Consider the following 576716-nt stretch of genomic DNA (forward strand, 5'->3'; position numbering starts at 1 on the left):
TGCCTTCAGTTTTGCAGACATATCGGGTACTGGGGTGGGCCAGTTGTGGATGGACTCACGAAGCCGCACCGTCCACCATGCTACCCACGCATAGTCCTGCTCATGAGCCCCCTGGGCTGCTGGCCAGTCAGGCTTCCACACCTGTCTTGGCCGGTCAGTCAGACAGCATTCCGGCTCGAATGCAGCCCTTGGAATCATCAAAGGGCCTTTGTTACTCAGCAATCAGCCATCCACTCATTCACTCATCGTGCAAAAGTACCATCTAGGCCGTACCACGTCCCAGGCACTGTGCTAGGTGCCAGAGATAGGCAAATGAAGGAGACAGTCTCAGCCCTCATGGAAAGTCAGACAGTCTGGAAAACTGGAAACAAAGATTTGTAAAAATATTCTAAAGAGGAAAATCTAGGAAGGTCTCAACTGTGGGGAACCCTCCAGAAATATAGTTAATCCAGGAAGTCAAATTTTCTGGATAGCTAAGGCCTTATCTCTTTAAGAATAAAATACGGGAGGCGGGGTGATCTTTGTCATAGCCTCGGCCTTCTGTGGTGGGAATATTTCTTAACTGCAGCACACACACACGTTTCCTGACTACCTGAGCAGTATCTGCTGCTCACAACTGAAATGTCCTTGATGGCTCAAGGTCACCATGATCAACGTGAGTGACGTAATGATTGAGCGGCCTCACAGTGGGCCTGGCAGCTCAGGAGCAAGTACCAGAAGTATTGAAGGTTCTCACCATGTGGGTATCAAATTGCACCACAGTGTGGAGAGGGAGGAGAGGGAGGGGTGTGATGAAGGTAAATCATGGTGCAGAGCAGAAGACAAACTAGACGTCAGACGAGACCCGCACAGGACACCCGCCACAGCCCAGCACAGAGCCCGGCCCACCCTCCTGCCCACAACCACACAGGGTCCCATTCTAGAGCCCCCCTGTGCCCTGGTGCCCTGTGCCCTGCCTCAACCCTTCTCTCTGTGGGGCCTACCCAAAAGAATATGTGTGCAGGAGCCACTGCTCAGAGGACTGGGTAGCGTGAAGTACAGTGAGGAACATTTCCATCCCAGAGAGTGGAAACCATTTCACACTGGAACATGGAGGATGCACATTTACCTTATCCTGCAGAATAATGTGGCTTTCTTTGCCAAGATGTCCCCATTCCAGGCAACGCCCAGTACTTTGTCCCTGGTGACACAAAGGCCCAGCAAAGTGTTTCCTTAGACAGAACTGCCATCCTGTCAGGCGATGAACTGTCCTTCCACTTCCTAACGCAACCACATGCGTTACGCGCACTTTTAGACCAGGACCTTCTCCTGGGCCTGTTACGCTCTCAGCGCAGATGCTGTGGCTCTGCACTTTCGTGCTGGGAGCAGTTTGGATGACTGAGGCCAGCCTTTTTTCTGGGAGGCTGCCCAAGAAGCTGGTAATCCTCTTGATCTTGGTCACAAATCCATCATCTGCGAGATTGTCCTTCTTGGCAGATATTCAAAAGGTACTAAATTTTAAAACCACTTTCCCTTTGGTGTCCAGACCTTGTGGGTTTGGGGGAGCCTCTTCAGAAACCAGTTGGGATGGTTTGTTTACTTTCTTTTCTGCTGTTGAAACGTGACTTTGAAGTCTGTCCCCAAAGTAGAGATAAAATTCATATGCGTATTATGCTTTTGGCCCGGAGTGATGTGGCTGGGTGGCGGCGTGAGCTGTGGGTCCTCATCCTGACACACATTATAAACTCAAAATTAACCAGATTGCGACTGCATGGAGAGAAAGCTTAAAAGACAATAGTTCTTGGGATTAAATACAATAAGCTTGGCCCGGCCCTTGAAGTGGAGGAGTGCCGGTTTCCCCAGACTGGAGGTCAAGTTCCCATCTCCCCACAAAAAACTTGTACTGTGGAAATGTATATAAGCTGGAACTACATTTCCCAGAATTCTTTTTGCTGTGTGGTTCCAGGTCAGGGCTGGCCATGAGAGAAATCTGTGGCGGATCTGGAAGGTAGAAATGAAGCAGATCCAATAGACTCTGATGGGCTAGGCGATGTTGAAGCTCCTGCTTGTTGTTGCTGATAAGGGCCTCACCTGGTTGTCCTGGGGCAGCAGCCAGACCAGCAGCTCCTCCAGCTCCAGAGAGTCTGGACCAGGTGATGAACAGCTTCATGGTGAAGGTCACCAGCTCCTTTGGGTGTGTTGCCGATTTGGAGGTGGTATGAGGCAGATGCAGGTTCTAGTTCGTCCTTGGGGGCTCCAGCTGTCCCCCATGCTCGCCTACGTCCCGTCCAGCTTTCCTCCCCAGCTATCGGCCATGCTGACCTCTGGTAACTTCAGGCTGACCACCCGATGTGGAGGCAACAGCCTCCCACAGACTCCTTCCCTATCGTCCCTCACTGCATAATGTCCAACCCTGTAATAAGTCTCTTATTCCAAACCACTCACAGGGTTCAATCAAGGAAGCAGAACCATTTATCAACACAGCCCTGAACTAGAGGCCTCTAAGACTAATTAAATACGGGGGGGTCACAGGGCAATATGAGAATCACACGAAAGCCTAGAGCTCCCTCACAGACGTGAGCTTGAATGCAAAACGTTTTGCCCAATAGTGGGTGTTAGACCAGTGGGTTCCAAACCTTAATGTGCACACAGATCACCTGGAGGTCTTGGTCCCTTATTGAAATGCAGATGCTGGTGCGGTAGGTTGGGGTGGGACCCAAGATTCTGCATTTCTAACAAGCTCCTGGGTGCTGCTGGTCCACAGACTACACTTTGAGTAGACAGGTGTTAGTGGGCTCATGAACTCCTCTTGAGGAGAGCTCCACGAAGGTCTCTCTTAACTCGAATGTTCCATAGTTTGCCCAATAGTTTGATTGAATAGTTTGCCCAAAGTTGCACACATCAGGAGAGGCGCACAAGTCTGAAGAGGCCTCAGCAGTTTCCACTGAACCTCCTAAGGAATTTCCATGTCAACCCACGTATGAAGCTGCGATGAGACAGATTGCAGCCAGAACCATGGGACTTTGCGGCTGCTGCAGGACAGCTCACCCAGCTTTGGTCAGCACGGCCTTGCCAGTGGCACCGGTGGGCTGGAAAGGAGATGTTCATCTACCCTGGGCAGAAAGCAATTCAGACGGAGACCTTGTCAATGTGAACTCCACTCCCCACCACCCACCTACGGTGGAGCGAGGGCTTCACTGTCTTCACCCTCCCATCAAATCCAGAGCCCAGCAGACTGTAAGCTTCTTGCCTTCTTGTCATCCCTATTCACCCCTTTTCCCCAGCACCTGGTGCTACCTGAAACACATAGTAGATGCTCGATAAATACGTGCAGAATGGATGAATAAACATGCAATTTTCATCATAATCCGTCTTCAGTTGGTCTCCCTTGGCCATCTGGACCTTCTAGGGCTCCCCATCACACCTCCCACTGTTTATCTGTGAGTGTTCAAAGACCACAGACCCACGCCACCGATATCCTCAACACGGTCTAGTTAGAAAAGTGAGCCTGCGGCTCAGAGGGACAGGCACGGCTTTCAGAGGCAAGAAGAAAGGTGAAAGGCAGAGGCTCTCAAATTTCAGCAGGCATGTTAGAATGCAGATCCCTGTGGCCCCAGCCCGGAGCTGCTGAATGAGCCTCTGCAGGTGGGACACTGGGATCTGCATTTTAACAAGCTCCCCACGAGAGTCTGGCGCACCATAGCTCAGGTTCCATCCGTCCTTACGGTCTGTCCTGCAGCCATCTTTCTTTAGCGTGAATCAGCAAGGGGCTTTTGTTCTTTCATGTGTTACTTCAGCACACACGGATGAAGTGACTACCTCATGCCAGACGCTGTGTAAGTGTGGAGGCCACAGAGGAGGATAAGACACGGCACTTTTCCATAAAGAGCTCGCCTATAGCGGAGAGGAAGAGAGACAAGCCAGGGGGAGGTGTACTTCCCCAGTGCCACGCGAGGGGGCGGTGTGAGGAGCTGTGGGGCCAGAGGAGACACCTGACCTGGACCTGCATGCTGGCCGAGGCCATCCCAGCTGGCACCGGCAGGCTGGGAAAGAGGGAGCCAGGAAAATCTCAGCGTGACTGGGATATAGGATTCCAGGCAGGGCGTGGGAGGGCCAGGCTGGAGGGGCACGTCCAGAACCTGGTCTTCCAGCCGAGAACACAACATATGAACTCTGCAGCTCCAGGCTGAACTCTTATGCAAGGGGTGTGAATTGCCCACATTCTGCGAAGAAGGAGTAAGTGCCCTGGGAAGCATTGGACTATCACCCTCCCCTCAGAACCTAAATGAATATCACCCATCTGAAGACAGTTTGCAATAAAACAGTCTTTACAGTTATTGAGAGTTTGCCCTGATCCTGCTAACCCCCATGCTTGACTCAAAATCCCTCCATCCGGAATTATTAGCGAAGGGCAGGCAGTTTATCAAAGTAGAGATGGATGGTGTAAGCAAATTTTGCTGCTGGCATTCAGAAAAACATGTTATCTCCCTGCCACTCAGCAAAAGTTCTTTAGTCGTGGTTGATTGAAGGTTACCAGCTTTGAATTATTAGTTAATGGCATCTCTGCAAAGGAATGATTTATTGGGCGAGTAAACTTTGCAAACGAACACAGATCCTGAATGGCTGGGTATTTTGTCGAAGCTGAAATGTGCATTATTTCGACTATCTGTCTTCATGGTGGAAAGAAAATCCAAAGCAGAGGCTAACATTTAGCCTTGATCTCAGATCACCCTGTGCATTCGAGATGTTAAGACAGAAGCCCAAGGCACAATAGAGTCCCCAAATTTTCTGGTTCACCTACGCCCTGGAGAGCAATTTCTCGCAGCGGGCCTTGCCATCTTGGAGCAGCCCCCCCACCCCCCCCACCCCCAGTTATTGATCACCTTCTGGAGTGAAGCATGCTTTCAGCCGTAACTTGGTCACCCTTCACTAGGGCCCTATGCTGAAACACCAGCTGGGGCCAACACCACTCACTGCCCCAGGGGATCCTGGCTGCCACCTCCTCGGTTCACTTGCTTGAGAGCAAGCATTGGTTCCAAGGGAAAAGAACGTGCTGCTTTTGTCACATGCCACACTGTGGGGGACACATCCTCCCTCTCTTCCCTCACAGGGGGCCTGGTTCAGCCTCAAATCCTCTGAAGGGCAAGGTCTCACGGGCCCATGGGAGGCACCACGCTCCTTCCTGCCATGCTGGTCCCTCTGCCAGGGGTGCTGCCTCCTTCCCGTTCACTACTCAGCTCGAGCACTGACCCCAGATGAGTTCAAACCCCTTATGACACACTTTCCTATCATCACAAACCTCCCTTCTGTAGTGTGAACATAGTCATGGTTTCATTTGTGTGAAATTGTGTGTAATTATGTGATGAATTCCCATCTCTCCCCTCAAGTCCCTATGCTCCACTAGGACAGAGGTCATTGGTTTTTCTCCCCTTGACATCCCAGTGTTGGCGTTTTAGTGGGTTACTAGGAACCAGCAGAGATTAGAACCAACTGAGAGAGGGAGAGAGGCCTGGGCGAGGTGTGCAGTGGGGGAGCAAGGCGTCAGCTTTATTAGTATGAAGAAGGAGGCTGCCATGGGTATCCCACCCCATGGGCTCACCAGCCCACCCTGCTCCCTAACCACCTGCAGTCTAGACCCTGGGCAGCCCATGCAAGGTCAAGTTCAGGTCTGCTTGCCCAGGCCTGCTGCCTCCTAGGTGGAGAGGAGAGAAAAGAGAATGCCCAGGGCTCCAGGCTTTCGAATAGGAGGAACTATGGGCTGACTGCAGCCACCAGGTCAATTCTACAGAGAGGCATGAGTAAGGCGTGGACAAGAGGCAAAAGGTGCACTACCAAACTAGTAGTGGTCCCCATTATGGAGAAGGGAGGAATTGGAGAAAAGTGCTCCCCCATGACCCAGAGCAAGAGGTGGGTGGATGGGTGGGTGGATGGATGGATGGATGGATGGATGGATGGATGCATGGATGCATGGATGGATGAGTGAGTGAATGACCCACAAGAGAACAGGAGAAAAGGATGCAGCACTCAGCAGACACAGCGCAGGAAAAGTCACAGATAGAGAACAGCCCCGCCTCTGCTGAGAACTATGAGGAACTGGACCATGTCAAACAGGTTCTGAAGAGTCAGCCAGTAGGGAATCGCTCAGGGCCCTATAGGTCATGTCTGAAACTCTGGGCCTATAAAACCTAAATCATACTCTGTTGCTTCTCTACCTAAAACCTTCAAGTGGTTTTTCATGCCCTGAGAATAAACCCCTGACTCCTGCCGAGAGACATCGGCCCCCACCAGCCTCTCTACTTCCCTCCACCCTCTCCCCCAGCCAGTCCCTTCCACCCTCCTAGGCCTCCTTTCTGGTCTGTTCCTTGAGCCAGTCTAGCCCTTTCCCTGTCACACCTCACTGCTGTTCCTCTGCCCAGAAGCCCCATCCCCCAGCTGGTTACCACACACCCCTCAGTCCCAGCTCAGCGTCGCCCGCTGACATAGAAGGACCGCTCTCCCTCTCTTTGCCATAGAACTCCCACACACGAGCAGCTTGTGTGTCTGTGCATGTTTGCTGTCTTTGCCCCTTAGACCTTGAGCTCCTCAGTGCAAGAACATCCCTGCTCTGCCCAGGGAGCCAGATGGAGCCCTGCATAGAGAGGGGCTCATCATTGCCGGGTCAATGAACGGGAACCCCAAAGATACAACAGAGCAGCACTGGCCATTGGGGAGATATAGCAAAGTGTCTGCCATGGAGAGGGGTGAGTACCGAGAGCCTGGAGGACCGGAGCCCCCACGTGAGCTGGGGAGGAAAAGAAGGCTCCATGGACGAAGGCCATCAGGATGGCCACGGAGGCTGGATGGGGTGTCCACAGGTAGGGATGGGTGACAGGACTCCAGGAGGAGGGAACAGCATAAGCAAAGGCCTGGAGGGAGGGCCAGGGAAGTGTTTGGGGTAACGACCTGTAACTGGGAGTTAGTGGAGCTTCTGGCTGGAGAGGGAGGTCACAGTCAGGATATGGAGGCCATTAAATGGAAATCCATAGGCCCTGGGCAGCCAATGAAGGTTTCTGAGGCAGGAAGTATGTGACGGGAGACCTCCTGGGGATGTTAGTACCTGATGGATCAGAGGTACCGGAAGCAAGGAGATTTGTCGGGAGGCCAGGAGGAATGTGGCAGAGGGGACAGGCTCTGGGGAGGTGATGCTGACATTCTGTGTGACATGGCAGCTTAAAGTCTGGAGAGAGAAGGAGGAAGCAGAAGTGATGGTGACCAAGGATCAGAGATACACTGCCTTAGTCTGTCCCGGCTGCTATAACAAAATACCCTAGACTAGGTGGCTTACAAACAACAGAAATTTGTTTCTTACAGTTCTGGAGGCTGGAAGTCTAAGATCAAAGCACCAGCAGATTCAATGTCTAGGAAGGGCCTTCTTCCCAGTTCATAGACAGCCGATCATTGCTGTGTCTTCATGTGGCAGAAGGGGCGAGGGAACTCTCTGGGATGTCTTTTATAAGGGCACTAATTCTATTCACGAGGACTCTGCCTTCATGACCTAATCACCTCCCAAAGATCCGGCCTCCAAATACCATCACCTTGGGAGGTAGGATTTAACACCTGCATTGGGGGGGGGGGAGGGCACAAACGTTCAGTCTACAGCACAGACCATCAAACAAATGCACATGAAACACGTGGCCAGTCAGGCTGATGTGCTCTGAGGCCAAGTTCAGTTTGGCCCATAGTGGGAAGCTAGAGAAATTTCTCTTCACCCCCTTTCCCCCCCACTCAGAAATAAATGCCCTCTTAAAACCATAAAGGAAAAGACTGATATATTTGACTACATAATATTTTAAATTTCCACATGGAAAAAGATACCGAAAAACATGATAAACTGGGAAAATATTTGTAACACATATGACTAACAGAGATAATATCCTCACATATAAAGAGCTCTTACAAATAAATAAAAAGGACCACCAACTCATTAGAAAAACGTGCAAAGAACAAAAACAGGCAGCTCACAGGAAAATAAATGGCTCATAGACATATTTTCCTATGCTCAAGTCATTTCATTTATAATGAAAGACATGGAAATTAAAACTACAATTACAAACATTTTCTTAAATTTTACTTAGACTAGTAAAGACTAAAATATTGATAATAAAGACTATTGATGGGAATGTTGGAGAACAATTTGCCAAAAGGTATTGAAATTTAAAGCGTACGTTCCCAAGAGTCTAGGAATTTCACTTTGAGGACTTCATCTGAACAATATATTTGTACACGTGTACAAAGGAATATGAATAAGAATGCTCTCAGCAGTATTGTTTGTTGTGGCAAAAGGCTGGAAATCACCTGAATATTCTCAGAAGGAAACTGCGTAAGTATATTATAATATAATCATACAAAAGAATGGTATGAAACCTCTAAAAAATGAGATAATAATGCATGAGTTGATAGGGTACAATCTCTGAGGTGGTTAGGTGAATAAATGAGGGTGTGGTACACATTTGTATTGAAATTAAAAAGTGATATACATAAAAACCATAGTCACCTCTGGGAAGAAGGACAAAGGACCCTTTGGACCTAGGATCAGGGATGGGAAGGAGACTGACTTTTTATAGATTGTTCTTTTGAAGTGTTCAAGTTTTGATCATGTCCTCATCACTCCTCCTCTTAATTGTTGGCATTTCCCTCTCTCCTGAGTCTTCGCCATGGTGCACAGGGCCCCAACCAGCTTCCATCCAACTTCTAACTCCGTTAAAATTTACTCTCAGCAGCCATGACTTAGAAATACTTTTGACAAATCTATTTCACACTAAAGTGTTAATGACTCCCACAAATATCTTACACAGTAACAAGATTAGTGGCAGCATTTCAGGCACCAGTACCCTGCCAGAGAGAAATGTCAATGGATAGAAGAGAGCTACCTACAGTTTTCAAATCTCACTATGTAGGAGACCACCTGCCTGGTTCTTCTAAGAGGGAGGACAGCCAGGCAGGTGTTGGGAGCTTCAGGAAGACCCATCTATCTGCACTGTTGGGGTCACAACAAAGTGGCCTGCTCCAGGGAATGAAGGACTCCCCATCATTCGAAATGGAGTGACTGGAGGTCAAAAGTAGTTGGTCAGCTTTCTCAAGGACAGCTTCACAGCACGTAGCTTAGCCACACGTACCAGAGACCTGAGACAAGCCCCCAGTCCAGCCCTTTCCGTGAGAGACAACTCACCATCTGGAGCCCCCTGCCTGACCGCCTCAACCCTGACGGATGGAGCAGCAGTTCTCAGGGGCTGTGGGAAAGGAAGCGAGGGGGACCTGCCATCTCCCTGGGCTTCGGTTCTCAGCCTTCCCGAGCACCAGAACCCTGAGGAAGGCTTGCTAAAACGTGGAGTGCTGGTCTCCACCCCACAGTTTCTGATTCCGTCAGTCTGGGGCAGGGCCTGAGAACGCGCACGTTAACAAGTTCCCTGGGGAGCTGATGGCCCTGGACCAGGGCACTCCACTTTGAGAACCACTGTTCTAGTCTATGAGTCAGAGGCTTCTGGTCCAGGACAAAGGCCACCAGGAGCCCTGGAGAACACCCCACAGGGGATCAAAAGTGTGGCTTCTAGTTCAGTCTCAGGATCCTGGCCCAATCCTACCATCAAAAATAACCAATCCCAGGATCATGACTCGACCTTTTTAATCATGGCCTGGAGAGCTGGTGCCATGAGCACTCGGTCCGCTGAACAAGGGCTACCTGCGTGCGCAGCCCTGCGATCACGAGCCCAGGCAGGTTAGCAGAGTGTCCGAGGAGCCCAGGACCAAATCCCCACTCTCCCCTGACGATCTGTGTGAGCGTGAGCTGCCCTCGGTACCTCTGAGCTTCAGGGTCGTGGTGGGGAGAGCTGAGGCAGCAATGGCCCCGATGGGTGCACCTGCCGTAAGGATTTCAACAGGACAGTGCACGGAGAAGCACTGTGCGTGGTGCCCAGGCCGTGCTGAGCGCTCAATAAAGCAGCTTCCATGAATAATACTGTTAAAGAGATGCCTGACCCGGCTCTGCCCCTAGCAACGTCCCGTCTACTTGAGGAGACAGGACTTGTGCGTGTCAATTAGTTACATAATAGTCCTGCGTATCTGTGTGATTTCTCCGTCAAGCACCTTGTTCACAGTTTTGGCATTAATCAGCCCCCACCCCCCCAAGGGCTGATAAGAAGGAAGAATTGGGCAGAATTTCTGCCCACAGCCCCCTCCCCAAAGGAAGAGATCCGTTCCCGGCCCATAGCTGTCCCTCCTCGGAAGCAGGCACAGGAAAGCACGATGCTGGCCTCCAAGTTTGTTGAGTTCCACTTGTGACTTGCAGTGATTTCAAGCGGAGCTGCCCAGAGACGGCGCAGGAGCACTCCTGAAGCCCCGTCGGGTTAGGGCCCGTGTCTTCCTTCCTGGTGAACCGTCGTCAACTTTCCCGGCACAGACTTGCAGTCGAGACAGTGACACAGAGAGAGGGCCCGGCTGCATGGCTCTGAACGTCTCTTAAGCTAAGGACCTGAAAGTGGCGTTTCGTTTGAGCCTGAACGCTAAGGACCTCCTGGCAGAAGCTCAGGTCTGTGAGCGGCCAGGGGCTGGCTGACCTTTGCAGCCGCCGGCCAGCCTGGTGCCCATACCCGTTACCATCGGCTCTCACAGAGGCTGCCGCTGGAAAGCAGTTCTCTAACTGTAAGCCCTAGGCCCAGGACCAAGGTATTTTTAGCCACTCTCCGTGGTGGCCAGGGCGCTGACGCTATGAGCAGGGACTTCAAGGACGGGGCCAGAGAACATTCTTGAACTGTGGGTCCCTGCTCTGGGCTGGGCTGGCTCCCACTGCTAACTGAGGACTTGCGTGGCTTCCCTCCTGACCCTTCCCCCAGAGCGCAGAGCTCTTCCTGACACCGAGGACAGAATTTAGCCCTGCAGTTCCGAACATTCGCAGCACATTCTCTTTTCTCCGTTAACAGGAGCAAAGGGACGCCGTTGCCTCCACGTGAAACAGTGTGGCTTTACAGACAAATGGAGACATGCACACTCTGACAAACTTGAAGAGTGGAGCTTGGAGGCTGGAGTGGACAGAGACACGCTGGCCCAGGGTTCCGGAATCTTCAGCCCCCCATAGGCTTTCCACCTTCCCCATTTTTACAATTCCTCTTATGCTGAAACGTCATTTACGTGGATTCACGTTCTTAACCTATGCATTTACTTCAGCTGCGTCCTAAGAAATACCATATATTATCTCATGGGTTTGACATGCTAATTATTCTTTTTTTCTGATATGCTTTAAAAGAAATTCTATTAAAATTTGTAGAAAAGAGAAAAAGAAACTCTTCTGTGTGCCTTTGATAAGCAGGGAGGAAACCAGTGGAGAGAAAGTCTCACTTGAGAAATGTCTATTTACTGCAATCCCCACCGTTCACAGAAGAAGACTCATCACCAGGCCTTTGCACATGTTATTTCTTCTGCCATGTTCTCTCTCTCTCTCTCTCTCACACACACACACACACACACACACACACACACGCTGTCCTGACTCCGTTTGCTGTGGTCCCTCACCTCCCCTTGCAGCCTTCCTGTGGGACCACCCATCATCAGTCCCCCCCTCGCTCATTCACTCAGTGAGCACTCAATGAACACCTCTACTGTTCCAGACACTGTTCCGGGCACTGGCGGTGCCCTGCCAAAGACAACAAGCAGCACCCTCCGGAAGCTTATACTCTTGCTAAGGGGAGCGTATTAAGTTTTCTGTTGCTGCCGTACAAATTACCACAAGTTTAACAGCTTAAAAACAACACAAATTTAACCCAAGAGTTTCTGTAGGTCAGAAGTCGGGGCCCAGTGTGCTCAGCTGGTTCTCTGCTGAGTCTCAGTTAAGGCCAAAGTCAAGGTGTTGGCTGGGCTGTGTCCCTTTCCACAGGTTCTGGGGAAGAACCCTCTTCCAATCTCCTTCAGATTGTTGGCAGAATTCAGTTCCCTGGGGCTGTAGGACTGAGGCTCTTGTTTCCTTGCCAGCTGTCAGCTGAGGGAACATCCTCAGGTTCTAGAGGCCTCCCACATTCCTTGTCTCCGGGTCCCTTCAAAGCAGCAGTGGCAGGTCGAGTCCTTCTCATGCTTCGAGTCTCTCTGAACCACCCCCGCCTCTGCTCTCTTCTGCTTCCTTTTCTTGCACCGTCTCTCTCTGACTCCCGCGAGAGAACACCCTCTGCTCTCCAGGGCTCCTGTGACTATACTGGGCCCACCCACGTGATCCAGGCTAAGCGCTCTATTTCGAAGTCAGCTGGTTGTTATTTAACCTTAATTTCACCAAAAGTCCCTTCCCAGCGATGCCAGATTAGAGTCCAATGGAGTAAACAGGGGTCAGGAATCTGGGGGACATTTCCCGAATTCTGCCATCCACAGGGAAGCAAATAATAAACCCCAGGGCAATAACAAACTCTGGAAGGCGGTTGAGGGAGCAGTTCCTCTGTGGGACTTTGCCTCCAGATTCCGTATCAGAATGGACCCTCGTTTGGGCCATGCCCCATTGCAGTCCTGCGCCTGGCTCTGGCCTCTGCTCACAGTAAAGATTCCACAGAGATTTCCTGCTAAACATGGTTGTTGAGCACCATGAGTTCATTTTGCTGGGTTGTGAGCATTCGACATACTATTCTTTCTGCTCCAGGTTTGTTTTGATCAGGGGCAAGCGACACCTGCCTAATTACCGTTGTTCTATTTTCAGCCCCCTGCAAGCAGTGGCTTGAGAGTGCTTGGATCGAAGGACACCGTCAACCCAGAGTGAAGGTTGGCAGGCCAGGCACTCGAGACAGCGGCAGCCCTGGCCCAGGGTCAGCGCTCGAAACGCACATTTTACTCCACTGCTTAATATCACTTCTCTCAGCCCATCTGAGAGAGCAAATTTGTTAAAACAGAGGTCATTACTTCTCGGCATCTGGACAGTATTTAGAGTGGGTCTGAGTGGGACTATGGCAGGTTTCTCAACCTCAGCACTGCTGGCATTCTGGACTGGATCGGTCTCTGTCGTGGGGGCCGTCCTGTGCACCGCAGGACGGTCGGCAGCATCCCTGCCCTCCAGCCACTCCATGCCGGAGCCCCCTCCCCGAGCTGGAATGTCTCCAGACATGGCCCAGTGTCCTTGGGGCAAAACCCCCTGGTTGGAACCACCGGCCTATGGAACGAGCCTGAAAATCTAGCCTCCTGGAGCTCCCAGTTGATGCTGACTTCAAAGTCATTAAATTGGGCTCCTCCCCACAGGGACTGGAGAATATGGAGAGAATTTGAACTGTCGGAGATGGTTCGTTAGGACAACGTGCATGAGGGTGACGACAAAATGATTCTTTTTTCTTTTCCCTCACTCAGTTAACGATTTAGTTAAAATGGAGATGCAGTCTCTGGATCCCATGGAAGAGTGGACCTCAGCGATATTGTTTTACAACCTAGGAACTGCCCGCCAACCCCCCCCAGGGAAGGCCTCCGTCATGTGTTCAGATTTACTTGTGGATTTTCCCCATTGCCTGATGTAACATCCTGGAGAAACCACCTCTTGGTTAACACCAAGACCCTGGTAACACTGCCTCCCCGGGTATGTGCCCTCATTCAGCCACAGAATCCAATGGGCCTGATTTCAAAGTACAAGGCAACAAGTGGAGAATGAAGCTGGTGGTTTTTAAACACACATATTGGGGACTCCAATAGCCAAATGGGCGCTGTTGGCTCGCCTGGTGCGGCTGCACAGGGATGGCCCCGGGCTCAAAGTTTTCACGGGTCCCCTCAGAAACTGCCTCTGACCCAGACCTGAGCCCCGTCTCTCTGTTCACACCTATTCCCAACACAAAAGAGTATCACTGAGGCTCGTCACTCACCCGCTTACCCAGGAAGGCCCTGAGTGACTGGCAGTTTCCAAAAATCAAATCCAAACTCAGAAGGATACTGTGTGGCCAAAGAAAAGAACATTTAAAAGGATCTGCCACAAGGTAGTGACAGCCATTTTTGAAAAAAATTTTAGAAATATATTAAACAATAATGCAGCATTATAAGTATAAAATATTCATTGTACATTTATTTGAATATAATGGAAAAAATCTGTTCAATGAATAAAATTAACCAAAGTAACTACTCTGAAGCGTTTATATGTCAATGTTTTTTGTATTATTATTATTTTTAAGTCATATACTTGGGTTAATTAGTACTAACTTTGGCTGCGAATGACAGAACACAAACCTCCAATACATAGTGACTTGAGTTTATTTTTCTCCCTTGTAAAAGAGTGGTGACCCAGGCTCTTATGGCCTGCCAGTATGAGGGACTAGGCTCCTTCTAACACACTATTCCATGTGGGGAGCCTCCATTCCCAAGTTCACCTTTCCATACACAGTCCAGCCTGCAGGGAGAGGAAAAAGGATGGAAAAAGGCATCCCTGCTCTCCTTAAGGACACCTCTTAGAATTTGCTCATATGCTTCTGCTTCTGCAATGGGAGTCCCATGGCCCAGAACTTACTCACCTGGTCACACCTGTTCAAGGAATGCTGGGAAAGGTAGTTTTCATCTGGGGAAGCCATAGCCCTAGCCAAAACTCAGGGATTCTATTTCTTAGGAAGAAGCAAAGAAGGGACAATGGGGGCAAGGGAGATAGTAGTCTCTGCTGCTGTCCACCCTTTGGCCACCCTCATGCCCATGCACGTCCTTCTTCTCACACACGGAACCACTGCCCCCTGCCCCCTGCCCCCTGCCCCCTACCCCCAAGGATACAACTGCAAAGCCCCAGCCAACTACTGCATCTGGCTCAAAACCCAGGATCCCAGAGTAAAGCACAGTTCTCTCCATCAGTTATGGATGAGGCTCTTCATGGTTTGACAACGTACAAACTAAATAATAAGTTCCCGATTCCCAATACACCAACATAAGGTAGATGAGTAAGAACAGGATGCCTGCAATAAAAACTCCCATATGGAAAAAAGTAAACTGATAAACACAACCATCATTGGTCCATACACATGAGCAAATCCTGGGAGGCAGGACCAGTGAAGGCTCCCTCTGCAGCATCGCCCCCCGTGGCCCCTACCTTGCGTCCTTGCTATTATCTGCCCTGCCACACCTGACAGATGCGGGTATTGGAAGGCACGCCCTTCCTGGAGGCTGCTGGTTTCACAGTTTGCTTCTTGGTTCTCAGGTTGGTGGTTCCAAGGATTGCTTTGGGGTTGAACAATCCCAGGCTTTTTCAGACCAGGCTGTGGTTTCTTTGGCAAACCATTTTTTTCAAACGTGGAAAGACTTCTGGTGTATTTGTTTCCAGTCAGCTCCATCTGTCAAGGCATAGTCTATTACCCTGAAGAGTCTGGCCTTTGCTTGTTGGCCTCCATGCTCGGCCGAGGTCTCCAGTCTCTCAGCATAATGGCGCCCACCCACCTTGAGCCATCTAAGCAATGGGCTTGGGTGGAAGGCAACATTCTTCAAAAGACTTTTGACACATGATTCACAAATTGGTAGGATGGGGTACTAGTTTTATTTTCTGCTAAGTGTGCTGCCTTGCACAAAACTACTCCAATAACTGATATCTTTTGAGAGACACAGCAGTTGCTGTTTTCAACCCTGCAAGGTTCTGAATTACCAAGCTCTTGGTCAACTTAGATTGGAGACCGCAGCCAGAGGGTGTCTCCATTAGCACAGCTGTGCTCCCTTTCATTCCCGCTCCCACACTGGCCGGCAGTAGCCTAAGTCCATCTCTCTCGTAGGGCTTGGCTAAAAGCAGTGAAAAGCAGCTGATGCATTTCTACATTGTCAATTTCTCCTATCATTTCCTACTTCAATTCTTGCTCAGAACATGGGCTGCTTTTCAAAACACAGCAGGGGACAGTTGCTACCAAATGCTTTGTTTCTGCATGACAAGGGTCACCAGTCCTCCAGCCCACCATATTTGAGCGCCCGCCACCTGACCACATGCATTAAGTCAATGCCACATATTTCAGTTCTGCTGCTTGCATCTCGCTTCTCTTGTTCTATATTTTGTATTGTTTAAGATTAGATTTACCTGTGAGTGACAGAAAATTCGAAATAGCAGTGGCTTAAGCAAGATATATCTAATTCTCCCTCATTTTGAGCCCTGAGTAAGGTGGTCCACTGGGGCTCCATGGTGTCAGAGACCTACATGCCTTCTATACTGTCGATGCACCATGCATCAGCTCTAATGGCAATGTCCAGGATGGCTGCCCCAGTGCCAGCCATCATATTCTCATTCCAGCCGGTTGAAGAAGAAGAAGAGGGGGAAGAGAGAGACACATCTCCACCCTTCAAGGACACTTCCTGGAAATTGCCTTCCATTGGCCAGAACTTAGTCACATGGCCATACCTGGTTGCAAGGGAGGATGGGAAATGTCACTCCCATCCTGGATGGCTGAAAATTCAGGGTTCTTTATTGAGGAAGGAGAAGCAACACATATTGAGGCAATTAGCAGTCAATGCAGCCTCATGCTTGTGTCAGATTTCAGTAACAGTGTCATTGTGCTGGGAAAAGTGAAAGGACTGTGTTTTTCCCTGTTTTTATAGCTTGAGAATTCTTTATCCTCCTCCTCCTTCTTTACGGCAGATTTGTTTGGCCTCCTACACACATTTCAGAGGAGAATGACTAGAGGAGGTCTGCAGTCTTCCGCCCACCTGTCGTCTTTGAGGGGACTGCTGCTACACCGGCTTCACAGGCACATAAAATGAGGTTTCCCGGGTCAGTGTTCCATTTGGGAAAGTTTTAACAAGTGAGGTAGCTTCTGCGGTCAGTAAATCATAAAAGTAAGCAAAATAAACACCTCTGATGAAGAGCTCCATAAAACCAATGAGATTGTTAATGCAAATGGAAAACCAAAATTGATGAAATGCAAAATAAATATTTAACTTACGAGACTGTGGATATTTTTGGACCGCTAAGTAATTTGGAGGCTAATGTTCTTTAAAAAATCACATTCTCCCAAAAATATTTACGGTTTCTGTTTTATTGCCTTCTTCATTGCCATTAGTAAGATTTGGTTTAGGTCACGTGTATACATAAATTCCACTGGAGGCTAACATTTTCACCAAAACCTCCTGATGCTGACATTTCTAATGGAAATCTTTTTAAGCATGTAGAGAGACTTGAGAATGAACTTGTAGGAAGAGCCAGCCAGCATCCATGAGTGTTCCCTGCAGGCATCAGGTGGGGAAGGTGATAACATATAATATACACTAGCATCTGAAGGGAAAGGCTGATGTATCCTCTGCCAGGTGTGCTTCATAAACATGCCAACAGGGCTATTTTCTCCACTGGACACTAAACCCTCAAGGCCTGAGACCTATGAAAATAGTCACTGAAAAATATATATATTGGCTTCAAAATGCACAAAGGAAACAGCAAAATCTAAATTAATAAATGTCTAATTAAGTATCTACAAAATGTAACATTTTGTTCTCCTCGTTAACTGCTAATTTGGCGTTTATGAATTTTTTATGAATATAGTATTACTTTTGAAAACAGTTAGTTGGAGAGAGTCTCGTAATGCAAGAATTCACAAATCTGCACAACTGCTGAGATTTCATAACCAGTAGTAAATGAAATGAGTTACCCATAGCCAAAAGAAATTTATTTAAAATCTTTCAAAATTTGTATGTGTTTGTTTCTCACACAGGGGGTGGATACATCTTCACATGTTTGATACAATGTGGAGTTTCCAAAAAGAATGCTTTAAACAAGGGATCAGCACGCTTTTTCTGTAAAGGGCTGGCAAGTAAATACGTCCTGACTACTCAGCTCTGCCGTGGCAGCACAAAGCTGTGGTAGACAGCACATAAACAATGTACGAACCTGGCTGTGCGCCAATAAAACTTTATTTACAAAAACAGATGGTGGGCCACATCTGCCCCACGGCCGTGGTTTTCTGACCCTTGCCTCAGAGCCGGGATGGTCTATTGACCACCTCCTGACTCATGCCAACAATTCAGACTCAAAAAGTATTCTTTTCTAAAAAATTACTTTTATCCTGAATTACCCAGAAAAGGTCCTAGACTCTCCTCTGAATCATGCCAGCACGAGCACAGCTCTTCTACACATTCACGTGTCAGACTGACATTCCAATGCTTTGGAGATGGTCTTTCTTCTTTTTCAGTCACCCAAAGCACTCGAGGATGAGTGAAGTAACTATGTCCAAACACTTGAGATCTCTTTACAGCAAATATTTGCACAGCTTCTTCAGAAAGAAGAGGAAAGTTTGAACCCTGAGTCAGCTAAAACTTACTGTTTAGTATAATACTTCACTGATTCGACAGCAAATGTGTGTTTCTCCTGATTTATCCCAGGGCATAAGAGGGCATTCACAAAAGTTATGCTCATTCGTTATATAAACTTTTTAGAATTTGGATGTAGACTTATAGATATCCAATATATACATTAAAGTATCCTGATAGCACTTAAAATTTTTCTGAGCCAGTCTCTTATCTATTACTCAGACAAGAAAAGTATTTAGAGGACACATGTCCTACTATTTAAATTTTTTTAAGATTTGTAAAAGAAACTAACCCCTCTCCCACACTTAGACTAGCAATAAGTGGACAAGTAAAAAATCAATTAAAGTTTGTGGTTTTGTTTAAAGATAAAATCTAAGGGGAACTTATTCATTCAAAGGCTAGTAAATTCTTTTACTTACATAATACACACAAGTTAAATTATGTCCGTTCATTTTTTTAAGTATGCACTGCTTACAAAATTTTAATCCTAATCATGTCTCTCATGATAACATTATTTATTTATCAACTCAAAAAGTGAAACAGGATCGATATTTATTTTTTTAGATACTAATCACAAATGTTTTAGAAAACATTTCCCTATTTACCTGTTTCTTCACTTAAACTGAAGCAGAATCATAATTATAGAAATGTAAATAATCACTAAAAAATCTATTTTCATTTTTTCCCCAATATTACCTATTGTTGCCAAATTGCTGGGTAATCTATGGATTGTATTTTCATTTACCTCAGAGCTGGGCTGCTAATGGAAGCAAGGAATTACACATTTAAATTCACGTTTCTCTAGAAAATCTATCTGATAAGTCAAAATTTAAAATTTGTGTAACCTGCTATTTTGCTTTGGTTCAAAATGTCTGGTCTGAGAATACCAAAGCATTTGATCCAAACTCATACCTTATCCTCATCCTAGGACTAGGTGGTAATTTTGTGTGTGTGTGTGAGGAAGATTAGCCCTGAGCTAACATCTGATGCCAATCCTCCTCTTTTTGCTGAGGAAGATTAATCCTGGGCTAACACCCATGTTCATCTTCCTCTACTTTATACGGGACGCGGCCACAGCATGGCTTGACAAGCAGTGAACCCCAGGCGGCAGAAGCAAAGCACACGAACTTAACCGCTACACCTCCGGGCCGGCCCCTAGGAGGTAATTTCTTTAAAAAAGGAAAAAAAAAACAAAGCCCTTGAATAGTGATTCCCCTCCATGAATTAGTCCACTTCTCCAAAATATGCATTTCTTAGGAAGGAACACCTGACTTGGAATATATTTCTTGAAGGGGAGCAGCCTTTGAACCCAAAGAGTCCAGCAAGTCAGACGGCAGCTCCTGTTCCGAGAAGGTCAGAGAACTGAGGGTTTCGGCTATTTCACACTCTCCCTCCTCAGCGTAGATGAGAGGCGGGTAGCCAGTATCATCTTCCAGTACGTCAACACCACAGAGCTTCTGGAGAAAAGCCAGGTAAGAGAAGGTAAAGAGAAGGTAAATGCCAGGTTCTTCGATACATGGTCAGTTTTCTCCAGGATCCATTTGAAGGATGCCTCCATGCAATATTAACGGCAGCAGGCCCTTTGTCCCTGGCTGCAGCAGAAGTTTCTACAGACTGAGAAACAGCATCCCAGCTGAAGGGAAAGATACCACCTTCATACTTTCCAGCTAATTTCTGAGAGGGAACTATGACAATTATGGCGGTACATGTCCTAGGTGGTGTGACGGGAGCCCCTTAAGAAGACTTGCCACCCCGATCTCAGCCTCTTACAATTCATTCTTTGGGGTTAACCCTTCCACCACCTGTGCCCTGATATCTCCCCTCTTGGTCCTTGCACCTGCTGTCCCCTTCTTGAATGATTGTCCCCACCTGCCAACCTCCACTCAGCAAGCTCCAGCTCATCCTTCAGGGCCCAGGTCATCTCTCTGAAGCCTTTTCTGGCCTGAGGAACTCAATAAATGTTGGTTGGATGGATGGATGGATGGATGGACGGATGGATGGATGGATGGATGGATGCGTGGATGGATGCATGGATGGATGGATGCATGGATGAATGGATGGATGCATGGATGCATGGGTGAATGCATGGATGGATGCATGGATGGATGGATGGATGGATGGATAGATGGATGGGTGGATGGGTGGGTGGGTGGGTGGGTGGATGCATGGATGCATGGATGGATGGATGGATGCATGGGTGGATGGATAAATGCATGGATGGATGAGGTTAAAGGGCTTTTGCATATTTACCCTCAAATACCTTTAGGAGGGTGCTGTTAGAAATCTGAGCCAGTTACATCAACCTAGGTGGGGATGGGTTTAGCAAGAGTGTTCTAACCCGTCACTAGCTAACAGAGTTCCTGAGAGGATGAGCTAGGGCATGAAGACATTGAGAATCAAATGTCTCAGAGCCCAAGGAAGCAGGAGGTGAAGGGAAGGCCCGGAAAGAAGAAGCTGAGAAGCCCTGAAGACCACCCACATCCCCAAGCTCTCAGCCATGGCCTCCCCCCGACCCCAGCAGACAGCTGTCCCCAACTTCATCTGTCTCGAAGGAGCCCTTCCTAGGCTCTCCATTTATCAGGAAACACTGTCTCCCAGCCCTGTGTCTACTGGTGCCCACAGGTAAGTGTGGGAATGCTCACCCATTCACCCGCCCAGTGCCCGGGTCCACTGATTCAGGGACAGTGGTCACTGTGGCCATATACCACGGGGGCGAGGTGGGGGAGGAAAGGAAGCTCTGCCAGCTAACAAATGAATACACAGCTCTGGCCAAGATGTTATGAGTCTGGTCACGTCCCTTCAGTGAGGCTGAATAGATAATTAATGACGGACGTGGCATGCAGAGCCCAACAGTGGAGTGGAGTCTGTGCTGTGGAGGTTCAACTTCAAAACTCCCGAGGCTGACAGCACAGCAGTGGGTTTCTGCATCCTGATTCAGCAATTTTAGAGGCCTCATAAGATCAATAATTCATCATAAACCCCCAACTAAGTTAGAAGGCCCACAAGGGGAAGAGCTAGGCCTTCTAATCTGTTTTTTTCCTCCTCTCACACCACCAAGCACAGAGCTCCAGGCTTGCACTAAATAAATTCTACCTGCCTGCCTGCCTGCCTGGTGGACAGAGGAGGATGGTCCTCAGCTGGTCCTTTCAGGCAGGAACCTGCATCCCCGTCCACACGGCCCACTTGGCACAGCTGTATGTGGGGGGTGGGGGGTGTGCATATGTGAATATGGATGGGTGAGTCAGATGCTATGTGATAATAACCATGGACTATATTTCTGCAGCCACTTCATCCGTCTGCGCACAGCATCACCCCTGATATGTAGTGGAGCTGTTCCAGTGCTCCTCTACAGATGGGAAATGGGGGCCCTGACGTTGCTCGAAGATCAGGCAGACAGGTTTGCAGTGGGTGACCTGTGCCCAGCCCTGGCTATGCATCCTCGTAGCTTTGCCACTTGGAGAAACTTCCCTGAGCCTCCTTTTCTGCTCTGTCTACCTCATCTGGCTGGAGTGAAGAATGGTTTGTTCATTCATTCATTCTTCAGCCACCATGTGTCAGGCACCAGTAATGACATGGCATTGGCCCCATGGAGGCTAGAGTCTGCTCAGGAAGAGATGGGCAGACACTTCTCTCTGCGTGCCTCTTTCCATGACTTCCTTACCAGCCGTTGGGCATGATGGAGCGTCTAGCAGCCGCCGTGACTCTGCAGGGTTTGTGGCCCCTTCCCATAGGTGCCTGGATTGTCTGGTTGTAGGGGAGCTTCTAGACTTGCAGAAAACCTCCGTGGTGGTTTTTTGCAGCAGCCGCGAGGCATTGTCCATCCTGCAGGGCTCAGGAGGGACCAAGCCCCTGGTGGCCTTTGGGCCTCACTGAGGCACGGAGCTCCCACCTGGGGGACTGCGACAGGACCCAAAGGGAGCTGGCACAGAGGAGACCCCAGGCAGTGACTCTAGACCCTGCACAGTCTGGTTCTCACTTCCTCAGGCTGCAGTGCCCGCGGCCCTGTCTGTCATCCACTCTGACAGCCAGAGGAGGGGTCGCCCAGGCGTGTCACCGGGTTTCACAAATGGGGCCACAGGAGGCTCTGATGAGCACCCAGACCCACTAGAGCAAGATCTGCAGGCTTGGGGCCTGGGGATTGGTGCTTTTCAACAAGCTCCCCAAGTGATTCTGACGTCCCCAGGCGCCCAGACCTTGGAGCCCAGCTGCCTGTGCTTGAACTCAGTTCTACTACTTTCTACAGCTGTGACCTTGGACGAGTCACTTAATTTCTTTGTCCCTGGGTTTCCTCATTTTATAATAAGGAAGATAATAGAACCAGCCCCAGTGGGTGGATGCAAGGACTGAGTGAGTTAATACCTTCCAATCCCTTAGGACAGAGTGTGGCACGCAGTGGTTATTATACGCCTGTTTGCCAAATAAGATAAGTCTTGGCAGACGGAGCCCACCTAGCACTGATATATATACTCCTTTGCGCTTATTATTTCACAGGTCTGAGCCCCAACTTTCCTGCAACGTATGAGGTTCCTTCACATCAGAAGCGGCATCTGCAGCTTCTGCGTGCATCGCTCCCTGAGTGGGGGTGCACAGAGCTCGCCCCTCCACGGCACGCTGTGTGGACTGCTCTGGCTCCTTCCACTTAAACCCCCCATGGGTTTGCCCAACTCCCAAATCACCTTTCTAATCCTCCCAAGAATACATGGTGGCTGTGTTGAGGGACCCTTCCAGGAGATATCTGATGTTACTGTCCAATAATCCCCTTCAGCATAGTCAACCCACATCTCTCATAATTTCACAGAAAGAGACTACTCACTCTTGTCTTAGGTCATGTTCTGCAGAAACAGCCCCTGGAATGAGGATTCCCATGAAAGTGCTTGCTATGGACTGAGTTGTGCCGTCTCCCCCAAACTCCTATGTCGAACCCCTAAGCCCCAACATGATTTATTTGGAGATGGGGCCACTGGAAGATGATTAGGGTTGGATGAGGTAGGGTCCTCATGATGGGATTAATGCCCTTATGAGAAGACACACCAGAGAACTTGCTCTCTCTTTCTTCCCTGTGAGAACACATCAAGAAGGCAGCTGTCTGCAAACCAGGAAGAGAGTCCTTACCAGAACCCGACCACGCTGGCTCCCTGATCTTAGACCTCTAGCCTCCGGAACTGTGAGAAATCAATATCCATTGTTTCAGCCCCCCAGTTTGTGATCTTTTGTTACTGCAGCTGAGCTGACTGATACAGCGATTTAGGAGGAAGGGTCCCCAGGTCAAGCCTGGGCTCAGGTGGGGAAGCAGAACCCACAGCTGGCGCACCTGACACAGGGAGGCCTTCCTACCTGACTCAGGGTCTCTGCCATCGTTCCTGCCCTCACTTCCAGGGGTCGTCTGGGCACCATGGGATCCAGGGATACCTGTGAAACAAGCAAGCAGAGTCCTCACACCACTGAGGAGCCCTCCTCACGGCTCTCCCGAGTTGGTGGTGTCTGCCGCCCAGCACAGATGGAGGGCCACCCCCCAGGGGGAGAGCTGTCACAGCTTTCATTGAGGGTGAGTCGGGCCAAGGGCAGTTCACTCAGGCGTCACCTGTTTGTGTGGTGGGAGAGAGGGGAGGCCCAGCAAGATCACACCTCAGCTGCCCGGGAAGAAGGAAGCCGGAGCAAGCCCAGCCAGCAGCCGGGAGCTAGGGCATGGTTGCTGGCCGCTGGCAGCCTCCTCTGTGCCTTGTGCTCCCCTGCCTGCATCTCTTCCCGTGGTGTTAATTGCTCTGCCTCCTAACCTCGCACAGAGTCAGCTGCACCTCATGCTCAGCGGTGGGCCTGCTGCCCTTCACTCATTCACTCAGCGGGTGGTCGTGGATCTGGGTCTCTGGATACTGGCTAAGGAGTGGGGGTACAGCGGTGAGGAAATGGACTCGGTGTCTACCGTGTGGGGTGGCCACCAGGGAGCCCACGAATCCCACAACTGAATCATGTAAGTCAAGGCCACACTGGGTGAGGCAAGCAAGGCGCCCAGGGCACAGAACGTAGGGCGGCCTCACTCCCGGACTCACGCAGGTGCAGGGCCAGCACCCAGGGGCGAGGAGAAATGAGAGTGATGAGCGAGGGATGTGGAAGAGAGACCTCACTTAGTGGGGGCCAGGGAGGCCTCTCAGGGAGAGGAGGAACATGGGAAGGGAGCAGAAGGGCCACGGAGGAGGGGGCTTTCCAGGTAGAAAGACCAGCAAAGGCGTGCGCCTGGAAGGGAGCTCGACGTGTTCCAGCCTGGCTAGAGCCTGGAGAGGGAGGGGGAGGCCAGAGGTGAGCAGAGGCCAGATGACAGAGGACCCCACAGGCCTTAGGGCTGCAGACTTTATCCCCAGTGCTATCGCAAGCTGTTGGGAAGGTTTAAACTGGAAAGCGAGATGATAAGGTTTGTGTTTTAAAACACTGGTGGCTTTTATGGCTGAAGTGACTTCTGATCCTCCCTGGGTTTAGGGATTACTGCAGTCCCGAAGACATATGTAAAAAATTATAAAGTCTGGGACAATTTTACATGTCCTTGAGGCTATATATCTATATACACACATATACATATATACATATACGTATACACACCTATCTATACACATATCTACCTACCTATCTGCCACATCACACCAAGGTGAATTGAACTAAACACACTTAGCCAAAGGGAGCAAGGTGTGGACCACTACAAATACAACTGGGGACCTGCTGCCCAGCTCCCAATGCAGGGACCGTGTGATTGGAGATGCTGTGCCCTCAGTCGGCCATCTGTTTTGGCTCCCACGGCTTCTCAGAGGAAGATCATGGAGATGCAGGCCCTTCTTACAATGTGGCCCCTGTGCCAGGTGCTCGCTGGTCAGACTCGGTGATCCTTCCCAGGCTGGCAGAAGACAGTCTCCTCCAGGAAGTGGGGGTGTGGGGGTAGGGGTGTGCGGCGAGGGTGGATTTTGCCTGGAGCCAACTTTAGGTCCTACGGCACACCGCAGGTGTCAAGAGCACCACTTCCCATCTCCAGGCCTCCCTGCACTGAGGCACTGGCTTCAGACTGTGTCCCCAGGACCTATGACTCCTCAAAGATACTTCAGTGAGAGTATTTGAATTTCATTTTAATTATTTGCAAATTATTTTAATAATAATATTTAATGTTATTTTTATAATATAATGGGAAATGGTTTACATCTTTTTAATTGAGTCCCCCCAACATGTAAATAAAAGCAAAAATTTCAAAATTTGCTCTTATGAAACTTGAATGAAGTTTTTGTCTGTTTGCATAAGCAAAGAGAATCCTGATATTATAAATTGAACTACCTAAAAACTTAATATTTGAAACTGCTTGTTGGCATAAATTGAAATTTTCTTGATACTTTAAGAACCAATTTACAACAATGTGAGGCAATGAATTAGGTGCTAGGATAACATAATTTTGCAAAATTCACCTACAACATTCAACTTCTATTTCTTTGTTGTCATCAGAATCACTATTTTTATTGATTTCTTTGGTAGTAAGTATACAGTAGTCCCCCCTTATCTGTGGGGCATACATTCCAAGACCCCCAGTGGATGCCTGAAACCACAGATAGTCCTGAACCCTGTATATACTATGTTTTTTCCCGTATGTACATACCTAAGATAAAGTTTAATTTATAAATTAGGCGCAGGAAGAGATTAACAATAATAACTAATAATAGAATAGAACAATTATAACAATATACTGTAATAAAAGTTACCACAGATCTTAACAACCTCTGCATATGATTGTTTTCCTTTCCTTATTAAGTCAAGAGCTTTCACCTTTTCGCTTAAAGGAAGCACTTTATGGCTTCTCTTTGGCATCTCCGAATTGCCAGCATCACTAGTTTTGCGCTTTGGGGCCATTATGAAGTAGAATGAGGGCTGCACTGCAGTACTGGAAGGACAGCTACTAAGTGACTAACGCTACTCAGAACAGCTCACAATTTAAAACTTACGAATTGCTTATTTCTGGAATTTTCCATTTAATATTTTTGGGCCTCAGTTGACCACAGGTAACTGAAACCATGGAAAGCAAAACCACAGGTAAGGGGTGGTGACCATATGTTATAAATGTCAGTGCACTCAAAATTGGTACTGATAAAAAGCCACTCTAATCCGTTTTATTTATAATGGCATTCTTTGTAGGCTCTCACTTGAAAAGAAGGATTTTGCTGCTAAAAATGTTTAGGTAGGGCTGGCCTGGTGGCGTAGTGGTTAAGTTTGCGTGCTCCGCTTCGGCAGCCGGGGGTTCGTGGGTTTGGATCCCAGGCATGGACCTGCACATCGGTTGTTGGGCCATGCTGTGGTGGGAGTCCCACATAAAATAGAGGAAGACTGGCACACATGTTAGCTCAGGGCCAATCCTCCTCACCAAAAAAAAAAAAAAAAAAAAGGTTTAGGTAAAAAATGGGCTGGATTGGCCTCTCTGGCTCCCTTAGCTCAAAACTTCTAGAAATCTATAAAGAATCGCAGCAGAGGACTATTCAGACCTTGACCAACTTCTTAGCAACTCAGCAGCAAAAGAAATTTTCCAGGGACTGAAAAACTCACACTTTCAAGTCTAGATGTTTATACCTGAATTACTTATTGTTTTCCATATTCATTTCTCCTTTTAGTTTATTTGGATGTTCAGTATATTTTTTACCACCTCCTCCCTTCCAAACTTCCAGCTGTCCGGGCTCTCCACAGCTAAGACAGTGAGGTCACTCTCATGGTAACATCTCCATCTGTACTTACGACGGCAGTGGAGTACTTGTTCCTCACACATCTTGGCTCAAAAAGCACACCATAACCCTGAAATTTAAAAAGGATGAAAAAATAAATAAATAAAGTAAAGCAAAAAGGATGAAGAGTTTATTGGTTTCATATAAATCACCCAGGGATGCAAACAAATAACTAGAAATTCTTGCAATCATATTGCTTTTTATTTCTGCACTAAAGGTATAATAATTCTAATGATAGCAGTGTAGATATTCAGAGCAAAAATCCATGGGCAAGCTTGATAGTTTTTTTGTGGGGATTGAGCAGGAGAATATGGGATTTTCAAGCCCTGTCTTGGGTCCACAAAAGCCAAGCGATACTCACTTTGGGCCATGGGCACAGCCTCAACATTTGTGAATGAGGGACATCTGCCACTAGGAACCAAGACCACCTACATAATTTGCAAGACTCAGTGCAAAATGAAAATGTGAGACCCCTTGTCCAAACATTAAGAATTTCAAGATGGTGACAGTAGAGCATTAAACTAAGCACAGCCCTCTGTGCAGGGCCCTATGTAACTGACCAGGTTCCATGCCCATGAGTCCGGCCCTACCAGGACCAGAGGGATGTATCTATCAATACACAAGCACTTTCAAGGGTGGACTCATGGCATCATCTTTGTGCAAAAAAGAACAGCACCTTTTTTTCTTAGCTCAAATGCAGCCTGAGAAAAGATAATGAAATTATAGGGATCTTGAATTCTTTTTCAGAAGCTTTCCATCATAAAAACCTTGGCTCTTTGGACCCTGAATATCTCTTTTAGTTCTCATCAGAAAAGTAAATTTTTTGTTAAACTAATAGCTAGTTACACTAGGGAAGTCCAATGAGGTCCGCCTCAGAGACCTGGATTAGTAGTGTTGCACCAGAGTCAGTTTTCTGGTTTTGCTAGTGTACTATGGTTATGTAAGATGTTATCCTCGGGGGAAGCTGCGTGAAGGGTACACAGGAGCTCTCTGAACTATTTTTACAACTTCTTGTGAGTCTAAAGTTATTTCGGAAAAATCATTTTAAAAAGCAAAGCAATGGTTCTAGAATTTGTACAGAAAGTCGGTAAAGACGTGCTGCAGAAGGATGTCAGGGCACAGCTGGGCAGGAGGGAAGGAGTCGCTGGGCTGGAATTTGGTCAGGGCCAAAGCCACGCGCTCTGCACCTCATAGATTATCTCTGGTGCCTTAGGTGGACACAAGAAAGGGTATTTATTTGTGAGTGTTCTAAAAAGTGTCATATTTGATCAGGACTATCAAATAACAACTCATCAAATAATAACAACAATAGCTAGATAGAGTAGAAGATTTTCATTGATGATGCGTTTGTTCCACCAGTATCACAGAATCTTCTAGAAGGGCTGCCTCTCATGGGAACCGTCAATTATTACTGAGGTTACTGCAGCAGGGAGTGAACTTCCGTGACTCACCGGAGTCCCCAGGACAAAGTGTGCTTGGTCTGACGCACTCGCTGGAGGTGGTGGCACATCATTCATATCCTAGAGGGAAAATGCTGACTTACTCAAAAGATAATGCATCTCCCTCCAGTTGAAAACAAAGCAGGTATGTGTGTCCTTCCCTTGCTCATATGCTCATATGCAAATAAAAATTATCACTATGATGAGGGGGAGGGAAAGTGGGAGTGGAAAAGGAAAGATGGAGAGATGCAAGAAAAAAAAGACTGTATCGAAATGGAACTGTGTGGCCTAGCGCAACCTGAAGATGTGGATTGTAACATTCTATCGATAATATTACAGATACCCAGACACTGAACATGCACACAGGCAAGATCTAGAAGTGACACAGACAAACAAAACTGTGTAGATTTAGGGGTGGGATTCTGGGCAATTTCTGCTTTGGCTTTCTATTATCTTAATATGGGCCCTTCAAAAATGAAATAAAATTTCAAAGAAAATAAAGCAGCAATGGACCTTAGCAATGGTTTTATTTGAGACAGTTCATGCCTTGCAGCAGATTTTAAAATAGCGGGTTACCCAATAAATCCTAAGTGATGACTTAACTTAGGGAAGGTGTGTGAATGGCAGTTTATTTAACCAGCCCCCACAGGTGCAATTACTATTTGCAGGATACCGTGAAGGAACTGAGAGAGACACCAAGAAATAGAAGCTGCAGGCCTTGGTTTCCTCCCCTGTAAATGGGGAAACAAGATACCCTCCCCCACAGGTTCTGGTGAAAATTCAGTGGGATTGTGCTTGCAGAGTGCATACGCCATACCCCAGGCCATGGTCAGTAAGTCAGAGCTATTACTGTGCTTATCTGGAGCAATGGTTCTGGCCTCAGAAGCTTATAGACCAGTAAAGGAGGAAGGAAAGAGAAGGCCACCATCAGCCTACATACCCTCTGTGTGCAAACTGAAAGGGCAGCCAGTCCCCCAGCAGCATGGATTGGTGGACAGAATGCCCACTGGACCTGGCCTTGCTCACCCCCAGCCAGGCACCTGCTCAATAATTTATGGCAGCCCTGGATTAACTCGCTGTTTTCCTAAGTGGGGAAAACCTACCACTTAAAGACAGGAAGATTTAGCCAGTTTGGCAACAGGGTTTTAAATGACATTGAATTGCACAATAATTGTGAGAAAATTATTCCCCTTCTAATTTGTCTTCCATACTCCTACTGACAAGGAGAAAGTCTCTGTCTGGTGCCAGCATGGTTTTGATACTTCTCCCTTGTCACAGAGAGAGAGGCAGGCAGCATTTGCCACCTAGAATTATTGGGTTCTATTTCTATTCTGTCTGTTTTCCATATCTGCTCTTTACACAAGTACAAGTGGTTTTTCATTTACAATCGAAATATAAAATTTCCTATTTAAAGAAATGTGCTTAGTTTGGACGTGAATCCATTTAAAGAAAAAAATATTTTAAAAGTACACTAGTACTAGTGGCGTATGCATACAGCAAAAAGTCATGAAGGTGGCACTGGACAGACTGAAATGTGGGCACTGAGTCACGTGACATTGTTGCCCTGAGAGGCGAGGGTGTGTTAGGTTGAGTGGAATCATGGGGGCTTTGCAGGTGGGGCCGGGGTGGAGGGAGGTGTGGAGTGGGCTTACAAAGGGACATCACTAGGATGTGGGTCTGGGGAGCAGCCAGGGTGTTCCCTGCCATGGAAGCCGCCAGCAAAGCCACCTCTGTGATTAAACCCAAGCAGCAAATATGTTGAGGGTTACCTTAGCACCCAGCGTGGCGCCTGCCTCGGTTGTGTTGATCGACGGGGCTGTCATCTGATCCCCTACATCTGACGTTCCCTGTGGAACCCGGGGAAAGAAACACGACAGGGGCTGAAGTTACAGATGGCAGAAATAGAAGCAGAGAGCAAGGAGTAACATCTCCTCAAACCCGTTGTATCTATGCCATCACAGAAATCACCCAGACTCTAGAAAAGATGCCTATCCTAGAAACCTAGACAACTCATTTGGGGAGGGGATGGTTTTGTAATTGCTGGTCAGGAAGTTGAGTTTCTTGTTGTTCAGCGTTTTGTGTCAAGTGGTGGTAAAAGACCTTCATTTCAATAGGCCTCCGAATCTAGACGCTCACCCTCTTCTAAGGCTCGAAATGAAGGCTCTTGGTGTCACCGAGGTTGGCAGTGCTGTGTGCACTGTCTCATTCATTCCTCATTCAACAAATATTCACTGAGGGACTCAAATGTTGACAGGTGCTGGGTTTCTGTTGGCTAAGAGCACACCAGCTTTCCCATGGAGATGGGAGGCATCTATGCAATCCTGTAAACCATCTTGAGTGGAAAGCAGCAGCATATGACAAGGCAGGTGGAATCAACCACGGCATCTTGGGTGAAGGGAGTCTTCCCAAGAGCACAGAATGTCCCCGGTGAGTGTGTGCAGGTTTGTAGGCTGGTACATTCGTGTGAGACGGATGGACGGAGAAGTGTATGCACTTTGAGACGGCATTATTTACCAATGGCTACAAAGACATAATTAGTAATTACTGTTAATAATACTAACATTGGCAGCCACTGTTTATCACATGCCTGCCAATGCCCTAGCCTGTGTTAAAAACTTTATATGTGTTATTTGATTGAATTGTTCAATAAACCTAAGAGAGAGACCATTATTAATCTCACTTTATATTTGAAAGCCAAAGTTCAGTTAGATTATGTGTCTGATAAGCCACAGTTTTGGAATCTAAACCCAGGTTTTTGGATCCCGGTTCTCAGAGCCCTAAAGATACTGTGGCAGAAATGGGGGTATGTCCTGAGATGCAAGTGGGAGATGAGGAGAAGGACATCTTGAAGTACAAGAAGAGGACAGTGACCCCTTGTCCTGGATGGGGCTCTCGTCCCTCTCACAGCTGGTCCTTGACCACTGCCATCTTGCCACCAGATCCCCTCCAACCTACCTGGCCTCAGCCCTGCAATGACCAATCTTCCCTTCCACACACTCTGCTTCTGCAGCTGCTTCCTCCCTCCCAAGAGACAAGCACTAAGCTGCGGGCCAGCAAGAACAGCACCCGGGCCCCAGCACCACCTCTTCTACCCTGGCTGTGCCTGCAGCCAGAGCCTGGGGAGGCGCCTTCCCCACTGGTCTCCTCCAAGCTTGCTAACCTCAGCCCCAGCCCACCAAGGCAGAAGCTAAGCACAGCCCCTGGGCCTAGAAGCTGTTCCTGTTTTCCTGGACGGTTGAGCATCTGAGCAGAGAGGAACCGCCTAAGGCCAGGGATTCTATCTGTTACACAAAACACTGTCGTTTGTCAAGATGGTTTTCTTTTAAAATTATACAAACAAATCAAAACAGCCAGCTGCTGCTCTCATGGCTGGGGCGAGGGGATTCCTTCCGGGGATCCAGCTGTCTAGATAGTTTGGACCATCCTACCTTCTCATTCCCACCCAGGAGGGGCTCAGAGCAGGCCCGTGTGGTCGTACAGGCATGTACATCTACAACATGACCTAAGGCTGTTAATTCCCTCTTCCTTCACATCAGTAGGGAAGAGACAATGTGGGAAGAATCCTAGGAGTCTTGGTCAACCGCCAGTTTCTCCAGCCACCAATCATTTTTTAGAGTATCTCCCTGTTTACTTGAGCATAATACCAAACTTAACAGGACCATCTTCTCCCTCAAGCATCTCACTTGGTGCAATAAGTCTCTTCCTTCCAGGAGAAAATTGTCAGTGGAGGGTCTAAGACAACAGATGAGGCAAGCTGAATCCTCTGTGCACAAAACCTGGTGTTTCCTTTTGTCATTTCTTTGGCTTTCATTTTTGGATCAACCACCCTTAGTTCTGGGTGAAGACAGACAGGAGAGCTCATAATGCTTCCATCCCTTGGCCCTGCTAACCCTAGCCCAGGGTTGCTATGAGGATGACCGAGCTAAGGCAGGGCCAGGGTCAGAAGCAGCAGGTTTGAAAAAGCAGCAGTTACTGGCTGATTACCTCGTGTCGAGGGAAAGGTGAGCTGCCTTCATAGGCTTCGTCATCTTTGATCCACAATCTGTGAGGTTGATTTTATCATCCCTAGTTCACAGATGAGGATGTGGGGTTAAATGACTTGCTCACTACGATGAAGCTAATAAGACGCAAAGCCCAGGTCTTGTCCCTGCAAGGCCAGCCTCTGGTGGAGAGGGTGGAGGGGCGGGTTCTGCCTCACTCCACCCAGGCCACGGCCAAGAAGCCAGCATGGACTCATTTGACTAGCGAGAATACACACTTTCCGTTTAGAGAAATGCCACCTAGCAAAAATCATTTTTCCCCTAAACAAGGTTTCTCAACCCTGGCACTGCTGACGCTTTGAGCTAGACACTTCTCTGTGGTGGGGCTGTCCTGGGCACCGCAAGAGGTTTAGCCGCATCCCCGGCCTCTACTCACCAGATGCCAAAAGCATCATCATCCCCTCACCGTATTCCCACTGAGTGGTGACAATCAAAATCGTCTCCAGACATTGCTACATGTCCCCTGACGGGCAAAATCGCCCCCATTTGAGAACCACTGACCTAAAACAATAAATAAATTTAGTTGAGTTGGACAACTTTCGCAGGAATTTTTACCCATTTTCTACTCAAATATGAGTGAGAGTAAAGAAACGAGAGGGGACACAATGAAGGAAAACAAATATGCATATGTATCATTGACGTCACTGTCATGAAACATGAAGCATTGTGTTCCACTACCTGGGGAGAAATGGCTTTGCTCTCATCGTTATACGTGATCAAGGTCTGGTGGCCGTCCTCAGATGGGATAGAGCATCTGTGCCTCTCTGCTTCAGACACAAAATAGCATCGCAGCAGGAAAAGCAGAGCCACTGTGAGGAGACAAAGGGAGAAATGGGTTGCACAAGCTCGTCTTTATCCAATGTTGAAACAGGATCATGTTCGTTAACTTAGAACTCAGCCATGAACCGACAAGGTCAAATTGTGTCTTAATCAACTTTGTAAATTTAGCACAGCTCGGGGCACAAATAGGTGCCAGAAACCTATTTGCTGAATTGATTGATTAATACCATGCAACCAATAACATCGTATTGTTGGTTCAAAAATCTAGCTTCCTTATTAGCCGTCGCCAAGCCCAGGAGCGTAGACATCTGTGTATTCCTGCCCCAGTGTTATTACAAACCATAGGGTCATCCTTAGACAGTGTTCCTCTATGGATTCCATGGCTGTTAACTGCTGCTCATTGAGTAGAAGCTGCTTTTGCCAGACGGCAGCATGTCTGACCAGGGTGGCAACCTCTGATCTGAGTCTGGCACTCTGATGAGCTTAGAGGTCCTTCTCCAGGCATCCTACTGATCTCTGCCACCAGCTGCTCCCCACCCCAGAGGACTCCATACCCCTGGCTTACAGCCTGGGGAGAAGAGTCACATCCCCAGGACCACCCCCCAGACCACTGACCTGCCAGAGCCATGAACACTGCACAGAGAGGGGCGAGGGGCCCCAGGAGAAGCCCAGCTCCTGCAACTGAGCGCTCCGCACATGTGACTCCACTGTGACAGGAACAGACCCTCACATGGACAGTCTGCTTCTGGGAAAGTCCCTGTTTGTCTCCGATGAAAAGCGGCACTGAGTAGTTACCTCGTGGGAGGCTTCTCAACATTAAAAGTTCAGCTGACCGACCTGCAAAGGGAAAAGGATCTTGCATGCATCAATTCCTCACTTGCTCATCTACTCTGCACACGTTCACTAAAGGCCTACCATATGACAAGGCTCTGTACGAAAGTTAGCCAACTGTGAAGTTGGAGGGAACAGTCACCAAGATCACCCTCACTTCTGACACCAGCTGCAAGTTCAGGGGTTCCCAAGACCAGGCTCGGGTTTGATAATTTTCTAGGAGCCACAGAACTCACTGAAAGCTATATACTCAGGGCTGTGGTTTATTGCAGCCAAAAGATATGGATCAAAATCAGCCAAGGGAAGAAGCACAGAGGGCAGAGTCCAGAGATGCACCAGACACAGAGCTTCCAGTTCTTCTCTCCAGCAGGGTCAGGACAGCGTTACTTCTCAGCATTGACGAGTGACAACACGCATGGAATACTGCCGACCAGGGAAGCTCCGAGCCTTGCATCCAGAGTCTTTAAGGGGCTTGGTCATGTAAACCTGGTTAGCCGCCCACATGGCTGGCCTCAGTCTCCAGCCCCTCCAGAGATGGACTGATACCCACATGACAAAGGCCCCTCCCTAAATCCCATTGTTCCTATTGATTATCACCCACCCCCGTAAGACCCCCATGTAAACAAAGACACTCCTTCCTATCAGGCAGGACATTCCAAAGGCTTAGAGGTCACCTCCCAGGAGCCAAGGGCAAAGCCCAGAGGTCTTTTGGGGTAAGGTTCAATGCTTTACTACACACTCTGGGTCTGGGAACTGTAAACATGAGTCACATTTTCAACTAAAAAACACGCTACATTCCCCAGACCCACTGACAGAAGCACAAAGGAGAATGTTGAAGTGGATGCCAGTGGTTCCTCATGGTAATACCACCCCAATTTTCCTTTGGCAGAGCCCACACTTCCTGAACTCTCAGCCCATGTGGATCAGGAGATGCTAAGCCCAGATCCCTACTAGGTCCAGGTGTGGGCTCAGAACCAGCCAACTGGCACATCTGCCCTCTCAACCCTCACCCACAATGATGGGCAGGCGTTTATATCGCCAAGCCACTGGGTGATATAAATCTTCTTGCCAGGTGCCAGGACGAGTTCAGGGCCTCCCAGCAGGCACCTGCTGCTCCCAGAGGAGAGCCTGCCTGAAAGTGAAGGAACCCAGAGGAAGGCAGAGCCAAGGCACGGACAGGCTTCCAGGGATGTCCTCTGAGCACCTAGACCCAACTCTCCTGGAACACCAGCTTACCTGGCTTCTTCCTCAGTTGCAAAAGCAAATAAATTCCTTTCTTGCCTAAATCTGTTTGAGTCAAGGTTCTGTCATTTTCAGTCCTTTATCCCTGGTCAATACAAATGCTCACCTCTATTTTCCCCCAGTTTCCATGTGTCTTCTACGTTTCCCCCAGCATCGTCCAATGCAAAGGTAAAGGGGTCCGAGTAGGGCTCCAGGTCGCCATCCTCGGCCTCGATGACGAGGGGCTGGTTCACTGCAGACTCACAGACCTCCACGTACCGGGAACGGGGATGGAGAGTCGGGGCGTTGTCATTGACGTCAGACAGGAAGAGCGTCAGGGTCCCCGTCCCAGTCTGCGGCGGGAGGCCTTGTAAGGGGTTCCAGGAAGGATTGCCTATCAATGAGAGAGCCTGCTCCCTGCACACACCCCAGGAAAATGAGCTCTCTCAGCCTCCGAGGAAAAGGACCATTCCACTGAAATACTGAAACCATTTCCCTTTCAAATCCATAAGCTTTACTGTAGGCGCCTGATCTATTTTCTTGCTTTTTTGAAAATTCAGAATATCTGGCTGGGGTAAGTTAACAAAACACTTGCCACCTCAGATCATGTGTAGAACCAGGTAGAATAAATTAAAACGTCAGTCATGCCAGGTGTTAAGAGGGGTTGGGCCAGGAGGGAAACAGGGCTGATGGGGGTGGAAATGTCCTGCATCCTGACTGTGTCCATGTCAATGTCCTAGTGGTGAGAGGTACCACGGTTTTACAAGGTGTTACCAATGGGGGACACTGGGCACCAGGAACTTGGGATCCCACGATATCATGTCTTAACACTGCATGTGAACCTACAATTCTCTCAAAATAAAAGTTTAACTTTTTAAAAAATGCCAGTTGTGAAACCATCCATAACAGAATCATGGGACCCTGGAAGACAGACCCCACTTTCCTTCTCCTCACTTAAAACTGATTAGGGACACAGATTTAACACCTTCCTAACCAACGTTCTACTAGTTAACTATACAAATGCGAGTATACAGCTACGTATCCTTGGAACCCGGGTTTTAACTCACAGATTTTTCTTAAATACGATTATTAATGTTATTTGAAAGTTTTTATTTATTCAACTTTGTGTTTTGGTAGGTTTAAAAGTTCAGCCTTGGGAGATTGTAGAGGAAAGTGTTGAAACACGGTTATAAAACCACTGATCCTGGTTCATGACAAATTTGTCCCATATAGGCACATTTACCTGAGTTTATAAGCCATTCCAAGTACAGGGAGACTGTGCTAAATATCTATCACACACACTGGCTTTGATGAAGAGCTGAAGGATTATCTTATGAACCGATGAAAAGGACACTGGGTTTGATTGCGACTTCCTCATCAGTTTAGTCGTCTCTTCTGAACAAACACTGCCCTTCTTTCCATGGCATTGGCCCCTCGTTTGCCATTTCAAGAATTATCATCAAAAATAATCACCAGTATGGATGCACAGTGATAAAAAAAGGTTTCTTTTATATTTTTCCCAGTTGTGCTGAAAGACTCTGGTGTTATTTTTCCTTAGGAAGCAAGAAAACATATTTTCCCCCCAATTTTGGATAAACACTTACCATCATCAACAGCATGAACGATGATTACGTAAAAGCTATCATTTACATAAGGAGATTCTCGGTCAATTTGCTCTCTGGTGATAACTGCTCCTGAGCGCTCATCTACGGTGACCCAATTTGCCGGATCATGAACCAGTTTATATCTTGTAGAAGGAAACACAGGCAATTTTTAAAATTAAAAAGTTACATCAAAAGACAAATCAAAACATATCCCAGCAGATACAGTTCCTATCACAAGAGATGTAGGAAATTCTAAGAAGAATTAAGTCAAGAGTGTTTATGAATTTGATGAAGGCACAGGAATGTTTCAGCCTGAAGACTCCATCAGGGTGTCAAATCGATATTCAGTGAATACTGTGTCCAGGCCTTGTGGCGCTTCACACAACTTTGCCCATCTTAGGGAAAACATTTCACCCTGGAAAAGAACCAAACTTCAGTTGCCTACAGGGCCTGGTAGCTTAGTGTTAAAACCAACCTGCCTTTGAAACAGAAGAGTAGGCCTTGATTACCCCTGGAGCCCAAAGGATTCACACATGGGTAACCCAGTCAGTCTAAGAGGTCTTCTACATCCCCCCTCACCTGTGTGCATGCCTGGTGCCATTTTAATAGGGGGCATGCCAAGCCCTCCAGAATTCCCCCAGACCTGTTGAATCAGATGGCATCCATTGAAACCATGTTGGGCTGCCAAGCACAGCTGCCTGCTGAGAGACCCACAGAGGGAAACTCCTGTACCCAGGGGCAAACAACAGAAAAGGTAGAGACCCCCAAAAGGGCCAGAGAAGGGAAGCTTCCCATGCCTTCTCTTCCTCACTGGGAAAGGCTGTGAAAAGGGTCAGCATCTATCCCTCTCTGATGTTCGACAGGTCACAGTTTTTAAAGGGACCAAAGCTTTTCCATGCACTGCTTCAACTCGCGGAGCAAATTCCAGAAGTGCCTTGGAAGAACAGTGGTTTTGTATGTTTACAAATCAGGGGTAGAAACTCAGAGTTCTTCTGTGGATCATCTCAGAGCAGAAGACAGCCTCTCCCAGCAAATTGGTGCATGAGAAGTAGCTCCACTGAACGAGACGGAACCGAGCACACTAAACAAAGCCAGCTCACCAGGTCCTGTCTCAGCTCTGTCACAAAGGACACTCAACTCACGTCTTGGAAAAGGTAATATGGGAGGCTAAAGTGAGTAGACTGTTTAGCTCATGACTTCAGTGAAATCCAAACGTTTTCTGAGATCTACTTATGAGCCAACCATACTCAAGAGACAGGAATACAGCAATGGATAAGACACCGGCTCTACATCAGTGTTCTCAAAGTGAGGTCATGGACCAGCAGCATCAGCAACACCTGGGAACTTGTTAGAAATGCAAATCTCAGTCCCCACCGCAGACCTCAGAATCAGAAACCCCACGGGTGGGGCCCAGCAATGTGCATTTTAACAAGCCCTCATGGCAATTCTGATTCACGCTGTAGTTGGACAACCACTACTTACAGCCTCTGATTTTGAGAGCAAGTGTTGGGAAATGTTTATACTCAATGGCATTGCTGTGATCCCCAAGTACATAATCATTTTTCTAATAATTCATTTTTTAATACTCTATAGAATTATCACTCTGCAGTGAATTGGCAATTAAAAGAAATGAAGTCTGGTTCTTCCCAATGTATAAGTTGAGAAGCTCAAACTCAAGCACTCATGGGGGTCAAGCAGGTGCCAGAAATGAGTGAAGCTGGCCAGATGGGGACTGGGGACAACTGCTGAGCTTGGTCTCTCAAAGGGGCGTGACATACGACCCCCACTGTGCCCTAGATGATCATGGGCCCATGGGACACAGACCTGGTGATGCCAAATCTTTCTGTTTTTCAAGAACATCCAGATAATTTAAATTGGTAGCACAATCTCTTGATTTTTAAATGCTGGCAACTATATTATTTTTTCTTGTTTTATTGTGGTAAAATACACATAACATGAAATTTATCATCTTAACCATTTTTAAGTGTACAGTTCAGTGGTATTAAATACTTTCACATTGTTGTGCAACAATCATCACCATCCATCCCCATAACTCTTTTCATCTTGTAAAACAGAAACTCTATACCTACTAAACACTAACTCTCCGTTCTCCCCTCCCCCAACCCCTAGCACCCACCCTTCTACTCTGAATCTGTCTCTATGATTTTGACTACTCTAAATACCTCATATGAGAGGAATAATATAGTATTTGTCTTTTTGTGACCGGCATATTTCACTTAGCATAATGTCCTCAAGGTTGATCCATGTTGTAGCGTATTGCAAAATTTCCTTCCTTTTTAAGGCTGAATAATATTCCATTACATGTATATACAACATTTTGCTTATCCATTCATCCATTAATGGACACTTGGGTTACTTCCACATTTTAGCTATTGTGAACAATGCAGCTATGAACATGGGTGTACCAATATCTCTTCAGGACCCTGTTTTCAATTCTTTTGGGTATATACCCAGAAGTGGAATTGCTGGATCATATGGTAATTCCATTTTTAATTTTTTGAGGAGCCTGCATACTGTTTTCCACAGCAACTGTACCATTTTACATTCCTACCAACAGAGTACAAGGGTTCCAATGTCTTCACACCCCAACCAACATTTGTTGTTTTCTGTTTTCTTGACTGTACTCATCCTAATGGGTGTGAGGTAGGATTTCACTATAGTTCTGATTTTCATTTCCCTAATGATTAGTGGTGTTGAGCATCCTTTTACATGCTTATTGGCCATTGGTATACCTTCTTTGGAGAAATGTCTATTCAAATCCTTTATTGTTAAATCAGGTTGTTTGTTTTTTTGTTGTTGAGTTTTAGAAGTCCTCTATATATTCTGGATATTAATCTCCTATCAAATATATGATTTACAAATATTTTCTCCCATTCTGTGGATTGCCTTTGTACTCTGTGGATAGTGTTTTTGAGGCACAAAATGTTTTAATTTTCATGAAGTCCAATTTCACTATATTTTATTTTGTGGCGTATGCCTTTGGTGTCATATCCAAGAAATCATTGCCAAATCCAGTATTGTGAAGCTTTTGTCCTATGTTTTCTTCTAAGAGTTTTATTATTTTAGGTTTTACATTTAGGTCCTTGATCTGTTTCAAGTTAACTTTTGTATATGGTGATGGTGTCTTGTTTCTGTCTTTGGAGTTCCAGTGAGTCTCCACAGACAGCATATAGTTGGATCATGTGTTTTTATCCATTCTTGATTGGAGAATTTAATCCATATACATGTAAAGCAATTACTGATAAGGAGAGACTTTCTTCTGTCATTGTAATATTTGTTTTCTACGTGCCCTAACTTTTGTGTTCCTCATTTCCCTCATTACTGCCCTCTTTTGTGTTTAGTTGATTTTCTGTAGTTAAATGTTTAAGTTATTTTCTATTTTCCTTTTGTGTATATTCAACAGCTATTTTCCTTGTGGTTACCTTGGAGATTACGTTTAACATCCTAAAGTTATAACACTCTATAATTTGAATTTATACCAGCTTACTTTCGATAACATACAAAAACCCTGCTCCTTTACAGCTCTGTTCCCACCCCTTTCGATTGTTGGCGTCACAAAATTACATCTTTATACATTGCGTGCCCAGAAACATAAACTAGTAATTCTTTTAAATGCATTAGTCTCCTAAGTTATGTAGAAAACCAGATTTGAAGTTACAAACCAAAGTTACAGTAGTACTAGCTTTTACACTCATAATTTCTTTTTTCTTTAAATGTTTTAGTCTCTTAAATCATGCTCAAAACAAACAAAAAGTACAGTTACAAACCACTCTTATAATAATACTAGCTTTTATAATTGCCCAGGTATTTACCTTCATTGAGATCTTTATTTCTCTATACAGCTTCGAGTTACTGTTTAGTCTCTTTTCTTTTCACCTTACAGGATTCCCTAGAGTATTACTTCCAGGGCAGGTCTAGTGGTCACGAACTCCCTCAAATTTTGTAACCTGGGGATGTCTTAATTTCTCCCTCACTTTTTTGTGTGTGTGTGTGAAGAAGATTAGCCCTGAGCTAACATCCAATGCCAATCCTCCTTTTTTTGTTTTTTGGGGGTTTTTTTTTGCTGAGGAAGATTGGCCCTAGGCTAACATCCGTGCCCATCTTCCTCTACTTTATATGGGACACCGCCACAGCATGGCTTGACAAGCAGTGCATCAGTGCGTGCCCAGGATCTAAACCTGCAAACTCCGGGCCACTGAAGCGAAGCACGCAAACTTAACTGCTACGCCACTGGGCCAGCCCCTCTCCCTCACTTTTAAAGGACAGTCTTGCCAGATATAGGATTCTCGGTTGACAGGTTTTTGTCTTTTAGCACTTTGAATATGTCAGCGCACTGCCTCCTGTCCTCCAAAGTTTCTGAGGAGAAATCTGGGGATAATCTTATTGAGGATACCATGTATATGATGATTCACTTCCCTCTCACTGCTTTCAAGATTCTCTCTTTTTGTTTGGCTTTTGAAAGTTTGATTATAATGTGTCTTGGTGTGCATATTTGAGTTCATCTTACTTGATGTTCTTTGAGCTTCTTGATGTTTATATTCATGTCTTTCATCAAATTTGGGAAGTTTTCAGCCCCATTATTTCTTCAAATATTCTCTCTGTCCCTTCCTCTCTCTGTTTTCCCTATGAGACTCCCATGATGTGTATTTTGGTCTGCTTGATGGTGTCCCACAGGTCCCTAAAGCTCTGTTCACTTTTCTTCAATCTTTTTTATTTCTGTTCCTCAATCTTGATAATTTCCATTGTCCTATCTTCAAGCTCACTGATTCTTTCTTCTGCCTGCTTAAATCTGCCTTTAAATCCCTCTAGTGAAATTTTCATTTCAGTTATTGCACTTTTTAGCTCCAGAATTTCTTCCTTGTTTTTTTTTAGGTTTTCTATCTCCTTATTGATATTTCCATTTTGTTCACACATTTTCTTAACTTTCTCCATGTCTTCCTTTAGTTCTTTAAGCATCTTTAACACACTTGTTTTCAAGTCTTTGTCTACTGGATCTGCCATTAGGGCTTCTTCAGGGACTGTTTCTGTTGATTTCTTTATTTCCTCTGAATGGGCTATACTTTCCTCTTTCTTTATATGTGATTTTTTGCTGAACACTGGAAATTTGGATCCAATAATGTGGCAACTCAGGAAATCAGATTCTCTCCCTTCCCCAAGGTTTGCTGTTTTTTCTTATTGTTTTTGTTGTTGTTTTTTTGATTGTTGTAGGCTTTCTCAGTGCCAAGGATCAAACTGAGGTGAAAACTTAATATTTTCTCAGATCTTTTCTATTCCTTTCCCTGGGCATGCATGATCACTTTGTAATTTTCCCCACTTATGCAGTCATTTTTGAATGTCCTAGTCTTTAATGGCTGGCTCCTGAAAGGGGAAAGAGTGAAAAATAAAGAGGGGGGGGGAATGATCCTTTAAATTCCCTGGAAGTCACTTCAACCGGAGGGTGAGGGGCTTGCAACAATGGAGGGGAGGTGCAACAACAAGGGCTGCCACCTCTTTGCACCTCTGTGATCGGAAGCAGCAATTAGAGTACAGATCCCAGACATTTGGAGGACAGGGTCCCTTTTGCCCACCCTGGCTCCCACAAACTCTCTGCAAACTACTCCAGGAACACATGCACAGCTGCCTACTACATGGCTGGAGGTGGGGGATGGGTAGCTGCTAGTGTGCTAGCAGTGTGCTAAGAGCTGAAATTGACTAAAATTAACTGCAGTTTACCTTCTGAGTCTTCCCTGGAAGTTGCAACCCTTCAACAGACTCCAGAGTTCCAAGGTAGGTACATCAGAGTCTGCTAGAGCAATTGTTGTCTGGGTGGGGAGACCAACTCCTGGTGCTTCCCATGCTGCCAGCTTCCTGGGAATTATGGCAACTTTATTTTTAAAAACAAAACTCTAAACAACTCAAGTATTTTGTTTTTAAAACTAGAGTTGTCATAATCAATCTTCCTGGGGAATATGGCAACTTTGTTTTTTAAAACACTAAGCAACCCAAGTGTCCATTGACAGATAAATGAATAAACAAAATGGGGTATATACTTACAGTGAAACATTATTCAGCTTTAAAAAGGAAGGAAATTCTGACATTCTACAGCATAGATGAAACTTAAGGACATTATGCTTAATTAAATAAGCCAGTCACAAAAAATACAAATACTGTATGATTCCACTTATATGAAATACCTAGAGTAGTCAAATTCATAGAGACAGAAAGTAGAATGGTGGTTGCCAGGGGCTGGGGGTGGAGGAAATAAGGGATTGTTGTTTAATGGGTACAGAGTTTCAGTTTTACAAGATGAAAAGAGTTCTGGAGAAGAATGGTGGTGATGATTGCACAACAATGTGAATGTGCTTAATGCCACTGTACTGTGCACTTAAAAATGACAAACTTTATGTAGGTATATTTTACCACAATTTAACAAACAACACTTCTGTTGCCCAGAAGCCAGAGGGTTGCCAGTTTACAACCTTTGGTAAAGAGGGAGGTAGAAACACATAACAAATTATTTTCATACAAGAAAAAGACAATAAAAGAGATGTATGCTAAGTGCAGAAGGAAATGAGCAGGTAAATTCCACCTGGTGGGATCAGAGACCACTACAGAAGGAAGAAGGCATTGAACCTGGGCCAGTGGGTATTCTCCTGGTGGCTTCTGGTATTTTCATAACTGAGATCTGAGAAAAACTCAGCCTCATGAGCACATCAAAGGAGCTACTTTTCCAACAGGAATCCTCTTGAGTATGTGGCTAATTCTGCTTAAACAACCCTTCCCCTTCCTCTCTTCTCACCTTATCTGGCTGGCAGTTCTGTCTGGATCCACAGCATTAAATATTCCCAACTGAATTCCAGGCCTGGCGCCATCAACTTCACTGACGATGAAGCTCCTGGGGTGAAAGGCCGGCGGATCGTTGGCATCCGTCACCAGCACACTCACGGTGGCGCTTGCCGCTGCCTTCCTTGGCTTCTGAAGCTTGCCCCCCTCGCAGGAGAAGAGCAGCTCTTCATTTTCCACGGCAACGACAAGGCTTTGCGCTGGGTGGGTTTCATAATCCAAAGGCTGCGAGCCCCAGAGAGAGGATTTCATTAGCACCTGCTGCTCCTCTGGCCGGAGGAAGCTCAGCAGGAATCATCACTGCACACCCAGAGCTTGTGGCTTTTGCACTTCATTTATTATTTACATTGTCTTTGATAATGATCAAAAGACAGTCGTCAGCCCATTTTCAAATCATTTGTGGAGTTTTTTTTTCTCCCCCTCTCCCGGTTGAAAAGAGCCACCATCCATCAGAGGGTAATGAAAAATGCAACAAAAACCATAACCTAGTGAAACATTAATGTGACAATCCTGCTGCAAAAAATCAGGGGAGTTCAGGGAAATATAGATATTAATGATCAGAGGTACTCAGGGTACAAAGCGGTCAGTGACTTAAAAGAATTGCAAAGCTAGGAATATTTGGAAAATTCCACCCCAGGCATGTAGTGTAGAGTATCTACAGAGCCTTGCTATCCACAGCACGGTCACAACCCATTGGCATCACCTGGGAGCTTGTTACACTGACAGGCAGAAACTCGGGCCGTGCCCCAGACCTACTAACTCAGGTCTGCCTTTGAACCTGATCCCCAGGTTGAGTCACCTGCACTGCACCAGAGGCTCTGGCCATTCTAGAGGCTAGCTGAGAGCAATTAATACTAAAGACACTGGGGTCAGACTGCCCCAGTCGGAGCCCCTACTCCAGCTGTGTAACTTCGTGAAAATGACTCTCTGGGCTTTGGTTTCCTTATCAGTAAAATGAGAAAATAATACTTTCCCGTAGGGCAAACTCTCCATTAGGCACAGCAGGCAAAGTGCCAGGGGCCCACAATACTTTTACCGGCCCGTGCAAATGTTCTAATTTCTTTTAAACGCAGAAGGAAAAAAATGAACTCTTAGGGTTAGAGAAAATGTTTTAAATATTTTTATCATATCAGAACAAAAGAAACATTTTGTAGCCTATGTAAATCTATTAAACTTTGTCTATAACAAAAAAAAAAACTAGATGTTGAAGTAAAGTCGTATCAAAAATAATTTTTAATATTGATATTATTTTGGTGGAAGGAGCTACAAAGCAAAAGGGCCAAGGGCCCATGGCAGAAGTCGTGACACAGCCCTGCCTTCCTCACTGGGTGCCCTGGGGACTCATGACATACTGCATGCAATGTGCTCAGCACACAGTCAGCATTCACCGAGGCCAGCTCCTGTTTCGTTATTAGGAATCCTACAGAAAGGGGCCTTAACATCTGTGACCACCTGGCTGGTATGCATTCATTACGGCTGTACCTTGATGACATTTAAAATCCCTTCATTGGTCTCAGGGTCAGTCAAAATGTCAAAATGTCCCTCTTCATTGCCATTCGATATGTTGAACTTTGCTCTCCAAGCTGACGTAAGCGGCGTATCATCATCTCGGACCAGGAGACGCAGCAAGCTCTGGCCGACTTGGCCTTCAGAAATCTGAATCTCATACTGGGAGAGGCAATCATCATTTCCATGTCATAGAGATAAAGAAACACAATTAAAAAAGAAAGCGAAAAAGAGAGAAAATTTCAGGCCATAGCACAACGACCTGGATCTTTCTCTTGTTATTGAACTGGACCTCAAGGGATTTGAAAGTCTGCCTGATACAGCAGAACAAGCATCAATAACAAATACCTCATCCCTTTTCCCTGTGACCTCGTGTCTACAGCTGAATGACTTTAAAAGTACTCTTCAATCCAACCCAATGCACTATTTTTCTAAGAATCTTAAAAATAATGATACACATCCCAGTTTATGCTGCCTAAAAAACCTAGCTCTTCTCCTAAAGTAGAACTCTTATAGTTATTTAGATTTAGGCGATCATTTTTCTAACACATATAGATCTTTAAAATGGCTTCTCATTCAATACTTTTGGTGACAAGATAATTTCTCTCGACAAGCACATCAAAATAACAGCGTATATTTTTTCCAGCCTACTTTTGAGAGCACAGCTTTTCACCAAGCCAGAGAAGGATTTTGGAACAAGGCTCAAACATAATAAATAGTATTTTTCAGTTATTCTATATTATTTGGTGAAGTACTTTCATTGAAAACATTTCAGCTTTGGTTTATACAATTAAAAATTTTCTTTTAAATGACACTTTTGAAAAATAAGTGTTTGTAGCATTTATTTATTCAACAAAGACTGCTATGTACCAGGTTCCGTTTTAGGTGCTGTGAACGAGACAGGCAAATTCCCACCCCCAGGGAGCTGATGACTGAGTGTGTGTATGTTGAGGGGGTGAGTTGGGGATTTAGCTAGGTTGTCAGGAAAGGCCTCATTGAGAGAGGTCAGGAGAAAGACAGAAATACAATGGATATTTTTCTTTAAAAAATTCATGTGGAATACTAAAAAATAAAACATTGGAGGCAGATCCTGAGTGGCTTTTATCTTCTCTGTTAGCAGTCTAGCATATCTTAAGTGGTACGGTATTTCCAAACTGGCCTCACACGGTGGATTTCAACACTTTCTTCAAGTCTGGGGGTCTTGCAGAGTGTGAAATCCTATGTGGACCCCCGATATATAAATCAGGTAAGCCGAGGAGGCAAGGCCAGAGCCCACCTGCTCATCTTCCTATGCTAGAGCCCTGAAGGTTGTGTGAAAAGCTCAGGTCTAGACTCTTCACCCAGGGGCGATTCTGCCCCTCAGGGGACGTTTGGCAATGTCCGGAGGCATTTTTGGTGTCACTACTGGGGAATACTAGTGAGTAGAGGTCAGAGCTGCACTAAACATCCTATAATACACTGGGCAGCCTCCTCCAACAAAGAATTTTCCAACCCAAATGTCAATAGTGTAGAAGCTGAGAAACCCTGATGCAGAGTGAGCGTGGATTCCCCATCTTCCCTAGGCCTCGGTGTCCTCATCTATAAAACAGAAATCACGTGGTAGTTCCAACAATTAAAAATGAAATAATGCATGTAAAGGTTCTTAGCACAGTTTCTGGCATAAAGTAGTAAAAAATATGAGCTCATGTGACTATTCTCAAATGATTATATATCAATATGGTCAACTTCTTGATTCTAGTTTAAGTTATTTTGCAGAATTACATGTATGTAGGGTCATATGGCGGTTCCCTCAGCAAATGTGAGCCTAGGACTTGGGGGCCATTCATGTCGGGACTGGAATTCGAGGCAGCCCAGGTGCCTTACGTTCTCCTGAGCAAATGTGGGCATGTGGTTGTTGCCATCTTGCACGTTGACATGCACCGTGGCCGTGGATGACAACGGTGGTTCTCCGCAATCCCTCGCTCCAATCAGTAGTGTAAACCGAGGAGCAGTCTATGTGGGGAAAGAAAGGGAAGTTAAGCCCTTCAAATACAGGACAGCGAAATAGTAATAAAGAAATATTCCATTTTACCAATTTCAATAGCAAGTCTAGCCATAGAAGGTTTCTCATTGCAAACGTAAATCCTAAGTCTGAGGCTCAGAGATAGAGAACACATTTCATTTTTTTGAAATAATAAAATCCACATAACCTCATAATCTAAGCATCCTGAGAGTCGTATTTCTCCACTAATACGGTCAATCCGGAAGCCACTTTCTTTCAGTATCGGCATTTGAGAAACAAGGAAATAAAGGACTTGAGAATTTGGAGTATTTTCTTGATCCAAATCAACTGTTAACATCTGAAAAATAGGTTGACCTGGAAAGAATTTTTTTCAATTGTTATTATTGGCCTCAGGCAGCCTATCAAACCAGTAGGAGGATGTTTCTTTGCTAAAGGACATTGGGGCGTACATCAGAATGCATTAAACATTTAAATATAAAATGGAACCTTAGCTATACTCAACAAAATAAAGAGGAATATTTAAATAGTCATAAGGTCAAGAGGAACTTTCTAACCATGACTGCAAATGCAGAAGACTTAAAGAACAAAATTGATAGATCAGATAGATTTTTAAATGTGTGGCAAAAACTACAGACAAAATCAAAGAGGAAAAGACAAACCAGGAAAACATATTTGAAATGTAAACGGCAGACACAGACATTCTTAATATAGAATGAGGAGGTTAAAATCAAGGAGAGAAATGGCAAACACGAACAGAAACGGACAAAGAAAGGAAGAAGCAACTGGTAAAAGGAATAGAAATGACCAACAAACCTATAAAAATGTTTAAGCAGTTAATAATCAAAGATGAACAATACACTGGGCCCTCTCACATGTTGCTGGTAGACGAATAAACTGGAATACTTAAATCATGTGTGCAGTTTGAACTAGCAATTCTATTTCTCTGGATTTAGCTAAGTAAATAGTGCTTGAATGGGACACAGATTTAGCTCAAATATATTCACTGAAGCATATTTTGTGAAAATAACAAAATGTGGCAACAAAACATTAATGTCCAACAAAAGGAGATTAGTTAAATACCTTAAAGCAGATCCATAAAATAAAATATTATGCAATAGGGTGCTGTAGGAGAATACTGTTAGGTTACAAACAGTAAAGTTCCGTTTTTTTAAAAATAAATTTCCTAAACATACACTTATAAAAAAACACGCCCATCTATGTGTAAATATTTCGTATATACACATACACATTTTGTACTCTGAAAAAGATGGAAAAAGTATGTAGATACACAAATATGCATTTGTAATTATATATAAAAATCTGTGAATACATACACATATGTAAATATAATATATGGTGTGTGTATACACACATATAAAATGCAAAGAAAATATTGAAAGAATATAAACTAAAACATTGATGGTACTTATCTCTAATTGGTAGTATTGAAGATGCTTTCTATTTCAGTCTTTTCATTTCTTGGAATTTTTCCAAATTATCCAAATACTATTTTACAAAATGAATAATGTTTTTTTGTTGTTAAATAGATGCGCATTCTAATAAGAGTGGTTTGGATGTAAAGACTCACAGAATCCGTAACTCAGGAACTTTAGATGCTGTCTTGTTGTCATATTACAGCTGAGAAATTCGCAGAGAGATTCAGGAACTCACCACCCAGCTCTGCCTTTTTCCATCATTGCATTTGGCTTTGTTTTAGATTGGTATTTACATATCAGCTCTTCCAACAGACACAATTTCCACATCATTTTATTGCCAATAGGAGGTGAGGCTTGCAGACCTCAAAGCATTTCGCTCTAAGCCAGGGCCTGTGATCTTTGCGATGTGAACCATGAAATGTCTCCCTGCAGACAACTAGGAGCAAGGGCTCCATCAGTATGGAAGCAGGAAAGCTTTGTGGTACAGAGGGGAAAGGAAACCTGCAGCCCGGCACACACACCTGCAGCGTGGTCCTCTCTCACACTGACGTCAAATTCCTCCTCAGGGAACTGGGGTGCATGGTCATTCACATCACTGATCCTAACGTTGAAAATCAAGGATTTGTCCACAATTTTTCCTGTTAGGCGATTCATCACATCAAAATAAACCTAGGAAGCAGAGAACTATATTAATGTTGCAGAATCATTTACTTGACGACAGATAACCGTTAATGTAATGTAGTGTTTCAGTGTGTCTCCTCCACTAGACTGATAGTTCCTGAGGGCAGGGGTCATATCGCTCTCATTCTCTGTGTGACCCCAGGGATTGAGCACAGTGCTGGCATAGACTAGGTGCTCAATAAACACTTGTAGAACAGAGCAATGCACTGACTTGAATCTCCATTTCTCCACCCGGGTAAACATAAGCCAGTTGCTTACGAGCCTCAGTTTTTTATCTTATTAGTGTTGTAACGAGAAATAAACACACTAATAAATATTGCTGAAACATCACAGACAGCAGAAACTTACAAGTTCTTGGGAAAGTAAATATTTAAAGTAACTAGCACAGCTACAGATACAAGGCGGGTTCTTAAATGGTCACTGCTGTTATTTCTGTCCTTGAATAAGGAAGGTCAATTCATCTCAAACATGCCTGGGAGAAGTCCTTCCTTTCAAAACATCTCAAACCAATAATTTAAGCTTCTATCTTTAGTTTCTTAAGAAAGTTAAAAAAAAAAAAAAAAAAAGAACAAATTAAACTCAGAAGAAAATAATAAAGATAAAAGCATATATCAATAAAATTGAAAATAGCAAAATAGTAAAGTCAATGAAACCACGAGTTGGTTTGCCTTTCCATATAAATTTTAGGATCAGCTTGTGATATCTATAAAAATTTCTGTTAGACTTTTTATTAGGTTTGCACTGAATTTATAGATAAATTTGAGAAGAATTTCCATCTTAATATTTAATCTTTCAATCCATAAACATTTTTCATTTGATTAGGTCTTCTTTGATTGCTTTCACCAGTGTTTTATAGTTTTGAGCAAACAGATCCCACACATATTTTAGATTTATACCTAAGCACTTTGTTTGGTGATACTGTAAATGGCATTGTTTTTAAAATCTTGATTTCGGATTATTCATAGCTGATATACAGAAACACAACTGATTTTTACGTATTAATTTTATTTCCTGTGACCTTTCAAATGTTAAAAATAGGCAAAGGATTTGAACAGACACTTCTTCAAAGAAGATATACAGATGGCAAATAATTCATCATTTGTCATTAGGGAAATCCAAATAAAAACCCCAATGAGATAGTTTTACACATCAATTAGAATGGCTAACATGAAAAACCTGACAAAGATGCGGAGCAATTGGAATTCTTATATGTTGCTAGTGAGAATGCAAAATAGTTCAGTCACTCTGAAAAATAGTTTAGGAGTTTCTGATAAAGTTAAACATAGACTTATCATATGATCCAACAAATGCACTCCTAGGTATTTACCTAAAAGAGAGGAAAACTTATGTTCACATAAAAACCCATATGCTTACATAGCTTTGTTTGTCACCAAAAACTGGGAAGACCTCACATGTCCTTCAACTGATGAGTTGATAAATTGTGGTACATCCATAAAATGGAATACTACTCAGCAATAAAAAGGATCAAACTATCAATGCACACAACAACATAGATGAATCTCATATGCATTACGCTAAGTGAAAAAATCCAGACTTAAAAAGTGACATTCTGTGTGCTTCCATTTATATGGCACGGTAAACAAGGTAAAAATGTGGGGATGGAGTACAGTTTACTGGTTATCAAAGGTTAAGGGTTAGAGGAGGGTTTGATTATAAAGGAGAAGCATAAGGAAATATTGGGAGTAACGGAACTGTCCTGTATTTTGATTGTGGTGGTGGTTATACAATGCTGCGCTTGTCAAAACTGGACGCCAAAAGGCATAGATTTTACTTTATGCAAATTTAAAAAATAAAATACTCACAACATGTGGAAGGAGTAAATGCCATTAAGGGTTGCAAAGTCATAGCATTGTCCAAGAAATTATAAAAATACTTTATATTAAATCTGATAAGTGAAGAATGAATGTTGCAATTTCTAGAGTAATCATTAAATGAACAGTAAAAGAATGTATAAGTGACTAATAGAGGAGGAAAAAAATGAATAATAAAAAATAATTAATTTAAAAAAATAAGAAAAGAGAGGGAAAAGAGCCTAGAACAGTTGAACAAAGAGAAAATAAACAATAAGAGGATAAATTTAACACAAATATATCAGTTTTTTTTTTAATTTAATTTTATTTATTTATTTTCTTCCCCAAAGCCCCAGTAGATAGTTGTATGTCATAGCTGCACATCCTTCTAGTTGCTGTATGTGGGATGCGGCCTCAGCGTGGCCAGGGAAGCGGTGCGTCGTTGCGCACCCGGGATCTGAACCCGGGCCGCCAGTAGCGGACCGTGCGCGCACTTAACTGCTAAGCCATGGGGCCGGCCCTATCAGTTTTTATATTAAACATAAAATACCAAATATACCAATTAAAAAACAAAATTAGACAAGACACAACTATATGCTGCTTACAAGAGATAAGGTCGAAAAGTTGAAGGTAAAAGTATATATATAATGCTTTCTGTATGTATGAGATCCTTTTGGTTAGTCTTTGACGATAGATAGATGATAGATGATAGACAGATAGATAGATTGATTGATTTTCAAAGACTCACCAAAAGAAGCTTATCTAGTTGTCTAGCTACAAATATCAAAATATCAAACTTTAAGGCTAGAAGTCTTACTAGAGATAAATGGGGATGTTTCAAAATCATAAAAAGGGCCGGCCCCATGGCTTAGTGGTTAAGTGCATGTGCTCCGCTACTGGCGGCCCAGGTTCGGATCCCGGGCGCGCACCATTGCACCGCTTCTCCGGCCATGCTGAGGCCACATCCCACATACAGCAACTAGAAGGATGTGCAGCTATGACATACAACTATCTACTGGGGCTTTGGGGGAAAAAAAAGGAGGAAGATTGGCAATAGATGTTAGCTCAGAGCTGGTCTTCCTCAGCAAAAAGAGGAGGATTAGCACGGATGTTAGCTCAGGGCTGATCTTCGTCACAAAAAAAAAAAAAAAAAGAAAATCATAAAAGGCACAATCTATGAGGAAGATGTGATATAGCAATTCTAAATTTGCATGCACCTGATAATATAGCCTCAACATATATAAAGCTAAAAGGGAACTAAAATGAGAAGTAGAGATTTTAACATACCTCTTTCCGAAACTGATAGAACAAGCAGATAAACAAAAACAGATAATCAGTAAGAATATCAAAGATTTAAACACAATCAACAGATTTGATGTGATTGTTGCCATAAATAAAAGTGTACTGAACCCTGCAGTGTACACATTCTTTTCAAGAGCATATTGACCATTTACCAAATTGATCATATGCTAGGATACAAAGCAAGTCTTGACAAATTTCAAAAAATCACAACCACATAGAGTATATTAAGCTAGAAATCATTAAGAAAGAGATAACTTAAAACCCCAAGTTAAGTTTGGAAGTTCAGCAAAACACTTCTAAATAACTTATGGTCGAAAAGAAATCACAATGGAAATCAGGAAACATTCCAAACCAAATGGTAATGAAAACACAGTATATCAAAATACGCTTTGTTCCCATCATTCAAACATCAAATCTAGATATGACGAGCACATTTTGATTCTATGAGGCCTAAGAAGTAAATAAAAGCTTGTGAGATGATAATTTATAGATACCCAATCATTGTTGTATTTGTCAATAAGGGATTTTTGAGATTTGCCAAAGCTATGACTCCTAAACCTCAAGTTCCTTGTAGAAAGTATGTTACTAAAAATCTTTTGTCCTGAGAGATATTTCACATATGCAAAATGCTTGGTAATATAAATAAATGTATGATTCCTTTATTTTGTACATCAGAGGCTTGGGCATGAGGAAATAACCAGAAGTCTTTTTAAGTTTGACAGTGTGGTAGTGTAAAAGTTTCTGTTTTGGTAGCTTGCAGGGAGATTTCTGAGTCTCACAAAACTCACCTCATAGTGAATTCGATTCAAGAAATATTTATGGAATGAAAAAGCAGAAAGGAAATGAGCCATGCAATTGCTGTTGACAAAGGAACAATTGTAGTGAAGGCTCTGTTGACAGAGGAATCACGATCACACAAGGCGTTGTTTATGTCCCTTGGTTGTGATCAGAAAGTCACAGAGACCATAACAGAAAGCAGAGAGATAGTGGGCCACATTCATTCTACTTCAGCCAAAACATGACTCTAAGAGATTCAGGAAATGCGTTATCACCCATACTTATACAAAAGAGCCATTATATGTGAAAACAAACAAACAAAAGGCTGTCGGAATCACAACAAAAGCCTTGATTCTGTTTTATGCAAATAGCAATACCTCGTAGCACTAAGGACTAGTGATTGTTTGCAGAGAAAGAAAAGCGTTCTCTGGAGCTGCTGGAGATGTATCAAAACTGATGCATCTTGAGAGAGCAAGCCTTTCTCACATGATCTCTGCTGCAAAGATGCTTCCATCATTCTGCTCTGAGCAGGTGCTAAAATTGGCGTGCGTGCATGCAATGAACGCTGAGATGCCAGTGGGAAACCCAGGGTCATTTTGTCTCCTTGAAAGCCAATTATACCCCCTCATTACCATATATTTTGGTGTGAGGCCATATTTTTTGCAAATGATTATGGGAAGCTACAAGGGCATACAAAAATATTAGAAATAAAAATATATTAGCAAAGGCAACAATCTTAAGTCTACTTCTGAGAATATTCAGAGGCATCTTCTTCAAGTGGATCACTTCATTTCCATCTGTGCGGATGTTTCCATAAGATCACATCAGCACCAGCAACCAGCTCTTTAAGACCAAGATTTTAAGAGGAGAGGCACCACTGTCTCAGTCATTTACCTTAGAGGAGAAGAAATAGCTAAGTCACTCAGTGACCACATCAGAGGGAGCCGAAAATGGCCCTGCTCCTTGGAAAGCGAGCATCTATCTAGGGTCACAAATGCTCATGTCATGTCAGCAGGGGCAACTCAGATGCTGTCTGTGCAGAGAAATTACTGTTCTTGCACTAGATCAAAATGTTTAAGTTAAATACTTAATTTTCATAAAATTGTAATAAATTTTAAACCTTTATATGTTGGCCATATATAGTAAAAATGCCTGGAAGGACATAGATGTAAGGTGGTCACCTCTGTGGAATCAGACCAGAGGGGAAAGTTGGGGGTGAGGGCAAGGTTTTTAATGCCTGTTTCATAGAACTTTGTATTATTTAAATTTTCGTAAGATGCTTTTATTAATTTTACACCTAAAAAGTGAGATAAGCAACAGAAACTCTCATTCATTGCTGGTGGGAATGCACAATGGTGCAGCCTCTTTGGAAGACAGTTTGGCTGTTTCTTACAAAACTAAACATACTTTTAGCACATGATCCAGCAATAGCACTCTTTAGTATTTACCCAAAGGAGATGAAAACTTATGTCCACACAAAAACCTGCATGTGAATTTTTAAAGGAGCTTATTCATAATTGCCAAAACTTGCAGGCAACCAAGATATCCGTCAGTAGGTGGATGGGTAAACAAATTGTGGTACATCCAGACAACAGTGTATTATACAGCGATAAAAAGACATGCAGGAAACTTCAGTGCGTAATGCTAAGAGAAAGCAGCCAATCTGAACATGCTACATATGTAGGATTCCAATCATATGACATTCTGGAAAAGGCAAAACTATGGAGATAGTAAAAGGATCAGCGGTTGCCATGGGCTCAGGGGGAAGGAAGGTATGGATAGGCAGAGCACAGGGGAATTTTAGGACAGTGAAACTATTCTGTACGACAATACAAGTGTGGGCACATGTCTCTACGACAAGCGTGGACACATGTCTCTATACATCTGTCAAAACCCACAGAATGCACAATACCGAGAGTGAACTCGACAGTAAATTATGGGCTTAGTTAATAATATTGTAGCATATTGGCTCATCGATTGTAACAAATGGACTACACTAATGCAAGATGTTAATAATAGGAGAAACTGTGGGGGTAAGTGGGAAACTGTGGGGGTATATAGGAACTCTGTACTTTCCTAAACCTAAAACGATGCTGAAAAATAGTCTATTAATTTTTTTAAAAGTCCCTACTTGTAAAATAAAAAGTGAGCAACTATATACATATTTTTAAAAGTAAGTCTAATCTGACTTGCTATTGAATCTCTCATTGCTTAGGATAAATAATGATTTTATTTGTTGAAGGCTGAGATTGTGGGGAAAGAGTCCGCAGCCAGGCAGAAGTTCAGAGTTACAGAAAAAGAGGAGAAGGGGATGAATGTTGCATCAAAGCACTCTCAAGGCAGACGACCCTTTACACTGGGAACGTTGGTTTCTCGGGGGTCAACAGGTTGCCAGGTACAGAGTCCTGCTCAGGTATGCTGAGTAAGCACGAGGTTTATTCCAGGAGCAGAAGCTTCACTGAGGCCCGGGGAAGACACCGCGACTGGGCCGAGCCCTTTCTTTCTTGCAGAAGCCCTAGATGGAGGCGCCCATATCACTCCGCTCTGCACCACTGAGAGGTTCCATGGCTGTCCAGCTCTCAGCTTGGAGGCAGAGCAGCCTAGATTCAAGTCCTATTAGGTGTAGACTTGGCTGCGCCGTCAGCCAGTTCTTCAGACTTCCCTCTATAGCCACACAGAGCGCAGAGCAGGCAGCTTCACCAGACGGGCATCCCAGGACCTTGACAGCTTCAGGCAGCATCTCTCTACCCCTTTTCCTCAGGGCCCACAAGGTCTTCTCCTCTACTTTGCTGTACACGCCTCCTTGGGCCTCCTTCCCTGCAGACTCGCTGCTCACTCATCGGCATCCACGCTGGTGGTCCCACTGGACATCCTAAAATGGTGGCCTGGCCCCAAGTCTACTCCGGTTCGGCTCTCCCCTCTCCCCCTACAAGACAAAGGATGCTGCAATGCGACTACTGCTGAACTGGTCTGCTTTTGGGACTGACTCCAACATACATTTTTAAATTTCTGCGCAAGCAAATTGGCTTTCTCACACACCATTTCTACATGCTCTTCCATAATTTATGACTGTGCTGGCAGCTCTTTGCTCCTTAATCACCCTGACTTCTGGCTCTGAAACCACGCCAACTGTAATCCTCCCACTTAAAAACAACAACCACATGTTTGTTTTATGTTTATTATTTTATATTCCATTTATTATCCTAAAAGCTACATCTGAGACCTTTAGTTCTGTAAGATGCCTGAGAGGCATAAGTGTTGTTTATTCTTTGGCAAGATGCTAAGAATTTCCAGGGAGCTCAGAATCACAATGGAGAAAGAAAATGTCATGGATATTTTCTACAGTTGGAAAGGGTTTTCAGCCTTTTGTTATAGCCTTGAGATTTATATCCTTGGATAAACACACCATAGCACATTGACATTGTGGATTGGCATATGGCTATTTGAAATTACATGTGCGAGATCTATACTCTTAAACACAAATGAGCGTACGGAAAGATCCTAAATGCCAAACACAATGCAAAATCACTTATATGCATAGGTTATAAGTAGGCAAAGATGACTGTGTTGGGATAAAGATCAACAAATAATTATTATGAGGAATAAAAAGGATGGATTTTCTTGAGTGTATTTGTATCCTATGAAATTGAGCATATTTTGATATAAATGGATAAGATTGCTATACAGAAAAAAGTCATACATTTTCCCTTTCCAACTCAGTCTTTTTTTTTTTATTGCTGTAACATTGGTTTATAACATTGTATAAATTTCAGGTGTACATCATTATGCTTCTATTTCTGCATAGATTACATCATGTTCTCATGTTCACCACCCAGATACTAATTACAATCCATTACCACACACATGTGCCTAATTATCCCTTTCACCCTCCTCCCTCCCTACTTCCCCTCTGGTAACCACCAATCCAATCTCTGTCTCTATGTGTTTGTTGTTGTTTTTGTCTACTACTTAATGAGTGAGATCATATGATATTTGACCTTCTCCCTCTGACTTATTTCACTTAGCATAATACCCTCAATGTCCATCCATGTTGTCACAAATGGCTGGATTTCATCGTTTCTTATGGCTGAGTAGTATTCCATTGTGTATATATACCACATCTTCTTTATCCATTCGTCCCTTGATGGGCACTTAGGTTGCTTCCAAGTCTTGGCTATTATGACTAATGTGCAATGAACACAGGGGTGCACGTATCTTTACGCATTGGTGTTTTCACGTTCTTTGGAACTATTCCAGCAGTGGAATAGCTGGATCATATGGTAGTTCTATCCTTAATTTTTTGAGGAATCTCCATACTGTTTTCCATAGTAGCTGCACCAGTTTGCACTCCCACCAGCAGTGTATGAGAGTTCCCTTCTCTGCACATCCTCTCCAACACTTGTTGTTTCCTGTCTTGTTAATTATAGCCATTCTAACGGGAGTGAGGTGATATCTCATTGTAGTTTTGATTTGCATTTCCCTGATAGTTAATGATGTTGAACAGCTTTTTCATGTGCCTGTTGGTCATCTGTATATCTTCTTTGGAGAAATGTCTGTTCAGATCTTTTGCCCATTTTTTAATTGGGTTGTTGGTTTTTTTGTTGTTGAGATGCATGAGTTCTTTATATATTTTGGAGATTAACCCCTTATCAGATGTATGGTTTGTAAATATCTTCTCCCAATTGTTAGGTTGTCTTTTCGTTTTGTTGATGGTTTCCTTTGCTGTGCAGAAGCTTTTTAGTTTGATGTAGTCACATTTGTTTATTTTTTCTACTGTTTCTCTTGCCCGGTCAGACATGGTGCTTGAAAATATGTTGCTAAGACTGATTCGGAAGAGCATACTGCCTATGTTTTCTTCTAGAAGTTTCACGGTTTCAGCTTGTTAGGAATGCAGAACCTCAGCCGCACCCACCCCACCCTCACCCACAGACCTACTGAAACAGAATCTGCATTTTAACAAGATCCCTAAGTGATCCGCTTACTCATTAAAGATTGAGAAGTGCTGCCCCAGGGTTCCACCTATTACCCTTCTTTTTATTCCTTCTTTTTAACAGATCCTGCAAATTCTGGGGAGAGGGACAAGGGTTTAGTGGATAGAGAAGACCCAGAGAGTCATCTTTGCAAGCCTTTGAGTTTGGGGAGAATTTTTGCCTGCTTAAGAATGAGAGATTCTGAGCCTGTCAGTGAGTTAAGGGTATATATTTTATGATGCACATAAATATTTTGAGATCATTGGAGAAAAGCTATATAAATTATTTCTTTCAGATGTCAAGCAATGTCTTCCCATCCTGAAGGGGTTAATGTATAGCCAAGCAGGCCTGAGAATCAAGCCTAGTTTCCAGCAGAAGTCAAAACAGAACAAAGGCTGACTTGCTAAGAACCCCTGTAAGGTTAGGTTGGTAATGAGATATACCACGTGGTTTGGGGCATTTTCCTTTATAATTTCCTTTCCTGGTTTAGAACCGGAATTTCAGCATAGTAGACCATGGGGTTGGGGTGATGAAATCATAAAGAACCTGGACACACAATAAGAAACTGTCATCAGGTATGTAATTCCTCATTCATCAGTTATTAGGCTACCCATTAAGTCTATTTGTAGTGTCTCTCCATAGATTCCAACTGTGACTCATCGAAACTAAATAGCCCCTTTTGTAAATATTCTGTAGCTCTATCCCCAAATACTTTCAGATGTCCTTATCGTGTTGCGATATCAGTCATTAGAAGGAAGATCTGTAGCAGCTCATATAGATTGTACAAATCATTACAAAGTCAAAGTCTAGAACTCTAAAACAACGTTACAAAATTGATCTGTCTCCCATGTGTACTTCCAAAGCTTGCCACAGTGTATGAAATATCGATCTCCCAGAACCTGGCACATAGTCAGCTTAAATAATGCTTACTGGATACAATATTCCTGCAAGAGCTTTACAGTAAATCCAAGCTTAGAATATATCAAATTTTAGGTACCATAAAAGATGGTGTGGTCTCTCGATCCACAGGGCGGTGAACATATATTTTTCCATTCTCATGTTCTTCTAGAGAAAACAAACCAATCTCTGGATATTCATCCACACCAGGTCCACTGATTAAATACATCAACGACATGTTATTAGACATATCATTGAACAGCTGGAAGGAGAAAAAATGAGGATAAAAAGAGGATGAGCGTAAAGCACTGTACATATCAAATATCAAGGCTAAGATTAAAAGGCATTTTTAAAGACTCATACCAAGCAATTGCACATCTGAGGATTTATCCTAAAGAAATAAAGATATGCAAAGATGAAGGAACAAGGAACACGGCTGCAGTTTGCTTTGTAATAGTGAAAAATTGGGAACAACAGAAATGTCCATCAGTATGGAAAGAATCGTATAGTGGTACCACTCCCTTTGCCTAGCACTGGACTCCAGCCTTCCAGGACTCACAGGGACTGCGCCAGAAAGATAGGCATTGTTAAACAAGAAAGGCTACTGGCAGAAACTCATGCAAGTGTGATCCCACTTACTTAGTACAGACTCACACTAGTAAGTCTGCAGAGGAATACCTGAAAGAATACAATCTGACTTGTTGATGTTGGTTATCCCTCCAGGGAAAGAGGAGTAATAATCAAACAGCTAACATCTAGAAAGAGCTTAGAATGAGGCAGCTTATATACGCCTTACCTGCCCTAACCTATTTAATCTTTAAAACCACCCTGTAATAACGTAGGCGCTACCATTGACCCATTGTACGGATAAGGAGACAGAAAGGAGATCTAACTTACAGAGTAAGGATGAGGCACATCTGGAATATGAACCCACTGAGTCCCCCTGAATCTTGGGATTATACACTTTTAACCACTGAGACTTGAAAACTTTCTGGAGGTGTTTTTTATAGTAGGCACGTACTATTTTTATAAATGTTGCAAAAATATGAATTATTTTTTATTTTTTTTCCTAGGAATCATAGAATGTCAATCACTCAGTATATAATTCAAAGGCCAACTGGGGTCAGGAAGGCAGTGGAAATGAACGACATGGGCCAAGTATAAAAACTCTGGCATTCCAACACCACCATGTGACTTCTTTGGTGCCTCAGTTGATACTCAACCTCAGTTGAGGGAGGCAATAGAGAGAGGTGAGAATTATGACGTAACTCAAGCCCCATCTAATTGTTGCCATGTGGGAATGTAGGTTCCATGTAGTCAGGTCTTCCAATTTTTAAAAAGTCTCTAGAAGTGCAGGATTTTACATACAGTCTCGCTTATCTTTTCCAATTTTTTTTATTGTGGTAAAATACACATAACATAAAATTTACCAACTTAACCGTTTTTAAGTGTACAGTTCGGTGGTATTAAGTACATTCATATTGTTATGCAACCATCACCACAATCCATTTCCAGAACTCTTTTCGTCTTACAAAACTGAAACTCTGTCCCCATTAAACAATAATTCCCCATTCTCCCCTCCCCTTCAGCCTCAGACAACCACTATTCTACTTTCGCTCTCTTTTTTTAAAAATCTCCTTTTCTCCCACTCTCAGCCTCTGGTAACCGCAATCTTCCTTATTTTTAAATAACGAATTTTTTTTTTTTTTTTAAACTCTGCATAGGCCAAATAAAACAGGCCTGCAGGCTGGAACCGACCAGCCTGTTGCCATATGTGATTCTGATTTTCTCAGCGCTCACACACACGCAGAAGTGACTTGCCCAAAGTCACATCCTCAGGTGGAGGTAGAGTGGGTTTTAGAACCCAGGCATCTCGAGCCCCAGAGGAGGGTTCCTCCTACCACTTCACTACTGGCCGCACTAGCGCATAGCCTCTCAAGACGTAATCCTCCTGCCAAAAGAGACGCTCAATCAGAGATGAGGAGGGGGCCTTTCCCTGGGAGTAGCTGCCTTACCTCACCAACAAGTTTGGGAAAGGGTCCTGGGTCTTCCTCCTCCAGCTCGAAGGTGGTGAGAACCCATCTTCTCTTGGATCGCTGTAGAGGCCGGTGGCTCTCTCCCTGGAAATTATAGTAGCAGTGAGGAGGAGGAGGATGGGGATGAAGCTAACAGGCACTGTCTAGCACTTGATCCCCTTGTCATCCTCACAACAGTCTCTGGTGCTTAGAAATTGAAAGTCCCTGTTCTGTTAACGACTACAATCTTTCTAAACTGTGGGGCATGTGCCACCCAATGATTTTACGTGGCTCATAAGACAATTTTAGGGGCTATGCAGACATAGCATTAAAGATCATTGCCTACTATATGCTAATATCTGTCCTATAGCGAATATGCAAATTGTTGTTGAATGAATGAGAAAGTTATTCCCTCTCTATTTGTTCTCTCATCTTTCTGCAATCGTTGATGAGAAAGTCTCCATTCAGTGCTGATAGGTCTTTAAAAGCTCCCTGTCTACTAATCTCTCTTGTAACAGAGACAGAAAGACTTAGACTCAGACAGTAGGGTCAGAGATTTGTCAGCAAGAGAATATGGATAGAATTTAACAACATGGTTTTGTTTGTATTACATATATTTTTTACAGTTACCATCTGTTTCTTACAAGTGAAGCTGATTTCTAGCCACTGATTTTTATCCACAAAAATGTAAGTTTTTAAAAATTACTTAATTAGAAAGTGAGTTGATCACAAGAACAATAGGAAGGAAATAGTCATAAGGCAGCATGAGGACATGGCCAAACCTCGCGATGGTGGTGGTGCGTGACTGCATCCCTGTGCCCTCCCACACTCACACACGGGGAAATATTAAGTCCACCACATTTCAGTTCCATAAAGAAGAAAATAGCATGGGTAAACCTCGAGGCTAGCACTGTAGGTTTGTAGGACTTCTCTGGAAGTCCCTCAAGATTCTAAAAGGCCACATGTAGTTACTAATTTATTTTCTGCCAACCAAACATTGACAGGGCACTAAAAAACTCGAAATGCAATCCAGTCTCTATGTAAAGTGTAGTCTCCCTTGGTTTAATAAGAAACTGACTCCTTGACCCCACCTTTGTTTGATTAGTAAGGTCATCATTTCCTTGTTGGAAGCTGTTGACGATGTTGACCTTAAAAATAAAAATGACATTAATTAGTAGGGAATATACTTATCAGAATCAGGTAGAAACTGCCTGCAGTCACACAAATCTTCTAGAATTAGAAAGAAAAATAAAAAAGAACTGCACTTAGTTTTGATAAATACAATTTCTTATTCTTGGCATCTCAATTCATAATTACCCCTTCTCTTCTGTAACTATAGGAGAATTAACCAAAAGAATTCTGATGTAGTATTACCAATGTTAGGGACATTTAAAAGCATAAAATGCTACTGTTATGTTAATTAAGTGGGAAATCAAACTGTCTGTTCAGGATGAGCCTAAATGTATTTGTATGTACACATGTGAAATGGCACCAAACGTTAACTGGTGGTGGGATTCAACTGGGCTTTTTTTCCAGTTTTTTTTCCTTATTTTTAGACTTTATCTTACAATAATCAATAAAAGAATAGAACTTGGTATTTTACATTTATATAATGATTTACACTGAGAACTCTTTACTTATAATTTATAATATATAACTTATAATATATATAACTGTAATTTATATATAAATTATATTAAATTACATCTTTAATTTATTTATATATTTATAATTTATATATAAATATATATAATTTATTATTTATATATTTATAATTTATATATAAATATATATTTATAATGTATATATAAATATATATAAATTATTATTTATATATAAATATATATAATTTATTATTTATAATTTATACATAATTTATATATATGTCAACAACCTTCCTTCCCTTCAAAAAAACACACATGTACAGTAAGATTGTTGAAATAGAAAGAGACAAGCCCTGCAATGTACGTCAAAACTAGCACTAAACACAAGTATGTGTGTGTATGTGTCTGTGTGTGTGTTGACACCTATAATTTTAGTTCATTCATTTTTGCTGCCATATAGTGTTTCATTATATGAATAGAGGACAATTTATTTGTCCATTCTCCTGATGATGGTCATTTAGATTATTTCCAGTTGTTTGTTATTACAAAAAAATATGCTGTGGTAATAAACACTCATTATGTATACAGAAAATTTCTCTGGAGCAGCAGTTTTCAAAGTGTGGCTCACCAGGGTCCCTGCCCCTATCAGAGAGTCTACAAGGGCACACACTTTCTTAAGAATACTAAGACATGATTCGCCTATTTTACTGTGTGACATTTGCACTGATGGTTCAAAATACTGGTGGTAAAACTGCTGGTGCCTCAGCACCACGAAGGCAGTGGCCCCACGCTCCACTAGTAGTCATTGTGTTCTTCATCACCAGGCGTGTGCAGGGAAAGAAAAGAAAAAAGTAAGCCTGTTTCATTGAAGAATGAAGTAATTGGTGAATTCACTGAATTACTGAAATCATTTGAGAACTGACGAGGCAGTAAAAATTATTAATTTTATTACCTTGCAACACTCTGAGTGTACATCATTTAAATGCTCTGTGTGACTAGATGAGAAGTGTGTGTGAAACACCACTTCAGAGGAGAAGGTGTGTCTCAAAGAAAAGCACTCGAGTGATTATAAGAGTTGCCAGCTGAACAGACCACATTTCTATGGAACACGTTTTACTTGAAAGAATGACATACTATGGCTGTTCAGGATTGGGTATTTGAAAGACAGTTCTTTGATAATGAACAAAGGAAACCTGTCACTTCAAGAAAAACAATGGACCTTAGCCTGTTGCCAATGATAAAATTTAAGCTTTCAAGCAGAAATTAAAATTTTGGAAAACTTGTGTCTGCTACTACAAGTTTGACAGCTTCCCAATACTTAAAGATTTTCCTGATGATATCAGTGGAGATATTAATGACTGTTATTTTTTGATTTCGTAGAATGAAATAGGTCAACATTTAGATGATCTGCATAACTCAATGACCCAAGAGTTTCCTAATGATTAACATATCACATTCCAAAATCACGCACAGGTGAGAGTCATCCAAGATGCAAGAGAGACCAGGGGTTTTATTGTAACAGAGTAAGGGTAGTTCACTAATATGCTTTCAGATCCCACATTGCAAGTACCTGTGAAGAAACTACCACTTGCTGAGTTTTAGTGTAATATCAAAGAAGCATATCCACAACGATCTGTTCAAGGCTATGAAAATATTCCTCCCTCTCCATATACATATCCGTGTGAGGCCAGAATTTTCTCATGTACTTTAACCAAACAACATTTACAACATACTGAATGTAGAATCAGAGAAGAGAATCCAGATATCTTCTTTGAAGCCAGACGTTCAAGAGATTTGCAAAAATATAAAACAATGTCTGTCTTCAAACTAAATGGGATTTTTAAAAATATGGTTATTTTTCATAAAAATATGTGGTTTATATTACGACATAATGGGTTTATTATTGTTATGGTTAACGAATTGAGAAATATGTTTAAAATTTCCCAGTCTTAATTTCTAATATGTAAGTGTCAGTAAATACAACCCACCTAAGCAGAAGGTTTTTGGGTTCGCCATGAGGTTGACAAGCGTAAGGCATCCCGGGAGCACACAATCTGACAACCGCTCTCTAGGATTTATACCCAGAATCTCCGGAGACAAGGCGAGTGGTCGTCAGCCAGATCGCCCTCCTCTGCTGTGGTCACCTTGAACCCGTAAGGCTCTAGCCTCATTCCAGAGCATGTCACTGCACAACGGACTGTGTATCAGATAGTGGTTTCATAGAAAATGAAGAAACGTTCTCCGTATGTTCCTTTCTTGTGGTCAGCCACCCTCACGGTGGGTGGGGAATATTACTGGGTTGTGTTGTTTTGTTAACATCAAAAATAATGACAATATATTTTTCCTGCCACAGACGACATTTCTACCTATTTACCTAAAGGAAAAGAAGTTTTAAACTCTTTGAGTTCCAAACATTGATTTATTCATACAACGAATGCTTCTTGATTAATGTTGGTAATTTTAAATCAGAGGCCTAACCAGGTATATAATTTTAAAATGGAGAAAATTGCAGTTCTTGCAAAAGAATGAAGAATTCATTCTGTTTCTAAAGCAGGTGTATTTCCAGTGGCCTAGACCATTAATAAGGAATACATGGAGGTTTCATCTCCTCCCTGGTCTCAGTTTCCCCTTCTGTAAGTAAGGGTATGAGACAAGGTGTCTTGAAGGGCCTTTTTAACACAAAAGCTCTGTAAGTTCATTTGACTCTGAAAGCACATAAATGGTGCAGCTGACAGTCATGTAAGAGCCGGCTAAATTGCTGAAAAAGAGGTTTGAAATGGTGAACGTTTACACTTTGCAGAGAGATGCCTGAAATTCCACACCATTGTGTGTGTGCCTGTGAGTGATTTATCCTCTCTTTATGCACGCCTTAGAAATTAACTCGAGATATCTTGTCTGGGCAACGCAGGAAGACTAGAAACTGTTCTATTTGCTGAAATGATTTGTAAGTACGCTTATTATATTTCTCATCCCCACCAACCTTAGGCAGTTGGTGCAAAGAGGATACCATTCAAAAGATTTATATAATGCTTCGATAATGTGAGGGGGGAGAAAATTTTCTAGAGGCTAGTGTCTCTGGCTGCAGTGTCCACCTCACTATTTTATCGGATCCTGGCAGGTGAGCATTTTATTGTGAGGTCCACCCTGCACATCATTTGACAGACAGTGCTGGACTACGGGGCATGTAACCAGTGTTGTTCAGGCTGGCCTGGTTGAGTAGTCATGGCATCTTTAGGGGAAAATTATCTGAGTAAATGAAGGCTTTGTGTCTATAGAGGGTACTAAAGAACTAAGAAGCCTGTATGGAAATAATTCTTTCCTGAAAATATTTCATTTTTGATTGCAAACTTGCATTCAAGGAGAATTTTTTTAATTGAGGTATAATTGACATACACTGTTATATTAGTTTCAGGTGTACAACATAATAATCTGATATTTGTATATATTGCAAAATCATCACCACAGTAAGTCGAGTTAACATCTGTCACCATATAGTTATTTTTTTTCTTTCTTTTTTTTTTTTTTAATTTATTTATTTTCCCCCAAAGCCCCAGTAGATAGTTGTACATCATAGTTGCACATCCTTCTAGTTGCTGTATGTGGGACGCGTCCTCAGCATGGCCAGAGAAACCGTGCGTCGGTGTGCGCCCAGGATCCGAACCCGGGCCACCAACAGCAGAGCCCGCGCACTTAACCACTAAGCCACGGGGCCAGCCCTTATTTTTTTTCTTGTGATGAAAACTTTTAAGATTTACTCTGTTAGTTATTTTCAAATATTCAATACAGCATTATTAACTATAGCCATCATGTTATACCTTTCTCTTGTTTTAAGCTCCCAGTTTGTGGTGCTTTGTTACGGCAGCCCTGGGAGATGAAGACACTTGCCAAATACATTCTCTACACAGAAGCTTGGGTGATCTCTTAACAGTGCAGATCTCATCATGTCGCAGCATAAAACTGGGTTCCCAGGGCTCTTAGGACAGAGTCCAGTCTGCTCTGCCCCCTGCTGAGTACTCAGCTTCCCCTAGGACCACACTGTCCCTCACCTTCTGCCATCCACCTGCTCTGCTGTCCTTGAACGAGGAGGTTGAGTGAATTAATCAGCAGAGCAGAAACGCTAACAATCTTTTTAAAGATAATTCAGAATTTCCCAGATTAAAAAACAGCAAAACATAACAGATTTTGCTCACTGTCCAATTTTATTCTCTTCAACTCTCCCTCCTCTCTGGTCTTGGAAGCCACCACAGCCCAAAGCTGAGGATGCACAGGCTCTCAGGACTAGAAGTGACCAAAGAGGGGAGCAGGAGTCCCCTTCCATGGCTTGTCGTTGAATCTGGAACAAAGCTGTAAACCTGCAGAGGAATCACAACTTTGTTGTTTGCTTCACGTCAGAATGACAAAGCAAGTATGTAGGGATTTCAGAAGAAAACTGTAGCAGACACAATGGCTCTCCAGCAGAATGGGCACCAGTTTTAAATCTGCAGATCAGAGGAGGAGGGAGTGGGCACCTGTTATGGGTGTCGGAGGTGTTTATAAGCCAACTTGGGGGAAAAGGAGAGAAGTGGAAAGTGATTCCTATTGCATCACATTCTCTTCATCCGTCTTGATCCCCTGGAATCTACATAAAGCTGCTTTCACCAAACACTGAATTACTACCCAAAGTCCAATCCCCACAGCCCATCCCCACCCAACACACCCTCAGACTTGAACTAACTTGCTTGGGCTCTGTGCTAATACAATGGAGAGGAGAATACACTTCTGTTGTCTCATGAGACCAGTTAGGGGGAAGGGCAGGGGCAAGAGAAAGATGAGGACAGGGTGTGATTTGCAAAATATTCAAATCCAAGCTAACATGGACTATTAAAACAGGATTCTACAGAGTATTGGAGATAAAATGAATGTGCTGTCTGGTTAAGAACATTAACAACTCAATACGGCAAAAAGTGACCAAGAAAATTCTCAAACACCAAGCAACGTGTGAAGCAAGGCATCCACTTTCAGAGGCCGAGTGCTACTAGAGTGCGTGTGCTGTGGACGGGGATTTTTCCTATTTTGTTTGCTGTTACATCCCCAGCAGCTATGAAAGTGCCTGGCCCAGAGCAAGCGTCCGATAAATAGTTGCAGCGTGGGCACTGAATGAACGTAGCCGACCATGTCACAGGCCAGAAAAACAGCAGGACGCAGACACAGGACACATTGGCTGAGCCCTTACTGTGCAGGCACTTCTGTGCATTTCCTCTTTCACTCTCAGAACCCCCAGGTCAGGTAAGTACAAATATTAGATCCACTTTCAGGTGAAGAAAATGAGGCTTAAGTTAAAACTCCAATGCCTGGGCCACATGCCCAGATTAGCTCAATCAGAACCTCGGGGGGTGGCATCCAGGCATGGGGATTTCTGCAGCTCCCTAGAAGAGTCCAACTTGAGCCCAAGTGAGGACCAAGGTCGGGTAATGAGCCCAGATCCCCAGCCAGAAGTGGACGAGCCTGGGGCAAGACCTTAAACAACCCAATCCAGATCCACAACCTGTACTCCCAACCACTGCACTGCCTGCTGCCCTCAGCCGGGTTTACAAGAGTGAATGCGACAGCAATATAATAGCCTCATGATTCTCCCCGCCCTGTCTATAGAAAGCAGATTAAGTGGGTTATAAGCAACAAGCATATGCAACATTAACTCCATCCACTGTTAAGTGCAAAAGGAACAAGCCTGTATTTTTCTAATCTTGATTCCACTGTTGGTATTCCCATTTGAGCAGTGGCAACTGGTGGGGGACAGAGGCATTTAGCACCCACATCCCCATCGGTTTGCTCAAATTGTCTTTGACATATGCAGTTGAGATGATCTTCATCTTATGTAAAGTGTGAATAGAAGTATCATTAGGAAACGTGTGTGTGTTGATATAAACCTAAATAAGAATGGTGTGTGCTATATAAACCAGTTTTAAGACAAGTTCCCTTATCCTACCCCCATCAGTCCCCCAAACAGATTGTGACCCTAAACCCCTCCTTTGTGTAAATTCTGGAGCCCCTGCTGCCTACACCATCCTAAAGATACCCAGCAGCCTCACTCCCAGCTGCACATCTATCCTCCTCACCAGCCTCACCCAAATTACACTCAATTCCTCTCCTCCCTCCCTTGATCCCAAAAGGAGCAAAGTCAACTTGAGCTGTGCTTTCAGTTCTGAGCACTGGGTGTGCAGATCCCAAGCGCCAAGTTCTGGGCACCAGTCCCGGCTCACCTGCAGCACCAACAGCAGCAGCCCTAGAAGGAGCGGCAGCGAGGTGTGGCCGCTGGAGCTCATGCCCGCACGGGGATGCCCAAGATGCACAGAGAGCCTGCAGGTGATGGCAAGTCCTCCTGGGCTGGTGGTCTCACCCAGAGCCAGGCCCTGTCCTTCCCAGCAGGGCCTTTGCCAGTGACTCGTGGGTCACTTTGTCCCAGACGGCCTCGTCTCAGCTCTCTCCTCCCCTCTCCTTGGCCGTTCTTGAATTTTTCTGAGTGGGGTTCTTGTGTTCGTCAGAGAGGGGCGGGCTAAGCTTTAAGCTTAACCGCATTAGTGACAAGCAGAGTTCCTAGGAAGGGAGTGGAGGAAGATAAACCACCATAGCTACAAGTGCGCACAGGCTGGGGATGGACCCCAGCGGATTAGAGCTCAGCAGAGGGACCTGAAACCAGCCTTTAAGGGAATGTGGAGGTTTTGTTTCTTTATTTGTTTTAGTTCCAAATCGAATGTCCAATGATCTCTCTCTGTAGCAGGATATTTTAACGACTATTTCCTACAACCCCTATCCTTTGAAACAAAAGAACTAGAAAAGGATTCCAGGAAAGAATAACTTCATTAAGGAGGAAAAAAGAAAGAAAGAAAAAAAAGCACCTTTTACTTTCCAAAGCACGAACAGTCTTTATCCCAACCATGTCTCAGGGCTCTGGGGTTTATAGACTTTTTCTACCAAAATCTCTTTTAAACTTAGACGAATCTGTCTTTTTGAGTTTGAGATTAAAGTAGGAGGGAGGAGAGATGGGAAAGAGACTCCCTCTGGGTAGGAGTCTTTGCATCAGAATTCCAAAAAAAAGGACAAGTTGGGATTCTACCACATCAATACTTCAGGTTGCAATGATCAAGTTTAAAACAAAATCTGAGATGCATTAACCTGATTATCTTAACATGTGGCCTTGTTATCACACTACCTTGTTTAAAACGGTAAGCAGTTCTTTAGCAGATGAAATAGAAGGTAAACTTTCTTGTCTCACTGTACATTTATAGCCCTATGAGATGCTGCTGAACAATTTAATTTGAATAGTTTATTACCTTAATCCAAATTAATAGCTTATTACTGAAAAGAGTAATGAATGCAGTTTGAAGGTCTCTCCGTATTTCCTGTGCATAAAGAGAAACAGAATAATTATTAAATTTACAGCATTGGCTTATTTTCAAAGCAGATATTTTTGTTCCATGGTAGTCCATTGAAAAACTTGATTAAGTTAGAATCACTAATTCATAATTTAGAGGTCAGGTAAGCGAAACCACTTTGAATGTTTGTGGGGGGGGGAAGATGCAGGTCGAGCACCCCTAATGCTAGAATAATGCTGAGGATGATACTATCAAGCAAGACAGACAGTGTTGAGCTCCAGAGATCTGGAGAGGGGCCGGGGGATGCTAGTGAAGGTTTCCACTTTCTAGTTTGCTTTCAGTTGAAAGAAACTGGTATTTTAATATATTAAACACAACCATATTTTCAACATCCTCATACATTTGAAATAATGGAGCAAGACGCCAGCTTCCCATAAAGCATCCATTCTCAGTTAGGCTGTAGGTCCTCACTCAGCTGGTGACTCTGGCTTCACCTGATACACATCTTAGGTGAGTCTGAGCTGGAAGATGTCACGGGTCCCTTTCTGTTCTGAGTATCTATGACTCCAGTGAAGATGGTCTTGTGTTCCTTTCTGGGTCCTTAAAAGTGCAGTAATACCTTACAGCCACAAGGTGGCAGCGCCAAGCCCAATGGGAACTGGTAAATGAAGAAATGTGATTGCTTGTGAGATAAAAGTTACATGATGACTAAAAGGAAGGTATGAGCAACAATTAATGATCTAGATTCAACATTCTCACCTTGGGTGTTGAGGGGTGCCCAACTCACCTCAAGTTCTCAGTATTTTTTAATAATGATAAACGCATCATGAGTGCTTCTAAGAAAGGATTAATTTGTCTTGAATTATCCCTGTCAACAAAGATTCCTGCAAATGCCAGGCACTCGTTGGGTTTCATTTTCAGGGTTGTTAGTCAAGACACCTTGAACACATTCATTTGCCATCTTTTCAGGGAAAAGCATGTTGCATGGAAGGTTTCTACATGCCCAGGAATTGGTGAGGAGGGCCCTGAACTGAGAATAAAGAAGCATAAAAATCACGACATTCTAAAAAGAGCCACCAACAATTGGGCCCAGACACCTCAAGACTCCCAAAAATATTGCAGAACTGATCCTGTCATCCCTACCCTGCATTGCAGCCTAGTGTCCCCTCTCCCACCGCCACCTGTTGGTCGGGAGTCCGAGGAGGAAGGAGGTGTCAGCTGCCTTCTGCAGGCCCCATTTGAGTAAGCCCTGATTGCCCCCCACCCTGCTGGGGAGGGATGGGGTGCTTTCTTTCCACTGATCCTCACTCATTTGGGAAATCAATGGACTGGACTTTCCCAGTGAGTAGAATGGGAGCATCAAGAGAATCACTGGTAACAGTAATGGTGACTACAAGATGGAGAACCTGGCATCCTATCTGGGCTCTGACTTCTGCCTGGATGATGGTCTGGCTGACCAGGCCCTGTGCCCAGCTGAGAGGAAGGGAATTGTGGTAGACAGCAGGGCTTAGAGAAGAGTAACAGAAAAGTACCCAACACTTCCTCCATTTGGCATGATAAGGAGACCTCATTTCTCAAACAAGCCAAGTAAATGTCAAAGAAGGGAAGTGGTTGTCATGAGCCTTCTTCCTGCCTCCCTAGAGGGATGCTGGGGGGTGGGGAGGTGGACGGCACAGCACAGGCATGGAGAGAGGCACAGCATTTGGACACTTGGACGCCTTCTCCACAGAGGGTGAACCATCCCGAGTGAAATCCTGGAAGAGTGGCCTGTGAGAGAGGAAACACGGACGCTTTTCCCTGATCTTTTTCTCTGTTCCCAGCACTGGAGGATCCAGAGCCTAGAAGAGGGAGGGAGGGGAGGCGTCCCAGTGGTGAACTGCAGCCAGGCCCTCCTCTCTGTGTTGGCATGGGAGGTGGAGAGGAAGGGCAGGCCGAGCCCCCCACTGTTTGCACACTGACCAGGAGGAGAGCTGCCCTGGGAGGGCAGGGAGGAGATCCGATTTAAATCAAGATTGACATTGACATTTTAAACGGGATGGTTTCACTAACTGAAGAGCCTAGGAAATGTATCCAGGATGGAATTTGGGGATGAAGAGCATGGTTGAAAACTCAGATTAGGAAAAATTAAATGGACCATGTTTAGACCTCCACTGGGTTGAGACCTCTCCACGTATGCCCACTCATATAAAATTTATTTTGCAAATGATTCTGAATTCAAGGTCCTGTTTCTTCATAGTCACAAGAAAACTTGAATTTCTCAGAACAGTCTCCAGTAGAGTGAAGGAAAAAAAACCCCAAAAACCTCAAGGAAGGACCATGCTTCCAGTAATGGGGAAGTGGTTCCCAGAAGCCCAGACCTGCTATACATAATGGTCACTTTTCAGGAAAATATAAAACTATGACTTGGAGGCACTGGAGTGTGACCAAAGGCAGGCAGAAACCAGAGCGCCAGGTGCCTGGCAGAGGCGGGCGGGTCGAGGGAGGGACAGGGCAGAGAGAGCAAGATGCTAACTGTAGGATCTAGACAGTGAGCATGGGGGTAGTCACTGTACAATTCCTTCAACTTTTCTGTATGTTTGAAAATTTTTATAATACAATGTTGGGGAAAAAATCAGAATAGTGAATTTGACTCCAGCAGTGAAAAATCGAAGTTATTATTAAGTGTAGTTTCACCCCAATATTTAACACTGTATAGCTAGTTGTACCCCAATACCTGGTATGTGCAAGCGCTGAAGGTTGTTAGACTTCATGTAAGAATAAAATAATCCATCATTTGTATTTTGATTTATTTCCATGACTAAGAAGTTTTTGTCTCTTCTGTTTGATGCTGTAGCAGTCACGTAGGTTGCTCAGAAAAGGGTGTTTCCTGATGTGTCAGTGTTTTGAGTCAGCCACCAAAAGCTGGCCAGAAAATCTCCTTTGAGAAATTTTAATCTCTTGCCCCTATTTGTTCAACTAGTAGTTGTAGATGAGCAATTAGTAAAAAAACGCTGCCAAATATAACAGATTGGAATGTTTCTGCTTTTTGCAAGTATATTCTAATACTGATAACACTGATAGTAGAATTACCAAGCTCTTTCTTCATTTATGTAAATAAACGTTTTCATGCTTTTTTAGAGAAGGAGAAAGAAGATAAGAAGGAGAGAAAGATTTGGGTCTCTTTAGTTTATCTTCCCACATCAAAACCACCCTGTAAAGGTAAAAATATGTATTTCTTTTTTTAATTAGAATACCTTCAATTAAACTTGGCAGATCCTTCATTTCATTATTGTATAAAACCTATAGGTGAAAAGCATTTCATTCTAGTATTTAGAGAATTGAACAACATAGGAAAAAAGCAAAGCCTTCCTTTTCTTTCTCCTCTATTAAGGCAGACATCTCGAGAGAGATGAGTTTAAGGAAAAGCTTGGTGACAGGTAGGGTGACCCTTCTAAACCTGGCCAAAATGATGACGTGAGTGAAAAGGTCAGCTGAAGGCAGATGGAGTTTTCCATACCTGGAGGTTAAAAACAGACGATTATGAATGTAAGAAAAATGTGCTCGAGGTGGATGTGCTCTAAGAAACCTCAACTCCTCAGCACTGACTTGTGGCACAGATGACAGAGGCCATAAATCACTCATCTTAATGACCTCTTCTTGAGGCAAAGAGCCAGTCAAGTGCCTTTAAGCCCTGGAGAAAACAGACAGAGATCAGCAAAGACTTGGTTAGCGGTCAAAGCACAGAGAAGAGACCGGTCTCGCCAGTGAAATGCTGTCAAAGCAGTCAATTCAAACTTGCAGACTTTTAAGAGCCATAAAAGCGGGTTTCTCAAACTTGACTGGACAAGGATCTAGTTGAAATGCAGACTTTAATTCTGTTGGGGAGGCAAACTTTTACTTCACCCCGTTAGGGTTCTTTCTGGCTGGGCCTGAGAATTAAATTGACATAAGACAGATCAACAGGAGAAAAGCATACCGATGTACTGAATACAAGTTTTACACGACCCGGGAGCCTTCATAAGGAATGAAGACCCAAGGAAATGTGGAAACCTACTTGCTTTTGTATGAGGTTGAACAAAGAGAAGCAACTGTAGAAACGTGAACTATGTGGGGGGCTAGAGGAAGATAATTATTTTAACCAATAAAACTTACAGAGAATGCTCTTGGTCTCAACTTCTCATCTTTGATGATAAGAATGTTACTTTCCTTCTGGTCTAGGGAGGGCATCTTTCCTATAATAATTTCATCTCCTCCTTTTAAGAAAAAGAAGAAAGGTAAGACTGTTTTTCTTGTGTTTTCTGTTTTTCAAGTGCCTTTAACTCAAAATAGTCAACGTGGCAGAGTGGCACATTTTGGGGTGGCATGTTCTGAACTCCTTCACGTTCAGTAAGTCTGAGGTGGGGCTCACAATTTGAGTAGCAAGGCATAAAACGGTGCTTGCTGGATATAATCTAAAATTAAATATGCCTCACTAGTTTTCTCTAAAATACCATTCAACCTAGAACAGTTATATTCATGACTATCCCATTTTTTAAATTCCATATATATTTTCCAGTGTTATCACTGTTAATTCCTTAAATATCAAATTGCTGAGCACAGGGATATGCAAATCGTATTTTTTGAAATAAGTGTCTCTGTGAACATTTTAATAAATTAATGATTTATGTTCCTTCGTTGAGCATTATTCTGCTCAACGAAGCAGACTGTTTTATGAAGTTAAAGTAATCAAACAAGGAGACCATTAGACGAGGTGGTAGCCTATGCAAGCAAACCAAAACTTAAACCCAAGTCAACTCCTGTCAACGCGTCAAGGATATGAAGAGGCACCAGTCACAAACAGCCAAGTAAGCTTTCCCAAATAAGGCAACCACTTAAGCTACAGCCAATGAAATCACCTACTTGCTTCTGCATCTTCTCTACAAGAGCCTTGCCCCCAGCTCCTGTCTGTGGAGTGCTCCTAACCACTTCTGGTTTGGTGCTGCCCAATTCAAATCGATTTTTTCTCAAATAAACTCTAAAATTTTTAATATGCCTCAGTTTATCTTTTAACAATGATAATGGGAGCCTACTCCACAGCACCTGACAACACTGAACAGACCATTTAATTCCCTGACGGCAGAGCGAAGCTCAACAAAGAACGCGCCTTGTGTCTGAAGTCAAACAGTCCTTTTCTCTCCCATTTCTTTTTGATTACAATGAAAACCTTTTCATTTGATTAGAAAGCACTAACAGAACAAGTTCGGCGTTATGTGAAAAGGTTTAGTCGCCACCTCGTGGATAATAAAATAGCAACATCCAAAAACAATCTTCCTTCCATTTTCTGTACAAACTAGTGACTTAAAACCTCCAACACGGTTAATTTTCAAACTACTGAAAAATTTTTAACCACCCTGCTCAAAACAAGACAACAGGCCCAAAATGGCGCTGCCTATGCTAAGCTCCACTTCACCAAATCGAGACTTACAGTTTCAGCTCTCCCATGGAGAGACTCCCATGGAGTCTTAAACCAGTCAATGGGGAATCTGCTTGATCAGCACTAGTCAGGTAACCTGCCTGATAAGACCCTTGGCTTCTCGTAGAGGAAATAACCTTGCAATATTAACCCACTTTTTTGTCTAGTATAACTTCCTTTTTCCTGCTCCCTTCTGCCTATAAAAGCCTTTAATTTAGTATAGCTCCTCAGAGCTCCTTTCTATCTACTAGATTGGATGCTGCCCGATTCATGAATCATTGAATAAAATCAATCAGATCTTTAAAATTTAATCAGTTGAATTTTGTCTAATACTCTCCAATTATTTTTTAAATTGCCGCTATTTGGTAGACTCAAAAGAACACACCTCATTGTCAGACATGAGTTTAGAAAGAGGAGCAAAGGGCCTTTCAGAATGTCTGCAGCAGCAGCTGCTCAAAGCTGCCATCTCCCAACCAGGTGACTTCCTTGGAAGACACGATGCTCATTTCTGAACATGTAACCTAAGGTTTGAGTTACTTATATCACGTGTTACTTGAATTTTACTGAATTTCATCCTGCTTCCTTAACCACTCAACACCTTTTGGGGGGAATAAGAGGGACTCAAGAAATGTTTGGCCAGCGATGCTTCGCTGATACATCTAGTAATGTTGTCATGGATGTTGCTTAGTAAGAAGAAAGGAGTTGGGACAGAATTTCCTCCTCAGCAGTTCTTTGTAATAACCAGGGAGAAATAAGACAAATTCCAAAAGAGAACTGCATAAAAACCATAACAGAAATATCCAGACAATGGTTTTCTACTGTTTAATTGATCTCAAGGAAAGAAAAATCCAGATTCACAAAAACTTATATGTATTGTTTTATTCTATACAAAACCAAGCATACAATAATTATAATAGCAAATAGTGGATATGCTGAATATTTTCAGGCCATTTTGAGTGGTGCTCTGTACATGTACACGAATAAACAATAAATACTGCTTCTCTATTACCTTGAAATACAGTATCACTGAGAGTTTTATATTTTTATGTAACTACTCAGGTAAACAAGCATGAAGGAAACAGGAAATCAGCAATATTTAAATCACGTAAAATAGAAATTTTTATGTCTTTCTGGAAACTAACCTAATAGGCCTAAGAACCACTACAAACTATCTTCCTTTTAGCTATTAGTTATCATAAGATCAAGGATGTCCTCTCCCCCATCTTTTTGTCAAAGGCCACTAATCCCACCTACTCAAGTTAGTTACAAATCTTGTCAGTTTAGTCATTAAAGATTTGAGAAATAGTCTAAATCCAAACAATTGTAGCTAATACTGATATATTTTTATAGTTTATTTTTGTACATTTTTACAACTTTTCCTACTAACTTATTCTAAGCCTGAAGTTCTTCTTACATTCTCTAAACTTTTGGACTGTTTTATTTTTTTTAAAGATTTTATTTATTTAATTTTTTCCCCCCAAAGCCCCAGTAGATAGTTGTATGTCATAGCTGCACATCCTTCTAGTTGCTGTATGTGGGACTCGGCCTCAGGATGGACGGAGAAGTGGTGCCTCGATGCGCACCCGGGATCCGAACCCAGGCCACCAGCATTGCAGCGCGAGCACTTAACCACCAAGCCACAGGGCCGGCCCTGGACTGTTTTAAATACAACATTATGTAAACAATTCCCCAGAAATGAGGCACTTCTTAGAAATACAATGACTCACGTCACTAGACTAGCAGGAGACTCAATGGCCTAGACTTGATGGACTGAATGAGTTCATGAATCAACTTTCCAATGTTGTCCACTTTTTCAAGCGGACATTTTCATGGCAAGATTCTTGTCTACAGCATTTAGTGCATTAAGATGTGTTAGATGTGTGTGTCAGAAATCATAAAATTAAAAGTGTGCTTGAGAACGTTAATGAACCTCTACTATTCATTAGGAGCTTTGATCCAATTACACTAATACTGGGTAAAATAAACCACCAACCTGAGGCAGAAAAGTAAACAAGCAAAGTCACTTTTTCAGGCTTTTAAAACTGACTTAACATGTGATGTTACGACTATTTCCCAAATTAAGCAACTAACTTCAATTCAAAGAGCAAGGAACAAATGTAACATCTGAGGCCTTACCTCTAAATTTCTTAATCATGATTGTTTTCAGCTCAGACATACACAAGGCAAGGAAAAGTAAACCATGTCACCCGTACCCTTCAAGATCTCCCGGAGCACCCACGTGGATGCATTACTGGGAAGGGCAGCAATTCGGTGTAAACCCTTCAGAATTAATATCAGGAGTATGTCTACGTATATAACGTGCTTACAGAGATTTATAGGCCCTGAAACTTCATAAAGAGTTCCATGAAAATCTGGCAGAGAAAGAATCACGTGTGAGGTGCCAGCTGTGTTTCAAGGACTAATCCATCAGCCCTCACAAGGAGCAGGGCAGGCAAGGAGCACATGGGGTGCCACTCAGGAAGCACAGGAAGGAAAGGTAAGAGCAGCACTGTGTTCAAAATACATGCACTGAGCACAACACTTATAGTATATTGAGAGCTACGCAAGTAACACCTGCCAGACGCACATCTTTTGTTCCTAGAAAAGCTTTAAAATCCTAGTGTAAGAGCATGCCTCCTCCAGTAGGGTGGTGTGAGAGAGAAAGAATGTAAGAGGGAATCTGCAAAAATCTAGAAATAAAGTCTTGGAAGAAAAAGACTCCCACAAAAAATTTTATATGTTGTTTAATATGATTAAAATCACATTTTAAGATGGGACTTTAATATTTAACTTTTGCCCATTATTTCAATTATAAATGCATCTTGTCCTTATGCCGTTAACTTACAAAATGCCTTGGACGATATTGACTGTTGTGTGAAAAATCTGCAAGCTATTATATATTTTCAGATGAAAAGTGCCAAGTTTTTCATTTGCCCCAAAGGTGAAAAAATAGAAACATGTATGTAAAAAAACAAATACAATAATCATTTAAAGGGATATAATCAGCTATAGTCATTAAAACATACTGCATATCAAGAGGTAGTCAACCAAAAGTTTTAAAGATATTCACATTAATATCCACAGAAATCACACAGCACAACTATGGGAACAAGTAGATGTTACTTAACTGCAGTTAAATAAGCATTTAGGAGAGCCAGGAAGCCATAGGACCAGATGAGGACGTTCAGGAGATATTCAGTAACTTTATTTATATTCCACTCCCCGCTCCAACTTGAAATGTGTCCTCTTCCCCTAACCCCCAGCAACATTATAAAATCCTGCTCTTGCGAATTAAAACACAACACTATTTGGACTACAGACAGCAGGATCCAGGTCCCAAATCAGTAATGTCATAACTACTAAATTCAAAGTGGTTCCGTGTGCATCCATCTGATTACAGGCCCTCCTTTACAAACTCTAAAAGATGGTTTTTCCTGTGGCACTTTTTCAGAGAAGCCACACACGCCAGAAACTCTAGGGGGCCAAATATTTCACTCTGACCTCCCAGCCAACAGTAACAATCATGCTGAAACCCACTGCCTTCTGCCTGGACAAAGCCTACACGCTATTTAACCTCAGTTTAGAGAACCCCCAAAGTGGACTTCACCACCACCTCTAAATTTAAAATTCTTTTTTTTTTGAACCCATGTTAGGGAAAATGTATGGAAACACTAGATTCCATTGTCTTAAAAGAGCAAGCAGCTTAGTGATAAATGACTTTGCTCCAGATAGATGCTCTGTCACTTGAGGACGAAACTTCCGCTTGAATCATTTATGAGGAGGACACTGAGAGTCCTGTTTCAAATGTCTGGGATTCTACACCATTTATAACAGTACGCACTATTTTATATACTTACGTGCAGCGAAAATGGGGAGCTCCATCCTACATGGGCTGGCTGCTGTTGCAGAAGTTTAGTTCACTCCTCCCCTCGAGAGTTTGCATTTTATTTCTTTATATGGCATAGACCTTTGTTAATTTTTTTCTAAAGGGCTCTCATTTGCTTAAGGCTGTCAATACAAAGGAAGACACTTTTCTTTGAAAATAACCCTAGTGAGGCTGGGGTGGGGTAGGGGTGGACTAAAGAACCAATCAACCACTTAAATGTCAGTAATCATAAAGTTTCTTAAAATTCACAAAACTGTCACTTTTGCAAGAGCTCTAACATTTAGGTATCTGCAGGCCTCTGCAATTCATCATTTCAGTTATTATTTGAATTTATGTGTGTTTTGCTTTACTCCATTTGTTTTGAGTTTTCTCTCACTGGATATAGTGGCATGACCACAGTTATTTGCTTTTCCCTTTTTCTTAAGATTTGCATGTGCTTGTGTTCTGGAGGCCTTGTAGGAGTCCACGGAGCCCAGAATCATCACTGACTGTGTGGGCACTCGGGTGTTGCCACTGCCGTCAATCTTGGGGCTGCTGTCAGCACAGGACAAACCCCAGTGCTGCAGCTTGGAACTCTTATTTGATTTCTTTTTCTTCTCCTCTGTCCTCATGTCAAAGGTTTGCTCCTGAGAACATAATCTGCTACTACTCAGCACCTCCAGGGGCTTGGGGGAAGTCGCCAATGTGTAATTTGATGGATGGACTTCTTCACGGTGCAAGTCTTTCCTTCGTGAAGGGCCTGACTGTGGAGTCCCTTCCTGGCGAGCCTTCGACAGAGCACTAGCAATGAGCTTGCTTCTCCCGGGGCTTTTCAGAGCCCCTGACGTCCCAGGGGCAGTGGGGGGCCTTGCTTTGGCCCCCTTTCCTTTTTCGCTCTGTACAGTCTGGATCTGCAGCCACTCGAGCTGAATAAGTCTATCGACATACTTCCCCAGAAGCCCTCCGGTGTGTGGCACTGCTCCGGTTCTATACTCCGTGTTCAGAAGCACAGCCATGTCCCGCAGGTCCCAGGAGTTAAAAGGGGATGGGAGGAAATCAGGATAGTGGTATTCAGGCTTTGCCTGACCCTGACCTGGGTGCAGATCAAAGTAAACTGGATCAATTTCCTCAGCTCGAAGATTAAGATCTGGAGGTGTGAGGGGCGAAGGAGGAATGGGAATTCTTTCCGAATCAGAGAGATCACTGGCACTGTCCTCATCAGCATCTTCTTTAATAATTTTCAGTGACTTAAAGTCGAGAAACAGCTTGTTCCCGGAGGCCCCCTGACACCTGGAACTGAGTGGACTCCTTTCTGGCTTTCCTTTGGGGGAAATGCTTTCTTTATGTTTATCCTCAGTGAGTTGGGAGACACCGACGAGGCTGCCCTTCAGCTGGGAAGAAACATGGGGGACTTGGGGTTTACTCTGCCTTTTTCCAGAAGCATTCTTTGAACGTTGTACTTTATTCCGAGATGGGCCAGCATTCATATTGCTGTGAGAAATGAAACTGCAATTCTTAGTATATATGACAAACACTGGTCTCGCTATGACTAAAACAAACAAAAAGAATCCTCCAGTTGTACATTTCAGCTATTACTAGGCATTAGAAAATGTACGGCCTCTCAACTCCCTACACAACAAGCAGTTCTCGCAGAACAAGTGACAGAACAATTTTCCAGGTAACACTCTATTAAAGAAACATTATATAATGCAGGTGCCAAAAGTAAATGCCTGGAATCTATTTTATAGCAAATATAAGCATTTAAGAAAAACATTAACATTTCTTAAACTGGTTATATTACAATTTTAGACCAATTGTGTGTACTCTGAAAAACATTAGTTTGGAAAAAATCTGTCATGGAATTCTCAATCTGTTCTGCTAATGATGAGCAGTGTTTAATAACATTAATGAGTAAAATCCACACCTTTCATATGCCTATATTAAATTAAATGTAAATAAGATGTAAAACGCAAGTTTTATAGAACTTAATCACTGATTGGTGGTGATTCTGAGCCAACTAAAATCTTAATATGAAAAAGTGTAGCGTATACAACCTGTACCTCAAACCAAAAGCTTATTAAAGTGTTTTCAAATAGGAAACACTGTGTTTAAAAGGATAGAAATAAAATCATATGGTGCCTTCTAACATAATATGAATGAAAAAATAGAGTTAATGCTATCTCATGAATGGCAGCTAAATGGGAATAATGAAGACTCTGCTCATCACTAGCATAGCAACTGATTCTCTCCGGGGTAATTTATCCTGAGGCAGGATCTCATATCACAGTTGAAAATATTTTCTTTTCAATTTATTTATCAGGAACATAGCATTTTACTAAGATTAATAATACTTCTCAGTCACATAAGTCAGGTGGAGTAAAAGAAATGGGTGGTAAACATGCTTTCTGGAAACCTCAGAGGTTCATTTGTCCAGTGGTTTCCACCACACTAAGCAATTATTTGAAAATGTGTTATCTCTTAATTAATAAATATGGAGAATGTTAAATCATTGCCAATAGCATAATGTGTGCTCTATAAAGGTTGAAGAAATGAATGAAGAAATGGATGAAGGAACTGCTATTATTTAGAACTCATAATAACACTTAAAACTTTTGCTTACCTCTAGCTGTCAGTGTGAATCCATAAAAGTTATTATCAGTATCCTTTTTATAGAAAAGGAAACTAACATGGAAAGATGATTAATAAGCTTACCCAAAATTGTAGATTCTATTAAGAGTGCCAGAATTATGACCGCTGTAATATTTACCAACTAGTCAAAGTGGTTTAAAACCACTTTGCCCACTCATTTTTGCTAGATAAAAAATATAAGTGTATATTTCTTACCCACAGACATATTTTTTTTCCAACCACACATATTCAGTCTGGAGAAGTGAGAATATAATTTTACAAGATAAAGCAATAATACGAAAACTATTTACCTGCTTTTCTGATGAGATTCATTCACCCTATTCCCTTTCTTGAAAAAATCACATGGGTGATCATCATCTAGTGTTTGATGGACTGTCTAAAAACAGACATGCAGTAATAAATACCATGAATACACACACAGGAAACAAAAAAAAACAGAACAAATCGAAGTAACATTTTCCTTCAGAATTTACATCACCTTTTCTGTAGTGCTTGAAATATTCTTGCTCAATCTGTTGGAGGATGATGACAGCTGGGGAAGTGACTTCTTTATTCCTCTTATATTTGGAAAGGACTCCTCACCACCAGAACTAAAAGCAACAGAACACTGCCCGTAAGGACTGATTGCGAATGGTCCCATCACCAGCACTGGGCTGGTTATATTTGCATAGTATGGAAACATTGGTGGGGGATATTGCCTAGTGTTTACAGTTTAATCTTTTTTGCCTGATTGTTTTTCACAGTGGATACAAGATCACACTAGTGTAAATGCTGCGAATGGATTCCCTCCCTCCCTCCCTCTCTCTCTCTGCTTACACACACACACACCCTCCTGGGAAATAACACGTTGAGGAAATTTGTGAGGCTAATTACTGTCAGGCATTACTCCAAAGCTCCCATGTCCATTCATTCATTCTTTCATTCATTCACAGTAATTGCAGGAGTGCCTAGAAAATGGCAGGGACGGTGCACATGTCCCTGCTCTCACAGGGTGTAAACTCTGTTGGGGAAGCTCCCTTTCAGTTCTCCTGCCTTCACTACCACATCAAACCATTAGAAGATTACCGATATATTAATACATATCATGTTATCTCTTTGTGAAACTGTTGACTCTTACCACAGAACGCTGCTATTCCCCTCTTATTTTCAGTGGCCTACTAAAAGTGCCCGGATTTGAAAGTGAATACTTTTTTCTTCTGGAATATCCCCTGCCTCTGTAAAATGGAAAAGAGGCGGGATTATAGAAGATTCTTATTTTCTTCCTGAAACTTTGCTGTATTATTTTTCACAATGAGCATGTATGTCTTTTTAGCCAGTTTACATATGATAGTAATAAAAATCCCATATGGGCTCTCACAATTAATAAATCACACCATAATCAGCAGGCTGGATTCATTTTAGATGTAGAATATGTTCTTTACTTTACCAGCCCTCTTTCATTAGTTTGGTTTTCTTTCTGCTTCGTCCCTCTGGACAGTAAAAAAGTAAAAAAGTCCCTCTAGAATGCCTCGCCCCAAACTGCTTTCTAGAAAGTGCACTTCCGCCTTTTTCACTACATTTCACCTGGCAAGCTTTACACCGCAGGCTGCGGCGCTTCCTCCGCAAAGTTAGTGAAACGAGAGAAGAACGCCTGGAGGCTCCTAAGGAGGCAGAGAAGCAGCTCCCGTTTTCCTGATGGTTCAGGCTTGCACCGGAAAAAAGCTAAAAGTCTGAGATTCTGGCTACAAAAAAAGCTTCCCAAGCGCCAGAGGCTTATTAAGGGCAGCTGTATAATTCATCACAGGGTCTTAACTCTCGTTCCCACATTTTTCTCTCTGGCCCGGCGCCCAGAGACAGACAGAAGCAGCACCGCCCCCTCCCCACCCTCCGGGAATTGGCAGGCGGTCGGGGGCGGCAAAGCATTGTGGGTAATGTGTGGCGAAGACGCTTCTCCGCTACCCAGCGAGGCTCCGTCGGTCTGGCCGAGGGTCCAGGCTGCAGTGCATGTGTGTCCAAAGAGCTGGCTAGCCTAGATGCCTAAAATTAGCCTGGGGACCAGCTCCTGGAAAGGCCAGTTTTTGCACCCTCCCCCGGCCCCCATTAACCCAGAAATCCAAGGAGCGGCAGCATGCATTTTCCGTGTCCTCCGTTTGTGCAGACACAGAGCTATGATCGATGGGCGCACGGGCCAGGCAGACGCAGACAGAAATTGATCAGACCTGTTTCGCGATCGCCGAGGACACGTGACGAGGCCGCCGGCCTTCCTTCGCGGCGCCGGGGCGGGGAGGCCGGCCTGCGGCGCGCTGCGGCAGGGGCGCGCGAGGAGGCGGCGCGGCGGCGGCGGCGCGCAGCTCGGCCGGGCTCCCCGGGGGCGCTCGGGCCGGCGGGAGCCCGCGCGCGGGCGGCGTCACGAGGGGCGGGGCGGAGGCTCGCCGGGAAGTTGCGCCCAGAGAAGTTGCAGCCATGTAAGTAACGCCCCGGACCGGGAAGGTGGGAGGGGCCGCGCCAGGAACGCAGCCTTCCCCTAAGAACATCCAAGGAAGGAAAAAGGAGGCGCCGCCCTGCGCTCCCGGGGTGCCCCCGAAAAGCTTCCACTGGGGAAAGCACTCATCTTTTTAGAAACAAGCTCTTTTTACGCTGCAAGAAGCAGAAGACTAGGGCGAGGACTGGAGGGCGAGGTGGCGGACTAGGGGAGGGCGCAGCGGGCCCAAAAGTTTCCCGGCAGGCTGCAGTTCCGGCGGAGAGTCGGGGGCTTCTGAGCACTGCCGGGGACACCGAGGTAGCGGACGCGTGGTCCGAAGGTTGCCCCTCGGTTCCACCTCCCCATTGCCCGACGGCCGCCTGGGCCATGTCCAGAGGCCCGGGCTCAGCGGGCCTACCCGGCGCCCCGGGGTCCCGGAGGCCCGCCCCGCGGAGCCTCAGCTGCCTCTCGGACCTGGACGGCGGTGCAGCCCCGGAGCCGCGGCCCGGCCGGCCCCCCGGGAGCCCGGGCCGCGCGCCCCCGCCTCGGGCGGCGCCGTCCGGCTGCGAGCCCCGCCTGCGGCCCATCATCCTGCGGCGGGCGCGCTCGCTGCCCAGCTCGCTCGAGCGCCGCCAGAAGGCCGCGGGCGCGCCGGGCGCTGCGTGCGGGCCGGGCTGCAGCCGGCCGCACCGCGTGCGCTTCGCCGACGCGCTGGGCCTGGAGCTGACGCAGGTCAAGGTGTTCAACGCGGGCGACGACCCGTCGGTGCCGCTGCATGTGCTATCGCGGCTCGCCATCAACTCGGACCTGTGCTGCAGCAGCCAGGACCTGGAGTTCAACCTGCAGTGCCTCGTGCCCGACTTCCTGCCGCCTGTGGAGGCCCCCGACTTCGGCGAGCGCCTGGGGCGGCAGCTTGTGTGCCTGGAGCGCGTCACCTGCTCGGACCTGGGCATCAGCGGTACCGTGCGCGTGCGCAACGTGGCCTTCGAGAAGCACGTGGCAGTGCGCTACACCTTCTCGGACTGGCGCAGCACACACGAGGCGGTGGCGCGGTGGCGCGGGCCGGCGGGCACCGAGGGTACCGAGGACGTGTTCGCCTTTGGCTTCCCAGTGCCTCCCTTCCTGCTGGAGCTCGGCTCCCGCGTGCACTTCGCGCTGCGCTACCGAGTGGCCGGCACCGAGTACTGGGACAACAACGACGGCCGCGACTACAGCCTCACGTGCCGCAGCCACGCGCTGCACATGCCACGTGGCGAGTGCGAAGAGAGCTGGATCCACTTCATCTGAGGCCTCTTCGGAGGGAACCTGGCGCTTCTACTCCTCAGCCGCACCTGCACGCACTTCCTACCTGGGCTCTCACATCTGGGTGGCTGCTCTTCCCCGCGCCCCACTCCACCCCACCCCTACGGCTCTGACCTCACTTCCCGCTGCAAGGTCCCCTGGCAGTGGCCCATCCTGTCTTCTACTTGAAACGTCTGTGTCACTTGATCTAAAAAGTAGCCTCAGGTGGCCAGAAGGCCGAGTTGTTTAACGTGCTGGGGGAGGGTGCTGGGTGCGTAGATGCGTGGGAGTGTTGGCCCTTCTGGAGAGGGCCCAGGCAGGGGTGTTTTGGAAAGGCCAGCATCCTCCTGCTAGGAAGGCCTGTGGTTTTTGCATGTGTCCTGATTGAGTCTCTGTAAACGTAGTTACTATCATTGTGATGCTGGGACCTTTAACCCTTAGGAGAGGCCTTCTCAGGAACATTCTGCACTTAATAAGCTTTAAAAAAGTCAGTCTTGTGTTTGTGTCCACTGTAAACAGAATATATGGTATGACCCCCATCATGATCCCTTGAGGCGTTCCTGCGCTGGGACAAGGAAAACCTGAGACCATGTTAGCTTGCCAATGTCTGTAGACTTCTAACAGTGGGAAACTATTAATAGGCAAGAAATGTATGCCTCATCAGTCATCACACAACCATTCTTGAGAGTTCAGGCTGCCCTGGTTAGGCTGCGAGTCTCCTACATCAACAGCTGAGAAAGAGGAAAAAGCTTTAAAAGTTTAAACTAGCAAATCAGCCCCTTCTCTGCAGTCTCTCTTCTTGCTTCATCTGTTTCTCTTGTACATGTTTGCTAATTATGTATCTGCACATTATCAGGCCATTCTGTTTAGGTTTGAAACTACCTGACCATTTTCAGAAATTCTGCTTTAAGTTACTTCAATATTCAGGCAACTCTATAGAATTTCAGGCAACAATGCCCTTTACAATTACCTTTTGATGATTAAGGTGACTCTTTTTATGTCTTCTTGAGTATCAGAAGATTCCAGCAGTCATCTTTCAGAAGTCAAGTTACCAAGTGGAACTAGAAGGTGTTTTCAGCAACAGCCAGAGCACTGGAGGAAAAATAATTCACAGATATTTATACTCTTTAATTGTTTTAAGTTGTACTTATATATGCCTGGTTTTATCAGCTACCTGCCAAGTTTATTCTTTGTGCCTTTGGATAGGAGAGTTTCTAACATTGTCTGGACTTGTTTCCCAGTTTTAAAATGTTAAATGCCTTTCTTTCCTTTTTTTTAAAATCTCCAACCAAGAAGGCAAGGCCATTGTCCCCTGCAGAGTTCCACAATGACTTAAAACTCCCAGCAAGGTGCTGATGAATTAGGTGCTGAATGGTAGTCTGTCTGACAGCAGGTGCTAGCACTGAGGTCTGAAAACCCAGCCAAGATGGACAAGGCCTCCAACTTGTGAAGTTCAGTTATGATACCATTGAAACCAGTGTGATCTCTTTTGTGATAGCTGTCATCAATGAATTAACTCTAAATCTGAATGTTCATTGACATTTGTCAAATCAATCCACAAGGATGCATTTTGCCTTTTAAACAATTTGTTATAATTGCAACTTCTGTGTTTTTAAAATTCCAAGAAGAGAGATGGCTTTCTTTGGTACTTTTAGATCTAAAAACACTGAATTTTGATTTAAAATGTGATTACAATGAACGACCTTTGGCTATTAGCTCTGTGCACTACATTGGCATGCAAGAGAGAGAGAAGCCTGGTTGCATTTCCTGCTGTTTGACTGTCCAGTTAGGTCAGCAAGCCTGTGTGGGCCTTGGCTGCTATGCTCTTGGCCCCAGCCCAGAGTGCACGACAATTGTCCAGAGTATTCAGGTGTACGAGTTAAGAGCTACCAAACGTACGTTGTGTAAAGGCGTGTAGAGAACCTGGAATCCATGTGAAAGTCACTTGCCAAAAAGGTTCTGGTCATAGAATATAAAGTAAATGTTATATCTTTGATAGTAAGAGAACCTCAATGTGCCTTTTAAAAAACATCAACGTTTTAAAATTTAAAAACTTAAATATACCTGCCTGGTTGATAAAAGTTCAGCTTAAGGAGAAATTTCAGACCCTAAAACACAATTATATTACTTAGATGTTAAAATTTTGTAGTGGATTGTGCGAGTGTTGGGTTATCTTCTCAAACATATTGTAATGTCTGTCATTTAAGATGATTTCACTCAAGCCTGAATATTAAAGTATATGTGCACAAATTGTTAGCTGGAGTGTGTTTTTCTTGTGGTCTAGTTACAGAAACAAGGCTTTAGAAACATCTTGATGTTTAAATCATTTCACACATAAGTTTTATCTTTCCTAAAACACTGGAATTTTAGTGCCTTGCCAAAAAAAAAAAAAAATTGTATGATGGTACCTCAGCTTTGGTGGCACGGTTGTGTGTCTTTGAGAAACTGAAATATGATCTTTTATGCCAGGTCAGTATTACATATGAAGAAAGCTCTAGGGGAATGTGGGGGATGGGACAGTTATTCTGCTTCTCTTACAGTGCTTATTGGATCCCATGTATGGAGTAATTAGTGTGTGTCTGCCTCCCCGAGGATTGTGACCCTCACCCAAGTACAGAGCCTTGCACACAAGGAAACTAGTATTTATTGTGTCCTCTCTTACTTGCTTTCCCACAGTGCTAGATGCTGTACGTATTTGATTTCATTTTATTCTGAAAATCACACTACCTGGTAGATAATATCCCCATTTTCTTAGCTGAAGAGAATGAAGCTCAGAGAGGTTTAAGTAATTCACCTGAAGTCCCACAGCTGGTAAGCAGCAGAGTCAGCATGCAAACCTACCCCGTGCGCTTTGCCATGTGATAGGAGGTTCCCAATGAGTGCTTGTTAAATTTAACTGGAAGCCCAATTCTGACGATGATTGATGCAGTTTTTAATCTAACACCATGTGGTAGTTTACTGACGTTTAATAAATAATCCCTATGCTTTCTGAACATGTGAGATGGTAATAAGGGCTCTAACATTTTTCTTCTCTCTACTAAAAAGTGGCAAGGTGAGAAATCACTACTTCTAATTTGTGAAGTGCTTGTCCGCTGTGTCATTTCTGAATTGCTTGCAGATTTTACACAACAAGCATCCATCGCTTTTACCATTTAAACTGATACTTTTAATAGAAACATTCTAAAAAGCCTGGGAATACATTGTTGATGATTCTGCTCAGTGCCACGCCTAGATGGCCTCATCTTTCTGTTCCCCGGAGGTCTCGGGTCCTGTCTGATGGGGGCAGCACCAGCTTCAAGGAACCCCGGGGGCTGGGTAGAGGGTTGGGCGTGACAGGGCGTGGCAGTTTGGTGGGCGGGACCGGGGCGGGGCGAGTCCAGGGAGGGGCGTGGCGCGGGCGTGGCGAGCCTGGGAGGGGCGTGGCGTGGCCGCACGCAGTGGGCGCCTCTCTCAACAGAGTCGGACCCTCGAGTCCTCGCAGGTTCGGCTGCGTCCCGGGTCTCTGCGGCCCCGTCCAGCCCTCCTGGGTGGTTGTGGAGAACATGGGGGTCTCTCTGGGCGCGCTGGCGCCCTCCGGCCCTTCCGGCTCGCGTCCTTCGAGCAGGCAGGCCGGGCCCCCTCAGGCTCGGCTGCTCCACAGGAAGGCGGGGCAGGGGAGGGCAGGGCGGGGACGCCGGCCTTCGCGGCGGGGCCTCCGCCCTGGCGAGCTCAGGGGTCGGGGTCGGGTCGCGGCGGGGCGGCATCGCGCTTACCTGAGGCCGGAGCCTCGGGCGGCCCCGGCGCCGGCGACCGGGGCGAGGGGCGGGGCCTGGCCGCCGGCGGCGCTGATTGGACACGGGGCTGACCGCACGCGGCGCCGATTGGACGCGCGCTTCCCGCCTTCCGTTGGGCGCCTGAGGCGCGGCGGCGGTGGCTGAGGCTGGGGGACGCGGCGGTCTGGGCGGCCCGGGGCTCGACGCAGAGGCGCCTCCAGCGGGCAGGTGGAGCCGGCGCCGGGCGGGCTTCTCTGACGGCGGGGCGCGGACGGAGGCGGCGGCGTCGGGCGGGCGAGCGGGCGGTCTACCGTTGTGGAAACAGCCGGGCGGCCGCGGCGGCGCTGAGGGGGCGGACTCGGGCCGGGCCGTGCGGGCCCCGCGCCGATCGCGGGCGAGGGGCGGGGGGGCCGGGGGCGGTCAGGAGACGCCGGCCGGGGCGGGGACGGCAGGGCGGCCGACGGGAGCGCGGGCGGTGGTCGCGGTCGCAGAGCCGACGCGGCCGCTCCGCCGGCCCCTCCCGCGCTCCCGGGTCAGCGCTGGACACGGGGTCGCCGCGGGGAGGGGGCCGTGGCGTTCGGCCTCGCCGGCGCCCTGCGGCCGTAGGGAGAACTGGGTGCCGCACGTGTGCCCCCGCGGTGTGTGGTCGTCTGCCTGTGCCCCTGCTGCCCGCGGTCCCGGCGCGGCGAGCAGAGTACGGCGGGTCCGTGCCGAGTCTCAGGGGCGGAGCCGTTACAGGCGTTCGGTGACAGTTGTGTCAACACGTTGGCCGTGGCGGGGGCAGGCGGCGTTGCTGGCGCTGACGCTCGGAGAGGTTAGAGCTCTGAGGGCGCGGAGGGTCTTGGCGCTGATCCTTGCTGCCTGCAGCCGTTCGGCTGCGGGGAAGAAGGGTGCGCCTCCCCGTCCAGCAAGTCCTTGGGTGTCTTGTGAACCGTAGTCGTTTTATCCGCCCGCGTGCACACGGTCTTCTTCCCCGGGGTCTCCGTTTTCCTGTAGTAGACCAGGGCTCCAAGCCTGCTTGGCGGACACGAAACCCCACTCTTCTCGAAGAATCCTCATTGCGTGCTGCTCTCCTGGCCGTTCTCCTGTTCCTTGTTCTGTTGCGGAGGGCTGCATAAGCACGTGTGAACCTGCTCACTCGCGGTGGTGGCAGGATGAGTGTGTCGCCTCTGTTTCCGTCTGGACTTAGCCTTCCCTTTCAGTGGCAAACGTGCGGCTTGTTTCATGGACGGAGCTCAGTTTGGGCTCTCTTGAAGCCAGCCTGCATCCAGCCTTGCAGGGAGGGAGGAGTCGTTGGGTGGCTTCCTATAGTTTCCTTCCTTTAAAAAAATCTGCCCGTGAGGTGCCAATTAGTTTTCCTTCTCCTTGGCTGGCTTCTTGCACAAAAGTAGGCTAGGAACTAAACCATCTTGTTAGTTCTCTGTGCCTCCTGGCCGTAAGTCAGTCTTCGTGCTCTGTTTCATGTCCCAGAGTACTTGGTAAAATACATTTAAATTCAAGTTGTCTTGTTGTGAGGGCAGAAAAGCATAATGTAATAGGCGGGCCTGCCCCACCACATGCTGGCCCTAGGGAAAGAGTACAAACGGAGACCCTACAATATATTTTCGGTATTTAAACTTTATCAAGTTTTCAAATTGTGAATTAAAATGTTTAGCCTTCAATTTCACAAATATATCTTCATTGCAACAAAATAGAAAAATATGTGTAAAGCTGTTATTTTTATGACTGAGAGTTAGCAGATTATCAAAGATAACTGAGTGCATTTATTGTGGATATTTGATGATGGACTGGTGAATTTTGGATAAGTAATAAAATAACCTATTTAATTTATAAATTAGTATATAATCCATAAAAGTTTTTTTCATTTTAGCAAAATCAGTAAATATATTATAATCAAGACTTTTACTTATTTTGTGTTTTATTGATAGTGTGATTTAACGATTAAAACAATATGTAATTGTATTCCAGATATACTAACTTGAGCATATATTCATCCAAAACATGAAATAAGTGTAAAAAATAAAGTATTTTTCCTTTAAAATTTTCTGAAATGTTAAAATTCTCTTGAAATTAAGGTAAAATACAAATTATTAATGAATATTAATCTTAAAAACTGTTTTAACAAACTGAAATTATTTATTTTAGAATAATTAGATCTTATTAAATATTTTTATAAAAATGAACTTAGTCACCATTCTAGTATTTGCTTGCCATCTAACTACCATTGTCAAGAGTCCATGTCGTGTTCATGCAGTTTATGTCTAGATCTACATCTGTACAAATTAAAGAATAATATGTGTTGCCTAGAACTACAGAATGTTCCTCAGTCACCATGTGCAACTGTTGCAAATACTGTGCACTAAATTGGGAGTACTTCCAGAGCCACAAGTTGGAATACAAAGAGAAACAAGAAAATAGACATTTGGCACTATTAGGAAGCAGTTCTTCATTATACAAGGGTCAACTGTATTCTTGATCTGCTAAAGGAAGGATTTGACAGTTAGTGGCATTGCTCCTACCTGGGCACTTAGATTGCTCAAATTCTACCTCCATTCTGAAGCAGAGACTAAAATGTTTGTATCAGCACAACTTACAACCTTCTCTGCATTGTTTCGGCCTCCCCTTGAATTCTTTAAACTTTTTCTTTTTTTGTGGGAGATTTCTAACATATACAAAATAAACAGAATAGTGTAATTAACTGCAGTTTCCTTTCAAAAGTATATGCAAGGAAAGTGTTTCTCCGGGGTCTGAAGGGTGTGAGTTATGAGAGTGAATGTGTTCACGGTAATAGGATTTGCTGGATCAGTACTGAGTGCTGGATTCTGAGTGAATAGATTCTCATGTGTTCCTTAGTAAAATTATGTGTGTGCGTGTGAGAGAGAGACGATGTACAAAAAGTTCACATCTTTTTATTCTTTGTGCTTTTATGTATTAAATCCTTCTGTATTGCAAAGTCATAGAGATATCCTCCTGTATTTCCTTCTAATAGTTTTTAAACATTTATATTAGGTAGTTAATTCATCTAGAGTTTATTTTTGTGAATGCTAGGAGGTAGAGATCTAATCTTATTTTTTTCCATATGATGAATCGATTTTCCCAATACCATGTATCAACTAATTTACCTTTCCCCCTCTGATCTGCAACATCTTCTTACTCGTATATGAACTTCCAATATATGCTAGGGTATGCATTTGGGTTCTGTTTTGTTTTATTGATCCATTTGTCTATTTCCTTTTATTAATACTGTTTTTTTAGTAATTGTGACTTTGTAATATGTTTTAACATCAAATAGTATGGTTCTTCCCTTTGTTTTCGAATAGTATTTTTGCTGGCTATAGAATTCCAGTTTGCAGTTTTTTTCTTTCACCACTTTGTAATTTCTTTTTTGGTAGTGTCCTTGTCTGGCTTTGGTATCAGGGTAATCCTGGCTTATAAAATGAATTTGGAAGTATTCCTTCCTCTTCTACTTTTTGGAAGAGTTTAAGAAGGATCAGTGTTCTTCAGATGTCTAATAGAATTCACCAGTGAAACCATCTGACCCTGGACTTTTCTTTACTGGGAGGTTTTTGATTAGTGATTCAGTCTCCTTACTAGTAATTGATCTGTGCAGACTTTCTATTTTTTCATGATTCAGTCTTGGTAGGTTGCATGTTTCCTCTAGGTTCCATTTCTTCTACGTTATCCAATTTGTTGGTGTATAATCATTCTTAGTAGTCTCTTATGATCCTTTGTATTTCTGTGATATCAGTTGTAATGTCTCCTCTTTCATTTATGATTTTATTTATTTAAGTCCTCTCTCTCTTTCTCTTGGTAACTCTACCTAAAGGTTTGTCTGTTTTATCTATCTTTTAAAAAAACCCGCTCTTAGTTTTATTGATCTTTTCTATTGTCTTTTTAGTGTCTATATCATTTATTTCACTCTGATCTTTGTTAGTTTTTTCCTTCTACTAACTTGGGGCTTAGTTTTTTCTTCTTTTTCTGGTTCGTTGACGTGTAAAGTTAGGTTGTTTATTTGAGATCTTTCTTTTTTCTTAATGCAGGCATTTATTGCTGTAAACTTCCCTCTTAGAACTGCTGTTGCTGCATGCCATGTGTTTTTGTTTCTATTTTCATTTGTCCCAAGATATTTTTTGATTTCTCCTTTGATCTGTCAGTTGTTTGGGAACATGTTGTTTAATCTCCACATACTTGTGAATTTTTTGGTTTTCTTCTTGTAATTGACTTCTTTCATACCATTGTGGTTGGAAAAGATGCTTATATGATTTCAGTCTTAAATTCATTAGGACTTATTTTGTGGCCTAACCTATGATCTATCCTGTAGAGTGTTCCATGTCTGCTTGAGAGGAATGTGTAGTTTGCTACTGTTGGATGAAATGTTTTGTATATGTCTGTTAGGTCCATCTGGTCCAATGTATAGTTTTAAGTCCACTCTTGCAGCACTTTAAAGAAGATATTTTTCTAAGTATTCTGGCTTTTGTAGTTTCTATTGGTCAGCTATCAGTCTTATTGATGCTGCTTTAAAAAGTAACCTGTCTTTTACTCTCTGACAGCTTTTAATATTTTTGTCTTTGATTTTCAGCAGTTTTCTATGGTGCATGTAGGTATGGTTTTCTTTTTCTCTTCCTGCTGGAGCTCATAGAGCTTTTTGAATCTCCAGTTTGCTGTCTTTTATTGGGTTTTGGAAATTCTCAGTCATCATTGCTTAGATATGGCTGCTTCTGCCTCATTCACTGTCTCCTCTCCTGGGCTTCCAGTTACACATATATAGGGCTTCATAATTTATCCTCTGTATTCTTGCTCTCTTCTGATCTCCTCCCCCCGCATATTTTTGTTTCTCTTTGCTTCATTCTGGATATTTTCTTCTGATATAGCTCCTGTTTCTCTAATTTTCACTTCATCTGTATCTAATCTGCTATAAAGCCCATTCATTTTGTTCTCAATTTTATTATTGACTATTTTTGTTTCTGGAATTATTTGGTTCTTTTTCAAGTTTTCTGTGGCCTTCCTTACCCCCCACCCCAGTTTCCAGTTCTTTGCCAAAATTCTCAGTCTTGTTTTGTAATCTTTATGTACTCAGTACTCATAGTTACTTTAAAACATTTGTCTGATAACTCTGCCTTCCGGAGGTCCTGTGGGTTGGTTTCTTTTGGCTAGTTCTGCTGTTTCTCACCTTTTAATAAATTTATCCAAGTCTATGAATTGCACTTTAAGTATTGCTTTGGTTGCGTCCTATAGATTTTTATATGTACACATTTTGTTATTCACTTAAATATTTTGTCATTTCCATCTTTTTATACCCCACGGACTATTCAAATATATATATTTTAGTTTCCAAATGTATAGGAAGTTTGAAGCTACCTTTGTAGCGGATTTCTACATTTAATGCATTGTGAGAACAGGGTATTGATTATGTTGATTCTTTTGCATGATTTTATTTGTTTTTGTTTTTGCTTTGGTGACTTAAGATTTTCTCTTTTATTCTTATTCAGAAATGTCCTCACAATGTGTCTAGATGTACTTTTTCTTATTTATCTTCTTTGGGATTCAGTGGACTCTTTCAGTTTTGGGATATTTATATTTATTTTAGGAAAGTTTTTGGCTCCTATTCAACTTGCCACCTCACTTCTCTTTTTTAGTTTCTGGAAGTTTCTGGAATTCTTATTGGCTAGATGTTGGAATGTCTGCATCTCTCCTTCATATCTCAACTTTTTCTTCTGTATATTTTATCATTTCATTCCTTTGTGATATTCTGGATCATATCCTCAACCTGGTCTTTATATCCCAAGGAATGTTCCCTCCTGAAGACAGCTACCCCTCTAAGCTTTCAGGCCTATGATAGTGGCAGTGGTGTATGCTCAGGGTTCTCTAGTCTACATTGTTCCTATTATGGTTTCTCATTAATACCCCTGTTGGTTGCTGACCTCCAATACTTATTTCTTACCTCCATATTGAATTAATACTTTTCCTTTTTTTTTTTCTGTTTTATATCTATGATCAAGCTTTTATACATATATATATGATATAACATTCTCAAACAGGACCAGGCTAAACTTCCATCTTCTGAGGTTAATGAAGGAAGAGTGAAGCCAAGTAGAAAACAGACAAACCCCTTCTTGGGAATTGGGGAGACAAAGAACGAGTCCCTGCATTTCCAGTATTTTCTGGGTCAAATCTCTCTGAGTCAGGCAAAATGATGAAATTACTACCAACTATCTAGAGATCCTGTAATCATTGCTGCTGTACTGGAATTCCCAGCTAGCCACAGATCTAGAATCACCCCTTTAATATTTAAGCCAGAACAGACAAACACAACCGGATGGGGCAAAAAACACAGCTAGGCCCTGGGTATATTTGGATGGAGCAGCTGGACTCCTAGCTGCTAACTGCAAAGGTTGGCCTTGGTTATTTCATTTCCCTCACAATAACCCAAGCCCACATTTTACTGATCCCATGTTTTAGACCCCACTTACCTGCATTTTGGCAAGAATTTACTGTACTTTTTAGAATGTATATAAGTATAAATTACAAATAAAACTAAAGTCTCCCTTTGACAAATAGCCAATTACAGTTCTTTGTAACTCCCTACTCCTCCTCCCCAGTGAGCTGACAAACACTCCAACTTCCTGAGTGGTGTAAGTGAATGTCTGTGTCTCTACACACAGACACATAAATATGTATATACTTATATACACCTAGAGATAGAATCACAGTTTCTTTCTTTCACGTAAATGACGTTATACTGTATCATTTGACAATACGTTTTTAATGACTTAAAATGATTTGACTGCAAATATCTAAAATTCTGGTTCATTTTATTTAACTGTTATGTTCACAAAATTATATACCACATATTATTTATTCATGCTTCACCCTCCCTCCCATTCCCAACTCCCATCTAAGGGCTTTTGAATTTTGCCAAACAACACTGCAAAGACATCTGTAGACTTGGCTCCTTATGCACATAGAACAAATCTTTCTCTGGAGATCAGATTTTTTTTTCCCCTAGAGTTAATCTTTGGAAACGCAAGAGATTTTTTTTACTCATCCCTTTTGTATGCCTTATATGTATGTCCTCATTGGCAATTAAGTTTCTATACTAGCACGTCTGCAAGAAAGTAGACTATGAATAATGCTTCTTGTTGTCTTATGGATACACAGTCCTATATTCCTCTTGGATTAATTAATTAATTGCCTCTCTATGTTGGATTCCCTGGTGATTCTGTTACAAAGGTCTTCATAGTACAGATTATTTTTAAATTATACTAGTCATGATGTATAGGAAAGATGGTATTATTTCTTTTCCTTTATAGAGCCAACCTCCAGATTGCATTTGGAAATGTTAATGCTTTTGTTAAGATTGTAGATGGTGCTTAATGTAACCCTATTATTTCCTGTTTCCATTCTCCTCTGAAGGGAAAATGTGCTTAGGTTATCTTTTCCTTGCTCCTTTCATTGCATATTTGTATGTACTCATATATACTGTTTTTGATAATATGCTTGCACATTCTTCCCTTCTTAAATATTGTATTATTAGCCTGAATTTCATTTAGACATTAATTCAAGATTAGTTTTCTTTGTGTTCCCGAAGTTGGAACAAATAGAGCAGGAATGTCTGATGAGGGAGTTCCAGGTTTGTATTCTTTCACTAACTAGTTTTGTGACCTTTTGGCAGGACTTTTGACATTTCTTTAAGTAATCTATGAAAAGAGAAGGCTTGAGTAAATGATCTTCCGGCTTTCCTCCAGAAACTTCTTTGGCCAGATTCAAATGAGTAATTTCATAAACCGTGAGGAACTTGAAGAAACAATATGTATTGCCTTTGGTATAAGCAGCAATGCTTATTTATGTGTAAGATTTTTAAGCTGTAAACATATAGAAGATACAGAAAGTATATGTTTTCTTTTACAGGTGTTTCTTTTGTCCTACTTTTTTAAAATTAAGTCAAAATGCCAATAAGACCAGATCTCCAGGTATGTAGTCCTAGACCAAAAGGAAGTATTTTAATTCCTAAAATCACTTTTTGTTTATTTATAGGTACTAAGTGCTATACTTTTAAGAAAGACAAAACTTACTTATTTTTATGAAATGGTCAAGAGTAGAATAATTTAAATAAAAATGTTTTCCTTTCATTCTTTTCAATAGATTTGTTTTCAAAAGCTGTATTAAGAATATTTATAAAGTATTAAAGATGCTGATTATTAGACATACCTTTTACATAGAAAAGAATTATGCTATAATTCATGTATAACTTATGCCTGGATATTTTTATATTGAGGTTTAAAATTGTAAGATACTTGCATGTAGGTAAATAGTAAATTTTAATATATCTATTTAACCATGTATACAATTCACCATCAAGTCTGGTGATCAGACTGTAGTATGAAAATTCCTTGTTAATGGTGTTGTACTTTAATAACAGGGATGGCATATTTTGTAAAGCTTATAAATATATAATAAATAATAAATTTTATATATGTAGTGCTTAGTTATATTAGTTGGTATAGTTTCTAAAAAGTGCTTTTACCTGTCTTGATGCATTTTTTTTGTTGTTTTTACTATGTAAACCTCATTAAGATGTTGATAGATATGTTAGGGCTTTATCCATGGTATTAAGTATTAGTTACTATAAAGTTGATTTTACTTCTTTCATTAACAGAATTTTGTTGATTTCGACATAATAATGGCTTTCCAATAAAAGAAACGATGGAGAAAATTAGTAAAATATGTTTTTCCTATATAGAGTCTTGTTATTATCAAAGAAACTTAATCTCTAACTCCATTACTCCAAATTTAATAGTGGACGGATATTTTTTAATAAGTGAATTGATATTTTATAAACTCTTTTGAGAATTTGCATGTGAAAACAATTCTCAAGTTACTAGGATGCATAAGATGACTAATTTTGGTTTTGATTCAAAATATTTGTCATTAACTATATTTCTCTAGCAGTTGGAAAAATGCATTGATGATGCTTTAAGAAAAAATGATTTCAGACCTTTGAAAACACTTTTACAAATTGATATTTGTGAAGATGTGAAGATTAAGTGCAGCAAACAGTTTTTCCACAAGTTGGATGACCTTATGTGCAGGGTAAATATTCATTTTTGTTGAATTATTGTTAAAATTATTAGCTAGCACTCTACTTTCTAGGAAGAAGTATTCCATTGGAAGAAATAAATAAAAAGGCTTTGGTAAACTCGCTTATAATTATATAAGTAAATGCTTATTTCACTGCTTGCTAATTTTTTTTTTTTGAAGAGTTCCACGTAAAATATTAGACTTGTTTTCTGAATAAAATATACAAAAAGCTGTGTTTATGCAGTGTTACCGTTATTAACTGTTTATCTAAACTGGGGAAAAATAGTTTACCTGTTTGAAGTTTAAACAACTTGCTCTATTTTTTAAAAACCTATCAGCATATTCTTTATGTTATGTGGACAATGCTTGGTGCTTGCAAAAATAAAACAAACAAATAAACAAAAATCATCCAAAACGTTGGACTTGATTTATCATATGTAAGGCATTTTTATACATGAGAAAAAGTGATTATTGACAATTTCCCCCAGTATCTGAGATTTGTGATGAATCTAAAAGATTGAGTAAAAATTTCTTGTATTCGTTAGTTGAATACATAGAGCTTTTTAGAATGGAAGGTAACTGATTCATTATATCATAGCCTAAAATTTCTTAAATTTATACAGATCTCCATTTTTGTACTGAGTTTGTCATTCACTGGCTGGGTGGCTTTAGGCAAGTTGTTTTTTTAAACCACACTTTTTTCTTTTGCAATATGGAGATTATGGTAACAGCTAACTTTCAGGGTTTGTGAGGATTATAAAGCTCCTAGCACAATGCCAATTCCATACTATTTTGTGTTTACAGTTGTTTAAATGTATACTTTTCATTTCAGGAGCTTAATAAGAGGGATATCCAAACTGTTTCAATAATTTTGGTTACTCTTGGAAGATGTGGCAAAAATATCAGTGTATTGGGGCAAGCTGGACTTCTGGCTATGATAAAACAAGGACTAGTCCAAAAGATAAGTATAGAATATGTACCATATTCATATGAGGGAAATATGATTGAAGGTATACTTTCTAATAAATGATTCAAACTGTTGAAAAATAAATATGAGAACTTTATATAAAACTTTGAGATAAAATAAATATTTTTATAATCTGTGGTCGATGTTACAAAGATAAAGATCACAAGGAAACTCTCTACACAGGCTCCTTGATGGTCATGTGAATGTAAGGTCACAAGACTCCTAAGACCTTTACTTGCTTTATTTTCTCTTTAGCTCATGTTAATCACTATTTAACTTGTTATATTGTTTATTGTCCGTCTCCCATGCTTGAATGTAGGATGTTGATTTTTGTCTGTTTTGTTCATTGTCGTATGCCCAGCACTGAGAACAGTGCCTGGGACATAGTATGCACTCAAATATCTGAGTTAATTAATTCAAGTAAAATAATACCAAAACTTTTCAAATAGTAACGATGCCAGAATAATATAACTTGTGATGATAATTTATTTTCATTTATTATATGAATGTTTCTGAACTAGGAATTTGAAGGGGGAAATAAAGATATTCTACCTGGAATTAGGATTAACATCATCCATTCCCATCTAAACAATGGGAAAATATAGTGTTACCAAAAAACAAAAACAATGAAAATGTTTAAAAGCATAAGCTTATTTTAATATAATACTGGAATTTTTATCTTTGTTGTTTCTTTATTCCTAGGTTTACTGTTAATACAAAGATAGATAAATACATTCTTAAAATTATTAAAATTTAATTCAAAGTAACTAATATATACATTTCTTTTTTTTACATGGTTGCTTGGTTTGAAAAATCCAAGGAAATTATTCTGAGTCAAGAAAATTCAAAAGATGAAGCTGTTATAAATATGATAGAAGACTTATTTGATCTTTTGATGGTAAAACTCACATTAATTAACTGATGTTGTAAAGCATGTGTTTATTTAAAAAACAATTTGTATTCTTTATGCCCTGAGCCTAAAAGTCACTAATAGATTGGTTAATCACTTGGTTGAATTAGTCTGTTCAGATTGAATAAAGTATGTATCCTGATTAATATAATTAAATAATTAATAAATAAAAGTTAAATGATAATAATAAATGGTGAGTTAATAAAAGTTAAATGGTGCGTTTAAATGTAATCTGTTATATTAATACTATTTGTAATGGTTTATAATATAAGATAGTAAATTATAAATCAGATATTCACTTTCTTTTCAGGTCATACATGACATCAATGATGAAGGTATAATAAACATTTTATTTCTATTGGAACAATAATTTGCTGTTAGAGTTTTAGAATAATTTTGCAATTCTCATAGTATTGTCCTAATATGAGGAATTCATTATCTAATTCAGGAATTGACAAATTTTTTCTGTAAAGGGCCAAACAGTAAAATTTTAGGCTTTGTGGGCCAAGAAAAAAAAAAATCGAGGATATTATGTAGGTACTTACATTAACAAGAAAGAAAACAAATTTACACAAATGTTTTATTGACACAATTCAAAATATAATAATTGAGTGCAGTGTTTTTGTAATACAGGTCTACTAATGTGGAGAGTAGCGCTCTTTTTTGAGGGGGTGACATTTCACTTAAAGTTCAAAGTTAGTGTTTGCTGTTATCAAAATTGATTGCAAATGTTCTTTTGTTCATGCTTATCTGTAATGAGATTTTATGTATATTGCATTTAAAAATGTCTTTTCATGCAAATAATGCCAAATACTGATATCACTTCATGAGCATGATTTTTAATTGAGCATATTCATCACTTGGAAAGCACTTATGGAATTATATTAGCTTCTTAATATTTGCCTTTTAGAATGTCATTGCATTGCAGATTGATCACTTTCAATTGAAGGTTAGATGGAAGCTCCTCAATTGCACAGTAAAATCGATTTTGAAATATGGAAATTTCCTTTGCACTTACATCCATGTCCAAAAATTCTGCTGGACCTGTAGTTGGAGCTTGGAAAAAAATATATTCTTAGTTCCATTAAAGTGACCCCCCCGAAGTATAAGTTTCTCATATAGGCACTATTTTGCCTTGTAATTTTGGATTGAATTCGTTAAGAAACATTATCGACTCTGCAGCCCAACCTAATTACCAAAGCCATTCTCTGGTAGCTGATGATGGCTAAATTCATGAGAGTGAATGAAATTCACCTTGACACTTCTGGTTCAATAAAGCATGATAGATTCAAATATTTCCATACAGTACCTGATGATGAATAATACAGCCTTACAGAAATGGGCAGTGGGTCAGATTTGGTTCGTGGGCCATAGTTTGCCAACCCTTAATTTAATGGAATAAAATTTTCAACAGTACACTGAGAACATAGAACATGTTACAACTCATCCTTTCGCTGTGTCTAGCCAGTGTCTTGTGCCAAGCAATCAATCCAAGTTATTTTATCTCCTTGTGGCTTGAGGAAGAATTACCTACGAATTGTTTATAAATAAAGGAACAGCTATTTGCTGCCTTCAGAGCCAAAAAATTTTAAAAGATCCATTGCTGTTTATTTCAGTAATAGTTAATGCTACCTTTTCATTGATTTCTTTGGAATTAACATAACAATCGAGTCTAAGTTCTTAAGTTTTTAGAGGAGAAAACAGTCCTAAAGCACCAATGATTATAAAGTGATCCGGCTAGTTTTTTTTTTTTAAGTAAATCTTTATATCTTTTCACTTAATTGAGTGATTTTTTTTTTCTTTCGATGTAGTCACTTTGGAAAGTTGTACATTTCTGTTGCAGTGGTGCCATTATTTAAAATTATTTTTAAAATTTGCTTTACGTAATAGCACATGGAAAATTCCTCTGAGTATATTTAGTATTGAGAAGGCTTGTCTTTTGAGAATAGGGTTAACTTGTAGAAATAGATAAAGTCATTTACATCTTCATGAGGTTGAGTGGTGTTTGATGGCCATTATGGAATTGTTGAGGTATGACTATAAATTAATGAGACCAGTTTTCATAAAAACCTCAAAATAGAAGTTTCCACTTTTGGGCTGTATTTATTTCATCCAAAAAAGTAATACTGCCTTATATGCTTGAAAGCTGAAGCTGGATCTGGGGTTATTCTTTTGCCAGAATTAAGATCTCCCACATCTGTTGAATGGTGTGTTTTCAAAGCCACATGGCGTGTTAGTGACAGAACCAGGACTGAATTTCATGCTTCCTGAGCCCAGGCCAGTTAGTGGGACTTCTGAACTGAACTAGTACATCCTTTCCGTTAGCTCATATATGAAGATTGCCATTTAAAAGAATTTAAAATACACATTTATCAATAATTTAACACTTTTATCCAGGTAAAAGACAAGTAGTGGAAAGTTTCGTACCCCGAATTTGTGCCCTGGTTATTGACTCAAGAGTGAATATTTGTATTCAGCAGGAGGTAAAGTCATTTGTTAGATTCTCTTTTAAAATCTAAAAATGAGAAAGTGAAGAAAATTTGGTAGCAATTCATCAAATTGAATAGTTATTTTATTTTGGCATTAAATTATCATGCAGTATATTTCTGTTGTCTTAATTTATTACCTGATATAATGAATATATTACCTAAATATTTATTGAAAATTCATAACCATATGGGTTTATGTGTACATATAGTTCATATGAAAATAAATTATAGGGCCGGCCCTGTGGCTTAGCGGTTAAGTGCGCGCGCTCCACTGCTGGCGGCCCGGGTTCGGATCCCGGGCGCGCACCAATGCACCGCTTGTCCGGCCATGCTGGGGCCGTGTCCCACATACAGCAACTAGAAAGATGTGAAACTATGACATACAACTATCTACTGGGGCTTTGGGGGAAAAATAAATAAATAAAATTAAATTTAAAAAAAGAAAATATATCATCCAGATATTAGGAGTTCTTAAGTATTTAAATACTAAAAATAACCTGTATTAGTGTATATTTGTGTGTACATGTGTATAACTATAAGAAAAATATTAAAAGGAATATTTTTTCCTTAGTTCTTATAATAGAGTAATAATAAACATAGGTCATTGCAAAGAGTATAACTTCTTTAAGTACAGGAATCATAGTATATTCTATTTTTGATAATCCTATGTTTTATGTTTTTTTGTATTCACTATTTTACACTTTATATTCTTTCATCCATCCTTCTCCATTTATTGCATAAAATGCTGTGATTAAGAAAAACAAAGGCTTCCAAGTTTATGTACCTACAATATTTCTCTAAATATTTAATGTTTCACTGAATATATAAAGTTAATGGATTATCTTCTTTTTCTTTTCTAGACTCTAAAAAGAATGAATGCTATGCTTGACAAAATGCCTGAAGATGCCAGGAAAATACTCTGTAACCAAGAAATGTTAATTCTCATGTAATAATTTGTACTATATTGCTTTAATTAGTGGTTCAAGTCAAGAATTTAAAGGATGTTTTATAAGGCAATAAGGCAACCATGAGTTGCATTAATAATTAAAACTGAGAAAAAATTGTAGGTTTCTAACATGATGTATGGATATATTTTCTGCAAAAGTGATGCTAGCCAATTGTAAATTTTAGTGAAGTTTTTTTCCCCCAAACATATGGGCTTTCTATTTAATTGATACTAGTCTAGTATATAATCTGTTATTTTGATTCACAGGAGTAGTATGGGAGAAAGGATTTTAGATGCTGGAGGTAAGTATGTTTTTCAAAATGTTCGTATTTGAAATTATTCCAAATTTATTAATAGAATATAATATCTCTTTAGTCAAAATAGTATTAACATTGTAATGTAGTGAGATTAGTGAAGGAATTATAAATGGCACAATCAAGCAATTTTAATTACTTTAATAAGTAATTAAATGATAAATATCTGTGGGACTAAAATAATAATTAAGAATGACAATAGGAGTTGTCAAAAATAATTTGTGCCTAATGGTAGATTTATGAATAATAACTTAATTTTCCAATAGGTGTGAATTACTTTTGCTAAGAAATTCTCAAATGGTATTTTATGAAATTATGAGGTTTAGTATTCTTGGGATTGAAAGATTCTTTTTAAATAAACGTTTATTAAAAGAACTCAAATTTTCTTTCCTAAGTTTCATATGAGAAAATTTTGATGTAGTGATTTACATATAGAATAAACCACTGGTTTAAAGTTCTTTGGAATAACTGTAAACATCATATTACACAAAAGGAAAACAAAGATTCTGTGATTTATAGACTATTGTATGAGTTATTTTGCAATTCACAGCTCTAATAATAGTGGAATGGCAGAGCTTTGAATATTTAGGAGTTTCTTTTAAATATCCTTTTTTAAAAAAATTTTCAGTACTTCTATTTTATTAAACTTGTTATTTGGGCTGTATTCATTCCTGTAATGATGAGATATTTCTAATCCATAGGAAGAAAATGGCAAAAAATCAGTAAATTACACTAATATTTTCCTTATTTCTCTTGCTTATTCTAAAACCTTATAAAATATATTGACTTTTATAAACTCTTAATTTTCATAATTTCAGATAATACATTAACAATTTTTTTTTAAGATTATGATTTACAAGTAGGTATCGTAGAAGCTTTATGTAGAATGACCACAGAAAAACAAAGACAAGAACTGGAATGTCAGTGGTTTTCAATGGATTTCATTGCTAATGCATTTAAAGGAATTAAAGACTCTGAATTTGAAACAGTAAGTAGTATAAAAATAAATTCATAACAATTTCTTTAAGTTACTATGCTTTTTTAAAGTCTCTTTTTTTAAATTAGGATTGCAGGATATTTCTCAACCTTGTAAACGGCATGCTTGGAGACAAGAGAAGGTAAACGTAATGCAGCATACAACTATTTACTGATACAGAAATGAGCCCAAGAGGGAGCACACAATGTTGAACCTTTAATAATGTAACTTTATGCTGTTATGTTGGAGCGTAAATGTACATGGATATTGAAAACAATATCTTACCGTAACACCATTTAGTAAATTACTGCACTGGTAGGCTGAAATAATCTTCCACTGGTCGTATTTTGCTTTGTACTTTTTAGAGGAAAAAGTGTATTTTTATTTAATATTGATTAATAACTTTGAATGTCTGAAGTTGGTTTACCATATTTCAGAATTGCATATATGTTGTCATAAGTTTAGTATTTGAAGAATAATAAAAATCTAGGTATAAATATTACTTGAACTACTTCCTTTATCCACATACTGGAAAAAAATATATAGCAAATAAAAATCATCTTCTTTTATAATTAACATACTGTATAGATGTTCTTTCTGAGCTCCTTTAATCTCAGGAATGGGCATAAAAGGATGGGTAATGTAAATTTTTATCACTTTTGATAATGCCAAAAGAACAGTATTTGCAGTGCAGTGCCTGGTACCTTATTGATGCTCAGGACACATTGGATGAATGAGTTCACTTTTACTTTACTTACTAAGAAAATAAAAGATAGGGTGAAGGTTAAGTGTAAGCAGTCATACTATTTGGATTTGAATCATAAGTTTCCCTCTTCCTATTCTAACATTGGGCAATTTATTGAACCTTAGTTGACTCAGTTTCCCTAGCTGTAAAATAATACTAATAATACCTACCTCATATATTTAGTTGTGAAGATTAAATGAGATAGTTATATGCTGAGTGCTTATAATGGTATCTGACCAAGAAAGCATTCAGTGAACTCAACCATTTTTATTAGCAATATTATTGACTTATACTCTTTTTTCCCCATCTAAGTCCTATGGGAATTTCCATTGTACTAATAGTATACGCTAAATTAGGAATCTCTGCTCGTAGTCAATAGCACAAAAAGTAGTTTGGTACTATCACTTTAGTTAAAATGGTAGGTTGAGTAGTATCCTTAGAGTAATATGCTTTTTCCTACAGAAACAAATTTCCCTTAAACTCTTATTTTTAAAAAATAATAAAGAAGGAGATATGATTTTATCTAAATTGTTATGACCACTGCCTGATTTCCTTTTGATCCTGGGCATGATTTCTGTGGCTAGTCAAGTTTATGCTATAAAGTCTTATTAATTTTTTCTTTAACTCAAGCTATTTTTAATTTCAGGGTCTTTACATTTCCTTGTTTATCAGCATTTCTTGATAAATATGAGGTAAGTTTTAAATTAAACATATGTTGTTTTAGTTATTGGATGAATTTTGGTAGAAGGGTCAAGTGAATTATAAGTTACAAATTGACAAGAACATTAAAAATAGTGATAATTAGATCACAAATACAGCTGGTCTAGTGTTCTGTATCTAAGAAACATTTAATGAAGTGGCATATTTGTAGCCAAGGATAACTGAAATACAAAACTTGTACTTGAAATTTTCTTCTGTTTCCTTAATCAAGCCCATTATTGATTTATCACTCATGAATATATTCCAGGTAATATTTTCAACCTTTATTTGCACTTCAAATATTTCTGATTCCTTGGAGCTAGATAATTTCTGTGTAAAATATTAAAGCAGCATTTATTCTGATTGTTTCTAAATTGACTTAAATGTTATACTTCCCTGTTCTTTATCTTCTCTCACCTTCCAGCTATACTCTTTTCTTTAAAAAAAAAAAAACACTTCAATGATGACTATAACATCATTTTTCTCTTGTCACTCTTAAAAGCATAGTGTATGCTTGTTTTATATGTTTATTTTATTAGCTGCAAATACCATCAGATGAAAAACTTGAGGAATTTTGGATAGATTTTAATCTTGGGAGCCAGAGTCTATCATTCTACATTGCTGGAGATAATGATGTAAGTTTTATTCCCTCTGTGCCATTTTATATGTATGTATATGTATATATAAAATGTCTTAATTCAATTTAAGAATGTGGGCTTCTTTGTATATTTATTTTTCTAGCTGGTTTAGTAGATTTCAGTGTTAGCTCTAGTAGTTTTGATTAGCATGGTAACCTGTCAAACTAACTGGAAATGAAAATTTTCTGATGTTTTATTGCAGCAGAAAAATTAATGTTAAATTTTAATACTCATTTTTGAACATAAGCTCTTCAGAAATAAATTTCATGTTAATGACAGATAAATTTTAACATTCTTGTGGACATTCACTTCATTCACATGAAGTGAATTGAATCTAGAAAAGACAACAGTTACTCAAATACAGAGGCACTCAGTTAAAAATAACATTAACAAATAATAACAAATGGTCTTACCTTATTCATTCATAAAACATTCTGTTTGAAAATAGTGAAGGATTGATTCTTATGATAGTATTTGGAAGTGAATTTTAATTCTTTTCTGTCTGTGCTGTATTATAGCTATATTTAAACCTTCCAACCAGATGGTATATTTTCTACTGACCTCTTTTTAACCTGAGGAAAATTCTTGAGCCATTGTTTCCAAATAGCTACCACTTAATATTTTGTACGTTGGCATACTTCTAGCTCAAACTGTGTAGTGACTTTGCCAAAATCTGAGTAAGAGTTGGCCTTTATTTACTTAATCTAATTGTGGTTGGTGATATTATAATGAGGCTTTGGTCTCTTTAGTCTGTCTCTTGTAAAATCCTGCTTTTTTGTTCCAGGTAAACTATAGATGAACATTAACCAAATATCTCTTAGAATTTCTACATACCTTTATTTATTTTTACTTTAGGATACCTTTTTAGAATGCCTAATTAAAATTGAGTTCCAGATACTAGCGCTGTTTCTCAAGGGCAGTGACAGTTTTCATTAGTGTATTTATTCCTGCAGGGTTTGTAGGAGTATTTTTAACTGGATTTTCTTCAGGAACTGGACTTTCATTTTGGGAGAAGAGGATAGAATACGATTGATGTAGTTCCTGATTGCATTCAGTTTGGTCTAATGGATGATTCAGACAAGAAAATAAGCAATTATAGTATTATAAATGATAGGGATAGTATAAAATGCATTTGTAAGTATTAAATGCCTACTATGTTCCAGATACTGATCTAGAAATGCTGGGAGATTCTTCTTCCCAAAAAATGTATTTAATCCCCTGGATTTCCATAGCCGAAGTACATTCTCCCTATATTCTCTCTTACTCTCCTAGAAGCCATTCTCCATATGGTGGCTGCTTAAAACCCTTCTTTTGCCTCTTTAATATGGCATATGAGGGTCTTTATGATCTGGCCCCTGGCTGTTTCTCTGACATCTCAGACCATTCTCTATGCTGACTATGTTCCAGCCACATTCAGTTTTTTCTATTCTTCTAACAAAGATCATGCCCATTTCAGGGCTTTTTACTTGCTGGTTATTCTGCCTGGAAACCTCCTGCAGATCTTTGCATCTTTAGTCCTTCCCATTTGGATTTCAGCACAAATATCGCCTCTTTATAGAGTAACCTCCCAGCCACATTATATCACATTGTCCTGTTTTATTTCCTTTATATTAGTTATTGCTACTTAAAATCGTTTTGTTTATTTGTTGTTTGTTGTCTGGTTTCCCCTCACAGAATATAAGATTTATGAAATCAAGAGCCTGTCTTTTCTCATTTATAGCTATTCAAGGGCTCATATTTATTACAAGAATGAATAAATAGACTATTCAAAGGACTTAAAGATATAGCAGTATGGTTAGTGCATAGAGTGCAAAGGAGATTGGAAAGAAATAAGGCAGTGTGGAGCCAAAGAAGGATTATAAGTAGGAGGTAACATCAATTCAATGAATATTTATTAAGAACTTACTATGTGCCAGATATATGCTAGGCACTGAGGATCACATTCATGTAAAAGATTCTTCTGGTGAGGAGAATGGATTAAAAAGGGACGAGACCAAAGGCAGTTAAGAGACTTTTGCAGTAATGCAGGTCAGAAATGATGGTGGTATGGTTTTGGAAAGTGATGGTGGGGATGGATAGAAATGGATAGATTACAGAAAAACTTGAAAGGAGGTAGAAATGAGCAGACTTGATGATCTGTTTGTAGTAAATAGAGAAAGGATTTATAAAACTTGTGTAACTGGATGAATGGGGGATGCTGTCACAGGAGATAAGTTTTATATGGGAAAAATGATGAGTTCAGCTTTGAATTTTTTGACTTGGAGATACTTGTAGGTTATTCAGCTGAAGATATCTGGTAGGCAGTTAGATATATTGGTCTGAAGTTCAGGTAAGAGAACTGAGCCATAGATAGAGATTTAGAAGCTATCTGTATATAGATTATAAAGAAAACCATGGGATTTAATGACTGCCTAGATGACATAACTGTGAAAACACAAATTTATACAGGATAGGTAGACCAGACTCTAGCCTAAAGGATACTTGAAGAATCAGCTAAAAGAGAACAAATTAAAAGGATATCATGTTATGGAGAGCAAAGGAAGGGTGTTTTTATGAGAGGAAATGATCAACACTGTCAAAACAAATGTTAAAATAAAAACTGATGATCCGTGAAAGAGCATTTTGACTTAAGCAGTGAGGGTTTAGGCATTCCTGGAAAGTTGAAATATTTGTAGAGGAACTAAAGACATCAAGTTAAGGGAAAGAGCACAATAGTAGCCAAAGTGAGATGTGAATTCAAGGGAGGGTTTATGTTAGGTACTTTATTTTAAGAATAAGAACTTTTTAAAATTGATGGCTGGGGTGATGGAGAGATTGCATAAAAGATTGAGGTCAAGAGGAAGAGACTGTAATGGAGGGAGAGTAGAGGGTGAAGATGAAACAAGATGGACAGAATATGTCAGTAACTGTTGAAGCTGGGTAAGGGCATATTTTGGGTTTGCTATACTATGATTTTTTACTTTAAAAAAATCTGTGAAAATTTATATAATATAAAAATTTTTTAAAAGAAGTGCAGTGAACCAGGTGCCTCCATGGATGAGGAAGAGTCACTTCGAAGTTAGTAGGTGATAACAACCAGTAGGGATAGAGTATGCCAACTGGCATATGCCTCAAGGGAGCAAGTTTTTTACACACAGAGAAATGTGAAGCTGCTTAAAGCATTGGGGAGAGAAGAGGATACTAACCCTTCCCTCCTGACCCTGAGGTTTTGAAGTGTGGGAGAATTAGCACCTTAACAGGAGAGGGCCATAGTGATAGTGGTACCCTCAGAGTATAGTCTTGTTTCAATTAAGGCAAAGAAGTGGAGGGAGTTAGTGAGCAGATTGAGGAGTTAGGGGAATTTCTATGGAATGAGTTGTCCTTAAATAACAAAAGAATTAGATCTATTTTCCTCACAAGATTACGGGAAGATTTTAGGATCCTATCTTTTAGGAATGGTGTCTAATTTTTACTATGACTTTTTTGTGAATTCAGTATTATTTTATTCAGTTATACAAATTTTCAATGAAAATACTTGGAAGTGGAAAACGTTTTAGATTATTATTTATGTGCGTTCAATGTTTGAATCTAAGGACAATCAATCAATGAGTGAAAATTAAGGAGTGAGTATGATTTCACAAAACATTTCAAAGGAAGAAATGACAGGATTTGGTAACATTTAAAAAAAGGATATCCTCTAATAAATGGATAGTCATTCTTTTTTTGGTTAAGAATAGAAAACCATAAAATTACTCAATACCACCATTTCCTTTTAAGAGTGAACAAGTAGATTAAATGTGACATGTTTAGTATATTATGCAGTCAATTGATGGAGCAAGAAAAGTGTTATATCAACTGGTTAGTTAGGGATACTTAGTAAAAAATAACCTATATTGTTTGTATAACTTAAAAATGGTATTTAAAGAGACTTTAAAGCAGGGTTAAATTATTATTTATTTATGGTCAAAACCTGTTTTTAAATTTAAGGATCATCAGTGGGAAGCAGTCACTGTGCCTGAGGAAAAAGTACAGTTATACAGCATTGAAGGTATTAAACTTGTTTTCTGTAATTCCCTTCTTGATTCTTATATGGAGTATAAGTTGCATGCTCTCAGGGAAAATAAAATAGAGTAATGAAAGCAAAATCAACATTTTCATATGGTCACATTCATAAATTTGATACTTCAAAATCATCAAATTCCCTGACCTCACATTTCCCCCCCATATCCCAGCTCCATCCTATACTTATTTCCTTCTCTATCTAGCCTAAAACCCATGATCGGTCACTTTCTTGTAAATATGTTCAAGACTCTTGCCATCCCATCCTATTTGTTTGATGAGATCCAAACGTCTAGTTTCTCCACTCCTATAGGTGGAATTGCATAACACTGCAGGACAAAATCATACAACTTGGCAGACTGGTACCACTACAAATTCAGATATCAAGACATATTTAGTCAGTTCAGTGGGTATATAGCTCATGATAGGTTTTATATGCATTTTCCTAATGGCCAGTGAAGTTGAACACTTTTTCATATGCTCAGTGGCCATTCATGTATCTTCCTTTGTGAAGTGTCTGTTTAAATATTTTGTCCATTTTTTACTGGAATGTCTTTTATTATTAAGTTTTTGTGTTCCTACATATCCTGGATACCAATTCTTTGACAGATATGTATTCTGTGAGTATTTTCTCCCAGTCTGTAACTTCCTTATTCATTTTCTTAATGGTATCTTTAATGAGAAGTTTTTAAATTTGAAGTCCACTTCATCAATTTTTTTCTTTTATGGTTATTGCTTTGTGTAACCTAAGAAATTTTTTACTACTACCAAGTCACAAAAATGTTCTCCTATTTTTTCTTTAAAAACTTTGTGGTTTTAGCTTTTATGTTTAGGATTATGACCCATCTCAAATTAATATTTGGTCATAGTGGATATAGGAGTTGAGGTTCATTTTTTCATATGGATATGCAGTTATTCTAGGACTATTTGATGAAAAGGCTTTCCTTTCCCCACTGGATTTCATTGGTTCCCTTGTTGAAAATCAAATAACAGATATAAATACAGGTCTATTTCTTGATGCTGTAGTCCATTCCATTGACCCATTTGCCAGTCCCTGATCCCGTATCACACTCTTTTAATTATTGTAGATTTATAGTTAGTTTTGAAGTCTGGTAGTGTAAGTCTTCCAACACTGTGGTTTTTTCAAGACTGTTTTGGAAATTCTAGATCTTTTGAATTTCCGTATGAATTTTAGAATTGGCTTATCAGTTGCTGCAAAAAGCATGGTAGAATTATGATTGAGATTGTATTCTGATATGGGGAGAAATAACATTGTAACAATAGTATTTAAGTCCATGAACATGGTATATCTTTCCATTTATTTAGGTCTTTAATTTCTCTCAACAATGTTTTGTAGTTCTCAGTGTAGAAGTCTTATACATAACTTTGGTGAACTTATTCCCAGGGCTTCAATCTTACATTATATGACTGTAAATAGAATTGATCTTTAATTTCATTTTCCAGATTTTTTCTACTGGTATATAAAAATACAATTGACTTTGAAATACTTATCTTGTATCCTACAATCTTGCCAAAGTCACTATTTAGTTCTGGTAGTTGTAGTATGGATTCCTGAGGGTATTCTTGGTAGTCAGTCATGCTGTCTGCAAACAGACATATGGTTTTACTGTTTCTTTTCTGATTTTTATGCCCTCCCTTATTAACTAACTTCCTTCCTTCTTTCTTTCCTTCCTTACTTCCCTTTTCTGTCCTCTCTCCTTTCCTTTATTCTTTCCTCCCTTTATTCTTTCCTCTCTCCCTTCCTTTATTTCTACCTTTGCCTTATTGCAATGGCTAGAACCTCCTGTACAATATTGAATAGAAGTGGCAAAAGTGGTCATCTTTGTCTGCTTTGTAATCTTTGCTTAGGGAAGAACGTTCAATATTTGACCATTAAGCATGATGTTAGCTGTAGGTTTTTTGTAGATACCTTTCATCATACATGAAACCATCATGGCAATCAAGTTAATTAACATATCCATCACCTGCAAGTGTTCTTTTTGCTCTTATTAATCTGTCCATCCCTTGTCCTACCCCATCTCCAGGCAATCACTAATGATTTCTCTACCATGGATAAGTTTACATTTTCTAGAATTTATATAAATGGAGCCATACAGCACGTAGCGATTTTTGTCTGGCTACTTGCTTTCAGCACTGTGTGTGTGTGTGTGTGTGTGTGTGTGTATTTTAGATTCAGCCATGTTACATATGTCAGTAGTTTATTCCTTTTATTGCTGGGTAGTATTCCTTTATATTTGTTTATCCATTCACCTGCTGATGAGTATTTGCAATGTTCCCAGTTTTTAGCTATTATAAAATGCTGCTGTGAATATCCGTGTGTAATTATCTGTGTGGATATATGCTTTTGTTTCTCTTGGATAAATACTAAGGAGTGTAATGGCTGTGTCATACCATAGATATATGTTTACCTTTTTCAAAAACTTCCAAAATGTTGTCCAAAGTGGTTTTATCGTTTTACATTTTCACCACCAGTGTGTAAGAGTTCCAGTTGTTCTACATCCTTGCCAACACTCCATATCGTCAATCTTAACCTTCTTGCCTTATTGCACTGCTTAGAACTTTCTGTACATTGTTGAATAGAAGAGAGCAGACATCTTTGCCTAGTTTCTGATGTTAGAGGAGAAAGCATTCATTTTTTTTTGTCACCATGAAGAATTTATGGTGACTGCTTTTCATATATGTCCTCCATCAGATGGAGGAAATTGTCTTTATTCCTGGTTTGCTGCTGAGAGTCCTCCTTGATCATAACCAATGTTGGATTTGGAGAAATGCTTTTCCTGCATGTATTGATATCATATATGGTTCCTTAATAGAAATATATTGATTTTCAAATGTTAGACAAACTTTGAATTCTTGGGATAAACCCCAGTTGGTTGTGATATATTATCCTTTTATATATGATTGGAGTTAATTAGCAAAATTTAGTTAGGAATTTGGTATTTCTATGTTCTAAAAGGTCTGTAGTTTTCTTGTAATGTCTTTCTTTCTCTCTTTTATAGTTTCAGAATCAGGGCAATGTTACCCTCATAGAATGAATTGGGAAAGTATTCCCTAGTCTTCAGTTTTCGACAAGAGTGTATATAGAATTTATGTTGTTTCTTAAGTGCTTGACGGTATTTACCAAAGAAGCAATCTGGGCTTGCACTTTTCTTTGTTGAGAGCTCTTAACTACAAACTCAATTTACTTAATAGATAAGGGGTTTTTCAGGTTGTGTATTTCTTCTTGAGTAAACTTTGGTAATTTGTGTCTTTCGAGTAATTTGTCCATTTCATCCATGTTGTCAAATTATTGGCTTTATAAAGTAGTTTATAATGATTCTTTATTCTGTTGTTACTGTCTGTAGACTGTAGTGATGGCCCCTCTGTCACTACTGATATTGATAACTTGTGTCTTATCTTTTTTTCCTGACTAGTCTGATGAGAAGTTTATCAATTTTATCGATATTCTCAAAGAACCAGCCTTTGGTTTCATTCACTTTTCTGTGTTGTTTTTCTATTTTCAATTTAATTGATCTTTGCTCTTATATTTATTATTTATTTTCTTCTGCTTGCTTTAGTTTTAATTTGCTGTTCTGTTTCTAGTGTCTTGGGGTGGAAGCTGAGGTTGTTCATTTGAGACCTTTCTTCTTTTCTAATAAGGGCATTTAGTGCTTTAAATTCTTCTCCTAAGTACTTCCTCAGCAGTATCCTGCAAATTTTGTGTTGTGTTTCCACTTGCATTAATTTGATTTTTAGATTTCTCTTGATTTCTTCCTTTTATATTTAAAAGTGTTTTATTTAGTTTTTATATATTTGATATTTCAGGGATATCTTCCTATTATTGATTTCTACCTTAATTTCATTGTTATCAGAGAGCATACTTTGTTTGATTTGAGAATCCTTTTAAATATATTGACACTTATTTTATGACCCAGAATATGGTCTAGCTTGGTAAATGTTCTCTGTGCACTTGAAAGGAATATATATTCTGCTTTTGTTGGGTGGAAGGTTAGGTTGATTGTGTAGTTCAAGTCTTTTGTATCCTCACTGATTGTCTGATTACTTGCTCTCTCAGTTATTGAGAGATGGTATTGAACTCACCACTGTAATTGTGCAGTTTTTTCTGTTCTTTCAGTTCTGTCATCTTTTGCTTCAGGTATTTTGAATTTCTATTATTAGTTGTATAAACATTTAGTCATATTATCTTTTTTTGATAAATTGACCCCTTAATCATTATGAAATGACCCTGTTTTTCCTATGGTAATATTCTTTGCTCTGTAATCTACTTTATGTATTGTTAATATACCCTCTCTAGCTTTCTTTGCTTAGTTATGTAGCATGACATATCTTGTCTTTATTTTTAACTTGTTTGTGTCTATATATTTAAACTGAATTTCTTATAGGCATCATATACTGGGTCTTGTTTTTTAAATATAATTTGACAATCTCTGCCTTTTAATTGTGGTGTTTAATGTGATTATTGATATGCTTTAAATTTACCATCTAGTTCTTGTTTTTAATACCTGCCATTCCATCTGCCATGTTTCTTTACTTTTCCTCTTTGTCTTATTTTGTATTAATTGATTTTTCAGTGATTTCATTGTATCTCTTCTGTTGGCTTTATACCCCTTTTTTTAGTGAGTGATTTAGGGTTTATTTTATACATCTTTAACTTAATAGTGGGTGAGTTCAAGTAATATACACCTTTATGTATAATATAAGAACCTTGTAACAGTATACTTCCATATTTGCTTTCCTGGCCTTTGTGCCATTGCTGTCAATAGTACAAAAAATTTTTTTTGCTTCTGCATGTGTCAGAAGCCTCACAATATGGTATAGTGATTTTTTTCTATATACAGCCAATTAGCTTTAAAAGAGATTTAAAAAGTGGATTAAAAAGTATTTTATATTTACATACATATTTACCATTTCCAATGTTTATCTTTCCTTTGTGTACACCCAGATTTCCATCTGGTATTATTTTCCTTCTGCCTGAGTGACTTCTCTAATATTTCTTGTGTTGTAGATGCACTGTTGATGGATTCTTTCAGTTTTTATATGTCATAAAATGTTTATTTCGTTTTTATATTTGAAAAGTATTTTTGATACATATAGAATTCTAGATTTCCTATTGTTTTTCTTTCAGTTTACTTTAAAGATATTACTCGATTGTCTCCTGTCTTGCATTGTTTCTGATGAGAAGTCTACTATCATTCTCATGTTTGTTCCATTTTATTTAAAGTCTTTTTCCCTCTGGCTGCTGTTAAGATTTTATCTTCATCACTAGTTTTAGACAATTTGATTGTACAGTCATATGCTGCATAATGATGGTTCGGTCAACAACAGACCACATATATGACAGTGGTCCCATAAGATTAGTACCATATAGCCTGGGTGTGTAGTAGGCTATACCATCTAGGTTTGTGTGAGTACACCCTGTGATGTTTGCACAACAAGAAAATCACCTAACAATGCATTTTTCAAAATGTATCCCCATCTTTAAATGTTACATGACTATAGTGGTTTAGTGTGATTTTCTTCATGTTATTTGTTCTTGGAGTTCATTGAGCTTCTTGGTTCTGTGGGTTTATAGTTTTCATTTATTATTCTTCAAATAATTTTTCCTGCTCCTTTTTTCTTCTCTCCTCTGGAGACTCTGATTATACATGTACTAAGCTACTTGAAGTTTTCCCACAGCTTAGTGGTTCTCTGGGTTCATCACACTCCCATCCTAGACTTTTTCCCCCTCTCTTTTTGCATTTGAATAGCTTCATGTTGCTGTGTTTCATGCTCCTTAGTATTTTCTTCTGCAGTATCTAATCTGCTTCCAGTCCTATCCAGTATAATGTTTATATTTTTCATCTTTGAAAGTTTGATTTGGATCTTTTTTAAAGATAAACTTTTATATTAGAATAGCTTAATATTACAGCAAACTTGCCAAAATAGTATAGAAAGTTTCCATACACCCCCTTATCCAGTTTCTCCTGTTTTTTTTATTGTAATAAAAAAATACATAATATAAAATTTATTATCTTAACCATTTTTAAGTGTATAGGTCCATAGTGTTAAGTATATTCACATTGTTGTGAAACAGATCTCCAGAACTTTGTCATCTTGCAAAATTGAAACTCTATACCCATTAAACAACTCTCCTTTTCCCCCTCCACCCAGCCCCTGGTAACCACCATTCTACTTTTTGTTTCTATGAATTTGACTAGTTTAAGTGGAATAATACAGTATATGTCATTTTGTGACTGGTTTATTTCACTTAGCATAATGTCCTCTCCCGTATTTTTAACATCTTACATTTTTATGGTACAGTTGTCACTGCATCCTAAAATGAAAGGCACGCTGGGATTCTGTGTCTTCCTCTAGCTATCTCACTCTTTTTCCATTCATAGCCAATTTTGAAAGAATAATTTTTACTAAATCTTTCTTTCTCCTGCTATTCATTCCTGTTCTTACTACATTCTGTTTTATATCCCACTCTATTGAAATTTCAGATATCAAGATAATTATTTTATTATTATCAGTATACACACTTCAGTGCTTTATACTGACCCTTCCCCCACATTTGGCAGTACTTACCACACTTTTTTGTGTGTGTGTTTGAGGAAGATTAGCCCTGAGCTAACATCCGATGCCAAGCTGCCTCTTTTTTTTTTTTGTATTTTGCTGAGGAAGATTGGCCCTGGGCTAACATCTGTGCCCATCTTCCTCTACTTTATATGGGACGCCACCACAGCATGGCTTGACAGGCGGTGCATCAGTGCACTCCTGGGATCCGAACCTGTGAACCCCAGGCCACCAAAGCGGAGTGCGCGCGCTTAAATGCTGCACCACCGGGCTAGCCCCCACACTTGATTTTTTAATCTTTTTTCCTAATTTCTCACCTGAGCTCTCTGCAAATGTGAGTAATAAAGTATTCACTTGGATATTTTTGCAAATATCTGAAACCGAACTCATAGTTATACTCCCAAGAGCTCCTCCTTTATTTCCTATCTCGTCAAATGGTATGGTACCTTCCAGGTTCCCCAAATACAGAAGCCATTCTTTATTGCTTTCTCTCCCCTAGTTAATCATTTTCCATGTTCATTCATTTCTGTCTCTTAAAATCTTTTGAATTTTTTCTCTCTTCCTCTGTTTCACATAATTTCTCGTGTTAATCACTACCATCACTTCCTAACAGAGTTCTGTCTTTTTTGCATCTTGCCAAATATTTTTTCACATAATTGGGCAAAAGAGTTATTTTCATTTTTTTAATAGTATAACTTAAAGTTGATTTTTAAGATTTGTTTTCCAATAGATAACTCATCCTAATTTTATGAGGACACTTTTATTAAAAATTAAATTTTTTATGTATGGATTAAAAGTGATTTTTTTGGAGCTTCCGGGTTGGTACAAGAATGCATCTATGTGCTGCGAGAGTGGCACACTCCAAACTCCACAGGATCAGGAGCTCTTGTGCTCAAGACCCTTCTAGACCTTGCACTGTGTATCTCTTCTGGCTGTTCATTTGTATCCTTTAATATCTTTTGTAATAAAGTGGTAATCTAGTCTCCCTATATGGAACAGGCAAGATCTAAATTTTTACGTGAATGGCACTCATGGAAGTTAAAGAAGTGTGGACCCTGGAGATTAAGCAGTATTTCTAGTGAGAAAGAATTTCTGCAGTTGTGGACTGAGGGGATGGGGAAGCAGCAGCATGAAAGAGTACAGTTAGAACCTTTTATGTGCAATTTATAGGAACTTATAAAATATAAAGGCTCCATGGACAATTTTTTTTTAAAAGTTTTTTTTGAGTGGCTTTGCAGGAGAAAGCATATTATTTTCATGTAGGTATAGTATACTAGAATCCTATTGAAATATCTAGATAACATTATAAGATCCAAATATGTTGATATCTATAAGCACTTGGATATTATAGCAAGCAACAAAATGGGAAGTTTTTTGGTATTTCATTAATATTGCTAACTAACTAAAAAGCAAGCCATGATGTAGTCCAGGAAGTCAAAGCAAATATCAGAAATTTCAGTGAAGCCAGCAATAAAATATAACAAATATCAATAAATTCCTATATAGTCACAATATATGTGGAGAATAGTTTATACAATCAGGTACAAAGCATTCAGTGAAGAAATAAATTTGAAGTGATACTAAAACTATGTTCATGTAGGCTGTGAAGCAAATATTGCATTTACAAGTTCACAGCAAGCTTCAGAAAAAAAAAATCAAATGCACATTGGAGGGATATAACAATCAGCAAAATATTCATAAGGATTATGAATGTTCTGATCTTCATCACTAGAATCTGAAACATTATCATCTTCAAAGTCACCTGCAATTTCATCTTTAAAGCCTGAAAACTTGTTGCTTTTGAAACTTGTGACTCTTTTTTCCCCCCACAAAAAGCTGCTGGCACTCTTTGAGTTAGAAACTGTGTCACCACTATCTTCAAGCAATTGATAATTCTTAATACCATTGAAGGACATTCCTGTGGAAGTTTCATGAGCACATAGTTGCAAAAGCAAATGAGACATTTTCTACTTGGGCAAGCCTCATAAGAATTGGAGGATTTTATAGTCAATAAGGACATTTGTCCTTTAGGATAGGTTGTGGAGTGGCCAGCAGAGCTTTTCCTGATGTAGAGACAAATTTTTCTACTTGGTGTGGTCCTTCTCCCTCAGGATGTTTTCCTCCTGCCCAAAAGTACAGACTGGGGGCAGGTCTGGAGACTTGTTGGTCAACAACAGGAGCACCGCCAGAGGAAGGACAAGACCATAGTGGCCTTTAGTCTGTAATACAGGCACATTAATTGGGTGCCAGGTAATTTTTTGTAACTTTGTGGAGGAAGGGAGGTGACTCCCTCTTATAAACTGGCACTTAGAGTATTTTATTTTCACTGGATTGATAAATTCATTGAGAATTATCACTGTATCCTTCTTACCTCACAGTTTCCTGGCACTTGAGTTTTTTTTTTTTTTGTGAGGAAGATCAGCCTTGAGCTAACATCCATGCTAATCCTCCTCATGTTTTTTTTTTTTTTTTGCTGAGGAAGACCGCCTCTGAGCTAACATCTATTGCCAATCCTCCTCCTTTTTTTTTTTACCCCCCCAAAGCCCCAGTAGATAGTTATATGTCATAGTTGCACATCCTTCTAGTTGCTGTATGTGGGACGTGGCCTCAGCATGGCCGGAGAAGCAGTGCGTCAGTGCGTGCCCGGGATCCGAACCCCGGGCCGCCAGCAGCGGAGTGTGCGCACTTAACCGCTAAGCCACGGGGCTGGCCCGGCACTTGAGTTTTTATCGAATGTTTACTATCAACACCTTTGTAAAAACTGTGGATTTAATAGAAATATTTGAATAAGTGCTTATGCCTAGAAATATTTATGGAATTAAAGTTGTTTTCTTTGCCTCTTTTAAATTAAGAAATTCATTTTTCATATGTATTCAAGGAATATTTATTAAGAACCTCTTAGTGTCCAGAATGTATTCAGGGCCTTAGGTCATTAGTTATTGTATTCCCCTGTAATTTATAGATTAGTAAACTGAGACTCTGGAAAATAAATTGATTTATTTACATAGGTAGTTAGTACTAGAATTGATTAAATATTTTTAAATCCTAAAAGTTAATTTTATTTTAATTCATTTTAATTAATATGCTCCATGCTTTTCTTATTTATAGTGTAGCTATAGAGTATCATAGAAATGAATAGAAACTAATCAGTGTCGTGTGTTTGTGTACAGTGAGAGAAGCAAAGAAGATACTGACCATAATTCTGAAAAATACAGTAGAAATTAGTAAAAGAGAAGGGAAAGAATTGTTTTTGTATTTTGATGCATCATTAGACATCACTAATGTGACACAAAAAATTTTTGGTGCAAATAAATACAGGGTAAGTGCTTAAACTCTTTTTAATAAATATTTATTATTTTCATAATTCTGGAAACTTTCAGTTACTTGGGGCTATAAGTTTCATTGATTTTTTTTCTAGTCTTTTTAAATGACATGTAGGTTTTTGGTTCTTTAAATTTGTATTGTAGAATGGCCATCAGATTGTTAGCCATACCCTTTGAGATACCTATTAGAAAGAATCTCAGATGACAAAATCAGCAATGGCTGCTCAAAACATTTAGTGAATTTCTGCCAGGTGTTTAAAAAGTGAAATGAGACAAAGCCTTGTTTTCAAGATATTAAACATTGTTTGTGAGAATTACAGAATATACCTCAGAAGAAGTAAATAAGTGGCATAGGGAAAATGAAGTATAAAAGTTAAGGGAAAAGAATGCCCATTAAGAGTCAGATTTGAAGGAAAGGGTGTAGAGATGGTGCTTGAAATGGAAGTTGATGGATGAAATTTAGATAAGATGCTTCCTAGGATTGTGGAAGATGTTATGAGTAGCATATTGTTTAACTGGGAATCTAAAGTGACAATTCATGTTATGTTTGGGAGAGATATTCTGTTGACAAGTTTAGATAGTGCATGTCTTAGTCTGTTCTGGCTGCTGTAACAAAAATACCATAGACTGGGTGGCTTAAACGACAAACATTTATTTCTCATAGTTCTGGGGACTGGGAAGTCTAAGATCAAGATACCAGCAGATTTGGTGTCTGGTGAGGGCCCACTTGCTGGGTTCATAGTAGCCATCTTTTCACTGTGTCCTCACATGGCAAAATGGGTGAAGGACCTCTCTGGGGGTCTCTCTCTCTCTCTTTTTTTTTGCTGAGGAAGCTTGACCCTGAGCTAACATCTGTTGCCAATCTTCCTCTTTTTGCTTGAGGAAGCTTTGCCCTGAGCTGACATCTGTGCCAGTCTTCCCCTATTTTGTGTGTGGGTCACCTCCGCAGCATGGCCACCGACGAGTGATGTAGGTTCGTGCACAGAAACTGAACCCAGACCGCTGAAGTGGAGCGTGCCAAACTTAACTGGTAGACCATGGGGCCAGCCCCACTGGGGTCTTTTTTTAAAGGGCACTAATCCCATTTGTGAGAGCTCTGCCCTCATGACCCTAATCACCTCCCAAAGGCCCCACCTCCTAATACCATCACCTTGGGAATTAGGTTTCAACATATGAATTTGGTGGGGGACACATTCAATCTATAGCAGTACAAAAGATTCATGGTAAAGAATAGCAGAGAATATGTTTGTGAGGAACCCTTACCAAAATGACAATCTAAGAAGACTGGTTCGTGGGGAGTCAAGCCGAGAAGAGTATTTATGTATACAAAATAATGATTTGAGATAATTTGGCAATTTTTGAAGGAAATAGGTAGGAAATAATTGCATTAAAATGGAAAAAACTGGGAGAAAATGACATCCCATTGAATTGATTTAATTTTAGGAATTTACCAGAAAACAAGGTATTTCAGTTGCCAAAACATCTGTGCATATACTTTTTGATGCGAGTGGATCACAGGTATGTGTCTAACTTACTTGATTTTTATCATTAGGCTAAATTTATCCCTAAATAATAGCACAGTAATAAAGTTCATGTTGGAGGGTGAATATCTAAAAAATAAATTGTCTTAATACAGATAGTGCCTCAAGATGTATATGATTTTTTAAATATGTTATTAATGATCATTTATTTTAGTACAGAAGATAGTCGTTAATACCAGTTTTGGTAACTTTAACAATTAGAAGTATATGTCTTTCCAATGATGCCAAAGCTTGATTTACATCTATTAACATTTTAAGAAGTGGATGCTTCTTCTTGTATCCCTTTGTAGGACTAAAAATTATAACAGTACATATAAGACAGAAAGAATTGACCTTTGTAAGTGTGAGATAAATGGGCACTTTATTAAGACATCCAGTGATTTTTGAGAACTTCCTATAGTTTGCAGTTTTAAAAACTTTTTTCCACATTCTTCAACAGATTCTAGTGCCAGAGAGTCAAATCTCACCAGTCGAAGAAGAACTCGTTAGTTTGAAAGAAAAACCTAACCCCCAAAAGGAATTTGCTATACCTCCAAAATATGTCAAAAATAGTAATCAAGGGGACAGAAAAAATAGTCAGCTTGAGGTAAATATGGGATCAATATAGTTGTTTATAAAACAACATAGATCAAATCATTGCTATATAAAATTACAGAAAAAAGCATGTAAAATTTATGTGTTAAATGGCCTTCATCAATAACATTTCAGAGCATTTTCTCTGCCCTTTACAAATGCAAAGGATAGTGTTTTAGCAAACTGTGTTTATATGTAAGGTTTAGGGGGTTAGAACGAGGTATACTATACACTTGTAAATTCCAAATTAAAGGTATATAGGAAAGTAACTACCACTTTTTGCATTTATCCTGTCTGTTCTATCTTTGCATTTGGCTGTAATGTAACATTCTGTTTATTTGCATGAGGAAAGAAAGAAAAGTATTAGGTTCTTTTTTGTCTTCCTCTTCCTGCCCCGTTGAAGATCTCCTTTAGGCCACATCCAGGAGAACCATTTCTCAGCCTTCTCTGTATCTTGCTGTGACTCTTGACATTGCTAACAGCCCTCTTTCTCAATGTCCTCTCCTTCTTTGACTTCTATATTAGCATTTTAATTCTCTTTCATCTTCTATTACTACATCAGAGATACTTGAGATTTGCTCTAAAAGCTTGATACACAGCCTTCTGAACAGCTCTATGCCTTCTCCCCAGAGAGCTTCCTTCATGTGCATAATTTAAGCTTTTAAAATGTACATACCAGACTTCTCTTCAAAGTTCTATAACTATGTCTCCACTTACTCTTCCATTTCCTTTTGTATGTCTCTTCAAGTCCTTTCCTGAAGTCTAACCTGAAACTCTTTATTTTTTGCCTCAAATTTGCATCTGCCTCCATGCTTCAATAATGCTAACCCATAATTTTTCTGATGATATCCTTGATTCCAGCCTCTTCTCCCGCCCATGCGTAGAACCAAGGTGCTAATGATTGTTCTTTCGTAGTATATTTCACATCCTTTCCTCCTTGTTCCCTTTACCATTACTCGTTTTAGCATAGCTGGGTTAATACAGTAACCTCCTCATTGGTCTTTGATACCATTGCTTCATCCAGCAAGCTACGCTATATGGTATACCACCGATTTTTCTTAATACCGGTATCCTCGTGGCATTCTTCTACTCAGAAAGCTTTGTGATCTCTGTGTTTATCCCACTGAATCTAAATTTGACTCAGCTCTGAGACCTTCTGTAATTTAATTTTACTCTATCAAAATACCCTCACTTGAGTAAGGCCAGTTGCTTTACTGTCTCTTTTTATGTCATGCTCATTTTTGCCTCTATACCTTTATTCATGTTATTTGTTCTTTACCTTTATTCATCTAAAGCATATTTATATTTATCAAGTCTTGGTTCATTTTCACTTTCTTCATGGAGTTTTTTCTGATTATTTCAGTTTTTACTAATCTCTCATCTTTAGGCAACTGTAACCCCACAGGCTCTTACATACATTTTGGCAGTTTATTTTACTGTTTTTTCCCTTTAGTCTTGTGTCCTTCGTTAAATTTAAAATGTCATCTTATATTTCCCATAAACATTTGATCCTAATAGTTATTTTCTGTGTCTTTATATCAGAATCATAACTTGAGTACTTATTAAAAATGCAGATTCTTAGATGCCCCCATCTTAAACCTATTGAATCATAAACTCTGGGAAAGATTTTAAGCACACTAAATTTGGAAAACATTGCACTATTGTTAAATATCCCCTGTGTTTTCAATAAGGATTAACTTTTTGAAGGATTTATAGGAATAAGTAACTTTTCAGACCCATTCACTATCTACTACTAGGAACTGTAATTTCTTTAAGAAGAATTTACTGGTTTGGTAGCTTGTTTTCTTTGTTAATCTTAGAATTCTCTTGTCTCCTCCCCTACCTTCCCGCCACACCCCATATACATACCTACTCAAAACTCTATCAATAGTTTTTCTGTCTTAGGGCCAGGTCCCTTTTTGAAAACAGCTTTCCTCTGCCTCTTTACAGTTTGTCATCATATACTCCTTTGTATGGCACCCTCTGAAACTCCTGTCCCTTGTAGTCCCTGCCTCTGCTTATCTCTTTCTTTTGCTCTTATCAGTCATTCTAGGATGAAGTTAGAAAATGCAGATATTTATTGGAACCACTAGCTTGTGTGCCACTGAGTCTCTGAATTCCTGTAGCTACCTTTTACTCCAAAGGCAGTTTAGTCTTCACAGAATATTAATACAATTTTTTAAAATGTGTGAAAGTTTTGAAGAATGCTTAACATTATGAAGGCATTCACAGATATACCTAAATATGTATCCAAACATCATCTGCATGAAGTAGAATAGGAAATTGTGAGCCATTGGTTAACTAGATGAATCCAGTATCAATAAAATATTTTCAGCTAGTATTTAAAGGTACTGTATTTCATAAGTCGATATTCTATAAATATTCTTTAAAACATTCCTTACTTGTTTTGGCTACCAATTCAGTACCAAATATTAGGATAAAACCCTTCATGTGAGCCTAAAACACAGACATTTCTGGATATCATGTTGTTTATATAATAGCATATCTCTTTTGTGTGTAGTCAAGGTAAAATGTTATGAATAAAATTGTAGGATATTTAATTTCAAAAGAGAATGTGTGTTTACTCTGGTTGTTTCTCATGGTTTAAGATAATTACTCCTAGCAAAAGAAAAATGTCTGAAGCATCAATGATTGTTCCTGGTGCAGATAGATACACTGTGAGAAGCCCAATACTTTTAATCAACACATGTAAGTTTTATAGTCTCAAAAGATTTCTAAAATGTATATTATATTTTAAAACAGGCATTTTTTAATTCAGAGATATTCTGGACATAATTTACCTAGAGGATAAGTTGGGGATATAAAAATTGATAAAATATGAATCACGAATGTCTTCTAATTGTCAAGAAATTTCAAATGTCTGAGAAAGGTATAATGGGTATTGACATATAAACAGTATTCAAAATATTAATATTCAGCATTAATAATTTATTATAATTTAAGCAGGAGTCAGCATAACAGTAGTTAAAACATTGAATTAATCAGGCCTCTTGGGCTTATTTCCCCACTTATAAGTGTGTGCTTCATACGGATTATCCTCTAGCTAAGTTTAGAACCAGTTTCCTTTCTATAAAATGGGACTAAAGTGTCTACCTCATCAAATTGTTTAGAGGATTAAATAAAAATCATTCATTCAACAAGGAATGTTGTAAACATTTAGACAGTGCCTGGTACATTCTGAGAGCTAAATAAAAATTAAAAAATAAACTGATACTGTGTACTAGTTGCTATAAAAACACAGTCTTATTTAATCTTTATGGCAATTTAATAGTGACCTTCTATTCCCAAAATCCAGTTGCCTACTGGGCAATTGTCTAATGTCTGACAGCCTCCCCAAACTTCACAAGTCCAGGATAAATTCATCCTCTACCCTCTGTGCCAATTTTTTTTCCGTTTCTTGCCTTGGTAAACGGCATCCATATCTACTTATTCATCTAAACCAGAAACCTGGGCCCGTTCTAGAAGCTTCCTTTTTTATCTTCCTCATCTAAAAAGTACCTCAGTAATAGAAATATGTAATTTTAAAAACCCCACAAATTTAGCAGTCTTTTGTCCTCCTTTTTAGCAACACCACGAAGAGGAAGAGTTAAACCACCACTACAAATGATGAGTTCTGCAGAAAAACCTGGTGTTTCTAAAACATCAGAAAATGGAGCAGATAATGCTGTATCACTTAAATCGAGACCATCTGAAGGAAGAAATAGAGGAGATAATACAGACAAAGTAACTTTACTTTTAAAGCGTTTTTTAAATAAATTTTTATCAAGTTAGTCAGTGTCTCACTTTGTTTAAAGTATTGCTTTTTTTTTTTTAAGATATTTACTGTCCTTGAAAGTAAGATCCTTCTGACATATGACTCACTGTGCTAACAATGAAATTTAGGAATATCCATTCAATATAACTCTGATTTATGTGTTCAGTAGGAGAAAGGGACTTGCTATCTTTCTTTAGTTTATCATACAAATTAGGGTCTGCTATGGGGAAACCTCAGGTATAGAAATGTAAGACACAAGTTTAAGTATCTCAAAGTCTAGCATGGGAATTAGACAAATTAATAAGATAATTATAATATTATCTAAGTATTCTCAGATGTACATATAGGATGCAATAGGAACATAGTGGAGGGGCAAGTGCCTAACCCCAGAGCTGGAGGGGAAGGTGACGATCAGGAGATGCTGTTTAAGGAGATGGAGAGTGTGTTGATGTTTGAAGGGTCAATAAAGATTAGTCAAATGGACATCGAGGAGAAGGGCATTCATTCAAGGTAGTTGAAGAGATAGAGCAGAAAATAGATAAGAGAAAGTTGTTTCTTAGAGAAATAGGATGTAATTAGTGGTACAGATAAATGTAGATGAGGAACACCTAGTAGCTTTTGTTTTCTCTGAAGTGTGACGATGGTAAGTTTCTCTTGGGAATGTGTTGAAGTAAAAGGCTCAGGGACACATAAAGTTGAGGAGTAGCTACTGAGAGGTAATGAAAAAGGTTAAGAATAAGTATAAGTGTTAGGCAATGTTGAGGGCTCAGTTTAAATTTAAAACTATGAGTTTTGTCATGGCATTAGTTCAGAAATATGTGTAATTTTCTTGAAGCTTAGCAACCTTGGTGTTACAGTAAAAAAGAATAGATGGTGGACTTAAAGAAAATTTTAAATGGTTATGTGGCAGAAAGATAAAGGGTGTAAGAGTTGAAGACATTAGAAAAAAATAGTCAAAGTAATGGCTCAAATGGTGTAGCTGAGTGTTTGTTTAAATAGGGGAAGTATTCTTTAGTTGTGCAGTATGGTGCTGAATGTTGTAGGAGGATAAGCATTCTGTCCCTGTGCTTACTTATTGTCAAGAGAACCCTTCTGTCATTGTGACAACCAAAAACACACCTGCACATTTTCATACTGCTCCTCTCCCAGTGTTGAGAACCATTGGCTAGGTTAAGCAGGGAAGATAGCCAGGATGAGGCAAAATATCTTAGTATAGAGAGTATATTTTTCTGGTAGTGATGGCAGATTTTTATTGAATCGAAGTAAGTGTGTATCTGTGGCTATGGAAAGAGGGAAGCTTGCTGTAGGCAAGAAGTTACTTGTATTGTAGTGTATTGTATTTGGTCTTTTGTAAACTTTACAAACTTTAGAAAAGTTTGGTCTTTAGAAAAGACCAAAACTTTACAAAATCATTTAATATTTCATAATTTTAACTCTTTTTTGTATGTTAGGGAAAGATATTCAGAATAGATGCAGACTATGAGATCAATGGCAATTGGAGATATGCCTTGGAGGTTCTAGAAACTCAGTTGCAGATGAAATTTGAATTATTATACTAGCTGTAGATGAGATAAGAAAATTTGTAGGATCTTCTGCTTCCTTATCTTCAATGAAAGTTATTTTCTTGTGTTTTAGGATAGGCAGTGTTTTAGAATGAGCATAACCTTTATGAAATACGTAGAAATACTATCCAACTTTTAATAGCGAGACAAATTTATTTTAAAAGTTTTAAACTGTAATACTCTGACTTTTAAAAGTTGTTTTCACATAATGTCTAAATTCAAATTTACATTAACATGTCTCCTGTGTTTATAGCATATCAAAACTGCTAAAGTTGTAGAAAAGACAGAAAATAAGGACATTGAATTCCCAAACCAAAATTTTAGTAAGTACTTCTTGGTTTAATTTCAGTCTCTCTTTTAAAAAAATATATTCTTCTCTCTATACTTCCCTTTAACCCCGCTGGCTTTCATTGATTTGCTTTATGCAATGAACTTAGAGGTACAAGGAAATATAATACAGTATCAGTTCCCTAGAAGTTTGGGTCTGAGAGAGGGAAGACGAGATCAATCAACTTCTCCATCCCAATATGTGATCCTTGATCAAACTATACCAACTCCCATTTTACCCTGCCAACTGTACAAAAAAATGAAAATACCATAATTTTTGTTTCATTTAGATGAACTCCAGGATATTGTTCCTGATTCACAGGCAGTGGGAAAAGTAGATAAACCTGTGTAAGTATGAGAAAAACCATCAAGTCATTGAGCGTATATTAATGTTACTTTTAGATGAATGTAACAAATTTAAAGGAAAAGGCCTTTATATACTTAAAATGTAGTATCATCTCTCAAGTATTATTATGATAGCAGAATGAGGAATAGTCTATATATTTTTCCATATCAACCAACATAACTCTTTGTAAATTGAGAGATTTAAAATGAGTGATATTTTTAAAATAATAAAGTATGAATGGGAAGAAATTTAACCAGGTTTAAATACACAGTAGAACATGTAAGATATATGAAGTATATTTAGGTAGATACAAAAATAGTAACAATAATGGAACTTTTTAATAATCTTTAATCCAATCAATTATGTAGTAAATTTTAACTTTCATCTTGACTTATGAAAATATTTTCATACTTGACTGTTAACAAATTGCTATCAATAAACATTGACTAAATAAGAACAATCAACGTCTTACGTCAGAGTCATTGGCTAACGTTTTGTAATATATTAAGCAAATGAATTTATTTTCCAGGCTACCTTGTGTTTTAGACAACATCGATGGAAATAAAATGCACTCCAAATGGTCATGTTGGACACCTGTAACAAATATTAAGCTATGTAATAACCTGATAGCAAGTACTTCATCAGAAGACACATTAAATCAAGGTGGAACATATAATTTTCTCTGTATATATTAGAGTTCAGGGAAACATTCCTTTCTTGAAATGTCTAACAGATATCTTTGGTTTTAACACTTTATATATTATCAGTTTATTAATTTAATAAGGATTAATTTCTCATTTTCCCACTAGATATTATTATCAACAAAAAACTTACTAAGCAAAAGTCATCCTCTTCAATATCTGGTGATAATTCTGAAGAAACAGAAGGAGTGCAATATAAGAAAGAAATCATGCAGCATAACAAAATAGATAAAGCAGAAGTAGAAGTTTACAAAAGAAACAATCAACGACAGCTAAATCATCCTAAACATTTGGAACAGAAAAATACTGAAAATACGGAGCAGAGTGATTGGCGTATTGAATCTGAAACTACTTTTAAATCAGTTCTCCTAAATAAGACAGTTGAAGAATCTCTAATCTATAGGAAGAAATACATATTGTCAAAAGATGGGGAGACTGCTATTTGTGACCAAAGCCCTTCTAGAAACAATGTGAAAAGTCATAGAAAATCAGGAAAAAGATTGACATCCGAACTTAATTCCCGAGATTTGAAACAAAAAAAAATTGTGAGCTTTCAGTGTGTTTTATTTCTGCATACCCATAATATGCCTACTTAATAACATAAGGAAGTGAAAGAAGCTTGATTGATTGCTGTAAATTTAACATTTGTAGTACCTTGTTCTTTAATTCAAGCTTCGACTCTGAGAGTGAGTGCCTCCTGAACTCCTCACTCTCCTCTTTCTAGTCCCAGCCCTGATAGAACATATGTGCCCACTGGCACAGAGGAGGCATGTAAATAAGGACAGCATGAATGAACCCTGCAGTTCCTTGTCTTCTCTCATTGGGTCTCTCCCACTCTATCCCTCAGATTCTTTTGAATATGCATATAGAACTGTCTGTGGTTCTCTTATGGTGCTTACCTTTCTTTTTAATAAATGACTATTTTTGTGGGGTTTTCTTCCCCCGTTTTATCCTATTAGAGTGTAAAGACTATGTTTTATTCAACATTTGTTTTCCTGTATGGCCTAGCACAGCTTTGCACATAGTAGCATCTGAAATATTTCCTGGATTATTGCATTAATGTTGACAAGGTTTTTCAAGAGGATCTAAGTGGAGTGGAGGAGAGTATCTTCTACTGTAACGTTGCTTTCATTGGAGCCTCCAGTTTCTTCTTCAGATTAGTCATGTGTAGAACATCTCCAGGACAGTTGTAGCTAGTTTGCTCCATGCTTTGAGACTGAAAGTTTACTTTTTCTAAGTTAACATAAATCTTTTTTTGGTCATTGCTATAAAGATGCAGATTAAGAAAACTTTTTAATAAGAAAACATTTCCACTGCCAATAATGCAGTTTTTTTTTGCTATTCCTTAGAGGATCCAGGTTTTATAGGCTTTCATTTTCACTTATGTTCCAGAAAATTATTAATAGCTGAGTAGCCAGATTTCTAGAGTCAATATAAAATGTTCATATACATAGCATCTCAGTGTGCAAATGAAATATTTAATAGGTAATTTGCAATAATTGTATATAATTAGGCATTATTTCCTTCATCTTGACCATCCTACTATTTATTTTGTTTTTAACCTGCAGCTCACTTTTTGTGCCTAATTTGACTACGTTCTTTAACCAGTCCTTTTGGGTCACTTTTTTCTTGTTTCTTCGTATGCTGTTCTTTCTGCTTTCTAGTCTTAGGTGCTATTTAGTTCCTTCAGACCCAGGGGAAGTAAGGTTCGTGCTGATCTGTCCTTCAACTTTAAACTATTTTCTTTGGAATTTAGAATCATTCCACAGAATTTCCTTGAACTACTAGTGATTCCTTTTTCCTGGGAGCACAGAAGCTTGATCCTCTCTTCTAAGCTGTGCTCTGATTTTTTAAAAATCAACTTTCTGTTTTCAGAAGTTCTCTTCTTTCATAGTGTCACTGCCTGTATTATTACACAGAATTTCCTACCACTTGCATGCATGGATGCCTCTCCTCTAAGGTCATCATCTGTCTGATCCTGTCTTTCTGTTCACTGGATAAACTGAGAGAAATACAACCTCTGTAATTCAATGGTACAGAGTTCCCAAGTGGAATCCAGTTATATACCAGTAGTTCTTAAACCATACACTATTTTAGGGGAGGTTCATTTTTGCTACATTTTTATCAAGCCAAGTAAGCCCTGTCTTCATTCTGGTAATCTCAAGAAGGGATAGTAACTAATAACTTATTATCATTATATATAAAAACATATAAACTTAAAAATGATTAAAATAGTACATTTTATTTTATGTTATATTTGTGGTTATGTTGTATTTTACCATAATTTTAAAAACCCATATGCCTGTTTCCCAGAAAAAAGTAAAACTAAAATCAGGAGTACTCATATCTTTAGAGTATCATTGAAGTTTTCTTTTAACCAAATTATCTAAAATTAATAGATATTTTTTCAGAGCAGTTTCAGGTGTATAGGTGTACAGAGTGTTCCTATATACTCCTTCACCCCACCCCAGTTTCCCCTATCATTAACATCATGCATTATTATGGTCATTTGTTACAAATGGTGAGCCAATATTGATACGTTATTATTAACTAAAGTCCATAGTTTTACATTAGAGTTCACTCTTCATGTTGTATAGTCTATGTGTCTTGACAGATGTATAGCAACGTGTATCTACCATTACAGTATCATACATAATAGTTTCACTGCCCTAAAATTCCCCTGTGCTCCATCCCTCCCTTTTTCCCTTCCTCCTCTCTAAAATTGTGGCAATCACTGATCTTTTACTGTTTCCATTGTTTTGCGTTTTCCAGAATACTGCATAGTTGGAATCAAACAGTATGTAGTCTTTTCAGTTTGGCTTCTTTCACTAAGCAATGTACATTGAAGGTTCCTCCATGTCTTTTCATGGTTTGACAGCCTATTTCTTTTTACTGCTGAATAGTATCCCATTGTATGGATTTACCAAGATTTGTTTATTCATTCACCTATTGAAAAACATCTTGGTTGCTTCCACATTTTGACAATTAGGAATAAAGCTTCTATAAACATTCATGTGCAGGTTTTGTGTGGACATAAGCTTTCAACTCATTTTGGAAAATATGCTGGATGCTATGGTAAGAGTATGTTTAGTTTTGTAAGAAACTGCCTGTCTTTCCAAAATTGGAAAAAGTGGCTGTACTGTCTTTGCATTCCAGCATCAATGAATGAGAGAGTTCCTGTTGATCTACATCCTTGCCAGTATTGAATGTTGTCAGTGTTGCGGATTTCAGCTATTGTTATAGGTGCTTGATTGTATCTCGTTGTTTTAATTTGAAATTCCCTAATGATGTGTGATGTTGAGCATCTTTTCATATTTTTATTTACCATCTGTATATCTTCTTTGGTGAGTTGTCTATTCAGATCTTTTGCCCGTTTTTTAATTGGGTTCTTTGTTTTCTTATTGTTGAGTTTTAACAGTTCTTTGTGTATTTTGGATACAAATTCTTTATCAGATGTGTGTTTTTTTTTTTTTTGATGTTTTAATGGTTTTTAACATTGTGAAATTTTGGGTTGTGCATTTTTGTTTGTCCATCACCATATATATGACTCCCTTCACCCCTTGTGCCCACTCCCCACCCCCACTGCCCCTGGTAACCACAGTACAGTTTTCTCTGTCCATGTGTTGGTTTATATTCCACACATGAGTGAGATCATACAGTGTTTGTCTTTCTCTTTCTGGCTTATTTCACTTAACATAATACACTCCAGGCCCATCCATGTTGTTGCAAATGGGACGATTTTGTCTTTTTTTATGGCTGAGTAGTATTCCATTGTATATATATACCACATTTTCTTAATCCAGTCGTCAGTCGAGGGACACTTAGGTTGCTTCCACTTCTTGGCTATGGTGAATAATGCTACAGTGAACATAGGGGTGCATAAGCCTCTTTGGATTGTTGATTTCAGGTTCATTGGATAGATTCCCAGTAGGATGGGATGGGTCATAGGGCATCCCACCCAGTGGGATGGCTGGGTCATAGGGCATCTCTATTTCTAATTCTTTGAGGAATCTCCATACCATTTTCCATAGAGGCTGAACCAGTTTGCATTCCCACCAGCTGTGTGTGAGGGTTCCTGTTTCTCCACATCCTCTCCAACACTTGTTGTTTTTTGTCTTGGTGATTATAGCCATTCTAACGGACGTGAGGTGGTATCTTAGTGTTGCTTTGATTTGCATTTCCCTGATGATTAGTGATGTTGAACATCTTTTCATGTGCCTATTGGCCATCTGTATATCTTCTTTGGAGAAGTGTCTGTTCATTTCCTCTGCACATTTTTTGATCGAGTTGTTTGTTTTTTTGTTGTTCAGTTGTGTGAGTTCTTTATATATTATGGAGATGAACCCCTTGTCAGATGTATGTTTTGCAAATATTCTCTCCCAGCTGGTGGGTTGTCTGTTCATCTTGATTCTGGTTTCGTTTGTCTTATAGAAGCTCTTTAATCTGATAAAGTCTCACTTGTTTATTTTTTCTTTAGTTTCCCTAGTCTGGGTAGGCATGTCATCTGAAAAGATTCCTTTATGACCAATGTCAAATAGTGTGTTGCCTATATTTTCTTCTATGAGTTTTATAGTTTCAAGTCTCACCTTCAGGTCTTTGATCCATTTTGAGTTAATTTTTGTGAATGGTGATAGCAGATGGTCCACTTTCATTCTTTTGCATGTGGCTGTCCAGTTTTCCCAACATCATTTATTGAAGAGACTTTCCTTTCTCCATTGTATGTTCTTAGCACCTTTGTTGAAAATTAGCTGTCCGTATATGTGTGGTTTTATTTCTGGGCTTTCAATTCTGTTCCATTGATCTATGTGTCTGTTTTTGTACCAGTACCATGCTGTTTTGATTACTATTGCTTTGTAGTATGTTTTGAAGTCAGGGATTGTGATGCCTCCTGCTTTGTTCTTTTTTCTTAGGATTTCTTTAACTATTCGGGGTCTTTTGTTGCCCCATATAAATTTTAGTATTCTTTTTTCTATTTCTGTGAATAATGTCATTGGGATTCTGATTGGGATTGCATTGAATCTGTAGATTGCTTTAGGTAATATAGACGTTTTAACTATGTTTATTCTTCCAATCCACGTGCATGGATTCCATTTCTTTATGTCATTATGGATTTCTGTCAATAATGTCTTGTAGTTCTCATTGTATAGGTCCTTCACCTCCTTGGTAAGATTTATTCCTAGGTATTTTATTCTTTTTGATGCAATTGTAAATGGTATTATCTTTTTGTGCTCTCTTTCTGTTAGTTCATTATTAGCATACAGAAATGCAATTGATTTTTGTAGATTGATTATGTACCCTGCAACTTTGCTGTAGTTGTTGATTGTTTCTAATAGTTTTCCAACAGATTCTATAGGGTTTTCTATATATACAATCATGTCATCTGCAAATAGTGAGAGTTTCACTTCTTGGTTACCTATTTGGATTCCTTTTATTCCTTTTTCTTGCCTAATTGCTCTGGCCAAAACCTCCGGTACTGTGTTGAACAGGAGTGGTGAGAGTGGGCAGCCCTGCCTCCTTCCTGTTCTCAGAGGAATGGCTTTCAGTCTTTCCCCGTTGAGTATGATGTTGGCTGTGGGTTTGTCATAAATAGCCTTTATTATGTTGAGGTACTTTCCTTCTATTCCCATTTTGTTGAGAGTTTTTATCATAAATGGATGTTGTATCCTGTCAAATGCCTTCTCTGCATCTATTGAAATGATCATGTGGTTTTTATTCTTTGTTTTGTTGATGTGATGTATCACGTTGATTGACTTGCAGATGTTGAACCATCCCTGTGTCCCTGGTATAAATCCCACTTGATCATGGTCTATGATCTTTTTAATGTATTGTTGTATTCGGTTTGCCAATATTTTGTTGAGGATTTTTGCATCAATGTTCATCAGTGATATTGGCCTGTAATTTTCTTTCTTTGTATTGTCTTTGTCTGGCTTTGGTATCAGGGTGATGTTGGCCTTGTAGAATGATTTAGGAAGTGTTCCATCTTCCTCTATTTTTTGGAATAGTTTGAGAAGGATGGGTATTAAATCTTCTTTGAATGTTTTGTAAAATTCACCAGAGGAGCCATCTGGTCCTGGACTTTTATTTTTTGGGAGGTTTTTGATTACTGTTTCAATCTCTTTACTTGTGATTGGTCTATTCAGATTCTCCATTTCTTCTTGGTTCAGTTTTGGGAGGTTGTATGAGTCTAAGAATTTATCCATTTCTTCTAGATTGTCCCATTTGTTGGCATATAATTTCTCATAGTATTCTCTTACAATCCTCTGTATTTCCGTGGTATCCATTGTAATTTCTCCTCTTTCATTTCTAATTTTATTTACTTGAGTCTTTTCTTTTTTTTTCTTAGTAAGCCTGGCTAAGGGTTTGTCGATTTTGTTTATCTTCTCGAAGAACCAACTCTTTGTTTCATTAATCCTTTCTACTGTTTTTTTGGTCTCAATTTCATTTATTTCTGCTCTGATTTTTATTATTTCTCTCCTTCTGCTGGCTTTGGGCTTTGTTCTTCTTTTTCTAGTTCTGTTAGGTGTAATTTAAGGTTGCCTATTTGGGCTTTTTCTTGTTTGTTAAGGTGGGCTTGTATCGCTATGAGTTTCCCTCTCAGGACCGCTTTTGCTGCATCCCATATGGTTTGATATGGCATATTATCATTTTCGTTTGTTTCCAGATAGTTTTTGGTTTCTCCTTTAATTTCATCAATGATCCATTGGTTGTTCAGTAGCATGTTGTTTAATCTCCACATTTTTGTCACTTTCCCAGTTTTTTTTTCATGGTTCATTTCCAGTTTCATAGCCTTATGGTCTGAAAAGATGCTTGTTATGATTTCAATCTTCTTAAATTTATTGAGGCTTGCTTTGTTTCCCAACATATGGTCTATCCTAGAGAATGTTCCATGCGCGCTTGAGAAGAATGTGTAGTCAGCTGTTTTTGGATGGAGTGCTCTGTATATGTCTACTAGGTCCATCTCGTCCAGTTTTTCATTTAAGTCTACTATTTCTTTATTGACTTTTTGTCTGGATGATCTATCCATTGATGTAAGTGGGGTGTTAAGATCCCCTACTATTATTGTGTTGTTGTTAATGTCTCCTTTTAGGTTTGTTAATAGTTGCTTTATGTACATTGGTGCTCCTATGTTGGGTGCATATATATTTATAAGTGATATGTCTTCTTGGTGGAGTATCCCTTTTATCATTATATATTTCCCTTCTTTGTCTTTCTTAACCTGTTTTATCTTGAAGTCTACTTTGTCTGATATGAGTATGGCAACACCTGCTTTCTTTTGTTTGCCATTAGCTTGGAGTATTGTCTTCCATCCTTTCACTCTGAGCCTGTGCTTGTCTTTAGTGCTAAGATGTGTTTCCTGAAGGCAGCATATTGTTGGGTCTTGCTTTTGAATCCATCCTGCTGCTCTGTATCTTTTGATTGGAGAGTTCAATCCATTTACATTTAGGGTAATTATTGATATATGAGGGCTTAATGTTGCTGTTTTGTCACTTATTTTCTGGTTCTTTTGCGTTTCCATTGTTTCTTGTCCCATTTGTTTCGGACTGCCAATTCAGTTTGGTTGTTCTGTCTTATGACTCTTCTAGTTTTCTCTTTGTTTATCATGTGTGGTTTTGTTTTGATTATTTGTTTAGTGGTTACCTTGAGGTTTGGGTAAAAAATCTTGTGTATGAGATAGTCCATTATCTGATGGCCTCCTATTTCCTTATACTAAGTCAGTTCAATCACTTTCCTCTTCCCCTTCTAAGCTGTTCTTGTTATATCTTATTCTATCTTGTGTTGTGGCTCTGTGTTTACAGTGATGAGGTTAAATTTATTTTTGGTGAGTTTCTTCCTTTGATCTTTGATTTTAGTACTTAAGTGGTTGCTAACCTATTCTGGTAAAGATCTACTATTTTTCTGAGTTTATCTACCTATTTTTCTCCTTGCTCCAAGCTTTGTATTCCCTTTCTCTTCTTTTTTCAGGCCTGAGGGCCTTCTTGAGTATTTCTTGTAGTGGGGGTCTCGTGGCCATGAACTCCCTTAGCTTTTGTTTATCTGGGAGAGTTACTATTTCTCCATCATATTTGAAGGATATTTTTGCTGGTTAGAGTATTCTTGGCTGAAAGTTTTTGTCTTTCAGTATTTTGAATATATCATTCCAGTCTCTCCTAGCCTGTAAAATTTCTGTTGAGAAATCCGCTGAGAGCCTGATGGGAGTTCCTTTGTACGTTATTTTTTGTTTTTGTCTAGCTGCCCTTAATATTGTTTCTTTGTCATTGACTCTGGCTAGCCTTACCACTAGGTGTCATGGAGAGGGCCTTTGTCTGTTAATATATTTAGGTGACCTGTTGGCTTCGCTTACTGGTGTTTCCTGCTCCCTCCCCAGGTTTGGGAAATTCTCAGCTATTATTTCCTTGAATAGGCTCTCTGTTCCTCTTTCCCTCTCTTCTCCCTCAGGAATACCTATAATTCTTATGTTACGTTTCCTAATAGAGTCAGATATTTCTCAGAGTCTTTCTTCATTTCTTTTTAGTCTTAGTTCTCTCTCCTCTTCCATCTGGAGCATATCTGTATTCCTGTCCTCTAAAGTGCTAATTCTTTCCTCCATATTGTCAGCTCTGTTCTTTAAAGATTCCAGATTCTCCTTTATCTCCTCCATTGTGTTCTTCATCTCCATCAGCACTGATTGGTTTTTCTTTATGATTTCAATCTCTTTTGTGAAGAAACTCCTAATCTCATTGAATTGTTTTTCTGTGTTGTCTCGTATTTCATTGAGTGTTTTTATGATAGCTATTTTGAAATCTCTGTCATTTAGATTATGGATTTCTGTGTCTTTGGGGTTGATTTCTGGGTGCTTGTCATTTTGCTTCTGGTCTGGTGATTTCATGTATCTTTGCATTGTGGTTCCTGTGTTGGTTTTGTTTTTCCTCATCCTGGAATTCTCTGGTTGCAATTTCCACCCGCTGCCACTGTGTGGTGGTAAAGGGCTGTGTAGTCTAAGCCCCCTGAGCTCTGCCGAGGTTTTTCTGCTGCGATCTGTTTTGTTTTTTTTTTTCTGCTGCGATCCGCAGGGCGGGTCGCTTGATCTGGTCTGCCGCGGATCGCTTGGTCTGGTCTCGTCGGTTGAGCTGCAGGGTCTGGTTTGGGGGAGGGGGGGCTCTCTCTTTTGCTCTCTGGGTCCCTGACGTGGGGGGCTTCTCGTTCGCCACTCGTTATCCGCTCTCTGGGGTGCTCAGATGTTGATGGTAGCCCTGTGGCTTTTCTGAGTCCTCTGTGCGGGAGTTTCCCACTGGCTGAGAGAGCCCGAAGAGCTACCGGTTCCCCGCGGAGGGCCGCCCCTCCCCCCTCTTTGGGAGCCGCACAGACTGGGATCGCTGATCTGATGGGAAGGGAGAGGAGTTCTCCTTACCTCTCCCCACTTCCTCCAGGGGCCCAGCACGTTCCACTCTCACATGTGCGGCAGTGTGGATCTTTCCGATCTAGCTTTTCACTGTCTGGGATTCGTTGTTGGTCTGTGACTGTTCCTTTTGTTGTTATCTTATCGGGAGGAGTTCACGGGAAAGCTCACTCCGCCATTACGCTGACGTCACTCCTCCAGATGTGTGTTTTACAAATATTTTTTCCCAGTCTATGACTTGTCTTTTGATTCTCTAAACACTGTCTTTTGCAGAGCAGAAGTTTTTTATTTTAATGAAGTACTACTTATCATTTTTTTCTTTCATAGATTGTGCTTTAAAAGCACATAAAAGTACATAAAAAGGCATTGCCAATCCAGGTCATCTAGATTTTCTCCTATGTTACCTTCTAGGAGTTTTAAAGTTCTCATTTACATTGAGGTCTATGATCCATTTTGAGTTAATTTTTGTGAAGGGTGTAAGATCGGTGTCTACGTTAATTTTTTTAGCATGCGGATGTCCAGTTGTTCTAACACCATTTGTTGAAAAGACTGTCCTTTCTCCATTGTATTGCGTTTGCTCCTTTGTCAAAGATCAGTTGACTATATTTATGTGGGCCTATTTCTGAGCTCTCTGTTTTGTTCCGTTATTCTATTTGTCTATTCTTTCACCAATACCACACTATGTATAAGTATATATACACTACACTTTAGTAAGTCTTAAAGTAGGGTAATGTCCTCCAACTTTGTTCTTCTTCAATATTGTGTCAGCCATTCTGAGTCATCTCTTGCTTCTCCATGTAAGCTTTAGAATCATTTTGTCAATATCCACAAAATAACTTGCTGGGATTTTGATTGGGATTATGTTGAATCTATACATCAAGTTGGAAAGAACTGACATCTTGACAATATTGAGCTTCCTATCCATGAACATGGAATCTCTCTCCATTTATTTAGATGGTATTTGATTTTTTTCATCAGTCATATAGTTTTCCTCATAGATCTTGTATATGTTTTGTTAGATTTGTATCTAAGTATTTCATTTTTGGGGGGCGCTAATGTAAATAGAATGTAATTTCAAATTCCACTTGTTCATTGCTGGTTTATAAGAAAGAGATTGACTTGTGTATATTAATCTTATATCCTTCAACCATGCTATAGTTGCTTTTTAGTTCCAGTATTTTTGTTGATTCTTTGAGATTTTCTACATAGAAAATGATGTCATCTGTGAACAAAGACAGTTTTATTTCTCCCTTCCCAGTCTGTATACCGTTTGTTTCCTTTTTGTGTCTTATTGCATTAGGACAACTTCCAGTATGATGTTGAATAGGAGTGGTGAGAGCAGACTTCCTTTCCGTTTTTCTGATCTTAGTAGGAAAGCATCTAGCTTCTCTCCATTAAGTATGATCTTAGTTATAATTTTTTTTGGTAGATGTTCTTTATCAAGTTGAGGATGTTTTCTATAGCTTTTTGAGAGATGTTATCATGAATGGGTATTGGATTTTGTCAAATGTTTTTTGTGCATCTAGTGATATGATCATACGATTTTTCTCCTTTAGCCTGTTGAAAAGATGGATTACATTAATTGATTTTCAAATGTTGAATCAGCTTTGCATACCTGGAATAAATTCTACTTGGTTGTAGTGCATAATTCTTTTTTGTACATTTTTGGATTCGATTTGCTAATATTTTGTTGAGGATTTTTGCATCTGTGTTCATGAGAGAAATTGATCCTCTAGCGTTCCTTTCTTATGTCTTTGATTTTGGTATTAGGATGGTAGTGGCTTCATAGAATGACTTAGGAAATATTCCCTCTCCTTCTATCTTCTGTAAGATTGTGGAAAATTGGTATAATTCTTCCTTAAGTGTTTATAGAACTCAAGTGAACCCATTTGGGCCTGGTGCTTTCTGTTTTGAAAGGTATTAATTATTGACTCCATTTCTTTAATAGATATAGGCCTATTCAGATGATCTGTTTCTCCCTATGTGAGTTTTGATAGAATTTGTCTTTCAAGAAATTGGTCCATTTAATCGAGATTATCAAATTTGTAGGCACAGAGTTGTTCATAATACTCCTTTATTAGCCTTTTAATGTTCATGTGACCAGCAGTAATAGCTTCTCTTTCATTTCCGGTATTAGTAATTTCTTTCTTCTCTTTCTCTTTTTGTTTCTTAGTTAACTTGGCTAGAGGCTTATTAATTTTATTGATCTTTTCAAAGAACCAGCTTTTAGTTTCTTTCAGTTTTTTATATGGTTTCTTGTTTGTCCATGGATAGAAACTTTTTTTTATCTCTACAGAGCACTCTGCACAGTTCTATATGTTAAAAGACTTATCCTGATTGTTTTAGTGCCTAACAAAGCTCAAACTTATTAAACAATTTCTGACTCCTTTATCTCTCTTTGTAGCTATACTGTCATGCATCACTTAATGACAGAGATACTTTCTGAGTGATGCGTTGTTAGGTGATTTCGTCAGGTGAACATCTTAGAGTGTACTTACACAAAACTAGGTGGTATGGCTTACTACACACCTAGGCTAAATGGTACTAATCTTATGGGATGGTCATCATATATGCAGTCTGTTGTTGACTGAAATGTCATTATGTGGCTCATGACTGTACATAGAACCAGGTTTTCTTAAATTTTATTTTCAGCCTTTATTTTCCTTTGAAAGTTAACTGGTAGAGTTTTTAAGTAACTTATAAATTGTTTCAGAGGCAAAAGTCAAAAGGGAAAGGATTTACTGATGCAGCAGAATCCTTGATAAGCGAAATTAATAAGAAATACAAACCAAAGGATGACATAAAGTCTACAAGAAAATTAAAGGAGTCTTTGATTGATGGGTATGTTCTTAAATTTTAGACATAAATATTTTCCTGATAGATACAACTAAATTATTTTACACAGTTTTAAGATTAGTTTTAATCAGGTTTTAAATAATGTAACTTTCTAGTAGAAAACGCATAGTTAACTTATGTACTTTTATAAATAGTAGCTGTTTAAATTATACAGGAAGGGAACTAAATTTGAAATTAGTTATTCTAGTATCTGATTACATTTTATTAAGTATCAAAAACACCATGTCAATACAGTATACCATTTCAGAAATCTTTAGGATATAGACATTTTAGGATTTTATTTATTGAGCCTAGTAATGAGTAAAACTAAATATGTTTAAATATATTGCTTAATGAAATATGAAATTTAAATGAGCTGAAATGAGTTATTTTTATACAGTAAATATGTGTTTCTTGTTTGCAGTCTTTCTGACGGTTAGTTTTTTTCTTATTACAAAATATCTCTTTATAGGCTGCCAGGTGGTTAATTCACATTTAAATTAATTCTGGCCTTATTATAGGGCATGAAAAAAATTACTCTCATGGCAGAACCATTCACTTTAAATTGCTTGGCACCTCCTGCTGCATGAATGATTCAGCTTAGAATGGACTGTTATTGTTGCTGTTTAGTATGAGTGAAGCTACAAAAATATCAGACTCGTGTTATCGTATTTCAGTTATTTATAGCACATTGAATGTAGATTTAGTGACCCAAATATGTTTTACCTTATATAAAATGGCTTTTATGAAAAATATTCTGAGATTTAATTGCTTTTTTAATTTTGACAAAATCTTTTTTATAGTGGTCTTTCAAACAAATCTGATCTACAGCTCAGTAAGGTAGGTTTCATTTATTTAACTACACCAAATGTATAGTAAACACTAAAGTAGAATAGTAGTAGGATGGAATTAGATTTAATTTTTTCACTGTTTTGATAAATGGATTAAACAACTGACAAGTGTAGTAGCAATTACTCAAAATAGCCCCCTAACTTTCTGTTCTGCTTTTCAAAGAAAATACTTCTTTTACATTTCTGAGTGTCATATTTTTACTTTTTGGTACATGATTCAGTTTATCTTCATCTGCATTTTCTTTTGTTCAAAATCCTTATTTGGTCTCTGTTGTTTATTGAATTAAGTGGAGACTTAGGGTAGCTCCCTATTCCCTTTAGAAGTCTGTCTTATTTCCTAATATTATTTCCCTAGACATGTCTTGTGTAGCTGGAACATAATAACGAGATTCCCTGAAGTCTCTTTCCTAGGTGTTTATTCTCTTTTTCTAAGCCCTTTAGAAGGAACTTCAAACTGAGTCAGCAGGCTCTCTCACTCTCTTTTCTGATTGTCAAAACTTTATTCCTTCTTGTAAGCCCTACTTCAGAGTCTGACTTTTTTATGAAAACTTTCCAAGGTGCCCTGACTCAAAATCCAAATGGGCAAGAATTCTGAATCTGCACAATAATTTATTTGTATCTTTCTTTGATATTTTATTCACTATTGCAGTTCTTTTTTTCTGTCTTCTACTAGAGTGTAACTGTTTAGAATTATCTTTATATCCTATATAACACCTTTGCTCACATTTGTATCCTCTTTAATATCTTTGCTCATTTTGTATCGTTTGTAATACCTAGCACACACTGGCATGCAAAAGATAAATTGAACAAATGTATCCAAACACTGTTAAAGATCATATTGGAGCAGCTAGCCCGGTGGCGTAGCGGTTAAGTGAGCGTGCTCCCCTGCGGTGGCCTGGGGTTCGGATCCCGGGTGTGTACCAATGCCCCGCTTGTCAAGCCATGCTATGGCGGTGTCCCGTATAAAGTAGAGGAAGATGGGCACGGATGTTAGCCCACAGCCTATCGTCCTAGGCAAAAAGAGGAAGATTGGCATCCGATGTTAGCTCAGGGCTGATCTTCCTCACAAAAAATAAAAAAAATAAAAAATAAAAATCATATTGGAAAGGATAAGTCACATACGTGATTAGAGGAGTAATATATTAAGGGATAAACTTTTTGGAATAATGCAAATAATTCTATGTAACATAGCCAAAAGAAATTAAAAAATTGAAGATAAATAATAACTAAAATGAATATTTTAGTTTTAATATTTCTAATTTACTGCCTATTAAATGAGACTTCTGATTATTTCTGATCAGTAATAAATCATTTAGTGATATTAATTATTGGTGTAATTATAGTTAAATTACTTTAATAAAACATAATTATTCATTTAACTTATTAAAATTTTAATTTCTTTTCTGCCCTCACCACTTTCTGATTGGGTTGAATATGTTTTGAGCAGTAGGCTATAGGAATAATCTGACACATATTTTTCCCTAACAATACCAGTTGACTGATACAATTGTGACTCTTTCACATGAGATTTTACATAAACCTTAGCCTCTCCCAAAGTTTTTGTATTTAAGAATTTAAAGCATGAGAGTCAGGAAAATAAGTAGAAGCATGCTTGTTTTGTGATTCTAGAATCACTAGAATTCAGTTTGTTCAATACCAGTGAGAAAGTCATCTACCCGTATACAATAATGTTAGTAAATATTAAAGATATAAGAATCTTCTATTTTGTATTTGATTTACAATACTCTCTATTATGTTCTTAGTTAATAGCTGTGTTCAATATTTTTAAAAGTGTAAATGTTTTTTCAATTTACATTAAGGAAATATTACAAATGTAAAATTTGTATTAGTGGAAACACAGCTAGAAAATACATGAAACTTTAATTGCATATGTCATTTGTTTGCCAAGTAGAGTAATGTACAAGTTTGAATGGTTTTATGTAAACTTCTTTTGTATTTAGGGAAAGGTTCAGAAAAAAAGTTATAGACAACTGAAGACTACTTTTGTTAATGTTACTTCTGAATGCCCATTGTAAGTAATTTTTCATAAATCATGGTTTTCTTCATATTTGAAGAAAATAAATTTTTTATTGTATAGTGGAGTTAATATTTCTCTTTTTCTTTTCAGGAATGATGTTTACAATTTTAATGTGAATGGAGCTGATGAGCCTATTATAAAACTTGGAGTAAGCTAGAAATCACTAGTTATTTTGTATTTACCATGCAGTTATTAGCATGTATTTTTTTATTTCCATCCTCTTAAAGATATGCTCTAAAATATTTTTAAATATTTTAAAATTTATTTGATACCAACCTAGATGTATTTAGTTTCTTTTCAAATCCTTTGGACTGAAATAGAGAAAAATAAGTAATTGGAGCATGGGGGAACTCAGACTACTCTATCAAGAAAATCACTCCTTATTGATGCAAGAAATTTAAAACAATTCCTCTTATTTATTTTCTTTTTAGTATATTTTTGTAGTATTAGCTGTCTTCTTAAATATAAAAATATTTTAGTAAATTTAATTTTATTATCACATCTAATGATTATGTGAAGTGATAGAAACTAGATTTTATGTTTCTTTCTTTTAATTTTTGTTTACCTTATTTTGACACTAAGAAAAAATTTTTGATGCTTATTCACAATATAGATCCAGGAGTTTCAAGCTACAACTAGAGAAGCCTGCGTGGATAATTCAATAAAATTGTAGGTGTTTTTATTATAATTAGATGGATCGGATTAAAATACACTTATCTCAGTTGTTCTTTTTCTTAAATATTTCCTCCCAGTTTGTCTGAGAGTTTTTAACATGAAAAGAGTGAATAAAAATGCTGCTGTCATGATTACTCCCATTATGATTCTATTATTTCAGCATTTACTTCTAAAATTTATATGCATATTCTGTGCACTGTTAATATTAGTTGTATATCTTAGATGATAAAGCTGAAAAATTTAGCAGTCCTTTCATCTAACCTTGTAATTTTATAAATAACTGAGGTCAGAAAGGATAAGTGACTTTGCCAGAATTACATAATGAATTAGTAAAAGAGTAAGGCTGAAAAGTGAGATCTAACTGTCCAGTGCATGCTACCTTAAGAAAACAAGTAATTAAAATTAATGCATGTTTTTGTTTTAAGGGTAGGTTTAAGGAATCATGATGAATTTGAACCGTCTCTCAAAACAAAAGATAAAAAAGTAAGTTATAATATCCTAATGTGTCTATTAAAAGCAATATTTCTTTTAATAATTTTCCAATTCCAAAGATTATCACATAACTAGAAAAGAAAAATATTTGGATCATTTTTTTTTCCTCTGAGATTATCCATGTTTCCATTATAATTTATGGTCTCTGAGCTATTTGTAATCATCTAGTAATAGAAGATATGACAACTTTACTTACTTTCTTTGATGGCATTAGGTTATGTCTCTATAAAAGTAAGCTGCTTTGATGTAACTTTTAATTAACAACAACACCGATACAGAATACAAATCTCGATCTCTGATCTGGATTTCCAAGTGACTTTCTTGGGTAGGTCCTTAATGCCAGGTAGATTAGTACAGTAAAAAATGAGAAGTTAGTTTTTCTGTTTTGGGGGGTTTTGGGGGCTTAACTTACCTTGCATGACATATAATAAGACACATTTCTTCATCTATTACAAGGATTCTTTTTTTTTTTTTTTATAGATTGTAACAAATCATAAAAAGAAAAATCTCTTTAGTGATACTGACACAGAATACAGATGTGATGACAGCAAGACTGATATTAGCTGGCTAAGAGAATCAAAATCAAAACCACAGCTAATAGACTATAGCAGAAATAAAAATGTGAAGAAACATAAAAGTGGGAAATCGAGTAAGAAATCACTTTGTGGAGAAATGTTGCAAATGATTTTACCGTTTCAACTATATAAAATGCTTTGTTGGTTAAGTATGTATATTTTTGTATGTCGATAGTGTTTATAACTATATGCCCTCATGAATAGAAAAAAAGAGGCCTGCTATTATTCAGTTATTTAGCTAATTATTGTGAATAATGTATTAAATACTAGTGAACTCAACGCCCTAAAAAAAATCAAAGTTTAGACAACATCCCATTCCCTGCCACACCCAACATGTATACTTTTTAGGACTTCAAATAGAAGCAATAAAAATATACTGAAAGGAAAACAATTTTCTTACAGAAATATTTTTGCCTAAATCTTCTGCAAAATGTTTTCCCAGCATATGGCTTCTGCTTTCTGTAGTGAATCTCTTGAAGTAGTTGGATAAGAGTTTGAGGTATGGGTTTTTGGCTGGACATAATGACCATTTTCATAACTTAATGTCAATTTCGATGTTTACTAAAACACAAAGATTTTATATATTTTTAAAAGAAGACAACATAACTCTGAGCTTTTAAATTAAATTTATATTTATTTTAAGAGAATCAGCTTTTATTTTATTTCAGGATAAACATAAGCAGTAGTGACCTGTGTGTGTGAGGGGGTATGGTGATGGCTTAAAAAGAAGTAAAAATAGAGAGATGGAAACGAACATTGGCATGTGTCCATAAATGAGGCTGAGTCCTGAGAACAGATCAGAGGCCCCTAACATGCGTGGAAGAGAAGCAGCAGGGCTGGCATATGTAGAAGAGGACTGTACAAAGTAGCACAGTGTGCTCGGAGTGCAGGATTGCGGTAGTTGGGGTATAGGTCAGACTTGAGGGAAAATGTTGAAAGATGCTGCTGGAACGAGTCACAGTGTCTGCACTTTGAAGCAGTGTGTTATAAGCCAAGGAGAAACCAGTAAGATTAACATGCTCTCAGGGAGCACACAGTCTAGTGGGAAGATGTACAAATAAAGACATTTATAAAGTAGAAGGTTAGAGATCTTGGGGAAACATTAAAGGTTAGAATACTGTAATCAGTAAATACTTTTAAAATTGAACTTCTGAGTGAATTGTTTTGTTTAAATGGCTGAATGACTACAAGTCAATATATATGAGCCGGTTTATTGCCAGAATTGGAGGACATGTCTTCTAGAACTTCATTGCTTCCTTGGCTTGGATAATCCCATTTCTTAGGCTTCAGAGAATATTTAGAAAGTTGAAATTGTGCTTGAAAGGCAAAAACGGGGACAGGGACTAAAGCTACTCCCAATAATATGGATAGATCTTAGAAATATAATGATGGGTGAAAAATAAAGCAAATCATAGAATATTACATATGACATGATACTATTTTATAAAGTTTATTATATTGCTTAGGGATGCATATCTGTGAAATAAAGCTTTTTTAAAGATCAAGTGAATGAGAAACATGGATTTCAGGATAGTGATTATCTTGGCAGAGGGGATATGGAGGATCATACCAGAGAGCAGACATAAGTAGATTCAGCATTATTCATCATCTAGTTCTTAAGTTGAATGGTAGATTCATGGTTGTTAATGTTATAACTCATGTTACATATTCTCTTGTATAAAAAGTTTTATAATATAAAATTTAAAGGAGGAGAAGAGAAATTGGTAATTCGTATCATACCAAACACTATACAGTAAAAGTTATCAATGGCAGGTTAGCTTCAAATATATTTCAAGCCTCATCTTGAAATATAAATTTTTGAATGAGTTTGAAGATGTATTCTTATTGTTTTTATGATTTTTAACTTATATGCAGAAATATTCGAAAAAATTTTAATGTCAGTTCTTATTTTCTTGAATTGCAGGACCATCTTTGGAAAGGGAACAACCAAGATCTAAAATGGTAAAACCAAGAAATTTGTGTTCAAACATCCTTTAAAATTAGTTTTCCCCTTGTCATGTAAAAAGTTCACTTGTCATTTCATACATAATTTTATCCTTATTATCAGTTACTTGTTTTCCATAATTGTTCCACCCTTTGCATGCTTACTTCTACCTTCTGCCTTTTTGAATCATATTGGCCTGTAGTAGGTCTATTTTATTCTGTAATTATAGGTATTTTTGATCTCTCTCTCTCTCTCTCTTCCTCTCTCTCTCTTTCTCCCTTTTACTTAAGTTAGATAATATATATCAGTGCTCTCAGAGTGTTAATGATAGGGATAAAAAGGTGATAAGATATTTGGAATGGAAAGATAAAATCCAGCCATTTTAAAATTATTAATCGAGAATCTTTTTATTTCTACAAATATTTTATGTATGTCTTGTCACAGTGCCAATTTTATAGCAAATAGCTTGTATTTCTTGTATCTCAAATATTGATCTAATAATATTCAGGAATTTTTCTCCTAAAGACACCCAACAAAAACATCACCAAAAAGATAAAGGAGACAGTTCCAGTTGGGAGAACCAGACTTCCACGAAGAGCGACAAAAACCAAAAAAAATTATAAAGATCTCTCAAATTCAGAATCAGAGAGTGAGCAAGAATTTTCACATTCATTTAAAGAAAAATTGCTGGTAAAGGTAAATAGATAGAATTCAGATTAGTAATTTCTGTAAATATATTTTTGTAAAAATGTCAAGTTTATCTTGTCACTTCTTTTTTAAGATTTAACCTGCTATATGAGAAAACTAATGTTAAAATTTGTAATAAATTGGCATTAGTGTTACAAACAGATGTTTGACTCTAGTAAAATTATAACCAAGATAATATCTTTGAGTCAGAGAAGTACTTGATCTTTCCAAAATTATGCTTCAAGAAGGTACAGACTGTTGGGTATCTGTGGATTTTTCTCTTGAATGAAAGCAAAAATATTGGATCCGAGGTTCTTCCTATATGCTACCCACCTGTGTGCATCCCTGACTTCTTTATGTCTCACAATGTTACTTACAGACATAGCCCTAGCCACCTGTGCTTGAAAGCTCTTTTTTTTTTTTAACAAAGTGAAAAAAGAATATAGTGCTTACTATGTGCCAGGTGCTATTCTAAGTACTTTATGGATTTAACTTCTTAAAATCTCATAAGTACCATAGATGACTAATACTATTATGGACGTCTCATTTTACAAATGAGAAAATTGAGGCTCAAAGAGGTGAAGGAATTTGCCCAGGGTCACACAGCTAGGAAGTGGTAAAACAAAGGTTTGAGCCCAAAGAGTCTGACACTAAAGGTGGGTCTCTGACCATTCATTACAATGTGCTAATTTTAAATCATTAAACTTCCATCTCCTTTTGTTTGTAAGCTTGTTATCTCTTACCTGGAACACCTTCAGGACTTCATAACTTATCTCCATATTTTCTGTCACTTCACATATGGTCAGATAAGTCTTCCCAAGCCACCTCTCATCTTATCTTTTTTCAAAGAAAAACCCTGAAAATCTCTGTTTAGTCATTCATTCAAAGCATCAAAATACCTTGCCAAACTTATTTCCTCTCTTCCCCAGTATACACCCAGGGCTGTAACAGTCAAATAGAATAACCTGTAATGCCCAAACAACACCTGTGTGCTTCTCGACTCCCTTTGCTTGTGTCAGCAGTCCTCCTTATTCTCAGTATGCCTTCCCTTGTCATCTTTTACAAACTCCTGAGCATGTCAAGTCCCATGAAATCTAGGACCTCTTTCTGGTTTCCCTAACCTGGATATAATCTTTGAGTGCTTATGGCATTTTATTTGTGTCTCTTATATTTATTGTAATCTATGTATTATATTTCCCTGTAAATTTGTCACTTGCCTTCTATTATATTAGAAAGTCTTCCACTAATGATGTTGAGGACCCTGTTATGCCTGTATGTATTAATATAAAACATTTAATAAATATTTCAGTGTAATTGTTTTATGTATCCAAGTATAAATATTTGTATTCAAGTGTAATTTGAAAGTTATCAATACATTTAGGAGGAGAATATCCGTTCCAGAAGCAAAACCATGAAGCTGCGGAAGAAGCAACAGAATGCCTTCTCTTCTGAAACACAAAAGGACACATCAAAAGAATGGAAAAACTCATCTCTACTAAAAGATACTGTCAGAGATAATAGCCATGACTTAGCTCCTATATCTTTATCTGGGAGTCCATCATCTATAGAAGTAATGAGATGTCAGTATCATATTTTTTCCTTTAGTTGAATATTCAATAATTTTCTATTATAACTCAAATTATGTGAAAATATAATTCAAAGACTAATTTTGAGGGGTGTATTTAAGATTATAAGTAGTCAAAACTTCACTTTTAAGTTAGTTAATGCTAGTAACTTGGTCTTGGCTGAGTAGACTTGGGAAAAATGTTACTACAACACTGAAGTTTTTCATGTTAGAGAGTTAAAAGACCAAATGCTTCAGTATGGAAAATATTTAATGTGTATTTACAAATTATAATGTGAAAACTTGAATAAATGTTTCATTTTAATTTGTTTTTCGAAGTATATTTAATAACATGAAAATAATGGTGGGGATTTCTATTTTTTCTTTTTTACATTTCATTGGCAAAAGTCTCCAAGGCACATCAGGGTCATTCTGTTGACCCATTGTGGATTATCTTCATAAACAATAGAGATTTTGCTTTTAAAAATAATTGGCAAAGAAAAATTCATATTCTTTGGGGCTCTTGCATATGTATGTATACTTTTCTAGTATAGAAACTATAAGAATAAGTTTGTACTTTTTATATATTTTTCAGTTCCTTTTAAGGATATTTTAAAACATTTCTAAGTGTCCACCATTTCAGTTGAAATTCAAGACTTAAATAAGTTAACATACCCTTCTTCTTAAGTAGCTACTTTGTTCTTTTCTAGAATATTTTCATAATGCTCAGGACCATTGTCATCTCAGATAAGCATATGCTCAGAAGACAGATGCCTATGCCCTGATTTGATCTGAAAATTGTCTGTCTGAAAATTCATTTATACTAAGATTTATTTGGAGAATAAATAAAGAAGGATTTAGACCAGATGATTTCCCAAGCTATTTCCAACCTTAAAATTCTGTGACTTTAGTATGTAACAGTACTGGCTATGATGTCAGAATACTCAAGATAATACTTAGGTTGATCATTATAGTGCAGCTCATACTATAGATATTTTTGTTTGAAAATGTTTTGAAAGTTCTTATGGTTATATTTTAAATTGAATGATTAATATTTTTCAAAGTCATAAAATATTTTAAACATAATTTGGTCTTGATTTATTGAAAGTTTATCCTTTATAAATGCAGCTAAGATTTGAAGATTTGAGAAATTATTATATTCTTAGAATTTAAATTAATCATACTATTTCTAAAGCAGACATCAGTGATAACACCTGCCATCTTTTTGTGTTTCGTGAGGCAATATAGGTATAGAGAAAATAACAGAAAAGGATTTTACTCAGGATGATGACTGTATAACAAAATCCATATCACCTTATCCAAAATCTTCATCACCTGAATCCTTAAACAGTAAATATGGAGCTGGAGGTCCAATAAAGTCACCCAAAAACAGTGAGAAAAATTTACTGTATACAAGAGAAAGTTGCTCACCAATTCCACGATCATACTTTTTGGTAAGAATGTATGTTATTTTTTTCCTTTATCAGATATATCTGAAGGGGGTAAATCATTTGCCTCTAATCTTAATCAAATATACATTGCTTGTCTACTTAAGGTTTGGGGTTTGGTCTGGGGGAAGAGGAGGAACCTACTGATAAGTAAAATAGCCTCAGTGAACCTAACAGACTGATACATTAGCTACATAGAAGGAAGAATGTGGTGGTAGGAGACGGACGGAGTGCTGATAAGAGTTTTGTAATAGGAATGACCACTTCCAAAGAGGTACTACTTACTCGGAAGAGGTCGACACATCAAAACTACATAGTTTGTTTTCTAAATTTGAACAGGCTTATTCCTACAACACAGGCGCTTCTTTCAGATCTCACCATAACTCAAAGTCTGTAACCTCTAGTTACTAAATCACAAGTTGACAAAGCAAATTGACAAGAATGTAATTGAAAACAATATGACTATAGCATTTGCTTTAGAGTTTTGTAAGGAACTTTAAAATCAGTAGGTATATGGTATGAATATTAAAATGAACAAATTTAATGATTTAAAATTCTTTATTCTTCCTCTTTCATATATTGTTATATGTACCATTCCTTCTTAATATGTAGGTATGCTCAAAGGTCTTTTAAAAAGACAGAAATAGGAATCAATTATGGGTCAAAGTGAGGGAGGTAGCTAAAAATGTAATGTCTACAAGGAGTAGTTTTTGTATTTTGAGTTCTGCTTTTTTCTTTTTTTTTTTTTTTTTAAGTTGTGGAAACTTGAGCACCAATTTACAAACCCCACTCCACCTCTACCCCCCTTTTTTGTTTGAGTTGTAGAGATGGCTTAATCTGGAGAATTTTGAAGTAGTAATAAAGTTACAGAACTGATTACCAAGGTAATAGTGTTCACTATAGCTGGGTATAGCTGAAAGAGTTTTGAGTCAGACAGAACTGCACTTAAATCCCAGATCCCCTATTTGCTAGCTTTGTAACGTTTTACAAGTTAATGAATTCCTCTGCACCTCAGTTTTCTCATCTGTAAAATGAGGCTGTGAAAAATTAAATAGGCTGATTATGCAAGCATAATACCTGATACATAGTAAATACTCAAATATATTATTTATATTATTCTCTTGATATGTGTTAACTTCTGTATACAAAGATGGAATTAATGACAGTTCAGCACACCTATAGCCAAGATCTAAAACCTCTGATAAAACCAACTTTCTCTCCTACCACTTTGAACTGAATGTTTTTATTCCTAGAGGGTTTTAAGGTCCTTTTATTCTGCTTAACCAGTAGTCTTCACAGAGCATATTTTTCAAACAAAATCTTACATAAAAATGAAACTATGCTGTTTAAAGCAGATAGGAGGACGAAACCCTAGACTACTCATCCTCCCTCCCTGATAACCCCCAAAGCACCTTTGCCGGACTCTCAGTTTCTACAGTCCACAATTTGAAAACCAATTTCCCACTTGACTATCATCCCATGGTCCTTTGCCGGTATTGCTCTATCATCCTTAGTTTCCCTGAATCCTTTATCCCCTCAGTATCCCATCTTGCAAATCTCCAAACCTAGGTAATCACCATCTACCTTCTTTGATGCTACTCTGTGCTGTATGGAATTTTAATTGTTACATATTATTGGCTGGACATTTTGTTTCCCATTTACTGTTGGCGCTTAATTAGGTATTGGAAATTTGCTATATAAATTGGTTGTACGAGCTCATACTCTCCAATAGTGCTTTGTGACATTGCCCATTTCTCTACATTTTAATTAACTGATTGTTATCAGATGTTTCTATTTTTGCCAATCTGAGGAGTGTAAAGTGTGCCTCATTTTATTTTGCGTTTTCCTGATTAACAGCATCAATGAGTATTTTCATGTGTTTCTTAGCCATTTTGTGAATTGCCTGTTTTTTCCTAATTTTTTAATTGCATTGTTTGATTTTTCTTATACATTTGTAGGAGTTCTTAATATATTTTGGGTATTAATTCTTTATCTATTGTGAATTTATTAATTCTTTACTCTTTATATACAATGCAAACATTGTTTTTCCAGTATGTATCTTGTCTTTTCACTTAGTTAAATGTAAAAGTTCCATATGACAAAAAATATGATGTAATGAAATTTAACAGTCTTTTTTGTTGTTCAAGAAATCCATCCCTCAGCTATTGTCATAAAAATGTTTTCCTTTCTTTTCTTGTAAAAATGTCAGTTTTGATTTTAACTTTTAGGTTTTCAATCTTTCTAGGTTTTCTCTTTGCATATGGATAGTGAATTAGTGCAACATCGTACATGGGATACCCCTCCTTTCTCCATCATTTCTAATGCTAACTTGGTCAAAGCCTTGGCAACCATATGGGTCAGCTATTGGGCACTATTCTATTTATTGACCCATCTATCTCTGCTAATACCACATTGCTTTAATTAGTGTAGTTTTATACTTACAGGGTGTTTTACCACAGCTACCCCCATCTCATTCTTTTACCTCAAAATTCTCTTGGCCCGTTACTTGTCCATGGAAATTTTAGAATTAGCTTGACTAAGGGAAGAATTGCCATTTCTCAATATTGATATTGAGCTTTCTCATCTACATATTTCATTTTTCTTTCTACTTTTTGGTCTTATTTCCAACAAAGTTGTGCCAAATCTTCCACAAAGAAAATTATATTTCTCTTTAGATTAATTCTTGTGTTTTGTGGGTTTTCTTTTTGCTGTATTAAAAAAGAAAAACTTTTAAAAAATTTTCTAGGTTTTTAATTTTTCTTGGATTTTGAATATAGACAATCACAAACTGGTATTCATGATAATTTTTGCATTTTTGTTCCAGTCCTTATACTTCATGGTCTTTTTATTGTTAAAGTGACTGTGACCTCTGGAGCAATGTTAAAATAGATACCATATTAGCAGGCATGCTTATCCATAGTTTTTGGTAGATACTTGTTATCAAATTAATGTTCTAATTGTCTAAGGGCTTTTTTTTCCTTTTAATTATGAATGGGTGTTGAATTTTAGCAGCAAATGAATTATTCCCTCAAACTTGGAGTAGTTTTGTTAAAAAATTTTTTGGGGGGCTTTAAATAATTTTCTAACTTCCTCTGGGTTTCTGCATTTCTTATTCATTCATATCAGAGGCATACTCCAGTTAAGAAGAATACTATTGTGAATAGAAAAAACATAAATTCTGTGGTACTTACACAAGAAACACAAAATTGCAATAGCTATTTAGATATAAATAGTTATAGTTCATAAAAATAGTTTATAAAAATTGAGCCTCCAAATATCAATGAAAATCATATACAAAGCAGAGGAGAGGTATATATGGTAGCATAGCCATCAAATTTTCCTTAAACTAAGATGGTTCTTATGAGAATTGGATTACTGGCCTTTAATTGGATTACTGGCCTTTAATAATAATTATAACATTTTAATATTTTTCAACTGTTACTTGCAAATTGGATGTTTAAAGTATATAAGATGGTTTGATCATAGAAAAAAGTTGAAAATTTTAAAATGAGAAGTAGTAAGATCTTAAATAGTGAGGCTATAGCTGCTGTTTCTATATATATGCTATATATGCTGACTTACATATTTATAATGTAAATATATTGACTTACATATTTATAATTAGGACTTTCTGGTTTCATGGTTATATAGGAATTTGGTTGAGCTTTTTGCCACTATAAAAGTCCATCGATCCATCAACAAAAATATTTTAATAACCTGTAAAATACAGAAAGTTACAGATTTTTGCAGCTTGGAGAGGACTGGGATTCGACCTAGACCTAAGTGGATCAGTATATGTACAGACTAAGTGGAGAAGGAACAGTAACCTAAGTAAAGGAAGGGAACTGGAAGTAGACATGCATGTTCCTGAAATGGGGAAAAGACTAATTTGACTGGAACAAAGAAACCTGTGTACTGGAACAGTAAAACATAAGGTTAGATGAAAAAGATGTGGATTAAAGATATAGCTTAGAAGAAGAGTTCAGACTTATTTTTTGTGGCTCCCCAATTCCTGACTCAGAAAGAAATCAAAATCCTAATAAGGAAGAATTGAAAAGAAGGAGTAGTCAAAAAAGGCAGCTCAAAACTATTGCTATAATTTAAGATTGAAGTCAACATAAGAATTTAGTTTAATGCATGGTTAATGTTAGAGATGAAAAGGAAGGGACAGAAACAAAACAATCTGAAAAAAGAATTGACAGCATTTACAATTTACTGGCTTTAGGGTTTGAGAAAGATGGTCAAAGGTGAATCCAAGAGTACTAAAATACTTTTTTTCCAATTTCTAATACATATTTTAGGAAAGTCATTCAGCATCTCCATTATCCATGTCTAGCGGAGGAAGAGAGAAAATATGGTGTGACATGCCCTCTGACTCTACTCATGTATCAGGTTTGTAGTCATAGCCTTGCTTTTTTAAAACAAATTATTAATTACTGAAATACTACTATGAAATTTCAAGTAAAGGAATTATATATTTTAAGTCATACTATTATTCAGTTTAGTTAATGTCAAAATGAAAATAAGGGGCTCCCCCCTGGCCTAGCGGTTAAGTGCGCGCGCTCCGCTACTGGTGGGCTGGGTTTGGATCCCGGGCGCGCACCGACGGACCGCTTCTCCGGCCACGCTGAGGCCGCGGCCGACGTCAGCAACTAGAAGGATGTGCAACTACAACAATCAACTATCTACTGGGGCTTTGGGGAGAAAGGGAAAAAAAGGAGGATGGGCAATAGATGTTAGCTCAGAGCCGGTCTTCCTCAGCAAAAAAGAGGAGTATTGGCATGGATGTTAGCTCAGGGCTGATCTTCCTCACACACACACAAAAAAAGAAAATAAGTAAACTAGATAGAATTTCAGGCACAGTTACCTAAAACAATGCAAATAACTCAAACAAAGGCTTTTTTAAATAAAAGCAAGAAAATATTAGGTATTTGAAATCAAGATTGGAGCACTATTATTTTTTGACTGTTCCTAAGGCCCTACACAACATCTTAGTCGCAAACGAATGCACATAGAAGATAATCTAAGTAATTCCTCCGATGACGTAGAACTGGAAGGGGAAACGCAAGAGAGAGCAGATCTGCTTCCCAAAAAGCTATCTAAAACCAAAGATGCGGACCACCACGCTTACAAAGGTAGGTAGGTCAAATGCATGTGTCAAATATGCAATTATTTTGGAAGGTGGTTTCTTGGATCTTGAATGACTCCATTCACAAAACAAATCCCTTTGTAAAGACAACTTTGGATAAGTCCCAGAAGGATGATGGCTTTGTCACAAAGTTCACTTTATGTAAATAATGTTGTAGTAAGGGTCTTTTTTACTTTAAATCTCCCTTATTATTCTATCACAGATTACAACATATGTTTTACTAGAGTATGAATTTACTGATTAGTGTGGCACTAAATACTTTGGTTAATAACATGGAAGTAGTTAAAACCAGTTAAAAAATAATCCAAATATGTTCCATTTTAATGTTACCATTTCTGCTTTAATACTCATGCCAAAAGGTTTTTTTTATAAACCAAAATAGTATTTTTAAATTAAAAAATATAATGAGGTCTGCCTTTGATTTCATAATCCTTAGATTATACATAGAATCTGAAAATTAGATTTTGTTCTCAGCCTCATGACAAGAAGGCTAAACTTGTAATAATGCATATTTTAACTTTAGCTGATTGTCTTCATTTTTTAGTGTCTGAAAGTGTATCTCCATTATCAACAAATGTTTTTTCTATTCCTGGGGAGAAGTGGGAAACTGAAATTTCAGGTGTAGGGATGATGTGTGAGCAGCTCAACACAGAATTTAGGAGGAAAATTCAGGTGAGTTAACATTCTTCAAATTATGATTTATACCCAACAATATGATAAATCTGCCACACTTTTTACTAGACTATCAGCTTGTTTGATCCTTTGGCAACAAAACACCCATTCATAAATTCAGCTTCCCTCGCCTACTGGTGAAAAACTGGAATGATTCCTAGGTGAAAAACTTTATTATCTCATGAGCTGAGTTTCTCTTCTAAAATCTGTGCATTATCTGTATTCTTTCTTTTTCTACGGGTTCTTTCTCTTTGTCCTATTTTCCTTTTCAATTTTTTTAACATTTAACTCTTCCATGATTTTTCTTTTTTTTTTCCTAAACAGTTTTCTTTTCATGTTTCTTTTCAATACATTTTTTATCTCACAGAGGTGACTGCTGGTGAGGGCACTATAATATAGTATAAAGGATGAGCAACCTCAGTCAGAGAAATCCCATTTCATTTTGTTTCACCAGCTCTCTACTTACGTATCCTTAGCTACTGAGGCTCCAATGAGGTGATGTTTGTTTGCAAAAATACTTCTAAAACAATTTTTAATTATTATTAATGTTTTTTCTACCCATCTCTTTTTCTCACATGCCTTTATTTAGAATAGGTAGTTCTTTTTGCCCTTCTCTTAATAAGAGATGTTTTTCTGCGGGGTTTATTAGCCCCATCTCTTCCTTGCCTTTTTCTTCTATTTGGGGGTAAAATCTGAAATTATTTAAGATTCTGTGTATTTATTTTGTTTTGATTCGATTTATCCAAGGTTAACCTAGTCTAAACAGAGAAGCCCTGATTCATATATTCTGTTATGCATCTATGGCTACATGTGAATATATGTTTTTGTGAAAAATGGTGATAACTGATTCTGAGTGTGACTTTTAGGCTGTGTTCCTGAATTATAATCATTAGCATTTTTGTAAATATTGTAGAGTGTGGTTTCCTTAGGAAAATCGTTAATTACCATTTCAACCCTTAGTCAAAGCCTTCTTGATGGAACTTGACACTGCTCTGAGCTTATTTATTAACACTTCAGCTTAAATCACTGAGTTTAAAATTTTTCACTTTTCTAAGTTTTTCTTAGTCATTTACATTTCATGGAAAAGCCTTTGTTTTTAATATAGTCTTGGTTAGATTATTATTTTGTAAAGATTTTTCTGGTTAAAAATGAGTATTTTTCAGATCCGTTACAAAATGATGGATTATTTTACTAAGCAGTCTTGGAAAATAGCTCAACAACATCTGAAAACAATGAACCATCAGATTCAGGAGTATAGGTCTGTAATAAAAATCTCTTCTGAAATCTTTTGAATGCTATATATTCCGAGTGCTCCCGTTTTTAAAAATAGTCTTATTTTTTTTCTTGAATAGGATCAAAAAACTTGATAAATTCCAATTCATCATCATAGAGGAGCTAGAGAATTTTGAAAAAGATTCACAGTCTTTAAAAGATTTGGAGAAGGAATTTGTGGTTTGTACTTTTACGAATTTAAAAATAATTTTAACTCCTCATTTTTAAAGAACTGCTTCTATTAACCTGCTTTTAGGGCACACTGTAAAGATTTTTGTTCTTTAGAACAGGATTTATTTTTATCTTAGATTTTTATTGAGTTTCATGTACATATACTTAAATTACAGACTTAAGCTTATGATAAATACCTTTTATAAGAAGAGAGAAATCCTGAGATATTTTGCTTTCAATTTTTTTTATCTGAAAGAGTATATGACATCTGGAATATTCTTAGCATGTAGCCAAGCTGTTTATTTAAATTATAAATAATAGAAGTATAGTAATTCTACTGTCAAATTTTCATTTTTAATCATATTAAGGTATAACTAGTTTTTGTATTGTAAAATTTAGGACTTTTGGGAAAAGCTATATCAGAAGTTCAATGCCTATCAAAAAAGTGAACAGCAGAGGTTAGTGTGACATCTTTAATGACTTGACTCTATAAAATTAGATTTTTAAGTTAATAAGTTTATATTATAAAAAATTTAAATTATATATGCTACATTTTAGCAATTTAATTTGAATTTCTGATAAATACAAAGGTAATTGTAATTGATTATTTTACTTATTAGGCTTCACCTTTTGAAAGCTTCATTGGACAAAAATGTCTTCTACCACACTGATTATGAAGAAACTATTTTTACATCTGAGGTATAAATTTTATATTTTTATATATAATTTCTCAATATTGGTGAGTCTAACTTGTCTTTAAGCTGTGAAATTTTATAGTAAGTTTCATGGGGAAATTATTTATTTACAGATGTGTTTGATGAAAGAAAACATGAAAATGCTGCAAGACAGGCTTCTTAAGGAAATGGTAAATCAGCTCTCTAGTTTGGGTTTTTCAAATGGAATAATCAGTCATGCTTTTATATCTTTTAATGGGAAATGCTTTCACAGGTTTTTCTTCTTTCTTTCTTTTAGAGAGGAAGGAATTGTAGCCCAGTGACTTTCAGTTCTTTAAATTAGAATAATGAGAGCAAATTTATAGTAAAATAATAGATGTGATTTAAATAATGAGTCCCTCCTAAGGAAAGAAAGAGAATATCAATTTGCAAATTTAAAAATTAGCTAAAAGAATGATTTCTTTGTACTGTATCTAAGCACTGTGCACTGCAGCAGACCTCTATCCTGCTATACCTTCTGAAGGAGAAGGTATGTCAGGACAGAGCTACCCAGGAAGAATTGTTGTCTATTTTGAACACAAGACTTCATTTAATTAGATTTGGGAATAAAATTAGTTGACTTTCCAAAGGTCTAGTAGACCACCAGCTGCATTCTGGGGGAAAGGTACACCTGAGTGGGTCTAAAGGCACTGCTCCAAGTGAACATGTGTTTTCTTACAGATGGTAGGCATTTTTATGTACACTTTAGTAAATCTTTGTATACAGGATATATTAATGTACTTATTAAATTTTAATAGAACCTCAATATGCTGAAATAGTAGAGGATCAGGATGTTGTAGCTAAGCCAGTTGAGCTTGAAGCAAGCAAGCTAACTAGATTGATCCTTACTGAGATTTTTTTCTAGATTATATTTAGATTACTTTCTTTCTTTAAATATTAAATCTAAATTTCATTGATTTGGGATTTAAAAGAGTAGAGGTCTTCTCTGAACTGATCATCTAGAATATCAGTGATTATCACAGAATTCTGTAGATATCTAGGAATAGACCCTGGGGGACTGGATAAAATTAGCACTGATACAAAAATCTTCAGGAAAGGGGTTCTTTTAAAATGAATACCTAGTAATAGCTTGATTTTTTTTCTATTTTATTTGATGGTTTTACAGAGATAATTTAAAATCTAAGTGTGAGGTTTTTTTTTTTCTTGGCCATAGCAAGAAGAGGAGCTTCTTAATGTACGCAGAGGACTGATGTCATTATTCATGGCTCATGAGAGAAATGTTAATGTGTGATATCTAGTTGTTATCAACGAGTTTTATGTAATTATTCCTTTTTGTGTATAACTAACTGAGGAAATACCAGAATAGCCCTATAAAGAGAAAGATACACATCACTCAGGCAAGAGTACCTTTGTAGGAACCTCCACATTCAAAGAAATGTCATCTTATGGATGAGAAAGAACCACTAAAACATGAGTCCAAGCCTAAAAGACTTTCATCTGTACAATACTACTTTTTTGTTTTTTTTTTAGAGAGAAAGTTTTGGGAAACCAAACAGTAAAAGGAATTGGCTTGTTTTTGTAGTAATATTTCCCATTAGACAAATATTACTGAGTTAACTGCACTCACAAAAATAGTTTCTTTAATAAACTAAAATTTATCATATAAAATGTATTTTTAAATGAATACAGTTTGGACTAAATAAAATATTATTAAAATTTGTTTACTAGTTCAGAATATACTACAAGTGATTAAAATTTAGCTATGCTTAGAAGGCATAGAAGTCTCTGATGTGAAATATTTACCTGAGTGTAAATCAGTACTATTGGAGACTATATTTATTCAGCTATGGCTCCAATGCATTAGAAGTCACTAAATAGCCTAAAATAGTTACTATATTGTCCAAACATTTCTTAACTCATAACAGGCTGTTCTGACAAGTACTTTTTAAGCTCCTAGTGTTCATTGTAATAATATTTTGCCAGATGAATTTATAAAAATGAATACATTTAGTTTGCTTTAATTGTATAATAAAGTTGAAATAAATGCTATCACTTGGATAAATATTATAAAATTATTTTTATTTTAGAAATCATTGTTTTCCTATTTTAGGAACACTGGATCAAACAAATGATCCTTCTCCAATCAGACATCCAAAGTATAATACCAAACAGCCTCACTCACTATCGCTTGCCTGCTTAATGGTAGCAGGGTATTTGAGTACTACCAGTATTTAAATACAGTGGTAAAAGTGGTTTCTTAGTCTAGATAAGCAAAAGAAAATCCTTCACATCTTAGCTGATGCTAATAATTGAATAAAGCTGACTAAGACTTATTGATAGGGTAACAGGGATTCTATTTCAAGAGACAGTGACAACTCTGCTATGATATTAACTACTACTCAAGAGTTGTAACTCCGTGTTGCCCTGTGAGACTTTAGAACTAAATACCATCATGACACACCCCCCTGTTTACCTCAGCCTTGGCCAGACTTACAAGACCCCTAAATCGTACGTCATATGTCTTCCCATACTGCACTGTAGGTGTAACCCAGCCCAAATGCCTACTTCCTCTCTGCTCTTCCAAACCTTTCTGCTATGACCTTGTCATTACCATTACTTGTACCCCTCTGAATCTCAGTTTCCAACCTTATCACCCCAACCTTTCTATCTTTCCAACTTGGTTTGTAGAGTAGTCCAAGGTGTTTGTTTACTCTACCACTGTTGTGCTACGCCTGTTACCCTTCTTGTCCTTCCTTCCTTCCCCATTCTAGATTCCTTAGTCCAAAATAATACTCTCTTGCCCTGTCTCCTCTCCTCGACTTTATCCACTAATTCACACCCCTCATTCCACAACCTGAACATCACTGGAGCAAAATCATATAATCAAGCTTTAAATTTATGACCATATATTTCAAATGGCTACTCAGTGTTGCTCATCCTTACTCTGCTCTGTTTAATTGACTTGACCACATTTCCAGGGTATTATTGCATATTGATACCTTTCTCCTTAATTCTTTACCTTTCAGCTGATGTCTCACCTCATATTTTCCTCATCTCTTCTCCCTAAAATATAATGTTACCTCCATCAATACCAGAATTTTCTGATTTCTCACATGTTCAAATGGCAGATTTGCCTCTTTATTTAAGGACAATCCCCCTACTAGTGCTCTGAATCCTATTGTGTTTGGCTTCTCTCTACGGGTGTGTATAGCCCACGCTTATATTAAAAAAAAGAAAAAAGGCCCTTGACATCAAGTTCAAGTTCCCCTGTAACTGCCCTGTGTAATTCTCCATTCACCTTTACACAGAATATATTTAAAGAATTTTCTGTAGTTACTGTCTCAACTTACACATTTCCTATTTGCTCTTTACCTTCCCTCAGTCCAGCTTCTCCCTACTATTTCACTAAAGCTGCTTTTATCAAAATCACCAGTAATTTATTTTACCAAATCTAGTCTCCATCTTCTTCTTAGCTTCTCAATGCCATTTCACTCTTAAAACCCTTGGCTGGCACGTATTTTCCACTCCTTGTCTCTTTCCTGGCTTCCCTTTACCTCTTAATGTGGGGCTTATTCCTAGTCTGTCACTTTTCCTCAATCTATACTTTCTCTGTAGGTAATTTCATCTGGTCCCGTGTAATAACTATCTTTGTGCTGACAACTTCCAAATGTATGAAGTTCTGACCTTTACTTTGGACATCAGAGTGTCTCATACACTGCTTTATTGACAGTTCAAATAAGCATCTCAATTCTCAAAACAACTCTTGATTTCTCTCCCTCAGCATTCTTTCTCTCCACCAAAGAAAAGAAAAAATAAACCTTGTTCTTCCATTTCAGTAAAAGTCACTTTTATCCTCCCAACTATTTAAGCCAAAACCTAAAAGTAATTCCTGATTTCTCTTTTTCCCTTGGCCAAACAGTGGATCAACAGGTCCTGCAGATTTTACTGCCAAAATATGTTCACTTGCCGTCACTTCCACTGTCACTACTTTTGACAATGTCAAAGTCCTTTCTCACATAGACGCCTGCAACAGGCTCCTCAGTGGCTTTCCAGCATTCATAATTGCCTTTCCACAACGTTTATTTACTTAGAAGCCAATATATTCTTGCTAAATCATAAATCATACCGTGCCATTCCCTTACTTAAAATTTTCCAGTAACAACACTCTTAAATAACCAATGAGTCCAAGAAGAAATCACAAGGGAAATTAGAAAATACTTTGGGACAAATGAAAATGCATCATACTGAAACTTATGTGATGCAGTGAAAACAGTGCTCAGAGGGGAAATTTATAGCCATAAATTTACATATATTGAAGAACGATCTCAAATCAATAACCTAACTTTATACTTTGAACTAGAAAAAGAGCAAACTACACCCAAAGCTGTCATAAGTAAGGAAATAATAAAGATTAGAATGGAGATTAAAAAAAAAAAGAAAAAAACAGAAAATCAATAAAACCAAAAGTTCGTTCTTGGAAGAGATCAAGAAAATTGATAAAGCATTAGTTAGACTGACTAAGAAAAACAGAAGACTAAAATTTCTAGAGTCAGAAATGAAAATTGGGGACATTACTACTGACCTTACAGAAATAGAAAGGATTATTAAAAAATTCTGTGAACAGTTATATGCCAACAAATTAGATAGATGAAATGGATCAATTCCTAGAAACACAAACTACCAAAACTGACTCAAGAAGAAGCAGAAAATCTGAACAGATCTATAACAAGTGAAGAGATTGAATCAGTAATCAAAAACCTCACAACAAAGAATTCTACCAAACATTTAAAGAATTAACACCAGTCATTCTTAAACTTTTCCAGAAAATAGAAGAAGAGGGAGCATTCCTAACTCATTTTATGAGGTCAGCATTACCTTGCCAGCAAAGCCAGATAAAGACATTACAAGAAAAGAAAATTATAGACCAATATCCCTTATGAATATACATGTAAAAATCCTCAAAAAAATACTAGCGAACTGAATCCAGCAGCATATTAAAAGGAATAAATTTAATGAAAGTGGTGCAAGATTTATACACTGAAAACTACAAATCATTACTGAAAGAAATTAAAGAAGACCTAAATAAGTAGAAAGACATCTCAATGCAATCCCTATCAAAATCCCAATGGCCTTTTGGAGAAATGAAAAAGCCTATCCTAAAAATCATACAGAAATGGAAGGGACCCCCACATAAGCAAAACATTCATGAAAAAAGAATAATAAAGTTGGAGGACTCAGACTTCCCAACTTCATACTTACTACAAAGCTATGTTATATCAAAACAGTGAGGTACCTATATAAGGATAGACATATAGACCAATGGAATAGAATTAGAGAGTCCAGAAATAAGCCTATTCATCTTTGGTCAATTAAGTTTCAAGGGTGCCAAGACCATTTGGTGGGGAAAAAATAGTCTCTTCAATAAATGTTTGGGGACAACTGGATAGCCACATGCAAAACAATAAAGTTGGACCCTTACCTCATACCATATATAAAAACTAGCTCTAAATGGATCAAAAACCTAAAAGAGCTAAAACTATAGAACTCTTAGGAAAAAAACATGGGAGTCAATCTTCATGACCCTGGATTTGGCAATGGATTCTTAGATATGGCAGCAAAAGGCACCAGCAACAGGAAAAAAAGAAAAAGAAAGGCAAATTGGACTGCATCAAAAAATACTTTCATAACAGTGAAAAAACGACCTATAGAATGGGAGAAAATATTTGCAAATCATATATCTGATTAGGGTCTAGTATCCAGAACATATAAAGAATTTTTACAACTCAACAACAAAATGACAAACAACTCAGTTAAACAAGGGGGCAAAGGACTTGCAGAAACATTTCTCCAGAGGAGACATACAAATGGCCAACAAGCACATGAACATACACTAAACATCATTAGTCATTAGGAAAATGCAAATCAAAACCATAATTAGATGCCATTTCACACCTACTACCATGGCTAGAATCAAAAAACAGAAAATAAGTGTTGGTGAGGATATGCAGGAACTGGAACCCTTGTGCATTTCTAGGCAAATGTAAAATAATGCAGCCACAATGGAAAACAGTTTGGTGGTTCCTCAAAAACTTAAACATGGAATTACCACATGGCTCAACAATTCCACACTTAAAATACCCAAAGCAGGAATTGGCAGACTGTCTTAAAGGGCCATATGGTATATGTTTTAAGCTTTTTGGGCCAAAAGGTAAATTTGAGGATGTCATGTTGGTACTTGTATAAACATGTCAAATGTAAGCATTTAAAAATGTAAGAACCATTCTTAGCTTGCAGGCTATTTAAAAAAAAAAAAAAAAAGGCAGGCCAGATTTGGTCTGTGGGCTGGAGTTTGCAAGACTCCTAGTTTAGAAGAAAAATTTTAAAGATCAAATCTGTCTTCATTATAAAATGTATTCCTCAATTTATCTTCCTATTTAACAGAAATAATGATTTAAACCAATTTTGCATTAGCCAAAGCTAATGATTTTGTTAATTAACTAATATAGCTAAAACTTCTTGATTTTCCTATTTCAAACACTTTAAAAATAGAGGATCATTGTAGCTAATGACTTATATTTCTTACCTGGACCGAAATTTAACACCATGTTGGTGCAAGTTTACCGCACTTCCTCAACCAAGTGAAGCTGTTAAGTGGTAACTGTTCCAGAAGAATTCATGGAAAAGGACAGAGAGAGAAAATTTTGCAGCATTTGTGTATTCAGGCAGAAACAAATACTAAACTCTACAGACATTACTGCAGAGACCATGATACCATGGACGCCCAGCAGATCCTGTGAGTGGGTAGTAGACTGTGTGGCTTTCATCTAGCGTTTAACTCCATGTTAAATTGGCAGTCTATGGTGACACATTCTGCCAACTCTGACTTCAGCCTAGTGTGAAACTCCACCATTGCTGGAGGTAGTTCTTTAGCCATTCTATCACCACCACCCATTAACACTTAATCCAGTCATGGTTATTGTATGTGAATTGATACTTATTTCTAAGTTCCTTAACATATCAAATTAAAAGCTGAAGTGAGCAAGCATAGAAGGAATAATAAATGCTATGAATAAACAACTAAAGTAGAATTTTGAGCAAAATAACATACCAGGAAATAATAATAGCACAGACAAATGTAACTTGGAATGTAAAAATTGGAGCAAGATGTTAGGTGGTTCCTGAGACTGTGCTTTGTGCCACACCAGGAGTCACTACTATAACCAGGAAGTTCTCTGGTTGGAAAGCAGGGAATACACTGGCTGGTGTATACCAGTCTTTCAGAGCACACACCCATATTGTAGTAACATTTTCAGAACGTGTATCTTTGAAACGGGAGAATAAACTGCATTTAGAAAGTAATGATGCATACATAATATATAATAGCATGTTTTCAACTTTAAAAATTATTAGCATGTATACCATATCCAGATTTCTCTACCATTACTTATTGTCAAGAAATTGTGATTTTTAGAATTTCCATTTGTTCATCCCTTAAGGAGATCTACAGTTGAGTTTAAATACTTAGAAGTTATTTTTTATTACTCTTAATGTAAAATACCATTCTGTTTTCATAGAGCTATGGAACTGATAAGTGGTAGCTTTCCCATTGTTCATTCTAACAAACACTGTTTGCCTAAATACAAACTAGTGACGCATTCCTAATATCATCATCAATAAGTTTACAGAAAAATAAATGTAATTTATAGTAATTCACTGTTTGAAAATATTTTCACATATTCAGTGTGAATTTCAATAAATGCAGTTGCTTATGAGCATCTTTGAGATTTTTCTTGTATATGAAAAACTGAAAAAAAACTCGAAAACAACTTGGTAAATGGGTATTGGAAGCATGTGGGACTAAACCTTATAATTAGAATTTTGCATTTCTGGACTTGAATTTGCTATTGAAGAACTGTGGATATGTAGCTAAAAACTTTGACTTCCACCTCCTGTATATAATAGAATCAATTTAGACGTGTAATTACCATATAGTTCCACAAGGTGGACCTCTTGATGTTAGGTGTTTTTTTAATCCATGTCAGTTGTCCAAAATTACTCACATAATTTCAAAGTTCCTTTAAATTTTTAAAAATATACTTTTTACAAAGTCATATGATGTACTATTCCTCCTATCAGATTAGCTTAAAACTTGATGCTTCTAGAAGTTAATTTCCTCTCACAAAATTACCAAATTTTTTTAATCTTTTAAACTGTTTAAAAACAATTTAATGACTTAATATTCATTGTTACTTTAATAGTTAATCATACTTTATGAAAATGAGAAAAAGTTATTTGTAAAATCAAAGCATAAAAACTTCATTAATGACTACTACTAGTAATGAAGAATTCTGATAATTCAGATACTATATCTAATTGTTATTGAATAGGAAGGCAGACATTGTTTTTCCTAAGTCTTCAGGCTGTTAAGTATATAAACAAAATTTCTCTTCAAATTTATAACATGTAAATTTATATACATATGCATGTATATCACCGGTACCATGTGATTTATGAATTGCTTTTTAATTTTATTCCTCCAACTAACTAGGATGAGAGATTTGAGACACCATGTCATATACTTATTTAGTGCAGGATTACGTATACTAGTAGATGCAGAGTAAATATGCTTGATTCACAGTTTTAGTTTATCTCTTAACCTCTATAATATCTGATAAGAACATGAAATATAGAAATACAATTTAGAGTAATAGTTTATGATTAATAAAAACACAATGGTAGAAGTTAGACACTATTGCTAAAAATTCTGATTACAATAAAAATGTCTTCTGGTTTTATGATATCTAGATCCCTTGAGTCTGGACCAAACCAAACCCTCCTTTGAGTACCTAGCACGTTATCTTAATTTGTAATTGTACTTGCCCGTTAGTTATGGGACTTAGGCAAAAAACCTGCACATGTGTCCTACCTACCAGGTTCTCTCTAATCATAGACAGTTATTTTCTAAGCAGTACTGATCCTTCCAGGATGGTTTCTAGAACAGAAGCACCTTATTCCTTTCTTTATTTCATAGTAAGTATATGGATATTTCTATGTGAGGGAGATTGAAATCTTAGTTTTAAATAATTTGGGCTCCAATTAATATTTTAAATCAAAATATAAAATAGGGAGCTGCTAATATGTAACTTAAAATAGAAAAAAACTAGTTTTTTGGTGGTTGGCCAAAAATAACGGATTATGAATAAAATAGAGTACATATATAGATATATATATTAAATATACAATATATATACATACACATAAATGCTTATAAAATTAAGGAACTGGCTTCCAGTTAGAAAGGGTTTAGATATCATCTCAGTTCATAGACAAAGAAATTGAGGCTCAGAGAAGTCAAGAAATTCACAGAAGTTCACATAGCAAGTAAGAGGTAGGGCTGGAATTCTTCTGCCATAACAGTGATTTCTTATAAAGACTCTACTTCAACTAGCAGTATGTTTGCTAGCATCTAGGCTTGATCACAAGTCCCTTAGGACAAAGTGCTACCACAGAGCTGAGCAGTTTCCATGGGTGCCCAATCCACTGCAGTCTTAGAAGCAGCAGAACAGGAGAGGCTGTGGGAAGCAGTGAGGTAGCGTGTGTGGTAAGAAGCCACAGAGGACAGTCAGCTGCCCTGGGAGCTACCTGGCAACCATACCAATGGCTAACATTTTTTGGATGCTTAGAATGTGCCAGGCACTGTGCCAGCACTTTAGCTACGTTCTCTCCTTTAGAAATTACAGCACTGTTGTGTGTGAGAGAGATGATCTTCCTACAGAGAAAATAAATATCTTGCTGAATAGCAGAGCTGGGATTTGAACACAGGTTCTGCAAGCTCCTAAAGCCATGCTTCAAGCCACTGTGCTTCCTGCCTCACCACTGTACCAGGGGGGAGGGAAGGAGGGTCGTTTCTGTGAGGACACTTATTCACAGGCCAAGTAAAAAGATCTTTCAGGGAACATTTATTTTTATTTAACTTATTTTCCCCCTTTGTGCCAGGATTACTTTTTACTTTTGTGCCGGGGTAATTTTCCTGTTTATAATCTTCTCTCCATCTAAACCTTTGTCTCTTATAACCAAGTTTTAATAATGCTTGCAAATGTGAACTTAAAAATTCTCTTAAAGAAGGTGTAATTTTCATCTTGGTAGAATTTTTCAACAAGTTCTTACTTCTGGGTTCATTACTCAATGATAACATAAACTTAAATTAACTTGAAAAAGGTAATTTGATTTTCCAAGGCACAAACCACATATACTAACAGAATTTATAAAACAAAGCACACAAAAAGTTGGCATTCTCTTTTATGTGTTTGGATTCTGATGGCTCAAAAGTAATAAAATTTGACTTATTTCACAGATCCTTATTCTAACAAATCTCTTATCCCAACCCCAAGAAAATGTAAAACCCAGGTTAATTTCCTGCAATAAGTAGTCATTTAATTAAAGGACAAAATTAACAGGAATCAAAATGTTGCAGCTGTATTTTTTTGTTAGACATTATATAAAAAAAGGAAAAGTATAATACAGTAAATCATTTGTATAACATGAACTTAAAGAGTTCTCAAATTAATCGTGATCAGAATAAAAATGTCTTTTCAACATAATACTGAATGACACTGCGTCACACATCCCTCATGTCAGAGGCCTTGGAGTGATGAGCCTGCACATGCACGTTGCCCATCCTCCGTTACACTGCAGAACCGTAAAGCAAGGTTGAAAGGCAGACAGTTTTCTTCTGGTACAGTTACTTTGGGTCTTAACTGACCCCAACAGTTCACACTCCTCAGACAACAAGAGTGAAGCGTGTCCTCTGGTTTCTCCTCTTACAGGTAAGTGCGGCCAAGATTTCACCTGTGTATGTGATCCTGCTCCTCTCACAAACACAGCAAGTAGTCTTGAGCTGAACTTCAGGAAAGTTCCCTGATGATTGTTCAGTGTTGGTATCAAAAATTAAACACCAATTCTTCTCAGAAGAAAATCTCTATGGCCTGTGGAATCTAGAAATTATAAAAAGACAAATAAGGTTATACGTCTCTAAGTTAAAATTGCCAAAACCTTCCACAAATAAATTGATTGCTATTAAAAGCTTCTCAGAAGTCCAACATGTAGAACATGAGGATGGACCTGCTTTGGTTAAAGTAGTGTAGAGCCACAAAGGGCTCCCAACTCCCCGCCCCTCTCATACCTCAAAAGGAATTATATGATGAATTCTTAAGACTACCTACAACTTAGTTTGAAAGCTGCTAGTTAAGCCCTTGAAGTACAAAGAAAGGCCAGGGCTCTGCTAAATCAGTAGAAGTAATGAACTGATTGATAAAACAAATTATTGGAAATTATAGTAGAGTTATGCTTTTGTTTTGTTTTTGTAGAATTGGTAATGTATTTGTGGTAATGTTTAATACACTTAAGAAAATCTCGAGCCAGCCCTGATGGCCTAGTGGTTCAAGTTCGGTGCTCACTGCGTCAGCAGCCCAGGTTCGTTTCCTGGTCGTGAAACCACGCCACCTGTCAGTTGCCATGCTGTGGCGGCAGGTCACATAGAAGAACTAGAATGACTTACAACTAGGATATACAACCATGCACTGGGGCTTTGGGGAGGGGAAAAAAAATCTCATATGACTAAAAATATTGTTCTGACTTTAAAAAATTAACATCAAGTGCTAAAATGTGGTGGTATACAAATTTCATTATTATTTCCTGATGTCCAAGTTTTGGACTCACTCTTAAAATTCTGTCATCTAAGAAAGCTATGAAGGACTTAGGAGAGAAAATACATATTTTTAGTAAACATCTCTTTTAATAATGTATAATGGGAAAACGTATTAAATATTTTGACATTACCATACATAGAATATGCAGTAATTGTATCCTGTTTCATAGAATATGCAGTAATTGTATCCTGTTTCTTTAACAGAGTGAACATTAAAAATAACTTTGAATGTTTTACTAGAGAATGTTTATTTCCTAAACATTTTTGAGTGTTTTGAACAATCACAAATAAGATGATCTATTCCTGCCCAAATGTATGCCAGTTATGGCGGGAACCTTAAAAATTTTTTAAACAAACCATTTACTTGTGTCATTTTCTCCTGCCCTTCCAACCTCCGCTTCCTCCCTTGATATATTCATCCTAAAGTGTCTTGTAGGGTGGAATTCTGTCTCACCTGGTTTCTCTTCCTCAGCCACACTGAGCTTACAGAGTAAATCTTTTAAATAATAATTGCAGTGGCCACTTTGTGACAAACAGAAAATAAAAGGAATCCATTATTTTAGTTTAAGGCAATTATCTATACTTAGGGGTTCCTTTCTCTTTGTATCTGGGGCTTGAGCATCTTTAGACAAAAGGAAAAATGACAGAGCCACTGCTACAGCTAAAGGCTCACTGAATCACGGTCACCCCCTTGAGGGTCAATGGTCTAGAAGAACTTCAAACACTATGACTTGCCATGGCCACGGAAAAGGAGGAGGGAAAATGCTGCAAGAATATGTAGCCAAATGAGCAAAGAGAAGTAAGTCTTTTCCCATTTCATCATCAGTCAGAAACCCCAAGTTATCTCTGGTTAGGATAACATGGACAGAGAATACAATTCATCTTCACGAGAAAAGTCTTAATTATGGAAGAATCAGCCAATATATTCCTACTGGAATATAAGCTCCATGAAGAAGGGAACCTCCTTTTCTTATTCATAGTTGCATTCTCAGCACCTAGAGCGGTGCATGGCACACAGTTTTTTGCTGAGGAAACAAATGCTCTTTGAGCTTTGGGGAAGCATTAGCTTGTGTTAAAGATGTGAATATAAATTTAAATAAAATAGGAAAAAGTAAATGGGAGGGTGGGGAGTAATTTCACAGCACTCCTTTGAGGATAAATAAATTGGGCGCTCTATAAACTGGGAAAGTTCTGAATACTAGAGAAGGAGAGTTAAAAATATAGGTAAATTACTTTCATTGCTTTGAGACTAATTTTCTTAAATATATATTAGCTACTTAAATCAATCAATCACCTGTATAATACTGTTCTACATATCACCTTTCACCAAGCCCTATAAGAAACCATGGGAGCAAACAGCACTTTTTATTGAGGTGCATTCTGTCTGTTCCATACAGTTCTCTGTAGAAATACTGAATTTGTTTATCTGAATATAGGTCTTTGTGGTGTTTTTCTTTTTCATACCATGTTATAAGTATCATGAAATTCATACAGACAGAAATCTGACCTTGTCAAATGCTTGCTTGATGCATGTACCTCCATTTCATTACTTTTGTATTCATTTAGTTCTTTACGAATTGCTGCCTGAAATTTAAAAACAGGACATTGTTTCTCAGGACATTAAAAAGTTAACAGGAAATTAGTATCGTGGTTATGAAGTAACGGCCTTTCCTAATACTTGCTGACTTTTGTTGTTTTGTAATATATTCAAAAAAAAAAAAACTTTTTGTTCAGCATTTAGACTCTTACTCATCTTTATAGTCCTACCAAGCTAATACATAGCTGGTGTTCTGGAAGTGTTTAGGGAAGTTAGTTGCTGTGCTGGAGTAGGAAGATAACCGCCCTCTGTTCCACGATACAGAGATGGACCAGGCACATGCTTAGGACACTTACAAGATAGGAATACCAAAATAATGAGTAAAGTTCAGCTTTTGGTGAACTTACTTGGAATTTTGCAGTTAGATAATCTAGAAAGAATCATTCTAACTTCAGCATACATTTATATTTTGTGTAATTTGAAAAATTTGATTGTCACTCCATGGGGGTGATTATATTATAGGTGTGTCATTCCATGGGGTAAGGTATGGATCATTGTCCTTTCAGGGCCTCTCACCTGGCCCTCCTCTAGCTTTTCTCTCAGATAAACCCTCCAGGTGGACACAAACAGACACGGCCTCTGGGACAAGCAAGGGCTTTGAGTCAAAAATTTCAGCGGAGTATTATTCCCATACTCAAACAGGTCTGTGGCCAAAGATACTTTTCTTCTCCCCTTATGACTGCACTCCTCTGAGCGCATCGACCGGGGGTAACCAAGAGAGTCAGTCCAACTACAGGAGGTCTGCACCTCCAAGATAACGTAATGCCCACGTGCAGTTATTTATAACCTCACGTACTCCTACTCAGCATATAAAGGAGCAAATTCAGCAAACTCACTGGCTGAATGTATTATTTTCTTCTTCCTAAAGGCTTTAAGAGTTCTGAAAATCACTAGTGGCAGGAAGATATGCTAGAAAGACTCTGTAGACAGACACTTCTGGGTTTAAATCCTTGCAGTCAATAGCATTTGACCACAGACAAGAACTGACCCTCTCCAAGCCTTTCCACGTCATCTGTTCAATAGCATGTCTATAGGGATAATAACACCTCTTTCACAGGGATTTTTTTGAGGACTCAATGAAATAATACCCGACAGGCTGGGTTCACTACAGGGCAGAGTAAGTGCTCAGTGAATGTTAATTCCCTCTGCTTCACCCCTTAGCCTCTGTGACCCACTGCCTCCTTGCTGCCTTCCTGCCTCTCTAACCATTCAGTTCAGACTGCTCAGGAGCTTCCCAAAGACACCTCAAACTGGACCAGTCCAGGACAGAATCCAGAGCCACCCCTGTCTATACTGTAGAGGCTTTCCGGAATGCCTGCTGGATCTCTTCCATTCCTCTTTGTCCCCACTGTAGCTCATTTTGTTTAAACCTATGTTGTCTAGTCTCTTAGGCCAGCCTTACCTACTTTTGATTCATCCCCCAGACCAAAGTTTCTCAACTTCCACATTCTTGACATTTGGGACTAGATAATTCTCTGTTGCGGGGGCTGTCCTCTGCATTGTGAGATGTTTAGCAGCATCCCTGGGCTCCACCCACCACATACTAGTAGCATCCCCATTTGTGACAACCAACAATGCCTCCAGACGTTGCCAAATGTCCCTAGGGGCAAAACTGCCCCTAGCTGAAAACACAGCCCTAAGCCTGGATTGTCTTTGTGAAACCAACATCTAGTCAAGGCATAGGCTTAATTTCAATAGCTGACAGCACCCACTGTCTGAGAATAAACTCCCTGGCATGACGGGATCTGCCCTCATTACATGATACTGTCCCCCTGCCCGGCACAGACAGGTCTGTTCTGTACCTTATCTGCTGCTGACAGTCTCGTCCAGGGTTTGTCTGCCCGTCTGTCATAATCTTGTGCTTTCGCCACTTCCACATAATCACTGAATCGTATCAGAATTTTTCTGTCTCTTAGTTCATCAACTGTGGGTCTCTGGTTAAGCTAAAATAAAAGATCATCATAGTTAGGTATGCCAAACAAGCTTTCTTAAAGTACTCTGAACAAACAGCACACTTCTATAAATAAAGATAAAACTGAAACTGTGAAATACAACCCTAATGCAAACAATCTGTAATGTAAAGGGCTTAAATTATACACTCTTAATTACAACCCCCTTCCCTTAACATAGTTCATCAGGACACACACCCCCAGTAGCCGAGCAGTACCCTATATAGAGCAGAGACTCGAGGAAAGGTTGATGAATTAACTTAGAGTAAATTTTATGGCAGCAGCTTCTTGGTTTCAACTATCATTAGATAAGCTTTAAAAAAAAGTTACTGATAAAGTTAAAATGCTAACTACTGCTGGTACTCATAAGTCAAACTCAGGAAGGATGAGATTTCATTAATTATTACGGAGCACAGTGGAGACAGGGAACACCAGAACACTTCAATTCAGAGACGGGCAAAGCTTTAAAAGTAGATCAGGTTTATGGAGCTGCTACCTAAAATGGCCATAGGAAACTTAAACTGTCTGAGTCCCAGATACAAACCCTTAAGGCTAATAAGGTTTTCAGCAATCTGGAGCCTCTAGACAAACTGAAGGTAACCAGAGTCTGAAAGGTAACCGAAACACTGCTATCCAGCTATGCTTTTCTCAGGCACTGTGTAAAGATCTCAAATAAATGAGGAAAATGCCCAGTTAACATCTGGCTTCCTAGAAATAAACAGAAATGTCATCTGGATTGTCCTGCCACACCACGCTGCTTCTGTGCTGGGTAAGGACCTCATCCCTAGGCATGTCAGAGTCATACCCTGGGATGCGGCAAAAGCCCTGCTCTGAGTGTCTGGTGAGTGAACTCACTGCTGCCCAGGAAATCCTCATTCACGATCACAGAGTGATGTCTTGCATCACCCATTCCAAGTGCTACAGAAGCAGCTTTTCTCTAGTCCACCTTTTTCCCCTTGATATTCAAGAAATAAAATACTTAAATTATAGTACCTTTCTTGTCAATCTTTGCTTGATTTCTCTTCTTTCTTCCTGCTCAGTCTGATCGTTCCTTTCTGTGCAAGATTAAAAAAGAAAAAGAAAGGAAAGAAACAAATTGAGACTCTTCTCTTCGGCATGGAAGTGTACTCAAGATCTCCACATTTCTAGTAGCTGAAGGAGGAATATCAAGGACACATTGTAGGTGACACTTTTTTCCATATAACTTTGTTTTTCTTTACTTTGCCAGTCGCTGCTCAGGACATCATGGTCTCGTTACACAGAAACACTTGTATAAGGGAGCTTTGCCATCATCCCAGCCTGGTTCTCCTTGGCCCTTGTCCATGTCAGAAATAACCTCACATATTGCTGCTGTGCATTTAGATGCAGGAGAAATGGGAAACGGATCTCTCTCTCTCCCTGCTCTAATCAAATATCTCTATCTGTATATTTATATCTAGGAACATAGATGGCAAACAAAAATAGCTTTAGTAGGATAATTTATATATACATATTTTATATACATATATATATAAATGAATGTATGAGTATGAATAGAACTGTCACTGTTTGCTTTTTTTTTTTTTTTCCCATTTAATAGGTATACATACTTGAAGACAACCAACCTAAGACAAGGAACACCCTCTTCAGTTTCTGGGCAATGTATGCTTGCCTAGAATTTATATTTTAAAGGTATACGTCAAATCCAAACATACTCATGAACCCAGCTGACTCTCCATTGCAGAAGCGAGCACACTTACATGAGATGCCTTTTAAAGGATCCTGAGTCCCTCGCCAAAATTGGCTTTGCTTGGTGAGTTGTGACTATTAACATTCAAGCTGTGCTCACACCTACACATGGGAGCTAAAAATAGAGCAGAATGCTGAGATGTAGTGTAAAATGTATGCCTTGCCCTGGGGTAGGAGATAATGGATGTCCTATTTCTGGCTCTCTGTTGCTAAATAAACCTCAGGTCCCTGACCTGAACATAGTTCCAGTCCTAGGAAAGGGACCTCATCCATCAGCACTCCTAGAAGCACTGCCAGCTTCAAGAAAGGGAAGTCCTGCTACTTGCAGTTAACATAACTTCACACTATCTGCCTTTATTTAAAACATTCCAAACACTTTTGCATTTGGGGGCTTGGGTATATGGAGTTTAGTACATTAGCGATTGCAGTTTTCAGTGATTTTTTTTTTTAAAAAGGAAGATTCATCTTGCATTTAGGTGTTTTAGAAAAGGAAATGAAACCCTGTTATGTTCCTGGTTCTTGATCCAAGTGATAAACAAGAAGAAACCACTTATAAGCTCTAATCAGAAAGCTGGCAATACAATTAGAAAAAAAAACTGTGATAGTATCACATATAAGGCCAATCATGAGGGATTTAAATGACGATATGAAACTAATTCTTTAGATTTCTTAAATATAGGCCATGGACAAATCTCAAGTGCAGCCTCCATGTGAAAACACTGAAAACAAATCAGATCTTTCCTTTTTTTTTTAATCGTGAACATCAGCATCATTACCAAGGCCATATAAGCACAGCACGTGCTCTGGAGAGCTGATCTTTGAAAGTGCCCGGCAGGGTCCTTCTCGACCAGGTGCTCTGTAGGGCACCAACTCCAGGAAGTCCTTCCTCAGAGCCTAAGCCACAGGCTCACTCTCTGAGCTCGACTCAGCAATGGGTTTGTGGATCTCTTATTCCTAGACCCAGAAAACCTGTGCCTTATACAAAATGAGGGAGCCATGATCAGAGCCTCCACACCCAAGTTTTCCGGAAATAACGTCAGTAGCGTGGACAGTCCCACACAAGTCTTCCTAAGTAATCAGAGATGTATTACTGCTCCTAATGCAGCAGTTAGACCATGCACGATGGAGCTAGGCCACCTGGTTGTGAACTTGAGCTCTACCCTCTTGTCAAGATTCATGTTAGTCTTCTTACCTCCCTGAGTCTTAGCTTCCTCACTAGGGAAATGCGGACAGCAGGGCAAACCTCACAACCACGTTGTAATGATTAAATGAGGGAAAACAGGCAGGCACTGAGTACAATGCCTGGCACACTGGGTGGGCCTAATGTAGATTTATCATTTTTAGTACCATCATATATAAAGGGGCCACTGTGTCTTATGTTCTTATATCCATGAATACACAGGCCAAGTTCTGAGTGTTCCTCAGACATGATGGCAATTAGTCATGAGCTCCTCACTTGAAGGGGGCAAGTACAGCGTGATGATATTCTAAGAACTGATTACAGGCAGAAAATGCAATATAGTATGAGCGTTCAAGGCCGGGGTTAAGGGCCTGTGGGTATGATGTTCTACACTGGACTATATTTGGTTACCTATTCTCACCTCCACAGAACAAAACAAAACAAACACCCCCACAAACTAGAAGTGAATTCTCAGATGCTCCCACCCAGGGCATGAGAAGCTTCCAAGCTAGGACACCCCCGACTGGTGCAATAGTGAAGAAGGGATTGCCACAGCCACAGTGGCGGAAGCCCATTTCTGCCCCTTTGTGCACTGAAGGTGAATGCACACGGTTCAGTCACCCACTTGCCATCTCTATTCACCAAGCACAGATCTATTAAACAGCCTCCACGTTTATTTACAAAGACTAACACAACGAGAAGCACTTGCTGGTGAGAGGACCTGGCCATCCACAATAGCGGGAAAGAGGTCACAACCGACAGGAGAAACGGTTCCCAGGAGAGAAGCCTCTGCCTCCTGTGGGCAGGAGGCCACTCCAGGGTGGCACAGCCTGAGTCTTGAACTTGCCCCATTCACATCTTGGATTACTGCTTTCAGGAGCATCTGTGACTTACAAGCTTTATAAATAAGTGACAATTTTTAAAAATTCAAATATTTGGTAACAAATGGCTTGACTTTTCTATCTGCCCACTTGACGAAGCATGTTATCAATGAAAAGCTTTTCTTTAAATCCTCAGACGGGGCCTGGTTCACATAATATAAAATAGCAGTTGCCCTATCTTAAGTTTAAAAAATAAAACGAAGAATTCTTAATCTTAGGGTTAAATATTTCCAACAGTCTATAAAGGAGGGAATTTTTTAGGCAGTTAACGAAGGCATTGAGACAAAGCAAGGGGAGAGGAATCAGGCAGGACCCAGCACCCAGACCAACCAGAGGCTCCGCGGTCTGCTATCTGACAGGAAGTCAGCCTCGGTGCTGTTGCAACTTTGTAAAAAGATGTTCAAGGAATAAACAACTAAACTCAAAGGATGTCTGCAGTGTTCATCACATAAAGAGAAAAAAAAATTAAAATACTCTAAAAATCCAGGCCCTTAGAAGACACTCTTTAGAAAATGTTTTGAAAACTAAAGCCCGTTGGCCAGATATGTAAAAACTATCTGAGAAGGATTTTACCTCCCCAAATCATCAGTGACTCTAATGAGACGGAATGGTGTCCTCCACAGTGTGGAGGCTACTCCTGGACACCAATGCTCAGCATGTGTTTTAATTACACACCAAACTGTGGCAACCCAGGGGTGTGGGGCCGGCAGGGGGGCCCTGGGGTCACAGTTTCCAGCCACAGAAGATGTTCCCACCTTCACTGTTCCTTTGAGCTGTCTGCTTTACTCCTCAGGTGGACCAACCAAGAGGCTGTTCTTCTCTGGTGGGATTCATGACCCCCTCCACATCTTGCCTGTGATGTCTGCGCCCATCAGGAGCCCCCACCCAAAGCCGCCAGAGAAACCTGCTTGAAACCCAGCACGCACAAAAAGATATTCATTCCTTTCCCTTAGTTCTATAGGGCTGACTACTTAACTCTGAAAATAGGGATTTAATCATGCTAGGGGGAGAGTTTTGGTTTTTTTTTTAATTTTAAAGGGGGATATTTCTGGGTGTATCAACTTTCCTCCAGGGGCTTGCTTTCGGAATTCCTCAGTTGCTCAGATGTAATGGGAACACGGAGCGTTCAGCCCGCAGAGACGGGCTGGGTTTCGAACACGGGAGAAAGGCAGCGAGTTAGCCCCTGCCCCGCACGCCGGGCTCCCGCGCCGGCCTCAGCGCACACACGTGAGGGGAGCCTCTGGAGGGACCACCAGCTACTCACGTTTCAAGATATTTCTCCTCTCCAGTTCCTCCACAGCAGGTCTTTGGCTCAGCCGTCTGCGGAAAAACACTAGAATTACATTTTGCACCATGGTGGCCGCCTGCAAATTCCACCTAGGGTCTGCGAGGGTCGGAGGTGGCCGGCACACCCCCTAGAGCTCGCTCCCCAAAAGCTGGAGGAGAGGAAGGGGACCTCTGCTGGCCGCCTCTTGCTGGCAAATCGAGTCCGGCCCCACGCGGGAGGGAGGTGGCCCGCCGTCACGGGGCGGCCGGGGCAGTGCGCGCTCCGCCTCTGGACGTGCGGCTGCGGCTCTTCATCTCCGGCGCCCGCCCGAGCCTGGCCGTCCGGGCGGCGGGTGTAAGCGGCGCGGACACCCGTTCGCGAGACCGTGTCCCGGCCGCCGGCAGCGGGCGGGTGGGGAGCACCGGCGTCTGCAGCCTCCGCCTGGCGCTCCGGCCGCGCCCCCGGGTGGCCGCGCACCACGCCGGCCCCTCCGCTCCTCCGCGCGGGGCCCGCGGCGCGCCCGCCGCAGGGCAGCGACTGCGAGCTGCCGCCTCTCCTCCCCGCCCCCGCCAGGGAGCCCGCGGCGGGGGGAGCGGAGCCAAACTGGGGGTCTCCTCCCGCACCTCCGCGCACGAGCCCGGCGCCCCCGCGCCTCCCGCCGCCGGCACCGGCCACGACCCAGACACCGCGATTGTGCCATGAAGGCAAATCATTATTCCTTACACATGGCTCCTCCCCGAGGGAGCTGGGGGATGCAGCCGGAAAAAAAAACCCGTAAGTAAATAAAAGGCTTGTCAGGAGAGAGAGGCATAATTAGCCAAAATTAATGCCAAGCACCAATTATTATCGTGACTCCAATAATGCTGTCCTTGGGTCAGAGCCAGAAACCTTCCCACTTCCGGATCCCGGAGCCACTGCGGGGAGGCGACAGGCCTGAGCATTTGAATGCCCAGAATTTGGGGCCATAATACTTTGCCCCAAAGAAGATGTTGCCTCCAGAGATATTTGTCTCCTATTTATAATCCCTGTCCCAGCACAAAGCCCAGGGCGTCCCCCGGGCTCAGCTGTTCCTCCCTCCACTCTGAACACTGACAGTGTGCTGTGCGGTTCCCCTCGGGCTTTGTGTGTCTGCTGGCTCTGTGGGTGGTTGTTTCAACATCTTGTCTCCATGTTGGTGAGACTTGAACCTGCCCCCAAGAACTCCTGGCTGGGACCCAGGGGCGAGGGCCTCCCGATCTATCCCAAGCAATGCATGCAAACCCTAGCTCACTGGATGGCGCTCCCTGCAGCCGGGTCAAAATACCCCAAGTGCCATTCATTCACTCACTCAGTAAATGACTATGGAATATTTCCTCTGTGCCAGGCACTGTTCCAAACCCCAGAAAACTGTGGTGAACAAGAGGAGCCTTCCCTGCCCCTGGAGAGCTCACAGTCTAAAGAGGAAAGCAGACAAATGGTAAACAAACGAACAAGATCATTCCAGAGAGCCGTCAATGTCGTGGAGGAAATAAAACGTGGGGATGCGATGGATGAGCGATGGAGCAAGGGAATTTAGGGGAGATCCATTTCCGCTCAGCCCCACTGCATGAAGAGAAGGAGTCAGCCGTGGGAAGACCACACCTCTCTAGACACAGTGTCTCCTAACTGCTTACCTGCTGGGCTTGAGGGCTGAGGGCGAGAGGAGAGGAGGGATAAAGGCAGGCTTCATGGAAGAGGAAACTTTGGGCAGAGTTGTAGAAAATTCACACGGTGGGGTAGGGGGGAGGGGAAGCATGTGTGAGAGCCTGGGGATGGAGGGAGATGAAGGAAGAGAACTCTTCAGGAACTCAGAGTAGTCCTGGTGGCTGGGGGGACAGGGGGGGTGATGGGAGCAGGCACACCAGGGGAGAGGGCTGGAAAGAGTTCAGTTAAACCTTGCAGGGCCTTGAAAGACGTGCTATGTGATTACGCTTCGTGTATTTGTGGGTAATGGGGAGCCAGCGAAGGTTCTGAGCAGGGCAACGATGTGGTCAGCTCTGCAGTGTCTGGACGTCTGAGCTTTCCCATCCCTGTCTCAGGAAGCCCAGGCCCCCTGCCGGCCTGCTCATAGAAAGGGCCACCCCCAAGGGCATCCAGGGGGTCCTGACCAGAAAGGTGGTGCCACAGAGCGTGAGGGGATGGGACATGGAACCAGGAAGACAAAAGCTTGAGACCTGACTTTGAGACCTGTCATCTTCTAGCTGTGTGTTCTCAGGCAGATTATTTAACATCTCTGAGCCTTGTCTTCTCATGCAAAATGAAGACTAATAATAGATCTTCAGAGTCATGAGAATTAAGTGAGATAACGCACAAAAGCGTTTTATAACCACGTTTGCTTGGAATATAGTAGCTTCTCAAGAAATCATCATTACTACTGTTTCAAGTGTAAGTAAAGGACATCGAGTTTATCTTTTCAAAAGCCTTTCTAGATGTCATGTCTGGTGCCTTCAATCCACACTTGTTCTCTGACATTTACAAGCAAACCCTGTTTTCAGAAAAGCAATCGCGCAGAGATTTGTTCCCTGGCCTGGAGATTGCTCCTCCCTGTGTGCCTTCGCTCTGCGGCCAGGAACTTTCTGCTGTAGCCCATCCACAGCCCTCAAGTCCACTTCCAAGTCCAGGCGCTGCAGGGACCACACGTGACTCAGTGGGGCAGGTTCTGCTCCATCATGAGTGACTGTGGAAATGCACTGCATCAGTCAGACCCCACCTCTTCTCTCACTTGCGCGCGTCCCAGGCATCCTACCTCTCCCTCTGACCTACTATACACTTGAGGCTGGCACGCCAGTGCAGCTGGTTTTGCAACCTGGCGCCTCAGCTGGCTTTTCTAGGAATTTCACAGGGTTCAGGTATCTGCCGGGTTCACACCCTGGCTCCAGTGCTGGCCAACCTTGTGGCTTTGGGTAAGCCACAGAGCCTGATCCGCATATCCTCACTTCCCAGGGGTGCCGTGCAGAGTAATTGAGATGATGCAAGAAAAGGTTCAGCTCAAGGGCTGCGCCGTCGTGACTGCACAGTAAACGTGAGCTGTCTTTACTGCTTTCGTTGTCATCCTTATCACCATCGTTATTACGACTACCATTATTATTAGGTTCTCAATAAAAACTGTGGAATCGTACGGAGGCATTTAAAATATACCAGCACGTACTCCCCCAATTCCACGTATGAAAACCCGGGAAGGGCAGATAAACACTGGTGTGGGAAGACCTGTCAGGTCTCACCTTCAGAACAGGGCACCCAGGGGTTAGAGCCTCAATGAATCCGAAACTCCGTAAAACGGGAACAGCAAGAGAGCCTACATGGGCCAGGGCCAGGTTAAACGAAATCAAAGCCTTTACTCAGCACACCCTGCCTTTCACACGCTCGTTGTCCCTGCTGCCGCCCGTCCGCTGTCTTCCTCAGCCCTGGTCTCTGCCGCTTCACCTCAGTGTCCACCAGACACACACACCCACACGGACACACACCCACTCACACCTACGCTCGCACACTGCCTCACACACAGAGCCTGGTGCCTAGTGACCGCCGGCCGCTCAGCCGGGGCACCCGCAGGGATCGCAGAGGGAGGGGGCCACGCACTTCCTCAAACCTGAAAAGCACCCCAGACCTCCTGCGATACTGCCCGGCAGAGGCTGCTCCTCCGTGGAGCCTTGTCTTTTCCTCCAAAATGAGGACTAGAATAGACCTTCTTCAGGTGTGAGAACTGAATGAGATGATGCACAGAAGTGTCTACACCAGTGCTGGCCTGGAATACAGTCACGTCTCAAGAAACATCTCGAGAAAACCCAAGCTGGGAGTTGGTCATGGGCTGAATTCCCAGAAGGGCATTTCATCTAATTCACGTGTCTCGGGAAAGCGTGGACATCTCGCCACCAAAATCTACACCATCGGCCCGAAGGGTGAAGGCGGTGGGTCCTCCCACTCCCCTCAGGGCCTCGCCGGCTGCTAGTGTCCCAGAAGGCTGTCAGGTTGGGAGCCAAAGCCGGCCCCAGGGAGCCTCTGAATGAACTAGAACAGGCAGTCCTCTGGGTGGACGCAGCCCCGCAGGCACACAGCTGCGAGCAGAACACAGTGCAGGCTGCTGGGCTGTCACTCACCTGCCCCTCTACCCAGGGGGGACCCGGGAGCCCACGGCTGGCAGAAGACCCTGGGCCCCAGGCAGCACTGCCAGCCCAAGCCCCCCGCCGCCCCCGTGTGGTTCTTACCGGGAGAGAGGACCCTGATCAGCGGGGGGAGGCGACGGAGCAGGCCCCAAGGTGGTACTACAGGTCCCGAGTCCCAATCTGGACTCGCTCCTACGCAGGAAGACCATCCCGCACGGGGACCCACCTCATGACACTGTGAACCCCTCCCTCAGCTTAACCCGACCTTCCTTCGTCAGAGGTTTAGTGAGTATGGACGACCCGCCCGGCCCTGGGAGGCAATGGTGAGAAGTCACACCCAGCCCTGCTGTCAGGGAATGCAGGCTCGAGTGGGGGGCAAACATTCACTCCATTATCACACAAACAACTGTGCATTTCAGCAGTGACCGGCGCTAGGAGCAGAACCCGACAGCGCCATAAAAGCCTGACCTGGCCAGGGACCGCTCCCAGGAAGATGACGCTTGAGTCGAGATCCAGAGGATCAGTGGGCATCATTAAGCAAGGAGGTGAGGGGAGAGCCCTGGAGGTAGGGGGAGGAGCATGTGCAAAGGTCCTGAGATGGGAAGGAATCCTGCACGTGCCGTTTAGACTGAATGGAGGTGTGTGCACATTCATGGGGCAGGAGAGCTGGAGTGGGGCCGGGCAGGACCCACATGACCTGGAGCCTGTGGTGAGGAGTCTGGATTATTCCTGGAGCCCGGGCAGGTGCTGCAGGGTTTGAAGCAAGCAGGGGTGGGATGTAGGTGAGGGATGCCAGGATTGGCTTTGCATTCGGAAGCACTCTCTGGACTCTTCTAGACTGCTGTCCAAGGAAGGACAGAGCAGAACCCGCCACCAGGAGACTTGACCTTCTCAGGGCCGGGACCCCCATCAGATAGGAAGGACAGGCACCCCGGCCCACGAGGGGTCGAGGGCTCCACAAAATGCTCAGGACCTGGGGAATATATTGGCTCTACTGTAAGAACATTGCAAATTCCAAATTAATACACATTAGACTAAACATATATAAGACATAATATTTCATCGATTTGCTGCCTGAAACAGCTCAACTCTCCACGCAGGGGTGGGGCTTCCAACAGCAAGAGTGACGACAACCGTGATCTCAAGTCACACAGAGTGATGATGCCCACTTCACAGATGGAGCCATTGAGGCTCAGAGGAGCAAGTGTGATCAGATCACATAGACCTCAGAGCCGGCAGAGGCAGAGAGAGTGGCGTAAACGAAGGAGCAAATGAATGGGTGCTGGCTCCCCTCCCTCACTGTGAAGCGCGCTCCGTGGCCCAGGGGAAGGCTGCTGCCGGAGCATCCTCGCTTTGGAGCTACCGCAGCTAGGGGGTGGCTGGGCTTCAGGAGCTGAGGGGGCCGAGGCTTCGGGGCGGGCGGGATTCCCCAGCTCCCTCCTGATTCAGAACCGGCTGCTGCTGCGGATGACGAGCAGGTGCCGCCTGGAGCTGGGGAAGCCGCAGTCTATTTCTGACTCGCCCCACTCAGAAAGCCGGAGTACAGCGGCTAATTACAGCACCGTAGAGGGGTGGGGGCAGCACCGAGAAAAGAAATGCCAGGCTAGAGAGAGGCACCTGTCTGTCTCCTGCCTGCTCCCCGCCTGTGCACACCGGAGAGGCGGGGATGCTGGGGGACCAGAAGCACACTGGGCAGGCCTGGGGGACCCGAGCAGGAGGTAAAGGTATGGAGCCCCTGGCAAAGGGCAGGGGGAGGGGTGTGGCACCTCGGGGGTCAGTGTGCAAGTGTGGGTGTGTCATCGGGAGGGCCCCGGGGCTGTCGGGACCCCAGTACTGGGGAACCAGCCCCAGTACTGACCCCACAGGGGCTCCCGGCCCTCCTGCCTCCCCACTGAACAGATCTGTAGTGAATACCTACCCCACACCTGGCCCTGAGCTGTGAACACGGGAAACGACTGAGGCAGAGGGGACCTGTCAGGGAGCAGGTGACGAATGACGGAGAGGAACGGGTGGAGGAGGTGTAGCGACGAGACCACTGACAGCTGGGTGACCAGGACGCCCAGAATGGGCTTTAGAACAAATGACGCGGATGTACCATCCACATTCCCCAGGCTCTGTAGAGGGCTGTCATGTTTCCATTCCCCGGGAACCAGCACCGAGGGCCACGGCACGGGCACAGAGTCTGAACTCAAGTCCCAGCTCTGCCACTTGCCAGTGGGGTGACAGGGGCTAACGCGCTCCCCTACATGAGCCTCCAATTCCCTAGCCCGCCCCTGAACCCACGGGGTACCAAGGGGGTTGAGACAAGGAGGAGGCTGCAACACAAACAGGTTGTGGTGGTATTATTCGCATCAATATTGCTCACCGGGTCTGGTGAGCCCAGGCCTCCCAGCCTCAGCCAACACAGCTGCAATCTCCACCCTGCTGGCCAGGAACCCCAGGATCCCCAGTGGAAACACTCCTCCCTCAGACACTCACTCAGACCTCCCTGTGTCAGACACTTACTCACACCCTCCTCTGTCGACCTCCCTCCATTAGACACTCCCTCCCTCCTCCATCAGACACTCACTCACCCTCTCCTCCATCAGACACTCACTCACCCTCCTCCTCCATCACTCACTCACCCTCTCCTCCATCAGACACTTCCTCCCTCCTCCATCAGACACTCACTCACCCTCCTCCTCCATCACTCACTCACCCTCTCCTCCATCAGACACTCACTCACCCTCCTCCTCCATCACTCACTCACCCTCTCCTCCATCAGACACTCACTCACCCTCCTCCTCCATCACTCACTCACCCTCTCCTCCATCAGACACTCACTCACCCTCCTCCTCCATCACTCACTCACCTTCTCCTCCATCAGACACTCACTCACCCTCCTCCTCCATCACTCACTCACCCTCTCCTCCATCAGACACTCCCTCCCTCCTCCATCAGACTGTCACAGTGACAGGCTCCACCAGGCAGAGGGATACAGTGGTGACCAATCCGCTGCTCTCATGGAGCTCAGCCCCACTGCACCATCGCACCAGCCTCCACCCCATCTGCCGCTGCCAGTGGCCCTGGGCTCGAGAAGCTGACCTGGGCCAGTGGTGCAGAAATACCCACTGCTCACCAGACGGTCCGGGACCCCCTATACTTCCCGGCCCCCTTGCAGCCAGGCAGGGCTGTGTGGCTTTCTGACTGACAGCTGGGAGCAGGAGAGATGTCACTTCTGGGCTGAGCCCAAGAAAAGCGGGTGGGAATCTTCCATGTACGCCCTTCCCCCTCCACGGCAACCTGGGGCCTTGTGCAAGATGGCAGAGCCCCAGAGCTGGGCAGCCCAGGCCAGCCTTGGCAGGGGGACAGCTGCCCTGGACAGGCACCCAGACACCCAGTGGACTTGGCGAGCAAGAAATAAAGCTGCTCTTGGTAAGGGCACCACAATGCGGAGGTTATTACTGCAGCACAGCCTCATCTAACCTAATACACCAGATGTACAGCTCAGGCGCAAGCCATGGCTGGCCGTGACACTGGCCCTGCCCAGGGCACCGTGCCCCTAGGGCCAGGGGCTGCCTCCCACCTCTGCCTCCAGCCAGGCAGCCCAGCAGGGAGTCTCGGCAGGCCAGGCGGGGCCAGGGGTGTGCAAGTGCTCCACCCGCTGACAGCACCGACAGCACCGAGGGGACGGGCAGCCTGGCCGCAGACCACAGTGCACCATGGCCCAAAGCCAGCCAGCAGTCGCATTTTTGGCTCACACAGTACTTTTAAAAATGTGGTCGTGAAGCAAACATTAATCAATTGGGAGTTTTCACTTTAAAAAATATGTACCTTGAAGATACAGAAGAACTGACGCCTCCAGGTCCAGACTTTCCAGGGCAGCACGGGTGGAGCCCGGCAGCGGCTGGGCTGAGGGCACCTCAGCTCCTCACAGTCCCCGCAGCTCCCGCCTCGTGGCCTCACGCCCATCGTCTGGGCTCTCCTCTGTTACCTGCGGGACCAGCTCCTGAGTGAGCTGAGTCCTAGGGACTTGCCCCTCCCTCTCCTGAGGACCCCCTTCTGCCTCCCCGATTCTTGCGGGGTGAGGGTGGCCAGGGGTGAGTGGCCCACGTTCCTGGGAGCACCTGGCATGGCAGGAGGGTGGCTTTGCCGCTCAGAGGCCCAGGGACAGCAGGTCCGAACCCAGGCTCTGAGGCCGGGGGTGAACAGGAGGCCCCTGGCTGAGTACCCAGTGGGAGCACCCAGCTGCACAGCGCCTTCCGTCAGGGAGAAACGGGGCACAGACGGACCTCCTTCCACGCCAACGTGTCTCCATAAATCAGCATGGCCGCAGCAATGGTCTTTCTGCTCTGACTCAGAACCACACGGTGCACGTCTGCAGCGTGACACCAGCCCTCTCCACGGGTGATCGCTGGGCTGCCCTGGGAGCCTCTCACAACGCGGCTCGTGGAGATGAGCCCCGACATCAATCGAGGGAAGGGGAAAGTAACCCGGCTGCAAAGTGATCTTGTGTAGATGCCTCAGGGACCAGAAGGAAAGAGAGAGGGGCTGCACAGCGCTAGGGTTAGAGGTGAGGCGGTTTTTCTTCTTTTTGTTAAAAGTCCCTCAGACGTCATTATTACATACATATTTTAAACAATAAAAAGGTCATGCTTGATAATCAAGACGCAGCCCGCCTGCAGTGCACCTGTCATGGGCTCTTCAGCCCCCACGGGAAGGACAGGCTGGTCAAAGAGCAGGCTGCCCACCGTGGGGTCAGACATCCCAGGACCCAGCCTCCTGGCCTGCAGAGGAAGGGGGCACGGGGGCCCACCTTCTGGATCACAGGCTCGGGGCGAGCTGCGGCCAGCTCAGCAGCTGACAGCGCAGCCCTTTCATCAGCCACACTGGAGTGGAGACTGCAGTGGCCGAGGGGAAGGGCTGGCCTTCCCTAAGGCCTAGATTCCCGACTCGGGCACCACCACCTGCTCCCACGGGGGCCTCTGAAGACTGAGACCTGCAGACGGTGCTGGGCGTGGGGTCGGCCACGGGGACGACTGTTGCTTAGGGGGCCCCAACCTTTCCTGGCGAATCCAGGAAAACAGCCACTTCCTCCCAAACCCAAGGAGAGCTGCTGCCACAGAGGCCTCTCCTCCTGCCATGGCCTGGTCAGTGGACCCGCCCAGGGCTTAGTGAGACCCTGAGACCAGGGCCCAAGAATTGTCCAAGGAGAAGGGGCCGTGAAGTGGGCCAGACCCTGCCCAGCCCAGCGGGGAGGCAGGTGGAGGGACTATGTGGGGAGTGCTGGGAGCTTCGGAGAAAAAAGTGCTGTCAGCCACCGCTCCTGGGTGACCTGGGCCTGCACGCCCACCCCCAGGCCATGTTCCAGGGGCTGTGCACACCGGGGCCACCCGGCCTGCTGCTGCTGAGGGCTCGTGCAAGGAAGGCAGCTGGGGAACAGCACCCCTCTCCCCGGCATGCACATCACGGAGTTTCGACAAGGCCTGTGAACCCCGACTCTGACTTGTTCTGGTCCCTGCTGACCATCTTGTGCCCTCTCATCTGCCAAGTGGGAAACTGAGTCACAGGAATCAAAATTGCATTGTCACCCTGATCCCCATAAAAAGCCCCACACTTGCTATGTGTTTTCTTTTAACCCTCTAACAGCTCTATAAGATGGGTACCATTAATATGCCCATTCTACAGAGGAGGAGACTGAGGCTCCACGAAGCTAAGCACTCCGGGGTCACACAGCTCGAGGGTGGAGGGGAGAGCCGAGCCCAGCTCTCTCCATCCCCAAAGCCCAAGCTCTCAGCCACCACGAAACTCTCCGAGCCTCTTCCTCAGGCCTCTGACGCTGCCCACTGATGAGCACACCTAGCCAGAAAAGCCACAAAACCCCCAAAGTGAGGTCCCTACAAAGGAGTTAATGACAAACCAGGGAAGCCTTAGAAATGATGTTCTGTGGTGCTGAGCTGTCACACTGTGTGCTCGCCTGACTCACCTAGAGAAACGCCGCCTTTCTCTGCACAGCAGGGCACCAAGAGACAAGGAGGCTGCCGGGACTCAGGTCTGGCCCCGCCATGTCCCCCTGTGACGCTGGGTGAGCCCCCGACCCTCTGAGCCTCAGTTCCTCACCTGCCCAGTGAAGTTTACACGGGGCCAGCCCCGCGGGGCGTTGGGAGGACCCCGCTGGCACACTCACTGCCTGCCCTGGCCTGCGATGGCTGCCCATCCCCCTGGCGCCTTCTGGAAGCCTCTCCAGCAGGAACAAATCCCTCCATCTCTGGCACTACCTCCTGCCCGGTGACGATCTCCCGCCCCGGCCAGGGCTTACGTGAGCTTTCCTGCCTCCTTTTCTAGACTCGCAGCCTCCTGAGCGCAGGCTCAGGGTTGATCCACCCTCGTCTGGAGAAGCGCTCTGGTGGCAAGGCAGCCCCTAGGGAGTAAAGAGCAGGCGTCCTGGCCCAAGTCACTCCAGACCTCAGTGCTGCCTGACCCTGCCACCTGAGAGCTACAGGCAAGTCACTCCCTCTGACCTCCCGTTCTCTCTCCCAAAACACACTGATGACTATCCCCGCCTCTCTGGACTGCTGTGAGTTAAGTGCAGCGCCCAGAAGCATGCAGGAGCCCGGAGCCCAGCCCACAGCGGGCCTGCAGTCAGGGGCCTCTTCTGAATCGCCCTTTGCACACGACTCCCCCTCCTCACAAGACGACCACAGCAGCCGGCACGACTCGGCCCCAGCCGGCCAGCAGTGCCCGTCGGTGCATGCGCCCCCAATCTCTACTCCATCCACGGCTGGGCTTCGCATAAACGTCTGCAGTCACCTCAGCACGGAACAAGAGCTGAGAAGCTGTTCCTCCCAACAGGCAGGAAGCCTTGCTGGAGAGCGGAGCGGCAGCTGCAGAGCACACAGCTCTCCGCCCACGGGGACGCCCGGCTGTTTTGGGAGCTCCTTCCTGGGAACACCGATCCTGCTCCACCGCCAGCCTTGAGTCACCGAGGAACGCTGGCGGGCCCCGCCTGGGCCGGGATTCCCCCAGCGGGGCGCCGAAGATTCCTCGTGCCAGACGTGTAGCCCTGCGCTGGGCGTGGGGTTTGGGGGACCGTGAATGAGAGCCTCTCTGCTCCCACAGTTCCCACGGGTGCTGTCATGGTGGAGAGACCACAGGGGCAGGTGGGTGGCCTGGGAGAGAGGGTCAGGGAGGGGAGGCCTCTCCAGGGGGAGACATGAAGAAAGTCCAACGGACAGGCTGCAGGCTGAGGGGGCGGAGCTCGTCCACATTGGAGAACAGCAGTATGCCCCAAACCTTAGCACCTTGTCCTCACAGTGACCCCACAACGATGGATCATCGCCCGCTGAGGGCTCACCTGGGGAGGCGCTGGCTGCTGGACCCTCACCAGGGGCAATCCCCCTCACAGCATCTTGTGACCCCCAGGCCCCCCAAGACACACAAGGCCAAAGCTGGAGTCACACTTGCTCATCGTCTGGTGTCCCTGTCTCAGAGGCTGGTGCCAGCCATCGTCCAGACACTCGCCCCAGACCCCTGGGTGACTCTCTGCCCCTCTTGCTCCCTACTTCCTGCCCCTAGGAGTCTCCAAGTCCACTGGGCTCCATGAGCCAACACTTCACACGTCCATCTGCCTCTCCAACCCCCTGGCCGCCTGACCCAGGCTCCCAGCCTCCGAAGGCCCCCAGCTTCCCTGCTGCCCCTTGTGCCAGCGCCCACAGCAGGCTGACCCTCACTCCACGATGAGCTTGAACCCCGGGTCCCCAGTGAACTCAGGACAAAGCTCAAGCTCCATGAGTCGGCGAGTTCCTGGGGACCCCTCTCCAAACTCTGTGCCCAATGACCCCCACACCGAGCAGCTCACGCTGCCCCCCTCAGGGACAGACATCCTTCTCCAAACACAGGGGTCCTCAACCCCCAGTGAGGGGCAACACCCCCTTACTCCAACTCACCCACACACATGATTTTAAAAACCACTGTAATGTCCTAGCTGTAATGTAAAAGAGGAAGGCAGGTGAATTTTGATCTGATGATATTCACTCAACACGTAATTGTTCAGACACGAGCACACTAGGTGTCGTGGCGAAGGCATCAGATGCTCACATGTCCACACAACAATCACCACAACAACATCGGCCACAAACGCAGGGGCCCCAGGAGTCCCCTACTGATCACTCGCACACTCCGAGTGACGCTGCCGTGGAGGAGGAGCCATATCCCGAAACGAACGATTCGTGGTAAAGTTCTGAATGAATGAAACCAAGTGCGCTCTTGCGTCAATTTCCAAGGCATTCACATTCTGGGAAAACTCAGTCTGACAAAACTCCGCCAACTCACTGTGCGTGTCTCCAGTGCACGAGGTGGCAGGTTCAGGTGACTGTAGCAGGCTCTGAACCCGCACGAGTGCCTGAGGGATGTGCAAAGTCAGGTGGTGCCGGGGGTGACTCTTCACCGCTCAGGAAGTGCCCTGGACTGCAGGACGCTGACCCCACAGGGCTAGCCCCAAAATTGCAGAAGTCCCTATCACTATGACAACCCACAAAGCCTTCCCAAGTTTGCCAAGAGCCACAGGGAATGGCTGGCCTAACCCCTGTGTTCTCGGGCAGCCACCTCACCTCCTCTGGGAAGCCCCCAGGCTTGGATTGGAGGCCCGTCCTCCGCCACCAACTGTGGACTTCCCGATGTCCAGGAAGGTCCCATGCCAGGAGAGCTGGTGAAATGCCTTCTGGCCAGCCAGGGGCTCTCCCCTCTGCCCTCGGGGCCAGCGTCCTGCAGGAGGGACCGGCCCCTCACACCCAGGCCCACTCCTAGGGCAGGGGGACAGCTCTGGGGCCCAGGGTCCGCCTCCCTCTCTTCCACTTCCTCCAGGGTGGCGGTCCCTCTCCGCACCTTGAGGTGGGGGTGACGATGGCTCCACCTCACAGGTTTATGGTGGGAATTACAGAGTGATGTACGCGAAGCCTCCATGGGCACTGGGCTGGCCACACTTGAGCACAGAGTAAACGCCCCTAAGCTTCGCTGTTGCCATGACCACTGCCAGCTGGGGTCCGCCAGCCTGTGCAGTGGACAGCGGCGGGCCGTCCCAGCCCCGAGGGTGACCCCACGGGAGGAGGACCAGGCCACTGACTTTCAGGACCGGACACTCTACCTGGTGAGAGGCACTCTCTCTCTTTTCTCTCAGCCCAGGTAGAGGAAATTATTCAAAACGACACTGAGCCCTGTCAGCTGCTATTTTTGAAAGGAGGAATCGGGAGTGTGGAAGAGACACCAGGACATGTGTGAGGGCGTGAGAGGAGAGCGAGCGAGCGTGCACGAGGAACTGAGTGTGCAAGAGAGGGAGACAGAAATAGTGTGTGTGAACAAGAGGCACAGACCACTAGAACGTGCACGCGAGTGTGAGAAGGGAGTAAGGGAGATGTGCTGGAGAGAGAATGTGCCAGAGAGAGATTGAGAGGCAGGGCAGGAGCTGCAGAGGGCGGAGTCTGAGAGGGGGCCAGTACAGGAAAGGCCCCGGTGGTCCCCACCGCTGCCTGGCCTACTCTGGTCCCAGCCGAGCTCAGGCCCAGCCAGGAAGGACCAGGACACTGGCCCCACTCATCTGCTGACCTGTCCCTACCTCACTCCCCAGCCCTCCTTCCCCTCCCCCCATTTCCTCTCACCTTGGCTTCTTTTCCTCCTCCTACCATATATGCTGTTCCCTCTGTCTAAAAGGCTGTTCCCCAAGATCTTCCCATGGCTCAGCTTAAATGTTTCCTCCTCTAGGAAGCCAACCCTGACTACTCTAGCTGAAGTAACCAACACCTCTCTGCACCAGGTGCTCTCAAGTGCCTGTTTTCTGTTTTAATAATCAGGGCCATACTGTCCATTATGAGGCTGCAGGAGGGAAGTCAGGCTGGAGCACCAGTGGCCTTCGTGGCCTGAACGCATTTATTTACATGTTTATTCTCTGCACGGCCCCCCACTCAACTAGGTTCTTTGTGAACACCCTGATGGTAAGAACCACATTGACAGTATCTAGTGCTGTGTAGTCAGAGCCTAGAACTAGGCCTGGTCCATGATGGGGAGGGGCGGGGAGGGAGAACAAGAGCGGGAGGGAAGAAGGAAGAAAAGGAAGAGGGGAGGAAAGGCAAGATACCAGGTTCATGACAGGAGACCTGAGCCCAAAGCCTGGTTCTGACGCAGCAGTGGGGCAGCCTGGAGGAAGCCATTGTCGGAGCCTGTGAATGACACCCCACACCTCCCCCACCCGGGGATCGCCATGGGAGCAAAGAAGGCAGTGCGTGTGCAAACCCCAGGACTCAAACCGGCTGACCACTGCTACAATCCCAGCACCTCGCACAGTGTTGGCCACTCAGCCAAAGGTCCTGGGCACGTGGGACATGCTAAAAGCCTTATGGGGTTCCTGGGCTGCAACTGTAGCGAAAGTGTGGAGCCCAAAGCCATCATCACCCCAGACCCCACTGAAGCGCCCCGTTATTCAGTCAAACAGTAATTTAGGTGTGGCTGGTAAGGAACATTGTAGACGTGATTACCGTCCATAATCAGGTGACTTTACGTAAGGGAGACTGTCCCAGGGGGTCTGGGCGGGCCTGGTCCAAGCAGTTGAAAGGCTAGTGTTCAGGCTCCTTGAAAAAGAAAAAATTTGGCCTGTGGACAGCAGCCTCGGCCCACGCCTGAGGGTTCCAGCCCTTCCCGACGGCTGCCCCACGGGTTCCGGACCTGCCTAGCCAGCCCCACAGTCGCATAAGCCCACGCCTTGCAAGTAATGTCTTATCTCCTACAAGTTCTGCCTCTGGTGTCCAACTGTCACAGCCTCCTTGTCTACACACGAGGATGACAACACCAGGGAGAGGCTCTCTCGAGTTATCTCCACTTATCTGACTCCAGGTTAACCGAGATCTTCCGGAAAACCGGAACCCGCTGACCATGCTCAGCAGACAGCCCTGTCTCGCGTCTGTTCCCACCGGTGAGACCACCAGGGACTGGTTCTTCTGTTCCCTAACCTACGTGTGCCAGGTGTCCTTGTGTCTATAATTAGGTAATTTAATTAAACTTTATGCACGTTGATTAAATGATCTAATATGGGTATAAAAAGAAAATGTTATTTCTATCAGAACTGAGTTGAATGCTTTGGAGTCAGGAAAGGCAAGACGCTAAAAATACTGCTGTCAGCTCCTGTGGCAGAGAAAAGTGTAAAGGATGGGGAGGGGACAAAGACTCTGGAAGGAGTCTGCACTTAGATTGCTTCCAAGTGTCTTCAAATTCCCACTCTTCTTCAAAGAAATCACTCTAGAGGTTGTAGGAGACGCATCCAATGTTTGTTCCACACACGAACTCCAATTATAGATCCTTCCTCAATGAAATGTCCTGATTCCATCCCAAAAGATGGCCACACACACACACACACCTGTATGATTTCTTCTTTTAACTGGCTTTTTGATTTATCACCCAGTGCTGAGTGCTGAGGAGGGGGCCCTGTCCCACCTCCCCAGGGACTGTGATCTCCTGCAGGTGACAGGCTCCTCCCCAGGTAGGGCACATGGGATCCACTCACCAAACAGGAGTCAGTGCACGCTAACACCGTCGGGGCATCACTACTCGTGCAGACCTGCTTCTGAGAGGTTACAAACTGCCCATGGGCAAGGGGATGGGGTGGGAATGAGAGGTACTGTGTAGTTTTCACCCCGTATATGAGTCCTTTATTCAGATTGTAAAAATTAAAATAATATGCAATGCTTCCCACTGCCTGCTCCCTGGCATTAAGATCCTTTGTCCATCTTGTCCACAAACATTTGTGGGGTTCCTGCTGGGCGTGAGGCCCTGCCCTCCTTTCTAGCTCCCTGCCCCAATGGCACCTGCCCCCCCTTTCCTCCTCTGAGCCTTTGCTCAGGCAGTTCCCTCGCCAGGCCTTCCTGTCCCTTCTCTGCTTTCCGGGGAAGGTCTCCCAGGCATTCTAGAGTCAGCCCCACTGCGCTCCTATCTTTAGCCTCCGACTCAGGCGGCCTGAGCAGCCTGCTCACTCCCCGGGCCCCTGGACCCCAGGCTACCCCTTGGCGGAGAGGTTCGTCCACTGGGCCGCATCTCCTGGTTCCTGCCCCTCCCTCCTCAGCAGGACTGGGAGCTGAAGGCCCGTCTAGCGCAGGGCCTGGCCACTCAGCAACACTACAGTAGACAAGCGACGGCCGGACAGGGTAACGCCAAGACAGAGAAACACAAACTCCACTTCAAACCGTCCTAGATGGTAAAAAAGAAACCGCACCACCCTACACACCAAGTAATTTTACAGGACCCAGAACCTCGTCCAGGCCACAAAGGAGCATCTGACCCTCATCAGCCCAGAGAGGGGAGCCAGTGACCACCTGGGGTGGGGCTGGGGAGGGGACACAGGACCCCAGAGGACCCTGTGCGCTGTGGCAGGCTAGGAGCACCTCCTGTGTCCCCTGCCCATGCTGCGTGTCCCAGTACGTGTCACGCTCTCTTACTTGACCCCTCTGTGTCCCCTCGCCCCAAAGGCAGCACCTGCATCTCTTTCTTTCCTTCCTCCATCCCCAGCGCCCAGTGCACACAGAGGATGCTCAGGAGGGGTCTGTCTTTGAACTGCAATGTTGTGGGGGTGGGGACAGCAGTATCTGTCCACGTCACCCCAGGCCCCCTCAGGGTTCCCCTTTCCCTCCTCCTCCTTCCCAGCTTCCTGCCACCTGCCGAAACCCCCTGGCCCAGCGTTGGGCTGTCCGGAACGCGGGGCACTTATAATGTGCCAGGTGGCTCTCTCCTGAGCCCACGGGGCTCCATGTAGATGCCTCCAATCAAACTACTTTAGAAATCACTGCTCCGTAACAGACGGAATGTTGTTCATTCACTCGTCCATCTGTTTGTTCACTCCTAACTTTCTTCCTTCAATCTGTCTACACAACAAAATTAATCTGAACACTTACAGTAGCAGAGGCTGCCACTTTCGTATCCAATCTCCATTCTCCCTTCTTACATAGCATCAGACAGCTGGTTCTATTCAGGACGGCCTCTTTTCCAGCTAGGCATGGCCATGCGAAGAGGTTCTGACCAAGGAGCAGGAGGCAGAGGTGGGCTAAGGAGCTTCTGGGAGAGCCCCCCTGAAGAGCTGACTCAGCTGGGATGTATGCGCCTTTGAGACTTGAATGTGACGTCTGGGGCTCCTGAAGACATGTTGGACCACGGAGGAGACATGCCAACATGACGATAATCAAGTAGGAAGAAAGGAGGAGGCCGGGTCCTTAGCGACTGTGGAACACCCACGCCAGGCCTGATTGTCTGCAACTACTCCATGGAGTTGGGTGGCTCCAGGCCCGGCATCCAGAGCCAGCCTGCCTGGGTCAAATCTCAGTCCAGTGCATACTCGCTGTGTGACTTTGAACATCTTACCTAACCTCTCTGAGCTGCCATTTCCTTAACTGTGAAATACAGATAATAAGAGCATTTACATCTTAGGCAAAACACAGTCCCTGGAACATGACATGAGTCTAACAAACATCAGCGAGCTACCATTGCACTAATATTACCCAGACTACTACTCGCATAGGATAGGCCTGATCGAGGGTAGAGCAGGGCCGGGTATAGACAGTCCCTGGAGCACCTGAGGGGCAGGCATCACACCCCCATTTCACAGGCTCGGACAGGTCCAGTGACTCACCTGGGCTCACGTGGTCCTCGACTCCTGGCCAGCCGACCTCCAAACCCACAAGACCCCCTGCTCCCCCCGGGTCCAGGAATTGTGCATTATTGACACTGAAGGGGGATTAACGTTGCTTTGCATTTTCTTACAAAACATGCTGTACCTTCCTCAACAGACTCCAAGCAACCAAGGAAACACACAGTAGCTGACACCACGGGAGACTCAAAGCTACGGGGTCACCCCACAGTGATACCCAACCAGGGGCCCGGAGCCCTACCCACGGGGATCACCAAGCCCCCCCAGACTGGCTCTCCCTCCCTGAGCCCCACCCGTGGGGACGCCGATCTCCCCCACACTGGCTCCCCTCCCTGAGCCCCACCCGTGAGGATGCCGAGCCTCCCACACTGGCTCCCCCTCCCCGAGTACCACCCGCGGGGACGCCGAGCCCCCCAACACCGGCTCTCCCTCCCCGAGCCCACCTACAGGGATCACCGAGCACCCCCGCACTTGCTCTCCAGCCCTGCACACCGTGAGGTCTACCCAAAAGACCAAGATACGTGTGTCCTCTGAGGCTTAGATTTTGTCAAACTTTCCCCGATTGGGAAGCACTGTTTCCTGTTGCTTAGCTACCTCCATCTAAAAGCAGAAGGTGCAGGATCCACACTTTACAGCCATTGCTTTGCCAGGACCGAGCTGGCCTCGCCTGCCTCCCAGGTCCTCCAGGACCACCTCCCTCCAGGGCCGAGGTCTCGTCACCGTCCCCACAACACCCCACAGGGCCTGTTCACAGCCCTGCCTCTTGAGTCCCTTTTGCATGTTAGCAATAAATCCTTGGAAGTGCCCTAATAAATCCCGGCATTCCTCTGAAGGCCATGTCGTACCGCGGGCAGGCCCCTCAGCACAGCGGTGAGCTGGCAGGTGGGGCCAAGGTAAGGGCCCAGGAGGGCTGATCTGGATAGAGCAGACCTGACCTCGGTTTACCCTGAGGTTTCTAAACAAAGAGACACTGAAAGCCACAGTAACACACCCAAGACTCCTTGGAAGGCTGAGGAAGCAAGTCTGGTAAACCCGCTTCATCAAAAAAGGAATAAAAGCAGAAAAATCGCTAAACACAAAGTCTTTGTTCTTGGGATCTCAAAATCTAAATAGGAGGGCAGAGCCGGGCCCTGCACGCCCCAGCCCAGAGGGGACGGCACCTCGAGATGGCTATCCCTACCAGGTCTCTGCACGGGCGCTGTCCTGAGCTGCACCTGCGGGGTCTGCGATGTCCTGGCCCTGCCCCACCCTCAACCTTCCCCCACTTTCAAGTCTCCCTTTCTCTCCAGAGAGGAGTCAGCAGGAGGCTCCTGACCCGGCTTTAGACGTGGGCTTCACTCCCCGGAAAGATGGAGCCTCTGAGCATCAAGGGGGTTGAGAGCCAGTGTTTCCTGAGGGCTTCCTATGTATCCAAGACTGGACACATTAATGGTCATGCTGGAGACAAAGATGAAGGGAATGATGAAGATGACGAAGATGATGGTGATAAAGAGGCTGATGAAGACGTTGCTAAAGACGATGACAAAGATCAAGATGATGAAGAAGATAAAGATGATTAAGACATTGATGAAAATGATGATGATGAACAAGATGACGAAGATGAACAAGATGGTGAAGAGAGTGACGAAGATAAGGAGGATGACAATGATGAGGATTCCGAGGAAGAGGATAAAGATTTGATGAAGAAAAAGATGATGGTGATGCTAATGCCTGGTAACGTTTAGGACCAGCCTTACACGTCGCATCCCCTCAACCCTTGTGCTGGTCACTGCAAAGTCACTAAGCGCCCATGGGGCCCAGGTGCTGCTCTAGGGACTGGGGTTACAGCTGAGGGGTGAGGGGCTTCTTTGGGGGTAACAGAAATGTTCTAAAAGTTATTGTGGCGATGGACACACAACTCTATAAACATACTATAAACACTGAATTGTGCACTTGAAAAAAGTGAATTATATGGTAGGAACATTATATCCCAACAAACTGTTAAAACAAAACGAGACAAATTCCCACCCCCGTGCAGCTCATATTTATTTATTTCATTCCTGGGTGTTTCCTCCCTGCCAGGCACAATTCTAGGCATTTTACGTGTCCTGTCTCATGGCATCATTTCCACAGCCCTATGAGATGAGCTCTGTTGTAATCATCTCCATTTTACAGATGAGGAAAGTGAGGTACACGCCAGGGACGTAGCCTGCCCGTGGTCAGACAGCTGGAAAACAGCGGAGCCTGGCGGGAACCAGGCATTCTGTCCAGAGCTCAGTCTTTCACCCCCGAGCCGAGCTGCTGCCTCCGATCGAGATCAGAGCTGAGATGCATCCCCTCACTGGCCAGAGGAAGGAAACGATTCCCTGGCTACACAGGTCGGTGGTGGTTACAGTGTGGTGGTCACTGCTGCTGCCAGTCAGTCAATTTCAATGCTGACTCAATATTTTCCCTAAATTAACTCAACAGTCAAAAATCCCCTAATCTCAGCACAAACAAGAATGAGCTTCTCATAAAACATGTGCATATGCATATGTGTTTCACATCAGAGCGGCTAATGGTGTCCCCCAGGCCAAATATGGCCTGCAAATGTGTTTTCTGAGGTCCACACTTTCCTCTTTTAAAATGCAAATAGGCTCCCAACACGTAAATGAAGGAAATTTCACCTAAAAATAAACATTTCCAGTTTCTCTTGAAAGATGGCGCCCACACTGGTCTGGCATTCCCAGGGGTGACATCCACAGTTGCTGGGTGGCGGCTGCCCCCTTCAGCGAGGACACGCACTCCCCAACCTGCCACAGTTCCCACCGGGCCCAAGTCACCCCCGGGGCATTTGGGCTTGTGACTCCTACCCTGTGAGATGAGCCATGAAGACACAGTCTGACCTCCTCTCTGGAGAGTCACGGGTTAATGTTAGTCACTGTCACCCAGGAAAGCTTCTCCTTTTTCCTCCTGAAGGTGCTCGGAAGCTGTCAGAGCAGCCCTGCTGTCCAGCAGCCTTCCAGCGATGGTGACGGGGGAGTTCTGGGGCACCCCCACCAGAGGACCTGCAGCCCAGAAGTAGTCCAGTCTGGTCATCCGGCCAGAGAGCGGCAGAGCAGCAGGAGACGTATCCAGTCCCTGGCCTGGACACACCCCCAGGATGGAACCGAACTCCAAAATTGGCAATGCCCATTGTGGATCTGAAGGTTCACATTCTCCTCAAATATGCTTCTGAATGTGTTGGTTACACATCAGATTGGTAAATGGAATCACTGCGTAAAGGGATCTGAAGACCCCACTACATAAAGGAAGACATTCGCTCAGTGCACATTTACTTTGTTGAGCTGAATTCTTACTGAATTGCATCCTATCCACTGTGCCTGGTGCACCTTGATATTCATCCATCCATTCATTCATTCATCCAACTATCTAACTTTCTATCTACCTACCCATCCATTTAACTATGCAACCATCTAACCATCTGTCTGTCTGTCCACCCATTCCTCCACCCACCTACCCAACTATGCAACCACTTAACTGTCCATCCATCTAGCCCTCTCTCCATCCACCTACACATCCATGTAACCATGCAACCACCCATCCCCCACCTATCCAACCCTCCATCTATCCATCCAACTACCCACCCATTCAATGGTTATTAGTTGAGAGCCTATTTTGTACCAGGCATGGGGTAAGCACTGAGGAGTCTTCTGTCTAGGTGGAGAACCATATAAGCACTTCAGTGGTTCTGAACCAGGGCATGGCCCACAGACAAGCCGCAGGGTGCTGTGAAGCAGGCTAGTGCTGTGGGCACTGAAGGAGGACTGTGAGCTGGAAGGACTCAAGCTCATGTCCTCACAGTACTCAGTGGCTATTAACAACTCTGAGCCTCTGTGTCCTCACAGGCAAAATGGAGATTGCAAGACCTACCATGTAGGAATTAATGCCACAATGTCACAAAGTCCTTAGCACATGCAGACTGCACTAGACAGATGGTGGCTATGAAACGTGAAATTCCGGAAATCATAGGAGATGTTCCTATTCCCAGTACGCTTAAAGCTTTCATCAAATTCTTAAATCCAAGGCCCTGAAAGGTTAATCATCACAGGCCTAACCACTCGTTTTGCAAATTTGGGGTTCACTGTAAAATGTGGGGCCCATTAGATCTAAATGGCACCCCTCCCCACCCCAACTCCATTTCTTTCTGCTGAGATGCCCAGCTGTTAGTTCTGTTCAAGAAATTATCTGCGGCATAATGAGTTCTTTATTAGTCTACTCATCTACCTTCTTTCCTCTATTTTCTAAAATCCCTTTGGAAAGTGGCCCCCTGGCAGTTTCAAAGACCGAGCAGACGAACGTGCTGTCGTATCTCAGGAAGCCAAGCGCAGCCCTCTGAGATTTCTCATCGTGCAATTGAGCTGGTGCTGGGAGAACGTTCTGTGCTTTCCTGGTGGAGGCTGTTCATTAATGAGGAGCCTTCGACTCGAGACTTCCCCGGCTCTCAGTGCAGCTGGGCCCCACCAGGCTGCACCTCCCAAGTCTGAGAGCTCAGGCCCCGGCCCTCCTCAGCCGAGGGAGGAAGATCTGAGCCTCCTTCCCCCACACCCTGTTCCACCCCAACAGAGACCCCAGCTCCCGACGCGCCCAACCTAAAACCCCAAATTCCTCAGCAGGTCCGACAGCTCAAGCCCTGCAGGCTTCTAGAAGAAAGACAAGTAGATTTCAAGTGTCCCTGTCCCCCTTGGATTGCAGTTATGCTGCACCGTTTCAGGACACGGACAGGGTTTATTAAACCTGAGCACACAGAAGCCTGTTCTGTCCCCGGCCGGCAGTGAAAATCCACCTCCTGCTGGCTCTCCACCTGTAGACGTGAGGCAAGGTCAGAGGGAAGACATGGTGGGAGGACACACAGCCCTATAAGTGCCACGCTGTCCGTCAGCGCCCTGATCTCAGGCTGGCGCTGCTCTAACTGCGACCCAACTAGCTCAAAACCGCCAGTGGATTCTCTTCTACGCGGTCCATATGCTCCTTGTGCCAGCTCACCTATGCTCGGGGATTTAACCACCGCAAAAAGTGCCAGGGACCTGGATGTACCAGATACACCGCCAACTTTGAGTCCAAGTCCAGAACCTTCTTCCTGCGTCTCCCTTCCTTCTTCCTGTCTCCCCTGCCCCAGTGCAGGGCGGCAGAATCCACCCCAGCTGGGCATCTCCTCAAGCCTTGACCCCGAGTCCTGCTCTTCACCATCCCTTTCCCTCTCAAATCCATCCCTCTGCAGCCCCACGGCGGGTGAAGATGTCCACCCGCCCAGACCTCACTCCCCCAACCCAACCCCTGCGTGTAGGCAGAGTGGTCTTCCCTAGACACGCCCTTGCCCTGCCACACCCCTGCTCATGACCCCTCAGGGGCCCTCACTGCTCCTCAGTAAAGGCATACATCTCCATACCCCATTTAACACCGATTTATCGAGCGCCTACTCCATGCATTGGGGAACGTCAGTGAACAAGACGGGCGGGATCCCCGCAACCTAGAGGGGAGACAGACCCTGGAGAGGCAAATGCACGAACACAAGGTCATTCCAGGCAGCTGTCAGTGCCACGAAGAAAACAGAATGGGATGATGTGATGGGGAGTGAGAGGGAGTGAGGCCACGTCACTTGGGGGGGCATCAAGGAAGGTCCCTCTGGGGAGGTGACATTCGAACTGAGCCCTGAATGACCAGAGGCAGCTGTGAGTGGATTGGGAGCATGGAAGGCCCGACCACTTGGCCCTGCCGAGCCCTCCAGCCTTCTCACCCTCACCCCCCACACCTGCCTCCACCCTTAACCCTCAGAGCAACACCACACTCTCCCATGGGCAACACGGTTTCAGGCTTTTGTACTTTTCTGTGCGGCTGCTCTCTGCCTGGGACACCCTCGCGCTCCAGTCTGCCAGGAGAACTGACACCTATCGACCCATCAAAACCGTGCTCCGCGTCACCCACTCTCTGATGCCTGCACCCCAGCTCTGCGGCCCTCCTGCCGAATTAACCTCTCCCAGACCCTCCACTTCTGTAGCTGGCTCACAGTCTATCTTTGTACATAGACAGTCCCCAAGTTACGATGGTTCGACTTATGATATTTTGACTTTAGGATAGTTCAAAAGTGATACGCATTCAGTAGAAACCACACTTCAAATTCTGAATTTTGCTCTTCGATCCTCTTGCATAACGCGGGGCAGCAGCAGCCCCGCAGCTCCCAGTCAGCCCCGCGATCACGAGGGTGAACAACTGATACACTTACAACCATTCTGCACCCGGACAACCATGCTGTTCTTCACTTGCAGTACAGTATTCAATCAATTAGAGGCAATATTTGACACTTTATTATATAATAGGCTTTATGTTAGATGATTCTGCCCAACTGTAACCTAACGTAAGTGTTCTGAGCACGTTTAAGGCAGGCGAGGCTAAGCTAGGATGTTCGGGAGGTTAGGTGGATTAAACACATTTTCGACTTAAGGATATTTTCAATTTACAGTGGGTTTATCAGGATGTAATCCCATCGTAAGTCGAGAAAGATTTGTATTTTATGACATGCAATGATTCATTACACATCTCTGAGCATGTCTTCTCATCTCTGCACCCCAGCACCTACCACCTGCACGTTGCAAGAAACTGAAATTTCTGTGACTGGGGGGTGTGCACCCTGGCAGATGTATGAGGGGACTTGATGCTATGGGAGAAATCAGGTCTGTTTTCCTACAATCTCAACTCTTCCCTGTAAGTAATTGGAAACATTACCTTATATCACAGCAGCCAAGGATAAACCGTGGGGTAGGAGGCAAAATCTACAAGAATTTTTAAGGATGACAATAATAATTGTTGTAAGAGCGACATTCGGTGCTGGCTGTGCGGCTGGCCTATTCTAGGAGTGTCTGTGCAGGCATTCTCAGCGAGGCTGTGGTGTGGGCATTAAAGGGCTGATCTAAAGACCCAGGCAGTGACACGTGTACAGCATCCTACAGCACAGGGAACGCAGAGCAAAGGTTCCAGGGCTGCTGGTGCTGAAGCAGGCAAAGACTCAGCCTGGCGGGCCTGGACGTTAACCGCTCCATTAATACCACCACGCGCCAGAAACCAGACGTTAGCCATCGTGTGTCAGTCACCTTCTGCACTTGTGGCAAGAGGAGAGCGTGACGCCAGGCATCAGGCGGCGAGGCCAAGTGGTTAGGGGCAAGGCTCTGGGACCTACAGTCTACCTGCTCACTAACCGTGAGACGCTGGGGCACAACTTCACCTCTCTGTGCCGAGAGCGGGGATGACAGTCCCCGCCCAGGACCGCAGTCACACTTGCAAAGCAATCAGCTGGATGCCCCGCCAGCAGTCAGGGCTCAATCTTTCCAATTCGCTGCTGCTGCTGTTGATGTTGTCATGAAATCTAGCATCAGAAGCTGGTGCTCCCCCTCCACCCGTCTCAAATTTCCCAAAGGGCACTCCCGCAGAAGTGAGAGTCACTGTCCACACAGGTTCAGGTAGAAACCCAGCGCAGGACAAAGGCCTGGGGAGACCAAGCTCACCCCAGGGTGGCTCAGCACGATTTCCGCTTGACGGCCTGAACGGCAGCTTCTAGGGGAACGCCCGGGGCCTAAAACAGAGCTGCCTCCCTGCAGCACATCCGGAGGACGGAGAGGCTCTGCACTCGGCTGACGCGCTGTGTCCTGCTCCTTTGCTCCCACAGACAGCAGGGCGCGGCTGCGGGGCTGAGGCCACACCATGGCTTTGTCCCCACGAGGCCATGAATCACAGGAGGCGCAGGGAAGGTGGAGGGAGAAGACAGCACCCAGGCCTCGGGCCACGTGCGCTCTGGGCACTCTGTGTCCACGGCACCGGCCAAGATGCAGAGGGGCAGGAACTGTTAGGACTCCCACGAGGTAGGGGGAAGAGGCTGGAATGAACGACCTACCCACGGCCACACAGCCCAGCAGAGCCCAGGTCAGCCTGACTCCGGGAACCCTGCTCTGGGGCAGGGCTGGATCCTGAACCCCACACAGGAGTGGCTGACTTGTGCCAAGTCATTAACATTTGCTCCCTCTGCTTCCGCTCAGGTCGGGTGTGACGGTTCGACCTCATTGGCTTGAGGTGTGTGATGTGCTGGGAACAGTGTCTCTGGGCAGAAGCAGCCCAGGGGCATCTGGTACTCATGGGACTATCCATCTCTCTCCACGGTCCCGAAAGCCAAGAACCAGGAAAGATGTGGAAAGTCAATCGGTCCATGCGTCTGCTCCTGGAGCGGCCTCACCAACCACCCCCCACCAACAGCAGAACAGAACCTGCTGACTGTGTGTGAGCAAAACTCATCACTGTCTCCTCTAGGACTAGACGTTAACCACCACAACGCTCTCCTTCCCCTTCCCCTTCTTTTCCTTCTTCTAAATTCCTTAACATCAACTCCCAGAAGTGGAATGTTCAGTTAAAATGTGCAAATTGTCACCCTGGCTCTGCACACGCACTGCTCAACTATTTTTGAGTCCCGGGGCTGCCGGCAGTGGGATGGGCATGTAAACCACCACCTCACCAAGGCTGGGTATTATTATTCAGTTCATTGTTATTCACATTAATAATCATATTATTAAAAAGTAATACTTAAAAATAATATTATTTAAAAGTGTTACTGTCATTTTAATTAGGGATGAAATGTTCTTTGTTATCATGAATTTTTATGTCTGCAGTTACCAGTGAGGCTGAATTATTTTCCATATATTTGTTTGGAAATTTTGCCCCCTCCCTCCTGAGCCATGCATTCTGGGTTTTACCCACCGATCTGGGGGGGTCCTGCTGTATTCTCTGACAACTGGTCTTCAGTCTTGAACAACGACATTGTCTCATTCAATGCATTTTTTTCTCCTCCTCCCTCTCTCCTCTTTTTTCATTTCCAGAAATGCTGCTTATGTAAATAACCCATAAAAAGAAAAAAAACACTGACGTGTGAAAATGAGCATTGTGGTTTTATTTTAAAAGTAAAGATTTTGAGGCAAACTAGAACTCTACTGATGGCAGGAGGGAAAAGCAAAGCTGGCAGATGTGTCTCCTTCTTAGATACTAAATACTGCTGAAGATACTAAATATCTTCAATCTAAGATACCTCTAAGATACTAAATGTTAAAAAGGAACAATTGAATGCCGCGTTGCAGTATGGAAAACCCTTCTGACATGATGTTAGGTGGCAAAATCTCATGTATGCTAAGAGGGCCTCCATAAAAAAGACATTTTTATTTACATTTTTCTAGTTAAAATCTAGAAATGCATTTGAAATCATGTATAGAAAAATATACCCCATAAAGATAAAATGAAAAGTTGAGGAAACTGAGGCAAAGGGCATACAACAGAAGGTCAAACACAGACATACACCCCAAATGATACAACACCCTTGCCACAGATAACTGCACACTTGGTTCTGAGCTTCCTGGTTGCCAAAGCAAAAAGGGAAACACAATTAATTGCAAAATGTACATTCTCCTTAAGATACTAACAGGCAGCTGTTACACAGAAGCACAGCTTATTTTGATCCTGAGGCCTCAGAGGTCAGTCTTCCAAAGGTCCTGAGGAAGGGGACACAGTGTAGCATAACATGCAGTGACACTTGGGAGAGAGGGGCTCTGTTAAAATATAGATTCCTATTCAAGAGATCTGGAGTGAGGCCTGGGAATCTGTGTTTCCATAAAGCTCCCTGGTGATTTGGATGCATAGGCAGATGTGGGAACTGGCGTGGACTGGATGACCAATCACCCAGCCCTTGTTTCCTGCTGTGTGAGCATGGGCAAGTGACTGTACCGTTTGGAGGCAGTTTTCCTCATCTGAGAAACAGGACCATTAATAGTACCGACCCCAGACAGCTCTTGCGAGACTCAAGGACATAGTATGCGTGAAGCACTCAGCAGGAAGCTGCTATATAGAAGACACCGAGTAAATGCTGGCAACAACCATTATGCATAACTACGCTTCTCTGTCCCGCACCCTGGACGATGCCCCCGGGACTGGATTCCAGTCACTCAGGATGAGGGGGGCGCCCACCCAGCACCACAGGTGGAGAGGAGGGAAATCAGCAAATATTTATCAATATCCGTCTGTTATTACGCAATCCCCCACCCCTTGCAATAGAGCTTCAACACTTGGGAAAGGAGTGGCTTCCTTTCCAGCAATTAAAAGTCATTACTTTCTGCTAAGCCCCCCAAAAGCAAGGTTTCTGTATTTTCAAAACTCTGTGCGCACCGAACTGAGACCCTGCACGGTGCCCCGCCTCTCCTCGCAGCTTCAGCAGGAAGAAAGTACCAAGGCTAATGCTCGGGTCCAGCCGCCCCCACAATTAAGCTGCGCCAGTCTCCATCCCTAGCCTTAAAAGCATCAAGCACCCGCCTTACAATTCTGCAGATTTCAAGGCGAGTAAGGCAGTGGGAGCAGTGGTGCACAACATTTTTTTTTCCCGGGAACTTGTGTTTTCCTGGAGGCCCGAGTGGCAGCAGCCTGTTCTGGATGCGGCAGAACAAAATGTACAAAGGGACCAGCTCGAGGATCATTTAATGCCTATGTTAACATGCTAAGTACCAACTCCTGAAGGACGCCACCAAGCCTTAATCAGCTCCTCACGCTGCGGTCCCAGGGTGGAAGACCCCCCAAGGGACAGTTAATAGAAGGTTCGTGCATCACTCAGACGGCGCCTGCCCAGCTCCTCGGTCTCCAGGAAAATTACACAACAGTCACAAAGAAGAACAATCATCATACCATCAACAACGACGCCAACACCACTACTGGGCCTGCTAGCTTCTTAGGCCTCCAGGTGCTGTCTATACAGCAGACAGAGCTCACCTAATCCTCACACAAGGCCTGCTGCCCAGTCCCCCTGCACAGGGGACAAGCAGCTCAGGAGTGTGCCCAGTGTGCCCATAACAGCAGCAGCTCCATCCCTCTGAGCAGCTCCTGCTGGGAACACGTTTTTATGTGTTTTTACAGGGACTAACCTGGAACCTTCCAAAGGGCCCCAGGAGGAACGTGCTGCTGCTGTCTCCATGTCTTAAACCAGGAGGGAGATTCAGAGATGGCGGTGCTTGCCCCAACTCACACGGCAGTAACGGGGAGGCCGGGATTCCAACTGGCCTGTCTACGTTTCTCCAAAGCCTGCGCTCGACCAAGAACCTCCTTCTGGATATTTCCACTAACTCCCCACTGCTCCAGGTTGGGGCATTCTGCATCATCTCCCACTGCCCCCCACCAGAGCACAGGCAGGAAGTACTTTGCACCCAGAGGCCCAGTGTGTTGGCTGGAGGCCTGAATGTGCTCTGATGGAAGCCAAGCCAACATAAGAAAATGCAAAGCTGTGACCAAGATAAACGAGCCACAGCAGAGCCTTCCCTTCCAGAATATGCCTCACAGAGGCCCAGGCTTGGTGATATACGGGGCACCCATCTGCTTCCTCCCCACCTCCCCCCAAGCTGTGGGCTGTTGGCAAGTTCCTTCACCTCTCTGAAGGATTAGTTTTCTCATCTGTAAAATGGAGATGATGATAACACCGCCCTTATTGGGTTCCTGTGAGGATTAAATTAAATGAGGGAAAGTAAGCAAAACTTAGTGCATGGGGTTGGCACCTAAGAAATGAACGCTCTCAGGCATCCTAATTGCCAGGTCCCCTTAACTGATGTGTGCACGATAGGACGGAAACAATACGATCTGTGCCCTTGTGCGTAATCTCCAGAACATGCCTACTGTGTGAAGCTCGGGAACTGTGGATCTTTCCTCCGCCAATTTATTTGCACGCAGTTTACAGGTAAGCGGGGCTCATACAGAAGGATGACCCGGACTTCACTCTATTCCCCAGACCCAGCACACGGTGTGTGTCAGGGGTGAGGGGTAGGTGGAGACAGGGACCACTTCATCCAGAAAGGCCCAGGAGCACCCAGAAGATAAAATATGAAGAGTCTGGAAATGAAAAAACAAACAAAAAAAAAACCAACTGCACTTCAGGGTACGGTGGATGGCATGTTGCCATGGCAACAGAGGCTGAATTATTCAGCAAGTGACAGCAGAAGCATCTCTAAAGGGAGGTGAAGCAAAGACAAAGGGATCCAATTAAACCACTTCTGTAGGGGAAACAAACTGGGCGGCCGGAAGCCTACGTCTGACCTCCCGGGATGCGGTTTCTCAATTGCTGTTCCTCTGTGTCTAATTCTGGGGGATGCTTTTCCATTTTTAAACATGGTGACAAATATCCATGGTTTAAAATTAGTTACAGAGTCAGTGAGTAATGGAGTAAACCCAGTCCAGAGCCTGTTTTGGGGCCTCTTACTTAGGGGGCCTTGGAGGCCCTGGGGCATGGTTTCTCGGCATCCATTTTTCCCACCTGCCCTCTGCACCTGGAGGCAGTGGTGGGGCCCCAGACTCTCTTACTGTGAGCATCACCACCATAATTTTGTCCTATTTTTGAATCACACATACTATCAGTGTTTACTTACTATTTTTTTCTTTAAATTAATTCACTTAATACTCTATTTTGAAGAACTTGGTTTGTTTATCAAATAGAAACCACTATCAATTGGCAGAATTTTAGACAGCAGTTGCAAAAATAATAGGTGTAAATATAATTTTTTGACCTCTGGGTAGGGAAGGATTTTTTAAACACAGCACAAATAGTATGAACCATAAAGTATATCAGAGGTCGGCAAACTTTGTCCCACGGGCTGCTGCCTATGTTTGTGAATAAAGTTTTATTGGCACACAGCCATGCCCATTCATCACATATCGGCCACGGGCACATTAGTGCTACAATAGCAGAGCTGTGAGTTCCAACAGACACCGTCAGGTCCACAAAGCCAAAAACATTCACCATCTGGCCCTTCACAAAAAAGCCTGCTGGCGCCTGGAGTATATGATTGGTAATCTGACGATCTTAAAAATGAAAAACTTCTGTACAGCAGGAACAAAATGAAAACACAAGCCCCAAACAGGGAGAAGGGCTGTGTAACTCACAAAACTGGGAAAGGATTGGAGGCCACAATTTCCAAAGTAAACTCCTAAAATCATTAGGATAAAGAAAACTGCAGGTAAAGTGCACGTAAAGAAAAAACCAAAAAGCTGATAAACACTGAAAAGAATGTTCACTCTTACTAGAAATACGAGAAATAAAAACCAAACTTCGTGCGATCGCACATCCCATCAATGAGACCGGCAGCAATGAACGCCGAGCTTGACCAATTCACAAATTCCCTTTGCCACAGTGACTGGTTCACGGATGTGCCAGGATCCAAACGAGCAATTAGCCTCTTCCATCCCCTTGATCATCCCCTTGATCAAGGTGACTGGTTCAGGAATGGGTACCTGACCCAAGGCAAACCAATGAGACTCAACCTGGGGCTTTTCCTGAGTTGGAGGAAGAAGACCTTGTCTTTTAGCTGCTCCTGCAGAGATGTAAGCCTGGAGCTTCTTGGGCCAGGATGTGGAGTGAGATGGCCAGAGAATAAATCCACACAGAGCACAGAAGAGTTAAGAAACAGAAACAGACCAACTCCTTTCAATGCCATGTGAGCACCTAGATCCAGCCATGCCTGCAGCACACTCAGATGCTGTAAGCCCCACGAGGGCAGACAGCACCGTTATCTTGTTCATGGTGGTAACTAGTATCCCGCATAGTGTCTGGTACGTCGTAGGTATTCAGCAAAGAGCTGTTGAAAATACAACTGGATGAATATGGCCTGTCTACCAATGAAAAGAAAGGAGAAGTTTGCAAAGAGATGGAGGGGGCAGAGAGAGGATCGAGAGCGATCATCCTATCACAACTCCAGCAGGTGAGCAGGACGCTTTATTAACAAGGTGCCTTCTCCCTGTGGCTTCTCATCTGAGCCTCAGAACACCCCGACGGATGAGAGGAAGGGAGTCTCTTCTCCTTTATTCAAAAAGAACATGTACCTAGAACCTCAGACCACAGTCCAGTGGCTATCATCGGTCAGGATGAGGCAACGCTGACCTAAAGGGAAATGAACACCATCTGCTCCCAGGGCTCTGCGGACCCAGACGCTTCCCTCGCAGCAACGCTCCACAGTGACGGCAGCGTGGGAAGCACTGATTCTCCCCTGCTCTTCGTTTTACGTGCTGGGAACTGGACGTCCAGAGAGAGGCAGGGCCCTGCCTGTGGTCAGTCAGTGCTGGGCCTGCCCACCTGGCCAGGAGCCGGATCACGGCAGCCTGTGGTCAGAGCAGGGCTGGGAGCCTCCCTCACAGGCGGAGGCTGTCAGGGAGACCCTGAAGTGATAGCCGTCAAAGTCCTGATCGTGGTGGTGGCACCGAGTCCCTCACGTCATCCCAGGACGATGAGGTCTCCTCGTCACCTCCCCACCCACAGTCTGACATTCCTTCCACTGCTCAAGTAACTCCCCAGAGGTCCAAGAACTGCCCCCCCTCACTGTGGGCGAGGTCTGGGCACGTGGGTCTGGGTGGACAACCCACAGCCCACCAAGAACACCTCCAGCCGCAGCTGAGGCCAGGGCCAACGCTGGGCTTGGTACACCCCATGTGGCCGTGAATGTGGCCGTCCCAGCGCCCTCAGGTTTCCCTGCACTCCAGCTCGGGCCCCCAGCACAGCTTCATGACCACAGCTGCACTCCCCAGGAGGGGCCCTGACATGCGTCTGTGATGCCCTGGGAGGAGAGGCCTCCTGGTTGCACACACCAGGACAAAGACACGCTGTCCCCTCCCGCAGAGCTGCACCATCGCATTAAAGGCTCGGACGAGTGCAGTGGCAAATAACCACTTGTGTCATGGTTTCCCAAACTTACCTGGTCGCGGAGAACTCGCATACACCTCACGCCTGTCATCTTTTCAGGGGACCTCTGAGGGATCACGCCAGTGACAGGGGCTGACCTGAGTCTCGGGTGTCCCTGTCCTGCCTCACCCTGTGCACTGTCCTGGGATGTGCATGCCTGAGGTCAAGCCTCCTCTTCCTCTGTGACTGTCGGATCCCTTCTGAGGGATGGAGGCACCATGTTTCCCGCTCTCCCTCCCACAGCGTTTACTGAGCATCTTGTCTGTACCGAGCTCCTGAGTGGGTTCAGCCACACAGCACGAGGCCTGAGGCAGCCGCTGCTCTCCAGGGATGCACGAGCTAATGGGAGGGGTCTCCTTCATCACCCATGGCGGTACCTCTAGCAACTGCAACAGCGTCTGCTCCCATATGAGTGAAACACACATGTCGCATGACAACGTTTTGGTCAACGACGGATGGATGGCATACACCACGGTGGTCCCAGAAGATTAGTACCACAGAGCCTTGGTGCGAGCAGGCTGTACCACCCAGGTTTGTGTGAGTACACTCTATGATATTCACACAACAACAGAATCGCCTAACAACGCATTTCTCAGAATGTGTCCCCATTGTTAAGAGACATGTGACTGTAAGTACTGAATGACCAGACAGAGTGACAAACGCTTGACGGTCTGACAGTCTCGCTCCAATGTGAGGACGTTCCCTCAACCCGTCAATATCAGGGAATTGGCTAAAATGCCCCCCCCTGCCCCGCCCAGACAGTGAACTGTGGGTCTGGGTGGGGCTCAGCAATCTGTATTTTAAAAAGCTTCTCCGTGGGAGCCCTCCTCTGGGTTCGGGAGCCCCTGGTCACCACCAGGCACGGTGACAGTGATCTGTGCCTCGGGCAGCCTCGGCCACACAGCTTAGAGCTGACGTAGGAAGAGGGGCTGCGGGAACCCGGCTGCCAGCCTCACCAGCCAAACGGTGACTCCCTGAGCACCTACCGCATGGCAGGGGCTCTGCAACACACCTTCCTTCAGGACCTCCCCGAAAACTCACAATGACCTTGAACATGTCGGCACCCCACTTTACAGATGAGAAAACCAAGAGGAGGGGTAAGGTCACTTGCCCAAGGTCACCCAGCACGTCAGCACAGAGCGGGGATTCAAACCCAGGTCTGTGAGATTCCAAGCCCTCCACGACACCGCTCGGGACCCCCACGGCCTGCGGGCATGTGTGCCTCGCCGAACCCGCCCCTCTGCCATGAGCCTGGCAGCTGGTATCACCCCATTTTACAGGCAAGACACCCGAGGCCCCTGAGAATCACAGGCCCTGGGGTCTGGGCTTCTGCACACACTCACTGCCTTCCACCCTGGGCGGGGCAGGGGTGAGAACACTGAGGCCCAGGCCCCCTGGCAGGGAGCAGGAACCAGGCCCACCACCTGGGAGGAATAGCCCTGCGCCTCAGGCAGAAGAAAGACTGCCCAGAGGAGAAGTCCAAGGGACCTTCAGATCAGTGATTCTGACCTGCGATTCCGTCCCCCCAGGGGACACTTGGCAACGACTGGAGACATTTTTAGTTGTCACAGCTGCGGGCAGGGTGCTATGAGCATCTCGAGGGTAGAGCCCAGGGACGCTACTGAATGTCTTACCATGCACAGGACGGCCGCACAGGACAGTTATCCGGCCCCACATGTCAAGAGTGACCGAGTTGAGAGACCCTGCTCCAGACCCTCACTGCTCCCAGCGTGGCCCACAGACAGCAGCACTGGCGTTCCCCGGGAGCCTGTCCACACACGGACCCTCAGGCCCCACCACAGACCTGCTGAATCAGAATGTGCATTTCACAAGGTCCCTCCAGGTGACCTGGATGCAGGCGACAGGGAGGAGCGCTGACCAAGAGCACATCCACGGGACTCAGGGACAGCGCTGCTCTCGGGGCAGGCCAGCTCACCTTCAGGGCGCCATCTCTCCCTGCCGTGCAGGGCCTGCTTCTGGGGTTTAAAGAGGGAAGTGGAGGGCCGGAGAGTATCCAGGACACCGGTCCCCCCAAGCCCAGTCCTGCACGGACAGACTCATACCCCACAAGCAGGAAGAGGGAGGTGGGGAAGATCCCAGCCTGAGGGTGGCTGTGTGCCAGGATCACGTGCCCCAACCCCGTTAATATTTCTTCTCCCAACACCCACACACGAAACTTGGGGCTACCGTCTGGCCCCACTCTTTGGGGATCAGGGGAAACGGAGATGCTCCCTACTGAAGGGTCTGCTTCCCCTTCTAAAAGCCTGCTGGCGCATGCTCAGCCGCTCTCAGCTGTCTTTGTGGCAGGAATGCTGGTGAGGGCTGGGAGGCAGAAGAGGCTCTGGGTTCCGGACCCCAGCTCCTCTGGTTCTGGAAAAGCAACCTAGAGGGTCGTCAACACTTGAAAGCCGCCAGATTTTATGTTCCTGCCCCTCACTCACTGTCAAGGCATCCATGTCAGGGCATGACCGGATCCCGACAGAGCTGGGCCATGGAGACGCACAGCTCGGCGTGGTCCTGTCCCGTAGCACAGCAGATCCTAGCCAGTGACCGCCTGGGGGACCCTCGGGGGCTGTAAGGCAGAGGGCGCTCCCTCGTAGCTCTGGGTCACAGCCAGGCAGCAGATGGGTTTGACTTGGTGCACATGTAGTCCCCCCTTAATACACCGACTTCCAGCTTTTCTTGAAAAACTTAGAGGATTTGGCAATACTGGGTGCACACTCTTGCAGGAAAATGATCAGGTGGAAGTAAATAGGGACTTTCCCCCCACCTAGCCCCTGACAAGGCATGTCGTCACCACTCTGCCACTGTCCCTCCCAACCGCAACCCCTTCACTCCTTTGGGCACCTCGCTTGGCTTCTATAGAACAGTGTTCTCCACAGGGGTGATGTGCCCCACAGGGGGCATTTGGCAATGTCTGGGGACAGCGTGGGTTGTCACAGGGGGATGTAACATGCAGAGGCCAAGGATGCTGCTAAGCATCCGACAGTGCACCAGACGGCCCCCACGACAGAGACCTATCTGGTCCCAAGCGCTGACAGCAGCGAGGGTGAGAAACACTGCTGCACGCACGGCGTCTGGGAGCGCTGGGAGAGCGCAGCGGGGGAAGGCGAGGCCTCAGAGGGGTTCGGCCGCCAGGCTGGGACACGGCCTTCACTCGTGTCTACACACTGCTACTTACTTGGAGAGTTTCATTTCAATCTGCTGCCGAATTTCCTGCCTTTCTTCATCAGTCCTCCTGGGGAAAATATTCCGGTCTTCCAATTCCTGCTTGCTGGGCCGGTTCCTCAGTTTCACCGCCAAGAGCTCCTTCTTGCATTTCCTGGGCAGTGTTCCTGGGGGAGCCGTCGGAGGGAGGGAGAGAGAAGGCAAGAACACCGGTGTTAGTGTGGCGCTGGCTGGTCAATGCAGCCGCCCACCTGCTGCAGGAAGGACAGTGGACCAGAGCGGCGGTGCCTTCCCGCAGACGGTGGGCCACGCAGGGCGAGAGAGACGCCACCACCTCCCTTCTCTGAGGCCCCTCACCCGTGGCCACATGTTCCATGGGTGGAGATGGATCATACGTCCCGGGTCTCCAGGGACAGTCCTGGTTGACACTGTTATCCCAGGGTAATTACCAACAGAACCCACTTTTTCTTTCAAAAGTGTCTGAGTTTGGGTCATAACTTACAGTTACTTGACCCGCGGCAGCCCTTGCTCCCATCTCTATGTGGTCCCACTCTCCCGCTGCCCGCTGCCCTCTGGCCACATGCGTCTCCTTTCAGCTCCTAGAGAGTGTCCCACCTCAGAGTCACTGCGCCACATCTTTCCTCTGCCTACCTCCCTGCTCTGCTGGACCGTCCAGGGCTGGCCCTGAACCGTCTCCACAAAGAGGCCCAACGGCCTCCAATCACCATCGCAGGACCCTATCAATTCCTCCTTTATCTGATCTCTTGCTTGTTATTAGTTTCTCATCTGTATCCTCCACTAGACTTTAAATTCAACAACAGTCTGCTGTCCTGGGTCCTAGAATAGTGTTGACGTAGTAGGTTATCAATGAATACTGCTGGGAGAACGAACGGGTGGGTTGATTCAGGGTCTACGAGGCTGAGACTGACCCTTGTATTCTGCATGTCCAGAATCAGCTGAGTGAAAGCAGGGCACAAGTAAGATCTTAGGGAACAAAATGTTTATTTATTTATTTTTTCTTTTATCATTTTTTGTGTGTGTGAGGAAGATCAGCCCTGAGCTAACAACCAATGCCAATCCTCCTCTTTTTTGCTGAGGAAGACTGGCCCTGGGCTAACATACGTGCCCATCTTTCTCCACTTTATATGGGACGCCGCCACAGCATGGCTTGCCAAGCAGTGCATCAATGCGTGCCCGGGATCCGAACCTGCAAACCCTGGGCCGCCGAAGCAGAGCATGTGCTCTTAACTGCTACACCACCGGGCTGGCCCCAACAAAATGTTTAAATTAACCTAAGAGCAGAAATGGGGTTTGGCTGCATTCACGGGCAGAGAAGGGCACTCATCAGAGCGCTAGGGATTGGTGGTGTTCTGGTTAACTGAGCGTTCTGAATAACGGAGTCCCGACCCGCCCCTGGCAATTGCAGATGGTGACTGCAGGCAGGTAACCACAGAGTACAGTGCAGACTGCGGTTCTGAGTGTGTGGTTTTGCAGTTTTACTAGGGCATCGATTTAAATCCTGGGGGCTCAGACCATCAGCCAACACGGTCACCCCCACAGATGGAGGCAAACTTTATTTCTTAAGAAAAATGGCTCCCAAAGAAAGTCAACTCCTAGTGTGGAAATGGAAACAAAGGAAGAAATAAGTCTAATAACATGATAGTTTAACAGAAGTTTGGGAGAAAGCAAGACAGAAAAAGTTGAATTCAGCTGAGGCTTGAATTTCTAATATGAACTTGTTTGCTATGTTTTATAGAGAAAGAGAAAAACAATGACTCCAGCCTGAGTTGGTTTTAATAGCTTTATAAATGACTAGAGTCCTGTAGTTATAGAATCATAAAGAGCCTCAAGGAGTCACATACATTTTTAAGTTGGTCTTTACAGCGTGTTCTGGGGGAAACTGAAAGCTAGAGTGGCATTTACGAATTGAGGGAGTCTCAAAGGTCTCCAGACCAATCCTTCGTGAATGTCAAGGGCCTAATACAAGGCAAGAAGGGATTGCCATTTTCAGAGAACCAGAATATGCTTAACCATAAAACTACACTGAATGTGGTTTAATCGTGTTAGCTTTTGATCAAGTCTTTAAGCCTGGTGCAAATGTCTCAAGCTTGTCATTACAAATTTTAATTATATTTTTTCCTTAACTGAGAAAAAGAGCCCTTCATCAGATTTCTAGATGTAAATGAGAATTCGCTCCACACGAAATCTCTGTGCTGGGAGCAAGTCATTCTCCTCTGCTTGTCCATCCCACCTCTGTGCTCACAACCTGGGCACACACACAGTAGGGCCCCAACAAAGACTTACGGGCTGACGTCAGGTCTTCCCCAAGGTATCAGGAGGTAACCAGGGTTCGCAACTTAAAAGTCAGAAAGGGAAATTTCCAGACAAATAGCCTAAAATGAGGGCTTTTCATGAATGAGTGGCGCGTCTATACAACTGTCAGAATTAATCTGAGAGAGCACGCGTTGCCCGAGTACGCTGGCTAACCTGAGCGGGTGTGAGGCTGGGAAACAGAGGCCGGGAAACCCTTCTATCCAGCGTGGGGAGCAAGCGATCCTCCCCCAGAGCCCCCAACACGCTCACTTTCCTATCTTTTGACCCAGAAATCCCAATTTTGGGAGTCTGCCTCCCACAACGAAGGGAACAAGCACATAAAAACACACAAAAGGGTGTCCATCCAGCCCTAGTTATGCAAGTAAGAAATTAAACATAGCCTAACTATCCAACTTGCTAAATTATGGTGCTTCTATACCATCTGCATATTGTGAACCTAATAAAAATGATGGCGTGTGTGTTACTGAGGAACAAAAAAACATTCATGATACGTCGCTAAGAAAAGCAACTTAGAAAAGTAGTATGCATGTTATACACAGAAACATATTCATGTGTGTGTGTCTAATTTTGTAAGTGTATACAATCTTATTATCAATTGGCAGGGAAATGCCAGGAATCGATCGTTTTACTTATTAATTTTGGTTTTCTGTATTTTATTTTTTATCATAAACATAGTTCTTTATATAAAAATAAATAATTGTTTAAAAATAAAGAACTTTGTCAGTGACATTGGCGAAGATGGCGGAAAATTCTCTCCTTCATAAAAGCAACAAGAAAACTGGCAAAAATGGTCGGTATCAACTTTTTCAGAACTCTGTAAATTAACCAAATGGCTATAGCAACGCAGAGAGTGTTTATCCAAGAAAAACTGGCTGACTCTCGGTGAGAATGTTTTACTCTGTCCAGCCCTGTGCCCCTCTCCAGCTCTGCAGCAGCCTTGAAACACAATAGCTTGCATTCTGGATGAAGGCCAGCCGCCTGGCAGCCACTGAGGGAGCAGATGGGCCTCCTTCCCAAAGCACTGTCACCATTTGACCTGTCTGCTGGCTCCCTGAAGTCCCCACTCGCAAGGCTGTCTGTGTTGGCTCTGACGCAGAGCTGGCCCTGCCTTTTCCCCAGGGTGCATTTGTCAACAACAATATTGTCTTTCCAAGTGCAAGACTTGTTTATCTTCAGATCGGTCCTGCTTGATGGCCTGTGGAGCTCCCTAGGGGCAAAAGCCAATAAAAATCAATGCCTACGCCAGAAAATTAAGTAAATTAAAAGTAAAACCCTGATGTAAGCAGATCCAGTCCAACCCCAGCAAAGGTCGGGGGTGCCTTTCCAATGCACGGCTGACAGACGGAGCTTAGGAGGCAGGATGGGCAAGGCCAGCTCTTTCTCCCCAGTTACCAGGGTAGCCCAGACAGCCGCCGAATGGCAAAGCTCCGGGCTCCCCCTCACCACGCAGGGGGCAGCCTCCCGTGCTTGGTGCACATTGACACACCAGCACGGGTGGGACTCAGAACAGTCACCCAGCCCCGTCTTAGCAGCTCCCATGATCTACCCCAGTGGAGCAAAGGATGCTCATGGAGGATCTCAGGCTGTCAATCACTCCCTTCTTTGTAGAAGACTCTTTGTTCTCCCTGCAAGTCACCACACTAGCCTGCGATCCTCCCACCTCGATGGCCACGTCTCAGTCTCCTCGATGCTTCCTCGTCATCCCCCCACCTCGAAATGTGGGTGTGCCCCAGGACTCAATCCTCAAACCCCTCTGTCTGCACTTGCTTCCTACATGACCTCCTCTGTCCCAGGACACTAAGGGCCAAATGCTAATGGCTCGGGATCTCCCTCTCCAGCCACTCCCTCTCCCTGAACTCTAGGTTTGCATATTCAGCTCCCTTCTGGGGTCTCCACCTGCCCCTATCAGGCATCTCAATCTCAGCAAGTCCACAACCAAGCTCCTGTTTTCCTGCTGAAGAGCCGAGAAGTTAAGTGACAGAACCAAGATCTGAACCCAGGCCCGACCCCAGAGTCCATGCTCTTAACCCTGACATTCACGGATCTGCTCAGTTCAGTAGGCACCCACCATACACCTGGCCCTGAAGAGCAGAAATGAGGACCATGTGCCCCGCTGGGCCCGCTCAGCTGAAGGAGGGAGAAGGGAAGACAGGCACCGGTAATGACCTGAAACACACCACGTGTGTTTCTGTCTATTGTGCATCTTCACAACGTATCCTAATTATCTGTTTGTGTGGCTCTTTCCCTAACCATACTCATTATAAGAACTTGAAACACATCACTCAATGGAGAAAAACAAATCTGGTGAGCATCCATGGAGAGGACTCTGCCTTGTTCCCTTGTTTCCACACACAAACTCGGAAAATGTCTGAATTATGCAGGGCAGGGCAGAGTCAGTAACCCACACCAGGAAGAGTGTGTGAGGTCGAGATGAATGAAGGATTTCTGAAGGAAGCAGCATCCGAGCTGGACCCTGAAAGGTGAGACGGATTCACACCGAGGGACACGCAGCATCAGAACCTGACTTGGTTCCGTAGAAACTTGGAAACTGAAAACTTGTCTCAGGCTCCAAAGCAAAAGCAACTACATTAATTTCTGCTTCTGAGCAAGATGGAGTACCACGGACTGAATTCTCTTTCCCACTCAAAAATAAAGTCAAAATATACGAAATGATGGTTTTCAGGACACTAGAAAGGACGTGATCCTTGAGAGATGGGACTCAAATAAAGTGAGCCCTAGGCCGCCCAGCTTACTGCCTCTGGAGGGTTTCTAGCTCATGGATGGCAGAGAGGAACCAGGAAGAGCCTGGGAAACTCCCTGAGGTGAGAAGATGAAGTTGAGAGACGAAGGAGACCACGGCAGCTCGAGTCTGCAGGACAGAGAATTGGAGAGGAGACAGTCGCACACAGAGAACCCAACAGTCCTGCAGAGCCAAATGGTGAATTTAAGCCTAAAAACATCAATAACAACATTAAGTGTAAACAGTCTGAATACCCTAATTAAAGGCAAAAATTCTCAGAATGGATAAAAAAGCAAGACCAAACTATATCCTGCCTACAAAACATGCACTTTAAATAAAAGACACAAGTAAATTAAACGTACAAGGGGAAAAGATGTACCATTCTGAGACTAACTGAAAGAAAGCTGAAGGGGTAGGTTAATATTAGGCAAGGTAGAGTTCAGAGCAGAGGACCTCATCGGGGATAAAGAGGGTTGTCTCACAACGACAAAGGGACAACTTCATCAGGAGGGCAGAACAACCCTAAATATTTATGAACCTATTGAGAGGTTCAAATACATAAAGCAAAAACTTATAGAACTGAGGGAAGAAATAGATAAATCTATAATTACAGTTGGAGATTTCAAAACCCCTAAGTAATTGATAGAACACGTGGACAGGAAATGTGTAAGGATATGGAAGACATGAACAACACTTTCAAGCAATTTGATCTGGTTAACATTTATAAAAACACTCTGCCTCACAACAGAAGAACACACATTCTTCCCAAGTGCACATGCAACATTTACCAAGACAGACCACATTCTGGGCGATAAAACACATCTCAACAAATTTAAAAGCACTGAAGTCATACAAAATATGTTCTCTGATCAGAGTGGAATTAAATTGGAAATCAATAACAAAAAGATCTCTAGAAAAACACTCAAATCTTTGGAAACTAAATAAAAAACTTCTGAATAACCTATAGTTCCAAGAAGGAATCAAAAGGGAAATTAGAAAGTATTTTGAAGTAAATAAAAATACAACGTATCAAAATGACATTGAGGCAAAATTTACAGCATTAAATGCCTGTACTAGAAAAGAAGAAAGGTCTCAAACCAATGACCTCAGATTCCATCTTAAGAAACCAGAAAAAGAAGAGCAAATTAAATCCAATGAAGTAGAAAGAAAGGAAGAATGATCAGAGTAGAAGTGAAATCAAAACTAGAAAAACAATAAAGAAAATAATTGAAACCAAAAGCTGGTTCTTTGAGAAGGGCAATAAAATTGATAAAACTCTAGCCAGACATATCAGGTGAGGGACAGACAGACAGACATATCACCAACATCAGGAATTCCACCTGATTCTACATAAACTACCAGGGCCCACTCAAGAAGAAACATATAACCAGAATAGACCCATATCTATTAAAGAAATAGAATTTATAGTTAAAAACCTTCCTCCACATCCCAAAAATTCCTGCAGGCCCAAATGGATGCATTGATGAATTCTATGAAACATGTAAGAATAAATAATATCAGTTCTATACAAATTATTTCAGAACATTAAAAAGAACGGAATTCTTTAAAACTCATGCTATAAGGCTAGAATTTACCGTGGTGTCAAAACCAGAAAAGATATTAGAAGGAAAAAAACCTAAGACTAATAGCCCTCATGAACATGGATGTAAAATTCTAGACAAAATTCTGGCAAATCAAATTTGATAATTTATAAAAATGATAATACATCATGACCACCTGGGGCGCAAGGTGGTTTATCATGTGAAAAGCAATCAATGTAATTTGCCAAATAACAAACTTAAAAAAGTAAAAAACATATGATTACCTCAATAGACCACGCTTTGACTATAGAGTGCTCGCCCTGACTATCAGAGCTGAAAGGGGCCCACCAGGCTCTCCCCAACTCCCCTCACCAGTGAATTAATGAGAGGGACAGTGAAGTTCATGGAGACGTGTGATGTCCCAGGTCACAGCTGACAGCAGAGAGCAAGTTGGCTGCTCTCTGGTTCAGAGAAGTAGGTTCTCTCACTCGGCTACAAAAATAATGCACACTCATTGCAAACAACTTCAGCCTGACAGCAGCACTAAGAGGAGACAGGTCCCCTTTCCCCACTCACATCTCCCCTCCAGGAGAAACCACCACTAATGCTTTGCGACATCCATTTCCCCACCTAGTTCTATACAATGAACAACGTACAGACTCCCACTTAACTCTTACGTGTTACGAAAGTGGGTTCCTACTGCACACAGTAGCCTGCAAGGGGCTGTCTCGCTCACCCCACGTCTGGCTCTGGTTCCAAATCAGGATGAGCTGATCCAGCTCTTTCCTTCGAATGGCTGCAAGTGATCCCGGAGTGGGGATGCCACGTAATCTCATCACCTGTTGATCTGGCCCACCATGAATGGACATCTCGGTTAGTGTTTGTTTCTGCTCTTTTAACCAAAGCTGCAGGGACTGTGCTCATTCCCGTATTTCCCCGCACATACACGAATATTCCCAGCAGCTGGTCCCTGGAGAGGGGAGAATTCCTGAGCCACGGCTGCTGTTCATTGTAGGTTTTCACAGGCACTCCTTTTGCCACTCCACCCTGATTCCTTGGCTCACTGTTGATTCCAGAACTACAGTCTTGGGTGCCCTCTTGGGGAGGAGGAGGAAACGTAAATGGGGTCGTGTATAAATAAGAACATAAGGCTGAGAGGCTCTGGAGTTAAAAATAAACTTGCCATGAGTATCGTTTCCTCAATTAGACACACTTTGGAATTTATCCTAAGGACATAACTACGGAGATGCACAAAGTCTGAGCTACGAGAAGGCGCATCCCCATGTTACCAATGCAGCCGATTCCCATCCCAAACTGCACGTCCAGACTGGCAATCTGGACTCAGGGGGCTCAGGCCGCATGAGTTGATGTGCATGAGGCTTTGGCGTTTGAAGGAAGAGGAGGAACGGATGGGTGCAGGAGAGCAAGGAGGAGGGCAGGGCTTCCCCCGCCTGCCCACGTCCTGGCTGCACAAGCCCCGCATGAGAGCAGCCTGGAGCCTGTCTCGGCACAGGCAGTGACACGCTGGGGCCACCTGTCATCTGCCGTGAAGTTTTCATTTCAGATATTATACTTGTTAATTCTAGAATTTGCATTTGGTTCTCTTTTATAGTTTCTGTTTCTCTGCTAAGATTCTCCATCTGTTCATTCATCTTGTCCTTTAAGATCCTGAACATACTCATAACCACCACGGGTCTATTTTGGTTCTGAACATGGTCCTTTACTCCACGACACGCTCCTCCCTCCTAAGGCTTGGTCTTCCTGGGGTTTCAAGAGACTGTCTGCGGTACTCATCGGGGTCTCTCGATGGTCTGAGTTGGACTAGATCCCCCAGTACCCCTGACCTCTAGTATCACGGTTCAGCTCTCACTCCCACAGGTGACCCTTGCTAAGCCTCGGGGGTCCTGCCAGCACAGGCACACCCCAGCCCTCGGCCAACTGAATCTGCACACAAGTTTCTGGGGCCCCCTTTACACAACTCCCTCTTCTCCAGTCCCCTGTCCTACAATTCCCGCTGCTTCAGCAGTCCAGAAGTGCAACCTCCACCTGCTCATCCCAGTGAGACCACCACCCTGCTTGGAGGCCAGCTCCTTGCACCCCCGCAGGGAGATGCTCCAAGCAGAAAGCCAGACAATCAGTTGTGGGGCTCACTCTGTGTCTCCTGTCTTCCAAGGGTGACAGTCCTGCATTGCTTGCTGTTCAGTGCCCCCAACAGTGGCCTCCTACACTGTGTCCAGTTTCGTAGCTGGTTTTAGGGGGAGGACAGCCGACTTTGCTCTGTCAAGGCTAAAAACAGCAGTGGCTGACCCCTCCTAAAAACAATAGTGACACTGTTATAACTGCTGCTGCCAGACCCTCGGAGTCTTGAGGGCATGGACTCTCCCTGCCCATCTCTCCCCTCCATGCCTGACACATGGTATGTGACCAATATTTTCTGAAGGAATAAATAAGAGTGTGACGGGGGTACGGCAGGGGATTGTTGTGGCTTGAATGTCTGGAAGCATGGCAAGAACATTAACTAAGACTGGGGACCTGGGAGGTTGAGCGGGTTTCCTGGGCAAAGGAATGGCACAGGCTTTGGCTCTTGTGGAGTTGGGGCCTCGACAGGGACACAAGCAATGGACAGATGGATGCACGGGGCTTCTGCATCAGAGAGCCCTGGAGCCAGGGATGAAGATTTGAGACTGTCCACTTATAGGGAGAAGCTGTGGGGACAGCATGTGAGGATGAGCCGGGAGAGGGAGCACGGAGCTGGGAAAGGGAGAGGCAGGGGTGGTGGCACACCCATGTGAGGGGCCGGTCGGGAAGAGAACCATGAGTGGAGAGGGGAGGGAGCCACAGTGAGGGCAGGGAGCCAAGAATGGAGGAGAGGCTGCCAGGGAGCCCAGCCCCTGACCCAGGGGCCTCAGGGAAGGGAAGTCACCCTTCCTCCTGCCTGTCGGGGTTCCTGAATTCCCGCAGCCTGCTGTTCTAAGATCACTGCTCCAACCCTTCCAGGAAACCACACTGTGGGTCAACGCGGCTGCTAAAATCATTTCAGCCTCATCTTTCTCATCAATCCTGTTCAGAAAAAAGACATCGGGCCCCGCACTTTGTAAGAAATCTCAAATAACCTGAAAGGGGAATGCTGAGGCAGGCGTTCTGTGCTGACAACTTTCTCCAGGGAAGGACACACCTTTTGGTATGTACTTCAAATGTGAGCTAGGACTGCAATTTTACTAAATAATTCTCTGGATCCCTGTTAATTCCACATCCCCCAAGTTCTCTGGAATCTGGTTTCTGGAAAAAGCGTTGCTGCCTGTCACCAAAAGGAAAGCCAGGGTGCTCTTCTTTGTCTAGTAGCTGTGTACAGACAGGGAGGGTGTGGAAGTCAGGGCCTGTGTCTGGGGCGCTGAGTTCCAGCCCAGACCCACACACACTGGCCGTAGAGTCCAAACCAGCCATTTAATCTCCTGGGCCTCCATTTTGTCATCTGTGAAATGGGGTGACAGAACCCAGCCCAGGTCACACCACTTCACTCATCGCTGAGGACCTATTATGGTCCCGGGCACTGTCTTGAGTATGATACAGAAGTGAGCCACAGTGCCTGACCCAAAGGAACTAAGAATCTGAGACAGGGACAAAGCACGTCATCTGAAACCTGGCCCCCTCCCAGAGGACGGGAGGTACCTGTGGCCACTCAGCCACCCCAGGCAAAAGAAAGGGTGGCTTTCAGACCAGGGCTCTGCTCCTCCTCTGAGACACAGAGCACCTGGGGTCCCATTACAACGCAGACCCTGATTCAGCACGTCGGGGTGGAACCCGAGACTGCGTTTCTAAGCTCCCAGGGGATGCTGATGCTGCTGGCTGAGGCTTGGGACCCTTCTCTCCTCCTCAGCTCCTCCTGGGCAGGGGTCTCTGGTGCCACTGAGGTCAGCCCCCAAAGATGTCCATGTCCTGATCCCAGAACCTGTGAGTACGTCACCTGACACAGCAAAAGGACTTTGCAGATGTGACTAAGGACCTTGAGATGAGGAGATGATCCTGGATTAACCAGGGGACCCAATGTAATCAACAAGGATCTTTATAAGTGAAAGAGGGAGGCAGGAGAGTCAGCGTCAGAGCGATGTGGTGTGAGCAAGACACCACTAGCCACTGCCAGCTTTGAAGATGGAAGAAGGGGCCAGGAGCCTCCGTGTAGGCAGCACGGAGAGACGGAAAAGGCAAAGAAACAAACTTTCCCCTAGTTCTTAGGAGGAACACAGCCCTGCTGACAGCTTTATTTTATCCCAGTGAGACTCTCCAGGATTATAAAATTATAAATTTGTCTTGTTTTAAGCCACCAAGTTTGTGGCAATTTGTAACAGCAGCAAGAAAGACTATTACAGTCCCTGAAACCTCTCACATCTGACCTGTACCCTCCCCATGTCTGTGTGGCCCCCATCATCCTTCTCCCGGCTGCTGCTGCCCCTAACCCCTGTCTGCCCTTACTCCCTCCCTCTCGTTCTCACCACGGCAGACGGAGCCATCGTCCTAAAACACAAAGAAAAGCCTATCGAGGCCTGGCTTAGAAACCTTCACCTCTTAAATATTTTCTTTAGGTGAAGAGTGAAATTGCTGGTGAGGTAGACAAGGCCCTGCGTAGCCCAGCCCCTGCCAGCCGTCTCTCTGTACTCTGGCCCCATCTTCTTCCTGTGAGTCCCCTGAAAGCCAGCTTCCTTTCACCCCAGGACCCCTGGACGCCTTGCTCCCCGGGCCTGGAACACTCCTACCTTCTCAGCTCCCCCTCCTCTGGACCGCAGTTCAGTTTCCCTCACCCAAGGAAGCCGTCCACTGCACCTTGTCCTGGCGTCCTACACCTCCGTCACGGGCCCGCGGGGGGCGCCCTCTCCATCAGGGCACTTGTGTCTGCAGGTGTACTTTACATGCTCATCGTGAGGTTATTTAACATCAACTCTCTACGGTGCATTGACTGCAAAGTGGCCACTATTCTCCTCTTTGCCTACAGAAAGGTGGCATCCATTTTCCCACCCACTGAATCTGTGACAGCCTCAGGACTTGGTTTTGCTAATAGAAGGGGCGTGAGTGACGTGAGCAGACAGGAGAGATGCGTGTCTTCTGCTTGCTTTCACTCTCGCGAGGTTCGGTACTGCTGCCATCATAACCGTGAATTATAAAAATAACGTGTGTTTGATTATAAAAGTCCTGCATACTTCCTTTAAATACAGACAGGTGACCATACCGATGGCCACAGCCTATGAGGACATCTATGTGGGGCACACAGAGGGACCCCCATCAGCACCTGTTAACTGCATAGAGAGGGACCTCCATCAGCACCTATACACTGCGTAGACTCCATAAACACCTGTTAACCACATAGGACGACCTCCATCAGCACCTGTTAACTGCATAGAGCGGGACCTCCATCAGCACCTATACACTGCGTAGACTCCATAAACACCTGTTAACCACATAGGACGACCTCCATCAGCACCTGTTAACTGCATAGAGAGGGACCTCCATCAGCACCTGTTAACTGCATAGAGAGGGACCTCCATCAGTACTTGTTAACCGCAGAGAGGGACCTCCATCAGCACCTGTTAACTGCACAGAGAGACTCCATAAACACCTGTCCGCTGCACAGAGGGGCCTCCAGCAGCACCTGGCCACTGCTGGGCGGTGCTCAGCCCCGTGCCGAGCACGCTGCCCACCTCCTCTTGTTTCATCCTCATGCCAAGTCCATCTGCCCTAGAACACTTTTGCCCCGAGGTGGCCTCCTGGGCCAGCACAGGTCCCCCTGTTCATCAGAAGGACAGATATGAGTAGGAGGCCAGGTGCAGCCCTTGAGCGGCCAGGGGCGATCTCACATAATTGAGTCCTCAGGTTCTCAAAGTAATTCTCTAAGGGAGGCTACCACATCCTTTTCTGAGGGGAAACTGAGGCTCCAGGAGAAGAGAGAGCCCCAAGGCTATGCTGGGGCCTGAGTGGGTAAACTGAGCGGCCAGGGAGAGCTGAGAGCCCAGAGCCAGGTCAGGGCCCCCCTAGAGGCCAAGAAGCCTCCGCTCCACAGCGGGCGTGCCCCCAGCTGGGGGATGAGCAGGACGAGGAGACAGAGGCCCCTTCCTGGTCCCCTGCTGTGGAGGGTCTCAGTGTGGGGAGAGGGCAGATGAAACAGTGAGTCAACGAGAAGTCTTGACTACCATGGGGAAGGATATTCTGACTTCAGAATCAAATAGCATTTGTGACTTCAAGGCTATGAGATGTGTGGTTACCTCTGTGAACAGCAATGTCACGTGTCCCCTGGGTTTCACCAGAGCAGGGGATGAAGAGGGAGGGTGGGACACAAGATGTGGCTCTGAGATCATCCCAGAACACCTGACGCTCACCTGACCCACACTCGGACCACTGACTGTCTCCCTCACAGACACGACAAAGCTTTGCTCACCACGTATGCAGGAGGTGCTCAATAAATGCTCCTGTGGACTGTGGGGCCCCTGGTTGACGGTGAGCCAGGCACAGCTCCCCTCGTGAGCTCACAGCACCAGCACAGGGCTCCCCCTTCCTCTCCCCTGCATTCTCTCTCTCAGCCAGCAGCCCCATCGCCCCCGGCACAGGCCCCGCGGCAGCACCCACACCCAGCTCCTGCTAGTTCCTCCTCTCTCAGCCTCCCAGACCCCAGCGTCACAGACTGAACTGTGTCTCCCCAAAATTCACATGTTGAAGCCCTAACCACAGTGTGACTGTATGTGGAGACGGGGCTGTAGGGAGGGGAATCAGGGTAAAAGCGGTCACAGGGTGGGGCTCTGATCCCATAGGACTGGTGTCCTTAGAAGGAGAGGAGGGGACGCAGAGCTCGCTGGAGCTCTCCTCGGGCCCACACAGGAGAGGCCACGTGAGGACAGCGAGAAGGCTGCCGTCTACAAGCCAGGAAGAGAGATCTCCGCAGAAACCTGCCCCAAGGCACCCTGATCTCAGAATTCCAGCCTCTAGAACTGCAAGAAATAAATGTCTGTGCTCTCAGCTGCCCAGTCTGTGCTGCCCTGTCACGGCAGCCCGAGCCGACCGCGACGCCCATCAGCCGTGCTCGGCAGCCCCCACGCCCCTCCCAGGCCGGGCCAGGCCAGGGCCCTTCTCACGGCCCTCTCCCGGCTTCCTCTGGGAGCCCACCCTCCCACCACAGCCGGGGCCCGTTTCTGAAGCAGGAGTCAGGAGCAGCAGCATCAGACCTGCACCCTAGAAACATCCCTGTGGGTCTTCGGCTGCAGTGGCTCCTTGCACTGCTTCCTGCCGACAAGAGCAGCCAGAGCAGCCAACACTTAATGACCGCCTGCTGTATGCCAGGCACAGGGCTGAGCCCTGGTTTGCATGCTTTTCTCTGTCACCCCCCACAGCCCCATGAGGCAGGCATGAGGATTTGCTTTTCCTGTTTGCAGATGAGGACATCGAGGCACAGAGACATTAACTCCCTGCCCCAGGTCACACAGCTAGGAGGTGGGGGACTCGGGCCGGCCCTCAGAGGCTCCGCATTTTGACACCTTTTGAATGCCAAAGTTCTTCTTATCCTGATAGAACAAGTCTCTCTCCCTGGCCATTCCCAGGTCCCAGGCGGGGTTCCATAATAACCATACTACGTCGTGCGTCTCATGCGTCTTGGCTCAAGCTGGGCTCCACTTGGAAGGCCCATCGCCTTTCACCTCAGCAATCACACACCTCCTTTGAAGATTCTGATTCTCAACCCTGACCACAAGTTAGGATCAGCTGGTGTGTTGGTCAAGGTTCTCCAGAGAAAGAGAACCAGGATATAGACACACATAACACACATATGACATATAACATATATGTGTGCATGGTGCATATGTGTATACATATATATGTATAATGCATATACACATATGTATACATGTGTATATTGTGTGTTTTAAGAGGTTCATTTTAAGGAACTGGCTCATGCAATTATGGGTCTGGCAAGTCTATACTCTGCAGGGCAGGCCGGCAGGCTGGAGACTCAGGCAGGAGCTGAGGATGCCGTCTTGAGGCAGAATTTCTTCTTCACTGGGAAACCTCGGATTTTGCTCTTGAGGCCTTTCAATATATTGAATGAGGCCCACCCACATTATTGAGGAAAATCCCCTTTTATGGAAAGTCACTGATTGCAGATGTTAACCACCTCTACCAAACACCTTCACAGCGACCCTTAGATTGGTGTTTGACTAACTAGCTGGGTTCGCCCGCCCAGCCCTGTGGACACATAAGATAGCACACACCCGGGACGCTGTAAAGGGCTGAGGCCCGGACCTGATGCCCCAAGATTTTGATGGAATTCCTCCAAGCTGGGACGTGCATCTGTGCTTTTCAAGTAAGCAACTGGCCTGAGAGCTGCTACTTTTAGATGTAGAAATCACGTCTTCTTTGCTTGTGCCCAACCTGGGACTCGCCCCTCCATCCTGAAATCGCCTCTTTGCGGGTCCAGCCTCCCCTACATGCTGTGAGCACCTGCAGGCTGGAGTCCTGGCCTGTACCGCTGTGTTCACTGCACCAGCGCAGCGCCTCGCACCCAGGAGGCACCCAAAAATGTTTGCTGGTGAACGGTGGGGTTGCACCCACGGCTGCAGAGCTAGAGAGACCTGTGGTCAAAATGGGCAAGTTCCTTCCCCTCTCTTTGCCTTGACGTCCTCAACTGTAAAAAGGGACAACAGTCCCTGCCTCGTCAGGCTGTCACGGGGAACGGGTGAGAGAACGCAGGAGACAAGCTCAGCAAAGAACCTGGTACGCAGTCACAGCTGAAGAAAAAGTAGCTCTGTTGCGGCAGATTAGCACTGGGTCTGTGACTCCCACTCCCACAGCCCTGCTGCTTGGTGCTCAGCGAGAACCACCCAGACCCTCACAGGCTCCACCAGGGAGGGCCCACCAGTTGTCCCAGTGGCCGGGTCTCCAGAGCATCCTGCATCCCACTGACCGTCTACGGCGCCACCTAGCGTCCACGGCGGATATAGCTGGGTTTCCAGGTAATTTCACCCTCAGAGCCCTGTGGGCAAGCACAGGCAGTAACTGCAGCCTATGATGAGGACAGGTGAGCCCTCACCTCACTACAGGTGACTCTCCACTTCACAGGAGGAGTCACTGCAAGGGGACTTTCAGTGCACCCTCCGACGCATTTAAAACAGGATTCAAATAATACAATGCGTTCAGCTTTCACTTTTCACAAGTGTGTCCCCAGGGAAAGGCCCCCGGAGCCTGCCAAGAGGGCCACATTTCTCTCAGTTCAGGCAACTCGTCTTTCAGTGGCCCCGCGTGGCCACTCCCCACGGTAACGTTCCTTGGGTTATCCAACACCTGAGTCACCACATCGGCCCAGCCCGACCTGTCGGGACTTCTCCCCCAGACACGGCCCCCTTTCACCTCCAAGCCTTTATGCTGAAAGGCAGCTTTTTAATGTTAGCCAGGAGCTCCTATGGAGTGGGCTAGTCTTTCCTTAGAATCCTCAAGACCAGAAGCTGGGACATAGAGTACTTGCTGAATAAATAACAAAGGCCTTTTGAAAAAGCTTTTTAAAAACCCTAGCTTTTATACTATTTTACACCAACAATGAACTCTGGACCAGGTGCATCAGAATCACCCCAACACACACCTGTGCGTGCTTGCTGAAATGCCAATTTCTGGGCCTCACACCCAGGAGTCAGTAGGTCAGACTGGGGTAGAAAATATTAATACTTATACAGTGGCTATGTCATGTCATCCTTCTTTCATTACTATTTTTGTGCATTTTATGATGTTCACAATATATTAGTATATTCATGTATATGGTTTATAATTAAACAATGTACAAATACCTGGTGTGGATATACATTTATATTTGCCACTGGGATGCACCATCAGGAAACTTGGTGAACTTCTCTTTAGGCTGTTGGTTCTAAATGCCAATCTGGTCGCACCCTAAGAGTCATTTGATAGGTCCCTTGTCCTCAGGGTCCTGAGTGTTACCAGCTGCAGAACCCAGCAGGGGGGTTCTATTTAGGTTCAAGTAAACACTTCGGTTCACAAGACTATCACAGACCCAAGGTTGCCCCTGTCTGCTCAGGACTCAGGGCAGCCCTGGGGGTTCCACTGTGAGTCCTTAAAGCAGATCACATAGCTCCCCAGGACTGGCCCCTCCCCAGGTGACGCAGCTCAGGGAAAAGATCAGACAGGTGTGGAAACCACCATAAAGCCGTGCAGGGATCACTTCCTACCCCTGGGCTGAGCTGCCAAAGTCCCTCCAAGAAACACTGCACTCAGAATCTCAGATGTTTCTCGTTATTTATAGTCTTCCCCAAACAGATGCAGTTTGCCAATCAGGGGTGTTTTTTTTTCCATTAGCAATATTGGCTAGTGACACCACAGCTGGTATTCTTAACCTTTTCAGGTTACCTGGGAAACTGGGAAAAGTGATGGAGAATGAGATTCTCACGTGAACCCTTTGCCCACACCAACAGAGACCCTTGGAATTGGGGCCCTTCCCGCACGCACATGCTGGGCCCCAGGTGGTCCACGCCAGCTTTACTTCCTAAGCGTGCCCACCTCTGCTGTGCGTCTGAGACTTTACCCACCTGGCAAACTCTTATTCATTCTTCAAAACCCTACTGAAACCTTCTCTGTGCTCCCCTGACATTCACCCCTCACCCGTCTTGTTCCCAGCCCAGGCGTCCACTCCTCTGTCATAGGCTTTGCCAAGTCATGTTAGTCTCATCTGCTTGTGCATTTGTAAGACTGAGAACTCCTCAAAGCAGGAATGGGTCTTTTCAAAAAATGTCTGTCCTAATTGATTTGCTAATGATAAAAGTAAGACATGTTCATTAAATCCAAAGTAAGCAACGAAATAATAAAAATTAAAACAGAAATCAGTGAAATTAAAATCAGGAAATCAGGGGCTGGCCCGGTGGTGCAGTGGTTAAGTGCGTGCATCCCGCTTCGGCGGCCTGGAGTTCACAGGTTTGGATCCCAGGCGCGCACCGACGCACCACTTGTCAAGCCATGCTGTGGCAGCATCCCACATAAAGTAGAGGAAGATGGGCACAGATGTTAGCTCAAGGCTGATCTTCCTCATAAAAAAAAAAATATCAGGAAATCAATAGAGAAAAATCAACAAAACCAAAAGCTGGTTCCTTGAAAGATCAATAAAATTGATAAGCATCTAGCCAGAACAGCTAAGGAAAAAAGATAAAGGACACAAATTACTACATCAGAAACGAAAGAGGGGGGCCGGCCCCGTGGCTTAGCGGTTAGGTGCGCGCGCTCCGCTGCTGGCAGCCCGGGTTCGGATCCCGGGCGCGCACCGACGCACTGCTTCTCCAGCCATGCTGAGGCCGCGTCCCACATACAGCAACTAGAAGGATGTGCAACTATGACATACAACTATCTACTGGGGCTTTGGGGGAAAAAATAAATAAATAAAATTATTAAAAAAAAAAATGAAAGAGGGAACATCATTCATATAGATATAGTAAAAATAATCAGATTCTATGGATGTTAAAAGGATAATAAAGGAATACTATGAAAAACCCTATGCCCACAAATTGGATACTTTATTTATTTATTTTTTTATTTTTTTGTGAGGAAGATCAGCCCTGAGCTAACATCCATGCCAATCCTCCTCTTTTTGCTGAGGAAGACTGGCCCTGGGCTAACATCCATGCCAATCTTCCTCCACTTTATGTGAGACGCCACCACAGCATGGCCTGGTAAGCGGTGCGTCCGTGTGTGCCCAGGATCCGAACCCAGGACGCCAGTAGCAAAGCGCGTGCACTTAACCACTACGCCACAGGGCTGGCCCCCAAATTGGATACTTTAGATGAAATAGAGCAATTCCTTAAAAGACACAATCTGTCAAAAGTCACACAAGAAATAGATGATTTGAATAGGCTTATATCTAGTACAGAAATTGAATCAATAATTAATAACCTTCCAAAACAGAAAGCACCAGGCCGACATGGGTTCACTGGTGAATTCTACGAAACTTTTAAGGAAGAAAGTATATCGATTTTCTACAATCTCTTTCAGAGGATAGAAGCAGAGGGAACACTTCCTAACTCACTCTATGAGGCCAGCATTACCCTAATAACAAAATCAAAGACATTACAAGAAAATAAAATCACAGACCAGTATCTCTCATGAACACAGATGCAAAAATTCTCAACACAGTATTAGCAAATTGAATCCAAAAATGTATAAAGAATTATACATCATAACCAACAGAATTTATACCAAATATGCAAGGCTGGTTCAGCATTCAAAAACCAATTAATGTAATCCATCACATCAACAGGGTAAAAAAAAAAGTCACATGATCATATCAATAGATACAGAAAAAGCATTTGACAAAATCCAACACTGATTTATGATTAAAAAACTCTCAGTAAACTGTTAATAGAGAGGAATTTCCTCAACTTGATAAAGAATATCTACAAAAACTTACAGCTAACATCATACTTAATAGTGAAAAATTCAAAGCTTTCCCACTAAGATCAGGAACAAGGCAAGAATGTCTCCTCTACCATCCCTTTCAACCTCATACTGGAAGTACCAGCTAATGCAATAATATAAGGAAAGGAAATAAAAGGAATACAGATTGAGAAGGAAGACATAAAACTGTCTTTGTTTGCAGATGACATAATTGTCAATGTACAAAATCCAAAAGAATCAACAAAAAAAACCCTGGAACTAATCAGTGATTATGGCAAGATTGCAGGATACAAGGTTAATATATAAAAGTCAATCACTTTCCTATATATCAGCAAGGAACGAGTGGAATTTGAAATTAAAAAAACAAAACCATTTATTTATATTAGCACCCCCAAAAATGAGACACATGTATAAATCCAACAAAATATGTCCAACATTTATATGAGGAAAACTACAAAACTCCAGTGAACAAATCAAAGAACAACTAAATAAAAGAAGAGATATTCCATGTTCATGGATAGAAAGAGTCAATACTGTCAAGATGTCAGTTCTTCCCAATGTGATCTATAGATTCGATGTAATCCCAATCAAATTCCCAACAAGGCATTTTGTGGATATCAACAAAGTGATTCTAAAGTTTATATGGAGAGGAAAAAGACTCAGGATAGCTAACATGATATTGAAGGAAAAGACTTCAGTTGGAAAACAGACACTACTCAATTTCAAGACTTACTTTATGGTGTGGTACTGGTGAAAGAATAGACAAATATGTCAATAGAACAGAACAGAGAGTCCATAAATAGACCCACATAAATACAGTATACTAGTCTTTGACAAAGGAGAAAAGGCAATACAATGGAGCACAGATAAACTTTTCAACAAATGGTGCTGGAATAACTGACATCCACATGCAGAAAAAATGAATCTAGACACAGACCTTATACCCTTTAGAAAAATTAACTCAAAATGGATCATAGACCTAAATGTAAAACGTAAACTAAAAAAGCCCAAGAAGATAGGAGAAAACCTAGGTGATCTTGAGTATGGTGAGGACATTTCAGATACATCACCAAAGGCACGATCCATGAAAGAAATAATAGGCTGGACTTTATTAAGATTAAAAACTTCTGCTCTGTGAAAGACAATGTCAGGAGAAAGAGGAAATGAGCCATGGACTGGGAGTAAAGATTTGCAAAAGACACCTCTGATAAAGGACTGTCATCCAAAATATACAAAGAACCCTTAAAACTCAACAATAAAAAAACAAAAAACCCAATTAAAAAATGGGCCAAAAACTTTGACACCTCACCAAAGGCAATATACAGATGGCAAGTAAGCATATGAAATGATGCTCCACATCATATGTCATCAGGGAAATGCAAATTAAAACAATAAGGAGATATCGCTACACTCCTATTAGAATAGCCAAAATCCAGAACACTGACAACACCAAATGCTGGTGAGGATTCAGAGCAACAGGAACGCTCATTCATTGCTGGAGGGAATGCAGAATGGTGCAGCCACTCTGGAAGAGAGTTTGGCGGCTTCTTACAAAATTCAACATACTCTTACCACAAAATCCAGCAATCATACTCCTTGGTACTTACCCAAAGGAGCTGAAAACTTATGTCCACACAAAACCTGCACACGGATGTTTATAGCAGATTTATTCATAATTACTAAAACTTGGAAGCAACCAAGATGTCCTGCAGGAGGTGAATGGATAAATAAACTGTGGTCCATCAGACAAGGGGATATTATTCAGAGCTTAAAAGAAATGAGCTATCCAGCCATGAAAAGACACAGCAGAAATGTAAACGCATATTACTAAGTGAAAGAGGCCAATCTGCAAAAACTGCATCCTGTATGATTCCAACTATATGACATTCTGGAAAAGGTAAAACTATGGAGACAATAAAAAGATCAGTGGTTGCCAGGATTTAGGGGGTGGGGGAGCGAGATGAATAGGTGGAGCACAGAGGATGTTCAGGGCAGGGAAAATTCTCTGTATGATTCCTTAAAGATGGACACGTCATTATACATTTGTCCAAGTCCATAGAACATACAACACCTAGAGTGAACCCTCATATAAACTGTGGACTCTGGGTGGTGATCTATCAATGTAGGTTCATCAGTTGTAACAAATGTATCATTCTGGTGGGAATGCTGATATGGGGGAGGCTACGCAGGTGTGGGACAGGGGGTATACAGGAAATCTCTGCACCTTTCTGTTAATTTTGCTGTGAATCTAAAACTACTCTAAAACACAAAATCTTCAACAAAAAAAAAATTCTCCTTTGATGACTTAAGAATGCTCCCAATGTCCTGCCTTCTACCTGGCACCAACTGCACATGCCCACAAAGGTGTCCACGTGTGCAGACATGTGCCTGTGCAAGCGTATTGTGGGAGTGTGTGTACACACTGTGAGCTGTGGCATCCAGCACAAGGCATAAGCACGCAGCCTGTAACATACCTTTCTGCGTTGATCAAGACATCGTATTAGCGCTGCATGGATATCCAAGTGTTAGACCCAGAGTAAAACAATGACATTTTCCACTACGATCAAGAAGGATGGCCTTCCAGCTCATTCACGTGCAGGCCTGCCTCAGGTGGGGCCTCCGCCATCTCCAGGAATTAAATTCTAATGTAGAAGCATGTGATGCTGACTATCAGAGAATTCAGGTAGACAAGACGTTTGATACAGAAATTCCCTTGGGGTGTTCTCATTGGACAAGACAACACCTGCAAAGCCTCCATCAACAGCATGTTAAATGGATAAATAAGTAAATATCACTGCAGTCTTTATGATTAATAATTGATGATCTACTGCCCGGCACTTCTCCGCTTCAGCACCACAGAGATCTATAAACAACGAGCCGGCAGTGATGGTGGGAGCGGGGTCTGAACTCGAGAGAGGCAAACAACAACTGATCCTTGCTGCCATCCTATCAGGCAAAGCACGATCCTTTTATGGGCCTTTCCTACTGTGAATAATTTTCCCCTTAAAGGTAACATTTTATTTATAGGCTTTTTCTAGAACCAATATTGATTTTTTTCCTCCAAGCATTTTATCTCAGACTCATAACTTTGGGAGAGTTATGGCCACATATGAGAATGTGATAAAAGCAAAGAGCCTGCTTTCTGCACTCGATTGCAGGGGTTCAGGGACCCCAGATTATGTCCCCTGGTACTAGCAACAGGGGCCCTATTTGCAGACGGCAGAAATCTCCAGACGTGCCTGACGGTGTGTGTAACGGGCCCAGCCCTCAACAGGATGTTCTTAGGGCTGAACGTGAGGCCTTGAACTTGAGCCCCAAAGGCTGGTGCCCACAAAAACCCCACGGCAGGGAGGGGGCGCACTCGGGGTTTGCAAATACAGCAAGTGCAGACGTCCAAAGGTGGCATGGCACCAGCCTGGGCGCGTTTATGACAGCAGAGCTTCTAGAATGACTTCTATCCTCCCTGCTCTTGTCAGGCCACCGTCAAACTGTGTTCACTTAAGGACACTAGGTTTTAAGAGATAAATAACAAGAGACTTGGGTTTGACAAAACCCTGGGAGAACCTTCGGAAGAGGAGAAAGTGCTAATCTTCCACAGGCCTGCCAGGCTGAGGACAGGGGCGCTCTGGGCGGGCCGGCCAGCACCCATGAACTCCTTTAATCCCCCGACAGCCTGTTCCTTCACTCAACTGGCACTTATTGCGTACTTAGCACCCCAGGGCTGCAGACACAGCAGGAACTATCGGACGAAGGCCTTGACCTCATGGTATCTACATGTGGGTGGGGACACGCGTAAGCCAAGTCAGGTGGGGGTTGTGGGGTGGGGAGAACGAGGCCAAGTGAAAAGCCAGCAGAGCCGCGGTGGGGAGGGGTCACCCGTTTATGCAGGGCCGGCTTCCTGGACAAAGCGGTGTTTTAAACACAGCAGAGGGCCGGCCCTGTGGCTTGGTGGTTAAGTGCGCGCGCTGCAATGCTGGTGGCCTGGGTTCGGATCCCAGGTGCGCATCGAGGCACCGCTTCTCCCTCCGTTCTGGGGCCGAGTCCCACATACAGCAACTAGAAGGATGTGCAGCTGTGACATACAACTATCTACTGGGGCTTTGGGGGGAAAAAATAAAATAAATAAAATCTTTAAACACAGCAGAGCTACTCACACCTCCTGGGCACAGTGAGAGTCCTGTGGTCGCTGGATCATGGTTGGTGCATGTGAGAAGCAGTGAGGGCCTGCGTGCAGCTGGGTCCCAGGGAGCATGGGGAGGAGATGAGCCCAGGAGTGACGGGGACAGGCCACACGGGTCCTGGTGAGGATGTGGTGTTTAACCCCCAGAGAAGCCACTGGAGGGATGTGAGCAGGGGTGATGTTATCCAACATCTGGCAGTGTGAACAACAGACTAGAAAAGGGGTGACGGCAGTGACGAGGAGACCCATCAGGAGGCTGGGTCCTGGCAGGAAGGAAAGGCAATACAGCAGAGAGGAGGAGAAATGGCCGGACCCCGGGTCAGCTCCAGAGGAGCCAAGAGGACTTATGGCCATCTGGACAGATGTCAGGTGCCAAGTCAAGAGAGCGGCCAGGTGGCTCCACCCACAGGAAGGCCAAAGACACCATTTACAGGGACGGGGAACAGTCCCGGTTTGGAAGCAAAGATCATAATGTCAGCGACACCTACAAGACCCCAGGTGCAGGTGCTGAGTCAACAGAGAGGCAGCCTGGAGCTCAGGGGACTCGGGCTGGAGGAATGAACCCAATGAATGGGAGCTGCAGACAGTATTTAAAGCCATTCACGCAGCAGCGACTTACTGACTTTTACCTAGAACCAGGCACTCTGTGGACAAGGGGTATCATGGTGCACAAATGGATGCTAGCACTGTCCCTCGTGAAGACAACAGTCAAACATATAAGTTAGATAATCAATAATAATTGATTAATTGATGGGTTAGTGCGGAAACAGGCAACAGTCAGATAATGACAAAAATCAGTGTAAAATTGTAACCTTGTCGGAGCTATGAAGGAAAGGTCACGGTGTTGTCATAGGAGCCGAGGATGAGGGGGTTTGATCTGATCAATGAGGAAACGGGGGCCGAGACAGGAGGGGGATCTGCCAGGGCTGCAGGGGCCGGGCACCAGTGCCTTCTTACGACAGGTCCCGTCTCAGGCAGGTGGGCCGGTGCCGCTGCAGAGGGCACCAGGGACGGGTGGGGGTGGGGGGTAGGGATGAAAGACCCTGAGGGCTGACTTGAGCTCAACAAGGAGAGGAACACGTTACACCATGAAGGGCAGCTGTAGTGGGTGGAATCGTGACCCCCAAAGACACGTGTACCTGGAAACCTGTGAATGTGACCTTATTTGGGAAAAGATGTAATTTGTTTTTTCAGATGTAATTAAGGGTCTCAAAATGAGGAGATCATCCAGGATTATCCAGATGGGCCCTAAATCCAATGACCAGTATCCTTATAAGGGAAGGAGGGGACACAGGGAGGAGAAGAGAAGGTGAGGTGAAGATGAGGCAGAGATCAGAGGGATGTGGCCTCAAGCCCAGGAACGCCTGGAGCCACCAGAAGTGAAGGAGGCAAGGACCCTCCCCTAGAGCTGGAGGGAGATGGTTTAGTGGGTGGAGGTCAGGGATGCTGCTCCACACTCTACAGTGCAGAGACAAGCCCCACCAAAGAGAATCAGCCAGCCCCCAGCGTCCCCGGTGCTGAGGTTGAGGGACCCTGCTCCAGCCTGTGACCCCTGCTGACACCAGCCGTTCTCAGACACGTCCCATGTAACCCCATCCTGCGGGAGGCTGATGGGTGTGTCACGGAGCGAGTTCCCAGGCCAGATAAATTTGGGAAACCCTGCAAGCTTTAGCCTCCTCTGAGCTGTCCAGGGCCCTTTGGCCAAGGACTGGCTCCAGGTTTCTGCCACGAAGACAGTGGCTCAACTATCAGAGTCAGCCTCTTCCACACACATGGGTGCCTGTGCCCCTCACACACTGCAGCATGCACACCCAGAAATGCGCCACTAGACCAGGGTGGAAGAGCCTCAGAGGTAGGCAAGGTGACGGGAAGGGGTGACAGCCAAGGCCGCTGTCTAACCCTGGCTCCTGGTGTGTCCACCTGGTCACGGTGCCCACTACCCATACCCGCTTAGTACCAGCCAGGAGCAGAATCAACACCAGCCCCCGCCCCTTTCCCACCCAACACCCAAGGAAGAACGACTTGCTGGGCCAGGTCCCCGGTGCCTCTACCCAGAGCTCTGCCTATGGCCATACAGCCACCATGAGATGCTCCAGGAAGCACAATAACCCTTCACTCAATAACAAGAACCGTCCCTCCAAGGCCTACAGCCACGTCCACCCTCGGCCGTCCCATGAACCACAGGGGCTCAGCGCAGCCTGCGCCAGGGGCACGGTAAACCCTCTCAGTGTTGTCCACCCCTGGCCTGCGCCTCCTGGTACCTTTGTTATGGGGGTGCCTCCGATGCTCTGTCTCCCCGAGCCCGAGTCCTCAAGGGTAGGACAGAGCAATTTCTCTGACCTCGAGAACACGTTGTGAGGCAGATACGGAGGTGGTGGTCCCAAACAAGGAGGCGCTGTCACGGGTACCCCACTCCTGAGACGGCCATTGGAATCAACCCCCCTCCCTCCTTCTCTCCCCCTCCCACCTCATCTCACTTTCCCATCAGCGTTTCTCACTGTATTTTCCTAATACCGGGCATGTGAGTACCATCTATACTGCTTTCTGCCATGTCATGCCAAGCAGAGATATTCTCAAAGTCACCTGCTGAGTCTCTTTTATGTTTTTTCAAATACACATGAAAATTAATATGCAACTATCAAAATAAAACAAGTTCCCTCGGTGCCTCCTGAACGGTGCCTGAGCCGTCTGCACGCACCCCTGCTCGTCTTCAGAGGTGAGTCTCCCTCCATTACTGGGGGGGCAGGCCCGCGACGCTGTCCCCGCTCCCTGCTCGGGGCAGACGCGCCAAGTCGAGCACGGGCTCTGTGCCCCGCCCGGAGACACCACCTCTGGCGGGAGATTCCCACACGCCGGGACCCGCCCTCTCCTCACCAGAGATGATGGAGTCGTTTAGTGCCTCCTCGTCCTGATACAGAAGCAGGTCGTCCTTGAGTTCGGAGTTCATGATCAAGTTCTCCTTGTTCTCCTCGGACTCTTGAGCCGCAGTCCGCTTGTTCTCCGAGGCCCCGTCGAAGCTCCAAGCCTCCTCCCGCTCCTTGCCCCGCTCCACGCTGGACGTTCTCGACAGTCGGACGTCTACCCGCTTCTTCGGGGACCCTTTACTGTCCCTTCCTGGAAAACTGAATCGGAAAGACAGCTCAGGTTGTACGTTGTCCCCTTCACGTGGAAACCCAGCAAACCGCCTTAGGGGCTTACAATGGGTATTGCAAAGACGGCCCCCAAATACATGCGACTTCTCAGCTTCCGTCCCAAACACACAGGACAAGAAACACCAGAAGGCACACACGACTTTGAGGCCCAGGCACACGGTCGTTCAGAATGCACCGTTTTAAAGGGCACAGACATGCACATAATAAAACTTGCCAAAACTCAGTGCAACGTAGACCAAGGACTTCCTGAGAACAGAGAAGGGCATTTGTTTGTGTAATATTTCTGCCAAACCATACGTGTGTTCCATTATCTGCTTTGCCCTCCAACGATTCACTCTCCTTCACACTTTATGACCCACAGGAGATCAAGAATAAAAGAGTGGGTTTAGGAACAGGCTTTCTTACACTCTGGCATAATGGAAACTGGAAGCCATCAGAATCCTGGGACAAGGGGACAGCTGCTTCCCTCTCACGACTCTCCTGTGAGGCTCCCACCCCACCCGGGGGAAAGGCAGGGGTTCTGTGGCCGGGTTCCCACAGTGCACACCTCCCGCCTGTCCCCTCCCGGAACATGGCAACCAACGCCAGCTACGTAACTTGCGGAGCCCAGTGCAAAGTGAAAACACGGGGCTCCCTGTTCCACAATTATGAAAAATTTCAAGATGGTGACAGCAGAGCACTGAGCCCAGCCTGGGGCCCATGGTGACTGCACAGGTGCACCCCCGAGGCTAGCCCAGATGGGAATTCAGGTGCACGGGTCTCCCCTGCCAGGGGAAAGGCCGCACCTGTCCTGGCGGTGCTTGGTGGCCAGCGCCCTGTGCAGCTCCTCGATGACGCGGCTGGGGGGCAGCGGCCGGTGGACAGTGGTGAGATGTGGAGACCCTGTGGGCGTGGAAAGCTGTCCTCGGAGGAGAGGGTCAGTACTCTTCCCACCAGAGCCTTGGAAGAGTGTGGGCTGGCCTGCAGGTGCGAGAGGAACCGACAAGAACGTAAGTCTCTGGGAGCAGGGAGGAAAGGCCTTGCTGACAGACAAGAGCCAGTGAGCAGACAGGACCCAGGCCTCTGGCCAGGCGAACCCACTAACGCCCCATCCGAGATGCTGCACCAGGCCCCCTGCCCCCAAAGCCAGAGACAGGGTGTGCCTCTGTCCAGTGCTGCTCCATCCATGGACCCCTCTGCCAGGGGGCGAGCTCCACAGACATCAGTGCCAACAGGCCCCCTGCAAGGTCTCAGGCACAGAAAACCCTCCTTCCTGTTTCTCTGCTACGAACTCAGCTTCCTGAAGCCACACTTCCTTTTGTGGAACCTGGAAGAACTTCCCAAGCTCTGCAGCCATCGCTCAGCCTGGAAGACCAACACAGCCCCTTCTCTGCTTCCCCACATCATCCACTCACCTCTGCCTCCAGCCCTCTCCCTATAACTCACCCAGTGGGAGCTTTCTGGAAGGTGAATCTGATCACAGCTCTCCAAATTTCTTTAAGATGTGATCGGGGCTCATGGCCCAGTCCCAGGGCCCCACAGGCTGCCCCTGCTCAGCCCTCCGGCTTTACACCCTCCACTGGCTCCATGTTCTTTTCCTTCCAGCACATGAGGCTCTTTCCAGTCCTTGAAGGGAACATGTTCTCTCTCTACTCTGAGCCTTTACACAGGCTATTCCCTCTGCCTGAAATGCTTTTCCCCTCCTCTGCCCCAACGTCACTTCCTCAGGGGAACTTCCATGAATCTCCACCCTCATTTAGAGCTCCCTGTACCTGCCGTATGGACCCAGCCCCGACACCCTTCTCCTCCCACTAGGAATGAGCTGCTTCCTCGGGTCTGTCCTTCTCACCCAACTTGGAGTCTCCAGGCAGGGCCTGTGTCTCCCTTTCTTACCGCTGCATCCCCAGGCCTGGCACGTAATAAATAACATTTATTTACCTGGGATGAGTTTGAAGATGATTCAGAACAGACGCTCAAAGCCAACCTAAGAAGGCGAGCCCCCCTCCCTTCCTTCAACAGGCGCGTCCTGAATGTGAATGCCCCATCCTGCACGGTGTTAGGTGCTTAGGGCAGCAGGAAGCGTGAGTTTTGTCGCTGCACAGATCTGGCCTCCGGTCTCAATCTGCTACTTCCCAGCTGTGAGACCCGAGCACGTCCCCTAAGCTCTGGAAGGCTCAGCCTTCTTGACTGTAAAATGGGCCCACAGCTCCCTGGCAGGGGCTGCAGGAGCCCAAGCAGGAGGCGTGCTGTCTGGCATCCAGGAGGTTTTCAGACACAGATTCTCCTTCCCAAACGTGTCTCAGCAGAAGCAGGCTCCCGCTGGACCAGCACAAACAAATCAACTCCCTTTTTTAAACACCAACAGGAAAAAACAAAAAAGAGATCTAAACCACTCCTACTTCCTAAAAACCAGAACCAAAACCTCTCTGATGCAATCCTGGAATGCAGACGGCCTCAACGAAAGGATAACTCAAAGCTAGAAGGGAGCCTGTGAGGCCCGCTGAGGACTCCCACGTAGCTTTCTTCATGAGCACCCGCTGCACACGCCAGGTAAGAGGGAAACAGCCCAGGCCCCCAGGCCCCCAGGCGAGCTGGGTGGAGCCAGGCAGAGGACAGGCAGACAGAAAGGGAACAAAGTGATTTCAGGGAGAGAGAGCCATGCGGGTGGCTGGGGGGACGGGGCCAGGGAGGGCCAGTTGAGGCTTCTCCGCAGAGGGGACATGTGAGCTGAGACCCCAGGGATGAAATGGTGCCAGCCACGCAAGATGTCGCCAGACATGGGCAAGGCAGAGCATGGTCGGGGCTCCACTCCAAGTGTGGCCCCCAAGATACCCCGCCAGCTCATCCCCCACCAGCCTCAGCCCCTCCAGGGGCTGTCCCTGCTCATCACAGTGACCACCTCCCAAGCAGGTGACGCTCTAACCACCACTTCCTCTAATCCTCACCCTAGTCCTACCAGGAAGGCACTACTAGCCTGCCGTACAGATGGGAAAACCGAGGCACAGGCTTGCCTGTGCTCATTCAGCTGGGACTCCCCCCAGGGTCTCCCACTGTCAATCATAGACACACCGAACACGTGTCTCCCACTTACCGCTCTGCTGAGCAATTTACCTGCCCGGAGGACCTCTTATCGCTCCCATTTCTCAGATGAGGAAACTGAGGGTCAGAAGCCAACTCAAGGACATACCTCCAGGGGGTGGTGGGGCAGGATCGGAACCTAGGAGCATGACGCCAAGTGTAGTTGGCAGAGGCCACGAGACCCCCATACAGGGAGCTGACTGTCACCCAGCTGGATCTGGGCAGGGAAGGCTTTGCCTGAGCGGGTAACTCACACGTCTCCAGGGTCCAGGCAGGTGAAACACAGGCGAGCCAAGGTGACGCATGCAAGTCACATGACAGGGATGGGCGGGGACTGCGGCAGACAGAGGACCACCTGCCCTTCTTAGTGGGGCTCCAGCAACTCGGGGGGCTGCCAGACGTTAAGACTTTTAAAGAAAAGCCAGAAATGTGGATTACAGGTAAAAATTTTCCTGTTTCTATATGTATTAATATTTAAAACTTAAACATACTTTATGTTTAAAATGTTAGCAATTTTTTAAAAAATATATTTTTTTAATTTTTAAAAAAAATTTTTTTAAAAAATATTAAAACACCATGCAGACCCAGCCAAGCAAGCCTGTGTGTGACTCTGACGTCTGGCGGAGGGCGGCGGGCTGGGGGCTGCTGCGCAGGCCTTCTCAGACAAGGAAGCATCCAGTGGGGACTCAGCTTGTGCATGCTGTCCCCTTGTGGCCTAGTTAAGCCCAGGTGAGGGGCCTTCCCCCTCCTCTGCTGCCACCTGGTGTTCACACGCTGAAGCAAACATTTCCCCCAAAAGAAAAAGAAAAAGGGAGAGCCAAGAAAATTAAGACAAAGTCACCAAACCGTAGTCTCAGCTGTTAGAGATCCAGGCCGAAGTGCAAAGCCCGTAACTACCCTCCTGGCTATTCCTGCTCTAATCCAGTCCCCAGATTAACTGGTGATGTGTCAGAAAATGTCCCCTGACGTTCCAGAGTTCCTTGCAACTGAGGGGCAGGTGGAACTCAGAGGCCGCTGGGGACCCAGAATTTAGGACGTGGGAACACAGCAGAGGAGTCACCGTGGATGAAACTCGTGCAGTCTGAGGTCTGATGTTTCTCAAGCTCAGTGCAAGCAGAGTCTCTGGGCTACTGAGTGACTGAGGGTCCGTACAAATGACACATGAGCCAGAAGGAAGCGCAGTGAGGGTGCCCAACCAAATGGAGTTCCCATCGTTTCAGGTTTCGATGGATGGAGAAGGGGACTATCACAGAGACAGTAACAAGATGCAAGACAGCATTATTTTGCGTCAAAAGTGTCAAAATTGGCGCCAGCCCAGAGGCGTAGTGGTTACATGTGCGCACTCTGCTTCGGTGACCCAGGGTTTGCAGGTTCAGATCCTGGGCATGGACCTATGCACTGCTCATCAAGCCATGCTGTGGCATCATCCCACATACAAAATAGAGGAAGATGGGCACAGATGTTAGCCAAGATGGGCCAATCTTTCTCAGCAAAAAAACAAACAAAAGAAAAAACTGTCAAAATTGACTATAGTGGAGCCATTTTAAAATAAAGTTGGAGCTGCCTTTCTAGAGAAACTGCTCTGCTGTTCTGAACCTTTGGACTGGGCCAAAAGGGCAGCTGTTTTACAAGCCATTGTTTGAGATGTCAGCAGGAGAACAGACATCTTGATCACAAAGACTGAGGACTTTCTGAAGATGGAATCAATAGTCAATCAATGTTTAGCCAGGACTAGCTCTCAGCCTCCAACTCCAATTAACATTCTTTGTACTATAACCTCCCTTCTTTGCCTTTAAGAGCCCCCGACTTTTACTCCCTAGCGGGACACTATTTGCATTTCTACCCAAATCTGTGCCCCCGAATAGCAATTCTTGAGATTCCAAATAAACTTTTTGCTTCTCTTGCAGTTTGTTGACAAAACTTTTACTCCAATCTGTGTGGCCACGTCACCCAAGGACTGAATACTTCGACTCATTCCCAGAGACGGAGAAAGATGGAGAAAGCAGACAGGGGTTCAGAACATCCATTTGTTCCTCCAATCACAGTCATTCGTACCTGCCAAGCACTGCTGTGTGCCAGGCACTGGGACGTGATGGTGAACCAGAGACGTGGTGGCTCTTGTGGGGCTAGTATCCGGGGAGGGCGGTGGAGACAGACGAATAATCCTACAGACAAGGAGTATCTGGTTCCTGGGCTGCTGTAACAAGGTGAGTAACAGCAGAAGATTACTCTCTTACAGTTCTAGAGGCCAGAAGTCCAAACTCAAGTGTCGGCAGGGCTGGTTCCTTCTGGGGGCGTGAGGGAGAAACCGCCCCAGGCCTCTACCCAGCGTATGGTGGCTGCTGGCAATCCTTGCCGTTCCGTCCCTTGTAGACGTCACTTCCATCTCTGCCTCCATCTTCACATCTTCTCTGTGTGTCCTTTTGTGTCTTTTACAAGGACGCTCTTGCTGGATTTAGAGCCCACCCTAACCCAGGATCATCTCACTTGATCCCTATCTAATTACATCTGCAAAGACCCTTTTCCAATTAAGGCCACGTTCTGAGGTTCTGGGTGGACGTGAATTCCGAGAGGATACCATTCAGCCCACCATGCACAGTGAAGCGATATGGTCAACGCTGGACGGCGAGGTGCATGTTGCTGTGGGGTCGGGGTCAGGGAAGGCTCCCCTGAAGGAGGGCCTGGGATGCACAGGCACTGACCAGGTGAAGTGAGGGGAAGAATGCTCCAGCAGGGAAGCAGTGCAGGGATTACAAGCTTTGGGCCCAGATCTGAGTTCGAGTCTCCATCAGCTGCGGGACCTGGGACAAGTTGCTGGAGCCCCCTGAGCCTTGGTTTCTTCAACTGTAAATTGGGCACATGTGCCCTCCCTCGGGGGCTGGCCCAAGGATTCTGAATGGGCTGTGTGTACTCGGCCTCCCTGGAGTGCTGGCTGGTAAGTGGTGGTATTACGGCTGGTGGTCAAGCGCTTAGAGCAAAACTACTGAACTCTGCTAATCGTTGTCATCTTCACGTCCACCTCTGCCACCGAGGGTAACATGTAAGGATTTACTCTTATAAACAATCACCTATTAGCGAAGGCCCTGCCTTTTCCCTGTGACCAGCAGTGTCTCCTGTTTCCAGCAGAGATGGGACAAGAGAAATCCAAGCTGCAAGAGTAAATGTCCCGACTCCCTGGGATTATTCAGGCAGGGTGGCCAAGGCTACAGAAGTGGACGCCTTCTGGGGCCTCTGCCCAGCCGTGCTCCCCTCTCTGACCACCACCCTACAGTCTGGTGTTTATTCCAGGCTCTGTCTTGCTGGACAGAGCTCACTGGAGAGACAATCAGTGAAACAGAGATGAGCAGAGCAAGTGAGAGAGACTGAGGGGTGGGGGAGGAGAATGAGAGAGAGATTGACTCAGAGAGAAGCGGAAATAGGAGGACAGACACCTGAACATCCAGACAGACAGAAAGTCCTCATCCTGGGGACTGGCTGCATTTCCTGCATTCAGGTTCTAGAGGACACCTTTGACTCCTGCAAATAGACTTCTCCATTTGCTTGAGGAAGCCCTAGTGGTCTGCTCCTGACAACCCTTAGAGATTCTCACTAAGAACAGCCCTCCTGCCTCCAGCTCTGCTCCTCTGGATCTGCCCATAGCCCCGATCGCAGAAGCAAAGGGTGAGAACCAGCCCACAGGGGCAGCCCCATCAGGACTGGTTGAAGGCATGGATGGACGAATGGAAGGAAGGGAGGATGGACGGGTGGATGGAGGATGCATGCGGACCCACCTGTGACACTTTTCGTGGTTTTGGAGCCTGCCTTGGGCGGTGGGGTGGGCAGCAGCGGAGGGCTGGGGAGCTGGCCCATGGATCTCTCCAGAGGTCTGGAAGGACTGTCCAGGGACTCGGACCCAGCTAAGGCTTGAGGGTGCTCATCCATGGTAGGCGGAAGGCTGCTGGCGGTGTCTGCTTCTTCACCTCTGGATGCTGATGGCATCTTGGCTGGTTCAAAGGCAAAACAGAGAGTTCACAAACCACGGTTCCTCCGACTGGGGTGAATGTGAGCAAGGGGCTTTGGCTGGGTGGGACTGTTAACATGGAGCAGAGCACAGAGGGGTCCCTTCACACAGAGACTTGACTTCCTGGGAGTTCAGCTATCAATAGAAACATCAGAAGCGGGGAGAGGAGGAGGGGGAAGGAAGGACGGAAAGAACTTCAAGAGCCCGGATGATTCTGTCCCTTTTTCCGCTCCATCGGTGGCGCCAAAGCTCCCACCTCACCTAGGGGTGCTGGTCACGATCACAGGTTTTAGAAGGAGACACATCTGGCTCTAGTCGGCCCCTGCACTTACTCTGTGATCTTGGATAAGTTACTAAACCTCCTGCACCTCCACTGACCCATGAATGTGAGGGGGAGTGGAATTTGTCACCCCAAAATCCATCTCTTTGGCATAAGGGTTATTTTAGGCTGATTATCTTTAATAAGCAGCAGACATCGGAGAAGCTCTGCAAACCCAGTAGAAGTTGCCCTTTGTAAAAAACATTTATAAGAGAAATCTCCATTTGTAAGGGTGTCTCCCTCAATGTACCAGGAAGAGGGTGATGACCTTATGTCTAAAAACTCTTATCAATGCAGAAAGCAAGGACTTAAACCTGCATAACCACCTCACCCTTGTTTACTGTGCTTCTCGTGGTCACCTCCCATACCTGACTCCCCACCCCCCACATCCTCTTTTGTCTTTAGCTGAAGATGGCGTATAAGGTGGTGGCTTTGGCCATTTTGGCGAGTTACTCAGTTTTCCTGGATCTCTCCCACTTACACAGGAGGCATACATGGTATTAAACTTTTGTTTTTCTCCTGTAATCTGTCTTTTATTACAGGGATGTCTCAGCTAAGAACCCAGAAGGGTTAAAAGAAAATTATTCTCCTCCCCAACATACGACATCAGACTAATAACAAGAGTCCCTCACAGGATTGTTATGAGGTTTAAACAAGAAGTGACAATGAGAAGTGTGCCTGGCACACTGTAGACCCTCAGATTCTGCAGCTATTGATTTTGGGGTTTTTTTGCTGAGAAAGATTCGCCCTGAGCTAACATCTGTGCCAAGCTTCCTCCATTTTGTATGTGGGTCACTGCCACAGCATGGTCACCGATAAGTGGTATAGGTCCTTACCCAGGAACCAAACCCAGGCTGCCGAAGCAGAGCACGCTGAACTTAACCACTAGGCCATGGGGCTGGCCCCCAGCAGCTACTGATTTTACATGTTCAGCTTTTAGCAGCCCTGTCCCCAAGGCATGCCAGCCAAGACCAGCGCGGGGAGAGGGGCAGAGTCAGCCCTTAAGGAAGGGTCAGCCTGCCCAGAGCCCCCTTCCTCTCTTCTCCAGCTGCTGGTTCAGGCTCCCCCAGAACCACTCCCCCACCGCCTTGAGCCCTGCCTTCTGAGCCCGTCCACCCCTCTGCTTTCTCCCAATCCATCAACCCTCTTCTTTCTCACTTCTTTCTTTTTTTATTTTTTTTATTTTTTATTTTTTATTTTTTTGTGAGGAAGATCAGCCCTGAGCTAACATCCATGCTAATCCTCCTCTTTTTGCTGAGGAAGACCGGCTCTGAGCTAACATCTATTGCCAATCCTCCTCCTTTTTTTTTCCCCCCCAAAGCCACAGTAGATAGTTGTACATCATAGTGGCACGTCCTTCTAGTTGCTGTATGTGGGACTCGGCCTCAGCATGGCCGGAGAAGCGGTGCCTCAGTGCGCACCCAGGATCCGAACCTGGGCCGCCAGTAGCGGAGCGCGTGCACTTAACTGCTAAGCCACGGGGCCGGCCCTCTCACTTCTTTCTTTATACAGCTCAAGCCCCACCATCCATCACTGCAACGACCATCACATGAGTCCTCTGCCTCACTTCCTTCTCATTTAACTCTCTGGAAAAATCCCATCTCTGGAAAAGCCTCTGTTTGCCCATCCCACCCCTATCAAGTGCCGCAGGAGAAAGTGACACAGAAGCCCCATCACAGCCATCTCAGGACGAACCCCCTCCAGGGCCCTCAGCTCTGCCTCCATTGCAGTCTCCTGCTTCAAACCTATTCTGTCCCTTTCCTACCTCCAGCTTCTCACCTCCCTCCCTCTTCCTCCCATGCAGCCTCACCTCTGGCTTTACAGGGGAAACTGAGGCCATCAGATTGGGGGACTCTAATCACATTCCTGACTTAAACAGGAACCTACTGTCCCTGAACCCCCTTTCTTCCTCTTCCCTGATACAAGAGAGGCAGCCTCCCATCCCACCTCAGGACCCCAGCACTCCTGCCTTCCCAGAGCACACCCCTGGTGCCCAGCCCTGGGCAAGGGCCTTGCGGCAAATCGTCTCATTTCATCTTTACAACCAGCGAAGGAGGAAGACACTAACACTCCCCGGGAACAGCCTGACTGGTCCTAAAGCCCCTGTGTGGGATCCGTCCATCCATCAGGGAACGTCTCTGGAGGGCCTACCATGGGCGGGCGCTGTCCACGGTGCTGAAAACACAGTGCTGACCGAGGCACGCCAGCTCCCTGACCCTAGAGAGCTTCCAGGGACACTTTTGAAGCAAACACTGCACGTCCTATTGTTGTCACCACCTCTATTCTTTTACTGTCCATGTTGGAAGTTGAAAACCTGTCGGACCAGTCCCTTACTCTTGTGAAGCTCATGGAAATGTAGGCTTTGCCTTAGAAGGGCTTGCCCTTCTAACTCCTGATGTTCAAAATCTGAGAAACGAAATGCCCCCTTCCCCACCCACTGCAGAGGGCAGACTCAGTTCTGTATCACGAAGTTAGTCTGAACTGAGAACAACCACTACAGTGTGCTCCTCACCCCTCTGTCCTGTATGGGTACCCACGCTGTTGTTGTTGTTATTATTATTTATAAAACTATCCTCGAAAGCGTTATTTGTTAATAGTTTTTTTTGGTTTTTTTTTGAGGAAGATCAGCCCCGAGCTAACATCCGTGCCAATCCTCCTCTTTTTGCTGAGGAAGACCGGCTCTAAGCTAACGTCTATTGCCAATCCTCCTCCGTTTTTTTCTCCTTTTTCTCCCCAAAGCCCCAGTAGATAGTTGTATGTCATAGGTGCACATCCTTCTACTTGCTGTATGTGGGACGCGGCCTCAGCATGGCCGGACAAGCAGTGCGTGGGTGCACACCCAGGATCCGAACCCGGGCCGCCAGTAGTGGAGCGTGTGCACTCAACCGCTAAGCCACGGGGCCAGCCCCCCGTTAATAGTTTTTAAAAGACTCCTAGACTTCAAGACTATTGTTATGTCCTACGAACTGTAACCTATAACTTCTAAGAGTTCACAATTCTGATTTTTTATTTAATAAGTTTTCCACTAATAATAACACTAAAATAAACATTTTGTGTTTTCCTGGTAAAAACAGTTGTGTGATTTCCTTGTTAAGCCACAGGTAAGCACAGAAATGTCCTTCTTCTCCATGCGTGCACCTGTCCGATGACTTCGTTGGGGTTCCTGTCTCATGTAAATCAGAGCAGGGCAGTGGACACTAACTCTGGGGAGACGATGCCCCAGAGCCAGGCCCTCAGCGGCCAAGCTTGCAGCTGGAAGCACCAGGCCTGGGGCCGGCATGAGCTCACAGTGCTCCGTACAGGCTCAGATTCTGTCCTCTGGGCACCCAGCATGTTCCCAAAGTCACGGTTTCGGGGGGACAAATGGCACAGGGATGGCTCACCTGGCCTCAGGCACGTCAGTCTCCCACCTCCATCCCTTCCTCTGTTGTGTTGGACTCATTTCCAGACATGTGACCTTGGTCTCTAACTCTCTGAGCCTCTGTTTCCTCATCTGTACAAATATCTGTATAAAATAACCGATTCTGCCCCCTACAATGGAGGGGAGGCTGACGTGAGGTCCCAGAGGAGAGGTCTGGAGCTGGGCATCACTCGTCCGACTTTGGACAGTTAAGAGCCACACTGCCAGAGAGAAAGGTGACTTTAGAACAGAGATGAGTGTCCCTCTCATTCCAGGTTAGGGGTCCTCAACCCTGGCACTCCTGACATTTGAGGCCAGATAACTCTTTGTCAAGAGAGGCTGTCCTGTAAGATGTTTAGCAGCATCCCTGGGCTCCGCCTGCCAGATGCCAGTTGTGACAACCAAAAATGTCTCCAGACACTGCCCAATGTCCCCTGCGGGGGAGGGATTGCCCATGGTTGAGAACCATTGCTTGAGGTAGACACTATTTAGACTTCTGAAGGGACGCACTATGGTGTCTACTTGGGAGGGAGGCCCACAGCAAGCTCATGGCTGTGACATACTCTCACAGCACAAGCCTGGGTCCTGCCACCATAGAAACAGGCCAGTTTCTCCCCATGGGATATGGTCTCCTTCCACAGGCCCAGGAGTCTGGACGAGGTGAGCAGTGCCTGAACTGGACTCCATGGTTCTCTTGGCAGCGTCGCCAAGGGAAGGGTTAATGGGAGATAGAGCAGCCGGGGTCAGGGTTCTCACCCCAGGTCAGCCAGAGCAGGTCCACTTGGATCTGTCTCAGCACAGTCCTTTCAGTCTCTCCACCTTGAACACTTCTCTTTGGCTTCTGGACACCACATTCTCCTGGTTCTGCCCCGGTTCCCTCTTGCCACGCTGGCCACTCCTGCTCAGCCTCTCACAGGCTCCACCTGGACTGTCCCAGAATCCAGCCCTTGGTCCTCATCTCCATCTAACTCTCTCATTGGGTGGTCCCATCCAGTCCTCCGGCCTCAGAATCAATCCCACCTCTGTTGACCCTGTCCTTTCCTCAGAGCTCCAGACTCGTACATTATCAGCCACTTTGACCTCTCCATCTAGAGGTCAAATAGGCAAAATAAACCTATCTCTTGATTTCCCATGGGAAATCCCTTCCCAGTCTTCCCCTTCTCTCTCACTCATCCATCCATCCATCTTGCAAATGTTCTTAAGCAATTATGGGGCTCAGGCACCCTTTTAGGAGCTGCGGACATGGCACTGACCAAGACAGAGCCCCACCTTCACCAGGCTTACTACACGGCCCTCCATCCCCAACTGTCCAGCCAGACTGGACACAACACTCTCTCCCTCTCTTGTCCTCTCCACCCTGTACATCGCCCCTTATATCTAATTCATGGATACATCCTGTGCACTTTCCTTCCAAAATATTTCTCAGAAGCGCCCACTTGTCCTCCCAGTGTCCGCTGCCATGTCCTCTGAGCTCCTATCCTTGCTGCTCTTCACCCTGTCCCACAGCCATTCTCCAAATTATCCATTCTCCACATCCTGCCAAAGGGGTTGGAAAACATTTTCCGTAAAGGGCTTTGGCTTTTTGGGTCACAGGGTCTCTGCTGGTGCAGACAACTCTGGAAGGGCTAGCCAATCCAAACAGCAAAAACTCTCCTGGCTGTGCACCCAAGTGGACAGGCAGCCACCTCGCACACTCAGGGCTGCTCAACAGAACTTTCTGAGATGATGGAAATGTTTCCACCCTGTCCATTACAGTAGCCACTAGCCATGTGTGGCCAATGAGCACCTGACAAGAGGCTGGTGTGACCGGGGAGCTGAATTCTTAACTTTATTTGGTTTTAATTAATTTAACTAACCATGCAGCTAGTGGCTACTGTACTAGATAAGACAGCTCTGGATTTTCTGGGAGTGAGTCAGTGGTCACAGCCCACAGCTCCTCAACCAGAGAGATCCCAAGGGAAGCTTCTAACAGCCCCATGAAGGTTCCCCCACCCCACTAGCCCAAGGTGGAAGTGTGGGTCCCCCAACCTCTGCTCTGAGGACCCTGGGACTCAACACACCAGCAACTCTCACCAAAAACCCTCCTCCGACATCTCCCCACAAAACCCATCCATGCTCATCACACCCTGACCGCTCGTGTCCCTGAGGTGTCTGAGGGGTCCACAGGCTGGGTAACCGGTTTTTCAACATCTCTCTAAGCCTACATCTTCCTCTGCATCTTATGTGAGCCTGTAGCTACCATTATAGTTCAGAATCTTGTCAAAACAGAAATTTTAACAGTAAGTCTCAAGTGTTGTTTCAAATTAAAAAAAAAAACACGCAGAAGCCAGTATCAGCTTTGCATGTGCCCTGCACCTGGGGTCCCTTCCTCAGGGCTATCCCTGTCCCACCCGGACCAGCAGAGGTCTCTTCTCACTGACTCAACCCCCAGCTGAGGCTCCTGTGTTGCCATACGAACCCCAACGTAGGGCTCACATCTAGGAGCAGAAGTAACTGACGCTCAACCACGCATGCACATCCATGACCTACTGTACGTCTTGACGGAACACGTTTGATTGACATACTTCTGTATGGCCCTCTCCTCACTTATTTTCTAGAAGAGGAGCTGGTGAACTTTTTATCGACAGGGCAGATAGTAAACATTTCAGGCTTTGCAGGACAAGAAGCAATATCAAGATTCCCCCAAAAGGAACGACCCCTTCTCAGCTCTCAGCGATGGTCGCTGGGTGGGGACACCAGCCCAGTGGGGCCCGAACTTTGAAGGATGAAAAGAAGCTAGCTAGAGGTGTGGATTTTTGCAAACACTCTCAATTTTTAAAGGTTGACTTGCAATTTTTTAAGGAGTGAATTTAATGTCCTTGCGTTAAATTATGATCTGCTCCCTCACTGAAGGGCTGCGCCGAGGCCAGGCTTCTCCACAGACACTGGGAGCTGCAGTGGTGGTCAGTGTCCCTGGTGCAGGATTCCAGGCCTGCAGGGCTGCAAGTGACCCCACGGGGTCCCAGCTTACAGTAAAATGCAGGTGGACCCACACCCCTAAAGACACGTGCTGCTCAAGACAGGGCCTCAGGGGCATTTGCCGGCAGCCAAATATGAGTGTGAATGTACCACTCTCCAAGGGCTGCTTTTCCACGATGATGATGATAAAATGAAGATGATGACACAAACGATGAGGATGATGACAATGGTGACGGTGGCAATCACTAGCAGCAGCAGCAAACACTTTCTGAAGACTCACTGTGTGTTAGGACTGAGCTAAGTGATTCCTGGGGATTACTTAATTTAATTTTAGTAACCCTGAGAGGTTGGTGCGACGATTACCCTCATTTATGGTTGATGACACAGGCTCAGAGAGGTTGAGTGACTTGTCCACGGCCACACAGCTTAGTGAGTAGTTCAGTCACATCTCAGACCTGGGTCAGCCTGATTCACAGGCGTTGCTCTCAATTCCCTAATTCTTTACTCTTGGATGAGTTGCTTACCCTGCGCACCTCCATTTCATCAGGAGTAAGAGGGGGCAACAGCAGTGCTGATCTCCGAGGGGTGTTTCCAAGGTTAAATGAGCTAATATATGCACAGCACCCTGCACACTGGCCGAGGACGTCAGCTCTTATCGTCTCGGCCTTATGACAAAGATCACCAGCTGCTACTACGGGGTAAGGAACGAACGGGGCTTTCTCCAGCTAGGCTTCGGGCTGCTTCAGAGTGGACGTTTCTCTGCACTTCCCATACTTCTGCTTGCTGCATTTTACTTATGTGAACACACACTTTTTAACTTACCATGAAAAGAAAATCTCTATCACTACCCCAAATGAGAAATCCACACCACTTGCCCCAATTAATAAAAATAAACATCACTATTAAAATGTTCTCTAACCGTGTGCCTGTGCCACCCACGTAAAATCATCCCCCATCCCCAGGGGCCTGGGACTGCACTGGGGCAGGCAGAATGAAGAGCCCGGCCACGGGATGAGGCTGCGCCGTGTGGATCACACAGTGACCAGGCCCAGTGGGTCTCACGCCCCAGGCCCTGCCCCACCCTGAGGCCCAGGGCTCCTCCTATCCTGCAAACCTCATCGTCATTCCATCCCCATCCCTATCCGAGGCTCCAACTACCTGCACAGAAAGGCTGCCTGCCTGACCCCCTCTATCCTACCCCAGCTCTGGCCACCCTTGCAAGCCTTCAGCCCTGCCAAAGTCCTTTGGTCTTTCCTGCTCCCAGGCCAACCACACCTGCCAAAACCGGGCCTGTGGGCTGCTTTTGTACATACAGTTTGCTGGCACACAGTCATCGCCTTTCACCTGCACCTGTCTATGGTTGCTTTTGTGCTACCAGGGCAGAGGCAAGTGGTTGCACAGAGGCCTTCTGACCCACATAGCCAACATTATTTACACTTGGCCCTTGAGCCCATTCTCAGTCTCCACAAGCGTCCTTCCTCCTGTCCAGGATGGTCTCTCACTCTCTGCCCAGCCAACTCCTACTCATCCCTCAGGCCCCAGCTCAGCTGCCCGGGCCTCAGACCTGAGGACGAGGCTCTGTGCGTGTGCCTGCTGCCACGAACTTAACTCAGGAGGCCATCAGGTTTATGATCCCCAGACCCAACAGCACGTCTCACTCAGGAAAAGGTCCTTAATGCAAATTTATGGTCTCAACAAACCAACTCTGCTCTCAAGAATCCATCCCCAAACCAAGCATCTGGCTAGAGAGAGTGCCCGAGGTTGCAGGGGCGTTGATGGGAGCAGGCACATTCCTCAGAGCTGAGCAAACACAAAGAACCCGCCGAGGAGAAGTGCCAGGTGCCAGCAGGAGGCTCTGTGGCCAAGGGCAGGGTGTGGCTACAAGAACCACAGATGGGAGGCAATGGATGCTTCACTCAGCCATCAAAGTCACGACAACCAGCAACCTGAAGTCTGATGCCAGGGGACATGTGGACAGGGGGTTGCCAAGAGGGCCTCTGGGAGAGGCCACAACTGTCCCAAGGGCCAGAACTTTTCAGACCCCAAACATCTATCACTTCCCAAGACAGGGGGAACTGGAGAGGTACAGCCACCCCCAGGGAGGGCAGCACATGCCTCTTGGCAGGTGCCTGCTGACGCTGGAGGGACACTGTGGACGGGGCAGCCAGCGACAAGTGTAGGCGTGAGACTTCTCTGCCAGAAGGAAGCAACAGAGAACAGATGCCCACTGGCTCTGAAGCAGAAGACCTGCCGGCCACAGAAGCCCCAGCAGGCTTGTCCACACGGCCTGGACTTCCAACCTCCCACACTTGTGGAGACACAGCTCAAGTTCCAGCCCCTACGCCGGGCCTGTCCCAGTCATGCTTGCAATTTACGAGGGAACAGGCTTCCAGCTCGACAGTGAGCTCTCCCGGAAGATATCTATAAAAACACTCCAAACGGGTCAGAGAGAGCGGGTGGCGTGGATCTCTCAAAGCTCCCAGAGGCTTCTTTGGTGGGTTCATGCTTCTCTTCCTTTCCGTCCTTCTTTTCTTCCTTTCTCCTCCCCTTCCCCACAGCTGGCAACTGTCCTGGCCTATTCTATTAGAATAACAACAGTAAGAACCACCACCACCAATAATCACTCAATGTGGCAGGCACTGTGCTAAGCTCCTCCCACCCTCCAAACAACGCTGATACAGGCCCCACTGTTTCCCCATTTAACAGAGGGGAAAACGAGGCTTAGAGCAAGGCACCAGGCACAGCAGGCAGAGACGCAGTGAGGAGTGCCCTGGCACACAAGCAGTGGGGCACACCGCGCCTTCCCCTGCACCCAGCAGCTCCGGGGCGCCGCGTGCAGGCACCGAGGCACTCCACCAGGGAAAGAGGCCATCCTCCGCGGAGGAGGCAGCCACCTGCTGCAGGACTTGGGCCACCAGGAAGGTCCCTCTCCCTCTGTCCTGCCCTACTGTCCTGGGGTCAGCTAAGATGCTCCCACAGGACACCGGCTCCTTTGGAGAGAATGTTCCTGCTCAGAGGTTCCCAGTGAACAAGCAAAGATATCCTGGGAGGAGGGTACATGGGAAGGCCACCTCTGAACATCTTTAACAAGGCTGTGTCAGACTTAGGAAGACGCTGGAGAAAATAAATGCTCCAGCAAACGTTTAAATTCAGCCACATGGCGGAGTGTAGCAGGACTCAGAGCCCGGGGCACGGCTGTGCCTCTGAGGACAGTCTTCTAGGAGCCATTGCCCAGGCCCTGACTGGGGACCCCCTTTACCAACCCAGCCGACGGCCATCCTGGCAGCAGTTCAACCCCACACCATCTCCCGCCAATACCTGCATCGTCCGAATGAGCGTCCGAGGACAGCAGCTCCTCCAGGGAAGCCTGGTCTGTCCCGGGGGCCAAGGGGCTTCCCGGCTGGGCTTCTCCCGAAGTCAGAGCCTCCTGCTTGGGAGTGGACGGCTCGCTCTGTGCAGCTCCGGGGCCTCCGTCAGGGGGGCACGCTTTGCTTTCAGCATCTGCAAGGAGATTCTGCTGTCAGCTGAGCCTGTCCTCTCTGCCTGCAGGCTTTCATTCCTAGGAAGTGCCCTCCTGGGAAGTACGCCACCCCGGGCCCTGGAGGGTACCCTACACCCCTCCCACACACCCGGGAGCCCCTCCCCACAGCCTGTCTTCGCATTGCAACACCCACTGGCCTCTGCTCTGTGCACACCACTGCCTGCCTGTGCGCTCTCTTACTCCCACACCCTCGGGAGACTGCACAATGCCCCCACCCTAACCCCGGCTCTGCCTTGCGGCTTGCTTCGGTCAACGGGACATCAGCAGCTTTGATGCAGGAGCTTCAAAGGCGCCTGCACGCTCCTGCTTGCTCCCCCTGTGGACCCCGGCCCTCGCCCCGAGGACACACCCAGGCCAACGTGCTGGGGGATGAGAGGAAGGTGGGGCAGAGCCAAGCTGCCCCCGTCCTGCCAGCCAAGGCCGGCCCAGACAGACGACAACCAACACTGTTGCTGTACGCCTCTGAAGTACTGGGGTTGTTTGTCACGTGACACTTTCATGGCTGCACATAACCAACTCTCCGCTGCACCCACCATCCCACCACTGATGCCCCATTATGCAAACGTTTCTCAATCACCCACTACGCGTCTGGCACGGTGCCGACTCTGGGAAGGCAGAGATTAACAAAATGCAAGCTTTGTCCCCTAGGGGCTCACACTCTGAGGCATGGTGAGCCCAGGAATGGGGGCACAGCCAAGGACTGAGCGGGGGAGCAAGGAGTCTCAAGGACCAGACAGGTGGCCGTCCCAGAAAGGATGACACCAGCCTCCTAGTTGGGCTGAAAGGAGGATGTGGTGCCTCCCTTGCTTGGGGTTCAGCTGCTGAGGCCTTTGAGGGTCCGGCCCTTGACTGATCGATCACCACCAGGGTCATCTTACTGATGAGGGGCTCAGCGCTCAGCAGCGTAACAACTGGTCTGGGTTACACAGCCACAATGTGGCAGGTCCAGGCTGGGAGACGCAGCCAGCTTCTGAGAGACAGATCACAGCCCAATGCACAGCACGCCCACATGGTCCCCGGAATGCCCCTTAGTCCCCACAGCCGGTTCGTCGAGGCCACCACTGCACAGAGCAGCAGCGAGACCGGCACATGTTCACACAGCCGGGAGGCAGCAGTGGGGGACCAGCCCAGCTCGGATTCTGGACAGTGTCCTCCCACGTTGCTCCCATCATGGCAGCAGGAGGAGGAGGAAAGGTTGATTTCAGAGTCGGGGGCCCCCTGTGCCCAGGTCGGTCCTGATTCCTACCTGCTGTCCTTGTGACCTTCAATAGTCCTTTGACTCCCAAAGGTGTCCTGGGTGGACACGGGCAGGTCACCCTACCCATGCACCCCACGCCACTGCCAACAGGACTACCTGTGCCCACACAGCAAACGTTTCTGGGCCTCAGTTTCCTCATCTATTAGATGGGGATGATAATCTTACTACGTGCTTCACAGTGTCACTTGGGGAATTGAGTTAACACAGATAACGTGTCCAGGACAGAGTAAACACTGTATGTGCGCTGGCAATTATTGTTATTGCTGTTGATGATGACCGGTTTTTGATGAGGAAGAAGATGATAAGGGTGATGGTCTGGCCACTCGGCCTGGGCCCTGTGCCCACGTGATAACAACAGGCTCAGGGGAGAGTTTCACAGGCTCCCTTAACAGGGTCCTCGCCGCACCCAGGACTCAGGCCAGGCCCCCGGCATGTGGCCCTCTAAGGGATTTGAGCCTGTAATCATTGCTCATCATGTTCCCTCGACTGCACATCTGTCTCCTGGGAAGAAGGGCAGAAAGGTTGGTCACACCAGAGGTCTAGAGATTTGGGGCTAGGAAGATATCATCTACGCAGCCATGTCATCTGACCAGGGGGTCCAGGCCAGGGGCCGGCAACCTTTCCAGAAAGGGGCAGATGGCCGGTATTTTAGACTTTGTGGGCCACATGCCATATGGCCCATGCTGCATATTCTTAAATTTTTTACTTTTACAAAAACCCTTTAGGTTTACAAACCAGGTCCTGGCCCAGGTGAGACTCTCAGCTAGATTTTGCCAACTGACTCCTAAGCTAAAAAGAGACTCAGACGCAAGCCAAAAGAACCCACCCAGTGGAGAAAGTTAGATATCACAAAGCTCAGAACTACAGTTTCTTGGATCCTCTCTCATGACTGGTTTACTCATACCTGGCACACAGTTGTGACGGTCTCTGCCACCAGCTAACCTGGCCCTGGGTGACAGAGATGACAGCCAGCACTCACTGAGGGTGTGCACTCTGCAACACCATCTCACCTGAACTCCATGACCATGTAAGGTGAGGCTGCTGCCTGCCGTTTACAGATGTGGACACAGACCCTTGGAAGAGGCATGCCATTTGCTGCCGTGACTATCATTTTTGATAATAATAATGATGTCTCCATCATCATCATCAGCAAAATAGTCAGAACATTGAATCAGGAAGCCCCAAAGGTCTCCAGCCTCTCACTGGGCTCAGCAAAGGCTCCAACCCCAACGCACCATCCTGGAATTCCTCCACCTGCTTCCGCAGCTCAGCAGACTCGCAGGACTTTTCTGGGCCGTGCTCAGAGCCCCGGCTCATAACCATGTTCAATGAAAAGTTACAGTTCCCAAAATAGCCCTGGTAGCAGGGCTGTTGCTAAGAAACGCTGGTGGAGGCGGGGGAAGCCATGGGCGGCTGGTCCCCTGCTCCTCTCACCGTACAGTCGGCCCTCCCTCCTGGCCGTTTGCCATCGGACGCCATTCTCCTTCTGAGCTGCAGAGAGGAGCACACAGCCGGGCGCCTGTGTTACGTACAGAGTAGTCACAGTGCAGGGGAAAGTGCCACAAACACACACACATGCAGGCACACATGTACACAGTGAAAGTGCATACAAGCACACACATGCATGCAGACACACACATGCACACACATACATGCAGACACACACTGCCCCCGGCGTTCCTGCCACACAAGCACCAGATAGACTTCACTTGTCACTGCCCAGTTCCCCTGAGGAAAGAAACCTCGTGTCTCTCAGGTCACTGAACACAGCACCAGGGTAACAACCCTCTCTTTCTTACATCCAATGATGGAGAATGACATTCCTTCAATTATTGAAGAAAATGCCAAATGGACACGTACTGGAAGATGGAGGGAAGTCATTCAGGAACATACACAGCGTCTGGCTGAGAGAAATGAGCAGGCTCCTGTCCTCAGTGAGTTTGGGCTGGGGACCGGGCGGAAGGGCTGGGGACCGGGTGGAAGGGCTGGGATGCTGACCGGCCCTTGCTTGCTCACAGACGCTTCAGAGGAGGATGGCCAGAGCAGTGAAGCGGGAGTGTGGGGAAGGGTCACCTCCTCCCCTCCCCATGCAGAACTGGTCCCATCTCACACGGCTCATAACAGCACAAACGGGTCCTTCCGAGGTTCCAGCAGACTACCAGACTTCCAGGAACGAGAGTAGAGCAGGGGGTCAGAGTGGGTCATAAAGTGCACGTGTTAATAGTATCATAAAATAACACACCCCCCAGAGAGAGTGAGGGCAAACCCGTGCCCTGCACACAGTCCTGGGGACTCACAGGCTCTCACCTGCAGGCCCTGTCCAGCGGCCAACTCTCCCGTCACACTGCTGACTGCTTTGTGGGCAAACTCCAGGGTAACTGACTCTGGGGGCAAGGGGGTATCCACATGCGTGTGTGTGTGCAGGCCAGAGGGCCCTCCCGGGGTTTGTCCTGGCCAAGGAAGCTCAAATGCGAGGTCTTGGGGCTGCTCAGGACTCCGGGCAGCTCTGCAAGGGTCTGTAGCCTGAGCCATGGAGGCCTCTCTGGGCCCCTCCATCACTGTCACCCACTCAGCCTTCCAGGTGCCCCCTAGTTGTGAAGTCTTGGGTACAGTGTGGCCAGATTCAGCGGGGCAGCTGGCCACCAGGGGGCGCTCCTGGCTGCACATCCCGCTGGGCTGGGAGCAGGTGGTGGCGGCTCAATGATTCCTTATTCCAAACCCAGGAAACTGCTCTGCCCTCCTGCGGAGGCCCCAGGAAGGGAGGAGGCGCTGCGTTCCCACGGGGGAGCCTCAGAGCTCACTTTCCAGCCCTTCTGGGCTCTGGGCCCCAGCCAACCCTGAGCTGGGAGGGAGCGGCTCTACACTCACGGATTCCTATCCACGGGGCAGGAAGCCTCCTTATCCCAACGCCAGGACGAATTAGGGGCAGAAAGGCCCTGACCTGGGCTTGACTTTCCCCCAGTGAGAAAAGGCATTTTCCCAGCAAGTCTCAGCAGGACTGAAACAATAGTGCAGGAGGTATGTACCCCGGGGGCCTGTTGCCAAACATCTTCCCGTGTCCCATTATCACTGTGCGTTCATCAGAGGTCAGACATGCAGCAAAGAATTCCAGCGTACAGGAGTTGATGGTGAAACATACCTCTCCTCCTCTCCCTGACCCCAGGCCCTTCCCAGAGGCCACCCGTTACCTGCTTCCAACATGCCCTTCCAGAGACACCCTGGGCAGGCTCACGGCAGACCCACTCAGCCCACCCACCCCGTCTGCCCTGGGCCCCCACGCCTGCTTGGAGGTGTCTTTGTCACTCAGCCGCTTCTTGAGGAGTCTAATGTTCTTAACTCTGTCCACGTTGGAGAGAGGGGCAGGGAAGACACAGGCCCTGTGGGACCCAGGACCCTCTCCCTCTTTCTAACCACCTTGCACCCTGCCTTCCTTCACGGGGCGCCCCGCTCCCTTCCACACGGGGCCCTGCACGTGCTGCTCCCCGGGCTGGAAGACGCCCTCGCTCCCTCGTATCTCTCGGCTTCTCGACCTTGGAGCACCAAAGGAAGAAGCGGCCAGGGAGGATTATCAACTCTGCGTCCCACCCCCAGGTGTTTAATTTACGAGCTCCCTGGGTGATCCTAATGTGCAGCAAACTGAGAACCAGCCTGTTCTACTCCTGCGGCCTCTGGATCCCGCTCAAACATCACCCCCCGACCAGGTCAGGTCCCCCGTGTCATGTCCTCAGGGCGCTACATGCCTTTCCTTCACCACACTCATCTCAGACATGATATTACACTTATTTGTGGGATTATCTAATGCTTGTTCCCCCAACCTTGAGTTCTGGGTAGATGCTATTCTGCTCACCTGTATCCCCAGCAGCTAACACAGACCCCAACACATAATAAGTGCTCAGGAAAATGTTGTGTGACAAGTATAAGTGCATTTTCCACTCTTGAGGAAAGACTGTTTCAGGGCCCTCTGGCTCCTGGTCCATAATCACTTAGCGAGAGAGAGAGTAATCTAAAGTACAGTTGGTAACAACACCGTGGGGGCCAAATCCAGCCCACCTGTTCTGTAGAGTCCCGAGCTAAGAATGGGTTTCACATCTTTAAACAGTTGAAAAAAATCAAAAGAAATATCATAGTTCATGACACATGAAAATTATAGGAAATTCAAATTTCAATGTCCATAAAGTTCTATTGAAACACAGCCACGCCTGCCCCTGTCTGTGTGGTCCAGGGCCGCCCGGCCACACAACAGCAGAGCCAAGTAGTCGCCACAGAGACCGTACGGCCCCCGAAGCCGAACGTATTTCCTATCTGACACTTGCCAGAAACGGTTCACTGACCCAACCTAGAGTGACACTGGAGGAGGGCTGGTGGGTGACATCCCAGCGAACACACGGAGCCAGGGGAGCAGCTCCCGCAGCAACCCTGTCAACTCGGCCGCTGCCACGCTGACAGCGGACAACTCGGCCGGGTTTGTCCCCGCGTCTCTGTTCTCCGTCCATCACAAAGTCGTTTTACAAAGATTCAGAGTTTAGGAAAGGCAAACCACTTCTCCCGGAAGTTTTCCCCTTTAGTTATTCAACCATCACTTCATTTTTGACGGGAATCAAAACCACACCTTTACTGATTCTTCATTCAACAATATTTTTTAGGACCTATGATGAACAGGTCTTAGTCCTGTTTCTACTTCCCCTTCCCCTCCTCCAAGATCCGGAGTAAGGTTTGTCGGCAACATGTTCAAAATGCCCGAGTTTGGAGCTGCTTTGTCCCATCCAAATTGAAAGAGCCCAGATTTCTAGCTCACCAACAACATTCTTCCAAATCCGAGAGTCAGACTAGAACATTCAACATCTGACCACAGGACTGATTCCAAGCTCCCTTTCACATGCGAAGTCTGATTATTAGGATTTGATCAGTGGTAGTATTTACTAGAATAACATATTAATTATTTGAGTATTATACAATGGCCAATGTAGGTTTCCCCTGAAAATAGCATCATCAGAATATTTCACTCTTTGAATCTAAAGAACGGAAGTGATGACAAAGGCTTCAGACCATGTTGGGCCTGTGAGCCATTAGGCCCGGCCAGGCTCAGAGCATTTTATAAATCTGATTCACGGACCTCATGAGCAACCTCCCTAATTCCTCATACCTGGGCCCAATTACAAAGACACCCGTAGTATTTTAAGGCTGAAAGGGGGAGATGGGAATCTTGATACACCCTCGGGGAACTGGCTCCTAAGGCTGGTCCTTCAATCGGGAGGCAGGAGTTGGTCCAGCTCCAGAGAGACTTCTAAGCGGCAGTGAGGGTTTGTGAAATGCCCTCCCTAAGCTGTAGCATCTCAGAGAACTAGAGAGCATGCAGGGTTAGCGTCAGGATCCACATCCTGGGCCTCACGCCTCACACTGTCTCCGCGACGCAGACAGAGGAATGCAAGAATTTTGTGAATTAATTGTGCTAGCGATAATAACCGGTGTTTCTGAAGGATGCAAACAAAGGCGGCCACGCAGACACCACCTGATTAAGATCTCCAGGCCAGAGTCTGAACAGCGTCTTGGCCTCCGGCTGTGTGACCCGGGGCAGCTGCCTTCGGGACCCTCACAGTCTTCATCTGCAAACTGGGGATAACAACCACGTCTGCTCCTGGGGATGCTGTGAGGGCGAAAGGGATAAGGCGGGTCCAACGCCTAGCACAGCACCAGCATTTCATTGATGCTTAATAAACGGGAGCAGCAGTAGTGGGTGGTAGTGGAAGTAAAAATAACCTGCCCTAATGAAGGATGAAATGTGAAGATTAAAAAAATGAAAGCCACTGCTACCACTTCAGGGGAATCAGAACTAACCACTAACTTAATCCACACCCAGCTCAGGCGGGCAGCCACAGACAATCCCCAGGGAAATGACTGCTCTCAGCTCCGAGCCCCAGGAGGAGGCGGCCTTAAACTCACTGACGGGTTCTTGGAGGCCGCGAGGGCTGGGCCCATGGGTCTTGACTCTGGGAGAATTCCTCCAACTGTGGAGGCCTCATTTGGCTCCAGCCACCACACCTGGACACCGGACTCCTCCAGTTCCCATCCCGCCCTGACAGGCTTCCTGGGCCCACACGAGATGCCCAGGTCTGCACTCCCGGGCCCAGCACCCCACCCGGGCGGTGGTCCCACTTACCCTGCTCCATCATCTCCAGCAGCCCCTTCTTGATGAGCTCCTCCCGACCTTGCCTGCCAGCCATCTTCTTCTCCAGCGCTGCACAACACACAACACCCAGGTGAGTCACGGGCAAGGACGTCGCGTGGCCCCGGCTGAGCCTCGGCCAACGCCGGCCTCCAGTTGACAGAATGGAACAGCGAGGCAGCAGGTGACTTCGGGGTTAGGGGCCTGGCCCACGGGGAGGGGCTGTCTGTTCAGGAATCTCAAGCTTCCTTACTGAGCAATCTGCTGGGCAATGTGCTCGAAGCACAGCAGAACAGCAGCACACTGAGTGGATTTTTCAAGGCGATAATTTCTGTGATTCATCTGAAAAGCAACACCTCGTATAACACCCTTCTCTAAGCTGGCTCCCACTGCCCATTCCTACCCCCTGCCAGATGCTCCTTAATTTACCAGCTCAGGAACGCATCCTCTCTCTGCCCCCGAGACCCCGGGGCACTTTTCTGCAGTTCCTATTATCATTTGCTAAACACATCCTGACCACTCGTCGTGTCGGTTCACAGACCAGACTTCTGAGCAACTGTCCCACCAAAGGGTTATCCAATAAACCCCACGTTAATGCTTTCAGAGAATTCACCAGATGAACAGGGAGGGAGGAGGCCGGGCCCCCATTCTCCTCCACCACCCCTAACCTGCCAATTCTTGTCAATTCCTCCTTCGGAATAGCCCTTCCCGCCTCCCCACCCCAGAGCAAAACACTCCAGCAACCTGCCCCCAAGTTCTCCCTGCCTCTGCCTCTCCCCTCACGGGGGGGCAGGGGGCTCACTCCACCTGACAGTCTCTACCTTTTCTCTAACTGCCCAGAAAACGATGTGCCTACAGTAGAACTCAGTTTCCAAATACAAAGCTATGTAATCCCGCAGACCCTGTCTTTGAAAGACGCAAACAAAGTGCCGGCTATTAAGCCTGGATGACAAGGGCCCACGGGTCACCTGGTCACCGTATCTGCAATCACTCTGCCCGATGAGTGAGGGCTGCAGTGGGGACACAGCAGCCGCACACCTGTCGGGGCTGAAAGTCTAGTGGCAGACAGACAACAAACAGGTAATGACGATGAAGTGACTTAATTTATTCCAAACTACTTACTGAGCACCTACTGTGTGCCCGCGGGGGATACAGCTGTGAGCAGGCCAGGCGTAGACTCTGCCTGAGGGCCAGCACATTGGGGCAGAGGACAAACATCTAAAAACAGGCGAGTGAATAATCCAGAACTGGAGGGCACTGGGGCGGGAGTTGGTGGGCCGGGCTGGGACATCAGTGGGTTCCCCTGAGGGTGTTTACACTGAGAGCGAAGGATGAACAGGGAAACCCAAACAGTTCAGAGAGAAGACATTTTCGGGCAAAGGGGACATAATTTCCCTTCTGCAGCCCAATGTCCAATCTAGTTTCCAGGTGCCGGACGCATGGATGAAACTGAGAACTTGAACTCTGACTTTGGGAGGTGTAGGTAAAGAGGCTGCCGTCCGTCTGAAAAACAGGGACGAGCAGAACGAGGGAAGAACCGAGGGACCCCGTGGTCCCACCAGCACTGCACGGTGCTCACAGGGACCAGCTCGGATTCAGGCCATCGCCTGTACTGACTCGTGAGTCCTCCCAGTGGCCCGAAGAGGCAGCTGCGAGGGTCTGCTGTCCCCAGCTCAGGGCACTGCCCCCACCACCCGGGCCACCCCCAGAGCAGGCACGGGCTCAGATGAGAGCCATTGTCATGGTGCTGCCCACTCCTCGCCCCGCCCAAGCCACTGTTGGCTTCATTTTTTTTCTTTAAATCATCTTTATTTTTACTTTATCTCAACCGAACCAATGACGCCTGTGAAATCAGGGTTTGATATACTGAAATAAATAACATCCCACACTTAGGGGGAAAGAACAGTTTAAAATAAATAAACGAAATGCAGTCCTGTTCCCCAGATTTCCAAATGTTCATAAAGGGCCCGAAGGTGGGGACACTACAGGTATTAACCCGGGGACCCTCAATGCCCCATAGGGTTCCCTCAGCACCCTGATGACCTTACAGGTCACTCGCCCACTATGACGAGGGGGCCTGGGGACATGGAGTCCTCAGAGCATGCAGCTCAACCCTCTAATCCCACGACCTGGAAAATATCAGGTGCTCCCCCAAGGTCATAGAGGTTACTCTGCTCTGGTCCCCTCGGCCTTCACTGATGCACAGACAAGCCTTCCCCAACTTAGTGCCTTTGCATGGGCTGTTCCCACTGCCACAATGCCCTTCCCTGCTTTCCTCAAGGGAGTCAACGAAGTTAGCTCAATGCTGCCTCCTCACCTGGGTCTTCTCAGACCACCCAACGGAAAGCAATGCCTACCACTGCCCACTTCCTCCCCAGCACCTACTCGGCTCCTTCGGGGCCCACCACAGTCGTGACTGCGACTGTCTCGCATGTTGGTTCACTGCTCACTTGTCTGTCGCCCGACTACCCACTCGCGGTAAGCTCTAAGCAGGCAGGGCCCGTGTCTACCTTGCACCTGGCACACAGGAGGCGCTCAAGATTCACTGAATAACGGTGTTTGTTCTGCTCTGATTCTTGACAAGGAGAATTCATCAATCAACTTCTTGGGAGGTTAACAAAATAATTTCGTAAAACGTAAAACAGTGTGAGTGGGGGACCTGCTGCTGTGGCAGCCCTGCACTGGCTCTGTCTCCGCCATCCTGAGCCCTGCTGTCTGTGCCTCTTCAAGGCTGGGAAGGAAACAGGCACCCAGGGGACCGCCAGAGGCAACAGCCTGAGACGGCCACTTACCAGGCCAGTCCCCAGGGCCTGGGACTAACTCCGCGTGAGCAGCTCCCACACTAACTGTTTCCCGCCGTAGCTAACAGGCGTGTGGCTCAGCCAGAGGCCTGTGGGAGCTGAGATGCTGTCTCCCCCTGGGGTTTGCTTCTCAGAGCACCGACCTCCCCTCCACCAAGGACTCCAGGGACACCCTGTCATCCAAGAGCCAGACCCGCCCCGGCCCCACGACCTGCTAATTGCCTGACCCTAGGAGTAGCTTCCCCTCTCTGAGCCCCTTCCCATCCCTGAGACGGGCAGGGTCACAGGAAGAGACTGGCTGACAGGAGTGGTCCTGAGGATTCAGGTGGTTAGAAACGTGCTCTGTGGCTATTCCATCACGGGCAGTTGCTTTACTGTCACCACACGCGTCTCCAGCGCTTCAGTCTCACGGCCATAGTTTCCGGGGTGGATTTCGAGGGAGCAGGGGCAATGGTACAACATGTCCCGACCCAACTTCCCACAGAGCTGGGACTGGCAGGGTGTGAGGATGCAGTTGCAGGTGAGTGGGGAAGCTTTTAGATCCTCTGGCGGGAGGGCATGGGGACAGGAGCACCAGGTAGGAAGCCTCTCCAGAAAGAGAGTTAGGAGCCAGGCAGCGGCTGGCTCTGGCCTCCAGGAGGAGAAGCCATGAGGCATCAAGCCCAAACCGAGGGCCTTAACCCTCCGAATCACCAGGCGCCTCTCAGGGACCGCAGGATCCGGACCCAACCCAGGCCAACTGACCCCGAATCTCTGGAGAGGGGCCCAGGCCCCAGGGTTGTCAAAGTGAGGTTCCAGGTGCAGGAGGGCTGGGTGCTTGCTACTCGGGTGTGGTCAGCAAGTGAGGGACTGTTATAAGTCAGGGTCTCGGCCCAGCCCCGCTCTGCACTGACTTGGAGTCTACAATTTTAACAAGGTCCCTGGTGACGTGTGTGTCCCCCAGGGTCTGGGCAGTGAACGGGTTAGAGGCGTGCCCGGAGCTGACCCGCCCCCAGCCAGGTGGGACCTGGAAGGGCCAGTGGAAGGAGGTGACCCAGAGGAGGCTGAGCAGCTCCTGCCAACAGAGGCCACAGAGCACAGCCTGCCGCTCCCGTGTGGGGCCTGGGAAGACAACATCGGCCACGGAAAGCAAGGTGACAATGACGCCGGGTCCCCTCTCCCCGGTGCTCACCGGACGTCGTCTGCTTCAGTTTCTCGTTTTTCTTTTTCCTCCATTTCCAGGGTTTGAAGATCCTGCCCAGAGTGGCCAGTTTGCTGTTCCTCCGCACGGGGGGAGTTCGAATCCCTGAGACCAGATATTCGGAGCGTGCTGGGGGCGTTTGGTCCATCTCATCTGCAAGATGAAAACCAAGGGAGGGCTCAAGTGACCGCCAATCCTGCGTGACTCCTGGGGGGGCGCCTGAGGTGATTCCCCTCACCCCGAGGGGCCACCAGTGATTGTCCAAAGCCTAGGGCCCAAGAGGGTCCTCAGAGCAATGGAGACTCTCTGGGGCCCATTCCAAACGGGTGTGCCTACAGGTGGCACCTGCCAGCTCATGAGTCCGTGTGCTCCACATCCCATCTGTGGAGACCCTGCCTCCTGCAACCCTCTCAAGCCCACTGGAGCCATAGGGGTTTGAAGACAGCAAATTCCACCATGAAGCCTCTCCCACCCCAGAACCTTTGCTCCCACTACACCCTCCCCCTGTGCTGCTCTCCCCTCAGCTTCGTCTCTACCGCATAAACTTCAGCTACTCAGCTCAACCTGACTTCCTCCAGGAAGCCCCTGCCTTCTCCTGTCCCAGACGAGGGTCAGTCCCTTGCCCTGTGCTCCCGAAGCCACTGTGCAGGCCCCAAGGAGCTGTAATGATCCCCGGGTACCTGCCCCTCCCGCACAGCTGTCAGCGCTCTGCCGTGGACCCCAGCACAGACCTGGCTGTGCTCCTCAGCGCACAGCTGCAGAACAAGTCAGTCCATGAATGGACAAAGGGAAGCAGCTCCCCCTGGATCCCTTCCTTGTTCAGAAAACCAGGCCACTTTTGTACACTCTGTGGGCTGCATAAAGATGGATGCCCGAGAAAGCTCATGGCACTGTTGTTTGTCATACAAGAGACTGGTAGCCACATACCCACCCATCGATAGGGCACTGGTTAAGTCATCATCCTTCCTCTCAATGACCCGGGTACAGACTCGGAAAAGAATAAAGCAGATCTCTGTGTGCAGACAGGAAACCTGGCCAAGACAAACTGCTAGGTCAAAAAAAGTCAGCATGCAAAATCACACAGTATATGCCACCAACGAGCGAAAGGGGGCCAAAGCCACGCACGTGCCAGTACATGCAGAGAAAACGTCTGCAGGGGCCCCCAAGAAATGGGGAGCACTGGCCTGGGAGAGAGGGAGATGTGGGCTTCACCACAGGCCACTTTGTAGTATATGATGCGTATTATTTTTTATAAAGAAGATTAGTTAGAATGGAAAGCAAAATGCAGCTACCAAAATGGTGCAGCTGGAGAGCCGTGGGCAACAGCAGTGCCGTCTCCACCAGCTCACCGGGCCCCCAGCTGACCGGCACAGCTTAGACCCGAGCCAGGCCATCACCATGGCAGGACCAAGAAAAAATGCCTGAGTTGCCTCAAACCCCTCCTGGGACAGGGAAGGGATGTTTCTTCCAGCAGTGACATTGACCTGAGTCCCCTCTGGGCTCTCTGACTTAACCTCCCAGTGTCACGTGGGTGGACGTTCGCAGGCCCACCAGTGTTCCCCAGCACAGCTGCTGGCACGTGAGCCTGGACCTCGGCCAGGACACCCTGCACCCACACAGACACACACAGCGGCGAGCACATGCCAATTCCACACCTAGGGGGTTAGTTTGCCTCACTGCTGCCTATGGGAAGGGGCTGGCAGCCCGAGTTCATACAAAGCCAGAAGCTCCAGAGAGACTCGAAGATGCCGGAGGAGGAGGCTGGAATGAGCAAGTTCCAGGAGGGTGCACAGAGGAAGGAGGCCACGCACAGTCGGAGGGGCCGGGACCTGTGATGGGCCAGTCACTGTCAGACCCAGTGAAGGGTCTTCAGCTCCCACCTTTCCTACCTGAGGTGTCCCTGTGCCACCTACTCCCCACTGAGGCCCGTTGTGGCCTGCTCCGAATCCGGGCCCTGCCGAGTTCAGCCTGGAGAAGAGCTCGGTGGTGTCCGAACACCCAAGGCCCCAGTGACGGGTGCCCCAGTGATGGGCAGCCCTGGCTAGCAGCCCCTGGAGCCACCCCTCAAGTTCCAAAGGACTGTGCCCGTCAGTAGCCCAGGGCTGTGGGCAAGCCACTCAGCCCTCTGAGCTCAGTTTCCACATTTGTAAAATAAAGATAATAATCATCTGCATACCTGGGGTTGAGAGGAAGGTTCAGTGTGGCCAAAGGGCGGCCACGAAGTCTGGAAACATAGGTAAATATACATAATACACAAGTGATTGATAGTATGTTACAATCTGTGTAAAATAATATTATCTATGTTTCTAGACTTCATGGCCATTCTGATTAACATACCATGCTAGCATGGGTGGTTTTGGCAGAAATTTAAAAAAAAATTTTTTTATTGAAATATAGTTGACATAATTATATTAGTTTCAGGTGTAAATATAGTGATTCAACATTTATATACATTATGAATTGATCACCACAAATCTAGTAACCATCTGTCACAAAGTTATTACAATATTATTGATTATATTCCCTATGCTGTACATTACATCTCCGTGACTTATTTATTTTATGACTGGAAGTTTGTACCTCTTAATCCCCTTCACCTATTTCACCCATCTCCCCACGCCCCTCCCCTCTGGCTCGGTAGAAATTTTCACGATAACAATTTATATAAGTAATACAATAATTATTATGGAGTGAAAGTTAGCCACTGCTTGCTCAGGGCCAGGTACTGTCCTAAGGCATTATCTTATTTTACCCTCACAGTGAGTCTATGAGTAGAGACTGTTATTATATACATTGTACAGATGAGTAAACTGAGTCTCAGGGCACTGAGCCATTTTGTGGACTGACACAGGCGAGGAAATGCTGGGGATGGGGCATGACCTCAAGCAGCCTGACTCCGGAGACCCCTCTCAAATCTCTAAGCTGCTTTTAGGCTGACTGTATAAATTTATCACCCAGAGAGGACACAAATGGATGGCACACCAAGACAAGAGGCATAAACCAGCACTGTCCCAGCCAACCACTCTCTCTAGCTGTCATTAATTGAGCGTTAACTGTGTACCAGAGGCTGTGGCCACAGGCTGCCGTGCAGAGGATGAGCCCAGGGGTGTCTTGTTTGAGAATTTCTCCCTGCAGGCTCAGCAAACCAAAGGCACCTAAGGCAGCGACATCCTCCGCCCTGTTTTCAGCTGAAACTCCAGCAGCCAGAGCCCAGCACCCAGGAGAGGCCCAGGAAATTCGGGTGTGGGAGTGATCAAGCCAGGGAGACCAAAGCGCACGGGTCAGGGATCCCTCCCGCCACCATCTCCCCAGCTCCACACTCTAGGCGTGCGGGGTGCAGATGGGTCCTTCTCTTCCCAGAGGCAGCTGATTCCATGTTATTATCCTCTCCTTTCCTTCCTCCGCCCACGAACGCCAGATGGGAGTAGAACCACCAGTGCCACGTGGCCCCAGGAAAGCTGGCTGTCCTGGAGGCATTTCTGGCACAACAGGAAAAGAACTGGACAGGTCTCCCCAAGCCTCTGGGCTTGTTTGAGATGAAGACGAAGATCCCCAGAGATGAGCATGGGGACGATGGAGCATTGTGATTGCTTTGTTTATACCTTGCCTCATTCCACAAAGGATGGGTGGCAGTCACCAGAAACACACACACCCAACAAGATAAAATGCATTTGAGGGGCCGGCCCCATGGCCGAGTGGTTAAAAAGTTCTGCACTCTGCTTCGGCAGCCCAGGTTCATGAGTTTGGACCCCGGGCGTGGACCTACTCCACTCATCAGCCATGCTGTGGAGGAGTCCCATATACAAAACAAAGACTAGCAATGGATGTTAGCTCAGGGCGAATCTTCCTCAAGCAAAAAAAAAAAGAATGGGGCCGGCCCCGTGGCTTAGCGGTTAAGTGCGCGCGCTCCGCTGCTGGCGGCCCGGGTTCGGATCCCGGGCACGCACCGACACACCGCTTCTCCAGCCATGCTGAGGCCGCGTCCCACATACAGCAACTAGAAGGATGTGCAACTATGACATACAACTATCTACTGGGGCTTTGGGGTTAAAAAAAAGGAGGAGGATTGGCAATAGATGTTAGCTCAGAGCCGGTCTTCCTCAGCAAAAAAAAAAAAAAGAGGATTAGCATGGATGTTAGGGCTGATCTTCCTCACAAAAAAAAAAAAAAAAGAATGAGCATTTGAGGAAATTGAAGGAAAGGGGAGTCTGGACCGGACCACAGCATCAAGGGAGTATAGATACCTCATGGGTGTCAGAAGAGGGCACACATGTGGCTCTGAGCTTCCTAGCAGCCAAAGCAAAAAGGAGCATCACATAGAATAAACTACATTCAGACCCCAAATCCCACTCTGTTTGCACCTGCATTGCTGAGACCCTGGTCCAGGGAGCCAGCATCTCTACGCCAGATGCTCACACAGGCCTCTAATTGGTCTCCCCATGACCTCTTACAAATATAACTCTAATTGTATCACTTCCCTGCTCACCTACACCCTACCCCCACCCCCACCCCTAGAGGCTTCTCTTCTCATTTAGGACAAAATGCAAATTAATCACCAAGCCTGTACAGCTCTCCAAGATCTGCTCCAGCTCCCCTACCCACCTCATCTCTGCCCATTTGTCATCATCATTACTGTGCATTAACATTTAGGGCATGTTATGCAAACCAATATGGCCTAGTTGTTAAGAACACAGGTGCTGGAACCAGGCATCCGGGTCCACAGCCTGGCTGTCACTCACCAGCAGAGGCTGAAGCGTTGGCGCCCTTCTCCTCTTACCTGCATCCTCACCCTTGCCATGTCCTCACTGGGGGTCGGGGAGATGGGGGACCTCCCAAATCCTTGCCTGGGGCCTCGGCCATGTGGCTTGCCTGACCCGATGGAAGGTGGGCAGAAGGGACAGCGCGTCCCCCTCCTAAGCATCCCTTTCCTCCCCAGCCTCCTCCTCCTCACCACCATCACCACCAGCACTATTTTAACCCCCTGACTCCCCGTTCCCCCTGCCACCTCTGACCCTAGTGGCTGCAGCAGGCACTGGGGTTCCCACCCCAAGGCTGACACACAGGGCTCCTCACAGCACAGCCTGGGGCATGCACTGGGCACTTTGGCCACTGAGCAGACTGCACACCTCTCTCCCCTCGAGAATTCATTCATTCGTTCAACAAACACATGCTGATACCAGCCATGCGCCAGGAATTGCACCAGGCATGGAACGCACAGAGGTGAGCAGAAAGAAATTCCTGCCTTCACGGGGCTTCTAGTCGCCTGTGGGAGACAGTCGCCAGATGAAGACGTTAAGAATCCGTGCCTGCTCATCCCATGCAAGACTGCACCCCATCCTTCTCTGCTGCCTCCCTCTCCTCACTTTTCCTCACTGCATTTATCACCTGGTGTGTGTGTACGTCTGTGTGCGTGTACACACACACACGTACACACACGTACACACAATTATTTGTCTGCCTGGGGTTGTCTCCACTCCTCGCTCCATCCCCAATTTGAGGGCAGGGTCTTTGGTGGTTGGTTTACAGCTGAGTCCCCGGTGCCCAGAACAGGGTGGGCACATGAGGTAGGAGCCCATATGCTGAAGAAGATCCTTACAGACACGAGGACGGACGTACCCTAGGGCCTGCTCAGGGAGCTGGGGGACGGGGGGCCGACTGTAAACAGACGGTTAGGAAAGCTTGCTCTGAGTGGGGCTGTTGGAGCAGAAGCCTGAGTGTGAATGGGCGCCAGCCATGTAGACAGGGGGCTGGGCCAGGGAAGAGGGTCCCAGACAGAGGAAGAGCGAGGTCAAGGGCTTGGAGGAAGAACACAGCAGGTGAGAGCCGTGGATGCGGCTGGGGAGCTGGGCAGGGGTTTGAACTTGATTCAAAATTCAGCAAGGAGCCACCGGGGGATCTTCAGCTCAGAAGATCTGATTTGTTCATTTACCAAATGACCAGGACAGATACTTCAGTCTGAGTGACTCCTTGGGGAGCCTGCTATCATTGGGGGAGTGAAGACCCCCAAGCCCAGGTGGCGACAGGCTCCAGAGGTCTGAAGACCACGCCTCAAGTGTCCCCTGGGGAGGAAGTGCCCTGTTCCCCTCTGCCATCCCCCAGCTGGCTCAGGATCACGGCCAGGCTGGGTGAGGGTGTGACTTGCAACCTAAGAACACAAACCTCAGAAGAGATGCTGTGCCGTTCAATGAAGGAATTACTTATAAACCACCTCACCGGCAGAAAGGGCACGAATGTGTCACTGCCTGTGTGCACAGGGGTCTGAGTGAGCAAGAGGTGGGGGTGGGTCCTCCTGGCACATGGCCCACGCACTCGAGGGTGGGTGTGAACGTGGATGAGCGTGGATGTAGGAGAGTGGGTGTGCGCGAATGTGCCTATGTGTGCACCTACACGGGCGGGCATGTACACACAGGGGTGAGCGTGTGTGCACCGTACGCAGGTGTTCACAGAGAGAAGGGAGGGCTGGGCGCACTTGCCAGCTTCCCTGTGTCCCCAGCCCACGAATTCTCAGTGTCTCTCTGGAGCTGCTGAGGAACCTCCCTCCCACATGGGGGAGGATTCGGAGGTGCAAACACATTAGCAGGTCCCTCCAGCCTCTCAACGACACAGCAGCGCTAAGTTCCAGGGGCACCTTTGCCGCCTGTGAGGCATTAGCAGTTAATTAATGAAAACCGTTCCCCACATCCGCCTGGGGAAGTACAACGTGCAGCTACAGGGCAGGAGGGAGGCCTCGGGAGGTTCCCAGTGGTGGGCGGGGCAGGCGCCCCGCTGACATCAGACCTGGAGCTGCAGGTGCTCCCTCCAGCCCCTCCCACCTCTGGTCGCTTAGGCAACTGCAACCCTCTTCCGGCCCCCTCTCAGGCTCAGAGCAGTGGGTGCACTTGTCCCCCAGTACCCAACCCCACCCACCTGCCCCGTCGATGGATCACACAAACCTACAGGCCAGGCACTGTTCTAGAACAAGACAGTGAAGGATACCGATGCCGTGGCCGAGCTCACCGAGCTTACGGGCTAACCTCCTCGCCTGGTGCAGGGCCAAATCCTTTACTCATAACAGCCCCGATCACTCTCAGATATCATCCTGGGATGTAATACTGTTTATTGCTGTCATCTGTTTTTCCCACTGGAACCAACGCACGCTCCAGGAAAACAGGATCTGTGACCGTTTTGTTCATCACAGGTCCCTGGCATCTTTCCTGGTGCCTGGCACCCAGGAGGTGCTCAAATAAACACCTGCTTGACCTGTGAATCTGGGATGCGGAACTGCCAGTGCTGGAGCCAGGACCCGGCCCCCGGCCGTCTGACTCCAAAGTCCACCCCCCTTAGTGACATCAGGCACTTCTGCTTCCTCGTCTTCTATCCACTGACCTATCCCCGTCTCCTTCCACTTCACCAGGACACTCTGCCCCCAAAACACAATAGAAGGGAAGCCCCATCTCACTGGGGGAGTGAGGTCAGACACCAGGTGCCTCGTAGGGAAGACAAGCACCGTCTGTATCACACAATATTGGGACACGACTTTGTTTCATTCATTCATTCATTCATTCACAAACTCATTCATCGAGTATCAGCAGAGGCCTACCATGTGCCAGGGCTGCTCTGAGTTTGAGACAGAGCAGTAAACACAATCGACATGCTATCTCACTCTGCATGAAGCTCACCTGCTTATGGAGGAGGAAGAAAACAAACAAGGAAACAATGAGATAACTCTGGAATGTGATGTGAGCTATGAAAGGGGCAAACACGAAGCTGGAATGTGGACCAACAGAGTGTGGCCTCGACTTCTTTGGTGAGTCTTCCCTGCCCAAAAGAATCCATCTGGCAATACTTAGCGACCATCCTCTGTGAACAAAGCACCGTGCCAGGCCTGAGGTGGAATGAAGAGGTGCAGGACACACCCCTGCCCTGGTGGGCTCGCTGGCCGCAAAGAAAACCAAAGTGCATGGGGTCACCAGGAAGAAGCAGGACAGAGGATCACAACTGCAGAGGAAGTAATTCTTCCTTCCTGGGGGTGGGAAACTCTGGGAAGGCTACTGGGGGCAGAGGATATTAGAGCTGGGCCTTGGAGGTTGAGTAGGAGTTGAATAAAAGGTGCAAGTCCATAAAAGCATGACAGTATGTGGTGTTTGAGGGATGGAGAACAACACAGGGAAGCAAGATCTGATCTCTAAATTCTGATCCCTAAGTCCCTAATCTCTGAGGTTCAGAAGCACAGGAAAACTTCCACATATAAAATTGGGATCCACACAGAGATGCTAACTTTTTATGGTGCCAACTAATGCCCAACACATGCCCACAAATACACATACACAAAACTATCACCTATTACCATCACCACTGACTATAAATAATTAGGAAGAACATAATCTCAACATAAGAAAAGAATCTTTTAATTAAATATATATTGATAAATGAAAAGATAACAATGCTGTGTTGTCCTTAGTGTTCCTAACTTCTGGCATGGGTCTGTGTACTTAAATCTGAGAACTCTTGGGCTGGAGCTCATGGTTTCTGGATCAGAGGGGATGGAGAGGATGGAGGGGAGGCTGGGGCCTACTCAAGAAGAGCTGTGAGTGGCCGTGATAGGAGCCGTGAGGGCATGGGAATCCCTGAGGGACCTGGTGTGAGGTCAACGTTGAGGAAAGACCACAGAGGATGCTGATGTGAACAGCAGACTGCAGGGAAATGAGGCTGGACGCAGAGAGCCCACTGAAAGGGGACAGGCAGGGTGAGGGCAATGGGGCCAGCAGAGAAAGGAGGGAGGACTCCAGAGATTCGTCATTAGAGCCAGGTGAGAAACCAGCGGGGCGCATTAACATATGGAAGAGTCCAGGAAACCAAGGTTTGTTTTGTTGTCATTGTCACCAGCAACAGCAGCATCTATTGAGCGCCTGCTGTGTGACTAACTCTGTCCTAAGCATTTAACATGAATTAGCTCATCCCATTCCCATCCAGACCCTGAAGGCAGGTCACTATTTTCATCACCTACACTACAAGGACGCAAATGGAGGCACAGAGATGTGAAATAATTTTCCCAGGTCATGCAGCTAAAGCAACAGAGTGGCCTTGGAAGTCAGGGCACCTGCTCCAAAAGCCCTCATCCTAACCCCTGTGTTAGACCCCGCAGAGCAGATGATAACAGCACTGTTATCGGGGATACGGGAAGAAGGAGGAGAAACGGGGCCGGGGCCGAGATAAACATTCAAGCAGCATATACTAAAATCATGGCAGTTAGGGTCAAAAGACTAACAGCTTGTGTCCAGGCTGCAAGAGATGTGGCTTGACGGCCACCTACAAAGAAAGTGCTGGGTGTTTTAAATCACCCACCACCAGGATGGGCCTGAACGTCCAAAACCAAATTTTCAAAATGGACTTTGCGTCTCCTAGATGTGCAAGTACTCTTGGTTTGCCCTTCTTCACTCCTCCTGGAAAATGATTGTGTAACGACTGAAGAGTGGGGTATCTGAGAGTACTGAGCATAGAAGCAGAACCAGGGCCACACTTCCAGGAAGGAGCGAGCCCACTCCGCACGATCCCGCTGCTCAGACGGAGGAAGGAACGGTCACTGGCGTGGAGTGGGGGCAGGGACAGATACAGGAAGAAGGGCGAATTTACTTAAAGGGGGGAAAAAGAACTCCTACAGGCCTATGGCTCTATTCCCAGAAACCCTGCAGACCTTTCCCCAGAGCTCTGCGAGCGCAACTCTCTGAATCTGTGATCTATTGCAGCCCCTGCGGTGAGAACGCTGCAGCCTTTCCAGTTTGGAGGAAACAGGGACCCAACAGCAGGATCTCCCTCCTCCGGCACCCAGCACAGCCCTGGACACACGGAGTGAATGAATGAAGGAGTGCATGAGTGAATGAATGAGAGAGATTGATCCTGCAATACGAAAACTTTAGTGGAATCAAAATGCAGGTCAATGGTTATTAACAACCACCTGGAGCCATCTCTGCCCCTTAGCAGGAGGTAACTATGATTCCTAAGTAACTTCCAGGCCTCGTGCTGGGCCATCCTTTCCCCCCACTGCCACCTGAGCAGCCTTTTCTCTCCCTTGCTCGTTAGTCGAGGTGCTAAGAAACACAGAGAAGCAAGTACAAGAGCCTCACTAAGCTTCATAGTGAATAATGGGCCCCTGGAATATTGTGAATTGAATGAATGCTTAATCACAGGAGAACATAGTTTTGAATGCTCAAGGGGAAGCCACCAAATTCTTTTGGGTGTTCATCCCAAGAAAACAATCCCAGGAGGCAGGGACTACATTTTCAGCTCCATTTTACATTTAGGAAGTGGAGGCTCTGGGGAGAGGCCATGTGTGAAGGCACATAGCTACTAAGTGGCAGGTCTGCCATTAGCGCCCAGGCTCTCTGATCTAAAGTTCACCATCTGGGCACGACACCAGTGTTTCCTAAAGCGTGTTCCATGGAACCCTAGCACGGGAGATGCTTTGTGGATGAAGATAGTTGGGAAAACACTGTCTACGCTAAAAGCCCTCCCTGAAGAGCCCCACCACATATGACCATAGTAAAGGCTCTGAGAAGTTCTGAACAGACAGGTCAGGCAATTCCTACTTACATCTTGCTGCCAGGCAGCAATAACCACACAAAAGCCATCAGACGGAGTCTGAGCAATAACCTGAGATTAAGCAGTCTGAATGTACTCCTGGTAAGTAGTGTTAATGACAATTTATTTTTGGAATATCAAAGTCTTTTCTTCAATATCTATATTCCAAAGATAACAGAGTTCTCTAAGACCTTAGCAGAAGTTGGGCCTCAAAATTTCCCAAGTCGCCAAGCTTCTGCCAGCTGTCTGAGGCCCCCTACACAGCAACGATGCTGAAATTAAGACTAGATAAACGGGCGTCATTTATGCCTCTGACACCAGTGGAAAAATCAAGACATTATTAAAGCGGCTTTTTTTTTCCCCATGTGTATTGCAGAAAACACAGCACATAAAAAAGCAAGCCCATCTGTTTCGTATCAACCCCATAATTCTGCCAATGGTCACGGGTGCCTGCCAGACGTAAGGCCAGTTCTCCAAATAAACTCAGCTCAAATCTTTAAATCAAGTGGATCTGAAAACGCTGCCTGGCTTTTGGAACCAGGAGTTAAAGCACGAATATGATGGGGTGGGGGGGAGAACAGTGGAATCTGGAAAACCAGCTCTGTCGTCGTCATCGTCCTCTGCTGTTCGCAGGCCTAGCGGGATGCTCTGTATTTGCACATAAGCAGACTCATAAAAATTCTTTTGCAAGAAGCCCAAAGACTTTGCAAAGACTAAAAGCTGCTCTTGGAGACATCCTCCTAAAGATCCTATTTGACAGAGACGAGAAAGATAAGTGTTTCCGAGAGAGGATAAACAGTAAAATAATGCATAGGGAGACTGGCGTTGTGGCACAAATTTAGACAAATAATATTGCCCAACATCTTCAAAGTCCGAGTTCCAACCCTGACTTTCTAAAGCTAGAGTGTAAAGTGAGGTTCTTGTACAATGTCAGTCAAAGCTTAAGGAAAATGTTAATTTTTGAAATATGCATACTTTAGCATTTTTCAGAGGAATTAAACGCATTTTAAATGCTGGGAAGATTCCGAGCCAACAGATTTGTATTTTGAAAATGTGTCCCACACTCATTTTGCTTAGGTCAGAGACAGGCAAAGGTTTTCTGAAATGGGCCAGTTAGTAACTATCTTAGGCTCCATGGGCCCCACAAGCTCTGTTGCAACCACTCAACTCTGCCACTGTAACACGAAAGCAGCAGTGAGTGGTATGTAAAGTAATGGGCATGGCTATATTTTAATAAAACTTTATTTACAAAAAGCAGTGGCAGGCGGATTTGGTCCATGGGCTGTTGTTTGCCAACTCCTGCCTTAAGTGGTGCCTTTGGAAATGTCTTCAGGGAAAAAGTACTACAGGACGCTCTAAGAAAGAGGGAGAGAAGGAATGGTCTTGATCCTGAGTCCTTACCTTCCCTCCTACCTCTAAGCCCAGGGGTCCAGGCCAGCATCATGCTCCCCCCACCAACCCTGCAGCCTCCCCCCTGGTTTCCAGCATCCGCTAATCCTGCCCTGCTAAGCAAACAGAGCCTTGCATCACGTCCCTGCTTGACATCATAGTGGCTTCTAGGATGGAATATAAAAGCCCAACTATGACCACAGAGTCCTGGCCCCTGTGTTCTTAAGGTTATCTCAGGCCACGCCCCTCCTCCCCTATGCTCCAGTGTATCTGTCTCTTTTCAGAACCTCACTCACCAAGCTCTCTCCCACCACAGGGCTGCCTCCCATGCCGATCCCTCTGGAGACAACACTTTTCCCCTAATGACACCTACTCATCTCTCATGGTCCCATTCTCCATACCTAGCTATTAGGTTTCCTAGCTCTTTTTTCCACCATAGCCTTCAGCACGAGGTATAATTAGCTATTGATTTTTGTGTTCGTTAGTTTAATGTCCATCTTGGCTATTTGACCCTGAGAGCTGAGAGCAAGTGTATCCCGCGTAACTGCCTCCACAGGCCCTAAAAGAGAGCCCAGGAGGGTCCCAGCAAGGGCCCAACAAGTATGTGAGAACCAAAAGGAAAGGAGCTGTAGCTCTTCCGTGCTCGAGTTCACAGCCCCTACCCATGGGGAGCTTGTCTGGGCACAGCCAAAGCTTACAATCCTAGCAGAACAGGGCCCGGTTCTCAGAATTTCCCAAGTTGGGCTCCGTCGTGAATCTGATGGGTTTTTCTGCCACATGACATTTTTGCCCGGCTCTGCCTCCTTCTGGCATCTCAAGAGTGGATTTCCAGCTGCTCACCGAGAACTTTCACCTGAGAGCAAACGATCTTATGCCTGCAAGTGTCTGTGCTCTTGTCATCGTGGCTACTTGCTTTACCACAGGCCCTGTCCTGGCCCTGGGTCCTCTGGTGACTGCCACAGAAGCAACAGAGCAAGACGGAGACAGCCCAACAAGCCAGCAAATCTGTACAGCGCACGCCTTCCGGGAACAATCAACAGCGGGTGACACGGGCCAGTCCTGGGAGGATGCTCCTGCAGGTGACACCTGTCTGCTCAGAGCATCCGTAAAGACCTTCCACTGCTGTTGGGAGACAGCTCCCTTGGTACCCCCTAGGGAGGGCCCGCCCCAGTTGGCAGACACACGGCTAACTGCCCCCGGCCCCAGCCATCATTGTCGTCATTCTGGGGCACCAGGGAGCCATGCTGGTGAGGCAGCCAGCTCTATCCACTCCCCACTGGACCAAGTGGCTCATGCCTCAGTCCACTTTCCTGGGCATCTACTCCGTGCCTGAGACCTGGCCCCCTCCCAGTCCGAGGGTCTGGAGGTGGGGTGTGGTGACAGTCAGGTGAATGGGCAATTAGGACAGTGTGACTTGACTCCTTCCCCACTCCCCTGCCCATTCGCCCTGGCCCTGGTCACCCTCAGTGCTCTCAGGTTCCTGCCATGTCCCACCCCTGGGTCATGTCACACCACGTCCCCTGTCCCCATCTTACCCTGCTTAAACCCCTCCAGTGGCTTCCATCTGCATCTGGAAACAAACCCCACCTCATTGTCTTGGTCCTCAAAGCCCCGTGACCTATCTCCTCACCAGCAGCCCCCGCGCCCCAGGTCTCTTTAGCTCCCCAAGCTCGGAACCCCGCCCTTGGCCGGCCCTGGAGGACCCTCTCCCTCCCACCTTTGCAAAGCCACCTCCTTCTTGTCTCTCGGTTTTGGTGCAAAGTCTCCTCTGCGGGGAGGTCCTCCGAGCCACAGGGAGACCCGGCGCCATCGCAGCACACCTCGCTCTCGGCAGGGCACGCGTGCCTCTCGGAGGTGTGCTTATTTCACGGGCTCTCCTCCCTGGGGAGACCTTGCAGCCTCGGCCCCCAGCAGGATCCTGAGAGACACTCTGGAAGGAATCAGCGAACGAACTGATGAATGGAAGAGGCGCTGCGATCAAGATCAAGACAGGGTTCATGGAAAAAGGTGGAAAAAGGATTGGTCTCTGGACTCAGGTGAGACTTTCTGGGAAAGTGATGGCACCTGAGGTGAGTTCTGAAGACCCAGCAGGAGTTAAGTGAGCTGTAATAAACACACAAAAAAGGTACTATTCCATCGTCTGGATGTATCACATTTTGTTTCTCCATTCATCCACTGACGACGATTTGGGTTGTTTCCACCTTTGGGCTATTGTGAATATGATGCTATGAATATTCAGGTCTAAGTTTTTGTTTGAATACCTGTTCTCAAGTCCTTTGGTATATGCCTGGGAGTGGAACTGCCGGGTCATATGGTAGCTCTGTTTAACTTTTCGAGGAAAAGCCAGGCTGTTTTCCACAGTGGCTGCACCGTTTTACATTCCCAGCAGGAATGAAGCACCGATACATGCTACAACACAGGTGAATGCTGAAAACACAACGCTGAGTGCCAGAAGCCAGGACAAAAGACCACATATTGTATGAGTCCATTTATATGAAATGTCCTATATGAATAGGACAACCTACAGAGACAGAATATAGCTCAGCGGTTGTCAGCGCTGGGGGAGGGGAGAATGGGGAGTGACTGCTGATGGGCATAGAGTGATGAGAAAGTTCCAGAATTAGATTGTGGTGGTGGTTGCACAACAACGTGAATGTATTTAACACCATGGACTTGTACCCTTTAAAATGGTTAAAATGTTAAATTTTATGTTATGTGTACTTTATCTCAATTAAAACAAAACGTAGGGGCCAGCCCAAGGGCGTAGTGGTTAAGTTCACGCTCTCAGCTTCAGCGGCCTGGGGTTCGTGGGTTCAGATCCCGGGCGCAGACCTACACACCACTTGTCAAGCCATGCTGTGGCAGCATCCCAAATGCAAAGTGGAGGAAGAGGGGCACAGATGTTAGCTGAGAGCCAATCTTCCTCACCAAAAAAAAAAAAAAAGGAAAGAAAAGGTATATCCCAACCCAGTGGAACTCCCTGTCATGTCATGAAGCTGGGGTGAGACCAAAATTGATCAAAAAGAGCAGTGGTTTCCAGGTAGACTGTGGAGCAAATGGCTCTCCATTTTCCATTGGCCTGCGTCTTGAGTATGGCATGGCCAGGGGCTCAGGAAACCCAGTGTCCGGGGAACAAAGGATGCAATTACTCTAGCAGCAGCAGGCCTGCACCGAGCAGCCCAGCCTCCCTGTGTTCTTAATGCCAGCTCACTGCCAGGCTCGCTTCCAGGCCTGGCCTCTTCCTTCACACAAGTCCATCCAGCGCTCTGCAGGATGAGGACTCCGGGCTGCAGAAGAAAGTGGGTCAGCACGTCACACGAGAACCCACACGTACATCACGACGGATTCACGCAGAGCTGAAAGAGCCAGAAAGACCCCAAGTCTCACGCAAGGCGCAAACTTTGCAATCACTGTAAATTAGAAACTTTGTAAGGGTCCCATGTCTCAAAGCCTTCTGGCTGTGGGAACCGTAAACTGGGCTCACACGATTGCCACATGGAGGAATCTCTTTAGCGGACGAGCAGGACCATTCTCCTTCTTATGTCAGAGCACACCAGAAATTGTGCAAATTCTGGATTAGGTGGCAGCCTTGTTCTTCCAGGCAGGTCCAGGAGGCCCCGGGTTGGACACAGGATGTGTGCTGGCCCCACAGCAGGAACTGTCGGCGCGCTCCTGGGTCCCTGCGCCCTTCTCCTTTTGTGAAAGAGAAGGCAGTGCTGGGGGTCGCTGCGGCCCGGCTGGCCGGAGCCAAGGGCTGACTTGACACAAGTAACGCCCAGTCCCCTGGCCTCCATTAGGGACAAGCTCTGAGGAGCTGATTACACACGAGTCCCCGGCAGGCTCAGGCTGCAGCTGTGGACCGCACCCCTGCTTGGCCTCCTCCCCCATCCTGTGCAGCTTCCCCCGTTGTTACCAGTCTCTCCTGGGAGCACTTTCTTATGAGTTACTTGCCCTCAAACCCTCATCCCAGGGTCACCCTGCAACCATCTACTCTGTGCAGGGTGCTGGGCTGACGTCGATGAACAAAACTAGACATGGCACCTGCCTTCACTGAGCTCACGGGCTCCCTGGGCTCACGGCCTACCTGGGTTCACGGCCTCCCCGGGCTCACGGCCTACCTGGGTTCATGGCCTCCCCAGGCTCACAGCCTCCCCGGGCTCATGACGTACCTGGGCTCACGGCCTCCCTGGGTTCATGGCCTCCCTGGGTGCACGGCCTACCTGGGCTCATGGCCTAACTGGGTTCACGGCCTCCCTGGGCTCACGGCGTACCTGGGTTCATGGCCTCCCTGGGCGCATGGCCTACCTGGGCTCACAAGTATCAATCAATGACTCCAATGCATAGCTGCACCATGACAGCCCAGATAAGCGTTTTGAGGGAGAGGGAGAGAGCTGTACAAAAGCATGTAGTGGGGAGTGGACACATTTCCTAGAGGAGGTGACTCAAGCTCAGATGAGGATGAGCTGGACTGAGAACTTTTCATTCAGAAAAAAACAATGTTCAAAACCACCTGGAAAAACAGTTTGGAATATTCAATTCACACTTTTCTCCAAAAATCTCCCCTTCCCGTTTATCTTGCCTTCATTTCCATCAGAAGCCATGTGGCAAAGAGATAAGTACAGTCCAGAAGGGTTAAGCGACTGGCCCAGGATCACGCAACATTGGGTGACGGTCCTGGATATGAACACCAGGCTTCCAGTCTTCCCAGGTGAAGTGGATCTCTGCAGGTCTCCGCTGCTCGCCCACCCTGGAGGATGCCCAGACCAGAACACTATCAAGTACCATCTCGTCCAGCCGCCTCCTGCAAACTTCAGAGAGACTTGGGCACCAAATGATCTCAGGCCTCCCCACTGAAACGCCTTTTTAAAAGTCATTAGTCTCCAACTCTCTTTATAAATATAAAATGTTGAAAGGTCCTTGGTCACAGTTCCAGCCTAATGAGCCAATTCCCAAGTGGGAGTTTAAATGCTTTGTAGAAACTGAGTCCTTGGGGACCACTCGGGTCTCGGCCTCAGAACCATTTCCTTCCTCGTCCATTAAGTAAATGAAGTTAAGCCTGAGAGCACCAGCCCTTCCAGCAGGTTGCAATGAATATGGGAGAGGAGAGAACACGAAGACACTGCTCCTAAAGGCATCCTGACCCTTGGGAGCAGATAAACGCTGGACGGCACAGCCTCTCTGCAGCCGGGGAGCGTGGCAGGCCCTATGCTCAGGCACCTGTTTCACAAATCGACAGGCAACTGCTCAGGGCAAGTGTGACCGAGTGTGTCAAAGATGTTCAGCAACAATCACAAGTGTGGGTGAGGATAGGGGAATCAGAACCCTCAACACACTGCTGGTGGGAATGGGGCAGCCACTGTGGAAAACAGTCTGGCAGTTTCTCAAGCAGTTAAACATGGAGTTACCATATGACGACTCATTCCTAGGAAAATACCCCAAACAACTGAAAACATATGTCCACACAAAAACTTGTACATGAATGTTCGTAGCAGTGTTATTCATGATAACCAAAAAGTGGGAAGAAAAACCAAATGTCCATCAACTGATGAATGGATAAATAAATATGTTATATCCGTCCAACGGAATATTATTTGGCCATAAACAGGAATGAAGTACTGACACCTGCCACAACACAGCTGGACCTGAGAACATACGCTAAGTGAAGTAATCCAGTCACAAAAGACCACGTATTGTATGATTCCACTTACAGGAAACGTCCAGAATAGGTAAATCCATAAAGACAGAAAATAGCTTAGTGGATGCCAAGGGCTGGGGGAGGGAGAGATGGGGAGAGCCCACTTAATGGGTATGGTTTCTTTTTGGGGTAATGAAAATGTTCTAACATTAGATTGTGGTGATGGTTGCACAACCCCATGAATATATGAAAAGCCATCGAATTGTATACTCTCTACAGGTGAACTGTATGGTATGTGAATTACAGCTCAATAAAGCAGTTGAAGAAAAAAAAAACACAAGATGGTTGAGGCCTGTCCACATCCTCTCACGTCCTTCTCTGAGCTGGTTGAGAGCCATGGGGGTCTTTCCTAACCTCTCTGGATAGGAGTCTCTTTGATTACAGGTAGGAACCCAGGACCCAGGACTGACTCCCATAAGCTGTGGTCCTCACCGCCCCCCAGCATAAGTTCCACAGCAAAGCAAGCATGAGCATCTGCCAACATCTCCCAAACCTGCCTGGGTTCCTCCCCCGACGGTGACTGCTCAAGTCAACTCACCCACTGCTACAGCATGGATGATGGTAAGAGCTCACCCACCTCTCCCCTTACCAACCTCCATTCCCGCTGCTCCCCAATCCAGTGACCACACAGAAGCAGAGTGACAGTCAAAAGTACAAATCAGGCCCTGCCATCCCCTGCTTAAACGCTCTAGTGGCTTCCTCACATTTAGGATCAAACCCAAACTCCTTGAGGACCCTCTGGCTCCACCTGGTACCTTCTCCACCTTGTTCCCTCCATTCCAGCCACACTGACCAGACTCTGCATTCCTTGAGCATGCCCAGTCGATGCTGCCTCGGGGCCTTTGCACCACTGTCCTCTCTACCTGGAATGCTTTCCCCCAACACTGCCGCATAGCTGAGTCATCATTCCCAAATCTCTACTGTACCAAGGGCCATCCCTCCCCACCCACCCTCTCTATATGGCTTTCCTGTACCTTTCACAGCTCACTCGGAGATTTCATCTTGTTTCACCTTCCTTGGGGCACATATGGCTCTGTGATGTGGTCTTCTGTATTTATCTGTTTGCTTTTCCACTGGAATACACGCTCGTTGAGAGCAAGGACTCTGCCCTTCTGTCCACTACTGCACACCGAGGGCAGCAGGGGCTCAGTAAACTTCTCTTGGATGCAAGTCGCCCCTGCTCAAATCCAGCTGCCCTCAGGATGGGAGCCCAACAGGCCCTCAGTGTCCTCCCCATGGGGTCTGGTCCTGCCTGCTCTCCAGCCTCTTCACTCATCACCCCAACCAGACTGGCCACTTCTTGGTTCGACAGGGTCTCTTTTCTTTTACTTCAAGAACTTTACATCTGCCTTTCCTTATAAAACCCTTCTCCCCCTCCTCTTGGCCCGGCCAACTCCACCTCTGGGTCACAGATTCAATTTCACTTTTCCCCAAGAGCCATCCCCAGTCAGGGCTCGGGCCCTGCTCGTGCACCCACAGCCCCTCTCTCATCGCCCTCTTTCACTGTGTCTCACACAGAGCACTGGAATTGCTGGTTTCACTGGATTTCTTGCTGGAAGGACTCTACCAAGTGGAGAGACAGGTGTGACTTGCCCACCACCGTCAATCAGGGCAGAATCTCGCACTAAGTCCTCAGGAAGGACCTCTGGAGAGAACAGCGGCCGTGGTGGGTTTCTCCTGCACAGCATGGTGTAGCATTGCCACGCTGGGTTCCACAGGCCAGAATGGACTGGCTGTGAATGCAAGCTCTTGTCAACTGTTGAGACTGGGACAAGGTATCAACCTCTCTGAGCCTCAGTTTCCTGACATCTGTGGAAGGGGGTTGACACAAATGGCCATTGTGAGGATTAAATACATATGAAAGGCTTCATACGGTATCTGGCACACAGCAATGTTTAATGAACGTTAGCTCCCATCACCACCTTCTCGTCGTCAGTTTTTCTAGGCTCTTGAGTGGCCTTCCTGTATCACAGTCTCTGGCACACAGTAGGCACTCGATAAATATTTGTTGAATGAGACACCACAGAGCTCCTGGGCAAAAGCGCACAATTTCCAAGGGAATCATGAAAATCAAACACTTTTATCAAGTCTTTAATTTCCAACAGAATGGATGTTCCTTTCCAAAAGCAAAACAACAAAAATGAATGACAAAAAAAATCAGTGGTTCCCTTTGGAATCTGCAAGGACAGGGTTGCTCTTAGGAGAAGTGGCCACTATGGCAAGACTCTCAAGATACTTGGAAGAAGCACAATCCTTTCCCAAGATCTGAAAAGAAATGCAGAGCAATCAAAATTCAGAAGAGCCACTGCCCTCAGCTCAAAGGAGCTGCAGAGAAGTGAGCGCAGCTCCTGCTCGTTGTTGGGAGGGAGGATCAGGCTGAATGAGGAAGACTGGCCCAAATGCACAGACAGAGGGGAGCCCGGCAGAGTGCTGAGGGATGCAATCAGCCGTGTGTCCCTGGTGGGCCCGCCAGAGACAACATTCCTGGACGACACTCATTGAGTGTCCCCCAACAAGCAAAGGGGACAGGAACTGAGAGACGTAAGAGGCCATGGCCTCTGTCTCTTTCAGTGTCCACGTGCCTGTCCATGTGAGCCCATGGACTCCTCGTGGGTGGTTTTAATGTCTACTGATATGTACGTGTATACAACACGGGGCCTCCAGGAGCCGGCAGGCCATGTTATGTGGTGTGGGCCACTCTGTGTGGGGCTCACCCAAAGAAATGGCAACCTTTTGGCCCAAAGTGTTAGCCTCCTGAGAGAAGCTGATCAGGTCCTCAACAAGGTGCCCTCCGAAGGGTAATTCGGTCGTGATGCCCCTTCCTCACTTCAGAAGACCACCCCACACGAGACGCCTTTCCTCCGACTCACCACATGCCTCTTAGGAGAGAGGTGGTGGGAAAATTGAGAATCACAGCACAGGGCGCTGCTTTCAAGGAGTTTACAATCTCATCTGGAAAACAAAATGCAACCAACAGGCATTTTGACAACGTGGAAAGAACCTGGGCTTCAGAACAAAACCTGGGCCCTCGGGCTGGCTTCACTTCACACCAGCTCTGTGACCTCTCCAGGTCATCAGGGTCCTCAACTGTGACATGTGACAATACTGATGTTAACATTGGTCACATCCATGACGAAACTGGGAGAGGAACCAGCCACGAAAACAGGTGCTTCAGCAAGCCAGACTAATTCCCCAAAGCCTGTTTAAATTCCTCCAAAACTGAGGCTCAGTTGGGGACTACGTTTGATTCCACCATTTCTCTGGGGGAAGGTGGGCTGCATCCTTCAGGCTAAAAGCACAAAATCCAGTTAAAACCCCATAGAAACTGGCAAACTTGAAATCACCTCAGGAAGAAAAATCAAAGGCAGGAAATTCCCCCGAAGAATAAGCTACAAATAAGAAAAAGTGAATTTCGCCCCTGTGTGCTGTCGGTCAGCTGACAGCCCCTGGGGAAGGCCAGTTATTAATTTATTCATCTGGCATTACCAAGAGCTACGAATTAATTTATTAAAAAAAAAACCCGCCTTCATGCAACTGTACAGTTTGACACATTAAATTTTCATGAGATCTGACAGGTTCTTATCTAGACAAGCAATGGCCCCTCGATGAGATCCCTGCCACTTGGAGAGGTGGAAAGACTTTCTGGTGACAACAGGAGGCCATGCGTAGGCCAACCAGAATGACTGAACCACTAACAGCTGCTCACAACACATGACAGAAATATGGCTGAAATGTGTTGACATCCTTTTTAAAACAGAGCCACGCAAAGTGCTAATTTGCATATTCCTCAAGGTTTAATTTAATTTGTGGTATAGATTGAACCATTCGAAATGGCCAATATTCGGCCGTCTTTGACCTACAGAAATGGCAATTTCATACAGATCAACCTCATATAGTTCAAAACCAGGTCTCATTTTATAACGAAATAAACAAAGACAGGGACATCATTAGAACTGTTTGGGGGAGAGTTTTTTCTAGACCACTATAGGGGCCATACCAAAGTTTGAGTAATGTGCCTTTCATCATGCTGTAACTGACAGCCCTTTTCTTCTACTTTCAGAGCACGCACACACAAGGAGTGATCCTCGCAGACGGTCCAGGCAGGTGGAACCACTGACGCTGGGGGTGGGGTCCTGGGGGAGCTCAGCCACAAACACAGAATCCACACTTTCCTCTTCCCCGATGGGACCAGACAGAAATGCTGGGTAGCAAGAGGCATCTTGATCCAGGATCATTCACAGCCACACAGCGACCAGGAAGAAAGACAGAAAGGGAGAATCATCTTGCTGTTGGCCACCTAACTTCTAGGCTGCCCCAGTCACCTAGCTTCTAAGAACACAGGAAAATATTGCAAACCCAGGTTTCTTACCACCTGGGCCCTTTTCCCAAGCCTCACGGGAACATCTACAAACCTGGATGGAGACCTATCCCAGGACATGAAGCCACTGCCAGAGATGTCATAAGTCCGCTTACCATGAAATTGAAAGATGATGAATCATACATGCGTAAATTCAAGAGTTTCTTCAGAGACTTGGGTGCCTTGAATATTTGCGGAGTTTTCCACAAACTTCAGACTTCTAGAAAATACGATTCTGGATGAATACTCAAAAAACACACTTTTACAACAAAATTCTTTTTGTTACCCAGGTAATTTTCTTCTTTCTTTCTTTATTTATTTATTTTTTTGTGAGGAAGATCAGCCCTGAGCTAACATCCATGCTAATCCTCCTCTTTTTGCTGAGGAAGACTGGCTCTGAGCTAACATCTATTGCCAATCCTCCTCCTTTTTTTTTTTTCCCCAAAGCCCCAGTAGATAGTTGTATGTCATAGTTGCACATCCTTATAGTTGCTGCATGTGGGATGCGGCCTCAGCATGGCCGGAGAAGCCACGCGTCGGTGTGTGCCCGGGATCCGAACCCGGGCCGCCAGTAGCGGAGCGCGCGCACTTAACTGCTAAGCCATGGGGCCAGCCCCTAATTTTCTTCTTTAAAAATCTCTAGTGAGGGACAGATCCACAGGTTGTGGTTCACATCAACGTGGTAAGGAGCACAGGCTGGGATACTGGTCTTCCCAGTGAATTCAGCATCACCATTTAGTATCTGCAAGGCTGTGGGCAAGTCTTTACCTCTCTGAGCATGGGTGGCCCCGGGCTCTAGAAAACGAATAATAATACCATCTATCTTATGGGGTTGTTGTAACAATTAAATGAGATGAAGCCCTCAGCACAGTGCCTCAAATATAAATTAAAAGTTGCCAAGGTGCTAAGTCCAGTGGACTGCATCCATGTCAGTATCCCAGGTGGGTTGTTACACTCTAGTTTTGCACTGGGGGAAAACTGGGTGAAGGCTACAGGGATCTCTCTGTATTATTTCTTACACTGCATGTACATTTGCAATTATCTCAATAAAAATTTCAATTAAAAAAAGTTAGCCAGCTATTTTCACTATTAAGATCATTAATCCTGCCAAAAGGGATACACTGAATAAATACTCAAGGGTCCTTTTAATTTTTCATGAAAACAAAAAATAATTGTCTCTATGTCTCGTTTGTGATGAAAACAAAATGAGCGTAGGAATAAAGTCACTTCTCAAAATAGCTTACTGTGATGACTCTATTTAATCTTTGCCTTCCTTATGAGCACAATAAACTTACATTACACTTCATTCATTCATTCATTCATTCACTCCACCAATACTGATAGAGCAACCAGTGCTGGGTGTGGGGCCCCATCAGGAGCAAGCTGGATTTGGTCTTAATCTGCATGTGGGTTTTTTCCTACTAATGGCCTTTCAGAACCCTTTAGAAAGGAAAGGAAAGGATGCACATTTATTGAGCACCTACAGTGTGCCTGGCCATACATTGGCACAAGGGCTTCCTTGTCGAGCAGAACTTGTACAGCTTTTGTCCTTAGGAAGCCCCACAAGTTGGTGCCAAGTGACATCAACATAGAAATAATCACAAGCTTAAATTGCATGTTTATAAACTGCAAACGTGGTAAGTGCGAAGAGGGAAGAGGATGGGGGCCCTGAGCCTGTGAGCCTGGACAACCTCATTTAGCCCTCATTTAGCGGCTGTATTACCAGGGATCACCCCTCCCCCAGCTAGCCAATTCCCAGAGACAATACACAACTTGCCCATGAGCATGGTTTCCAAATACAAAGCAACCAACCCAGAGCCATGCCCCAAACCCCTCCCTTATCAGGGTTTCACACTCAAGGCCACTATCCACCTGCCCTAATCACCCCAGAACCAGGGACTGGACAACAAGAGGCAGCCCTGCACCCCAGGGTCCAGTGGAACTATTCAAAATGGCCCACCCTAAGCCTGCTTACCCTGCCTCACTACTCCTTCCCTCAGAAACCACAATAAAGGCTTCTGCCCACGTTCTCCCCTCCCTCTGCCTCCTGACCAACCCCAGCACGTCCCCATGGGGCCCCATGGTGTGATGCGCCCCTGCTCTTGGGAACTGTAACAAACTACCTTTACAACAGCAATCGGCTCCTCATCTGTTGGTCTTATTATACCTCAAATTCTCTACTGAAGAACTATATTTTAAAACAGTGGCCAGAGAAGCCCTCGCTGAAGAAGCGACATCTAAGAATGCACAGGGTGTGCAGGTGAAGAGTGAACAGAAGAGCACAGCAGGAAGAGGGAACCACATCCGGGCGGCCCTGAGGCAACATGGTGGGGGCACATCCAAGAGCCTGAAAGCAGGGGGTAGAGTCATGGAGAGAAATGAGCTAGGAGAGGTGGAGAAGAGGCAGGGCCAGCGTACACAGCCAAGGGCGGGGCGAGGGGTCCTAGGTGCCTGGACACACTCTCAACCCTGAATTGAAAACCCTCCTTTGTCCTGAATGTAAAGTCCGGCAGGGACAGGGCGTCTGTGTTTGGCTCCTTTGAATCCTTAATGCCCAGCAGTGCCTGGTGTGGTCCAGACATTCAGGATGTTCTTGTTGAATGAATGAATCCTTCCCACTAACGGGAATCTGGACAGGCATCTTTCCTCTACCTTTCTTGTTGTTTTTCGGAGTTCGCAACCGACTAAGAAGGATGTCACCTCTTCTAAACATTCAAATATCTGTTGAAGGATGAGTTCACAGTGAATCCCTCTCAGCTCTTAAGGAAGAAATAACATCAGTCTTACATATCCCTTGGAAAGAATCAAAACAGAGGGAACCTGCTTTATGAGGCCAGGGTCACCTTAATGCCAGAACGAGAAAAGGGCATCGCTGGACATGACGGTGACAGCCATCTCTTTCATGAACACAGATACAGAAATCCTACACAAGTGTTAGCGCATCAAAGGCAGAGGCATGTAGAAAGACAAATATCACAAACCAGTTGGGCTTATTCCAGAAATGTAAGGTTAGTTCAACATTCAAAAATCAACCAGCAGAAATGACCACATTAACAGAATAAAGGGGAAAAGTCATCTGATCACTTCAGTAAAATCAGAAATAGCACTTGCTAAAACTCCACACCCATTCATGATGAAAATCTATCAGCAAATTAGGAATAGAAGGGAACTTCCCTAATCTCATAAAGAATATATACAAATACCTGTCGCAAACTCATACTTGATGAAATACCGAAAGCTTTCTCTCTGAGTTTGGGAATGACAGAAAAATGTCTTTGTCTAAAATTGTACTAGAGCTTTTAACCAGTACAATAAGGAACAAAAAAAAGCTTAAGGATTGGATAGGAAGAAACGAAGCTATCTTTTTTTCCCTAGGTAAATGTTTTTAGAAAACCCAAAAGAATCTCTAAAATTAGAATAAGTTAATTTAGCAAGCTTATTACAAGAAGGTCTATTTTCAAAAATAAATTTTATTTTTATATGCCAGAACCAAAGATTTAGAAAATGATATTTAAATAATGATATCATTAAAGAGTCATCATAAAAGCATAAAATCTCCTAGAATAAATCTAGTGAAAGCTGTGCATGAGACTGCTACACAGAAAGCATTATTGAGAGAAAACGGAAATAATCTAAATATAAAGTGAGATATACCATGCTCATAGATTGAAAGACAATGTTTGAAGGATCTCATTTCTTCCCAAATTCATTCACAGGGTCAACGCAATCCCAATCAAAATCACAACAGATCGGGTGCACGTGTGCGTGTGCGTGGTGTGTGTGTAAATTAATTCAAAATTTATATAGAAATGCACAGGAGCAAGAATGGCGAAGACAATCTGAAGAAGAAAAATAAAGTGGGAGAATTTACACTACCAGATATTCCAACTGATTATAAATGCACAATAATTTGACAATGTGCTAGTGGTGTGGGGACAAAGAGACCAATGGAACAGAACATGGAGTGCAGAGACAGACCCCACAGACACAGTGACGGAATCAGGAGAAAGGAAACAAGCTGTGCACTGGAGAGGGATGATCCTCTCTACAAATGGTGCTGAATCCACAGGAGATCCATATGGAAACACTGATTCTTGATCCCTCCCTCACAGCAAATCAAAATCCATTCTGATTCTAAATGTCAGAGAGAAAACAACAACCCTTCCAGAAGAAAACGTAGAAGAAAATCTTCGTGGTTTGGGGACAAGCGAATATTCCTTGAACAAGATAGAAAAAGTGGGAAAAAAGATAAATTGATCAATATTAAATTTAAATATTTCTTTTCATCAAAAAATACCACTAAGTGAATGAAAAGGCAAGTCACACCAAGGAGGAATATTTGAGATATGTATCTCTAACTCAACACTCTTATCCAGAATATGCTTTTTTAAATTTCTAGAAATCAATTTTTAAAAGACTGGCACAACCCTCCTCATTCAATTAGTGAACAAGAACCTGAAGAGACACTTCATAAACAAGACATACAAATAGCCAATGAGAACATGAAAAGGAGCTCAAACTCATTAGTTTTCAAGGAAATGCCAATTAAACTACAATGCAGTATTTCCACACATACCACAAGGACTAAAATTTTTAAAAAATAGCTGATAGTATTTATCGTTGGTGAGACTACAGAGCAGCTAGAACTCCCACGCTGATGGGGGGCTGGACACAAGTGGAGAGTGGTTCAACCACTTTGGAAAACTGACAGTATCTGCTAATGTTGAATGTATACAGGCCACATGACCCAGCAAATCCTCAACAAGGAAGGAAAAGAAACAAATCAACAAATAAACAAAAACAAGCACAAGAATATTCCTAGCAGCACTATTCACAACAGCCAAACACTAGAAACAACCCAAATGTTATTCATAGTAGAATGAATAAATCATGGTAGAGTCACCTAATGGAATACTATACAGCAAAGAGAATGAATGAAATACCACTACATCCATCAAGAGGGACCATTCCCAGAAACACAATGTAGAACAAAAGAAGTCAGACACAAAACAGTACCTCTTGTACGGTTCCACTTGTGTAAGGTTCAAAACCAAGCAAAGCTAACCGGTGATATTGTAAGTCATGACAGTGATTCTCTTTGGGGGTTAGTGACCAGGGGACAGGGCCTCTGGGCTGCTGAGTGCTCAGTGTCCTGATGCGATGGCAGATTATAGAATCGTGTTCACTTTCCTGGTTTGCACACTTATGAGTTTTGCATTTTAATGAGTGCTACATATCAATAAAATGTCTCCGAATATTTTTAAGTTAAAAAATCTGTCTTTTGAACATCTCTTCTGTGCAGAAAAGGACCAGACATATCCAGGAATCTATTTAAGTGTTAAAATGTAAATAAAAAATAAACACGAATGACTGAGATTACTCTGGGCCTCTGCTGACCCCCCCGGATGTAAACAGATGCCTGGGATGGCATGCATTCAAAGAGCGCTCCGGAGAGCCTGGAAAGTAATGTGATTTCCCCACATCCGTTGGGACGCAAACTGGGAATTCAAACCCAGACCTTGATGTGAGAAAAGGAAGCAACTTGGCTTTGTTCAGCAAGATCTCCTTTCAACATCATTTTATATCTCAATGCAATGTTTTGATTTGAAAATAGAAATAAGGGAACACAAAAATTAAAATGATAATGTTTTGGTTTGAAACTAAAGTAAATATATATTCCAGAGTAAATAAAAATGACTGCTGGAAAAAGTAGTCATTAATGTACTAAATGTCTAGTCATTACTAATAGCACTGAAAGTTAAAATAGCGTGGGTTGGAGCTGAGAAACAAAAGCCTTTTAAATACAGCATATATTTGCTTCCCAAATTTAATCAAAGAATACACCTGATTGTAGGTTGTCTAAAAATACAAGCAAACTAGAAAATGACCCCAAAGAAACAGCATACTCGTTGTGACAAATAGGTATTCCGGGAGTTCTATTTGGCCAGCGCCGTGGTGGGCTATGCTATGGGGGATGCAAAGTTGATGAAGACACAGCCCCTGACCTCAAGGAGTGGCCAGTCAACTGATGAAGCAAAGGCACATCCACAAGTCAGCACCACCCCCTGAAATGTGGGAAATCCTCCTGAGAGGGGACCAAGGTGAAAAGAAATGACAATGAGAGGTGCTGAACAGATTGAGAAATGCACCTCAAAGCCGAAAGCCCTGGTGCAAGCATTCCTATTCCAATACTGGGGCCTATTCTGACCCCCCGGACCCCTGCAGTTAGGTTACTCATGTCAGGAGGAAGCATCACAAAGCTATGGAGACTCATGCATTCCTCAACAACGCCACACGCAGCAGAATCACAACCAGATGTTTGGGAAAAGGCCACGCTGGAGATTTACTGCATGCCTACACTAAGGTAAACTCCAGTTTAATTCAAAAAGTACAACTGTAGAAAATCTAGAAAAAAGTAAAACTGATTCAGAATTAAGATGAACTTTTTAAACCTAAGAGAAATAGAAGTAATCAAGAAAAAAGAAAGTCCAAATTACGTAAGAATTTTAAAACTTTTAATTCAAAACCCGTATAAAACAAAGCCAAATGATGAACTCTAGAATATATTCACAATAAATGACAAAGGGTAAAATCTTTAATATATAAAAACCTCTTTAAAACTGACAATAAAAACAAAAGCCTCCCTTCCTCCACTCCCAGTTAAAAAGTGTACAGAAAACTTACTCTTTTGAAGAAACAAAATAAGCAAACGGTAAAAAAATGAAAAGAAAATTCAGTTCTACAAGTCACCCAAAAGAAGCAAATGAATAACGAGTTTCCATTTTTGCCAAACTGGTAGTGGACTTTGAAAAATATCAACTTGTCAGGTTTGGAAAGATTTGGAAAGACAAGCATACAGTACAGATGGGGGTGTAAGTTGATACCACCTTCCTGAGGAGCAGTTTGGCAACGTGTATCAAATTTAAAAGAGTTTATACCCCTCCAACATATTTATATGACTAAAGAGATAATCAGGGATATAGACAAAGCTTTATGCACAAGAAAACAATCTAAATAGTCCAACAGTAAGAGGAATGTTTAGATATATCACAGAAGAGGGGTAGGACAGAATTTCAAGCATCCAATAACAATCATGGATCTGAAAAATATTTAATGATACTGAAAAATTTCCAACATAAAATGCTATATTTAAAATTAGGATATGTAATTATATGAACACTATGGTATCCATATTATAAAATATTTTGTGTGTATGTATGCATTAAAAAAGATGAACTGAATATATGCAAATATTTGAAGTGATTAACTTTGGGTGATATGATTGCGGGTGATTTTCATTTTACTTATAAATATTCTACAGTAAGTATGTAATACAGTAATGTGCTGCATAATGATATTTCGGTCAATGATGGACCACGTATACAACAGTAGTCCCATAAGATGAGTACTATATAGTCTAGGCGAGTATAGGCTGTACCATCTAGGTTTGTGTAAGTACACTCTATGATGTTCGCACAATGGCGAAATAGCCTAATGACACATTTCTCAGAATGTATCCCTGTCATTAAGTGGCACATGACTATACTCTCAGATGGAGAAAAAAAAAATTGCATTTTTTTTCCCCAAAGTCTTCCTAAAGGTGTAGCATTTGACTTGGGCCTTGCAGGGTGAGTAGGATCCTGATGGGCGGGGAAGAGCTTTCAGATAAGGGGAAAGCTGTTTTGCAAGCACAGCAAGATGTTGGACTGGGGGCTGAGGGAAGGAAGGGTAGGACAGGGGGGAAAGGAGAGGCGGGAGCAGCCCCTGCAGGGATGCGAATGCCCAGCTAACGGCTAACGAGCATGAAAGGATGTACCTGAGAATTAGGAAGTCCGTGATGGAGCTGTTTGTGAAACTGCCAGAGCTGAAGGCTCTACTGAAAGGGGTCAAGTATTTTTAGGAACCACACAAGAATGGAAAAAGAATTTAAAAGGCTAGCTGGAGACTGTGGGGAAATCAGAGTGTGTGCATTTGCCTAAAGGGGGTGACGAAGAACTCAGCTGTTACTCTGTCCATTTTGCAGGTTCAGATTATGCTTTGAGCCCTAACTTGATCCCATCACTATTTCCCAAAGAACAAACCAAGCTCCAAAAATCAGGGCCCAGTCACGATCCAAGAAGGATCATTACCATCCAGTGTCTCACAGACTCATCCCTCGTAAGGTCCACTGAGACCCCAGGAGCATCTAGCCTGGGACCAAAAGTGGGAGAACAGGATGGATAAACGGGGCCTCTTCTATCTTTTCCATTCTTGCCCACGATACCCAAATAAATAGGACTCTCTGTGCTTGCGAGGCTAAGTCTATTGAATCAAGGGGGTGAACTAGGGAGGATTTAAAGAAATCTTTCCAGAAACCAACATGAAAAAGTAGAGAGAAGAAAAACTCTAAGCCAAGACAGCTGGATCACCAATCCAGACTGTGCCCCTTACCCATGCTTTCCTAAAACTGAATTGATTCTCCTCCCAAATGGGGAAAAGCAGAACTCAGCAAGTTCTGCAAAGGACCAGGGGATATAATATACATGACAGGACCCCATAAAACACCATGTCCCAGTGACTACAAGTCCTCCCTAAACTTCACTTCAGAGATGCCACAGACAGCTTTGCACACTCGAGGAAGGCACTCTGACTTGGGGGAGTGGAAGTGCTGAGTCAACCTCAATAAACTAGTGCCCCACCTGCACCAACACCCCACCCAGAATTCCACTTGTTGCCTAACTGCATCCTGGACAAACGAGAGGCTCAAGGCATGAAACATCCAATCGCTTATTAAAACATGCTAAGGATCATGCTAACTCCCGAGTAGATGCTAACTCTCAGATTAAAAGCCACCAAATTGCCCTTCCCAAGATGGCGGTAACAAACCACTCTCTTTACTCCACAATAAAACCGCCATATGTGGGGAAATGCCCATGCAGATAACCTGGCCCCAGCAATGAACGAGAATCCAGAAATTCAAGGGTTTGCCGGGTTGTATCCCTGTTCCACCATTAAGTCTTGTGTATTTGGGGGTCAACTTGTCATAGGTCTCTGAACCAAAAAGAGCCACATCCACACATAATGTAAAGACCACAATTCATCACCCAAAGATCCCGGACAATGAGCTGTAAGGAGTGACTGGCTGGGACTTTGGGGCCGTCTCTCTTGGGAAGCGGGGAGGAATGGACTATCTGGGGCCCAGCAGGCCAGCCTAGAGTATGATTACTGTTCACAGATGCTCATGCGTCTCCTTGGGAGAGAATTACTCACTCTACCTTGTTGGACTCAGGCTTGTACAGGTGACTTGCTTTGACCAAATGAGTGGAAGTAACATGTGCCACTCTGGGCGGACACTTTAGGAGCCACGACCTGGTTCTCCATGTTCCTTTTTCCTGCCTCTATGGTCAGAGAGGCACATGATGAGATGGGGCCTCTGTCAAGCTGGGTCCCAGAGAACTATGAAAGGCAGAGTCCCTTTGTTGTCCCATAATCAACGTGTTGAATCAGAGAGGAGTAAACGTCATGGTGGTGAGCCCCCCAGATGTTCATGTTGTCATAGCAGCATGAGGCCAGCTAATCCTGACTAATGCCATCCTCCCACCCACCCACCCCCCAAGACCCCGCTCCAGTGTACAGACACATGACCCAGGCCTGGGCGATCAAATCAGAGCGTCACTTCTCAGTGGCCATAGTGACTGGCCCAGGGATGGACACATGACTGGGGTGGGGCCATGAGAATCAATTCCACGACTTTTTACGGCACCGTTGAGATGAACATTTGTTTTCCCAAGTAAGGATCGCTAAGCTTTGAAAATATGAGCCTGGGGCTCTAAACAGCCATTTGCTACCTCATAGGGAGAGCCTGCTGGAGGATGAAGCCAAACCAGATGGACGCAGAGCAGACATGAGAGAGGTTTCTGCCGACACGGGCTGCACCACCAGACGCAGCCACCTGATCGACACCCCAGACGTTTCAGTTCTGTGAAGCCACCAGTGCCCTTTTTCATTGACACCTCTCCAAGTCAGACTTTCTTCCCCTGCACCTGTTACTAAACACAAATATATTTTGCATTCTCTTTAGAAAGAAAACAAGATGCTTCGAGGGAAGCACTGAGGAAAAGGCCCACAAACGACGTGAGGTCCAGAGCAGTGTGAGTGTTTTAAATCCAGGAGAGAATGCCTGCTGGCTTCTCCTCAGATCAAAACGGAAAGAGCCAAGGGCCTGGGCCCCAGGGAGCCAGGCTGGGGACGGTTCTCCTTCTGTCTGTCGAGCTTGGGTTCTCAAACAGAAGGGCCTCTGGTTGTTCTGGCTTTACAAATATGTGTGTGATCGTGCATGTTCGCACTCTAAGCAAAAACACAAGATTAGAACAAGCAAAGCAGAACAAACACTTCTTTCCCCAATTAACAGCTCTTGGGGAAATGGCTCAATTATCTTTCCAGGCCCAGGCGTAATGTCCATTAGCGCTAATGGGATCCAGGCAGGAGCCCGAGGAGCACTGGCTTCTGGGAGCCGGAAATGCCTGGTCTCTGCTCTGGGAGCGGCGCTGACGAGCATCCTGCACCTGGGTGGGGTCAGAATGCCATTTGTTACTATTCCCATGTTCCCCACAGCCTCCGAAAAGACCGTCCATACAGAGAGACACAGGAGGAGTAAATATCTGAAACGTGCCACAGATTTGCAACCTCTCTGGGTCATTTCCTCATTTGTTAATGAAGAGTCCCAGATCTCACCTGCTCTCAGCACACAGCTTCTCCCCATTACCTGGGACATAAACTCACAGTCTGAAACTCCCAAAGCAAACGGCACTGTCTTTTGCAGATGACCAAATGCTGCAGGCTGGCACCTTCAGCTGCCTGACTGTTGGGCAGGTGGCCCAGACTCAGATAACAAACAGACCTGGGTGGCACCCTAAATTCTCTCAGTGGCACCCCGTCATTCCCTTGACACCTGCCAGGTGGATGCTTCATGCATAGAGTGCTCACTACATACCAGGCCCCATCAGTGGGCAAGACAGAAGGGTCCCTGCCTCGGGAGCCTAGAATCCTGTGGGGGAGAAAGGAAAGTGCCCCTCACAGGAGCAGGGACCAAGGGGACCAGCTTAGTGGGAAGGTCCAAAAAGTATTCCTGGAGGAGGTGGTTCTGAATGCACTGCAGTGAGCAAGATGGGGACGGCAAAAGGATGTTTGTCCTGGCAGAGGGAACAGCAAAAGAAGAGGTGTGGAGGGAGGAGCTCTCACTGGATCAGAACAGGAGCCAGTACAGGGACAAGTGGTACAGCATCCCGAAAAGGCAGGATGGGGCCACAGGATGGGCCCAGCCATCAGATGGCTGGATCCCAGCCCTGCGTGGCCACTTGCCAACCAACTGTTGGCCACAAGTGAGCTGCTTAACCTTTCCTTATTTATTCTGGGGCTTACCGCCTACAGGGAGAAAAGGACAGAAAAGGCTTGTCAGTGGATCCTTCCCAGAAGAGGAGCAGGAGCCGTGGAGCAGACCTGCCCTTGAAGCAGGGCCATCGCGGTCCGGGCGGACAACGGGGGCCATATCTGGACATCCCACAGAAAGCAGCCACTCCTTGCATTATTGGCTACTTGGGTAGCCAATCAATCAAATCTATACTCAGAGAACTTAAGAGAACCAACTGGAAAATGACTGTAAATACTAAGCGAGTTTCTAAGGTAACTTGTTACAAAATGAATGGACCCAAATCAGTATTTTTTCCTAATTAGTGAGCAACAATCACTTAGATAATTTAATAGGAAAATTAAAATCCCATTTTCAATAACAAACACAAAACATTAAACACAGAAATAAAACTCATAAGCGATTGATGAACTTCTCAGGAGGAAACTATAAAATTTAAACCTAGAATTACATTGATTTTAAGAAAGACTCAAATAACAGAGCGATGTGCCAGGTTCTTGAATGGGATGACTCGATTTGGTAAAGATATAATTCTCCAAAATTATTTTATAAATCTCATGCAATTCTAACTGTATATTATAATCTAGTGATATAAATCATAATATTCTTTTTATAGAATACATATAGTAGAATGGCCAAAAAATTTGAGAAATATATAATGAGGGAGGCCTCATAGTAATATGTAATAAATACATTTTAATTAATATATAATTATAATTAATATATAGTATATAAATATATATTAAGGGAAGCTAGAAATTAAAGTATATAATAAAACCATAGTTATTAAAAGGACAGATCCAGGTAAATAAAAGAAAATTGGATGTCCAGAAGGAGAACTTAGTATAAATATGAGAAGTGGGTATATTATAAAACTTGCATCTCAAATCAGTGGCAAAAATGGACAACTCAAAGATGGTGCTGAGTCTCTGACCTAACTCAGGTCAGGACGTCACATCTCACACTTAAATGCATTTCCCATGAGCTGAAGGTTAAATATGAAGAAAAGGAACCTAGAAAAGAGCCAGAAAAAAATAATGAGTAGCTATTTACCTGACTTGGCGATGAGGATGACCTTCTTAAATAATTAACGAAGGCTTAAAGAAAAAATTCTAGTACATTCGACCTGATAATTTTTAAAACTTCTGAACATGAAAACACACCATAAAACAAAACAAACCAAAGAACCAGAATCCACTAAGTCACGGGGAAAGATACTTTTATCATACACAACAGGAAGCATGAGCACAGTCAGAGTGCCCCCAAAGCTGCCCTTCACGGGGGCATACGCAGAGGAGCCACGTCATTCTTGGCTGCTGAGCGTGAAGCGTGGCACCTCCTCTCTGGAGAATTACTTAGCAAAAATGTATAAAAGCCTCAAAAATGTCCAGGCCCTTTAACCCAGGAATTCCACTTCTAAAGACTAATTGTAAGGAAATGAAATGAAGGTGGTCTCAAACGTTCCTGTCTGAAGGGATCTGCCAACACAACTCTTCATACAACAAAATAACATTCCGCTATTAAAAATCCTGTTTTCAGGGCCGGCCCTGTGGCTTGGTGGTTAAGTGCGCGCGCTGCGATGCTGGTGGCCCGGGTTCGGATCCCGGGTGCGCATTGAGGCACCACTTCTCCGTTCATCCTGAGGCCGAGTCCCACATACAGCAACTAGAAGGATGTGCAGCTACGACACACAACTATCCACTGGGGCTTTGGGGGGAAAAATAAAATAAATAAAATCTTTAAAAAAAAAAAAAAAAAATCCTGTTTTCAAAGACAGCTTTTTTAAATGAGGAATTGTTGGTGTCAAATTAAAAAAAGCAGGATGCAAAACTAAATACAGAGAACTATCCAAATTTTGCTTTGAAAGATGTGACAGACATAGACTTAACTTTCATTCATTAAGTAAACTGGCACTGAGCATCTTCTCAGGGGCAGACACTAGAGAATGAACAAGACAGACAAGGAGGCTGCCTGGTTGGAGTTCACAGTCTAATGCGATCACTCACACACACACACGACGCCCAAGGAAATACACCAAAATGTAAATGATATTTAGAGGGACTTGGGTAATAATTATTTTCTTTCTTACACTTAACTGAAAATGTTTCTATCACACATACGTCTTATTTTCATAACTGGAAATAAGACTTTGATTAAAAACCTCACCACTTCCCACCTAGCACACAATCCTTCCGCCGTCAAAAGATGCGAGTACCTCACCAATGTGTGTGTAAAGCTACATCCCTCCTGGGCTGGTTGTGCATCATCTAAATCTTCTTTCCCTGAAAATAATCTCCTTTGTTAAAATCAAGAATGGTTGAGGAGAAAGAATATGAGGCAATGATCCACCTACTATATTTGAAAAATCTAAATGACCTTTCAAAAGACTTGGACTTAAAATAAATGCATGACTCAGGAACAAGTGATCCTGGTGACTAAACGTCCTCATAAAAATACCTGCAAACCGTCCCCAACAGGAGATAATTCACCACACCAAAAAAAGGCCATTCGTGCTCATAAGTACTGACAAGGAAATGGACACTATGTGAGTAAATTTCAGGACCTGTTCAAAAGGAACATATTTATGATGTTTATCTACACCTCAGGAATGGAGAATGGCAGAATCAACAAATACCTTTTAAAGGCTAAGAGAGGAGGAGGAAAAGGAGAGAAGGAGCATTTAAAAAGGATCTCTTTGAAATTGATTCTTGCAACATGTTTGTTTAGAATGATACAACACTAATGCTCTATCCCTTCTGTTCCAGAGTGGAGGGGATGTGGACTGACCTCCAGCAGAAACTGCATGAAACATGTCATGGTCGCCCCCAAGCTGCCCGAGACACAACACACGTCCTGAAGATGCACTCTTCCCCTACCTCTGTTTCTAATGGATAAATGTGATCAGTGTGGAGGTTGGGCTATCCACCTGGGGAGCATCAGAGCGGTCAGACTAATCAACGAATCATTCGTTCATCCCACAGATACTCTGCGAGCCCCTGCACTGTGCCCCACACACCGTGCTAGGGCTGGGATGTAGCCAGGGATGAGTCAGATATGGTCCCTCCCTCTGTGGGAAGACAGATAACAAACAAGCAAACAGACAGGACCATTTCAGGGAGTGAAAAATGCACGAAAGGAAACCAAAACAGGAGTCTGTGAAGGAGGATTTCTGGGCAGTGTGGATTCCTTTCAGTAAGAGGTCAGGGAGGGCTTCTCAGAGGAGGTGTCATTTGAGCTGGGATCTGGACAGTGAGAAGACTTGGGGGAAGAGCTTTCTGGACAGAGGGAAGAATAAGCATGAAGGTGCTGAGGTGGGTCCAGTGTGGCATGTGGAAGACCAGGAAGAAGGCTGTAGTGGCTGCAGAGTGAGAGGGAGGGGACACGGTAGGAGATGAGGCCAGACAGGGCGGTGAGGGCAGCAGAGTCCAGGCCATTTGGGCCTCAGGTCATGGGGAGCATCTGGATGATGTCCCATGAGCAATGAGATTCACATGTGAAATCTAACAATATTGAAAATAGAAAAAAAGACTGTGTACCCCAGACTGGAAATGACAAAGATGTCCTTTAATAGGTAAATGGACAAACTCTGGTGTATCTATACAATGGAATATTATTCAATGATAAAAAGAAATGAGCTATCAAGATACAAAAGGACACAGAGGAAACTTACAGGCATACTGCTAAAAATCCAGTCTGAAAAGGGCACATACTGTATACTTCCAGCTATACGACATCCTGGAAAAGGCAAAACTACGGTGACATCAAATAAAGCAGCTCCCAGGGGTTCAGAGAGAGGGAGGGACGGATGAGGTGGAGCACAAGGGACTTTTAGACCAGTGAAACTATTCTGCCTGATACTATAATGTCGGATACGTGACATTATACCTTTGTCAAAACCCACAGAACGTGAAAAACCAAGAGTGAACCCTAAAGTAAACTGTGGACTTGATGTATCAGTATCGATTTATCAATTGTAACAAAAGTACCACACTAATGCAAGACGTCAACAACAGGAGAAACTGGGGGCAGGGGCAGAGTGTACATGGGAACTCTGTGCTTTCTGTATAATTTTTCCATAAACCTAAAACTGCTCTAAAAAACAAAGTCTATCAAAAAAGAATTGCTGGTGTAATGTTCATATAATCCATTTGTGTTTGTCCTGGTCTCTCCCATCCCACCAGGGCCTGTCTACTAACTAGACCCTCAGGGTTACTAGTGCCCCCAGAGCCTGGCAGACAGGTGGCATCTAGGGGGTGGCCACCAGGCAAAGGGACAGCCAGTCACACACAGTGTGACACTTTGTTAGATGTCTGGGTTCCCTGGTTCTGCCACCTACTTAATCTCTCAGAACCTCTGTTTTCTCATTTGTAAAACAGAAACAAAATCGTCACCTCCCAATTTCATAGGGATCCCATGAGGAGTGAGAGGATAGTGCAGGGCACTTAGCCTGCTGCCTGGCTCACAATGAGCTTTTACTAAATGCAGGTGGAAAAATAAAAATTCATGATACTTTATTGCTCAAATTTTTATTGTGTGTGTCAGATGGTGAAACTGTTTCACATCTGACTTGAAAATTTCTGTTTTGTATAAAGAAATGCAACACCTACAAAAGTACAGAGCATGGAAAAATGACCTGCCACGTACCTATCACTCAGCTTGAACAACTCCCAATACGTAGCTGATCTCTGTTCATATAAACCCTCACCGACTCCCTCTCACCTCCCCCTCACTGCATTATTTTGAAGCAAATGCAAGACATTATATCATTTCAACTGTCAATATGGCTTGAATCTAAACCAAAATTTACTTCTGTTTACAAGCACTACTCTTGTCGACACATCTTTTATAAATTTCAATGACCTGGCTTGGTGAGGGGGGTCAGGAAATAGCATCCCTACTAATTTTTCTGTGCTTATACATTGGTATAATATCTTTGCAGGTCAATTTTTCATACCTATCCAAACTTAAAATGCACATATCATTTGACTCAGCAGTTATAATCATCAGAACATATGTTACAAGTAAACCTGAACTGAGAATAAAGATGCACACACAGGAAAAAGACTGTTCATGGCAGTGCTGAGTTTATCAACAAATGTCAGGAAACAACCTCAGTATCTACCCATAGGTCCCTGGAAGAGAACATTTTGCTATATGTTCTTCTTAGAATATCAGGCAGCACGTAAAAAGAACGAAGAAGACTGACGTACTGATATGGGATGATGTACAAGAAATACTGGCAGGTAAGAAAAGCCACAAAACAGCGTGTATAGAACACCATCATTAGCATGAAAATGCAGGGACACACAAACACATACACACATGCATGTATACGATTTAAGACTTGAGTATACGTGCAAGGAGTCACGAAGAAGAAACTCATGACAGAGGTTGCCTCAGGGGAGGAGAAGTGAACAACTGGAGAGCAAGAACAAGAGGGAGACTTCTCACTGTCGAATAAAAGTGATGAGGACAATGACAATAGTAATCAAGAGAGCAACGTGCACCTGTTCATGCTGTTTTTTAATCATATGCATGTATTATCTATTCAAATATTTTTGAAATAAATGTAAGGAGGAAGGGAAAAAAAGAAAAACATTTGCCAGACCAAACATAATAGCCAGCCCCTTCAGAGATTTGAAAGCAATCATAACATAAAGGAGACTGGAATCAACAAAACTAATAGCCTTCTTTTTAATAGCATAAGAAGGAATGTTGGGTCTTTATGGGTCACAAGGGGTAAACGAGGGATCAGCATGTTCCTCAAGACTCAGTGACTTCTGGATTTGAAGTTGTTGGTGTGGGCCATGTTTCCCATAGTTCTTGGCCCTAAATCTAGAGGATGCCATTTTGGTCCCAGCCCAAGACTTACAACAACATAAGAAGTGTTGCTGTCTCCTTGGAAACCACACCCCCAACCCCACCACTTGGAAGAAGATAAAGACAGCAGCCAATGGGTTTGGCACATCTGTCTTTTCCTGACTTGGTTTGAGATGCTTCTCTGCTCCTGGAGTCCTCTGGGCCCATAAAAAATAAGAAGTGACATCCCTTTCCACTTAATTCTCTGGCAATTTGCTGATGTTTTTATAGCTCAGACATGATCTTTGGACTTATTTTGGCCTTGAGAATTTTGGATCAGCGAAAACACTGGAACATCTGGGGAAAGTCTTGTTTCTGAATGTACTTCCCAGGGGCTGTTGATCCGCTTTCAACATTCTGTGGTGTAGATGGGCCAGAGTGTGGCAATTTGAATTCTTATCAAACGGAGAGAAAAAAAGTCATCAAAGATGAAGTCACTTAATTAGAGGATTTATTCATGTGCCTAGCAGTTAAAGAACTAGCACCATGGACAGCAAGGTGGACTGTGTACACAACAAGCAATTAATAAGTGTCTGCTTAAAACACTGTCTAGGAATAAACAAAATTATAAAAGTAAGTCAAATTAGACCTTGAGCTTAAAATATGAATCTTCAACTTTCCAGCCTTTTTCCCTCCAAGCTCCTCCCCAAATAAATTTCTTATCATTCTTTTAAAATTGTTTCTCTAATTTCTCTGAATAATGATTTTAAAAAAACTAATTACTTCCTAGTGTCCCATGGTAAGAACATACCACGTTTGATATATGCAGCCCCTTACTGATGGCCATTTAGGCTGCTTTTGGTTTTTCATTATTACACACAATGTCCTAATTGTAATGATCTCTCTGGCACACGCTTCCTTGCCCATCTACTTGCCAGAAACAGACACGGGGAGTATGCACAGCTCCAGTTTTACCTGATATTGCCAAACTGCCTCTCCCAAGTGGCCATACCAATTTACATCTGAAATGTGTGAGAGCCATTTCCCTATATTTTTGCCAACACTTGACATAGTCAATTTAAAAAAATTTTTGGTCGATCTCTTAGGTGAAAGATGTCCTGCCCTTTCTTTTTTCTTCCCTCTTCCTTCTAATCTTCTCCATTCCTTTCTTGGCGTGCGAACTGCCTAGAACACCACGCACAATGACTACTTCCTAGGTCCTCATGGGTAACTAAGAGCAACAGCTGCTACCTGAGGCTGAGGAAGGGTGACTGACTTGCCAGTGGTCCCGTGGCTAAGAAATGGTGGACTGGGTCTAGAGCTAAGTCTCCTGGCTTCCAAAGTCCCCTTCCCCACTGCTTGATATTTGTTAGGGGCCTGAGTGTGTAAGGACAGGGATAAAGAAGGAGGTCTGAGCCACTATGAAAATTGAGTGTCCTTTTCCTATTTCCATCAAGTCACGACATGGATCTGTGAGGATTCTGAATTCAGTCTCCCAGCAGCAATCCATAAAATATGACAAGATCACACACTGAGAAGAAAGTAGACAGAAGATACCCACTGGGACACACATGTGCCTACATCCTTTGTAGAAGGTTCTAGAGAAGGTCCAAGCCTGGGGTGATTTATCTCAACCCTCTAAGCCTTAGTTTCATAACGTGTGAAGTGGGCCAGTACTAACCTCAGAGGGGCCCGGTCCTCCCCTCTGCCCAAACATGTGAGATGAATCCTAGCACACTCTGTTCAACTCTGAGACTCTTTGCTGGATTATTGCCAATAGATTCAGCATCCATCCACCTGGTGAGCCAGAGACACACAACAGGAAAGCTTGACACATTCCAATGTCTCAATATTGACTCAAGTAAAGTAAGAATGAGGCTGGGAAGGCAACTCATTGGCCTTCAAGTTCTCCCAAAAGCAGATCCAGGAATCCTGTGGGGCTGCTCTGGGTCCCCTCAACTCCAAGTAGTCAAATGCTGGCCGGCCCCTCTTCAAAGTCCCTTGGCTTGCATTCTCCATGGGGAGCTGCCCAGGACGCTGGGCCCAGGTAGAGCCAGAGTCGGGAAGCTCCTTAGTATTCGCCAAGTCGCTCCTGGGCCTTCTCAGCAAAGTGGGCTAGAATACAAAGGCCCCAGGTCTGAATGCACAAATTCTGCTTAGGTGTGAAGAGCATCCCCATGGGGCAAGGGAGCAAAAAAGACTGGCCGGAGGCAGACTCCCACCACACTCAGCCACTTAGGAAGAATGGACAGGTCCCTTCCTCTAAATGGGTCAACCCACATATAAGGAGGCATCTCTGGTCATCACTCCAACCTCACTCTCCATTGTTGCCACTCTTTACAGGCTCTCAGTAAAACCTTGAAAGAGGCTAGCTATCCATTGCTTGGTGCTAATCGATGCTGTCTTAAAAGCAGCATCATTAGACTATATCTGTAACTGACAGCCAGCCACTGTTGTTCTGGACACTATGGGAATCCACAAGTGCTCTCTGCTTTGACCCGCATGTAATTTTATTTTGTGCTAGTACCAAAGCATTCAAAGCATTGCTCTCTACGTATGACCTTCCAAATCACCTAACACGCTGCTCTCTTCCCAAATAAATGTACATATATAAAAGTTTTGAGTTGAAGGTTACAGAACATGGCTAAGTGCATTAGCTTATTGAATCCTCCCCAAATCAAAGCAAAATAAACACCCCATATGAGTACATACTGTTATTATCCCCATTTTCCAGATAGAAATCGAGTTCAAGAGGTAAAATGAGAAATGCCTGACCCAAAAATGCTCAGTCAATAATCTATTCATGTGAAAATGTTCACAAAATAGCAATGGTTAAAAACACAGGATACAGCATAAACAGCATGCTTCCAATTTTGTTTACAGAATCTATATTTACACACATATGAATAGGGAAAAATACTGTAATGAGTTCGACCAGGATGTTGGCAGTGTTCATCTCTGGGTAGCGGGATTATGCCTGATGCTGTTTTTATTGTCACGTATCTACATCCTAGAGGGAAGCTGTGGGCAATAGTTGGCTCTGCCATCACCTCCCTGGGGCTCAGTTTCCTCATCTGTAATATGGGGATAAAAATAGCACCCACCTCAAAGGGTTGTTTGAAGACCAAAGGGGTTAATTCATGGAGCATGCAGAGAATGGTATTGGGCATGTTGTCCAAAAATGTGAGTTGCTAATACCAGCAGCATCCACCATTGTCCACCTTCCTCCTCTTTGAGGTCACAGAGACCCACGCCAGAATCACGATGAAGCCACCAGTCCAGGCCTCTGGCAAGGGACAGTCAAACTCATCATTGGGCAGTTGGCCAGATGCTATTTATAAGCTGATGCTAACTCAGAGTGAGCACAAACAAGGACACTTCCAGAGCCAAGCCGCGTGTGATCTTCTGGATTGTCACCCAACTCTATTTATTATGATTCCAGTCCCGTGGCCCTGCTGGGTAAATGCTCGCAAGGCCTTTGTTCCTCAGGCTCCATTTCACACCACTCTCTTCCTTGCTGAATGCCGCCTCGGTACATGTAAGATTTTGCCCACAAGTTCAATGGCACCAACCCCTCTGAAAGAACTTCCTTCTGACACTGAAATAAAGCAGTGCTGGCTACACCATAGCTTTTCTCAGAACGCTGATAGAAAAATGAACATCAAGATTCAATTCCTTAGCTCCGTCCTATCCTCTAAAATCAACACTGCAGAAGGAGGTGCTTTGACTCAAAAGATCAAATTTGAATCACAGGGAGTGCACCAGCTTGAGTATTGATTAGGTGCCCCCTCGGGAAAGACCAGCTGTAGAGCTGGAGGCTCTTGCTGGGGAGTGGGGATTAGGGGTGAGGAGCAGGAATGTGGGGATTTCCCGCTGTATCGCCACCGCTAACTCATAGCACTACCTCCATAAAAATCACTGTAGTCACCAAAAAATGAGAGAGTTAGACAGAAGGCTCTCCACATCTTTCCAGGTTTAAATCCATAATTCCTATATGACTAAAATCTTGATAAAGTTATCAGAGATTTAAAAGACATAGAGTAGATAAGCTAAAATGTAAATGAAAAAAATAAACAAGAAGAACCAGAAAAAGCCAAAAAGAGGTATGAGACGAGGGGAACAGATTTTTCTGTTATTGAAACATATGATCCAGTGATACTAATTAAAACAATGTGGTTTTGTTGCAAGAATAGACAGATTCCAGTGGAATGAAATGCAAAGTCCAAGTGCAGACCTCAAATCACTTGGGAATTTAATATGTTTATACAGAAGGCAATGAAACCAGAGGACAGTGGCACTGAGTCAGGGCAACTGGTGGCAATCTGGAACAAAAGGAGGTTGGACCCGTCCCTCACATTTTACATCCAAATAAATTCCAGATTTATCAAAGCTTTAAATATAAAAAAACAAAAGCATAAAAAGAGTAAAAGAAAACATTTAAAAAGTAATCTTGGAGTAGAGAAGACCTTTCTAACTATGACACAAAACTCAGAAGCCATCAAAGAAAGAAAACCTTGATAAATTCATCTACATAAAAGCGAAAGTTCCTGTATGACAAAAATCACTGTAAGCAAAGTCGAAAGACTGCATCAAACCAAGGAAAAATACTTGTAACTCATACCTCAGACAAGGAACTGAACTCCCTAATATTGAGTGTACAGAAAGAGAAGGAAAATGAACAAACAATAGAGAAGCGAGCAGGGTGGACATGGTCCTTGTTGACAATCAGAGGAGGATTCCAACAGCAGAGACAAGGTTCCCACCAGGCCACACACAAGGCCATATGGCAGCCGCAAATGACCCCTCCGTGTGAGTGAATTTGCTTTCTTACCCATGACACCCCGACCCCAAATTGTTTTCCCACCTCCTGAACAACGACCACTGAGGTGCCCCACAGTGGAAGGCCACCCTTTCTTGTCAATATCCAATCCACAGCTGGCCTTTGCTTCCTTCATTCCTTCTAGAATCATCCAGCTCATGCCCCGCCCAGCCCTCTGTACCAGGATGCTGCTAATGCCCCTGGGCAGGACATCCTTCTGCGCTGCAGCAAGCTCAATCAACCTAACTTCTGTGACTACAGGAGTGTCGCTGGCAGCCTTTGAGGGCCTGGCTTCAGCAGTATGACAGACAGCAAATAACTAGCTAAATATTGATTATTAGAAGTAGTATCACCAGAGACCATTCTAGGATACAAAAGGCAGGGAGCTCTGGGGATGGTGACCTGCAGACGGTTCCCTTTCCTGGGAACCCTAAATCTGAAACTACTCCACAGCACGATGCCTCAGCAACCCAGTGAAGAAGGGTTTACTAGGAGGACGAGGAGGAGAGAGAAGACTTCTCCTGCCTGGACCTCAGACTTCTGTGTACGGCAACCTAACTGTACCCTGGGAAGGGACCATGCCAAAGACCTGGGACACAGGGGCACGACGTGAGCTCTGCTCTCATGGAACAGAGAGCCCAGTGGGTGAGAGAGAGACAGAACCCCAACTGAGACGGTGACAGTCAGTTCTGGGTGTCCCAGAGGACCAGGAAGACGTGACTGGGCCTAGTGAGGAAGTGTTGCTTGAACTAGGATGGGAAGGGAGAGCAGGAGTCAGGCAGGCAAAGACCTGTGTTTGGACACGTTATGGGGGTGGAGCTCACAGATTAGAGTTCCAGCACAGGTTATAGCATGTGCCAAGGTCCTGAGGTCGGAAGGATCGGCTTGCCATCATGAGGTCAGAGGGGCAGGGCAGGGCCAGAGCAGGCAGGCCAGATGGGCATGGTGAGGAGTTTGGGTGCTTTTTTTTAATTTTACAAGTCATGGACAGCCACTGAGGAATTTTAAGCAAGATGGGAACATGGAGGGGTAGGTAATACTGCCATAAGGAGATTGAGGTTTAAAAAGATCACTGCAGTTACCCAGCAGAAACGCAATTAGATGGACCTATCTGAGGAAGCAAGAGGTGGGCCTGGATGCAGCTGCAATCTCCCAGAGAGGAGAGGAGGCCTGGACCTCGGTGGTGGTGGAGGTGCTGAGAAGCAGACGGGTTGGAGAGGTGTTCAGCGGTGGAGTCTGCAGGTCGCAGGGATGCAGCAGGGATAGGGGGCCAGGAGGTAAATGGCGGAGGCAGGCTGACTCCCAGGTTTCCGGCTTTAGCAGCCAGGTAGAAAGCACTGTCCTCCCCTGGGAACGCCAGAAGAGGACAAGGGTTTGTGGCTTGGGGATCCCTTTCTGATCCTTGGTTTCCCCTACTGTCAAGTGAGGGGACTGGACCACTGCACGGCTTTCTGCCTTGTTCACCAGCAAGTATGGACTCCAAACCCATCCACACAGCGCCCCAGCATCCAGACAAATCAGATGAGAGCGGACAGGTGATGATGCACTCAGCCTGGACAGTATGGCGTGCCCCTCAATTCTGAGTGGGCCCCTGGGGCACCCCACAAAAGTCGGAAAGATCCCCAGACAAGTGTGGAAAAAACACAAGACTCAATGACTTCGCCAGCCCCTGCTGTCTCTGTCCCACTCCACTATTTGACAAACCATCTTTCTCCTGTCTGAGTCATCCTCCCTACCTGGCCTCACCCCTGCCCTTCAGTCCATCTGGACTCCTGGCCATTCCAGCAACCGTAATGACAGCCGCCAGAGACAGAGTTCTGCCCTGCTCGGGGGGCAGCCTCGGGGCAGCCCTGCCACGGCTGCAAGGAGAAGGGCTCTCCCCGCAGGGAGTCAATGTCTTTGCCCTCAACCCTTGCAAACCCACATGGCAACTCTCCTGGCACAATGATAAGCCTGCACCCTGCAGAAAAGTCGGCTCTTAAGATCTGCATTTAAAAATACCCATGGGATGGTGCGGGTATATATAGAGAGAATGAAGGCACCTCAGCCCACACAGAATGCAAATATGTGCCTTGAAGAAATCTATGTTGTATCTTAAATAGAGGCCTGAGATATGAGCACCAGCAAACAACAGAAATGAGTGTTCAGAACAACCGTGACGTCACCCAGCCCAAGCCTCCAATAACAAAGGCTCGCATCCTACCATGCTCTGCTTGCCTGCTGGTCCTGATCACTTCTGAATATCTCCAATAATGGAGCTACCCCCAATCTCGCAGTTTGAGGAAAGAGTTTCATCATTATTTATTTATTCAGCATTTATTCATTATCCCACGTTGTTCCAAAAAGGAGGTGAGGTAGCTTACAAAAAAGCCTGTGGCAATTAAAAAAAAGGTAAAACAAGTGGAGGAAAGAAAATACATGATTCCATGGCTTAAATACACAAAACACATACTTATAGGACTCTGTGCAGAGATTGGAGGTTTGAATTGAAGTTGGATTCCTAGCAACCCCAGTGAGGAGGGAAATACGATCAGTTACAAGAGTCTCAGAACCCAAAATATAAAGCAAACCATGCTTCTCCAGTATTAAGAATAATGTCTTCCTGTGGTATCTCACAAAGCAGATGTTTGAGATGGAGAGGAGCATGTCCTTAATGCTGTCCCACCAGAGAGCAGGGGGAGGAGCCTACACGGCCCCAAATGACGCCCAACTTCCATTCCATCTGCTCCCCCCGCTTCCCCTGCCTTCCACTAGTCTTCTGCAAATTTGTCAAGAATCCTTCTTGTTCCACTGCCATGACTGTTATCATATATGCCCAATCAGCTGCATGATCATTTATATTTTAAGTCCACTCACTTTTTGCACCTAAATAAACTTATCTATTAAAGAAACTTTACAGCTCTGCTTTAATAAAAAAATCAGAATCAATTTCCAGAAATGTTAAGTGGCCACAAAAATAACTATGACGGAAACAAGTCAATGTAATTATATTCTGGCAGACACTGTACCCTTCAAGGGCTCCATGCCTGAGGCTGTTCTCTGCTTGTTAGAAAAGGGAGATCAGCCAGTGTTGGGTGTCAAAGGCGCACCAGCCACAAACTAAAACTTTCTCCTTGATACACACAACCAGAAGACTGAAAGAGAATTGAGAGGGAATAGCCATCTGACCATGGGATCCCGTGATGGTCAAAGCCCCATCCGAGTCACACAGAAAACAGTGGTGCTCACAGGGCATCCGGGACCACTGCCCACCTGGGAAGTGTGTACAGCCAGTGGCAACCAGGTCAGTATCTGTCCCAGGCACCAATCCACTCCTCCCTCGTCCCTTAACGGTGAAGTGTCACAAGGTTTCTCTCCACAGTAAAGAAAATATCAGTTTGCAACAGATTGGAAATTTCAAAACAGGTCCTATTCCACAGAGAGTGTGAGATGTCCTGCTGGAAAATCATCTCTGATACCTGCTGGGGGCTGCGTCCACACTCTGGGAAACAGGGATCCGGCCATCAGCTTCAGTGTATTTCAGTTTCAGTAAAGTTCATGAGTCTGAATCTATCTGATACTGCGAACAGGACTCATTAATTCCCTGGCAAACATTTCTTGTATCCTAGCTTCCTCTCACCAACTCACTAGTCTTTTCTTTAATTCTGCTCTACTCCATATTTTGAAATCTGCTACCAAATATCATTGTCATCATCATCACCACCACGGTCACCACCTCTACCACCATCATCACCACCACCATCACCACCTCTACCACCACCATCATCATCATCACCACCACCATCATCATCATCACCACCACCATCATCATCATCACCACCATCATCATCATCACCACCACCATCGTCACCACCTCTACCACCACCATCATCACCATCACTACCACCGTCACCACCTCTACACCACCACCACCACCATCACCACCACCACCACCATCATCATCACCACCATCATCATCACCACCATCATCACCACCACCACCACCATCACCACCTCTACCACCACCACCTTCATCATCATCACCACCACCACCATCATCATCATCACCACCACCATCACCACCTCTACCACTGCCACCATCACCACCACCACCATCACCACTACCACCATCATCATCACCACCACCATCACCACCACCACCATCACCACCATCATCATCATCATCATCACCACCCCCACCCCCACCCCATCATCACAGCAGCTTCCATTTACACAGCAGTTACCATATGCCAAGCACCGACACTGTTCTAGGACCTTTAAATATAAGTAACTGATTTAATCCCCCCCCCAACCCTTCAGACAGGTACTATTATTTCTCCCATTTTACAGACGAGGTACCGAGGGATAATGCAGAGTTGGCCAAGGTCACTTGGCTCACGAATCGCAGGAGTCAGGATCACAGTGGGCAGTCAGGCTCCAGGCCCACGCTCCTGACCACTCCTCTCACCCCCTTTAGTCTCATTCACAACATTACACTGTGCCCTATGACACGGACACCTTGCGGGGGGTCTCCCACATGGTATAAGTGGCATTCCTGCTCTGCACCTCAGAATCCAGAAGGAGAACACACACAGGGAGAGGTAGGCGCAGGGTGCAGCCCACACCCCATGCCATGTGATGCCATGTGAATGATATGCCCCTCACACTACGGTTCAGTGTGCTCATGCCTTCATTTATTCACGCCTTCATTCATTCATGCCTTCATTCATTCAGCCTACTAAGGGTTATTGGTGGCCTTCTGATCTAGGCACTAACAGTACAGGTAACAACAGGCAAGGTCCCCACCCTTGGGATGGAGCAAATAACACACCAGCAAACAGAAGCATTAGGGGTTGTGACAGAGAATGTGAGAATGGGGGACCCACTTTAAGTGGGGTGTCAGAGAGGGCTGCTCAGAGGAGGTGACATTCAACCTGAGACCCAAAGAATAATGAGTTGACAAGTGACAAGCCAGGGGACAAGCATTCTTAGTGAAGGAACAAGAGGAGCAACCACGAGAAAGTCTGACACGTTCCAGGGAAGTGGAGAAAGGCCAAAGAGGGGGCAACACCGTGCAGTCGGGAGAGAAACGACGCAGAGCACCCACCGACGCAGCACCAGCCGTGTGCCGTGCCCTCAGCGCATTCCCATCCTACTCGTGCGTCCTCAGAACCACCTCTGGGGTGGGTGCTGTCACTCTCGCCAGTTTACAGACAAAGAAAACGAGGAACATAGTCACGAAGCAAGCAGGCAGCAAGCTAGGGTTCGAACCCAGGCAGCGTGGGCTCCGAGTCCACGCTCCCGACCACCAGGCCAGGTGGCCACCACGCCCCAGGGACAGAAGATGAGGGCAGATCTCGGGGGCCACGGGTGGGAGTCTGGGTTTTTTCCTAGAGCAATGGGAAGCAGGGACAAGGTCTGATCTGCACATTGAGCTCCAGCTATGGGCAGAAAGTGGCCCCCAGAGGGCAGGCGTGGAAGCAACAAGGGAGCCCACCAGGAGGCTGGTGCGGGTGCCCAGAAGCCAAGCGACAGTGGGTCGGAGCAGGACGGTAGCAGAGAAGCCATAAAGGTCACCATGAGCTGGGGACAAAGGTGGAGGTGGTGAGTCAAGATTTCATAAAACGGGAGCCCGGATGCATGGGCAGGATTAGGAGAGCTAGGGAAGAGCAGAGAGGACATTCCAGCAGAGACGTGGGGGCTGGACCTTGGGGCCGAGCTGGGCTCAGTGGCCTCGCGTCTAGCAGTTTTCCTCTGCGGCAGATTCCTTTATCCTCCCGTCCATTCACTCAACATTTCAGAGCATCCCCCGAATGCCTGAACAGAGCGGGGAGTGACAACAGGTCAGCAGATCCTACTCTCCAGGGGCTCCCAGCCCAGGGAAGGTGTCAGACACTTCAGGAGTCCTGCAGGAGAGGTCACAGAGGCAAAACTAGGCAAACGTACAACAGGAAGAACTTCAGAGAGCCAAAATCCCTTCTGTCACCGAGAAAAGCCTAATCGTGTTTATATACTTCCCATGACAGTGAACTCGCTCTTTCACCGTCAGCCGGAGGGTGAACAGCAGATAACTCGGAGAGCTCCCATCTCCACGGACAAAATACTGGGCCACCTGTGCCTGTCCCCAGACCACCCATAAAGAGGAGACCCTGCAAGTGCCCCTCAGCACAAAGGCCAGCTCCTGGCCAGACTGCCCTGAAGCAAATTCCTCTGATGGGAGCAAGACCCATGTGCGTACACAGCTCTTTGCTGCTTCATTCTGAAGCAGAAAAGGTCAACCACGGCATTCGAGGAAAGCCTGCAACGTGAAAAGGAGACCACAATAAACACAGAGAAAAAAGAAGAAAGAGATGAGTCAGGAAGAAGATTATTTAATTTAAAAATACAAACTCCAGTGAGAATTCTCACAGAGGAAGTTGTGCTCAGAGGGAATGACAGCTGTCTGCCTGCATCCTCCTGCATGTCCTAGGCCTCCCTCCGAACCACGCGGTACAAATCTCACCCTTTCTTTCCAAGGTTGTCGTCCCCCAATCTGTTCTAGGATAAACAGCCACAGTCCCTCTCAGCATTCTTGCAAACTCCAGTTTGCCAAAATCCTTCACAAAACACATGGCCCTAAAGTGAACCCAAGGGTCAAGCTAGACCCCAAGCTCCCTTACCCTATGCCCTCTCCATCCATCAGCTGCTCGGCTCACATCTCCCCAAGGGCCAGGCGCAGATCCGAGGGGGATAAGGTGATTTTAGGGGGTTCATGGACCCAGCACAAAGCAGCAGAAGTTAGTCCCTTTTCAATTCTCCTCTGATCTCTCCAAGAACATTTAGGGAGAGTCCAGCTGGGTGCCACAATGACTCTGACCCATGACACTCGCAGATCTCAGTGTTTTAACAAGGAAAGAGGGTCCTCTGGGTCAGGACCCTTGCAGAAGACCATGTCTAGTCTGAACTAAATGCTGTTTTATAGTCACTGTTTTATTTTTATGGTTACCTTTTATCAAAGGCAAGCAATATTGGTTTTCCACTTGAAGTCGCAACAAAAGATTTCCTTTCAAAATGAGTTTAGGTAAAAAGAAATAGTCTTGGATTAAAAGAAACTATTCACCAAATTATCCTAACGGTGGCAGACACATCAGTAAGCTGGTGGAGGGCGCATTAGCACTGCCCGTGCACTGTCTCCGCATGGGGGTCCAACAGAGGCCTCAGCTCAATACGCAAAACCGAGCTTCTCTCCCCCGACCCTGCTCCACTCACGCGGTCCCGTCCCAGGGCACGCTGTCCTCCTGATGCTCAGGACAAAAGCTGAGAGTCACTCTGGGCCCTCGCTGTCCCTCCCTCTCCCAGCCACTCCATCAGCCACTCCCGCTGGCTCCACCTTCCACCTGCACCTGGGCCTGCCCTCGCTGTGGCCAGTCACCACCATCTCCCCCGGACTGCAGCAGTGACCTCCACATTGCCCGCTTCTACACTGGCCTGCTCTCACACAGCGGCCTGAGAGGTCCCTGAACCCTACATCCGATCGTGAGTCTCTGATTTCTAACGCTCCCGGTGCCCAGCACACAGGGAGCAAAAGCTAAGACCCCTCGCAGACCTCCAGCCTCTCTCCTGCACCACGGCTCCCTCCTGTTCCCAGACCACCAGGGGTCCTACTCCGGGCTTCGCATGGCACAGCCCCTCCACCCTGAAGGCTCCTCCCCCCACATCCACATGGCTAACTTCCTCATCGCCTGCCAGTCCTTGCCCAAATGTCAGCTCCTCAGTGACACCTACCCTGACACTCTATTCAATACTCAATTGTCTACCGCTCACCGCACGTTCGGGTCCCCTCACCCTGCCCGCCCTCCCTGTGTGTTTCCCACAACACTTGTTACCAACCTGCGGGACGATTATCTCCTGGTTATAGCGCTGTTTATCGTTTGTCTGCATTCTCCCCACCCCTGCACAATGCAGGCCCCAGGGGGCCACGATCACATCAGCGTTGCTCACCGATGTCCCAACAGCCAGAACAGTGCACGCACACTCTAGGGACCCAACACACACCAGTTCAGCTAAATTAAGAGGTCTGATTCCTACCCAAGTCTACTCCACGCAGGGCCTGGGCAGTGAGCTTTGTGAATCCAAGCTGGGTACTTGAAGCTTATCAACATTAAACTTCTCCTTGTTGGCTGAGCCTCTCAAGCAGTCTTTCGAGATATATGTTTGACTCTTGAGTATGTTGGCCACACTGTTAATGCTTTTCTCGATTTCTACCATCTATCCAGTTGATTAACCTGCCAATTTATCAAGGCAAACGTTGATGGTTCAGGACCTAGGATGGAGCCCTGTGGCATTCGTTTAGAGACCCTGGGGGTGGTCATTACTCCAGTTATCAAAATGTTTCATAAATTTTTTGAACATACAGAAAAGTAGGAAAAAACAGTATCTAGACTCCACGTCTGTTAACATCTTGCTGCATTTCCTTCGTGTGTGTGTGTGTGCAATCACCACGCAGAGAACGACCCTATAGGAAAAATCAGGGGTCAGCAAACTTTTTCTGCACCAGGCCAGACAGCAAATATTTTCAGCTGTGTGGGCGTATGGCCTCTGTCTCAGCTACTCAGCTCTGCCGGAAAGCAATCACAGAACACGTGCAATGGGTGTGCTTGTGATCCAATAAAACTTTATTTACAACACCAGGCAGTAGCCCACAAGCCCTGGAAAAAGAGTGACTTGCACATGATGAAACTTACTTCTGAGCAGATCCAGCCACATCCCCACACGCAATCCTGGATGGGAGCTCTGCCAAAGTGGCCAGGAGGCATCAGCAGCCCACAGGACAAATGAGCAAAGCAGAGGCCTGAGCGGGGCTGCATGTTACTCACCGTGAGATAACCCCGGCCAGTCTGCCTCCAAGCCCCAGGCTGAGCACCAGGCCACGCTGCCTAGAGAGAGTGAGGGGCCAGGGCCAGGGCAGGTGCAGAGCCAGAAGAGACTGGAGGACTCCCCACCCTGCCAGCTGCCTCCACCGCAGTGGTGAGGAAGAACGTGGGCTCAAGACTGGGGTGAGGGGCAAGTTATTTCAACTCCTACCCCTCACGTTGCCCACCTGTAAAATAGCACTGACAGGATCTGCCTCCCCAGGTGAGGACTAGGGGATACGTGCAAAGTGCCAGCACGGTGAGGCACGCTCACCCCATGGGGGGCTGCTCGGAAGTAAAAGATGAAAGGTTTTACTTCAAAGAGTGAAATTTAACAACTCCAAATGCCTACCGTACTATTTACCCGGACCAGAAGCCATGTGGAAAATGAAGGAAAGAAACAAGGAGAGAAGGGAGTGGGAGGAAGGATGGACACGAGAACTTCGTAAGTTGCCTGGTGGCAGTGACTCCCAGGGCTGCGATGGGCTGCCACAGGACGGTGCGCTGTTCCATAAATATGAGCCCTGCAGCCTCACCTCCAGGCCACACTTGCCCTCCAGCGGCAGAACTCGACAGCTAGAACCAACCCTATCCATCTCTTTGTCCCCAGCCAGGCTCTAGGAGGTTCTCTCCCCAGGGTCCCAGGCCCTGCATTTATGGAATTCTCGTGTTACCAACTGTTAATTCACAGGGAGACAACTGAAGTAGGGAGCATGCATGTCAGGGAAGAGCCGACACAGTTTTAGACCTAGCTCCAGGAGAGAACTTCATACCAGCAGTAGGAAGACAACCCCAAAGAGACATGGGCCAGGCACATAATCGTACCCCAATGACTAACTGTAACTACGACCGACAGCATTTCAGTCTGTGTGTGTTCGTGTGTGTGTGTCCACATATACGCCTGATACGCCCAGAGCAAGTTAGCTCTAAACACGCATGCCATCACGATGTACCCACTATTATGCACACACACAAAAGAAAGGCTGCGTGCTAAGCCCTATTATTGTTTCTAACACGGTAACATGATTTTTGAGCTTACAGAAAAGGATTAAGAATAGTACAACGAACACCCCCGGGCACCACTGAACCATCTCAGAGTAAGTTGTGGAAAGTCGCAAAACTTCACCCCAAACAGTTCAGCTCTCATCCCCCTAAAATAACATTACCACATCTAACCCATCAAGAATAATTCCCTCGATCATCTAATACCCAGCGCCTATTATTAAATAAAGTTTTTATTTAACCTCAAGTTCTTTTCCCATCAAATTCATCTTCAACCACGTGACCAGGATACACAACCCACAGAAAATCTCCCGCTCTGCCGTCTGAGTGGCTCTCTGGATTCAGGCCTCTCCCACCCCTAAATATTTACTGACCTCCACTGTGACCTACATGAGTGATTCCCAGAGTGGCACGTGACCCGCAGCCTCACCTGGGAACATGTTAGAGACGCAATTCGCACGCCCACCCCAGACTTGCAGAATCAGAAACTCTGCAGGGGGGGCCTGCAATGGCTGGTGTGACGGGGATTCTGATGCGGAAAAATCTGAACCCCACTGCTCTCTGCTCTCTGGGCTAGCAGCTGGAAGAAAGTTCTTCCCCTCCAGGTGCTCATGGCCAGGGAAATTAGCACAGAAACAAAATAAAACGATAGATTTTATTTTGTATGCATCTTTTGAAGCTAATTGGTAATATCTTAACTTCCCGCCTGAGTAATAACAATGCAATACGCTCAGGTAAAGACTATTTCCGCCCCACAAAACACAGATTGCAGAACACGGTAACCTCTGCAGATACATGGGATTCAGCTGTGACATGTCAAATTATGTCAAGAGGCACTGAAAAAAGGGAGCTAAAAATAGCACCACAAGGCTGAGCACTAAGGGCTCCGGTTCATCAACTCCAGGACCAGAAAGAGACCGCCTCTGGCCACTCCTCAGGCCCCAGGCGGCCCTGGACAGGAGGAGCCCGCTCTGTCCATATGTCGTGTGCCTTAATGCCCGCAACTCGATGGATGCAAAGCACAGGACTCCAGGGGAGGCAGGAGTGAGCAGGTTGCTCCTGAGGATGATCTTTTATAGTTTAAAAATAGAATGTTCTGAGCATACACGAAATGAACAGTCACCCCACAAGCAAAGCTATTGCATTATGTAACAACAATGTGATTAAAAACCCCATAAGTCACAGCCTGTGGGTCGATAATATTGACTCAGGGCTGAACTGCTTGGTAATCAAAGAGTTAATTTAAAAAAAAATACAGAAAAAAAGTCTATATCTATTCCAAGTAGACAGAGAACTTCAAACTGCCAAGATACCGATGGGTGTGGCTCAGGCAGGGAAGATAATTTATGGTAAAGAAACAGTGCATTTTCATAAGAGCTTCTTAATTTAGCTTGCCTGGTAAGTTGTGAACTTAAACAGCAGCAAATTTGCAGAATGTCTTACTGAGAATGTTTGCTTCTGCTGCGAGTCACACTTAGGTGACAAACGAAATGATGGCCCCAGGAAAAGTTCCCTGCGCCTCTCCTTAATCAAACAATATACCCTTGATTATTTCTGAATGAACTTCAAACGTGGTGTTTTTTATGATTTGTTATTCTTAGATTTTGTAAGTGGTTACCATCATTACACATCTGCATAATTTCGTAATTCATCCTCTCGGAATAACACACCAAGAACACTCCACAAAAGGACTGCTAAATTACCATTTTTCCTTTCCCCCTAAGAAGAAAGCAAGCATTCCAGGGAAGGGGGTTTGGCACTGAGACAACCACCCTCTCCTGAAGTCCTTGGGATCCAGAACCACCATTTCCCTCTAGGTCCAAAAACTTGCAGCTTAGAAACACAGCAGGGCACCACCGAGAACCAATTTTGCTTCCAAGAACTTCACATGACCCATATTAACACTCAGAATCAGTCTCCCCATCTCCCTCTCTGGCCCCAACTCCACATATCCAACCTCACTTGCAAGCCATTTTTCAGAACCAAAAATCCACAATTGATACTAAATGCAAAATCACAGAAAAGCAAAATGTACTCTCCTCCCGACCCCCACCCTTCAAGCCAGGATTCTGTGGAGATTCTCGAGGGATAATGACCCCTGATAGTGCAATATCTATTCCAGACACTAAATGAAGGTTTAAAACTCCACTGTCGGAGACCTCTCCTACTTTGAATTTTTACAAAACCTGGCTGTAGAATAAATAGGACTCTGTGAGTCAAACGCACATCAATGATGATCTATTATTTCCTGGAAATCATCTTACAAGCTGGAGATGAAAAGGCATCCAGGTGGAAGTTTTATTTTTAGCCCAGAGGTAATAGGTTAGAATAACATTCATGTGGAAACAAAACACTCTCTCTGGGCTCTGTGGCTGAAGCGCAGGGCTGCTGGCTAACCCCAGCCTGACCGACCAGACGCATAAAAATGACCCATCTGTGGGGAGAGGGGCAGCACCTATCCCTCACCCCAGGCTCCAAATGTGGCTATTTGATTCAAGGGGGGAAAAGGCCATTGGCCTTCGGCAGGCCTGCTGCTAACATATGCAAAGCCTTTGCCTTTAAGAGGTTCCCCCCAAAAGGATGCCCACTCCCTACCTCCCCTAGAGGTGTCTGAGGAAATTCCACCTACCTTATGGTCACAGATTGGTTCTGAATTAAGGTCCCCTTCCTCCCAGGAAACTCTGCCTCCCTGCAGGCTCCCAGGTCCTGTCTCCCCAAACCTCCCTCAGAGGTAGTGACTGGCAAAGAGCTCCCGAGGTGCTCAGGACTCGCTTAGCTCCCCAGAAAACCTCCAAGCCAGCGCAGCACTGCAATTGTCAGGAAGCTCCTGTCTGCCTTCTAGGGCTGAACACCATTATTATCTGTAAACATTTTTAAATATAGACGTTGCAGGAGTGCAGGGAGGGGGTGGGGGTGAGGAGGGCGGCCCAGGGCCTGAGGAATCAGCTCAGTGGACCAAGCACCCCACACGAGGCCCCGCCAAGCCCCCGGCTCTGCTCAGCACCCACCCAACGCTGTCACCCAGCACTGTCAGGACAGGGCCCAGGCCGGCAGCTGGCCGGAGCCCGGCAGAAATCGTCACAATCAAAGCCCTCAACGCCACGCACAAGACCCACTGCACCCGCAGCCTCTCCTGGCCTTAGGCAAGGCCCACTGACTATAGGGGCGCTCTCCCCTCTCCTTGCCCTGACCCCACTGCTGCCACGCTGACCTTGGGGAGAGGGCACCTTGGCCACGCACAGTCGTGAGGCAGATGCTGCAGTCTTAGATCAGGGAGGCTGCAGGGAGCCAAGCCCTGGGGAACCACAGAGGGAGAACGGGATTCTGACCCCCAACGTCAGGACAAAAGATGCTGAAGGCCGGGACTCTCACTGCACCTATTATTCCAGGCCCAGGATTGGCAGCAGACAGAGGGGCAGGTTAGCCCCATAGGCTCAGCTGAAGCCCCAACATCTACTCCAGCTACCTCTACTGCTGGCTTAGGGGTGGGAGCACATGATCACCCGGTGAACGCCCAGTGAGCAGGGGGCCCAGAGCAGGGTTCCTCAGCCTCAGCACTGTTGACATCTGGGGCCACATAGTTCTTGTCGTGGGCCTGTCCTGTGCGTCGTAGGATGTTGGCAGCAACTCTGATCTCTCCCCACTAGGAGCCAGACGCAACCCCCCGCCCCCCCCAAGTTGTGATAGCCAAAGTGTCTCCAGACATTGGCGCCGTCCCCTGGAGGGCAGAGCTGCCCCTGGGTGAGAACCTCTGCTGTGGAGAAAGGCAGCTGAGGGTCTGCATCATGCCCCCACCACTTCAGGACTGTCAACTCGGGTGAGCGACTCTACTTCCCTGAGCCTCAGTGTTCTCATCTGCAAAGGGGGGTAATAAGGCCATACAGAGCTTAGTCCAGGGCCAGGAACTGACTGACGGGGCTCTGGCTATCAGGAGTCAGCTTCACTGTGCACCCAGAGGGGCCCAGATCCTTTCGGCTAGTGGAGGTAAACTCAGGTGACGGGCCGGACTCAGGAGCAAGGCCGACCCCAGTCTGACTTCTGCTTCCACCACATCGCAGCCGGGGCATCACCCCACTCTGCACGTCCGTTTACCCCACCGTACAGTGGGGATACCCCTCCCCAGGGCTGGTGTGAGATGAGCTGAGACAAGGTATGCAAAGTGCTTACCACACAGTCAAGGCTTAAAACCAGGAGCTGGGGGGGTGGAGGGGTGACAAGGAAGACGTGGAGGGGGGAGGGGGACAAGGGGGGCAATCCCAAGAGCCGGGCTCAGAGGAGAGCCAGGCCCCGCCCGAACAATCCCCAGCGTAAGCACCCTAACTTTGAGCATTTTTCAGGAGTTATTTCACATTTGGAGTCCCTCTGGAAACCTCTAATTCCAGCAGCCACTGACAGGGTGCTCCTCCTTTTAGAAAAGAGGCCTTGCCCTGCTAATGGCACCCCAAAGCTGTCCCACCTGGGAAAGGGGGAGGGGCGAGCCCAGGCCCAGAGGAGCCAGCCCGGGCACTTACAGCCGAGGTTGGTGGCCGATTTCTGCCCCTTTTCCGCATAAGGAGAACAGAGGTCTGGCATCTCGACTGAGAGCAGAGCATGGAGGTTTCAACGGTTTACTTTCCCTTGATTCACGTTCAAGGCAGCTCTGCACGCAGCATGAGGCTCCCAGGCCACTGAGGTGCAGAGCTCTCTCTGCCAGGCACTGCCAGACCTTGCAACTTCTCCTGGTCTCACCCTCACTCAGGACGGTCCCAAGGGCAGGCCCTTCTATGACCCCTCTGTCCAGTGGGGAAACTGAGGCTCAGAGAGGTAGAGTGAGCTGCCCAAGGCCACCCGTTGGGAGGTGGCTGGGGAGGGCGACAGAAAGCCCCTCTGTCTGACCCCAGGCCTGGGTGTGACCATCTGCAGCTCTGAGGTGCCAACATCTGGGGGCCCTGAGTCACTGTCCCAGCTCGGAGACAGTCCCAAGGGAGCAGCAAGCAAGGCCGGGCGCAAGTCCTGATCCTCCCAGCGGCGCCATCGCAGCCACCTGGTTCGGGGAACCCCCAAACCAACTGAGTGCTCGCCACGTGCAGAGCCTCAGAACCCAGCTGGGAGCAGGTATGACAGAACCCAGGCTGTGACCCCCAGCCAAGTCACTGAGCCACATGGGGTCAACCACAGGCACTCTGCTTAGCACAGGGCCAGGGGCCCAGGAGGCAGTCAGCGCCCGGACTAGCTTTCATGAAGACGACCATTAGCAGAGTCCTCCCATCTGTATTTTAGGAGCCCACCACGTTGCTGGGGACTTCCAACATCAGGTCTCTCTGAATTCTCACAAGAGGCCAAGGACGGAGAGATTCTATCCCCATGCTACAGATGGGGAAACTGAGGCCCAAAGAGGCTCAGCAAGGCAGCAGATGGAGAGTGGAACCCAGTCTTGGGACATTCCTGCCACACTGACACATAAATCATGAGAAGACGACAAATGAATTAGGATTGTCCCAGAAAGATGCCCCAAAAGCTCCAAGTTTATTTAAATCCACAAACCATATTGATTCAGACATTGGAGACATAAGTGAAGTGAGGTGCCCTCCTGCCCTCAGATACCTCACAATTTGCTGGAACAGCCACATCTGATCTACGGGCAGCTCCTCTCAGCTCTACCTCCAGGATCTCTCTCAATGTCACCCCCTCCTCACCAACCCCATCGACACCAGCCTAGACCAAGCCACGCTCCCCTCTCACCTGGAAACCCACAGCAGCCCCCAGCTGTCTCCCCACTGCCCTACAAGCCACTCTGGGGTCCACCCACCAACGGTCAGACACAGGGAACTTCCTAAATCCTGCTGGAGTGTGTGGATCAGGCAGTGGATTTACCCGACTCACGTTAGGAATAGGGATGGTGGAGCGGAGGGGAGGCCGGGAGCTGTAGTTCAAAGTGCAGTTGTATCTGTGGAGAGCCAGGATCCTTGGGGAGGAGAGGCAGCATGGCGCTGCTCACACGGATCATCACGTTCCATGTGCCAAGTACAGGCACGGTCCCATTTAATCCTCACATCCCAGGGGGTGCACTCCTCACCCCAGGTGAGGAAACTGAGGCTCAGCGAGGGCAGGTCACGCGCCTGAGGTCACAGTTAACATGCAGCAGAGCGCTAGATTCCATGCGCAAGGTCTTAACCTCAATGACTACTGCCTCCCTGAAAGTCAGAGCTACACTCCCCGACTTCCCTACGCAGGTTATCTCCTTTACAACCCCACATCGCGTGCCAGGTGGGCATCACCATCATCCAAATTTTGGAGACAGGAACCTGAGTCGACAGGTCAATGGCATACTGTGACAAAGCACAGAGCTGGGACTAGCACCCAGGGCACTGTGGCTCTAGAGCAGGGCTTCTCAGCCTCGGCAACCACAAACATTTGAGGCCAAGTGATTCTCTAGTGGGGCCGTCCCGTGCACTGGGGGTGTTTAGCAGCATCCCTGCTCTCTACCCACGTGATGCCAACAGAACTTCCCCTCTCAGTTGTGACAACCAAAAATGTCTCCAGACATCGCCACAGCCACCCCCATGGGAGAACCGCTGCTCCAGACGGAAGAATACAGTGGTGTCTGGAAGTGGCTGTGTGCCTTTGCCACTTACTGGGGTCTCTGTGTAACAAAGGAGAACTGCTGCCCACCGAGCATCCCTTCTTGTTCACACCGCACAGACATTTACGCTGTGGGCACTCCCCTGGGAGAGGGCAGCAAATAACATCGCCTGACCCCTCTAGACTGTGGGCACTCCTCAAAGCCGTGGTCACAGGCACCTAGGCTTCCTCACGGCAGAATCTCAGGAAGCATTTACATCTGAGGGGCCACATTTTAGAATAGAAGGGGATACTTTATGGCCACACCTGATGCCTGCGGTGTTACTGAGAGGCCAGGCTGGGTCCACAGGTGAGCACAGGTGAACCAGCTGTGAGTTCTCCATGCAGGTGGTGGGGGGGCTGGGGGCTTTGCCAAACTGGACAGGGCAGGTCCCGCCCAACGTGGGCGACCACCACTCAGCCATCTGTTCTTCCGTTTACATGCATAGCCCCACACCTCCAAGCGCAGCTTTAGGCCCTGGAGACAAAGCAGTGAACACACAGACGGACGACCTCATCCCCCTGGAACGTACAGTCTGGCAGCCCAGCACTGCCGGAGGCGCTGCGGTGTGCACGCCACGCCAGAAAATGTGGATGTTTGTGTGAAATCCCCCAACTTCTAAATGTTCGTTCAATTACACACACACATACACACACACCCCATTCAAGCCAAACCAACCAAGCCTATGGGCTAAACTCGGCCCACAGACTACTGTTTTGGACCTCGGGGTTCTGTCCTTCCTTTCCACGATTTAGAGAGGAGCAGGGCTGAGCCGTGTCCCTGGGCCGCCTCTAGACTCTGTGGCTTCCCCCAGGCGTGAGAGACGGGAGGAATCAGAGCCCATGGAAACTGCCAGTCTCCCTTTGACCCTCCCTGGCAAGGAGGGGAGGTGCTCCCAGCACGGAGCGGCCCCTGACCATATCATGAAACGTGCGGACGGCCAAGGCTCCCACTGGCCCAGGCCAAGGAAGCCACTTAAGGAAGGCCCAAGGAAGCTCAAATATTCTGGAAATGCCCCACGCCCCCATAAGTTGGCACTTAGGATTTTTCATGTTGGGAATTGAAGCTAAATGAAAAAAGCTCGGAGTAAATAAAATGAGAACCACGTGGCTACCCCTGGAACGAAATGTTCTCTCCAACTGGACCGGGGGAGGAGCTGCCGGGTGGCGGGGCAGCCCCTCAAGGTCACCCAGAAAGCAAGGGCACAGGGATGCGCAAAGTACACCTTCCATCTGCGGCCTGGGGGCAAGAATACGAGACTGCAGAGTAGACGCAGAAGAACAGGCGGGCAGCCGCTGCCCTTCTGCAGGCACAGGAGCTGGTGGGCTAGGCGGGGAGAGGGCAGCGAGGATGGGAATAACTGGACAGATGTGGGTGGTATCTTGGAGACAGGAACCACAAGACCATCCGGGGCTACGGACCTGTAAACAACTAATCACAACAGAAGACGGTGTGTGGGGCAGGCCCTAAACACACGCGTCACGCGCTGTCGGAGCCCCAACAAACAAAGGCCCTGAGCACGCATTTGGAGACTGTGCTCCCCAACGTCAGGAAGGTATCCTTAACACCAGACCCCCAGGACGCGGGCCTGAAAGTGCTCACACCAGCAAATGCCCATCCTCATTTCCTAGCTCCTGACAAGGCCAAATGCAGAGGAAACATGGAGGCGTCCACACCATCGAGAACGCAAGGTGGTGGAAGTGTGTGTCTAAGTTGTTGCCCTTTATACTTGATAGTGTTAAGGACACTTGGTATAGACCACACAGGAGGCTGTTTAACAGGGGTCAAAGGGCCTTCTGCCTCAAAATTCTGCCCCATCTCCAGCCCTTTGAAGGCTCAACATAATCCACCCATCTCTGAACTTGACCCAGACCAGTGAACTCCACTGGTGTGGCTCTGGTCACACCCTCTCCTCCGAGAGGCCTTCCCTAACAACCACGTGGGAAACAGACCTTGTCACTCTCGCTTCCCTTAGCCGGCTTGACCTTCCTCCCGGCATTCATCACCATCTGACACTGTACCACACATCTGTTTGTATACTGGTCACTAAAACGTGCCTCCCCATTACAGGAGGGTCTCGTCTGTCTAGTTGACAGCAAAAGTGCCTCTCAGAGCACTCAGAACGTACCACATGCTCCATAAATATTTGCTGGACATACAGAGATGAACTAATGAACCTTACAATTGAGGCTGACAGAGATATCAAAATGAGAATGTTGTGAAAGGCAACTCAGGTTGAAAAACTTAATAGGAACAACCCAAATGTCCACTAACTGATGGATGAATAAACAAAATATGGTACATCCATACAATGGAATATTACTGAGCCATGAAAAGCAATGAAGTTCTGATACATGCCACAACATGGACGAACCTCAAAATCATTATGCAAGATGAAAGAAGCCAATCATAACAGCTACATATTGTATGATTCCATTTATAGGAAATGTCCAGAATAGACAAATCTATAGAGACAGAAAGCAGATTAGTGATTGCAAGGAGCTGGAGGGAGGGGGATGGGGAGTGATTTCTAACGGGCCCAGGGTTCCTTTCTGGGGGGGCAGGGGGGCGGGGGGTGATAAAAATGTTCTAAAATTGATTATGGTGATGGTTGCACAACTCTGTGAAGTCTAAATACCATGGAACTGGACACTTTCAATGGGTGAATTTTATGGTATGTGAACTATATTTCAATAAAGCTGTTAACACAAAAAAAAAAGAAAAGGAAAATTTCAAGGCAGCTCATCCACGGGTCAGATTCTCCCAATCTGGAAGCTACATCTTGAGTATAAATTAGGCAACAAGGAAAGCAGTACTAATTATTTTACATCCCCAGGTAATTAACCCCATCATCAGTTGTTAAAAAAGCAAAACGTTTTGAGACGTGGAATGCTGGGAAATCTCAGGGTCATCCATGCTGTCATCATTAGTCTTTACTGAACACCTGCTCTGCACAGGTGCCACACCCTGCAGCCCTAGGCAGGAGACAGTCTGTGTCCCCATTTTACAGATGTGGGAAGCGAGGCTCAGAGAGGTTGAGCCACCAGGCTGAAGTCACACAGCGAGCCCATGGGAGAGGCAGAATTTGAAAACACATCTGTCTTATACCAAAGCTTAAGCTTTATTACTCAGTTGAATTATCCATCTCTCTCAGCATTCAAGTCATTTCCAGAGTTGCCTACAGGAAGGAGCTTACTTTGGGAGAACCTGGTCTAAGACGGAAGAGGGGTCCTCCATACAAGGGAAGGCATATATGTCTGATGGGAGAGAGCTTTGTGTTCCCAGGAACAAAGCAAAATGGCCACTGAGCAATGGGTTGCACAAGCGCAGCCCCGCATCCCGTGAGAAAGACCGATGACCCTGACGAGCATCACTGCTGCCGGTAGCAGGAACCTGCCCCTCCTCTCCACCCGTCTGCCCGCCTCCTCAAAACCAACAACCCCGCCCGTGACTGAGGAAGGAGCCCAACCTCCCAGCACACGCTGTGGCCGGCTCAGCAGAACCCACTAGTTATTTCCAGCGGGTAATTTAGTGGAAGATCCCAACTCTGAAGCAAGAGCGGGTCTGAATGACTCACACAAAGCTAACCTTCCTAGGACACACTCCTGGTTAGACAGAGGCAATCTGCAGCATGAGAGAGATGAAGCCTTGCACGAAGGCTGCGCAACGCAGCCAACTCTGTACTCCCGCCTCCTGTGGTCGAGGAGACCTAAACCCCAGACACAGGCTGACCTGAAAGAAAAACCTGGTGAGTAACAGGAAATCAGGATTCCACGTGCACTTCTGGATAGAGAGGAAGGTCACAGGCCCTCTCCTGCCATCCCTTTGTGATGAAGAGGGCTGAATTCATTGCAGAAGGGCTGGCTCTTTCCCACCACTTGTCCTGTCACATTTAGGAGCATCTATCACTGGTTCTCATGATCTGGCCTCACTGCCTGGACCAGGGGTTGCCAAGTCCCAGGCTGGGAGAAGGCAAGCAGGAAATGTACGTGAAAGAGACGGGCTGGGTGTGGGGCAGCAGAGACTGGCGGGCACAGCACACACCAGAGCAAAGCGCCCCCACGGAAGGCATTCCTGGTGGCTGCTGTTGTGGGTGCTGGTAGCGTGTGAGCCCAACATCCACTGGGCAGCTATGCTCTTCAGGGCTTCTGTTGGGTGGCTGGCTGGTTTTTGATGTTCACTTCTGACTTAGGTTCACATCTCAGCCTCACCTTCCCCGTGCTCTGTGGTTAGCCCATCCCGAGGCAGGAGAGAGAGCTCTAAACGACAACTTGGAGCCTTCTTAATGATAGAATATTGTCACCTGAGCTACTGAGGCTCTTCTGCTGAGCCCAGATCTCCAAGTGGTCTGTGTCCATTTTACTTGTCCGAACCATCAGCACTGTTTATGCCTTCGCTGGGCAACCTCAGGCATCACTCCCCAGGAGTGGGTTTCCACAGTGGTCAATGGATGCGGCTCAACAGTAACTGTAAGTGTGATGATAAAGTGTGATTTTGTGTGATAGTAACAGGAGTTGTTATTTTACAGGTCACATCACGTAAGGACCAGAAACCCACTCAGACCAGCTCAAGTGGACAGGGGGTGATGGGAGAAGGACAACCAGATCTCACAGGACCTGGCCACCCAGGCTTACCCCTTCACATCCTCTCTGGGCACAATGGCTCCTTGCCCTGCCTCAGTCTACACTTGGGATTCAGGTCTGTATCTCTCTCTGTTTCTTTCTCACTCTGTCTGTCTCTGTGCCTGTTTCTCTGTCTCCCTGTCTCTGTGTCTGTCTCTCTGTCTCTTTCTCTCTCACTCTGTCTCCATATGTCTCTCTGTCCCTCTCTCTGTCTCTCTGCAATCCAGCCCCTTCTATTCTACCTGCCATAGCTCAACGTACCTGTCACAAAATGGTGGCCTCAGACCCTGAATCCTCCTGACCTTCCCACTCTGCACACTTCGATTATCCCTGGGACCCTACACCCACCTCTATATTCCTGTGAAATAGAACCAGGAGGCCCTGTTCAGTCAGGGGTGGGAGAGGGCAGGAACGTGCGGCACATGGGGCTGTGGCTGTGGCAGATCATTAAGGGGCAGGTCTAGGGTAGGGAAGAGATGTGGAATGTCCGACACAGGAACGCTCAGTATCTGCACGGTGCTTTACTCGTATGAGGCACCTTCACACACGAGCCCATTCGAGCCCACCTCTGCATGTTTCCGTGGGTTTAGGGTGATCTGATAGAAAGCTCTCCAGTCTCCACAGCCAGAGAAAGCCCAGGTGAGAGAGAATCAGCTCAGGCTGTTCCAGGAGGAGTGTCCAGTAGGTGGCTAGAAGCTAAGCAGACCCACACAACCCCCTCCACCCCAGGGTCCAGGCCTTCATCCTCACTCTGACTACCTCTGCTGAGCCTCCTCTAGACCTGGTTCCACTGGGCCCCAAGAACCTCCAAACTTCCAACAACAACACCCCCACAGCAGGTCCATTTTATCTACGTCCACACTTGAACTGTCAGAGATTTCCTTCTCCTCTCACAGTGGAGGCCCTCCTCCCTGCTCCCTCAGCCCTGTGTTCACAGCCACTGTGCATCGGATTCGTCTTTGTGATCCTCTACCCAGGTCACCCCATGTCCCCACCACCTTTGTTCAACATTCCTCCTCCTTGGAAGCTCAGGACCTGCAGTTAGTCCTACCAATCCTCACCTCTGCCCATCATCGCCCTCATCCTGGCCACTCCCCCAGGCCCACTGGCGCCCAGCAGCCAGCTTCAGTCTCCTCCCAACCATCACCCAGACAGCTCCGAGCCCACGTGAGGACCAGCCCAGCCCCTGGGCATCATGAGTCCTTGATGTTCTCAACACCAACCCCACCTCCAATCACCGTGACCATGGCCAACATGCAGATGGCTTGCCCCTAGATCTGCCCCCCAACTGAAAATGTGAAGCCCCCATGTCTCACCTCCACCCAAACCTCCCATCCTTCCATCTACGGCCCTCAAGTCCACCCAGGCTCTCCCCGCTGCTCTCAGCCCCTCAGCCAGCTCCTCCCAGGTGTTATTTTCCGCCCAGTTCAACCTGGGCCCCCACGGTCAGCGTGTCCAGCTAACACTTGAACCGGTGACTCCCCTGACCTCCACCACAACCTCCTTGTTCCTGCCATCTGCTTTTCTCATTTCTGCTCCCAAGCAGATAGCTTAAAAGCCGCTGTAGAAAAATCACAATACCACGCTCCATGGCAAATTCATTTTGACTTCAGCTGGGCACGAAGCACTTTCAGGTTCTCTGCTCGTCCCCAGTTGATTTTCTATCCTGTTTCCCAGACCTCGTGGGGGTTCGGGGAAATCAGACACCTTTGTGTATTGCTAGTAACACTGTAAATCAGCACACCCTTCAGAATGGCAATTCTGCATTATTTTTCAAGAGGCATACAACAGTTAACTTCTTAAATTCACGTCTCAGAATCTGTCCTGAAGAAAGAATTCTAAATACAGAGAACACCACATGCACAAAGGCTTTACTGCTTTATTAGTAATCATACCGAAAATCTTGAAGCATTGAAAATATCCAAAAGAAGGAGGACCAGTTAAGTAAATTTTTCTAGAGTGGGTATTCTATTGAAACACTGCTAATGCCTGCAATTTTGGAAATGGAACTTCAATTCAGATTACTTGAAATAAATCCTTTTATTTGATTATAAAATAAAACAAAAGGAACCAGGTGCGAAGTAAGCGTATTATACTCTTAGGACAGGAGGTGAGAGCAAGCACATAATGCACAGGTGAGGATTGAGAATGTGGAAGTGGCCAGGAGAACTCTACATCCAGACTGCAATGGTTAACAGAGGGACATTCACTCTCCTCTGATGAATCGGGGCAGAAGGCTTCACAGAGAAGGTTAGATTCTGGAAGCTGACGTGTGAAAGATGGCATCCAGATGGTTGGCAGAAGATGTGTGGTGCTTCCAGTAAGTGATGGAGGTGAGACTTGAACGAAAGTCTTAACAACTTTGCGATGCTGGGATATACGAGAGGATAGGGAAGCAGGCCTTTGGCCTTGGCCGAGGGTTGGGGGATGGATGAGCATGGTCATGTGATTTCTGCCATCAACAAGGAGCCAGCTCCCTGGGACCAGGAGAGAAGGATTTTCAGAGGTTTGGGATGGGGGCCATGGGTCAAGGCCATGATCCAATGGAGAGTGAGGCCAGGCCTGGTTGGGGACAGGCAGGACTGTACCCGAGAGCTGGCTGCTTGAGTTTAATTCTGGAGGAAGAGCCATTCTGCCTGACACAGGGGTCAAGGGTACGGCCTTGGAGGTGGGTTGCTGAAGGAAGAAAGATAACAACTGTACTGCCGACATCTCTCAAAATTAAAGTTCTTCCTTATCATTGTTCTTTTGTGGATTTTTCACATCCTTGCCCTCTTTCTGTGGGGAAAGCTTATTGTTTTTCTTACTCATCTGCTTATTACTTATCCATCAACCACTGTTTTCCCAGTCTACTAATAAAGTATATCCTTAATAAATAAGAATCTACAATTAAGTTGGATTTTTCTCTCCCGAGTGTTTAGGAAAGGAAGAAAATCACAAGAAAACAAGTACTTGTCAATAACTTACACTAAACAGTAAGGTGCAAGTTTCAAGAAGCATCATATAACCATGGACACTATCCTGTGATGTATTTGGTAGAATATAAAATAATCCTTAAACATAATTCCTTGTCTTAAAAGTAAAAACAAAACTTAAAAAAGACTGGTTCTTTGTCAAGCACTTTCAAGCATTCTGTGATTCTTTCCAGAGCCCTGTTCGTAACTGTTTTCATCTCCACTGTACAAAGGAAGCAACTGAAGCTCAGAGAAGCTCAGAGGCCTCCCCAAGGCCACACAGCTAGAAAGTGTTAGCAGAGCTGGTTAGCACTGAGAGCCCAGGTCAGCCGGGCCACAGAGCCAAGGCCCTCCCAGCACACAACATTGAGCTCGGCACTGTGCAAGGTCTCAGTGGTCATCACACTATTAAAGTATACAACAGACACACAGATCAAGGGAACAGGATTGAGAGCCCAGAAATAAACCCTCACATCTATGGACAGCTAATTTTCAAGAAACGAGCCAAGAACATACAATGGAGAAACTCTCGTCTCTTCAATAAATGGTGCTGGGAAAACTGGACAGCCACACGCAAAAGAATGAAAGGAGACCATTGTCTTACACCATACACAAAAATTAACTCAAAATGGAGCAAATATTTGAATGTAAGACCTGAAACCACAACACTCCAAAAGAAAATACGCAGTATACTCTTTAACATAGTTCTTAGCAGTATCTTTTTGAATATCATGTCTCCTCAGGCAAGGGAAACAAAAGATAAAATTAACAAATGGAGCTACATCAAAGTAAAAAGCTTCTGTAGGGCATAGGAAACCATCAACAAAATGAAAAGAAAACCTACCAACTGGGAGAAGATATTTGCAAATCATATATCTGATAAGGCGTTAATATCCAAACTATATAAAGAATTCACACAACTCAACAACAAAGAAAACAACCTGATTAAAAACTGGACAGAGGAGGGGCTGGCCTGGTGGCGTAGCAGTTAAGGGCGCACTCTGCTTCAGCGGCCCAGGGTTCACAGGTTCAGACCCCGGGTGCGTACTGATGTACTGCTTGTCAAGCCATGCTGTGGCGGCGTCCCACACAAAGTAGAGGAAGATGGGCACAGATGTTAGCCCAGGGCCAATTGTCCTCAGCAAAAAAGAGGAGGATTGGCAACAGATGTTAGCTCAGGGCTAATCTTTCTCACAAAAAAAGGACAGAGGATATGAACAGACATATTTCCAAAGATATACAGACGGCCAACAGGCACATGATAAGATGTTCAGCATCACTAACTAATAGAGAAATGTAAATCAATATCACAATGAGATATCATCTCATGCCCATCAGAATGGCTATTATTTAAAAAAAAAAAAACAAGAAATAACAAGTGTTGGAGAAGATGTGGAGAAAAGGGAACCTCATACACTGCTAGCGGGAATGTAAAATGGTGCAGTCACTATGGAAAAGAATATGGAAATTCCTGAAAAAATTAAAAATAGAACTACCATATGATCCAGTTATTCCATTCCTGAGTATTTATCCAAAGAACACAAAAACACTAATTTGAAAAGATATATGCTCCCCTCTGTTCACTGCAGTATTATTCACAATAGCCAAGACTGGGAAACAACCTAAGCGCCCATCAATGGAGGACGGGAGAAAGAAAGTATGGAATACAATGGAATACTACTCAGCCATAAAGAAAAATGACATCTTGCCATTTGTGACAACATGGATGGACCTTGAAGGTACTAAGTGAAATAAGTCAGATGGACAAAGTCAAATACCATATGATTTCATTCCTATGTGGAAGCTAAAACAACAACAACAAACACACACATAGACATGGAGAACAGATTGGTGGTTACCAGAGGAGAAGGGAGGTGCGGGAGGGTGAAGGGGGTAAAAGGGCACATTTGTACGGTGACAGATGGCAACTAGACTTGTGGTGGTGGAGGGCCCTGAGGAGTCTTTACAGAAGGCAAAATATAACGATGCACACATGAAATTTATGTTATAAACCAATGTGACCTCAATAAAATAATAAATTTTTTAAAAAGTACACAGCCTTTACTAAGTTGAGCCAACAGTCCACACGTCAGTTTAACAGAACAGCTTCACTAAGAAAGGGTGAGCTGAAAGGCTGTCAGGCTCACTTGTGTAAAAAAAAAAAAAAAGTTAACCTGAGGTGAACCGAGGCTCTCACTAGGTCCTGTCACATCACCTACGCACACATCAATGTGTGTTCCAAGGTCAGCAGTCCTGATGGCTATATGCCAGTGTCCCTCTGTCCTACATATGCACCCAGTTGCTCAAGCAGGAAATCTGGAGCCATCCTTAACAGCTCCTTCTCCCTCTCTGTGGGGGGTTGAATAATGTCCCCCAAAATTCATGTCTACCTGGAACCTCAGAATGAGACCTTATTTAGAAAGAGAGTCTTTGCAGACACAAAATGAGATCATCCTGCATTATGGTGGGCTCTAAATCCAATGACTAGTGTCCTTCTTAAGAGGAGGAGGCACACAGAGACACACAAAGAGAAGCAATGTAAAGATGGAGGTGGAGACTGGAGTGATACAGCTACAAGCGAAGGAACAACAAACATTGCCAGGAGCCACCAGAACCTCGAAGAGGCAAGGAAGGATCCTTCCCTAGAGCCATCAGAGGGAGCACGGTCCTGCCAACACCTTGATTTTGGAATTCTGGCCTCCAGGACTATGGGACCATACATTTCTGTTGTTTTAAGCCACTAGTTTGTGCTTATTTGTCATGGCAGCTCCAGGAAACTCATACAGTCTCCTTCACCCTCCCTATCAATTCCATCACCAAGTCACATGAAGTTTACCTCTTAAATAACTCGAGGTTACTCCAGATCCCTCCACCTCACTTCCCACTCCCAGCCCAGGACCCCATGCCCAGCACCTCCTGCCTGGGTGTCTGCAAGCAAGTCTCCCTTCCCTCCACCCACCTGGCCCCATCTAGCCCTTTCTGCACCAGAGGGATCTCTTAAAAACGCAAATCTAACTGTCTCACTCCCCTGCTTAACACCCTTCAACATCCTCTCCCTTGTTTTTAGGATAAAATCCAGATTCCTTCACATAGCTACAAAGCGCCCATGATGTGGCCCCACCTACTTCTCCACATCATCCACCTCCCCACCCTCCAGACGCATGGCCTCAGTTTCACAGAAACGCCCTGCTCGCTCCCCTCAGGACCCCGCACACACTGTTCCCTCTGCCTGAACACTCTCCCACCCCTTCTTTCATTTCCCAGCTCTCACTCCACATCTGGGGAATGTTACTTCTCCCAGGGGTCTCAGGGTAAAAGCTGCTTCCCTGCAAAACCACCTCTGCCCTGCCCCCGCCCCAGGCGAGGTCAAGTCTCCCTGCTAAGTGCCCCACCACCTCCTGAGCTCCTTCACACACTCCTGTGTGTCATTTCTTGTTCAGTGTCTGTCTCTCCCTCTAGACTGCAAGCCCCCCAAGGGCGGAACTGTCTCCTAGTCACCCCATAACCCCACTGCCTTGCACAGTTCCTGGCACACAGTAAATGAAAAATAGGTATGGGGTGAGAGAAGGAACGAATGAATGAATGATCCACAGATGCACATAGAAAGCCCCTGGAGTACAAGGTTTATGTCTCCAAACGGTCTCCTATGCAGCACTGAGTACAATACACCACCATGATTTTCTTTTTGGAGTCAAGAGAAACTGATCCAACCCAAAGCAATCCAACCAGAAGACAATGGGCTCACAGCAAGCAAGATGCTGCTGGTGGTCACCCTGTAGACAAGAGAAGCCCGGGCAGATCTGGTTTTCTGCACCATCTAACTGCCAAAGCCAGTCGTGCACACAGGTGAGATTTCCATCTGATTAGACATCCTGCAAATTCCCACAGAGAGGCAGGTCTGTCACTCCGTGGCCTGCCTGAAGTCCGAGGGAGCCAAGGCCTCAAGCATGTAGAAAATAACACGTATTGGCTTCTTTGGCCACAGAAAGAGCACCCTATGGAAGGCCAAGCCGGCCAAGTTTCCAACCTGGTTAAGAAGATTTGGCCAAACACATTCACTGACATGGTTGCAGCCATGGGGGCCAAAGAACCAAGTCCTAAAATAGGGACCCTGGCAATCGTCTAGGCAGCGTCACAATCGGAACGACACTTGGACTTGTCTTAGAAAGGGGAATAACTTTGGAATCACACACCTAACACACAGCAATAAAAGAACAGCCTAGCTGGAAATGACCACTTTCTCTGGCTGAAACTTCCTTAATTCAGAGCAAAGACACAGTAGCTGGGTGTGCCCTTCTGCTGATTATGCTCCCAACTCTGAGCCCAATTTTCCTTTCGCTATCAGGTAGAAGGAAGCTTTGAAAACTCAGACAATCCACTGTCCACTTTAAAATTCTGCAATTTGACATTAGGAAAACAAGAATCATAGTGTTAAGAGATCCAGTCCAACAGGCATTCGAGCTGCCACATTCTCTTCCACGGCCATCACAATTTTGAAAAAATAAAGAACATTAGTAAGGGCAAATAGAGTTTCCCAGAGGTGAAGAATGGTGTCTTGATTTCCTTTCTCTATAATTTTCACAGGCAAAGAAATGACTATTGTAGAGTTTCCCTGTTTAAAAACAAAATTTACTAAATTAGAGATGTTTCATAAAACAACTCACTTTCTGCCTCTCCAAGAGAACGATGTCCTTACTGTGGATACACAGTGTTTACATATGACTAACATTTGTATGAAATCCAGAGTATGGAAATGGAGTGACAGAAGATATTTAAGGAGTTTTCCAGCTGACTGCTCTCATCTCTGAAAGAGTGGTGAGAGAAGACTAGGAGGAAAGAGAAACTTGACGATATTTTAACAAATTTCTGATGACCAAGTGACAGATGAGAGTGTAAAGAAGTCCCAGCCACAGAGTAAGCTTTTACCAAAGCTTTTACCAAAAAGCTTTTACTGCTTTTAACTTTTACCACAGAGGAAGCTAGCACCACTTGCTACTCTTTCCCACAGTTAAAGCAAGAAAACTGAAAGATGCTTGAGACATGCAGTGCCTCCCCCAAGTGAAAGGCAGTAGCTCTCTGAAAGTAGGGGGCTGAGGAAGAAACTCAAGAGAAATCCATCCTGGAAACTCTAGGCTTTCACCTGTTGAAATCCTGGGGCAGAAGGAGAGTGGGAGGAAACCCTTCAAGGCATTGCAGGCCATCACTGAATATAAGACAGTTGACCTCCAAAGTCTGGAAGCAGAGTAGCAGGGCAGAGAGAGCTCTCCAGGAGGCCTGGAGAGCAAAGATAACTCTCTGTGACCCCTCCATCTGCTAGCCATGCTGTAAAATGGAGAAAGAACTCTCAAGGTTCAGAAAGCTGGCACCTCAGATGTATAGCACAAAAAGAGACCTCTCAGTGCTCAGAGCCTAAGCTATGCTGAGGGAAAATCCTGACCCTTCTTTCAAAGCACTTGAAGCCAGTGGTGAACTGAATCAAACTAAAGCTACAAAGAAGCCCAGACTCAGCTCAACTATGAACAAGACTGACTCAGGGCTCCAACTCTGATAGCCTGAAAGAATACAATGAAATTTAATATAAAATGTCTGACACGTGGTAAAAAATAAGATGCATAAAGAAGAAAATTTGATCCACGATTAAGAGAGGAAAGAGACAATAGGAGGAGACCCAAAAATAGCCCAGCTAATGAAATTACCAGATAGGGACTTTAAGATAATTATGATAAAAATTCTAAAAGTAGTATGTGAAAGGTAGATAACATGTCTGAAGAGATGGAGAACTGAAACACATAGAAACTATAAGAACAATCCAAATGTAAATGTTACAGTGAAAAATACAATATCATAAACAAGAAATTCATTAGAAGGGTTTAGTGAAAGACTATGCAAAGCAATGGAAATGATGAGTCAACTTGAAGACAGCTAGAGGAGGCTGGTAGCTCCATATTAGCAACAAGCTAAACTGTAAATAAACTATTTTATCAAAGAAAGAGACAGCTAGGAATAGCACTCTTGGTCAAAGATCGGCCTGAAGAAAGAATTTTACAAAGGAATCCAAATTTAATTGAATCTGACTGTAGAGGAATTTAAGCCCCTGGGCATTGTTGAAAATACTACAGTGATCAGCTGGCAATTAGTGGAGCCTAACAGCTTGGTGTGATACCAACAGAGGCAAACAGACTAACAGAGAAATTAGGGAATGAGACCATCAAAGACTTGCTTGCTAAAACTACTGTCATCTCAGGGTGACGGTGCGCATAAACAAGGCTGCATCCTCTCAGAAGCAACACCAAAGGCTCCATATTGTGGGGAAAAATAAACACTAAAACAGCCCGTCTAAGTCACAAAACATATAAACAAGCAAACAACAACCCAGAGGAAGGAGGAAATCAGTATCCAGAGTTGCTAAAATACATTACCTAAAACATCTAGTTTTCAAAAGAAAATTACAAGATGTGTAAACAAACAGGAAAATGCAACTGATACCTAAGGAAAAAAGCAGACAACAGAGCCTATGAAAGGACCCAGATGTCAGAACTAGCAGATAAAGACTTCAAAACAGCCACTATAAATATATTCAAAGAACTAAAGGAAACCATTCTTAAAGAGGAAATGGAAGATATGATGACAACGTACTGTCAAAAAGAAAATACCAAAAAGACATAGAAATTATTAAAAAGAATCAAGTGGAATTTCTGGAGTAGAAAATTACAATAAATAAAATTTAAAAATTCACTAAAGGGGATCAACAATAACTTTGAACTTGCAGAAGAAAGAATTCTCAAACTTGAAGATAGAGATTATTCAATTCTGAAGAACAAAGAGAAAAAGAATGAAGAAAAATAAACAGAGGCTCAAAGAATTTGGGGTCACCATTAAGTGCACCAACATATGCATAATGAGTACCAGAATGAGAGGAGAGTGAAAAAAGGGCAGAAAAATACTAGAAGAAAAACTGAAACTTCCAAAATTTGATTTTTTAAAAATTAATCCATCCAAGAAGTTCAACAAACTCCAAATAGGATAAAGGCAACGAGATCCACATGCAGACACAAACGGTGAAAGATCAAGACAAAGAGAAAACCTTGAAAGTAGCAAGAGGAAAACAACTAGTCAAATACAAGGAAACCTCAAGAAGCTTAACGCCTGACTTCTCATGAGAAACAATGGAAGCCAGAAGGCAGTGGGATGACATATCAAACTGATGAAAGAGAAAAAGCTGTCAACCAAGAATCTTATATCCAGCCAAACTATCTTTCAAAAATGAAGGTAATTAAAGACATTCCCAAATAAATAAAAGAGAAAATTCATTGCTTGCCTTATAAGAAATGCTAGGAAAGTTTTTCAGGCTGAAAGCAAGTGACACTGATAGTAATTCAAATACACACACACACACACACATACACACACACACACACAAAGAACACCAGTATAAGTGATTATATAATTATAAAAGACAGCATGAATACATATTTCTTCTACTTTTTTCTGTTAACTGATTTAAAATCTAATTTCATAAAATGACACAAACACACACAAACACACATGTATTACTGGGCCTATAACATACAGAAATGTAATAGGTTTGACAATAACAATACAAAGGAAGTGTGTGGGAACAAAGCTGTATCAGGGTAAGGAAATCACATCAGATGGTAACTTGAATCCACAGGAACAAATGAAGAGAACCAGAAATGATAAATAAGAAGGTTATCAATATAACAAATTCTATAAATGTATACTTGCTATATTTATTCTCTTTGCTTCTTTAAAAGACATAAATTCATATAAAGTAATAATTATAACAATGTATTGCAGGCTTTGTAACATATATAGATGTAATATGTACAAGAATTATAGCACAAGGCCAACTTGGTGGTGTAGTGGTTAAGTTTGCATGCTCTGCTTCGGCAACCCAGGGTTTGACGTTTGGATCCCGGGCATGGACCAACACACCGCTTGTCAAGCCATGCTATGGTGGTGTCCCATATAAAGTAGGGGAAGATGGGCACAGATGTTAGCCCAGGGCCATTCTTCCTCAGCAAAAAGAGGAGGATTGGCAACAGGTATTAGCTCAGGGCTAATCTTCCTCAGACACAAAAAAACAATTGTAGCACAAAAAGAGAGAAAATGGAATAGAGCTACATAGGACTAATGTTTCTATATCTGACTGAAATTAAGTTACTATAAATCTAAAGTATTGTGATAAGATGTAAATGGTAAACACCCTAGAGTAACCATAAGAAACTAACTCAAAAAATCATTAAAGAAATAAAAATATTACACTCAAAATATTCACTAATACAAAAGCAAGTAGGTAAGGAGGAAGAGAGGAACAAAAAAGACACGAGACATAGAAAACGAAAAGTAAAATGGCAGATGCAAATCCAACAATATTAATAACATTAAAAGTGGGGGCCGGCCCCGTGGCTTGGCGGTTAAGTGCGCGCACTCTGCTACTGGCGGCCCAGGTTCGGATCCTGGGCACGCACCGACGCACCACTTGTCTGGCCATGCTGAGGCCGCGTCCCACATACAGCAACTAGAAGGATGTGCAGCTATGACATACAACTATCTACTGGGGCTTTGGGGAGAAAAAGGGGAAAAAAAAAAAAGGAGGAGGACTGGCAATAGATGTTAGCTCAGAGCCCGTCTTCCTCAGCAAAAAAAGAGGAGGATTGGCATGGATGTTATCTCAGGGCCAATCTTCCTCACAAAAAAAAAAAGTCATTTTAAAAGTGAATGGATTAGACCATACAACAGAAGGCAGAGATTGTCAGAGTGAATAAGAAATCAGATCCAACTATACAGTATCCATAAGATATACACTTTAGATTCAGGATACAAACAGGTTGAACGTAAAAGGATGCAAAAAGACATATCATACACATATACACAGCAAACAGCAACCATAAGAAAGCTAGAGAGGTTATACTGATATCAGATAAAATAACTTTAGAACAATGTTACCAGAGACAAAGAGAGACATTTTATAAAGATAAAAGCATCAATCCATCAGGAAGGCATAACAATTATAAATATATATGTACCTAACCACAGAGCTCCCAAGTACATGAAGCTAAAATTAATAGAGTTGAAGGGGAAATAAATAATAATGGTTGGAGACTTCAATATCCCACTTTCAGTGATGAACAGAACAACCAGGCAGAAGATAAAGAAGGAAACAGAAGAACTGACCAACACTATAACCCACCTATACCATGTACTACATGACACACATCTGTAGAACACTCCACCCAGCAACAGCAGAATATACATTCTTCTCAAATGCACATGGAACATTCTCTAGGATAGATCATATGCTAATTCATAAAATAAGCCTCAATAAACTTAAAAGGATTGAAATCATAAAAGTATGATTTCTGATCACAAAGGAACAAAACTAGAAATCAATAACAAAGAAATCTGGAGAATTCACAAATATGTGGAAATTAAACAATATTATCCTAAACAGCCAATGACTCAAAGAAGAAATCACAAGGGAAATCAGAAAATACTTTGAGATAAATGAAAATGAAGAAACAACAGACCAAAATTTCTAGGATACAGCTAAAGACACACTTAAAAGGAAGTTGATAGCTATAAATGCCTGTATTAAAAAAGAAGAATAATCTCGACAATAACCCAATGCTCCACCTTAAGACAGTAGAAAAAGAAGAGTAAACTAAACCTAATGCAAACAAAATGGAGGAATGGATAAAGATTAGAGCAGAAATTAATGAAATAGAGAATAAAATAACAACAGAGCCAATCAATGAAACCAAGACTTGGTTCTTTGAAGGATCAACAAGATTTACAAATCTTTAGCTGGACTGATGAAGAAAAAGAGAGAAGACTCAAATTACTAAAATAAGGAATGCAAGAGTAGCCCTCACTATCAACATTACAGAAATAAAAGAATCAAAAGGGAACACTATGAGCAACAGCATGCTAATAAATTAGGTAACAGGTGAAAGAGACAGATTCCTAGAAAGTCACAAACTACTGATTGTGGTGATGGTGGCACAACTCTTCGAAGATATTAAAAACTGTTAAAGTGTACGCTTGAGACGTGTGAACTGTATGGTATATGAATTACAGCTCAATGAAGAGTTTTGTAAAAAATAAATTTTAAAAAGTCATAATGAGATACCATTTCATACCCACCTGAATGACAAAATTAAAATGACAGACAACACCCACTTTTGGAAGGGTATGAAGCAACTGGAACTCACATCACTTAGAACTACTTGGAAGTTCCTTATAATGTCAATTATACACCTACTCTATGCTACAGCAGTCTCACCGCCTGTAGTTCACTCAAGAGATATAAAAACATATCCACAAAGACTTGTACAAGAATGCTCACAGGCAGCTTTGTGCACATCAGCCAAAAACTGGAAACAACACACATGTCCACCAACAGAGAATCGACAAATTACGGGATATTCATACAATGGAGTACTCTTCAATGATAAAAAGGAACAAACCAATTATATATATAAACACACAGATACACACACAATATGGAAGAATTTCTAAAACATTATGTTTAATGAAAGAAGCCAGACACACAGATGCATACTGTATGACTCACTTATGTGATAATCTATGGTGAGATCTATGGAAAATAATTGTACCTGTGAGTAAAGCTAGAGTTGACTGGAAGAGGAAACTAGGAAAATTTCTGGAGTGATGGAACACTTCCATATCTTGTTTAAGAAGATGATTAACTTGTTAACATGTTCCTTTAGCCCCCATATTTCCTTTAAACTGGTAGTAAGATCTAGAAGTTTGATCACATTCAGGTTTAATTTTTTTAGGCAAGAACCCTTTCCAGGTGGTGATGTGTCTCCAATTACATATCAGGAGGCATATCATGTCTGGCTGTCCTACTTTTAGAGAGGGGAAATGAGATCAGGTGATTCAGGTTATATCTGCCTGAACCATCCATTATAAAATTCCCCCTTGACATACACCAAAGCATGTTAACACTCACTGATGATAATTGCCTAGACCTGTTATTTCACTAGGGCTGTCAAATGATAATGTTCTAATTCTATCTTTCCTTTTACATTTATTAATTAGAATTTTTATATAAAGGAAAAATTTCCATCATCAACTATTTGGTTACCCTGAAACACAAGTCAAACAGAAGGCAGAATCAATGCTTGATTCTTTTCCTTTATTCAGTGACTTTCAGAATAGTGATCTTGTGCCCTGGCAACATATAATAGTGACCAATTATTTTTTTTGAAGTATTATTCTGAAGACATGGATTTTTATAATTTTGATGTATTTCAATCAGTGCTAGTCATTATTCAGTTTGTTATGCAAGTACATCATTTTAGCCAATAGAAAATCATTTAATTTAATTCCTACATTCCTTTGACATAATCCCATTAATCTTTGATGGCTTCCATGCTTTCTGGTATGATAAAGTATCCCAGACCAGGAACAGTCATTTCTCTAAGGAATTCTGGTTCCTCTTAATTGGAAATGGTATTTAGTGAGCAAAATCTGCCTAGTAGGTGGTGTTCATCGCCACAGGGTTATCATTGCTTCTAGGTCTTTTCAGTGGACAGAGTACGAAACAGATATCTTTAAGAGCAAAGAATATTATGAATTCATATTGATATTTCCAATTCAAATGTAAGATTATAGAACTTGTAACTTAAAAAAATATCACACCTTATCTCTTTTCTACCCTGCTAAGAATCGTGATTCCTAACATTAACATATTGCTTATTTTCTTTCTCCAAAGTTATTCCTATAATAATTTCAAAGTAACAATATCAATATTATAGTTAATAAAAAGACTAATGAATGCAGTTTACGATTGTTTTTTGTATTTATACAGGCAGGTGTGTCCTTAAACTATACCCCACTAGGGATGAACAGTTAAAATACTGGGTTTTAAAGTCACCTGAAGACATTATTTTCTCAAAGGTTAAGCCACCAACTTGATACACAGTTAGGTTCAATTATTAGATCGGTTTCAATTTTGCCCCTTTTTAATTTAATTTTTTGAATATGTAAAATATTCACATGTTTAAAAACTCAAAATTATATAACAAAGTACACTCACAGAGGTCTCCTAGATCTGTCCTCTCCGTCCTGTGGACTCCCTCCCTCCCCTACACGCAACCATTTTTCTTAGTTTTGCTGTGTGCTTCCAGCCCTTCTTTTGGATAATCTAAGCGCACACACACATACACACACATGCATGCGTGCATGTGCACACACATACACACACATGCATGCGTGCATGCGCACACACGCACACTCCCCCCTTCTCCCCACTTCTCACACAAAAGGGAGTAAACTATAAACACTGCTCTATATCGTGATGTTTTCCCCACTTACTGATGTATCCTGGGGATCACTGCATAGTGGTAGAGACAGCATCCTCACTTCTCTAAAGCCATCCAACGCTCCATTGTGTGGATACCATTGTTTATCCAACCAATCCACTATTCATGAATATGTGGGTTGTTTCCAACATTTTGCTCTAACGAATAATGACAAAATGAATAGCCTTGTATATGTGCTATTTTATATTTTGCCAAGATATTTTGGGATAGGTTCCTAGAAGTGGGATTACTGGTTCAAAGGGTAACTGCATATGTAATTTTGCTAAATATAGCCAAATTTCCTTCCATAAGGTTTATATGGCTAGTTTGTAATGACAATATAACAGTGTTCCAATTTCTTTAATTCCTATTTTTATACTTTTTATTAATTAATACACCCTGGCAGGATATTTTGGCAACCAACTATAGAGGCAATAGTTCATGATGTACCACGTATTTCAGTGGCTTGATTTATTCTAGTTTCTGATATAAAAAATTCCACTACTTTAAAAAATGCAATATGAATGGGTTGATTTCTTTTGAATAATACACACACACACAGAAAATAAACATGTATGTATCCAATAGCCAAAATTAGCAAAGATTAACATCTTGACATAGTTGCTTAAGATGGGTGTTCTTTTTATTAGAAGAAACAAACATTACAGCCGGAGTCCAAGCCCCTGCAGGGTTGGGGGCAACCCCGCCATCACTGCGGAGGGAACGACTATAGCGACTGAAGTGTGCATTCTTCCTGCTCATGATTTCCCATTCCTCCATTATGGCTCCTCCCTTTTTTTTTTGCCGTTGAATCAAGGCCGTGATAACATCCATGGATAACTCTCCTGCTACTCATGGATGCCATGTTCTCCAGGGCAAAGGCCTGGACAGGCATTGTTGGGTGTTAGTGTTTTGAATTCAAGGAGATATGCCATATTGCTCTCCAAAGTGGTCATACCCATTTACGCTAACATCAGTAGTGCGTAAAAGTTCCTGTTTTTCCAAAGTTCGCCCCCACCTTGCCATTGTTATGTGTTTTGACTTTTGCCAGTCTGATAGGTAGAAACAGTGTCTCACTGTTTTAATTTCCATTGAATGGGATAGCGCTTTAAAACAACAGTATCTTTCTTCAATAGGAAAATTTACTTTCAACTGGCTTTTTAAAATTAATTTTTCCCCCACAAGAACAATTGACATAATGCAAAAGACAGAGAACAGCTTTATATATTTATTCTCATCTGCAAGAACTTAGTATCTTTATATCGGCAATCCTTTATGTAAATCTTAGATATGTGCAGATACATAAGGCATATACTTTATTAATTTTAGAGAAAAATGCAAGCATAATCATGCAGATTCATTTGGAATTTCTCTTTATTTGTTTTTGAATTGATGGTTCTGCTGATGTTTAACTATTTCTTTGTTTTCTGTGTTTCACAGCAAAAAGACAGATTTCTAAGAACTCTGTCTTAGAAAATATGACCAAAAACTCCCCACATTTCATATTATGAATATTATTCTGCACCCAGAGCCTAGTATTTCATTGTTTATAGTTTGATATTTTTTATGCTTATTTGCCAAAAGGAAATCCTTCCCAGGTCTGTTTATATCTATTTCTATACCCGTAAAAATAAAATATGTGCACATCTATAAATTATTCATCTATATTTTCACAGATGTGTGAAAGTTACCTTTTGACCTGCAAGGGAAAAAAACATATACAGAAAAATACCCTTTGACTTTCAACAGTGAAAAAGTTGGAAACCTAGCAATTAGCAAGTATGCGATAATAGCTCTAAAATAAGTCAAGTAAGTCAAATAAAAGCTAATTTGTGAAAGCATATTATCACTGTGAACAAAGATAATGAAGAAAACCACAGTATGAGGCTTTTGTCTCTTACTTTTAACACGAGAAGGTAAACAGTGAAAGGGCACCTATGGGACAATTTGTATCTTATATGGAAGGCACGTTCAAAGTTATCAGTGATACTTTCATACTACAGGAGAGACACTGCTGAATATTACTGAGTCATGAACTGGTAAAATATCTTCAACATAATCAATCTACACTGGCATCTGAGTTCTTCACAGGAATAGCATTTCTAACTGTGATTCTAACAGAAGGATGCATTTTAACAGGTTGAGGTACAGATAAGTTCTTTAAAACCAAATAAAAATAAGCAGAAACTCAACAAAACCCCAAATATCCATTATATTACCACAAAATTCATCTTGTATAATTTAGCCCCTAACTTACAACATGAAATATATACTATATCTAAAGAAAGAAAGCAGGAGGCTGCTGCACGTAGTTAACTCTTTGTTGAATTTACTTCATTAAAACATGTGGCCATGTATGATAGAGAACATATTGAAGTGTGTGCCTCGCGGGGCCGGCCCGGCAGCATAGTGGTTAGGTCTGCGCGCCCCACTTCGGCAGCCCAGGGTTCGCAGGTTTGGATCCCGGGCGCACACCGACACACCACTCATCAAGCCATGCTGTGGTGGCTTCGCATATACAAAATAGAGGAAGATGGGCACAGATGTTAGCTCAGGGCTAATCTTCCTCAGCAAAAAGAGGAGGATTGGCAATGCATGTTAGCTCAGAGCCGTCTTCCCCCCCAAAAAAAAAAAAAAGTGTGCCTTGCAAAATCACTTAAGAAAATACATTTCTATATCTTGGCTAGAATCCCTATAACAATCAAGCATTAAATAGAGTTGTTTTGCTCTAACCATTACCATAATAACTTTTCTTATAACAATTTCATAGATGGGTTACTTGCTATTTGCTTTTCACCATGCTTTCCATAAAATTTCACTCTCATTAGCCTTTTTTTTTTAATGTGAGGCTAAGTCATAGAAAGAAAACTCAGAAATTAACTCAACTAAGTACACAACTACCCAGCACATAAACTCTGGGGGAAAAAAATCATGTCTCTATCATACTGCTAAGTCAACAACATTGAGCTGGATGCAGCAAGGGAAACCAAAGTGCCAATGTTCATACTTCATGTCTTATCATTTCAAGAGGTGTTTCCAAATGAGGAACACGAAGTCTCCCCAATCCTAGCAAGCCTTTTGGAGGAGGCAGTTACCAAGTCATCCCCAACCCCTCCCATGGGTGAAGCAGGCCGTCTGCTGCTACTCTGGCGTGGTAGAGCAAGGGCGAGCTTCTCTCTCTTTCACTCACCCCCACTCTCAATCACATCAACCCAATCCATCATTTTACTCATCCAACGTGTCCTCTTTAATTAGTGCCAACAGGACGTGACAGCGATGGATGCTGGTGAGCTCAGGAAAGGACAGACCCCACCTTAAGCACCAAGGTCAGTGCAAGCCTGTTACTGGGAAGGAAAACAAATCCTATCATCAACCCCAGAAGATCACGTCCCAATTCCTTCTTCCCTCCGTCCCACCCCGGTTTCTGGGATAACCAGATTCAAACCATCCTCTTGCTGGTTAAGGAATCACTAGGAAACTTTAAAGGAGAACTTTTTTGAAGACTCTGAGATGATCTTTTTTTCCCCTACCCAACAGCCATTACACCCTTTTCTGGTTACAGCCCCCAGATTTCCCCCGGGGGGCCCTCCCCTTGCCCACTCAGTCCATACGATTTCAAAGAGGCTGACAGGCCAACAAGACACAATTCCCTAGAGTTTTATTTTGTTTTGTTTTTGAACTAGTAGGAAAGAGAAGCTCTCCTCTTTCTCTGAGTTGGCTGGAGCCTATGAGGGCCTCCAGAAGAAGGAAGAGCTGGCCTAAGAGCAGGCCAGGAGATGGAGAGGGGAGCCAATGCTGATGATATAAGGAGATCCTCTGGAACCAAGGGCCTGAAGTCAAACTCCTCCTGGACTAATCAAATTTGTCAGTCAACAAACATCTTTTATGGTGAAGCCAATGAGGTTGGGTTTCTTAATGGCAACTAAAGCCATGCACAAGTAAAAGATTCTTGACTGATAAGATGAAGAACCTTCTGAAGGGAGGCACCTAGCCTACACCATCCAACGCTTAATGAAAAGAATGTGTTCCAATATCAATAGTCTACATGACAGAATCACATGGAGGGTTTCAAAGCTGGAAGGAAATGGAGAAAAGAAATAATACAAATCCTGGACATTGAGGGGATTATGCTAAGTGAGATAAGTCAGAGGGAGAAGGTCAAATACCATATGATCTCATTCATAAGTAGAAGATAAAAACAACAACGAACAAGCACATAGAGACCGAGATTGGATTGGTGCTTACCAGAGGGGAAGAGGGGAGGGAGGAGGGTGAAAGGGATGATTAGGCACATGTGTGTGGTGATGGATTGTAATTAGTATTTGGGTGGTGAATATGATGTAATCTATGCAGAAATAGAAGTATAATGATGTATGCCTGAAATTTATACAATGTTATAAACCTACGTTACAGCAATAAAAAAAAACTAAAAAAGAAATAATCCAAATCCCAGATTTCACAGGTGAAGAAACTGAGCCAAGATAGGCCATCGAGGGTGCCAAGCATGTCAGTGGCTGGACTGGGACCCGGATTCCAGGACCCTAATTCTTATCACATTCAGGAAACCAGGTTAGGAATCTGGGCATTGTGGGAGATGACTTTCCACAGGGCGTGTGTACCCACATATGGATGTGTGCAATGATAACATATTCCTTTCCTTCCAAAAATGTGGAGCTCGTCTGTCACAGGGATACAAGGGATTCGTGGGAGAGGGGGAAGGGAAGGGATGAAAAATAAAAAGGGAGTTGGCCTGATACTGTCTCTAGGTCAGGGTTTCTGTCGGAGACACGCCATGGGGTCTTCTCAGGAAATCAGGGGTGTTAAGATCCTGGAATGGCCCACAGAACTCTGAAAGAGCTTCCACCCCCTCGACGCCTCCGGACTGTGGGTCCTGCTGGGTGGGCCCGAGCACTACTGGTGGCCAGCAGTGGGCAGGGGTCCCGGGTTCAAGAGCCTCATGAAAAATACAACAAAGTAGAGAGGAAAAGGGAAATTCTTTCATTCATTAATTCCAGTTATATTTGAGCCTTCACTACGTGCCAGGCACTGAGCTGGGGGCTGGGAAAGACTGTTTCATTTAAATTATATTCCGGTGGGGAATATACACAAGAATGTATACCATATATATTTGTATTTTATATGTAATTAACATAAGCAATATTTAATCGTGCATAAACAATATATTTCCAGATGCTGCTAAGTGTGCTCAGAAGAAAATACAGTGGGATGAGGAAAGGCAGTGAAGGTGTGACTGAGGAGGGTCAGCATTTGAGCCACGGTGGCCAGGGAAGGCCATCTGGAGCTGAGCGGTGAATGATGAGAAGGAGCCAGTGCTACTAAGATCTGAGGGAGGGTTGTTCCAGGCAAAGGTCTTCCCTCCCTTCTTCCCTCCCTCCCGAGTCTACAACAGGACTTTTGTTGGTTCTAAAATACTGAGCACCTGGGCACGTGGAGGTCAGCCCGGCCTTGGTAAAAAGAGCACCAGAGAGCCCTGCCAACAAAGCAGTCCCAGCCAGGCGGGGTAAGCGGCGTGAAGGGAAGGTGCAGGTGTGGAGGCAGTAAAGGGATGGGCCCAGCTGGGAAAGCTCAAGGAAGCCTCCTGGGGTGGTGTGGGGGTGGCCCGGGCCACAATCAGCTCTGGGGACGCTTCAGCTCTGAGGACACTGGGACAAACGTGCCCCTGCCCTACAGCCCCTTCTCCAGGTGCTCAGGCCATACAGCAGCACAGGACAAGCCGTGTCTTGTAGAGTGTACTGTGCACATCCATCCACCCAGCACACACTACCCGCTACTAAGTGCCAGGCCTGGCGCCAGACCCCAGAGTCCCGGGTGGGAGAAAGCAGGTGCAGTCCCACCCTTTGGGGGTTTACAATTTAGCCTGTGTGGTGGGGGGTAGGATCAGGAAAAGAGAAGATAGCACTGAAACCGAACAACTGATGTCTCAGTCATCGTTCATTTCATTTTATAGCATAACAGAAGTTAATTCTAAACCGTTTTCATCTCAAAATGCAACACGTATACACTTCTCCAGATACACAGCACACTTAGCTCCCTTTTTCACTACAAACTTGCTGGTGATTAATTGACTAGCGGCTGCCTTCTCCATCACATGGTCAGCTCCATTAAAGAGGACGTCGAGTCCCTTTTCCTCATCAGGGAGCCACAGCCCCTAGCTCTGCGCCTGCACATAGTAGGCATCTGATGAACCGTGACTTACTAAAGGAGTCTTTCCACCTCACGAGGCTGTAAGCTCCCCACTGCATCCATGACCTAGTTGTGCAATAGATATTTGCAGGGTGGAAAGGTGGATGGAGGGATTGCTCTGGAAAGTTCCAGGTCAGCTGATGTCATTGAAGTTTTGAAAAGCTGTGCAAGCCCTGAGCTCTCTGATCCACCTCTTTCCTCGAGTGCAGCCAGGAATGTTCTCTAACAAGCTCATAGAGCAACACGAAGTGGGTCTTGATACCTCCTAAGGGGCACCCTCACAGGATCTGCAAACTGTGACTACGGGAGATGTAACTGGAAGGTTTTCCACACCCCTCCTCCTTTTCATTTGGAACCAAGTATTTTTAGACAAAGTGAAGGGATTGCGTCAGCAGCATCTCTGCATTTGCCCTGAATACTCCACAAGCTCAGCCCGCATCCCTCCCTTTTAGCCTCTTGCTGCTCCGTCAGGCGTGCACCACAGTTCGCCTGCACTGCCAGGAAAGCTGAATTCTCCCACTGGGACTTGATCTAGACACATTTTAACATGCACTGTTTGCCTTCCAATTTTAGAGTCTAATTACCCTGTGAAGATCCAGGCAAATATCTGCTCTCCTCTTGGAGTAAGGACACAGTTTTGTGCAGAATTACTCAAAAAATAGGTAAAACTGAGCAAAATTGGGAGGATCACATTCAACCAAGATGTTTAAAATAATCATAAAAACAGATCACTCCATGTGCATATTGAATTCCTCCAATGCTTCGCAGCTAAGGCCAATTCAAGGAGAGAAAGAAAGCAGGTATAAACTTAATTTTCACAGATGGGAAAAATTACTATAAACGACTCAGAGGAAGAGCATTTCATTTACTGCACACTGTGTGCTGTGCTAGATACTTTCTCACCTTCCTCTGATGCCTAGCGTTCAGCGGTAGAATTAAATCAGGTAAAGCTATTTGATACAATTAAACAGCTCCTTCTCTCCATGAATACCCCACCCTCATCAGGAGAACAAGCTGGTAACAGTGTATCTGAATACTTTCAACCTTCATTCCCTTTGACTCAAGAATCCTGCTTCCAGGAATTTAGCCTAAAGAAATTATCAAAGATATACACAAAAAGATATGTAGCCTGAAGCCCATCACAGAGTTATTTATTGTAGGAAGAAACAAAAAACAAACAAAAGCCTTAAGCCAGACTAAGTTTCTGATGAAAGAGAAATGAGCAAATAAATTTTGGCAAATTCCTATTCTGGAGCATTATGAAACTATTATAGACCATGGTTCCAAGTATACCGAGAGATGTAGAGAAATGCTTATGATATATTCATTTAATAAAGGATATACTGAAGGATCCTAATACAGTAAAAAGACAATTTTTACATAGAAAAATGAGTGGAAGGAAACATAAAAAAAGTTGCCATAAGAGTTATCTCTGGGTGGGGGTGGGGAGCATGTGAACAGTTTTTATTTCCTTCTCAATATTTTTCTGTTTTCTGAGTTTTCAATAATGAATATAATTTTCTTTCTAATCAGAAAAAAGCCTAAAAAGAAAAAAATGAAGAGACATTAGATAGACAAGTGAGAAACAGCGAAATAACCCAACAGCCACCAAAACCCAGGCGGCCAGAGAAGGAGGAATCTGGGCGGCATATGCCCGAGTCCAAGTCCTTTCTCTATTTGATTCAGACCTCTTCTCCCCCGAGTCCAGTTCTCAGCACGGAGGTGGTCTTCTCTACATCCAGACAGCAGCAGCCCCCGCCCACTGCCAGTCACAGGACAACAAAATCACCCAGAGACCCAGGGAGTTCGTCACAAAGGAAGTTGTCTACATTGTCCCTGAGAGCCAGAATAGCCGTCGGTCATCCACTCAGATTTCCTAAGTGGCAGGGACCCGATTTTCATGAGAGAAACTGGGGATCTGTGAAGTTTCATTGACTTTAAACAAAAGAGTAATTTATTAAAGAGGACTTGCACATCATTGCTGCATAATTTATTTGTACATAAAGAGACAATGGAAACCACCAGGTCAGAGCTAATCGTTCCCTCAAGGCTGTGGGTCATCCTTGTGTATATTATATACACATGTACACAGAGATCTACAGATATCTATATACCTACCTGCATCTATCTATCTATCTATCTGTCTGTCTATCTATCTATCTATCTATCTATCTATCTATCAATCAACAGAAGGACAGAGAGACAAAGAGAGACGGGGGGGAGGAGGGGAAGGGAGACAGAGAGAGGTATAAAGACAATGCCATACTCTTGGTTACATGTCCCTCCTGCTGGTCCCTTTTTGGTCCATCTTTACAACTTAAAAGCCACGTGCTTGATTTCCAAAGATGCATTTATGACCCTTTTGCAATGTTGAGTGTATTGGTCAGTATTCTCCGTACAGTTTCTTACATTTGCAACATCGCTAATCTAGAGTTGCACTGCATTTCTCCAAGATGCAAGGTAAAAGTTTACAACTACAAAACCGTCATCCATGCGATCTCTCTCTAGAAACAAGACTCATGTCCTCCCACGGCCGCCTTCTCTCCTGTCTGGTGCACTCGTCATTCTGGCCATTCATATTTTCCCTTTCTTTCTGTCATTTGACTTGGCATTTCTATTCTCATCTCTGACTTCTACAATGCTAGGTCAAGAAATACACTGTTTGGTGTGCATCGTGTTTTTAAACAATACAAGTCAAAGGCAAGCATTTTTAAAGAGTCAAAAATTTCACATGAAAATCTAGACTTTCAAGTTCTCTTAAAAACCAAAGAGCTGGCACCCTTGAGCCCACATTCCCAGGTAATCACAACTAGCTGGGCCGCGCAGCAGCATCCTCCTCGGGCATGGTAGGGGCTCCCAGTGTCTCCCCACCCTGAGCCTCGGGCTGGTTGCTATTGTCTCACCATGGCTGGTTGATGCTTGCCTGGTCCGGGGGGCATCTGTCCTCCACCCTTGCTCTGAGCCCAGCCCACATTCAAGGCTCTCTGGGAAAGTCTTTCATGTTGAGTCTGTACCACATGCTAAGCCTTTCCCATAGTTACTGCATTTGATCCTACGCACCCTCCGAGGCTGGCACTACGGGGGGTTAAAACCTTTCCCAAGATTGCTCAGCAGGTGAGTGGCTGACCCAGGTAGGTCTGAATCCAGACCAGCACCATCAACCTGTCTGCTGCGCTCTACTCTCCCACTGCACACCCCACTCTCCTGCTGCACATCCCATGGGCTCAAGCCTGCATGCACAGGACCAAGGATGCCCCTTTCCACTGTTTCACAAGAGTTCCTCTCACAGAGCCAGGGCTGCAACCAGGAAAGCCTCCATCAGCCTAGTGGGCATCACGGCTGGTGTGTCCTCTTTTTTTGCATTCTTATAGAGAACGTGGAGGAGGGAAGAGAATAGATTTAGAGAAATTTAATTCCAGCACAGTACATCTCTTCCAAGACTCTAAGAAAAAGGAAACAGAGAGAGCGAAATGGAAAGTGAGATAAGGGAAATTAACACCTGCCAGACATCCATTCAGTGCTGGCTTCCCTCCTAGCACAACCACAAGGTTGGCATTATGATGTGGAAACTGAGGTTCAGAGAGGTAAAGTGATGTGCCCGAAACCACACAGCAAGTAAGTGGTGGAGCTGGGATCCAAACCTAAGTCTTTCTAATGCTGATACTCTTTGTGGCTGCCTCCCAAGATCCTTCAAAGTCAGCTTTGTGAATATTCTCACTTCAATTGGCTGTCCCAAAAGCAGCCCAGGACAGCAAGGTGGGGGAGGATGAGGTTCGAGTTGAGAGATTCAAATTAGCTGGAGGCCAGAGATGTGCCTGATCCCCTCTTGGAGTTTTATGTGGCCAGGAGAACCTTCTCCTGAGTGTAACCAGGACACTGCTGTGAGGGAGTCCTGGCCAAAACAAAAGAACAGACAGACATACAAAGCTCTTCCTCCAGATGCATCTTTCTCCAGCAGCTGATGACAACAAAATTGGGGACCATAAGAGAAATCCTCCCACTCCAGAGTATGTCTCTGTTTCTTCTTTAAGCATCTGTCCTTTCCAGCTATCCATCCTTCCACCGCCGTCCTTCAATCTACCTGTCCATCCACATCCCATCCTTCCACTCACTCACCCATCCATCCATCACCCACCCATCCATCCATCCATCATTCACCCATCCATCCATCTGTCCATCCATCCACCCATCTATCATCTATCCACTCACCCATCTGTCAATCCATCCATCACCTATCACTCATCTACTCATCCATCATCTATCCACCCACCTACCCATCTATCTGTCTATCTATCTATCCATCATCTATCTACCTGTCCATCCATCCACCCATCTATCATCTATCCACCCACCCGCTCATCCATCCATCATCCATCTATCCATCCATCATCTATCCACCCATCCATCCATCCATCCACCATCCATCCATCCATTTACCCAGCACTTAAGACCCCACTGTGTGTGCAGCATTGTATAGGGACCGGGAGAGAGAAGAATCTGGACACTGACCCTGCCCTCACAAGTCTATGGCTTTGCCTGTATAACAACTACTAAGTACCCAAATAACAATTAATTTCATTTATTTATTTATTTATTTTTCCCCCAAAGCCCCAGTAGATAGTTGTATGTCATAGCTGCACATCCTTCTAGTTGCCGTATGTGGGATGCGGCCTCAGCATGGCCGGAGAAGCCGTGCAAGGGTGCGTGCCCAGGATCCGAACCCGGGCTGCCAGCAGCAGAGCACGTGCACTTAACTGCTAAGCCACAGGGCCGGCCCCCAAATAACAATTAAATGACAGTTTTGGTGAGTGCTACAAAGGCGCTTTCAATATGCTAAAAGAGCATAACCCAGAGGACCCCACTTGGTTGGGGACAGGTGGGAGGGAGGTGCCAAGGAACCCAGGCAGCATCTAGAACAGAAGTGGGGCTACCCTGCTCTGTGGATACACAGCCTCATCTCCCTGGGCCTCAGTTTCCTCATGTTCAAAATGGGGATACCAATAGTGGGAATCTCCTAGAGCTGTCATGAGACTTCAGGGAGGCGAAGTGTGTAAAGACTTAAGTGTGGGGCCTGGCAGATAAGAGCAGTTCGTTCGCCAATAAAGACATTAGCTGCCACCACAGAACCATCCCTGACACTACCTTCTAGCAACTTCTCCGCAAGCAAGAAAATACACCCAAACCAACTGAAATAAGGAGGATGGTCCTGCTAAAAGAATGAAAGTCAGTGCTGTGCAGGCACAGGGACAGATGGATCTGCCAAACAAACAACTTTTTTTCCTGCTGTTTGTTGGGATATTTTTTTTCATTTTTTTCATGGTGGTATGATTGTTGGTCTTAAGGATCATTTCCAATCTGTTCAAGCTGGGCACAACGGTTGGGAGGAGGACAGGGATAGTCAGGAGTTAATGATGTGGTCATCGTCCTCCAGAAGGGAACTCACTTTCCAAGAGAGATGCATCCATTATGAACATAAATTTCCAAGGAGAGTTTAATCCACGGAATTTTTACCAGCAGTGAACTTGGAACAAATGGGAGCTAAGACACCGTGGCCTGGCCAAATCCGTAACCCCAGGAGAGGGGGGAAGGCACAGCTGAATTGGAAACGAAGGTCACTCTAGGACGTGCTCACAGACCAGGCCACTTGTCCATGTTGTGATGTCTCTATCCTGCAACAGTAAGGCCAGAACCGTCCCAGACACAGCTGGTCAGGCGCTGCAGGACAACATCGGGAGCCTGCAGGCTCCAGTTTCGGCAGCCCCGAGTCCTCCCTGTTACACAGAACAGATTGCCCATGATTAGACCTCACCCCGGAAACATACCCACCAGCCTGCGAAGGTGTGACAAGCCAGGCAGGACAGCAATAGCCCCTTGGGAGCCTGGGGGAGCCAGCTGCTTCTGAAGCCTGGTGACTTTCTTGCCTAGATCCATCTAAAAGGCAACTGGCCACCGTGGATCAGAGGTCTGTGTTTGTGAGAAGATGGTCTGGGGCCCATCAGGGGCTTTCAACAGTGTCCTTGGGAGGGCAAAGGTTTCGTTGTTGGCTATGTTACAGAATGCGGAAATATATACAGTGTAACATGTTAACAAAATCAATCATAGCTAACACTCAGGGAGCTGCTCTGTTCTAGACACTTTCTATTTATCATCTTCACTCCATGTTTTTCATCATTGTGTTAATAATCGTTGCTGATAATACAGATAACAGCCACCATTTACCATTGGCGGGATGCAAGGAATGGTGCCAGGCCCTACACACTTCTCCACGTATCCTTGAAACAGCTCTGCAAGGTAAATATCATGGGATCTGTTTGGGAGGTGAGGAATCTAAGGCTCTGAGAGGCTATCACCTAACTTTGTCTAGAGCCACAGAGCCAGTCCTGAGTCCTACTCCAGTGCGGTCTGCCCTGCCCCACCTCCCACACCTTTCTCCCCCAGTACACCTCCCACTGTGTGCTGTGAGGACGTGAGCCCAGATGTCAATCATCTGTTCAAGTCCAGACCATGTCACTCACTCGCCTAGGACTGGATGGAGTTCTCAGTTTCCTCATCTGTAAAATGTGGATAATAGTGCCCGGCTCATCAGGTGGTTATGAGGAATGGCTGAGCCGACACCTGAAAAGCACAATGGGGGCCCTCACTAAACACAAGCCACTATTCAAGTCTGCTACCTGCGGACCCGATCCATGCCCCACGAACCTGCCCAAAGATTCAGGAACTGGTTCATAACCGCTGACCCGACCCAGAAATTAAAAGGAGCAAGAAAATGACCAGAGATATTTCCAAGCAGTCACTACTGGGGACATATCTTCAAAATCAAAGTGATGCAATTACAGAGGAGTAATTTTTCACTATTAGACTGACAGAGCTGAGAAAGGTGGGCAAGATCCAGCATTAACTAATGTGTGAGGGAGCAGAAGCTTCTAACACCTTCTGCAGGAACACAGACATTGACAAAGTCTCTTAGGAGGATGGGCAACTCTGTAAAAACACAAAAAACACAAAGACGCTTTACAGCAAGGGCACTGGTCACTGCACTGCTTATAAAGTTACTGACTGTGAGCAGCCCGAGGAGCCATCCGGAGAGGCTCCTACAGCCACTAGTCATGATTACATGCCCCATGGACAGAGTGGGCTGGCACCATACGAACGTTATCACCCCCTCTCGTGCAGCAAACAAAGATAAGGAAGTGAGACCAATGTGCAGACCAAAATGGTTACAGGCTTCATCTCTAAATCATGGGATTAGATATCTTAATTTTTTCCTTCATGCTTTTCTATGTTTAGCAAATATTTCACAGAAAAAGTTTTATTTTTGTAACTAAAAATGTTTTAATAAAAAAAGACAAAGTAGGCAGCCTTCCTCCCTCCTCCTCACTTCAGCCAAAGGCAGCACCCTCCCCCTCGGCGCTCTCCATAAAGGATTCTGGCATGGGAACCGCACAGGACGCCACCTGTCCCACATTCTGAGACTAGAGAGGGAGTATGTCACTGCAGTGCCCAAAGTGCTAGCCTCTAGCCACAGGCAGCTATTTAGACTTAAATTAATTAAAGCTAAATAAAATGTCAAATTCAGTTCCACAGTTGCACTAGTCACATTTCAAGCGCTCAGCAGCCACTTGTGGCCAGTGGCTGCAACACTGGGCAGCAGAGCACAGATACAGAACATTTCCACTCTCACAGAAAGTGGTTGGATAGCTCTCGTCTATAAGGAAACCTCTGAAGTGCTCCAGAGAAGACAAAAGCGTGACAGGATGTCTCTAGCGCAGGGGGCAGCATATTTTTTCCAGTAAAGAGCCAGAGAGTAAATATTTTAGACTTTGTGGACCAGACGTCTCTGGGTAACTACCCAATTCTGCCACTGTAGTGTGAAACCAGCCACAGACAGTACGTAAATGAATGAGCCTGGCTGTGTTCCGATAAAACTTTATTTACAAACACAGGAGGCGGGCTCATGGGACACAGCTTGCTGATCCTTGTTCTAATGAATACCAGCATTACCATCATCAACACCCACTCTTAACCTATTACCCTGTGTTGGGAACCACCTTAAGTGCTGTATCTGCAGTTTCTCATTTAATCTTCACTACGACCCAACCAGGTTATTACCATTACTATCTCCATTGTACAAAGGGGGAAAGTCAGTCAGAGAGGTGAAGTAACCAACCCAAGTGGAAGCGCTGAGATCTACACCCAGGTCACCCCGACCCTAGAGGCTGCACTTGTAACCACAGCACACAGTCCCTCATGAGAATGAAATGAAACCTCACTATCAAATTTCTGGCCTCTAGAGCATTAAAATATCACCTTGTGTTGCAAAACCTTCCATGGGCTTCATAAAGTCTGAGTCCACTGTATGTATTTCACTGGCAATAAAATGAAGACCAAAAGCTTTGAACTGAATACCTATGGAGTCATAAGATCATTAGTATTTAAACCTAGCAAAGAAAAAACATAAAAATTACACATTTTCCAATAACTTTATATAGTCGTGTGATTTTGGAGAAAATATTCTTTGGAAAATTCAAAATGATAATTAGGGTAGGAACCTATTAGTTAATCTGTTACAAAGTCTTCGGTTTTGTAAGAAACTCCTGTCTCTATGTTCTAAGTAATTAATCGTGTTAGCCATTAACCTTGAACCCTTACTCAGCTCAAGGATCCAGAGTCTAAGCCACAGCGGGTAAGAAATGGTGAGTATGGGTGTCTCATTATTAAAATTAAATACGTTATTAGCAGCTCCTCAGAATACCTTTTTCAGCGACTTAACAGAGCCCTCCATGACACGCAAACCTAGGCAAACTAAAAGTGTCCAAGCAAAACCCCACTTTCATGAAATAAACCTGAACCCCTGGCACCCCCTAAGTCATCAGGAGTCACATAGGTCCTCCCAGCAGCAGAGGCCACCAACAGATGTCTCCTCTCATGCCCCGTCAACTCCCACAGTCCTCCAAGGACACTCTTTTGAAAAACCGCAGGAACCTTCAGCTAGCCCTGCAGACTGATGGGAAGATGGGTCATCTTCTGGAGTCTCCCTGGGACCGGATAGGAGCTTGGAAGAAGGAGACAGAGCGCAACGTGCGGGAGGTGGGTGGTGTCTGGATTCCAGCCCGGGCACTTCCATTCCTCTAAGCCACTTCCTTCTTCTAAGTGCCTGTGTGGTCAGAGCTCTTAGTTGCAAGTGGTAGAACCCCAGTTCAAACCAGCTTACGCATAAAAGGGAATCAGTGTGTAACTGAGAAGTCCAGGGGCACCAGCCTCACACACAACTGGATCAGGCGCCGAAATGACGCCATCAGGAAGTCAGCCCTCACCTCCTGGCTCAGCTCTCCTGTGCTCTGGCTCCATTCTCAGGCAGGCCGCACCTGGGCAGGGTGGGAAAAATGGCCACCACTACTCCTGGCTCACATCCTACCAGCTCAGGGACCTCTCAGTGGAGAGAAAACACCTCTTTCCAAAAGTTCCAACTGAAGTCCTAGAATAGATTCTCAGTGGTCAAACAAGTCATGCGTCTTCCAAGAACTACAGAGGGACACAGTGGAGGATGATGGTCAATTCCATGTGGATGAGATAGGTGTGCCCCCTCATGACCAGACGGCAGGGGGGCCATTTGTGAAAAAGGAGAGGACTCCTAGGATCTCCCCAGCTTTGGGACTCGACCCCAACACATGCCAGGACATAGTCTCAAGACAGGTGAAACCGAGTCAGTGATGCCTGTGGCTTACTGTGGCCTACAAGGGGCACACAGGTGAGAGCTGGAGCTGACGCAGCATCCCAGGACGAAGCAGGGGGAGGAAGTGTGGAAGGAAAGGCACTCTGGCTCATCTCTGCTCGCCCCAGGCTATTCCTCTGGGAAAGGACAGAGCTGCCCCTGAGGTACCACAGAGGAGCTCCTGGGAACACGCCCACAGCTCCAAGGACCATGAGAGCCCCCCTCCTTACAGCCACGGCCCCCACCCTCAGCCCGTCAATCCCTGCCAGCCTGTGGTGACATCTCCCAAGTCCCCCCAAAACAAGGACAACGCAGGGAGGCGTTCCTGAGGCTCGCTCCTCCACTGGAGCAGGTAGTCTTCCTGATTCTTTGGACCCGAGATTCCATTTCTTTTAGGAAATAATGGTGATAATAGTTGGATGTTTTGTTTTTTCTCCATTGTTGTCCTTTTGTTTTAAAACATCCCTATCTGGCCAAAATTGAAAGCTGGCAAACCACACCCAGCCTTCCTTTCTTGGTCAAGTCACCTCTAACAACCAGATCAAGACACAGGGCTCCCATCCCCTCTCCGCCCTCACGGCTCTCCAAGGACCCCGGCCTCTGCTGAGCAGACCTTCTCCTGTCACTGGAGAGAGGACGGCAGCTTCCACGGGTTGGGGAGTGGGAGTCAGCAGAGGAGGGCACTAGAGCAGCAGCCTCCCTGGAAGTTGGTTGGAAATGCAGAGTCTCAGGCCCCACCCCAGATCTGCTGAGTCGAAATGCACATTCTAACAAGATCCCCAGGGAATTCATGTGCACATGGAAGTCTGAGAAGCTGGACCAGGCTTTGTCGAAGGACCTCTTCTTGCTAATCATGCCACTAGAGGGCCCCATGATCTTTAGCTCAAGACCATACTTCCCTCTCCCAGCACGGGAGAGTTACGCTACTCTTAGCTCTCCTTACCTTGACTTCGTTCAACGATGACAGCCAACAGTCACAAAGCCTGCACCACGTGCCAGCTTCTGCACTGGCTGTCACCTCACCTCCAGAATCCCCACAGAGCCGTCGCCTGTCCTTCACGAGCCTTCTGCCAAATCCCTCCACCCACCCCTGTCTACACTGTGTACGTCACCTTCCTCCCTGCATCCCCCAGAGCGCCAAGGAGCTTCCATGACAGGCTTAACAACCCCCATCCCTGTGTCAACATCTCACATGCTGCCCCATCCCTCTTCTGGACTACAGGCTCCTTGAGGGTGTGCTGGGACTGTGTCCCGGCCTCCATGCCCCCCTGGACCTCCAGTGGCTCTTCTGCCAGAGAGGTGCTTCGTAACTCTGCACAACACACTGCAGCGTCTTCCTAACTCCACTAGCTCAGCCACCACTCTCAAAGGTTTTGCCATAATAGAACCACCTGATCTAGAAACATATTTTTTAATCTCTTCTTAAATAAAAGCAACATTAATGGAAACACAGTATTTTTCAAATAGAAAAATTAAACAAACATACACCTAATGAGACATTCCTTATATAATAGTTTATTACCTTCTAAAATCACCTTGTGGACTGCCAGGAGATCCGTATCCTAAAGGGCTGATCGGAAAGTGAGCAGCCATGGAAACATCCCCACAGTGGCCAGGACACAATCACTGCCCAGGTTCTTAAACTCCGCGCGAGCGTCTCTTTTTTCCTTCGGCCGCACGAAGGTCTCGGTCTACGGCCACACCCGTGGGCGTCATTTATCACCACTGTCGTCAGAGCCGCAGTGCTCCCTGCCAATGACTTTCCATCAGTCACAGGCGTGAAGACAAGTCCACAGCAGCTGTCCTGACGGGCGAGACACTCATTCAGTGTCACCCACTGGGACTGCCACCCAGCTAGGAAGTGGAAAAGCTGGATTTGAACCCGTGCACTTGCCCGCTGGAGTCTAACCACCTCTCATGGTCATGCCAGCTGCACGAGCCAGAGTGTTTATAACAAGTTATGTGATTGTGAAGATTGTTTTCTTTTTATGTGTTGAAGAGCTCACACAGAATCAGAAGAACTGATCTCCGACCCCAGAGAAGCAACTGTGTTTATTCTGCCCCGTTTTCTGACACGGAACAGAAGCTGCCCCCCGAAGGTGCCCTCTGCGGCTGCTGGCAGCAGCCTGAGCCATGGGATCTCTTTGGGGCAGGCGAGTAGCTCACACGCCCACGGGACCTCTCGGCAAAGACCACAGAGACGGGGCGAGAGCTCAGGTAGTAAACACGGGAGCTCACTGCACCTCTCGGGTGAATGATGACACACATCAACGTGAACAGGGGAAACGGATGACAGGGGAGGGTGACGGTCGATTAATAACAAAGCGTAATAACACGACCTGGAGAAACGGGAGCCAGATCACAACACTTTGCTCATTTCTTGAAGGATCTTATAAACTCGCCTCTAAGCAGCTGGCTCCAGAGAAGTGACAGTTGTGACATGACAGTGACAAACACCTCCACTTCTACAGGTGTGCCTGAGCCAGGCACGGGTGTGAGTGCTTTGCTCATAAGTAACACCTGCAGGTTGGTGTCATTTGCTACTCTCACTTTACAGATGAGGAAACTGAGGCACAGAAAGGTTAAAGAACTTCCCAAGGTCACCCAGCTAGTAAGTGGAAAAGCTGGATTTGAACGCAGGCACTTGCCCCCCGGAGTCTAACCACCTCTTATGGTCACGCCAGCTGCACCAGCCAGAGTGTTTATAATAATAGGACCGATGTGTTCAGCTCTTCCTAAATGCCAAGCCCCGAGTGCTTTTCCATAGGCTGTCTCAAAAAATTGTCACAACAAACCTGTGAAGTGAGAACCATTATCAATAGGCAATAACTAAAGAAACCCAAGGCCAGAGAGGTTAAGCAACTTGTCCAAGGCAGTACAGCTAGTTGAGACTATGCTAGTCGCTGTCCCAGGTGCTGGCCGATGCAGAGGGAACAACACAGCAGGATCTCTTCCTCCCTGGAGCTCATAATGGGGGTGGGGGTAGAGGGAGAGGGAAATCGTAAACAAATAATCCCTAAAAGTATGGAAGAATTACAAATGCAACAAGTACAATGGGAGGAAAAGAACACGATGTTAGGACAGAACGCCCACAAGCTTTGAGAGAGAGAGAATGGAAGAGCGGGGTCCAGGAGGTGGGGGGTCCGCTCAGAATCCAAGGCAGAGAAGATGGAAGTGGCTGATGGCACAAAAGCCACAACAAACACAGCCGAGGAGAAGCCCCTGGAAACAAAGGCTGGGCATTTGCCCTCGAAAGCTCACTCCACCGGGTGGCTACCGCGGGCAGCTCTCGTTTTTGCCTGCCCTGCCTCCACTCCCCCTGCATCTTGCAGCATCCCAGCTTTCCTTTGGGGACCCCTCTCTCTCATCCAGTCCATGGGCTTCAATGGAGCTGACCTACCTGGGGTGCTAGGGGCAGGCATGTAACCTAACTGGCCAATCAGATCCCTGCATCTTCACTCTCCCTTCAATGATTGGTCAGGACTGGACACATGACTCAGGCAAGGTGAATCAGCATCCCCAGCTGCCTTCCTGGGGAACTTCCTTTTCACAGAGATTCCTAACTTATAAGGAGGTTATAAGTTTGGAACTGCCAAGAGCCATCCTGTGGAGACAGCCTGCCAGAGAAGGAATCCAACACAGAGCAAAACAGAGAGGAGTGAGGGAAAGAAAGAGATTCCCAATGACATAGTTTGAATGCTTGGCTCCTACCATGTGGAAACCCAGGGAGCAGGAGGCCAGGCTTACTTCTCACTTGCAACAATAAATTCCCCTCCCAGGGTAAGACAATGTGAATTGGGTTGTTTGTCACTTGCAACCAAAAGCCAACTGGTCCAGCTTTGGGGACAAGTGCTGGGAAGCAGACTCTGGGAAGCAGACCCCGTGTGGCACAAGTGGCTGCAAGGTTCACAGGTCACTTTCGCCAAGGTACGGAATCCCTGAGCATGTCTGCATCAGGGGAGAAGGAGGGAGAAAGGAGGCCTGAGATGCAACTCGGGGCGGGGGGTCCTAGTAGAGGTCGGAGGAGGTGATGGTGCAGGAAGGAAATGGGCTGCCTCTTCCCTCAGAGGGACCGGAAGGAGGGCCACTGTTATGGGTTGAAATGTGGCCCCTTGAAGTTTGTATGTTGAAGTGCTAACCCCTAGTACTCAGAATGTGACCTTATTTGGAGATAGGGTCTTTACAGTGGTGACCCAGTTAAAATGAGGTCATGCGAGTGGGCCCTGATGCACCACAACTGGACGCAGGGACAGATGTGCACAGAGGGAAGATGATGTGAAGAGACACGGGAGAAGACGGCCATCTGCAAGCCAGGGAGAGAGGCCTGTAACAGGCCCTCCCCCAGCTGTCAGAAGGAACCAAGCCTGCCCACACCTTGATCCCGGACGTCCAGCCTCCAGAACCATGAGAATCAATTTCTGTTCCTTAAGCCACCCAGTCTGTGGTGCTCTGTTCCGGTCACCCCAGGAAACCACGGCAGCCCCGTGAGGGGAGGGGACAGAGGAAGACGAATCCGCTCGGGCAGCCAGCCTTTCCTATGCAGAAGGGGGCAGGGGTCTGGAGCCCCAGGGGGAACCAGGGAAGCAGGGGCCTGGGGTTGAGAGGAGGTGGTCACCGGCCCTGGGGTACGGCGGGGGCAAGCATGGAGTCAAGAAGCCAGGTGGCGGCAGGGCCTGAGTCCTGCTGCGCAGCACCAAAGTCAGTCCCACACCGCCAGCGTCATCTCAGGAGCCAAAAAGGTTTTCATCTAAAAGTAAAGTCTCACCTGATGGTGGTGAATCCATAGGTGTAATAAATCGTCATTCAACTTACAGCAAAAAAGTGCACGTAAAGTCTGGTGACATTCGCTACAGCGCTGGTCTACAGGTTGGCGCCAGGTCAGACTCCCGGTGGCCGTCAGTGTACCATGTGAGCTAAGGTGTTATCACTGAGGGAAGCTTGGGGGGCTCTCTGTACTATATTTTGCAACTTCCATGTGAGTTTAAAATTATTTCAAAATAAAAAGTTTAGAAAATGTAAAAAGATTTAAAAAGCAAAGTCTCGCCTCCTCCGCCCACCTTCTTCTTGGCTCATGCCTCCGCTTTCCTTTGTCTTATTAACACGCCCTTCAGTCGTCCTCAAAGCCAGCCTCCATTTGGCCCATCTGAATACGAGTGTGGGGAACCTTCCAGAACACTCATTCACCCACAGGCAGGTTTGGAGACCGACTAGGAGCCAGGAGAAAATGAACCAATCCTGTCGCCACTTCGCGTTTCTTTGTGTTTTATTCATTCGGTCAGACAGAGCCCCAGGAGAGGACAGGCCAGCTTCCTTCCTGGGGGGAGAAGCCCTGCTCAGAGCTGCAGGCCGAGAGCAAAGGGCTCATTCACACGCAGGCACGCAGAAGCTCGTCTGGGGAGACCGGGGTGCAGAGTTTGCTTTCTGTGAAATGCCTAATTTTAGTTTCTAGCCACCATTTGCTGTTCCACAGTGTCCCCCGGCCTGCCTCAATGGCAGGCCTTGTCCACGAGGAGCACAAAGCCGCCTTTGCCAGGGGAGCCAAGAGGAGGGGAGCCGCAGCTGAGACGGGGGCGTCTCCCCCACCATGACTGGCCCCATTCTTCCCCAGCACACTGAGGGCCAACCCTGCCAGGGAATGCGCACAGCTCTGAACTCCTAAGTGCCTCTCTCCTGGCAAGAGGAGAGTGTAAATAAATCTTGTGGAGAGGAAACGGGAGAGAAGCACAGTCCGCAGACGACGGTGTTCTAAAGTGGGCACGTGAGTTGGAAACTTCTGAGCAGAAGCCTTAAGAGGTAGGGACTTCCCTGTCACCGGGGGCATTCAAGCAGGGGTACGACTCTAACTGGACAGGAGTGCTACAGAAGGGATGGAGGCATCAGGCAATAAACGGAGGCACACATGACAGATAGACAGCTAGTAGACAGACAGATAGTTACGTAGGTAGGTAGATTGACAGATGATAAACAGAAGATAGATCATAGATGACTGACAGATGATAGAGACAAGATGATTGATAGATACAAACAGACAAAGAAAGGAAGGGAGGGAGGGGGGAGGAAGGAAGGAAGGTAAGAAGTTAGTTTTCTAAACAGGAAGGCACAGCTGAATCACGGATGCAAGGTGGGGACCCTGACTTATCAACGCCATCTACACACACCTCCCCCCAACTCCACACACCTCTTCCACTCGGGCATCTGATGGGCCTCTGGATCAGAAGCAGTCCAGAACTGAAAACAGTATTGATGTGCCCAGACTTCCAACCTGCTCATCTCCATGTCTCCCCTTCGCCATCCAGGACAACTTCCTTCTCCTAGGTGCTCAGGCCAAAACCCTCGGGGTCATCCGTGACTCCTCTCTCTCATCCCCATATCTGGTCCCTCAGCAAACCAAGTGGACTCTACCTTCAAACTATACCCAGGACGCGGCCACTTCTCAGCACTTCTGGCTCTACCCCATCTGGGTTTGATTTCCCCTGAAAGCAGAGCTGGAGGTGGGATTAGGAGCAAGCAGGTTACTCGGAAGATGATTCCAGAAAGCTGGAGTGAGGGAGCAGGGGAAGGAGGAAAAATCAACACACAGGTACATTCTCAAGGTCTCTGCTGTTGACGGCAGGGAACTGATTCTACAAGAGCTCTAAGAAATGCCCACGTGACGGAGGGGAGGCTGGGACATCCCCCATCCCATCAGCTGAGAACTACCTCTCAGGCATTAACTCCCCGGATGTTCCGGCTGCACTTTGCTGCATGGGAGAAGGTCCTGGGACACCCAGCTCATGCCTGGTGAGGGCCTGGCAGCGGTGTGCTGGTAAATGTTTAACCACCACCTGGCTGAGAGAGGGAAGCGAGTGAGTAGCCTCTGCCAGTTTCCCTGGTGTAAACAGTCCCACCACGGCCAATTTCAAGCTACCAACACGATACCCACCAACTCCCCACATTCCTGAAGATGTAACCACGGCTCTTCTGTACCTACGAGCTTGTTCCAGCACGTCGCTCGCCACCTGCTGTGCAGGCTGCATTGGAACCACAGCTGAGGACAGAGGCAGAGGTGGTCCAAGGGAATGTGACGCAGGCACAGAGACGTCCACTGCAAACAGCGTGCTCCGCGTCACAACAGTCTCCGATAAACGACCTCCTGCTCCTGCCTTGCCTGACACAGTCTACTTTCTCCACTGCAGCCAGACCAACCCCTTTCAAGTGTTAGCTCTGAAAACAAAGCCCAGGTTGCCACCTGGGCCTGAGCGCCTCCCCAGCATCCTAACCTCCGGCCGCCTCTGGTCTCATTGGCTTCAGCACTCCCACTCCCCCACCACTGACTGCACTTGAGCCTCCTGGTCTCCCTGTTCACCAACACCCAAAGTGCACACCTACCTCAGGGCCTTTGCACTTGCTGTTCCCTCTGCCTGGAAGGCTGTTCTCCAAGGTACCTACACAACCTATTCCCTCACTTCTGCCTCGTCTCTCTGCAGAAGCCCTTGCTCAGAGGCCCTCTTGACCACTCGATCTCAAATAGACTCTCCTCCCTCCCAGCCTGGCCTTAGGGCATTTATAACTACCTAGTATCACATCACACATCTATTTCTTTCTTACCCGTTTCCCCTCATCCCACTAGACTCTTCAGTCTATGAAAGCAGGGATGTCAGTCTTTACCGCTTTACCCCCAACCCCCAAACAGTCACAGGCACAGAACAGGCGCCCAGTGAATACTTGTTGACGGCTGGAATCACAAATTCCAGGAAGAAAGTTCAGATTCATTTCGTTTTTAAGCTCCCCACAGGGGACTGCAAAGAATCCTCCCAGCTCAGAACTCCAGGGTAGAATGCACTTGAAAATCCAGCCCAGCCCTGGTGCCCTTGGATGGGCTGGCCTCTCCCCAGCACAACATAAGCACTAAGATCTCCCAGTTACCGGCTCTCAGGACAGAAACCTTCACATCCGTCACCACAAACCCTGCAGGGTGCACATGGTCACAGATGCAACCGGCACATCCTCCAAATTCAACACAGACCCAGAACCAGCCAGAAACAAACAGAGAAACCTCAGGTAAAAGTCAGCACCTGTCCAGCAGGTCTGAACAAAGGCCACAGGGTAACTCAGGGGGAGCACAGCCCCAGGCTCTTCCGTGTCCCGGCTAGAGTCTGTATCAGTTCTCTACTGCTGCATAACAAACCACCCCATACCTCAGTGGCCCAAAAGGTTGCACTGCTCACGTGCTGTGGCCAGAAAGGTGGGCAGGGCTCACCTGCTCCGCATGGCAAGGGCTGGCTCGCTCGTGCAGCTGCGTTCAGCTGGAAGCACCCAGGACAGCTCCGCTCACAAGTCTGGCAGCCGGTGCCGGCTGTCGGCTGGGGCACCCCAGCTCCCCGGCAGCAGGACAGCCCAAAGCACTTCCCATGGCGCTGAAAGGGCTAAAACAGAGGCCGCAGAGCTTTCCCGTTCTGGGCCCAGAAGTCACCCTGCGTCACTTCTGCTGCATTCTATTGGTCAGAACAAGTCACAGGGGATGCAAGAGGGCAAGAGACAGCCTCCCCCCGCCGAAGGGAGAGGTGGCAAAGTCACACTGCAAAAGGGAGGTTGGAGTCAGAGGTCACGGTTGTGGCCACTTTAGAAACAACTGGAATACCATTGTTGTCCCCTTTGTACAGGTGGGGGGGCACAGAGAGGGCAAGTAACTCACCTGAGGTCACACAGCCTCAGGACTTGAAGCCACAGTCTAACCCAGCATCCCCCTCTGACCCAGCCCTCCCGCAGCTCCAGCTCTGACTCTGACACAGCCACCTGTGTGGCCAGCACAGGTCACTCAGCCTCACTCCATGAGGACAAGGAACTCTGTCCTCGGCAGCCAGCACTATACCTGCACTGTGAGTGGGTGGGTGGGCGGATAGCTGGCTGGATGGTCAGGGTGCCCTGGTGTAATCCCAGACAGGGGAGAGTCTGGGTGACATTTAAAGTCACTCCCAGAGTCCCACGAACCTGACTGAGAAGAAGCACGGAGCCTCCACTGTGTATGTTGATGCGATTTCTTTCTTTCCAGTCCAGGTACCTGGCTTATATTCCCAATTCCTGACTGGCATCTCCCCTTGACTATCTCCTAAGACTGGACTCTTCCCGTCCCCCCAAGCGGGCTCTCCTCCCATCCTCCCCATGCAGTTGCACAAGTCACACACCTGAGTGTGTCCTCTCTCCCCGCCCCCCAGGCCCCACTCCCAATGCATGCCCTGTGCACCCCACCTCCGCCTACTCCTCTCCATTCCTTCCTCCACCCTCCGGACCACCTTCTCTCTCGAGGGTGACTGCAACAACCTCCCTCCCACACACACACCACCCATTTGTCCCCAAAGCAGCAGCAGGGTGATCTTTCCCAGTCCCAAATGGATTGGTCATCCTCCCTCATACACCTTCAATGGCTCCCCACTGCTCCTAGGATAAAGACCAATATCCTCAGTGAGGTCTTCAACACTCTGCCTGGGCTAGACCCTCCAGTCTCCCCATCCCCAGCCACCAGCTGTCTGGCCGTGCTCAACACAATGCCCCCTCCCACCACAGGGCCACCAGACATGCTGTTCCCTCTGCCTGGAACAGTCACTACCCTCACCACCCCCAGCACACTTCCTCTGCTTCACGCCTGCATATTCACACCTCTATCGCCAAGATACAGTTTTAACAGGAAAAAGCAAGGTAGGGAACCAGGGAAAGTGTGCTTCCTTTTGAGTTAAAAACTAAAGAGGAAGGATACAACACACAGACATTTTCTGGAAGCAGCTCATCAGCGGCGGCCCCTGGTAAGAGGCCGGGAGCACAGGCCGAGAGGCCATTTTCACTAACGATAAAGACAGTCAATATTCATGAACACACACTGTGCCACAGAATGCACACCGTGACAGATCGTATCATCTAATCCCGACCACAACCACACGGTGTGGATACTATTATTGTGTACCCACTTTACAGAGGAGGAAACTGAGGCCCAAAGAAGAGACACAGGCAGCTGGCAAGTAATAGAACAAGACCCCAACCCAGGCCTGATTACGCCACACCAACGAACCTGACCCTACGCTATCCCGCCTCCTGCCAGCACAGAATTTTCTCAACAGGTGCATGTACTACTCTTCCAGTTTTAAAAAATCTGTTTACTTTTTAAAAAGAATGATGCCTGCCACCTCCCATGAAAGCATTTCCTTCTGTCCCTGCCTATATTTCCAAGTGGGGGGATTATTTCTGAAGGCTACACCTCATACAGAAACATGGTTCTAAGTGTTTGCTGAAGATTCTTTTTGGTTGAAGCTGCTGTAAAATTAGAACCTGTGCGGAAGCCTTCCCCAAAATAAATTTAACAATGGGACTCCGTATCAGCCAAGCGTTCTCCTCCAGCAGCATAAGCTCAGACTTCTCTAGATGGCAGTTCATGGTTTCCAGGAGAAATGTGCATCTCCTGCGGGGGCCAGGACTACCCAGTGCCCGGCCAGAGATGGCTCTAGCTGCAGGCATCCTCCTCTCCATGGGACCGGCACCCGGCTCAGCTCATGAGACATCTCTGATCCTGCTCGTCCTGGAGCTGGAGGGGCAAGAAACACACGAGCCCTTTCTGTGCGCAGCAAGATGGTTACCTGTGTGGAGCAATCTCTGAGGTCTCCCAGCAAACACAGAGCATCGCCCTCCACAGTCAGGGTGGGCTCCTCACCAGACTCACCGCCCAGCGAACCAGGAGAAGGGTGCTGTTCCACAGAGGGAGTGCTTCCTACCTACCCGCCAACATTCACGGGGCATGTGCCTGGAGGCAAGTCACAGGTAACTTACATTTAGCTCTAGGCGCCGGGTCCAGGCCGCAGGCCTCATCAGAGCCTCACCACCACCCCAGAAGGCAGAAACTATCACTGCCCCCAGTCCACAGAGGAGGAAACCGAGGCACTGCCTGATGAAGGGACTTGCTGAGACTGGTTAGGTGCAGTCAGCAGGGCTGGGGTTCAAGTCTGACAGGAAGGCCAGCTCCTAGGCACCCAGGCGCACTGGCTCCAGAAGCTGCAGGAGGGACGACGTGCCATGGACCCTGACCCGGGTCCCTTCCAGCCCACGGCCTTTATAAGAGATGAGGAGAAGGTACAGCAGGGCACAGACACATGCACTCACGTACACACATGCACACACACACACATACATGCACACACATGCAATGACTCATTCTTCCAATGACTTTTGACAAAAATAAGCACAAAAAGCTATAATGAAGGTTATCGCCTAAAAGACAGATGGAGAAGTTGACCTTAAAAGAGCTGCCAGATAGTCTCAGGAGCTCTGCCTCCCCCAGCGGCTGCCTCTTCTTTTTAGGAAGGAGGAGGAGCACGGAGAGGAGGGCGGGAGGAGACCAGAAAGAAGAAGGTGAAGGAGGAAAACAAAGGGAAGAAGGGAAAGAGGAGAGAGGGAAGGAAGCCGGACTTAAAACCCCAAGTGACCCTGTAAAGGAGACCTCGTTGTTCCGTCCTCTGAGACACCCAGTGTCTTTTCCACTTAGCGCATAGTGTAGGTGCCCACCCGTCCCCCTGACCTCAGGGTGCAACGGTCTGTGCTCAGCATCACCACACCCCCGCAGTACCAGGCACTGAGGCAGGCTCTCCACAGGCGCCGAGAGCGGCCTCTCACTCTCTTCCTCACACCTGCACGTGCACTTACACACGTGCACTTACACACGTGCACACACAGAAAGGCACACACGCACGCCCCTCTCTCGAGGCTTCCCATTGTTTCTGCAGGTGCAGACAAGCTCCCCCTCTGCCCAGGGGGCCCCGCTGGCCGGCTCCTGGCCCCTCCCCAACCCCACCCACCACACTCCCCACTCTGCTCCTCCAGCCACAGGCTGACTTCAGTTCCTTGAACTCCTCCAAGCTCCCTCCCCTCTCCTGGCCTTGGAACAGGCCATTCACTCTGTCCAGCACACCTTTCCCTTCCCACTTGAGCTGGTTCACTCCAAGCCACCTTTTGGCTCTCAACTAAAGTGACATTGTTCTAGACACCTTTCCTCAGCTCCCCAGCTTGTCAGCCCCCTTCTAAATGCCTTCGCAGCCCCAGGGCAGCCCTCACCCCAGCATGATGGGCATTCGCCTGGGGGATAATATGGTCCGAGTACATCCCACTAGACTGCTCCATGGGGATGGGGCAACGCCTCTGCTCTGTGGTGTCCCCATGCCTGGCCTAAAAGAAGGCATCAATTTGCTGGAGGGGAAGGAGAGGAGGGGATGGAGGAAGGGAAGAACCACACTCGCAGTGAGCTTCAGGCATCCTCATCCATCTTCCCTGGGACTCTGTTTTTTTCCACTCTCGACTCCTTATAGGGAGAAGCCATGTAACACGCCCTCTCTCCAGTCACCCCCATGAAATGTCAACTGGACCCCCAGGTGCTAACAGGAGAAATGACCTCACAGCCTCCTGGCCAAAGAGTTCACCAAGCAAGATGCAACCATGCGTTCTGCCCAGGGTCAGAAAAAGGAAACAGGAAAAAACAAGAGATTGGAAGCTATACTTTCCTATGAGAGAACAGCTGCTCCCTGCTAATATCCTCCCGGAATAAACTGTTATTAGTTAATTTAAAAAAACCGCACAGAGACCAATTATTAACAAATCTGTAGGCCTATTTTTAGCAAGGCATATTACTGGTAAGTTGTGCTCTGAGCTCCTGCCCCTTCTGCTCATTTACTCCAGGAATCTCCAGCAGGGCGCCACCCTTCACCTGAAGTCATCATGCTCCATAACGGTGGTGTGCGGGATCTCTCCCTTCAATTTTACTTTTCCTTATGGGACCTGGGAACAGGGATGAAAAGCGACTGCTGGGTGTCATTACCACGCACGCAAGACAAAACCAGGGTTTACAGGGCACCTACTATGAGCAAGACGCTGTTCCGCAGCTGAGGACAGAAGAGCGGACAACACGAATCTTTAAAGACAAGGGGTACAAACATACTTCCCAGAGAACGGGAAAGAGTCGGAAAAACAGAAGAAAGTAATCAGGTTAAAATGCCAACGCTGTTTGCAACAAAGACTGCAACGACTAGTTCTGTTAGATTCCGGGGGAGACAAACGGGATGCAGCCCTGTGCCCCCCACAGAGAGCCTGCCCAGGCAAATGGGAGCACCAGGCAGCGCTTTCAGATTGCTCCATGTCCTATGTCACTAATGATCCCCTGTTACTTACCCTTCCCACTAAAAAAACGAGGTAGAATAATAAATTATCCCTAAATCTTTCGTTATATCATATGAAGGTAGAACCAGCTACTTGCAAAGATTAAGGGAAAGAAAGGACAGAAATGGAGCGCAGGAGGCTGTCGGCTCCACTAGCCACATGGACGCTCCTTCCTGAGCCCAAAGCCAAACCCAAGGAACCAGGGGATCACGTGCTCAGCTCAGCACAGTCACAGCTGCGAGTCCCAGCTGGGGCTGTGACTCAGCCTTCGACCTTGTCTTCTGACTTGGGCCTGTTACACAACCTTCACGTTCTGGCTCTTCTAGCCCAGCTCCCTGGCTAGGAAGACGGGCACGGTGCCTCCAGAGGAACCCCCACTATGCACCAGTGACCCCATGAACTGGCTCCAGGGCTGTGCAGGGGGAAGGGGAGAAGGCCCTACAGGGATGCTCAATTTCCCCCAGCAGTAGTGACCTCAGGTCAGGAAGGTTCCTTCTTTCAACATCGCGAGGGCACCAGCGGGACGTGTGGACATCTGGGAGCCTCAAAACTGCACAGGGTCAGAGCTTCCCACTATCATCAGCCAAAACATGCAGGACCCTCCAAGAGGCCTTTGGGGGAAGTGTCTCCACAAGGACAGGAGGAGGCCAACATCAGCTCACGGTTACTGGGATCTTCCTGCGTACGTCCCAGGCACTTTGCTGAACGCTCTACGGAAATCAACCCATCTAATCCTCACGACCGCCCTTCTAGGAAGGTACTGCTTTAAGTAATCCTCATTCTACAGATAGGGAAACCAAGGCTCAGAGATGTTAGGTTGGTCTGTCAAAGTCATGCAGACTCAGGCAGTCTGGCACCAAAGTATCCATGTACCCGGCAGTTCCCCTCAAGACCTTGTCTGTTGGCCTCCCAATGTCAAGGCCCTGCCGTGTCAGAGGTAGCAGGAGATTCCAACACGAATCTGACAGAGCCTCTCCTCTCTACAAGCTCGCAGTCTATGAGAGAAATAAGCCTGCTGTGTGGACTGCCCCACAGCCCCAATTCTCCACCCCTCCTGTGTCTACGTGGGACTCGCCTGCTCCTCCCACCAAGGGGAGAAGTGTATTTCCTTCCCCTTGACCTTAAACTGACCCATGTGCCCAGTCTAATAGAATTAGGCAGAAATGAAGGCCCTAGACCCTAAGAGGCTCCATGCATTTCCACCACTGCCAAGGGAAAAACCTCGCTGGATCCAAGGAGGATGAGGCTCACATGGAGAAGAGCCACCCAGCTGAGCCCAGCCTAGATTGTGGACCCTGCCAGCCTGCGGACACTCAAGCAGTGAGCACTCACTGCCACAGCCCACTGAGGTCCGCAGGTTGCCTTACAGTAGCCTGAGATGCCTGGTAGAGAAAGAACTGGATACAACACAGAAGGGGACAAATTTGAGCTGTCTGGCACTTATTACATACGCATCCTGTCATTTCACTTGTCAAAACGGTATGCCCCTGGGCAGCCCATGAGCTTCCCAGATGGGCAACAATCTTTACATCACCGCCCACACCATGCTCCTTGCACACCGCAGTGCTTAATGTGTCAGCAGATAAACAAATAATGAGAGTCAAAGACCAAGATGATAATGTACTACAGCCTTTCTCCATTTCTTTGAAACCTACACCACCTTTGTGATTTTTGCCATGCCTGTGTCTTCTCATGTTTCAGTGTATTACCACCACTACTTTACTAATATTTTAAGTCCATCTTCTTTTGTATGTAAATAAATTTGATTTAAAGGAAGACCATATACTACCACTCTCTGTGGAGAACCTGTATCCCTGGTCATATGTGAGTATAACAGGGAAATAAAGAATGTGAGGCAGGGCCAGGTGGACCCCAGCAGAGCAGCGCCCGGGCGCTGAGCCGGGCCTGATGCCACCAAGTACTCAGGAGCTTTGCACGGAAGACCCCGCTGACAAATGTGCCAAGGTCAGCAACAACTTGACTCCTGTGACTGCAGAAACACAGTCATCCCAGAATTAATGTTGCCTGAGACAATGTTTTCCTGCCAAAGGTAAGTGGAGAGAGAATTTCTGGCACATTTTCCTGACTTTATTTAAATCCCCTGAGCTAGTGATTACAACAAGGCAAAAATTTTGTCTGCACCCGAATACAAACTTCCAAGAAGTAATGGAACCAAAAAACAAAGTAATAACACAAGTAACTAGAAGAGTATTGAGACCAATACTCTTTGACTTTAACAAAGCGTTACATTTAAAACAACCGCGTATCAGTGTGTAATAAATATATTTATTAAGTCATGTAGCCACAGCTCCCACCCTCTGCTCAGGTCTTGGCAGATTAATGTCATGGCTGCTGAGCAACCAGTGTCAAAGCCTACTTATGCCGTGCCCATTAGATGAGGTGCATTGCCAAGCTACCCATCCAAATGCCTCCCTTTAATAAACAGGGACACCGGCCCTAGCCCATTAAAGACGGGACTTTCAACAACTCTGCCGCCGGCTGATTCTCGGCCATCACCTTGCCTGACTTTGAATAAATAAATCTTGTCCTAGTGGCCATTCTGGTTAAATGTACTGGGAAATGGAAGAGTACGTCTGTGTCTGTGTGTTTATGTGACTACAGACGCCTATACATCTGTCCGACGGATTGCTTGAACCAGGATTGGGATGAAACATGTATATCTGTTCCATCTAAGGAACAGATGACCTTCCAGTAAGATGCGTGATGAGGCCAGAGGGTTGGAGGGGCAGAGACTGGGCTGGGCCAGCTGGTGGGTGGGGCAGGCTGGGATGGGTGGGGGAGAGAGTAGGTGGGGCAGAGAGTGGGTGAGGCAGAGTGGGCGTGGCACGGAGTGGGCGGGGCACGGAGTGGGCGGGGCATGGTGTGGGTGGGGCAGAGAGGGCGGGCAGGTGTGGGTGGGGCAGGCTGGAGTGGGTGGGGCAGGCAAGGTGGATGGTAATCTGACTCACCTGCATTCAAACTCCTCTTCCAGCCACCTCCTCATTCATATGTGCCGTGGGTGAGGTCCTCAGCCCCCCTGGCCCTCTGAGCTACCTCAAGGGTTTAGAGGAAGATCAGATAAGAAGAAGTATGATGGCCCCATGGATAACAGAGTTGGCAACAAGCACATTTCACTCCAGCTACTGATAATTTACCGGACTGCTAGCTCCATGAGCACCAGTGACCTTGTCAGTCTTGTTCCCTGGATAAATATTATTAAATAAAATTTGGTGGAGGTAATGTTCAGGCTTAGATCACACATCTTGGTCCAGCCTTTAATTTCTTAGTAACGAAATGTCATGAAACATAAAAATTGCTTCAGCCTTCGGGAGATTCTTTCTACATGAGATTTCAAAGGGCAGCCTGCAGGCCAAATGCAGCCCCAGATGTGTTTGGTTTGGGCACATGTCTGTTAGTTTTTAAGTTGATGTGGCAGGGACTCTGCCTGACTACCCAGTAGCCACTTTTGTTCTCCCCTTCTTTTGCACCTGCTCCAGTGAGGGGTAGCCATGCACATAGCTAAAACAACCAAAAAACACATGAACAAAACCCTACATTTCCCAGCCCCCCTGCTGCTGGCGGTGGTCATCTGATGCCACTCTGGCCAAGGAGCTGTAAGTAGATGTCACTGGGTGGGACTCCCAGGAAAGCAAGGTCCTGACTCAGCAGGTGGACACCCCTGGACCTGTCACCACTCCCTCCTTCCTGCATACCAAGTGTCCTTGCTGCTGGAGGTGCAGCCACCATCTTGTAACCAGGAACTGGCAAGGACATCACAGAGCCCTCGACCCTGCGACACGGAAGCCGTTGTGCTGCCTGCGCTCCTGTGAAAGAAAAACCCCTATCTTCTTTTAGCCAGTGCTATTTAGGTTTTCATATCACATGAAGCCAAACCAATCCCTAACTGACAAACTTGCCAATATTTAAAAATCACATTTCGCATAAAAATGTGGATTTCCAGCCTATCTCTTAAAATAGGATGGTCTAGCCGCCCGGGCCCACATTCCAGCATGGCGATAATCGGCTGTGAAGCAGTCTCGCTCCCTGACTCACCCGTGTGCAAGAGGGCCAGCCCCGTGGACCCTGCAGTGGGGGGCCCTGTGTTAAGCACGTTTATTCTACACAGAATAGATTCCAGCTCTCAGGTCCAGTAATAACAAGTCTCTAATCCTCGGACTACACTGGTTACATTCAACGTTTCCCTTTTGCCTCTACTCCTGGGACATTTCACATCCACCCCATAAATGACGCTCTAGTGTAAGCACAGGTGAGGTGCCTGGAATATTCCCACCCTCCACACCTACCGGCCTGCTGCAGGTGGTGTGGCCACTCTGCAGGCCTAGTGCTAAAATGGCTCACCTGTGTCTTTCAAGAAGGCATCCTTCCCTAAAAGAGCTCACCAAACAAACTCACAAAAGGGAAGCAATCCCCCAAATACACAATCAAATCCTATTTCAAGACCACCAGTGTGCCATCGCATAACAGTGCCAGAGTCGATAACGTGGAGAAGGCAGGGGGACTCTGGAAGGACTGCAGTCATGGAGGGAGGAAGCAGGAAGGGGGCTGGGGAGCCGCATCTGAGGATGGACCTGGGGCTGGACAGGGAGGGAAGCAGTGGGGTAGAAATGGCCCTAGAAAAATGGGGCTTGTGGGAAAGCGTGGATGAGGACAGGAACCCACAGCCGGGCCAGGAGAGATGGCTGGAGCCAGCCCGTCCTCACAGCAGGCTCCTGCTGTCCAGGTCAGCGGAAGCAGAATCGGACCCAGAATCCTCCTCCTCCTCCTCCTCATCCCCCCTGTCTGAGAATAGACACTGAGGGGTGAGGTCCCTCGAGTCCTCACTGGCCCCTGGCCGGGTCAGTACAGTACTTACCCCCATTTCACCAGTGGAGGAAATGAAGCACAGAGAGGCTAACGAGCTTGGCCCTGACACAGAGCCAGTCAGAGGCTTCGCGGGCCATCCCTCTTACGCTCCCCACTCTCTTCACCAGGGGGTCCACTGCCTCCCTGACTTCAATAGAAGACTGAATTATCTCAAGGTGATCAGAGGATGTCTGAGGAGATCCCTGCCTCCTCATAGCTGTGAAACCAACAGCTAGTGTCTCAGAATTTACCCTCTGTTATGGACAAGAATGCAGTAATCCTCCCCCACCTAGAGGCAGGGACAATAACTATCACCATGTTATATAAAGGAAACGGAGGCTCAGAGAGGTGAGGTGACTTGCCCAAGGTCACACAGCTTATATGTGGCAGAGCCAAGACCCGGACCCATCCATCCAGCTCCAAGCAGAGAATCTCTTTGGATGTCATTGTTCTCTTAGTCAGAGACCCATCTGGCTAGGGCCAGGCAGGGCACATTTTAGGTTCTCTGGAGACGCTTACTGAATTGAAATAACTCAACCTTGTGTGGATAAGAAACGACCTCTGCTTGGGCGTCCTCCCCTTAAGAGCATGAGATGATGAGACTGAGGGAGGCAAGGGGCCCTCTAGCAGGAGAGTTCTAAGACATGGCAACTGCACTCTGGCGCATCCATTCAATCAACAAACATTCACTGGGGAGCAGCTAAGTGCAGAATAGCCAAGAGGACAACAGACAAGGCCCTGCCCTCAGTCCAGAGCAGTGCTGTCCAACAGAGCTGTCTGCGAGGATGGAATATTCTAGATCTGCACTATCCAATATGGCAGCCACCAGCCACATGGGGCTATTGGAAATGTGGCTCATGCAACTGAGGAAAGGATATTTTCACTTTAATTTGTTTAATTTAGGTTTAAATTGCCACAGGTAGCTAGTAGCTACTGTATTGGACGGTGCTATCTTGACAGAGAGACAGATAATAAGCAAGTTTGTCAAATAAACAAGTGAGATCATTTCACAGACTGACAAGTGAGGTGAAGGAAACTGGCTAATGTGATCAAGAGGAGCATGGGGTGTGGAGGTTGGGTGAACCTGGGACCCTGACTGTTGGCTGACCTTCTCATGCCAAACAGCCATGCCTGGCACCTGGGAAGGTCCCAGGGACAAAGCTGTCCCTTGTCACTGCCCTCTGGGTCACATTAGGGTGAGGAGGGGGTTGGGAACAGAAATTTCAGAAGCATCCAATCATTTTCTATAATGAATGTGCAGTGCTTTCATAATAAGAAAAGACTCTAAGTTTTTAAACTCTGTATTTTTTTAAGCATCTGGTTTTTATTTTTAATAACCCCAAAGAAGCTGACCAGGTAATGACTACATAGTTTTGCTCCTAATTAAGCCATGCAGACACTCTGCAAGGGGCCAGAAAGAGATCCCCAGAACTCAGGACCCGGAGTAAGAGAAGCTTCAAGGAATGAAACTAGGAAGAACCACACTACCGAGAAAGGAGGCTGGTGGCTCCCTTCATCTCCCACGCCCGGGCAGGGGCGCCATTGAAGGGTTGAGGCAAAGGAGAGACTGGACCAGGTTTACATTTTGGAAAACCTCTCCCTCCCAGGCTTGAAACAAGCGGGTGGGCCCCACGCGGCCAGTGACCAGCCGGACACAGGGCTGCAGGAGAGGGAGGCATGAAGAGCGCTGCTCCCGTGATGCAGATGCGCTGGTGACAAAGGCAGCAGCCATGCGAGCACGCAACGCGCCCTCTGCAGGAGGGTGATGCAAGGAAGCAAGGGGCCAGCGTGGAACACCCGAGCCCTGAGTTTGTGGCAGGGATGTGTCTGTGTGCCTGTCTGCGGCTCAGGAGGGGAGCGGATGCTCTCAGAGTCTTCTCCCTCTCCAGGCAATAAGGCAGAGGTGGATCTGCCCCTGCAGAAAGATGCGACTGCAGGCTCGCCCATGCTCACCTCCAAGCCACCCTCTCGCTGTAAGGAGCTGCTTTTCCACAGAGGCCCTGTCCAGTTGGTAGGAGCGGCCAGCCGCCTGGCCAGCCCCAAGCCTCGTCGGCTAGACACTGGCGTCTGGTGCTTGCTCCCATTTGTTCCACAAATGCTTACTGAAGCCTCCCACGTGTGAGATCTGTGCTGGGCTCCCGGCCTAGAGGAGGACAGTCCACAGAGAAGGAGAGAGACAAGAATCCCAGGTAGTGATGGGCACCATGGGCAAACCCGCACAGAGGAGCGGGGTCAGGCTGGCTGGGGCAGGCAGCTACTTGAATCAGGTGGACAGGAGGGCCTTCGGAGGAGGGAACGTTAGCCTGAGCCTGAAGGGCAGGAAGGGGTCAGCAGCACACAGAGGTCTGGAGCTCAGGAGCCAGAGATCGGGGCAGGACCCGCAGGGACACACACACAAGTTGTCAGCAGAGAGACTGAGCCCTTGGCTGAGGGCTAGACTCTGGTTCCCCAGGTGTGGTCACCTGACCGGCACCATTAGCATCACCTGGTAACTTGTTAGAAATGCACATTATCGGGACCCACCACAGACATGCTGACTCAGCAACAAGGCTGCCAGGTGATTCTGAGACACACTCAGGTTTGAGAATGAATGATCTACATCAGCAGTTCTCCAGGGAGACTTTGCCCCCAGGGGACATCTGGCAATGTCTGATGACCTTCTTGTTGTCCCAGCTAGGGGCTGGGGTGCCACTGGCATCTAGTGGATAGATGCCAGGGATGCTGCTAAGCACCCCGCAATGCACAGGACAGCCCACAAAAGAGAGTAAGATCTGGGCACAAATGTCAACGGTGCCAAGGTTGAGAAACCCTGTCCCAGATCAAAGGCGCTCCCACCTGGATGCGCACCAGACCCTCCTGAGCAGAATCTTTAAAAAGGCAAATCGCAAGGCCCTAGGGAAATATTTTGGAAAGCTGTCCCAGGTGACTCTGGCGTCTGGGAACCACGGAGATACCCCAGGGAGAGAGCTGAGAGTGGAGGAAGGAGGAAGTAAAGAACGGCACTGCAGGAACCCGGTGTGATGGACTGGGAAAAGGAGAGGGAACCGGATACACAGACAGCCAGGAGAGAGTGACGTAGCACAACCAAGAGAGGAGAGAGCGTCAGAAACGGGGCAGTGAAGGGACAAGACCGAGAAGGCCGAGGAGGTGGCACGGGACTGGACAAGAAGGAGGTCGTGAGGGGCCAAGGCTGGGCAGGCCCCTAGGCGCGGAGGAGCAGACGCCCTTCCCATGGCCTGAGAGCGAATGGAAGGAGAGGAGGCAAAACTCCTCGTGACTTCGAACTCCTCAGAAGGAGAAGAGATGATGGGAATCCTGCCTTACCTGTCCTAAATTCTAATCTGGGGAGAAAAACTAACCATGCTGTGGTAGAGAGTAAGGATTTACAAACAGGAACCTCATAAGATGCCGACAGAATCATTAATGGAGCAGGGATGCAGAGCGAGTGGACAGGTGGCCCTCGGGGAAAATCTTTCATCCCTTCCACGCAGTTCGTGGCCACTGAGAGATTTAATGCACTAATAAGGCCACAAAAAGATGCTCCAGCTCACCAGCAACCAAGGAGCCACAAATTAACACAATGAGCCATGATCTGTCACCCCTCCTGGGGAGAAACGCAGACTGATGACTTCAGGTGTTGGCAAGGCTTTGGAGAAAGAGCATGCTCAGATTCTGGAAGAAGTGTCAACTGGTACATTTTCCAGGAGGGTGCAATATCATAAAAATAAAAAATGTGAGTCCCCTGTGACCCAGACATGCCACAGAAAAGAAAGTCACACGCGAGCACAAGCAGGCTCTGCCGGGGCGATCACCGCTGTGTGGCCTATAATGGGTAATAACTGGAAACAACACAAACATCTAATAGCTAAACTGTGAGAAATACATTCCTTGGAATACTACGTCGCTATTAAAAGAAAGAAGGAGACAGACCATGTGGTGAGACCTCCAAGACCCAGTGTTGGGTAAAAACACAAATTGAAGAACCTCATGTGGTATATCACTCCTGTGTTCTCTTACAAGGCTTTTTCCAAGAACATGTAGATATAAACATGGAGGAAAAGGTCCAGGATCTCCACTAAGCTCATCACAGAGATCACCTTTGGAGAGGGAGAGATGGGCAGTCATGGTTTACCTTTCCAACAATGTTTTGAGTTTTTACTAAGAGAATATTGATGCATTCAAAATGCATTTGGGGGTAAATGCAACCTTAGGCTGTTTTATAAAAATATAGACTCTAGACGGAAGGAGGCAACTCTCCTACTTGACTTTGTACAGGGTTAGTCCACAGCTGGCACATCGGCTTCAATTTTCAGGAGCAGCTCTTTAGAGCAGCTGGCGGACAAATGAAGAGGACTGAAAGGGGGAGCGAGATGAGGGCTGGGACTTTTCAGCCTAGCGAAGAAATGACTCAGGTGGGTGCATTAACTGGCCTACAACACCGGACTCGCTGAAAGCCCCTCGTAACATCCAGCACACGAAGATCACATCAAGACTGATGGTTAGCAGACCCTTTCAAAACATCTGAAAAAGAATTTTAAAATAGATCTGGCCAAAGACAAGCATGCACTGCATTAGAAAGAAGTGAGTCCCCCATCAAAAGAGGTATGCAAGCACATGCCAAGCCAACCAGGCAAGGCAGCTGTAGAAAATGCTCCCCTAGTCCATCCTGCCTGCTTCGAGCTCCCAGGTTGCTTCCAACTTGAAGACTGTGATTCTCTTTCTGCCAGAACTCCTCTGCTTAACACAATCTATAAATGCTTAATTGCTTGATGCTTTTCAGTAAGGTTCTACCACTTACTTACAGAATTATACAGACTGTAGACTTTTCACTTCAGATATCTGTTCTCTGGCTCCCCTTCTGACCATCTAAACCAGAGAAGAACTCAGGCGTTTGTCCTCCCATGGCATAACTTAATCACGGGCATCAAGCCCTTCCACCTCTCTCCCTAGTGGACCAGCACCCACCACCTGCCGAGCCCTCTGTTCCCACCCACAGAGGCATCAATTTACAGACAGCCAAAAAGCTAAATCCTCCATAATTTCCGTTTCAAGTTTGCTTCCTTTTACTGCCAAGGAGACAAAAGGAGCTGGGAAGGATTCTCTCGTGACGAGCCACACAACTTCCATAATTGGAACAATCATGGATGTGCATCTCCAACACAGAGGAAACCCATCCATCATGGAGTGCTGAACGCTTAATCCCCGATTTCTAATAAAAGGATTAATTAAAGCCTTACAGGTCCACTTATGGCAGCCTCTGCTTGAAGCGCCAAGGAAATTAACTTGCCCTCCCAGATATAGAAAAGCCAGGGGTTTCCTCCACTGGTACCGTAGTTTGACCGAATGACATAGTGTCAATGGTCCTAACAAAGAAATCTTACAAGCCTTGCATGGGTTTATTGTTTAAAATTTCAAATTGGGCCCTGGTGCCCACAGAGCTGCCTTTAATAGGTCTTTCTTCACAGTTAGATAGTAAAGCTCCTGGGTGTTCCAGCAAAGTGAAGGAATCCTCCCCACAAAGCCAGTGTGCACCGAGGTGCCAGGGGTTATCCTGACTCTGATGCCCACCATTTAATGTGAGCAAGTCCCCATTTGGGGCCGGTGCATTTAGAGAGAACAGGTCTTCAAAGGAAGGTAAGGGCAACTTATTTTCAAAACAGAATCTATGAGGGGATTGCGCTTCTCTAAGATAGGAAATTGAGTCCCGTGGCTTGATACCAAAACACCAGCTTTGATTCTTTTTTTGAACCCTACATTTCAGAAGCTCAGACTTCTCCCTGTGAAGTGAAAATTGCCTTCTGGTGGAGAAAGGTTTTAATGATCACTTTGCTTCCTGCGTCTCCATGGTGACAGGGCGCACACGGCCCACCCCCCTCCTGCTTTATTAGGCCTTTCTTCCTCTCTGGAAAGTAATCAATCAAGTCATATAAACGCCTTTGTGACCGGATTTATCACCTAAACAATCGACACTGCCGTGGGGGTGGGAGGGTGGACGAAGTCCATATAATTTAATGAAATCGGGCTCCGCCGTCCTGGCTCACGCCCTTCATCGCCCTGCTGGCAGCTCTGGCAAGCACACCTGTCCCGGGAGGTGGGTGGCGCGCCCAGGTGCGCCAGGCCCCGCCGGAGTTCGGCGCCCAGCGGAAGCCCCTCTGCGTGGTGGCCGCAGGAGCGCTGCCCTACCCCGGGCGGGGACGCCCAACCCGGGCCGCTGGGGCCACCGGAGCTGCGGCCCGGGGGAGAGAGGCAGAGCTCCGAGCCAGCACTGGCGGAGGCAGCCACAGGTCTGACTCTCTTCCCCAAGCTGGTCAGCACCCAAGTAAGGGAAGCCCCTTGGCGCGGACAGCAGAGCCCACCAGCCGGCAAGGAGGGCCGATGCGGAGCGCCTAGCTCTACCCGGGAAACCGGTTCCTTTCCGGACAAAGGGCTCCGCGGCGCCCCAGCCTCGTTATTGGGGATGTGAACTGCGGCGCCTAAGCGCCCGGGTCCTGCCGCGGTCCCCAAATGCAGACCCGGGCGCAGAGCAGTGCCGCCTGCCCCTGACCTCCCCCACCCGCCAGCCCGCCCCCGCCCGGCCCCGTTACCTGGGTTCTCCCCTGCGTCCGCGGAAGAGGTGGCCGAGGAGTCGGTGAGGACGCTGGGGTCACTCTGCGAGCGGCCCCGCGACACGAGGCAGCCGCTCCCGTCCTCAGACGCGGCCATGGGCCCGGCCGGCGAGGGGGCAAGTTGGACGGAGCCGCGTGGAATCAGAGCATCCGAGGAGGCCAAGGTCACTGGCCAAGGGTCTAGAGGGGCCGTCTTTTTAAAAAGGAAAATCCAAAAGAACAGGAAAAGGGAAGGAGCCGGAGGACCCCGCCGGGGCTGCTTTGGGGCGCTGAGACAATAGCCTCGCGGCTGCAGCCAGGCGCATCCCGGCGCGCGCGGCCTCGCTCTGTTATTTATTCGTGTTTATTCCCATTCTTCAGTCTATATTCCAGGAAAAAAAAAAAAGTTGAACCAGGAAATAAAAACTTTTTCTTGTCAGTGTTTATTGCGTGCTTGGGGCAGGGGTGATGTCCAAGAATTTCTGGGGGCGCTCCCTCCCCCCACCCCACCCCCCACCCCCCCCGGAAAAAAAGGGAAAAAGAATCTTTGCTCTTGCAATTGCTTTAATCTGAAAGCTGTTCTTGGAGCATCTGTTGGAAAACATTAGGATTCTCCCATCATGCCGCGCGAGAGGAGCATGACGTCACGAAAGAGGGGAGTGAGTGCCAGCGTGGTGATGGGGAGGGGTCTCAAATACCTGGGCTGCAGGCCACCGTCCAGCGGAGGTGGGGGCTGAATACTGAGTTATGAACCGCCCACCCCCACCCCAGCAGCGCTCCAGAAACAGGAATGCTTCCCTGTCCCTCTCTCTTCCTCCCCCCCCAACTCCCCAACAGGAGGGGAGGAGACCCTGAGAGCGCCTCCCTTGGAGGCAGGGCTGAACCTCCCCAGCAGCTTCAGGCAGCTGGTTTCCCAGCCTTTTCTCTCTTGGGGATATGGAGCCAGTGGGTCCTGCTGCCCGGGCTCCACTGCAGCGGGCGGGGGCAGCTTTATCCCCTCAACCCCCCCACCGCCCCCCCCTCCTTCCTGCAGGCCAGGAGGGAGGGTAGGAGGGGCACCTGGTGCCTTCCAGGGAGGCTTCCCCGGGACGCCCTTGATGAAGTTGATGGGGCCAGGGAAGGGAGGTGACACCCCCGAGGGCTTGTCACAGCACACAGAGGTGTCCTCCAAGGTGCAAATGAGCAATTCTCACCATTCTAGATGATGGGGGAGGGGGAGCCCACGCAACTCCCTCCTCTCCAGCTAAGGCACAGGGACAAGAAGGGTAGTGAAGAAAAGGAAAGCCCAGTAAAGGGACAGAGAGAGAGGGACGGGTGTGGTGCTGCGTCACATAGCCTGGTCTGGGAAGGTGCCCAGAGGAGGGGGCATTTCACCAGACGCCCGGATGGCAGGGCCACAGGGACACTGGGGAGGGTGCTCCCTCCCAGGACGTGCTGTGTGCAGACATGGAGCAGAGAAACTCCGATGGGCACCATCCCATCTCAGCCCCTCAAACAAGCCCAGGCAGTGGGCGCGGCTCTTAGTCTCCAACTGCAGATGATGGAACTGAGGCTCAGAGAAGGAGCTGGCCAGTGATCCTGCAGCTGGCGACAGCAGAGCAGGACCGGGGACATTCCTGAGGCTGTTCCTTCACAGCCACCAGCACCTAAAGCAGGGCTGGGGTGCAGGGGGAGCACCCTGGCAGTGTTGGATGAACCCCAATGAAGGGCCAAGGACGGAACCGAGACGTGGGGAAATAACGTGGATGCTCATCCACACGGAGCTTTGGGCTCTGTGCAGCAGTCGCCTCCAGAGAAAGCATTCGTTCATTCATTCATTCATTCAAAATATACACAGAGAGCCTAGTGTGTGCCAGGCACCAGGCCAGGCATTAGGGATCAACAGTGAACAAATGCAGAAACACTCCCCATGGGGCTTCCAGGATTGGAGAGGAGGAAGGAGCTGAAATGGTCACCAATAAACCAGTAGATGCCCCCCCCAAATTTCATTACAGTTGACAATTAATACTGTGAAACAACAAGGAAACCGGTAGGACATTTTACTAAATACTTTTCATCCACATAAAAATGTGCTGGATAGTGACACGCCCAGTTCTGGGCTGAGGGCTTTACGGGAGGGTGTCATTTCTTCTTCACAAGGCCCTAGGTGGTACAAGCTGCTACAGTCCCCACCTTAGACACGAGGGCAACTCAGAGGGGTCAGTGCACCTGCCCAGATCACCAGGCAGGATGTAGGAGGGCCAATGCTCCTGGCCCCGGGTCAGTCCGAGTGGGTCCTCAGAGAGCCCCGGACAGCTACGCTGAGTCCCTGCCCCAGAGGCAGGCTTCAGAACAACCCCCCGCCCCCAACCACAACATCGGGGCCTCCCACATCTAGATGAGAAAGCCTGCTGCTGGCTCAGCCAGCAGCACAGACAGAGATGGACTAGCAGGGATGTGGGAAGGATGGCAGCCCAGGGGCGTGTGCTGGAGGAGAAGAGAAGAAAGGTCACACCAGAGGCTTCCAGCTGTCTGCCACTCACCCACCACCCTCACACTTTTGGCCCTCCCTACTCAGAACTTGTATTGCTACTGACTTGAGATTTTTCTTTAACTCAACTCTGCACTTAAATGCATTTCAAAGGAAAGCATCAATACAGCATCAGAAGTGCAGCCTCCCAGTCGATGCAAAGGCCCACAGTTCTGACGGGGTCCCACCGCCGGAGTCTACCCTGGGCTCCCACGTTGTTCAAAACGGAGATGAGCAAGAGGGAGGCACCCAGGCACCAAACAGAGACGCTCTCCTTAATGTTATCAGAAGGACAAAGAACAGAACGAATTTTCCATCAAAGCCAACATTCCTTACTGCCTTATCCGTGCACCACCTAAAATCATTTCTAGTCCCTTCAGATGGTCTACACTGCAGTGCCCATTCACCTGCTCCCCCAAAATGCATGGGCGGGCTTAAAACACAGAAGAGGATAAGACTTCGTGTTCCTTCTGGAGCTCACGTGGAGTGGGGAGGCAGAAGACAAGAGTGACCACCAGGCTTTATTTCTTAAAAAATATACTTCAGCAAAGTATTATAATTTTGTTAGAGCTGGGTAGGTATGGAGCTGGTCATTATGTTTTTCTCTGATTTTGAAACGTTCCATAATAAAAATAGTTTTAAATTTAAAATAATTAGCAACACCACCTCTACTGACCAACAGAAAATAAAGTCTCCTGATGAACTGCCTGCAGGAGAGACTGGTCTTCCAAGTCCTTCACTCCCAGACCAGCACCAGCGGGAAGCCTGTGAAGATCTGGCCCACATGGTGTGCTGAAGGCAGCTGTCCACAGGAGGGTCCCAGGCTTGAGGATCCACAAGGGGTCTTTGTGAAAGTCACCAACTGTCCCTCCTCAACAAGATCCCTGGCAAGGGTGGGGTTGATCTGGAAGCCCACTCTGGAAACCTGCAGAAAGCAACAAGGCTTCATAATAGCCCCCCCAAAATAGAAACAACCCAAATGTCCATCAACCGATAAACAAATAAATACAATGTGGAATATCCATCCAATGCAACATTATTCAGCCATAAAAAGAATAAAATACTGACACCTGCTACAGCGTGGATGGACCCTGAAACATTATGCTGAGTGAAAGAAACCAGACACAGAAGACCACAAATTACCTGATTCCATTTATGTGAAATGTCCTTCCAGCTGGGGAGTAGGGGGTGGGGGGACGGGAGTGACTGCTCATGAGTACGAGGTTTCTTCTTGGGGTGACAAAAGTGTTCTAAACGTTCTCAAACTAGATTATGGTGATGGTTTCACAACTCTGTAACTATACTAAAAAACACCGAATTTTATACTTTAAACTGGTGAGCTTTATGGTATGTAAATTATTTCAATAAAGGTGTTTAATACAAAACAAAACAAGGAGCATAGAGGCGCCCAGGCTGAGCTTTGATCTGAAGGATGCCTGGCTTCCACCCCTCACCTCTGCTGAGTATAATCGCACTTAAAACCTCTCCTGTCCCTGCCTGGGGCTCCAAATCAGACTGAAGCCCTCCCTTCCCGCCCTTAACCAGAAAACCCAAAGCCGTTTCCTCACTCCGGGCAGCCCTGATAAGGCCCACGTGGTTGCCTCAAAGAACGACAAAAAGCCAGACGTGTGTCCTTCCAAAAACACGATGTGGTGAAGGAAAGGGAGAGTGTTCCTTTGCCCAGGGCAGTCAGGAGGGACATCCCTGCGGAGGCGACCCTGAGGCTGGCAGAGCCGCCCACACTTGTAAGAAGTGCCCGCATCAGCAGGGAGTGGAGGAAAAGGGGTCACACGGAGGCCCACTTCTACCCACCCACATCTCCAGAGTTGCTTTTTTTCTTACAAAGTGCAGATTAATGATGCAGATTATTATCAGCTGTCAAATATTTCCTGAGCATCTATTTTGTGCCAAAACACCTGATTTGCTGGGAATACCACAATGAACAAGATATGATCGGGCCCTGGCTTCAGGGAACTCATGGTCTGGCAGAGAAGGCAGGATTAACAATTAAGCAATCAATCAATCCATTGATTTCAATGAGCACAGCGGGAGGGATGCCCAGCCTGGGCAGGGAGGAGCCTGGTCTGAGGAAGCGATGCTGTTCCTAAACTAGAGGCTGGATGGGGAATAACCAGACAAGTCACGGAGGGAGGGACCCAGGCAGAGAGAACAGTCTGGGCAAAGGCTGTGAGGTGGGGCAGCACGGAGCTCTGCAGTCCCTGAAAAGAGGCAGAGCGGGGGCCAGACCACGCAGCATCTTGTGGTTCTCATTGTGAGTTTGGATTTTGTTCCAAGGATGGTGAAAGCCGCTGGAGGCAGAAGGGAGTCTCCAAAGGCTCCCTCTGGCTGCTGATGGAGAAGGGACCCCAGGCAAGGGAAGAAGCGGGGAGACAGATTAGGAGGCTGGCAACCATCCAGGCAGGAGGTGGGGGCGCTGAGCAGGCAGATTCAGCGTATTCCCCAGGTGGTTCCAGGGGCTCTGTGATGGATTGGCTGTGGAGTGATGAGAGGAAGAGAGGAGCCAGAGGCGACTCCCAGATTTGTGCTTTTTGATGATTAACTGGATATGGAAGGCGCGGGGAGTCTGATATTGACAACGGGGTAGGTGTGATGCCATTTCCTGGGTGGGGAGGATCAGAGAAGGGGCAGGATGGGGCAGAAAGGGGAGGAGCCCCATTTGGACATGCTGCATTAGACGTGATGCAGAAAAGCCTGTTGCCTTGGCTCAATACCCACCAAGACCCACAAACACCGTCTGGTCTGTTGGGGGGGATGGAAAAGGCACAAGCTCTGGGGTCCCACAGACCCTCTGAAGCCTCTCTGGGCCTCTGATTCCTCATCTTAGAATGAGCATGGTCACTCCTGCCCAGCCATTCCATGATGGCCATTCCAGGGGTCAAGTGGCGAGTGCTGAGCCAACTCTGGTGGCCGCTCTCACAAGACCACCCCAAGGGGCTTCAGCTCCTCCAGCTTCTGAAGGCCCCGTCCACTTTGACCAAACGCACTTGAAAGGCACCCAGAGTGCATAGCAGGAGGATTATGAATCAGTCGACCACCAACATAAGGCTACAGTTTGCAGACACATGGACAGTTATTTCAATTTTGTCTTCTTCTGCTAGAGCCTACTAACTTCTTTCCCAGGACCCTTGCATGTTCGACGACCCTAGAGTGCTGATGGCCCAAGGATCTGGGCCGCTGCGATGTCAGCGCCACGAGTTCAGGGATCTTTGTAAAGTTTGTTCACCCAAGAACATGCCTGGCACGTCGTGGGAGCCCAGGAACAAATATTTGTTGACTGAATCAATGAACGAACGCACACAGTGGGCAGCTAGTCATACAACATCCCTGCTCCAGGAGGGACAGCTCAGCCTCCCTCTGGCCCAAGTCAGCTCCACGGCGGACAGAAGTGGCCGCCTCTCCCCCCTTAGTCCACAGGCCATGCGGTTTCTCCTCGAGGCTCCAGAGACCCTTCATCACCCATCTTAGGAACAGAATTAAACCAGCAAATACAATCGCTTAAAAAGAACTGCTCAAGCTGTTGCCATCTCTGTCCAAGCTCTTAGGGAAACAACTGAAGAGGGACAAGAGGGCAAAACCCCAGGGTGGGAATTCGAGGCCAAAGGAAAGAGAAGGATGAAGACAAAGCCGCTCCCAACAGAGCCAGTGGCAAGGTGGGGAGCCGCGCCCTCTGCTGGCCACGCGAGAAACTGCGCCCAGGGCGGTCACCTGTGGGAGCTTCCTCTGACCTGGCTTGGAGACCTAGCCTCGAACGTGGCTTCTTTGGCCCTTTGACCACATCCTTAATGGGGTCTCAACCTAGAGCTGTGCCCATAAGGCTACCCAGGGTGGTGTTCAATGCAATGCCAGCTATGGCTCTTTTCTAAACAGGCCCAACTCTTTCTAAAACAAAATCCTCCACTTCACCCATCGTGGCCTCCATCCTGAAAGGCATCGGCAGCCAGAGCTGGCCTGAAAATGTGCTGTGGGTGTCCCACGGCTTCCTTGAGATGCCCCCAGCTCTCCTCACAGTGGCATCCACTCTCAGGCTGTCCAGAGAAGCCCTTCTGAGCATGAGATGGGGATGGATCACTTCCTAGCTGTGTGGCTATCCTCTAAGCCTGATGTGTAAGCGAGGAGAGGGAGAGCCTCCCTCACGGGGTCCAGGCATTCGGAAGAGCACCCAGCACACAGGATGCCTCCATATGTGCCCCCTGTTATCAGTACAGAAAGTTCTCTGGTGCAAGACATCTGCTTTCTGATATCGTCTTACATGCCCCAGGCACATCCAGGCGACCAGGGAAGGGGCATATACGATGGAGGCAGAAGAATGTGGAACGAGAAGCACGAGAGGGGAGGGATGGGAGCACCCCTCTACGGGAAATACAGAGCACAGCCCCAGCCAGCTCCTGCTTATCTGTGTCAGGGGTGTGCTGTCAGCACAAAGCTACAAACCTCGGGGACCTTTTCTCCCGTCCCGGGTACCTCCTCTATGCCTCCCTTGTAGGAGGGTGCCCCATGCCTGGGTTCCAGCTGTTGAGGGGAGAGGGGCTGGCTTATGCAGCCTCTGGGAAACACTGTTGCCCAGTGGACAGCCACTTATAGAAAAGCGGTCTGATGGCTGCACACCTGCTTCCTGCCTTTGAGTGTCCAGTGGGGTCTGGAGCTGCAGCAGCCACCCTGTGACCCTGGAGTGACACACGTGAGGACAGAACGCCAGCAACAGTGGACGGAGTCCTTGCACCTGCCTCCCTCCAAGATCTCTTGTAAAGGGAGCAGACGTCCTGCAGCTTAAGCCTCTGTTGGTTGGGTTCTCATTCATTAACATGTAGCTTTTGCTATGTGCCAGACACCGTTCTAAGAACTTAACAATTATTAACGTGGCTAATGCTAAAAATAACCAAACAAGGTAGGTACTATTATATTCCCATTTTGCAAGTGAGACGCTCCGGGTAGCAGAGCCAGGATTTGAAGCCAGGTCCTCCGCTCCAGGGCTCAGGCTGTTATTGCATCAAACATATATTCTAAGTGGCACAGGCAGGGACTTCAGGCTTTTTTGGATCCCCCCAAAAGTCACTGACGTGACGGTGATGATGAGGGAAGAGGAGGCGGCAGTGGTGGCAGGATGTAACAATGACAGCATTTTTGCAGCCGTACAGTGTACCAAGGACCTGGCATGCGCCAATTAACACTCCTGTGAAGTTGGAATAATTGTCCTCTTTTTACAAACAATGAAGTTGAGGGTTCAAGAGGGTATGTGCCCTACTGAAGTTCCCACAGGTACCAAGTGACAGCAACAGGACAGGAAAGGAGTTCTACATTCCTTCCACCATACCAGCCCATCCCTCGTGCTTCCCATCCCACCAAGATCTCTACCAGCAACCCCAGCTTACGACGAGACCCCACCCCAGGCCCTGTCCTGCCTGCTGCGGAGAAGAGCAGATGTACAACAGGAGCTGCGAATGCTGGGGCGGGACAGCTGGCTGCCTCTGCTAGGACAGAAAATACCCTGTCCCAGCGGCCCAGCACAGCCATCCTGTCACCTACTCTGCAGAAACCCAACTACCAAGTGGAAACAGCCTAACGTCCCCCAAAGCCGAATGGCTGATCTACAGTATATCCACTCTAAGGAGTATTACACAGCGGCTTCTTTTTAATGAAATAAATCTATGTATTCTAACATCACTGGGACTGTATTCCTTCTGGGTGAGTGAGCGCACTGCAGAATAACATAATGACACCATAACCACTCACATATACACACCCCCCCAGACACCACACACTTTCCACTGGCTCCTATTCTGTGAGGTAGAGGGGAGGAGTTCCAGGTGGCTCTGTCCTCAGCTGAGGAAGTGGCTGCCTCCAGAACCCGGTGGCCGGCCCAGCTCCCACCAAGATGCTTTCATTTTTACCAGGAGAAAGAGATCGTGAAATACTTACAAGATCAGAATGTTAAAAATAAAGAAAAGGGCAAACCTGTGATCCTCTCCTACAAGGATGCTTGTTGTCATTTTACTCCTTTTCAAAGAAGATAATTCATGTTTAAATAACGGTCTTTGTCACCCAAACATGATCTCCTTCCTCCAATTCGACGTGTACGTTTTCATGTGTTTACTGGATTTATATTCTAAAGAGACATGTTTCTTGTCCCGGGGAAGACTGCAGAGCTGGGCTTAGTGACATACCAGAGTGCGGATTTATGTCGCCGACACCACATTGCCGAAACAGCAGACTAAGGCTTTTACAATGTAACAGTCCAAACCCAGCACCGAGCCTGATCTATAAATTACAGAAAGTCCATAGCTCTAGGTTTATAGGTAGCACTTTAAAAACACATCATAAGTTCCCTAGCTGCAGTGATAACTCCAAGATCCACTTGTACAAACCTATAAATAATGACGATGCGCCCGTATTGTCATAGAAGCTGTGATCTCTTTCAGAGCCCATTGTTCATTAAAACTGATGTGCACTTTAAGGCTGGTGGGTCCCCTGGGATTTCGTATTTGGGGGAGCAATTATTTAGGCAATTAGACTCTGGCACCTTCACAGTCTCTGCTCTAGTGTATTAATAATAGCGCCGGAGATTTCCATCGCCAACCGGGGGTAACATTCCTTTCTGTGTTTAGCAGAAGCCACCTCAGTCCAGCGACTTGAGGTGCAGCAGAGATTACTCCTGGCATTTTAAGCTGCAGTTCCTGGGGCTCCCTGACCTTCTAGGTTCTTTTCTAGGGCTACTTGGAGAACCTGTGTGTCCACTCACACCTTGGCATAAAAGGGAGAGCCTCAGGATTTTAGGGGAACCGGCCCCAGGGGGGCTGTCAGCAGGAGGGAGAGGAGGTGCAGAAATCTAGAGGGGGGTGGGCTCTGGCTCCCACCAGAACCTGCCACACACAGCAAAGATGAGAAGCTGATCCTTCATTCAGGAAGGCACAGGCTGCAGAACACACAGATCCACCAGGTCTGATCCAAGAGGAACGTCCTAGAGAACGTAAGGCTCTGTTTGGGGTTTGATTGATCGATTCACCCATTCATCGCCTCATCTGTCCACTCATTCACAGTATGTGCCAGGCATTGTGCAGGGGGCAGGAAGGGAGGGAAGAGTGCTCCTGACAACAGCACATACAAAGGCCCTGGGGTGAGGAAGCAATGGGAAGTTTGGGGAGCTGGGAAGGGGCTGGGTGGCTGGAGTGCTGGGGGCGGGGAGATATGTGGTGAAGGTAGAGGGCAGGCCCCAGAACTCAAGGGGCCTCCTGACCCATGGGGTGGAGTATGGACTTTATCCTGGGAGGAATGGAAAACCCAGGAGGGTCTCCAGCCAGGACAGTGAAAGGATTTACTTTCTCTCTTGGAAGGTTATGGGGCCACTGGGTGGGAAATAAGGTGGAAGGAAGCAAGAAGTGGCCAGGAAACTGGGGTGGGGGCGCTGCATTCCACAGGGAGAGACATGGAGGCGGCCTGGGCTAGGGCGGTGACAGTGGAAATGCAGAGCAGTGCACAGAACCCAGATACACTGTAACCATACACACCCAGCTCCTGTTCAAAGGTACCCTGAAGCTGAAACTTTATAAAGAAAAAAGTTCCTATGCACGATGACTGTTAAAATTCGGATAAGTACCAACTGCTTTATGTGCTCTGTAAGTTAGGAGGAGGTTTTTGTTTCAATGCTAGGGTTCCCCAAAGCAGCGCTCGGCTGCCCTGCCACAAACTCCTGCAGCTGATGCAGCGCGGTCGCATCACTCCATCCACACTGAGCAGCTCACTGTGGGCCAGAGCCTGGGCTCATCCACCTACCCACAGTGTGGACGGAGGAATTCGAATCCCCCAGGATTCCTGACCCCTGGTTGCTGATTCAAACACTACTCTAGGCACCGCTGTGAAGGCTTCTGCAGACAGAGTCAGGGTTCTAATCAGCTGACCTGAAGACAGGGAGATTGCCCTGGATGATCCGGATGGGCCCGTGTCATCACAGGAGCCCTTCGAGGCAGAGGGGAGGCAGAGAGGAGAGAGAGATGGGGCAGGAGGGAGGGATGAGAGATTGGAAGTGTGAGAAGACTCGGCCCCCCACTGCTGGCCTTGACAGGGCCACAAGCCAGGGAATGCAGCGGCCTCTAGAAGCCGAGAATGGCCCCACAACAGCCAGCAAGAAAATGGGGACTTTGGTCCTCGAGCCCGTGGAACTGAAATCTGCCAACAACCTGCTTCTCTCCCAGAGCTCCAGGAAGGAGCGCAGACCTGCTGATACCTTGATTTCGGCTCATGGGACCCAGAGCAGGGGACCAGTTGAGCCCACACCTCTGACCCACGGAACAGATGTGAAAGTTAATGGCTATTGCTCTAGGCTGCTAAGTCCATGGTCATCTGTTTCAGCAGCCATAGAAAATGAATACACGTGTCTTCTCTTTAATCCTCCCAAGTGGCCGAGGATGCCGGTTCTGGTGTCATCCTCCACGGATGGGGAAAGCGAGACTCTGAGGGCAGAGGTCATGCACTGAACCAGTGGTGGCACTGGGAACCAGCCATCTGCCAGACTCCAAGGGTCCTTCTCCCACCTCTGCATGATCCTGCACCCTCTCCACCCTGCATAGACGATCCGCAGAAGACGGATGTGCTCACATCTCAGGTCAACCCGAGACTTGAATAAAGAGAACAAACCATAGAGGAGGACGGGTGCAGAACCACCATGGTGTACCACCTGCAGAGTACACGGTGTCCCACCCTCTGGGCGCAGGGCTCTTTCCTGCCACCAGCCTCCTTGTTCCCAAGGCAGGCACCTCCAAGGTGCAGCTGGAGTTCGGGCACCCAGTCCCCAAATTAGGCACTTGGAAGTAGCACTGCCTTCCAGAAAAAAAGGTAGAGAACGTAATTAAGGTGAGTGAGAGGCAGGAGAGCAAAACGGCTAAGAATGTAGAGTCTGCCAAAGCAGATTGCCCAGGTTCAAGTTCAGCTCCACCAGCTGTGCAACCTCGGGCAAGTCACTCCATCTCTCTGAGCCTCGTTTTCCTCATCTGTCAGATGGCGTCATCTTTCCTACACAAACACACAGAGGGAGCAGACCTGAGGACGGGGCTTGCCCGGGTCTGACACCGGCTGGTGAGTTATCACTGTCCCTGCAGAGGACATTTCCGGTGGCTGCTCTCAGTCCCACACTGCGGTGACTCCCACGCAAACCCAACGCAAATGATGACTGTGGAATATTTTGCACTTCCGCCCGTGACCGCAATTCTCCAGGCTGGAAATCCACTTCACTCTACAAATAAAAGGGGTATCTCCTCCTATTTTTATTATCTCAATGTTTAACCAAGAAGTAAAACATCGGAGCTAATTTACCATGATTTTTTGTGGATTACAAGAAAAAGCACAGACAGCAAAGCCATTAAAAGAAAAATAGAAATAGAAATTTGCAGCAAGCCTCTGACGTACCGGCATCCTCATTATCTGGGTGTGAATTACGGGAGTTACAGAGACTTAGTCACAGACGGCGGAGACTGTTCAGTTCACACAGCTGTCCGGACGCTCAGAGTGGAGAGATGGGGGCCTTACCTTATATTAGGAACCCCATCTAGTGCAGGGTCTACTTCAGTTCTCTCCCTCCGGGTAAGTGGCAGCAAAGCTCCCATTCAAATGCGTAACGCAGATTCCTCGGGACCTCACAGAGACCTCGCTGGTGGCGGGACGAATGGGACAGGGACCGACTGGAGGGTGCGGAAAGGCAGGACACTTCGATTAAGATGAAGATGATGGTCAAGGGCGCCCACCGGGTACCTCATACAAAGAGCATGAGGTCAGTGATGGAGCGGAGGGCCCAGTCCAAGTTTTGTTATAGAAACAGTGTGTCAATAACTCAGAACAGTCCAAAACTATGATGTCCTTTCAGGAGAACGTTGGAGCCCCTCAAACAGAGACGTGTGCGAAGAGGCTGCAAGCCCGCTGCCCGCAACGCGGGTGGGAACATGCCACAGAATTTGGGGATTCGTCTGCTAAGTGGTTCCCCTTTAGGGAGAAGCCAGGGGCTCTGTGTTAGAACAGATGCCGCCTGAAGGAAGCAAGTCCCATGAGCCGCGAAGATGGCTGTCTCCATGGGGTGAGGAAACAAGCACCACTGACCTGCTGCTCATGCACTCAGTAAGGCCGCAGAATTTACAAAGCACCTACTACGTGCCAGGCACTGGGCTACAAGCTGTGCACATGAACATGAGCAAGTACTTGAGGCACTGCTTTTTATTTGGCGGGAAGACGGAGCCTTAACAAGAGAGTAAACAGACAACTGTTGTGCAGGGTCTCCAGGACCACCTCCAGGCTTGGGGATTCGCTAGGAGTCATCCCAGGACTCAGATGCAGTCGTGCTCACAGCTCTGACGTATTTAGCGAAAGGACGCAAAGCACAATCGACACACAGAAAAGGCACATGGGGTGAAGTCTGGGGGGAACCAGGCACAAGCTTCCAGAATCTTCTCCCAGTGGAGTTGCACAGTATGCACCTAATCCTCCAGCAACAAGTGTGTGGAGTGTTGTCCCGCAGGGAAGCTCACTGGAGACTCAGCACCCAGGGTTTGTACTGGGGGCTGGTCCCGCAGGCGCCCTCTGCCTGACACGGACCAAGACTCCAGAGCCCCAGAAGGAAGGCAGGTGCTCAGCACAAGCTATATTACTGTCTGCGTGAACAGTTCAGGTGCAGTGAGCCACTCTCAGCAGTCGTAGAGTGGTGGGAGACCCCCGAAGTCCCAGTTCTCAGACGCCAGCTGAAGGCCGGCCTTGCAGGCAGGCCTCTCTAAGGAGAGCAGACAGGCTGGCTGGGTTAACTCTTGTTTGCACAATTACACACGGTGGTGAGGGCTGCACGGGACTAAACGGGGGCCTGTGTGAGGATCCATGCAGCAAGAGGAAGGGTCGTTCAGCGTGGCAGGTGGTGCTTTCAAATGTGGCCACAGCATCACCTCCACTCTCACGCATCCTTCTCATCACGTGACTCTGCACCTCCCCCACTGAGAGATGGGTGACTGCGCCCCACCTCCCAAATCTGGGTGGGCCGATTCTAGGGCAGAAGTGATGGATTGTGACTTCCAAGGCCAGAGCCTAAAAGGTGACAGAACTTGACTCTGTGTCTCTTGGGATGCTGCCTCTTGGAACCCAAGTCCCTGTGCGAAGCCCAGGTGGAGAGGATCTGAGGCCCGGCCCACAGCCCCGGCTGAGCTCCCAGCTGACAGCAGCACCAATTCGCCAACTGTTCTGGACTGAACTGTGTCCCCTCAAAACTCACATGTTAAAGCCCTAAATCTTAGTACCTCAGAATGTGACTGTATTTGGAGACACAGCCTGTAAAGAGCTGACTAAGTTAAAATGAGGCCATCAGGGTGGGCCCTAGTCCACTGTGACTGGTGTCCTCAGAAGACGAGGACATCGGACACACAGCGAGACGCCAGGGGCATACACAGCGAGACGCCAGGGGCATGCACAGAGGGAGGCCATGTGAGGAGGTGGCCGTCTGCAAGCCAAGGAGAGCGGCCTCAGAAGAGACCAACCCTGCCAACACCTTGATCTTGGACTTGCAGCCTCCAGAACTGGAAAGTGAGAAAGTTCATTTCTGTGCTTTCAGCCCCAGTGTGGGTATTTTATTACGGCAACCCTAGCAAACTAATGGGCCAGCTGTATTAGTCAGATTCTCCAAGGAAACAGGACCGATAGGAGACAGACAGAGATTTATGCTGAGGGACTGGCTCACGTGGTTACGGAGGCTGAGAAGTCCAGTGATCCGCCGTCTGCAAGCTGGAGGCCCAGGAGAGCCAGTGGCGTAAGGTCCAGTCCAAACCTGAAGGACCCAGACCCAGGAGCATCAATGCCCAAGGGCAGGAGAAGATGGACGTCTCAGCTCCGAGGACCCAGGACTATGGAACTCTGCTCCCGAAAAGGCCTTATGAAGATACACATATTCACTCGTACCAGTGACCGGTGTAACCAGCCCCCTTCCTTGAAAATACTGCAATTACTCAAAATCAACATCATCCCAGGTAATCTAGGTCACCGGTCTCCAAAGGGCAACACACACCCCACCCTGTCCTCCCTGCCCCCAACTGCAGAGCACACAGTGCAGACCCGAGCCCAGCGGGAAATGGCCAGGGCCTGCCATACCCCTCTTGTCATCACAATCCCAGCCAGCCCCCCTCGTCCAGCTGGGAGAAGTCTGATGCAGGGGCTGTGTGCTGTTGGTGTTGTTTTTCCTTAAAATGAACTGCAACCAAATTTTGGTAGAAATCCCAAACGTGGCAGGTTGCCTTGATGACACTCAAACAGGGGGGATCCGGGAGCCCAGGCTTGCTAAGTGTAAGTTGTGAGGTCTCAGTGGGCACACGGCGAGGGTGTCCTTCCAGAGGACCAGGCCTCTGAAAGTAGCCTGGGCAGTGAGGAGAAGCACCGGGAGTTCCCCAAACAGCTGTCCCCTGCGAGCCACCACTTCTCAGTAACAGGGATTTATTAAATGCAAAACAAAACGTTAATCGTATCAATGAAATCACATACATTACCAAATCAGAAAACAAACTCTTGCCCAAAACCTGCTTCAATTTCTGGTTCAGGAGACATGGTCCTCTTCACGGTCATCTGCCCGAAGCCTGCCCCCCAGCCCTCCTGTCCACTCTGTGCTGACGCAGAGTGGGACATTTCCACCAGAATCGCTAGTTCCCTGGGTTAAACATCTTGACTCCTGAAATCTCTATTAAAAATCTGTACTCTCCCTTACACTATTCACGAAAGGAAATTATGGTGGATTAGAAAAATACATGTAAAGAAAAGAGCTATATGCTCACTAAAAGGAAACACAGATGGATGCATTTGTGACCAACTGTCCTGGCGTGCCCTGGGGACTCAGGGGTTCTCGGGACAGGGGACTTTCAGTGCTGAAACCAGGACCATCCCAGGCAAACTACGACAAGGTGTTCACTCTGAACTTGAGGCAGAAAAAGATTTCTTCAAGAAGACACAAAAAGCAGAGACACAAAGAAAAAGCTTGATAAATTTTACTACATCAGAACTAAAGACGTAGGGATGTCATGTACGGCATAGTGACTATAGTTAATGATACTGTATTGGGGGCCAGCCCGGCGGCGTAGTGGTTAAGTGTGGCGCTCCGCTACGGCGGCCTGGGGTTCGCAGGTTTGGATCCTGGGCGCGCACAAGATGCACCGCTTGTCAAGCCATGCTGTGGCGGCGTCCCATGTAAAGTAGAGGAAGACGGGCACGGATGTTAGCCCAGGGCCAGTCTCCCTCAGCAAAAAGAGGAGGACTGGCAACAGATGTCAGCTCAGGGCTGGTCCTCCTCACACACACAAAAAATAATAGTAATAATAATACTGTAGTGTATGAAAGTTGCTAAGAGAGTAGATCTTAAAAGCTTTCATCACAAGAAAAAAATTGTGTTTGTGGTGATGGATGTTAACTAGACTTATTGTGGTGATCATTTTGCAATATATACATATATCAAATCATTACGTTGTACACCTGAAACTAACATAACGTTATACGTCAATTATATCTTTAAAAAAACCCAAAAAACTAAAAACTTCTACTCAACCAAAGACACTACAAACAAAGTTAAAAGACACAGAAAGAGCAAAACATATCTGCAGCAAACAGAAGATTCAAATCCAAAAAACATAAATACTCTTACAAACCAATTAGGAAAAGACTAACAACTCCATAGAAAGATGAGCGAAATGCACGGAGAATTGACTCAGAACGTGAAACTCAAACGGTCAGTGAACATGAAAAACCTCTCTCAAGCAATCAAGGGAATGCAAATTTAACCAAGGAAGTTCCACTTTTCTTCTGCAGGATTGACAAAATCTAAGAATCCGAACATTTCAAGGAACCTGGAGAAACAGGTACCCCCTCACTGCTGTGGGGAGTGACACAGCCACTTTGGAAAACAATTTAGCAATACCAAATAAAACTTAAAACGTGCTCATCCTATGCCCCAGGAATTCCACTTCTCGGAACGCGCCCTATAGAGAAACGCTTGTACAGATGCACCGAGAGGCACATACAGGATGCTCACCGGGGCACCGCCCCTAAGAGAAGATCTGAGAATGACCTCCTCAGGCATCGGCAGCAGAAAGGTTGAAAGGACACTGGAATATTCTGAGGCAATTAGAAAGACTGTTAACCCAGATAAATCTCCAAGACACACTGTTGAGGGAAAACAATAAGTTTCAGAACAAGACGTGCTGTTTTCAAATGCCATTTCTTTAAAATACTTACAGGAAACAATCTTGTACATTTTCTACTGAGACCCACAGGCACATGGCAAGACAGCCTGGTGGGAAAAGAGCTAAATGTCAACAGGGGTCACCCCTGGGGAGGAAGGGAGGAGAAGAGGAAGGAGTGTTGTTCTAAGGACATTTGACCCCTATTTGTAATGTTTTCATTTCTCATTTAGAGAAGGTAGTCACAAAACACTAGTGTAATTATATTTTTTCCCAAACAAACCTGTTGCCTGCATTGAAGAACACATTATCCATTCATCTGACAAATATTTACTGTATGCCAACTACAGGCCAGACCTGTTCCAAAGCCTGAGGATCACTCATTTCCCCTAAAACAAAAATGGAGCGATCAACTAAGTCCTCGATCAACTAAGTACACGAGCAGACAGCAGTCTTTAAGGTCATGGGGCGGCAGATACATACGGATGAGGGAGAAGTGGTGACACAGATGCCCTGGGCACCTGGGCAGGTGACAGAAGAGAGGGACGATCTTTGGCTGGATCGCAAACACTCTCAGGGCCCTCTGCTGCTGCCTGGACCTCACAGACCCTGCCTTTTGTCTCCAAGCACACACTCGTCACAGGAGAGAAGGCTGAGGGCAGCAGGATGATTCTACACCCACAGCGGGTTTTGCAGGTCAGGTGAGCACAGGATGGGGTTCCCTCACTGCTGGGGCGGCGGCTGGAAATGTGCCGGTGTTTGCAATCCTGGCACCCACTCTCCTTCTGCTTGCATCCCCCTGATTTTTTTCCGGGAATCTCAAGCCTGGCTATTGAGGGGACACGGGTTCGAGCCCTGGCCTGGGGGGCGTGGAGCTGGGCCTCAGCCATCCAGCTCCTCCCACTCCAGGCCACGGTGATGGGTCCAAGGGCAGGCGGTGCGACCCAGCCCGAGCCCTGGAGCTACTGAGGCCGCCACGCCTTGAACCTCCAGTTTCCTGAACTGACAAATGTTCCCATTGCTTGCACAGGTCTAGTCACTCGCTACCAGAAAAGCCTGCTAAGCGCGGCTGGTTGTGATCACGATTTCAAAAGAACTGGGCAGCTCAGACCCAATCTGGGCCTTCGGAGTTCCTGCCTTCGGGGAGCCTGGCCCAGCCCTAACTCGGAGCCCTGAGCTGAGCCAGGGAAACAAGGCATCTCATTTCCCACTGCCTTCACAGCCCCTAAAGCCACAACTTTTAATGCACATCAGCTGGGACGTGCCATGATGTCATCCATCACGCCTTTCCCTTCAAAAACATGTTTAAAAACTCACTTGGTGCAGAAATATCCCAGTACGAGTCAGCGCTTCCAAATCAGACTTGGAAGTCTGGAAGAATGAGTGGCTAATTTGTTCCTAAATTAAAGCAGCACGGGCCACAGAAATAGCATGTTATCCCTTTAAGGTTGGGAATTAGGACCCGCCCAACGCCAGCTCAGGGAAGTAGCCACGAAAATCAAGGGAGCCAAGCTACAGGTGGCAGCTGGACAGATCCTCTGGTGCCAGCCATAGAGAGGACAGGGGACCTTCCCAAGGTCTGGCCATTAGAACACCCAGAGTTGTGGGCACACAGCCTGGCTCTGCCCTGCATCCCTGAACCCTTCCCCAAACCAAAGGCTGGTATCTGGACTAGGGTCCTATGTGACACACACCGAAATGCAACATCGAAACCCAGAAACTCAGCCCCACTCGGCCTCAGGCCCCTCCCAGGTAACCTAGAGGTGCCAGCCCCACACTGATGAATCTCAGATTGGAGGCTCCAGGCCGACCACTGCGCGAGCTCCAGACTCAGATGTGCAACAGCCCACTCCGCACAACCTCGGGGATGTCAAGAGGCCTCTCCAAACCAGCACTGCCTCTCCCGCCAACCCACTCCTCCTCCACCAAGCCTTGGACAGCTCCATAAATGGTACCCCCCTGTGCTGAGACACAAAACCTATAGGGCATCCTGGATTTCGGGCCCAAGGCACCAGCAGGGCCTATCGGCTCTACCACCTAAAGGTCCCAGCACCGCCCCCTTTCCCCACCTCTGCCCTCTGAGCAGCAGGCATCTCCCCTCTCCACTAAGGGCCTGCTGCAGCAGGACGGCCAGAAAGCACTTTCTCTGGGATGCAGGAGGTCATAAAACACCTCAGCCTAAAGCCTGCCAACGGCCTCAGACTGCACACACGAAATCCCCACAGCCCACCACGGAGTCCAGGGTCCACCTGCCCACCTCGCCAAGCGTGGCTCCCTTACCTCCTCCTGCTCATGGGTCTCCAGCCTCAATGACCCTCTCTGTTCCCCAATTCTACGACCTCAGAGCCTCTGCCACTGCTTCTCCTCCTGCTGGGAATGCTCTTACCCCCTATCCTCACATGGGTCCCTGCTTCTCCCCATTTAAGTCTGCAGCCAAACATGCCTCCTTGGGAAGCTTCCCCTGCCCCCAGCTAAAGCAGCTGCCATCCTCAAACACTGCCTCCCTCTCCCCATCTTCTTCCCAACAGCCTGCAGGCAGAGATTATCTTTTTGTTTTGTTTTATTCGCTTCCGCGTCCATGTCTTTCTCCCCCCAGCAGAGTGAAGCTCCCTGAGGACAAGAAGCTGGGCTCCTTCCGCTCGCAGCATCCCTGGCATCGAGGGCAGCGCCTGAACCACTCTCTGAGATTAATCAACATCTGCTGACCTGCTGCCTAAAGAGTCGGCTTTCTCCTCGCAAAAGTGGGTTAGCAGTGACTGAGCCCTGCCATCCTTCAAGGCTGAGACAGAAGCCACAGAACTATTTTAAAAATGCCCAACAACTGAAATGAGCACGTGGGGCAGGAGTTGCGTAAGGTCCACAGGCAGACCATACACTTGTGACGGCTCTGAGCGCACTGCCAAGCTGCTGAAGGTCAGGACTGGAAATGCCCTTTCTCAAAATCCAAGCCCAAATTCGCCGGGCTACAAACTCGGTACCCAAGTACTGCAGAGGCGGGGGGTGCTTTCGGGGGAGGAAGCCGGCACTCATGTGCACCTACTGTGTGCAGGCACCACGGGGTGAGGGAGCTTCTGCCCCATGAGAGCATGAGTGTCCTGGGGGGCCGCGTCTCCCTCTTGGTCACTGCTGTAGCCCCAGAGCTCAGCACAGGGCCTCCCGCTTAGTGGGTGCTCCACATTCAGGATGGACGGGCTCAGCCACAGAAGGGCTGCCCATCCTCTCTGCTGGGGCTCCAGGTGTTCCATTCACCACAGTCAGTGCTCCAGAGCTGCTGGGCCACGAGCTCCTCACCCTCAGGGCAGCCGGTGCATAGCAGCCTCTCAAATGACACCTGCTGGTCCCAACAACCCCAGGGTCCCTCCCTTGTCCCTCCCTTCTCGACCCTGTGACGTGGGGTATCGCAGTTTCCCAACCTCCGCACTACTGACACTGTGGACTAGATCATCTTCTTTTTCTTTTTCTGGGGGAGGGAGAGGCTGTCCTGGGCATCTTGGGATGTTCAGCAGCAGCCCTGGCTTCTCCCCACTAGATGCCAGTAGTATGGGGGGTGGGTAACAACCAAAAATGGGGGGTGGGGAGAGGAAGACTCAGCCCTGTTGACAGTGACTGGTAAGAGCCACTGATGTGTCTAAACTAGTTTCCAGACCGGCTTGATCCCAGAATCACCTGGGGGCACTGGTTAAAAATACAGATTCCAGGAGACTCTGAGAGGCAGGCCTGGGGTAGGAGCTGGGGAAGCTGTTTGTAATAAGTGTCCCCAGGGAATTCTTACCAAGGGGCCAGTCTGGAAACACTGGCCTAATTCTCCTGGCCCCATCAGTGTTCAGCCTCCCAGTCACCCCCTGTACCAACAGCCACCGAGTACAGGCAAGGCTCTCTGGCCTCCTCACCAGGACACCTGAGCGCCCCCCCCCACCCCCCCGCCCACTCCCAGCTCTTCTTCCCCGGGCCAGGAGGGAACCTCACCGTTTTCCAGCTTCCTCAGCCTCTCTCCTGAGCTCCTGCCCCTTTAACTCCGCTGGACTTGCTCCAGGACCAGGTGTCTGCCTGCAGGGGCCCCTGCTACTCCCGCCCACAGGTGGAAGCCTGCTGTCCTCCCTGGGGGGGACAGCGGAACAGGTTGGAGATCTCACTGGGTGACCAGCACTGTTCACGTGATCCCAACTACTGCCCCAAGACTCAAGTATTGGATCGCCCCCATTTCACAGATGCGGAAACTGAGGCACAGAGAAGTTAAGTGCCATGCGCACAGGGTCACGCAGCTAACAGAGGGGGCCTCCAATCCCGGGACCGCCGACCCCAAGGCCAGCGCTCGGGACCACTGCGCGCACTGCCCGTTTGGGGACAGAGTCGCCCGCCTTGACTGCAGAGACAGCCCGAGCCAAGAGGCGCCCACCTCTGTGCTGCGGGCGCAGCGGGCGTCCTGGCCACCCTGCAGCGGCCAAGGGCAGAGCGCGGGCTCCCGGCGGGGCCGCCCCCAGTCCCGCGCCCCCACTCCGCGGCGCGCGCCTACCTTGCGCCGGGCCTCGGGCGACGGCAGCGGCGTCCCGGGTCCCGAAGGCGCGCAGCAGCGAGCGCACCGGCGCCGGCCAGGGGGCGCGCCCCGCACCCCGGCCGCGCATCCCGCCGAAGGGCCGCTCGGGGCTGCGTCCGCGGGGGCCGCCCAGCGCCGCGCAGAGCCGGGGGCTGCGGGAGGCGGCGCGGGGCGGGGCGGGGGCGGGGCCGCCTCGCCAGGCCGGCCCCTCCGCCGGGCGGGGGCGCCGAGGGGCGCCGCCGTGACCTTGATTTCCCAGGACCGGATCTGCGCCGCAGCCCGGGGATGCGGGACCTCAGCGCCAGGCACGCCTTGGAAACGTTAAAGGGACAGCGGGCTGGAGGTGAAGCCTCCCGGCTAATTACGTTGTAAAGAGGCCGCCGAGTTAGAGCTGCTGTGGCACCCCGGGCGAGTTGCTTGACCTCTCTGAGTGCCAGTGTTCTCGTGTGTAAAATGGGTTTGTGGAGGGTGAAATGAGATGGCAGTGGGCCTAGAAGTGCGCGAGGGTCTGCCTCTCCCAATGTGGGGGACACGTTGGCTGCCTTTAATGTAACTGCTATCAGATGCAGGAGTCATGGTTGCACTTCTAATAACCCCAGTGAGCGATATCTTTACTTTTTTTTAATAAAGTAAAACATATTTAGCTTCATGAGTACTGTATGTGGAACACCTTTGCAGCCACCAACCAGGTCGAGAACTAGAACTGTGCCAGGCTCCCTCCCAGGTCCCTCCCCTCACAGCCCCTCCTCCACCCACAAGACCCTAGGGGTTTCCGTCTTGAGAGAGCTCCACAGCCTCCGCTGACTTGGGAGTTTCTGCCTTTGAGGCAGTGTCTGTGGCCTGAGATGGGCTCAGGGCCCTCGTCAGCACCAAGGTCACCTGGAGAGACCCAGGTAACCATCAGACTGACCAGCTTAGTCTACCAGACACAGGTCCTCAGAGTCGCAAAGGGGCAGCATCCTCCTCCATCCTTGAGAGTTGTCCAAGGGCAGCTCTGCCCAGGGCCCCAGTGGTCCTCCTTGTCAACCCCAGGAACACAGCAGGTGCAATCGTATCGTCCATTTTACAAACGCAGAAGCGCAGGCGGCAGAGAGGAAGGAATTGTGCACGGCCACATGACTGCTGAGTGTAGCGCTGGGACTCGGATGTGGCCGGGCATCCTACCCACCTGCGTCCTCCCTGGGGTGCACGCCTGCCTGCTTCCAGCGTCTCCAGCCCAGACCTCTCAGCTTCAGAACTTCGTAACAGTAGTAACAACAATGGAAGCTAACACTAGGTGGCGCTGTGCCGAGCACGTATTCGTTTAATCTTTATGACAACTCCTCCAGGAAGATGCGAGTATCATCCCCACTTGACAGAAGAGAGAATACGAGCCCCGGGGGGAGCCGGCACTTTGTCATGTCTATTGCTTCATTCCCAGCTTCATCCTATTTCCTCCTCCATCAGCTCTCATAGGGAGGCACTATGATCGTCCCCCAATTTTTAGAGGGGGAAACTGAGGCTCAGACAGATGAAGTAACTTGCCCTAGGAAGTTAGGAAGGGGCAGAATCAGGATCCAAACCCCAGTCAATGTGTCAGTGTCTTTGCTCTCTGCCCAGCCCGTTGGGCATGCCCTGGCAAACTCCTACTCATCCTTCAAGACCCAGCTTAAGCATTGCCTCTGCGCTGAAGCCTTTCCTTCAGCCACCCTCCTTCTCCCCACGGATTTAGTTCTCCCGTGTCCATGCCCCCAGCACTGTGTGCACCTTCTCTGGGCGTGCATGACATCACAGTGCAGGCCTGTATCCACACATCGGCCACATCCCCCACTGGGCTGGGATTTTTACGGGACAGGCATTGGCCCTGGTCGCTGCATTCCCAGCCCACTCACAGTCAGTGAGCATCTGTTTTGCAGCCTCTGCCCCCTCTGCTGGTACCAAAAGTTCCATTTTCCTCTGGGCAGCTCTCTCCCCAGCCTTGGTGGAGCCAAGGCGGCTCTTGAATGCCAGAGATGGGCTCATGACCCAGTTTGACCAATCAGCATAATCCATCCATCTGGCCTCAATGATCGGTTCAGGAAAGTTTGTCCACGGAGGCGCACCCTTGGGACTTTTACTGGTCTGGGAGAAAGAAGCCCTTTTAATCCACTGTCCTGATGGGGACGGTCAGGGCTTCTGGGAGCCACCACATGCTTCAGAATTGAGACAACATGGAAGAGGGAGGATTCCAGAAACGGAGGTATGCTGGGGCTGCCAGCGTTGTCTGAGCACCTGGTTCCAGCTGTGCCTGAAGGCAGAGCAATAGGGGATTGGAATTTTCACACTCTCCCTGCTATTACCTTTCCCCGTCAGCATCGGTGGGAAAGAGGTCATTGGAAAGAGAGAGTAAGGAGACAGACGTGTTACCATAATCACAAATCAGAGGTGTACTGTGGGCAACCCACAGAATGGGTGAAAATATCTGCAAATCAAGCATCTGATAGAGGATTAATATCCAGAATATATAGAGAACTCCTAAAACTCAACAACAGAAAAACAACCTGATTCAAAAATGGCAAAGGTGGGGGCCGACCTCGTGGCTTAGCAGTTAAGTGTGCAAGCTCCGCTACCGGCAGCCCGGGTTCAGATCCCGGGTGCACACTGGCACACTGCTTGTCAGGCCATGCTGAGGCGGCGTCCCACATACAGCAACTAGCAGGATGTGCAGTTATGACATACAACTATCTACTGGGGACTTGGGGAGAAAAAGGGGGAAAAATGGCAAAAGACTTGAATAAACATTTTCTCCAAAGAAGATATACAAATGGTCAATAAATACATGAAAAGATGCTGAACATCAGTGATCATTAGGAAATACAAATCAAAACAACAGTGCAATACCACCCCACACCCATTAGGATGGCTACTATAAAAAAAAACAAACAGAAAATAACAAGTGTTGATGAGGATGTGGAGACACTGGAACTCTTGTGCACTGTTGATGGCATGTAAAGTGGTGCAACCTCTGTGGAAAACAGTATGGAGCTTCCTCAAAAAATTAAAAATAGAATTACCATATGATCTAGCAATTCTACCTCTGCATATATACCCAAAAGAATTGAAAGCAGTGTCTTGAAGAGATATTTGTACGCCCATGTTCATAGCTGCATTATTCATAATACCCAAAACGTGGAAGCAACCTAGGTGTCCATTGATGGATGAATAGATAAGCAAAATATGGTCTATCCAGACAACAGAATATTATTCAGCCTTAAAAAGGGAGGAAATTCTGGGCCGGCCCCGTGGCTTCGCGGTTAAGTGAGCGCGCTCCGCCCCTGGCGGCCCGGGTTCGGAGCCCGGGCGCACACCAACGCACCACTTCTCCGGCCATGCTGAGGCCGTGTCCCACATACAGCAACTAGAAGGATGTGCAGCTATGACATACAACTATCTACTGGGGCTTTGGGGGAAAAAATAAATAAATAAATAAATAATCTTAAAAAAAAAAAAAGGGGAGGAAATTCTGACACATGCTAGAACATGGATGAAAGTTGAGGACATTATGCTAAGTGCAATAAGCCCCCAAAAGACAAATACTGTGTGATTCCACTTACATGAGGTCCCTAGAGGAATGAGATTCATAGAGACAGAAAGTAGAATGGTGGATGCCAGGGGCTGAGGGAGGAGGGATGGGGAGTTAGTTTTTAATGGGTACAGGGTTTCCATTTTACAAGATGAAAAGGGTTCTGGAGATGAATGGTGGTGATGACAGCACAACAGTGTGAGTGTATTTAATACACTGATCAGCAGACTTAAAAATGGGTAAGATGGTAAATTTTATGCTATGTCTATTTTATCACAATAAAAAAGCCTGGAAAAAATAGTGAGGGGATGTCACATCTGAGATCAGGTAACAAAAAGACAGTGGCATCCGTCCTGGGCACTGTCCTGCTTGCACTCTCTGATGGAGGTTGGCTGCCATGTGAGCTGTGAGCTGCCCCATGCAGAGCCCAGGGGTCAAGGACCAGAGGGTGCCCTGCAGCCAACAGCCACGAGCAACCGAGTCCTGAAGGCAGCATGTTCGTGAGCTCCAGGTGGAGCCGCCCCCAGCAGAGCCTCCAGATGAAACTGTGCCCCGGGCAGCGCCTTGAACTAACGAGGGGCCTTGAGTCAGGGGCGTCCAGCTGTGCTACATCCAGAGTCCTGACCCGTAGAGACTGTGACATAAGAAAGCTCACATTTTAAAAGATAGGTGTACCATCAAAGGTCTCTCTCTCTCTCTCTCTCCTGGCTTCTTGGCTCAGTTATGACAACAGCAGCCCCCAAAATGGGGCCTCACACAACAGGGCTACACAGCCTTCCCAAGTCCACGCTACCGGGAGAGCATGACGAGCCCTGCCCCGGCCGGCAGACGCTACCGTGCTGGTTGCTGTGGTCTGGGGTTGGGGTCGCTGGTCCCTTCGAGGCTGAGCAGCGTCTTTCAGAAGAGAATTCAGAAGAAGGGGAAGGAAGTATGATAATCATTCACATTTATGGAACACTTCCTGCTGCCAGGCCCTGCACTAAACACTTTATCCCAGTTAATCTTTACAACAGGCCAAATAAGAAGGGATTATTAATTATCTCCGCTTGCAAAGAGGAAACGGAAGCTCTCAGAGGTTACCTGAGGCCCTGTGGCTAATACGCGGATGAGCCAAGTTCAAACCCTGGTAACGGGACTTCAAGACCCGGGCTCTTAGCCGCTGGCCACGTTACTTCTAGGCAGTCCTGGCACAGATGACAGGCTGGTCAAGCCAGCCCCTGCAAGGAATCCAGAAGGGCTAAAGACCCCACCAGCTGCTCCCCGGGGCCCTTCAGGCCCCCAAGGTCAGCCCTATGTGACATCTCCTGCCCATGAGGGCCCCTCAATGGGCTTGACTTAGACCAGAGCAGGCTCTGGGCAGGCTGGCAGCAGATCCACCAGCACAGACCCTGGCTGATACAGTGGACAGCTGTCCTAGGACCTCCCACAGTCTAGAGTGGCAGGAGTGTCCTGAATGTCCACAGATTTGTCCAGACCATGGAACAGAGAGGGGGCCGCAGGAGCCCCTGCTGATGGGTCCACCCTCAGCAGGGGTGGGTCTGGGACACAGCCAGGGCCATGAGGAGCTGCTAACGGCTCTCCCTCCAGCCACGTGCAAATGGGCATCTGCTTGGCCAAGCTGTCCAGCCCCACGCTTGAGCCCATTCACCCCAGCGACTCTTTCAGCTCCAATGGGCTGAAATCCAAGTGCATCTGGCTGGGGCAGAAAGGGGATGTGCAGGCTCACGAGAGTCCAGGAGGAGGGCTTGTGGGGGACACAGCTGGATCCAAGACTTCATCAAGGGACCTTCTCCTTCCCTGACGCAGCTCCCTAAAGCCCCAAGGCTGGTCTCATGCACCCCCTCCCCCACTCCTGACTCTGAGCCCATCAGTATCACCAGTGGATGCAAGATGCTGATTGGCTAGGGCTGGTGACCTGGAGGAAGGATGGAAGTGGGGTAGACTCTGCTCACCGAACCTCACGGCCTGGATGGGGAGGGGAGGCTCTCCCAAACTGCCATGTTGCAGCTACCCAGAGAGAGTATGGGGCGGGAGAGGACACCAGTGCTCACCCCCTCACTGCGCTTCCAAGCCGGCTCCTCTTGCTTGTAAAAGTGTGCACTAGACCTGCCACTCCAAGCCACGTGTCAGAGGCAGAAGTGGGGCAGTGTGGCTGTGACCAGAGCCAGCCTCAGGGTGTGCGACCTGTGCCTGGGGTCACACAGGGCCCCATGCTCAGAAGGGCCTCGTGCTCGGTTTAATGCTCTACTGTCACCATCTTGAAGCTCTTGATAATTTTTTAATAAGGGCATTGCATTTTGCACGTGCATTTCTATTTCCCACTTATGTAGCAGGTCATGGCTGTGAGCAGCCTCCCCATCACACACACACACAGCCCCAAAGCACTGATTTGACAAGTTCATTGTCTGTGCCAGGAATTCCTTCACATCCTCCTGCCCTGAAGGAATCAGATGTGATAACTTCACAAGCTTTTCCTGGACACATGGGAAGGGGCAGAGGGAGATTTTCTATAAGACTATAAAACCCAATTGCCCTGCAATTTATGGACAAGTCAGGTGTGGGTTCATGGGCTCTAGTGTGTGTGTGTGTGTACACGTAGAACATCACAGCTCAAAGTTTTCTCTCTTGTGGAGATCCCAGTGGCACCTGAGTTCACCAGGGTCACTACTAGGCTGCCCCAGTATCAGTAAGAGTGTACTGTGATTGATTAGCAATGTCTGGCCAGGGCACAGGCAGGCAGAGTGGGGTATTTGTGCTGCATATATACAGACCCTGCTCTAGGCAGAGAACTGCTCTGCTGCGGGACGTAGTGAGGATGCTGCTCGTGGGAGCTGAAACACCGCAACGACACAGCGAAGCCAAGGCTGGAGATCCTGGGGGCAGAGGCCGCATCTGGTCACCACTAAAAATCCCCAGCACCACCTAGACTTTGGCTCACGGTAGACGTTCAATAAATAGTTAATAAACAAAGGTTAAAAAGTTACCACAATGTTGAGGGGTTTTACTCCAGAGCAATGAAAATGTTTTGGAGCTAGACAGAAATGACACTGAATTGTTCACTTTAAACACGTTTAATTTATATTATGCAAATTTCACTTCAATAAATTCTTTTTTAAAGAAGAAAGGCAATCTCTCTTTTAAAAAAAAGGCACCGCAGGTTACTCAGTGACTGGGATGATGAAGAAGATAGAATCTGGAGAAGGCGTACCGAGTTGTGTGTTTGTATGAGTGTGTGTGTGTGAGTGTATGTGTGTGTGTGTGCTTCTCTCCTGGCCACTGAGAATCTATTTTCCCTCCAGAAAGCTAATAACGGAAATTCTCAATGTCCAAACCAAGTCAGAAGAAAATCAATGTGTGCCCTGCAGTGGTCTGGGACCGAAACGATTAATTTCTTTTAAGTCTTTTATTGTAAAAATCCATGAGACTTTTGCAGCATCTCCACACACATAAAATGTCCCTCCAAATCTTCTGGTGAAACTGACGCTCAGAGGAACAGGCACCCGGCCCCTTGTACTCCCCAGGCTGCACCCATGGCTCCAGGAGGATGAGGAGCCCAGAGCTGTGACCAGCCTGGAGATGACTTCTCCCAGAGCAGTCTATGCCTCTCCCGCACCCCAGCCCCATCGTGGATGGCCCTGCTCTTGATTTCCTTTCTCTTTGCAACGTCCTTGTCTCTCTGGGTCATCATGAACCCTGAGGCCCCACCAGGAGTCATGTTTCTTCTGCTGAATCTTGTGAATCACTCTCAACTGCCCCAGACCCTCTTTGAGTCAAACACAAATATACAGACAACGATGGTGGCCATTTCTGGGGCCCCTACTGTGGCTGTGTGCTGACCCTATGCCCTCCCTCATGTACCCCTCACGCCTTCACTTCTCAGCACCTTACAGGGGTGGACATGGGTTCAAGGTCACTGAGTGGCCTGCAGAATGGGGGTTTCAAGGCCAGACTGCCCTGGAGGGAGCTTTGCCTCCAGCTTTCAGATTCTCTCTCTCTCTTTCGTCCATGTGCTGGTTCAGGTTAAGAATCTGGGCCTGTCACCATCCCCTTGGGAAGTTTTGGGGTGAGCACTGTCAATCTGCTCTGCTGGCAACATTGGGAAGAAATTTTCAGAAACCACGTGCATTTCTGGGAGTCTGCGACTCAGGGCGTGGTCCAGACGTCCTCTAGTGGCCACGAGGAAGCAAGCAGGCGAGCTTGTCCAGAATTCCCCAGTTCCCAAAGATACCCCTTAATAGATATCTGATGCCGAAGGTGGGGCTGGCAAGAGCCTACAGTGGCTACGTGCAGGCACTGGATCCCTTTGGGTTCTCTAAAATTCACCCAATTTGGCATTCTACTTAACATGTGTCCATATTTCTTTCCATATACAATCAACGTTTCCTTCTCTCCCCATTTTCTGCTGTATTTTGGTATGAATATAAGCTTCCTCAAAACCTCTGCAGGGTTCCGGTACATACCAAACTCCTGGGTGTATACCCAAGAGAACTGGAAACATATGTAGCCAGAAAAACTTGTAATGGCTGTTCATAGCAGCGTTAATTATAACAGCCAAAAAGTGGATACAACCCAAATGTCCATCAACTGATGAATGGATAAAGAAAATGTAGCATATGCATACAAGGGAACATTATTAGACAATAAAAAAAGAATGATATGCTGATGCATGCTACTGTGTGGATGAACCTTGAAAACACTGTGCTAAGTGGAAGAAGCCAGACGCAAAGAGCCACACAGTGTATGATTCCGTCTGTACAAAATGTCCAGAATAGAAACAGGAAGTAGGTTAGTGGTTGCCAGGGGCTGGGGGGGGGGGGGTGGGAAATGGGGAGTGACTGCTAATGGGCACAAGGTGTCTTTATATGGTGACACAAATACTATGGAATTGGATAGTGGTGATTATTGCACAACCTTGTGAATATATTAAAAATCATTGAATCATATACTTTAAAATGGTGAATTTAGAGTATGTAAATTATATTCCAATTAAAAATACAGTCATCCACATAGCCACCTGGTTTAGGGCCTACCACATGCCAGATGTTTAGAAGTAATCAGTTAATACATCTGGCAGTTGGGAAAATGAACCCATTTTACAGCAAGAACACTGAGTCAAGAAAGCTGCAGTAGTGGGATTGGAACATTCCATTTGTGTGTGGAGGAGGCAGGGAGATGGGGGGAGCAGCATGAGGCCATGGTCCCTCAGAATCCAACTTTGTGACCAGCCAGGCCCCTTGGAGCTGATACAGTGAGATAAGGACACTCATTGGAATCCATCCATCCATCCATCCATCCATCCATCCATCCATCCATCCGTCCACCCATCCATCCAACCATTTGTGCATCCATCCATCCATCTACACACCCATCCGTACACCTGTGCATTCATTCCTTATCTGTCTCTGTCCCACTCTTTTCCCTGCTATCTTTGGGTCTCTATCAGATTTAATCTCTCTGACTCTTTCTTCCTGTCTCTCCACCTCTCTCTGTCTGTTCCAGCCTTCCCCCTACCTCTCTCCCCTGCAGCTGATGTAGTCAGGGGGCTTCTCCCCCGCCACCCCCCCCATGGAAGGGTTCTCCCAGACAAGGTGTGGATGGATGAGATAGTCCAGTTCCCCTCTAGGTCTGTCTTCCCTCAGTTTACCTGGGGCCCCTCTCCTTGGACTTGCTTCTCCTCCTTCTTTGCCACTGACAGGAAGACACCAAGTCTGGGATTTGGGGTGAGCAGCAGCAGTGGGGGCACTCTTTCCGGCCTTTCCCTGGAACTTGGAATTCAGCAATTTCCACCAGAGGCCCCCTGCACATGCTATTCCTGCTGCCTGGGGTGCCCCCAGCTCTTCCCGTGACTTGTTCTTCCCCATCCCCCAGTGTCCCCTCCTCAGACCCCACCACCAGCCCATGTGAAATGCCCCCTCATTTCTGTACCATTGCTCCTGTGGATGTCCCCCCTGGAACTGAGTCTCTGGGACTCAGATGTGCCCTGGCATTCCCCTTCCTAATACCTCCAAAGGCTCCTGCCTCGTCCCCCAGAAGCTGGGCTGAGGCAGGGCGGACCCAGGAGCAGGAGCAGGGGAAAGCGCAGGGAGGCAGGGAGGGAGGGGGCCACCACCTCATCATCACACCCATTGTCGTGTCAGGGAGTCACCCCGAGAGGCTGAATAAGGAGGGCGAGCAGATCATTTATCCTACAAACTGGACACTCGCAAGAGCGAGAGGGGGAGCTATCTCAATGACACTGAGCCAACAGGTGTGCCTGGGACTGTCCCGGGCAAACTAGGACGCAGGGCACCCTGTGGATAAACGACTCCCTCAGGATGCTCCCTCTGGAGCCAGAAAAGGGAAAGGACTCATCGACTCATCCCCGCCTCCCCTCTCCCGCTGGGCAGGTTTACCCAGTGCGGCTGGCTCCCCTCCACTCCCCCTGCGTCTGGGCACAGAGTGGGGTCCCACGCAATTCCTGGTATCTACAAGAGGCCTGGGCAGCAGGCGAGAAGTCAGGGACTTGAACCCTCGGAGCTGCTGGGGCTCCGAGATGTGCGAGGACAAGTGCCCTCCAGGCAAGACCTCTGCTGCACGGGGAGGAGGGGGTGCCCCAGAACCCAGCCCCACTACGTGTGGAACGCACATGGTTTAGGGAGCACATACTGCACGCCCAGCCAGGCTCTGGCTGCCTCTGCTGTGGGTCCCCTCCCCTGAGACCTGCCCATCATGAAGGACCATAGCCAAGGAGTAAGCCCTGGGGGTAAATGGTCTTCCTGCCGAGGCCAGTGATGACGGCAGAGATGTGACTGTGCTCACTTTTAGTGCTGATGACTGTAGAGTTGGGGACTGCTGTCCTTTCAACAACCATTTGCCTCTTTTACTGGGGTATGAGTGACGGCACTGATGAGGTGTCCCTCTAGTGGCTGCCAGGAAGGTTACAGCAGAGCCCCAGCATTTCTGCCAGGGCCTCAGGAAGGGGAGGGGGAGACCCTCTCTGACAGGGATGAAGGGGCACTGCAGCTGAGCAGTGGAAGCAGGACCAAGTGTCTTAAATGTTTTGTTTCATCTTTAAAATCACATGAATTTTTCACTCTGTCCTATGTTAATCTGAAAACAACCGGGTATAGCCCCTTGAATAGCTGTGTTCCCTGTGGGGGGTCATGTCCGCGCAGCGTGACTTTGTGCAGCCTGGCGTGGACAGATGGCGGCCCACCACGTCGGGCTCCTCTCCTCCGCCAGCCCCGCCAGGCCTCCTTTCTCACCAGCCTCTCCTCTCTCTTCCGCTGCTGGACTCGGAAGATGTTTGTTCAGTGGGCTTTGGAACAGGACAATAGTCAGCTCTGTGACCGGACCCCCCAGTTCACAGGGGACCGTCCTTTCTGCGCTCATTGTCCTGGTATCATTATGAATAGCACACTTGTCACTCTCAAAAGTACCCTTGTTTGGGTGATAAAGTCTCCCTGGAGTGATGGTTAATCGTATGTGTCAACTTGACCAGGCCATGCGACCATGGGACGTGAATTCTGGGGGTGTCAGTGAGGGTGTCTCCGGGAGAGATCAGGATCTGAATCAGGAGACTGAGTGGAGAAGACGCCCTCCCCAGTGCGGGGGGTGGGGAGTGTCAACCATCCCCTGAGGGCCTGAATAGAAGAAAAGGGTGGAGGAGGCGTGTTCCTTCTCCCTGCTGAGCTGAGACGTCCATCTTGTGCCCTCGGACATCGGTGCTCCTGGTTCTCAGGCTTTTGGACACAGACCGGGACTTCCTCCATCGGTCCTCTGGTTCTCAGGCCTTTGGACTGAATTACACAGCTGGCTTTCCTGGGTCTCCAGGTTGCAGGGGGAAGATCATGGGACTTCTTGGTCTCCATAATCACATGAGCCAATTCCTGTAACAAGTCTCCTCTTATGTATATCTATGTACATCCTCTTGGTTCTTTTCATCTGGAGAACCTTGACTAATACAGATTTTGGTACTGAGAGTGTTCTAGAGGAACAGAATTTTTTTGATGTTTGTTTTTGGTGAGGAGGATCAGCCCTGAGCTAATATCCATGCCAATCTTCCTCTTTGTGCTGAGGAAGACTGGCCCTGAGCTAACATCCATGCCGATCTTCCTCCATTTTATGTGGGACGCTGCCACAGCATGGGCTAACAAGTGGTGCGTTGGTGCGTGCCCAGGATCCGAACCCGGGCTGCCGGCAGCAGAGTGCACACACTTAACCGCTATGTCACAGGGCCAGCCCATAGAGGAACAGAATTTTAAGGATTAACTAACTCAGAAGTGCTCTGTGGATTTTATGGCCCCTCCCAGCTGCTATAAATAGGGCATTGCTCTGGTCTCTGATGCATGTCCAGTAAAACCAATGACTATCAGGAACTAAGACCAGTTGTCTGCCTCCACCCGGAGACCAGTCCTGTATATAACTGGCCCGTAGTCTGTGTTCTGTAAGATGGTTCTTTTGGACATGAGTCAGCCATCTTCCCTCTTGCTAGCAAGCTGTAATAAAAAGTCTTTTCTCTCCTACTTCCTTGCCTCTTGACTATTGGCATGTCTTGCCGTGGGCAGACAACTCCCCCCTGCCCCCACCTTGGGTGGTAACACATGGGGTGAACTGTTACAGAGATACACAAAATATATATTTGCACTGGATGCCCTAATCAACTCCTTATAAGAAGCAAGGAGCTAAGTGACTCTGTATATGATACTTTTGAACATTTTGGGAAAACTAAGGAATATAATGATGTTGGTTCACTGCTGTTAACATCACTGGAAAAAGTTGTGAAAGAAAAGGAGGAGCTCAGGGGTTCAGATTCCTAGCTCCAGCCCCCCATAGACGTTGTTACCGCACGAGGGCACCATCTGCTCACTGCGAGACAAAGCCAATCGCCAAGAGGCATGATGCTGGAAAAGAAAGGGCAGTTTAATACAGCTTGCTAGCAAGGGGGAAGATGGCCGACTAACGTCTCAAAGAACTGTCTTACAGAACAAAGACTACAGGCCAGTTATATAGAGGGCTGGTCTCCGAGTGGGGGAGGCATCTGGTCCCAGGGTGGGGGCATCCGTCTGATCACTGGGTGGAGGTACCTGGTCTCAGGGTGGGGGCATCCGTCTAGTTTTAGTTCCTGGCAGTCCTTTGTTTCACTTGATACACATCAGAGACCAGAGCAACGCCCTACACCCTGATCTTTCAGTTGTCATTGATGATGGCTATCAGCGTAGACATTCTGCCCAGGGGTTATCACATCACATTCCTAAGGAACTCAAAAGAACAAAGTTATCAATTTATAGCAGCTAGGAGGGGCCATAAAGTCCAGAGTTAGTCAGAGGTCATTCCAAGTCACAACATGGTTTCCCCTCTACAATATGGCTTTCCGTATGTCAACCTGTATTGAGCCGGTATCAACCTCAGAGCTTCAAGGTGTGCCCTAAAAGAGACCTCATCTCCTGGAGCCCCAGGGCTGAAATTGTTGAAAATCAAATGCAGATCCTCATCCTGAGATTGGCTGAATTCCATGCAAGATGAGCTCCAGCCTCTCAGGGTGTCTACTGTTAAAGTGAGGGCGCTGATTGGAAAAGAACGGGATTCTGTGGCTGGGGTGGGGGTGTGATGGAAGACCCTGAGGACATGGGTGTAGCAGGGCAGGAGGCCCCCTCATGTCCGTCGGCCCCGTCAGGCCCGTCACATGCTGGCATGTGGCATGGGGCAGGCGTGGGCTGAGCTGTGGGACCAGCAGCCCTTCTGTGAGAGACTCTCTGTCTCTCTGTGTGTCTCTGAATTCTGTTCCATATCTCCACCTCTCTGTCCTGTCTTTCTCTGTCTCTGTCTGTCTGTCTCTGCACGCGTGATTTTGCTCCACAGTTCTCGAGTCTGCCTGCCTCTCCCTCCCTATCTGGCCCTCTTTCTCTCTGCTGATGTGACAAGAAAGCCCTTTTATCACACCACCCTGTCCTCGCTGCCACATGCCCAGCTTGGGGCCAGGAAGAGAAGGCCAGCTCTGCCCTTGCCCTCAGGTGGACACTGCTGGCCTCCTCCTCCTGGGGTGTTTGGACTCATCTGCATCCGGGTTGGGGGTTGAAGTTCAGAGCTCTGGGCCTGGACATAGGGAGAGAAGAAGGCCTCCTGGTCACCCCTTGGTACCAAGGCCCTGGGGCCCATTGCCTCGTGGTGCCCCAGCTGGTGGCGGTCTCCACAGGGCCCAGCCAGTTCTCCAGCTTCCTGCAACACAGAGAAAATGCTTGTAGGAACCGAAGCTGCCCTGACCGAAGACATTTCATTGACACTGGATCTGGTTCCCTCTCGGGACTATAGACAATTCATAGCATTGAGTCTGCAAGTTTTTCATCAAATTATTTTTAAAGACAGAGACGGAAGGATCCCACCCCCACCCCACCCCAGGCAGCTCCCAGGGACCCGGGCTGAGTAGGGTGAAATTCCTGCTACAACTTTCTCAATTGTCTAAAAGTTCCTGTGAATCTACTGGTCTATTCTACACTCTATCCTCATTGATTTTGCTAAAGTAGAATTTGTTTTAAAGGTAAGATTGTGACTTTCATATACAGATATAAATAAACACGTGTCAAAGATTTCACCGTAGTCCTTAGGTAACGGAGGGACTGGTAAGGCGCTAACCACTGGTTCCGGGAGAATCTGAGGAACGGCAGTCGGGACGCTGAGGGACTGTGCTTCACGGGGACGCGTGGGCTGCTGGACCCTGGAGGGCTCAACCGTGCCTCCAGGGTCAGCTGCTCTTCTGTGGACCAAGAATAACTCGCAGCGCGTCGGTTTTCCACAACTTGCGGAGCTGTAAAATAACTCAAAGACAGTGAAAGGCACAGAGAGTCAGAGGACCCGGGTTGATGGCCTGGAAATCTCATTTTCACTGAAGAGATACCCAGCAAGGTTCCCAACACTTTTAACATAAAATATTTGGTTTCTTTTGCCCCTTATCCCTGCAAAGCTTTCTGTGAAATGCTCCAATTTATTCCCAGTGCCTCCTGGACAGGCTGTTGTCAACTTCTGGGGGCTGTGCTCCCATGACTTGGAAGCAAAGACCGGCCACCTCAGCCACGACGGAGGCTTCTTGTGGCACACAGGCCCCGTTCCTGACTCATCCCTGTCCTGTCCTGGAGTCCCTCCCCTTCATCTTGTCTTTGCCTTCTCCTCCTCCTCCTTCTTCTTTAGTTTAGGTTTTTAAAAATTGTGTTAAAATACACATAACAGAAAATTTACCATCTTAAAAATTTGTAAGTGTACAGTTGAGTGGCACTAAGTACATTCACATTGTTGTGCAGCCATCACCACCATCCATCTCCAGAACTTTTTCATCTTATAAAACTGAAACTCTGTCCTCACTAACCAATCACTCCCCACCCCCTCCCCCGACCCCCTGGCACCCAGGGTCCTACTCACTGATGGCCAGGCCCTTGCGGGTCAGCCTCCATGCACCAACCTGGCCCCTGGGCCCTGTCACCACTCCTCCCTGTCTCTCTAGCCAGGCTCACGGCTTCCGGCTCTTCTAAGTCTCTGGGCTTGGCTCCCAGCAATGCCACGCTGGCAGCCAGCCCCTGCCCGAAACGCCTTCTGGGGTAGATGTTGATGTGGTTACTGTGTCCTGACTGGCACCCAACGCAGAGCTCTTCACCGTGGGGAAAGCTGACGATGAAAGTGGTCGCTCTCATTATCAACGAGCAGGCAACCCACTGCTGGCTCAAAGGTCACAGAGAGGATGCCAATTAGATGGACAGCAGTGACACTAGTACAGTTTAACACGGGACAGAAAACTCAGAGTGGCAGAAGGGAGGGAGGCGGGAGACAGCAAGGAGGAGAAAGACAATAACATTTATAGTAACAAGAGAAACAACAACAAAACGATAGCATCTGAGTTACTTGTTCTTGCCCCAGAAGATGTTTTTCTTTTTAAGGTTGGGCACTATGAAAAATGTAAAAAGAGAAGCTGTGAGTCATGACTCTGTCAGGTTGCCCTCTCGTGGCCATTTGAAGGATTGCAGCTGAATCTCAATTTTTCCTCCGCGTATCCTGGGATCTAAAACTCAGGGATACAATAAATATATATATATATATATATATTTGTTTTTTATTGATGTCTTAATAGTTTATAACATTGTGAAATTTTGGTTGTACATTTTTGTTTCTCAATCACCATATACATGTCTCCCTTCACCCCTTGTGCCCACTGCCCACCCCCATTGCCCCTGGTAACCACAATATAGTTTTCTCTGTCCATGTGTTGGTTTATATTCCACATATGAGTGAGATCATACAGTGTTTGTCTTTGTTTTTCTGGCTTATTTCACTTAACGTAATGCCCTCCAGGTCCACCCATGTTGTTGTAAATGGGATGATTTTGTCTTTTTTCATGGCTGAGTAGTATTCCATTGTATATATATATACCACATTTTCTTAATCCAATCGTCAGTCGAGGGACACTTAGGTTGCTTCCACTTCTTGGCTATGGTGAATAATGCTGCAATGAACATAGGGGTGCATAAGCCTCTTTGGATTGTTGATTTCAGGTTTGTTGGATAGATTCCCAGTAGTAGGATGGCTGGGTCATAGGGCATCTCTATTTCTAATTCTTTGAGGAATCTCCATACCGTTTTCCATAGAGGCTGCACCAGTTTGCATTCCCACCAGCTGTGTATGAGGGTTCCTGTTTGTCCACATCCTCTCCATCATTTGTTGTTTTTTGTCTCGGTGATTATAGCCATTCTAACAGGCGTGAGGTGATATCTTAGTGTTCCTTTGATTTGCATTTCCCTGATGATTAGTGATGTTGAACATCTTTTCATGTGCCTATTGGCCATCTGTATATCTTCTTTGGGGAAGTGTTTGTTCATATCCTCTGCCCATTTTTTGATCGAGTTGTTTGTTTTTTTGTTGTTCAGTTGTGTGAGTTCTTTATATATTATGGAGATGAACCCCTTGTCAGATGTATGTTTTGCAAATATTTTCTCCCAGCTGGTGGGTTGTTTATTCATTTTCATCCTGGTTTCATTTGTCTTGTAGAAGCTCTTTAATCTGATGAAGTCCCACTTGTTTATTTTTTCTTTAGTTTCCCTAGTCTGGGTAGGCATGTCATCCGAAAAGATTCCTTTATGACCAATGTCAAATAGTGTGTTGCCTATATTTTCTTCTATGAGTTTTATAGTTTCAGGTGTCACCTTCAGGTCTTTGATCCATTTTGAGTTAATTTTTGTGAATGGTGATAGCCGATGGTCCACTTTCATTCTTTTGCATGTGGCTGTCCAGTTTTCCCAACACCATTTATTGAAGAGACTTTCCTTTCTCCATCGTATGTTCTTAGCTCCTTTGTCGAAAATTAGCTGTCTGTGTATGTGTGGTTTTATTTCTGGGCTTTCAATTCTGTTCCATTGATCTATGTGTCTGTTTTTGTACCAGTACCGTGCTGTTTTGATTACTATTCTTTTGTAGTATGTTTTGAAGTGAGGGATTGTGATGCCTCCAGCTTTGTTCTTTTTTCTTAGGATTGCTTTAGCTATTCGTGGTCTTTTGTTGCCCCATATGAATTTTAGTATTCTTTTTTCTGTTTCAGTGAAGAATGTCCTTGAGATTCTGATTGGGACTGCATTGAATCTGTGGATTGTTTTAGGTAATATAGACGTTTTAACTATGTTTATTCTTCCAATCCATGTACATGGGATATCTTCCCATTTCTTTATGTCATCATTGATTTCTTTCAATAATGTCTTGGAGTTTTCATTGTATAGGTATTTCACCTCCGTGGTAAGATTTATTCCTAGATGTTTTATTCTTTTTGATGCAATTGTAAATGGTATTATATTTTTGAGCTCTCTTTCTGTTAGTTCATTATTAGCATACAGAAATGCAACTGATTTTTGTAGGTTGATTTTGTACCCTGCGACTTTGCTGTGGTCGTTGATTATTTCTAATAGTTTTCCAATGGATTCTTTAGGGTTTTCTATATATAAAATCATGTCATCTGCAAATAGTGAGAGTTTCACTTCTTCTTTGCCTGTTTGGGTTCCATTTATTCCTTTTTCTTGCCTAATTGCTCTGGCCAAAACCTCCAGTACTATGTTGAATAAGAGTGGCGAGAGTGGGCAGCCTTGTCTCGTTCCTGTTCTCAGAAGAATGGCTTTCAGACTTTCCCCATGAGTATGATGCTGGCTGTGGGTTTGTCATAAATAGGCTTTATTATGTTGAGATACTTTCCTTCTATATCCATTTTGTTGAGAGTTTTTATCATAAATGGATGTTGTATCTTGTCAAATGCCTTCTCTGCATCTATTGAGATGACCATGTGGTTTTTATTCCTCGTTTTGTTGATGTGGTGTATCACGTTGATTGATTGATTTGTGGATGTTGAACCATCCCTGCATCCCTGATATAAATCCTGCCTGATCATAGTGTATGATCTTTTTAATATATTGCTGTATTTGGTTTGCCAATATTTTGTTGAGGATTTTTGCATCTATGTTCATCAGCGATATTGGCCTGTAATTTTTCTTCTTTGTATTATCTTTGTCTGGCTTTGGTATCAGAATGATGTTGGCTTCGTAGAATGAGTTAGGAAGTGTTCCATCTTCCTCTATTTTTGGAATAGTTTGGGAAGGGTGGGTATTAAATCTTCTTTGACTGTTTGGTAAAATTCACCAAACAGAGAAGCCATTTGGTCCCGCACTTTTATTTTTCGGGAGGTTTTTGATTACTATTTCAATCTCTCTACTTGTGATTGGTCTATTCAGATTCTCTATTTCGTCTTGGTTCAGTTTCAGGAGGTTGTATGAGTCTAAGAATTTATCCATTTCTTCTAGATTGCCCAATTTGTTGGCGTATAGTTTCTCATAGTATTCTCTTATAATCCTTTGTATTTCCATGGTGTCCATTGTAATTTCTCCTCTTTCATTTCTAACTTTATTTATTTGAGCCTTTTCTCTTTTTTTCTTAGTAAGTCTGGCTAAAGGTTTGTCAATTTTTTTTATCTTCTCAAAGAACCAACTCTTTGTTTCGTTAATCCTTTCTACTGGTTTTTTTTTGGTCTCAATTTCATTTATTTCTGCTCTAATTTTTATTATTTCTCTCCTTCTTCTGACTTTGGGCTTCATTAGTTCTTCTTTTTCTAGTTCTGTTAGGTGTAATTTAAGGTTGCTTATTTGGGCTTTTTCTTGTTTGTGAAGGTGGGCCTGTATTGCTATGAATTTTCCTCTCAGGACTGCTTTTGCCGCATCCCATATGAGTTGGTATGGCATATTTTCATTTTCGTTAGTTTCCAGATATTTTTTTATTTCTCTTTTAATTTCATCAATGATCCATTGGTTGTTCAGTAGCATATTGTTTAATCTCCACATCTTTGTCACTTTCCCACTTTTTTTCTTATAGTTGATTTCCAGTTTCATAGCATTATGGTCTGAAAAGATGTTTTTTATGATTTCAATCTTCTTAAATTTATTGAGGCTTGCCTTGTTTCCCAACATATGGTCTATCCTTGAGAATGTTCCATGCACAGTTGAGAAGAATGTGTAGTCAGCTGTTTTTGGATGGAGTGCTCTGTATATGTCTACTAGGTCCATCTCGTCCAGTTTTTCATTTAAGTCTACTATTTCTTTATTGACTTTTTGTCTGGATGATCTATCCATTGATGTAAGTGGGGTGTTAAGATCCCCTACTATTATTGTGTTGCTGTTGATTTCTCCTTTTAGGTTTGTTAATAGTTGCTTTATGTACATTGGTGCTCCTATGTTGGGTGCATGTACATTTATAATTGATATGTCTTCTTGCTGAAGTGTCGCTTTTATCACTATGTATTGCCCCTCTTTGTCTCTCTTAACCTGTTTTATCTTGAAGTCTCCTTTGTCTGATATGAATATGGCAACACCTGCTTTCTTTTGTTTGCCATTAGCTTGGAATATTGTCTTCCATCCTTTCACTCTGAGCCTGTGTTTGTCTTTAGAGCTGAGATGTGTTTCCTGAAGGCACCATATTGTTGGGTCTTGCTTTTTAATCCATCCTGCCACTCTATATCTTTTGATTGGAGAGTTCAATCCAATTACATTTAGAGTAATTATTGATATATGAGGGCTTAATGTTGCTGTTTTGTTGCTTATTTTCCAGTTCTTTTGCAATTCCTTTGTTTCTTGTCCTGTGTGTTTCAGACTGCCAGTTCACTTTGGTTGTTCTGTCTTATGACTCTTTTTAGTTTTCTCTTTATTTATCATATGTGATTTTGTTCTGATTATTTGTTTAGTGGTTACCTTGAGGTTTGTATAAAAAATCTTGTGTATGAGATAGTCCATTATCTGATGGCCTCTTATTTCCTTATACTAAGTCAATTAGATCTCTTTCCTCTTCCCCTTCTCAGTTATTCTTGTCACAACTTATTCTATCTTGTGTTGTGCGTGAGTGTTTAAAGTGTTGAAGTTATATTTATTTTTGGTGTTTTCCTTCCTTTGATCTTTGATCTTGGTATTTAAGTGGTTGCTAAGCTATTCTGGTAAAGATCCACTATTTTTCTGATTTTGTCTACCTATTTTCCTCCTTGCTCCTAGCTTCGTATTCCCTTTCTCTTCTTTTTATCAGGCCTCAGGCCTTTCTTGAGCATTTCTTGTAGTGGGGGTCTCGTGGCCATGAACTCCCTTAGCTTTTATTTATCTGGTAAAGTTATTATTTCTCCATCATATTTGAAGGATATTTTTGCTGGATAGAGTATTCTTGGCTGAAAGTTTTTGTCTTGCACTATTTTGAATATATCATTCCAGTCTCTCCTAGCCTGTAAAGTTTCTGTTGAGAAATCCACTGAGAGCCTGATGGGAGTTCCTTTGCACATTATTTTTTGTTTTTGTTTAGGTGCCCTTAATATTGTTTCTTTGTCATTGGCTTTTGCCCGCTTTACTACTATATGCCTTGGAGTGGGCCTTTGCCTGTCGACATATTTAAGAGAACTGTTGGCTTCACTTACTGGTATTTCCTGCTCCTTCCCCAGATTTGGGAAGTTCTCAGCTATTATTTCCTTGAATAGGCTCTCTGTTCCTCTTTCCCTCTCTTCTCTCAGGAATACCTATAATTCTTCTGTTACATTTCCTAATTGAGTCGGATATTTCTCGGAGACTTTCATTTCCTTTTAGTCTTAGTTCTCTCTCCTCCTCCATCTGGAGCATATCTGTATTCCTATCCTCTATAATGCTAATTCTTTCCTCCATATTGTCAGCTCTGTTCTTTAAAGATTCCAGATTCTCCTTTATCTCCTCCATTGTGTTCTTCATCTCCATCATCACTGATTGGTTTTTCTGTGTGATTTCAATCTCTTTTGTGAAGAAATTCCTTAAGTCATTGAATTGTTTATCTGTGTTTTCTTGTATTTCATTGAGCTTTTTTATGATAGCTATTTTGAATTCTCTGTCTTTTAGGTTATGGATTTCTGTGCCTTCAGGGTTGATTTCTGGGTGTTTGTCATTTTCCTTCTGGTCTGGCAATTTAATGTACTTTTGCATTGTGCTTGCTGTATTTGCTTTGTTTTTCCTCATCCTGGAAATATCTGGTTGCAGTTTCCACCTGCCACCACCGTGTGGAGGTCAATGGCTGTGTAATCTGAGCCCCCTGTGCTCTGTCGCGGCCACCTGAGCTCTGCTGCAGCTGCTCTGACTGGTTGGCTGAGCTGCAGTGTTGGGCATGCGGGGGCGAGGGGCTTTCTCTTTTGCCCACCGGGTCCCTGGGGGGGGGGTTCTCACTCGTCCCTCATTATCCACTCTCCTGGGGTGCTCAAATGTTGATGGCACCCCTGCAGCAGTTCTCAGTCCTCTGTGTGGGAGTTTCCCACTGGCTGAGAGAGCCCAAAGAGCTACAGTTTCCCTGCAGAGGAAGCAGTGTGGGAGCTGTGTGGACCCAAATTGCCAATCTGATGGGGAGGGAGAGGATTTCTCCTTACCTCTCCCCACTTCCTCTGGGGGTCCCAGCATGTCCACTCTCAGATGTGCGGCAGTGTGGGTCTTTCCGATGTCCCTTTGTGCTATGTGAGTGTCCCTTGTTGGTCTATGAATGTCCCTATTGTTGTATCTTATCAGGGGAAGAGTTTATGGGAAAGCTCACTCCATCACGATGCTGACCTCCACAATAAATATATTTTTAAAAATTACTTTATATTTTTAATTTTTTTTTTTCGCTGAGGAAGATTAGCCCTGAGCTAACATCTGTGCCCATCTTCCTCTACTTTATATGTGGGATGCTGCCACAGCATGATAAGTGGTGCATAGGTCTGTGCCCAGGATCCGAACCTATGAATCCGGGGCCACTGAAGTAGAGTGTGTGTACTTAACCACTATGCCACCGGGCCATCTTATAAGTTTTAATTCTGTATGTTAAAATATATTTTAATATACTTTATATTAAATAACTATACAACAAAGTATAACTATGTTGGTTTTAATATAAAACACTGTTTTTTTTATTCTGTTTGAATAAAACTCCATGTTGCCAGTGTGGTCCATAAGGGAGTGCACAGTCCCCTATGAGAGCAGGAGTCCCCTTCTCAGAGCTGAATTCCTGGCCCTTCTCTAGCAAGTGGAGAGGACCTCATTGTGTAGGATCGCCAGATGAAATACAGGACACTCAGGTAAATTTGGACTTCAGATAAACAACAAACACTTTTCCCAACAGTTACCATATGATCCAGCAGTACCATTCCTGGGTGTGTCCAAAATAATTGAAAACAGGGTCTCAAAGAGATATTTGCACACACACGTTCACTGCAGTATTATTCACAATAGCCAAAAAGTGGAAGCAACCTAAATGTCCATTGGTGGATGACTGGATTAAAAAAGATGTCGTATATGCATAGTGGAACATTATTCAGCCCAAAAGGGAAAGAAACACTATGATATGCTCCAATATGGCTGAATTATGAGGACATTATGCTAAGTAAAATGAGCCAGTCACGAAAAGACAGATACTGCGTGATACCAATTCTATGAGGTATCTAAAGTAGTCACATGCTTCAAAAGTGGAGTGGTGGCTGCCAGGGGTGGGGGTGGGGGGAGGAGTTGCTGTTCAGCGGGGACAGAGTTCAATTTTGGGAGGTGAAAAAGTTCTAAAGATCTGTTGTACAACAATGTGCATAGAGTTAATGCTACTGTACTGTACACTTAAAAATGGTAGGATGGTAAATTCTGTGTTATGTGTTTTGATCACAACAAAGACAAAGGAATAATTCTGTTTATTTGTCCTAAAATTGCTGCTGTCAGACCTCAGGGTTTGACTAGTTCCTTTTGTATACTGTGGTCGGCAGAATAATGGCCTCTCAAAGATGTCCATGTCCTAATCCTCAGAACCTGCTGTTGTGGCCCAGGGCAAACTACCCCAAAATACCCCACAACAGCATATTGATTATTGAGAATTAAAGTTACTTGAGAAGCAAAGAAGGGCATTCTGACCCTCCTGTCTCTGTTCCCCTAGAAAGCAGGAAGTAAATCTCCCATGTGAAAGGTGTTCTCCCTGAATCCTCACCACCAGAGCTGGGGGATTCAGGACCGAGAAGGCCAAATAAACAAAACTTGCTAATTTACCTCCTCAAGCCTAAACTCTGCTTAAATTCCTCACTATTTACATACCGCAAACCTAAGTTTCTTTTCTGTCAATTCTTCACAAATTTATTATTTCTTTGTATAAAAGATATATATACTGTCTGCTTTGTTCATTTTCAAAGAGCATCATTTCTTTCTGATCTCCATTACATATGTAATAAACTGAGTTTTTCTTCTGTTAATCTGGTCTTGTGTCACTTTTATTATTAGTCCAGCCATAAGAACACAAGAAGAGAAGAAAGGGGATATTCCCCCACCCTGACACTGTAAATAAATTAAGTTACATGGCAAAGAGCATTTAAGGTTGTAGATGGAATTAAGGTGGTTATTCAGGAAAGATTGTCCTGGATTATCTGGGTTAGCCCAATGTAATCATAAGGGTCCTTAAAATTGGAAGAGGGAGGCTGAAGAGGAGGTCAGAGGGATTCATGATATGAGAAGGAATTATCTCGTGCTATGGACTGAATTGTGCCCCCCCCAAAATTCTGAAGTTGAAGCCCTAGCTCCCAATGTGGCTGTAACCGGATATTGGGACTTTAGGAGGTAATTAAGGTTAAATGAGGTCATAAGGGTGGGGCCCTAATCCTGTAGGACTATGGCTCTATGAGAAGAGGAAGAGAGGGGGACCTCACTCTCCATCATGAGAGGACCACTGAGAATGTGGCTGTCTACAGCCAGGACGAGGGGCCTCACCAGAAACCAACTCTGACAGCACCTTGATTTTCCGCTTCCAGCCTCCGGAACTGCGGGAAAATAAACGTCTATTGCTTAAGTCCCCAGTCGATGGGCTTTTGTTATTCCAGCTTGAGCTGACTAAGAAAGCCTGCTATTCTTGGCTTTGAAGACGGAGGAAGGGGCCAGGAACCAGGAAATGTAGCTGGACTCCAGCAACTGGATAGAGCAGGGAAACGATTCTCCCCTAGAACCTCCAGAAGGATCACAGCCCTGCCAACACCTTGATTTTAGCCCCGTGACACCCATGTCAGACACATTTGCTGTAGAAGTATAAGATAATGGGTGTGTTATTTTAAGACAGTAACTTTGTGGTAATTTGTTATGGCAACAATACAATGAAGAAGTCTGCACTGTTCCTCATCCCAGCTTCTGTGGTTTGATAGCGTCTATCATATTCTCTTAACCTTTATAGAACTTTGCAGACTAGCTAGTCCAATTGTTTTTAAAGTCTTTTATAATAGCCCCAATTGTTTTAGATCTCTTTCCCTAGGTCTTTTTTCTCTTCCCTGCCTGTGGACATCTAGTGATGGAAGGTATCCGTGGAACTCAGGATCCAGCTGTACAGTGATTTTGGATGAGGTCATAATTTTTTTTGCTTTGTTCCCAAAATTGACTTCGTTATGGTGCTTACTCAGCTGTTGTTAGCTGTGTTAGTTGTGGCAGCAGATTAAGCCAATGTCTGTGGGAACAATATACAATGGCTCTGTATTGCCTCTGTAGCTGACTTCTCATAGCTGTCATTGCATATGTAGAGTTTGGGTTATGATTCCTTAAATGTAAAAACATAACGGAGGCTCATCTGCCATCTTTTAATTAGCTCACAGTGCCCAGAAGAATTGGCATGCATTTTGCCACCTGGAAAAACTTTACATCACCTGTGAAGTTGGGTATTTACCAGCATGCTCTTTATTTAGCCACACTGTAATACAATTTTTAATAGACACCAGTCCTTTCACTTAACACTTAATTATTTTTCATGTGACACAAAATCAGTTCGTATCTATTGAGTTGTCTGGCCCTAATCCAGTTCCAGTTTCTGACAGAGCACCTCCCCTTTCTCCAGCTCCTCACCAATACCCCACCCCATCACCGCCAATGGTAACTTTGAAATAATCTCCTTGGGACCTTGTGTGAGCTCTTTGTTTTACATATATTGAATCTATGTTATTGGGTGCACACACATTTATATTGGTAGGCCTTCCTGGTGGATCGACCCTTTTATCACAGTGAAATAACCCTCTTTGTCTCTAGTAATATGTCTTAACTTCAAGTCTACCCTGTTTGATAATTAGTATCAGTATAGATAAACTAACTTTCTTTTGGTTAGTATTGCATTTATCTTTTTCCAACAGTTCACGTCACACTTTTTCTGACTTTAGGTTTAAGTATGTGTTGTGAGAGGTTTGGGGATTCGATTGGAGATGTAAAAGAAACTTTCCACTCCAAACAAATGGACTGAAGGTATATTTTATCCTATAGAGGATAGTAAAGGCGATAGTCTGCAAACAGATCCCAATAGGTCAAATATTAAGAGGGAAAAACATCAGCTCGACTGGAAAGGGAAAACATCCACATCGGCTGAGATAGCAGCAGATTCGAATAGGTCACATAATGAGAGGGAAAAGCATCAGATGGATTGGAAAGGGAAAACATCCACATCGACTGAAGGCAAATGACACAAATCAACCAGAAAGAGAAACACCAGGTTGACCGAAAAGAGAACACATCAGATGGGTTACTCACAACATGCACGCCCCACTGCCGGGAGAGTCCCTTCAATTGACATGGCTGGGCGGGAATCGATCATCAGAGGTCCTGGGCCGCGCGTCCCCTCCACAGGTGAGTGTCTCACCAGGCCTTGATTTCCAGCAGTTTATATAAGCAGTTACAGAGCTCACAGAGTAAGCATTCAGTGTTCCCATGCACAAATGGTTATCAGTGGCATATGTGCTCTGAGCCTCCTGGCTATCACCCCAGCCTGGCAGTTGTGTATGTGCATTGTCTTCTCCTGGTTATCCTCCCAGCCCAGCGCAGATGGCCAGTCTGCCCCAGGCTTGTGTTGTGAGGGAAGCGATAGTGTAGAAAAGAAACCATACTGTAACTTTGAATGACCTCTGATTAACTAACCCAGCTGGATATGCACTCTCCAGGAGATCTACATGCTCTGTGGATTTTATGGCCCCTCCCAGCTGCGATAAGTTGATAACTTTGTTCTTTTGAGTTCCTTAGGAATGTGGTAACCTCTAGGCAGAGGGTCTATGCTGATAGCCATCATCTATGACAACTGAAAGATGTGGTGTGGCGACTCTGGTTATTCCTCATAATTAAATTGGGGATTAAATGTGTTTCTAAACTGTCTGTGTCAGTGACTCAACAACTCCCTCTCCAGAGTCACGGTGGCAAAACAGAGCAACTCTGTCTCATTCTATGATTCCCTTATGCCAACCCCTTCAGTGGGAAGTAGCCAGACAGACGACGACGACGCCCCTGTTTGTCACCGACTAGTGCCCAGAGGAACTCAAGTGCGGGTTTGGAAGCATTTAACAGTTGTTTTGTTAAGGAGACAACCAGTAGCCACCCTGACGCTAACCAAGCCTCCCTACAAGAGCTGCGCCCATGACCTTGCCTTATTTTTAATGCGAAGATCTCTTCAAGAGATTAAGCCTCATTACCATAATCTGCAGTCTACCTGTCTCTCTCTTTTGAATATTCATTCTCCAACCACATAAAAGATCTTCCTTCCCTTTGCTTGGGGACTCCATGACTTTAGAAATGATTCCTCATGGCCTCCTATTTGTTGCAAATATGCTTTATTTTGTGAGACAACTTCCACTGGTGTAGAGTCTTATTTAACCAGGAGGTGAGCCCACTTGGTTTGGTAACATGTTCCTGTTACCAGCATATGATTATGCTGGATTACGACTGGCAATGGGAGGTTGTTGGCGCCATTCACTTAAACAGTAATCTTTACTATACATATTGAGGATTTTGCTCTTATTATCCTTAAACTAAATCAGGGTACAGGGCATCGCTCTGGTCTCTGATGCATATCCAGTAGAACAAAGATTATCAGGAACTAAGACCAGATGTCTGCCCCACCCGGAGACCAGTCCCCTATATAACTGGCCTCTAGTCTTTATTCTGAAAGATGATTCTGTCAGACATTTGTCAGCCATCTTCCCCCTTGCTGGCAAGATGTAATAAAACCCATTCTCTCCTACTACCTTGCCTCTTGACTATTGGATGTCATGCTGCAGGCAGACGACCCTCCTTGGGTGGTAACACCTTTCTGTTTAGTTTCTTTGCTTTCTGCCTACACATCTTAAACATTGGGCAAACTCCCTGCACCTTCTCTCCAGGGTCTGGCCCTTAGACCTCGCTGACTTGGCCCTCCTGAATTCCAGTTTTTGTCTCTCCAGACCTGTGGGATTTCCAAAAACTGGTGGCCTCTCTGCCTCTTCACAAGGACCTGGGGCTCATTCTCTCCTTTGTGTTAAGAATCAGCAAATGCCTGGAGGGAAAAGTGGCAGCAGAGAGGGGGCTCCCATTTCTTTGAGATTTTCACCCCCGAAGTCCTGGCACCTTACAGCTCTCCAGCACATCACACGGATTTTCTTACCTTTTCCTGTGATTTTCAGGCAGAGTGTCAGTCTTGCATATCTATTCCATCAAACCCAGAAACAGAAATCTCCCGGATCCTTTATTCTTCACCTCCTGCTACACCCCCTCCTGAATAAGATAAGAAATACGGTGCAAAGTCGGAGTAGTTGTGGGGCTTCTGGTAACTGTTTTGTTTTTATTATCTGACTTCTGTAGATTCTGAAGCTCAGTGTTTCTCATCTGGTGTCTGCAGATACCACAAAAGTGTTCCAGAAGGTCTCAGAGTCCTCAGAGCATGTTTCACATTTTTTGTTTTCATTTCCAAAGTAGTGTTTAAAAATCTATCACCAGTTATAAAAACAAAGCTCCTAGCGGCGTTAATTTGCAGTGGAGAACATATGCATGAGAGACTTCAGACTTTTCTACCGTAATTTCTCAGCCGGGGGCCACATGTACCCCTAGGGGACCAAGGACCCTTTTCGGGGCTTAGAGAGAACATTTTTTCCTTTAGAGGGAATCCCAACATTAGTCGAGAGTGACAAAAGCGGGTCTCTTTTCTTGAAATTGCTTCGTGCTGCTCCAGCTGCTGCGAGAAGTCTGACTGAGGACTTCTCTCGTTTTCACGCTGAATCTCCTGTAAAGAGACGTGGACCCTAACAGATGCTCTGAAGGATCTGGAAGGGCATAGGTAGTTAAATATGATGCAATGTTATAGCCAAATATTAATGATGCAAACAATAATATTTTGGGTGCCCCTTGTCTATTCTTTAAAAACATTTGAATTTGCCATCTACTCAATATCTCTGTTCTTGTTTTAGTGTAAAAATAATCATCCACACCTCTAAAATCTTGGGAAAGGCATGATTTTTATATCAGGGATCTGGATAAGACCCCAGGGTGCACGTGACCCTGGAGTGACCTTGTTCTGGCAGCAGCTGGGATAGACAGCAGCTTCTGGCCTTCACAAATGGAGTCCCCAGACTCGGGGCAAACCCATGTTGCCACCTGAAACTCTTGATGTCACGGCCCTCTGCTGCTGGGACAAGGCACAGGCTCCTAGGAGAGGGTCCCCGGTTCTTCCTGGTGGCAACAGACACCTTCATTTCTGTTTCCACTCCCAACTACCTCACTCCACCCGGTGCCCTGCAGTCACCCACCCAAGTCTCAGGCCTTGTCATCTCTCGTTTCTGCCTCTTGAATGTTTGTTGATACCCGTTTGGTGCTCAGCATCAGACATCGCTGCTTTCTGGCACTTGTCTGTGTGGGCTCGGTGCTGGGGATTGCTCTGACAATAAGCAGCATGGACTCAGAGCGTTACCTCCCAACGTGGGGCCTTCTGCTCGCCGCAAGACGTGCCAATAGTCAAGAGGCAAGGTGGTAGGAGAAAAGGGACTTTTTTATCACAGCTTGCTAGCAAGAGGGAAGATGGCCGACTCATGTCCAAAAGAACCATCTTAAGGGGGCACAAAATCTTACAGCAGTTATATAGGCCGGTGGGCTATAGGGGCGGGGGTTAGGAATGTTGACCTTCTGGTGATACAGACTGGGAGTGCCACACCAGATCTTTCAGTTTTCACTGATGATGGCTATCAGCATAGACTCTCTCTTTGGGGGTCATCACATTCCTAAGGGACTCAAAAAAACAAAGTTATCATCTTATTGCAGCTGGGAGGTACATGCACAAGGGGGGGGTCGTAAAATCTACAGAGCAGTTAGATCTCCTGGAGGGTGCAGATCCAGCTCGGTTAGTTTGTCAGAGGTCATTCAAAGTTACATTAGAGCTTTTCTTTTCTATGGTATGGCTTCCCTCATGTCAACCTTGGCTTGAGCTGGTATCAAGAGCAGGGCCAGCATCACACTGGCCCATGGTGGCAGTGACAGCCCCATGAGAGCAGTTAGCTTAGGGGGCAGCAGGAGCACCTGGCTTAGATGATCGTTTGGGGCGGTACAGAGTTTTGTGACTGTCGTAAAAGAGAATTCCACAAGTCCATCACTGGGGTGGGGCTCAGCGGGCGTGGTAACTGTTATCTCCGTGCTCCTTGGCACAGATCCCATCGCCTGCGATCCCAGGAACCCACCCTGTCCTTGATATCGACAGATGCTTCTGACAGGAGCGGAAGGAGTGGGGGGCCGGGAGTGGGGGGGCCGGGAGCGCCACCTAGAGGCCGCCAGCAAACTCCACTTGACGGGCGGCAAAGCCTGTCTGATCCTGCGGTCCTTCAGGCGGGGAAGCTCTTTTCCTTCTCATATTGTGGTTTTCACATGCTTTTATAGCCCATCTTCTTCTAAAGATAACTGAATGTGGGTCATACAGATGCAGCAAATGCAGCAGTGGCATAGGCATTGGCGGTAGACGGATGAGAACCACAAGGCCGAGAGGGAGAGGACGGCGCTGTGGAAAGGGCCGGCCCTCAGGCACGCACGCCCCTGTCGCTCGAGAGTTTATCCTCTCAAACCAGGGCCCGTCGTCAGCACCGGGCCCTGGGCTCAGGCGTTAGTGAAGCCCTTGGATAAAATGCATGCATTTTCCAGGGACATCCATTTTACTCAGTTTTCAGCAGAATTGATTACTTTTACACTAAAACAAAAGCTAAGAACTGAGTATAAGGCAAAATTCTAACGATTTATGATTTTTAAGAGCTTGCAGGGGGCGCCATCACTAATCAAGGGGCTTGCGTCATTAATACCTCATGCCATGCCACTCTCCTCCGTCCAGAGCCCGTGGGGAACCCGTGTTTGAGGGATTTCTCCCATTAAGTGGTTTTGTCTAGGGGTCCGGCCCCGTGGCGCAAGTGGTTAAGTGCTCGCGATCCGCTGCAGTGGCCCGGGGTCGCCAGTTCGGATCCCCGGCGTCCACTGATGGACCCCGTTGTCAAGCCATGCTGTGGCGGCGTGCCATATAAAGTGGAGGAAGATAGGCATGGATGTTAGCTCAGGGCCAGTCTTCCTCAACAAAAAGAGGAGGATTGGCAGATGTTAGCTCAGGGCCGATCTTCCTCACACACACACAAAAAGGTTTTGTCTAAGTTGAAGTAGTTGAAGTCCCGTGCAATTCTTCGGTCAGCCACTAGAGGGCCACAGAGCAGAATGAGCAGCAGAGACACCTGTCTGAGTTTCCGGGAGCTGCCGGCCCTGAGCTGGATCCTGTCTCACCCCGCCTGGGGCTCCCGGGAGAGCAGATCTGGGGTGTAAACACGCATCTAGGTGTCTAGGTGCGAGATAGCAAAAAGCGCCTTCTCAGATGCCACCTCCTGTCGGTGGCAGGAAACACTGAAGACCATGAGGCTTCCCGAATCTCAGGGGGAAGAGGTTTGAGGTTGATTGGTCGGGTGTCTGATGAAGGTGAGGGAGGGCACGGGGTGCCCAGCGCCGAGCCGCGCGGTGCGCAGTGCCCGGGGCTGTTGCACAGTGCCCGGGGAGCACAGACTATGCGGAAAATGGAGCTCCCTGGGGTGGGGCCAGGCGGCGGCCCCACACGCGCACTGCTTGCGGTGGGATTTGGGGTAGTATAAGGGGGTGGTGGTCAAGGCGGATGCGTTTTGTAGGTGCTGAACACAGCGGGGATGCTGCAGGGACAATGCCACTGATGGACCTGAACTTAGGACTTAGAGGTGAGAGGTGAGCCCCCATGGGGAGGGGGCAGTCTCTCCATTTATCCTGATTCTTTTGCTTTGCCCTTCAAAACAGGGTTTCACAATTTACTCCCTAACATAGGGATGTTTGTGGTGATAAAACAAAAATATTCCTGTTAGTTTCCTATTTCAAGTTAAGAGAAGCCCTGAGGTTTGTCCTGTGCACAGCCTCACATGTGCCCGGCACCAGGTCGAGTTCCCCCGAGGGCGAGGGGCCTAGGCTTGTGAGGTTGGGCTCACAGCCCAGTGAGTGGCCCCAGGACAGGGGGCTGGGCAGGCTGCCTTCCTGCCCTGACTCTTGTGTTTGCTCTGTACACGTCCCCTTTCTCACCCGCTGTGGTCTCCGTCCTGCTGCTTGAATCTGTGGGCCATGGTGAGCCCCCCAGGGCTTCTCTGAACAGAGAAGGAGTTTGAGTAGATATGTACCAGTAAGAACTGAGTGACACGTGGCTTCCCTCTGTAGAGATCTGTCTTGTGCAGCGACTTCGGGGGTGCAGGTGTCTCACACAGTCTTTCCCACTCCATCTTCCCTGAACCCACTGGACAGGACCAGGGTTCCTGGAAGAAAGGGCTGATTCCACTTCTGGGGCAGGAAATGCATAAGCTGAGCCAGGAACATCTTGTCACCCTAGAAGGCAAGGGTGCTCTCAAAGTCTCTGGGGTCCTGTCCAGAGGATGCGGGGGCAACCTGAAGAGGATCCCACTGGCCTCCATGAGGCAATTGGACCACCCAGAAGAATAATGGCAGCAGCTGACCGAATACATCAAGTTAATAAAAGTCCATGAGTTTATAATGGGGGAAAAAAACCCTTTCAAATTGCGAGGACACCCCCTCTGCATTATGAAAGTAGATAAAGGAAAAAAAATAAAGCATTCATCTTGCTGTCCCTATACAAACCATACTCCAGGATAACCAAAGAATCGATGAGGAAGAGTTCTCACTGTTCTTATTAATGGAAGAATTCCAGTTTAAAAATGCCGAGGAAATGATACAATTAGAAAATCACCATTTTTCGATTTCTAGTGAAATGAAGGATCTGGACAATATTCATGAGTGCCTGCTCACACCATCAGTGACAGGTGGATGGGGAACTTACAATGAAAGGACCCGATTCCAACGACCAAAAGTAACAGCCCAGAAAGAGACACCCTGATCTTTTTTGCCTCTGGCCGGAGGCAACAGGAATTCTTACCTGACCTTCCGGAAGTCCTCCCCGAAGAATTGGACCTGGCATTACTAGAGCTTCTCACTCTAAGGGGCAGGTCCCAGGAAATGCAGGGGAGTGGGTCAGCGAAACACCACCTGGGGGTGCCCCAGAATGTGACAAGGATTCAGCTTCTTCAACGGGTAAATGTACTGACCCCCCAAACCCCAACAACTAACAAATAAAAATGAAGAAAGAAAGGAACTCCACAAGGGAAAAGACCCTTTAGAGACATATTATCCAACACAAATGTGTCTTCCTTGTTTAGATGTGGGTTTGAACAAATCAAAGCAAAGAGGCAATTATGAGATCATACGAAGTTGTAACAGCTGGACTGGCTATGACATGAGATGAAGGGATTGGTGGTCATCTTGTCAGGTGTGATGATGATGCTGTGGCTATGGTAAAGGATTTAAAAAGTCGTCTTCTGGAAGAGACACAGATTGGATGACTTACAGGTGAAACCATACAATGTCTGGGATTTGCTCTAAGATAATTCAAGGCAACGGGGTATAGGCGGAATGGCTATAACAAAACTGGCCAAATATTGGACACCGATGGGGCTTTGAGGAGGGTACACGGAGGTTCATTTTCCTATTCTCTTTACTCCTATGAGGCTTGAAGTTTTCCAGAACAAACAGGAATATTTATAGTCCTGTGCTTTTCTCTTGGAGACACGAGGAATCCAGGCCGTGATCACGGTTCCCTCCAGCATCGGCTGGAAAGACTGCAGCCGAGAACCTGAGTCTCGCCCGGGTGCCGGCAGAGGGCGTGGCGGGCCAGCCAGAGAGCGGATGCTTTGGCTTAATCTTTTAAAAGTCATGGAACTTTATGTATTAATTGCTACATAGTGATTCCAAATTAAATGCTTATGTAAAGATGTTTGGTTAAAAAAAATTGAAGTGGAGTTTTATATTTTAAAATGTTCAAGGTCAATGATGCACCAGATTTGTACCCTGACTTCACATAACTCCCAGGCCCGGCCAAGGACCCTGAGGTTGGTGAGCGACCCATACGCTGAGAGCCAGGAGCTCAGAGCCCACGTGGACCAGCCCCTGTGGCCGGGCTGGGACTGGCTGGGTGACCTGAGCCTCACTCGGGGCCATTTCATACCCATACCTTTGGTTTTATTATTCTCTGCCCCTCCCCCATCTCTGTCCCTCTTCTCTCATTTACGTGCCGTTCTGAGCCCCTGTACCTCTCTGTGACACGGAAGGAGCAGGAACAAGCACCTAAGAATGACGGCGCGATTATCAATTAGCTTCCATTTACTGAAGATCCTGCGCGCTGTGCACACTCCAGCCTTCAATGTCATGGCCACGCTGAAGGTCATGCTCTCCACTTGTGACAGGAACACAGTGCTCAGATGGGTCACAGGGCTACAGAGCTCACGAGCTGCACCGGATCCAGGTACAGTCTGACCTGAGGTCGGCCCACCTGGGCATGAAGGCACCAGCGCATCCTCTGCTCCCACTCGGCTTGGAGTGCTGACCTGCCCCAGGCCCCTGGGGAGGACGGTTATGATCCTCTAGCGAGGGCCAAGGAGGTAGAGAAGAGACTGACGCCACCGTCGTCCTCACATACAGAAAAGCTGTATTTCTCTAGAGCAATGAGGCTGCTTTTACCGTATGGTTCCTGAATTGGGTAACTCAGTCTTTCTCAATTTTGCATTTGCAGACCCAGTGGGGACGTGGCGGGAGTGTTTGGGATGAAAAAGCTGGGGCACTTCCTGAAAAAGTTTTCATATGGCAGTTTTTTTTTTTTTTTTTCTTTTTTTGTGATGAAACATGTAAAACAGCAACAATAACAAAACCAGTTCTAGCAGCCTACTGACAACCCGCTGATGCAGCGCTGGTGGCTATCGAAAGAGTGTTTCATGGTCCGGCATTTTAGACTCTTAAGTCCGTGTTCTTTGACCTCGTGTGCCCAGACGTGGTCTGGGGGACTTTGAGAATGTGTTTCCCTTAAAATGAACTTGGCTAAAGTTAGAGAAGAGATCACTTACTGAAGTAAGTAATCAGGGTTCCCCCTTGTGGCTGGTAGAAAACAGACACATTCCATTTCTCAATTTTTCTCTAAAACAACAGTTCTCAAATGTTTTGGTCTTGTGACTCCTCTGCCTTTTAAAAAATGTTGAAGGTCCTAAAGAGCTTTGGCTTATGCAGAGAAGAGAGAGAGAGACTTACTGCATTTGATAGAAAGACTTATGATTTAAAAATGTTTATGTATTAATTTTTTAAAAAAATTAATAGACCAATACACTGCTGGTGAGAGTGTAAATGGTGCAGCCTCTTTGGAAAGCAGTATGGCAGCACCGTATAGAGTTAAACACACACTGATCACAGCAGTTCCACTCCTAGGTGTTTATCCAGGAGAAATGAAAACGTACATACACACAAAAAATGTAGGAGTATTCTTCATATTCAGCATTATTCATAATAGCCAAAAATTGGGAAGTGGATAAACAAATTGTGGCACACCCAAATCGACTCAGCAATAAAAATAAACAAAATATTAATTCACACACTAACATGAAGGAATCTCAGAAACATCACATCCCTAATATATAGAGAAGTCCTAAAATCTGAGAAGAGTTCAAGCAAAACCTGATGTTTAAGAAACAAGCTAAAGACAGAGGCCAGCCCGGTGGCAGAGCGGTTGGGTTTGTGCACTCTGCTTTGGTGGCCCAGGGTTTGCAGGTTCGGATCCCGGGGCAGACAGGCGCACCGCTTGTCGGGCCATGCTGTGGCGGTGTCCCGTATAAAGTAGAGGAAGATGGGCACAGATGTTAGCCCAGGGCCAATCTTCCTCAGCAAAAAAGAGGAGGATTGGCAACGGATGTTAGCTCAGGGCTAATCTTCCTCAGACACACACACACACACACACACACACACACAAGAAACGAGCTTAAGATAGAAACAGAATTCACAGAAAAAGAAATGCAAATTGTCCTTACTCATATGAAAGACACTCAGCCTCATTTATAATATGACAAATACAAATTAAAATTGCGCTGAGATATTGTCACTTACATTGAAAAAAATTTGTAGTGTGCCCTGTTGTTGAAGCTGTGGAGAAACAGACGCTCCAGTGTTGCTGGTGGGAACCAGATCCCCAGCAGAGGGCAGTGCGGCAAAATGTGGGACAGTTCCAAGTCCGCGTGCGTTTACCCTGCCAGCGATTCATCTTACTTCCAGGACTCTCCCCAAAGAGACACAGGAAAAAATATCAAAAGAGGCATGCAAAATGGACACACAAATATATCCACATATATACTTATATTATCAAAATGAAAGCAGAGAAACGCAAGCCAGAATCTAGTCAACTTAGTGACCTGTGGTGGAAGCACTAGGACGGGGGACGCAGGGAGGATGCACAACGTCTCTGGATGTAATTTTTATACAGTTTTGATTTTGGAACCATGTAAATGTCTTGCATAATTAAAAAAGGATTAAATTTAAAAAGAAAAAAGCAATCCCTATAATTTAGGGAAAGAAAAAGGAAACAAGCCTAAAATTCTATCAGATTAGTAGCATCACCCCACGGAGAAAATCATTGGTTCAGTTGACTTTTGGATACGTATTCCTAATAAGATGTACTCTAAGCACAAAAACGCCTCAGAGAAATTTAAATCTGAGTTCATTATTGGTATGGTTATTTTGAAACTATTATGGATATATTATGGAATAAATCAAATGATTAAGTTAATGTTGTTAGGAGCCATGATTTCCAGCCTGAGAGAAAAATTTGAAATCAAAAAAGTTAAGTAACTCCCTGTAATCTTAATGACTTGAAAATATCAGTATAAACTTATAAATATTCCTTAAAAAATATTTTCTTTCTCTGTCTACTAAAAAGATTTAGAAGAATACGGCCCAGTAGTATTTAAAAACAAGCATGCCTAGTATGCACACTGTACTCCCTAAACGCTGTCTCCATCTTATTATTCTGGAAAATTGATACATAGCAGGAAAGAAAAAAACTCATCTTGACTATCTTGTATTGACTGGACTGTATTTCTGAGTAACCAAATAGGTGGTGAGGGAAAGTCTTCTTTAGAGGAAACTGCCCCCTAATAAATTCAGGAGGAATGACAGATTTGTAAAACTCACCCTTTGATCCCCTAATAATAGTGGATTTAGGCAATAGTTATAGGTGGGCACTAAAACCATGAAGTGCAGTATTGGAGAGACCATTCTACTGGTTCAATCAGGCTGACAATGGTGAACCACTTGTTCAAGTTCATCATCACGAAAGTGAGACAATGGAACATACACCACGTGGCACAATGCCCATCTCTAAAAGATTCTTGCCTTATAAATTGAAGCTGAATCTAATGATACTTCTGGATATAGATATCTATTTGTATAAACTACAACATATAAAGGAAAAGTTTAAATTATAGCACAAGGAAGCCTTCAACCAGACCCAGAATGAGAGTCATTCTGACAACTAGATGGCAGGATGTGCACTGGAGTGGGATGGGGTCTGGGTGTGGAGCAGGGGCTGGTTATGCAATAGAAGGCAGTTGAGAATAGTGCACCAAAACAGAAATACAAATGGCCCTAAGTAAATATGAAGAGGCTCAACTTGGCTTGTAACAAAAGAAATGCTGATTGAAATTAATTGATATGCCATTTCTCTTCAGTCATTTGCCTCATGTCCAAAAGTGTGACTCCCTTCTCTGTTAGCAAGACTGTGGAATGTGCATTCTCATAGTCGCTGGTTGGAAAGAAAAATAGTACAACTCCTATGAAGGGAATTGGACCTTTCATTGTTCAATAAAACAATCCATGCATTTATCCTTTAACCCAGCAATCCAGCCTCTAAGAATTTGTCCTCAAGATTCACGGGCAAAAATGCAAAAAGGTATTTGCATAAGGCTAATCATTCAGCTTTTTTTGCACCACCAAACATCTGGAAACAATTCAGATGCCCATCAGGAGGGGACTGGTGGGTATACTGTGACACATCCACGCAATGGAGTGTCATCAGCTGAAAAAGGCATGAGGGGCATTTTTACTGCTATGGAGTGATTCAGGATGTGTTATTAATCCAAAAATGCAAGTGGAGAAATGTGTGTATAGTATGTTACTGTTTATCTAAGGGGGGGCCCCACAAATCTACATGTATGTGTTTGTGTGCGTGTGTGTACGTACTCGCCTATATTTTAAAAAGGAAGGAAAACCAAAAGCGTTACAAATATAAGTCCACTTATATTATAAGTCCCTGTATTATAAGGGACCCAGGGTGGAGGGGACAAGAACAGGAGTTAAATTTATCAGGATATATCCTGTGATTTATCAGGATATATCCTGTGTGTCGATATGACTCTGGAACCATGCAAATTTTTTATAATTATATAAAATTAACAATTAATAAGTGATAATAAAATTATATAACTACATATTAAAATTATGCAATTAAATATAATTATTATTATTTATTTTTGGGGGGAGGAAGATTGGGTCTGAGCTAACATCTGTTGCCAATCCTCCTCCTTTGGCTGAGGAAGATTAGCCCTGAGCCGACATCTGAGCCCGTCTTGCTCTATTTGTATGCGGGATGCCACTGCACGTGGCTTGATGAATGGTGTGTAAGTCCACACCAGGGATCCGAACCTGCGAACCCTGGGCGCCAAAGTGTAGCACACGAACTTAACCGCTATGCCACTGGGCCGGCTCCTAAATATACTCATTGTTAAAAAGTCAATCCCTAATAACTGCAGTGAAGAAGAGACAACTATACCTGTTTACAGAGTCGGTAGACTAGCTACTCAAAGGAGCTCTCTTCACTGACTTTAAAACACAGTTATTTGACTGTAAATCCTCAGTAAATTATACCAAAAAGAAAAAAACTTGGAAAAAATCTTAAACTGATTTTTGTAACCCTAATTTTGCTGGTAGTGTTGTATTTTTATTCTGAGGGTGTTTGTGTATATTGTAGGAGAGAGCAATAGAGTGGTTGCTTTGCCTTGGGAGCTGGAAGTTTTAGAATGGGAGAAAGACGATTAAGATGTAAGGTCAGCGAGACGAGGTCAGTCACAGTCCTGGAAGTCTGAATTTGATCTGAAAGTATCAGTGGGAATTCAAAATGTATTTTATCTTTAAAAATATGTATATCTCCTAGTTCTGTCCACTGACAAGGCCTAGAAACAATAGCCTGGACAATGAACAGAAGTGATGAACACCCCCAGCACACAGACTGTGGTCTCTACATCATTTTCCTCTAAAATGGACCAGGACTCCTTGGACAAAGAGCTGATTCCAGGTCTGGGGTGAGAAATGTCCCAGATAATCCTAGAATAAGTATATTTTCAAAGCCTACTAAGGTTGTATAAAAAAGGCTCAGGTGCCAACCTGAATAAGCTCTACCCAAAAATGGGCTAATTTAAGCATCAATAAGAATAATAACTGCAATGAATTGAAACACACAAACAACGTTTAAATCAACAAAATTATAATGTTACTAAACAAAACCTAATTGGTCATGTTTTAAGAAGCCTAGGAAAACAACTCAATATTTTGAAAATTGGTTTAAAAAAGGAGAGAAAAGATCGAGTCTTTTCTTGCCTTCCTATCTCAGCCACCCCAAGGTAAGCAAAGAGTTGGTGAGGGAAATCTATCTTTATAAAGTGTTTCAGCTCCAAGTAACAAATGAAGAAGAAATGATGGAATTAGAATATTACTATGCTGTGACCCCTAATGAAATAACAGATTTAGGCAACAGCCATAAAGGGCTCCAAACATCATAAAATGCGGGACAGACATTACACGCTCCTGATGCGTGAAGACAGCTTCTCCTATGAAATACCCTTGTCCCCCATGTCCTTCCAAAACCAAACTTGAACCTAATCAAGCCTCTAGGTCTAATTATCAATTTACAGAAAATACAGAAATACGAAGGACAGAGGAAGGTGTTAAAAGACTATCCAGGAATGCAACCAGCAAAATCCAAATTGTGGGAAACTTTCCAGACAAATGACCTGATTTGTTAACAGACAGATTGCAAGAGGTTATGGATCACAGATTATGAGACTGAAAAGACATATCAACCAATTGCAATGAAAGCATCTTATTTGGGTCCTGATTTGAATCAACAACTGCTCAAAAAAACAATTGGAGAATCAGAGGAATACATCAGAGGAATACAACCATTGACTGGCAGAATAATCCCACGCACACACCTGCCAAAAATGTCTGCGTCCTAATTCCCAAAACCTTGAGTATGTTGCGTTACTTGGCAAAAGAGAATCAAGCCTTAAAATAGATTATCCTGGATCATCAGGTGGGCCCAATGTCATCACAAGGGTCCTTTAGAATGGAAGAGGAAGACAGAAGAGCCCTTGTCAGAGTGATGAGATGTGAGAGAGATTACACTGGCCATTGCCAGCTTTGAAGAGCCAAGGAGTGCAGGCAGCCTGGAAGCTGGAAAAAGCATGGAAATGGAATGTCCCCCAGAGCCTCCAGAAGGAACCAGCCCTACTGAGTCTTTGATTTTAGCCCAGTGAGACCCATGTCAGGCTTCTAACCTCCAGAACCATAAGATAATAAATTGGTGCTGTTTAAGCCTAAGTTTGTGATAATTTGCTATAGTAGCGACAGAGAACTAACACAAATGTCAACAGGTTTCACCTCAGAGGCCACATCTGCCTGGGTGGTAATGGCTTCCTAGATCCCAGTCCCGAAGACAGCAAGGCCTCATCCATCTTGGGTGAAGATGTTCATGACCGGGTCAGTTTTGCATGCTGAATACAAATTACCACAAATTCAGGGACTCTGGGCACAGCTTAGTTGGGTCCCTGCTCAGGGTCTCACAAAGCTGCAAACAGGGTGGGGCTGGGCTGGGTTCTCAGCCGGAGGCTCAACCAGGGAAGAACCATGTCCAAGCTCACTGCTGTGGCTGTGGGCAGCATTCATATGACTGAGGCTCTGGCTCGTCACTGGTTGTCAGCCCTCAGGTGCTGGAGGCACCGGCAGGTCTCTGCCACGTGGCCTGCTCCATAAGCAGTTCACAACATGGCTGCTTGTTTCTGCCAGGCCCGCGGGAGAGTCTCTCTCCAGTTTGCTGAGACAGAGTCTTATATAATGTAACCCAATCAAAGGCGTGACATCCCACCACCTGCCATATTCTGTTGGCCAGAAGCATGTCACAGGTGCCACCCACACTCAAGGAGAGGGGTGTAAGACCAAGCGACGGAGACCATGGGGCTGTTGCAGAGTTCTGCCTGTTGCAAGTAGTGCTGAGAGATCTCTGTCTGACAAGAGGGGTTGGGGGTTGTGGCACATGAGCTTCTTATTTGTACATTTTGACCTGTGTTAGTCGCTCTCAACCCAGGCTATCAATTAAAATTGTTACCACACCAGGTCCAGTTTTGCCCGCCGCCCAGAAAGCCAATCACTGAGACGACGCGATTGCGGAGAGAGAGGGTTTAATCACAAGGCAGCCACGTGAGGAAAACGGGAGAACAAGTCTCAAATCCACCTCCCCGAAAACAGGGACTCAGGGGTATTTGTGGGGAAGGGGGCAAGGTGGTCTGAAATGATTGGAGGTGAGGAGAGATGAGGTAACTGATGATCTGCGCAAGCATAGTCAGGCTTCCTGCCTCTTCGTAGGACACATCGGCACAGAATGGCGGCATTAGCACGCCCTGAGGGTGAGTTCCAACCTCCTGCGGTCAAAAGGGCCCAGTTGATGGGTGGGTGGTCTCAATCCAGCCCAAGTGGACAACGGGTTCAGTTCCTGAAAAAAATAGCTCAAACACCCATTACCATGGTGACCCAGGCTCCAGGGAGATGTCATCTACAGGAACCTAGTGGGAGTCAGATAGCATATTGCCCAAAGAGCACAGTTAACAATGAGTAAGTTTATCACACAGATTTAAGTCCTCGCCTTCCATTCTGATAAGTTTCTAGGTAAGGCTATCCCCCCTTCTTCCTGGTGCAGGGAAGAGACCTTTACAAATGGAGATTTTCTTTGCAAATATAAATGTCTCTCATAAAGGGTAACTAGAACTAAGAATGGGCTTAGCACGACCCACCCAGGTACGCAGAGATGTCTATGATAATGGCCTTTTCGGGCGCCAGGCCTCCCATCCCAAACTCCTTTGGTCAGTTAGTGGGGGTGGGGGTCAAAATGTCATTCAGGCAGAGATATATTTTGAGTTCGCAAATTCCAATCCCCCATAGTTACCAGCTGCTTAATCATCAACGACTGTTTGCCGGTTTCAGAGTCAACTGGGTTGATTTTCTTTTTAAATGTAGAAGCCCAGTTAACACTGGAACAATTAAATTAGAATAACTGAGCATCAATGTATTTAAAAGTCTCCTCCCACCACACCCGTATAACTCTCACAGGCAGCCTAGGTTGCATCGTGGTTTCCTGGAGGAAAGAACCATTGCTTGTCTCCCAGAGGCTGGATCACAGTGGGGGACAGGGCTAAGGCGCAAGATGGCACCAAAGCTGGTGGAGTGGATGAGCAGAAGGAGGAGTGGCCCAGGGACAGAGATGACAAAATTCATGCAAATTGATCAGGAAGAGCTGTGCTCAGACCAATTGCTTTTCTTTTCTCTTCTGGGCATGGAGGCCTCCAGGGAGCGCGGCCTCTGTGAGCAAGATCTCAGAGCAGGGCTGTCCCATCCCCACTCCCAGTCCCACTAAGGTGGACAGAGCACCCTCACCAGGAACTGTTACCGAACCAGGTTCCTCTTGCCCACCGCCCAGAAAGCCAATCAGCGAGACAACGAGATTGCAGAGAGAGAGGGTTTGATCACAAGGCAGCCACGTGAGGAAACAGGAGAATGAGTCTCAAATCCACTTCAGGGATATTTATCTGGAAGGGGGTAAGGTGGTCTGAAATGTGGAGACAGATGACTGGAGGTGAGGAGAGGTGAGGTAACTGATGATCTGCGCAGGTGTAGTCAGACTTCATGCCTCTTCATAGGGTGCATGTTCACACAACGGCGGCGTTGACATGACCCGAGGGTGGAGTTTTTAGCCTCTTGACGGTCAAAAGGTCGCTTATCAGACATCTGCGAGGGCCCATTTGATGAGTGGGTGGTCTCAACCAGCCTGAAGTGGACAAGTGGTTCTAATTCTGCAAAACAGCTCAAATGTCCATTACCATGGTGACCCAGGCTTCAAGGAGATGTTATCTATAGGAATCTAGTGGGAGTCAGATAGCATATTGCCTAAATAGCACAGTTAACAATGGGCAGGTAAACAGCTAAAAGCTATAGCCAGTAATTGCAAAAAGGAAAAAAAAAAACTTTAGTTCCTAGTTACTTAATCATCAATGGCTAACCGTTTGCGGTTTCAGAACCCACAGAAGACCCGGCCACAGCGTCAAGGGTGTTGATAAATAAATGGCAAGCAATAGGATATATTGGAGCATATGAGGAAGCCATTTGGGGTAAAACTAATTTGGCCTGAGTTTGTTTTTCCAAAAGGGCCTGTCGCCTGCATTGTGTATCTGCTTTGCCATGTCCCAAAGAGAAGAGTAAATGCCCTTAAGATAAGGATGCAACTTCCCCCACATTGGCATTTCCTTAAGGATAAGCATTTCTCCCTAGGCTAGGATTTGATTGCTGCACCCATCCTGTGACCACCCAGCTTGAGACCACAGACCTGACACCAGCTATGCCCATCGAGACAGCAGACCTGCTCCCTGCTGTGTCCATCAATAGCTATTCTGGCAGGGCGATCTGGCAGGACGATCTTATGGCTATTGTAAAAGGGACATTGCAATCATATGTGATACATGCTCTTTGATGGTATATAACTGCTCTGTACATCCCACTTCTTTGGTGCCTTCCTTCCTTAGGGAAGGAATGCCCCGGGCTATGGTCCTCAAATGTTGGCTCATAATAAATTCACCCCACTTTTGATTTATAGATTGATTATGGATTATTTACATTGACAGTGTGATGCAAGCATTATGTTTCTTAGGATTGTTTTCAGCATGTTTTAATTTTAAAGAATTTTCACACTGTACTCCTTATTAGAGGTATGCTCCTTTCAATACAAATAGTGGTAGACAGACAGACAGATAGACAGAGAGACAGACAGACAGAGAGATCGAGAGATTATTTTATTTAAGAGCTTTGATGTGAAAGATGTATCCATTTACTCTGGAGGTTACATGAGCCTAGAACACGGCCAAATACCAGGGAGTACACGGGGGCCCCAGGTCCCAAGGCTGGAGCTCTAAGCCCATGTGTGTTCTACCCTTGCCACGTGCTCTAGCCTCACCCGGGTCGCTGTCACATCCTGACCCTTGTTTTCATTCCCGTTGCCTCCCCTTTCTCAGCCTCTCTAGTTCTCTGCCCCGCTGCTCTAATTTCGTGCCATTGTGGGCCTCTGAAACTCTCTTTGAAAGAGGAGGGAGCCTAGAAGATGCATAATCAAGGTGGCTCCGTTAGCTAGGAGCTTGAGTTACACGGGGGCCCATGGGGGCTATTATGTGCCCGACTGCGAAGGTCTTCGCACCCTCCCCTTCACTCCATACCAACAGCGTAGGTGTTACTCTGATTTGATAAAGGACAGAGAGGCCAGAAGGTTGATGTATTTATGCCTGTGCACTTGCGCAGTGACATGATCCGGTCGGACCCAACATGAGTGCAGAGACACAAGAGTGTCATCTAACTTTGGAGACACCCAGGCAGTTTAGAGCACATGCATGGAGGCGGCGGGCCCGCCACATTGGGCAGGAAGGCCTTGAGTGGTTAGTGATTGATTAGTGATGCTGTGATTGGTGATGCTGGCATGGCAACCAAGGGGGAAGGGCAGGGAAGGTGGTCACAGCATCAGACCCTTTCCCGAGTTAGGGCAAGGGCAGCGCAAGCGTGTGGCCTGGGGCAGAGAGACAGCGAAAAAACCGCAACCACAATAATAATAATACTACAATAAAAGCAACAGTTGTACCTGGTGAGGTGCCGCTTTTCCTGGGCTTGTGTCTGCTTGCTTGTTTCCTTTTTATCCTCCTTGAACTTCCTTGTATTTCTCCATAGATGTCTGCAGACCCTTGGAAATGCAGCATGTGGTGATTCCAAGAGGAATTTTTTAAAACTGTCAAAATTGGATTTAGTGGAGCCATTTTAAGATGGAGTCAGAGCTGCCTTTCCAGAGAAACTGCCTTGCTGTTCTGAACCTTGCACAGGGCCAAACCTCTGGACGGGGCCAAAATGGCAACTGTTTTAGAAGCCATTATTTGAGACTTCAGCAGGAGAACGGATGTCCTGATCACAAAGACTGAGGACTTTCAGAAGACAGAATCAATAGTCAATTGATGTTTAGCCGGGACTAGCTCTCTGCCTCCAACTCCAATTAGAATTCTTTTACTATAACCTCCCTTCTTTGCCTTTAAGAGCCCCTGACTTTTACTCCCTGGCGGGACACTATTTGGGTTTCTACCTAAATCTGTGCTCCCGAATTGCAGTTCTTGAGACCCCAAATATACTTTTTGCTTTTCTTGCAGTTTATGCCTCTTATTTGTTGACAAAACTAATATTTTGCCAGATAGAAAAATGCCAGTCCTCACTGCAGTGTAAAGTGACAATTCAAAGACTATTTTGCAGTCTAAAACTTCAAGGTTTAAAGTTAGAATTATTTGAGTCTAACACCTTTCCTGAAGTCTTCCTAAAGGCCCAGGAGACCACGGGGCTCCTGAGAGAGCCTGAGGTGACCCCAGGCACTGAGCCTTTCAAAGCTTCTTGCTTTCTCTTAGAAGGGCATTCTCAATTTTTCTTAAAAACGCCTTAAGATTTGTCTTCTACCAAACAATATGACTGCATTTGTTTTAACATTAAAGTATCAATTTTCTGGAGCTGGCCTGGTGGCATAGTGGTTAAATTTGCGCGCTCCACTTCGGCGGCCTGGGGTTTGCATTTTCGGATCCTGGGTGCTGACCTACACACCGCTCATCAAGCCATGCTGTGGTGGCATCCCATATACAAAACAGAGGAAGATGGGCACAGATGTTAGCACAGGGCTAATCTTCCTCAAGCAAAAAAAGAGGAAGATTGGCAACAGATGTTAGCTCAGGGCCAATCTTCTTCACCAAAAAAAAAAAAAAGTATCAATTTTGTATATATTTCAGTGAAGAGCAAAGAACATGGTAACGTCTAGGTTAAACCACTCTGCATGGGCCGTAGTCTCCTCATGTGTAAAATTGTTGTGGTAAAAAGAACCAGACACACAGGATTGTTTTGAAGATTAGATGCGGAAACTCAAGCAAAGGACAGAGCATAATTCCTGGCACAGCGTAAGGACACCATGGATATTATCCTCCAGGGAGTGGCACCACTGCTATCCCCTGACATCACATCATCCCGTGACGTGGTGAGGACCCCGCACTGTGGCAAACTCTGGGTGAAGAGAAGAGAGCTGAGAGAGAAATGGCTGGGTGGGCACATCCTGCGTCAGCCCCGGTGCTGGGTCACCTCTGTCTACACTTCAGTAGGTGTCCCATTTCACTCATCTTTCTCACCACTTCTTTTTTTTTTTTTAATTTTATTTATTTATTTTTTCCCCCCAAAGATAGTTGTACATCATAGTTGCATATCCTTCTAGTTGCTGTATGTGGGACGCAGCCCCAGCATGGCAGGAGAAGCGGTGCGTCGGTGCGTGCCCGGGATCCGAACCCAGGCCGCCAGCAGCAGAGCGCGCGCACTTAACTGCTAAGCCACGGGGCCGGCCCCTCTCACCATTTCTAATTCCTGTGCTGTTGCTTTATTTTATGTTCCTGCACAGGCCCTCATGATGCATGTTAGAAGAAGGTGGGGATAAAAATAAATTAGAATTACAGTGAAAGTCAAGAAGAATAAAGTATTCCCCATGTTGACGGTCTCATTCATTCAGTCGATCGCTCCACCCACTCACGCGCCCCACAGGTGTGTACTGAGCACCAACCGTGTGTGGGGTGAGGAGCTGGGGACGCAGCAGTGAACACAAGAGACACAGTTCTGCCCTCATGGAGCTCGCAGCCCCACTGGGCAGGCAGACAATCAAATAGTCACTCAAATCAAGAGAAAGCAAAGAGAGAAATGCACACTTTTTTTTGAGAGCATCAAGCAAAGCAATCTGACCTCAGGAGGCTTCTTTGAGTGAAGGACACTTGAGCTGAGGCCTGAAGATGAGAAGACCGACAAGAGAACCAAAAGTGCGTTGCTGCCTGCTCCTTTGTAGCACTGGGTGTACACCACTGTACGCTATCCCGTGACCTGTAGGTCCATCCACCAGTTGATGGATTGTTTCCACGGTCTCAAAAGTGTTTATAATTTTATAGGTTACCCATTTTAAGGTGAGCATGACCATCTTGTGTGGTTTTCTACAGCCCGAGCAGAAACGGATCTCCTTGGCGTTGGGTATTTTTAAAGGCTGCCTGGCTAACTGTAAAGTCCAGGCAAGGCGGGGAATGGTACCCAAATTGAACAGGGAAGTAACCGTGATAATATTAACAAAATACAAACAGGAGTGGTTTGGCTGCTGTGCGATAGTACTGTTTTGCCTCACAGGCAAGTGTCGATCCGGGAGGCAATCGTGTCTCCCTGGTGAATGCCGTGAGATCGCAGCCCCACTTCTCCAGCTTCTGGGTCTATCGCTCCTGTTGGAAGAGACTCTCCAGGTGCCCTGCAGAGGTGGGGCATCTAGAATGAAGGGATTTAGTGCATTGCCTAAATGTCTTTGAATTATTTTGCTTTATCTTTCAAACTCATGGAAACTTCCTGTTTTAGCTTCCATAACCTAGATATGTTTGTGATGAGTAAAGGGATGATATTTTTAATTTCCTTGTTTTTTAAAGTTATTTTATTTTATTTTACTTTTTTTGTAAGGAAGATTAGCCCTGAGCTAATATCCGATGCCAGTCCTCCTCTTTTTGTTGAGGAAGATTGGCCCTGAGCTACCATCTGTGCCCATCTTCCTCTACTTTATATGGGACGCCACCAAAGCATGGCTTGACAAGAGGTGCATCAGTGCGAGCCTGGGATCCGAACTTGCGAACCCCAAGACACTGCATCAGAGCGCGCACACTTAATCGTTATGCCACTGGGCCGGCCCCGTAATTTCCTAATTGGAAGGTATAAGGAACATCAGGTGTGTCTTTTCACTGCACACAGTTCCAGCACATGGACAGGGACCCCTGAGGGTGAGAGACCCCAGCCTGAGAGGCCTGGGCTCAGAGCCAATGTGCAGCCCTCCTGCCGAGGGCACATGCCCAGGCCTGGAGTTGGTGGGTGTGCACAGCGTCATCCCGTCTGTTTCACGTCCTGACCCAGTCCCCATTTCTGTCCTGCTCTTATTCGCTCGTCATTGAGACTCTCTGAAACCCTCCCTGAGACAAGAGGGCGTATGAATAAATAGGCAACAAAGGTGATCTGACTAAATATGAGCTCCCACTTCTCCGGTGGCTATTGTGTGCCAGGTCTGTGCGAGGCACTTGTCACACTCTCTGCCATGTAATCCTGCAAAGTAGGTACGCTCATTAGACAGAGGACGCTGTGGCCAGGAAGTTTAATTAATTTACAAATGGTCACGCAGCTGCCCCTGTGTCATTGATCCAGCATTGTTCTGACCCCGGGTCACATCATATTTGGGGCAAAGGTTTGGAGGGTAATTACTCTCATCTCATGTGCACTGGGAAAATAACCGACTTATAGGTTTTTCTACCACTCTCTTAGGGAGCCACCTCACCACAAGGAGAAATAAACCCAATTATTCAACGATAAGTGTGTTCCTGGATAGAGACACAGGCTTCAGTGGCCTGTTCTAATGGTGACCCACACCCCTGACCTGCACACTGCAGAGGCTGTGGCTGGGCACCAGAACAGCCAGGACTGTTGCATGGACCAAAGGGAAGACGATGATCAAATAACAAGTAATGATAATATTAATGAGCATAAGAATAGCAGACACGGAGAAGTTACATTTCTCAGAAAAACTTTTTTCTTTTATTCGATGGACATAGTAAAACTTGTCTCAAGAATACCTGATAAAGGAGTCTTCTGGTAGGGGTTGAATTGTGTTCCCCCCCAAGTTCATACGTTGAAGTCCTAAAACCCCAGTACCTCAGAATGTGAGCTTATTTGGAAATAGGATCATTGCTGAGATGAGGTCATACTAGAGTAGGTTGGGCCCTTTATTTAATAAGACTAGTGTCCTTTAAAAAGCGGAAATTTGGACACGGCCCACACAGAGGGGGGATGATATGGAGATGCATGGGGAACGCCATGAAATATGAAGACCCACCAACAAGCCAGGAATGCCTGAGGCTCCCAGAATCCAGGAGAGAGGCTGGAACAGATCCTTCTCATGCCCTCAGAAGGAACCACCCCTGCTGACACCTTGGTCTCGGGACTTCTGGCTCCAGAACCATGAGATAATGCATTTCTGTTATTCTGAGCCACCCAGTTTGTGGTCCTTTGTTACGGCAGCCCTAGCAATGCAGTCCATCTGTGGACCCACGGCAGTGTGCAAAGAATTCTAGAAGAAAATTCCCAACAAATCATGTATTTAAAGAAAAATTCATATCAGTGTTAAGTTTTAAATTCTTACCAAACATATAAAAAAATTATCCTCAAAATCCCAATGGAAAGATATTTTTCACAATTTAATACTTTTGATTCTTAAATGCAGGTTTTTAACCCTGGGGTCTCCAGATCTGTCCTGAGGGTTTTGATTTTTATTTTCATTTGAGAGTGAAGTTTTTTAGGTTTGAGGGGCACAAGTGCCACTCTGTGGGGTCCTCTAAGATGGTTTAGAGCTGGAGAAGCAACTCAGGTTGGTGGCCGAGAAGATGGATTCCGGGACCAGGTGGCCTGGCTTCCAGTCTCAGCCCCCTCACTGAGCGGCTTACCCAACCTTTCTACGCCTCAGTTATCCCATCTGGAAACAGGGCTAGGAACAGTAGTTTACCTCATAGTGCGCTGGTGAGGATTAAATGTGTTGATATATGTGTGGTTGGCTGAGTAATGCCCCCTCGAAATACACCCACGTCCTAATCCTGGGAACCTGTGAGTGTGACCACAGGAAAAAGCATCTTTGTAGACATGAGTAAGTTAAGGATCTTGAGATGAGGAGATGATCCGGGTGGACCCTCAAGGCAGCAACATGTATCGTTTTAAGAGGGAGGCGGAGGGAGATTTGACACAGAGGAGAAGATGATCTGAAGACAAGGCAGAGAGACTTGAAGACGCTGGCCTTGAAGGTTGGAGTTGTGGACGGGGCCACAGGCCAAGGAATGCTGCAGCCACCAGGAACCAGGAGGGTCAGGGAACGGATTCTGCCCTGGGGCCTCCAGAGGGGGTGCAGCCCTGCCGACACCATGATTTCAGACTTCAGCTCCAGAACTGTGAGACGATAATTTTCTGTTGTTTTAAGCCACCTGGTTTGTAGTAATTTGTTATGGTGGCTGCAGGAATTATACCACTTGAAGAGGCTTTAGTGCAGGGTTTCTCGATCTTGACAATATTGACATTGGGGTTACTCTCTGTGGTGAGGTGTCCTGTGCACTGTAGGGCATTTAGCAGCACCCCTGCCTCTACCGAGTAGATGCCAGTAGGATGCACCCCTTTGATGTGACAACCAGAAATGTCTCCTGATGTTGCCAAATGTCCCCAGGGGGCAGAACTGCCCCTGTTTGAGAACCACAGAGCTAGGACGGTGCCTGGCACTTGGTGAGCACTTGGGATGACCACTGGGTATTATTTTCATCATCACTGTCCCTCCTCCTGGCAGAGCTGAAGGCTGCTCTTTCCCACAAAGACTCCCTGGGTCAGAGGAGACCTCAGGGTCCCACCTGTGAGGACATGGTTGGGGGGACATGGTGGTGGGGACATGGTGGTGGGGGAGAAGGAGAGAGACTGAATGCTCTGAAAGCAAACACCAATTCCTAGGGAATCCTTCTGTTTTCCTAAGAAAAATGCATTCGAATTGAGTATTCTACAGGATGTTACAACTGCATTGGTGCTCATATGAAAAGAATTTCTTTAAATCCTTGAAAGAAATTCCCACCCGGGGCACTGAAGGGTGGCACAGGGGAGGATGATGGTGGGGCCAGGCCTGTCACCACATGGGGGGCTTTACAGACCCATAGCATGTGCCTTGGTCTTTGAGTCTCAGCTCCCTTGGGGGACAATGGGGACACAGGGCTGCTGTGTGAGTAGAAGGAGGTAATTCCCAAATAGTGGCAGGAACACAGTAAGTCCTTCCACAAGGGTCAGCTGATATCATCGGCACTGAGGAAAATGCACTATTTTCACCCAAACTCTAAACGACAGGACCAAATGCTCAGGGAAGTGGGAAACCCCTCTTTGAGAAATTAGAGTCTAGTTAGCAACGCTCACAGGCTGAGAAGGTGTGAGCTCAGGCTAGAGCGGGATGAAGGGGGTTTGCGCGTCTCAGTCCAGAGAGAATTGAGCCCCCTCCTCTAAACGCGTCATGCAGGAACGGGCAGAGGCTGTCTGTGTGTGCACAGAGGGCTCCCGGCCTACACACTCACTTGCTGGACTCGGAGGGACAGAAGGACCAGGGTCCCTGCAGCTGGCCCAGCCCAGTCAGTGAACAGGGGTGCAGAGAGCTCTCCTAGGAGTGCCCCAGGCTCCTCTCCACCTCCTGGCTCACGCCCCTCAGGCCCAGTCTGCGTCAAGGGTAACATCCTTCCGGGAGCATGTAGGCTGTTGGGGTTCAAGGTCTTAGCCAGAGGGTGATCTTTTTAAATCTCCTTTTGTGTCCCTCATCTCTGTGCCTCAACCCATAAAGTGTGGGTGGGGTGCCCCATTTCTGCACCTTAGAGCCACCTACAGTGGTTGTATCGGGGGGATGGTCACATGCCAGTGGAATGACTGAGTGCGTGGCCTGTTAGGTTGGATGGTCGGTTCATCCAGTTGGCTGATATAGCCCCACCCCTAACCCAGGACCCAGGCTGAGGAGGTGCCCACATGTGAATGTTGGGGGTCTGAAGAGGAGGCAAAGAACATGTCATTGCAAGAAGCTAGAGGAACATTCAGAGTTGGGTTTGAAGTGAGGAGGAGTCAGTGTTTGGTTGGAACTGGACAGAGGAGGGAAAGTATTTGAGAGAGAAAGCAGGAAGCAGAGATGGAGAACTGCGCTGTGGTCCTCAGGACAAGACCAGTCTGCCCCTGTGGTCCCTGGTATGTCCTCATGGTCCCCAGTCTGTCCCTGTGGTTCCCATCTGCCCCATGGTGCCCATGACAGGGATACCTCAGGACCGTGCTCACTTTGGTTTTCATCCAGATCTCCAGGGGGAATAAAACAAGTTACCCTGACTTAACACGAGAGCTTACAACACCACTTTCTGAACCTCTGCGTGGGGAGACAGTAGCCCTGAATTAGACCCTGCCTGGTTCAAGTTTCAGTTCGTGGATGACCACATCTGGACTGGCAAATGATTCACCTTGTGAGGGTGAGGCATGGCGAATGGGTCCTTCTCACAACGCATGTGGCCCCTGGTAACAGCTGCCGGGCGCGCAATGTTGACCATAAGATGCTTCCTTCTGGCTCAGAGGGAAGGCGGTGATGCTGGCTGTCCACTCCAGGTGGTGGAGCAGTTCTTTCACACTCTTGGGTCTAGGGCAGTGGCTCGATACATTAGGACCACCTGAGACTGTGAATCACTCCATGCTTGGCCCCACTCTGTCTGCTTAAGTCAGGCTCTCAGGGTGTAAAACTTAGCACCAATATGTTCTCAAATCCATCCCATGGGAGACTGACAAGCAGCCAGGCTGCAGAACACTGGCAGGAGGACAGCCCCTCTGGCACAAGAAACCACAGAACCCCAGAATCACAGAAGCGTGGAAACGGGAGGGAGGAAGCAGGGCTCCAAACTGACTTGAGACCAAGGAGGGGGTGGGGGGGAATAACAGCAACAATCCTAATGTCAAAAAACATCCAGAACAGTCAAGCTACCGCATAGCTGCCTTGCATCCGCGAGCGCTGTGAACTGTGGAGGTGATTGTTTCTAAAGGCTGCTGGGCAAAGCTTGACTGATTTTCCCATCAAAGTCCTCCTGAGTCGGACAACTAGACCTCACCAGCTTCCCTGCTGAGTTCTGGAGTAACAGAACGAAAGCCTTCAGTTTCCTTCATTTTTTCCCATGAGCTCTAAAATTAATGGAAATTTCATGTTTTACTTCCTAATAAGGGCATGTTTCTTTGGGTATAAAATAATGGCATTTTTTTAATCTTCCAAGTTTCAAGTTAGAAGATGCACCAGGTTTGTCCTGGGGTTTTATATCACCCCAGCCTGACGCCAAGTGACCTGAGGGTAAGGGGACCCTCGTGTGAAAAGCACAGGCTCAAAGCCCACCCCCCTCTGGCAGGGACCCACGAAGGGAGGAGGGAGGGTGATTGATGCTCCTGCCCCCCTGGTCACCTGGGTCCTCACCTTCGAGTTCATTCCTGTTGCTTCACTTTCTTGCTCATCCCACCTTTCGAATTTACATCCATGGTACGCATCCAGACCCCGCTCTGAGTGGAGAGGGGAGAGAAACAAATATAACAACGGTGGTTTGATTAAAACAGCTCCCACTTATGAAGGGCTTCTCATTGGCTCTCCCGCTGAGCCCACCCAGCACTCACTGGGGGTGTCCATCCCCATTTGAGAGAGGACCCCGACATCAGAGAGGTTAACTCGTTTACGTGAGATCGTGTGGCTGGTGGAGGTGCACTGATCTGGACACCTTTGCCAGCAGGTCAGACAGGGACCAGCGTAGAAATGTGAGTCCATGGTGTAGGTGGGGCGGGAAACAGGCTCCATCTACAGGGGCACACAATGGAGAACGGTGGGCTTCCTTCAGGCCCACTGGGTAGATGGGGTGTGATTGATTAGTGATCTCTGACAAGAGCAGGTGAGGGGGGAGTGGCTGCACTTCCACTTTTATTATCGACTCTGCTCTAAATAGACTCATGCTGTCCAATCAACCGGAAAGAGGGAGTGGCCAGGCCAAAGAGTTTGAGTCAGCAATATCAACCTTGACTAGGGACACCGTGTTTATTTTTCCTGAGCAATAGTTTTGCTTTATCCTGAAGGATACTGTCAGTCACGCGTCGCAGTGTTTCTCAAACTGGTGACTGCAGACCCAAGAGATGTGTGCATGTACTCCAGGGGGCAGTTTCATGATATGCTTTGTAATTTTCTGGTTTCTTTTCGGTAGTAATCTTTTAACAGCTTTTTTTTTTTAAAACAAGTTGAAAGATAAATCTGTTCTGTTGAATTGTTCATTTACAATTGAAGGGCATTTTCCATCCTCTAAAACTTGAGATTCTTAAATCAGTAGATTTTAGCCTGGGGTCCTGAGATATGTTTAAGGCTCTTTGCAACTTCTTTTCCTCTAAAAGAAAATTTGCTCAAGTTTCAGAAATATCAACGGAACTGATCAAATTACACCATAATGGCTGAGAGAAAACTGACAGTTTTGCATTTCTGTGTTCTCCATTAAGGTGTCCCAGAGGCACAGGAACACCTTCCCCCCACTTCCTGCTAGGAGGTCTGGATGGAAGGAAGGAGCCTGACACAATGATACAAATTCACAAATTTTTGATATTTCTTCAAAATGCATTCAAAGTTTGTATTCCACTACACAACTCAACTGCATTTATTTAAATGGAAAATTTGTTTTTTATAAGACTTCATATAAAATAAGTTCTCAATAAAATCAAGGCAGTAGAGTATATATTAGTTGAGAGCACTGGTCTGGGAGATGCACGTCAGGGGTTAAATCCTGGCTCTGCTTTTCATTAGTTCTATTGTTAAAGCCATAAGAAGGGCCTTTAACTTCATTGTGCCTCAGTCTACCCACATCAGTAACATCAGGGTAATAGTTGCATCTATATCACAGGACCATTGTTAGGATTAAAAGACATAATCCATAGAATCAAGCTAGACAGAGTAAACACTGTGTAGAACTGTTAGTGAGTCTGTTAACTGCGCAAAGGTCATGATCTCCTTGCTGCAAGACAAAAGCCAATCGTTAAGAGGCAAGATGGTGGCAGAGAAAGGGCATTTATTGAGTGATAAACTAGCAAATCAGAAGATAGTGGACTAGTGTCCTAAAGAACCAGCTTAAGGGGGGGGGGCACAGAATCTTGAAGCAGTTATATAGGCCAGTGGGTTATAGGGGAGAGGGTTAGGACAATGGGTTATAGGGGAGAGGGTTAGGAATGTTGACCCTCTGGTGTTACAGACTGGGAGTCGCCACATCAATGATCTTTCAGTTGTCATTGATGATGGCTAGCAACATAGACTCTCTGTTCAGGGGTCATCACATTCCTAAGGAACTCAAAAGAACAAAGTTATCATCTTATCGCAGCTGGGAGGTACATACACAAGCAGGGATCATAAAATCTACAGAGCAGGTAGGTCTCCTGGAGGGTGCAGACCCAGCTGCGTTAGTTAGTCAGAGGTCATTCAAAGTTACAATAGGGCTTCTTTTCTACAATATGGCTTCCCTTATGTCAACCTTGTGTTGAGCCAGTAACAATTCCCGTATTCTCGGGAGATGCACCGTATCATCCGACAGCTTCCCCAGCCCTCGGCATGTGGCCAGTGCTCCTTGCAGGACAAACCCCAGTTTGATAAGAATGAGTTTAGAAAGAAATCAGCGGTCCCTTCTGGCAAGTATGTATTTCTCATTCCTGGCGTCAGTTGATGGTACTGTCCATTTCTCCCCTTTGCCTCATTTCTAATGGTCTTTATCACCCATTTCTAATTTTTGTTTTTTTGCTATATTTTATATTTCTATATGACCATTTAAGCCAGCTTTAAATGGCTTACCTTTATTGATGGTCTATCTGGCACTCGGCTAGATGTGTTCCATTCATTCCATTGCATCTTCAAGACAATAGTCTTAGGTAGAAATTATTGCCCATATTTTACAGCAGCGATCCGTGTGCCCAAAGAGTTTATGTAAGCTGCCCTCAACCATATGACTAATAAGCACTAGAGGTGAAAAACAGAGTGGAGAAAAAAATCCATTAATTCATGTATTCACATAAGAAACAAAACAACATGACACAGATAAGAGGGAGAGAAAGAGACAAAGAGAGAGAGCACAAACATCCAACATCAGGAAAGAAAAATAGAACATTTTTGTCATACAGACATTGAGAAGGTGAGAGACCCGGAATAGCCAAAGCAATTCTGAGAAAAAAGATCAAAGCTGGAGGTATCACGCTCCCTGATTTCTAAATATACTACAAAGCTATAATAATCAAAACAGCAGGGTACTGGCAGAGAAACACACACACAGATCAATGGATCAGAATTGAACTCAGAAATAAACCCACACATTTATGGATGTGTGTAATTTTCAACAAAGAAGCCAAGAACATACAATGGAGAGAAAAAAGTCTCTTCAATAAATGGTGCTGGGAAAACTGGACAGCTACATGCACAAGAATGAGAGTAGACCATTATCTTACATCACACACAAAAATTAACTCAAGAGGGATTAAAGACATGAATGTAAGACCTGAAACCAGAAAACTCCTAGAAGAAAACATAGGCAGTGTGCTCTTTGACATCGGTCTTAGCAGTATCTTTTTGAATACCATGTCTCACCAGGCAAGGGAAACAAAAGAAAAAGTAAACAAATGGGACTACATGAGACTAAAAAGCTTCTCCACAGCAAAGGAAACCATGAACAAAACGGAAAGACAACCTAACAATTGAGAGAAAATGTTTGCAAATCATATATCCAATAAGGGGTTAATATCCAAAATATATAAGGAACTCATACAACTCAACAACAAAAAAACAAATGACCTGATCAAAAAATGGGCAGAGGATATGAACAGACATTTGTCCAAAGAAGATACACAGACGGCCGAAAGGCACATGAAATGATGTGCAACATCACTAGTTATTAGGGAAGTACAAATCAAAACTACAATGAGATATCACCTCACACCCATCAGAATGGCTATTATTAACAACACAAGAAATAACAAGCGTTGGAGAGAAAGTGGAGAAAAGGGAGCCCTCATATACTGCTGGTGGGAATGTAAACTGGTACAGCCACTAAAGAAAACAGTATAGAGATTTCTCAAAAAATTAAGAATAGAACTACCATGTGATCCAGCTATTCCATCTCTGGGTATTTATCCAAAGAACACAAAAACGCTCATTCGAAAAGATACATGCACCCCAATGTTCATTGCAGCATTATTCACAATAGCCAAGACTTTGAAGCAACCTAAGTGCCAATCAGTGGATGAATGGATAAAGAAGATGTGGTATATATACACAATGGAATACTCAACCATAAAAAAGGATGACATCTTGCCATTTGTGACAACACGGATGGACCTTGAGGGTATTATGCTCACTGAAATAAGTCAGACAGAGAAATACAACTACCATATGACTTCAGTTGTGTGTAAGATAAACAAACAAACACATAAATATGGAGAACAGATTGGTGGTTAACAGAGGGAAAGGGAGTAGGGGGAGGGTGAAAGGGGTAAAGGGGCACATTTGTTCGGTGAAAGATGGAAACTAGACTTTTGGTGGTGAACACGACGTAGTCTCTACAGAAGTCAAAATATAATGATGTACACCTGAAATTTATATAATGTTATAAACCAATGTGACCGCAATAGAAAAAAATTTAAAAAAGAAGAAGATGAGAGGATAATATGAAAACCGCTGTGCCAAGAAGATTGAAAATTCTGATAATGGGCAAATTTTAAAAAATAGCCACACGTTATTAAAACTGACACAAGAAGAACCAAAAATCTGAATAACTCTACAACCTTTCTAGAAAGAAAATCCCAGGCCCAGGTGGTTTCATTAATGAAATTTACCAAACTAATAAAGAGGAAATAATGCCAATATTGCATAGACTTCTGGAGAGAATTAAAAAGAATTATTTGCCATCTTGTTTTATGTAGCCAGTATAACATTTATACTAAACCTGACATGGCCTTAAGGATGGGCCAATCTCACTTGGAAACAAAAATGCAAAAACTCCAAATAAAATATTAGCAACCTGAATCCAGTGATACACGAACAGGAGACTGTATCACGCTGAGCAGAAAAAGTTAACACAGCGGCGGAAACTGCTGTCCTTGAAAAGCCCTGCTTCAAGGTGCCCTGGGCCGGCACGTGGGAGCTTGGGTTTCGGGAGGGTTCTCACCGTTAACTGACAGTGGCTCTCTGCACCGACACTATTCATACAAACAATGTGGTCTATGCTGAGCACCTGCCTTCCCTCTGGGAGTCTGCAATTTGGCCTTTGCTGGACAGAGGGTGCCTGCCTGACCAGCCTCCAGCGAAAACCCTGGGCGCCGAGTCTCCAGCAAGCTTCCCCGGCTGGCAGCACTTCACACTCGTCGTCACCACTCGTTGCTGGAGCCGAGCGTGTCCTGTGTGACTCCACCGGGAGAGACCCTTGGATGCTCGTGCCTGCTTCCCCAGACTTCACCCCATGCGTCTTTTCCCTTTGCCAGCTCTGCTCTGAGTCCTTTCGCTGTAATACATCATAGCTGTGAGGACGACGACATTCTGAGTCCTCCTAGCAATCTTGGGGGTGGTCTTGGGGACCCCCACACACACCCAAGTTGGTTTTATTCCAGAAATGCAAGGCTGGCTCACCGTCTGAAAATCAAGAGTGGAATTCCCCTCATCTTCAGGATAAAAATCATACGCTTCTTTCAATAAAGCAGAAAAAGTTTTTGATAAAAGTCAAAATCTAGTCACCCTAAAATTCCTTAGAAAATTAAGAATAGAAAGAAATCTTTGTCTGACGAAAAGTATCACAAACAATAACAACAACAACAAAGACCACCACGCAGCAAACGTCACACTGCAGCATGGAATGTGGACAGCCTTTCTTTGATGTGGGGCGTGAGCCGAGGATGCCCACCTCATCACCACTTCTGTTCAACGCTGTCCTGGGGATTCTGGCCAGTGGACAAAGATGGGATATGAAGTATAATATAAGAATTGGAAAGGTGGAAACAAAGGCCATGTTCTCAGACCACATGATCGTTGGCAAGCTGACTCCACCACATGGAAATGCCATGAACAGTGAAGTCAATCAGGAAGAAGAACAATGAGGCAGTGGCCTTGCTGTACTGGACCTCCAGACTAATGATAAAGCTCCAGTAATTCATACAGTAGGGTATCGAGAGGAGGAGAAGTAACTGGGTCTATGAAAGAGAAGAGAGGATCAGAAACAGACCCCCATATTTACGGATATATGACTTACGATAAAAATGATACTGCAAAGCAGCATGTAATGACATCCTTTTTAATAAATTGTGCTGCATCCGTTAGATATCCAACGTAAAAAATAAATAAGAATCTCCACCACTACTTCATACGATACGCAAAGATCAATTCCAGCAAAAATGTGTGAACAGTGCACCAAGAGACACGGTACATAAGAGAAAACAAAGCTTCTAAAAGATCATAAAAGAGACTTTCTTCATGATCTTGAAGTAGGAAAAGTTTTCTAAAATCAGGACACAAAAAGCACTAACAGAAGAAGAAAAAGACTGATAAACTCTTCTGCATGAATTAGGAACTTTTGATCATTAGAAAGCACCATTAAGAGATTAAAATGTCAAGTGAGGGAAGGTATTTGTGCGCATGTAAGTGGTAAAGGGCTTGCACATAAAATATATCGTAACTGCTACAAATCACTAATTTTCAGAAACCAGACAATCAAAAAAAAGAGAAGATGGGGGCTTTGCTAGATGCTTGATCAGGTAATTTACAAAAGAAGATATCCAAAGAGCCATTAAACTTATGTAAATATACTTAACTTTATTAGTAATCAGGGAAATACAAATAAAAACCAGAATGAGACAAACATCACACACCCACCAGGAAGGTTAAAACTGACAACACTGACCAGGATGTGGAACAACTGGAACGCTCACACCGGCGTGAGGGAGAGCAGACGGGGACAACCTCTTTAGAAAACTGGCTTCATCCACCAAAGGTGAAGAGACCTGTCACCCTGGATCCTGCAGTCCCGTCCCAAGGCGTGTGCCCAATAGACACTCACACATGTGCCCGAGAGACAGGCTCCTTCCTGCTCACATCAGTGTTAGTCATAATAGCCCAAATCTACCAACAACCCTGATTTCCTTCAATAGGAGAATGGACAGATAAGTGCATATACTCATACAATGGAAACATGCAAAAATGAAAATGAATAAACGAGTGCAGGTGGTCAACGAATTATAGCCTGAGGCCGGTTTTTGTATAGCCTTTGAGCTAAGAATGGTCTCTACATGTGTAAAGAGTTATAAAAACAAAGCAAAGAAGACTGTGCAACCGAGATAGTATGTGGCTGGCAAAGCATTCACTCTCTGGCCCTCTACGAAAAGAGTTAGCCCACCCCTGAACTAGAACGACAGGCACACCGTGAACGAAATTCTCAGTTATAATGTTGAGTGGATATATCATATTTCATCCTATTTACATAAAATTTAAAAACATACAGAGAACATGAAGTTAGGGTGTTTGGGGATGCAAACTAACCAATGCTGCACCCTTGCAAACTTTGGTCCAGGTACATGTTTCTCAAACCCGGTTGTGTCTCAGCATCGCCTGAGCTGGTTTTAGAAGGCACTCGTGCACGGCCCATCCCCACCCAACTACATCCCACTCCCTGGTGGTGGCTCCAAGCAGCACGTATTGCCAAAGCTTCCCAGGACGTTCTAATGAGCAGCTGGTGTAGAGCCAGTGTGGGAAAAGGCAGCCCTTCTCGGGTGGAGGAAGTCACGGGAGGCATTATTTCAGAAATGCTAACACATGGTGGGAGATTGCTAATTAGTGGAACTGAGCGGGAAGAGCGGAATTACAACAATAATATTAATTAAGAAAAAAAGATGACGAAAAATCGTTAAGCTTCTGAGCAGCTCTCTCGATTTTCCTCTGAGCCACCATGAAACCTACAGGTGACGGCATTTCCTTTGAGCGGCTGCTAGCGGATTACAGGGGGGCTTCCCAGATTGTCTGTCCAAGGCCTCCTAAGGTGGGCAGAGGGCTCCCCGGAGCCAGGCACAGCCTCAGGCTCCAAGGTGCAGGGCGAGTGCCAGAGGGTTTTGCTTGTGTGTTTATTTTTTATTCTTCTGCTTCATTTTAAAAAATGTATGAGGTTCCAAACTTTATTCCCTAACAGGCATGCTTCTCTTTTTTTTTTTTTTTTTTTTTTACCATTTTAACCATTTTTTCCCCCCTCCTCAAAGTCCCAGTGTATGGTTGTATATTCTACTTGTAAGTCCTTCTAGTTCTTCTATGTGAGCCACCACCACAGCATGGCTGCTGACGGACAGGTGGTGTGGTTCCATGACCAGGAACCGAACCCAGCCCACCAAAGTGGAGTGTGCCAACATTTAACCACTAGGACATCAGGCCTAGCTCAACACACTTCTTTTACTATAAAAGAAATGATGTTTTCCTTTTCCAAGCTTTTGAATCAGAAGACACACAGGTGCATTGGCTTTCACAACCTCAGCACAAGAACGAGTCCCCGTGGGTAAGTGGGCCTCTGTCCAGGAGGTCCCGGGGGAGGCAGGAACTGCTGTGCGTCCCTCTGACCCTAGGTCAGGGTCATCTGGTTCCATGCCCTCTCTGGGGCCTCATCTAGATTCCCAGGATAGGAGAGAGCATGCCCCAGGATGCACCCCCAGCTGCCAGGACTTGGAGATGTATTTGCATGCCTTGGATCTGGCCTCATTAACACCTGAGGGTCATGGGGCACAAGCCTTGCAGGGTGAGTAAACACATTGTCTCGGTATGGGTGGGGGACTAGCTTCGCCTCAGAGGCCATGCCTCACCCAGCAGCAGGGGCTGCCTGGACACAATGGTGAAGACCACCAGGCTCATCTTGGGCATCTGTGATTGATTGGTAATGTCTGTGTGGCAAAGAGGTGTGGGTGGGGGGACCACAGCGGCTCTTTCCCACACTTTGATCTAGAAAAACTGATTCTTGGCTCTGGCTTCAAAGAACCATATATATTTTGATAGTGAAAATGCAGCCCAGGCCCCTCCCGAGAGCTATTAAATCAGACTCTCTGGATGTGGGGCCAGAGCACCAGTGTTTGCAAACTCGTCCTGGGTGATCATCAGATGCAGCCCCTGGCTGAAAACCCTGGGTGTTGAGGGCAGCCCTTCTCCCGTGTAAAAGATCATGTGCATCATAGGCCTTACAACTAGAGGGCCCACCCTCCAGTCTTGCCAGCACTGAGGGTTTTCCAAGACAAGGGACTTTTGGGCTAAAACCAGGGAAGTCCTGGGCAGACTGGGACACCTAGTCATCCCATTTATAGCAAGGCAGAGAGACTGCAGGGGTCAGAGGATGGGATGGTCCTAGGGTGACCAGCATGTCCTCATTTGCCCAGGACTTTCCTGATTTTAGCAATGAAAGTCCATGCACCAGGTAACTCTCCAGTCCCAGGCAAACCGGACTGTTGGTCACCCTAGCGAGCACCCATGCTGGTGGGAGTGGGAGAGGAGGAAGGGAACAATAAAAATGACAATGACAAGAACAAGAAAGGGGCACAAGATTGATCACTTTCCTCTCTCATACGGAGATCCTGGAAGGGACCCCATCTCCCTCTGCGCATTTCTTCCTAGCCTGCCTTTGTGTTGGAATCACGAGACGGGGGAGGGAGGGCTGTAGAAACCCCCGATGCTTGGGTCCCAGCCCCAGAGGTTAGCTCCGTGTTCGTTTCCTACACGTCCGAAGGACCATAACCTGAGTGGCTTAAAACAACGGGAGTTTATTCTCTCACAGTCCGGAGGCCAGAAATCTGAAATCAAGGTGTCGGCAGGGCTGTGCCCCCTCTGAGACTCTGGGTGGCATCTGATGCCACCCTCCAGCCTCTGGTGGTGGCCAGCAATCCTTGGTGCCCTTGGCTCGCGGCTGCATCACTCCTGTCTCTGTCTGCATCGTCACAGGGCTTCTCCCCTGTGTGTCTGTCTCTTTTCCTCTTCCTGTAAGAACACTAGTCATGTTGAATTTAGGGCCCACCCTACTCCAGTATGACCTCACATTAACTGGAAAGACCACATTTCCAAACAAGGTCACCTTCACAGGGCCATATCTTTTGAGGGGACACAGTTCAGCCCATAGCAGGCTCTCACTGGTCCGGGTGTCACTGGAGCACCTGGACTCTCAGAAGCTCCCAGGTGATTCTCACGTGCAGTGGCAGCCAGGGCGAGCCCAGTCTGCGCTCCTGGCTGCCGGCCAGGCCACTGCAGGGCGCCCGCAGATCTCTGCGCCAGAGCTCTCCTATCTGGGCAGAAGGAGCCCGCCCAGAGCCTGCAGAGGGCAGCAGTGCGACCGAACGTTGGACGCTTTTGTTTCCATTTTAAAATCATGAATATTTCATGTTTATCGACTATGCATCATTGAAAACAATTGTAGTAAAGTACACCTAACATAAAATTTACTGTCTTAACCATTTTAAGTGTACGGCTCAATGGCGTGAAGTAAATTTCCATTGTCGTGTAACCACCACCACCATCCATCTTCAGAACTTTTTCATCTTCTCAAATGGAAGCTCTGTCCCCATTAAAAACTAACTCCCATCTCCCCCTCCCTGGCCCTGGTAACCACATTCTACTTTCTGTCTCCATGAATCTGACTCCTCTAGGGACCTCCTATAAGTGGAATCATATAGTATTTGTCTTTTTGTGCCTGGCTTATTTCACAACATAATGTCCACAAGCTTGCAGCTTTTAATATAAATATACTTTTCACATCCAAATTCTTAATGAAAAGATGCCCCACGTTTGTCCTGTGGCTTTACATGGCCCCCAGCCCATGCACACGGACTCCTGGGAGTTAGGGGCCCAGGATGCGCAGCTGTGGAGCCCAGTGTACGGCCCAGGCCCCGGGCGTGGACTGGGGACAGTGGCTGTCCTGTGCACCAGCCCCACCCAGGGCCCTTTTCCCATCTTGGCTCTGTGCTCATTCCCTGGGCAGCCCCTTCCCCTCCTATTCCAAACCACAGCATGGGCCTGCTGCTCTAATTTATGAGCCATTGTGAGCCCAAGAAGCCCTCTTTGAAATGAAGAGAGTGTGTTAATAAACCCACAACAATGGGGATTTGGTTAAAACAGGAGCGTTATGGAGGGCCCTTCAGGTCCTTGGAGAGACTTCACGCACTTTCTCCTACTCCATCCCACACCAATGCAAAAGGTGAAGGTTTATTACTCTCATTTGATAGAGGCCATTATGGCCCAAAAAGGTTAATTAGTTTCCACAGGGTCACACCACCTGGTTGAGATGAATCATTCTGGCCATATCCGGGGTGGAAAGACACAAGTGTCACCCGGGTTTGGATGGTAAATCATTTGTCCCCACTTGTCAGCTGGGATCCAAACTCACGGCTCTCGGGGTGCGGGGAGAATGTCTGCATCCTGCCTCCGGGCGCCCAGGGAAAGGTGGCTGAAATGGAATAAAGATGCTGTTCAAGGGCAAGGGAGGGGAGATGGGGCCCTAACAGATGCCCAACCATACTGGTCTGTCCAGCACTGGGGGTTTCCCGGGTACAGGTGGCTGAATAAGGGCTCCTCAAGGTGTCCACAGCCTCATCCCTAGAACTTGTGAAAATGTTACCTTATATGGCAGAAGGGACTTTACAAATGGTTGAGTTAATGATCTTGAGATGGGGAGGTTATCCTGGATTATTCTGGTTGGCCCAATGGAATCACAAAATTTCCTGTAAGAGGGAGGCGGGAGGATCTGAGTCAGAGAGAGATTGGAAGATGCTCTGCCGCTGGCTTTGAAGATGGAGAAAGGGGCTAGGAGCTAAGGAATGAAGGCAGTTTCCAGAAGCTAAAAAAGGCCAGGAAATGAATTCTCCCCTAAAGCTTCCAGAAGGAATGCAGCCCTGCCGAAACTATGATTTTAGCCCTGATTTGAGACCTTCCGACCTCCAAAACTATAAGAGAATACACTTGTGTTTAAGTCACTAAGTTTATAATTTGTTACAGCAGCAACAGGAAATGAATACACTGGGACATGGGACATTCATCTAAAATCAGGAAAGTCCCAGGCACACTGGGATAAACTGGTCACCCTAGACCCCAGAGACCTGCAGGTAGTTGAGGGTGATTTAGAAAGACAGCCACTGTCCTTCCAGGGCTCACGGGGGACGCTGTGCATGTGGCAGCAGAGCAGGAGACGACAGGTGCCGAAATGGCAGGAATAACAATGCTGAGATGAAGAGCTGCCCTTATGTCTTCCCCTGAGCATCTCCCTCCTGGACACCGTGACCCTGTGCTCCAGTGTTTCCTACACTGGCCCTTGGACCTGAGTGGATGGGTAGACTTTTCTGGAGGGAATGGAAACACTTTTATAGTCTGAGCTTCTGATTTGTACATCAATGTTCTCCAAACTGGAGTCCCCAGACATGTTCTTGGCGTCCTGGAGAATCCTGTTTCCTTAGGGTGCAATTTGCTCAGGTTTGAGAAACACAGAAGTAGCTACTCAGGTTTGCCCTGGCGGCTACCACAAGTCTCAGGGCCACGCTCTCCACGTTTTCTGCTGCACCTTCCTAGAGCCACCAGAAGTTGACAGCCCCCTGTGAGCTCTGGAGCGGGGCAGGAGCAGTAACGTGCTGGCAGATGCTTAACAACTGGCTTTCCAGAAAATAAAAATATGTGCACATATACGTACATATGTTTATTATAAATTTTACTGACATAAAGGGATTGTAGCTAACAACCCACAAATGATAAGTTAGGATACTCTATTGTAAATTTAATACAATTATAACTTCAGTATAACCTGTATTCCTTGAAAAATCCACTGTTAGCTTTTAAAATTCTATTGCCAACAATAGAGTCACATTAGTAGGCTGTGAATGAATGCTTGATTGATAGCTGATTCAGCAAAGAATGTGGCTCACAGCATTGACAAACAATTATAGTTCTGACCTGAATGTTGGTTGGTATTTTCATTTCTGTAAACTGGTAATACAAAAATGAGATAACAAAGACATATGTCAAAACTTCACTCGTTTGACAATGATGTAACTTCCCTGCTGAATTAGATAATAGTTTTCAAATACTGGAAGAATATTTTCTCAATGTTTTTGTGCTATTCACAATGTAACAGCTACAGACATGACGCATATTTAAGGTTAATTTGCATTATTAACATTTCTCCACCACTTTCTTAAGTCCAGACGATCAACAGAAGAATATAACGAGGACTGATTTCCATGGTGTAAATACTCCCATCATAGACGATTTCAAGCTGCTAATGCGGCATTGCTGAAACTGAATTGGGAAGAGACGTGTACCACATACAGTATTTCTACCATGCAGATGCAGTAGACATACATAACCCTAAGAACATAGATAATAGTAACAATACCATACAGATGCAATAGACATAAATAACCCTAAGAACATAGATAATAGTAAAATGTAGTTAAGTAATTAGGAAGTGATGGCTTTTAAGTAATTACTTGCTTTGTTTTTTATATAATTTATTTAATTATAAGTTTGAAAGTTTTAACTTTTAACAACGTTAACTAGCACCTTATGAAATTCCTGAGATTTAACCATGGCTCTGATGAGCCATTTCTAAGCAGCTCTTGTACAATGCTAGAGGAAGTAGCCTACAGTGGTTTAACTTAAGCATCATTTCTTTCTGAAATGCCTTGTATTCCCTTATAAAATATATTTAAGGTTTGTAACTATTAAATGGTAAAATCATTTGTTTTAATATAAAGATTGTTTTTCCAAATCTTTAGTGAAATTGAACCTCAATAAAATTGTGTGGCAGAGTATAATGGTGAAGAATATTATCCTAAGCTTCCAGCCTAAGAAGCTATAAAAATAAAAATTAAATTAAGCCGACAACAATGACATATCACTTTATACCATTAAGATGGCTATTATTAAACAAACAAACAGAAATAAGTATTGGTGAGGATGTGGAGAAACTGGAATGCTTGTGCATTGCTGATGGGGATGTAAAATGGTGCAGCTGCTGGGGAAAATGGTATGGCGATTCCTCAAAATATTAAACATAGAATTGCCATATGATCCAGCAATTCCACCTTTGGCTATATACCCAAAGGAAGTAAAAGCAGGTTCTCAAAGAGATGTTTGTACATCCGTATTCATAGCAGCACTACTCACAATAGTCCAAAAGTGGAAGGAACCCAAGTGTCCACGGATGGATGAGTGGATAAACAAAATGTGGTATTTACATGCCATGGAGTATTATTCAGCTTTAAAAGGAAGGAAATTCTGGCACATGCTCCACCATGGGTGAATTTTTTGAGGACATTATTCTACCTAAGTGAAATAAGCTATCACAAAAGGGCAAATGCTGTGTGATTCCACTTACATGAGGTCCTTAGAGCAGTCAAATTCATAGACACAGAGAGTAGAATGGTGGTTACCAGGGGCTGGGGGTGGGAAGAACAGGAACAGAGTTTCAGTGGGAGAAGATGAAAAAGTTCTAGAGACAGATGGTGGTGATGGTAACAGGACAATGTGAATGTACTTAATGCTGCTGAACTGTACACTTGAAAATGCTAAAAATGGTAAATTTTCTGTTGTGCTTACCATAATTAAAAAATTAAATTAAACTCAAAGTAGATAAAATAATAAAAATAAGAGTGGAAATTAAGGAAAAAAGAAAACCTAAAAACAATATATAAAAATTAATTAAACCAAAAACTAGTTCTTTGAAAAGATCAATAAAGTTGGTAAACATTTAGCTAGACTGATCAAGAAAAAGAGAGAAGACATAAATTACCAACAAGAGGAATGAAAGAAGAGAAAATACAGGATTGTGCACTTCAAAACGTGCTGAGAAGGTAGATCTCAAGTTGAGTGTTTTCATACAAAAAACAAAAATAAAAACAAAAACAAAATGGAGACAAGGAAAGTCTGGGGAGTGAGGAGTCTGTCTGTTACCTTGATTGTGGGGATGGGTCACAAGGGTCTGCTTATGTCCAAACTCACCACATTGTCACAAGACATATGTGCGGTTCTTTCTATACCAATTATACCTCAATAGAGATGTTTTAAAAAAGAGAGATACCACCATGGATGTTCTAGACATTCAAGGGATAATAAAGGAAAACGACAAGCATCTTTATGCCAATAAATTTGACAAATTAGATGAAATGAACAAATTCCTTGAAAGACAAAAGTATAAAAATGGACTTAAAAGGAAGTAGAAAAACTAAACAGCTCTAACTCAATTAAGAAGTTGAACTCATAGTTGACCATTTCATAAAGATAACACAACGGTGTATGTTAGAAAATTCCAAGGAATCAGAAAAAGATCTATTTTTTTTCAGTGAGGAAGATTGGCCCTGGGCTAACATCTGTGCCAATCTTCCTCTATTTTGTATGTGGGATGCCATCACAGCATGGCCTGATGAGCGGTGTAGGTCCGAGCCCTGGATCTGAACCTGAGCAGAGTGTGTGAACTTAACCACTATGCTACTGGTCCGGCCCCAAAAAGCTCTATTTTTAAAAAGCACTCTATTAGTCGTAGTAACTAACAAATGAATTTATCGTAGTTGCTAATTTTTATTAAAAAAAGTCTGCTGAGGGGCTGGCCCGGTGGCATAGTGGTTAAGTTCGTGTGCTCCACTTCGGCAGCCTGGGGTTCGCAGGTTCGGATCCCAGGCATGGACATATGCACCGCATATCAAGCCATGCTGTGGCAGGCATCCCATATAAAGTAGAGGAAGATGGGCACAGATGTTAGCCCAGGGCTGGTCTTCCTCAGCAAAAAGAGGAAGATTGGCAACAGACGTTAGCTCAGGGCTGATCTTCCTCACCAAAAACAAACAAACGTCTGCTGAAATTTTTGTTGGGATTGCTTTGAATCAATATACAAAACCAATTGTATTGATACATATTAACAAACAATTGGAAAAAGGAATTTTAAAATATTTTCAAAGCATTAAAAACCATGAAATACTTAGTGATAAATTTAACAACATGGATTCACAATTTATATACTGGAAACTACAGAACTTTTCTGAGAGAAATTAAAAAGGACCTCAATAAATAGAGAGATACACTGTGTTCATAGATTGGAAGATTTGATATTTGTCTGTAGATTCAAAACAACCTCAATCAAAATCTCAGCAGGCTGTTTTTTTTTTTGTAAATTTAACAAGCTGGTTCTAAAATTTACGTGGAAATACCAAGGACCTAGAATAGTCCAAATGACTTGGAAACAGAAAAACAAATTTGGTGGGCTTACACTGCCTGACTTCACGACTTTTTATAAAGCAAGAATCAAGACAGTGTGGTATTGCATTAAGACGGACAAATAGATCAGTGAAAAGAGTGAGTTCAGGAATGGATCCTCATATATGTGATCAAGCGATTGTCCGTGAAGTGCAAAGGGAATTCCATGGGAAAGGACAGCCTCTTCAGAGAATGGAGCTGGAAACACTGAACATCAGTACGGGGGAAAAAAATCCTTAATCCTTAACACACAATATATACAAAAAGTAACTTGAATTTGATCACAGACCTAAATATAAAAGCCATTACCAAGCGCCTAAAAGAAACAAAGGAGAAAATCTTTACCATCTCAGCATAGATCTTAGATCTGATACAAAGATGGGCCATAAATAAAAAATTGATACATTTTTAATTTTAAGAATGAGGTCTAATTTAAGTGTTCACCTAAGAAAAATGAAAGCATAGATCAACGGACAGACAAGTGCACGAATGTCCATAAGTTCTATCCATAAGAGCCCAGTCTGGAGACGACCCTCACGTCCCTCCGCAGATGAACAGATGGTCTCATGTCCACACACCAGAATACTGCTCAGCAATAACAAACAGAACCGAGTACAGACACACGCAGAACATGACTGGATCGCAAAAACATCTTGCAGGGTAGAAGAAGCCAGACGCCAAAACGTCTGCAGGATTCCACTTATGTAAAAAGTCAAGGAAAAGCAAAATCACCAATAGCGACAAAAAGGGGCAAGAGGGAACATTCTGGAGGAGATGGAACTATTTGTTACCTGGACTGTTGCGGAGGTTACCCAGCTGCGTACATTTGCTAAAACTCGTTGAACTATATACTTTAAATGGATGATTTTCACTGTATATAAACTGATTTAAAAGGTGGGGGTGGGAAGAGCTTTTGTGTTAGAACAGTCCAATCTGAATGGAGAGTGCGTCCTTGGGAGGATGAACAAGAGCAAAGTCAGAAACAGCCCCAATAGTCACTTAGAGGCAAAGACAGGGACCCTTTCCACGTGCAGGGAGGGGGTCCGCTAAGGGCCCCAGCTGTTTCAAATGGAAATGTGGGCTTTGCTCTGAGTCTGGATCTCAATCCCCAAAGGCATGGAATTGCTGTCTGGCTGCCCTAAGACAAGGCCACCCTAGGGCCATGCTCCCTCGGGGGCTGTCTCTAGCTTTTGCAGAAGGAGAGCGTGTGCCCCAGAAACTCAGCATCTAAGCCTGCAGTGGGCTCAGGGGTTGCTCGCTGCAGACTCCTGTGGGCAGGTGACCATTCTCTGACGCAGTGTTTATGGAAGGTGTGGTGCTGTCACACGGCAGGTGTGTGTGTGTGTGTCAGTGGCAGGGACAATCAGCAAGAAATGGTGCCCAAATTGGTCAAACCAAGGAGAGGGGGTAGGTAGAAAAAGCACTATCAACAATCAGAAATAAACAGGCCTGGTTCTACACCTGAGCAAAGGTTTCACTTCTGTCCCCTGGACACTGAAGTGACCGCCCGTCCCTCTAGTGGCTGTGGGGAAGATTGCAGTGCATGGTCCAGGCCCCCACAGTTGGGAGCGCCCTGGGTGCCCTGCAGGGGTCCAGGGGCTCACCTCCATGGGGCGGAAGGCCATGCCTCCACTTCTCTGAATTCTTTTGCTTTGTCTGTCACCATTCTTGGGAATTTCCATTAAAATTCATGAGAAGTTTACCTTTTATTTTCTAATACAGTGAAAAAGTTTTAAATATAAAAGTAATTGCATTTTTAATTTTCAAATTGTCAAGTTAAAAGATGCCCCGGGTTTGTCCTATAGCTTCACATAGACCCATGCACACGCCACACATCCCTGAGGTCTCGGGCCCAACGTGTGGCCCACCCACCAGCCTGGACCCACTCCTGGGTCAACGTGGAGCTCCCCTCCTGCATTCACCTCAGCTCTCACCCCCTCTGAATCCCTGCCCCGGGCCCTGACTGCTGTGCCATTGTGAGCTCTCTTTACGGGGGGCACATGTGAACATGCACCTCACAAAGGCAGTAGGATTAGAATCAGCTCCCATTTACAGGGCACCTATGATGGCGGTCACACACCCCCAACACTGGAAGGGGGTGTTTGTTACTCGACTTGACAGAGGACGTAGAGGAGGCCCCAAAGGATAGTCGGTCTACAGAGGGTCCCACAACTAGCGGACGATTCTCTTCACTGCCTGGGGAGCTAGCACCACCTCACAGGGCCCCGGGCAGGCCCTCCTGCCAGCCCCTGCTCCCAACCACACAGGACACTCCCTGTATACACCCACCCTGACACACAGGCACACCCTCCCACACACACACACACATACTCTACAGCGTTCCTTCCCCACAACGCATCTGCCTGGGCACTTTCCAGACCCCAGTGTGACCCTAACCTGGTGTCAGGCAGGGACCAGCCTCCCACCTCTGACCCACACCCCCCTCCTTCCTTTTCCCTCCCCTCTCTTCAGCATTCTCCTCTGTCTATCCCATCCTGGTCCTAGGTGTGGGGTGGGAGCGGGTGGGCATCTGGGGCGCCCAGGCCCCAGCCCCCCTGCAGCAGGGAGACCCCTTCCACTCTGCATAGTTTACTCCTGCCCCAGGATCCAAGTGGGGGTGCGGTGCAAGACAAAACACAGGCTGTTTCTCTGGTGGGCTCGTCTGGCGACATGGTGCCACCGAGGATGTTGGGGGTCAGAGGGAGGCGAATCAGTAAGGCAAGCGCAGCAAGGACCCGCACAGCCTGCGCGGCACACACCGTACTCAAACCACAGCGCATTAGCAAAAGTCAGAAACACGGGTGAGAAGTAACCACTTTTGCTTTTTCCCTTGGAACCTAGGAGTCTTGAAACTCGTGATATCGCCCTCTAGTGGCCACAAGAAAGCACGCAGCTGGCGCCTCCAGCCCTTCCGTCTGAAGGCAGAGGCCACCCAGCCGACACCTGCAGGGGTCCTGGGGCACAGCCGAGAGGGGAGAGCAGATGCCAGACGCTTCTGAAGCCCCCTGTTGATCTTAGAAAGCAAGTGACTTTGCAGTCTACTGCAAACTTTGTGTGCTTGTCTAAAAATGAAAATCCTATTTCCCTTCAAATCTTTCTGTGATGGTGACGCTCCAGGAGACACACTTGGCTTTGCCTGGAGCGTCCTGCACCCTGGGTCCTGAGGCTGTGATTTGACAGCGTGGGCCTTGGGCCTGCTCCCTGCTCCCTTCTGGGAATCACGGGGGACTTCGGGGTGGGTATTCCACGCACAAGACGCATTCCTGAGTCCACTGTGTGTCCCTACTCTGGTCTTGCCTTCCCTGTTAATTCCCACCTAATCTCAATGCTGCCATGCTGCTGGGCTTCATAATAATTACGGCCAACATTTACCAAGTCCTTACAACTGACTTACCCTCCTTTGAGGTGCGGACGATTATCATCCTTTGTAAAGAGAGCAAACTGAGGCACAGAGAAACCACGCAATGGCCCAAGGCCACACAGTGAGTGAGAAGCAAACCAGAGACTAGAATGCCAGCTATCTGAGACAAAGCCCACGTTCTTAACTGTTGGGCCATTGTACTGCTCACATAACGTGTGTCAAGAGAATCCACCTTCAAACTCTTTGTAACAAAGAATATTCATGTCAGCACTATTCACAAGTGCCCCAAACCCATAACAAACCCAATCAACTATAGTTTATTCATGTGGTGGAATATTATACAGCAATGAAAAATAATAAATTACTGCTACATGCAGTAACATGGGTGAATCTCACAGACATAATGTTATGTGGAAGAAACCAGAAATAAAGAGATATACAATACTATATGATTCCTCTAAAAAAACTTCAAAAACAGTTAATGCAGTTTAGAATAGTGGGTACCTTTGGGAGGTGGGGAAGTACAGAGGAACAGGTGAGGGCACAGGGAACCTCCTGGGCCCTGGAAAGTTTCTACATGCTGACCTGGGTGGTGGTGAATATAGGCATGGAAAAATTCATCAGGCTGTGTACTAAGATTTCTGCTCTGGGCTGTCATGCGCTTCATAATGATGTTTCAGTCAACGGTGGACCACATATGTGACGGTGGTGGTCCCATAGATTAGTACCATAGCCTGGGTGTGTAGTAGGCTATACCATCTAGGTTTGTGTAAGTTCACTCTATGATGTTTGCACAATAACAAAATCACCTAACAATGCAGTTCTCAGAATGTATCCCCGTGGTTAAGCGACACGACTGTGCACGTCTGTGGTCACCATAATGGCCCCAAAGATGGCCACACCCTAATCTCTGGAACCTGTGAATATGGTATGTGACATGGCAAAAGGGACCTTGCAAGAGTGATTTAGGTTACAGACTTTAACACAGAGGGGTCATCCTGCACTATCTGGGTGGGCCCAGCGTAATTCCATGAGCCCTAAAAAGCAGACAACTCTCTCTGGCTGGATTGAGAAGATGCGGCACAAGTCGTCAGCGAGATCCGAAGTGTGTCTTCATTTTCTACCGCTGCTGTAAGGAGTTACCACAAACCCAGCAGCTTCAGACACACGGCCTTACTATTTCCCTGTTTCTTTGGTCAGAAGGCCGGGTGGGCTCCGGGTCCTCTCACAAGGTCTCACAAGGTCAAAATCAAGGCATCGGCTGGGGGTTTCTTGCTGGAGGCTCTGGCGGGTGGTCTCCATTCTCCCCAGTGCCCAGAATCCTCCCCCCCCCCAAGGGCTCTTTCCCCAGATAAACCCAAGGCTGTGCCCCTCAGAGAAAGCTGGAGAGAAGCCCATCTGCTCAGCAGGGCTGGAGCTGGGGGCGGGGGGGATGCTGTGCGAGGGAAGTACCTCAGGCCCAGAGGTTGAGGAGGGGTCCCTGAGAGTGAGCGCCTCCTGTTTACACCCTGGGGCTCTCCCCACCTCACCCCTGCCCTGGCCGTGCTGAGCAGAGCCCTGGGGATCTCACCGAGAGAATCAACGTCCCTGCCTCACACCGATGCTCCTAGCGCTTGGTCAGATGAGTAAATACGCCTTCATTCATTCCTTCACTCATTCCCTCATTCACTCACTCCTGAGTTCTGTCCCCGGGGGGAAGTGCCCCCTTAGTGCCAGGTGCTGTGCTGGAGGCTGGGACCCCACTCCCGAAGAGTTACCGCTTGTGCTGGGGTCCCTCTTCTGAGGGGGCGTCCTGTATGGAGTTGCCACATTTAGCCAATAAAAATACAGAACACTCAGCTCAATTTGGATTTCAGATAAACAACAAATAATTTTTTTAGTAGACTTATGCTCCATGTAATCTTTGGGGCATACTTGTAGTAAAATATATATATATATATTTGCTCTGTACTTGAAATTCAAATCTGCCTGGTCATTGTGTATTTTATCTGACAACCCTAGCTGGGCCTCTTTCCCACTGTCACCATCTGAGACAGTCACCCTTTTCTCCATCACCCTGGTCACCATGGGGCCCCAGCCTCCCCCAGGGCCCCTCCAGGGCCCAGCAGAGCCACACAAGGACTGCTGTCTGCTGGGTGGCGGTCGGCTCCTGCACGCCCTGCTGCATCCCGCCCAGCTTTGCTGCGAAGGCTCCTCTGGGGTCGCCTGCGGCCCAAGGCCCCAGGGTGGCTGCACAGGGGAACTCCCCAGAACTGAAGGACCACCTGCTACCCCGGTGCCCCCACAGGGGTTCGGATTTAATTGGTCTGGGGGCAGCTCCAGCATCAAAAACTGTCAAAGCTTACAGGGGATTCAACATGCAGTCAGGTCTGAGACCCCAGCCCCTACGAGGCTGCCCTGACTCAGGACCCCTGTCTGAGGATGGGCCCTGAAGTGAGAAGCCGGTACCTGGCTGTGGTTAGTGGGTTCCATGATCAGCTGGGCCCGGGGTCTGGTCCTGCCTTTGTCAGTCTCTAGCTGTGCTGCCTCGGGCAGGTCGCCTCTACTCTCTGAGTTTCAGTTTCTTCCTGGGTCTCTCATTCGGCTGCTGTGAACAGCAATCAAGACAGCAGTTCTCAAATTGTGGTCCTTGGTCCAGCAGCACCTGGAAACCTGTGAGAAATGCACATTCTCCCCCATCCCAGATCTCCTAAATCAGAAATTCGGGGGTGTAGCCAGCAATCTGTGTTTTAAGGAGCCCCCCTGGTGACTCAGATGTGTGCCCACCCACAGGGATAAGGTGACAAGTGTCAAGGGCAAGACGGAGAAAGGTGGATACATGAAAGCCAGTTCCTAAGCTCCCAGGACAACTCCTGAATTGTGGGCTCTCACCTCTCGCCTCCAGGAGCCCGGATTTTACCCTTGCCTCCTGCCTGCAGGAGTCCAAGCCTGCTCAGTATTCCAGAACTTGCAGGCGGCCTCAAGGTCCAGGTGTCTGCTCTCGCTGGTCCAGGAGCGCTCACCTGTGACCTCTGAGAGATTCAAGCTCCATCAGGCACCTGCCCCTCTCCCTCTCTCCAGGCCGACAGTTCTGCAGCTGTGCCCATGGCAGGGTCCCCCTGCTCTCTTCCCCCAGCCCCCAGGGCGAGAACGTCCTGTTCCGACTGCATTTTGCAGCCTCCGGGCTCCACTGAATTGCTCCAGAATATGGAATTTGGAACACTTAAGGGGGAAAGCTTTTAATTCACCTCCCAATTCTTTAAACTGCCTGCTGTTTGAAAAATAAAACTGTAAAGTGATTGCTGATTATGGACCAGAACAGAAATAATGCACATTTTCTTACTTTGACTAAGTTAAAATAGCTTCCATTTTGGCATGGGGCTTTGAATCCCAGAAACCCAGGTGCTCAGCCCGATTGGCTGTGCCAGTTGACTCCTTTGAGCTCCAATTTTCTCACCTCAAATAATAGTAATAATTGCTGTGACGATTATCAGGATAATAGCAGAATTGGTAAGCGCTTTATCCTCCTAGCCACTCTCAGAGGTAGGGTCATGCAGCGGTTTGCCAACTTGGGGGCTCATTAGAGTCACCTGGGGAGAGTTTTGGATCCAGGTTCCCGTGCCATGCAGGGAGCAAGAGAACCTCGGGTGGCCGTGCCATCTGCATTTTTCCAATGCCCCCACAATTCCAAAGTGCAGCCAAGTTGGAGGGTCTGTGCCTGGTGGACGGCCAGGATTACTGCCCACCAGGCCTACGTTCCCTTTCTTCAGGAAATGGCGCCTCTGTTTTCCTCTGTGGACCCCCCTCCTTCAGACACACACAGCTCAGGCTGACACAGGCACACTTTGGGGACTTGGCCCTTAAACTTGGGTCACATGAACCCAAAGGGATCTAACCAAAGTCAACATATGGTGACTTAAAAAACTATTAACTTCATTTGGGAAGAAAAAAAGACGACTTTTTGTTGAGTTAAAAAAAATAAAGGAGCAAAGCTGTGTCATTAATTGGAAGCAGATGGGCAGCCTCTTTGCAGACGGCCTGCGAGGCAAGTCCATCCATCTTCCCTCTCCATCCCACCCGCGCACTGACGGCTTCATGGGAAACAGGCTGGGCCCAGCCGCCAGAGGTGCAGAGCCACAGGCTCTGGAGCGTCTGCCTGCCTCAATTTCCTCGTAATCATGGAACATCTGCTGTGCTGAGCCTGCCCTGTGTCCCTGGGGCCTGACAAGGCCATTAGTCACTGCCTCATCTGGCAATGTCACAACTGCCTTCTCACTCTCTTTTCTCCAGCTGGTCCATGGGGCCTGGGGGCCTGAGGGGTAGGGCTGGCTCCAAGCTACATGGGCCCCAAAGCCAGGACCCTGAGTGACAGCCCAGTGGCACAGCCAGGACCACATGCATGGGACCCTGAGTGACAACCCACTGGCACAGCCAGGGCCACGTGCATGGGACCCTGAGTGACAGCCCACTGGCACAGCCAGGGCCACGTGCATGGGACCCTGAGTGACAGACAGCCCATTGGCACAACCAAGGCCATGCACATGAGTGAGGCTCTTCAATGATGGAGGAGCGGGGGCAGCTGTGACACTGGCTTTCTGAATTTCCCTGTGGGCCCTCAGCCCTCTCGGGGTGTCTGCAGATGGCCTCTCTCCCTTCCCACATGGCCCCATAGATGGGCCGGGGCAGCCCCTTAGCCCGGAAGGCCAGGGTGGGGAACCAGCAGGTGTAGGAATAGGTTCTTTGCCCTCCTTTCTTCGGGTCACTGTTCCTCACCCCCGAGGATAAGGCCTAGAGCAGGGCGGCTTCCCAGGCGTGCGGCCTGTGCAGTCACAGGGCGCCCCGAGCTCCATTCAGTGCTCACTGTCGCCGTTTGAGACTCTTAATACTTTTGAACCAGGGGCCCTGCACTTGCCTCGTGCATTGGGCACGGAAAATTCTGTGGCCGCCCCAACCTACAGGGTGGAGGTGCAGAGGCCCGATAAAGCCAGGTTGAGATAATCAGGTCTGCAGTTAGCATTGCTCCGGCCTTGCACCTGCCTGAAGCAGAGGCCTGGGCTCCCCGAGATCCAGCCACCGACCCGGCCAAGGACTGACCACATCAGGATCTTGGGGGCTTTCACGCAGCAGCCCCCGTCTCTGGTCACCAGCGGGACAGCCCGTGGGGGAGGCAGGCCACATGCTCCTGCTCCCGCCTCATTCACCACCTTTCAGATCCTGAGTCGGTTCCCGTGTGTCCCCTAATGGTGGTAGTGTCATTGTGAACTCATGAATTTAAACGCTTGATAGGTTTTGATCCAGTGCAGCAAATTGCAATGTACAGATCTTAAACGGCTCCTCTTTCAAACAAACTGTATATATATACACACACAAATATACATGTATATATATACCTTGAAAATTGAAGCACTGTCTGGATATTTGCTGATATCAGAGAACTATCGTTACTACTTTAACTGTGCTAATAGTAATATATGTGACCACCTTTATTTTTAAGATTTCTCCTTATTTCTTAGTGCTGTATACTGGAATATTTATGGATTAAATGAAAACAAAAACTAAAAACACAGCACGCCTCCTCGGACCCCAGCCCCAGCCTCAGGAACCGGGTTTTCTGGTGTGTGTTCTGGCCCCGGCACCACCAGCATCAGCAGAAAGAGGCCTCGAGGCCCCTCTGTGTGACCTCAGGGGACTTGGGGACACATGACTTCTGAGCACCCAAGGCTCATCTCCCGTCAAACCTCGGGTAGGCGGGGCTGTCTAGGATGGAGGGTTGGAGACGCTGGTCCCAGCACCTGTTTGGCTGCAAAAGAGAGGGCTGGGTGGGCCCTGCTGATGGCGCAGGCAGGACCGTGCAGGCCCTGGGCTGCAGTCAGGTGGGCAGGAGTTCTGAAGAAGGAAGGAGACGGAGGAGGGGGAGCAGGTGCTGTGACCTGGAAGTCCGGTCAGGTGTGACCTGCCATGTCCCTGCCTCATGGCCAGGTAGCCCCAGAGAGAGAACACCGGCTCTGAGTCAGGCTGACCCAGCGCAAATCCTGGCTCAGGCCCTTGAGAGCCCTGCGACCTTGAAGAGTTACTTTCTCTCCAAGGGCGGGGACCTTGTCTGTCTCATTCACTGTCGTATCTCCTGGGCCAGGCACAAAGTTGGTGCTCAATAAACATTTATAAATCTATGGTGGTGTCTCCAAACCTTGGCTTCCCCATCTGCAAAATACTGCAGGACCCGTCTCAACAGGAGGTAATGCCCGTGAGAAGGTCATTGCCAGGCCTGGCCACCAGGGGGCAGCAGTAAACCTGAGGCTGTAATTCTTCCCCGGTTTGAGGGCAAAGGGAGGCGTTTCATAGGGCTCCATGGGAAGGATGCTCAGGGTGAGGCTCCTTTCGGCATCAGTTTCCATAAGAAAATGTCTCATGAAGATGGCTTCTTAGGCTACCATTATCACTATCATTAACGATATCCTTTCCAACTATCATCAATTAGAACAATATGACAATGTAACTATATATTTACCTATACCTGTATGTAGCTCTGTATCTGTATCCATATACTTATCAATATCTGTTTCTGTATCATATGCATGTCCATATATATCTATATATGGTAAGTATCACTTACTGAGCAGTTACCATGGGCCCAGCATTCTGCACACATCATTGGATTTTATCTTCATAACGACCTGTGAAGCAGCCATATTATTGTGCCCATGTCTCAGACAGGAAACTGGGGTGACTTGTCTGAGGATGCAGACCAGCAGAAGGAGATCTGGGGTGTGAACCACGGAGTCTGCCTCCAGGTTCTCCTGGTTCCCACCAAAGCCAACAGAGGCCAGGATGTGGGGTGGGATGTGGGCCAGGCAGGGTGCTCGGTGTATAGCCCTGACCTGAGCATTTGCGGAGGCAGTGGAGGGAAGACCAAGGTTCTGGGGTAAGGCCATGGGCAAGAGGTACCCAGGAGAAGGAAGGAAGGAGGTGAGCTCCTCACCCCTCCAGGTAGCAAGGAGAAGCTGTGAGGCAGACCCAGGCTTCTCTGCATACAAGCCCACTGACTCCTAGGGGAACCCTAGGAGCTGAGGAGGAGGGTACAGTTCACCCAGGGAGGGGGGCCTGGTGGTGAAACAGGGGAGCTCTGGCTTTGTGGCCAGACAGGATGACTATGTCAGTGAGTTCTGCTGTGTAACAAATCCAAAACTTAATGGCTAAAACCCACAATCATTTATTTACCTCCTGATGCTGCGGGTTGGTAGTTTGTCTGGGCTTCTCTGGGTGGCTCTGGCCTCGGCTGGCTTCCTTCAGAGTCTTTGGTCAGCTGTCGGGCTGGCTGGGGGCCGGCTGGTCTAGGCTGGCTTCAGCTGGCCCAGCTTGTCTCTGGGCCTCCTGCAGGCTCACCTGGGTTTCACGTGGCAGAGGCTAGAGAGAGTGCAAGATCACAGTGCCTCATGGGACCGGGGCTCAGAGCGGGCACGCTCCCCTTGCTGCCTGCATTCTTTCTGCGGAAGCAAGTCCCAGGCCAGCCCAGAGCCAAAGGAGGGGAATCTACCTCTGACTCCACCGCTGACGGGAGGAACAGCAAAGCCACGCTGCAAAGGGTGTGTGAACAGGGGGCAGAGAACTGGGCAGTTTGCAATCCACCAGAGTGGGCGTGAACCGTGACTCCTCCACTAACCTTGAACAGGCCGGTTGACCTTACAGAGCCTCCCTCTTCTCATCTGTTACATGGGGCTCTCATGAGGACGAGATGATATGACTCCTGGAGAGCTGGGCCTTCCTCTTCGTCACTTCTGGGCCCCTTGCCCCTCCTCTCATCTGTCCACCTCACATTCCAAAAAGCCCAGGCCCCATGTGAGGAACTGCAGTCCGAGACAGGCCGTGAGAGTGGACATTGCCCTGCAGTGAATGAGAATACGTCTGGGCTTTTGTCATCAGCTCCCCTCCAATGGCATCATCACACAGTCTGAATAAAACCCAACTGCTCACCATGGTCCACGAAGCTGGTCCCTGCCGTCCCGCCTGTTCCTTGACCATACTCAGTTTGTTCCCACCTCAGGGCCTTTGCACTGGCTTTGCCCTCTGCAGGAGAGGCACTCCCCTAGCTCCTTGCAAGACTGCTCACTCTCAGTACATGCGTCTCACACATTCTTTGACACCCCCGGCCTCATCTAGCCCTCCTCCCTCCCGGTGATTTTTAGTATCATGTCAACTTGCTTTATGATCATTTTTCTTTTCTTTTTTTTTTTTGAGGAAGATCAGCCCTGAGCTAACATCCATGCTAATCCTCCTCTTTTTGCTGAGGAAGACCGGCCCTGAGCTAACATCTATTGCCAATCCTCCTCTTTTTTTTTCCCCCAAAGCCCCAGTAGATAGTTGTATGTCATAGTTGCACGTCCTTCTAGTTGCTGTATGTGGGATGCGGCCTCAGCATGGCCGGACAAGCGGTGCGTCGGTGCGCACCCGGGATCTGAACCTGGGCTGCCAGTAGCAGAGCGCGCACACTTAACTGCTAAGCCATGGGGCTGGCCCTATGATCATTTTTCCAAGTATTCACACTGTGGATGTCTTCTTCCTCGTTTGTTTTGGTATCATCTGTCTCCCCCAGGATGCAAGGCCCTGTGAGCAGGGACCTCTGTTTTGGTCACAGTTGCAGCCCAAGCTTCTAGTGTGGTACCTACCCATAGTAGGTACTCAAGAAATATTCAGATGTTATCCGGCTGGAGTAGCTCCACCTCCCGAGCTCCACGTGTCCATCTATGGGTGGGGATATGAGAACCCCACCCCGGTCATTGGATGCTGTGGGAAGGCGCAGAGTCGGCCAAGGAGAAGGGCTTGGGGCAGTGCCAGCTCGGTGTGTGGGGGCAGATACGGACGGCTCTTCCCTGGGGGTGAAACAAGGCCCCAGAACCCCGTGACTCACGAGGGGGATCTTGGACGTTCGATGGGTGCAGCAGCGCTGACCTCTCCTCCCAGGGGCTCCCGTCCACTGCACAAAGGTGTACACCCTGTTGTTTCTTTTAACGAACATCCTGCTCAGACTCACCTGTACTGGGAGATGGAGCCGGCTCCGTGACTCCGAAACTGGTCCGCGGGCCTGCGGTACCAGCACAGGCCGTTTTAAACATACATGAGGACGGGTGGTCAGCGGGACACTGGAGGCTCTGGCGGGGCTTCTGTGGAGCTTCTGTTGACGCATTTGGCGTTGACGCAAAGCCAGGTTCAGATACGTGTTGGGGTGGAAGGCAGCCTGGAGCTCGGCTTTCAAAAGAAGATGCAGCCTACGCCAGAACGGGGGTCTCGGGACGCTGCTGGCTTTCGGAGGGTGGAGGAAGAAAGGCCATCAGCCCGGGGCTCCGCACTCTGCCTCCCAGGAGCCCAGGCCAGGGCCGACTCCATCGGGTTCTGATGGTCTCGACACCAGCGCTCAGACCACGAGCCGCAGCGCGCCTCCACCTGCTCCCAGCTCAGGGGAGGGTGATGCATCCACCGGGTCGCCCATACCAGAGACTCTCGCCTCATCCCGGAGCCCTGCCCTCTGCACACCCCCATCCTATCAGTACTGTGTCCACTTCTCTCCCTCCCCACCCCACCATCATCATCTCCACCTCGATGACTCTAGCAGCTTGAACTCTAGTCCCAGATGCCAGGGTCTCCCCTCAACCCCAGGCCAGCTTCATGAGTCTGTCTGAGCCCTCAGTTTCCTCATCTGTGAAAAGGGGATAATAACTGGACCGAGCCCCAAAGTCAATGTGAGTGTTGCCTGAGGCAAGGGCCGTGCCTGGGCGTGTGCAGGCACTGGAGAAGCATTCACTATGATTGTGTCTCATGCTGTCTCTTTCTGGACAGGTGTAAACCTGCCCACAGAGAGGCAATGTCACCTAGTAGCTAAGTCCAAGGTAAAGGGTCAGTCAAGCCTTGGTTTGAAAACCGTCTCCGCCATTTCTAGCTGGGTAGACATCTCTGTGCCTCGGTTTCTGTATTTATAAAATGGGCACGAGACAACTTCCTCCTTGTAACGATGAGTAGGAAAGAGAATACACACAAACCATCCTGCATAGTCGTTAAAAAACATTGTGAGCCACTTAATAAACAGAGCAATTATCATCACAAGGCATAGAGGTTAAAAGCTGGGACTCAGAGCCTGCTGCCTGAGTTCAAATCCCAGTTGCTGTGTGACCATGGCAAATTGCCCACCCTCTCTGAACCTTTGTTTTCCAAACTGTGAGACGGAGGCAGTGTTACCTACCTCGGGTCGTCGTGAGCATTCCAGACGAGGCTCTGTGTGATGAGCGACAGAAGTGCTGGCTGTCTGTTGCGATTATTGGCTTTGCCGTCACGCGTGGTTTTCAGGTCCCGTGTGGTGGAGTAGAGACTAGATTGCCCTCATTCCCTTCACAAAATTCAGGCGGCTGTTTTCAACAGACTCCATGTGGGATCCACCCTGGGATAATTACCGAAGGTGCCACTTAATAGTCATCAGTGAAGAACTAAGGAAGCCTCTGTTTGACGGCGTCACTGGGAGCTTGAGAGAGAGCGGGAGCAGAGCTGTGGGGGGCTTCGTGGTGTCCCGCCACTCCGGGGCCCAGAGGCAAGGCCGGGGAGCGAGCCCGGGAAGGCCGCCGGGCTCTCCTCCTCGCTCACTCGCATCTCCAAGCACCTCGGAGACTGAGCGAAGGGCCCAGTAGTGGCACCGAGGTCCCAGCGAGGTGACTCGGCCTGCCCATGTCACCCCACTCTGCTGCCCCCTTTAGTGACAGACCACTGAAGACACTCTGCGGGCTCCAGGGGGCTGGGGGCGGCTCTGAAAGGGAAGAACTCACCCTTCTCTTTCCTTCAGACGTTGCCCAGGGAGTCTTTTGACAAATAAACAGACTCCAGAAGAGCCTGGCTCTCTGGAATTTTCCAAATCAGACAGCACACAGGTTTCCATGGGTTGGGGGGTGCTGGAGGCGTTAGAGCAAGCTGGGATCCACTCAGCCCCTAGGACTGAAAAAGGCCAGAAAAAACACACACCAGATTGTGTGAAGTGAGTGCTTCCCAGAGGGAACTGGGGATGGAGCTGGGGGAGGGTCACAAGGGGTGAATTGTGGGCTCCTTTAGAGGAGGACACTTCTGTCCCCATCGTCCCCATCACCAGAGTTCGGAAGGAGTGAGTTGGTGCCAGAGGTGAAAGGCATGGATGCGATGACCCACAAGTATGAGAAAGGGAAACTGAGGCTGCCTTTATTTCCCTGGGTGAATCCTGCTCTTGGTGGGACACACACTGTCTTAGCACACCCTCTTTGGGTGCAGGTTCTCTGAAACCCAGAAAGTTCTAGAGGCAATACTGCTTTCTGACTAGAGGGGGTGCTGTTGCCTCACAAATGAGCGGCCCAAGGTGGCTGACTGGAAAAAAACTTCTATCTGCAGTCCAGACTCGGAGAAGTTTCCATCTGCAGAGGGCTCTGGAACAGGGCCTGAATCATGACAAATCCTGGGTCTTTCTCCTGCTGGTACCCACTTTCCCAGGGAAGGCCTCCTCCACACTCCTGCAGGTTGGTGTGAGGAGAAGAGAATTTCAGAGCTAGGGAGCCCTGACCACAGTGGCTACAACATGCCACAACGTGCAACACCCCACTACACTGTCCCAGAGCTGGGGCCTGGGAGCTGCCAAGGATCACAAAGAGCTACAATGTGTCACAATGTTGCAAAGCTGGACTCTGTGCTGAACGCTTTACAAGCACTTTCCCTAAGCCCCACGGTCACCCTAATGGGGTCGATATGCACATTGCAGAATCTCTGAGTGGTTGGTCACTCGCCCAAGGTCATAGGCATGCAGTCAGTGAGAGAGCTGGCATGTGGACCTGGGTCTCTGTGGCTCCAGGGCGGATGCTCTTCACTACTCCTTATGTTATTTGGGGGCTGGTGGCAGTTGGGCCTGAAGCTTTGGAGTGGCATTTCTACTCCCCAACTGCAAGTCTTGTTCTGTTAAGGGGGTACGTGTCTGACTCCCCCGACTGGGGGTGTGGCTTGAACTGGACCTGAAGTCCGGGTCCTGGTCGGTCCCCCCTCCCCCGGCGGAGAGGCTGCAAGGGTCTCTCAGTGTCCGAGCTGCCCTGGAGGGGTCTGGCACTCTGAGAACCTTTGGAGGAGTTTCCATTAAACAGTCAGCTCTGGCCAGATGTTCTCAGCTTTTAAGCCATATTTTTTTATGACCTAAGAGGGACCCTTTCCCCATTTTCGGGAAAGGAAAAACATAAGGAGAGAATGCAGCACAGGCCGCCTGGTTTCCATCGCAGTGCTCAAAAGGAGGCCAAGGTCCGGGCCCCCAGCTTCAGCTGAGCCAGCAATCAGCAGTGTTCAAGCCCATGAGTCAGGCAGGGGGAGATAGGAGAGGAAAAATGTGTTTTCTTTTCACATTTACGCATTAAAAAGAGAGAGCGTGAGATGGAAAAAGGACAGGGCAGCCATTAGCCTGACTCCTCCCACGCCCGGGTTTATGGAAAAGCATACGTCAATTCAATGTCCACAAAAACTGAATTTTTTCCAGCGAGGACTGCTCTGCCAGCTAATCTAGCCCATTTCTTGGGGCCACTCTGAGTTTTTGTAAATAAAACCAATGAGGACAACTTGCAAAAATGAACGTTGTTAGGCAAAACCTGATAATTTGGCGCCAACTGGAATTAATTGGGCATACTGAAATCCTGGGAGGCTTAAGATGACTCTCAGGATGGGTTTTTTCTAAATGACTTGACATCTGTCCAGCGGTGTTGCTCGACTCCAAACAGGGCCGGTCGTCAGGGAGCCCTGGCCCCCGTCCTGGATCTCGAGAAGGTGGGCAAGATGGCAGCCGAGAAGTTCTCAGCACAGCCGCCTCACGGGTTCCCAGAGGGCCTCAGCGGGGTCTGTGCAGCACACTTGAAATGTATACGGGAAACACATCTGTTCTGGACCCTTTTTCTCACGTCATCAGATTTTCTCAATGCTTCTTATTGCAGCTGCAGAGCCAACCTGCCCAGGGGACATTGTGCAGAGGTGGCCTCCGTCTCTGCTCCCTGCTGGTGATTTTGCAGGTCGTTGCCTCTTCTGCCCCCAGATCCAACCAGGGCTGCCTGGGAGTTCTTCCCACGGAGCTGCTGACTTCAAGGGAGGGGGCTCCTTCTGGGTCTGCTTGGGTTTCAAATCAGTAAAGGCTTTTTCCCTTCTTTGGGGGCTGTGTAATATGGCCTAGGCTAAATGCAGCATAATCCAGGGCTTCTCAACAGAGGGACGATTCCGACCTGCAGGGGATATTGGGTAACATCTGGAAACATTCCTGGTTGCCACAGCTGGGGAGGGGGCTCCTGGCATTGAGTTGGTAGAGGCCAGGGATGCTGCTAAACATCCTGCAGTGCCTAGGGCAGCCCCCAGAGCAAAGAATTATTCAATTCCAAATGTCAATCACGCCAGAGTTGAGAACCTTGCCGGAACCCACTCAGCCCGTGCCCTACCCATGGGCATGTATGTTGTTCCAAATATTTTGCTGCTATAAACATTGATGCAAAAACTACTTTTCTACCTAAGTTACTCTGCCACCAGTGAATATAACTCCATCCTTTCATGGAATCTTGACAACACGTGTGAGCAATATTAATCCACTTTATAAGCGAGGACGCTGAGGCCTACAGGTGGTTTAGCCTTGCCCTCTGAATCATAAAGCCAGTAAATAGTGGGGCGTTTTTCCACCTGAGGCCTCTGGCTCCACATTCAACTGCCTTTTGAAAAGTTTTTGGTGGCCAGAGGGTGAATCCCAGCATCTGTTTGAGGAGTCCAGTGCTAACAGCCCATGTGTACATGTGTCCCACTTTGTGTGAGCTGAAGTCATACATTCGTCCCTTCCCTCCCCAGCTGGATGTTTATTCCAACTCAGTCTAAGCATAACTGTGTCCTCGCGAGAGAAAGGGGATCCAAATGTCTTCATGCCAAGAGTCATCATCATTTCCTCTGAAATTTGAAAAACACTCAACTTCTAAGTGTCATTCCATCATCTGGCATCATACACCACGGTGTAGCTGATCCCATTTGTCGGGTGGCCCCGGGGCCCCTGTCCGTGATCGGAATGCGTCAGTGTCCCATCAATGCTGGCTGGTGGACGGGGGCACTTTGTCACGATCAGCAGCTTTGTTGCTGTTGTTTTGGAAGCTGTTGATTTGTTTTATATTTCGGATATTGTTGAAATTTTAAATCTTAGGTATTTCAGAGGACACATGACAAGTATGTGTTTGGGCTTTGCTTGTTCAAAAAGAAGAAGGGAGAGAGAGAGTGAGAGAGAAACAATATCAGCTATTAAGCTGAGCAGGTGTTGGAGGCAAATATTTGTGCAGCGCGGGGAGCCCGAGTCGGAGAGCGAACTAATTGTCCCCCTGATGTACTAGGGCAAGAAACCTTTACTCAGCGCTTGGTTGTAAGAATCTTGATAATAAAACACTTGTGCCTGACAACCGTGTTATCTACAGCCAACTTTTTAATTTCACATTGCCAGGTTACTCATTCCTGAAATGTGTATTCTTTACACCCAGGGGAATATTTTCTATTTTCCGAACTTCAAGAAAGCTGTTTGAATAGAAAAACAGGGATCTTTGAGCCAGGCCATTAATAGCTTTTTAAATTAAAGTAGAAGCAGCAGCAAGAGGAACAGGGATAGGGATGTTTCTGAGACTACCTGTGGATGTTTGAGGTTTATGACCTCCTTGAGGTTGCTGGAGATGCTCACGCAATCTTTTTCCATATCAGCTCCTTATTTCCAATAATGCATATCAATGAGGAATTTATGCATCCCTCCATGTGCTCCTCTGTCAACTAATTTATTTGGCGTGAATTGAATTGCTGAGTGTTCATTACGGGCAGCCATGCCATCCGGGGCGATGAGATGATATTCCTAGGACCATCAAGGCGGTCCTGCGAGGGATGCTGCTTCATCTTGCATCTCATCCCGGGGAAATCACAGGGCTTCTTCACCCTTCTCTTCATTTCCAGAAAGTCAAGCCCAGAGGAGGGAAGGAAGGGGCCACAGACCCTCTCTTGTTCCTCAGTCTCCTCCCTCACAAATAAGCCTCAGTCTCCTCGTCTCCACGTTATGCCTTTTCCTTGGGTTTCCCAGCACAGCACAGTCTCGAATGCTGAGGATGGGGGGCAGCCCATTCCTGAATTGCCCTTCTGAGCTCTCGCATCCAAGGACGAGGGACGTGCGCTGCCACATGCTAAAGTGGGACGTTGTGGCACTTCATCCAGGTCAAGGGCAGCCAATCTGATGGTGTCTTGCTGAAACCTCTAATACTTGCTCAGGGCCTCGTGCCTCGGTCTCTCCCTTTTCTGGTCCAAACTTCACACCCCCTGGAGTGAGCACCCAACAGCGAGAGTAGCTCACATCCTGTCCAAGTTTAGAGCCTCCCTTTACTGCTCGCTGCCTCCGTGTGAGATCGGAGAACTTAGCAGGTGTTCCAGGCTCCTCTGGGGTGTGCCCCTCCCCCCTCCTCCTCTCCCGCCTCCCTACTCATAGGAGTTAGCCACGCTCCGTGCTCCTTGCTCTGCCCCGACTGGGCTGACCCCTTCTCTGTCTGGTCAAAACTCCTTCTCCAGCTCTGACTCTGTCCCAACGACCCTCTTCTCTTCCACCCAAGAAGCCCATCACCCCTCCTCTGGGCTCCCAGCCTTTGACGTACGTAGCACGTTGCTTTGTTGTCATTCTCTCCTGGGAAGATCAAGGGCGACTCTCTCACAGGTGGCCCCACTACGCTTAGCAAGGACTTCACACACAGCAGGAGCTCAGCAAATGTTGACTTCTAAATGAATGAATGAGAGTTTTCTGCTTGTTTCTTTATTGTGAAACTGCAGAGATAGACAACGTCCATTAGCCATACACTTATTGGAGAGTAAAATCTCATTTGTTCCAATTTTTGTGGGAATTACATGTTGTTTTTAAAATTACATCACTGACACAATTTTTAATTGTTGTCCTTCGGGATTTATTTCAGGGCCCTCAGAAGCTCTAACAAGGTCCTGTGACTTTACGGATATCCATTGCGTCCCTCTCAGAGAGAAAAGGACACTCTGTGTTTCACTTTCCTTTTCAACCAAGCATCAATTACTAATAGTAATATTGAGAAGCACTATTCTAAGCACTTCATATTAATTCACTTTATATTCACTACAATCCTATGAGACTGATATTACTATTATCTTCATTTTATAAATAAGGAATTCGAGGCACAGAGAGGTTAAGTAACTTGTTAAAGGTCACAGCTGGTACAGGGAAGAGCTGGGACTCTTTGTTTGCAATCTGCTTTACACTTTACCCTTTGCTTTCACATCTCCCATGTCCACTGAATTCCGCAAGAACCTGGAAAGCAGATAGAACAGGAGCAATCATCCTCATTTTATAGCTAAAGAAATGGAGGTTCAGAGAGGCGCAGTGACTTTGGCCAAGATCGTGCAGCTGGTTGGTGTCAGAGTTGAACTCAACCCGGGTCTGTCTGCTCCTTTGCTACTATCTCAACACATCGCCAAGCTCGCCTGGTGCCTGGGGTCTCATTGTGGGGCACAGTCCTGCCGTGGTGGGCATGGGTTTGTGTGTGTGATGCAAACCAGCCTTTCAAAGGTGACATCCTACGCCCAAACGGAGCCCTCTGTCTGAATGATGGTTCAGCAATTTCATCTGGAAAATGCTGCTGGCCTTGGGTTATTTTAAGCCATCTTTAAAAGCCTCTAGTACACCGTTCAACACATATCAAACCCTCATTCAATAAAATGTTGTTGCCCAACTAGCTGGAAGGCATTAAAGGAAGAAGTACAGTAAATCACAAACAGAAGATCCTCCAGAGCTGAGGAAAGTCTGACTTTGGGCCACAGCATTCCGAGACGTAGCATGTTCAAGCAGGCACAGACAAGACCCTGGATTTCTTTTCCCAACCCCCTTCAAGGCAGACTCTTAATTGGACTTTTAAAATACGATGCTTATACACTGTTTGACTCCTGTTTATATCTCTGAAGATAAACTCTAATTGAGTCTATTACTTTTATTGTAAGTATTACTGTTTTCATTACTCCGTGTTCTAAAAATAATGGCGCTGCATTGTGATCTGTGCATTCGAGCTGACTTCATTTCCTTCAGTGTCAGAGTTCAGGGTTCAGATGATGGGTGTTTGGGGAGTGTTTCAGCATGAGCAGAGCGACATTTTTCTGACGAACAGGCAAAACAAGTGATCACAGTTGGAGGGCAATTTGGGTTTTTCAAGTTTATGTTAATAGCACGTATTCTCAAGTCTACAGTGTGTTCAGTTAAAGGGCCCAAGGAGAAGATGATGAGGACCACACCGGGCATTATTGGAATTTGTCCTCATTCAACTCATTTTCTCTGTCAGTGCAGACTTTGATGGTTTTTCAAGTGGAAAGTAAGCTAGAGATGGTTGAGCGGGGCCGAGTCTCTTCTCCTGCCTCAGAAGACCTTTGCTCTCACATCACAGGCACAGATCTTAATGGGCTTCTCTTTTCCCAGTATCAGTATGTGCTCATCATTGCTGGTTCATGCTAAGACCTAACCACTGAGCCCATAAGCCCCACATCCCATTTTCCTCCATTTTGTATCTCATCCTTCTTGGAAGTTAAGAGAGAAAGGACTTTTGGTAAAGCCCTTTGTCACTTCCTTTCTTCCGTGATCTTTGTTGATGGCACTCGCCTCCTTCAACTCAGAATTCTGTCGTATTCCAGCATTTGGCAGAGACACAAAAAGCAAATAAATCAATATTGCCATGGAGACTATTATTTCTGAGCCAGACTTAATTATGAATTATTAAGAATGGTTCAGTTGAATTAGAAGAATTAGGAGGGCTCCTCTGTTTAATACAGGCTTCAGTGATGCGTGTTAAGTAGCAACTAGGTTCATTACCAAAAGTTAGATTCATTAGGTTACATAATTTGCAAGTTTCTATTCTTAATTTCTTCTAGCCAACTCCAATTATTTTCTTGAAATAGCATAATTAGTGGCAGGGAAAAAAACACATTAACATGACACGAAAATAACACATTTTTCTTTCCATTTGGTTACAAAAATCTTTTGAATGTATTTTTGGCTCGTATGCAATAGCACTTTTACGCATACAGACGTATGCCACAGAGGTGTCTCTTCACATTCATATACACGACCCACCGCTCACCTTGGTAAGTTTTATCAGCAACAGGTATTCTGGGTAAGCAATTTCATCTTAGCTTTTGGAAAAATCTGAATTTGCGTTTGCCTTTTGGTACCTAATTAAAATTTCCACAGAATGTCTTGGTGCCTTTTTTTTAACCCTCTTTTCCTTTCACAAGAAAGTAATTGAGGCTTCAAGTGAACCCGCTGTTCTGACCTTTGAAAACATCCACATTTTGCATGTTGTGATGGAAATTTGAAGGAGGAGGTGGCAGCTGCGTGTCAAGAGAAAGAATGCAGAACCTTTCGGAAATGATTTTAACTGAGAGTTCCTAATAGGCAATTTTATAACCTGTTTGTCTTCTAAATGCTTCCGTGCTTCTCTGTATTTCTTATTATCCTGCGTGAGTAAGCACTTAGCTCAGGTAAGACACTGCTTACTGTGAAGCAGAGAGAAAAACTGACAATTAGCCAGTTGATTTCAGCTATATAAACAACTGAACTGGAATGTTCCAGCCAAGAAATGAAGGAAGGAGGAAAAAAGTGAAGGAAGGAAGGAGTAGGGAGGGAGAAAGGAAGGGAGGGAGGGAGAAAGGAAGAGAGAGAGGGAAAGAAGGGAGGAAGGATTGAGGGAAGGGAGGGGAAAGGAGGGAAGGAGAGAGGGAGGGAAGGAGGGAAGGGGAAGAGGAGGAAAAAACCCACCTCATGGATCTAGCAACCAATTTGTGTAGAGTCAGAGGGACAGATGTCGTCTTATCTCTATCAGACTTCTCTTCATTTGGGTCAGACATGCTCAAAGCGGCATCCTTAGTCTCTATAGCTTTGCCCATTCCAGACATTATGGGCTCTGGATCATGATGATCGAGGGGGGACTTGATGTGTGGGTTGTATCTATTTATCTGGGAACTTTTCCATGCTGGGGACATCATATTTCTAAACAGCTTGGCTCTGCATCCGAGAATAGCTTTGCCAAGAGCCATCTTCCCTGGGATGGAGGTGCCCCAGTGAGCACACCCCTGGAATTCCAAGCGGATACCACCACGGCTTCGCCCAGTTGCATGGAGTCATTTACCCACAGCAGGGATGGGAGAACTATTAGGTCCACTCCACAGAAGTCAGGAATGGGTAATAAGATGCGCCGAGGTGGTCTTTCCCCCAAACTCAAAGAGAAGCATGAGTGCCCATTTCCTGTGAATTGTATCATTCTAATATTCTGCCTTTATTAATTTCAGAAGCCTTTAAAAACTTTCTGACTCCAAGGGAAGACAAGAATCTGGTGGGGGAAACGTGAATTAAAAAGCCTACCTTCCCAGGTTTCTTCCTACTTTTAGAAATTCTAATGACATCTCCTCTGTTTCAAACCAGGCTCTGGGTCAGCCTTCCTTGGCACTGGAACCTGCTGGAACCTCTGCTTAATTAGTTACACTTACAGCCGTGTAGCCCCCCAGCCCAAGCCTGGCTAAGTTGAAAAGATTGTGATCCATCCTGTTCTCTGAATTAGAGCAGCTTTGAAAATATTTCATCTACAATAAGAGACGAACACTTATTGTGCCATGTTTCAACAAGGTACCTGAGCTCAAGAGACATGTGGTTGAACCAAGTCATTTGGTCCATTAGATGGGTGTCTGGAAGTGTTTTTAGTGACCTTATCCTTCTGGCAAGTGAGTTATATAGGTCAGTAGGACAGAAGCATGGGACGTGGGGGACTTCTGTAGTGACAGCGGAAGCTCTTCCTTTTTTTTTTCCCAGCTTTATTGAGGTACGTTTGATGAATAAACATGGTATACATTTAAGCTGTACAAGGCGATGCTTTGGTCTACATACACATCGTGAAATGACTTCACTAATCGAGCTAACTGACCTAGCCATCACCGTATGTATTTTTTGTTTTTCATTTTTTTTTTTGTGGTGAGAACACAAGATCTACTCTCTTCGCAAGTCTTGAGTGTACAATCCACCATTATTAACCAGAGTTCCCCTGTGGAAACTCTCCTAGCAGGGAAAATCCTTTCACCAGTGAGCCCCCACTCCTTGGAGGCATCTCCCCGCTTTGCTCTTTCGGCTCGCTTTGTCTTTCGGCCATATCCCACCCATGCATACTCGGGACCCTCAGGGAAACAGATGTGCCACGAATCCCAGGTGATCAAGACTCGCATGCAAGTGTGGTTTCTGTCTTCCTTGATTTCTGTGCTCATTTTCTTCATCTGCCAAAGAGGGTGGTGAATCATGGACGTTTCATCCTAATTAAACCCATGCAAACATATGTGAGCTGAGAAGCAAGATAGAAACAAGTCCAAAGATGGAAGAAATTTAACTTAAGAAAGAGAAAAGTCAGGGTTATTTTATCTTCTAAGTCCTACAGGCTCCAGCATTTGGGAGAGAAACTGCTTTGCGTGGGAATTCTCTTTAACCCCTATCTCTAGAAATTTTTTACATCCATTTACATCTTATCAGCAGGAGGATCAGAGTCCAAGAATTCTGTGCTCTGAGGTCACCAACTGACCTACACTCTTAAATTCTTAGCCTTTTTGCCTTCCGGAAAAGTACACGAAAGCTCTCTTGGCGTCTGTGTGGCTCTCAGCTGCCCACCTCCAGGGAGAGGGCTGCGTTTCTATGAAGAAAGCTGGGTTGGCCCCCCTAAATCACCACACACTCTCCCAAGTAGGAGACACACAAGCCCAATGCCTAGGTGGGGTCCTCCCACCCACGGCTCTGCTCCGAGGTTAAGACTAGAAGACGAAATGTCAATATCCTCTGATGAGAAAGTTCCAGAAGATACATGTGAAATAAACTGCTCTCCAGGAAGAAGGATCGTCTTTTCAGGCCTTTGCTTTTGAGCCCCATGGGAACCATAGGCCAGTAATATTATTGTCATTGACAATAATAATAGCTAAAATTTATTAAGCATTCATGCTGCACATTTAATAATTCTCACAATAATGCTGAAGATTGATATTATTATTCCCATTTTACAAATGACAATATTGAGGCTTAGAGCTTAAGCACTATCAACCTTTTGAGACGGTTACCCAGAGTCCCACAGCCTTTGGGATTTTGAATTCAGGTCCATCTGAACTCTTGACTTACGGTCTACCTTCTGGCTGTTCCAGCACCACTGCTGCAGTGTCTGTGCTACAGACTTAAGAGGCCAGGTGGGCTCAGCCCTAACTCCAGCCTTTGACCAAGAGGCACGTGCTGTCAGGGTAATTCTCGTCATCATTGTCATATTTAATTTGGCTGCTGCAAGGCTGCTGGAGATATCTGAGGCCTCGAAGATGGAGGCTTCTCTCAGATGTTAAGACACAGATACAAGTGTACTTGCACAGTCAAAGACAAGAGCAACTCTTTTAAAACATTCCCTTTCCTTCTAGTCTGGCAAGAAAAGACTGCTTTCCAACCTCCCAGCCTACCTTGCCTTGTTGGTAGGGAATAGTTCGACTAATCAGAAAAGTATTGCACGTAAACGGGCAAAAGGTTTGTGTCGATCAGTGGAGAAGTTTGTGTAAGGGCAAGTGCAGTTTTCATGGGCCTTTGTCTTTTAGGGACACTTAAATTTCAAAGCTTGCAAAACACGTTGGTGGTCCGGGCAATTGAGAGTCTCTTTTCCTGCTTCCAGATGGCCAAACGTTCTGCCACAGCCTCACGCTGAATGAAAATATTTCTAATTATTGCAGCCCCTTTGGGGTGGATTGTTTCAGAACATGTGAGGACACACTTTGTTAATGAGGCAGATTTCCACTGTCTGAGCTGCCTGGAACCTTTGAGCTGTCATTTATCACGGCAGGCTAACTAGAGACAGGGCCTGAGGGCTTCATTTCTTCCTGGGGAGGACACAGCAGTGGTATTTCAGGGACCCCCCAGAAATACTCCAAGGGATCAAAACACACTTTTACTTGAAAAAAGTTCAACAAGTGTAAACGGAATGCCCTTTCTTCTCTTTCAGTGATCAGAGATCATGGACACGAAGATGCTAGAGCTGTGTAGGGGAAGCTGTGGGTGCCCCACTCAGATCCCCTTTGTCTGGCTGATGCACGGATCTGCAGCTGCTAACAGCTCAACTTGAGACTTCTTTTGGAAAACGGCCACTGGCCCATGGGAGCCCCCTTGCCTGGAGGTGCCCCAGAGGCTACAGCCCTCCCTCACTAGGGGCATCAAATATTGAACTATTGAATGAATGAATGAACATAGTCAATGACTGTCTGATGTGGGGGTCTGACAGCCTGGGTCTTTCATTTTTGGGGGCCAGGGGGTGGAGAGCAAACTTTGAGGAGTAACTCAAGCTCCAGAGTTCCCATGGGATCAGGTTGTGACTAGTTCACCTAAACTCCTCTTTGATTAGCCCCGTCCCTGACTCTGCAACAGGTGTCTCCAGAAAGCAAGCCTGTGTTGCAAGAATCCCCGACACAGGCTCTGCTTCTGGGGACCGCATCCTAGGAGAGACTCAACAGCTCAGTCATCCAGTGCGTCAGTCACCCCCTTATTCAACGTTGAGTTTGCTTCGAGAACTTGCTGTGTGGTAGGAGTGTCAACAAATGTTTAATGAACCGACTGTGGCTGTCTTGTTCACGCTTGAAACACTGCCCTCAACTCACATGAATAGTGACTGACCGGGCCAAGTTAGGAAAGCGAATTTGAAGGATGCAACGTGGCTGTCCCCCTTTTCCATCCACACGTGAGGAGGCAGAGGCACAGAAAGTCAGAGGCCCTGCTCGAGGTCACACGGCAAGCTGGTGGCTGAGCCAGGATGAGAAGTCAGATGGGGAGAGGAAGGGAATCTTCAAAGTGAACCTTCCAGGCTCACTGTAGGCCTGCCCTGTGAAGCTGGGCACCCCATTTTTAAGACCAAAATCCAACTGGAGGAAGAGACTGAGCAGGTGACCTGGAACCTGCTGACTTGGTGGCATCCGCTTCAAATTAGGACTCTGCCCGTCTTCATTTCTAATCACTTCTTGGTGGAAAGCATCTCCCATCATTGGAGAACGTTCTCTAGCTCCTAGTCACCAACCCCTCCCCTTTCCCCACACAGCCTCATCTGTCAAGCAGTTAATGATCTGTAAATAGACATTTCAATCCTCTGGTTAATGGAAATCATTTGGGCAGCTCCTTTGGGGAGCCCACATGCGAATAATCACTATCAAATTTGCCCTGTTTCACAAGCCGTCTGTCCCTGGATTGGGATATAAACGGAAGCACTTGAGCCGTCAGTGGAGATTTCCACAGTGATGGTGATGTCCTACGTCTGCACTGGCCAGTATGGGAGCCGCTGGCCGTGAGTGGCTACTGAGCCCTTGAAGAATGGAGTTTTCAATTCAACTGTAGTTAACTTAAATTGAAGTAGTCCTCTCTGGCTGGTGGCTGCTGCAGGGGCAGTGCCATTTTTGGCAGTAGGGCTAAACCATCTGGGCTCATACCCACTTTCCTGGGGTGTAATCTTCCAATGCCTTTATGGGTTAGTTTCCCAATCCACAACTTGAAGAGGATGTGGCCCCTACCTCATTGCAAGGATTCAAGAAGATAATGCCTGTGAAGTGCTTAGCACAGGAGTTAGTGCCTTAGTAACCCTCAGCAATTGTTTGGTTGGTTCACAAATACCCTGGCTTCTAGAACTGGCCTGGTCGGGACAGGTGTACACGAAAGAGACAAGCAGTTCCCGAGGCATGAGGTGCGGGGTGGTTCAAATCATCGCAGTGATTGCTAAGAAGACTAATTTCTCTACAACGTATTTCATACACTTTCTCTGTAATCCTCACCGCAAGCTGGAAAAGTAGGCATTGTTTTCCCCACTCAGAGTGAAGGTAACTCAACTCGAAGGGAAGGAGAGAGGCAGAGTCTGGAGCCAGACTGCAGACCACCAGGTCCCCGCCCCCAGTAGATGGCCACTGCTCCCCCAGGTCATGCAGCCTGCCCTTCCGAATGTGAGCCCACCGAGGGGCTCCCTCCTGATCTGTGTCCAGGCCAAACTTTGAAAACCGCTCCTTCCCCTCTTGTGGCCACAAGCATTCATCACGATGGACTTTTGCCTGGTGGCAAAGCACACAGCAGAGACCACTATCGTTCTGACACGGGGATTATCAAGATTAGATGAAAAGAAAACCTACAAAGCAACATTGCAACACCGCAGATTAAAAAAAAAAGTCCTGCCCTCTCCCACTCAGCTGGACTCAAATACTCTACATTCTTCTGTCGGGGCAGTGGCTGTCCTTCACTGGGGACCCCCCCCACCTCCTGGGAAGATGAATCCCCTTCCCAAACTTGCCCCAGCCTGAAGCTGCCCTAGGTCTCTTGGGTTTGACTTTTTCCAAATTTCACCTAATTGTCTTCATCATATATTTGAGTTTCCACTTTAGAAGTTCTGAAGAAAACATGTTTCGGCATATGGTCTCCGGGATGACATTTTTGTGGTTTACGAAATCTGGATTCGATATATTGGATAAACTGTGGCCTTTGCTACAGCTTGAAACTTTCATTCTAAAGGGGCTAAGTCTGCAGGACTGTCACAACATCGCCTGAGTCCTGAACTTACTTTCCTTGCATTTATTTGCCTGCAAAACTTTAAAAGTGCAATTTGATGTGGAAAGGATTTGGTACCAATTTGTGTGTGTGTCCTTAAAATGTTTTTTCTATCATATAACTTTAAGTCAAATGCTTGAAAGGAGAGGGATGAGGGTTTTCTTTTTTGTCCTTTTTTTCATCCCCATAGGCCTCCCCTGAAATCAAGGCACCTGGAACCAGGCCAGTTCACAGGGAGATAGGGAGGGAAAAGCTGGTGGTGGTTTTTTTTTTTAGTTTCCCTGAGAAGTTTCCAGAGATGGTTCTGATGGAGGTGGTGAGCCAAATGAAAGGAGATTGAAGAGATAAAACACGTAGCTGCTTTCACGTGGCACATAAACATTTACCTTCTCAGACACTGGAACTAATAGCAGAGAACCACATCTGCATCAAGAAGACAATTAAGAGCCCATTGGCTTTCCCTGTGTGCCCTTGGAGATGATGAGGGATAATGTGTCTCCGCGGCAGGGCTGCATGTGTGCATCTGAAGGGGAGAGGAGAGGCAGAGGGAGGGAGTCTTCTAAGAAAATATGGAAATGAGCTGCATATGGCTTTCAAATGCATGGGAGATGAGATGGAAGGAAGAATAATTCAGGAGTATTTCTCTGCTAACCTTTTCTGTACGGGAAATAAGAACCTCTCTCTTGCCTTTTATGTGTACTCATGTGCCGTTTGTATTTAGTGAGGTAATTAATTCGTTTCTAACATTTCTCGACTTGTAAATCTGTTTTGAAGGTTAGGCAAGGGAAAGAGTCCCTGGGGCTTTCACAAAACTATTATTAAAGTTGGAGGGAAGATTGGCCGTGTTTGCGTTTGAGAGGCAGAAGTCTCTTGAAAGGCAAGGAAAATCACTCTTCCAGGTACCCTGTGATGAACAGGGTTCCCTAGGGCTAAAAAGTGTTACCACATACACATACGCACTTGCACACAGACATACATGAACATGGGCAAGTGATTTCCACTCACGTGTATGCATTTTTCTGGATAAACCACAAAAAACCATATTTGGAGATGCCTTGTGTAAAAAGAAAATGTGTATTCTTAACATTCATAGGAAAGTCATCAGTATCCTCTCAGTTCTACGAAATTTACCATTCACTCCAATCTAACTGTCCATCATTCTGCACCAAACCGAGAAATTTATGAAGGCTCTGACTGAGTCTTTTTCATTGTTAATCCCTGGTGTCTAGTATAGGACCTGGGCCATAATGGTACTGAAGGAAGGAAGGGAGGGAAGGATGGAGGGAGGAAAACAGGAAAGAAGAGAAGGAAGAGAGGAAGGGGCACAAATTTCTTTCAAAAGCCCATCTATTTACATGTTTTAAGTGAGTCACTCTGAAGAACAATAATAAGTGATATTTGGCTGTCCTTCCAGACTAGGAGTGTTGGATGCAGAGGCTGTGTGGCCCTCCGGTGCTCACCTCCACACACCGAGCTCTGCTACCTGAGTAACTGCAGCTCTCTGTACAGAGACCACTGGAGTGCCAGAGTTACTGTCCCTGGAATCAGCCCCAAGCAACAACGGGCAGAGATTGGAGGGTGGACACCCTGGCGTCTTCCCTCTCAGGAGTGATGACCTGGAGGGTTCTACTCTATCTCTCACAGTAACTCAGGGATAAACTCCACTCACGCCAAGTGGCACCTTGCTTGCTAACACAGTTTATTGGCTCCCTTCCCTTCCCTGTCTCAGTCTCCATCCTTCCCCAGGGTTTCCTGGGATCACCTTCCAGATCAACTACCTGCATTCAGTTCCTAGTGTCAAGGTCAGCTTCTGGCAGAACCTGACATGAGACCCAACATAGACACATGGGCAGGTGGCACCCAGCCAGGGCTCCCAGCCCGCCAAGCAGCTGGACATGGCCCTGTGATGTGTGTCACCCCTGGGGTCAGAGCACTTCAGAAGCAGCAGTGTCTCCTCCTCATGTTCTCCACCCTCTGCCCCCCGGGCTGGAAGGGAAGGGACCAGGCTGACCTGGAACCCAAATACTGAAGATGGCAGCACCATTGCCAGCCTGGAAATAAAGCCTTCCCTCCAAACAATTCCCCTGCACAGACCTGTTCTGTTATCTGAGTGAGGAGCAAATTTGTATAGATTTCCGTCACTGATCTATTGCTGGGTCTCTGTCACAGGTTGAGTTCTCTAGAAGCAGATGCTGAAATGGAATTCGAAGCGTGAGATGTTCATCAGGGACCAATACTTGTGAAAGAGGCAGCCCCGAGCAAGGGAAAGTTGCACTATGATCTAGATACAGGCCTCCAAAGCCCTGCTAGTCCAGCGAGGAATGTGAGGAGAAGTGGTGTCCATGAGGGCACCCCTCTGTGTCCGTGCCTTCCCAGGAGCAGAATATTGGCTGCCCCAGGGAAGGAATGACTGGTGAAGCAGCTGAGGTCGCCCTTGAAGGAACGCACAGCTCAAGGCAGTTCTACTGACCACCTTTCCTGCAGCTGGGAGCAAGTCCTTCCTTGAAAGGGACCTGGGAGAATTCCGTCATTAAATGGAGGTGGCATAGCCCGTGCTACCTGCTCATGCTGCTTGCTTCCACCCTCTGGTCCTGCTTGTGTTCAACCCTGTGCCATTTTCATTTTATGATGGCTGATGTTGGGCCAGCTCAACCCCATGGCTTGGTGGGAAGGGGACACAGATCATGATGGACAGTCATGACCTCGCGGTCACATGATGTCCCATGGTTAGGTATCCTACCACTACCAGGGCACTCCAGGAGTTGTTTTCCACCAGGTATAGAATTCTCCAGTGAAGATGGACCCCAGGGGCCTGCATTGTCAGTCTCCCACTGGGCTTGCCTCCAACTCCACACAGTGCCTTTCCCCACCACTGACCCTCCAACCCCAGGACGCCTGCTGAATCATTCAGTCCACGCAGCAGGGTTGCTTGCATCGTAGCTTGGACCTACCACAGAGCTGGTTCCTGCTCTGGGCCCCAGTCTCAGCTAGCAGCTTTGTGCCATCCAGTAGACGGACAACAGCCGTGCCTAGGTGTGGAATATGCTGCCTCCAGGATCTAAACAGACCCATCAAGAGTTGTGCTTCTCTCACCATCAGAGGTGCAAGATGCAATACTCTGTCTTCTACTTTGGAGAGCATGTCTTGGCATGCCTCTGACCACTAGAGCCCTTTCAGGGTAACAGGCCCCTGAATTTTCACAGGGTCTATCTCAACCCTCTGAAGCATTGTCTTCTCAAGGCCTCCAGCATGCCAGCCGCCTCTTGCTCTTTTGGCCTGATAAACATAACGTAATGGATCCGTGTGATATTCTCCAGACGTCCAGGTGATCCAGATTTTATTATGACAGAGGGTGGGAGAGTTAACTGGCCCTGGGGCAAAGCTGCAAATGTGCATTTTAGTCCCTTCTAGACCAATGCAAACCGTTTCTGGACTTCTTTTCTGATTGGGATTGAAAAGAACTCATTTGCCCAGTCAATGGCTACATATATTGCACCTGGAGCTGAATTAACTGGCTTTGGCAAAGATAACACAGCTAGCACAGAAACTGATCAGGGACTCCACATTATGGGGTGGGCTTATAGTAGTCTACAGCCACCTTCCAGGACCCATTCTGTTTCTGCAAGGGCCAATAGATGCATCACACAGAGACACGATGGGTCCCTTATCCCTGGATCTTTCAGTTCTTTGTGAGTGGTGCTGATCACTACCCCCTCCTGGGGTGTGATATATGGGCTGGAGGGATGAAGTTTGAGTTTCCACTTGACTTTCTTCATGGTTCTTACTTCACAGAACAAGGACCCCACATGGGGCTGCACAGGCTGCCCAGCCTCTCAAGCCTAAATATGCATCCCGAATCAGAGAAATGACTCCTGGGTGAGTCGACCCACAATAGACCACAGTAGACCCACAATAAGCCAGAGTTTGGCCAGGACTCCGTTTATGATCAGGGACTCATATCCCTCCCCTCTGAGAAGGAAACCATGATAAGGCTTCTCTGTTCTGAGCATCAACTTAAATGCTGATAAAACATAATAATTGAAGGGTTTTCTAGAGTGCCACTGACTGATGCTACAGCAGGGGACACTGACAAAGTAAGCAGCTTGTTATGAAGCAAGTGCCTAGGCTGGGGGATAAAATTAATGCTTCATATTCTCAGTGTTCCATGCTGTGCCAGATTCTCCCAGCCAACGTCCCTCTCTGGATGTCTGCCATCGAACTCTGGGCAGCGCCCTATGCTGGTGGTCTAAAATGTAACCAGCAAGTTTGGAACAAGAGATTTATGTGCTCAGGGCTTGGAAAATTGGAGGCAAAGGTATTTTCCAACCCTGGAGGGAAAAAGGACCCAGCTAGCCAGTTGGGATCAGGTCAGAGGCATAGAAGGAGGCAACTGTTGATTGGGAACAGGGGTTGCTAAAACATTGTGGAAGATATGAACATCAAAAGATGTAGCATTCTCTTTTCTCAGAGAAAGAACACAGCTAACCACTTATACCTTTTCAGGCTGTTAAACCCAATATTTTTCTCCCTGCATGAAAGACAAATGAAATTGTTTTTGTGATTATCTCTGAAGAGGAAAGGAAAAATGAGAGCAAAGCTTGACAACCAGAAGGCCCTTCAAATTGGGCTCTAGCTACAGACACGTGGTACCTGCAATGACTCTTCCCAGGAGCTCCTAATCTCAGGGTTGGCTGTTTGATTACAGAGCCGGGCTGCTGGAATGCACCAGACAGTTACAATTGCTGCAAAATCAGCTCTCAGAATGACAGCTCACACACTCCATGTGTGTTTGACAAAGCCTATTATTTAGATAAACCGAGCATCCTTGTAGTTCTGGTTCTTAAACCAAGCCCTCCACTGCCTGGGGCCAAGTCCTCAAGATCTTATAATTAGCCACGAGATAAACGCAGTGAAAGTGACAGCCCAAGGTGGTGTTTTTTTTGTTTTTTTTCTTTCCATTTCCCTGTGGAATTCCATCTTCCTCCACCTTCCAGCACCAACCTCATACAGGGAGTTTTACCAGAGCTTCCCCACTCCCTTCTCTTTGAAAGCTGAGACTAATTTCTTTTTCCAGGCAAGCTTCTCAGGAAACTTCGCATTTGCCGTTATTAAAAGAAATGGAAATACACAGACATTTCATTTTCGTTTAATTGTCTTACAACCTGGTTAAATGCTATTGCCCGGGCTGCCTGTCAAAGGCCCCAGCAGTGGCCCCAGCCAACAGCGGCCCCAGCCAACAGCAGCCATCCTACCTGCACACAGGCCCGTACTGAACCGCCTGGGAAGAGACAAGCTCAGGGTCTGCTGTCTAATGTCTACTCTACCGTGCCACCCCTCACGAGCCCCTTCCCTCCGTCTGTGTGTCATTTTATGTCAGAATATATTACTACACTCAACAGTCGAGCTAAGCTGTTCTTTTTCAGTTTAATTACCAAGCTCAACTTACTGACCCCTTGTCTATTTTATTAAGATGTTGTTACAGATGATGACTAATTTGAGAGGGGAGAAATTCCAGTTTCCTGTTTAGCTGCTTTTGACTGAAGCCCTTCCCGGGGCGGTAACTGAAGTGCTGTGTGTCTTGTGCCCACCTGATCTGATGGAAGCATTCCAGCTTGAGGCTCACCTCCTGTTTTGTGGGCCAAGATAGAGCACCACCCTGGAAATACATTTATTATTTCTGTAAAAACATTGAGGAAACGGCTGGAATCAAGTCACTGCTATCAGAATCAAACTCATCACACCAGCTCCCTGGAAAAAGGGGTCGTCCCACTTTTGAAGGTAGGAGTAACTGGTTCTGCCCAGTTTTTGAAAGGAGACTGATTTGTTTGTGGACTCTCAGGAGTTTCTCTCTGTTTCTCCTTGTGGGATCCATGCTTCCATTTTGAGGATTATTTTATAACCACCTCAACCTTCTTCCCGACCCCCAGATCAAAGGAAGACACTCTGGACATAGTAAATATTATTAACTTTATAATCCATCCCTCGCAGGGCACTTGGGCTCCATTTTCACACTAATAAAGTTAGTGCGTGAAAATCCGATTAGGAGAGGGAGCAAATGAGATGTGTTTCATGAGGTGAGTCTGTGATGGTCCATTTCAGCCGGGAATAATTGCATCTTCCGGTGCATCTTCAAATAGTTTACCAAAATCTATTCATTTACACAGAAGGCAGGAGGCAGGCATGATTGCTTTTATTTCTCCAATTAAGAAACTGGAAAACCTGATGCAGGGCTCTAGGGAGCTTGTGCACTGTGGATTTCTATTTTCTTTTTGGTGCCTCTGTTTCAGGAAGCGGGTGGAAGAAGGACGAGGCAGCATGAAGGAAACTGAATAGACACGCACAGAAGTTCTGTTGAAATTTCTACCCCATGTGACTTCAGAGAACTTTCTCTGGGGCATTGGAGTAGCTGTCCATTGGGGAGAAACCTGGCATCCTTCGGGGTTTTCTGGGTCCATGGAGAATTCTCTGAGCCCACGCTTCTCCCTCCTTCTCCCTCATCAGCTCCATCTCTCTGAGTCTCGCCCCCTCCCAGCTCCTCACCTGTCTCTCCTGATATCCTGCTTTGCACTTGCCTGAACCTCTTCTCTACTAGTCCTCCTCCACCCAACGTGGCCCTGTGGCGGCTAACAGAGTAGACGCTCAATAAACATCCACCAAACACAGCTGAGCTGGTAAAGCAAAAGAGGTTAGCTTCTTCCAGCCCGGCGGCCAGCCTGCATCCAGAGCAGGAAGAGGCTGGAGTCTGTTCACCCCTAATCCATATTTCAATACACTTGGCCTAAGGTTAGAGTTTAAGCTTCCATTAAAAAAACAAATTGGTTGTTTGCTTGCCTAAAATAGAGCCAAAAGACACTAACTAATGAACCCTCAGTAGGGACAATCCTCCCTCCGGCAAAGAGGGAACGAAGCGAAGACGCCTGGCTTCACTTATCAGCAAATCTGTACTCTTGATGCCTGGGGTCCACACCTCCCCTCCTCCTAGTTTTCTAGCATATTATTTTGTTTATTATGATTTACTAGGTATGGCTGAGTGGAAAAATGGTGCCAGATTAAAGCTGTTTCTCAACCTTGGGCCAGATAACTCTCCCTTGTGCGGGCTGTCCTGTGCATTGTTCACCAGCATCTCTGCCCCCACCCCCCCAAAATCCCCCAGACATCAATAGCACCCCTCCCTTGGTTGTGACAACCCAAAATGTCTCCAGACATTGTCAAATGTCCCCGGACTGAGGATGAGGACAAAATCATCCCGGTTGAGGAACACTATAATGGAGACAGCTAAAATGCCAAGGAATTAAAGCTTCCAATTAATTTGGGCTGTTCACTTAGAGTTGACAAATGTCCACAAACAGCAAAGCACATTCACTGTGCTTCCATTCACATCTCTATTCTCAGGACCAATCATCTATTTAATTAAATCCTTCTGGCTTCATCAGACTCACTGGCGACACCAAAGTATTGAGGAAACCCTGACAACCTGGGGGTGAGGTAGGAGGCCTGGGACACTCAGCCAGCCCTGGGGAGCTGAGCCCACGCCTCACTCACTAGCCGCTGTTTGATGATTGCCGAGCGGAAGGCTCAACAGAAAGCTCTTGTATCTGAGCAAATCCACCCGAGTTGTGGCTCTGGTTCAAGGAAAGAAGGAGCATTGGGCCACGAAGTGGGACCCTACCACTCAGCGAACAACACAAACCCAGGCAAATCCCTTCACCGTCCACACTTCCGTTTCCCTGTTCCCCAAACGGAGCTGTCACTCCTACTATTTGGTGTCTCCCACATGGTTATGACCAGGCTCTCTGTGGATTATTTACATGAAAGCACCTTGAGGAATAGAACACTTTGAGCAAATGAAAGGCTTTTTATTCTTTGTCTGGGTCCCATCCTTCGCAGCCCCTGGAAGGTTACCAGACTCTGCAGATGGCATTTCCTGTTTAATCAGCGAGAACTCTGTTTCAGACAGCTTAATGGTCTATTAGTAAGGAAGGTGTCGCATTGCAGAAGAGAGTTTATCCTCTGCCACTATTGACATCTCACAGAGGACTGACTCGGGAAACATTGCCCAACACAAATCTTCATAGCTCGATTTTAAAGCAATTTTTATGCATTGAACTTATTGGCATGGTTTAGAGAAAGGAAATATGGAGCTTAAGCTTTGTATTTATTTAAATAAGGCAATTCTTAGGAAAATGAGTTCACTCTGAGCCCTTTGAAAAAAAGGCACCAACCCCATTAAGTCCGAATTAGTTGTATGTGCGAGCAAGGATATTTCTCCTGAACTGTTTATTGGTCTCATTGCTCTAAAATGCAATAGGGCAGAGGTTCTCAAACTTGAGCATGCATCAGAACCCTCTGGAAGGCTTGTCAAAACCCACATGGCTGGGCCTCACCCCAGAGTTTCTGATTCAGTAGGTCTGGGGTGGGGCCAGAGAATGTGCATTTCTAACAAGTTCCCAGGGGATGCTGATGCTGCTGGTTCGGGTACCACACTTTGAGAACTGTGGGAATGGAGCTAAGATGAAGCAAAAAGATTTCCAGGTAGCATTGACGTTGGTGTCCTGTCCACATCTCCTTAGCACGCACTTCTCCACCTGAAGACTGTCACAGCATCTCCTGCGACTCTCCACTGCAGGGGCGCACTAGGCCTGCAAAGGATGCATGGACTGCTGGAGAGTTAATGCCCCTGGAAGCAGCCCTTCGTCAATGCAGGCAGGATGGTGGTGGATAAATACCCCAGGTTCCCTAGTCCTTGGATAGGAGCATTCTGCGCTGTGGTCTGCACCAGTCCTGTGACTCCAAGTGTGGTCCCAGCACCAGTGCCGGCTGGTTTCCTGAGCTGTTTGTTACCAGTCTGTGATGGGCCAAGTACTGAAACTGAGCATGAGTGTTTAGAAACTTTTATAGCAATCTGATACTTTAATTTTATGACTGTTGAAGCTAATAATAAAAAAATGAGGCTTATACTTTGTATGTCTTTGTTCACATTTTTATTGTATTTTACAAAAATGTCAATCCTCCATGGTTTGGCAACACAAAGAATTCTGCACCACAGAAAGTTTGAAAAGCACTGTTTTGCACCGTCTCTAAGCAGACCAGCAGGCCGTGCCTCTGCTGCCCATGGCAGGGACCTGTTCATCCGAGGACCTGCTATTGGCCTCCTTCCCTTCCCTGTCTCTCTTCCCACTCTCCTCTGGGTATTTCCTGAGACTCCCTCACAAATCCTTGCTTGCCCTCCATCCTTATCTCAGGGTCTGCTTCTGGGGAAACCCAAACCAAGACACTTAACTGATGTGATTTCCTGAAATTCTTTAAAATGAAACTCACTCTCTCTCTTTAAACATTAAAATATACTTATTGGGAGATTTTACATATTCAGGGACCCAGCTTCTCTTTGAAAACAAGAACATGTAACAACATGAGACCTGCTTTTCCACCTGGCAGCAAGCAGCTGTCACTGAGCTCCTTTGGACGGAATGTTCCAGTTTTGCCGCATCCTCCATCATTCCCTATTATTTCCCCGAAGCTATTTTCCTTGCCAATTATCATTTAGTTGCAGGGTATTTTTCTCAAATTAGATAAATATTTCCCTTTATCATGGTTTCCATCAAAAATGGGTACAGATAAATCAAGAGCACTGAATGTTTTGAGTAAAAAATTAGAGAAAACACATTTCTATGAAGGAATGAAGAGTATTCCAGTGCATTTCACACGTGGACAAAGACTTTCACCCCCAGCTCTGGCCTCTGGCCACTTTGAATTTGCGATCTTGTGGCCTAGAACTAAGATTTCATCTTCCACCTTCAGGGGATAAGCAGGTCAAATACGTGGTAGATATTTTGAGGGATGCCACCAAGACTGAGCACAGCCAATTTTGGGTGAAATTGGGAAGTGTGTGGGATGTGTGGATGAGAGAACCTCCTTGTCTTAGAGGACAGAACAGACCAGCATCTCCTCAAGTCCCTTCGCCTCTGATGAGGCTCAGACCAGAAGACAGGGCTCCTCATTTGAAGGCCCATCATGTTGCCTTGGACCCTCAACTAGATCACAAATGGCCTTCTTAGATCCAGTGGCCCCCTTGTCATATGGAGACAGGAACAATATCCTCACTGGCTATGGAACAAAGTGAGTTATTTTACAGAACATTTTTCTGTGACCTTTCCAAAGTTGGTTATTATTGTCAGGAAGTAAGTAAAAAACATATACTTCCACACATCCGTTGCCCCCTTCCACCATGGTGACCTTAAGAGATTATTACACATTCTAGTGACAGCCTCATTGCTCGAAATGCTGTCACTTTTCCCTCAGAATTGTGCTGTACAGGAACCTGCTTGGGTTTTTATTTGTTCCTTTTGCTCTTCTTTGTTCTTAGTATTTTATTTATCATAAAGACACAGTTTTAAGCCAAACAAGGGAGAAGTCCTTCCCTCAGAATCCTATGACCCTGGGACAATACCTATTTTCCTTTTTCTCACTGTAGAGGGTACCTACAGTTTTTGGTTCTCGGGTTTTCTCCTACATTATCTCCTAAATGTTTCTGTATATCTGGACAGAGTTTATGATGTCCTTGTGTGGGGTCCTGGTCACAGGAGTTCCCGCAGGCCTGGTCAGAGGCATTTAGGCTGTTTTCGAGTTTATGTGCTTGTTTATTTATTCAGCTATGATTCTTAATGCTCTTAAACGTCTTCATACAGTCAGCATTTTTTCCTTCTTAGATAATCTTTCCTTTGGATAAATAACCAGGAGAAAGAGGACCCCAGGATCAAAGGACATGTGCTTTTGCAGACAGGGAAATCAGCCTCAGGACTTGGGGACTTGCTTCATAGTGCAGAATCTTATCTCAGAGCGTTATCTTCCCAGCTTATCACTAACTTGTTTTGGCTCCAATGACTTACTTCTAAAAATCCAACTCTCCCTCACAGAATGTAAATATGACACTATAAAGGAGATTTTAAAATTCTGCCAAGGCCTCTGGTTCCCGAAAGGAAGGGAGGCATTCAGAGAAGGAGGCTCAGGCTCCCTGGACCTGAAGTTGGGGTGCATTTCTCAAGAAGCCCCACCACGGCCCTTCTCACTGCCCACCCACGCCCACTCCCACACCTCTGCCTACAAGGCCACGGCCACCTGTCCTATAGCAAGGTGGGCTCTGACATTGAAATATAAATAGAAACCTCGTTCATCTTTACGTTTCCCATTCCCAATCACACCAGTGATCACACCCCCAAATCAACATTAAAACAACAGAAGGGCCGGCCCCGTGGCTTAGCGGTTAAGTGCACGCTCTCCGCTGCTGGTGGCCCGGGTTCGGATCCCGGGCACACACCGACGCACCACTTCTCCCACCATGCTGAGGCCGCGTCCCATATACTGCAACTAGAAGGATGTGCAACTATGACATACAACTATCTACTGGGGCTTTTGGGGGCAAAACAAAAAAAAAACAAAAAAAAAAAACAACAGAAGACTCCAGAAACCCAACTCTTGCTGCAGTAAAAGCCTGGAAATTACATTTTATGTAATTAAGAAGACAGCATTTTAAATATAATTCTATCAATTCAGCTAAATGCTCTCAAACTATAAGATTCACTCTCTGAAACAAAGGAATATGTCTTTCTAATCAATATAATTATATTTTTAAGTGAAACTTTTAGAGTACCCTTTCCATGAGGCATGCCAATTGTTTCCAAATGCTTGATTAGGTTATTAATCTCCTTTCCCTCCTTAGCAATGCACTTCAAGAGGCTACTTTATATCAAGTTCACATTAATGAAACAATTAAGATAATTAAGATAATCTATCATTTCAAAAATATATGATTCTGGATCCCTGAAAGCTTCTCGTAAAAGACCCAAGGATCTCAGTGCAGAGATGGACCATCAGAATAGAATTATGTTTTATGCATTATTTGAAGGACTCAGATATTCTTTCAACTTGGGGTGTTTTTTTGCCAGAGTTATTTAAAATAGTTTACCTTTTATTTCTCCCTTTAAGATTTTCTGGATTCCGAAGGACCTGAAGAATCTCCAAGAGAAGTTGGGAAATTAAAGAAGAAAATCTTTCTGAGATAAAATACTGCTGCAAACGTACCTAGGAATTCCTAGTGCTAGGAATCAGGATGGCGGATCCCTGGGTGGGACCTGAGAAGCTGCACCAGAGAACCTTCTGGGGGATGGAAATGTCTAACACCTTACACGGATTCATCCACACATAAAAATCATTGGTTAAGGTTTTGAGCTTTGCCATTTGCATGTCATACCTTAATTTAAAAGGCCAGATAAATTATAATTAAGAGAAAAAAAGGAAATGCTGCCACAAAATCATCTGCTGGAGAAACAGGGATGGAATATATTGTACATGGGGCAGACATGGAGGGACAGGCCAGGTCTGGGAGCCAGATTCTGTCATCAGGTCCAGCTACACAATTGGTGGGCTCAGTGCAATGAAAACGCAGCCCTCTTGTTCAACAATTGTTAAGAATTTCAAGATGGTGGCAGCTCAGAATTAAACCAAGTACAAGTTCTTCCGAGTGCAGGGCCCTGCACTCGCCTAGGAAGCCTGCCCCGCTGTGATCCGTCCCTATGGCCAAGAAGGGAATGGCTGGATTTCTTAGGTGTTGTTTTTTTTCTTCCATTTTTAATTTCAGCCTAATATAATTGAGTGTTGCCATGGTTAGTCATTGCTGCAATTTGTGCCCCTATTAAATGCAAATTAACCTGCTTACGGAGTAATCCCTTGGTTTTCAAGGACCTGCGGGGGTCCGTCTATGTTGCGGGAGGAGTGGGGCAGGGAGTCACTCAACTAGTGCTGAGTTTCTAACTTCTGCTGCTGCCCTGGCTCAGACCACTCCTGACTTCCTGGTGCTTCAGCCATAACACACATGAGCCGCAGGCTTTGAGAAACAGGTCACTTAAGTGTCTCCAGATTCTTCCTGGGACCTGCTGTTGACATTCTTCTTTGTCATAGAGCTGCTTTCGCAAACGGCCAGATCTGCAGGGCCCCTTTCTGTGGCAGGACATGATAGAGATGCCCCCAGGGACCCTGAGAACTTCCCTTCTCCATGTGGTTTCTCGTCCTCATCTCTAGTCTCCACAGCAGCATTCCTAAGGGGAGTAAAATCCTCAGAGAGATACTAAGGACATACTTTTCACTCCTCTGGGACTTGGAACTCTCTGGAATGCAGGGGAGGGGTTGGCCAACACTTACCTGTCCAAGCAGGAGAGAAGTGGTTAGAGATGGCTCTAGCTGCCACGGCCCTGAGACCACAGCCAGGTGCCAGTGCTCCCTCAGCTCCCTGCCCTGGCTCTCACGTCACCGCTTCTTCAGTTTCTCAAACCCACTTCCAGCCTCTTGGCTGTTGCCCATCTGTTCCCTCTACCCAGACCACTTCTCTCCTGTGCCTCCAACTCCGCTCCTCTTGCCTGATTAATTCCTCCCGCAGGGAGATCGTGTCTTGTGATGGCCCGAAAGGCAGGTACTGCCAGCACCCCACCAGGGCACCCTCCCCCTCCGCACACACCACACAGCGTTGCTTACTTGTTCTGGTTGCCAGCCCCCGGTGGGCAGTTGGTTCCATGACAGCAGAGACCTATCTTGCTCCACATCATCCAGCATCTACCACTGCAAGGGACGGTTGCTCTATAAATATCAGAGAGTGACTGATGAATGAGTCAGCTACTTAAGTGTCTCCGGTCAGGCGTCTCCATTTACTAATTGGGGAAAGGGCTCCTGTGGATGCAAAGATTAGGTTTACAGATGATTAGGGGTTTGCAGGAGGCATAGGATGTAGATAGAAAATAATTCTAAAGTTTTTCAGCATTCCTTCATGGTTTGATCCCTCTCAATTCCAAAGGGTTCTTGAAAAGTGGACCTCGGGGTCACCTTGTAATTATAAAAACAAGGAAGAACTGAATTTCCTAACTCCAGAGATGACAGCTGAGTTCTTTGGAGGCACATTAAGTGTTGTTCTACTCAAGGGAAGTGGACCATGTGGGAAGAGCACGAGCCGTGGCCCCAGACAGGCTGCAGCCGTTCGGTCCAGAAGCACTAACTGAGCACCTAGTCTGGAATGCTCAGCCAAGGGCAGTGCATGGGTCTGAGCAAAGGAGCTGAGTATGATCCTCAGTGTTGAACGACAGGGGTTCAAACATCTCCTCCAGGGCCTGTGACTCCGTCTCTCCCTGCAGATGTTAGTGCTGAGTGCCCCCATCCCCTCCGCTGACGCTTCGGACACAGCGGTCCAGGCAGCGGTGTCCCTCGGAACCATGCTGGGCAGCAGAGCAACTCCTGCTCTTTCCTGGAATGGGCTCAGACTCAGCTAATTCACTTTGTGGGGCCTTCATCCATGCTGACTCAGGGGACCACAACTGAATTACGTTTCCTCTGGAGACTGACAATACGTTGTTTCCAGGGAAAAACTCCAACTCAGTCAGCGAGCCATCCGGGAGGGTTTACTGAGCAACTACTAGGAGTCCCTGAGCCCTGGGCCAGGTGGCTGGTGCTGCTCTGAGCCTCCCCAGAGCACAGACGGCTTCAACTGAGATTTTTTGCTGCAAAAATCTTTGGAAAGATTTTGATAATCTGGCTTTTTCAGTTATTTGGAATTTTACTCACAAAAAAATCACAAATTACCTTAACTTGTCCTTGCAATTTTCTCATGATGTTTTGTTTTATATTTTAAGACACACTGGATTTGCTCATTTGTTCTGGTGACAAGCTTTATTATGAGGGAAGCAACTTGCAGCTGCCTTGCTGCAGTAATGTAAACTTTTAGGTACGTAATCAAACATTCATTCACCCCACTTTTGCTGCTCTCTGTTTACCTTCTAGGGGACTTGGAGGAAAGGAGGTAGGCCTGCGGGGAATGCCTGTGGGGTCTGAGGGATAAATGGCAGATCTAAGGATAAGACCCAGGCAACAGGAAGGACCAATCAGAGAAGGCGCCCAGACTTGGCCCATCGAGTCCCTCTTGCCAGCATTCAGGGGCCAGTTCAAAGGCTGGAGACCCTTGACCTGACTCCAACCTGTCAAGGATCCTATCGATGTCCTTCTGGGCCCCCAACAGCCACGAAGGCCAACCCCGGGTCCCCACTCTACTGTTCCTCAGGCTGGAGCGAATTGTACAGAGAGAAACTAAAAAGTCAAAGCAAAACAGGAAAAACGCTTCTGTCTTTTCTCATCTGACCCTTTAGCCAAAGCAGCTAATAGGAATTATAAAACAATATAAGGATTTAATAATTAGATCCAGGACACATGTGGTCTTCATTATTATAATGATTACTTTTCAGTAATATGAGGAAAAACATGAATCTTAAAGTAATTCTCAATAATTAAGTTAAGGTCAACCTTCCCCTAAAGAGCTGTGGCTTTGCTTTGGGAGGGACTTATGCGAAATCCTGATAATACAGTAATAGGTATTCAGAACAGCCCAGGAAGACCATGCACTTTTCAACAGGAACCAGGGTGGTATGCTTCATTTTTTTTGTTTTGAGAAAGAGAAATACAACTGAGTTGCCGAATATGTTAATTTTATTAAAACCTAGCTGTGGCTGAGCAGGTCAGAACCTGTAAGCATTTTCCATTATCCCCTCCGTGTGGAGAGCTTTGTGATTCGTTCACATTTCAGCTGCATTGGGGTATCGGACTGTCCATTCATTCTTAGGTTCCATGAAGCTAAATTAGTTTAATTTAGCCAGAGCTTAAATGAGAAAACGTACCCCATTCTCCCCAGTAAAGGGCAGCAGAGACAGAGAAAAGACTCGCTCCCTCTCACTCTGCCCCCTTCAGTCCAATCTCCACCCTAAAACGGAAATCAGACTCCTCGGAGGAGCCCCACTCACCGATGCCAAGACCACCCGGTCACCCTGACCCAGGCCTGCCCACCTGCCCAGCTTCGTTACTCCTCTCCCTCCCTCCAGACCTCTGGCCATCCTTCTGTCTCAGAGGGCCTTGCTCCCTCCTGCTGCTGGACCTTTGCACTAGCTGTTCCCTCCACCTGCCTGAGACACGTCCTCCTCTCATGGCTGCCCGCCTTCCTCTGGTCAGCCAGGTCTCAGCTCCAAAGCCACATCCTCCTCAGGGTGCCTTCCTCGACCAACCTGCCAAAAGCACCCCATCACTCCCTCACGTCACCCTGTGTTCTTTCAGTTGAGCCCCTGGCCACTGCCTATACTTTCCTTTTATTTCTTCCACCGTCTTCCCCCACTGACACAGAAACTCCACAAAGGTCTTGTCTCCTTGGTCAAGGCCATTTCCCCAGCGTGAGGACGGTGCTGGGTGCAGAGGAGACGTTCCACGTACTAGTGGATAGAGTCACCGCAGGACGTGGAGGCCCACTGTGCAAGAGAAGACACCCTCATGCACAAAGGGGACTGTCTTTAAGGTCAGGGTCGAGGGTGTTGCTGTCCCAGGACCCTGGCACAAGGAGGGTGCGCAGTGCCCAGAGCCCAGGGGAAAGCTGCAGCCGCAGGGGAGGGCTGCGGCGCAGGGCCTCTGGGAGGAGAGGCGCAGGGCTGCGGCCTGCGGTCAGCAGGCGGGCACGGCGGAACAGTTCCCCGACCTCACCTTCAGAGCTCTGGCCCCGGTGTCCCAAATCTTTGCCCTGTCCCTACGAGGTGGACACTGTGATCATCCCTCTTCCCATACGAGGAACTGTGCCTTGGAGAAGTTGAGTACCTTTCAAGGCTGCTACGCTAGCAAGTAGCAGAGATGGGACCTGAGCCCTGGTTTATGTCTGACCTGAGTCCCTTCTCCTAAAGTCTTCTCAGGGGGATTGGGCGGGCGGTTGGGACAGGCCAGGGAGACGGTGTGGGGAGCTGGAGTCTGGGAGCTCATGGACAGGTTAGAAGTAGGGCCAACACTTTGGGCCTTGAAAGGGTGGGTCCAACAGGCCACAACCCCCCACTTTGCAGCCAGGCCAGACAACCCTGAGACCACGGGACTCTAAGGCTGCAGAGAGTCTTGGGAGAGGCACTCGTCCAGGCCTGTTGACTGTGAGCCACACTTACAGGATAAAGGGGCCCTTCCTGCTCCCGTCTCCAAGCCAGCTGCTCAGCCTCTCCAGATCCTTCTTTGCTCTCTGTCCAGGCCTTTCAGCAGCTGGCAGCCCACCCAGCCCACCTGCCACAACTGCAGTGATCATGTGCCACGTCCAAGGTCATCTGACTTTCGAGAAATCTAAGGACAAAGGCTGGGGCCCCTGGCCCTCTCCCAGCCCCCTGACCCCTCAGCCCAGCAGGCAGAGGCCCCCAGAGGTGCCTGATCTCCTCAAGGTCACCAAGTTCTTTGCTGCACAGCCCGGCCAAGAGCAGAGGGCTTACCGGCCAGGCACGCCCTGCCAAGTCACAAAGACTTGACTGTATGTATTCCAGACAGAGGAGGAAGAAATTCAGGTTTTTCCACTCTCACAAAGTACTGTGGATTATTTGCAAGAAGTCTGGGAAATTCCAGAAGTCTGTTTTCAAAAGACGCCCACTTGGCTGCCCAGCGTTTTGTGAATAATTCCTCATTCAGGTATGGAAGAGGATGTATTCTGCTGAAATTTCCAGACCCCATGCTCAACTTCTTGGGTGGAAAGAGCCAGAGGTGGAATGTCTGTAGACCCCAAATCCTGCTGCCTGTCCATTGGCCCTCAAGTTGCCCACAACCTCCCCTGGGAGCAGGACCCATGCTTTCCAAGTCACCTGCCCAAATCCAGCACCTGGCTTTACTTGGCCTCCGTCAGAGTCCTGGCATATGTTTTCCATTACTTTAATTCCAATTCTTCTCAACTTCGTCAGCCCCCCTTCCACTCCCCCCTATAATGTGCCTTGGCCCCTACATGTAAACTCTGCGATCAAATCGAAATTCCAATTCATGGACGTAAATTGTCCGTGTGATTTAAGTGGGACAAGGCCCCTGGCTGGTTATTTTTCCTGGATTCCTAGACGGGCTTATTTACATGTTGGAAGGCACTGGCTGCATAATTGGGCTGTTACTCTTGGATGAGTCTATACATTGCTTCTGTGTTGAGGGAAAATAAAACAGGACCATGAGGGGAAAATTGGTGCCTGGATTAAGTGGATTTGTTGATTGTACCTAGAAACTATTTATAAAGATATAGAAGGGAATTCATAAAATATACAAGCATAAGAAAACCTGAAACTGAAATCCTTTCTCCCCAAATAATTCAGACTAAAACGGAGGATAATACATTGAATATTTAAGATGATAACTATTGTAGATCATTTGAAACATATAATTATAATGTCACTCTCAGAGTTTTATAATGTAGATGTAATGATTCCATTCCTAAAACTTTTTTTGTTCTTTTATGAAATAATTTGTATTTAAAACATTTTAAATACAGAAGAGTTCCAAGACTAATAAAACAAACACCTGTGAACCCTCAACTAAAATTTGACAGCTGTTAACATTTCTTCGTATTGCTCCAAAAATTTTTTAACTATAGAAATGGAATTTTAGGATCAAAAAATTTTATGTTACTTATTCCCTATCTTTGGACTCCCACTCAGAGACAACCTCTGCCATGAACTTAAATATCTTTCCAATCAAATATCTATATATGAAATATTTGGGATATATGTATATGTTTATATTTATATATATCCCAAAATAATGTAGAGCAAGGGAGAGGAAATTTTTCCTGTAAATGGCCTGCTAATAAACATTTTTGGCTTGGCGGACCACATGGTCTCCATTGCAGCTACTCAGCTCTGCCATCATAATGTGAAAGCAGCCACAGGCTGTATGTAAACCAATGGGCATGGATGTGTGCCAATAAAACTTTATTTACAAAAACAGGTGGTGGGTGGGACTTTGCCAAGTCCTGTTATACAGTATTATGTTGTGTGTGTATTTAAATATATATCAATGGAGCTGTATTTTGTTCATTTTAACTGCTAATTAGAACTCTATCCTGTGCACTCTCTTGTTTTATTTAGCCAGTTTTCTACTGATAGGCATCTATATTTCCATTAGTATTTTTTTTTTTTTTTTTTGTGAGGCGATCAGCCCTGTGCTAACATCTGCCAATCCTCCTCTTTTTTTGCTGAGGAAGACGGCCCTGGGCTAACATCTGTGCCCATCTTCCTCCTCTTTATATGGGACGCCGCCACAGCATGGCCTGCCAAGCAGTGCGTCGGTGCGCGCCCGGGATCCGAACAAGCGAACCCCGGGCCGCCGCAGCGGAGCGCGCGCACTTAACCGCTTGCGCCACCGGGCCGACCCCTCCATTAGTATTTTTTTAAAGACCTTCCACATAATCAAACAGGCCAGCTGGATTTGACATAGTCTAGTTGGCCTCTTGAATTGTTCAGTGTGAATTCAAGCTTTGGAGGCGATGGTGGCAATATGATTAGACTGTGCTCTGCTGTGGACACTTTTGCATAGTGCCCACCAAGTTCCCGCAAGAACTAAAACATACCCCCTTCAATTATCCAGACAATTCTTTCAGTCTCCTTTTTCCATTTGCCATGAAGACTTGGGAGAGCGCTTGCCCCAAATAGATGGGTGCTGGCAGAGAAGAGGGGTCACACACTCAGACACCTAGAAAGGGCAGGCCAGAGATGTGGCCAGAGGCCAGGTCCTAAATGAGGGACGTGGGCTGGGGGTGGCTGTGCCAATTGGGAAGCACACGTCCCACCTAGTCCAGTCTAAGTGGCAGCACCACATGGGAACACAGCAATTGTTGCCAGATCTTCTAACCCTTTAAGAGAAGTTGTGTACGTGGGCGGCAACATGAATCCCCCCAATTTTCAAATGCAATAAATTCAATGGAAGGAAGGGAGGAAGGTAGGTAGGAGGAGAGAGAGGGAGTGAGGAAGGGACCACTCTGGCATGCCATGGAACAGATCTGGCCCCAGTTTTCAACCTCCAGAGGAGAATAGGGACAAGGAATTGTTGCATGGAAGGCATAGAAAAGCCTTCGTCCAGGGAACTCAGGAGCCCTTGGCTCTGTGCCTGCTTCTACCTCCATCCATCTGGGCAAGTCTTTCGGCCTCGTGGGCTAAGCCTGGAGTTTCCCATCTAGAAAGTGGAGGCTGAGGGTCCGAATGGTGCTGACCTATTTACAAGGACGGGGCACTTGGGGAAAAGCAGAAAGGAAGATGTTATCATCATTACCCTACAAAACCTCTGAAACGTAATAGAAGCAGCAGCTCTTTCCTCCAACAAATCCCCATCTGCTCGCTTTAGGGCGTGTGCTGGTTCACTCCTGCCACGCCATATGCTGATAGCATCCGGATTCCTTTGCTAATTCTTCTGGGCCTATCCCTGGAGCTTGCTGAGTGCGCGATCTGTTATAGTTCCAAGAAAGACACTCCTTAGTTAGCTTTCTTGCAAGATGTTTATTAGAGCAAATCCTGCCCTTTCCCCAACCTCCAATAAATTATTTTTTCTCTTCTCCCCATCCCCTCTCCTCAATTTGGGGGAAATATTTTTGTAATAATTTCCTATCATTTCTCTTTCTTTATTTTTTTAATCTCAATTAGGGTCCTGGCCAGCTGTGCAGCCCAGGCATCTTCCCAGCCTTTTGTGAGCATCATTTTATACATTTCCTCTAAGATCCAAAAAAACAAAACAAAACAAAAAAAATCCTCTTATAGGATGTCAGGCTTCCCAACAGACTGGAAGAGATGTTTTCCTGTGGGCCTTCTGGCTGCTCTGAGCCTTCTTGAAGAAGTCGGGGCTGTCCAGGACTGATCGTGTTCAGAGAAAGCCTGAAACATCTCCCTTTCCTCAGAGCTGACCAAAACACCTTCTTCCAAGGATCCTGGACAGTTGGTCCAAGCCACAGGGTCAGCTGATCTTCAGAAAGACCCAGGTGGAGTCACCACAAGGATAATTACAACCTAATGTTAGAAAAATAGAAAGCTGGAACATGTCACAGCAACGGACAGACTATTAAAGCTTCCCTTCCCATCACTGCAACCACCTTCTTCTAGAATCCTGGTCCTGCCTCCCCTCCTCTTTCCCCTCTGCAGCTGCCCTTCCTAGGGTCCATATAGACCAATCAGACAGAATAAGAGGAAAAGCAAATGTGTAGCAGAAATAAACTCGATTTTCATTGCAGTATCTAAAACTAACCCGTAGATATAACTTATCCAGATATGGGCCCTCTCCTTACTAAGGAGAGGAGAGGAAAGGGTAGGACATACAGAGAGGTGGAATGTAGAAGCCGGCCTCTCCTTTTCTGAGTTCTGTAGTTTTGTCTCCAAGACAGGGGTAACTAATGTGGAAGGGCTTGATAGGCGAGTCAGCGAGGTGAAAGGTGAGATGTTTTTCGTTCCATTCACAGTGATGTCCTGTGTTCTATCAAAGGGGAGAGGACAGTCACAGACCTCAGAACTGAGATTTCACTTGGGACGTGAGAACACTCGAGTGGAGGAGGTGCACGGCTACAGAACTCAGCGATCCTAGGTTTGACTCCTATCTGACACTACCTGGCTGGCCTTGGGCAAGTGACTTACTGTACCTCTTGAATCTTCAATTTCCCCATCTGTAAAACAAGAATCCTAATAGCATCCACCTCAAAGTGTGGCCCAATGATGAGAGAATAAAAGAATGAAGGAGACTGAACACTGCCTCTGGGTAGTGCCTGCCTGTGGTAACAGATGCTGCCATTCCTGGCAGAATTCAGGGCGCAAAATGACTTCCCCAGTCACACAGGAGTTGGATCAGACCCAGATTCACAGACACCCACAGCAGGGCTGATGCTTGGATGTTCACTGAGTCCATCCTGCATGGTGCATGGTGGGGAGGGGCGCAATAGACAGACTTCATTCCCACTCTTGAGGAGCACAGAACAAGTTGGGATGCGACAGTAAGACCAGGAGCTCTGCCCTACAAAGACAACAGCCGATGTGATGTCAGGAAACATAAGTGATGGATGGGCAAAGGGGAAAAAGTATACCTGAAGCTTCTTTCTAAAACCCCCCACTGCCTGTGGATCAGAGCCTGACTGCCCCGGGCAGAGCTTAGCACATGCTGGGGGCTCAACAGATGTGGGTGGAGGGGTTGGATAAATGGCATTCTCTGGTTGGCTTTCAAGACCCGGATCATCTACCCAAACTTGCCGCCACAGGAAGACCCTCAATGATGCCTGCTCCACTGCCTTACTGGGAGCTTCTCCCCTCCCTAAGACCCTCACCCTATTCTCCTGCCCTGGACCAAACCAGTGCCAAGCATTTCTCTCTCCCCTGAAATCCACGGGCAGTGTTGTCCAGCTCCTCTATTTCAGATGGATTACACTTCACGTGTGCACGATCCCTGGGTCTCCAAACACATGGAAAGCTCCCCCAGGGTGGAGACTCATCTTATACTTATGACTGCCTCTGCCCCGGGCACAGCAAAGAGCCTTGGACTTCTCCAGGATCCCCTTCTTACTTTTCCCTCTTTGAGCATCTTTATTGGGGGTTTCTGTAATTGGGATTCTTCAATATATACTGTCATTTTTTCTCATTTTCTCACTTTCTTCCCTAAGTCTATCCACAAAGTTCCCCCTTCTTCTCTCATTAGTTCCCCAACTCCCCGCTGGTCTGGTACCATCTTGACCCTGATGGAAGCCGCGGGTCAAGGTCAGATCGCCTTTAGGAGCCCTGGTGGGTCACAGGGCCATACAGTGGGGTAAGCACCTTCCAAAGCACAAAACAGCAGCAGCCAGAGCCACAAGGAATAGCCGAGGAAATAATGAGACAAGTTGGTTCTGCAGATGACTTCATGGTTGACCTTGGACTTAGCTCTGCCATTTCTCAGCCTCTGACACCATCTGTAGAGCGTTTGATGGAAAAAGAATAGCCTTTGAAACCTTCAGACAAGAGGCGCCATCTAAATCCTGTGTGACTTTTATTCTTAAATGTTTAATTGTAGCTCCTTCTGGGATAATATGGCCAATTTCAGAAATACAACCTGAGCAATAAATTTCCTGTAAGAATTTACTGCCTGATTAATAGTTATTGTAGGGCAGCTACTATTGTTTTAATAAGAAAAAAAAAGCATTAGAAAAGGCTCTGCACACAATATATGTATATTCCAGGGTGAGCTCATAAAGGCAGGCAGCCAAGGGGACCTGTCAGCCAGGGAAACCAGCAGGCAGGGTTGAGGATGGTGGGACCATGTCAGTTTCACAGGGGAGGAAGTACAAGGACACTCGGCTAAGTGTTCACTATCTACCCTCAACCCCCAGGAGCACTTCCAAACACAGAGGTCTCAAGAGCTGCTTGACTTAAGACTCTCTAGACGTAAGAAACTGGAGAGATTTCTTCTGAGCATAAGTCCTAGCCCATGAAAGCGTGTCACCATGGTCCTCTGGGAAATTCTACCTGCCTTTGGGCTCACCACTAGACAAGAACATTAGCATGTGACACATCGTGATGTTGCCCTCTCTAGAACTGGGCAAGAGTTTCCAGAAGCAGAACTGGGACAGGGTGTGGGGTCCAAGCCCTTGGTTGACAAACACTTTGCTCGTTTGATGACTTGGCTGGTGCCTATGGCTTCCTCCAGCATCCTTCCATCTTAGACTTGACAACCATCATGCTAACACGATGCCGTAAAAATTCAAAGACCTAGCAAGCTACAAAAAGACATAGAAGGAACCTTAAAAGCATATTGCTAAGTGAAAGAAGCCAGCCTGAAAAGGCTACTACTGTATGATTCCAACTACATGACATTTTAGAAAATGCAAAACTATGGAGACAGTGAAAAGATCAGTGGTTGCCTGAGGTTGGGAGTAGATGCCCTGGCCTACCTGAACCTAAACTCTAGCACTAAACATAATGTATCACAAATTGTTTAGTTTGCCATCTGTCCCCCCATAGACAGTGAGCTCCAATAATAACTGGTCTGGTTACTCTTGTATTCCAGCCCTAACCCCCATCCCAGCCTCTGAGCCTTGGTGCTTGGCCCCAAGTCTGACTCCAGTACTGGATAAAGGAGAAAAAGTGTGAATGTTTGCAACTTGCCATCCTTAAACCTATCCTTCTAGACTATGGGGCAGCCAAGCCCGCATCACCCTCATTCAGCAGGACTATTTGTATACTAGTACCAGGGGCTTAAAAAATTGTATTAAGCCTCTTAAAAATTCCACCATAATTTGCTCCTCTGCGAACATATTTAATTACTGGCCCTGGCATTCTATCCCCCTGCTCCTCTCCCCCACCGCCCTCCTCTTCCATGATTAATGTGAATCTCTGGCTATAAAATAACCACTTTTCACTCTAATTCAGTTCTGGTCTTTTCTAAGCTAGATTCAAATGTTCAACCTAAGAATTTCCCTGCAGCTTTCTAGGGATCCAGTATTGGGATTCTTTCATAATTGTATTAACATTTCACATGTAGATTTAATAAAGAGAGATTTTCTCTAAAAATCATTAATCCTAAAAAAAACCCAAAATTTTCTTTGGTGATAGAAGTCAGAATAGTGCTGGGAGAAGGTACTGAGGGGAAGGGGCACATGGGAGCCTTCTGGATCATGGGAGTGGTCTTCATTTTGATCTGAGTATATGTGATAGGCTGAATAATGGCCCCCAAAGAGGTCCATGTCCAAATCCCCGGAACCTGTGAAAATGCTACCTTACATGGCAAAGGGGACTCTGCAGATGGGAGGAAGTTACGGATCTTGAAATGGGGAGATTATCCTGGATTTACTGGGTGGACCCAATATCATCACAAGGGTCTTTATTAAGAGGGATACTAGATGATCAGAGACAGAAAAAGACACTGGAAGATGCTAAGTTGCTGGCTTTGAGGATGGAGGAAGGGTCATGGGCCAAGGGATGCAGCAGCCTCTGGAAACTGGAAAATGCACGGAAATGGATTCTTTCCTAGAGCCTCCAGAAAGAAAACAGTCCTGTCGACACCTGGATTTTAGGAGTTCTGACCTTTATGTGAAATCATAAATGTGTGTTGTTTTAAGCCACTATGTTTATGGTAACTAGGAGACTAATAGAGTGTGTCTACATGCGAAAATTCATTGACATATACACTTAAGATTTGCACAATGTGCTGTATGTCAGGTCAGATCTCCACCTCAGCACTGCGGATGCTTGGGGCCAGATTACTCTGTCGTGGGGCTGTCTTGTGCATTGCAGAGTGTTTGGCAGCATCTTGGGCCTATATCCACTAGGTGCCAATAGCACCCTCCACCGCCAAATGTGATACCCAGAATCACTCTGGACATTGCCAAGTGCCCCCTTGGTTGAGGAGCTGCCATATGAATATTATACTTCAATATTAGAAAAATTTAATAAATCCCACATAAAATAAAATAAAACAAACCAAACCATTTATCCTATCCTAACCAGAACTACGGAATCACCCGCTTGATTCAAGGCACAATGATTCCTTTTGAGGAAAGCTTTTGGAAGATCCCCGGGCTCTGTCTTAGAGGAGCCTTCTGAAGACACCCTGGTTTTCTGGTGTGTGTGCGGCGTGAGGGTGGATGGTGGCACTCGGTGAGAACAGGCCAGCCTCTAAGGGGACTCTAGCACCCGGGCTGAGGCCCCACAGGGCTGGGAGTGGATGGAGCAGCAGAGGTGGTGGAGCTCCCCGGGCCCTGGGTCCCTTCCCCGCTTCCCGCGTTCATTGGAGCTGCAGGAGTTAGCCAGAAACCTGCCTTGGGGCTGCGAAACCCGAGCCCTTTGCAGAGGGCTGATGAGTCTGCACAACGTGAGGAACATGTGGGGCTTTGAAAGTTCCCAGGTGGCACTTGGAGGGAGGGTACCGGGGGCTGATTAGTTGGAAGGAAAACAGGGGTGAGAAGGGACAGATTTCGTAAACAAGAAGTCTCTGCCTGGCAATTTCTCTCTTACCCCCAGCCTTGGACTAATTGTCAGGAAATCTACCTTCCCGAATTACCTAATTGCTGCTAAGTGACATTTGAAGAGCTCAAAGATGCCAGGCCTGGGGGGCTGCAGTCAGCCCCAGGTCCTCAGGGAGGCTGAGGGGGGCATGCACGTGTGGCTGGCTTGGCTCGAAGGCCACCTGCGGAGGCCTCAGACGTTCTCACTTGATGAGGGGTCGGCAGGTCACCTGGGAATTCCAAGGGGAGCAGACGCCAAAAGTCTGGAAACCAGGAGACAGAGAACAGCGTAATGCTTTGGGGGACAGCTCTTGCAACAGGGACCAGCAGTTTCTGGATGGTTCTGATACTTCCCGAAAAGCAGCTCAAGGTGGCACTAGAACGCTTTCTTAGGCTGAGAGTGTTCCGAGCTGGAGGGGGGATTAAACTCTCGCGTCGTTTTTGAGGGCAAGAGTACTGTTTTTCAGGGTTTAGGGTGTGAGCAAAGTGCTGAAAAGAGAGGACTATGGCCCCAGATCTTTCCTGAATTAGGGGGATCCCATTTCTCCCTTCTTTTAGTGGGGTCTGTCCTCACACAATTCAGAAAGTCCATAAAATGCTGCAAGGAGACAGCAATCCCCTCATTTCTGTTCCCTGGCACTTTAAACTTGAGCTCAGAAAGTCCATAAAATGCTGCAAGGAGACAGCAATCCCCTCATTTCTGTTCCCTGGCACTTTAAACTTGAGCTCTAATGGAGAAATAAAATATCCATTCCTCTCAAAGGAGCTTGGGGAGCAGGGAGCTCCAGGAGAGGGGTGGGGGGTCAGAGTCTCACAGGACATATCAGCAGCAGCTGGTGGCCTGCCGGTGTTTACCAGCGAGGCTGTTTCTCCCTCCTCCTTCTGGGCTGAGATTAAACGTACAGAACAGCCCAGCTGTTGGGAAGGCTTTTTGCAAGGTATCTAACAGACTGTGGTCACCGTCCAGCTTAGAGGACTAAAGGAGAAATAAAACAGACCCTGCACTTATAAAACATACAGTACCCTTGGTAACCTAGCACAGAATTTTGCAATCCATGCCTCACGTCTGCGGACCAGCTTGATGCCCAGCCGGGCTCCTGGCCATCATTTGTTCCTTTTGCGAGAGATGCCCAGCAGATCCTCACAGCAACAACATCCAGTCATTGAGCCAGGTTCTGTCTGGGCGGATAGGAGAAGGGAAGAACTTCGCCCTATCTAAATGTTTATGATCCAGACTCCTTGGATTATTAAATGATAAAATATATGAAAATGCAGATGATGCTCATTTTATGATCCAAGAATGTGAGGTTTAGGCAAAAAGCCTTCGATGAGTTTGGCACCAGCTCCTGTGACGTTGATTCTGCAGGGTGGGTTTTTCTCTGACGACTGCTTTTGATGGTTTTCCCAAATCGCTTGATTCAGGGAACCAAGAGGTCACAACACCAGGTGCTGTACATCCAGCCTTTCCATAAGAAAGCTCCTGAGTCAGCAGCTCACGCGGGGGTCTCTGGCCCGTGTGGAGAAACGGGGGTCATGGGTGGTGGACAGGCACACACTGCAGGCGCAGTAAATGTGGCCTTTCCTTGTAGCTGAGAAGCAGCCCAGTCTAGGGGTTCCAGCACAGACACGCTGCCGGTCTATGAGCTGTGTGCCCTTGGGCAAGTCACTTTCCCTCTCTGTGTATTTGTTTTCTCACCTGTAAAATGGAGCTGATGATACAATTCTACCTCGGAGAGCCTCAGCTTTGGCACCACAGTCATCTGAGGCCTGGGGGCCGCCTAGGGGCCATCCTGGGGGCCATCCTGGGCACTATAGGGTCTGTAGCAGCATCCCTGGTCTCTACCCGCTAGACTGTGGCGCCCCCGCCATTGTGACAAACAAAAGTGTCTCTAGATGTTGTCAGACACCCCTTCCCTGCCTGTAAGGGCCATTGTGAGGAGTCAACAAGTCAGTATGTACAAAGCCCTCAGAACAGTGCCTTGTACGGGAAGTGCTAGCTTAAAAAAAATGCCTTGGAATTGGAAGCAAGAGAAACTTGGAAACTGCCTGCACACGCTCTGGCTCCGTGGGGCGAGCGCCTCACCTTCCCAGGGGCTGGGAGGCACCTCGCCCCAGTTACCGTCTGGGCCTGAGCTGGGCCCAAGCTTTGTGCCACGTCCATTATGTCCGCCAGTGAGGGCGTCATGACACAGGCCACTTTCTCATTTTCTCTGGGTCCCCAGTGCAAAGTTCTTTCTCCTTGTCAGACTCTAGGTTTTGGAGTATCTGATGGGGGCTTTAAGTTCGGGCCATTTCCTCTCCCTTTGCTGATTTACATCCAGGGGAAGCAAGGCTCTTCCCTGGGCACTCATCAGTTCCCTCAGGAGAGCTGATGGCACTCTCCTCCCAGGGGCTGGATGATGGAACCGCAGAAACGCTGAGTCTCCTTAACCAGGGGAGTGACCAGGCAGCCGCCAGCCAAGGGCACGCAGTGGCCCTTTGCAGAGTATGCGTCATTCTAATGCAACATGACCTCCCTTTGCAATAACAGTTACTCAGGAACAAAATTCTCCCAAATTGGGAACGTCAAGCCATTTTCTACAGACCCTTGGAAGACGCAAAGTTGGTGGCAATGGGCCCAGAAAGTACGTAGACTGGAAGGATCCAAAATGGCAGCTGGATCCAAGGCCCTGGGGGCCCAGCTGCACCTTGGGAAGTGAGCAGGTGAAGGAGGAAGGGCAGTGAGGGAAGGAAGGGGGAAGAAGACTTCTTGGCTGGGCCAGTCGGTTCTCACACGTGTTCATGAGCACCCACAGCCGTCTGTGGGCAAAGACTTTTGTGGGCCATTCCAGGAGAGGGTGGCTGCATTGAGCACCCATTTGGCACGGCTGAACTGTGAGGCCCCAGATGGAGCTACAATTTGTGATATATATCTTCTCTTGAAAAGTCAAAGGATCTGGTAACCCTTCCATGTTCCCAAGTGGTGGAAGGTGAGGGTGGGGTGAGCTGACAGCAGCTGGTGCGGCTCTGGCCCTGGGGCCAGGACCCAACCAGGGGCCCTCGATCCGGGCAACAGTGGATGTGCAGCTGATTTCTCCACAAACAAGGAGAAATCAGTCGTGACAAGGCACACACTTTGAGGCGTCAATTCCCCACCATAATTTCAAAGTGAATAAATGAACCGGGGGTAATAAGGTGACAGCCGGGGAAGATGGCGGGTCCTTAATGAGTGGGCCCTGAATGCTTATCTCAGCTGGCCTGCTGTGGTCACCAGAGCCCGTACATTGGGGTGGATGTAAATAAACATTAGTCAGCTTCTTCAGGGGTAGTTGTTTTGCTGAGCCAACATGAAACCTCTCGGCAATTTTTTCTAGATCACTCTTGATGGAGACTCTCAAGGCTTTTCAAACAACTGCCCATTAAATCTACTTTCAAACGTCTCTCTCTCTGTCTCTTTCTTATTTTTCTGCAATAACCTCATTAAAAGGATTTGAAAATAGATGCTAAGTTATTGTATTTTTAATAATGACTATATTCAATGGTGAGATACTAAGTTTACAGAAAAAAAAAGAGATCCCCAACATTTCATAAAGACACTATTTAGGGTTTATAACCCCAAAAGTCCTTCCTTCCTTCCTGGATTCATTTTGTAATTATCACCAGTCAGACATTTTCTTTCCTAATTCATCACATCATTAATTTGCTTGTTTCTCACAAAGGGAAAAGATAACGCACCCATTTATGGTTTCTTCCCAAGCCTGTGGGGTCCTCTCAGTGGCATGTATGATCTTAAAAGGTTCTGCCTGTTGCTTACAAACTTTCTGTGCTAACAAGGACCCGGACTCTGGACTCTGTGTACCTGGAAGTCAACGTGCTTTGGATCGTTTCTGCTTGCCATCTGAATGAGCTCCCTCACACTGCCTTACACCTAATCAAGAAGATTATTCATCCACAAACTATACGGCTGCTCATGTGTGTGAATGAACTTCCTGGACCACCATTTTCAGAGATGCATCATTTTTAAAGCATGTCACGGAGCACAAGGAATATGACAATTCAAGTTACAAATGTGTGTCAAGGAAACCCAATCAAGAGACATAGATTGCTCCTTGGGTAAATGTAACTCCATGTTTCTGCTTCTGAATGGGGATCCACTTCCATCTTCTGTCTTGTCTCTTCTTCCTTTGCTCCCTCCCTTCCAAGACACAGTGCCTGAAGATCACCAAGATATTGAGACTTAGAAGGTTTACCCCCGGAACGGTGGGTACCAACTGGCCCCCTGGGGCCAGGAAGCAACATGAGAAGAGCAGAATCCCTTTCCAGCTCCTTTTTGCAGCCTGCAGCCCTAAGTCATTCACTCATTGTTTCTTGTTGACAATGAAAAATCGTGATCTTTTTGGTTCTGTTCTTATTGACAGCAAAGAGACGAATCTGCCTAGACAGAAAATAAGACTTACCAAGAAGATTTTATGCCACTTGAGAAAGGTGAAGCTAGAGGGACTTTCCCAACCAACGAAGCCTTTCTCCAGCTCCTGCCACTATTTGTCATTCACTCGTCCATACAGTAAACAGTCTGAGCGCCGTACTGCCCTTGATCTAAATTGTGATCTCACCTGAGCTCTGTCCCAGGATCCTCGAAAAAGGCCTACTTTTCTAGGTGGGTTTCTGAGCCTACATGTTTGAGATTCAAATTGGTCCTCCAAAAATGTGGCCGATGGAACTTTGAGTCTTCTTCTGGGAGGCACAATAGGCACACCCCTAAATTTGAGGACCAGAACTTTTTCCATCAAGACTCCCAGATGCCACAAAGCAAACGAAGGCTGTGGTGGAGAGAGCGGTTCAATGCACGGCACCATCATCGCTTCTAAATTAAAGAAGGCATGTGATAAACTCAGTGCAGACGTTCAATAAATGAGAACGTACTTGTGCGCCGTGGTCAGACAGAGACGGAGAGCAGTGCTAGGAAGGGAAAAGCCAGATGCAGAGCCAGAGCCAGGGAAACAGAGGAGGGACTAATGAGGAAACGAGAAGGAAAGTCAAAAATAGGTGGAAGCGAGAAACGGCTCCCACTGTTTCCACAACCTGAGTGTGGGCGTCCCACGGGGAACTGGGCCTCCCTGATGACAGAACCAAGCCTGGCGCATCCTTGTGACCTTGGGATGTAGCGCAGCACCTAGTACACAGGAGGCACTCAATAACTGCTTGAACACTGGACAAGAGGCAGAAGGAATCTGACTTTCATGGAAAATCTTCCCTCATTTTGTGGCTTAAATGAACTCAACTCAACTCAATTCTCTCCTCCCTTCTTTTTCTTTCATTTCTTACTTTTTTCCCTTCTTTCTTTCTTTTCTTCTCGTCTTGAAGACAGGATACTAAATTGTTTTCAGTTCTTCTTGGATTGTAGCAACCAGGGGGCGCCACACCTCCAGGGATGTCTAACATCCAGGTCTGAGGTCCTGAGAGCCAAAGCACAGACCAGGGATGTATTGCAGTTCTTCACATGCATTTCCTCATTTCCGATGAAATACAATGGAGAGATTTGCTACTGTCCTTTCTCCAGCTCTCCCAGGGGACAGGTGACTTTGGATCGGAAGGAAGGCTTGGCCCACTCACACAACTGTGAGGAAGAAGGTCCCGTGGGTTTACGCTGAGGCTCAGAAAGGAAAACTTGTGCAGGCAACCTGGCAGGGCCCTCTTTTACTAGCCCCAGTCTTCTCATCTGAGAAGTTAATGATTCGGAACAAGCATTCAGATCATCCCTCTATGGGCCTAGAACTTGGCTGAGGCCACACGGTTAGCAAGAGGGAGAGCCAAGATTCAAATTTAGGGCCTCTGCTTCCTAAGCAGGTCTTCTCTCTCTACTTTAGGGAATTCTTGCTTGTTAGGACCAAACCCTGCATTGCACTGGATGGCTTTCCAGACCCCAAGTGCAGATTTCTCAAAGATCCTCAAAAACCTTGGAAGACCCTTATGGTCCAGAGCATGTCTTGCCTCCAAAGCTGTCTTCAGGATTTAGCAACCACAAGCCCACTTCTCTGTCATTGGTCATAGTGAATTTGGGAAGAAAAAGGGACCTCATTTCTTGGGGTTCACATGGATTCATGGTGGAGAGCTGGATCAAGTGCCTCATATTCTAACTATAGAGTGAAGGGTTAACATAATTCCATTTCCAGCACGTGAATGTTGCAGATGGAGGTCCACGACTAGGGCACGTACGTTGTGTGAGGATTCTTCACGAGGAGGTGGGTTTTCCCCAAAATTCTACTTCTATTTCCCTCTCACCTAATGCTCTCAAGTTTCCCCTTAGGGAGTTCCAGCAGAGTCCGACCTGGGGCCAAAGCGTTTCTCATTTGTAAATTATTATGGAACTGGACCTTCTAAAAATAAACATTGTAGGATTTATGGCAAATTGAAAAAGTCTTCTCCTTGAAAGTGACTCAAGCGAAACCAAGTGAGAACAATTGTTCTGGGCCATCCAGGAAACACTGGAGTCGGCAGTTGTTTCATAACCATCGTTCCTTCTCGTGACCTCTGAAGAGTGGTAATTGGGGAATCACGTGTTTGTATCAATGACTATTACAGAACACATTTGAGACTATTGCTTCAAACATCATGAGACAGGCTGTTTAAATATTTTATTTCAAAGTTGGAGCCATACTGTGGATCTAGCCCCTCTCCCTCAGAGGCTTCCTAAGAAAGTTGAAGATTTTTAAGTCAACATTTAGGATGTTGAGGAAACAACAGCAATGCCCACAAGGAAAGGGTCTCTCAGGGTTCAACTCAGCCCTCGGAGGAGCAGTGAGAGGGGTTCTGAAGGAAACCCCAAAGCCAGAGGTCTTTGAGAGCCAACACCACTAAGTGGAAGACAGCAGAAAGGGGAAGCTGACCTGGCAAACCTTTGGCCATCTGGTCAACTGTCTATGGATAGAGCAAATCAAGCATTCATTCATTCAACAAATATATACTCAGTGCCAACTACATACATGGCACACAGTATTCTAGGCACAGGGGATACAGCTGTGAACGGAGCAGATACTCAGGAACTGCTCGTGAAAGCTGCTGTGGCCAAGACCTTACCAAGGATGTAAGTCACCAGCCCTGTCCTCAAGGACGTTCCTTATTTAGGAAGAGAGCAGACATAAACCCCAGAGAAGCTCAACACCATCAACCACGTACCTTACTCAAGGCATTGGAGACAAGGTGGTAGATAAATTGGGGCTGACGAGGTAAGGACCCTCCGTGCAATAGGAGGTGGGATCCAGCCGAACCATACATTCTCACTGTGCACTTCAGACTAAATATCTGAAAAATGGGATAACTTGATTACAAATTCCATTGTCTTTACCTCCCAATTCTGACCACGTTTTACCCTCTCCAACATCTCCAACTATTGTTTCCCACCTGTACCTCAGCGAATGTGTTCTGACTGACCTCCCTGTGCCCACACTTGTTCCCCAGCCCTCAGCTCTCCTCCAGTCCCAGAGGGACTTCATAACCACTAATCAGATTCTGTTATCCCCTGCCTGAAATCCACTGGCTTCTCCCAAACTTAGAATAAACTAAAACCCCAAGCCCTCACTTTGTCTTCATGTCCAGCACCAGTAGGTCCTGCCTGCTTCCCTTACCTCACCTCCTCATACTCACCCCAGGGCCTTTGCATGTGCTGTTCTTTCTATCTAGAACACTCTTAGTGCTAGTCTGCACATGGGTAGCACCTTCTTATTACTCAGAGAAGCCCTCCCTGACCCCTCCTTGTTTAAAGGAGCCCCTCCTGATTACTCTTGATCCTGTTTTGCTTCATTCATAGGCTTTACTATTTGAAATTATCTTGTTTACTTATTCATTTACGGATTTGTTGTCCTCTCCCCCATTAGAACGCAAGCTCCCTGGGAGAAGGGGGACTTGCCTTGTTCACGCTGTATCCCCAGCAGCTGGCACTGAAAGACAGAGGACCTCAATAAACATCTATCAAAGAAATGAGGCTCTCTTGGACCTACCTCGGTTGGCAGGTTTTGAGGGAGAAGTGGGATAAGACATGGGGAAGTGCTTTTGAGCTGCAAAAATTCATGTTGTTGGATAAAGATGACGCTGTGAGCATGCACCAGCTGTGGAGGACGGGCGCTGAGGAAGGTGGGGGCTTGGCCTCATCTCCCAAACGTGATTGAGAAGCCCTGGTGGACCCAGTTCAGTGTGGGTCCATTAGTGACCCGACGAGGATCTCGCTAGGATGACATATTTTATAGTCTGTCTACACGGCTGAGCTAATCCCTGTCGGCGGGAGACAAGGGGATCGTTAGGACAGATTACCGCTGGCCTAGAACCTCTTGGCCAGGACACACCGAACACAAATCGTCCGACTTCCCACCCCGAGCAGGAGCTCGGCTTCCCCACCTCCCCGGAGCCGCCCCCCTGGAATGCAGCAGAGGCCTCGGCCCCACAGCCATCCTCGGGGGGCGGATGCCCCCGAGACCTGATTTCCCCCTGTCTGGGAAAATAACACGGACCCCACCGCAGGAGGAACTGCCGGGTGGGGGGCCTCGCACCTCCCCGGGCTTCATTGCCGCGGTGATCCTCCGCAGGCTGTGCGCTTACATTATGCCCTCCTACAGAGGGGGAAACTGAGGCTCAGAGAGGCAGCGGGCCTTGCCCAAGTCCCCCCCGTCAGCAGATGAAAGAGCAGGGAGGCGAACTGAAGTCGCTGATCTTCCCGGGTTTTCCCTCTAGTGAAATGCGGTGGACCAGCCGCCTGGAATCCTTCTTTTTTGGGGGGGAGGGGGCTTCGGGGACAAATGCGATAAATACACGAGTAGAGAGCAACATCTTAAGTCCGTAAATTCGAGGAGGGGAGATTGGAGACAAGCCCCTCTTCCTAAGGTCCCAAATCAGGGCCTCTCGGACCCCTAAAAGGAAAGACAGGTGGAAGCCTCTGGAAACGACTCCTTACAGTCTCGGGACGGAGCATCTACGAGGGGAAAAGGAGCAGGAAGCATTGCGCAGAGAGACCCCGCAGCCGCCCTTGGCGTGAGGGGGCGTCGGTCCCAGAGGACGAGATCCGAATTGCTGGCCGCGGCCGGGCGGGCGGGGGGAGCGGGGCGCACGGCAGCGCGCGCTGGCTGCAGTTCCGCCCGCGGCCGCGTGGGCGCGCTGTTGTGCAGCGAGTGAGCGCGGCGCGTGGGGGCGGCGGCGCAGGGACCGCGCGGTCCGCAGAGCCGGGCGGGGGGCGCCGGGCGGGGGGCGCCGGGCGGCTCCTGCCCCTTCCTCCGGTCCCGCGCCCCCCGCTCAGGTCCCGGGGCAAAGTCAGGGGCGAGTGCCAGGCCTCCCCCTGATGGAGTCCGGATGAGATGAGCTCTGGGAGGCAAGCCCCTGGGAGAGGGGGCTGGAGGAGGGACCCCCGTGAGGGCTGGGCCTGGAGCACCTGCCTGGACCGAGAGCCCGCCCTCCAGGCCGGGTTCGTCCTGATTGCGGGCGGGCGGGAGGCCTCAGGGGGCCTGGCGGGGCTGGGTGCGGTGAAGGGGAGGGCAGGTGGGCATGAGGGGGGCCCAGGTCCCCTCCGGGCGGGGACGTGGGGCAGACAGGGTGTCACGGGCCCATCGATGCCCAGCTGGGACACTAAGGACCCTGAGCGGTGTGGAGGAAGATAGCAGCCTGCCCGCAGAGGGGAGGCCAGCTCCCACCTGGCCCAGGTGCTGCGGGTGGAAGACCCCCGAGGGGCCTGGGGCCACAGGGGCACTAGGAGAAAATGCCCGCTCCCTCCGCTCCTTCTCAGTTGCCCAGGTCACCGGCTGGTCTGCCGGGGTGCTGGGTGAACCCACAGAGACTTCGGGCCTGGACAGCGACACGAGCACACTTTTCAGCTTCCCGAGAGTGTGTGTGTGTGTGTGTGTGTGACCGACGGCCTGGCTAGAGAGAGAAACAGGCACACTTCTAACTGTAAGGAGAACGGGCGAGGCGAGCTGTGCCCCTGTTTCTAAGAGAAGGAGAGAGGGAGCCAGACGGCATGTAGGGAACCGGCGCGGTTTCCAGCCCTCCTAGGGGTTAACGCAGGGAGGGAGACATTCCTACCGGTGGTCGAGCGCATAAACCCTGATTTTTCCACCAGAGGGAGAAGGAGACAAGAGAGAGGTTGATTTTCTTCTTCCTAAAGAAGACACATGCACGCACATACACACACGTTTTCCTGTGAGCAGGAGAGACAGCAACAGACAGGCATTTCCTGCTCACACTCATGAAGTGTTCTTTCTGGAGAGTGAGTGTGTACTTCTCACATGGTGTGTATGTCTTTGCTGCCGCAGAGGAAACATTTCCAAGAAGGAATGAGAGAAAGAGAGAGGGGACATTTTCTGCCTACTCACACACACATACACACACACACACAATTTTCTGCAAACTGAGAAATGGTGTTTGTTTCTTAGGGTGTGCACACTTAGAAAATGGAGACATACTTGCCTAGCAATAGAGAACTTTGTGCCTCAGTGTGCGTGTGTGTGTGTGTGTGTGTGTGAGAAAGAGAGAGAGAGAGAGACAAAACAGAGACAGAGAGATACAGAGACAGAGAGAGAGAAAAAAGAGAGAGACAGAAAGTGAGAGAGATAGAAGGAAAGGATTTTTTTTCTATTTGGAAAAATAGCACATATTTTTCTGCTTACAGGGAAACAAATCAACACAGAGACATTTTCTGCTTGGAAGCACACACGTATGAACACGCACATAATTTTCTTCTTTTCCAATGTGTATTTTTTGTATCTTATTGTGCTTTCTTGGGGAGAGGGGAGTTATTTTGCCCACTGATGGAAAGCTTTAGAGGAAAACTTTTCTGAAATGGAAAAAGAAAATTTTCTGCCTGGAGACACACATGTTTCTGTGAGCTGAGTATCACAAAGTGTTGGTATTTCAGGTGATGCACACTTGGTGAGAAAATGAAGACATTCTGCCTGAGTGTGCGTGCGTGTGTGTGTGTGTGCGCGCGTGCCTGACATAGCCATTTTGCTGCATGGAAAAAGATGCAGATATATATTTTTTTGTCTGCAGGAAGAGACAGTCTAATAAACTGAGTGTTTTTTTCTCCTACACACGCACACACACACAATTTTCTGAGTATGGAAAGAGGGTCAGCACATGTGTTTTTATCTGGTGTGGTCTTTATGGGAGAGAGTACGTTTCTGCCCAAAGATGTTTAAAAAGGGACTTTTCTGAGTCAAAATAGAGAAAATATTTTTCCCAGAGACTAGCACACATATAATTTTCTGCAAGCCAAGAAATAGAGTGTGTGTGTGTTTGTTTGTTTGTTCATTTTTCAGGCAGTACAAACATAGAGAAGAGCCACATCGCGTGTTTGTGTGAGTGTGTGTGTGTTGGGAGTATTTTTTCTTCCTGGAAAAAGAACATCCATATTTTTCTGCTTGCAGGGAGCTGGCTCAACACAGAGAGACTTTTCTCTGCTTGTAACCACACACACAAACACACGACTCTTCTTGCTAAGTGTGTGTGTGCATCATTAGTGGGGTGTTTGGGTGTGTAATTTCTGCCCAGGGGCAGAGAGCTTTAGAGAAAGACTCTTTTGAGAGACAGAGAGAATATGCTCTGACTAGGAGCACACATTTTTCCATGAGCTGACAATTATAAAGTGTTGGGTTTTCAGGTGGGGCAACATATTAGTGAGAAAAAGAGTGTCTGTGTGAGTGTGCGTATGAGAGACAGACAGACAGACAGAGAGAGACAGGGACAGAGATAGTGAATTTTTCTGCCTAGAAAAAGATATATATTTTTTGGCTTGCAAGAAGACAGACCAAAAACAGTGATTTTGCACACACACGATTTTCAGATCTGGAAAGGGAGTGAGAGGGGGAGAGCGTTGTCCCTCCAGTGCCCTTATTGGGAAGGGTCTTTTCTCTCCCAGAGATAAAGTGCTTTGGAGAAAGCCTTTTCAGAGGAAGAAATCATTTTCTATTTGGAGACAGAATTTTGAGCCGAGAATCAGGAGGAAAGAGTTGATTTTCAGGTAGTGCACCCTTAATGGACAGGGGGCATGTTTCTGCCTGAGTGTGAGTGTGTGCACACGCACGGGGGTGTGTAGAAAGGGTGACAGAGGTGCATGGAAACACGCACACAGTGTTCTTCCTGCCACGAGTCTCCACGTGCTCGCTGGACTCCCGTGAGCATCTGTGTGTGTGTGTGTGTGTGTGTGTGTAGGAGGGCGTTTCTGCCTAGTGACAGAGGGCTCCAGACATTCTCAATGAGCAAGAGTCTTTTCTTACTGGAGATACTCACAATTTCTTGAGAGCCAAGAATTACAGAGAAAGATGGTTTTTCAACCAACATAAGTGCAAACTTATGGAGAGAAGGGGAGACATTTTTGCGTGTGTGTGGGAGGGAGATGGATCTTTCTACCTAGAAAAAGGCAATTTTGCTGTTTGCAGGAAGAGACAGACCAACAGACACGTTTCTTCTGTACATGCACAAGTTTGTGTGTGTGTGTGTGTGTGTGTGTGTGAGAGACAGATCTGCTTGCAGAAAAGGAAGCAGATAAAAACCAGAATGACACTTTCTGCTCGTGCCCCCCGTGCAGATAGATCCCTTCTCACTCTGTGTGCGTGCGTGTGTGTGTATGCGTGTGTTCTTGTATCTGACGTGTGCTTTCTTGGGGGGAGGGCATGTCTGACCTGTGAGAGTCTTAAGGAAGGACCCTTTCTGAGGAGAAATCTCCTTGCTACGGATTTCGGCAATTTTCTGTGAACCAAGAAACAGAGGAAAAGAGCGGTGGTTCTCCAGGGGGTGCAGGCTTGGGCGAGCGAGGGAACATTTCTGTCCCAAGTGCCACACACACGTGTGGGTGTGTGGTGGAAAGATAGGGTTTTTTTTCCTTCTATCTGCAAAAAACCCCGTCTTTTCGAGCCTGCAGGGGACTGGCCCAAACCAGACACTTGTGTTTTGTCTCCACAAGCACGCACGCACACACAATTTTCTCAGTGTGAAAAAAAGGAGAATATGTGAGTGTGTGTCTCTCAGGTGTGCCTTTTATTAAGGGGGAGGTCATTGCTGCCTTGTTACGGGGGCCTTCAGAGGAAGCCTCCTCTGAGTCAGGGGAAATATTTCTACCTGGAGACATGGACACACGTGGACAATATTCTGAGGCCAGGAAACAAGGGAAGAGGTGGCTTTTCTGGGGGTGCAAACTGAGGCCTTTCTGCCAGAGTGAGTGTGTGTCTGAGTGTGTGTGTGTGTTCAAGATAATTTTTTCCGCCTGCAAGATTACACATACATTCCCCCATTTAGAGGGAAATTCAGGCCAACGGCAGAGGCTTCCATTTGTTTTGTTTTGTTTGTTTTTGCCTGCACAATGCGCGCGCACACACACACACACACAGTATTCTGAGTGTGAAAAGAGAGTGAGCATGGGTATATCTCCAGTGTGTTTCTTTATCTCCCAGGGATAAGAGCCTCAGAGACTTTCTGAGAAAGACAGAATGTGCTCTCTCTGGAGACAAGCACACCGATGGCATCCTGTGAGCCAAAAAGAGTGTGGGCTTTCCGAGTGGTGTGGACCTCGTGAGAGAAGGGAGGATATTTTGCCTGAGTGTGTGTGTGTGTGGGGGGGTGGGGGTGTGTGTGTGTGTGTTTTCAAGACGGATTTTTCTGCCTGGAGAAAAGACACGTGTAGATTTTCCTGCCTGTGGGAAGGGACAAACAGTGCCATGGACAGAGGTTCTTTGCCAGCACACGCATGTGCCTGCACACAGACACACACGGACAATTTTCTTCTTGCCCGGACCGAGAATTTATGTATATATATTTTCTCCCTAGTACATATTTTCTCAAGGGAGCCAGCTTTTCTACCCAGTGAGAATGAGCTTTCAACAGAGACTTCCTGAGAGAGAATAATTTTTGCCCAGCGCGCGCGCACACACACACACACACACACACACACACACAATTTTCTGCATGCTGAGAAATAGAAAGAATGGTTATTTCTCAGGAGATGACTCCCTAAACAAGAGAAGTAATTTCTGTCTAGTTTTAAGAACCAATAGACAGAACTTTCTGCCTGAGTGTGTGTGTGTGTGTGTGTGTGTGTGTGTGTGAGAGTGTATGTTTTCAAGACAGATTTTTCTGCCTGGAGAAAAGACACGTACAGATTTTCCTGCCTGCAGGCAGGGACAAACAGTGCCACGGACAGAGGTCTTTGCCGGCACACGCACGCACGCACACACGTTTCCAAGTGTGGAAAACAGTGCCCGTGGGAGAGGGGCTTTCTCTGGTGGGCTGTGTTGGGAGGGGCCTTCGCGCTCAGAGACAAAGAGTGCAGGGAGGGAGACGGAACTGTTTCCACCTGGAGACCCACACCTGGGCAATTTTCTGCCAGTCGGAACACAAAACGAGTGTTGGTTTTTCGGGTGGTGCATCCTGAGAGAAGCAAGACATGGTTTTCTCAGTGACACTCCTGTGAGAGAGCGAGGATGCCCTGCATATGTGTGTGTGTGTGTGTGTGGAGAGACAACACTTTTTCTGCATTTCTGCTTTCAGAGAAAGAGACAGACCAAGACAGAGAGTCATTTTCCTGCGCCGGCGTGCGCGCGTGCACACACACACACCACACGCAATTTTCTTCCTGCCGTCAGTGTGACTGAGCCTTTCCGTCCTGTGTACGTTTTCTTATGGTGTGTGTGTGTACATTTTGCCTAGTGACAGAAACCTTTAGAGAGAGACTTTTCTGAGAGAGAGAACACTGTCTGATTTCTGCCTGGAGACACGCACGTATTGTTCTACATCCCGGGAAATAAAGAGTTTGTTTTTCCAATGTACACGCTTAGTGAGAGAAGGGAAGACATTTTTGCTTGTGTGTATATGTTTCTTTTTGTGTATAAAGAACATACGTTTTTTCTCACTGCATGGAGAGACAAATCAACACAGAAAGACATTTATCTGCTACACATGCATGTGTGTGCACACACCTACACAATTTTCTGTATGCTGAGAAATAGTGTTTTTTCCTCAAATGATACTTTCCTAAATAAAGGAAGTAATTTCTGTCTAGTTTTAAATCCAATAGAGAGAACTTCCCACCTGAGTGTGTGTGTGTGTGTGTGTGTGTGTGTGTGTGTGTGTGTGTGAGAGAGACAGAGAGAAACAGACAGAGACAGAGACAGAGACAGAGAGACAGGCAGAGAAACAGAAAGACAGAGATTTTTTTCTTCCTGGAAAAAATCACATCCATATTTTTCAGCTTCCGAGGGAAAGAGACTGACAAGCAGAAGCACTCGGTGTTGTCGGTGTTGCGCTCCCGTCTGTGCTTTCTTAAGGAGACGGCTGTCTTATTGCCTAGAGACAGAAATCTTCAGAGAAAGACTTTTGAGAGAGAGAGGGAGCCTTTTCAATAGGGACTTGCACAATGGTCTTTGTGCGGAAAAACAAAGATTATTTTGCATTTCAGATGGTGGGTGCTTAGCAAAAGAAACGGAGACAGCTCTGTACTGAGATGGTCCCTGATGGAGAGGATCTTCCCACCTATTCCCTCACAGATATCAGAGGGACAGGAGCTTCTGATTCCTGGGAAAAGACACAGCTCTCTTTCTGCCTGCGGAGCGAGCCCTCGGAGCTCACACAGATACCCGCGTGTGCAGACACACACGCGTGTCTACGTCCTCCCCCCAGGGCAGGCCAGATTAGGGCGTGTGGCTCTTCTCCTGCTGCCTTGAACATCCGTGTGCACGACCTAAAGACAGGCAGCAGGGAGGAGGAAGAAACAGTTTCTGTCCAGAGAGACACTCACGTGTGCGCGCGCACACACACACACACAAACATGTAGACTTTTTGATAAGCTGAGAAATGGAAAGAGTGTGCATACGAGAGAGAGAGACAGAGACAGAGAGAGAGAGGGGTTTTCTGCCTGCAGAGAGAAATACACAGACTTCAGATCCAGAGGAAATCTCCAAGCAGGTGAGAGACAGGATCAGGCGATCAGGCCTGCGCAGCTGTCTGCTGAGTGCCCCTCCCAGCACCCTGCCTGGACGGCGTCGGCTCCCAAGGGTGTTTTTCAAGCTCCCCTTTCATGGATCAGAAGTAGGTCCCAGTGCCAATACACTGTTCCCCCCTCCCACTTTCCCTCCATCGGACTCAAGTGTGAACTGTCTCCTCCGTTGCCCCATCTCCTTTGGGTGGTCCCTGCTCCATGACCAAGGGGCCCAGACACTCCTGAGGCCCGATGCCTGAAGCCCTTCCCCAATCAAGAGGTCTCAAATGCATGGAGCCTGAAGGGGACCCACAGGAACAGTTGTCACCCATCACTTTAAGTGCTCTGGGAGGGCAGGGACAAAGGGCACGATCCCTGTGATTAGAAATCATTGCTTTGGCCTAGAATATTGCAACATCCTGGAAATATGCGATTGAGGAACAGGGGGCATGCCCACAAGTCCTCCTCCAGCCGCTCTGAGGGATGGCCAGGTGGGGCCTCTTCTTGGCTTCTCCCCCGAGACCTGAGCTGGGAGGCATGGAATTCGGGAAGCGGCCTGGGAGTGTGGGGCCGCGGGTGGGTCTCGTGATTTTCATTCCAGCCTTGGCTGACTGATGGGACACAGTCTGTGAACCCAGGGCAAGCCTCTGGGGCGGCCGGCATGGCACCAGGTGCCCAAGTGCTCGCCTGATTCTGCCGTGAGATGGGGACGGGAGATGCGGCTTACTGGAGTGCCGAGAGGTTGAAACGGGGCTGCTGTGAGGAACTGCCATACGCATGCAGAACGTGTCACCCAGTGACCAGCGATAGCGGGCACTCAACCAGTGGAAGCTCCTTCCATCTGCATTGCTATTGCCAGTCGCAGAAATACTGACCATCCAGCCAACAGTCAGTCCTTTTCCCTTTCTTCTTGTGAACAGAACCCCAATTTTGTGTGACAATGTGCCCAGCTCCACAGAAAGAATGCTGATTAGTCTAACCCGTTGCAATCTCATTCTCCTTTGTCTTGATTGATGTGAGGATGGGCATATGACCTACTCTTGGACAGTGAAATGCAAAAGAAAATCTACTGGGGGACTTCTGGAAGAGATTATTCCCCAGAATAAAGAAAGATTCATAAAGAGAAGGTCTTTTGGCTTGCACCCCCTTCTTTCCTGTTTGGGATGTCACTGTGAAAGGACATGATACTTGGAGCTATGGCAACCTTCTTGTGACCACGAGGATGGCAAAGCAGAAAGATGAGAAGAGTGTGAATTTTTGTTTATAGCACTGAGTTTCCGCTCATCTCTAGGCTGCTAGTTATACACCATTAGTCAACTCCTGCTGTTTGAGACACTTAGAGTTGGTTATTTCATCACTGCAACCATAAAGATTTTGACCAGCACATTTTCATAGTAGATTAAAGGCACCATCCTGAAGACTCATAGATGGATGAATGTTTTGAAACAAGCAACAAGCTGGCTTTGGAGATCCCATCTTTGTAAAATTCCTTATGCATTTTCTAGGGGAATGAGCAATCACCTTGTTCTGACCTTCCTTTCCTCAGAAGATAAGGACTAGAAAAAGCTGCAAATCAATCCACCTCTCCTCAAATGAACCCTGTGTGGGAGGAAGTCAACTCCGGGGGCCCTTGTGTCTTTGAGGATCCTGCAGTGGACCCTTTTGGGACATAAACAACCTTCCCCATGGGTGCTGGTTCTGTAAAAGTAGTTGGCATGTAGGGAGCATTGACTATGCTCTATGAGGTCCAGTCATTAAACCCATTGCACGGACGATGGACGTGAAGGCTACCCGGGCACTCAGCTAGTAGTATTCAAAGAGTTAATCTTCAAATTCAAGTCTGTCTCGTTCCAAAACCCGAGTCTCAACATAGATTCTTGTGAGGGCCTTGAAAAATTGCAAGTCTTTTCATTCCACTGCCTCTGGGGCTGGAATTTCAAAGCGGTCAGGGGCCGTTTGTAGATGTGGGAGTCTCTACAGTGGATGAGGTAGAAGGGGTGAGGGTCTAGGAAGAGAGGAGAGAAGAGCAGAGCGGGGGCAGCAGGAGCAGGGACCAGAGACCACAGGAGTGACCTCTGCGCTGAGCCTTGTCTGAGTTGGCATTTCTCAGCTCCGGCCGTGGGTGCCTACCTTGGTGCATGCATCTACTGGCTTCAAGCACGTGATTCCAATTGATCCTTCGGACGACCTAGAGGATGAGCATCTGCAGATTCGCAGCCCTAGGGCTGCATTCGGTCCACAGATGTGTTTTCTGGGATTTGGAGAGGCTTTTTTTAACTTGGATTTTGAGTGCTTCTGGCCGAGACCTGTGCCCTGCAGGCTACAGAGCCTGAGTCCCTGGTTGTGTCTCTCAGGCTTCTGTTCCACACACTCCACCATCTACATGGCCCCTGTGGTGGGCAATTTGGGTCACGTCCTCTGAGTTATTCATCATTATACGCACTTTATAGGTGAGAAGGGTGAGTCTCAGAGAGGCAGGGTGATCCATCCAAGGCCACCCTATTCACAAGAGGCAGACTCTCAGGTTGAACACGGGTTTGTCTGTAAGCTTGGGCTTAGGGTCACCAGATTTACCATAAAAAAAAAAAAATACCACCAAGAAAAGAAAAGAAAGGAAAACAAGACATGTAGTTAAATTAGAATTTCGGATAATAATTTTTTAGTAAAGTGTGTCCCATGCAATATTTGGGACATACTTATCCTAAAAAATTATTGTTGTTTTTGTGAAGTTCTAATTTAACTGTGCATCATGCATTTTATCTGGCAACCCTCCTCGTGCTTCACCCCCACTCCCCTGGAGAATGGCGATGAGAAGAGTCCTTTACGTGTTTACTTCCTTGAATTATGGCCTCAGATTTCTTTAAATCTCTCATTTCTCCTCGCCCCCTTTCTTTCCTCCATTCCATTCTCCTGCCTGCGTCCCTCCTCTTGACACAAGCAGGAGACCACTGTCCCCCCACCCACCCCAGATTTCTCATGGGACCAGGGAGGGGGCAAATCTTGGCATTCCCCAAGGGAAGCTGTCCCGGCTCCTTGCTCCTCTGCTCCTTGGCAAGCCCATGGCTCACGGCTCTCCCTGCAGTTTACCAGTGGTCATTACTCTCCCGAGTGTGCTGAAGTGGGAAACACGCACTTGGGACCTGGGGCAGTGATGGAAACATCTAACGGGAACCCCTCTCTGAGAGAATGCAGAGGTCACCTGCACGCACACCCTATCGGGGACACACTCTGGGACCTGCGATGCCGTCTGCAGGGAGCTCGGGGCTCTTGACTGGGTGGCCTCCTCTCAGAAGTGCATCAGCATTGACTGCACCTGGAGAAGCCACGCACGCAGAGCAGAGCGAGGCCAACTCTCGTCAGAGACCCTGCCCTCCTCATTGCCTAATCCTGTCTAATAAGCCTCAGAGGCTGGAGGAGACACGCAGGACGGAGGCTGCCTGGGCTGGCTGGTGAGAGGGGGGGCTTCCCTTCTCACCAGTGGTCTTTTGGACAAAAGTCTGCCCCTCTTGGCCTCAGTTTCTTCATCTGTAAAATGAGCCAGTAGCTCTGATTCAGGGATGATATTCACGTGGACATGCGTGGGAGACGGTGGAGTGTGGAGTGAAGAATGCGGCCTTTACAGGTCACTGCTCTACCCTGCTTCCGCACATACACACACCACCTAGGAGTCAGTGCTATGGGAACAAATACTCAACATGCCCACGTGTGCACACGTACACACGCATGCATGCACACATGCAGGCAGTCTGCCTTCAGGGCAGAGCCATCTGTAGCTTGCCTACCAATCTCCCTTCCTCCTCTCTCTCCCTTTCCATGCCTGCAAACTGGTGGGCCCATGGACACTTGACATCCTTCACCCCATCTTCATCCCACCCAGCCTCCCTGGCTCCTCCAGCCAGGGTCCAGGACTCCTCTGCCTCCCACAGCCTCTCTGTTTGCCTCATCCCAGCACGTACCATATTGAATTGGGATCCTGCTCACCTCCCTTCCTCCCAAGCTAGACTCTGAGCTCCATAAGGGAGGAACTGCATCTCAGTCTTTCTCTACCCTGGGTAGCTGGCATATGATAGGTGCCCTATGAGTGTTTCTACTTGAATGAATGACCCAGGATTCTTGGTTGCTGGGGGTGTCCAAGGTTCCCAGGCTATTTAAGCATCATGAACAGCCACCAAAGGTGTGTCAGGTGCTGTGGGACAGGGGAAGACATGTCCAAGAGATTCCTTCCCTGAGGGACACTTACTATGGAGAAAAGGAAGCAAGAAAAACATCTATAAGATGGGACAGCTGACGAGTCCTATGCGTGGAGCCCCACCTTTAGCAGCAGGTGGAGTTTGGGATCTGAAGAAGTGAGACGTTGGTGTATGCTGCAGTGGGCAAAGGCAGAGATCTAGAACAATGGCAGGGTTTGCCCAGGAGGAAATGAGGGCCTGCTTTGCACACAGTAGGTGCTCTATAAATAGGGGTTGGTTTGATCCAAAAGACCGTGTGGACCTATGTCCAGGAAAACAGTTACTGGTATTCTGTTGTCAGTACATATTTGTGGGATGGATGGAGGAATGGATGGTTGGATGAGTGGATGGTTGGATAATTGGGTGGATAGGTGCATGGATGAATAAATGTTGGCTTGGGAGAAAGAGGGGGCATTTCAAGTTGGTCCCAGCAAATCATTGGATAAGGCAAGGGTAGTGAGAAGTAGAGGCAAATAAAACCTGGCTCTTCGCAGCTGTCCAAAAGCAAGGGGCCACATCATTCCCTCCCCATATCTCTGTGTCTGGGGGGTGGGTAGGTCTAGTGGTTTATAATTCCCTCCCTGGTATAACCAAGTCTGAAGATGCTGATTGTTGCCTTGCTGAGGGAGTGGAGTGACCTCCAGCCTGGAGTTAGTTCTCCAGGGTACTCAGATCCATAGACTCCCTGAATTTGCCCCTTGCAAACTCCATGGGGAGCAGGACAGCTGGCTGCTGGCAGGGTTTCAGGGAGCCTCAGCAAGGCAGAGAACCGTTAATGGACTTTATCGCTTTGTCAAGAACTTAAAATTGCAGTCATTTACACGACTTCATTTTAATTGCTGCAATAAACAATTTTTGGTTAATTAGGATGCATAAACTTATATGTCATTTATTAACAAAAATAATTTGCAGTAAAAATTGATGTGTTTTGCCATTGGGCACACTCTGTAGTCTTTGGAAACTCTGAAGAATAAACAGTCACACAAATACCAGAAGGAGACTTCCATAGACACAACGGGGCAGTATTTTTAGGCCTATTGTGTGTCCGGTGCTGCACTGGTATGGGGAAGCCATAAACAGAAGAAAGCAGAGAACCAAAAATAGCAAAAACTCTTTTTTGGGTCATAACAAAGAACCTTGCAACTGGATTGGAGTCTTCTTCTCAATTTATCGACCGTGTGCCTTTGTGCAAGTTACTCAACCTCTGTGCCTCACTTCGTCATCTGCAAAATGTGTCATAAGAGGACCTACCTCCTGCAGGTGTTGTTAGGATCTGCATGAAAAGGACCACAGAGGACATATGTTCCTTTATGTGACTCAGCATCCATTTCCCTTTCTTCTGGTAACCATATCCTGATGTTCCTGGAGGAACTAATTCCTCTTTCTCAATCCATGTGGTTTGAGTGGGGCTGACACCCCACATCTTTGGGAAGGGTGTCATGCACTAAATCAGTGAGCATAATCCTGACGTCAGTGATTGGCTGAGAGTTGGGCATGTGACCCAGATTGTCCAATCAGAGCTAATTCTGAGACTTACTGGAGTGACCAGGAGGAAGATATTCTTTTCCATTGTGAGCCTGGGATGCTGGGAGCCATCAGAAGCAGAGTCTTGGCACCAGCGAGCAGAGCCAAGATATTTCTCAGAGTCCTGCGATGCACTGGAGCTACTGGACCCAGCCATGCCTGAAGCAGACTACCCCTTGGCCTTTCAGATATGTGAGCCAATGATATCCAATTTGAGCTTAAACCAGTTTGAATTTTTCTTTTCATGGGCAACTGAAAGACTCTTAACTAATATAAACACTATCACAATGCCAGGCTCATGGTGGGGTTCACTAATTGTTAGTTAACCATAGAGAAGGCTAAAGAAGCAAAAGCTGACTCTTAAAGTAGTACCCTGGCCTACTTAACCTGATAATCCCATGAGGAAGGAGATGTGGCCCTGAAATTCAGTGAGTTTGTGTCAATTTGGAGCAATGAGATGGACACGAAATAGGTGACAATTCAAGGCCCAAATAAAATCAAATACTGAGCCTAAAAGAAACCATTTAAGTTGGTTAAGTTGTAAAGTGTCTCCCAAGAGGCTATTATTATTAATAATAAACTGATCCAGAGACAGGAGAGGTCAGAATTGGCTAAAGTGGCTGAGGGAAGTTTCTTGAAGATTGTGGGTTTCTTATTCCCTCAGTCAACAAATATTGATTAAACTTAGTGCATTCCAACCTTCTTACATACTATATCCTTGGAACATTGTAGGGAAGAAGAATCCCATAAAAGAGGTGCTATTTTTATTCCCAACTTATGGATTCAGAAATTGAGGCTCAGAGAGGTTAAGTAACTGTCTTGGTCAGGACTCTATTGGTTGCAAGTGACAGAAACTCAACTCGAAGGGAGAGATCTATTGCCTCGCGTAACTGAAAAGTCCCAGAGAGAGGTCTGGCTTCAGGCGTATCTGGATCCAGCTGCTGAATGTCATCAGAACCATGTCTCTCTCGACCTTTCAGCTGCACTGTCCTCTCTGAGACCTTCATTCTAACCAGAGCCTCAGGCTTGCATCCCTCGGTTAGTGGCCAGAGAAAGAGAGAGCCTCTTGCACCAAGGTTCTATTGAGAGTCCAGAGCTTGACCCTCAGTGACTAGGATTGGCCACGGGGCCTCTCTGACCCAATCGCTGACCCTAATTGCTGAGCCGGGTCTTGTACCCACCCTGGTTCCAGCTGGTGGAATCAGGGCCACCCTGAACCCCGTGGACTGAAAGCAGGGGAGAAATGATGCCTAAAAGAAAACAGAGGAAGCTTTGCTAGAAGCAGGAAGGGTGGATGTGGGCATCAGAGGCCCTCGTGTCCAGCTCAGTAGGCGGCCTGAGCTCACGATCAAGGAAGAACCCTTTCCCTCTGCTGCCCAGTTTCTGCTGGGCGCAATGAAGAAGCAATGGCCATAACTGTCCTGCGCCCCTGGGAGTGCTCCAGAGTGTCCTGCCTCCTCTCTCTGCCCCCTTACCCGCCCCTCTCCAGGCCTGGTAGGAGGGGCCATGTTCTCCAGGTGGCAGAGTTAACTGGGTAAAGCTTGCTGCTCACGGGCAGCCCAGACTCTTGTTTCCCAGGCCCAGCTGCACTGAGGGGAGATGGGTGTCTCTGCTTGCCGTCTCCCCATGGTAGGGAACTCCCTGCCCCCCCGGTTCAGGCTACTTTTCCGCTGGTAGCTGGGGGCCAGTCCAGTTTGAGTTGGAGGGATAAGGCCACATCACTTCTACAGCCCAGATGAAGCTCCAGCCACCTCTGGCTCCGACACCTGCAGGAGGAGGAGGTGACGGCGAAGACGGTCCCTTCAACCTCCAACGGCACCGACTGGCCAGGGACAGGCAGGATGCCATCTCCAGGCCGTCTCCCTAACTCTGAAGCCCATATTCTCAACCTCTGAGGAGCTGCCTCTCTCTCCACGACTCTGGCTTGGCTGCAGGGAGGAAAGGAGCCAAGGGGAGCATTTTATCACCTTGCTGAGTGACTGACCCTGGGAGGAACAGAGACAGGCTCTGACCTGGGAGCCTCTGGCTTCCCTTGCTCAGCTCAGGGATCAGGCAATGCCACTTCCCCCAGGACCAGAGGGGAGATGCTGCTGTGCCTGCCCATCTCCCCTCAGCACTCATTCTGGAACATTCTAACAGTGTCCTTCTGTGAACCCCTGTCCCTCTGGGGGCACAGCTCTGAGGCTGTGGCTGGAGGCACAACGATCTCCTGGAGGGTCATCTCCTGAGAACCAGCCTCAGTTGCTCACTGCCATGACTTCTGTGCTCTCCTTCCCACCGCTTGTCTGTCTGGCTTCTTCACTCTCCCGGGAGTGCCTCCTGGGGTCACCTCCCAATCCAGCTGCTGGACGCAAAGCCTTGTCTCTGGGTCTGCTCCTGGGAGGTCCGGCCTTACACAACCAGCTTCTATTATACCCTCGCGTGGGCTGAATGGTGCCCCCACAAGATATGTCCACATCCGAATACCCAGAGTCTGTGAATTGGGGAAAAGGGTCTTTGCAGATGAAATTAAGCCAAGTTTCTTGAGATGAGATGATCCTGGATTATCTGAGTGGACCTAAACCCGATGATGAGTGTCCTTATAGGAGAGAGGCAGAGGGAGATGTGACACACACAGGAGAGGAGGCAGTGGTGTGAAGACGGAGGCAGAGATTAGGGTGACATGGCTCCAAACCAAGGAACACCTGGAGCCACCAGAAGCTGGAAGAGGCGAGGGAGGATCCTCCCCTAGAGCCTCCAGAAGGAGCATGGCCCTACTGACACCTCCAGAACTGTGAGAGAATAAATATCTGCTGTTTTAAACCAGCCAGTTTGTGGTCCTTTGTGACAGCAGCTCCAGGAAACTAATACGTGCATCTTGTGGTAGACTCTGCTACCCTACCTGTTGGGATAAGGGTACAGTCCTGGGGTTACATCTCATTCAGGAGACTGGACTTCATACCTAGGAAGAGCCCATGAGCCGCCAAGAGAGTGCCAGCAAAGGAATGATATGGCCAATCTGTGCCTTTAAAGGGTTCCTGGCCCTTCTGTGGGATGCAGCCTGGGACTGGGGCGGGGGTGGGCTCTCCAGCTGTGAACCTGGAAAGGCCTAGGATGGCTGAAGGGCTGCCAACATCCTCAAGCCCTGAAGGCACAGCCACACCCCAGGGAGGTGCACTTTGACGACCTCCGTGTCCTCACTGCTGCATCTGTAGAGTCTGACACCCGTTCCAGGCCAGCAGAGGCAGGGGAGGGACATTCGGGTGAGGGCTGTCAGCCCACAGTGACCTCAAGCAGCCCCTGACAGTGACTCCCATCGTGGAGGTGACTGTCCCCCACATCTGCTCTGTGCAGCAGGGCCTAGGGGACAGCTTTCCAGAAAACCCCAAACCAAAATGTAATGGGCTTCCCTCCTTGCCCAGGTCACCGTCATCCTGCCAGTGGTATTTCAGAAGAGATGACCCTTCCAGCACCCCCGTTCTTGACCCGAGTTGCTAAAACCCGGGTGATGCCCCTCCTCCCACCACACGCGGTTTTCCCTTGAGGAGAGAGACAGCTTGCTCTCTTTGATGCTGGCAAGTGTCCTTTATGTGTAATGCATGGCCTTCCTGTGACCGTTAAGGTGGTACGTCCAACCTGAATTTATTCTTCTTTTAATATTTCAGCTGACGAGCAACTTCTTCATGTGCCTTATTCTCTTTGACGAAGCTCTTAAAGGATTAGCTGTACCTTCCACAGCCAACCTCAGTGCTTCCCACGAGAGAAAGGAGGGGATCCAGTGACTTAATTTCCACGGAACTGATAACTTTGGGGCAGTCTGTCTTCCCTCACTGACCTTCCCCTCTCCACCTGTGCATCCCCACCGCCAAGACCCATTGGGGGAACCGAGTTGCCGGAAGAAAACTGAGAGGCACCACCCGAGAGCCACGAGGGATGGGGTATTGCCGACACATATTTCTTTCTAAGGAAAGAAGGAAACTTCGTTATCTCTTCCCTTGCACGAGCTGGGTTAATCGTGCCCTTCTTCACGGCTCCTCTTGAACCAAGACAGGGAACTCTTGCCTGGTGATTCAACATTTCCCTGGACTGTGTCCCTAGCCCCCTCCCAAGGTGGTAAGCTCTCTTTGGAGAAACAGGAAGGCAGCCATGGCCTTCCCCAGCGTCCCGGAGGTCGAATGAGGGGCGAGCGGCTGTTGATGGCAGATGCTGGGATGTTCTTCAAACAGTTTCCCCCTAGACTGTGGAGCCCCTGTTCCCTAGCTCTGTCAGCCTCCTTGCTAGCCCCTTTGTGGTGACAGACCACCGGGTGGTGGTCTGTCTTTCTCTCCCCCGTTGGCACATGAACACTCGCCAACTGTGAGGACAATCAGGAGAGGGAGAGAGAGAAATAAAACCGTCCACGTGCCAAGAAGCCAGGCAGGAGGATTTATTAGGCCAAAGGGAATTTACATTCCTGATGGAGCCACACCCTCCACCCCCAATTCGGCTCCAGTTTAAACATTCCCTTTGGTTTCTGAGGTGGAATCAGTGTAATCTGCATGTTCCCTTTCCACCAACATCGAGCGTCTGGGGACAGGATTGCTGTGTGTTTCTTCGGCAGACATGTGGAGAGAGCCATCGTCAGGCAAAGGAAAAGACCAGACGGGCCCTGGGGACAGCGGGGAGCTCAGGGTGGGGCTCGGTGTTCTTCTCTGACACCTGGTCCCACCGCCTGATCCTGCCAAGGCTGGACGGAGGGAATGGAGAGAAGCTGAGGTGCAGAGGAGGGGCGCATGAGGCGGAAAGGTGTGGACTCCCCCTCTGACCTGAGGCTACTCCCTTCTCCACTTGGTGCCTCAGTTTCCCCCTCTGGGGCTTGAAGGGCTGCACTGGGTCCGAGTTTGCTCAAGTGTGATGTTGCAACGACAAATCACATAAGAAAAAATTTTATTTCCTGCCCAATTCTTTGTCATTTTCTGAACACATCGAGAAAAATCCCAATCTGGTGTATCTGTGACCGCTGAAGCCTCGCAAACCTTCCTGTTGAACAAATCAGGCCTCAGAACCTTCTTTAGGCAAGGTCTACAGCCAGATTTAATAACACGTGTTTCCACTGCCTTTCTTTTCATGGTTTCCACCTATTTAATATGGCAAGGAATAATGATTTTCCCCTTCCGATCCTTTGTAAAGAAATCTATTACATTCTTTAGCAAGGTGAATTGATTTAGAAACAAATATCAGAAAATCCCATCAGTGGGAGTCGAAGGGAACGCGCTCATGGAAGTGGGGCCCTCGCATCCAGTGGGCTGACAGGGTGAATGTGTCCCTCTGTGGAGGCCTCAGAATCGGTGGCCACTGGAAGACGCCGCTGTTGTCTGGGTCTGCGATTCTCAAGTTCAATGTCCATCAGACTCCCCTGTTGGAGGAGCTTGTTTCAAAAGCAGATTCCCGGGCCCCACCTGGGAGGTAGTCTGTCAGGGCCCTAGAACTGGCATTTCCAACACAGCTGCTCAGGAGAGAGAGTTGGGAGGCCCCACTTGAGAGACGCGGATCTTGGGGGCTGTAGCCAGCCCCTGCATCAATGACCAGTCTCCAGGGAGGACCTGTTTCCAGGCATCTGTGAGGTTGGCTTACCCCTTTCTGTGCACTGGGTGTTGTGTGAGATGTGCATGTGTGGACGTGGAAGGTGTGTCACTTGTTTATCACCTCTTGGGGACACAGAAATACCAGGAGCCAGGCCAAGGCACAAGTGGGAGGTCTTAGTCTCAGCCTGGAACCCACTCCCAGAGGGCTTCCAGGAGGAGGTGGGCCTGGAGCTAGGTCCTGAGCAATGATAGTTTGAGCCCCAGAAGGAGGACATCCTAAAGAGTGGGAACAGCCTGAGGAAGAGGCCTGGAGACCAGACAGGGTGGGTGTTGCTGGGAGAGTGGGAAGGGCAGGGACAGAGAGACATCTGTGGGTGGTCTTCAGATTGAAGACAAGATCCTGAGTTAAGACGGCCCCATTTCCAGCCTTACAGAACCCACGTGTGCCTTCTGAGACCTGCCCTGCACGTGTTGGAGGCACAGGGCTGGAAAAACCCCAGCAGTGGTTGGGTCAGATTCTCACACCAGCCTTGGCCGCAAGCCCGGCTCTACCAGGAGGGCAGATGGAGAGTGGATTGTGCGGATGGACAAATGCCCACACAGACACACAAACACACCCCTACACCCACAGCCCAGCACAGGCACCCTGAGGGCCCCCGGAGCTGGTGACCTTGGGAAAGCAGCAAATCCAGGCCAGCCCTCTGCTCTTTCTAGACCCTTAAGCTGCTGACTTCTGCAGCCAGGTTTCTAGCCCATCAGCCAGTGCCTCTGTGTGTGGGCTCCGCTTCCGGAAAGGACGGCATCTGAGAAAGCTCTTGATCATCAAACCCCTGACCTCCCCATGCCAGATTCTCCAATGCCAAAGACCAGTTACTCGATAGAACACTTAGCAATTAATTTTGTTCCCAAAGTGTTAGTCGATAAATCATGGAGAGATGGTTTCCCAGAACAGCCTGCTTCCTGCCCACAAGGAGCAACAGGGTGGCTCGGGGCCCTGAGCCAGAGCAGGCACGCAGGGAATCAAATGTCCGTGTTTGCCGCCGACGCAGACCTCTGCTTGAGCTCCAGTTTGACCTTCTTTTGTATATTTGTACATATATATATTTTTTTGTCTTGCAAGAACAAATTATTTATCACAGAAAAGACTGCAGTCCTAATGCTGTAATTACGGGCTGCGTCACCCCTCTCGGGCACCTGCGGAGAAGGGCCGGGGAGGTCAGCTCCATCCTGGACACGATAATTGACTCTTTCATTGACCTTGCCTATTAGAGGGCTCATCTTTCCAGGGAAGAGAAGCCCAGGCTATCAGAACTAGGGGTGGAGCAGGGTGGGGACGACCCTGGCCCGGAGCTTCCATCCTCTCCCATTTGCCAGAGGGGTACCAGGGAGCAGAGGTGGGAGGAGGCCCTGCTCCCGAGCGTCTGGTATCTGAGGAGTGTTTGCTGTCGGCATCCTTGCTCTTGGGTCTCGGTCCGGCTCATGGCTCTGCCCTTGGGCACCTGTGCCCCAGTTCTCACCCTGTAGTGAGCCCCTCCTTAGAGCCCTGACCCATCACCTGTCCCAGGAATGTATTTCTAGTGCTGGATGCTGGCCAAAGCCCAAGGGCTGGCTAAAAATCCAGGCATCTCCAGTTTCCAGGTCCTCAGCCAAGGAAGAGAGGGGCCCACGGGCCAGGAGTGGACGATAGCGATTGGTGAGCAAGGGGCTATTTCCCCGGGCCATGTGGACACTGTCCTGTGCTCGGGTCAAGAGGGCACCCTTTCCACTCCGCTTGACCCCAAGGCTGCCCAGGGAGTGGGTGGGGCAGACATGACTCCCCACTTTACAGAGGGGATCCTGGGGCTCAGGAATGTGGCAGGCCTGGCCAGAGACCACCTGGTGAGGAGTGAGCAAGCCTGGAATCTCACCCCAGGCCTAACCCCGCAGCCTGTGCTCCCAACCTCTGTACAAGCTACCTGCCCTTCATGCTGCCTGGGTTCTCCAGTTTATCCAGTAATGACAAGTGGGGCCCCCTTGTCTCAGCTGTGCTGGGGGCAGAGAAGCATGAAGGAGGGCCAGGGAGGCGGAGGCACCGAGGAGGGGCTGGCTATGTCTCCTCCGATGAGCACTTGTGTCAATACCCCAAGGAGGAAGAAATCCCAGGGACTCACGGCTTCCGCTCTGGACTCAGCCAGAAAGCTGGGCTTGAACCTGCAGCCTCTTGGGAACCATGCACTCTGGACCTTGCCTACACACCACCTTTGCGATCTTAGTCCTTTCCCCAGCCCACCCATACTACCATTTACAGGATTTTTTCTTTAAATCAACTCTAGATAAACTTATGTTTTAAAATTTAACCTACTCCCAATCAATACTAGCCATGAAATCCCAAGTAAGATGAGCCGTAAACATTTTCTAATACCCGCTAAGATTGATAAACCCAGAGCCAGGAAAACAAAACATCTCCACCGTGTTCCATCAGACTGCTCCCCCAGGGGTGCACAGACCTAACCAGGGTTGGCAATGCATCTGAAACCCTTAGCCCAGCACTGGCACACAGTGTGTCCTTAATAAATGTGACCTCCTGCTGTGGTTGGGAGCTGGTTTTGGCCTGGAAAATGCCTTCTGTGGAACTTTCTCTTATTTCCCCATCAGAACATCTCCCCTACCCTCCTGCCCGCCCACCTTGCTGTGTTGGTTCTTTGGCTCCTGCAGTCCTCTTGGCTGCTTGCCGTCACCCTGGGCCCGTTTTCTCCCTAGCTCCCAGAGGGCAGCCACCCCCTGGCCCTGTCCTGGGTGTTAGCGCTAAGCTTCGCCTCCTGCCAGGACAGTAGGGGACACACTCGAACAGGACCCCAGGACAGTCGTCCTACAAGCCTTCCTCCGGAGCGCCCGGAAACAGTCCTCCCCTCCAGATCTAGAGATTCTTTGCACTGTTCTGGCTCCAAGGTCTGAAATAAGCCTCTGTTCAATGAGTCGATTCTTCCCTGGAGTCCACTCCCTCCCATAATTGTAGTAAAAAATAAAAGTCCTGGAAAGGGGAGGCATCATGGCTGGGGTCCGTGGTCCCACGCCTTCACCCGTTCCTGTGGAGTGTTTTGAGGATGAAGGGGGTGTGGGGGCTCTATGCTCTTGGAGGACAGCTTCCAAGTCTCCCCACAAGGGCAGCAGCTGCTCTGATGCGCTAGGAGCTTACCCTGAGCCACTAGAGTGTCCAAGGACCAAGCAAAGTGCTCGGGGAGCCCCTTCCGCTGCTCCTTCCATGCCAGCAGAGGCTGGGTTGGCTGATGGGGAGGGACGTTCACATCACCCATGTTCATGAGACCGGGAAGAGGAGAGATAGCAATCTACCACCTAATTCCAGGGAAATATGTGCTGGTGAAATGTCCATGAAACAAGCAGTAGACTCAGGTCCCACCACCATCACCTGCTGTCACTTTCCTGGGACCCTGTGCATTTCCTTGGTGGCACTTGTGACAATCTGTCCTTGTATGTTAAGCTGTGCTGGAACTTGTTTACTATCTGTCACCACAATAGATGTCAGGCTTCCTGAGGGCAGGGACTCTGCCTGTTTCCCCTTTGATTCCTGAACCCAAGGAACAGTGCCTGGGGCGCGGGAGGCACTTGATCAATATTAGAAGGAAAAGAGAAGGAGGAGGGAGGCAGAGACGGAGGACTCACAGGAGGCTCCCTGACACTAGAGGCCTCCGGGGGAGGTCGTGTAGGCTCTTTTTGGGGATGCTGAGAGGTGCACCCCTGCATTGAGAAGGAGATAAAATTAGATGATTCAAGTTCCCCCCAAATAATACTAATATTCTAGAATTCTGCAAAACGCAAGGTTGGCTGTCCACATTAGTAATGGATATTATCAATAACATGACCCCCAGTCATTAAGAAAATGTTAAAAGATGTTGATTGTGTTCTGTTTCCTAAGGCAGGAACCCGGGCAAAGTACCCACATGATACCCATCAGGAGGACCTATAAGGAAGTGTGGGTGCTCAGAATGGTTTCTGCTTCCCTCAACTGGAAAGCTCACTTATCCGGAACACTTTACGCTCTAAAAATGCCAGGTGCAGGGCGTTGTTGCAAAGCTTCTAGATGGTTTTGCTGAGTTTTGACATTCTTTAACCATATTCACTTGAACTATTGATTAAAATCAGCAGTTTCCCTTGCAGTTCATTTTTTCAATAATGCTAATTTTAGTAATTCATTAAGTTAGGTCTGACAGTGTGTCTGCTTCTAACATGTGTAATGAGCCAAATCATGAAATTAGATAACGCATGGACTCCAGTCCGAAACAGGTAATTGGCCAAGCATCGCCGATCGACTTGGCACACGGCTATGAGAACATGAACCCAACCACGCGCTGAGACCCGCAAAGACCCCCAGGCTGCTCCAAACTCCAGTCTCTGTGCCAGAATGAAACTTTTCCCATTAGGACAAATGAGTCATCTTGTTTTCAAAGTTCTTTGTATTAGAAAGATCTTCTGCCCCAGACCATCATCATTCATTCCAGAGTTTAATATCCTGAGACATCAGAAAGTTTTCCACAGTATGTAAATTAAATTCTTTCTTCTGAAGCTCAGATCCATTTCCTTCTGCGTAGATAACAATCCGCCAGCCACAACTGTCTGTGAGATAACCAGAGATTCATAGATTTTTAGGATTATCTGATCCAAATCCCCCTTTCTGAAGAAAATCACATTGGTAGGTGAGCAAATGTTTTGCTCAAGACCATATGGAGAGCTGGATGCAGTGCTGGTATCAGAGTCCAAGACCCCTGCAACCCTTGCCTCGCCTCGGGGAGATCCGAGGAGCAGGTAGAATAATGCCAAGGGTACGTCTTTTGAAGGATCTGAACAGCTAGGTCACAGGGAGGAAATTATCGTTGGCTTTGAAAGTATATGAAAAGCTGCCCAGCCTCACTCATGATAAGAACAATGCAAATGAGGCATCTATCAGATTGGCGTGATCACAAAGTTTGGCAACGCCCTGCGATCGCTTGGCATCGGGACACCTGACACCCTTGAACATCGCAACTTCTTAGGAGCCATCGGCAACGTCCATTCAGATTAACAATGGACACACCCTTGACTTGGCAGCTCCCCATCTAGAAACCTGTCCTACAGACATTCTCACACGTTGCCCTAAGTTACAAGGAGAACACTGGATACTACAGATGTACAGTAATAGGGTGATGACTCTATAAATTATGGCTCACCCAAAGCAATCTATGAGCCACCTCGAGGATGAGTCAAGTCCATCCGTGCTGATGGGGAACTCTCTGCCAAATAGCCTGCTACCTGAGAAAAGTGAGGCAAGAAAAGTGCCCGTTAGATGCAGCTATTTGCCCAAAAAGTAAAAAGAGTGTCGTGATACATAAAAATGCATGGAATACGTGTATGCGTAGAATATCCCGAGAAGGATGTCTGAGAAATTGTTTCTGTTGTTGCTTCTGAGGAGGGGACAGGAGAACTGGGAAGAGATCAAGAAGGATTTTCCTTTATACTTTTTGTTATAGTTTGAAGTTGCTCCCAGGTGCATGCATTTCTCAGGTAGTACATTCATGCACATATTGACATAGTATAACAGAACGGAAGTTGATCGTGACCTTTAAAATCAGACAAGCCTGGCTTGAGGGCCAGCTCTACCACTTCACACCTGCTGGTGCCTGAGACTCAGTTTTCTCATCTGTAGAATGGGGAGAACCTGATCTCCAGGCTGCCGAGACCGGGCGTGGCTCCTGACGATGGGCACAGGGAGATGTCAGTTGCTTTTGCTGGCTACCCTGTGGAACCAGCAAGGGGTGATTTTCTTGGCCTGCACGTGAGTGTTCCCAGACAGCTGAGGTGTCCAACGTGACTTTGTTTTTAAAGGTCAGAGCAGAACAGGCAGGTCTGGGTATCGCTGCACCTTCTGGGCCCCACGGCGTTGGGTCTCAGCTGCTCCACAGAAGCTTTCCGCTCCACGCGCCGGCCTCCGAGCTCTCCCAGTGACCTTCTGTCCACACTCGGCGCTTGTTGGCTGTGTCCCAATGCTCTTCCCTTCCATCTCATGACTGGCCCGAGACTGGTACTGCAACACTCTATCCTCACTCAAACTCAGATCAGGTCCCGGTCCTCCAGCTCTCGACTCACGGCTCACGGCTTCCCTCAAGCCCCCTAAATGTTTCAGAATCTTCTAAATCTTTGTTTCGGCATCCCCAACACACAGACAGAGAGGATTTGGGGATTTAATGGCTAGAGGGAATCCTAAGGACCATTGAGTGAAGGGAGAGAAGTCTCCAGACTCTCAGTGCGCTGGATCAGAGCTGGGCCTCTGAAGCCCCAGCCCAGTGCTCTTCTCACCGCAGGGCCTTTGCCTCTGCTGTGCCCCTGCCGGGAGCACCATCTCTCAGCTTTTCTTGTGCCTGGCTCTCCCTCAACATCCCCGTCCCAACGCGAACGTCACCGCCTCCGGCGGGTCTCCCTGGACCACGTAGGCTCAGTAGCCTCTCACCACCATTCCCAGCCTCTCCCCACTCCATTCTCTCCTTTCACATCTGTTTAGTTATGTATCATCCATGTCCTCCCTAGACCATAAGCTCCCAGAGTGCAGGGGACCCAGATTATCTATCATGACAGGAGCCCCAGCATCTTGTACCCATTCGAGTTCACTAAACATTACTTGCACGAATTACCGATGACAGCACATGAAAAAGTTTTCATTCTCTCCTTAAACAATAACGTAAGTTTATGCTCCAGAAACTCTAAGAGCTCACCAATCTCCTGCCTACTCGGATCCAGGGCCCTGTGCCTCTTAGCCAGGCCACACTGTCCCTGCTTAATCCTCTCCCCCAGCCTCCTTCCCCCATTAGAACCTGCAGCCCCCATCACACAGACAGATAGACACATCTACACACACATGTACCACACATGCATCCACACCCACACATAAAGACACACATGTACCCCACACACCCCCACATTCCCACAGCCCACACACATACACCTACACCCACCCACAGCACACACACACACACATCACACACACACACACACAGCAGACACATACACCACACAGACCACACACAGCACACACACTACATACACACACCACACATATAGTCACACACATAATACCACACACACACTCACACACACTATGTTGTATCTCTGGGTCTTTCTTCCTGCTGTTACTCTCACCCAAAACAACCTTTTCCTTCCCTAGCCAACTCCAACCCACCTTCAGGGCTGACTGCCCCTCCTCTCCTGGTCTCCAGATCTATCCAGACCCGGGTGAGAACAGCACCCCTCACCTGTACCACACGCAGCAATGCTTAATGAAAACGCTGCATTTCTCTGACTCCTTCAAGTGCGTGGGTCTTGGATAGAGCTGGGACCCTCTTGCTTCCCCATAGGCAGGATGGAAAAAGGCACTGGGAAGCTCAAATCCTGAACCTCCTGGGTGCTCTTGGGTGAGTTCCTCAACTGCCAGCTCGGTTCTCCCTCCCTAGAATGGAGATCTTAATTCCTACTTGGATGTGTGACAATTAAATGAGAGAGTGAGTCTAGCATCATAGTAAGCAATCAGGAAATGGTTGTCATCCTCCTCCTCCTCCTCATCATCATCATTTTTAAATTTATTGGTACTAAGTTGGCTTGACATGTCCTTTGTGGGAGCCGTGAGAGTGAGCCCTCTGCAGCTGGTCTGATGAGCTCTGGAGCCATGCCAAGGGGCTGCTCTGAGCAAGGCCGAGACCAGCAGGCCGAGCTCTCCCCGTGCTTCGGGATTTTCAGAGTGAGGTACTCGGAGCAATCCGTCAGAATAAGCCTGCACTGGCAGCGGGGCAGAGCAATCCTGCTGGAAGGCGTCAGCCCTGTCACCTTTCTCTGCCCCACCCACGCTCTTCTCGGCCAGGCGGCGGCCACCTTGGACGGTAGCCTGCATTTGCCTTAAGATGTCCACCCAATGAGTACCTAAGTGGTGGCCCAGGAGCTGGCGTGGGGACCCGGCACTGCACCCTGTGGGGAGGACCTGGCCATGCTGACATGAGGGCCAGTGACGAGAAGGGAGTGTAACTGGAGAAAGAGGCCCCCGTCTCCCCTGCCCCCATGTAATCCTCGGCTGCACTGCTCAATCCTGAACCCGGGGCTTGGGAAGACGGCCTGTCCATGAGGCTGTTCAAAGGGGCATTGGGCCCCGCCCTTCCGCTCTCTGCTGCCAGAGGCACTTCCCCTGCTCAGGTAACCTCTGCTGTGTTTACTGAGAAAACCTGTTCATTGCCACCCACAGAGACCATCAGTTGTGTTTTTCACTTTGTCCACAGAGTACCCCCGGTGGAAGCAACTGAGCCTAATTACAAACTCACCTTTTTTCCACAAATTAAACCACAATGAGATGCCATTCCATAGGCAGGAGAACAACGAACATTAAAAAGCCCATCAAACCGAGTGTCGGCAAAGGATGTGGAGCGACAGGAATTCTCAGAAACCACTGCTGGGTGGAAAACGGCACAACCTCTTCGGAGATTTTTGACAGTTCCTGACAAAGGTTGACATCCAAGTGTCGCGCGACGCAGCAATTCCACTCCCAGGAATTTACCCAGGAGGAATGAATACATATGGACAAGAGTGTTTGCAGCAGCTTCTTTCACAATAGCCCCAAACTGGGAACCACCCAAATATCTATCAGTAGTACAATGGTAAACAGGCTGAGTATAGTCCCACAATAAAATACATCCATACAAGAAAAATTAACCAACTGCTGGTACACACAACAATATGGATGACTCTCAAAAGCGTTATCCTGAGTGAAAGAAGCCAGATACGAATGTGCACATCTGTATCATCCCATTTATGTGAAGTTCAAGAACAGGCAAATTAATTTATGGTACTAGAAACCAGAATATTGGCTGCTTCTGGGTAGGGTTGAGGTGATGGGGGGAGGAGAGAAGGGAACTTTCCGGCATAAGGGAAATGTCATGTGTCTTGATGGGGATGGTGGTTACATGAGTATATACCTAATAGAATTCATAGAGCTGTAAACTTAGAATTTGAGCATTTTACTGAATTTAAATATATATCAAACAAGCCAAAAAAGCGAGGGAAAAACTCTGCATTTCCCAAGGTCAGATTTCTAGCAAGCTCCTCCGTCAATGTCTCTTAACTTTAAATTGTACTAACTCTGCAGGCGAAGACCCCATTGGCAGGGCCCTCCCATATGCCAAACGTTTGCACTTAAAAGCACAACTCTCAAGCAGTTTGCGGCACAAAGGAAGCCCAGAATAATTTAGAGCTATTTTGACGTTGTGGTTGACACGTATAGAATTGTTCTGTATACATTAACACTTCTGGATATTTTATTGCCTAATAAGGAGAAAGTTATGCGTGCCATTTCTGAGCCTTGGAATCCCTGTCGGAGCGATCTGTTGAGGCCGAGAAAGGTTTGTGTTATCAGCGATGGAATTTTGTTTATGAGGAGAAAGGTACCCTGGAGCCCGCCTGGTAGTCTGATGTTAGGCGCGGCTCGCAGGTGATTGATGAAAGGTCTTAATGCTCAGGAAGCCGCCGTGCTCGCTGCATCCCAGCTGGGGCTGGGCCTCAGACACAAACACCTCTGGGGTGTGTGGCGTCTGGTCTCCACCTGGCCACACCTTTTCATTTCTGAAGGTTTACTTGTCCTGGCTCCTGACTTCTGCCCCTAACTCTGGTTGCACTCCTCCTTCCCGACAATTCCGAAGAAGTTTCCCCTCCCTTGCCTTATTAGAACCTCACAGTAGCCCTGGGAGATGGGGGTCATGAGCTCCTTCATATGGGGGAGAAGGACGAGGCTCCAGAGCGCTCCTGGGGGAACCTGCAAAGCTCGCACGGTGGAGAGTGGCAGAGCCAAGTGACCCTCCGCCTGTCACCTCCTCACTCATTGCCCTCTGGCCCACTCCCTCTGGCTATACAAATCCTCCATCCATTGTCCCCCAGAAGTCTCTGCTCATGTGTCTGCCCGAACTCTCATTGCCCCCCTACATTCTACACTGGCTTCAACTCTTTCATGTCTACCCTTTAATGTGAGTGAGTCTCATCAGCCCTGGGAGATTCTCAACTCTGTGGACATCTGACCCTCCCTTTGAGTTCTTCACAGCGTGGTTCAGTGCTGAACTGATTTGGGGAGGGAGACGGGGAGACGGGATGCTCAATAGTGTGGACTGATGGGTTGATTGGCTCGTGCTCCATTGGCAATCTGTGTTATGAGTCTCCTGGGGCATGCACTCCTACTGATTGGATTTTGCTCCATCACTTAGGGATGCTATGGGTGAGCCAACTGCGTCAGCTAAAGATCAGACTCCAAGTAATGTTTGGTGTTTGCTCTGGAAGCATGCTTGCTGAGCCTAGATCCCAGGCTGCACAGGAGAGCCTGTGAAATGTCAGACACCCGGTGCGATGCAAACACACCAGGGCGGGCCCGCGTGAATCAATTCAAAGGACCGTCATTAGCATTTGGGGAAGGCAGCACTACTGAAGGGTGGTGGAGATACGGAGGTTTTTGCTCAACCGCAAGGTCATTTTGCCTTCACCAGTCTGTTGACTGTTTTCATCCTGGAATTAAACAATAAAATGTGTTACCCGAGTGAAAATGCAGCAGTAAAATATCTTTATCGCTCAGGTACAGCTTTCCAGGCGCCAACAGGAAAGGGCGGGGGGAGGGCGGAGGCAGATGGCTCTGGAATTGCTGGTTTGTCCTGAGCCCTCAGAAGAAAGTTTCCAGCCGGTGCCTAGGGCTGTGAAGTTCTGGTGCTGACAGCCTTCTTCCCCAAGGAAGGCTGCCTGAGGACACCTGGCTCCTTGTGCTGAACGTGGACAACAGATGTGTCCCGGGAAGGTGTGCCCATCTGCACGGGCAGGGGTGAACCCCCGCTGGGCCTCCAGACTCTGAGGAGCATTCCGTAGACTGTCTCTGTGCTCTGGCCCATGGTTTCTCATTTGCTGGTAGGTCCACTTCTTTGATTGCACAACACCCTCTTCCCACTTCCTCTGCCCTGCAGGGGTTTTGGTTGTAATTTTTCTCAGTACTTTAAAAAATCCGTATGCTTTGGGGACCTTGGTGGAGCTGCCCTTTGTATATTGACACCAAGCCCAGCTCTGCCTCAGACTCAGCCTCGTGTTTAGCTCCAGCCCCAACTTCAATCTTAAACCAAAGCCAGGATGAGCCACAGCCCAGCCCAGTGCCATGTAGCCCAGATCAGCTCCGCCCAGCCCAGCCTTAGCTGGTTCATCTGAGTAGACTTGGCCCTCACCATCACCCTGGCTGGAGCAGGCAGACCAACAGAAGGGCAACAGGAATGTGCTCTTCAAGCAGCCAATATCATTAACTGATCAAATGAGTAAGTTGGATTCCTGATATAAATTAAAAATTATGCTAACTTTTCTTTCAAAATGCCGACCTTAAATACAAACCTACATTAAAATGCATGGAGGGACGGTGTGAGAGAAGGCTGTAATGGAACTGGGAGCGGGAGAAATTGGGGGCATGAGAAAGCAGTTCTCACACACAAACACACACGCTGGAAGAAGATTCCAGAAAGTCCTTAACATGCAAATTTCTGACACCCAGTGGAAGAGATAATATAAACAACGAAAGAGAAACTGTGACTATAAATAACTTAAGCTCTTTGGGCCCCTCCAGTGGAGTCCCATTGGTGCCTCTCTTGGTCTGAGCGAAGGCACCTGCCGGGTGGCGGAACGCCTAATTGGGAATTTAATGAGTCTCCAGTCTAACTGGAGCTCCCAGGGGTGGCGATGCTGGCTGCCCCTCCTGCATTCACCGTAGGGCTGGAACAGAAGGACCTGGCCTTCCACAGCTCCAGGCAGCTGCCTCTTGCTCAGAAATTAGTCCAAGGGGCTCCTTGAGAGCCAAAATGATTTCTTTAATAACTTCAATTTGAATTTCTTCCCTACATTCGTGGGTGTCTTAAATCTTTGTTGAACGCACGTGTCAGGAACCCCGAGGTTCCCAGCCACGCTTGCTTCTGTCCCTTGAGCTTCTCAGTGCTCAGTCCTGGCAGCTGTGGGTTTTCTGAGGCGCTGCTCTCCCTCTGACTGACCTGGCTTTGAGTGGCCAGTCAGGAGTGGGGGGATGAGGAGCTGTGGGCAGAGAAGCAGGAGGGCAGCCCAGGATGGGGACAGCCCTGTCCTGGTGGGGGTGCCAGGGGCAGACGGCAGGAGGGGCCCAGCTCTGGCCCCAGAGGACAACTTCTCTGCTTCTACTGGTGACACCCTGTTCTCCTCACAGTGGTCAGAGGGGTGCATTCATCTTTAAACCTTTTATTGACATATAAGGTGTACAGAGAGGTGCATGGCTCCACAGTTCTCACACTGAACTCACCTGTGTCACTAACCCCCAGACCATGAAACCAAACGACTGAGACCTCAGAAGCCCGTTGTCCCTCCCTTCCAGTTACCACCGCCTGAGGAAGGGGAGCCATGATCCCGACTTCGAACAGCGTTGATTAGCTCTCCCTGTTTTGCAAACTTGTTAAGTGGGACCATTCAGAACATACTTTTTTACATCTGGCTTCTCTCACTCACATGTCTGTGGAGTTCATCCAGGTCACAGGAGCTGCAGACAGTGACTCGTCGTTGCTGTGTAGCATTCTGTCCCGTGAAGGGACCAGACCCGTTTATCCCTCACACTGCTGACAGGCCTTTTGGTACCTCCAGGTTTGAGCTCTTGGGGAAAACGCTGCTGTGAATGTTTAGTACTTGACTTCTGGGGAGCATGTGAATGCGCTGTGGTGTGTTACGGCCGGCTGTGAAATCGGGCCACAGACTAGGTGTGTATGTGGCTGGGAAGATGCTTTGGCAGGCTCTTGGAAGGACTGGCTCATCCCATCATTCAGGACCAAGTTAAATGCCATGTCCCCAGAGAGGCCTTCCAGACCTCACTAACTAGAGCACCCTCCCTCAGAAGGCCCCGTTCTTTCCTCCTCTTTCGGGGCACTTCTCATAATTTGTAGTCATATATTTATTTTCGTATATTTGTGTAAGGCCCATCTCCCTGCTCTGCCATAAACCCCATGGGGGCAGGGAGCCGTTTCTTGCCTTGTTTGCTGCACTCATCCACTCCACCAACGTTTATCGAGCACCAACTACACGCCAGGCACTGTGACGACACCTAAGATTCAGCCCTAAACAAGACAGAGTCCCTGTCTTCATGCACCTCGGAACCCAGTGGTGGAGAGAGATTTTAAGCAAACAAATACCGGACATGTCATAAGTACTCAGAGCAGAGGGATGGAGAGAAAGGGTGAGGAGTGGGCGCTGTGGAGGAAGAGCAGGAACACCAGAGTGGCTGCAGCCAGGTGGGGGCTAGAGTAGGCGGGAATGAGGTCAGAGAGGGGCGGGGCTGGCAATGCAGGGCTCCAGAGGCACGGCAGGAGCTCCCCTGGAGCCCAGCCCAGGACTCAACAGATGTTTGCTGAGCGAATGAATGAGTGAACGACTGAATGTCCTCCTCATTACCCACACAGCCAACAGAACTCCTGGGTACTCCTCCCATCCACCACTCTGGGTCCTTGTCCCTTCCCGACACCGCGGGGTTAGAGGGTCCATTGACCACGTTTGCACATAGAGAGCCTCTAACTGCGC

The 576716-nt window shown here is 46.4% G+C and overlaps 6 protein-coding genes across 8 annotated transcripts; 2 read left to right on the plus strand and 4 right to left on the minus strand.

Annotated features, from left to right (window-relative positions):
• Positions 1-17552: 17552 nt before the first annotated feature.
• CDH26 (cadherin 26) lies at positions 17553-69010 on the minus strand. Its single transcript, XM_087445051.1, has 18 exons — positions 68941-69010; positions 62189-62245; positions 61098-61202; positions 59183-59344; positions 49166-49313; positions 47396-47562; positions 47070-47198; positions 45183-45368; positions 43657-43925; positions 36858-37000; positions 35381-35620; positions 33817-34038; positions 33100-33230; positions 30151-30228; positions 28394-28462; positions 26956-27012; positions 23542-23616; positions 17553-19664 (listed from the first exon to the last, which is right to left on the minus strand). The coding sequence occupies exons 1-18, from the start codon at positions 69001-69003 to the stop codon at positions 19461-19463; spliced, it is 2505 nt and encodes an 834-aa protein (XP_087301177.1). The 5' UTR covers positions 69004-69010; the 3' UTR covers positions 17553-19460.
• Positions 69011-69154: 144 nt separating this feature from the next.
• Positions 69155-79394, minus strand: LOC147914172 (uncharacterized). The gene is made up of 4 exons (XM_087445050.1): positions 79342-79394; positions 74185-74285; positions 70012-70080; positions 69155-69274 (listed from the first exon to the last, which is right to left on the minus strand). The coding sequence occupies exons 1-4, from the start codon at positions 79364-79366 to the stop codon at positions 69155-69157; spliced, it is 315 nt and encodes a 104-aa protein (XP_087301176.1). The 5' UTR covers positions 79367-79394.
• Positions 78664-84362, minus strand: FAM217B (family with sequence similarity 217 member B). 2 transcript variants are annotated; one of them, XM_087445048.1, is made up of 5 exons: positions 84197-84338; positions 83116-83212; positions 82477-82588; positions 82289-82374; positions 78664-80840 (listed from the first exon to the last, which is right to left on the minus strand). In XM_087445048.1, the coding sequence occupies exon 5, from the start codon at positions 80834-80836 to the stop codon at positions 79691-79693; it is 1146 nt and encodes a 381-aa protein (XP_087301174.1). In that variant the 5' UTR covers positions 80837-80840; positions 82289-82374; positions 82477-82588; positions 83116-83212; positions 84197-84338; the 3' UTR covers positions 78664-79690. The 2 variants fall into 2 exon arrangements, with proteins under 2 accessions (XP_087301174.1, XP_004430582.1); XM_004430525.3 differs by lacking the exon at positions 83116-83212 and having other exon boundaries at positions 84197-84362.
• SYCP2 (synaptonemal complex protein 2) lies at positions 83926-162472 on the plus strand. Of its 2 annotated transcripts, XM_087445046.1 has the most exons (43): positions 83926-84442; positions 97380-97441; positions 98418-98561; positions 99382-99510; positions 100310-100414; positions 100737-100761; positions 102824-102909; positions 103776-103861; positions 104129-104163; positions 105021-105163; positions 105241-105293; positions 106543-106588; positions 107135-107230; positions 111200-111260; positions 121018-121166; positions 122614-122688; positions 123151-123297; positions 125894-125993; positions 126871-127028; positions 128875-128944; positions 129239-129296; positions 129824-129957; positions 130104-130540; positions 142085-142212; positions 143010-143046; positions 145019-145089; positions 145186-145243; positions 145709-145764; positions 146196-146253; positions 146743-146911; positions 148762-148799; positions 149308-149478; positions 150851-151049; positions 152282-152487; positions 156783-156873; positions 157458-157616; positions 158175-158302; positions 159466-159560; positions 159655-159754; positions 160145-160203; positions 160366-160444; positions 160554-160610; positions 161633-162472. In XM_087445046.1, the coding sequence occupies exons 2-43, from the start codon at positions 97418-97420 to the stop codon at positions 161708-161710; spliced, it is 4398 nt and encodes a 1465-aa protein (XP_087301172.1). In that variant the 5' UTR covers positions 83926-84442; positions 97380-97417; the 3' UTR covers positions 161711-162472. The 2 variants fall into 2 exon arrangements, with proteins under 2 accessions (XP_087301172.1, XP_087301173.1); XM_087445047.1 differs by lacking the exons at positions 121018-121166; positions 122614-122688; positions 123151-123297; positions 125894-125993.
• PPP1R3D (protein phosphatase 1 regulatory subunit 3D) lies at positions 84434-87969 on the plus strand. Its single transcript, XM_087445049.1, has one exon. The coding sequence runs from the start codon at positions 84826-84828 to the stop codon at positions 85723-85725; it is 900 nt and encodes a 299-aa protein (XP_087301175.1). The 5' UTR covers positions 84434-84825; the 3' UTR covers positions 85726-87969.
• Positions 162473-170657: 8185 nt separating the features above from the next.
• Positions 170658-413705, minus strand: PHACTR3 (phosphatase and actin regulator 3). The gene is made up of 13 exons (XM_087444870.1): positions 413628-413705; positions 271450-271611; positions 267472-267549; positions 259834-260016; positions 249609-249821; positions 243567-243741; positions 242504-242751; positions 216431-216584; positions 180726-180781; positions 176666-176727; positions 175526-175666; positions 173634-173710; positions 170658-171413 (listed from the first exon to the last, which is right to left on the minus strand). The coding sequence occupies exons 2-13, from the start codon at positions 271604-271606 to the stop codon at positions 171398-171400; spliced, it is 1560 nt and encodes a 519-aa protein (XP_087300996.1). The 5' UTR covers positions 271607-271611; positions 413628-413705; the 3' UTR covers positions 170658-171397.
• Between the last annotated feature and the right edge of the window lie 163011 nt (positions 413706-576716).

This window comes from Ceratotherium simum, chromosome 21 (genome assembly GCF_057802395.1).
Source record: "Ceratotherium simum simum isolate JZ-2026a chromosome 21, ASM5780239v1, whole genome shotgun sequence".
Taxonomy (NCBI): Eukaryota; Metazoa; Chordata; class Mammalia; order Perissodactyla; family Rhinocerotidae; genus Ceratotherium; species Ceratotherium simum.

What these genes read in the sequence shown, in the direction of transcription:
- CDH26 (XM_087445051.1), bottom strand. Translation starts at nt 69,003, where the DNA reads ATGAGCTCCAGCGGCCACACCTCGCTGCCGCTCCTTCTAGGGCTGCTG. An exon ending in CAGGATGCTTAGATTATGAG is followed by an intron (nt 47,199 to 47,395) that starts GTTATGTGGATT and finishes TTCCCCACATAG; the next exon opens with ACTGCTCCTCGGTTTACACT. An exon ending in TGGCAGAGACCCTGAGTCAG is followed by an intron (nt 19,665 to 23,541) that starts GTAGGAAGGCCT and finishes GCTTTTCTCCAG; the next exon opens with AAGCTCTGTGGTGTTGACGT.
- LOC147914172 (XM_087445050.1), bottom strand. Translation starts at nt 79,366, where the DNA reads ATGGAGCTCCCCATTTTCGCTGCAC. An exon ending in GCTCCCCATTTTCGCTGCAC is followed by an intron (nt 74,286 to 79,341) that starts GTAAGTATATAA and finishes TTTTCTTAAAAG; the next exon opens with GAGGAGATGAAATTATTATA. An exon ending in TGAGACCAAGAGCATTCTCT is followed by an intron (nt 70,081 to 74,184) that starts GTAAGTTTTATT and finishes CTTTATGCACAG; the next exon opens with GAAATACGGAGAGACCTTCA.
- FAM217B (XM_004430525.3), bottom strand. Translation starts at nt 80,836, where the DNA reads ATGAATGCTGGCCCATCTCGGAATAAAGTACAACGTTCAAAGAATGCT.
- PPP1R3D (XM_087445049.1), top strand. Translation starts at nt 84,826, where the DNA reads ATGTCCAGAGGCCCGGGCTCAGCGGGCCTACCCGGCGCCCCGGGGTCC.
- SYCP2 (XM_087445046.1), top strand. Translation starts at nt 97,418, where the DNA reads ATGCCAATAAGACCAGATCTCCAG. An exon ending in ACTTATTTGATCTTTTGATG is followed by an intron (nt 100,415 to 100,736) that starts GTAAAACTCACA and finishes CTTTCTTTTCAG; the next exon opens with GTCATACATGACATCAATGA. An exon ending in ATTTGAAACAAAAAAAAATT is followed by an intron (nt 130,541 to 142,084) that starts GTGAGCTTTCAG and finishes AAATTGTTTCAG; the next exon opens with AGGCAAAAGTCAAAAGGGAA.
- PHACTR3 (XM_087444870.1), bottom strand. Translation starts at nt 271,606, where the DNA reads ATGGACCAAACGCCCCCAGCACGCTCCGAATATCTGGTCTCAGGGATT. An exon ending in CGCTCATTCGGACGATGCAG is followed by an intron (nt 249,822 to 259,833) that starts GTATTGGCGGGA and finishes CCTTTGAACCAG; the next exon opens with CCAAGATGCCATCAGCATCC. An exon ending in GACTGTCAGCAGCAGATAAG is followed by an intron (nt 173,711 to 175,525) that starts GTACAGAACAGA and finishes TTTAAATTTCAG; the next exon opens with GCAGCAATTCGTAAAGAACT.